The sequence below is a fragment of the Rhinolophus sinicus genome, chromosome 3, assembly GCF_057876585.1.
Source record: "Rhinolophus sinicus isolate RSI-liver-muscle chromosome 3, RSI-T2T, whole genome shotgun sequence".
In the NCBI taxonomy this organism is placed as follows: domain Eukaryota; kingdom Metazoa; phylum Chordata; class Mammalia; order Chiroptera; family Rhinolophidae; genus Rhinolophus; species Rhinolophus sinicus.
In genome coordinates this window covers 154,226,498-154,803,213 of record NC_142503.1, presented here as the reverse complement: position 1 = coordinate 154,803,213, position 576,716 = coordinate 154,226,498, and the positions used below count along the sequence as shown (strand labels likewise).

The 576,716-nt window shown below is 43.7% G+C and overlaps 2 protein-coding genes and 1 long non-coding RNA gene across 20 annotated transcripts; 2 read left to right on the top strand and 1 right to left on the bottom strand.

The window, feature by feature from the left end:
• Window positions 1-140,771: 140,771 nt before the first annotated feature.
• Window positions 140,772-551,344, bottom strand: TLN2 (talin 2). 9 transcript variants are annotated; one of them, XM_019755357.3, is made up of 60 exons: window positions 551,207-551,335; window positions 536,114-536,176; window positions 476,082-476,171; window positions 388,963-389,035; window positions 330,910-331,081; window positions 329,121-329,218; window positions 327,774-327,903; window positions 326,632-326,784; window positions 324,549-324,691; window positions 322,794-322,921; window positions 307,497-307,560; window positions 306,396-306,500; window positions 295,306-295,461; window positions 290,228-290,329; window positions 289,427-289,503; window positions 286,732-286,912; window positions 285,802-285,915; window positions 283,525-283,633; window positions 282,504-282,712; window positions 281,842-281,940; window positions 277,830-277,997; window positions 276,307-276,601; window positions 273,566-273,732; window positions 270,172-270,300; window positions 268,854-268,967; window positions 266,616-266,729; window positions 260,671-260,805; window positions 258,600-258,728; window positions 256,353-256,455; window positions 246,302-246,510; window positions 245,499-245,618; window positions 244,470-244,667; window positions 243,217-243,356; window positions 236,584-236,677; window positions 234,569-234,658; window positions 232,214-232,336; window positions 230,733-230,876; window positions 228,925-229,086; window positions 222,888-223,028; window positions 222,268-222,449; window positions 221,022-221,154; window positions 218,554-218,655; window positions 214,077-214,247; window positions 204,933-205,079; window positions 200,853-200,954; window positions 198,276-198,395; window positions 191,079-191,225; window positions 187,651-187,817; window positions 186,547-186,730; window positions 183,045-183,170; window positions 182,735-182,851; window positions 180,290-180,475; window positions 176,225-176,332; window positions 161,767-161,872; window positions 160,792-160,916; window positions 148,687-148,812; window positions 146,463-146,525; window positions 146,144-146,371; window positions 143,195-143,320; window positions 140,772-141,659 (listed from the first exon to the last, which is right to left on the bottom strand). In XM_019755357.3, the coding sequence occupies exons 5-60, from the start codon at window positions 331,043-331,045 to the stop codon at window positions 141,531-141,533; spliced, it is 7,674 nt and encodes a 2,557-aa protein (XP_019610916.2). In that variant the 5' UTR covers window positions 331,046-331,081; window positions 388,963-389,035; window positions 476,082-476,171; window positions 536,114-536,176; window positions 551,207-551,335; the 3' UTR covers window positions 140,772-141,530. The 9 variants fall into 9 exon arrangements, with proteins under 9 accessions (XP_019610916.2, XP_019610915.2, XP_019610921.2 ...); XM_019755356.3 differs by lacking the exon at window positions 536,114-536,176 and having other exon boundaries at window positions 551,207-551,339; XM_019755362.3 differs by lacking the exon at window positions 536,114-536,176 and having other exon boundaries at window positions 146,189-146,371; window positions 551,207-551,339.
• Window positions 191,221-195,629, top strand: LOC109460194 (uncharacterized). Of its 3 annotated transcripts, none has more exons than XR_016020865.1 (5): window positions 191,221-191,609; window positions 191,743-192,920; window positions 193,002-193,085; window positions 194,333-194,486; window positions 194,940-195,629. It is a non-coding gene; the product is annotated as an uncharacterized LOC109460194 (long non-coding RNA). The 3 variants fall into 3 exon arrangements; XR_016020864.1 differs by having other exon boundaries at window positions 191,221-191,838; window positions 192,151-192,920; XR_002139486.3 differs by having other exon boundaries at window positions 191,221-192,920.
• LOC141570579 (uncharacterized) lies at window positions 550,329-564,776 on the top strand. 8 transcript variants are annotated; one of them, XM_088797263.1, is made up of 6 exons: window positions 550,329-553,193; window positions 553,379-553,514; window positions 556,007-556,120; window positions 558,857-559,052; window positions 560,407-560,525; window positions 563,066-564,776. In XM_088797263.1, the coding sequence occupies exon 1, from the start codon at window positions 551,150-551,152 to the stop codon at window positions 551,963-551,965; it is 816 nt and encodes a 271-aa protein (XP_088653389.1). In that variant the 5' UTR covers window positions 550,329-551,149; the 3' UTR covers window positions 551,966-553,193; window positions 553,379-553,514; window positions 556,007-556,120; window positions 558,857-559,052; window positions 560,407-560,525; window positions 563,066-564,776. The 8 variants fall into 8 exon arrangements, with proteins under 8 accessions (XP_088653389.1, XP_074183743.1, XP_074183742.2 ...); XM_074327642.2 differs by lacking the exons at window positions 560,407-560,525; window positions 563,066-564,776 and having other exon boundaries at window positions 550,329-551,531; window positions 558,857-559,118; XM_074327641.2 differs by lacking the exons at window positions 560,407-560,525; window positions 563,066-564,776 and having other exon boundaries at window positions 550,329-551,861; window positions 558,857-559,118.
• Window positions 564,777-576,716: the final 11,940 nt, after the last annotated feature.

Sequence of the window (576,716 nt, the reverse complement as noted above, 5' to 3'; positions counted from 1 at the left end):
ATGGGGTGGTGGTGATGGCTGTCTTAGAAGCAGCTCTCTTCAAAAGCTGAGGAGCCGGAGATGGGATGTAACCTGAGACATCGCCCAGCAGGCCTAAAATCTCAGCTGCGACAGCACCAGCTTTCTGAGCAGCAGACTTGCTGGGGCTTGGCTCTGCCTCTGGGCTGGCTATGCCCTGCTTATCAGGTACAGGACATGTCCTGTTTCTGCAACCTGGAAAAATGCACAGGCTGCCATGGGCTCGTGTGTTCCTGTTTGTCAGCAGACTTTCTTACTCAGCCTGGCCAAGAGCTTCCTCTGCTTTCCATTGTCCCATTGGCCACCATATTCACTCCTTTGGGCCTTGGAAGGCAGGGTCTGCAGTCTGTGATCTATACCATCAATGCAGCAGCCACTTGACAAACACGTAAGCTCTGAGTCCTCTCTCGGCACTGGGCCAGGTGTGCAGGGACAGGAAGAGTGGAAGAAGGTTCTTTACTCTGCAGCTTACACTCTAGTTGGGAAAAAATATGGATGCTACTCAGCTGTGAACGTCATAAATGTATGCACTAAGTGTCAAAGTATGCTTTGCAGGGCAAAGGAAGGCCCCATAGAGTTGACTGGGATGTTCAAAAAGGGCATCTCAGAACAAGTGAGGTGTGTTGCCTTGTTAGGATGGTCCCCTGACCTTGCAGTTCCCGTTTATCTGCAGTGCTCACACAACCAGCATAGGTGCCACCACCCAACAGCCACGAATTGGGGTGAGGGTGGGGTGGGGGGTGGGGGGTGGAGGAGGAGTGTCAGACTCTTGCACAGACTGGGATGAGAGTGCAATTCTTACAGCAGCCTGGAATGAGATCTACAAATCACACCACCCTCGGCTCAGGGGTAAACCTTAGAAAAGGAACACCACGGAACAAATTCAAAGAAGAGATGAGAGAAAACAGAGCTCCTGCTGGGGTGGGCCTGAAGACACCTCTCCACAACCAGCACAGACTTGGCAGTCACGTGGGTGAGCCACACTGAAATCACATCGTCCAGCCCCAGTCAAGTTTTCAGGTAACTGTAGCCCCAGCCAACATCTTACCCTAATTAAAGACAACAAGCCAGAACCACCAACCTCAGTCACTCCTAGATTCCTGACCCACAGAAACTGTGAGAGATTGTTTATTGTTTTAAGGCCCCAAAGTTTGGAGTAATTTGGTTCACAGCAATAGATAACTAATGCTGGAAGGTAGACAGCTATTGGCTCATGTGTCAGGATTGATGAACTTCCCCTGGACATTTTTACTTTCTGCCCTGTTGGAAAGTCCTTCAACTTGAGAAAGAGCAAGAGAGAAGCCACCGTGCCTCTCTGTCCCCTGTAGAGCTGGGAACAGAGAGTAGACAACTGATGCTGCCTCTTTGGCTCTCAGTTGTGCTAGCCAACAATGCTTTCACTGTTTCTACCAGGAGTCAGCACCCTTTTCCTTAGGAGGCCACATAGTAAGTATGTTAGGCTTTGCAGGCCACATACAGTATCTGTTACAACTCCTCCACTCTGCCCTTGTAGCACAAAAACATCATTAGCTAATGCACAAATCAATGAGCATGGCTGAGTTCTAATAAAGCTTTATTTACAAAAGCAGGGAATGATTCATGGGCCATAATGTGTTAATCCTTGGTTTACACAAAGGGAAAACAAATACAGGAAGGTCGTCTGTGGCCAGACGCTCAGAGGGCAGAAGGACACTTTCTATAGAGGGGAGGTTATTCCTGAACTGCCTTGCCCGGGGCCCCACCATTGCCTCACTCTGGCCTGAGGAGGCCAAGATATTCAGCATCTCCGGCAAACACAACTACATGTAAAGAATAGCTGAGGGAGCTCCAGGTTTGCTGACAGTCTGGGCACCTGTCGAAGATGTTACTGAAAGGGGGAAGGGGGTAGCAGATGAGGGTAAAGGGGATCAAATATATGGTGATGGAAGGAGAACTGACTCTGGGTGGTGAACACACAATGTGATTTATAGATGATGTATTACAGAATTGTCCACCTGAAATCTATGTAACTTGACTAACAATTGTCACCCCAATAAACTTTAATTTAAAAAAAAGAACACGTTACTGAGGAAATGGCCACACCTGCTAGAAGATCCCTTTCAGCCCTGAGAAGGGTATGTACCAGGCACTGCTCCAGTGGTTATTGCTTTCACACATATTACCTCCTTTTTTCTCATCTCCAATGATTGTTGTGTAGCAAATTACTCCAAAACTCAAAGGCTCACTCACATGGCTGGCAAGTTTGTTCCTCTCCACACGAATCTCTCCATGAGGCTCCTTGGGTGTTCTCACAACACGGCGACTGGTATCTATCCAGGACACCAAGGGAGGAGCTGCAATGCTTCTAGGACCTAGCTCTGGAAGTCCCATGTCATCACATCCACTGTATTCTATTGTTCACACAGGTCAGTTCCCATTCAACGTGGGAGAGACTATACAAGAGCAAGAAAACCCAGAGACAGGATCACTGGGGGCCATCTTGGAAGTTGCATAAATGAGTGGGTCCTGAGGTTAGAGGCACACTGGGAATAGTCACTATGAAAGCCCACCACTTACGTTTGGCTGTTGTGTGAGGAAGGGCACTTGTTTGCTCAAATCTGTATAGGTGATTTGTTTTTCCAGGCCCTCAGTCTTGAAGATACCAAGGCTTAGGGACCAATGGTTGTGATTTTTAGCTACATTTGACCACAAATCCTCATTAATGGGGTTCCTATCCCACTGTCTTTGATGATCTGCTCTTCCTAGCAGTCTGTAGTAAACATTTCGTTATTCTGCTTTAGCTTCCCAGAATTTGAATACCTTCCTAGGGAATTTCTCATTGTGTGAGGCTTGGTGGGGCCAAGTTCCTACCTGATTCTTCAGTCTTTCTGTCAATACAGTGATACCTCAGTTTTCGAATGTAATCCACGAGTTCTGAAACATTCGAAAACAGCCAACAGCTAGGCCTCAGGGTCTTGCACTCAGGAGAAGCTGTGTGACATGTTCGACTTCTGAGTCGTGTTTGAAAACCGAATCATTTACTTCCGGGTTTACGGCATTCATAAACCAAAATGTTAGTCAACGGAGCCGTCGAAAACCGAGGTACCACTGTATTTGATTTGCCTGATGTCTCTTCAATAAACCCCTTTGTTGTTTAAATTAGCTATTTAGTTTCTGTTGCTTGCAACCAGGAATCCTGGATGATCTTGCATCTCCAGCAGTTACACTGAGAGGAAGCTCACTTGGTACCAAAACCACCTACATCTCGGCTGCTGTTGTGGAAACAGTTGCCAAAGTAGAACATAGACTTCAGAGTCAGACAGACCTAGCCTTGAATCCCAGTCCTGCCACTTTAATGCAACAAGTTGCTTCACCTGTAAAAGGAGGAAAGTAACATGTAGCTTGCAATACTGCTGTGAGGATTAGTACATGGCACTAGGCCTGACGCATAGTAGGTGCTTAATGGCTGCTCTTATATAACAAGTGATAATGGTGATGATGACAATTATGGACTTGTGCTGTGTTTCCCCTTTATGTGAATCCCTCTCAGGGTTTCTTAAAGAGACACAATTACTCCCATCTGATGACAGGGCTTTTGGATTACCCTGAATGGCCTGGATGCTCCATAACTGCTCATTAGAGTTCTCAAAGCTGGCCCTACTTGTGGCATAGAACAGACTCTTCCAATAAAGAACTTGCTACGAGTCCCCCAGGGACTGATCTGGAGCCTGAGTAAGAGACACCCCCATTCCTATCTGTAATGTTTGCAAATGGAACTCTTTGTCACCTGCCTTGAGGGCCTAGAGCAGCCAAGACGGACATGCTACTTCAAGCCCCATTGACCTTTGACTACTTCAGCCAGACCTTTGACCGTGGCCCTCTGCCTGATGGAGCCTCGAAGCTGCTAGAGACACATACTAGATGGAAAGCAACACTGTGAGATGCTCTGCTCAGCAGGAGCTCTGTTTTCTCCTACCCCTTCTTTGAGCTGGGGGAAGTTGTTTTCCATTTTCATCGTCTCTAACACGGTCGCCAAGTCAGTCCTGGCTGTTGACAGGTGGCTTCAGTCCCACCCCAGGTGGGCCTCTCCATGGGTTCCTTGAGTGTTGCTACAACATGGCAGCTGGCTTCCCTGAGAAAAAGAACACCATCATCTCTGTAACAACCTATTGGCTACCCAGTGGGCGGGGGCGGGATGGGTGGGTACTACACCCAGGGTGAATACCTAGAGGCAAGAATCATTGAGGGCTCCTTTAGAGGCTGGATACCATGCATCTCATGCCAAATAAGCATTCTTGTGATTGCTAGAAAATGTCCTTTGTACAGTGAAAGAGAGGGATGCTCTTACTGGTCTCTGCATGGTGGGATGGATAAAACTGTGGGTTGGCAGTTAGTGTACCTGCGTGTCCGTCCTGACTCTGCGCCTGAACCTCCTGAGTCCTTGAATGAGTCACATGCTCTGTTGGAGCTCCTGTTTTCCTAACTATGTGTGGGGACAGAGCCAGGAGTGCAGTTTCCAGGCTCTCTCCCTCACATGGAAAGGTGCTCACTCGGGTAGTAAATGGTCATCAACTGTGATTGGCTGGCCATCAGCTGTGGCTAGTTGGCTGTTTTCTGTAACCAGTGAGCCATTGGCCACTAATATAACTGCTGTGGCTACGCTAGCAGGAAAAATGGGGGGCTAGCAAGAAGATGGTGGCTGAGCTAGCAAGCACGGATTGCAGAGAGGCGGATTGCAGTTAGCAAGTGAGGTTGGTTGGCAGAGAAGTGGATGGCAGGTTGTGGGTAGTATGGCTCCTGCTTCCTGTGTCTCTAACCCAGCCACCAGCAAGAGTATAGTGGTATGGCTTCCCTACCTATGGCTCCGTGGGTGTTCCTTTCTGGCCTGACCATATCCTGCGTTCTTATGTGGGGAGCGGGAGCTGAGACCCCGCATGAGTCTCTGCACGACACCATGGATAAGAAAGGCTTCTGAACTCGGGTCAGTGTGGCATGAGGGTCCAGTCCCTACCATTCAGCCGGTTCCTTCAGCTCTGTGGACTTCAGTGCCCTCACCTGTGCAAGTGAGGGTAAGAGCACCAACCACCTCCCTCTTAAGGCTGATTGAGGAATCAATGAGCTAGGTCATGTCCTATGCCTAACACACAGAAAGGGACAATAAATGTTAGCTACCATTATTAGCAGCAATCTCACCTCCAAATAGCAATCTCAGAAATAGCAATCACCTCAGAAATAGCAATCTCACCTCCAGCTTTGAGATCTCTGATTCCACAATCTTCCCTGAGCCCTGAGAACAAGGGGCTTTGCACCCTCCCCCCTCCTCCATCAGCTCAGACTCCTCCTGATTCCCTCTGAGGGGGGCACTGGGTGGTTGTGCTCAGGCTCTGGGGTAGGCTGGGGGTGCCTGTTTCCTTTCTTAGCATCTGATGGTCAAGGCCCTTGCATACCTGTTATAGCTGGCCGACCTTAGAAACTAAGCAACCAGAATAGTCTCAAGCTTAGAGCTGGGGCCAGTGCTTGGGACCACTTTGAAGTATGTGACCATAGAATGGAAGGAATAGGATAAACCGCAGGCCTCATCTAGGTCCAGCTCTGCCCTCCCCTCCCGCCTGTGGAGCCACCGTCTCTCCTCACGAGCCCTGTTTGAGCAGTTGTCTGAAGACCCACCATGAAGTAATTGAAGTCTATGGAAGCAGCCCTTAGGTGACCACCAGCTTGAGGTCTGCCTGCCCAGATCTACTCTGTGGCCAAGTCGTTGCGTGAAGCCTTCGGCTGCACGTCCTCACCCCACTGCTAGAGACCACAGGGTAGAAATCCATCATCTGCACCCCATTCTCCTCAGTCTCACCAGGAGCCTGGCCTCTGTATGTACTCATGGCTCCCACACCCCACCCCACTGCTCTGTTGCTGTCAGCCCCACCTCCCACATTCGCCTTCATCCCGTCACTGCTCCACGACAGTAAACGCCTCTGGACCCTCAACATTCCCTTCTCTCTGCTCCCTGTGTTCTCAGGTGGGGGCTGCTAGTCTCACCACCCCCCATGCCCCAGGGTCAGGGGATGAGTCTGCAATCTTCCTGGCCCCCCAGGCCACCCCTACACTCCCCTTCATCTTGTGAAAACCCCTGCTCCTGTAGACTCAGCCTGTGCCGCTCACTCTGCACCCCTGACACTCTGCCAGGCCTTCCGGTCAAGCCCCTCACTCCCTGACTGCCTTGGATGCTGGGCTCCTGAAAGGCCCTTCTCCTGCAACTTCCTAATCATTTCTGGGCGCTTCATCACCCGTGAGGATAACTTTTCCAGGATCCCAATCTTGACCTCATTGCCAAGAACACTTTTGTACTTCAGCTACCCCCTCCGTCCCCATCACCAAAAAGCATAACCTCCCAAGTCCCACACGCTAACGTCTCCCTCCCTGGCCATCGTCTCCTGTCCTCCCAGCTTTACTTCCTCAAGGTTCCCTACAGCAACTCTTTGATCTCATCAGGAACCCAGACCATGGAACCCAGTTCTTCCTCACTATCCATCGCTGTCCTCCTGGCATCACCCCCCTTTCTGTCTCAGGTTCTATAGTCCTGCATTGGACGCCTTCCCTTGCATGTACCTCCAGCTCCCTTGCTTCTCCACTCCTCCTACTGCCTCACCCTCCTTGCAGCAACGCTGAGGCCTAGCACAGAGCCCTTGTGTTTGTGGAGCTCCTGAAGATACATGATTTCTTTTGAACACTTGGGTGGTCACAGAGAATGTAGGGCAGGTAGCAGGGCAGGGATTCGTGCTTCCGTCTTATGGATAAGGCAAAGAGGTTAAGTGGTTTTTCCAGGTTATCCAAAGGGGAGCCTCAAACCCATTCTCCTGGCCCCAACTCTACCTCTCCTCTTGAAGGCAGCCCTTCTAGACTAGGTTAGGATGTGGATACTTGGTGATGGGGTGGTGGGGGCAGAGCACCCCAGCAGAGGGGAGAGTGTTCCCTACTGATGATGGGGGCAGGAAAGGCGGTGGTTCAGATGGACTGGGACTGGGGTGTCCCTCACAGGCCCCATAGAGGCTGAGAAATCCTCTCAGGGGCCTTTTTGCAGAGGTGCGCTGGCCACAAAACGCAAAACCAGATGCCTTGGTAAAGCGCACTAAAACAGAATTCCTCCGGCTTCCCAGCCTTCTGCAAATCCCATTTCTTTCCTCGTTGGGGCTCAGGCAGCGGAGGGCCCTGTATCACTCTGCACATCAAAGACGCCACCAGGTTTCCCAGCACAGCTCTAGAGGCTTTTAACCCGCCCCTGACAATAAAATCGCTTTTAAATAAAAACCAAGAGCCAATATTCGGCAGAAAAGGGATTAACAGGATCAGGCCGGGATGACATCATGCTTTTTTGTTGGCACTTTCCCAGCTCAAGTGTGAGGAGTCTCGGCGTGGAGGGAGTGTATACACATTCTTTTCTTTTCAACTGACTTAGCCTCTCTGAGTCCAGGTCTGAAAAACCCGGGGAGCTGGAGGGAGCTGGCATGGCTGGGGGTGACCCTTCAGCGAGATCAGGGCATCGGTTAGCTCCAGGCAGAGAGCACACTGGGCCTGTAGGGGCAGAGCAGGGACTGAGATGGCCTATCTGCCGAGTCATTCTCCTGGGGACACAGGTATCGGGAAAGGAAAGGCCTTGTTTGGTGATCAGGCCCTGAACTTAGACAAAGGTGCCCTCCAAAGTGGGCAAACATCCTGGTACAACCAGCAGCAGTGCAGACAGATTGACCCAGAGAACTAGGGCCTGGCTCATGCATGCACAGACCTCTGGTGACGGCCACTAGGCAATGCCCAGAATGACTGATCAGTGAGGGTCTCAGAGGATATGTGCTCCAGTGATTCCCAAACTTATTTATTGTTTTAGTTAAGGAACTCTTGCTTCAAATGAGCTACTAAAGCTACCCCACTGCACGCAGAAGACTGGAGGAAGAGGCGCTACAAGGTTTGGAGCCTCTTGGCTGGGCCTCCCTGGCTCCTGAAGCTGCCTTGGAATCTAACACCAAAAATACACGCTGAAAATCCCTGATACTTTGTTCAGTGAACACTTTTTAAGAGGCTGGTCCATGCCAGGCACTTCCCCATGTGAAGGGGGTGCATTGGTGAGCAAAACCAGGCACAGTCACCCCCTCCCTCATGGAGCTTACATTTTGGTATGGGAGATAGACATTAATTAAATAACGACACAAATAAATGTTAACTCCCTCCTTCCCCAACACAGGAGAAGAAACTGATTTGTGAAAGTGCCACTTTCTTAGCTGGACACTCAGGTTCTGCACTACCAAGCCTTGCCTTTGTCCCACGTGACTCTCCCATCTAACCCCCGGCACCATCCAGACCCGCGATGCTTTTTCCCAGGGATAAATTGTCTTTTATCCTGGGCTGCCTCATATCCCCTTCCCCCATTTCTCCCTACTGGTCATCTCCACCACCCCTGGGAAGCCCTGTGACAATCCCATGTGTCTGAAGTCTCCTCAGTTGGAAGTGATCCCACCAATTTTCCTTTCCTCAGCACTTCTGCCTGGTCCAGGAAGGAGGGGAGCCGCTGGCATTGGCGAAGGAGCACGAAACCTGGACAGCATAGCATCCTCATCTTGATACAGGGACCTTAGACGAATCACCCAACCTCACAGAGGAGCCCATGAACTCACCTTGGACTTGTTTGATCTCAGGAATACATAGCTCCTGACCTCAGGAAACTCTTTGAAGGCCAGGGTTAATTCTCTCCTTCTGTATCTCCTCCCGGTACCCAATTCAGTGCCTTGAGCTCATTAGGAACCACACGTGACATTGGTTCATCGAGTAGTGAAATTTGTCAGATGCTCCTGGGCCAGGGTCTCTCACTTGCTCATTGCTGTATCAGGGCTGATTCCGGTGAGCCGCTCTGAGCTTTCTTCTCATGGCAAGTCTGAAGGCACTCCTTCTGGGATCGCATTTGCAGCCCCAAACATTTATTGAGCATCTACTGCATACCAGGCCCTGTGCTAGGGAGGACATCTTCTTCTCTCTTCAAAGAGTGTTGGATCTAAAGGAGGAAGCAGATAAGTGAAGCAACAGTGACATCATTGAGTGCTAAGTAGAATCAGAAATCAGGGATGACACCAGATGTAGGGGACCCTCCCTCCTCCTTGCAGAGCAGTGTTCTCTAATCTACAGGGGTGAGCAGAAGGTTGGGTGATCCGCCTGTCCTCTCAGGGCCTCCCCTAGTATTGGGGGTCTGCCTCCTGGAACCCAGACACATTGGACGCTTGAGAAGCTACTGGTCCCTCTTCTCAGAGGCCAGTGAGTAGATGAGTGCTCCTTTGCTGCTCCGTCTTGTTGAGCTTCCTAAAACAGCCACGCCAGGCTGAATAGGCACAAGCTGAGTTCTCTACTGAAGAGGTCACAGCCACTTTGGAATTATCATATAGGAGAAGAAAAGTCAGATTTTTAGTATTTATTAAATTTGTTTTAATGTAATATATTTAATTATAAGTTTATATAATTTCCTATTTAATAATGGTCATGTTTAACAACTGGCTTGCAAAGTTCCTGAAAATGTTATCATTCACCTCTTGCAAGCCAATATTGGCTAGCTCTAGCACACCACTGAACAGCTGAATTTCTCTTGTGTGGCTTAAATAGTACTATCGCCCCAAATTCTTGTTAATTTGGACTTTGCCCTGAATCTTAAAGGAAAAGCACTTAAAATGAAATCTATCACCAACAGGGGTCCCAATGACATTCTCTGAACCGAGTGCAACAAACCCTGAGCTTCTCCTACACTTTAGCAAGGGTCTAGGTTTCCAAACCTCCACCACCCTCTCCTCTCCAACCTCTCTCATGGCCACTCAAATCCTAGGGACCAGTAGGGGTAAGTTCTAGGGACCAAGGAGGGGTAAGTTCTAAGTCCTGCATTTCATGGTCAATGGCGACTATGAATCTTTCTCTCTGGATTTCTTCACAATAGTCCCATCCGTGTGAGCTGCACGCATGTGCGTCCTATGATCCAATAGTGCCATTAAATTATATACTCTTCTTCCCCAAACAGTAATTAATTTGGGGCGATAGTACTATTTAAGACACACAAGAGAAATTCAGCTGTTCAGTGGTGTGCTAGAGCTAGCCAATATTGGCTTGCAAGAGGTGAATGGTAACATTTTCAGGAACTTTGCAAGCCAGTTATTACACATGACCATTATTAAATAGGAAATTATATAAACTTATAATTAAATAAATTACATTAAAACAAATTTAATAAATACTAAAAATTCATTACTTTCTAACTGTTTTACAACACAGTGATCAGGCCCTGGTATTTGTGTTCTTGAAGTTATTTACATTTATTATGTCTATACGGTGGAACAGCATACGTGTACTACTGCACGCCTCTATCCAACTCTGTGTTCAGTGACATCATGTTGATAGCCTGACGTTAGCCATGATGAGAGTATTTACACCATGGAAATTGGCCAACACCATAAGGCAGGGCTCCACTACCCCGACCCAGAGCTGGTTGATAAACTTACCCGCCCTACACTTGAGAAAGGCCGTTTCTTCAGTTGGCTCTGCACTTGTCCAACATCCTCATGTCATTTTGTAGGGTTTCTTGCCCGCTCTGCCTGGAGCCTGTTAGAGCAAACAGCCCTTATTAGAGGCAGGTGCCTCAATTACTCAAGGAAAGACTGTGTCCCTATCTTAGAAGATGGGAGAGTTGGTAGTTCTGGAAATAAGAGGTATATGCTGAATGCTTGGTGAACATAGGCTCTAACTCAGCCTGGTGGGGTGGAGTCAGGGAAGGTTTTCCTGAGGAAGTGGTGCTTGAACTAAGAGGGACTTCAGATTTCTGGGGGATGTGGGGCTTGTGCGATGGGGTGGGTGAAACCAGATGATAAACCTGGTGCCTCTCTCTAGAGCATCAGTTCACTCGTTGGCAATTAGAAACATTGTTTTAAAAGTAAAACACACATGAAAATATTATGTAGAAGTTGTGTGATTTCGGCTAGGTTACTTAACTGCTCTGTGCCTCTCTATCCACAGCTATAAACTGAGGATAATAACAGGATCTATCTAACAGATTGTTTTAAAGATGAAATTAGATGTGTATGCAGCACTCGGAGCAATGTTAGCATGTGTTCTTTCCAGGTATTTCAAGCAGAGGGAATAGCAGGAGTGAAGCCCAGAGCTGAGACAGGCGTGTTCAAGAACGGGCAGGCCAATCCATGTGGTGAGAGCATGGTGTGCACCTGGGGAGAGCCGGACGATGAGGCTGGGGCCTTTCCTGGCTCATCTCCAAGGAGACCTACTGCACGTTATACCCAGCGTCCCTGGCCGACTCACTTGCCCTCTCTGTTCTTTCCTGGGCAGTGAGGGGGATGGGCCTGCTAACCTTTCAGATCCCTTCTGGTCCCCACAGCCCACATTTTATTTCATCTTTTCTCCATCTCTCCGCTCTCTGAACACCCACACAGAACAGTCAGAGCCTCATAGTTCAGTGATTAAGTACCTTTTTATATTACTCACCCGCTACCTTAGGAATTGGTCTTCCCATCCCCAAACAACAAAGAAAATTATGTATTTGATTTAAAAACCTAAGCTGAAGAGATAAACCAGTTTTATGAAGTTACCTTAAAAAAATTAATTTTTCTAATTTCATGGCAAATTATGGCACAACACATGAGAACCAAAGAACTCTGTGGTCTGTGGAGTCAGAGAGATCTGACTTCAAATTCCTGCCCACCAATGACCCAAATTTGTTTCTTCTTTGAACTTTCATTTCCTCCTCTCTGAAATGGGCTGGTAATAGGAGTGCCTGCCTCATAGGGTTATCGTGAAAATTAAATGACATAAACCTTCCTTTGCCCTCTGGATCCCGTACAGAATAAGGAGGTTGGGGCTGGCTCCCTCCCTTCTGGGTACCATCAGCAGGCGGTGTCCCTCAGCCCCATGTCACAGCTCTGTCACGCTGCCCTTTGCACACAGCTCTCTCTGTCTTCCACCTCTGATCCTTCACCCCAGGTGGTAATGGCTCCATGCTTTGCACCCTGACGTTCTGCATCCTCCTGTGTGCATTCCCCACACTCTGCCCACAGTTTTGTAAAATCGCCCCTTTAGTCAACCCTCCTCAGACAATTTGTTTGAGTGATTTGAGTGTTCAACCTGCTTCCTGCGGGGTCTGACCAATAAACTTAGCATAGAACCTGGCCCATAGTAGGTGCTCAACAAATGTAAGCAATATTTACATGCAGAATAGAAAGCTCTGTGCCTGCTAAAGGAATACCTGGGCGGATTTATCCAACAACATTTATTAATTCAACAGCTATTTATCACATGTTATTTAAAGTTTATTTTTCATTTCTCATGAAGCACCTACCATGTTTCTATTGGTCAGTAAGGTCTTGGGGGTTAACTTCTTGCCTATTGGTTTCAGCAGGGGGAGGGAGTTTGGTGGCATTTCCTCTCTTGCCAACTGACAAGCAAACTCACCAGTCTCAAGATGAGGAACCAGTCAGAGCTCTTACCAAGAACTGAGCAGAAAGTCATTATCAGAAAAAGAGGTTTCACTCACTGAGTGCTCTCTGGGGAGGATACAGCCACATTGGGGTAAGCGGCCCTGTCTAAATGGGCCTTGCTCTGGCCCTAACCTAGATGTGAAGGCGTTTACCAAAGACTTGGAGGATCCCCCAAAGTGAGGGAGGAGCCCTGGATGGAGGTCAGGGATCTGGGTTCCGGCCCCTTAGAGCTGCTCCCTTTCTGTGGGTGGACAGTGATTGACCTCTCGGGACTCGGTTTCTGCCTCTGTAAACTGAGATGGTTGGTGGTTTAGGTAACAACGTCTGATAACAGCAGAAAATGCTGCCCTCACTTCAGCCCCAACCCTCCAAAGGTCTCTGCATTTTTATTAGCATGTGGTCCTATGTGTGTGGAGAATGACTTTCTCCACTCACTCAGTTTAAGTTTCTTTGCCCCCCGTTCCTTCTAAGGGCACGGCTGAGCTCCACCTAATTGACCAGGCAGAGATTCCTGCTCCACTTTTACAGCTTTTATCGTAATAGTGTATAGTCTGAAGTTACACAGTAGTTTTTTCTTTTACTCAACACACTTAAAAACAAAACAAAACAAAACAAAACTTAAACACATACTTTAACCAAGCTCTAAACAATGATATTTACAGAAACATGGATTTTGTGTTCCATAGTTTTTCTAATATGTATGTAAAGTTTGTTCATTGATACCCTAATGTCCTCCCCTGGCCTCAGAGGTACGGGAGCTGCATTTGGTGAGCAGTGACTTAGTGTGTAGCCAACGTTCTGACACCCACCTGAGGCTTCCTCAAAGGATGCTGGAAAATTTTGGGGATGGTCATATCAGTGAAGATCAGAGGCAAAATTTTGGGGGCTTATACATTGATATAATTCTTTTGGAAATCAGTTTGGCAATATGTTTTAGGAGCCTTATAACATATAACCTTATATTATGTTGGCACAAAAGTAATTGTGGTTTAAAAAGTTAAAAAAAATTGCAAAAACCACAATTACTTTTGCACCAGCCAAATATTTCTAGAAAATAAGTCCTGAGGTAATAACCCCCAAAGCAGAAAATCCCTGATTTATTTCATAATTCCACGTACAATAGCAAATGTTTTGGCAGTAATCTGAGATTCTAGTGATTGAGATAAATAAATCATGGTGTATCCTTCTTTATAAAATGTTACACAGCCACTAAAATGATGCTTATTCTATAAAATTAAGTGAAAGTAGGACATTCACAATGGCTATTAAATATGAATGGGTGAACATTACTATTTAAAATATAACGTGCATAAAACAAAGACTTGCAAGAGATATTGCTAAATGTTAGCAAAGGTTTTCAGGAGGGGGACTACAGATAGTATTTTCCCCTCTATTGTGTACCTCTTCATTACTTCCAAGTTTTAAGAAGTAAGTTTAAGGGTGAGGGGATTAAACCATTGATAAGATTATTTATGTATCTTTTATATCCACTCTCTGGACAGGGATACTGCCTCAAGTCATTCAGTCCAAACCAGTCTTCAAAAAAGATGACGCATTAAGTTGTGTGTGTCTGTGTGTGAGCGTGCACATGGCACACACATGTCAGAGCATGTCAAATGAGTGCCTACGGAGGAACACCTACAGATCGACAGGGAGTCCCTAGGAAAGGCAGGCCCAATCACAGTCCCGGAGCCTTCCATGACTGCCTGCACCCCACTGCCCTGGCAGTGCTTGAAACACATTGTCCTTTAAGAGAAATGCCCAGTCTGACATCTCAAATTACTGCCCAGGGCCAGGGGGAGAGAGTGGAGAGAATCCCTAGGGGTGGGGTGCCTCCTGCTGAATGTCTTCAGGACAGTCCCCTTGGCTATCAAGGTTCTGAAGGCCCTGGTCAGCAAGTACCAAGGGAGCCCTGAGACAGGCACTGAGCTGGGCAATGTGGGAGCTAGAAAATAAGCATTGAGATGACATGAATTATTAAGAACAGAATAACTATAACAACAAAATACCTATTCTTTTCTGAGTGCCTACAATGCCTGTGCATACAGTGATATATTATATGAATTTTATCCCATTTAACGCTCATAACCACCCTAGGAGAGAGGATTATGGCCCTCATTTTGTGGATGAGGAAGCAGATTCAGAGAAGTTAAGTAACTTGTGCAAGGTCACACAGCTAGGATTCACACTCATGTCTGGCTAATTCCAACACTCCGCCTCTTTCAGTGATGCTGCCCTGACTCTCCATGGAAGGAATCGAATGCTCTTCGCTCCCTCCCCTGCTTTACCAGGTCTGTTAAAGTGCTGGGTAATTGGGGATGTGCTAATAAATCAAGCAGTGGCTTCCGGGATACAAACAACAAGTGCTGCTTCCGCTTGCTTAAGTCAAGTTCATCTTAGCCTTGCTCAGCCAATGCTCAGCCATGGAGAGAGCCAGGATCCATCCACGGGAGATGCTGAGATGCTGATGTGCACACATGTGAACTACTGGGGACTCATGAGGCTATACTTTATAAGTATAGCCTCATGGTGATTACGTTCATAGTAATAAAAAAAAAGGTGCGATTAGGAGCCCCCTTTCTCTCTGGCTCCCTCTCACTCAGATTCAGCCCAGAGCACATATTTGTGGTTAAATTATTAACCCCTAAAACAGGAAAGAAATGATGACAGTTGTAATTCTTCCCCCCACCCCACATACACTTCTTCATGCTATAACAATTTGCTGAAATGCTGATTTAATCATAGTAACCTAATTGCTAGGTTTGAAATAATAATGATGATCACGATAATAAAAGAATTGCTCTCAAATTATTCTGAGCGACGTTGCAACATCAGCTGCCATGCTCACGCCCCAAGAAAGCATTTACATTTTAAGATTCAGTTCCAGTCAGGCAAACGGCTCCCCAGGAAGATAAATGAGTCTTTATTTTTTCCTTGCCCAGAGTGAAATCATACTTCTTTCTGCAAAAGCAGGTGAACAGCAATTTCTAGGCAGTATTTGGGCTAACTGTTAAAATTTGCAGACATCCAGGGGGGCAGATTGGAAATGAAGTCTGTGAAAAATCCTGGGCTCGCGCTGAAAGTAGCCTTTTTCAGGGTGGCATTGCATTTAGCTGTGGTTTCAGGGAGGCCCCTACCTGGTAGGAATGTGGCTCTCTGGCTCTCACTGGCACAGACACGGTGGCAGCTTTTGTGGAACACCGCTGCAAACCAGGGAGGAGGTGTGCCAGCTAATCAAAGACATAGGTAGAGATGAAGATTCAAAGGTCTTTCAACAAAGACTTACTGAGTGCCTACTGTGTGTGGCTCTATGTAGGTGAAAATGACAAGGATATGGCCTTATAGCCAGTAAAGGAGAACCACGTACACTGATAATTACTTGTAACCAAAAAGTGGTCTAGAAAAGAGATGCTTTGGGAGCCAAGGGTAAACTGAGTCAATCACAAATAAAAGCTATTTGTTTTGTATTTATGAGATGCAAGGGTCCATAAATAGGGGTCCATGTGATTCAAATCTGCTATATCCTTCACAGTTTTTTGTGTATCTGTTTGAACACTTTCTAAGAGAAGTGATTAAAATACACCACTATGATTGTGGATTGCCAGTATCTCCTTATAATATTGTCAGTTTTTGCTTTATATATAATATTTTGAAGCTATGTTGTAAGATGCATACAGATTCAGGATAGTTTTATATCTATATATGTTTTTTTATTTTATTTATTTTATTATTTATTTTTTGGTAAACTGTTCCCTTTATCAAGATCTTCTATATTGCTAAGTTTCTGCCTTCAGTTTTTTTCATATTTTGTTTCATATTCATATTGCTAAATCAGCTTTCTTTTAGTTAATACTTAACTAGTATATTTGCTGCTAATCTTTTGCATTCAGTCTTTTTCTGTCTTTGGTTTTAGAAATGTCTTTTGTGAATAGCTTTTAGCTAAATTCCAACGCCTAGGCTAGTGCCTAGAACACAGTAGGTGCTTAGTAATTATTTCTTAAAGGAGTGAATGAATAGGAAAAAATTAAATTGGATTAGCAGATGAGTTTAATCTCTATATTTGTTGTGATTGCGGATATATTTCACTGACTTATACCACTTTTTTGTTTTTTAACTATTACCTGTTTTGTTTTCTTTTTTTTTCCTGCTTTATGGCCTACTACTAGACGGGTTTAAATATGCTTTATTACGTTTCCCTTTCTACTAGCTTGAAAGTGATTTCTTTCCATGTCACTTCCTATCTCTGAGTTACCAAGAAGAAAATAGAGGAAAAAATAGTAAAAACTATTTACTGAGCATCCTGTGATGGGCCTCATGCTAGTCATTCACTATGTCCTTTGCTCAGCACAAAAGCTCCGTAAATTCACTATGAGTAGCCCCATTTTAAAGATAGGATTATTAAGACTCAGAGCGAGGTAACCTGTTCAAGTCCCCACAGCCAGTGACCAGCAGGTCTGGGATTAGAACCCAGGGGTGATCTTGAAAGCTAGATCCTTCCCATTGCAGGCCACTCAGCTGACAAAGCCCAACCTCAAATTGCTGAAGGACGGTTATCACGGTGTTTCGTAGTCCCCACAGCCATATTCTGATCAGCAGACCTTGTTATCTCCGGGTCCCAGTGATAACTCAGAAATGAAATGAAAGAACACAGGCCTGGGTAAAAGTTCCGAGCAAGAGAAAGTCAAAAGCTTAAAACCTTCTAAAAATGAAATCCTCCACAAGCTGGATGACTCTTGGCAACTTTTTAAAATGACTTTTCAGAGCTGACCACTTACTATCTTTGGGTGTGCTTTCTTTTTTCCCAGCAGCCAGAGGCCCTTCAAAACCAGACACAAAGAACTGTAGGTCTTGCCACTATTGCTACACACTGCTCTCCAAATGTTTGTTCTTTCTTCAAACAGGTTGCTCTGCTTTGATTTCCTTCCTCTGGAAGGGGACGGAGGACCCAGATTAGTGAGAGGCAGAGATGTAGGGCCACACAGCCACTGTTGGAGGAAAGGAAGGACAAAAGCTTCCGAGGCAGTATTAACATGCAGCGAGCCTTTGATGAGGTCAGCCATGGAGGAGTCAGGTGCAATGAATGAGATTACCCACAAGCCCTCTAGCTCCCAGAGTTCCTATTGCAGTAAACAATGCCCAGTGGAATGATAATCCTGGTGTTGAATGTCCCACTCATTTTGCAGGGGTACAGGTGTATCTTTGTCTGAAAAGGTGGTGTTCCTTTTCAGGATGAGAGTATGAAAGAATGTGACCGGATTTCCGAAATACCACTCAGGGTCTGCAGCCATGCCCAGTCACTGCTCTGGCAGTTTCCGGAGCGTGCATCCCAGGGCTGGCACAAGGGCCTTACCAAGCCCTGCTCAGGATTTCATCTCCAGTAGAGCCACATGAGGGACACTGGCTCTTGAGAGGCATTTTTCAAGGTGTGGACGACCTGACTCAGAATTACCTGGCTGTGGGAAGGGGAACAAGCGTGCTTGTTGGAAGACTAATTGGGGTTCCACTCTAAACCTACTGAATCAGAATCCAATAGGGGACCCCAGAGATCTGTGTTTTCAATAAGCGGCCCAGATTATTTTGGTGCTGAGTCTAAATGTCTTCAAGGGCTTTCTGCAGGTGCTCAAAGCTTCCTGCAAGGTACAGGGCTGGTGTGAGGAAGTGACCGGAAGTCCTGAGCCCCATCTTTCTCTTTGGCTTGCTGTGTGACCTTGAGCAAGTCACCTCACCGCCCTGGGCACTATTTCCTTGTCTGTTAAACAGAAGCCTCTAGAGCTTCTTAATGGAGGAACTAGGCCAGAACTCGGTCTCCGTTTGAGTGAGAGCAGGACTTCTAAAAGGAGATAACTGTCGCTAATTTTTATTGTGCGCTTGCTGCGTGCCAGGCACTGTTGTAGATTTATTTGTATGAGCTCCTTTTCTTTTCACCACAGCCCTATGAGGTAAGCACTTTCCTATTCCCATTTTACAAATAAAAGAATCGAGGCAAAGAAAGTTTAGGGTCACACAGGTAGTAAGCGGTGGAAATTGGTTCCAAACTCAGACAGACTCCAGAGCTCTTAACAACAAAGATATTATCTCAGTCATAAATGTCCTGCTGGCAATCGGAAATACTGGAGCAGCTAAGAGGCTTGGTGGTCAGGCAACTGTTGCAGTTATCTAAACAGAGGTGACAGATGGAAAGCTAGAGACATGAGGAAGGAGCAGAGAACAGGAGCTCCAATAAATAGCTACTGAATTACCAACCCAAGGTAACATAGCCCTGCCCACTTCTCTAGGGTTGTAAGTGTGACTCACAGTGTGTGTGTGTGTGTGTGTGTGTGTGTGTGTGTGTGTGTGTCGGGGTAATTTAAAGCATCATGACAGGTGGGTGGAAGAATCTTGGGGTGGGGGGGAGCAAAGGTCCATTTCAGAGTGCCCTGCCTCTGCCTGCCTCCCCTAATTAAATTCTAGGATAATAGCTCTAATTTACTCTTTCCTTCATAGCAATCTGAAGGCAGATCGTCCCTGTTTGTTGTTCTAAAGCTTTAAACACACATCCCGGAAGTTACAAAATGACCATGAAGCCACACTCCCTAGATAACACCAGGGCCTAATTTGGCATCCAGCAGAGATTGGGCCTGGACTTGATAGGGGGTCAGGCAAGCCCCCCAGAAGGCTCAGTTATACTGTATGTGCCTCCTGTTACTGGATGAGGGAGGGGCTGGAGGTCCCACGGAAGTGAAGGGCTTTGCTGGTGACAGAAGCTATGCTATGGCTTTCTCATCTCTGCTATTCTCCTTAGGAAGGAAGGGAGGCTCCCTTTTCTGCCCCAGCATCAGCTCTCACCTGCATGATAAGGATTCCCAGTCTCTACTCGCAGCCTGCGCCTCTCGCTGGAGCCCAGACTGTTACATCCAAGAGCCTCCTGGACATCTGTCTTCATGTGGAGGCCCTTCTGGTGACTCAAATTCAACTTGTCTTGAATCAAATTCAGACTGTTTACCCCTAATCCTTCTGTCTTTTGCTCTTCTGGTTAATGGGTACCATTAACCAAAGTCCCAAGTCCTTCGGTGGCTTCCATCCCCTGCAGGGTGAAGCCCAGGCTCCTGGCGCAGAACCCAGGGATCTTGGGGAGTCATGTCCATCTATCTTCCCAGCCCCGTGCCCAGCCCTCTGTATTCCAGCCACACCTGTGCCCTTTTACTCCTTGGTGTCTTTCCTCCAACGAGTTATTATTATTATTTTTTTGTACTTTTCTTGCTCTGGCAGTTTGATTGCACTTTCTTATCCTTCAAGGGCAGACTCAACTCCTTTGGGTAGCTGTCAAGATTTGCAACACTTCCGCTCCCTAGGAGCGCTCCCATGGCCCTTTGTGCATACCACGAGCACACACTTGTCACTTTGCATTGCTAATATCTGTTCACATGAAACCAGGCGTCTGAGCTTCTCCACAGAGATAGGCTCTGTATCACACCTGGAGAGCACCTCTGTCATAGACTTATACTCAATGTTTTGTTCCCAACGCCTGGTGAGTGATCAGGAGACACAGTTGAATCAATGAACACATGAGTCAATAACTGGGTCAGAATTTGTGCGAAATGGGCCTGCAGTTTATGGGCAGCTCCGGATTTTATCCTGAGTATAGAAAAGGTCAGATGCCTGGACAGACTGGCCAGATGCCATGTAGCCCAGGACTCTGAACATGTGTGATTCTCAGGGAAGGGCCAGTATTGGGCCATGTGTGACTTCTGGGCACCCCTGGCTCACCCTTTCATGGCCACTTCCTCTCCCACTGTCCCCAGTCCTGCAACAACTCACCACATTCTTGTGTGTGAGTCTGGGTCTCTGTCTTTCTTCCAGTCCTTATGGAAATCCTCCCCACCACTTCTAGGAAGCCTCTCTTGATTAAATGGATGGGGGAAACAATGTGAGCTTTTCCAAAGCTCCACCATCAAACAGCATTTCCCTCCCTGGCATTTCCAGTTAACTGCAGAGTCAGGGTTTATGCCTCTTAGTCCCATTAGAGCAGCGTTTTCCTATGCTCCTCATTAGGACCACCAGGGCCATTTGTTAAACACAGCTCCTGGGCTCCACTCATTTTAATGTGCTTTGCTTTACTGCGCTTCACAAATGTTGCATTTTTTACAAATTGAAGGCAAAACCCTCTACCGGCAAAAAGATTACGACTTGCTTTATTGTGGGGGGTCTGGATCTGAACCTGCAGTATCTCTGAGGTCTGCCTGTACTGAATCTGGATTTTCAGGGCTGGGGCCCAGAATCTGTGTTTTTAACAAGTGCCTTTGGCTGTTAAAAAAAAATCATCTGGCAAGTTAGAGAGACACTATGTTAGAGTTTAGGTGCCAAATCAATCAATCAAATAAGCTTCTGTGAGCTCATTATGGGAGAGTGCTATGCAGTTATTATTATCTTATAGTGAAAATTTATGGAGCCCTTACTATGTGCTTTGCACAATTTTAAGCCATTTTTATATTAACTCACTTGTTCTCTGTAACTGCTCTGTGAGGTAGGTACTATTATTACCTTCACTTAACAGACGAGGAAACTGAGGCACAGAGATGTAAAGTTACCCAGCTGGGAAGCAGAGAGCTGGGATTAAAACCTAACCAGTCTGGGTCCTGAGTTTATGCTCTTAACCTGTTGACACTCAGAAGATTAGCATTACTGGAGCAGGCGCATGCTGCTACATGCTGTAGGTGGTGAGTAAACATTCATTGAAAGGAGAAATCTGAAACAGACATGAGGGGACTATTTGACTCATTAGCCTCTTCAGTCAGAGATTGCCAGTTCTCTGCCAGCAATAACTCATGCACTTTTTACAACGTCTCAGGGAGAGCAGCTCTGAGGTCAGCAGTTCTCTTCGTTCTGCAGCTCAAGACATGAGGCCAAGAAGGATCAATAGTCAGACAGCATTGGGGTGCCCACCTCCACGTGGCTGATGGCTGGGAAAACTGCAGTCTATTGCTGTGCACCCACAAGCAGGGTTTCATCTGGGGTCCCTTTTCACATTACACCATTGACTTAGGGCTACAGGGATCTAGTGCGATAAAGCACTTACGGAAATACGTAAATCGGGTAACAGAAGTCATAACCAACCAATAGGGTGGCAGCCTAAAGCTGGCTTCCGTTGCCATGACACCTCACTCTCAATGGCTTGATCAGGCAGCATCAGCTTAGCTGGACTGCACTGCTCTGGGACCTCCAGTCCATGCCCCTGCCCACTTCCTCTCACGTTTCCTGGTGAATCTAGATGAATTCTAGAACATGTTCCAGTTGCTGCTGGCTGGAACGCATTGCCTCCTCTGTAGGAAAGCATCAAGAACTTGGGGCTGACCTCCACAAAGGCCTATAACACCATGTGTCTGAGCAGAGTTTCAAAAGATTGTAGGCACTGCTGTTTTTTCTCTGAGTCACTGTGAAAATGCCTGCGTGGGGGTGGGATGGGGTGAGAGGTGGGAATGCTGGTTATGGCTGAATGAGCTCCCCAGATGGGTTGGCACTTGCTCTGAGCCAGGCCCTGGGCTCCCTTGGGCTGTGCACCTGGGACCCCTGTGGCCATAGGCAGGAAGCAAGATATGAAGCTCTCCTAACTCTCCTGCGAGCTCTGAGGCAGTGAGGAGAGAGGCGGGGTGGTCCCACCAGTGAGAGCTGGCCTGCCTCCGTGTACCACGCCCAGCCCTACAACTCAGCCCAGCAGGCGGCGGCTGCTCTTCTGTGACTGAACAGAATCCCTACAGGCCCATTGCCCCTTGGCTCTCACTATGCCTTATTTGTCACTGTTAAGTCCTTCTTTGAAGGCCCTTTCTAAACGCAGCTTTGGGATGTGACAGTAAGAAGTAAGCCCTTGGTGGTGATGAACCCAGGACAGATGTGGTCAGAATGGCACCAGAAGAGGGGAGTTTCAGGGATAGAGGACGGGAAGCAGAGGAAGAAGAGGTAAAGAAGCAGAATTAGAATGTCACAGCTGTGTCCCAATCTTTCCATCAGAATACTGGGTACAACTTCGGTTGCACATTAGAATCAGGTGGACATTTTACAAAAAAGTACCCATGACTGCTCCCTCGCACCAAAACCCATATTCTTCCTTCAGTGGTCTGGTGCAGGCCTGGAACCAGAACTTTTTATGGCTCCCCAGGTAGTTCAGATGTAAGTCAGGGTTGAGTCCTACCACCTTGAGGGCGCATGTCTCCCATTCTGGCTGGTGCATCATTTACTCCTGTGCTAAATGTGGGCCCTTCCTCAGTCTGGAAAAAGCTATTTCTTTAGCTATCTCACTAATTGGTAAAGACCTCTACACAGGGAGCATTTGCAACCCTAAAATTCTGTGATTCTAGCTGTAAGCTCCCTGAGGGCAGGACCACACCTGTTTTGTTTTTGGGGACGTCAGCACCTAGTAAGAATGACTGTTTGGTGGCAGAGTACTGACAGCTACTCACTAAAATCTTTTGAGTCAAGAAAGCTCATTGCTGCAAGTGACCCTTAGCTTCCTCAATAGTAAAATGGGTTTAGCAACAATGAAGTCTGTCTTTCACTGTTGTAGAGAACAAGTGGGGTTGGTATCTGAAAGGGTTTTGTAAAGTCTGATTCAGCTGTGAATTATTGCACTGCCCCTTTGCTCTGAGGAATGAGCTCCTATTCATCCTTTAAAACCCCGTTCAAATATCACTCCTCTAGAATTCTTCAGAAGATGAACCACACACTGTACACACAACCCTATTGTAGCACTTATCATTCCATATTCAGTGTGACGTTAGTCAATGGCGACTGAGCTCTTCATCTGCCAATCACTGGGCCAAAAGATTTACTGCAACCATTTGATGCTTATTTGTCTAGTGCGTGAGAATCATAGCTTCCTAGTAAGAGCGGAGGCTGGAAGGTAAATCAATATACGCCCTCCGCCCCCCGCCCCACCCCCCACACACAATGTTTAGAGGGTTTTGCTTCTGGAAACTTTTTCAGCAACAAAGAGAACGTCACTTCTGTGTTTCTGAAGCTTGAGTGACTATGTATTGGGGATTTATTTATAGAAAAAGGGGGATTTTGGAATTGGGAGGAGACAAGTGAGCAAAGGGGCTGGGGAGGGGGAGCAGATGGTTTTAGAATGCAGGGCAAGGGATAGTGGAAAAGTTACCTGGCCCCACAAGTGCACTTTGAGTTGAGTCAGTCTGCTTTGGAATGAAGACATCATAGGTGGAGGGCCAAGGTTATACAGCCCCATGAAATGGGGAGAAGATTGGGGAAGATACACTCAAGTATGGGGGACAAGTTACATGAAGACAACCCTACATTAGATCCACTTGAAAGTTCAGAGTTTTTCTGCATTCTTGAGATCCCAAAGGAACCCAGTGGACTCTGAGACAATATCTTAGAATCATAAAACTGAAAGGCATAAACTTTGATTGGCAGATGGCTACAGAAAACAATTAAGTATCTTACTGTGTCAGGCAGCAGAAACAGAGTTCAACTGATTATAAACCTTTTTATTAAAACGTCAGGCTTTCTAGTGAAACCAGTGTAATTCTGATCCCCACACTGACAAAGACAGTGTTCCCAAAGTGCATGCCTCAGACGTGAGGTCTGCGGGATGCTAACAGGAATTATGTACAATACAGCTCTATAGGAGATCATTTTGGGAAATGCTGGATTATACAAATTTCAGCACAAATGTCTCCATTTCTTTCTTTCTTTTCTTTTTCTTTTTTAAAAATCTAGCTTGTCTCAGAATCTTTAAAATGGCAACGTACCTTATGAATCTCCAAGAGGGAGCTGTAGTATTCCCCAAACCAGTTTCAACACAGAGCTTCCTTCCCGTCCCCTCCGCTCCTTTCCCCTTCTTTTCCCTCCCCTTTTTTGGTAGCATAACTTGAAGCAATAGTGTTCCATACATGTTGGGACATGCTGCTGTAAACTAATCTCACTTGTGTATATAGCAGTTGGGAAAATCCTAAACACAACATTAATGAGTCAAATTCAATAGTACATTTAAAAATTTCACCAGGAAAAAATAGATTTGACTCCATAAATGTAAAGACAATGTAGTATTAGGAAATGATGAAGATAATTTCTAACATTAACAGGTAAAATAAGAAAAAAATATGATCATCTCAACAGATAATGAAAATTTATCTGGTAAGTTTCAATATTGATTCCTGATTTTAAAGTCTAAAAACTAACATTAGGAAAATAGCTCCTTAATGGGATAAAAATAATCCATGGTAAATTAACACAAGATCATTGATTTTATTGATATTATTTAACATGGCTCTTGAAGTTGTATAGTGATTCATGAAGTAATATTATACATACAAAGTAAAAGATAAAATTATTATTTGCAGATGATATAATTATCTTTCCAGGAAAAGGAGAGAATCAATTGAAAAAGTATTGGAATTATTCCGAGAACATAAGATAATAGCTAGATGCAGGATATGTTTTCCAAATCAATAATTCAAATTAGAAGCATTTAGCGAAAAAAGATTCTAATTCCCAATTTAAAAAAGTTAACTCAAGATTAAGTGCTCTTCTAGCCAGGAGAGGATAAAAGCCCGTTGTTAGTTTTTTTCCTGGGGCTTGAGCCTACAGGAGGGTGAAACTATGAAGCAACTGGTTGAGACCCCCAAAGATTTCTAATGGCAGGGCAAGTGCAGGATTCCTTTCCCTCCATCTGAGAGCCTGCGCTTTCCCAGACCGCATTCCTGGCAGCGGTCCAGGCTTCCACCTCTGCTGAGGCAGGCATCCCCGCCATGACCTCATCAGAAACATCCCCTCCTCAGGCCAGGACTTTCCACCACAAATTCTTCCTTAACAGAGGCCCCTCCGGCAAACTGAGAGTAGACCTGTTACCGACGGGGTTCTCTAACTCGGAGTCAAAATGGGGACCCCGCTTTGGGGCATGAACCATCCCCAGAAGCAGACTGGCTCAGAGCAGGTTTTTTAAATGTTTGGAGACTGCAAAAGAGCAACGATGTTTTTAGCCTGCACACCTGTGAACATTTTCTTACAACAAATTAGCAGAACAAAAAAGCAAAATAATTGCTACTTCCACCCCTTCCCCTTCAAACTGACATATCCAACACAAACAAAAAGGAAATCGTAAAATCAGACCTTGCTAAAATGAAGAGAGAGCATCTTATCTTGCTTTACTAAGAACACATATGTAACCTTGAACTATTTCTGTTCTCATGTCATACCCGTGTATTGTTCAGGGAACAAGCATTCTGCTAAATGATAATTTAGGAATGCTGCATCAGTGAGAAAACTTGGAACTGGGAGGGAGAGACATCTGGGATGTTGGTCTGGGTTGTCACAAATGGGTCCGATGACCTTTGGCAAAGGCCATCTCTCTCTGGGTCAAGGTTCTGCTCCGTGATGGGGGGTGGGGTGGGGTGGGACGGGAGGTGACTGTGGTGGGTGTGGGTGGGATTAGTGTAGAGCTCTGTTGTCCAATCTGGTAGCCACTAACCACATGTGATTATTTAAATGTAAACCAATTAAAATTAATAAGAGTAAGTGAAATTTCACATTTTCAGTTGCACTAGCCACATTTCAAGTGTTCAAAAGCCACTTGGCTAGTGGTCACCATATGGGACAGTGCAGATAGAACATTTCCACCATTGCTGCACTGCCCTAGATCAGAAAGGACATGATTCCCTTCTACCGTTCTTCTCCGTATGGAACCCTGGACAGATACTGCTAATCAGTCCGTCACACATTCTTTCCCACTGCACTCTGAGGTGTCGTCACTATCCATCTCAGAGATCCTGGAATATGTGTGAAATAAATCGCGTTCTTCCAGGGACCAGATCTGAGTCCTTAACCTTTTTCGTGCTGTGACTCCTTGGGCAGTCTGCTGAAACCTATAGGTTTCCCTCAACAAAATACCAAGGATTAGAAAAGAAACCAATTATGTTGTATACCTTTCAACATAATTGAAAAAAGAATACATGTTCAACATAATAATAGATATGCTGACTTATTAACACACCAAATAACAAGATCTGGTGGCAGGTAACTTTTTACTTATAATGTTATAATTTTACCGTAATTTTGGAGTCGTGTTGACAGTAAATGACATTTTGAAAACTTTGTAATAGCTATAATGATATAAAAATGAGTATGATTTCTTTGGTGAAAAAGCCACAGATCCTGCCAACACTACTGTGGTCTGTTGCCTTCATTCATAATGGAAGGAAATGCTAGTTTTCAGTTAGTAGTGAAAATAAAGACATAATCTTTTTCCATCCCAATTCATGGACTCCTTGAATTCTATCGACAGATTCCTTGGAGTTCCATGGACCCTGTGAGGAACCCCAGAACTAGGTGATCTGTGAAGTCTCTTCCAGGTTTGCCATATTATGACCACGTAAAATAAATTTCTCGAATTTCCTCATGTACTTATGAAGTATCAGGGTGCCAAGACTGAAGCTCCTGATGGTGATCCCCCTTCTTCTAGAATACCCCATGTCGTGGAGGAGACATGGTGTGGGGTGATGGCGAGGTCTCTTAGGAATGGGAAGAGGAGAGAGGAGTGGAGAATGCAGAAGGGGATCAGAGGAATACTGGAGAAATCTCTGTCACCTCTGTCACTTCCTGTGGTGAAGACAGGAGGAGAGGGGTTCGTTGTGACTAATGACCGCAGCCGACCACAAAGTCATTCCCTCCACAAAGAATGCAAAGTGAATACCACGAACGCAATGTATACACTAGAAAACTAAATCATCTGCGTCTGGAAATGACACTCCCTCCTGTTTGTCCTCTCCTCCCCAAAGGCCTTTTATGTCATGACCTTCAGTGCTTTTTGGACAGTTTTATGTCTTTTTCTAAACAAATGGAATGAATGCCCATTAGTAAAAAGGAGTTTCTATAAATACCAGTGACAGTGTGGGAATAAATATTTATAACCTGGGCTCTGAGACCAACATATTCTCATTTCTTACAGAGCCCCAAGCCAGACCTATGCCAATGCAAATTAATTTACATAAGAATTTCTTTTCAGTTTATAAGAAACATGAGCCTGCTACCTTCTTCTTGGAATCTTGACAGATCACAAACTCAGTCAAACTTACAAACTACTGGCTGCAGCAGAAATACCCAAATGAGACTTGATTTCCCATTAATTAATGTTTCATGAACTTGGAGCCGAGCAGAAAATATCCCCTCCACAGACTTCTCTCTGGCAGCATGCTCTCCCCAGTCCAGTCAAGGAAAGGCCCTTTATTTCTTTGACAAGGTCGCTCTGGAGTGTTCAGAATGCATTGTTCCAGTCTTTTGTTATTCATTTACTCATTCATTCATTCATTCATTCATTCATTTTGCAAAGAATTATTTCGCAGTTACTGTGTTTTCAGTTTAGGATTAGACACTGGGGAGATAAGAGCTAACATTTAATGGGCACCTTCGATATGCCAGGCATAGTATGATGAATTTTTCATCTGTTATCATATTTAAATTTTCACAACCACCCTATAGTGTTGGAATTATTATCCAGTCCTAGATATGAAGAGTTTGAGGCTTACAGAAGTAAAATAATTAACTAGTTAATAAACCAGCTATTAACAAGCTAATGATGTACTTAAGTAATTCCTCAGAAAGGGGAAAATGTAGAATATGATTCTAATTCTCCAGGGGTTTAGTCTACATGGGGAGACAATACGGATATAACTGAGGATAGCTAAGTTAGAACTATAGATGGGAGAAATAAATAGCAAGACCAGGTAGGGTGATTACATTTTGAAATGAGAGCAGAGATAAGAAAGGTGTACAGGTCATTATGGACTGACAGTCAGTGAAGGTGCACTTACATCAAAGGGTAGAGAAGACTTGGCTTTGAAGGGGATGAAAGAGGACGTTCCAGCGGGGCAGGGTGGTGGTAAGCAAAGATCCAGAATCAGAAATCCAATGCAGTTGGGAGGTGGGATGGAGCACGCCGTAAGGTACAGACCTGTTAAAGTGAGGTTATTCCTTAGCATAATGCCTTATATGTAGTCAGTACTGAATAAATACTCAATGGAGAAATAACCAGAGGCATCAGAGAACGAAAGAGTGAGTGGATAAGTACTGGTGTGTACGTGGGAATGAGGCTGGCTGGATGTGGTAGGACCCGGTTATGGAGGGCTTTATCAGACTGAGGGATGGCGTGTGTACTCACAGGAACACACTGGAATCCATTCCCCTGGAATCTAGACCACACAGATCTTTGGAGGTAGATTTGGTCTGCATAGAAGGGGATCAGATGATTATTCCTGAATCTTTATTTGTACAGCATACCTTCGAGTCAAATATATTAATGTCATGAAATAAAAATCTAATCTAACAAAGAACTGAAGTAAACAAACAAAAAAATCTTTTTTAAAAGTATAATCATGTATAAAAATCTAATCATCCCATGATAAGAGTGATTAAATAAATTATGGGCAAGACTAGGGGCAGGGAGATCAGTTAAGAGCTGCTGAGGTAACGATAGTGAATGGTATTAGAAGGCTGACAGCAGAATGGAGAAAAGTGGATGGATTCTAGAGATCTATTGGAGGGAGAATTCCTAGGACATGGTGACTGATGGAGATGAGAAATGAAGGAGAGGGTGATGTCAAGGATGATTAATGCCTGGGTTTCTGGCCTGGGCAATTGAATGGACAAAGTTGCCATTTACTAAGATGTGGAGATATGATAAATCCGGTTTTCAATAAGTTGAGTTAGAGACCTGACTCAAGATATTCATCACACAGCTGGTTACATGGGTCTGAAGCTCAGGAGAGACATCTGAGCTAGAGACATGGATTTTTTTATTTTTTTTTTGAAGACTTTATTGGGGAAGGGGAACAGTGTGTACTTCCAGGACTTTTTTTTTTTCCAAGTCAAGTTGTTGTCCTTTCAATCTTAGTTGTGGAGGGTGCCATTCAGCTTCAAGTTGTTATCCTTTCAGTCTTAGTTGTGGAGGGTGCAGCTCAGCTCCAGGTTCAGTTGCCGTTACTAGTTGCAGGGGGCGCAGCCCACCATTCCTTGCGGGAGTCGAACCGGTAACCTTGTGGTTGAGAGGACGTGCTCCAACCAACTGAGCCATCCAGGAGCTCAGCGGCAGTTCAGCTCAAGGTGCCATGTTCAATCTTAGTTGCAGGGGGCACTGCCCACCATCCCTTGCAGGACTCGAGGAATTGAACTGGCAACCTTGTGGTTGAGAGCCCACTGGCCCATGTGGGAATCGAACTGGCAGCCTTCGGAGTTAGGAGCATGGAGCTCTAATCGCCTGAGCCACCGGGCCGGCCCTAGAGATATGGATTTTAAAAGCACTAGCTGATACCTGGTGCGAAGACATGGAAATGGACAAGATTGCCCTGGCAAGATGTGTAGAGTGGATCTAACACAGAGGCTTGAGGAACCCCAACATTTAAGGGGTAGATAGAAGACTAGGATCCCAGAAGGAGACTGAAAAGGCGTGGTTAGAGAAGTTAGAGAAAAACCAGGGAAGGGAGATTTGTGGTCAATAGCATTAGATGGGTCGAAGAGGTCAGGTATGAAAAGAACTTAAGTCCAATGGCTTTAGCAACAAGGTGGTCATTGATAATTTTGGCAGGGACAGTGTCCATGGAATAGTAGGGACTGAAGCCAGATCAAGTGGTTTGAGGAACAACTGGGAGTTGAGGAGTCTAGCCAAGTTGTTTAAGAAGCTTGGCTGTGAAGAGGTTAAGCGAGATGACAGCTGAAGGAAAACAGAGGACAAGGGAAGGTTTTGTTAAGACAGGGCAGACAGAAACATCTTTAAATGCTGTTAGGAGGGTAGCCAGTGGAAAAGACATAGAAAAGAGCTGGAAGGACATATGCTAAAATGTTAACAGTGGTTATCTGGGGGTAGTGGAATCAAAAGGCCTCTGAATGTTCAAAAATAGCCTTGAGATGTTTGATGGAGTTTTGGTATTGTCTATTTGATTGCTACAAAATTCTCTAAAATGTGTCCATTTACATATAGCTTCACTCAAATAGGCAGAGATTTCATGAATGGGGATATCTTATTGCCTGACTACCGTGTTTCCCCAAAAACAAGACTTAGCCGGACCCTCAGCTCTAATGCATCTTTCTTATTAATGGGGAAACACAGTACGTTGCAGAGCAGAACGCTTGGCCTGAAGGGACAAAGAATACGAGTGGTAGACAGCATCCAACATGGCCCCCAATAATCTAAATCTCTTGGTATAAGCCCTTCCCACATTGCATCAGGGCTGCCTGTGTGACTATTAAAATATTGTAAAGATGACAATTGAGACCAAGGCTAGGTCTTAAATGGCGTGGCCACTTCAGCATCGGTCTCTTGTCTTGCTCACCCTGGAGGAAGCGAGCTGCTCTATCTTCCAGACACTCAGGAGGCCTGATAGAAAGGCCCAGCTGGAGAGAAACAGGCCCCTGGCCAATCACCAGCACCAACTTGCCAGTCATATGAGTGAGCCACTTTGGATATGGGTCCTCTTAACCCCAATCAAGCCTTCAGACGCAGCCCCAGCTGACACTGGATTGAAACTTCATGAGAGACTGAGCCAGAACCTTCAACTGAGCTGTTCCCAAATTCCCAACCCACAGAAATGGTGAGAAATATTTAATGATTATTGTTGTTTTAAGCTGCCATGTGTCATGCAACAATAGACAACTAGTGCGAGTACCTTGTATACTTTATGGGGCTCATAGGAGGCTTTATCCACTAGACAACAGTCTGGAAGCAACAGCACTTCAAGATGGATGGACCAATAGTGTGTTTGATATGAATGATGGACACATGCTTAGACATACAGTGTGTGTAGCACAACCTCTCCTATCCCGTATCACACACACACACACACACTCTGATAATACTGGTTGTTTTGTAGATAATATTTAGTATGCAAGTGTCACGTATGACTCAGATATGAGTATGGAGGCTTTCTGATGCCACAGTTCCAGGATGTAATTTTGGTGGAAGTGGACTTGAATGGTTTCAAATTGTATAATTAATGACATTCTATTTCCATAATAACTACTAATTAATCATGCCTCTTAGTGTGGACTTCAAGCCTGTGGGAGTTTAGGTCCTCATAGCTCACATGGGAGAGCAAATTATGTTAGGCTTTCATTTTTTAATAAAATGACTAGTGGTGGGAGGAACTGGTGGGGTGGGGAGGGGGAGCTGCTCCAGGGGAACCAGCCGAACACAAATTCAGCACCTGCGCTTATAAAACCCCCAAAAGTCAGGGGTTGGCTCTTTCACACCTGTTTCCCCATTGCCATCACAGTACCTGGCACATAATACTGGTTCAAATATTCGTTGAATAAACAGTAGTTCTATTCCTCCTCCCCTCCCTCACTGGACTCTTAGAGTTTAATAAAAACCCTTTAGGTTTCTACCAGTTTCATCTCTGCAGAGGAAACTGAGAAGTGTGCCCAGTGGGAGTTGAACTATTTCCCTGGAGCCAATGACAGTAGCAATCTCCCTTTCCCCCTCCCACCTCCTCATACCAAGGGGAAGTGAAACTGGAGGATATGGGCTCCTCCCACAGACCCCCCCCACTCCGGGAACGCAGCACCTGGCACACAGTGGGCCTGGCACACAGTGGGCCAGGTACACAGTAGCACCTGAATGAATGGAAGGAGCACCAGTGGGAAAGTAGGCCAACAACAACATGGCGGCAGAGACAACAACAGGGGCTCCTGGGACATCTGAGGACAGGTCGCATGAAGGTTCTAGTGTAAGACCCATTCTCATCCAATAGGCCCCTTTGGCTTCATTTTTGGCTCAGGATCGAATGTGGCTCCTAAGAGACACTTGGTTTTCTCAAACAAGGTTGGCCAAGTCTCCGTCCATCCCCTGAAAGGAGGCAAATTTCCCTCAGGGCAGTCAAAGGATTTGTGCCATGGTCATCATTTCCAGAAGGAAACAAAAATAATTTTCCACCCCCACGTCCTGGCCACTGTAGGGCAGGGAAGCCGCTTGCCAAGCCAGACAAAGACATTCCTGGCTCACGCTGGGGCATTCTTTGAGCTCCTCACCTGGACCTGATGACACGAGGTGGGAATTGTTGTTGTGGGTCTCCTGGGCCAGCGAGATCTGACAGGCCCAGAGGGTGCAGATCACGCTGCTGTGACCACCAGCAGCTTCTTGAACTTTCACCATGGGTTTGTAGAGCAGCGTGGAGAGGTAGACGCCTGGAGATTGGCAGAATACTCGCCTGGATTTGGGTAGACTGGAGGCCCCAGGCAGCCTGTTGCTGGCGTATCTGTAGCAATAACACTTGTTTCTGAAATGAGATACCTTAGAATAACCAGCCCTTGCCTCCCCACTTATAAGTGATGGAGGCAGCTGGTCCTAAGAGAGGACAACACAGCACAGGGGTTAGAACAACTGTGTGTGTCCAGACCAGCTGAAAGGCAGTGGATGAGTCGGGCAAAGTGTTTCTGGTGTTCTCAGGTGCCCGTCTGTGAAGCACATTTTGAGCCCACAGATACTCCTGTGGTCACTCTCTTCTCTGCTCTAATCAAATCTTCTGTCAGTACAGGATCGGATTCAGTCATGTATGTGTAGTGAGCATTAAAGCTATGGAAGTAAGCCTTGGCTCTAATGAGTTAGTCTCATGGTCTACTTTGGTTAATCAAAGGCCACAGTGCAAATCTTGCTTAATTCAAAGAAATTCTGGTCTTGGTACTTCAGGAAAAAGAAGTTAAATACTTTTTACTTTTTCAAAGAACTTTCAAAGTACCTGAATTAAATTTTTAACCTTCTTGTAAATTTGGGAAGTAAGCTGAATAATTATTTTTATCCTTATGTTGCAGAGAAGAAATGGAGGTAGAGAGCTTAAATGATGTGCACAGATGCCAAGATGCATTCACGAACTGGTGTTAGCACGAAGGGACCCCCGACTCGGGACAAAGGTCTCTCCAGAGACCGTACCTCCCTGTGTAAGCCAAAGGCAGCACCACGTATTGGCCCTCTCCACCACGTACTAAGGGCTTCATGTGTGACTATCAACCACACAACAGTCCTAGGACGTGAAGGTGTTTCCCTTATTTCACAGATGTAGGTATGGAGGGCACAGAGAATTTAAGCAACTTGCCCAATTTCTCAGTCAGAAAGTGGCAGCATGAGATTTCAATCCAGTCTCTTCTAACTCCTAACTGGTGCTTTCCACTCTTAGTGGGTCATTTATAAGCTCCCCTATCCCCTCTCAGCATCTGAGCAGCAGGGGTGGTAATTACACACAAGGCTGTACCTCCCAGGCCTCTAGCTCTGATGGGGACAGTGGATGGGGGGGCTCATGGGGACCTTTCCAAGTCTCCATGGCACTCTGAGTTCCCAGGGATGTGAAAATCTGCTGAGTCAGCTGGAAAAAGGGCATATTTGGCATTTTGAAGCCATATCACATCTTAATGATTTATCATCCTATAAAGGCAGAGAAGGGGAAAAAAAAAAAAAATGTGGGAACAAGTGGTTTCCTAGAGAGAGAAGGGTCTTGTCCCTGCTGTGTTGTTTATTTATATAGCAGGGCTGATGGAATTCCTCTCCTCAATGCCTTGGGCAAGGGTCTCTGATCCTCTGAATTCCTCCTCTGTGCTCTTACAAGACAAGTGGGTCTTGAAAAATCAAGGAAGAGCTTCAGTGTCCACTGCCCCACAACCCTCTCCCCACCTCCATAAGCCTGTTTTAGAACGGAAAGGTCACAGCCTCTCTTGCCAGCAATTCAATGAAATAGTCAAGAGCATCCCCCAGCCCATCTACTTTCATTCATTCATTCATTCATTCATAAAACACCCAGTGTCCATGTGTATGAGGTTCCGTGTTATATACATATATATTTAATATACACACATAAATATATTCATATATGTACATATTGTATACAAATTATCAAAAGCTAACAGTCTGCAGGCACTGTTCCAAGAAATTTACATATAATAACTCATCCTTATACTATCCCTAGGAGGTAGGTATTTTATTATCCCCCATTTATTAGGAAAATGAGGCACAGAGAGGTTAAATATCTCGGCCAAGGCTATATATGGGTTTGAACCCAGTCTGCACAAATGCAAAGGAGTACTCTCACCCATCATGGAAGAACATCTCCAAAAAGACAGAAAAGCTTGACTACCAGAGGTATGGACAAAAGCCTGGAGTGCAGAGGGTAGGGCCTTCTGTCTGGGCGAGGCCAGTGGTGAGACAAGTTTTCACTGAGGAGGTGGCCTGTGAAATGAGAGCTCATCTCAGCCTTGTTTTCCTGCTATCGTGATCAATGCAAGTTTCCTTGATAACTGAAATCTATTCTTTCAAGGGTAACATCTGTGCTGGTTGCCGTCTGTGTTATGCTGTGAAGTCACTCAACAATTCTCTGAGGCAGCTCTTACTACTCCCGCTGTGCATGTAAGGAAACAGAGGCTCAGAGGTGTTACTTGCACACTTCAATGGCCTGGTTCGGATGGAGTTGGATTTGAATCCAGGTCTGCGTACACTTCCTCTTCACCTTGCTTCCGTTTCTAATTAAAATCTTTCTAAAATATGCTTCATCTATGCCTTGCTTAGTAAACACAGCACAACGCAAATTAGCCTTGTCTTGTTGACTCACGGTTGTCACCGTGAACATGAGGCATTGTCTGTGGTTTGTGCTCACACACTAGGGAACGCACTAGTCTCCTCGGCTTGAGCCATCAGAGTTGGCCCGAACTGCTCAGCTGCTTTCTGCGTCCCCAGAGATATTTTAGGGATTACTAAGTTTTATTAGGTGATGGAGCTTTATAGTCCTACGACTAGCTCAGCCTGTTCTATCCTCAGAGCTGTTGTTTTTTCAGATTCCCACCTTACGACCTTCTTTGTTCTCTGTCATGACTTCTTGAACTCGGTTGTCTGTACATCTATTTCTATAATCGCCACATAGCCAAACCAGCATTTTCCAACTGTGTTTGGAATCTAGGCTGGAACCAAATAAAGGCTGCCCAAGGAGACCAAGGCGTGTGTTTCAAATCAAGTAAAATACGATCTGTGCCCAAGGAAGAATAAAGTGCATCAACTCCGAGACAACTCCTTGGCGTCCCAGAGAGGTTTCCGGGGTACAGCTCCCAACAACACTGTGTTGTATGCGAACACAGTGGCATTTCCACAGTCGGATGGCTCTTCAGACAGAAACTTGGGATGTCAAGTGACTTACTTAGGCTCACACAAACTCAGAAATTGGGGTTTGAAATCAGGTCATTTTAATGCCTAGATTCCTGCCATTCTCCCTGCGTCAGTTTTGTAGCATGTGACCGTTGTCACTTTGTCAGATACTTCCAGCCACTCACCTTTGGTTTCACTGGGACAGTGATCTATCTGGTGAGATAAGGCTGAAAAGGTCCTTGAAATCAGGGCTCATAAATTTAAAGAGCCCCCATAAAACTGCCTCGGCTCAAAAGCATGTCTCACAGACCATGAGGCCACTCAGTGAGATACTGCTGGTCACTGAAAATGTTTCTTTTGGGGGCAGGGGTTACTAAGCTACTAAGCCACTATAGTCCATTAACATTTTAGCAATAATGAATTTATCGTTCATTCATTCATTCAATCATATGTCAGACATCAAGTATCCTGGTCTTTAAGATTAAAATGAAATAGACTCAACCTCATTCCATGTGTGATGGGAACTTCCTTCTCCCTTTCCTCTCATTCCTAATTTTCCCATGGAATCTGGTGGGGAGGGAGCTTGAGTTATTCCTCATTAGTCTGGGCTCTGAGTGCCAGCTTTTGTTGAATTCATTCTGTGGATGGACCAGTTCCCCACACTTATTCTCTCTGGCTTCATTCCAAACAGCTCCATTTCTTTGATTTCCCACAGAAAACATGACTCACAGAGGTATAAAGTGCAGCATATTTCCCTGAGGATTGAGGATACAGTGAGAGATGGGTCCATCACACCCTATAAACTACAGATTCCCATATCAAACCCTCCTGCGCTTAAAGAGTCCCTTGGCCATTTCTATTTACTCAGGTTCCCACCATGTTTATTGGCTCTCTTCCTTCCTTTTTTCTCTCCTCCATTGTCCCAACATTCTAGTTTATTTCTTATACTGAGCAAATAATTCCGTTCTCTCTCACCCCTTCCTCACCAGATAACATTTTATCCTCTACTGTTCATTCATTCATTCAACAAGGATTAAGTAATACCCGTTAAGAGGCACTGTGCGAGGCACTGCTGAGGATACAAAGGTGAATGCGACACGGCTCCTAAGCCCATGGAGCTGACACTTTAGTAGAGGAGGTAAGACACATGCTGGATACCCAGAACATAAGGGAGAATGGGCTGAGGAACTGAAGCCTGTGGGAAGAGAGGCCCTGCTGTGGGTGGCCAGACAAACAGGGTACAGGAGGGCTTAGATTCTTCCTGGAAGGGAGAGGAAAAGGTCTGAGTCTGAGGCAGGGTGACCTGGGTGAAGTCCAACAGCTAGGAACCTAGGGAAGCTGAGGAGGTGGCAGGAAGGAGTGGGCTATGGCAACTAAAAAAGGGATCAGGGCACAGGAAGCCCTTGGATGGATATTTCTCCCTCCTACCCGCCCCTTCCCCCCCCCCCCCCCCCCAAATCATGACTCTCATATCAGGCTGGGCTAGAGCAGGGAGAGGAGGTAAGCAGTCTCCCTTCCCTGGGCAGCAGGGCTTAGACCGCTTGAACTCTGATAATAGCAATGGTTAAGGTCATTGCCCTACCTCTGTGTGTGGAACTATTGGGGGGAAGAACCTAGCATACAGTAGGTATTCAATGTCGATTTGTTAATGAATTAAAAGGACTGACACTGGCTGTTTGAGTTTTGTTACAAGATACAATGTTTTCCTGGTGAAATTATAGAAAGATATAAGAACTGGGCTGGGGGTCATGAGATAGATTTTAGTTCCGGGTTTAGCTCTCTTTTACCTTGTAGCTTTGTTAGGAGGTCACTTACCCATTCATTCATTTATTTAGTTGTTTGACAAACACTGAAAGTATCCACTGCCTGTCTAACTTTAGGCAATGAAAGCTGAATAAGGAGCTCAAATCTTGTGGGACAGAAATGTACCCAAATGATGAAATAATTGTGTAAATTTTCGATAATATAATTTTACAAATATTAGAGAGGTGCTGTGAGATCGCTCACACACTGTTGCAGGATTAGACTAGATGAGAATGACTATCTCAACTTCTCTTTGTCCGGCCTGTCTGGGCAGTCTAATTTAAAACAACACCCTTGGAGTGCATTGAAATTATTTATACCCTGTAACACTGGAAATAGTGAACTCTGCTCCATTCATTCACTGCACCAAAGAGTAAGAAGTAGGACATACGGGTCACAATTAAGGGGAAAAAAAAACATAAGCTAGGCTCTCTTTGGTCTTGTCCACTTATGGCACCCAGGGGAGTTAGGAAGAGCTCACACCTTGAAGTGGGAGGAAGGCTCCAGTCTGACAGCCAAGGAGAAGCATGTGGGTGCTGTGTGGGGGACTGAGGGTGCAGAAAACAAGCCGAGCTCTATTTCAATGCTCTGGGTTGAAATAATAGCATTTATTCTTTATTCTGGACGTGTACTGGGACTCAGCTTTCATTTTTACTCCTTGTGTGTATTTGTATAATATAAATTTGCATAGAGGAAAATACTGAAAGAACATTTACCAAAATATTATTAATAATAGCTGTTCATTGAGTTTATACTATGTGTTAAGTGTTTTGTAAATCCTATTTCAGTTAATCCCCATAACAAACCTACGTGGTTAAGTATTCTCCCTGTTTTACAGATGAGGAAAATTAGGCATCAAAAGGTGGAGTTTCCAACAACAACAAAAAATAAGCAATCCTATTAAAAAATGGGCAGAGGACCTGAACAGACATTTCTCCCAAGAAGAAATACAAATGCCAACAGATATATAAAAAGATGCTCAACTTCACTAGCTATAAGGGAAATGCAAATCAAAACCATGAGATACCATCTCATACCTGTTAGAATGGTTATTATCAATAAGACAAGAAATAACAAGTGTTGGAGAAAATATGGAGAAAAAGGAATACTCATATGAGTACACTGGTGGTGAAAATGTAAATTGACACAGCCACTATGGAAAACAGTATAGAGGATCCTCAAAAAATTAAGAATAGAGCCACCATAAGACCCACCAATCCCTCTTCTAGGTATCTACCCGGAAAATTTGAAAACATTTATCCATAAAGATACACGAGTATGTGTACCCCTGTGTTCACTGCAGCATTATACTCATACATGGTAGCCAAGACATGGAAGCAACCTAAGTGTCCTTCGAGGGATAACTGGATAAAGACGATATAGTACATATATACAATGGAATATTACTCAGCTATAAGAAAAGATGAAATACTGCCATTTGTGACAACATGGATGGATCTTGAGAGTATCACAAAATAAGTCAGATGGAAAAGGACAAGAGCCATATGATTTTACTCATATGTGAGATATAAAACAGAATACAACAAACGAACAAACTCAGAGACACAGACAATAGTATGGGGTTACCAGAGGGAAAGGGGAGTGGGGAGAGGATGAAGAGGGTAAAGGGGATCAAATATCCAATGACAGAAGGAGACTAGACTTTGGGTGGTGAGCACACAATGCTATATATGGATGATGTATAATAGAATTGTACATTTGAAACTTATATAACGTTATTAACAAATGTCATCCCAATAAATTTAATAATCATAAAAACAAAGAGGTGGAGTTTGTCTGAGATCACTTGGGAGTAGGTAATGGAACTTGGCTGTACTCTAAGCCTGGGCTGCTATAGAACTCCACAGTGGTGGGTTATTGGGTGTCTTTTGATGTCTGGGTGGTAGGATGTGGGGCGGTTTTTAATTTTTACTTCTCATTTATCCATATTTTCTAAATTTTGTTAAAGAAATAAATATTACCTTTGTAATAAAGAGAGGGAAAGAGAGCGATTGAAACCTCTCTTTCCTTTTCCCATTCCTTCAGAACTATTCTAGGGGACTAGCTCAACTTTTCCTGCATCCTTCCTCTCGATGTTTCTGGAGTGCCCGCAGTGCCCAGCCCTCTGCCAGGAATCAGGGATCAGAGTCCTCTTCTGGAAGTAGCTCACAGTCTCGTGAACTCTTCTGTCACAGCGGTGCTGTCACCTCTTCAGATGCAAGAGTCAGGACCACTAACGAATGTGTTGATCAAGGCAGGTCAAGATGGGAGTGTGGCCACATTACTTCAGTTATAAAAATGTATATTTAGATTTAAAATAGCCAGATTTTAGTGTTAAATATCAGACCTATTTTTGAGAAAGCCCAATGAAACTTGGTAAAAAATGTTACTCAGGAGAAAAGAAAATGAGAGCAAAAGTACAGAAGACCAGTCTTGAGGAAAGGAGATGTAATCATAGCTGTAGGAGGAACTAGAGTAATTGTAGGCAAATGTAGGTGTAACTTTATAGCAACAATTTGAAATACTAGAAGAAATCGTGAAGCATAAATAGATGCAATATAGAGACTAAATAGATCAATACCACAAACATATACAAAACCTGATAAATGTAATACAAAAAATGTAACTAAATCATCTAATTTGTGAATAGAGACACGACATCCTTACATATTTGGGATAAACCCTTTGGGTCAAAGTGTTCTTTTGATATAATGCTAATATTTTATTTGGGTTTCTACTTCTATATTCATTATACAATTATATAATAAAAGATTAAAGGAGGAAAATATGATCAGATTGGTAGAGGTTGACAAGGCATTTAGTAGAATTCAGCAATCTTTCCTAATAAAAATCCTAAGAAGAATAGAAGAAAACAGCTAAATGTGATAACTACTATTTATCAAAAACTAACAGTAAACATTACAAATGGTGATATAGTAAAAATATTTCCATTTAAATGAGGAACAAGGCAGGTGTGTCCACCATCTCCACCATTATTCACCATTATTTTCGAGTTTCTAATGGGTACAATAAAATAAGAAAGTAAAATAATTTGTAGAAAATTTTGGTAAAGAAGAGATACAATTAACCCTTCTGCTGATGCTATAACTGCACCCAGAAAACCCAAGTATTCTAGAGTTAGTGAAAAAACCAACCCCAGAATTAATAAGGAAATTTGGCACTTGATGCTGAGATAAATATTTTTTTTTGAGATAAATATTTTTTTTGAGATAAATATTTTTAAGTATAGCTTTTATTTTTCTATACTAACAGTAGACTAACCATAGGAAGAAATGGAAAACGGCTTATTCATAACAGTATCAAAGCTATGATAAATTTAGGAACACATTTTAAAAGAAAGGTACAAAAATTATATGAAGAAAACATAAGATCTATTCAAAGTCTTAAACAACAGCTGACCAAATGGATAGATATCCCATATTCTTGGATAGAAAACAATACGAATGTAATACAGTTCTAATTAGAATCTCAATGGCTCATATGTCTTCTGAAAAACAAGACTAGAGAGCTTTACTAGATATTAAAACATACCACAGAGTTTTCTGCAATCAAAGCCAGCATAATATGGGCAAAGGAAGAGATGGATAGAACACCGAAACAAAAAGAAAGCACCAGAACAGTCACATTGTATATATGACTGTAACACATGACAAGGGTGATATTTTATATCAGTTGAAAATGAATGTTTCTTTAATAAATGATGATGGCATCACTGGCCATCCTTCTGAAAGAAAGTCAAGTTGAATCTCCACCTCATACTGTATTTACAAATAAATTTTAGATCGATCAAATGTAAAAAATAAAACAAAAAATTTATTGAAATCTAGGAAAAAAACTTATGTATACTCTAGGGAATAGCAATACCTTTAAAACTAAGACAATGAACCCAAAAACTATAAATGAAAAGATAGACATGAATGGCTACATTGAATTTGAAAATAAATGTACGATGCCAGAAACAACATGAAAAAGCCCGTGTTAAACTTGGTGGGAAGGAGGCTGTACAACACATATGACAGACAAAGGACTAAAATCTAGAATAGAAAATTCTTATTAACTGAATAAAAAAGACGAACATCTCGAGGGACAAAGAGAACAAAATCCAAATAGAAAACTAGAAGAGCAAATCCAAATTGCTTGATAAACATATAAAAAGATGCTCAGCCTCACTGCTAGTCTAGAAAATGCAAAATACAATAACAATGAGACATTGCTGATGAATGGAATTGGGAGATGGTGGGAGTTTTTGTTCATATATTGCAAGTGGAGGTGATCAACCTTTTTATTTTTATTTTTATGTTTGGAGGAGAGGGATGTGATCTGGCAACACTTATTACAAGTAAAAACACACATATCTTCTGCTGGGTGTGCATTTCATAGAAATAAAAGTATCAGAATGTAAGGCTGGTCATAGGATAATATTCGTTGCATCCTGGGCTGCAGGGTAGCTCAGTTATGTCAATGCTATCTTTGGAGGTATAGGCAATATGCTGGCATTGACTGAAATGTGTGTAGTGGCCAAACACAGGAAACCAAGCCACAGCTTCTTAGTAGACAAATGGCTTTAGTAGACAAACAGGGTGCATGCATATCATGGAATATTGGGCAGTTATTAAAGAGTGAGTCAGACCTATACTAACTGACTCAGCGGGACTTCCAGGATATATTGTGAAAAAGAAAGCATGGTGCAGAGAAATGTGGATAGCAAAGTCCCAGTCTTTATGAAATGAACTATGTCCCCACCCCCTTCCTGTCTGAATGAGCGTGAGGGCAGGTACTGGAGGATACACACCAAGGAAGGAGAATGGTGAGGTAAGCTCTACCCAAGCAAATCAAATCTGACCAGATCAGACCAGGCCACACCAAACCAAACCATAGTAAACCCAAGTAAACCCAGTCAAACCAGACCAGAACAAGCTAAACCAAACCAAACTAAACCAGACCAATCTAAACTAGTCCAGTCCAGACCAGACCAAAACAGACTAATCTAACCAAACCAGCCAAGTCCAAACCAGACTAAACCAGATTGGACCAAACCGAACTAAACCTAAAAAAATCAGACTGTCAAAGTGTCTGTGATTAAGCGATACGTGTGACATCCCATTTATGCTAATTATATATACACATATATGTGTATATATGTAGATGCATATAATGATGAATGAAACGATGGTCACTAAAATTATTAGTGGTTGACAGCTCAGCATGGCGGGACCTCATGGTGATTTTTATTTTCCTTGTACTTTTTTTGGGTTGTTTGATTTTTTAAAAAAGTATACAGTATTTATTATTTACATAATTAGAAAAAAAATAGAAAGCTTTTGCACTGTGGAAGAATACTTTTCGAAAAAGGGGAAAAAAAGAAACTCCTTTATTCTGCAAGTTAGCAGTGCTCTCCTCTGTGCTCCTCCTGGGCAGGAGGGCACATCCATTCCGGAGTCCCCTCCGGAAGATGAAAGCAGGACCACCGACTGCTAAGACCCAAGGAGCTTTGTGCCCACAGTGTGTTTCTGGGCTGCAACAGCATCATGGTGTATCTTCTGCATCAGTTTGGCTTTTGAGAGAGAGAGAGAGAAAGGGCGAGAGGAGGCTCCAGGAAGCAGAGTGAGCTCCCGAGTCCCCTTCCAGGGCAGGAAACCAAGCCCTGCTGTGGCTCACACAGAAACAAAAAGGAAAGTTTATGGTGGCACAGGGCTGAGTCATATGATAGATAAGAAGGACCTCTCCTTACACTGGCATGATTACTCAGGCTTTTCTCTCCCCAGGTCCCAAATGGCTCTGGAGCGTGTGGCTTTCCAGGGGAGGCCATGGGACTGAGAAGAGACTGGATTCATTACCCTGTTTGCAGTCGTCTAATATCAAAAAGCTAACCCAGCCTCTCATCTGAATCTCTGTGGGCCTTTCTATAAACTCCCCCATCACGCCAGCTCTGTAACTAGGGGTTAAGCACATTCTTAATCCTCTTTCTCCCAACACTGGTTGATGCTGAAAGGGAAAGAGCCCCAAAGTCACACCTCAATGTTGCATCTTTTGTTTTTTTTTCCAGATAAAGCTTGGGTTTCTGAGGGCTCTTTTTACTCTTGCCGCTGCTATCCTTTCTCTTATATCTTCCTGACTCTGTCCCTGATGCCAGGAAAGGGTTGGGTCTAATGGCTGATACATGAAAATAATTGCAAAGCCAGACATAAGAACTAGGCCCAGGGAATGCCGTTTCCAATCTCTTTCTCAAGGAGCCTTCTCAGCTTTGGGGTACAGTGCCTTGCACTAAACAGTTGCTCAACAAACATGTGTTAAAGTAAGACCTTATGTCTTCCCCATACTGTGTGTGAGAGGCAAAGCATGAACGCACCTGCCTCACTCACATATCAGCATGGGCTTATTTAGCAGATTAACCCACAGAACTACCCATCTGTTAGAAAAGGCCCCCATTGATTCCTGGGCACTCCTCAGGCTCTGATGGTATGAGACAAGGGAAGGTATATTTTGAGGCTTGGGGCAGTGGGCAGAGGGGGAAGCCAGGCGGGTGAGATAGATCCAAGGAGGTCGTGTTACAGAGAAAGGTGGAATGGAATGCAGTTGAGAAAAGGGGAAGAAAGCCATTCCAGAAAGCTTGGGAGACCTCAAAGATGGCCAGTGATAATGGCAACAATAATATGACAATTAACATTGGTAAAGTGCTTCCAAAGGTCTTGGGAGGTAATTCACGTTCCTCTTGCTCTGCAGGGGATGTTTGTGTGGTTATTTTTATTTCACTTTTCAGTCCCTAGGCGAAGGAAGGAATCACTGCACCAAGGCCACATGCCCTTAGCCCTGGTTCTGGGCTGTCACACCTGGAGTGCTGTGTCTTCCAGTAGGAGATTAGTGCCCTAGATAAAGCAAGAGGAAGGGCACTTCATACCTAGCAAGGCAGGTGGCTTTTTCCAGCCAGTTGGGCAGAGGGAAGGGAGGGAAGGCTTTAGGAAGGGCTGGGGTGGCAGAAGAGTCAGTTGTTGCAAAACCAGAGAAGTGTGTTGAGCCTGAGCCCAAGCCCTGGGCCAAGTCTTCTCAACACAGCACTATGCTGGCCTGGGGAAATGAGTTCGCAGGCTCCAGCCCAGGTCTGATCAGCCTAGGACTGGGGTGGTTCAGGATATACTACTGCCTGCTTTCCTGCTCTGGATGTTCCTGGCCCCCTTCCCTGCCTCCTGCAGAGGGGCGGGCTCATCTCCTCCAAGAGGCCTTCTGGGCTCCCTAGGGACAGGGCTCCCCCATACGTGTGGGTCTCTGTGCATCTTGTCTTCATAACCCAGGATTGGCTGTTTCTGGGTAGGACCTGACACTCATCCCTTTCCCAGTCTCCCCAGCACTTGGCAAGGTGCCTCCTACACAATGGAGGAATGTTTGAGAACCAGCTTTAAGGTCAGATTGACTTAGTGCAAATCCTGCCTGTCTCCAATCAGTTATATGACTATGAGCCAGAGGCATTCTCTGAGCCTAATTTTCCTCACATGTAAATAGGTGGTAAATATGTTTTAGGACAGTTGTGAGCATTAAATAAAATAATACATGCAAAGTGCTGATAGCTCAGTGCCAGCCATATACAGGCTGGTCAGCATGTCTGAAAACAGGTTATATTACTTTGTTATGCATTGTAATGCAATATCCATAAATCATTTAATATGGTTTGCCTCTGTTTGCAGACTTGATGCCCACCCCACTGGAAGCCCTCAATCCACGGTCTTCCATCCACAGTGGTAACTAGGGATGGTGGATTCCCAAATGTTTGCTGCCTCCTGGAACCCAGATTTCCCTTCACAGCCACCCCAGCCTGACCCCCACTTCTAGAATGGACTGCTTCCCAGGTCTGGTTTTGGTGATTAAGGAGAGTATTCAGAGGCAGGCTGGGCTATGGGGATGCCCCAGGGAAAAGCCAGTTCAGGGTGTCAGCTGTCTCGTAGGGGTTGGGCCTAGTGTTTATTGGAGACCAATGAAGTACCTGCTACTGTGATGCTGCCTTGACCCCAGGAATCAACATTTGGACCTAACTGCTGTTTGCCTACCACACACAGAGATTTTTGAATGTTTAGGAGAATCAGGAAGTGGGCAGATAATTAATGTGTGCTAAATCATCAATTTGACCATCCTGCAAACATTTACTGAGCACCTACTATGTTCAGGATAATATGATACAAGGGGTTGCACAGGCAGCGAGGTCCAAGAGATGGTCCCTGTCTCCAGGTAGCTGAGTGCCTGTGGGGGGGGGGGGCCAGGAGAAGGTGTCCAGAACAGTAAAAGCTAGAAAAGTCCACAGGAGGAAGGGACTACCCAGACCTGGGGACTTTAGGGAGAGCCCCCCAGGGGAGCCACCCAGGTCTGACTTGATTCTTCATTCTTAGATAGAAACATTACATTTGGGATTGTTAGAGAGGACATTGGTGGTGGTGGGGGGTACCAATAACCTGAAAACAAGCTCCTCATTTTGGACTTCTAAGGCAGGGGTTGGCAAACTTCTATCAAGTACTAGTTAGTAAATATGGGCTTTTCTCCTCCTTGTCTGCCTCCTTCTTTTTACAACACTTTTAAAATATAAAAACCATTCTTAGCTCGCAGGCCATACATAACAGGCCCAGGGCCAGATCTGGCCTGTAGCAGTAGTTTGCCAACCACTGTTGTAGAGAATTACCCGAAGCTTTATTTACTTATGGCCAACAACAACAACTTCTTCCCTGGTTAATGTGCAGACACTGTGCCATGCACTGTACCTACATCATCATAAACACGTTTCATAATAACCGGTGAGCAAGGTCCTATTCTTAGATCTTTTATAGGTGAGGAATTGAGGCTCAGAGAGGCTAAGTAACTTTCTCAAGGGCACGCAGCTAGGAAGTGGCAGAGGCTGGATTTGAATGTAGGTCTATTTGATTCAAGCACCCACTCTCTTGGCCACAGAATCACCTCAACCTCAGCACAGGGAGGCTGGCATGCTGCTTCTCTTTCTGATGGCTACAGGGAACATTTATGTGAGTAAAGGAAGAAAAACACACACACACACACACACACACACACACACACACAGGAATAGAAAAATTCAGGAAAAGTAGATCAGAACTGAGGAGAAGAGAAGGTTGATGAGAAACCCAATCCTGGCTTTCCAGTGGCTTCCCTGGACTCCTAGGTCCTTTTGTATCTGGAAACCTTCATTTGACTCTCTTTGAAGTGGACGTACAATGGCAACACCTGTTTCTCTGCCTCCCCACCCTCTCTCCTCAACTATGAAAAAGGCTCTTCTTCAAGCACTTTTAGTAGCTTGTGGGGCATTAATTAAACGAGAATCTGGATTTATTCATTCATTCAATATACACATGGCTTCATTCCAACGAGGATCTGGTAGGTGTAACAGTGTATGTGCAGTCTTTCCTCAAAAAGAGTGGGAAAATAGCAACCAGCTCTGAGGACACACTTTACACAATTTTTATTTTGTTATTTTCTTTGCTATGGGACAAATTCAGAGAGGAAATTAAAATGTGGAGAAGAAAATAAATACATTTGTTTTACTGCCTAAAATGAATTACTTTGTAATTTAGAAAACACGATAAACTGAAGCACACACACTCACACATCTCTCAGGCACAGCATGAGTGAAAAGGGTAATTTCTGGATTGTTTTCCCAGGGACAGGCTCTGCCTTAGCAGAGACTCTGATGGGCTCAGCCTGCCATTGCTGAAAAATAATACAGAGCGTGTGAGGTGATGTTTGCAATGTCTTAGCACAGAATAAGGAATCAAGAGGTGTTGGCTGTTATTATTCCCTCCGTAAATCCTCTCAGTTGGAATGAGCTGAAATTGTGAACCATTGCTGGGTCTTCTTCCTCAGGGATGGTGAAAGCAGCTGACTTGGGATCTCAAGACCTAGCTCCAGAGGTGGAAACAGAGCAGGGATAGGAGACATGCCACCAAACTCACACTGTGGGAAGCAGAGTGTTGGGAAAACACATTGTTACACATGAGAAACTGTTCAGGAAAGCTGTAACACGTCAAGGCTGTTTCTCTGGCATGTGTGTCTGGGGTCTCCAGCCCGATAAGCCAGTGCTGCGGGGGTTACTGGGGGGTAGCCTAACTCAGCAGATCTCACAGAATGTTCCATGGACCCTTGGGCAGTCCCTGAAACTCTTTCAGGGGTCTGAGAGGTCAAGACTATTTTTATAATGCTACTGTGGCTGTGTACGTTTGCACTGTTGGTGCAAAAGCAAAGGTGGGTATCAAACAGCTGGCACCTTGGCAGGAATTGAGCCTGCAGCCCCAAATGGCGGCACCAGCCACCACGTGCATCGCTATGCACTCACAGCAATAAAAGGAAGAGCCAGTTAGCAATGTCTTTGATGAAGCAGTAAAATTACTCATTTTATTAAATCTCGGCCCTTGAGTAGATGTCACTGTAATATTCTGTGTGATGCAATGGGACGTATGCATAAGCACTCGTGCTGCAGACTGTTTAGTCCCAAGTTGAACAAGCTGCTGTTTTACAGAATACCATTTTTACTGTTTGGAATGACATTTGAACTCGGGTTCCTGTATTGGGCAGACAATTCGGAAAATGGGTGAAGTGGATTTCTACTATTGGCCAAAACAGAGCAACAGGAACTGAATTTATCTTTTTACCTCAAACAACTGAAAAAAAAAGCCAGACAAAGTATAGCAAACAATGGTCTTCAGATACTGGACAATAGGCAGCTCAGGACAGTGATCCCTGAGAAATGAGTCATGAACGAGGTGTCCCAGCTCACTGTCTGGAGAGTTTCTAGGCCACAGTGTGGGGAGAGGAACCCAAAGAAAGCCAGGTCTCCCTGAGTGGAGATAAAAAGAGCTGAGAATTCAGAGAGGCCATGGCGACTGGAATCGGAAGCACAGAGCACGGGAGGGACGAGAACTGCACACAGCATAGCAGACGGTTCTTCTCCAGCGAGTCTTGAGCTGAGCACCGAACTAGGCCTGTGCAGAAAATCTCTGCCCACATTGAACAGATTAAGGCAGCAATGACTACAGGTAGTTTCCAGGGGCACTTAGCTTCCCTGAAATGACTCTCTATGTGTTTCTGTCCTTCACCCCTGTACTTCTAACCTCTCAGGGCCCAATGTAAGCGACAGGGTTGAGGCTCAGGAAAGGGAGGAGTGAGGGGAGAAGTTTCACTGGGGAAAAAGGCTTCTTTGCCTGCACCTTACACCCCAAAGTAGCACATCAGCAGACGTGTCCTGGAAGTCACTCTGGGTTGTCCTACTTAGAGACAGAGGCGGATGGATTTACCAGGAAGCTAATGAAGCTTAAGCCAGAGGGTCCCTCATTTACAAGTCCTGGAAGGGGCCTTCATAGGTGCTCTCCTATTATGTTTCTGTAAACTGTATAGTACAATTACTTGACATTATTTTTTGTTAAAGGGAACCCCAAATTATATAAACTTCAAGGTTCACAAAATCTGAGTCCTCCTCTCCTCAGGAGGTTTACTCCGCAGATCGCAGGCTGGGGACTGTGTGACCACACCCTGTGTGTAACAAGAAGTCCCCCTGGAAAACCAGGTCGCTGTCATTCATTCGCCTGTTCAATGCGCTGAGTGCTTGCCGTGTGCTGGCCCTGAGGCGGCTCTCCAAGGCCGTGGCGAGCACGATAGGCGTGCTCCTTGTGTCTGTGGAACATTCAGTCCAACAGGGGAGAAGTCAGTGATGTAACTAAACAGGTGGTAAGTGCAGTGAAGGGGCAGGGTGGGTGCTGTGAGCAAGGACAGAAGGGCAGGGTCCCCAAACCCTTCTGCAGGGTGGTGGTCAGGACGGCTTCCCTAGAAAAGGGATGTTTAGGTGAAACTTGGATAAAAGCACAAGCTGGCCACTGTAAGGGTGGGTGTTGGGAAGGGTGACTCCCAGGCAGAACAGACACCGTGTGGCAAAGGCTGGGAGGGGCCCAGGAGCCCAGCCGGGGTAAGCTGCTGAGGAAGGCTAAGGTGGGCCGCAGTGTGGGGGGACGATGAACTGGGGAGCCCAGCAGAGGTCAGTCCCACAGACCATTGCCAGCTGGTGGTAAGGATTTTGATTTCTCAAGGATTTCTTTTTAGAAAGACCCAGGGCTGGGAACAGACTGCTTTGGCAGGATTTCAGCCCAAATAACAGTCTCTTTTTACGATTCTTTGTAATTCTGCTGACATCAAAGTCAAAATTGCCTGCATCTGGACAGCGACTCTCTCCAAACCAAATTACAGACACTGTTCTTGGAGTGTCCAATGGAAGCTCACCACTTCCTCCCACGACACTGACCCTGCAGCCTTGGCCAGAGTCTGGCCTGAGTGAACCAGGGACAGGGTCAGGGGAGTGGGCTGGTGGACAGTGGCCACATCTGTCAGCCTTATCAGCTTGTGCCCTGTCACCGCAGTGACCACACCTCAGAGGGAGCCATCAGGGGTCTGATCTTGCCAGGGAATGTCAGCGTCCAGAGTAAACTGCTTGTAGGCCTGACACTATAATATTGGCTGTATATGAGTGTATCACCCCCCCCCCCCACACACACACACACACCTCACCAGGTTCAAATTGTCTTTAGGACATTTCTTAGGAGCTCAAAAACCCCCAGCAGTGTCCAGGGCCTAAATGGCTCATTATCAGAGTCATCCCTTAAAGAGACACATCCTGTGTCTCGCATTTAGGCTCAAACAGGATTCTCTGGGATTTGCTTAGGGCAGGACAGAGGTGGGAGGGTGCAGTGAGATCTGGCACTTAGCGAACGCCTGCCTGTTTTGGGCCAGGCACTTGCAGATATGTCATTAATCCAATCCTCACCCACACTTGGTAGATAATTGTGTTGCAGAATAAACTGGGGACTCTTGGTTGGAGCTTTAGCTTTCATTCACAAGGTGCTGCATTCAGTAACACTGGTGCTACATCCAGCTATAATTGAAAAGCAATTTAAATTGTTTCTGTTGTCTCCTGAAAAACATCTCAGGGGATTATATATCCATGAAGCACAGTGAAACATTTAGAATTGTGTGTTACCACACACCTACCCCCATCCCCTCATCAGAGTAGGGCGATGGGTCCATCCCTCCTCTCAAAAATCCCCCCAACCTCTCAGGGAACTTCTCACTCTCCGCTCACCTCCCACCAACCATCAATCTAGCCTTTCCCTTCCACCCAGCAATTCTGCAGGTACAACCTCCCACTTCTTTTCAAAGGTCTTTGACCCCAGAGCCAGACAATTAAGATTTGCGAAGCCTTTGATGTTTAGGAGGCGGGAGGAGGAGGAAAAGGGAGGGTCCCATAACAGTAGAATCAGAAGTGCCTGACTGGAGCCTGGCTCCTCTACCACATCAGCTGGCTGAGTGACTGTGGGAAGGGAGGGGACAGAGCCCCCTCCACTCTGTTCCCCACACCTGGGAGGGGAGGCATGTGGTAACTGATGCAGCCAGCCTTCCCATGATCCAAGTGTGCAGGCTGGCTACAGTTACAGGAGACAAGTGTCTCCACCTCTGTGAGGCCTCTGCTAAGAGAGTCGAAGGGATCAGTTAAGATAAAACAGGGACAGAAGAATCCAAGTCATTAATGAGAAGAAACCACTAAGATCCTTCCCAGCCCACAGACAATGAGGAAAGGGTGGCTCTATTATCTCTCGACCTGCTCTGATTGCCCTGTTTCCCCTCAATCTGATAACCCCTTGGTGTCAGTGGTTTATCAGTGGCTGTGGTTCAGTTTCTTTCTTCCCTGAGAGAAGTGGGCTTAAAAATATTCCCCGGTCTCATTATCAACGTCTGCACGTTAGACTCGCCTGGTATAAGAGCCAGGCTCCAGTTGAGCTTAATGTGCTGACCTTGATACCCCTTTACACAAAGGGTCCCCCAATTCCAACCAAATGAAGCAAGATCTCTGGGGCATAGCTGGGTATCAGGATTATAAGAAGTTGTCAAGGATTCTAAGAGGGAACCGGGGTGGAGACCATGAGACCAGAAGCAGTTAGGACTGGGGGGCACCTTAGTGCCCACTGGGAGCCCAGGCCCCCAAAGCACAGCTGTGAGCTGGGGACGCAGCCCTGGACACAGCGGGAGCGGTGCCTTGTTCAGCAGAGGAGGCTGGCTGTGGTGTGGGCGGAGCTTAGGGCTGTGCAGCCCAGAGAGCATCACTGAAGTCCTGGTGAATCCCCCTGATTTCCCTCCCCCTGCTCCCCTACCCTCTGCATGCCACTGCCTCCAGAAGGCCTGACACGGTACAAATGAGCAGAGGGGCCCCAGGCTGAGGCTGGGTTCTGCCAACCCATCTCCAGCTTTCCCAAGGAGCAGTTCTGCTGCTCTGAGCTGGGTTCCCAAACCCAAGGGATTTTTGGCAAGTTATTAATTCCTAGCAAATAGCTAGCCATTAATCTCAATTAACTTGATTGCTTAATTATGCAGTGCAGAAAAAGAAGAAAGCCCATCGAGATGAAAATTGCTCATGGAACGCAGACAGGCTGTGTGGTCTCTAAGAAATAACAGGAGTCAGAGGTCTGAATTCTGTTTGCCCTTTTGCCAAGACCTGCGTTGAACACAGGATTTCACATTGCTAAACCAGGGCTTGATGAATGGGCTGTTCGAGTTCCAGGTCATTTGCAATACATATGAGCAATTTTCAAAGCATTGGAAAAAAATGAAATAGATTCAACCTAAAAACCTACTGAACAGTCTGTAATTTCCCTTTGCTCCAAACTGCATTTCAGACTTGTGCCCTGTCATTAGTATTGCGTTATGAATACGATTAGAATCACACCAGTGTAAATGGTAATAATAGGCACTCAATATTTAGTTATTAAATGAGTAAAAATATTTCTTAGATCCTGAGTGGGGGTGTCAGTGGTTTCCTTTGATTGTTGCTTTATGCTAATGTGTGTTCACTGTAGCAAGTTTGAAGATAGAAGAACACAAGGAATTCAACCTGAGATCCCCAAGAGGAACAGTTTTATGTCTATAGCTCTAGTTCTTTCTTTTCTACGTACATACACATAGCTTTCAAAGATAAAACCTCTGACATGAAAATCAGTGGGGAGGGGGCAGTGGGTCAGGGCAAGTTTTAGTCTTCTGTGGTAGACGGTTGGTGGCCTGCCCAGGTCCCCTCTACCGTGGGGGTACCGAACCCCCACCTGCAGTGAGTGTTGGATGCTGATGGCTCACAGCTGTATACTTCTATGGAGACTTGCCCTTCACCAAATGGGAGCCACCAGCCCTGAAAATGCCTGGGAGGTTATCCAGGGAGGATACACCTTTCTCCCAGGGGCAGCCCATGATCAATAACAGATTGATAATGGGGCAAAAACCTGGCTCCCTTACCTCAGGGTGGCACAACTGGGTGGTGTCTCTTATGTTCCAGAGCTGCCCTTGGGATCTGGCTGAGGTTAGATGTCAACTGAATCACCTCTGTGCTGAGCTTTGTCCCCTGCCTCATCCTACTTCCTTCACTGCCTTACAAGTTTCTCTGGAGATCACTTCTCTGGAGGAATTGCTGGCTCAGACTCTGTTTCTCGAGAACCTGACCTCTGACAGTGCCTTTCATCTCTCGCCCTCTAGAACCAGAGTGAGTCTAGAGCCTCGCTGCTCAAAGCATGGTCTGTGGACCTGCAGCCGCAGCGTCACGGAGATCTTCTCGGCAGGGCAGTCTCAGGCCTCGTGTCAGGCCCATGGAATCTACATCTGAAATTTAACAAGACCCGGAGGAGATTCTCACACACATTACAGTTTGAGGAGTCTGTCCTAGGTCGTCAGTGTTACAGGAGATTGTAGGAGAGAAAGAGGGCTCTGAAGAGAGCAGTGGGCAAAGGTGATTCCTCTTTGGCCTAACTTCCACTGGGAGGCTGGATAAAGACAGACGATTGCGTTAGATGTTCTAAATATTTGAGCTGCATCTCTGAAGACAGGTTGAAAAAGACCTTGTGGAGGAATCTAGAGACAGCAGAAATGTGAGGAACTGACCAAAACTGAGGACTCATCCTAGGCAAGAAGGATGAGTGTTTCCTGGCAAGGCAGGGCCTGGCTGTGTGATGTGCAATTTCTAATTCCTTCTATTCTACCAGTTCACAGGATGGAGAACACAGGGGATTTGGACACGTTGATTTCTAAAGATGCCCTGTATGGGTCTAGAAAGACACAACAATGGCCTCTGTGACTGCAATCACACCTCGCAGGCCAAGATGATAGATACATTAATGGAGAGAGGCAATTACTAGGATAATGGGACCCATGCGTCAAAATTTACATCCTGTAAATAAATTCCATTTCGTTGTATCAAAACATTTTTACAAAGGAAGAAAAACAAAAGCGAGGAAGGGAGGAAAAAAGGAGAGAAAGAAAAAAGAAAGTTTGAAATCACAGCGTAGATACTTATAGGAGTCATGTGAACCTGGTCAAGTTCCAGATGCTAAAGGAACGGGGCTGTTTCTGGACAAACTTGAGTTGGCAAGGCTATCTTCATACCCATCTCAGCCACCCTCCTCCCTCTGGAATTTCCCTTCCTTGTCTTAGACACCCAGAGTTCCTCAGGAACTTCCCAATGCAGTGTCTGAGACCCTATAGCTATGACCTATGTGCCAGAATTTTCCCAACCCTTTTCCTTCCATCAAACTTTTAGGCTAGTTTCTTCTCTGTGCCATCCAATCTGGAAACCCCTAGTCTCACGTGGTTATTTAAATTTTAAATTTAAATTAATTAAAAATAATAAAAGTACAGTTCCTGCATCACACTAGCCGCATTTCCAGTGCTTAGTACCCATGGGGGGGGGGGGGGGTGTCTAGTTGCCGCCATATTGGACAACACAGATAAAGAACATTTCCATCAAAGCAGAAAGTTCTAATGGACAACAAATGCTGTTATAAACTACTCCTGAGCTTTATTAGCTCGGCAGTATATCTGGCCAGTACATACGCATGCAGGAGGGGACAGTATCAGAACACCTACCCCATTCTCCATGTAGCTCTTCCTTTGGCAAATTCGCATTTCACCCCTTGCCGGCAGATACCATTTGCTGTTCTCTGAGCATTCTGATTCTGGGAATTTCTGTAGCCCTCCCCGCCTGGCTCCTCACCAGCATAGGTAACCGAGCTGTCTATGCCACTGCTGTGCTGAAATCCCTCACATGGCCTCAGAATGGCTTTCAGAGCAGCTGTGTGGTTGTCGTAGTCTGTTCAGGCTGCTATCGCAAAGTACCACAGAACAACAGAAATGTATTTCTCACAGTTCCAGAGTCTGGAGTCTGAGATCAGGGTACCTGCAGGGTCGGTGAGGATCCTCTTTCAGGTTGCAGACTTCTTGCTGTGTCCTCACATGGTGGAAAGAGGGTAACGGAGCTCTCTGGGTCCATTTTATAAGGGCACTAATCCCATTCATGAGGGCCCCACCAGCATGATCTAATCACCCCCAAAAGCCTTACCCCTAATACCATCACACTGGGGGGTAGGATTTCAACATATGCAGCCTATTGCGATGGTCATTGATAATCTTAATGACAATAGTTGTAATTCCTCAAAATGGGGGAATTGAAAGTGAGGGTTTAAAACAGCCCGGGGCACCAGGTTCCCCAAACCTACTTGCCCTTCCTACATCCAAACCTTGGTAAGGAGGCCTCAGAGACTTGGAATGGGGTGTGAATCAAGGTTTCATTCTCCCCGCCTTTCACCTGCGTCTCTTTTAGACCCTGCCCAACCCCTCTCAAGTACAATAGTTATTGTAGGAGTGTGCAATGACAGCGATTGTACTTGAGGGGAAGGAATTGGTTTATTTGATATAATGTGTATTTAGGCACAGTTTGCTCCCTCCTGGATGGATACTTCATGGGGCCCTTATTTCATTATAGATTATTCAAACTAATTTTGTTCAATGACACTTGCTCTCAAGTTTCTTGTTCTGATTTTGTGATAAATGTGAGTTAAAGTCCTTCCCGGTTTCCCACTTTCCTGAAATGTGCTGGGGAGAACATGCGGTACAGAAGAGAGAGGGTAGACTTAGACTTAGACGGCTTGGATGGAATCACAGCTTTGCCCTATGCAAGCCATGAGACTGTGGGAACACAATGTCACCTCTCTGAACTTGACACCTCACCCGAAATACCTGCCTCACAGGGCTGTGGTGAAGACCCAATGAGGTAACGCACATGAAATTGTAGACAACATTTCCCACGCATCTGACACAGGACAGGAGTTCAGTACACATCAGCATCCCTCCTGCTAAAATTCAAGCCACAGTCCTTTGCACTTGAACCACATATCAAAATTATAAATTATTTCCTTCTTCCTCCACAAGCTTTGAATGCAGTGGCTTATCATTTCTTCTTTGCTCACTGATGTTTGGAAAGAGAAGCCATTTATCATCTGTAGTTCTCTTTCCCAGCTGTGCCAGTTTCTCTGTAAGCTGCCAACCCTTTATTTTGTGGGTGAGTTTTGTAATTCACAAGTTGGTGTATTTCCCACCACTGGAAATGGTCCAGGGATGATATTCTTCGAGGGTTTATCAAAAACTGCTGAATTCTGACCCTTTTATCCAAAGCCCTGTCTATAGGATTTGGAGCAGATGGTGGGACAGAAGACGCTGTCCTAGCATGAGACATGCACCCATAAAATGAGGGCTCCAATGAAAATGCCAGCATAATGTGCCCAAGTCACACAAAAGGGGATGCCAGCATAGACTGACAGGCTAGCTACAAAGCTGCCCTTCCCCCTCCCACCAGGTTATGCTGGCGGCAACTCCACACGCAATGGAACCCTCAGTAATCAATCAAGGTGTCAATCCAGATGGCCTGTGAGGAAGGAATGGGGGCCGCAGGTGGATAGGTGGGTAATGAAGCTCCGGCAGTCCTCTCCCTGCTCCCCGCCCCACACCCGTGCATGGTTAATGCATGAGGCAATATTCAATTATCTCCCAGCAGCAGTTGGGAGCACGAGAGCAGCTAACTATGCACCCAGTTACCATCCTAAAGGCCACTAGAGTCAGGCTGCAGCTGAACAGTGGCCTCAGACTGGTTCCCAGGACATTATTTCCAACAGTGGCCACAGAAGTTTTCCTGGGGACTGGATTAAGTAAGCCCACAGTCTTCCCTCAAGCAGAAAGAGATGGCAGCAGGGCTTCTGTCTTGTGCCCCTGAGTGATGGCATGGGGCATCACCTTCAACCAGCACAACTTTGGAAAAGGCTGGTATATGGGACAGGCATCAGCCTGAGGAACTGGGCCGAGGCTGGGGACCAGAACCCAGGGAGGGAGGAGAGGCAGCAGCCGTGCAGGGAGACATGCATTTCATGGAGAAATAACTGTGCAGACAAGAGCTGGCTGCAGTGGCTGCCTTGGTCCTGCCTGGAGGCTGTTCATCGACCCATCCTGGGCCCCATGGGACCTAGCTGACAACTCTCATCCAGCCCTGGAGAAGTCTACACCCACCTGGGGGTGGGGAAGCAGTTCTGTGCTCACAGGGCAGGTGACTGAGTGTGCAAATTTCAGTCATGAGGAAAAGCCTGTGTGGGGCGCTGCACGCACTTTAGGCTTGTGTATGTTGGATAGACATGTCAAAGTTCACATGTCCCATCAAACCCCCCTTACTGGTCTCCCCCCAGGGCTGCCGTACTCTTGAGGATGAACACAGGGAACTCCATCCTTCAAACCAAACCCTTTAAAGTCATCCTCATTCCTCTCAAACCCACATTCAATCTCTCAGCAAGAGTTGTTCCTCCTCCTTTAAGAATTCCACCATCTAGGTCTGTATCACCACCCGTTGTCTTCCAGCTGGTCTCCCTGCCGCCTGTGTGCCCCACCCCCTCCAATCCATCCACCAACCTGCATCCCAAGTGATCTTCTATAACATCACTCCCCCAATGGTTCTGTACACTCTCCCCCAATGGGATTTAAAATCCCCCAATGGTTCTGTACACTCTCCAGGATACAGTAAAATCTTCTTCATATGGCTTATAATACCTTTTGTGATATGACCCTTTTTTACTTTCCAGGCTCCTCTTTGACCACTTCCCTCACACCCTGGCCCTCAGATACACATACTATCCAGGCCATTCATTTAGTTATTTTATTGGAAACTCATTCATTGAATATGTACTGAACGCTTACTATGTGCCAGACTCTGTCCCAGGTACTGGGAATGTAGCAATGAAGAAAACAAATGATCTGTCCCCAGAAAGCTTACATTCTATTGTGGGATTGGGGGAAGTAGGACAATAATGTAAACAAATATGGGAGTCCCCCCTTATCCACGAGGAATATGTTCCAAGACCTCTAGTAGCTGCCTCAAACTGTGGATAGTACTGAACCCTATATGCAGTTTACTAAGTTTTTCTTATATATATATACACATACCTATGATAAACTTATTTATCAACTAAGCACAGTAAGAGATTAATAGCAACAACTAATAACTTGATCTGATAACCAAGACGGCTTCTAGGTGACTGTGGGTGGGTAGCGTATGCAGCGTGGACAGGCCGGACAAAGAGATGATGCACGTCCCAGGTGGGATGGGGCAGGATGGCACAAGATGTCATCAAGCTACTCAGAATGATGCACAATTTAAAACTTACAAATTGTTTATTTCTAGAATTTTCCATTTAATATTTTTGGACTATGGTTGACCGCAGATAAGTGAAACCATAGAAAGCGAAACTGTGGATTGGATGGGGCACTGTACCCAGTATGTCAGGTGATGATAAGGGCTACGGAAGAGACTGAGCAAAGGAGGAAGATGGTTGGTTGAGGTTTCTAGTGCTCACCCAGGTCCAACTGCCCTCCTTCCAGGCTATGACACAGCAGGGCCATGCCCCCAATTCTTGCAGTTAGATGGGGCCATGTGACTAGTTCCGACCAACGGGTTGTGAGCTTTAGCAATGTTGAGTGTCAGTAGAGGCTAAAGCAAGGTCCGCCAGCACTCCCTTCCCCTGCAGCAACAACGAAGGAGGCTGTGTGTTCCAGTTCCAGTAGCTACGAGATAGCACAGCCTTCTTCAGCAAGGATGGCAGCGTTGCCACTTAGACAATGGTTATGTCAACGAGTTGGCCAGACCTGCAGTGGAACTTCGGACAGAGATACAGATCTGAGCTGAGGCAGTGGTAATGAGGATGGAGGGAGGGAAGACCCAGGATCAGAAAGTGTTTAGAAAGTAGACCCACGGTATGTAGAATGAATTGCAGGAGTCTGGGATGAATCCTGGTGCCTGGGCACCTCAGGGGACACAGGAAGTAGGGCTGCAGGGCTGAGGGAGAGAAGATGAATTCAGTAGGGGGCCTGTGGAATCTGAGGTGTTGTCTATGGAACTGTGTCAGGCAGTTAGGCCTGTGTCAAGCAGCAAGAAGAGTGGTCTGTGCCAACTGTACAGATTAGGGAATCCATGAAACGCAGATGGTATCTGAGCCATGGGAGTGGCTGAGGTGACCCAGGGAGGGGGTAGAGGGAAGAGGAAGAGGGCAGAGGATCTCTGGGCATTAAAAGGGGCAGGTGAGGGTAAAGGTAAAGGAGACTGAGAAAGAATGGCCAGGGAACTACAGGAAGAGCAGGAAGGAATGGTAAAGGACAGGCTTCGCAGCTTTCAAGATACGCGCACGTCACCTGAGGGTTTTGTAAAAATGCAGACCTGGCTCAGTAAGTCTGGGATAGAGCACAAGATTCTGCATTTCCGTCCGACTCCCAGGTGATGCTGAGGCTAAGGGTCTGCAGACCTTGCTATGAGAAGAGACTTTTCAGAGGGATCAAGTGGTGGGTCATGGGAGTCTTCTGTGCGATGCCTGTCTGTCTCATGTAGGAGCAGCCAGTGGGGAGGATGGAGCCATCCCAGATTGAGGAAATCCTGCCCATTGTAACCAGGTTGCCTGGATCAGGTGTTGCCATGGATTCTGGGCTCCATTCTGGGGACTTTGAAAGGCAAGCTTTCTCCAGGCGGCCTTCTGCTAGAATGTGTACATCCTTGGGGCCCTTAAGCAGAGCAGAAGTTTCCCCTGCATCGTTGGAGCAGGGGAGCTGTCTGAGATGACCTCTAAGAAGGCAGATGGGCATTCTGCAGACTTTCCCTGCCCCGTTGATAGTCTGCACAAACGTTTCACACTGCCCCTCTGCATGACGCGGTCATGCTGACAGCTGCTCAGGGACTTCCCAGCTGTTTTACAAAGCAGCTGGGGCACCCTTCAGAAGGCCTCAGTGTGAATTCTTCTTGCAAGACAACCACACTTCTGAGAAAGACCCAGGATGGGGTGGGGGATGGGGGGTGAGAGGGGTAAGAGGTGAAGACTGCCATATTCATCTCCATATCAGAGGCTGTTGCACACGGCTGTGCAGGTTGGCCACTGCACAAGAGCATCCAGATTGAGTGGGTGGGTGGGGACCAGTAGTGGGATCTGATGGAGCCTAAGAGCTACTCACCGAGCTGTGCTCACTGGTAAGGGCCTGCATTGGTCCAGAGGAAGAGGTGCCTTTTCCAATTTCATACAAAGATGCTATGCAGGCCAGAAGGGGCCTAGTCTCTACCCTCTCAGGACCTGAGCAAGCTTTGCAGGTGATAGGGGCCTTATCAATGTTTGTGAGATTGTCCTGTTCATTAGCATACATGTGAAATAGCGATTCAAAGCTGTTGATGAACACAGGCTGATCACACCCTTGTGCCCCCTTTTCTAGCTCTGCCCTTGTGTACAGATCACCTCTCCAGTGATTGACTTCATTTGGCTAAAGAGGCTGCATAATTCTCTGAAAGGATTTAAGAAATCTGTCCAACATCATGACCCTATCTGGAAAGATCTCAGCCCCTACCTCCTGGATAGCACTCTGCCTCTCAGGCGGGGACTCAGCGCTGGGCCGTATCTCTGGGTGGCTGATGAAAGACTCCGTTACCAGAATCATGGGAGGACTGGGTCTAGCTGAATAAATAACTGTTCATTCCCCCCTCCCCCAGAGTGAAAAATGTCCATTTTTCTATTTCTACCCACCCCAGCCCTCAGTGCTCTCATAAGCGCACTCTTTGCCCAGTCCAGAGAGAAGAAACATGTGAACAGGAAATTTTCCTTAGGGGTAGCCAGAGGCCACTTGGACCTCCGCGTAGGAAAGCCTCTAAAGGGAGCAAGGGACAGCCTGGCTGTGCTTGGGGGTAGGAGGGAATGCAGGAAGGTGGCTGAAGACAATGGAGGGCAAGTTGGCTTGTCCCGGCCCAACGCCCAGCTGCTTCTGAGGCTGCGAATCACTTGGGAAAGCTGTTCCAAAAAACATCTGAGAGTGGCCCAGTGGGCCTTAGCCTTCTCGCCTCCTGCCATTATGTCTTTATCTTTGCTGCCTCCTTACTTTCCAGCACCCATATCTCAGGATGTTGGCTGGTCACTTTCCTTCTAAAAGTCTCAGTTCTTCTGGTTTCCAGAACATGGCACACTCCTGGTCTCTATGTATCCCTTTCTTCCTAGCATCCTTCATCCCCTCCTGTCTCACTGCCCACGCTGCTGGTGGACCTCTCATCTCAGACCATGGGCTTCCCTGGCTGGCCAACAGTACAGTATGGAGCCTTGTAGCTCTTCTGTGCGTAGACAAATACATGAGTGCATGCATACAGGTTAGTTTTTAAACTAAAAATGATATCTTACTATGTGCACTAGCTGTGTTCTTGATTTCAAACGATGGTACCATCATCCCCTAGTGCCAGAGGAAGAAGTCTAGAATCATCCTAACTCTTCCTATTTCTTACCCTTTCTAATTTGACCTTCTACGTAGTTCCGGAATTGTCCTTCTATTTTGACTATCCCTGTCCCGTCATCATCAGCTCTTCCTGGATTATTAAGATCATTTTCTAATGGGACTTCCTATCTCCAGGTTGGCCCCTTTTTAAATGAACCCTCTATTCAATAAAAAAAAAAAATTTGGTGAGATAAAATTCAGATAACATAAAAATCCACCATTTTAGAGCATACAATTCAGTAGTTTTTAGTATATTTTTCAATGTTCTACAATCATCAACACTAGTGCCAGAATATTATATGAGTGGTCTTTGAATTACAAGCCTTGATCTATTGGGGGGTTGTGAAGTCAATTTAGTAGTTTGCACGAATGTGTATTTTAAAAAACAAAGTAGCCATAGAATTTAAAAGAGAATAGATTACAGTGTTGCAAAAGGTGAAAAGGTAACTATTGGTTCATGAAACTTTTGTTTTGTTAAATATTTTTGTATATTTGTATGTTCCTAGTGTAGGTACTGAATCATGTAATTTAAATGAATTTCTTACTATGGGTCATGATAAAAAAAAATTAGTGCAGTGGGAAACCTGCCATGAGTCTACATTGTGTAGCTAGAGTGATTTTAAATTATAAATCTGAGTATGTTACTTCTCTACCTAATGCTTGTCAATAGCTCCCCAGCTTTGTCACTCATTAGTTAAGAAACATTTATTGAGAGCCTACTATGTGCTAGTCACTGTCCTAGGTGCTGGGGAATATAGCAGTCAAGAAGGCACATAAAAACATCTGTTCTGGACCAGTTTATATTCTAGTTGGAAGAGACATAATAAATAAGAAAATCATCCAGTATTTTAAAATGTGATAAGTACTCTGAAAGAAAAAAAATTGAACAGTTTAAAGGAGTTTAGAAGTGTGGAATGAGGGAAGGAGGGTATTGAAATTTTGGAAAATATGGCCAGGGAAAGCTTCACTAAGAAGTAACGTTTCAACAAGACTTAAAGGAGGTGAGGGAGTGAGCCATGTAGACATCTGGGGAAAGAGCATTTAGGGCAGCGAGTAAAGGCCGTGCAAATGTCCTGGGGCAGGCGCTGCCTGGCTTGTTTGAGGACTAGGGAGGAGGTTTTGAGAGAATGTGCAGGGGGTTACATTGGAAGCAGATGAGGTCAGAGAAGCAGCTAGAAGGCATGGCATGCTGGGCCTGTGGACCACAGCAAGGGCTTTGACTTTTACTGTGAGGGAAATGACAACCATTGCAGAGCTTTGAGTAGAGAAATGATATGCTCTGGACTCCATTTAAAAAAGACCATCTACAGGATTGAAACTCCTTAGGTTGAGGTTCGAAGTCCTCTATATTTTGGTCCTGACTATAGATCCAGATTCATTTCTTACCACTTCAGCAACATGAAAATGCTCTTATTTTCTCCATGTGCCAGGATGTTTCCCACTCCTGGGACATTGCTACCACTGTCCCCGCTGCCCACTCCTCTTTCGTCTGGCTCACCTCTACTCATCAGCACTCAGCCCAGATAGTACCTCCTGTGACAACTGCCTCCCCTTAGGCTGTGTGATGTGCCCCCCGCTCAGCCCCCTAACAGCTTCCATGCATCTCTAGCAGTAATTTGATTTATCGTACTATAACTCGTGTGTCACCTTTCTTTCACATCTCTGACCCCCGGAGGCATAGGATCTAGTCTTTTGCACCTCTTTACCCCACTTCCTAGACCAGTGGCTCATGTAAGTCAAAGATGAGATACATGGATGGTTGAATCAGCTGTTGCTGACGAGGGCTCCTAGGGCTCTAAGTCAGCGGCCCGAGGCTACTTTGCAGCCCCTTGTTCAGTGCTCCTGCCACGACACATGATACGCCTTTTCGGGGGTTCTCTGAGGTGTTCCTTGGGGGGAAAGGTGTGATTCCCCATTTCCCCTGGAGAACTTTAAAAGATGAGACAAATGGAGAGAGGGAGGGTAGAGGTGGGGAAGACACTCAGAGAGGCGGCAGCTTGCCTAAGGTTACACTGTGCTCATTGAACTTGGAGGTCCCCTTGCAGCGTCTGGCTTTGCACTGAGATAAGTGTACACTGATACTACACCAGGTCCATCTGTATCTCTTCTCAGCACAGATCCGCTTTCACACAAAGTGCTTCATCAACATTAGAACCAGAGAAGGGGGGCCAGGTCCGCGTACCTGTGGCCTATGGCATACAGGGGGCTTTGGCATAATTTGGGAGCAAACTCGGGGACTCCCCTCAGACATCGGAGGGTATCCTGCCCTGGGTTGCCCTGCCAGAACTTGGAGGTTAGGAAGGGAGAGAATCAGACCTTCCCACCCCACAGCTTCCTTTCTCCTGTAGTGAGAAAGACAGAGACGTACACAAGGTCAGGACACTCTTGAAAATGATATAAATTTCACACATCATTTCTCTTCAAGTAGAATTGGCAGCTTTCCTTTCTTTCTCCTCATCTTCCTGTAAGCAACCATGGATCAAACGTTCCAGACACACTATAAAGCCCTTCTTCCAATAATCTTTGCAGCCTAGACTTATACTTCCTTCCCAGGTTTGTTTCCTTATAAATATTCCAAGGTGAGGCTGCCAGCAGGTGATTTATTTACAAGGGGGTATCATTTCCTGGAGCTGCGCACGGTGTCCAAGCAAATGGCTGATTACAGCTCTCAGCAAAGCCGGCCTCCTTATTTATTTTAGATGGGCCCGAGGTGATTCACTCCATCTCTAGTTTCAACTCCAGCCAAGTTAAAATGATTTCTGCTTTAAAAATGTTCAGAATGTGGAAAAATGAAAAACGAGAAAGATGACCAGCCTATTCAGATTGCTGCCACTACTTATAGCCTTTGAATGCTATCCCAGGAAAGCACATACACTGAGCTGCCACAACACTGGAGCCTTCTCATAGGTTCCCCACCCGAAAAGGGAACCTTCCAAAAGGCCGGAGGACAGCCCACTTGCACACCGCCAGGCCAAGCTCGCTAAAGAGGCTGCTGTAGTCAGATTCTTTCCTGGTCTCCTCATCCCCTCCCAGTAGTTCTAAACCTTTTGGGAATCCAGGACTCCTTTGAGATTTCCCAGAAGAAGACACCTGTGCCCACCTGCAGACCCTTTCTGGCTATGACTTTAGGAGCTGCAGGGGAGCCAAGGGTGGCAGATATAAGGCAGCACGTGCTGGAGCGGCCACAGGGACAACAATGCTAGGGGACTAGGGGTTGGGCGGCTAGGACGGAGTAGTGGTGGGGCCAAGATCTGGGTTAGACTTGGCCATCGAGAGGAAGTGAGAAGTCCTTCTAAGCAGGAGATACGCCTGAAGGTAAAAGGAGCTGAGATTCAGAGGCCCTGCTTGCAGAGGAACAATAAAGGGAAGGAAGCTACTGTTGATATGAAGCTAATCACTGTGATATGCACCAGAGGGACGTAAACAGGTGTGCTCCCTCACCTGAGATAGCATACTGTCTAGTGGGGCAGGCAGCCAAGTCCTGGGGTACCATTAACCACAATACGGTGGGGGGCAGCAGAGAACAGCAGTCCCAACAGAAAGCCTTGTGGCTGCAGAGGGGGACCACGGGTCCCTGGCGTCCTCATCATCCTGGCTGGCTACCCCTCTCCAGTGATGGGCTAGGTCATAAGGGCAGGGGCTGGACCCTGGCTTCAAAGGGGAGATGTCTCACGCAGGGCTTTCAGTGGTTCCAAGGCCCAGCCAGTTCCAACCCCTCAACCAGACACAAGATATGGGGTCATATCTTGTTTTCTGGCGTGGTGACTCAGCTGACCAAAATAACTCATGCTAGCAGCAGCATTTTCTACATCTTGTAGGCTGGCAATGGGCATACTGGGAAGGCAAAAACTGCCAACCAGTGAAACACGAGGACTTCTCTGACTCAGCCATGGAGAAAAAGAGAAACAGAACGAGAGAGAGAGAGAAACAGGAAAAAGGGAGAGAGAGAGAGAGAGAGAGAGAGAGAGAGAGAGAGAGAGAGAGAGAGATTCTGGGGAACTGAGTTGGGCTTTTTCTAGCAGTGAGGATGGGGCACTCAATTCTTGGTCAGCAGCTGAGGAAGTCACAGGGCACTGACTACCAGGGAACAGTTTGTAAGTCTCAGCTCTCAGAAGTCCCTCCAAGGTACTGCAGCCACACCTGCAAGGTGGCGCCAACCCCTGCAAATGACTCCTAAAGCTGGTTCCAGAGGCAGCTCCCAACTCTTACATGCTCCTGAAGCTCCCCTTTTACTTAGCTCCAGGATGGCCCTGTGCGTTCTGTTCCCAGAATCCCTTTGTCTTGGTTCCTGGGCACAGGGTCTGAACGTATTTCGCTTAAAGGCTGCCTCATTCTATGAGTTGGAATTTGCCGATGAGAAGGGATGTTACCTGTCTCTCCTGCTTATCCACATCCAATCCACCCACTAGGGCTCATTTCATCCCTCCCCCTTTTATTTAGAGTCAGCAAAGGAACCTCACATTTCAAAGTGGAGATGGTACCAGGCTAGGGGCTTACCAACATCATTTGCTTTTATCAAGACAACCATTCAGCAGGTGAGAAAACTGAGCTCAAAGAGCAAAGACGATTTGCCCAAGGCCACACTGTTGGTTAGAGCTGGTAGGTGGCAGGAATCAATACCCTAACCTCACTCTCTGTCCTCCATCTGATCTTCCACTGGTACCTTCCATTGGCTGAAGCCAGCTGGAAGGTGGGGGCAGCTTGGGAGCCCAGATGGTATGGTCCATAGAGGTCAGTCTCCTGGGCAAGAACAAGGCCGACAAAGGCCAATAGTGGGTCTAGTGGGGCCACACTACAAGCCAGCACCCCACTTTTCCAAAGGCCTCTCCCTCCCTCTCTCCCCTTCTCCAGCACCATGCACTCAGTCACACAGAAGGACTTGGAAGCTTTCACATGCCATGAACTTTAACATGCTCTTGCCTTTGGCAAGCTGGTGCCTGAGTCTGAGGTGCTCTTTCTGTGTCTCGGCCTTCAACCCTTGCTCAGACAGTCCCCAGGGGGCCTGGTGGGGTCCCCCACAATAGGCATTTCATTCTTCTGGCAGAGTATTAGCATATTTCACTGTCATTATTTTGTTAGCGTGACTGTCTCTGACTGGCAACCATGTTTCTCTGGAGGGAAATAGCTGTTTTATTCATGGCGGGTGGCAGAGTACCTAACTCACGCCAGGTTCCCCCAAAATATTTGTTGAACTGAACAGTGTCCTCTAATTCTTTTGTGTGTCTCCCACCCCATCCTGTTAGCACCAACCCCAAAGCTGTCTACCAGCTCAGAGGATGGATTTGAGCATGCTGGTGAGTGATGAATACTTCCAATTTTAGAGTTTCTCTCTGAGATAAGTCAAGTTCATCATGGCTTCTGATTTTAGGAATATGCAAACAGCCTAATGAAGGCAGAAGTAAAGGTATGAGTATCTCTTTTGCAGAGATGCAAAGTGGTTTCCTCACAGTTTTCAGCAGCTCCAATGGTTTCATTTCTCTATGGCTTCTATTCCACATACGTCTCTCACTAACCTTTTGCTTAGCACAGAGATGAATGGGGCTTGTCACCTCTGGCTAGGGAGACATGACCCACCCATAGAACAGATCTGACAGAGTATACTTAAGACAAAAGTGAAATAGAGTGAACCCAAAGCATACTTCTACAGCTAATGAGACCTCAGCCAAGACAGGAATCCTGCTTTTGAAAGTATCAGACATTTTTTCCACTTAGTTGCTTCTCGAACTCCTGCAAAATCTCCTGCAAAAAGGAAAGAAAAAGAAGCCCAACAATTTTCATCTTCAGGCACCCTCCCAGCTGAAACAGATGCTTCTGTGTGCAGCCTTGAGGCCAGTGGCATTTCCTGAGTGGCCACTGCAGTGAGCATTCCATCAGAGCTACTGTCCTCCAAATATTGTCCCGGCAGGGAGGCTCGAGGCGGACTCCCAGCCTTTCTGCACAATGGTCCAGAGGATGTTCAGGAAGCCATAGAATTGGAATGAGCACCACAAAGCAGGCTGGGAAAATTCCAGATGCTGGGCCACAGGGAAAAGTTAGCTCTCTAGAAAGAGGATGGAGTTTGGGAGGGTAATTATTGGCTCTCCAGAAAAATATAGAATGAGTACAATGCCACCCAGAGTGCCATGAAAATGCCCCTTCCAGGAATAGTTCAGAGGGCAGAATGGTATAGTGAGAAGCTAATCCTTTGAGAAGACCCATGTTCAAGTCCTGGCTCTGACACTTATTGGCTGGGGGACCTGAGGGTTCTTAGGAGTCTATTAAAGAATAATTTCCTGTTGACTTCTTCCCAGAAAGGCAGCATAATATAGTAGAAAAGGCATGGCTTTGGAATCATACAGATGTGAGTTCAAATGTGGGTTCTGTTATTTACCAGAATGTGTGTTACCATGTTGCATAGGATTTTTAGCTGAGCTAAAAGCTAAAAGCTCATTTTCCAGCCTGCCATGTCACTATGAGTATGTAGGATCATATGACTAGGTTCTGGGATTGTGACTAGGAGTGAATGTGACCTTCCTCATCTTGCCTGAAAGTGAAGCAGCACGTCCTGTCCTTCTCCCTCCTGCCTTTTCCTATATCTGGACAGCAAACTTGGTGGGGAGTCATCTTGGATTATGCAAGTACCCCAGGTGACTGGCAAGAAGCAAACACAATTTATCTCTGGAGCAACGCAATCTCTATCCAGGCCTCAAAGAATTCCACAGATAAAGTTCGAAGGCATATGGGATCACAGTAAAAGGCAACACACAGACTGAGAAAAAAATATTTGCCAATCACACAGTATCTAACAAAGGACTTTGTTTTAGTCAGTTTGGACTGTTATAACAAGGTACTGCAGGCTGGGTAGCTTATAAATGACCAACATTTATCTCGCACAGTTCTGGAGGTTGGACGTCTAAGATCAGAGTGACAGCCTGATTAGGTCCTGGCGATGGTGGTTTTCTCCTTGTATCCTCACATGGTGCAAAGAGGGCTAGGAAGCTCTCTGCGGCTTCTTTTCTAGGCTGCTAATCTACCTCACGACTTTATCTCTCAAAGGCCCCACTTCCTAATACCATCGCACTGGGGGTTAGGAATTGTAGTGGGTTCACAAACATGCACTCTATAACAGACTTGTAGCCAGGATATACGAAGGACTCTTCCAACTCAACAATAAGAAGATAAACAGCCTAATTTGAAAAAAATGGGCAAAAGATTCAAATAGACATTTCACCAAAGAAGATAACCAGAAGGCTAATGAGCACAGGAAAAGATGCTCAAAATCATTAGGGAAATGTAAATTGAAACCACAATGAGAGATTATTTCACACTTGCTACAATGGCTGCCGTCAAAGGCAGACAATAACAAATGTTGGCAAGAATGTGGACAAATCAAAATCCTTAAATATTACTCCTGGTGAGAAGCTACTTTGGAAAATTGTTTATGAAAAACATAAACTTGCCATATGACCCAGTTGTTCTACTCTTAGGTATACAACCATAAGAAATGAAAACAGGCCCGTACAGACACGCATAATGTTTATAGCATAATTAATCATAATAGCCCAAATTGGAAACAACCAGTTAGTGAATGGATAAACCAAATGAACTATATTCATACAAAGGAATACTAAGAAAAATGCTAAGTGAAAAAAGTCAGACACAAAATACTGCATATAATTCCATTTATATGAAATACCCAGAAAAGGCAAATGTGTGGAGACAGAAAGTAGACTAGTGGTTGCCTGGACCTGGGAATAGGAACAAGAATTAACTACAAATGGGTACGAGAGGTACTACTGGGATGATATAAAAGTTCTAAAACTTAATTATGGTAACAGTTACATTATATTATGCAATATGGTAAACTCACTACAAACCACTGAATTATACCTTAAAAATGGGTGCATTTTATGATATATAAATTTTACCTCAAAAAAAAGTGAAAAGACATAGAATTGTATGTATTCCATTAAAACTTTCTTTTAAGAACAAGAGCAAAAACAAAGATATTTTCAGATAAAAATAATCAAGAGAGATTATCGTTAACAGACTTTTAAAAAAGCAGTTTCTAAAGGACATACTTTAGAAAGAACAATGTGAGAAGGAAGTTTGGGGATGTTAGAAGAAACGATGAGCAAATAAACAAACTAGAAAGGGAATTCCTTGATGGGATCCAAGGCAACTACAAAAGCCTGTGGCATTATTTGCAGGTTGCATGATTGTCTTCTCAGAAAACCCAAACTAATTAATAAATATTAATTATAGCAACGTTAATAGAGAAAGTCAATACACAAAATTCTATGCTACTTCAACACACGACCAGCAATCAGTTTGAAAATATAATTGTAACAATATGATTTATAAGAGAAACAAAACAGGCAAAGTATATATAGATTTACTTAGGAGTAAATCACACCAAATACATGCAAAGTCTTTATGGAGAAAATTGCAACACTTTCCTGAAAGACATTAATATAAACTTAGGTAAATTAAGAACTAAATCATGTTCTTGGGTAGGAAGATTCACTAGTGTAAAGACGTCAATTCTCCACAACGCAGTTTAATGTAGTTCCAATAAAAGTCCTAACAAGATCATTTGCACAACTTGCAAAACCTATTCTAAAATTTATATTGAAGAGAAAAAGTCTAAGAGTAGCTAAGACACCCTTGAAGAGCACAAAGTCTTAGGAATCATCCTGCCATATAGCAAGACTTATTATTAATATAAAGTAATGAAGACAGTGTGGTGTTGGAGCAGGAATGGATAAGTGGATCAGTGGAGTAGAACAAAGAGATCAGAAACAGAACTAAATATATGTGAACATTTGATTTATAACAACACAGGTATTGCACATCAGTTGGGAAAAGGATGGACCATTCAATAAAGGATGCTAGAACAATTGGTTATCCATGGTGGTGGGGACTGAATCCCTATCCCAAACCATGAACAAAAGCAATTCCATTTGAATTAAGTACGTACTAAATAAGGAAAGGCAAATCTATACATGGAATCAAATTTCATAAAAACCACACACACACACACACACACACACACACACGAGTGCATGTAAAAACTGAATATGGTCTGTAGTCTAGTTAACAGTAATTACCAATGTCCGTTTCCAGGTTTTTATACTGTACTAGTTATATGAAATATCACCCTTGGGGGAAGCTGAAGGAAGGGTTCACAGAACTCTATGCACTAATCTTGCAACTTCCTGAGAGTCTATAATTATTTCAAAATTAAAAGTAAAATAAAAAGTGAAAGGAAAAGCTATAAAATGTTTAGAGACAATATATAATATGCTTATGATATCAAGGTGGAAAAGACTTTCTTAGTCAAAACAGAAGATGCAAACTCCATAAGGGAAAAGATTAATAAATATAATTACATTAACGTTAGAAACTTCTTCATGAAATGACATCATAAAGAGGATGAAAATAAAGGAAAAGACATATGTCACATACATACTCAGCAATTAGCATCCCAAATACAAAAATATCAAGAAAAAGAAAACCAACCCAGTAGAAAAATGGGCAAAATGTATGACAGACCTTTTCATAGAAGAAATACAAACAGATCAGACATATATGGAAAAAAAATACCCAAAAGAACAAGACAAACAAATGAGAAACAAAAACTCATAGACACAGATAACAGTTTAGTGGTTACCAGAGGATAAGAGGGGGTGGGGGGTGGGAGATGAGGGTAAGGGGGATCAAATATACGGTGATGGAAGGAGAACTGACTCTGGGTGGTGAACACACAATGGGATTTATAGATGATGTAATACAGAATTGTACACCTGAAATCTATGTAATTTCACTAACAATTGTCACCCCAATAAATTAAAAAAAATACCTCAATCTAATTAGTAGTCAGGGATGTGTTAAAAAAAAAAAAACAAAAAAAACACAATGAAGTATTGTTTTGTACTCAACAGATTAGCAAAAATTGAAAACTAAGACAATATTGGCCGGCCCGGTGGTTCAGGCGGTTGGAGCTCCGTGCTCCTAACTCCAAAGGCTGCCGGTTCAATTCCCACATGGGCCAGTGGGCTCTCAACCACAAGGTTGCCAGTATGATTCCTCGAGTCCCACAAGGGATGGTGGGCAGCGCTCCCTGCAACTAGCAACAGCAACTGGACCTGGAGCTGAGCTGTGGTCTCCACAACTAAGACTGAAAGGACAACTTGAAGCTGAATAGCACCCTCCACAACTAAGATTGAAAGGACAACAACTTGACTTGAAGAAAAAAGAAAAAGTCCTGGAAGTACACATTATACCCCAATAAAGTCCTGTTCCCCTTCCACAATAAAAAAAGAACAAAAAACAAAAAAAAACTAAGACACTATGAAGTGTAGCCAAGGGTGTACAGCCACAGGAAATCGCATATACTAAGTATGGAAGTGTAAAACTGGTACATCCACTGTGGAAAACTGTTTGGCAATAGTTACTAGAGCTGAGCATACACATATCACATGACTCAGTGTTCACGATAGGCAAAAATTGGAAACAACAGAAAGGTCCATCAGTAGTTGAATAGATACATTGCAGTATATTTATATGATAGAATATTATACAGCAATTAAAATGAAGAAATATTAATTCTATAAAACAAAATGAATGACTCTTATAAATATTAGTTTGAATGAAAGAAGCCAGACACGGACTATGTAGGGGACGACTCATTCCTAGAACAGGCCAAATTAAGCTCTATTTTTTAGTGATGCATACCTTGGAGGTAAAACAAAAAGAAAAGCAAGAAAATGATTACTTCAAAAGGTAGGAGAGTGGTTACCATGGTGGGTGAGGGTGGGTGGGATTTACTTTTGATCAGAGAAGAGCAGACAGAGGGCTTCTCGGGTATTGGCAAATATTCTCAAACTAGATTTGGGTCACAGTTTTATCAGTGTCCACTTTGCAATTATTTGTTAGTTTGTATATATGGCATATGGACTTTTCTACATATTATCTCCCAATGAAAGGGAAAATAATAGGGCAGATGCCACTCTACATTTCTTCCATTACAATGCCTATCACTGGATTATGACTTCTTATTGAGCTATCAGTGGACCCTATTACAATGCAAGATACATGAGAGCAGGAATCATGTCTAATTATATAGGCTTGCCGAGTACTTAGTAGGTGCTCAACAATTGCTCAGTGAATGAATACTAACCTGCAACTATTTAAAGTTAAGCCTGAGCTTGTGAAACGGCATCTGATTTTTACAGTCTAACCTAACCTTTTGGGCAGGAATGGACTCAGTCAGCAACTCTCACCTGAATGTCGGGAGCGTGACTAGAGGGAAGCAGAGAGGACGGACATATCCAGTTGACTCTGCTAGGTCTCCTTTCAATATGTCACATTATATGAGGCAACTCGTGGTGGGAAATTACAGCTCAGCTGGATGGCCCACGACTGAGCGACTCCAGCGTTTAGAACATTCAACATTTTGTTCCTCAGTGGGATGGTCTTTGACAAGAGCTGTCAGGGAAATGTGCCCACATGGAGCCAGCTCCTGGGTAGAGAAACTTTAAACAATGACAATAGCTCCAGAGTTTGTTTATAATTTATGGTTCCCTGCTTATGACCCAACATCAAGCTGCCTAGCAAACGTTAGCAGTTTGTCTCGCCTACATAGGCCCCGGGGACAGAGGGACAGGGAAGAGAGAGATCAGACGGTCAGTCTTTTGTTCTACCAACAAGTTGTGGTCTAGTGGTTCAGGCAGAAAGTCTGCATTTCTAACTTCCTGCCTCCATAAGCTTAGAATCTGGTTGCTAAGTCTGAGTCAAGTTAATTCAGACTTGGTCAAGTCCTGAAGGTCTAAGGAAGTTGGGGCTCACACATGAAACGGTCTGCATTGGGTCCCTACGAAATGCACTTGGTGTTCCGTCATTCACTCAACAAATATGCGCTGAGTGCCTACAGTGGGCAGGTGCTGAGCCAGGCAGCAGGGATAATGTCCCAAGGGGAAGGTCATGTCACCGTTCCATACTAGACTGGAAGTTATTCAGGAAGGAAAAGATACGGTGGAAATGATCAACAGTTCTAAGAGACTGATTGGTTCTAGAGGAGTCTTCTTGAGGTTGGAAAGAGGTAGGTAGTTTTAGGACCAGGGAAAGGAAGCACCTGATTACATCATCAGATTCCTCATGGCAAGTACTAGAACGGGCTGGGGAATGTAAATACTTATGACATAAATTTTTAGATGACTGAACTATAAACGCAGACACAGATGTTTGGAGAAAGATCCCAAAGTTTTAAAGTTATGTCAGGACGAGTAACTGTCCTTTTTAAAGGGCTATACCTTGGAATCACCATTAGAGACTTGAGTACTTGACTGTTAAAACATCGCACTGCCCCCTTCCATGGCCCCACCGCCTTATGGAGCACCCCCTAAGCCCAAACTACACTTGGGTGGTAAAATACAGGCTGAGCCCCTCTTTGCTAAAATATATAGGCTCCATGCTGTGATGTGGCTACATGAAACACTATGTCTTTTTTCTCAGAGTTCATCTGGGAACATTTTTTTACTTGATCACTGCTGCCAAAGAATACAAAACATTCAGTGATCATGTGAGAAGCATGTCTGTTAATTTATAAATGTTGACACTGAGAGGTGACAGGCAAGTATGGAGCTGTTTATAAGAATTTTATGCATTTCTGATCATTTATGTAGTTAACCCTCTAGAATTTAAACTTAGAACTCCCATTCCCTGTAATTTTTTTGAATAGTACATGAAAGTGTCTGTGCGAAATGCAGTATTTCTGACTGTATATTTACTTAATCAAGGAATTTTATGCGTTCTGAATTCTTATTTGTTTAATCATGGATTTGAAAGTTTTAAGAAGTAGAAAAACAGTTAAACTATGGTAGGAGCTTTGAGAAACCACGGAAAAAATATTTATTAAACATTAAAGGGGAGAGCAGATAGACTGTAAGGTAGACTTGAACAAAGAATTTTAAAGAAAGAGAATAACCATTGGAATTATGAAGGCTGAAAGGCTACGGGACTAATTAAAAAAAAAAGAAAGAAGGAAAGAAAGACCAGACGCCAATGTTCAACAAGCTGTAACCAACGTGGAAAACTTTAACACAAGATACTCATGTTAGGATGCTGAACCCTACACTGGGGAGTATGCTGTGAATGCCTATTAATGATTCTGGACATTAGCATATTTGGAAGCCAGGGTGGGTATTGTCAGACCTAGAATTTTATAAGTAATTACAGCAGCACTGCGATGTCTGATTGAGAGGAGAGTAAGATTGGAGTCAGGGACGCCAGGCTGAAGAAGACCGCAATGATCATGAGTCTGCACCACGGTAGGGGCAGTGGGATGAAGAGACGAGCCAGTGTGAGAACATGTTACGGAGAGAGCTTGCTGACCTGGGTGTCATTTCAGCACTGGAGGGGAGCCAGAGAGGACCATGATTCCGGTGAGACTGAGGCCAGGGCAGTAGAAATCTTAGGCTGAGGATTTGGCCCGAGATGGATTCGGAATCGGGCATGCAGGGTCCTTGTGGAAATGTCACAGGGATCACCCAGGGAGAATACCTAGAGCAAGGGGGAGCACTTCAGAGAGGATAGAGGAAGAGGAAGGTAGTGGAGGAGGTGGAGAGAGACTAGTTAGCCTGGTAAGGTTGTTCTTTCGTATAATCTTAGGAATGAAAACAACTCCCTTTATTGAGGGCCTCCAGTGTCCTGAGTCCTTAGCCTGTATGACCTCTTTTTTTAACCCTCTGTCTGTATTACTGACCTTTCTACGTCCTTTCCCATCATTGCCTGGTGACGTGGGTGGGGAGATGAGTTCTGGGGCTCCTTCCCTTGCTGCGTCCACAGACAGGCCCGCAGTGATTCCTGGCTCAACTGGTAGACCCCCTCAATGACCCCTTGTGTCCTACCCAACAATTAAGCTCTAAAGAAATAGCCCCTCTTATGGGAACGTGTAGTTCCCAGAGCCTCAAAGTAGTCAACTTAGGGGGTTGTTTCCCATCAGAGCCCGCCCCTGAAATAGTGCCCTGTTACTCTCTTGCTCAAACAAAAATGCACTTCAAAAGACATTTTCACACTGTGCCCGCAGTGTGGCCTCAGAACTCAAGACCAAGCTCTTGATGGGAACAAAGCCAGGATCTAGTTAACAGAGAGCAATCTTAGTTGAAAAAGCTCATTCTTGAAGTCTCAGCCTGTGGCTGTGTGCACGGCGCTCATTATAAGTACGTGGACAAATGTTTGCAAGTGCCTGCTGTGCGTCAGGTGCTCTGCTAGGCCCTGGGGATGGGCAACGGCCTGGTTGTCATTCTCTTTCTGTCTGCTCCCAGGGGAGGAAAGGCAGAAGCTTGGAGTTTGTAAAGGCAAGTACAGCTCATCTTAAATAAGTCCTAGGTGGCCACTTAGGGAGGCAAATTCATCACAGAGAAATAAAACAGCAAAAAGAACACCATAGGAAAGAAGTTTGGTTGTCAACCTTCCCTAAAATCCCCAATTTCCATACCTTAAAAATAGAAATATTTCCAGGAAGATTCTTTTACACTAATAAAAGGTAAATCAGAAGGCTTTTCTTCTGTTTGGCTTTGAGGAACAACCTATATTAAACATTGCAGTGAAAGGAGAAGAATCAAAAGTTAACATAAACCCACACTGAACGAAAGAGTTTGTGCTTCTTTTAATTTGCCATAAATTCACATGTGGTTAAGTCTTATTTAAAACTGCATATTTTGATAGTGTCAAAATTGATTTTTAATTATTTATTTTCTGCTATTTTGATATTTAGAAATCATCCTTCTACAAAAACATAGCTGAGTAGAATCTTTAGAGTATCTGGCTAGGCCTAAGCTGAGTAGAATCTTTAGAGTATCTGTGAGATTTTAAGATTAGGTAGAGGCACCATGATTCAGCGGCAGTAGCTTATCGAAACGACAGGGATAAGAAAACAGACAACAATGACGACATATATGGATAAAAATGATTATTTTCATAATATTGTTCATATACTGAAAAGCTGAAAACAAGCTAAATGTACATTAGAGAATTGAACAAATTCCTCATGGGTATAACTATACAAAGTAGTCCTACCTCCATTAACAATGATGATGCTAAGTATAGTTCTGGGGATTTGGATGTGAGGTTGGGCACACAAATTTTGCCCCTCTTTCCTTAGGACTTGGCCGATAGAAAATCACTAAGAAAATGGGTATCAAAATAATATCTTTATTAGTAACCAGGCAAGCACCAATAACTCCCAATGTAGGGCTCTCTGTGTCAGCTGGCTGGGAGTATAGGACTTGGACCTGAAGCCAAAGTAGAGCCTCCTACTTCCCCTGGATAGAGACATAAGGACTTGACTGCTGGGAGAGGTGGACCCCAAAATGATTCTGCAGCCGGTTCTCCAGACAGCTTCACAGACTAATGGCCTATCTCACTTGCTTAATTACTGTGGAAGGGAGAGAATAAAAAAGCCAGGCTCTGGGCCTTGCCCTGAGGAAGTTTACCTCATGGAGACAGAAAGTTCTACAGAGATCAAGTGAGCCCATCCCACTCACTACCAAAATATGGCCCAGTGTTAGTTCTCATTGGAATACCATGTTTCCCTGAAAATAAGACCTAGCCAGACAATCAGCTCTAATGTGTCTTTTGGAGCAAAAATTAATATAAGACCCAGTATTATATTATATTATATTATATTATATTATATTATATTATATTATATTATATTATATTATATTATATTATATTATATTATATTACATTATATTATATCTGGTATTATATTATAGTAAAATAAGACCCAGTCTTATATTAATTTTTGCTCCAAAAGACGTATTAGAGCTGACTGTCTGGCTAGTTCTTATTTTCGGGGAACCATGGTAGCTATTTCTGCCCCACTTGAAAAGAGTGGGTGAGTGTAGAGAGAGAAAACAGAAGAATGTGTTCCCTCCAACACTCTCCAAGGGAAAGAAAAGTGGGAGTTCTCTCTTTTACTTGATGTGATAGGAATATGAAAATAAGGAGAACAGTGTCCCCCTTTCCCCCAAATCTATTAACATGAAAAGAATATTCACGATATGTGATTATTGTTTTTATATTTTATATATAAACTATAACATATTCTAATATGTATTCTTTATATTTTCTTTTTTACCATTAGCATCCATTACTGTGTACTTAAAAAATAAATTAAAAATAATACTAACATGAGAGGAAGCTCAGTGAAGAGTATACTGGAACTCTCTATACTATACTTGCAATTCTTCTGTAACTTCTAAGTTATTTCAAAATAAAAAGTTAAAAATATACTAGCTTTGCAAATACTATAAGATTGTGGGGAAACATTCGATGTCATAAACATCTTCAGGTAAATTGAGTTTACATAGACCAAGATAGAGTAGCAGGGATGGAATTCACCCGCCATCTTGAAATAACTGAAAAATGGGATAATATATATGAAACAATGGTTTTCAAGACATTGGACAACAGGTAATGAAGGTGAGTGATCTTTGAGAAATGGGAAACAAATGAGGCGAGCCCAACAATTTCCCCAGCTATTGCACAGAGAGAGTTTTCAGGCTGCAGCACAGGGAGAGGGGTCCAGATGAAGCCTTAGTGGTCTCTCCGAGTTGAAGAGATGGAGCTGGGAGTTTAGAGAGACCAAGGTGACTGGATTTTACAGGGCAGAATACTGGAGAGGAGAAAGCTGCAAAGACAGAAAATTCCAGAGCTCTATAAATCAGACAGCTGAGTACCAAACAGAACATTCATATGAAGAAACTATCCAAGGCCGGAAAAAGAACCGCCCTAAAGGATTAGAAGGAACAATCCTCAGAGGTCACACAGAGCTGAAAATAGTGCCTATTCCTACAAATCAGACTGAAAAAGTCATAATTTACAGGGCACTGGGTAGAATACACAGGAAGGATTTGCCTCAGTAGTGGGGAATAATTAACCTTAGGTGGAGTCCCACTCCAGGTCCACCTCACAAACCATAACAGCAAGACCCAAAAGCACCAAACTGTTTCCAAGGGACTTAACAAAGCTCAAGAATATTTATAGGAATACAAAAATATCCAGTGATCAACAATGCCTGGCATCAAATAAATAATCCACAAGCATGCAGAAAAGTGGGAAAATAAGACCCAGGGTGAGGAGAGAAATCAATCAATTGAAACTGACTCAAAACTGATACAAATGTTAGAGTGAATGGAGAAGGACATTAAAACAGTTACCATAACTGTATTTCATATGTTCAAGAAGCTAAACATGTTAAGTGGCAACATGGAAGATTCACATCAAATTTATAGAGATGAAACTGACAATGTCTGAGATTGAATTAAAGATTAGACATGGCAAAAGAAAGACTAGTGAACTTGATGACAACCATAGGAGTAATAGGAGTCTCTGAAGACAAACGAGAGAAAGTTGGGAAACAGAAAAATTATTTGAGGAAACAATAATTCAAAATATTCCAAATTTGATGAAAACTACATACCCAAGGAGTGCAACAAACTCAGAGCACAAGAAACATGAAGAAAGCTATACTAATGCATACCGTAATCAAATTGCTCAAAACCAATGATAAAGAGAAACTCTTAAAAGCAACCAGAGAAAGAAGACAAATTATGTACAGAGGAACAAAGACAAAAATGACAGTAGTTATTTTTCTTTGGAAACAATGCAAGTAAAGAGTCGAGCAACATCTTTAAAGGACTGAAGTTAAAAAACAAACTTGTGATAGAGGTTCATGGGAGTCCGGAGGTTGACTCAAGTCAGAGTTGTTGGGTTTTATTCAGGCTGGAGTGGGAAGACCTAGGCCTGTAGGAAGTGGCCACTTCTTACTGCTGGGAGCTCAGGGCTTTTGCCCAGCTTAAAAACAAAACAAAACAGAAAACATGTCAACATGGAATTCCATACCAAGCAAAAGTATTTTTTAAACTGAAGGTGAAATAAAAATCTTTACAGACATACCAAGAATGAAAGACTCCATCACCAGCAGAACTGCCATATAAGCAATGTTAAAGGAAAGACTTTGGGCAGAGGAAGATGACACAAGATAGAAATATGGATCTAAGCAAAGGAATGAACAGTACCAGAAATGTTAACTTCATGGCTAAATAGTAAGATTTTAAAATTATTTAAATCTTTGTAAGAGATATTTGACTGTTTGAGCAAAATAATAACAATGCAATGTGGAGTTTATAAAACACATAGAAGTAGAATGTATGATAACAATAGCACAAAGGCCGGGAGGGGAGACATGGCGCCATTCTGTTGTCAAATTCTCACACTATATGTGAAGCCGTATAATTGTAATTGAAGATAGATGTAATAAGTTAAAGAGTGTACCATGTGCTCTCTTGGGACTGTTAGAGGAGAACACATGGAAATGGGAAGATAAAAGCCAGGAGCATCTGGGATCAGAGCTGCTGGGAAGGGACCTGGGCAGGAGGTAGACGCCACCTGCCTGATCAGGCTGTACTGCAGGGCAGGGGAAAATGAGAGGAGACCATAGCCAGCCTAGAACAAGCCACACTATCTAAGAGTTGGAACTGAACTTCTAAGGAGTGACAAGGGGGTCCTTTTCAGAATTCCCTCTCACGGCCTCCACTTTTAGCATTCATGTATATTATTCCAGAACATAATGAAATAAGCTTGCGTATTCCCAGAGGATGCCATATTCCACTGGATATGTTTTGAGGTCAAATACTCTTATGTCATAAGGTCAGGCATTCAGATCGAGGAATTGTTCTGAGAGATTGAGGAGCCAGAGTGAATACACACAGTGAAAGGAAGACATGATCCAAAGACCAAGTCAATCTATACTGTAAAGTCCATATTTCAGGAAACAAATTTTAATCAAGAGCAGGTTACTAAATGTACAGTGAAAAAACACAAAGAAGTGCACAACCTCCTCTTTGTATGTTGGGTTTCTCCACATAAAGAAAGCATGTAGCCAGGAGCTAGGAGCACCTGCATTTCATGGATGAAAACTCCCGGGCACACAGAGAATGACTAGCCCAAGGATACGGTCAATAATTAGAATCAGGTCTAAGACTCAGGCTTCTTGACTTGTGATTCAGAGTTCTAGCTATTTTTAAATCGGTGGATCTTTGAAACTTTTAAATGAAGTATAATATCGAGGCAGAAAAATGAACAAATAAAGGATCAGAAACTGAACACACCAACTTAATAAACTGAACTAGCACTCCGATCAGGAACCAGAATACTCCTGGCCCCAGAAGTCTCCTCCTGCCCACAAAGTAACCACTATCCTGACTTCTAAAAGTACAGAATATTTTTGCCTATTTTTGGACTTTCTAGAAATGGAAAAATAAATATGTTGCATTTTCTTTATTGTTTTGTTTTGTTTTAATTCTGGTGATTGTAGATAAGCATTAGTTTTGTGAGGTTCATCCACGTAATGGCATATTCAGATAGAGTGTTCATTCTCGTTGCTGTATAATATCGCGTGATTTGATGATACCATAGTGTATTTATTTCTTCTGCCAAATGCCAAGGGCATGTGAATAGTTTCCACTATGGAGCTGTCATGAAAGAATGCTGCCATGAAAATTCTTTTAGGTGCTTTTGGATGACTATATGTACACAGTTCTGTTAGACATATATTTAGGACTGGAATAGCTGAGTCTTAGGGAATGTATATGCTAAGCTTTAGTAGATATTGTAATTGTCAAATTAAAATTTTGGCTATAAGTTTAAAAATCATCTGACTATAAAATTTTGAGTTTGTTTATATCTGGGCGCCTGTCTTATGTTGCTGAATAATCTCCTTCTCTTCTCAGCTAGATCATTGGGGAAAGACTCATGACTTGAACTTCCCTTGTAAGTCTGTGGTGCTGGGTACTTGGGCCGGGTTAGAGAAGCTGTTATGTAAACACTTTCTTATTCAAAAGTACAAAGAAAAGCATAAACACAGTTCTGCTTCTAGGAAAGAGTCCCTTATGTGGACACACACCGAAAAGATGCAAAACATCTCAACAGAAAGAGTAACTAAGCCAAGATTGGTTTAAAAACTTGAAGAGATCATGGCTCATATGTCTTTATGTCCCTCCCAGTACCTAACACAGAGCCTTATGCATAGTAGGTGCTCAATAAATATTTGCCAAATGAATGGAATCGAGATAGAAATGATGGTGAATTCTTATATCACCTATAGTTCCAAAGCAAGTGCATTCTGAGATGGGAAAACAAGATGAATATAGAACTGGGTAAAAGTTGGAGGAAAACATGTATCAATCCAACTCACGGAAAACATTTCATATAAGGAAAGTAACTTAAGAGTGTTATTAAGTTTTTGGCCACTCCTCCCAGAGAAATTCTGGATCTCTCACTCCGATCCCAAACAATGTGAAAACTACAGAATAGATACACTCGTATTTGCGGGGCTGGAGGTGAAAGGTTATTCTTCAATAACTACATGCAGTGGGAGAAGCAAGACTTGAAAAGTTTCATTAACACCAATGACAAGTGTATCTCTCTAAGACCTCCTGACCTCAAAGACTCAAGGTAAGGCCTGGGATGGTGGGGGGACATGGGTTGATGGAGGGTCTGACCTCTGGCACAAGCTCCAGTTTCTAGGAACGAAGGCTAAGCTTTTATCAATGCAGCTGCAACATTCATAAAGACAGGCTTAGGTCACAGCAAACAAAGATGAGATGCTGAGGTTTTTCCTGAAAGGGGTTTTTGGAGAAAAAGGAGAGCTTTGAAAAGAGATCTGAACTTGGCAGCATCTGGCATCCCTCCACAAACTCTCAGGCCCAAGCAGACGGAGAGCAAATTACACAGATGTGTGCATTTCTGCTGAGGGCAACACAAAGGAAGCATCTTTCATCCATTTCAAAACCAGATAGAATGAAATATAAACCTCTGCAAGTTATGCTCAGTGGCATGTTTTGACATCTCACAGGAAATCAAATTTCTGCCAAGGAAAAGCCAAGAGATTTTGGTCAGGACCCAAAGGACTTTTTCAAACTTCTCAAGCAAGAGAATAATATGAGGCTTCTAACCCACTCTGTAAACCACAGTATCTCCCTTTCTTTAAAATCAGAAAAATCCAAGAAGATTTTGTAAATGAACAAAGAGCTCAAAGTGGGATGTCACAGCTCCCTCACAGGAAAGGAGGCGAGGGAGCCATTCTCAGGGCCACTGCAGTAGGTGTGCCAAACCCAGGCTCACTTGGGCTTTAGAGAGAGGAAAGGGGATGAGGGTAAGGACGTGGGGTTGGAGGGGTGGTGGAGAGAAAGAAAGAGAAAACTAGGGAAGAGCTAGGAAGGTCAGAGGCAGGTAAGAAAATGAACAATTATTGAGCACTTACTCTGTGCCAAGTTTTTTATATAAAGTATCTCCTTTGAGCCTCAAAGCAACTCTACAAGATAGGTAATGTTATTCCTATTTATCCGGGCAAGGAAATTAATACTTGCCTAAAATCACATGGCCAGCCCCTGGGCAAGTGGGGCCCCTGCTGAGGGCCCCAGGCTCTAGAGAGGGCTTTGCTTTGGCCCTCTTCTGACCACACTGCTCTCCAGGAGCAGAGTCCCGGGGGTAAAGGGATGTGGCTGCCCAGAGCCTGTGTGCCCCCAACTGGGCAATGCTTGGGGTATTTGGAATCCCAAGATTCCCTGCCTATATGGCCCCAAGCCATACTTCAAAGCCCACAGAGACCTCTTTTCCTGGGTCCATGCTGCTGAGGGGATGTCTGTACTTGTAGGTCTTGGGGTGACCAAGGGGGTGCGTGGACTAGCTGTCTGCACACATGTGGGGCCTCTTGTGATGCAGTATGAGAGCTTGTGAGGAGAGAGTGGCAAGAGAAGACAGGGGAGACCAGGTCTTCTCGCTCCATCATAGCAGAGCAGCACTCCAAGGACTCTGAGATTCAAGAACAAAGCTGGCCCTCTAGGTCCCTTATGGAAGCGTATCTGTCAAGGTTGGAGGCTAGAACTCATATATGTAAGTCTGTTATACATATTTTAAAACTCTTGAATATTGAGACCTGGCGTGAGGCCTTCATTCGAGCCATTGCCTGGGTCCCGCAAATGTTGGCGGTGGGCCTGCCTGCAGTCAATAAAGAGGTGGAGCTGGTGGGAACCAAACTAGCTCTGTCCTCTGCTGAGGGCAGATGCTTTCCACTGCCCCATGACGCCTGACCCCACAGAGAAGTCAGGGACAGGAATAGAGCTGCTAAGTACTTTATGGAAATTATCTTAGTTTATAGAAATTGTCCTGACAATTTCCCATGGCAGGTCCTGAGCTGCTCCGAACTTACTGTGGGGCCCTTGGAAAGCCACCCACGCCTCTGGCTTAGTTCCCTCCTCTGAGAAATGAAAGGCCTGGAGGAACTATCAGGGCTCACTCTATAAGACGCCCGCAGTCTAAAGCATAATAAAACCTAAACCTATACTTGAGGGTCTCAGCAAAAGGTCTTTTAAGATTGTGAAGTGCTTTCAAGAATAATAACAGTAAATAATAATGTAAAGACCATGGTGGTGAGGGGAATAAAACGAATGGATTGCCTCAGACTTGAAGGCCTGGCAGATGACTTTGGCAATCAGTCTTGAAAGGGCAGGGCCAGGAAAGAAGGGTGGGGAACTGGGTATCTCTGAGCAACGGGAAACAAGAGGCACAGGAAAGCTTTTGTGTGGTCAGCAAGGCATGGTCCCTGGTGGCACCCGCGGCTCCCGCCTCTTCCATGTGTCTCTGGAAGGAGAGGGGGCAGGAGGCATGGGGCAGACCCTAGACAGGAGGGGAGTGCATTTATTTAGGCTCCTGGCCAGTCAGAGCCCAGGTTGGGGAAAGGGCCGGGGCCAGGTCCAGGGCAGGGTGGGACCCTGACTGGCTCACCAGGGACCTCTCAGATGTGATTCCCTATGGTGGGTTTGGGAGCAGTGTTCTTGCCTCTCAAACTCTATCACCCTGTTCTCTCTCTCTCCATGGAGAATCCGGCCGTTCAATCGGCTGTTTCCGGTCCGTTAGCCTGAAGAGGCAGCCTGGTGCTGAGATTCTCGCTCAGGTCCATATTTCCCTGGGAGGCACACTGGTCTCTCGCCCTGTACTCTGGTCACTGACCTCATGCCCATGCAAGACGTAGCCGTCTCGCCAGTGCTGAGCTGTTCGGCCCCTCGGGTGTGCTGGGGAGGGGGATAGCTTGAGAAACATGGACTGGAAGGTGCCTGGCTCTAGAACCAGAGGATCTGGGGTTGATTGCTTCCTCCCTTACCTATTGGCTATGTGCTTTTGGGCAAGATTCTGAATCATTCTGAGCCTCAGTTTTTCTTAGCCATAAAATGGGGATAATAATTTCTTATCTTACAGTGTTAGGATGAGGACAAGATAAGAAAATATATTCAAATTGTCTAGTCTCAGACCTAGTCCCAAATGGGGACTCCTTAACTGTTATTGCATATTTCCAGCACAAACCGCACAGGGAACCTGTATCTCCAGCCCAGCCTTCCTCTCCAGCGGTTTCTTTGTGACTTCTTTGAACCATACAGTTTAGCACTGAATTATGCATATATTTCAGTATTTAATGTCAAGTCGATATTGCCTTTTTACAAAATAAATAACATCATGTGTATGGATTTTCTCTTTCCACCCACACTGCCTAAAGTCATTTGTACGTGTGGGTCTTCCACTGAGCACTCCGGATAAGGAGCAGGTGCGGTGACATATGGGTCATGTGAATCAAGACCACATGGGCCTCTAGGTATATGCTCTTAGTCTCCCAGAGGGTTCTTACCTCTCACCATCCATATTGCTCCACTGAGCTTATGCATCTAAGCATTATTAGTGGAGAGAAGCCAGACAAATAGGCAGCGTAGGAGGCAGGAAGTCAGGATGTGTGTGTTGGGGAGAAACACTTCTGGCTCGAGGAGGCAGGACCCAGCCTTCTCTCAAGAAGCACCTACCTTCCCACCACAACCTTCGCTAAGGCAGCTGAGTCAGACCCTGTTGACACAGAGTAACTGGATTATTAGAGCAAAACCTGGAGGACACGCAGGCAACATTCTCGGTTATCATAGAGACAAAGGCAGACTTGGGAAGGAGCTGCTGCTATGAAGAGGTACCGTTTGGCATGTTGTGGGCCTCCAAAATGAGTAAGACATGTTGTATAGAGGCTGTGCTCAGTGGTACAGTCTTGAGTAAAGCAGGGGTGTGGGGGGTTGGGGGTGGGGTAGGATAACAGGTGATAGTACAGTGAGCTAAGACTGAGACCACTCGGGATGACTGTCCACCCCACAACTCCAGTCACCTAGACCACGGGACCTATATATACAGCGGCCCTTCGATAAGCACTGTGACTGAAATATGCACAAAGGGATCTAGAAACATAAGCGAGAGGGTCACTATTTCTGGTTCTGTGTGTGTGTGAGCATATGGCACGGGGGTGATAAATACCAATATTTATTCCATCAATACCTCCTCTAGACCTTCAATCTACACCTCCCTCCTCTTTCTTTGGCAAACATTCCCACTTTTTGACAGAGTGTCATAATTTCTAGAATGATTCTTGCCCCCATATGCATAAGACTTGGCAGACTCTCAAGAAAATGAGATCATTTTACAAAAACCGTGTAATGATTGAAACCTGTGCTTTCTATGATGGACAGCTAGGTGGGAGTGGGGGAGGGAGTAACCTGGGACATGATTATGTGAGTGAAAGTATCCGAGGTAGGACCCTCTCCTCCCTCAGGGGAACGTGACCACAGGGGCCTTTTTATCCTGTGAAGAAGTTTCATGCCATTGATAGGAAGCCTTGTACCTCCATTCTGGGAGAATGGCCGGGCTGGCCTGCTCTTCCCAGCTGCTTGCGCATAAAATCTGAGCAAGCCTATTTTAGAAAGGCATTTAACACTGAGGCCAAAGGACCGCTCTGTGGCTCACACATACCTGGGAGCAGGGCCGGGGCCAGTCCCCCCAGGCGGGGGAGCCATCACAGTTGTCCGCAGTAATATTAGCAGGCTGGGGAATAAGCTGAGAGAGCCTCTGCACTCTCATCCTGCCCTCCGGAGCTGCCAGTGCACATTCTCGCAGGGCAGCAGATTAGCAGCTGCAGCTCTGTCCCCACTTCCACTCCGGAGACCTGTGAGCCACCTCCTGCCAGGAATGCCTCTGAGAAGTAGATTTTTCCAGTACTACAGGATAGTCTGTGCTCCTCCAATAACTGCTTCTTGCTTAAAAAGAAAGGAAATGGCATTTCCCTGGGGGTCCAAACCTTCTCTCTGGGAAGCGTGTCTTATTGGTGCTGTTTTTAAACTTGCTTCCACGTGTCGCTCTAAAGGTCTGCTGGGAGGGTAGGTGTGGTGCTGGCTGTGAGGATGCAAACAGGAGACCGCTTTTTGGTCTGTTCAAGGCTTTTCTATTGCAAGGGTACAGACCAAATGCAAATAGAGAGAGATGGAGAGAGGAGAGTGTGGGGCAAAGTGTGGGGTGCTCGAAAGGGCTGACCACACCAGCGTCTGGTTTCAGTTCTGCCTCCAACGTTACCAGCCCTCAGGTCTTTGGCCAGATCGTGCCGCTTCTCTGCTTTAGCTTTTGTCTGTTGACATGGGACTGACGTCTGCCTACTCCTTGGGGTCAAGACAAATAAGATCAAGTACCTGAGGAAAGCTAAAAGTACAATGAGACTGAAAGCTAAAGTACGAGTACAGTGGGATTATTGCGATTTTGCTGTATAGTCAATGTTGGATTATTCTGTTTTGTGAATCCTAAGACTCTTCAACATGATCCACGTGAAAAGACAAATTCATCCAGCACATTAAGAACCTACTATGAACCGGGAATTGTATTAGCTACTGAGAATATAAAGATGAACGTTACATGGCTTCTATTTTCAAATTTGCTAAATTGTAAGTGCCTTGTATGCGCTTGTGGGCTATACATATATAAGAGTTAACAAACTAATGGACATTCACTTCCCTCTGCCTTGGAAACCCAGACTTGACATCTAAAAGCGCACACACGCGCACTCACACTCATCCTCACCCCTTTCCACGCTGCGACCCTATTGCTATTACTCTTCTGCCTACAGCTGAGATGCACTGGGGTGAGGCACAGAGGCCACCTCAGATTGCACAGTTAGCATGACATTCCCTGCAGATAAAAGAGGGCTCAGTGCTGTCAACAAGTGAGACTTTAATGGCCTTAGAGGGTTATTGGGGTGGCTCAGTAGGGGAAGGAGCCAGCCTGGAATCAGTCAGACCTGGGTTTGAGTCCCAGCCCCTCCATTTATTGATTTTTTAAAATTGCGTCACCTTCAGTAAGACTGAGCCACAGATTCTCTGTCTCTAAAGTCTCCCCCACCTCAGACTGCTCTCCTGAGAATCATTGAGATCCCAGTGGCAGAGCGCCATACAGAGGAAGGAACTCCCCAGTGAAGATCTCTTCTCCACCCGCCTGGGTATCTTATTAATCTTGCATAGAAATAGTGCAAGTCAATCACTCATTCATTGCACAAGCATTTCCTGAGCACCTACTACATGCCTGGCACTGTTCTAGATGTGTGGCATAGCAGTGAGCAAACCAGCAATATGCCTGCTCTCGCGCAGTGTATCTCCAGCCTCGGTGTTTCTTCCTCACAGGATTTTCCTCAAACACACAAAGGACCTTGAATCCCAAACAAGCATATTGACTTGGTCCTGTTCTTTGACATGGAATAGTTGGCTGGGCTTTATGTTACAAACACCACCTTATTTTAATTGCTGTCTGACATCTGAGAAAGAATGAAGTCATAATTTGATCTTAGTCTGTCCCTAGTGTTTGCTTACCAAATGAAATAGTTGCTCTCGAGTTGCCCCAAATAGAGTGCCAGTGAGGGTCCCACAGACACAAGGGACATGTGACATGGAAAGCATCTCACTCGAAGCTGCCAGCATGGGGGAGTTAAGAAGCACATTGCCCACGGGGTCTTGTAGAGCCACGCAGGCAGGGACCCGGCCACACTTTCACCTAGAGCCAAGCGGCAGTGTGGGCCCCTGAGGTGGGACACTTGCCATGCAGTGAAGAGCTGGGTTTCCAGTGGATCCTGCTGTGACTTGGCCCGGTGACCTTGGGTATCCTCAGCTCTCTGCACCTCAGTGGCCTCAACTCCCAGTGAGACTGTCTCCACTGACCACGGGAGTTTTATGAGGACCAAATATAGTAACAAAAGGGTTCCTTGAAAATACACACACACACTCACACACATGCACATACAACATTCAACAGGAACAACATGATGTCACTTCAGGCCCATCTATATGTTGAGACCACATTGTCCTCTTCAGGCTCACTTTCCCTAATCATTAGTTTTCCTTCATAGAGAAAATGGAACCTACAAAGCTGTGTCTCTGGACCAGCGTTTAGCCAGGTGCATTTGCAATGATAAAAACAAGGACAGAGGAGGGAGACAAAGGAAGTATGTGTGGGGATGGGCAGAAAGCAGACATGCTGGGTGTGCTTCCCGTTACAGATAAACCATCAGATTTCCTTGTGCAGGAATAAGGTGAGGCCAGTCAGCCCAGTAGTCAGTCTAGTCTGGCCAGGATGAGACCGGCATTAGCATCCAGCCAGGGAGACCTGGAGGACAGATGACTGTGCTTTCATCATCCACGGTAGTTGCCAGGACTGGCTCTACTTAGACTCACGGGGCCTGACCTCCGTTGGACACTGAGGGGCAGGGCACAAGGCCAGCCTGGGGCGGGATGGGTGAGGGCCTGTCTTCCTTCAGGGCTCCTGGTGTCCCAAAGAGAGGGCCAAAACCATAACATTCAGCTTTGAGACAGTTCAGCCAAAACCTTCCGTGCTGGAGGCTGGGTCGCTTCCAGCGGGGAGGGCCTGGAGCCTCCTCCCCACTCTCTTTCTGTCTCTTCTGTTAGGGACCCATGGAGGGAGGATCTGTGATCTGAGGGCACCAGAGGTAGAGCCTGCTGAGAGCCCCAAACAGCAGCCAGTGTGCCATGAGTGAGTAGAAATCAAAAAGAAGGGAGCTAACATTTATTGAGTGACATTGCATCATTGAGTGACCTTATACTAGGGGTAAAAGAGGGTAAGGGCTGTGCATCCTGAGATTTCCCGGGTTCAAATGCTGGTTCAGCTACTCACTTGCTGTGGGGCACTGAGCAAATTACTTTACCTCTCTGGGCCTGACTTCCTCATCTGAAAATGGAGGCAGAGAACTTGGGGCATTTACGATTGTGGGCATCACAAACAGGCTTGTTTCCCTTATACCAAGGGGACTTAGGGGTTTCAGTAGCTCACAGAATGAGGGGAACTGCTGTGGAAAGGGGGGCTAAGAAACCTCAGGCTCCAGAGTTACTCCAGGAATCCTGGAAGCCAGACTTGAACCAAAGTTGCATCTGGGGTGGGGATGAATCAGGCCCTGTCAAGAATCCAAATCGTGGGGGACAGAGCCTAATGGACCTTTTGGGGGTCACATGGCCACCCTTTGGCTAAGAAAGGACATGAAACAGTCCTACGAAACTTCATACCATAGGGTAGACACTGTTCCCCAGAAAAGAGCGTGTGCAGTATCAGAATCTAGCGTGAATGGCTGCAGGGACCCCAAACATCAGAGTAGTCCGCTGTAGTGGACAGTGGTACCCACCGACGAGGCCGGTGTGAGGAAGAAACGAGGTCAACAGTAAAGCACTTAGCACAGTGCCTTGTCTGTTCTAAGGGGTCAGCGATGTTTTGCGGCCCTAACTAGTACTTACCTTAATCCTCAACTACTCTGTGAAGTGTTACCTATTTGCCAGATGGGAAACCGGGACTCAAGCTGGTAAAACAGTTGCACAAGGTTGCCTAAGTGCCAAATGATGTTCTGACCCCAGCACTGCCTGCAGAGCCAGCTACAAAAACTGCAAAGCCTTGGGCAAAATGAAAACAAGGGACCCCTTGTTCAAAAAGCAGGAAAAATACCACTGAAGGAACTAAAATATAAAGCTCTTTCCTTTCTTTCAGGGCCTGCCTCTCTCTCTCTCTCTCTAGTGTTTTTTTATTTGCTATTTAATATTATTCTAAATAAAGAAAAATTAATAATTAAAATTATTAGCAGTAATTTTATTGGCCTTCATTGTGTACAATGCTTATTTTAAAGGCAAACAAGAACATTTAACTCGTATGTGGAATTGCCAAGTGACCAAATCATTCTTAGAATAAGCAGTTGGCTAACACAGGGAAGTAACATGTGTAAGAATGGATATGATAAAGTGCCTTAGGAGCTCATGCTGTTTAGAACATCACTGTCTTCTTTCATTTGCATTTTAAGCAAGTTCTGATTAGATTAGAGAGTGTGGCCTCTTGGGGTTTTCAGTGTCGTAGACATAACACACTTACCTTGCACTCAGGTTGAGTCTTGCTGAATTCCCATGCGTTGTGCCTCCTCTGGTTCACAGGGCACCTTGGACGTTATGTGCACATGGAACAGCTGACCTGTGTATTGCTGATATATTTCTTGCTCACACATCTCCTCTGCTCCTGGGCATTCCCCATTGTCCTTCAGAACTCACTTGTAAAACACGAGTTGAAAGATAAAATTATTAAGATTTTCAGGGCAGTGAGAGCAGAGCATTAAACCAAGGGCCCCTTCGAGCTAGCTCTGCTTGCCTCAGAGCCTTGGCTTTCAGAATGCGGGCACCACCTGACCCCAAGAGTCAACAAGCGTCTTTCTCAGTTGAGTTTGCTTTTTGCTCTATTAGGGAAACCCCGAATTCTGCCACAAAGGCTCCAAGAGCTGAGGGAACCCTGGGCTAAGGGGAAACCCGCAGGCGCATGACTGTATGTGAGGAAGCTCTGCACAGAGCATGAGGCCACAGGGGCTAGGGCCCCGGACCAGTGTATTCCCTCGTGGGCTGTAGTGTCCATGCAAGCAGAGGTGGGGAGGGAAAGACTCAGGACTGCGGCTGGAATCCTCATTCTCTGAGTGGAAAGCTCAGGTATATTTGCATAGCTTCACTCACGAGAGACTGAGAGGTGAAAGGATATGCACCCCACAGGCAGCCACATCACATGTCAAGGGCCTCCAGGCGGCAGGTGGCTCTCAAGATGAGCTCTCCAGGCAATATGAAGCACTCACAGGGCTTGGTCCTGGGCCCAGAGCAGAGCTGGGTGCCCTGTCCACCTCTCTTCCCCAGGAGCACCCCCTCCGGCTCTATTGGCTGAGCTGCTTCATCTCTTAGAGCTCCAGGCCCTCAGCTCCATCAGCTGGGACCCCTCCTGGTGGCCTGTAGGCCCCTCTGGACACGTGTCCCTCCCGCAAACCCAGCCTCCGTGGTGAGAGGAGAATCTCCCCCTCCCCACAAATTTCCATCTTACCTGGGTGCTTCTGGTGATTTTACTGGCAACCCAGCCTGTGTTTTCCTGGTGAGCTGCTGGAGTGACCAGCAGGCCCCTTGATGGGGGAATAGGGTGCAGCAGGCAGAGCAAATAGCCACCCACTCCTCTTTTGACCCTAAAGAAAAGAGAGTGAAGAGGCCTTGTATTTGTTTTCTGAGATGCCAATAAGGACATTGACTGTGACTCAGTCCTTATCTGCAAAATAGAGGAAAGGATGCTTTCCATTTCCAGTGGAGGGAAAGTGGGGAATCAAATGTGAAGACCAACCTGTAATAGCCATCATGACCTTTGACATCCTAGTTCTGCCACTGACCTTCTGCGTGACCTTGTGGGAGCCCTGCCCCACCCTCCAGTCCTGCCTGTGTGGAATGGGGTGGTGCCCTGCAGCCTCTGTGAGGATTGGTCACGTAGGACCGTGCGGAGCCCAGGCAGCCCCCATCCAAGGGATTGCATTGCTCCTATTGTCATAAAGGGGCTTCACAAGCTCCCGAAAAAGCAGATTTGCCTCCTTTTAAGCCAACAGGATTGATAGAGACAATAATCTTTGTCTTCACCAGTTTCAGTATTTTTACTTGAAAGAAAGAGCCATTGTATCAGAGAAGAGGAAATAAGATTTGACACACAAATATTTCCTTTTACCGACTCTGCCTCAGGGAAATTTCTTGGTCAACACCCTCCTCTTTTAAAAGCTTGTGGGAGCTCTGAGATCTTCTCCCTCAGTCCCTGGAGAGCCTTTGTCTGCTTGGCAAAAAATCATTGCTGGTCAAGAAGTCCAGTGGGGAGTGGGTTGCACCGTGAGGGTTGGAGCCACTGAGAAGGCATCTGGTGTAACGCCTTTTAGAATTGGGGCATCTGAGAAACATCCCGCCCCTCCGCTCACACAGAAATACCGTATGCCTTGCAATTAAAGCCACTCTCCCATGCCCCTTTCCTGTTGTTCTCCAACATGTACTTGGGGCCTAGCATATCCTGCTTTCTCCATGGGCTAGACCTGTCTGGAATGCTCCAGGGCAGGTCTGTGCAGTCCAACTGCTGCAGTAGCAGAATAAACATTTTGAGAGTTTCAATTTGGAACCATCTGCAGTGAAGTCACTTCTCTGGCTTGGGTCAGAAATAGGAGAAAATCCCACTCTCATGAGCACACACCTACATTTCTCATTCAGGCCTGAGAAGCGTGTATGGCTAGCGGGCTGCTGGGCCCAGCCAAGTGCAGAGCATTGCCTGCCCAATAAAGTATTTAAGTGCTGCCTGCCTGGCCCTGCCCCTGGGGGTCCAGTAGCACACAGGCCAATCTCATTAAGCAGCTGTGGAGGAAAGGGAACTGGTGGCCACATTTTGAGCACAGGCGCAGCCAGCAAAAATTCCTCTTTCCTTCCAGGTACTGGCCAGTCCATGTCAGTAAGGCCGGCTCACTACCCCTGCATTCTGGCCCCTCCTGACCCTGAGCACAAATACACACATTTCTTTTGGTTGGCTCTGGGATTGGGGGTGGGTCACTAGAGTCAGCGAGTTGAGTCAGGAATGTGTCAAGCGTAGCAACCACAGCAGAGGGCAGATCAGTCTGGCACCTCTTGGTGACAGGGTGTCTGATTCACATTCCAACTCCTCCAGGAAGCCTACCTTGACTCTTCCTTAGAAATGCACACAGTATGGATAACCTGGAACATGAATGTATCCATGGTTAGGAACACAGCCTGCCTGGCCCCAAATACCAGCTCTACCATTCACAGCTGTGTGACTTTGGGTAAGTTACTTAAATTCTCTCCACCTCATTCCTTTAGTTATAATATGAGGATAGTGAACATGCCTATTGCATAGAGTTGTGCTGAAGTACGTGATTAAATATACATAAAGTGCTTAGAGTAGTGCCTGGCATAGAACAAGCCCTGGAGAGAAGGCTGCTAGTATAATCATATAACAGTTTTGTGATAAAATTTACATCATAAAATTTACCATTTTAATCATTTTTTAAAACACCACAAATAAGTTTTATTATCACCATGAAAAGTCCGAATTTTAAACAGATTCTTGGACTGGGGGCTCATATCCATCAGCTCACTCAAGTTTAGCACCTGTCTCCTCCCCAGGAGCTTGACCAGAACTGTTACCTTCCTTCATGTTACTCATGAAGCAACATGAGTTTTCCCAGTTCAAACTTGGGCTTCTTCAGCACTTTGACTTTTCTAACAAAGACATCATGGAGCGGATACATAGATTGGCAAGCCTTTCCTCTGTCTTTCCCAGTGCTACCTGGAATCAATTTATTGACCACTTCTTTCAAGTCAGTTGTCTGCACCTCTCGGGTCATGATTTCCATCATCTTCTTCTGGATTTGGCAGACCTGTTGATCCTGAGCATGAGGTCTTCTGAATCTGATTGTTGCGTTTTCAGTAAAACCAACACAGAATAGACGAAGCAAATAACCATCGGTAGTCTTGACATCGACATGGGCTTCCATCATGGTCTGCAATTTTTGACCCTGGAGCACATTTTGTCACGCGTAAGATCCAGGCCATGGAAATTAGCAGGCACTTTTTGCCCTGAGCATCCTCAGTAATTAACTTGAATTTCCTAAATGCAACTTCACCATTCTGCAGATCAACGAGGCTCCCTTCAAAAACACGACCCTTGAGGCCATCAGATGTGATTTAGGTTCCTTGAGTTCTTGTGACTAGTGTTTCCCCATATTTTTTGAGCATAGCTGGTGCTTTCACATCGTATACCACTCTTAGAGAATGGGTCAGCCACTTTCTTCTTGGCTCCCTTTTTGCTGCCTTTTACAAGGAACTTGTTCTTACTGACACATGGTGCTGCTCAGAGATCCAAAAGGACAGAAGCACAACTTGCGCCCATTTTAATCATTTTTAAGTGTATGGTTTAGTGGCATTAAGTCCATCTGTATGGTTGTGTAACCATTGCTATTATCCATCTCCACAAATTTTACATCATCCCAAACTGAAGCTCTGTCTTATTAAACAATAATTCTCCATTTCTCCCTCATCAGCCCCTACTAACATGCATTCTACTTTGTCTCCAATCATAACTTCTGATTATATCTTATTTCCTTTACTCAACAAATATTTATGGAACATGTACTTTGCACTTGAAACTGAAGTAGAACCTAGGGACAAAGGGGTCCTTAGGATTAACAGAATTTGTGTCTTCAGGGAGCTTTCATTCTAGTAGATTGCGACTGTAACAAGCAAATAAATACCCAAGACAATCTCAGACAGAGAGGCATGCCATTGTTGAGAAAAATCATGTAGGATTTAGGAATAAGTAAACAACAGTACAGTGTATCTTTTCAAAGTCATACATGGGCTTTGTTTAATAGCACCAACCAAGGATTATTTAATGCGCCAGAGCAGGTACCTGGGTTTGACTTACCTATGTCCTATTGGGTTATAGAGCCCAGCCAATGGGAAGTTATATGTTAACTTGTAGATTTCTAGCCAGTAGAAAGGATTATCCCAAAGGTTATGGTTTTATTGTCCTGTAGGACAATAACCACCTTTGTATCTAACCTATAAATCTTACAGTGTTTTTTTTTTCTTCTTTTTAATGCCCATAAACTCAATTCCTCAAATGTTCTTGGAACCAGTGTTAAGAAATCTTACTGGTTCCCCGTCTATGTTTAGCTCTGTGAGGCCAGTTGGTACTGGTTCATCTTGCCTGCTTCCCTCAAACTGCTCCAAGCCTGAAGCCAGTTGTTTCTTCCACCAGACATTGTCTCAGCCCTGGCTGGAGGGCTTTGGGGATGTGGCAGAGGTGCCTTCAGGAAAGGCACAGAGAAGGAGGGGACAGTGCTGGTGCTATTGGTCAGGAACCAAAGGGAGTGTCCATTTCTCACAGGAAGTTTCCCCAGGGCCCCGGAGTTGGCTGTGGCCACCAGTATGTTGGATTCTGGTGACGTGGCCGTGGTCCCTGCTCAAGAACCTCTCTGGTAAATGTGAGTGACTCCTTTCAGTTCTAAAACCCTCCAGGATTCCCTGAACAACCCCAACACTGCCCTTCCAACCTCCCCTCTTGCACAGCAGCCATTCCTCAGGGCAGTTCTACTGAACAGCGCCCTCTAGTGGAACTTTGTGTTCTTGCGGTAACCCCGTTGGGGCTTTTCTGCAGTGACCCAGCCCACTCTAGTCCTGGGAGCACCTCCTGTGTGCCAGGCACTATCAGCTGCTGTTAGGTACTCGCAGCAACGCAAGAACCAGGGCCATGCCTGTCTTGTTCACCATTGGGCTTCACTCCATATTCCATAGGTGTTTTTTTAATGAACGAATGAGGGAACAAACCTAAGATGGAGTATCTGGAACTCAATGAAACTAGTGTAGGGACTATTCTGTGTTACTCCAGAACATTCCCATGAGCAGAGTTAATGTCTTTTCAATGACGCTCAGCCTAACAGGCAGCTGTGTATAGTGTTAAGTACAAGAACTCTGGAGTCAGACTGCCAGGGTTCTATTCCAGGCTCCGCCACTTACCAACTCTGTGACGTCGGCCATGTTGCTTCATCCCTCTGTGCCTACATTTCGTCTTTTGTAAAACAGCGAGCCCTCATAGTGTTGTCATGAGGGTTAACATAATTAAAATTTGTGAGGTAATTAAGAGAGTGCCTTGCACAGGCTTTGCACTATGTATTTGTTTAAGAAACAAAGAAACCTTGCTAAAAACTGGAATGAAGTCCGACAGTGAACTGGCTACCTAATGAGGCACTGAGCCGCCCATCACCAGAGGTATCAAGAGAATGCATCAGCGCTAAGATAATTAATAATAACTCATCTATTGAGCAGTTGACCTTGTTCAGCAGTCTGCTAAGCACTTTACATTAATTATCCTGTTATGTCTTCACAATAACCCCATGAGGCAGGTATTATTATCACCAATTGATACAGGAAGTGGAGGCTTTGTGACAAGCTGAGGCCCCTCAGAGTGACAGAGCTGTTGATTCTGAGGTGAGTCATGCTCAGAATCCAGGGAACACCTGGGCCCCTGGGGCCATTCAGGGCATGAGAACCTCGGAGAAAAGGCAGGTGAGCAGTCTGTGGGCTGAAGGGGATAGCCTCCAGGGCTGGCCACAGCCCAGGTCTTGATGATAAGGAACCTTTTGTGCTGGGGCCCAAAGGCAGAGTAAGGGCAGTGGGGGCGGGAAGGCATAGGCAGCTTTTTCAACAATCAATAAATCAACCAACCAACCAACTAACCAAGCTACCAAAGCAGAGACAAGTGTTTGCCAAGTAAGGGAAGGGAGGTAAAGCCCCAGATGCAAGGCAGTGTCTCAGCCTGGTCAGGAGAGCTCTCCAAAGCAGGACTGTGTCCCTGGAGAAAAAGAGCCGGAAAATCCTGGGGAGGGAACAGAATGTAGATGGAATGGTGGGTGCTTTCCTTGGAAAAGGGGACAAGTCTTCCCCAGCAGTAGTTGGATAGAGGAGATGAATGTAGGGGCAGAGGCAAAGAGAAAAGCTGAAGGGGAGGCAGGGGGTGGGGGGCCGGATTGGCTTTGTCCTTATAATAAAAAGGGGGCTGAGATCGAGTTAAGGGCATGAGGAAGTGAGTTTGGAGGCTTGAGAAAGGCAGAGTTTGGACTAAACCTCAGTGGGGTGTGCCAGGAGAGCCAGAGAGGCAAAGAAGTCTTGCCGAGTGAGCCACAGGAGGCACTGCTGGGGAAGGAGGGCAGGAAATCAGGCTGGGCCAGGATGCACAGGAAAACAGTCATTAGTGTGTAGGGGAGGCCACCACTTGGCCACCTACCCTGCTTCTCAGCCCCCTGGCTTTCCCATGAGCACCCTAAGTTCTGGGGGGCGGTGGGAGCTGTCATATTCAACTAAGAGTAATTGTTTCTTCTGTTCTGCCTTCCAGAAACTCTCAGGGGCCATGAGAACCACTTCCCAAGAGCACATGAAGCCCTCCCTCTGGCCCGACATTTGGAGCTTCTCTACCCATCTTGTATGTCCTCTTCCTTCTCTCAGGAAAACATCAGAGGGGCATCACTGCAAACCCCGGACTGCTTTGTTAGATCAATATGCTACCTCACTTCCAAAGCATTTTCCAATTATCTCACAGGCTTCTAAACGGGCATCAGAGGAGCACTGTGACGTCCTTTCCCCAATGGGAAAGCTGGCTATCTCAGGTTCTGCATCGTCTGTTAGAGGCACCCTGAGCAGTTGTCTTGATGTCAAGGCTAGAAGTGTCTGGTTTTGTGGTCTGAACCACCCCATCCCTCCATTTCCTACCCTGCAGGGCCATCCCACCGTTACCCTTACTGTGGGATTCTGGGTGGATACAGGGTAGGGATAGCAAACATCTGAAACACGTCTCATCATACCCTAATTGGGCACCCGTGGTAGACATCAATAACCTATCATGCCATGTTTCTCAACACAGTCTCCAGGCAGCAGCATAAAACAATTGTACCTGGAAGTCCAGGTGAGACCTTTTTGTCCTCCCAAACTTAGCATCTGTAGCTCCAGCACCATTTCCCCTATTGTCCGGGAAGTGGGATGGCCTCAGGTAAAATTGTGAAAGGGTGAGATTTGTCTTAGGCCTCTAAACCCCTCTCCTATAGACCTCTAGATGTGGGTTCTTTCCCAACAGTCATTTGTACTCTGTCCCGCCATCTCAGGTTCCTCAGGGTCCTGGGCAGCTAGGCACCTAATGTGATCACTGACTGGTGGTAATGGGAGGAGCGATAGGTTCTAATCACAGCTGCATGTCCATGGCTGACTCTCTCTTCACATCTGTAGAGGAGGCTAATTATACCTAACGGTGGATCCTTAGCTTCGAAATAAGGATCCGAATGGAAGTGAGGCCTTGTATTTGTAAGACTTTAAAATTGCCAGGATCTCTACCAACCTAAGAAAGTCCTATTTATCATCACCAGCACCAACCGTCTCAGATGTTTTAAGGGGAGACTTTGGGGGCATAACATTTTAGTCTGAAAGGAATGCTTCCAGTGGTGGGGTTTGTAACTTGTGTACCTATCTGGGGTCAAGCCAGGCCTTGTGGCACCCTTCAAACCCTACTCCATGCTGCCACAGAACTTACGTTTGTACAGTGCTTAATAGTGGATAAAGGGCCAGTCACTTTCTCTTAAGAGCACCGTGTTGCTATTTTAGTGACATCAGCATTGCTGTTTCAGTGAGGCTTTGTAACTTTCCTACCTGGTAGACACTGCAAATTCCTTTTCCCCACTTTTTAGTTACGGGCTCATGATGGAGCTGGGCAGGGAAATATGGTGGGTAAAAGTGCTGTCCAGGCTGAAAACACTCCGGCTGGGATCATGGACTGTGTCTGCCCTCAGGCCAGGGCCAGCACAGCCACGCCCAACAGAGGGTTATTTTTAATCCCAAAGATGTAGCATTTGAGAATAAACAGCCCTGACCCTGGGAGGACCTGCCAAACAGTAGGAGCCTGGAGGTGTCAGAATGAGGCTGCTTCCCATCACCCCAGGCCCCTCCAGAAACCAGAGCTGGGAGGGAGCGCGTATTTTTACACAAGCTGACTTGCTGTGCCCTCTGAGTGTCACGGGGTCCTGAGAGGATGAGGTGAGAGCCCCAAGCACTGTGACCTCTAAAGCCAGTCTGGGCCTAACCTGAGCTGGTGCCTGCTGTCCCTGGGGACACCCGTCTCATATGGCTCCATGGCGCCCAATCTGTCTACCTGCTGCTCTCGTCCCCACCCCAGCCCCAAACTGCTGAAGGCCACTTTAGAGTATCATTCTTTCTCCTTTCTTTTTTCCTCTTCCCCTTCTTTCCTTCCTTTATTCCCTATGACACAAATAATTCCTTGTAGAAAAATTTGAGAATTGAGATGAGCAAAAAGAAAAAATCTCTCTAGTCCCCTGGCCCCTTTTCTGCTGTGGGTGGGTAAAGACTGGCACTTGTTCCTGTCTGGCGGCTATTTTCCTTGATTTTTTTCTATGCATATTTACACATAATGTACTTAGGTTTTCAAAACATGAAATCCCACCGAAGGCCTGGCACTGAGGAAAACAGGACAGAAGTATTCAGGGAAAATATTAATGTTATCTCCCAGTGAAGTCTATGGGCTCTGTGACAGCAGTCTGTTAGGACGTTACAGGAAAACACGTAGCGCAGTGCCTGGTCCCACAGCAGTGTTCAATCCGAGTGACTTTCCTCTCCACTCTCACCTTTCCCAGCAAGAATCATTTTGCCCAGGTCAGGCTTTGCTTCAGGGCAAACCTCCTCGGAAACCCCCCGGTGTACTGGTTAAGAAGTCAGGAAGTTTGGGTCTAAATCCTTGCTCTGCTTCTAAATAACTGTGTGAAGTTGAGCAAGTGGCCTAACTTGTGTCAAAGTTCCTCATCTGTAAAACAGGGATGAAGATAGGATACAAGTTTTAGGTCTGGTGTGAGAAGTCAGTGAGCTAATACAGGTAGAGCAGCTGGAAGAGTGGCTAACACATAGTAAGTGCTCACTAAATAGCTCTTATTCTGCTGCTATTATTATTATTATTATTATTATTTTTTTTTTTCAGCTTTTATGGAAAACCGCCTGTGTTTCAGGCACTAGTTGAGATTCCTGTATGATTTGGGGCAAGTTAATTATTTTATCTCTTTCTTCACTCAGCTAGGTGCTCAAGGCCACTGGGGAATGAGATGGGGATTAAGTTCAGGTGCATGGGTAGCAGAAGATTTGACATATTTGCGTTACGGAGGGAGTTCTGGGAGTTTATTAACATATTGGGAAGCTGTTAAGTGCCATCTTGCTTGAATTGGGACTGTCATGCACACACTGCTGAAGTTGTGGAAGGCAGGTCGTGAGTACACAGGGCTTCACGATGCTGCTTTTGTGTATGTTTCAAAACTTCCATAATAAAAGCTTTATATGTTCACATGTGTATGTATAATACATATATCTTGAAAAATCCAATATTTTACTTTCATAATTTTTATGAATTAATATACCTTTTTATAATGTTTAAAGTCTTTTTTTTTTCGGTTGTTAATCAAGACAATAAAACCATTAAAAAGCATCCTCCTTGAGGCACACTGGTGTTGACAGAAGCCCAGCTGGCCTATAACCGGGTCTTCACTCTGGGATGGTCATATGCCATTGCACTGATGACATGCAGAATTCCCTGTCGACAGGTGATGGGGACAAACAGCAGATATGCTCTTTGGCACTTGGTGCCAGGCTGCCCCCCTTCCTTCGCTTTCCCTCCCAGGATTGGCTCCCAGCCCTTACTTTGCATCACACTTGTCCTATCTATGTCAATGCCCTGTACTCAGTGTGCTCCATTAAAACTCTAAGAACAGAATAGGTGGAGGTTAGAGACATGCACCCGAATCAATCACAGAACTTTGCCCCTCACGGTTAGGGGTCCCTCACGTCTGTCCCTTCCCTCTTTCAGGCCAGTCAGCTCCTGCTCACCACTTCCTTCTCTCTGCCTTTGGCACCTCTCCTGACTTTTGGCAACAACACAGACATTACGTCTTTGTTGCTCCATAAGGCTGAGTTCACCCTGCTTTCTGTGATCATCTAGATGCTTTGGCTGGTTTTGCTGCTTCCACCCTTATTATTATGGATCATTACAGCTTCCACTGATTGGGTGATGATTGGGTGCCATTTGCCTCATCTAACCCCACACAACAGCCACACAGGTAAACGCCACTGAAAAATCCCATTTTTCAGATTAAGGAACTGAAACAGAGAGTTTGGGTGACCCATCCAAGGTCACAGAGCTAATACATGGGGATTTAAATTCCAAGCTGATTCCAAAGCTCCTGCAAATTGGAGAGTCTTTTTCCAAACCCAGAAAAAGAAGAAGGATGTCAAAGAATGGCCACCTTTTCCTAGGTGCACAGTTTTGTGGTGGCTGTTGTTGTTGTGTGTGTATCACAAACAGAGACTATCATAATGTGGAAACCATGGCTGTCTGGACTAGGCCTTCCATAAAGGGCTTCAAGGAGATGGAGGGAGGGAGGCAGAGAGGGAGGGAGGGAGGGAGCAAGAGAGAGAGAGAGAGAGAGAGAGAGAGAGAGAGAGAGAGAGAGAGAGAGAACTTCTAAAGGTACAGAGCGCAATCCCGAGGTAGAGGACTGTCAGGTAAGATGTTGACTTTGGCTTCAGCACCCATGGGTTCTGCCCCAGCTCGGACACTCATCAGCCTGTCATGTTGACCAACCCACATGAGCAACTCTGGACCTCAGTTTCCTCATCTGTAAAACAGGGATAGAGCTGCTACAATGAGATTGCAAGTGGAAAGTGTCCAGTGGAGTGTTTAGCCAAAGCAGGCGTGAAAATAAAGGTGTTCACTCCCACGTTCCCTTGCCCATTTCCCCACCGCAGGACTGGGAAAGAGAGTTAGAAAAGTGTGATGGTGTTTGGGAATGGGTGTCTGGTGTTGGTGCAGGCACACACCCTGTGGGGATAGTGATATGTGGAGCCATAACTACCCTGCTGGAAACCGAGCGGTTGTACTTTGAGAGTTTTGGAGTCAGGTGTGGCCTCCCTGCAGCTCCTTGCCTTCCCCGGGCCCTTGTTGGGGGTGCTGGTCACCTGACCACTCACCCTCCTCTCTGCTCCTTTTCCCCCACCCCTCTCAAGAAGTCCCCTGTTCCTCGCCTGAAACACAGGACACAGCCACATATGCGGCGGGGCAGGTGGTCGGCAGTCCCTGAGGGGGTTACTGGTCTGAGAAGCTGGGCCACCTATGCTGTGAACCACCTTTTCTTAGAAACCAAGACTTGACTCAAATGCATTCCTGAACCCTCTTCCCATCATGGACACACACACACAAACACACACACTCATAGAAACACAGAAACACAAACACACAGAAACATATAAACACAGACACATAGACACAGAAAAATGCAGAGACACAGAGAGTCACACAAGGACATGCAGACACACAAATACACATACACAGACATACATAGACACATGGCAACAGATAGACACAGAGACACATACAGCCTGACTCTCCACAGCCATAGACAGACATACACACATAGAAACAGAGGCCCGGGTTCACAGATGCACACACACACACACCATGACTGGCTGTCTCCCAACCCCCCAGCCTCCTGCCAAGTGGCCCCACCCCTATGGTTCTGCCTTTCTAGTCTAATAAAGGTAGGAGAGAAAGAGTCGTGAGATTCCAGAGATATGTCCTAGGTCTGCTCTCCTAAGTCACTTCCACTTGACCTTTTGGCTCTGGGCAAGCATGCGGGCCCACAGGCCCTGAGGCTGAGCCATGTAAAGGGACGGTTCTGCAGCCCCAAGTCAAATTTCAAGCCCAGTCCAGACCCCAGGCCTTTCAGAAACTCTCAGGTCATCCTCAGAGTCAGTGAATATCCCCACAGAAACTCCACTTGGTGTGGATTTAATCACAGGGTGATTTTAGAGTCTCATCTGGAGGTAATTTGGAATTTAAATTACCAGGATAGAGGATATTTTTACCAGAAGGGTTTGGAATAGTTATACCCTGTCAGTTATTGATCAACCATTTCCAAAAGATTTAAAAAATAGTAAGACCTGCTTTACCAAACATGTTAGAAAAATTCCCTTCAGGATTTGGCCATTATTGAGTGTAACCGATATAAATTGTTCCATGACACTTGGAAATGTGTTCCATGACACATTTCATGAATTTTCTAAATCAAATTAAATCATACTTAGGATCTCAGAAAATTCAATCCCAGCCACTTTTCAAGACCCCCTTACTCTCCTTGCACGCAGAACTCTGAGGTCTTCAGGATTCTAGCACCCTGGGAACAGCGTTGGGTCACAGATGGTCACTGCTGTGTTGCCCATTGTGTAAGCCCCAGAGGACGAGCTAAGCCTGCTTCTGCTGCTCCCAGCATCTTCTCCAAATCCAAGGCCACAGGCAAGTGTTCAGTCCCCGCACATCTCCTTCTACCCTCTTAGCTATCCCTCACAGGCCTACCACCTCCAGGGAGCCTGATGCAGGCCCAGCATTCAAAGGTCCTGCCAGCTCTTCATGACGTCTGGCCCCTGAGCCCCTTCTCAACCAATTCCCAGCCCCCTCCATCTCTAACAATTAGTGTTAAGTCTCCAGATCCTTAGAAAATCTAAGAACAGCCTCTAACTTGCCCCTGGGGCAAGAGAAGCTCAACCCTCTAAGATATATAGGCCTCTGGAGCAGAAGAGGAAAAAATATCTCACATTCTTTTCCAGTTAGCCTGCAGAAGAAAAACAGGCATGGTTAATTTCTCAATCACAGCAGCCCCTGACTTAGTCAATAATTACCCAATTTACTTAGTAATCCACACTCTTTGGGAAGTAGATAAAGCTGTGCGCCAAAAAAAAAAAAAAAAAAAAAAAGAACCACCAAAAAAAAAACCCCCCAAATCCTTCTTTGAATAAAGGTTCTGAAATCTCTTGGCTTCTGTAATTTTCAGAGTCTCTCTAGAATATTCCTATTTGGACAGAGATGGGTTCAAACCCACACAGAGACCATTTAGTAGCTTGGTCTCATTGTTGTTCCTCTTCATAGAAGAATTGAACCCTATTAGAAGACTGACGAGGTTGAGATAAGAAGTGACACCACAACTCAGGGAAACATGGACTAGCTTCAAGTCATAGAGCACCGCATAAGGCACTTGAGCTTATGGTTAAGAGGAATGGCTTTGAAATCAAATAGACGAGAATTTGAGTTCTCGCTCCATTGCTTTTTAGCTGTGTAACTTCAGGCAAGTTACTTCACCTCTCTAAGCCCTAATTTCTTCACTTCTAAAGTGGAGATGATAAAGTGCCTCATGGGAATGGCCAAGATGGTGATATAAGTTCAAACTATGAGGAATATTCTCTATTCCAAACACATAACAATGGTATATGATAATAGAAAGAAAATTAAAATGACATAGCTGCATTCAAAAACCACTATTAACAACTTTGTGTACAAGGCTGAAATGTATTCTATGTTCCCTCCCCCAGGGTTCCTGCCCGGATGGAGCCCTATTTGCCCATGGTACTTAGTGACTCCTGTTTCATTCCCCTACCCCCACTCCTATTCCTTCAATCACTTCCTAAAATAAACAAGCTGCAGATAAGCTTTTATCCTAGATTCTGTTTTTCGGGGGAGTTTATGCTAAGACAGCTAGAAAGGAGAAAAAAATGCAACAGAAAAAAGGGGTGGGACTTCTGCACAGCAAAAGAAACCATTGACAAAACAAAGAGGCAACCAACCAAATGGGAGAAAATATCTGCAAACAATGCCTCCAATAAGGGGCAAAATATATAAGGAACTCATACAACTCAACAACAAAAAGAAAAACAATCCAAGAAGAAAATGGGCAGGGGATCTGAATACACATTTCTCCAAAGAGGACATACAAATGGCCAATAGGCCTATGAAAAGATGCTCAACATCTCTAATCATCAGGGAAATGCAAATAAAAACCACAATGAGATGTCACCTCACACCAGTTAGAATGGCTGTCATCAACAAGACAAATAATAACAAGTGTTGGAGAGGCTGTGGAGAAAAAGGAACCCTCATACACTGTTGGTGGGAATGCAGACTGGTGCAGCCGTTATGGAAGGCAGTGTGGCGGTTCCTCAAAAAATTACGAATAGAATTACCATATGACCCAGCAATCTCTCTCCAGGGTATATACCTCCAAAATTTGAAAACATTTATCTGTAAAGATATATGTACTCCGATGTTCACTGCAGTTTTATTTACGGTGGCCAAGATATGGAAACAACCAAAATGTCCTTTGATAGATGATTAGATAAAGAAGATGTGGTATATATACACAATGGAATACTACTTGGCCATAAGAAAAGATGAAATACTGCCATTTGCGACAACATGGATGGATCTTGAGCTTATTATGCTAAGCAAATTAACTCAGACAGAAAAAGTCGATAACCATATGACTTCATTGAGATGTGGGATATAAAACTGAAAGCAACAAAAGAACAAGACAAATAAAGAAACAAAAATTCATAGACACAGACAATAGTTTAGTGGTTACCAGAGGGTAAGGGGGAGGGGGTGGGAGATGAGGGTAAGGGGGATCAAATATATGGTGATGGAAGGAGAACTGACTCTGGGTGGTGAACACACAATGTGATATATAGATGATGTATTACAGAATTGTACAGTTGCAACCTATGTAATTTTACTAACCATTGTCACTCCAATAAATTTAACTAAAAAATAAAAAAGGGATGGGAAATAGAAAAAAATATGAAAGAAATAAGTTAAAATATATTGGTGATAATTATAAATGTAGATAGATTACCTATTAAAAGACTATCAGGTTAGATTAAAAAAACGAGCAAAGTTTATAAGACACATCTAAAGCAAAACCACAAAGAAAGATTGAAAATAAAAAGTTCGAAAAAGACATACCCATCCAATGCAAATCAAAAATAAATATAGTTAAGAGTTGAATTTTGTCCCCTAAACTGACAGTTGAAGTCCTAACCTCTAGCACCTCATAATGTGACCTTATTTGGAAATAGGATCATTGCTGATATAATTAGTTAAGATGGGGTCCTACTGGAGTAGGGTGGGCCCTTAATCTAATATGACTGGTGTTCTTATCAGAAGAGGAGAAATACACAGACACGTAGGAAGACGGGTATGTGGTGGAGGAGGCAGAGACTGGAGTTAGATGCCACATGCCTAGGAATGCTGAGGGCTACCGGAAGCTGGAAGAGGTGAGGGAGGACCCGCTGCTAGAAGACGTAGAGGGAGTGCGGCCCTGCCACCAGCTTAATTTCTGATATTTACCTGCAGACCTGCAAGAAAATAAATTTTTGTGGGCTTAATCCATCCAGCTTGTCGTAACTTGTTATGGCATCCCTAGCAAACTAATACATATATCTAGCAATATTTATATCAGACCAAGTGAGATTTAAGACCAAAGCATTATTAGCAGTAAACAAGGAGAACGCATAATCATAAAAGCAACATCCCATCAAGAATATAAACAATTATGAATTTGTATGCACTTAACATGACTAAATTATAAAGAGAAGTTGATTAATTCATATTCACAGAATATTTTTAGTATAATTTTATCAGAACCTGATAGGTCAAACAAACAAAAAAGGGGAAAGATATGTAAGCGATGAAGAGCTAATTTAGTAAACCTGCTCTGGCATAAATGTATGGAAGCCTGCATCTGAATAGAGAATACAGATCCTTTGCAAGCACATGCTGAGCATTTTAGCAAAGAAAGTCTCAACCAAGCTGACATAATATATGATATACAAATCATATTTTCTATCCATAATGCAATTACATTAGAAACAAACATATCCATAAATATATTGTGGATTAAAGAGAAAGTCAAGAAAAATTACAAAATATGTAGACTTGAACAATTATGAAAGAACTACCTAAAACTTCTGAGATGCTGATAAAGCATTACCTAGAGGCAAATCTGTAGCATTAACATATCGCATTGGAAAAACAAGCTTGAAAACAAATAAATTAGCATATTAATATAAGAAGCAAGAAAATGAAAATGAATGAGACGATACATTTAAAGTCCATCACATAATGCTTGCCACATAACAAGTAATCAATAGAAGGAGATACTTAATATATAGAAATTGTAGGTGTTGTTATTCCACCCATAACTTTCAATTAAAAGAGCTTTCCTTTCCAGGATTAAGTAAAAATTTCATAAACGACTATGGCACACCAAGACAGAGATATCTCTGTGTCTAGAACTTCCGAAATTAATTTTTGTACAGTTTTGCATTGTCCAATAATATTCTAGAAAGATAAATTCTCTGGTCTAAGTTGGTCTCCTCTGCCTCTATAAAATACAAACAGCTTCTTTAGCCATTGAGTAGACTAGAGACTGAACCCAGGAGTTCAGCAGTGAAGGGATACCGTGTTTTCTTGAAAATAAGACCAGGTCTTATATTAATTTTTGCTCCAAAAGATGCATTAGGGCATATTTCCAGGTGATGTCTTATTTTTTCATGTACAACAATCTACACTTATTTATATACAGTCATGTCATCTTCTTCTGGAACATCATCATAACGTACTAAATGTGTCCATCTGGGTGACGATCTTAACTGGGGCTTATTTTTGGAGTAGGTCTTATTTTCAGGGAAACATGGTATGTATCAGTTGAGAAGCTAGGCTCCTTCATGGAAGCTGCCCCCGAAAAGACCTTAATAGCATTCAGGAAGTTCTAGCATCGATCCTCCTCTTGGAAGGAAATGAGGACTTAAATAATTAGAGAGTATAACCTTTCCTAGAGGTTTTGTTGATACACCCCCTTCCCTAAAATCATCCTTCAGAAAAGAAAGAGTGACCTTAGACAAACTCTTAATTACATGGTGTTCTTTCAATAATTGTGGTTTTGAGAATAGGAGCTCATTTGACAGAATTTGTTAAAAACGAAGCAAAGAAATTAATAGAAATGTGTTCTACTAATTATTCCTGGGGCAAGGCTTCACAAATTTGAGAACTGGCTATCACTGCAAACAAGCTTTTTAAAAATCATTGGTCAAAATGGTCCTGTAAATGGTTATGTTATAGAAATCATATATATACCAGGGGTGCCAAAAAAAGTGTATACAAGTGAACACTTTGGTCAACGTTGCTTAAGCAGTAGTTTGCCGTAATCAGAAGTGTCTGGATGCTGATGGTAACCACTTTGAGCACCTCTTGTCATTGCAGAAGTCACACGTGACTTGTATTCATCTTTTGTTATCAGTATATATTAAGCACTACAATTTTAATACACTTTTGCTTTCTTAAAATGTGTATACATCTTTTGGGCACCCTCTGTACATATACACTCATAAAGGAAGCTTAAAAAGTTTGTTTTACAACAGTTTACGCAGGTGGATACTCGTGGCTTGTAATGAATTTCCAGTGACAACAAGAAACATGAATTCAGAACGTGCTAGATTTTAAACAATATAGAAATTCCAGATGATGGGCTCTGGAAAAGTGTGAGAGGCCTCAGGAAGCAGCTCTAAGGTTGAAGACAGTGATGATGCAAATGAGCGTGAGGAGTGTGAACAGTGAACACCACTGTTTCATGAAATGCAAGAAGAGAAAACAGCAACCCTTCTCTGTTCTTTTACAGCACAATTTCTTGTAAGTAATAAACACCATTAGTGGTATTTACCTTTCCATCTATATTCCTAAAAGTTTATATATTCAAGTTGCCCCGCCCCCAAATTTTTGTGCTTAGTGTTTCACTTGGAAGAAGAAAAAACTTAAGCCTAGCGTTCAGGGTTGACTTTGACTCATGCATATGTTTTCTTCTGTGAAAGGAAAGAAGGTGATGAGGCTCCCTGACCTTGGTCAAGCAAGCCCACATGCGCAGAAGGTAACAGACTGCCCTTAGACTTGCTTTTGTGTGTGCCTCGTTGGATGGGCCTGGTCTTAGTCCTCGGAAGCCTGAACACACTGGTGCCTTGAGGAACTTAGAAACTATTTTATTCACTGACCTGTGAGCAGTTCATTGCCTGGCTCTATCCGAGAAGAGTTCCTAAGTGCTATGGACTGAACGGGTCCCCCACCTCAAATCCACACACTGAAACCCGAACCCTGACGTGATGGTATTGGGGAGATCCTTGGGAGGGAATTAGGTTTCGATGAATTCATGGGGGTCATGATGATTAGTACCCTTGTAAAAAGATGAAGAGACCACAGCTCCCTCACTGCCGACCATGTGATGGTACAGGGTCCACAAGCCATGAAGAGGACCCTTACATGAAACAGAATCTGTTAGCACCTTGATATTGGACTTCTCAGCCTCCAGACTGTGAGAAATAAATGTCTGTTGTTTCAGCCACTCAGACACTGGCAATTTGTTATGGCAGCCTGAGCTAAGACTCTGAGGGTGCTGGGTAGCTCCAGGGCACGAGTTCTTGGAAGGGTTGGTTCTGTCGTCAGCACGGAGCCAGACGTCTACACAGCACCTGTCCTTGCCATTTATCTCCCCAACACGCTTCGGGGTGGGAAGGGAATGTTTTTCTGCTCCTGCAGAAAGTGAGGAAACTATAGTCACAGATTAATGACAGGAAAGGAGATTTTGCTCGTAGATGTGGGAGGAAGACTTGTGGGAAAAGACTCTTGGTTTTCAGGGCTCTCGCCGCCCCTTCTCCTGTACCCCTATTGAGTAAAACCTACTTCTCTGGGGGATATATGAATATAACCCACCCCAGCCCTCCCTATTCTTAGGTACCTGCACTTTCTTGGCAGTCAGGGAACCCATGCTTAAAACCCACTTGTATGAATGTGGAAATCATATAACAAACTCCCCTCCCCTTAATAGTTCATGAAACTATTAGTTCATGATACACAAAAGTGGAAGACTTCAGAGTTACTGCAAACCCTGGGGACACTCCTGGAAGGTGTAGATATAGACCCCGTCTACAAGAAGCTCAGAAAACCCGCATAGTATGAAGTTCTGGGTATCAGAACTTCAAGCTCCAGGCCACCTTAAGCCTCTGCTCATGCTGTTCCATCTTCCACTCCCTGTCTCATGTTCCATTTTCCCATCTTCCCATCTCATCCTACTCCTCTGCCCACTCGGCCAACACCTAGTCATTTTCAAGGGCCAGCTAAAGACCTGAAAATTCACCTGGGGATCAGTCTAGGAAGGACCCTAAATGTCCCCTGGCTCTAAGATCTACTCTCTTCTGAAATTGCATTCCTTCTATACTTTTGAGCCAGAGTTTGAACATCATTGGTGACTGGGGACTCAGTGCCTCCCTGAGACAACCCTTCTAGCTCCATATAGCTTTATGTTTATTAATAATAATCTGTGCTATGTATCATGTGTCACCTTATGCCTGGTAACTGTCAGATGATGTAATTCTCACAACCACCCTAGGAGGGGAGTATCGATTATCTTCTCGTGTCATTCTACAGAGGAGGAGATCAAGTCTGAGGGAGGCACAGGCCGCAAAGCTGGGAAGCAGTCTGGCTGTCTGACTCCAGGACTGCGTGCCCTTCTCCACTGCACTGCATCCTGAGGACGGCCTGACCTATAGAATTTTCTCACCGGGCCAACGTTGCACTCAAGGTAGAGTTGTACAGTTGTTTACAGGTGTCAAGTTTCCTCTTACACTTCTTAGTGCTTAGACTCTGTTTTACATACAATGCAGCAGTTAGGGCTTAAATGTGCAAGTTTTCATTGGTCACTATTTCAAGAATTTAGTTTCATTCTCCAACGAAACTCTAAGTTCCTGCAAGATGGGACCATAACAGTCATTTTGTATGTTTAATCTTTGTTTCCCTTTAATATTTAATATTCAAGACTTTGTTGCCTTTTCAGAACCCCCCACCCCCGCCCCGTATAGATAAGGCTAAGCACATGCCAAGTGCTGGCACAACCTCTGAGTGGTGGTGGAGAGAATATCAGACCAAGAGTCAGGAGTGCCAGATTCTGCCTCCAGCTCTGCCGCTGTCACACCAGTCCTGCTCACTTCTCTGCCTCAGTTTCCCCATGTGAGCTGGGTGATATGCCATGACCACCCTTTGATACTGGCCAGCTAAGTGCAGGGGCTCTCCCAGGCCACAGGCCTGGTGGGTGAGGCCAGGGAGAATGAGCCCATTACTCAGATGGATCCAGGCCCTCAGGCACCCACCCAAGAAGCAGTGATGGGCCCCCAGAACACACAGCTGGGACAGGGAGTGGGAAATAACCCCTGGGGGAAAAACTACCTTCTGGAAACACCTCTGGTCTATTTGTCCGTTGCGCTCCCTAGGCTGGCAACAAGCAGAAATCCTGCACCATCAACACTCTCCCAGCCTCTAACCTTTTAGGACCTTTCTCAATATTTAGCGAAAGGGTTTCACACAGTATCAATGAGAATCTCCAGAAATTTCCCTGGGAAATTCCTCACTGGCTAGCTCACCAAGGAAGTTAGGAAGCTGGTCTGGGTTCAGCCTTCACCACTGTGTTGGGGAATTTTTCCATTCATTTGTTCACTTATGTCACAAACGTGTGTGTGTGTGTGTGTGTGTGTGTGTGTGTGCGCGTCCATCACACCCTAGGCACTGTGCTGCCGAGTGAGGCTTACAGTCTCACTGGAGAGAGAAATATTAAGCTAATAATCACACAACACTATGATTAAATTTTGTGGCAAGTGCCACAGAGAAAAAAATACACAGGGTGCTCTCTAGTCCCAGTTGTCTTCCACGGGCTATGAAACTGTGTGAGTCACCTACCCTCTCCGGGCCTCAGAGGTTTTGTTTTGTTTGTTTGTTTTGTTCTTGTGTAAACTGGAGATCCGCTACTTCAAGCAAATGTTGTGATGCTCAGATGAAAGCAATGGCTAAAATAGCACCCTGAAAACTAATTCTACACAAATAAAGATCAGGGATCCATATTATTGATGCTTGCCCTTGAAATTCACTGCATCTGTGAAAGTGAGATTGTCGGCTGGAGAACTTCAATTGACATTTAGAAAAATGAGAGTGAAATGGGTTTTCCTTATTTGGATTCTCCACTTTATATGCAATAGACTCAGATTACGTTCAGACATATGAGGGGGATACAGAGGGATTAGGAAACCTGGTCCCAGATGACCTTGAGAGGAAAAAGCCAACAGACGTGTGATGGGAGAAGGGGGCTTATTAAACACAACCCTCACGGACAGTCTTTCTCCCTTCTTTTCCAGATGCGCCTCATGCTTTGCCAAGAATTCTAATGAGAAACAGACTCCCTTGCTCCATCCTTCACCTGCAGATTGCTAAGCAGAGATATTGCTGCCACTTCTGCTAAGAGTCCAAGAGTGGTTTGTTTTCAATTCTCCCCTATAGGAATCAGGGCTTTGAGAGTCAGAGAAAACATTTCAGATTTTCCCTTCCTTTATACTTCAGCCAAAAAGCATGGGGTCAAAATATGAGAGGGAGAAAACTCAGGACATTTGGTGGAGAGTTGGGGCCAATCACCCTCCAGCAGCCTTGGTGGTTAATTAGCAAAGCCCTTAAGTTGAAAGAAAGTGGAGGGATGGAGTTTGAATGGAGAAATGTTTACTCTGTCGTATGTATGTCCATGTTTGTGGTCCCCAGCCATCCACCCACCCATAGACTCCAGTGGGTCAATGAATCTATTGTGAGAAAAGAAAGCCAAGGCAAGACATGAGCAAAAAAATGTAGATGTGGGTTTTGTCCCTTTAACCTGAAGCAGAGGTTAGAAACGAGATTTGCCAATCTACAAAGATTTCTACCATCTTGGATTGGGACTTTTCGTAACTGCATAGGGTTCTAAGATAAAGATGGTCTCCTCTCTTGCCCTTTTGGCTAGAAATTCAGGCCTGCCTCTCTTCTCCACAGCCTGCCTTTACCTCCCTTGGGCCTGTTTCTGTCTGTCTCGTGTGTGTGTTCTTCTCCCCACAGCCTTAGCCTGCTCGGCCTGCAGAGCGAGGATAGGGGCTCTGCATGGCCCCCTCCAAGGAGCCAGCACAGACCCTCGGCTCCCTCTTTCTGGGTTTACATATAACTGTGGAAAGATCATTACTTCTATTTCCCATGTCATCCTGTCTCTTTAAAAAAAAAGTCCTTATGTTTTTAAAAACTTCCCTTCTTATAGATAATTAGGATAGTGGTTTGCTAAAAACACGACGTGAGCTGTAATCAGTCTGAGTGGTGGGAAAACCCGGTTCTTTACTCCCCTTTGGCTCTGCCATCCAGCATTCATTCCCACAGCACCCTACTTCTTTCCATGAGAGTGGTGTGCTCTTTGAACCGAGTTTCAGCAACAGCCATGTTTGCCAAAACAAACTCTTTATCTGGGAGGAACTCCCCTCAAAGCCTGGTGTCAAATAGTGTATCATCTGCCAAATGAATGTTCAAAGGCTAAAAGCTACCTGGAAAACCGTTTCTATGATTAGTTACATGGAAAACAACAACAAAAAACTGGAAGTAAAACTGGATTTTTCATGTGTTCAAAAGTATGAAACCCAAACATCATATCAAAAATAAAAGTACTCGCTTTCAAAAAAGAAATGCTGGCAGAAAATATTCTAAAATGTGCTATGGCTGTGAGGGCAGTGGGATGAGAATAAGTTCTGGGCCAGGCCACCTGCCTCCACGTGCAATCTCTGAGCAAATCCCTGCGTGTGCATAAGCCGCCGTATTCTCACCCGAAAATAGGAATGATGCTTCTCCTCTCTGAGAGCTCTTGCGAGGATTAGAAGAGGTGATGTATCGGAATGTTCTAGTGTGGTTCTAGTCAGGCAGCAACTTTCCTCAGTCCGATGTTGGCTACTGTTCTGCATTTTCTAAATTTTCCATGATGTGCATTTTACCCTTATCATGGGAAGAAGTAAGTTTAAAATATTGACAACAACAATATGGTCCATGTTATAGGGACATTTCAAACACAGTAACGTTACCCAGATTGGATGGCATATGTGGGGCAGGAAAACTTCTAAAGGCACCCTAATACCTGGCTGAAAAAGGCAATCCTCTTATCCTGCCAAAAACTCAGCCTCAGACTCTACCATGTTAGAGAGACAGTTTCATTTGTGAGTAACTATGCTGCTCCGGGCAGGACATTTCAGGGGTGCTCTTGCCTCCCACAGTGATGCATAAGAACCTTGCTTTCTGCTTTGAAAGATGCCCCCAGTAGGCCAAATCCCTCTGGGAAAGGAGAGTTCCCCCATATCCTCAGAAATAGCAACATTCCTCTCATCAAACTTTTTCATTAGCATCCTTTTGTAACCCATTAAGTCCTTCACAGCAGCTTTGAGGAGTCCCACCTGTTTTCCATCAAGATTTCAACTATAAGCCAGCAGAAACATGTGTGATAAGTTGATGCTAAAATACCATGACACACTCCTTGGATTTACTAGCATTTAATAAATGAAGGAGAGAGCTTTGCCTTTTATAGCCCTGGAGCCTCCTGGGCCCAAAGCAGACATAGCACTTGCCTCCTGCTAAGCATTCATTACTCATTGCTTCCAAATCCAAAGACCAGGCACCTCCAGTCACTATGCTGTAAAAGCAGGAGGACAGCTCTTTTTAGGAGTGGCAGGTCCAATGTTCTCAGCCCTGACTGTAGCTCAGCATCAACTGGGAGCTTTTTAAAAAGTACCCAGGCCCAGACTCCAGGCCCAGAGATGTAGATTTAGTTGGTCATGGGGAGTGGGGGTGGTGCGGGGGGCAGGTGGCCATAATTTTTAACAGCTCCCCAAAGGCCTCTCATATGTAGACAAGATTGAGATCTGCTGAAAACAATTTGGACCATAAGCAAATATAGTGTAGTGGGAAGAACATGGACCTGGAGAGGTGAAGTAATCGATTTGAATTCACCATCTGAAAAGGATAAACTGTTATCTTAGGCAAGTTTCTCAAACTCCTTGAGCCTCAGTTTCTTCATTTCAAAAATGGGGTTAATAATATCTATTTCATAAGGCTGTTTGTTGTCAGGATCAGAGGAAATAATACATGTAAACTGCAGAGTACTGGGTCTTAGGCACAGCAATCGATCAATAGGTGTTAAGTAATGTTATTAATGAGCTGAATGTCAACAGCTATTTCCTTTGTTTGAATCAAGCCTCCACAGGACACTATAGTAATTCTGCCACCACCTTGAGGGAATAACAAAGCCTTTCTTCAAATCAAAGTGCATATCATATAAAAGTCAATTCAGCATTGTAATAGAGATCCTAGTCAGTATAATAGAGCAAGAAGAAGAAATAAAACACATAGATTGCAAAAGAAAATGTAAAACTGACTCAATTTGCAGATGGCATGAATGTTGTCATGCGGGAGACCCTCCCTGTTCGCTGCGCCATGTGTCATGCAGGGAGGCCTGCGGGGTCTCTGTTCCCGCTCCCCACAGAAGAACGCAGGATATGGTGAGGCCAAAAAGGAACACCCACGGAGCCATAGATAGGGGAGTCATATCACTATATCTTGCTGGCGGCATCCGCCTCTCTGCAATCCGCTCTTGCTAGTTCAGCCACCATCTTCTTGCCAGCCCCCCATTCACTGCTAGCAAAGCCATGGCAGTTATATTAGTGGCCAATGGCTCACTGGTTATAGCTGACGGCCAACTAGCCACAGCTGATGGCCATCCAATCACAGTTGATGGCCATTTACTACCTGAGTCAACTCCTTTCTATGTGAGGCCGATAGCCTGGAAACTACTTTCTGGGGCTCTGCCCCCACAAATGTCTACATAGAAAACCTCAAGGAATCTTAAAGAATGCTACTGGAACTAATTAAATTTAGCAAGGTTGGAGGACATGAGGTCAATATACAAAAACCAATTGTGTTTCTATATACTAGCAATGAATAATTAAATATTTAAATTAAAAAGCAGTACTATTTATAGCACCAAAACAATAAAAACCATGAAATATTTAGGTATAAATTTTACAGATATGTGCAGGACCTGTACGCTGAGAACTAAAAATCACTAATAAAAGAAATCAAAGACAACCTAAACAAGTGAAGCACCTCAAAAAATGAAAAATAGACCTACCTTATGACCCAGCAATTCCACTCCTGGGTTTTATCCAAAGAAATCTAAAACACTAATTTGAAAAGATATATGCACCCCTAGGTTCATTGCAGTGCTGTTTGCAATAGCCAAAATATGGAAACAACTGAAATGTCCATCAATAGACAATTGGATAACAAAATTGTGGTACATGTATACAATGGAATATTGCTCTGCCATAAAAAAGACTGGAATATTACCATTTACGATAACATGGATTGACCTAGAGGATATTATACTTGATGAAATAAGTCAGACTGAGAAAGACAAATACTATACGATCTCACTTATATGTGGAATCTAAAGAACAAAATGAATGAATGAACAGAACAGAAACAGACCCATAGATACAGAGAACAAACTGATGGTTACTAGATGGGAGGGGGGTTGGGGGACTAAGTGAGAAAGGTGAAGGGATAAAGAAGTACTCATTGATAGTTACAGGAGAGTCATGGGGATGTAAATTATAGTATAGGGAATACAATCAATAGTATTGTAAAAACTATGTATAGTGTTAGATGGGTGGTAGGATTATTGGGGGATCGCTTCATAAATTATATAAAGGTTTAACCACTACTCTGTACACCTGAAACTACATAAAATAATATTGAATGTCAACTATAATTAAAAAAATAGTCACATTGATTTGTAGTGCCGCATGGGGAATACAGTCAATAATGTTCTAATAATTATGTACAGTGTCGGGTAGATAGTAGTCTCATTGGGGTTATCACTTTGTGAGTCATGTAAATGTCTGATCACTATGTTGTTCTGTACACCTGAAACTAATTTTAAAAAGTGAAGTAATATACAGATTGGAGGACTAGATATTGTTAAGATATCAATTTTCCCCAATTGACTGATAGATTCAATGTAATCCCAATCAAAATTCCAGTAGATTTATTTATACACATCACTAAGCTGACTCTAAAATTTATATGGAAAGGCAAAGGACCTAGAATAATCAAAACAACTCTGAAAAAGAAAATAAAGTTGGAAGGTTCACACTATCTTATTTCAATACTTACTATGGAACTACATTAATCAAGACCAAGTGGTATTGGTGAATGGAACAAAGAATGGAGCCCAGAAATAGACCCACACATAATAGTCAATTGGTTTTTGATAAAGGAACAAAAGCAATTCAATGGAGAAAGGACAGTTCCTCCCCACCCCCCCAACAAACTGTGTTGAAACAATTCATATTTAAAAAAAGAACCTTAACCCTTGATCCATATTCCATACCTTGTACAACAATTAACTCAAAATGCAACATAGACCTACCTATATGTAAAACTTAAAACTGTTAAACTCCTAGAAGAAAACAGGAGAAAAATCTTTGTTACATTGGGTTAGATAATCTTAGATATGACACCAAAACACAATGCATAAAAGATAATGAATAAATCATACTTCATCAAAATGAAAAAAAATATGCTCTATAAAAAATACTGCTAAGGAAATGAAAAGACAAGCTACAGCCTAGGAGAACATTATTGCAAAACACGTATCTGACAAAGGACTTATTATATTCAGGATATATGAAGGACTCTCAAAACTCAATTAACAACCCAATTTTTAAAAATGGGTGGAGTCAAATAGGCAGCTCACCAAAGAACATATATAGATGGGAAATAAGCATATGTAAATATGCACAGAATCATTAGTTATTAGGGAAATTCAAATATAAACCACTACACACCTATTAGAATGGCTAGATTTAAAAAACAGACAATATCACGTCCTGGAAAGGACTGGGAGCAACTACAACTTTTCATAGGTCACTGGTGGGAATGCAACATGGCACAGCCACTTTGGAAACCAATTTGTTAGCTTATAGAATTAAATAAACACATCACATGACCCAGCAATCCCACTTCTAGGTATTTATCCAAAAGAAATGGAAACTTTTTTTTCACATAGAAACCTGTACCCAAATATCTATAGTGATATTATTGGAAATCACCAAATGTGGAACAACCCAAATGTCCATCAACTGGTGAATGAATCAACAGACTGTAGTATATCCATGCAATGGAATACTACTGAGCAATAAAAAAGGGGGGAAATCTATGGATACACACAACACAGATAAATCTCAAATGCATTTTACTTAGTTAAAGAAGTCAGACAGAAAAGGCTACAATGTATATGATTGTATTTATGTGACATTCTGTAAAAGGGAGACCTTTAGGGATAAAGAATAAATCAGTGGTTGCCAGAGGCTAGACGTGGAGAGAAAGGATGCCAACACAGCAGCACGAGGGCAGTTTGGGGGGTAATGGAAGTGTATCATGATTGTAGTAACGGTTATATGAATGCACGCATTTGTCAAAACTCATAGACTTGTACATCAAAAATGGTGAAGGTTGCTGTGTATAAACAATATCTCATTTAAAAAATCGTTGGGGCATTTCTAAATTGAAGAAATACGGCATCTCTTTTTATACATAGATTGGCTTGCTCCAGAGATAGGGGTGGTGGGTAAGTGATTCCTCGTCAAGGTAAAACACGACGAGGTGCTGAGTAAATGAGACCAGTGGTTTCAAACCCAGGTCATCAGAGCCCTGGGGGTTTATCTAAAAAAAGGTCGTGACTACCCATGGAGTTATTTTCCACATTTCAGCAAAAAGGGCGAAGGACAATCATATTTTCACTGAGGTAAGTTTGCCCAGACAGGCTGTGTAAAATCCCAAATTCTTTTGCTGTTGACTGGAATTCTCTTTTCTGCTGATCATATCTAATTCACAGAGAATTTTTAAAAAGCCAACCCACAGTTTGGTGGATAAAAGTCCTTCGAATGAAGAGGCCTATGGGGGAATGATTATAAAATGGGTTTTTGGTGGTGAAAGTTTGTGAATGGCTAGACTAAGCCACACATTTGAGGGAAAACACTCCTTTTGGGAGGTCTGAAAACCCAAACAGGCTTTTACTTGCCCAAGATAGCTGAGGGGCGTTAGTTTAATGCCAGGGAATGGTCCCTCCCACCCTGACCCCAGATCTCTTCCGGTTTGTAGGAGCTTCAAACCAGACCTATGTGTAAATCAGAGACTGGCAAAACCACAAACCCCTGAGTTCTGATACCACGTGTTAGCCCCTATCTAGAGCACCCCGCGCCTTTGGACCAGGACACCCCTAATGAAAAGAAGTACATTTCCAGGGCCACACTCGAGCCTCTCTGTTGACAACTAGCACAGCAGTTTTATGATTGTTCACCCTCACAACAACAAAACGTTAGGGCTTTGTACCAACCAACATTAGAAAAAGTGACACCAAGCCCTGGCTGAGGTGGGAAATGTGGGAGATTATGACAGCAACCTTAGCTCGGGCCTAGGAACATGCCCTCCCCTGCTCAGCTTGCACACAGCTCAAGGGAGCTTAACAAGATTAGGAGTAAATACCTTGTTATTTTTAACATCCTGTGTTTCCCCGAAAATAAGACCTAGCCAGACAATCATCTCTAACACGTCTTTTGGAGCAAAAATTAATATAAGAACCGAGGTCTTATTTTCGGGGAAACACGGTAGCTCAACTCTCTAGTAAATGACTCCATTGTACCTGCCAGTAACCTCTTCATAAAGGGAGGTGTCCACCAGGTAACAGGCAAGACTGGGCAACCATTTGTCTGAGATCTTGCCCTGTAGTGGCCTGTGGAGTTTGGTGCCTAAAAGAAGAGACTCATCATCTTTGACATCTGCGCCTTTAAAGGTGTGGTAGGATGTTTATGGACTTTGTAGCCAGAGAGCCAGATCTGAACCCTAGTTCTGCCACTTAGGAGTGGTGGTCAGGCTATCCTGCCTCTTTGACTCTCAGGTTTCTTTAAAATGAGGATAATATTACCTACCTCACAAAATTGCTATAAAGATTAGAGATAATTAATGGAGAGTCTCTGACAGAACTTATTGCCTAGTAGATGCTCAAGAAATGTTGACGACGATGACTACTACTATGTACACACACACACACATACGGATATGTATATATTTAAAATTTAATTAGTAAATAATTAGAAGAAAAATAAGATGCACACTCTTTCAGTTTTGAACAGGTCTGAGATTGGTTTGTGTCTCTTAGTTGCTATCAACAAAAATTTGCTAGCAGGAAACAGAGGACCGAGTTGTGACATGGTTATCATTATGGGGCTGTGCAAACGGAGCCAATCTCTCCAAATAGATCACAGAATTGAGAGCTGCTGTGGCTAATTGGTGCCTTGTGGAAGATTATCACTAGACACTACACATCCGTCTGTCAAAGTATCTGGCTGCTTTTCAAATTTCCAGTGATATGTAATTCAATTACAGAGAAAATTAAACCATGAGTTTAACCAAATAGGAAATGCATGCAAAACCTGGCATATTAACTGTCTTTACGAAGTATACTCAGGAGTCAAGTTCATGGGCACAGGTTCCATAAATCTTCATCTTTCTGACAGTGTTTGCCTCAACTAGGAAGAATCTTTAAACCCAAATGCAAAGAAAACTTGGAGTTGATTATAGATCGTGATATTAAAGGAGAAAATGGTATGTGATTGTAATAAATAAATGTACACCACTAATTATTTTAAAACATTATATAACTTGATGTGACATTTCTTTTTTTCTGAAAATCTGTACTAAATTGATGATGCATCTTACAATTGACGGCCTCTTATTACATATTAAACATAGTAATACTAAGCCACCTCTCCCCTCTCTGGCTGGTACCACATATGCTCATGTTTTCTGTGACCCTGGCTGACTAGGCTGATTCAAAATCAGTGGCAGGCAAAATATATGGGCAATGAACACATCCAACCTCAATAATTAGGAAAACACAAATAAATATCATAATGAGGTACACTGTATAGCCATTCATTTGGGCAAAAAATATTGGGGAGAATGTGGATTCACAACATCTCAGATACACTCCTTGTAGGAATCTATTTACTACAACTGCTTTGGAAAACCGTTTGATATTTTCTCCCAATGTCGAACATGCACGTACGCCATGACCCAGCAATTCCTTTCCGAGTTCAGGAGCCCCTTGCACATGTGCCCCAAGAATCATGTCCAAGGAAGTAGCTAGTTCAGCTTACAACTCAATCACACAAATGCTTTTTCTCATCCATTGTACTCTGCAGTGCAGCAGAGTCCTTTATGGGAGCTTCCGATTTTGTCACACAGAATATTAGACATATACTCAAGGGTTGAGGTTTAATAGAATTAATAATTTTTGCTATTTCATCAAGATAGAATCTTAAGTAAGACTGCCAAATTTTTGCTGAGAAAGCATGATAAGGAAGAATGCAATGACAGCTAGTATAGTTGAATGTTACTGACTTGACATGTGCTAATGCACCTGCAATTTTACCTACCATTGCGTTTGCACCACCAGTACAAATGTCAACAAAGTGGAAAAGGCAAATAATGTTTTGGAATTATTATGAAATGGTTTTGACCTTGCAGATTCAGAAATAATCTCAGGGATTCACAGGGGCAGATCCCACTCTAAGAATACTGTTGTATGGTATTCTAATGCATGAATACACTATAATTTGATTTATTCGATGCTGGTAGACATTTGAATAGTTTCCAGTTTGAGGCTATACCAAATAATGTGTAGCAAGCTTTTTAAATGTTTTCCTTTCTGCTACATAAAAGAATGTACTTAACCCAGTGCCTGTCATACAGTAGATATTTAATAAATTATGATCATTAGAATTCCTTCACAGGATGTCCTCATTAGGTTCTGTTTAGGATTCCTCTGCTCTATCTCATTCAGTACATACTGGGAGCTCTATGATTACAGATGATAATAAGACAGTTTCTCAAAAAGCCATAGAAAGAAATAGAAAGAAATCACATTGGAAAAGGCAGAAACAAGAAAACTACCTCTTTCTTCCTCTCACCCTGGTCAGCCAGGATGTTCCTGAACTTCTCCATAGCTCAGGGGCAAGGTAGAAGACCTGGAAGAACTGCTGGCCATTTCCCACAGGAAGCACCTCTCTAGCCAAGAAAAGGATGCTCAGAGAACCGATGTCTGTTCCCTGAGGCCTCCAGGCCTCCCTTCCTCAGACATGAAGAGCCAGAGGGTCCTGGACCCTGACCTCTGACAGCCAGAATGCAGAGATGGGATCCAAGTCTCTATCATCTGGGACTGAGAGCCTTGAAGGAAAGATGCTAAGATGCATGGACAGTTGAGAGATCATTCATGGCAACGGTAGGTGGTTCAGGGTCTTGTCCTTAATCTGTCGGCTGCTGTCCTGCCTCTCTTGATTCCTATGTATATTTTTCAAGCCTGTTTCCCAAGATTTCCTGCTGATTCAGTGAACACCCTGATGGTCTCCCTTCAGACTTCTTCTTTGCTTTGGTTGGCCTATGAGTTTCTGTTACTTGCACCCAATGACTCTGACTCACTCCACAGCTTCATTGGAAACCTAGTCTAAGAATCCCCTTTCAGGAGCAGGTAAAAGCCAGGCCTGCTACCCAGGGAGCCATCTTAAGAGTCACTACCATGTTGGGCTCAGCTTTTTGACTCCTCATTTTCAGTCCCCACCTTCCCATTCACCCCTCCAGGCCTCACTGGGCACACTGTCAGCCTTCTCATCAGGGAGTACCCCATGGCAGACTAAGGTGGCGTTCTGCCCTCAAAGCCTCTTTTGCTCCCACAGGCATTAGTGGTGATCACCTCCACTCTGCAGCACCTGGTCTTCACCTCCAACGTAGGACCAATCACATTCTCTCATAGCTGTTTACCCATCTGCCTCGGTTCTCCTGTGGGCTGTGGGCCGTCAGTGACTGGTGACCCAGGAAGGAATTTACACCCTCGCTGACCCCAGCACTGAAGGGACCATGAGTGAAGGTTGAAATGTGCTCTTCTCACACTCCCATGAGAAGGCACAGTGTTACAAAGAGGAGGCATTTTGGAAGTGCAAGGTTGGCTTTCCTAGAACAAACCGCAGGAGCTTGCTGGGTAGAAGGTCTTTCTTAGAGTCTCTGAGACTTTGCGTGGGGCTGTGAGGATGGAGTCATCCACCAGCTCTATGTCCAGCTGGAGAGAGTGGATCCAAGGGCCCCTTAGTGGAGTCTCTCAGGACCCAGGAAGCAGCTGGGTGGAGTGAAATATGTTTTCCTAGAGACAAGAAGCCTGAGGGCCCACGTGAGTGCATCTCCATGCCACAGTCAGCCTAGAATCCTATAACTGCTGGGGACAGCCAGCAAGCCCTGTGAGGAGCGACAATGATGTTGATTTGAGGGTCCTCTCGGATACTCCATGACACTCGTGTGGCAGGTCTTTTCTGACAGCTCAGACTCAGCATTGCGGCCAGTGTTCTCGGCAGGCCTCACCTGCATGGGAATCCCTCTGAGGAAAGCCGCGGACATGGTTGAAGCTGGATCACACCCAGGCCCCTGCTTTTGAGGCTTCCTGTGGTCCCTGAGGCTGCCTGGCTTGCTCTGGGCCTCATTGCCCAGCAACAGCTGAAGGGTCTGCTCAATATAAAACTTCCGTACAGTCCCAGGCTCGCTGCCTATGACTACAGAATTGGAGGGGCTGCCAGAGGCCATCGAGGCCAGAACCTGGCAGGGCCACCCCAGAGTTCTCCCATCACTGGTCTGGGCAAAGAGCTATGTCCCAGATGTGGCTCTGCCAGGGAAAGCATTCCCTTTGGGCCCCCAAAGTGAGGTTAGCACTCTTCCTTGCTATGACCTGACCCCAGGGAAGGCAGGCACAGGGCCTATCACACCATGGCTAAAAGGTCTGAGGGCTTCCTTCCCATGGGGCATGTTATTAAATAACGCACTCAGCGGCCAGCAGCTCATCACAAGAAGGATTTCAAAGGCTAGCCAGCACAGCTCCTGAGATGACCAAGGCAGGCTCACTCCCAGAAAGCAGGAGGCAGAAGCACCGGGGAACGGCTTAAATACGGGGCTTCTTTAGGAGAGAGAATTAAAATCAAACAGACTGCCTAGCTCGTTGAAACTTCTCACTTGTATGTGTCTATCGTCAAATACTGATTCCATGAGGACTCACGGCTGATGGGCCACCAGAGATAAGACACAGGTGAGGAGGGGACCCTCAGCTACCCACAGCCATGGGCTCTGATGCCCTGCAGCTCTCCTGCTACCCCCCCCCCCCCCGCCCCATCACAAAACACCATACAGCAGAGAGAAGCCTGGGCTGAGATGGAGAGACCTGGGACCTAGTGCCTCTCCCTGCAGTAACCTTAAACACTCCTATTAACCTTAAGGAGCCTCAGCTTCCTTACCTCGAAAGGAGGACAATGGCTGTAATCTGAAAACCTCACTGAAGCTCCAGTGAGACAGGGCATGTGCGGTGAAGTGTAAGGAGCTGCACAATGTGGGCTATTGTTGGTGTTATTTTTTGACTGCTGAGTTTGGCCATCCTTGCCTGGGAGGTGGCATGCAGAGTATGCCAGGCTGGCAGGGAATGTGGGAAATGGGGGACCTGGCTGTGGCCATGATCCTAGAGACAGTGTCCAGGTGCTAGGTGTCTGAATAAAGAAACATAGGCATGCTTGAATGTGTGGAGACCCACACCCTCCACAAAAGGCTCTGAGTAGGTAGCTTTGGGCAACCCCAATTTCAGGATCAGATGTTCCTCTAGCCCACTTTGGAGCTGGGAAGCATAAGGGGGCACCAGAGGCTGAGATTGGGGTCAGGGATGGGATGGGCGCTTCCCGGAGCTGTGTTGAGCATTTGCTGTGGGAATGCCTGTGGTCACGTTCCCTCCTCCCTTGCAGCCTCGCTGGGTCAAATTGAGGCCTGTGCCTTTAAAATGGTTTGACATCACTGAGATGGGAAACAGAGCTCCCGGCAAAAGGCCGGCAGTAGCCGTGGAATGCTGTTCTAATATAAAACTGTTGCTCTCTGAGGATTTCAGCTGGTACTCCCACTGTCAGGCTTAGGAGCAAAATCACCTATTACGGCCCTGGAAAGAGCCTCAGATTCTCTGGGCTGATTCTTTCCCCTGTGGATTAGCAAGAATAGCGCTAGTTTCCTCTCAGGCTGCAGACCCATTTTCCACCCTCAGCTGACTTTGTCCCTGAGATTCCCATCTGGATCCAGGACTAAGAACTCAGGTCTGGGAGGGTGTCACACTGGGGATTTGCCCGAGGCCTCCCCTTGGCCAGCCCCTCCTGGGTGTGCCCTGCTGAGCACTCCATGTGGGCGGATGGCAAAGTCCAGACTGGCAAGCAGGTCTCCACTAGGGCTATTCTTTCCATGAGTCCAGTTGCCGCCCTTCCCTGGACGAGACCTTCAGAGGTTTGTGCCCATTTAGCATGTTCACTCCAGCTCCTCCTCAAGGCCAGTCAGCTTCCTGATGGGAAGGTCCCTTCTTCCCACCGTGGAGTCTCTCATTCTAGACTGAAAACTCTCCGGCTTCTCCCCTTCCTGGGCGTAGCCCTAACATTGCCCCAGTCCTGTTCAAATGCAGACTATGGAGTCAGGCAGAGCAGGGTTGAATCCTGGTCTGCTGTTTAGTAGCTATGTCACCTGGGGTAAGTTACTAGGCCTTTCTCAGCCTCAGTTTCCTCATCTGTAAAATGGGAATTGTAATTGTATGTATACATTTCTGGGTAAGAGAATTAAATAAACTAGCCTAAATATAACAGCCTAGCTCAGGAGCTCTCAAACTATGGTCCAGAGAGAGGCTTTAGAGAGCACCCCCCACCCCCAAACCCAGCCAGGGTTGTGAGGTCAAAACTGTTTTCATGAAAATACTAAGATGTTACTTTCTTTTCACTCTCAGTTTCTCACAAGGATACAGTAGAATTTTCCAAAAGCTACTGGTTCTGACAGCTAACGGGACGTGTGCTGGGTATTCTTATTTTTAAGTTTTGTCTCAGTTTTAATTTATAAAATAATAAATGTCACTAGACAGAACCCACATAAGCAAAAGCTCTCTGGGGTCATCACTAATTTAAGAGGTTCTCCAGCTCTGTGTTTTCCCAGCAGAGAATATAGTGCCTGGCACAGATATTCCCAGATGGACAGGGCTGAAAGGGACCTGGAGATTGCCTGGTTTTTAAGCCTTTGAAAAACAGCAGAAACCTTTTCCAAACGGAATTATACATAGAACCCCAATATAAAAGCAGATAAAAGCAGCCCTGTCACATCAAGTATGGAGCCCTGACCTTTAGCTTCCCCTTCACACGTTCCCACCCAGGAGACCCCTGGGAACTTCCCGAAAACCTTGGACACCTAGGAAATTCAGTGTGAATACTACCAATCTAGACGGCCTCCCCACCCTCTCAACCTCCCATCCCCCCTTGCAGCTGTGAAGGCTGAGACTCAGAGAGGGGAGGGGAGTTACTCAAGGGCCCCTGCAAGGGTGTCAGAGCCAGTCATCAAGACAGGTCCCCTGACTCCAAGTCCATGCTCTTTCACGTACCCCCAACCTCTTGGCTACATGGTAAATGTTCTGTAAATATTTGTTAAATGAATATGTAAACTTACCTGGAAAGTCTCTCATGATTTTCTCTGTCCTGATCAAACTTCCTTTACCCTGAGAGCCTTATTGATTCCTGGATTGGCTCTAAGTACACGGCCTGTACTCCATCAGCATTAGTCTCAGCTGTTTCTAGTATCACCACAGCCCTGTTTATCAGGCTCCCCAGTACCCAATTGGGAGCTAAATTTAATATGAAGACTGGAGCAGCGTTATAACGTTGTTACATCGTGGCGGGGGGGGGGGGGGTGTCAGAGCTGCCGGTGACCTTCGGGGCCACCGCTGCTGGTCAGTTTGGTCAACCTTTACAACCACCTACCCTGCGCAAGGCATTACACTGACTCCGGGGAAACAGATGAACACAATAGTAACAACCACACACAGTGACAGCTAGTGCAGACTTACGGTTTGTAAGGCGAGGCTCTGTGCTAAAGCACTGTGCCGCTGACCCCTGAACAACACCGGTGTGAACTTCACGGGTCCACTTATATGCAGAAGTTTTTCAATAAATACAGCTGGCCCTTCCTATCCACAGGTTTTGCACCCAGGGATTCAACTAATGGTGGACTGAAAGCTATTTTCACATTTCCAACTGCAGATTCCAAACCACAGATTCCCAACTACGGATTGCAAGTACTGTTTTCAATCTGCCATTACTGTTTTCCATCCATGGTTGGTTGACTCCACCGATGCAAAGGACCAACTGTAGTTACGTTTTTGGGGAGTCAAAAGTTATATGTGGATTTTCGAGTTCATGGGGATCTACACGTGCATTGTTCAAGGGTCAACTTGTATTCACTACATTCCTCAGAACTCATCCGGTGACAAGCAATAGAAACTCAACTCAGACCCCAAAAAATTAAGTGTTCATGAAAGAGCCTGGATATGACATTTCATTGAAAAAATGTCCTTCCAGATTCACAGGGTATGTGTGAGGGGGACGGGGTGGGGGTGGGGGTGGGGGGGTTGTGCTTTGGGAGGATGTCCACTGATCAGGAAATTGTGATTCTGAGGGGTTGCTGCTGGTTACTGTGCTATGCAGGCAGCAGGAGCAAGACCACTCTACAGAAGAGGAAACTGAGACTCAGCTGGCCCGGGACAATGCCAGGACACCTAGACAACACAAATTCTTTTCTGCAGCCTCCCTGGGCTTTGGCACTGACCTGACTGGCCCAGACTGGTCAGGCTTCAATCACTTGGGGGAAGCTGGCCACCATGGTGGTCTCTGTGTGTCCCACCCAGCTCTTCTCACTGTACAAAAGGAGTACAGGGTTAATGTAAAACATTGTCATGTCAGCCTAGAATTTGGACTTACTGAAGGCATTTGGGGGTGAGGGAATGAAGGGGTGAAGGATGGAATTTCTCAGTGTCGGTTTTTCAGTGATGAGGAAAACCACATGCTTTCAGACGTGGGAAGAGCACTGGCCCTGGATCAGACAAAGCTGGGTTGGAATGCCATTTTTTACTCCTTAGCATATAAAGAGTTTGTGCCTCAGTTTTTTTATCTATAAAACGGGCACAATTTACCCTGTGTTGCAGAATTGTTGAAAGTAAGAAATGAGATAGTGCATGCGATCTGGTTTAGCAGTGACTGGCACAGCAGTACTGAAGCAATACTTGCTGCTTTCATCTTAGGTACTTAAGAGTCTGTTTTCACTCAGTACTGTCACTAAAGAAACACTAGCCAAAATTACAGACATAATTAAGAAAATCCAATATGCCAAAATCCAAATTGCAAACCAAATAACTAAAGGTAAATTCTTCACTTTGCAGAAACAAAAAACATTTAACAAAAAACACAAAAACTAAAACTAAAACAAACAAACAAAAAAAACCAAAGCAAACAAACAAAAACCTGAAACATACACAGAAATTCCCTTTAAACCAGGTTAAATCATGTAATGCTTTTACTTATCCAGTCTTTTCAGGAACATATTTACTGTATAAAACAAAGAATTAATGACAATCTGAACATCTCCAGCTAGGAATTGCCCCGGGTCTGAATCCCCATGATGAGAAGAGAAATTTTGCTTCTTAAATAAGAGTTAATCATAAGCCTTTGAGATTTAAAAAAAAAAAAAAAAAAAAAATTCCCCTTGGAATTCTTAGCATAAATGTTCCACTGTTCAGATCTTATGGCCATAAAAGAAAAAATGTCACAAAGAGAAGTGTTAGTAAGACTACAGGAATGTAATTCACAGGAGAAACCATCCTCACTGGAAACTCACCTCTCTCTCTCTCTCTCTCAAAATTGTTGATTAACCCAGTCTCCTTTCACCATCTGAGTGACCTCTCTGAGCCTCAGTCTCTACTTCTATAAATAGGGCCAGGGGCGAACAAACGTGTCAGACCACAGGCCCACAATAGAACTTGCTCAGAAATGCTAGCTTCCTTCCTTGTGGTGGTCACAGCAGGAGATCTGGCCACCACAACTGCTACCATTTCTGCTGCTCTCAGAAAAATACTTGAAATTGATTTTGATATGAAACAGTCTTCCAAGCTGGTGCCTTGAGCATAAGTGTCACCCTTAGTGGATGGGGGAAAAGCCTTTGCTTTAAAGGATACCAAGCTTAGCTGGGTGCGGGTGGCAACGAGGCCACCACAGACACCGTGCCATCTGCATGAATGACAGTTTTCAGGAGTAGATGCTCCTGCACCTGCAAGGAGTGGGGCACTCCTCGGGACGGGGGGTGGGGTTCCCAACCTGGGCTGCAGGTCAGATTCACGGAGGAAGCCTTTAAAAAATGCAGGTGTTTGGAACCCACCCTGGATAAACTGAATCAGAGTCCCCAGGGTGCTGTCACACAGCTCTGCCTGATTCCAGGCCATCGTCATGGAACTGAAGTGTCGCTTTTGTGATCCCCTGCTCAAGGCAGCCCAAACCTCTTTGGGGTTCAAGCAATACGTGCCTTATGCCATGCTCCTTCCACATGCCAGGACTTTTTCCATTTTATTTCAACCTCACAAACACGCTTGTGTTTGGCAAAGTAGCAGATGAACAGCAAGTATTTTGTGAAAGCATTTTACCAGCGAGGACACTCAGGCTCAGAGAAGTAAGGACGCTTGCCCAAGCTCACACAGCTGGAAAATGAAGGAAACAGGATTCAGAGGCAGTTCTCTTGATTCCAAAGTCACTAACATCTAGGGTGGCAGTCTCTGCCCACGGGCCACATTCAGCCTGCTGCTTATTTTTGTCTAGCCAGGGAGGCAAGAAGTATCTTGACATTTTTAAAAGGTTGTAAAAGACAAAAATAATAACAAAGAATATGCAACAACAGATGTTATATGTGGCCTGCCAAGCCTAAAATATCTACCATCTGGCCCTTTACAGGAAAGGTTTGTCAGCCCCTGGTTAAGACTGTGACATATGTCTGCGTCTTAGCTCACACTGGGATGGCTATTGTGATGATCCGTGGTCAGTGGGTGCCCCCAGCGCTTCATTGTCAAAAACACTCTTCACAGCAGTGCTGAACCCTTAATGTGACTCAGGTCTTCCAAGTCCTCTGCCATCTTTGTTTTGCTGGCTCGGCCTGCAGAGGGCACCTGTTGACTAGGAGGCACCAGTGAGTGTTTGCCAGAGCGTCACAGAGAGCTGAGGGCTTTGCAGTGTATCCTGCCATGTTAATGACATAGCATCCTGGGGTCTGGTGCCCTGAGTTCGTGGCCTCATGCACTCGAGGAATGAGAACGTGGACCCGGAGAGGTACATTGAAGCAGTATACAGTTTTATTGCAAAATCGAAAAGCGCAAGAAAGAGTACAGCTCTCCGAGGAGAGGGGCGATCCGAACGGAATACCCCGCAGACGAAGCTGAGCTGGAGACTGTATGTTCTTGGATCCGTAATCTTTAAGTTGTTTACCAGGAGCCGGTTGGGCTCCCCACCCCTCCCCTTCCTGCACCTGGGTTGGTATCTTCACTGATTCTGCAGTCTGATGTGGTAGCCCCTCCTGCCTAGTTCCCTTTTCTACATTTTTTTTTCCTGTTAGTTACTGATCTCTTTGGCCTTGAGGCCCTCCGCCGCATGTCCCTGACTGCTTGCGATTTTCCCATCTCATTTTGAGACTGTCTGTCTGAGTCTTGATGCCCTCCACTGTGGTCCTATCCCTAACTGCCTATGACTTTCCTATCTCAATAAGAGCTTTTCATCAAGGGCTTCTCTTCACATCCAGGGGCTGGGGCCAGTGGCCCGTCCCCCTTAAATCAGAAGCCAGAACAATGGCTGACCCAGTCCTGTTATATCCAGTCTTATTTGATCCTCACAAAAATTCTGTGAAATGGAAGCGAGATTATTGTTATCCTAATTAAAAAAAAATCTTCTTTATAGGTGATGAAACTATGGCCCAGAGAATATAGAGATTTGCACAAAGGTGGGGCCATGAGTTGAACCTGGTGTCTTCTAATCATAAATATCATACTCTTCTAGGTGACAGCTGCCTGGCGTGGTCATCAGCTCAGTGCCCTGTGTTTAGAAAAAGTATCCAACCTTGAGTTGGGCAGAAGAATGGCTGCGTGGAGTATGATCAAACAGAGCCACAGAGCCACCTGAGGCTTATCTAGTTTTCTAACGACATATCCCTTTATTTTGACCTTCTGTTACTAGCGACTGGGACACTGGACCACTCTAAGTAGATGAGAAATTGTAGGAGACCGAGAGTGATACAAATGATTCTTGTCTTATAGAGGAGCCATGATTTTATCTGGTAGCGTACATTGCAACCCAAAGGTCATAGCTTTGTGGCCTTGTAGGATAATCAATCTTGTAAGCAACTTAGCAGTCATATGCCAGCGTTCCCTGTTTCAGTGATGATTTATATTTTCCTGTTTTTTTGAATGAATCTTGGCATTCTGCTGGTTCCTTCATTAATGTGTTAAATACATCTTCCACACGTTTCGTATGTATTTGTCCGAAAGTCATGTTTTCAGCTTTTTTGAAAATTGTGTTTTGACACTCATCATGGTTACAAATGGAGACCTCCAAGATCCAATTCACCAAGTTGCCGTGATCACCCTGGAGGTTTGAAGGCTTCTCTCCGGGTGTAATAACCCACCAAGGTTGTAGAAAAGCACTGGATGACACATCTAGGTTTAGCTCTTGGTTCCACTAGTGAAAAGCTGTGTAATTTTGGCCAAATTGTGTGACTTCTCTCAGTCTCAGTTTGGTCACCCATAAAATGGAGATCATACCCCCATTTTTTTTTTTTTTTTTAATAAATAACATACAAGAGTAGAGCACAGTGGTTGAGGATATAGTTCTGAGCCAGGCCTCCTGGGTTCCCTTCTTGGATTTGTTGTTTTCTAGCTGTTTGACCTTGGAGAAAGTATTTGACTTTATTGTGCCTCAGTCTCGTCACCTGTAAAATGGAGTTAGTATCGACCCTTCAGGGTTGTGGTGAGGATCAAATGAGTCAATATAAGTAAAGTTCTTAGAAGTGTGGCTGGCATATTGTAAGCATGTAATGATGTTCGCTGCGATGAAGAAAATGACAACAACCAGCGGAGCTCCTAGTATATAATCAATGCTCCAAATATTGGTAGCTCTTAAACATCAAAAATGTCCACTACCCAGACCCAGCTGAAATCATGGCAGGTCTGTTGACTCACGAAAACAAAGAGGTGCCGAGAAGTCAAGAAATGTGCCAAGATCACCCCGCAAGATTAGAACCTAGGTTTCAGGCCAGATCCTGTCCCCTACACAAAGCAAAGGAGCTGGACACTGAAAGTAAGGTACACTGATGGACGTCAGTGATCCCTCTCCCCAAGGAATTGTCTTTCCCTTGCTGTTACTGCTACTTCTATTTAAACTCCACTTCTTTTGGGGGGGGGGGGGTCCCGAGGAAAAAAGCAGAGCCTGAGCAAAATATACCAAGTCAGGGATGGTAGCATGCCATCCCAGGAGCAGGAAAGGAAGCAGAATTGTCCCACTCCCTCCAGCTACCTTCCACTTCCCCGGGGTCTTCAGCTCCATGCTAATGCCTCCAGACAAAATTGGTAAGGTTTTCCTCGCCAAGTGATGAACAGAAAAAAAAATCCCATACCACACCACAGAGCCTACATACCAGACATTCCCCAGATGGTTTGCTTTGTAGGTGATTGGCCACAGACGTCTCTAGCTTACCAGAGGCAGATGTCTCTCTGAGAACGCATGGGTGGAGACGGGGGTGGGGTGGGGTGGAGGAAGTGGGGGGTGGACCTGGGCTCCTGTTGCTCGTCCCAGAGTGTAGAAAGAGGACTGAGACCTCTGCTGTTATCTGTTTGTCTGTTATCATTTTCCACCCCCATCAAGCAGGCCATAAACTGGAATCCAGGCATCACAGGCCAGAGGTGTTTCAAATATTTACTGAAGACCTGCTATGAGTCTGGCACCCTGTGAGGTCCGTAAGAGAGCACTCGAATTAACTCTTGAAAGTGAAAGAAATGGGGTTTTCTTTGGCCACGTTTTCGAGGTTGCTTTTACGTAGGTGAGAAGCAAAGGACAAGAACAATTTTGCTGAGTGGCTAATAAGTGGCCGAATGCTTGCTGGCCTTTCCCATCTGACTGCTGTCTGGGGTCAGTTACAGTGCGTTGGCAGCAAATCCAGCTCAGGCTGACTTAAACATGGCAGGAATGTATTTGGTTAGGGATTGGGAAGTCTGGAAGAATTAGACAAGCTGATCAACAATGTCACCAAATAGCACAGACTCTTTGATTATCTTCCCTCTGCCATCCTTGGGGTGGGCTCCGTCCTGAGGCTGGCTCCGCTTGTGCTCAGAAGAGGCTTCTGTATACTCCCTGATGTGGGAGAGAGAGGCTAATGCCTCTAGCAGACATTTCCTCCTAGCTCCCTGGCCAGATCAGGTTGTATGTCCATTCCAAAACCAAGTACCAGCAGGGGGAATGGTGTTGTCCTTGGACCAACCAGGCTCGCCCTTGACTTGAGGTCAACTCCCCTGCAATATTACTGCGTCTTCCTAGGGGAGGAGGAAAGAGACGCTGGGGAGTGAAACACAGCGTCCATTCTATATCCCACAGGCGTGGAAGCAAAATGACTTACTCGAAGCCATGTCTATATGAAGTCCAGAGCAACCGTGTATGTTCCTTTTACTTCACTGTGTTGCCTTCTGAGGCAAGAAAAGGGAAGGAGGACTGGGGAGTTGAATTTCAGAGGCCCTTTTAGGCACTGGAGCTGCAGGAGGAAACTCTGGGTTTATTAAAGACCCTTTCCCTCACGTGCCACCCCCGCCTTTCCCTTTTCTTCCAGGTGATATTCACATTCCACGGGAATTTGGGCTCTAGGCACCATTTATAGGGACCAGCTCACAGCATCTGAGGTCCTTCCAGTGTGTCATTAACAGGCCCCCTTGTGGCTGGAGCCCATCTTCTGGATTTGGCTCAACAATGGAGAGTGTTAGCAGGAGGTTTCAGGATATTTAGGATCAAGTTGTGTTTCCTTGCAGCTGTCTTAGGCTAGGGACCCAAGGAAAGCAATTTTCAGAGAAACTATTTTAGCAGTGGTGTTGCCGTGTGGCACAGTGGGGCCACGTGAAGTGGGGGGGCAGGTAGGGGTGGCTGTGGTGTTGGGTAACTAGGAACAAACTTCACCCCCTCCATTCAAGTTCAAATCAGCCAGAGTCCAAAACGGCTGATCCCCAGGTCATAAACACTGGTAGCGAACTGCATAGTCTAAAGTTTATCACCCAGGCAATCAATCTTTATTAAATATCTTTATATCCACAGCTCGGTTTTTGGTGCTGGGGAAGCTACATGTGACAAGATGTGATCCCTGCCTGCCACCTAGATGAGGTTGCTGCACAGATGAAATATTATCTAGTAATACTAGACAGAATGTGCAATGTGTGCCGGGGGAGGGGAGGCAGACAATAATCCCAATAGGATTTTTAGAACAGTTTCCCAAGGTATGATCTTTGGATCACTTGTCCCTCACACAAAAAAAAGAAAAAAAGAAAAAGAAAAAAAAAAGAAAGTGTTCTGAGGCCAAAAAAATGGGGTAATACTACGCTGTATGCTCCTTTTGGAGATGTCCTGCATATGAGTATCTTACAGACCCTAAGACATCTCATAGATGTCTTAAGGTATAAACTTATTTAACTTTAATATTATGATTCTTAAATTTATTTGCCCAAGGGATGCCCCCTTTTTCCCTCAAGGAAAACAGGAATGACCTACGTATTTATTAGTGTCACATGGAACCACACTGCCCCCTGTGGTCAAGACCAAGCAGGCTGCTTGACGATGAGGACGGCAAACTTGGATGCAAAGCGTCTTTCTCCCTGTAACCCAGGAACAGCCACGACTGAGCTGCTGGGGCAGGAATCCAGCTACTCAGCAAACATGGGTCCCTCCAGGGTGCACCCCAGAGAATGGGGCTGTCAGGTTGCTTCATGGTACCAAACAAAACGCCCCACTCATCATCAGGTGAGCTGATGGTGAGCTCTCAGGCATGAAGAAAGTGGCCCTAAGGCAGAGTGGCGGCCCACGTGGAGGGTGTGCTATGTCTCTGCTCTGCTTCCCTGTGCCCTCCTTCCTTTTGGATGAAGCCCTGATTCCACAAAGCGCCACTGTGGCCTCTGCCACTACTTGTCCCTCCAGTTTCAGGCCTCTTTGTGGTCCTGTCTCTCCAACTCTTCCTTCTTGCCTGCATGCCTAGGCCCCACGAAGTCCAGTCTGCCTGTCCCTTTCTGCTGCCCCCTGAATGTCCCTGCAGTGTCAGGGTGCTGGCCATACAGGACTGAGGGGGCCTGGCTCAGAGCCCCTTCTCACTCTGGGTCACAACTAGAACATGGCCAGCCTCTGGTGAGCCCAGAAAACATTTCTTCAACATTCAGTTCTAGGCTTAACTGAATCAAATCTCTCTTTCTAAAACTAAGCCACAGAGGAGGGGGGTGGGGTGGGGGGCAGCAGACAGGAAGCTCCGAATATGGTCAGAGGCGCTGGAGCCTATTACTGCCCCTTCCAGGGGCTGAAGCATTTCTGCTCCTGGGCACAGAGGGCTTCTCACTTTGGGAAGTCATGTTCTGCTCAGTGTGGAGAATGCTCAAATCAAAACACATGGTTGTAGTTCTCTGAACCATTAGAGTTACTCTTGAGCACTAGTGTTTTAGAGTCAGGGTAGAGTTGTGGTTTGAAAGGAAAAGACCCTAAACCGGGATTTTGGAGACACCAAGTGAGAATAAAGCCAAGCCAGGCTTTCGGTAACCTGCCTGTTAAAGCTCCTCACCAGGTGCCCATTCAGTGACCCTCAGGACGCCCCCTTCTCACCTTATACTGCAGATGTGCCATCCTCTCCTGCAGCCCCCGCCACCACCCCTGTTCTCCCTCTGCCCAATTGCCCAGCAGCCCCTCCACTATGTTCCAGGCTCTGCCACACGCACACATGATTCCCTCTGCTCCGAGGTCCTTCTACCTCTATCTGCCTAAATTTTATCCAATCTGCCAGGCTCAGACAGCTTCTCCATAGGCTGTTGGTTAAAAACATGAGCTTTGGAAACAAACTGGAGTTTGAGTCTCTGCCTTGCCACTTACCAGTGTGATCTTAACGCAGTGGTTGGGAGAGTTCCAGCTTTACTCGCTGTGTGGCCTTGGGGAAGTTACCTAACCACTCTGTGCCTTAGCCTTGTCATCTATAAAATGAGGATAGTAAGAATGCTTATGTGTCATGCTTTATATGTTGTTGTGGAGATTAAATGGGGGGAATAAAGGTCTGTGCCTGGCATGTGGTAGGAGTACACTAAGTGTTAGCTATCTAGAGATGAAATGTCCATACCCCTTAATAAAGCCTGCCCTGACTCCTGGCACAGTCCCTCTTGCTGTGGCATCTCCCACTGGAGAGGCTCTGTGGCTCGGCTCACGTGCTCTCCTTGCTCTGAACTTCCCTTGCACTAGGGTTTGGGACCTAACTCACTCGAGTTACTGACCTTTGTTAGTACATCTCCACACTTCGATAGGGAGCTCTCTGAGGACAGCATCTTCAGCTCTGCCTGCAGGACGATTTATTTGGTAGCAATTCCAAGTGCCCTGGCCTGCCACAAGGCCCCTCACAGTGAGTTCCTGGCTGCCCTCCTATGCCACAGACTCCAAGCCACAAACTCCGCCTTCCGCGAAATTGCCCCTTGTTGCCCTAAGCTGTCCACCCCTTCATAAATCCAGGCCTGGAATCCCATCCCCCTAGCTCTTCTCTGCCTGGGAAACTCCCATTCATTAGCAGTCAGGCCAAACGTCCTGGAAAGCCTTTCCCAACTCCAGGGCTCTACCCCACGGCCCTAGCACAAGTTTATTCTCCCTGGACTGTGACCTTCTCCAGGAATAAGTAGGGTCCCCAGTGTCCTTTACACAGTAGGTGATGGGACCTGTGGTAAGGTCTTTGACCGTAGGTCAGCCTGATTCAGCTGCACAGAGGATCTGAACTCCTGCAGACAGCTTCCAATCCCACATCCAGCGCTTCGATGCCCTGCTGAGTCTTGGTTTGCCCCTCTGCAAAACGGCCATAACGCCTTCGCCACAGCTGCTGAGGGCTGAGGGAGCTCTGTGTTCAACCCTGAACACGCAGAAGACGCTGCGAACCTTAGCCCCCCCAACACCCCCCCGCCCTCTTTCCTGAATTGCACCTCAGGCTTCCCACCTTCCTGCTGGTGGTAGCTGCTCTCATCCCTATTCTAGTTAAGTCAAAGAGAGCAAAACATTACCAATTGGTTTAGAGATCCCAAATCACTGTTTTATGAGGGAAAATAATCCTTAGTTGTTAGACATACCGGTGACACATTCTTTGTTGCTAAGGTGATTCTTTGACAGCGCCCTTTTGTAGATCAGAAATACCTCTCATTTTTTCTGAGTCTGGTTTCTCCCACAGAAGGATTCTGGAAAGCCATCTGCACGCCCTCCCTACGGGAAGGAGGGCTGCAGTCCCTGGACGCTGCATTTCTGGCTCGGCTGTCGGAAGCCGGAGAGGAACAGATGAGCTCTGTATTGAGCTGTGCAACCTTCCAATTAAGTAACTGCACAGTCTGGGAGCCCCGGGCTACTCATCCAGGACAACTTCTGTCAGAGGACAATCATCGTATCTTGCTCTTCACTGTCTATTTCTTCTTTGAATTTCCTTCCGCGTTAGCCAAGCTGCCTGGAATTCCATGCTACCCCACGGCTCTGCCTCTCTTCCTCTCTCTCTCACACACCCCTCCACTCTCCTCCTCTAACACACCTTTGGTAACTATGGTGCTGTCACTCAAGGTGGAATTTCTCTCACATGATAAAGACACATTCTCCTCCATCTCTTCCACCTTCCTCCCATTTCCATGAGACTCTCACACAGGTTCATTCCTTTAAAAGTTTATTTCTGGCGAATAAAAAAAAATAATTTATGTGACCAGACCAGTAAAGACATTATGACACGCAGCAGAGTTTAACTTTCCTATTTGCTTCTGGATGTTGCAGCTTGGTGAGAAGGTGGCTAAGTGAAACCCAGCCTCCAGGAACTAGGAGACACCCACCGACGGGCTGACTCACATTTGGATGCTTATTGGAGGGCCCGGAGGTAGGCTCAGAGGAAGGCCAAATCCAAACCTTTTTTACAGACATGTCTCTTTGTAGTGTTTGTTTTTATAAATCAGTCAACATAAGCTCTGTCACATGCCTGCTCCTAATGACCATAAACATAACATACCCAGCAGATGCTCAGACAGAGCAGTCGTCTCGGGGACTTTTAAACGTGGTACTTGGGGACCCTGTGGGGGAAGACACTTTTCCGCAAGAGGCCACCTCCTGAAGTTGGCACTTGGAGACTATGGAGACGGGGGACCCGAGCCCCTAGCACGGCTGTCAAGATCTCTGGGTTTCTGAACTCTGCTGCCTCTTAGCCTGAAGCGAACATTTCCTCCTAATCCTTCAGGTCCCCTTAGGCTCAGAGGAGGTCACCTCAGTGGGCAGACGCCTCCTCCGGGAGTCTGGGAACTCAACATGCGCTGGGGTCTCAAGGGCAGAATCTCCAGAGGCACTGCCGGAGCTCCACACCTCAGAGCTGGGGAGGGTTGGGGGTTCACTGCCAAGGAGGAAACAGGCTCATTAGCAGGAGGTACCTGAATCCCCTGGGAGGGTCTCTGCTGCCTGGTTCCCATGTGAGGCTTTGGCCTTGGGATCACTTTGGTGGTGGGGTTCACTCTCTCTGGGTTATATTTTGATATATTAGGGATAGGCTTTGGTTGACTGTAAACTCACTGACTGATAAAACCCCCAGAAAGCAAGCAGGGAAAGCCTACGAGAAGCCCTGAGGGGTTTTCTGTGACAAAGCACACGCTCTGGAGGCTAGCCTGAGGCCACGTGGCCCCTCCGTAGGTGGTCCTGAGGCCCCTGATGCCGACAGGACGGCTGCCCAGGACTCAATGTACCTGCTTGCGCAGGTCACCAGGGCCGCACCTGGCTGGACACCAGCAGAGTTTAAACAGGGGCTGATTGTGTAACTGAATGTGACTTTAGCATCCTTTTGAAAGGCAGGACCAAGCAAAACCAAAACTCCCAAATCACCAGGCAGTTCTGAAGTCCAATTCAGGTTCCTTTTTTGACCTTCAGAGACAGCAATTTCTGGGCACGAAGATCAGCTGAAGACTTCAAAGCCCAGTGTTAGCTCTCCTCATGGGACACACACCAGCTTCCCCTTCACACAGATGCATTTCTATGCTCCAGGCTGGGAGCCATTTTATCCTGAAACCATTCTTTTGTTAGATGCCCTGAAATGAACACTCACATTCCAAATGCAAACACACCTTTCAAGAAGAACCAGAAGACCCCCTCAGTGCCATGGAGACACCTGCTGTAGCGCCTATTAAATACTGGCCAAAGCACAGTCTTTCAACCATTTCATGAAATGAGGGAAGACCAAGCCATTTGCGTGCACGTACATAGGGGGACAAGGAAGGGACAGATGAAAAACCAGCATTACACCAGGTGATAAATGGGAACTAACTTCCCAAAGCTCCTATCAGCAGAACAATCCAGACAGGAGGATATTTATATGGGTCCTACAAAAATAAACTTTGCTCCATGCCTGTTCCCTGACGTGTAAAGGACAGGCCTTTCCATTTGGCTTGTCTCTTGAAGTTTTTCTGTATCAAATGCAGTAGAGGTTTTAAGTGATTGTGAGGAAGGGATAGAGAACTCATTCCCTAGTTTCTGGGAGGCCAGGACGTGACGGGTCAAATGGGAGGGGAAGAGCAATTGCACAGTCTGGAAGAAAAGGGGGTGGGGGTGGGGAATGGAGGGGCCACCCAGAGTCCTGTGATGTGAGGGCATTGACACAGCTTGACTCTGAGCCTTAAGAGTCTCTCAAAGCTCCCTGAGCCTATCTGCAGAGCGTCTCAAGGGGAGACCCCTCAGCCCACGGGGCCCTCAGTTTTCATTGTGAAGTACGAGGGGGCACAGCCAGGGCAGAGATGAAGAGTTGTACTAGCTACACTCAGAGAGGATGAGCCAACAGCGTGTGAGCTTCCGAGACGCCAGGGCTCCCCCAGCTCCCCTTCTCACAGGTGGCGCCTCAATCCCCACCTCCCTACACACTCTCTCCACCTGCTTTTCATTGACACCATTATTTCCTCTTGCTTTCCACTTGGCTGGGGCAAAAAAAATTCTATTATGTGTAGCACTTACAAGTCTCACATGGGAAACTGTCAAAAGTTAAATTATATTTTAAAACCATGACACGGGCTAGAGTCTGCTAAAGCAGAGCTGTTGGTCAAGGTCTAAAGGTGACACCTTTTGAGGACTGAAGCATCACCCGTTCCTCTGGAGTGGCATCCAGAAGATGAACTCTGGGATTCTGAAACCATCCTGTGGACGAGATATGACACGTGACACTACATTACTGCAGACAGGTGCAGGATGACTGCCTTCCACAGGTATCAGCTTTGAAAACCACGTACCACCATTACCACTGTTTCCCCTCTATGAATTATTCCAAAGACACTTGCTACCTGGCATTCGGATCTATCCCATGAGCATTCATCCTTCAGGTACTATCTTGGGTCAAGGCTCAGATTAAAGGTGAACACAAGGTCATAAAATGCTCTTCCAAGGAGAGGGCTCTGAAAAAAACGAGTTGGGGGGGGGGGGGGAGAAATTCTGGAAGAGTGGCATCCAGAAGACGAACTCTGAAAATACCATACACCTTCACTTATAAGATGCAATAATAAGCAAAACTATCTTATTCAAGGTTCATTTTGATTTTAGGATGCATCTAGGTTTTAGGAATATTAAGACAAAGGGAAATGTCCATCTTGGGAGGGAGGACAGGTGACAGATTTTGAAACAGATGGCTTCCAGTTGTGATTTCTGACCACATTAAGAGCAGAGGAGCTGATGAGGGGCTTGGAAGATAAGAGTCATTAAGGAATTGCTTTCATTTGGGTGAATCCCCACCTTGAATGCTTCAAATTAGGGGATGTTGCATTGACTGTCATCTGGGGGACGTGGGTTTGTGTGGATGAATTTGTATGAACTGAAACAGCCTCTGCAGAGTAAGGAGCCCACACATTTTATTACAGCCCCTGCTCACCAAGCCCTGACAGTCCCCCATACCTCTCTGCCCTTTGGATTATGGAGAAAAAAAATAATCGTTCAATTTTCTGGGCCACAGAACACACGATGGGTCTAGAGTGTACAGGGAGCTTACACACTGAGGGAAAACGGCGTGCAAACAGGAGCAGGAATTCTTCACCCTCTGGTGAGCCAGCACTTGAGACACAGAAGGACGACCCTAGGTGCCCTCCTGGAGTCCACACTAGTTTATGTTTCTGGCTTTTATTAACCGTGTTCCACTCCAACTTCCACCTTCTCCTGAGAGGGAGAAGAATATCTTTGAATATCTATGGCATTAATGATTTCCTCAGGCCGTTATTTTTCTCCTCTCAAGATTTCACAAAGGGCCCAGGAAGAGGCCTAGAGAAGGATCAACAAAAGCACGAGGGTCTGAGAACGACATAATACTGACTTCTCCTTTTTGGTAACAGTCCACGAAATGTGCGCCCCTCTCTCCTGAGATATGGTGAGGCATGAGGGGAGGTGGCAGAGGAGCTGTGGGTGGGACACTGTACCGTGTGACATCACGATCATGCAGCCGGTGCCCAACAGGACAGAGATGTGAGAATGAGCACACAGAGCTCTGGGCTGGCCCCAGGGGGAGGCAGGCAGCTTCCGGGTAAGTGCCCTGCCTCTCAGGAACAGTCTGTCCAGTCCCTGCAGAGCCATCCCCTGGGGCTTGCCATCTTGGCTCTGGCCTTAGCCTTCATCCTCCCTCAGCTCCGTGGGTAGGAATTTATACTGCTGTTGGCGGATCTGGGCCAGTTTTTTCCTTGCTTCTTCCAGTTCTCGCTCTTTCTTCAGCATTTCCTCCTGGGCGGCGATAATCTGGAAGGAAAGCAGCAAGCTGGATGGATCTATAACTTTCTAGGAAACTGCCCTCCCTCTCCACCGCATGCCTCATAAGCTCCCATAGCTTCTACTATAGCAATGCACCAGGAAGAAGTATTCTTAGCTCTGCAGACCAGCGTCTGGGCCACGGTTTGGGTTCTGAGACCGACAACCCAGGTGACCCAAGTATAAGTGGACTTCTCGCCTCTGATTAAATAGCAAACATCTACTGTATCCCCACTGTGCACCAGGCTCTGGTGTAAGCACTTTGTATGGAGGGTCCCATCGTCTCTGCGGCGACAGTGTAAAGTATGCCCCATTGAACGTCCCATTTTTCCAGTGAGAAACCTGAAGCTGAGAGATGGAGTCCACTTTCCTGAAGTTCCAGCTAGTGGAGTAGGATCTGCCCCAGGTATTCTTGAAACTAAAGCGGGAATCCCTAGCGACTAGATGGTTTTCATATATTTATTTCATGCTTCTAAAGTATGATCTGAGGAACATTAGTTAATAGGTATTGTGTGAAAAAGGTGAAATTTGTGTTCAAGAATGCCAAATAGCCTTCTTCCCTGTGGGCCTTTTCTAGGCTAATGATCAAGGGTATTCCTGCTATACTCCAAGGTGAGGTAGGGAGTATAGAATTTCCCAAAGACCACTCTTCATGGTACCTCTTAAGGAACTAGTGTATCGAGAAATAGAGCCTGGTAAAAATGCATCCAGTGTATTTCCAAATAGAGGGAGTGATTCAGGAAGAGCTAAGGCAGGTACAGGAATGAGGAACTTCAGTAACAGGTCTCGGTGTTCCTGGCTCTAAGAAGAAAACCAATCTCATCATATAATGGATTTATTTATATCAACACATACCCTAAACTGCAAGCCTGACTTCCTGAAGTTTCTGTCTCAGACCCAAATGCACAAGAACGCAGGCCTCTGTAAGTCAGGCTACTCTTCTCCTACCTCATTTACTCCTATAAAAGTTCTGGGAAGGGGTCACCATTCATTCTTTCTGTTGGGCCAAATATCTTGAGTGGGTGACAGCTCCAAATGCATCATTTTATTTACATGATAATAGCCCTGTCTTCCAATTTCTCCTCTTCTCCTTTTCTGTAATAGAATCCCTGATTTTCAGCTACGCACAAGTCTACTAAGAATACTACATTTCCCAGCCTCCTTTACAGTGAGGTTGGCCATGTGACTAAGTGCTGACCAATGGCATGTGAGAAGAAGCGACCACTTTGTGGTTGTGCCCGCCCCCCCCCCCCCCCCCTTTCCCTCTTCCCGCCGGCTGGAAAGCACAGGTGGTTATTGAGCCATCTTGGACCAAGTGGCCAAGGGCAACACCTCAGGGAGTTGGAGCAACAGGGACATGGAGTTCTCAGAAGGAAAGCGGCCAGCACATCCTCCCTTGACTGCTTACACCCAGACTGTTACATGGGACAAGTAAACTTCCATCTTGTTTAAGCCACTGTTGTTTGTGTCTGTGTTATGACAGTGTCCACGCTGGGAGTAGGCGCTGTCTGGGTTTCGTCACACACCTGAGCAATGCCCCCTACAAACTTTGTTTTCACTACAACATCATCATCGTCGGCTTTGCCAAATGCTGCCTTCTGGGCTGCACGAACAAGATTGTCTGAGGCTCTTTTCACAGCATTTCCTGCTGCCTGGAGAGGGAACAAAACACACATTATGTCATTAGAAACAGCCATTTGGATCTGGCAAGAACAGACATGAAGGTACGTTTCATGAGACTATGAATCAATTTATCATTGAATTATAACACAGAAATTCTCTCTAGTTAGTATCCATTGTCTGTCTCTCCATCCATCCATCCATCCACTGATTCTACCAACACTGGCACCTACCTAACCTTAGCTCATTCACAGATGAATGAGATCCAGTTCCTGGCCCCCAAGGAACACACACTTTGGAGTGGAATTATAATTTTGTAAACAAATGATTGTAGCATTGTGATATGTGTGTTAACAGAAGCATCCTTGGGCTGCCTCCTTGGTCTAGAAAACCACCTCCCCTGCCCCATCCAATTTAGAAATACTTGAGGACTTGGCTCGGTCATCACTTTCTTGGTCCATCTCGGCCTTACCCAGCCCCTCCCCGCAGGGCTCCTCGAGTGCTCCATGCTGGCTTCTTTGCAGCTCTTACCACATGGTGGTTGCCTTTCTGCCTGTTAGATAGTAACTTGAGGGCAGGGGCTATGACTTGAATCTCTGCATCCCCAGCACCTGGCACAGTGGCTGCCCAGGGCCGGCACTCACTGATGTTTGGGGGAATGAAGGACTAAGAAAGCACAAACTATCCCTGCATGAGAGGTCTGGGGCCCCCCTAGTAACTAAGGCCTTTATAGATACACGTTTACAGTCACAGCTGGGCTTTATGCTACATGCTCAAGGACGGGGCAATTGCTAGACACAGGTGAAAAGCTTTTCAATCTGTAGTCTAGATCTTCAGTCAGGGCTACAGTCCACACTGGCTTTTTTTCTCTTAATGCTCATGGAGCACGGCCCTGGGGACTTGTCTTCTGCTACCTGAGGTTTGGGATTTTCTTCTAATGGTGGTCAAGGATTCATTAAACCTCCCAAATTCCTTGCCCAGCCTCCTCAGAGTCAAGAACTTGAGGGTTAGACATCAGAAGGTTGAGAGTTGTTCTCATTCAAAGTTAACTGTCTCATCTGGTTAGTAATCTAAAGTGACCAATAGGGACGATGAGGGCTTGTATAAGAAATGAAGGGGAAGCCAATTAATCTCTGACAAGTCGTCATCACGTGCTTATTCTCAAAATAGCTTTGTGAGGTCAGAAATTGTTAGTCCACTTTTCCGTTGTAGAAATTGAAGTTAAGTAACTTGTCTAAGATCCTGTACCTAGTAAGTTAGAGAGCTGGGATTTGAACCTAGGTCTGTCTGGCACCAGAGAACCTCCGGGTCATTGTAAGGAACTCAGACATCACATTGCAGCATCCAGTTAAATCAGCAACAGTGACAATAGGGTAATGCTGTGTTATATCTGTGTAAATCCTTAGGACTTACAAAAGCATGTTCACATGTCTTAACCCTTAGAAGAGCCAGTGCAGGGATCTCTATTTCCATTTTCCAGAGGAGGCCAAATAAAGCCTGAAAAGTTTTCAGTGATTGATCTGTGTAAGATCAAGCACTTAATACATGGCAGAGGCAGGACTTGAACCCAGGTCTTTCTTAACTCAGGATGTTTTCCTCAGAAGTGTTCTCCAAACTCACAAACCACACATTCATAAAAGCGCAGCTCCCCAGTTTTCCCTGGTTTATTCCAGGAGTCCATTGAAAGTGAAGGAGGTGGGTCAGAGAGACACTCAGGAGGACCCAACAACAGAAATGCACATTAGTACTTTCAGTAAAACAAGAGTTCTGAGTTTTGGTGGAATTGTTAAAATATTTCTGCCTTTTATGAAATTACTCACGACTTATAAACATATTTTAAGAACATAAACAATCTGTATTATAACACTTATAACAGTAAAAATGTAGAAAATTGGAAACAAAATGTCCAAAGTTTAGGGAAATTCTGGCAGAGTAAGTTGATGTAATATCATGCAATCATTAAAAATGAGACTCATGAAGAATGGACCAGTTAGCTTTGCATAGAGAAATTGTGAAGCTGTTTCTTCAAGGTAAAAGATATGTATGATAAAATGTTACGTGAAAAAAGGCAGAATGTCTCTTGCTATGGTTATAACTAGAAAAAATTATTTTGTATCTAGTTGAAAACAGGAAGAAAAAAATAACATCTTACATTGTGAAGATGTTGAGGCTTTGCGATTTTTTTCATTCAAACATTTCCTTCACTGTGTTTAAAATACGTCTATAATTAAAGCAATCAGGAAAACATATATGCACTGGGAAGGACTTGACTGTCACCTTCATAGGGGCTCTGGGAAACCTTAGCAACAATCTCATATAAATTCCTTAGTCCTTTCACTCCCTTCTTCTGCAAACAGTGACTGAGGGCTTCCACTGAAATAGGCACCAGCTTTGGTGTGAGAGATGCAAAGATAAAGAGACGTTGCCTGTGCCTAAGGAGCTCCCAGCCTTCTCAGTCACGTGTAAAGGTAAACGTGGTGGTACCAGTGACAGGAACCATAGGAGGGAGCTGGTGGGGGCCCTGGCAGGACAGAGGAAGGACTGACCACCTTGCAGCCAGGGAGTCAGGGAGGGCTTCCCAGAATAGGTGACTTTGCAGTTGAGTCATAAAGGACAAGTAGGAGTTCACCAGGCTGGGCTGGTGGGGAGGAGGGCCAGGACGCTCTGGGTGAGAGAGGGCCCCGGGGCGTGAGACCAGAAGGCAAGTGTGGAGAATGTCAGTTTGGTGGGTCAGCAGGGTATAGGATGCATGGCCGCACATGGTAGAAAATGAGAAAAGTGGGAGCGAGTTGGCTGATGGAAGGCCTGGTGGGTCATGCCAAGGAAGTGAGACTGTTCCCTTTGGCGACACTTACCCGCTCCAACAGGAGTATTTTCCCACCAGCATCAGTGACCATTACCTGTAGCCGCCTCATGGCCTCTGAATCCTGATCGGCCTTCACCTTGCAGGCCACAAGCAGCTGGGCGGTGGAAGCGGCAACCTGCTTGGCAGACGAGATGAGCTTCTCTTCACTGGCATGTCCCTGAACGGAGGCATTGGCCGCCTCACAGAGACTGCTGGTTGCAGCTGCCACCATCCGGGCCTGGGGACAGTCAACAGAGAAGTGACCCAAGGCCCAAACCTCCCTCAGGGGATCCAAAACGCAAATGGGGAGGAAGGAGAAGGCAACTCACGGCAGAAATCAGTCCCTGTGACCACTGTCCGTCATCTGCAGCATTGGCGGGGATGGAGCCCACCTAGAGAGTGGAGGTTAGAAAGTTGCAATGAGAGCAGGTAGGCTCAGGGTGACCTGCAGCCCTTCAGACCCCACTGCCTGGAACCAGACAGACATTGCATCAGACACACAGCGCCACCGGGGACTCCCACCTTCAGCACCAGTGTGAGAATGGAGCACCCTTTCCCACGCAGGTCCCTGGCCTCTCCAACTCGCACCAGCACAGCCAGGCTGGTTTCCACCTGGGCCACCTGTTTCCACCTGGGCCACAAGGAGTCGCTCTGAAATGCTCCCAAGGGCCTGCATTACTGTGCCAGGTATTGTGTTTCTGGGAGAACAGCTCAGGAATGATGGATTGGGGCTGTCTTTACATGCTTATTTGCTCTGTGGGATCTTTCTCTGTTTCAAACACAGGAGCCCTTGAGGCCTCTTCTTTCAAGGGCCAAGGGAAACTTAAATCTCTCCTGATTACAGATCCGAAAGCCACACTGTGATTTTCTGGCGGAGGATGCAAAAAAGGGTGGTACATTTCCTTTAGTATAATTAAGTGCAGACCCTTAAGGAAATACAGAATATATATATCTATATATATCTATATCTATATCTATATCTATATCTATATCTATATCTATATCTATATCTATATCTATATCTATATATATATTCTTCTTTTTTTTTGTCAGGGGTGAGGAAAGAAGAGGCTAGAAGTAAGATGGTTTCTGTTTCTATTTAGAAATTATGGCAACAAGTGAAATATTTTCTGTTCAGCCGTAGAGGGAGTAGCTATGGGAGGAAATACCTTTATACTTGTGGGAAGTGCTTGGAGAGATAAGAGATGCCTCTCTTCATTTGAATATGAAATTGGGGATCTGTCAGCAATTACAGGCGGCACATCAGGGCTTGGTAAATGTCAGGTAAAACCCCTATGTCTTGCCTATAAGCCCATCGTTCATCCAACTCCAGTTGAACCTCCTTTACCACTTTTTTAAATGCTTGAACATATGAGTCCCTTGGCGGACAGGGGCTCCGCCATATTCAAGTTAGAGTCTCTAGAATCCAGCAATGTGTCTGGCACATGGTTGGCCCTTTACAAATAAACTGAAATTTTTAGGTAGGTGTTCTCAGTGATCCATTTTTGGTCTTTACATATTGATTGGTCAAAGGTATTTGATCAGTAAGGTTAGCACTGTGCTACATCTATAGGGGATGAGTGAGAAACATGAAAGGACTACATGCCACTTGGGGAGATGTACATATGTTAAAATTGAAAAACATACCACACAATCGCTTAGAAAGAGAAGCCGAAGTATGTGGGTTGGATTAAGACATGGCTACGCTCACAAGAGACTTCCCTGGGGCAGATGGAGGGCCACCAGGGGGGGCATGTAACTTCCTGTCTGTGTTACATGTTGTTGGGTCAAGTCACAATCATATCTGTCTATCTGTACACCAACAGCAAAGGCCTTTTAATAGGAAACAGAAGTGACTGACAAGCACAGTGACCAAATTCCCTAAGCGCACAACCTGACAGGGTTTCCGTAGTGCCTCTATATTTGAGTAGCTCCCGGTAAGACTCAGCTTGGTTGGGTTGGTTCCATGTTGTGTGGGGCTAACAGGACACATGGAGTGTTTTAAATCGGAAGACCTTCCCATAGCCAGGATAAGTCTAATGTGCTATGAATCCTGTGGCTCACTGAAAAACAACTATGCTTTCATGCTAATCCAGATGGAATGGGTGATCGGAGATGAAGAAGATCGAAGAAATTTCAGATTGAAAAGCAGACTGGCCTTTTGACCAGGAAAATGCTAACTGCAGAGAAGGACAGCATTCAGCTTATAAAGTCCCCAACTCCGGGGCTTATATAGTCACCCACCAAGAAAATACGACAGCTTGCGTCTTTAAGTAGCCCAATGAACAGTGGGAACATAAATGTCTTGTTCAGGCCTTGATTGGGATGCTTTCCTTAACCAGAAGCAGATGAGAGACCTGGAAGCCAAACCTTTCATTCTGTTTGGTAGATTTAAACAAACAAGAGTTTTCAGTCAGTTGGGGCAAAGACGGGCAAGTCAGTGAGGGAAGGCAGAGCACTATTTTCCTCGGTCAGGCCAAACGTGTTCATATCCTTTCCACATAGGTCTCGCTACGTGGATGTCCCACCACTTGGCCAGCAGGGTTTACCCACCTTTCCTTGGGCCACCAGCTCCCTCTGGGCTGCCGAGGCCGATTTGACCAGGGCACTTGTGGCAGCAGCAATAGATTTAGCAGCTTCCAAGATCTGTTCTTCAAAATCCAGGGTCTCATCTGCTTGCTATAACCAAAAGAAAACAGTATCACATGCAATTCATATCCACACAGGGCGCTTTCTGCCAAACTACTTACTGCTTGGTCACCTGGCTCTTCATCCATCTATTGCTTTTTGTTGACAAACCACACCAGGGTAGAAAGGCCTAAACTGGCAGGCTGCCCCGACATCTGCTGCGTACCCCCGCCCCCACTCTAAAAGGTGAAAGCTGCCAGCACTGACATTCTACACAAATGTTAAATCAGGAAATTCTAAGGCAGACTACTTTTCCAGACCAGAATTTTTAAAGAGACATAAATTCACTTTGAATAAAATATACTCAAATGGTTCCATTAGCATCAATAACTCAAATCAAAATAATCAATAATCAAAATCCCTAGAGTAGGTGGTGGCATACTCTTCCAGGGCTTAGGCTTGAAAAAAAGGAAAGATGGGGTAAAAACAAAAGCGAAATAGTATTTGCATTGCTGTGGCTGAGCACAGAGAGAGTTACATACCAACCACAGATCACCCAGTGATGGAAAGGAAATCCATCCAGCTGAAACATTAGTCACCGGGAGGCCTGGCTCCACCTGGGGAAGAACACTGGCCCCAGTGCTAGGTGTTGGCAGGTCATTAGGGCTCAGCTGTGAATTCAGAACTGCCATGCCCTGTGCTGCCAAAGCAACCCGGCCCTGGGCTGCGTGGGGTGGAACACCACCATTTGGCATGGTCAGACTAGGTGAACTCCTTCAAGAGTCCCTCCAGCACTAATATTCTGTATCAATATGGTTAAGTGCCCCTTAAGTCCTAGAATGTTGAAGATGTGGCTGGTTGGTACCTTTTAAGCACTATGAGATGATGGTCAGGTGTAGCAATACTTTTCTTGGTATGTGTGTGGTACAATACAAATAACATAAAATTTACCCTTTGAATCCATTTTAAGTGTACAAAGTCAGTAGTAAGTACATTTGCAATGTTGCACAAGAACAACAGGGTTTTAAGAGTACCTACTATGTGCCAAGCATTTTGTTAGGCACTTCCATGTCCATTACCTTGTTTCTCACTGAAGAAGAGAAAAATAAATCCTATACTATTGTTATCTATATTCTTCTATTTACAGTGAGAAAATTGAGGCTCAGGGAGGTGGAGAATGGGGCCCAAGGTTCTGTGGCAGCACGAAGAATTGAGACCAGACTGAAACCTAAGTCTCTCTGACGCCATAAAGCCTAGGCCACCCCTTAGGGCCTCGGTGAGGAGTAACTTCAGGTCAGAGGCTCACAGTGGCTCGCTAATGGTCCCGTATGAGACATCAGACAGGAGGGATACATGGATACGATTCTTTTCCAGTTCCCTATTTCTTATGGCTATATCTTGAATCTTGAGAGATGCCAACCTCGTTTTTGTTTTTGTAACTCATATTATCAAAATAACGCTTCTGTGCACATCTAGTGGATCTGAAGGACGACAGCAGCAGGTAACAGAAGCTGTATAGCCTTTGTTATTTCTGACAGTCTTGCTCTAGGAGCATTTAGGACAGAAGTGAATTCAATTCCAGTGGAATCATTTTGGATTCCTCGGTATGGGGTGGGGGTGGGGGAGTCGTAGTAGGGGAACGTAAAATTTGTTGACTGAAATACAAAGTGACTCATTATAAGACACTCTGACATACAAGGTACTGTCATACACAGGCCCCGAAGAGGTGACTGTAGGCTCTGATGCATATGTTCAATGACTTCGATTAAAGACCTTTTTTGAAAATTCATTTTGCAAAAGAAAGTCAAGCATATAACAGATTAAGGTACTGAGGAAATCAGAGAATTTCTGAGTCCAAAGGAGCCCCTTTTCACTTTGCAGATGAGAAAATAGAGGCCCATGCTGTTTCCCCCAAATCTCCTGGACTCCTGTCTCAAGTGGCCTCAGCTATATTACGTGTACCAAGAGTGAGTCCACTATACAGGGCGGAGTAGCCCATCAGCAGATTTCTGATTTTCCCAATTTTAGAATTTGCAAATGCGGAATTTTCTTAAAGTTAAATTCTAACTTTAAGCATGGAGAGGTCTGAGAGAATCATCTCATTACAACCAATTTAAAAGGCCTCTCCCACATCTTCTGCTGCCCTGGAGGTTTTGTGTTGTTGTTGTATTTTTTATTTTTTTTTATTTTTTTTTTAAAACACATGCTTGAAATAGATATTCAACTTGGAAATGTTTTTGACAGCCACTGATTTTTCTTACAATGGTAACTTCTGTAATGCCCTTTGGTGGATTTTTATTTTTCTTTCCATAACATCTCTATGCTTTAAAAAGGACATGGCAAAAAGCCTTATTTCTCAGAGACATTTACTCTGATTAAAAAGTACTAGAGAGTTTCCCAAGAAAGGCTGAAGAAAGCTGACCACAGTGGAAGGGCTGGAGGGCAAATGTTTAGATGCTCCAGTTTGGGCGGAGTTCCACGAAGAGATCTGCCTTCTGTCTGCAGGAGCCCTGTCTTTCTTTCCGTAGGCCAGGTTTAGCCTTAGGACTAAATGCTCACCCTCTCTCTCCTGCTGAAAACAGACATCAACCCTTGATGCTTCCTCATACCACACAACTTCTGGCTTCAGAGAAAATGAGGCCGCCCCAGGCTGAGGAGACTCAGTGAAAAGCCAAGCACACCAGTCAGGGCTCCCCATGAGCTTCAGCTCCCACCGGCGTAGGGCATGGAAGCTGGGAGACGGGTGGTGAGGGTAGCAAGAAACGGAGGAGGACACACGTTTCACCACATGGCAAAAAAAATGAGAGCAGTGCAATTGGCTTGGCCTTCGGAGAACGTTCCTACATAAAAGGACCACAATTAAAACGCAGGATTTGCTAACAGAACCAACCCTACCGCAACTCGGAGATTGGGAAGAATAAGAACAGCAACGTGGAGCTGCCATAAGGGGCCCGGGGCGAAGGATCTGGAGACCCCCGGGACCGTGGACGGGGAGGGGCTGAGCATCTGAGCCCTCATTCTCTTCTACTCACCACGGAGGCTCAGTTGGGTGGTCTCTTAAGATCCTCTTTAGCTGAGGTATTTCATTGACCTGACCAAAGCGGCCCAGATCTGTCCCTCTGGTTTATGGAAGATGTGAGTGAAATCCTCACTCCTGAGTGTTTTTCTTCCCCTTCAACAATGGGAGCCATTAAGATGGTTAAAATAATCTTTTTAAGGTTATAACTAGCCCTATGCATGCAGCTATTTGTATTTCTTTAAAACTACTGGCATCAAAGCAAGGCAATGAACTTAAGAAAATGTTGGCATTAAATGGGCTACTCTGACAGCTCTTGCTCAGACCCACCTGAGGATCTGGTTAAAGATGCAAATTATGTTTCAATGGGTCTAGGGTGGGGCCTGGGAACTTGCATTTCTAACAGAGGTGGTACAGGTTACTTTGTGGGAAATGCTGGCCTGGGTTAAGGAAATCAGACACCAGTTAACTGAATCCTACAAGCCTCTGAACTCTCCTCCAGGGCATGGACTGTGTTTTACTCAACTTACGTCCTCTGAGTGCAAAAATGAGGCAGAGAAGCCCATGTGATAAATGTTTATTGAATGAATGTATTCATTCGAAATGAGTCTCCCAAGTTCTAGAGTTCAGCCAGAGGACAATTTACACAGCTAGAGAAGGAGAAATACATCGAGTAAGCATCCACATCAATAACTGTCCATTCCTGATTTCTGAGGGATGGAGGCAGACACCTCCTTTATTTAAGGCTGTGTCGGGGGGGTTGCTAATTGTATACTCCGTCTGCATCCCTCATTTGGCTTCCATAGTTGGAGACATGTAGTCATGCACATACAAACATAAACACAGTGGCATTTTTGGCATTTTCCTAAGAGGCTCTCTTAATAAAACAGTGCTGGGAAAATAACAGATGTGCAAACTAAGAAGCTACTCTGCTTAGTGAAGGTGTTAGCCACCTCCGAGTGCAGAAACTATGTTGTCTTCTCATCCTTTGTACCATATTCGCCTGCCCTCTCCCCGCTCCTCTCTACTCAAAAAAGCTATTGGCCAGGTCACCACCAGCTCTTAGCAACTCTCTTTTCTGGGCTGTCGAGCAGACTCTAGCCGAGGATGGATTTCTCATCGCCTTGGCTTTCTGGTAGCTTTGAGAAAGGTATAAACACTCCTTTGCTGATATTTTTCCTGTTTGGTGATCTTTCGCAGAACGCCCCCTTAAAAAAGTTAGGGCCAGCCCGGTGGCTCAGGCAGTTAGAGCTCCATGCTCCTAACTCTGAAGGCTGCCGGTTCGATTCCCACATGGGCCAGTGGGCTCTCAACCACAAGGTTGCCAGTTCAATCCCTCGACTCCCGCAAGGGATGATGGGCTGTGCCCCCTGCAACTAGCAACGGCAACTGGACCTGGAGCTGAGCTGCGCCCTCCACAACTAAGACTGAAAGGACAACAACTTGAAGCTGAACGGCACCCTCCACAACTAAGATTGAAGGGACAACAACTTGACTTGGGGAAAAAAAAAAAAATTTAGAGGTCTGGCGAGATCCCTCCTGGGAAAGGTCACACTTTGGGTTGTCTCTTGCTGCCACTCCCCATGTTTGGAGAGCATTTGAAACCCCTATTTTGCTCTGTTTGCTCTAAAGTTTCAGGAGCTCAAGATTCCACTGGGGTAGGAGAGGGGAAAGAAGGGCGGAAAGGGGACAGAAAATGGGAGGGCTTTCCTCATTTTTATTTTATGGTTGTCTTGGCCTTTAAGGTATTCTGAAAACAATCTTTGCAGCAATTCATTCATTTCCTGAATCTACCTTCCCTTCTATCTGACAGGGGTGTTATAAGTAATTATTAATATACACAGAGCATAACTGACTCATAGATACTCAATAGCTAGTAGCAACTAATTTTGTTATTATTTCTATTATTACATATATCTTTTCGTGGTTTTAAAAATAGTTTTTTAGACTTTGGGCTCAACTACTCTGTTTTCTCTCTCTGAACCCTGCTTTTCACTCATAATTCTAATAAAAGTTCTAGCTGGCATTTCTGATTACAACCTAAAATAATCACAAATAAAAAACACAAAGCAAAGATAAATGTAGTGACACATGACACAGATGGGCGCGTCTTTCAGCTTCTCCGTCAACACCCAGCCAGGAAATGGTCAACCTGGGTTTTAGTCACTGCTCTGCACTTCCTGACCACGTAGCAATCAGTTTTCCGTTTGGAACCTGAGGAGCAACCTCAACCTTCCTGCTCCTTTAACTTAGACATGTTATGGTTCCAAATCAAACCCTTCTTAGAAGGCGCTCACTAAAATAAGCGGGGGCTACTTTTTCTCTTCCTTCCCGTCCCTTGGCCTCCTCTCTGGCGGAGCCCTGCCTCTTTCCTGCAGCATCTCTCCCAACCTCCCCCAGGTCCGTCCTTTCTTACAGCTGGGGGAAGAGCGATTCCATCCATGGTCCTTTTTCTTGCTCTTTTCTTTGTGAATCACATCCCTGCAACCCCTCCCGACAATGAACTCGAGGTGAAGGAGCTAAAGTCACCCATAGAATATGGCCAAAGGGTCACTGCCCTGATTTTCGCTTCCCTCCCTGAAAACCTCCTTTGAGAGACTGCCTGGCTGGGAGCTGATAAACACAATGGTTGCTTTGCTTACAACTGGCTATAAAACCAGATTACAGCTCACGGTACTGTCTTCCCGGTTAGGGGTCATGCTTTGCTCTGTACTACTGAAAGTCTTGCAGAATGCTTGGTATTGAAAACAAGGTCATATTACAACAGAAACTGAAAAATTTCTTTGGGTATATATTTTTTTTGTTTTTTCTGCATATACTTTAAATGTCCTTGAGGGAAAAACGGAAGCCAACACCTAGCAGTCCTGAAACACAAGTGTGGCATTTTCTTGCCAGTTGGAAGCTGAGAGGCACACTCAGCCATATTTCTCCTTTTTCTGTCGTGAGTTTGGCTGCTACTAGTTTGCTTCCGGTATTAAATTGAGAGGTGACTTGGGGGAGACCTTAGCCAGTACCCAAAGACCCAACCATTTAAGAGTCAGATCAGCTTCTCTTTTGGAGGACCTATGTGGGGGTTGTCTTTAGGACCACCATCCTAACTAATTCTAATAATAGGGAAACCTCTTAAAACAACTGGAACTGAGAAGAGCCCAGATCTGGACAGCAGACCTGGTACCTCCCCTCTATCCCCTGCCCCCAGGCTGGCCTGGTCTCAGGGAAAGCTCCCGGGAAACTGTAAACAGGCTTAAGTGGGTGACAGAGAGAATGTACTGGCAAATGGTTACGCCTGCAATCTGGGGAGAAACCACCGTCTGCATCCAGAGCTGAAATAAATGCACGTTCATACAACATCCATTGAAAAAGACCCAAGCTTGCACCACTAGTACCTTGGGAGTGGTGATCCGGTACCATCCACTCCCTTAGTACCTTTTTTCACTTTTTTTTTAAATGAATAGTAACGCTACTGAAATGATTCTGTGATGCCATTTCTGTTTGATGAAAAAATTCTTAAAGATTTTGTCATGCTCTCTCTCTCTCTCTCTCAAAAAAAAAAAAAAAAAAGGCACTTGAACGTCTATAAGGAAGCACGAACAAAGAAAAGGTAACAATTCTTGCAAGATTTAATCAGATGAATTCGTTACATCACAAGCCCCTTTGCTATGAGTCCTCTGTGTGTCTGAGGAGGGTCTGACAAGGACCTGCTGTTCTACAGGTGGGGAGTCACCTGGGAACATGTGCTGGCCTGGTCCCCAAACACCTTTGCTTTTCACACCCTACAGGTCTGGAACTTACAGACCTGGAACCAACCAGTGGCAGGTAAGCTCAGAGCCCATAGTTCCGCATATAGAAAATATTGTATCTGCCCCTCTTCCTCCTCCCTCAATACCTGGTTGCCTTTTCCCACTCATCCAATTAATCAACATAGCATGCTGGTCAATAGCAAAATTACCAAACGAAACAAGAAAAGCACATTGCTTTTAACAAGTGGGCTCCACCTTAAGGTCCTCTTAAAACTGTATTTTTCTTTATTCATAAGAACTTGCTCTCTCTTTTCCATGATCATTTATCATCTCGGTCAAACAACCTTAACTGAACTCAAAGCCCTAAACAATGTTCTCCAGCTGCGTGAAGGTGGCACTGATTTTGGCAGCATCTTGAAAACTGTCTGAAAGATCTCCTGCTGACACACTTTCATGGATCCCTTTTCAGTGGAGAAGGATTCCGGGGGTAGGTTCCATTTTTTAACTCCGGAAGCCAGGACTCCAACACTGCATTTCCCACCCATGTCATCACTTCTCTGCTGCTTCTGGTGTGACCTGTCACTAAGGTGCCTGTCACTGCAAGCAACTAGGGGATCGCTCCTAGATATAACCAAAGGAAGCCTTCCTGAGCCACCTGTTCAAACCACTGGCTCACCACCGCCGAGGGGTATTGCATACACACACACACTCAGGAGTGCCCTTTAAAAGAACACGTCTCTTCTCCTCCAGAAAGCTGAGCTATTGGCACAACAGTTCTTTTGAGAGAGATCAGAATGAACTCACACATACTTCACAGGTTCTTCTATGAGGAAGAGGTCAAAGTCAACCAGAGAAGGCAGATCTGTGCCAGAAAAAATATTTCATAATCCCAAACTTCCTGCTGCACCCAATTAGGCTATGGAATTACTTTCTGATTGTCGGCTTAGTCTAAATATTATCAACTTCTACTGACAAATTAACCTATAGCAGGAAATTCAACAGACAGAATACAGTCCACACTACATTATCTTTATTAGATATATTTAGTCCTAACCAAGCAAGGTTTATATAAAGCCTGGTGACTCATCATCCATACAGTTGGTATGGCGGGTTTGGTTTATACAGTTTGTTACTATAGGTGGAAAGGAAAATTACAAATGGTTGGTTGGTGCTTGAATTTTTGCTGAAAACTTGATGATGAAAATAACTAATTTCTAAACTGAAGGTGAGGATAAAAATGAACTAAAATTAAATATAAACCTAAATGTGTTTGGAGGTTATAATCCTGACCTTTATTTCATGTCACAAACATGGGGTTGGAACCTTCCATTTTTTTCCAATGAGCATATTCCTTAAGGATTCATCATTGCACCAAACTAAGCTGTACATAACATTTCAGGCTCTTCCGAAACATCGATAATTATGATTTGTTTCTATAATAAACAAAATAATCTAGCCATATTGATAACAGTTCTCAAATGCGACAAGAAGAACAGGAACATAACATCATGAAATGTAATGAGCACTCCGTCTTCTAAATCTACTTGTGATTTTAACATATTGTTTCCTGTTGCCTTATAAACTGTATTAGGAACCCCCGGAGACAGGGCAAGACCCTGTAGGAATATGTTTGATATATAGTTGGATTAAATAACAACCTAATATATCAAACATATCACACAGAGGCCTGCAGAAAAGGCATCCAGGTCTGACTGAGCTCGAGAATAGGCACGGTATTGCAGGCTACAGCTGCAGGGGGTGGTGTCACCACTGCAGCTCCTTCCCTGGCTGTGGCGCACAGTCTGCCTGCAAGTGTGGAATCGGCACCATTGGCGATATCGTGGGCACATGCGCCAGAGGTCGCCTCGCCGGCATTCTCGTTTTGCCTTTGTACCATCTTCCCAAGCAAACGGTGGATTCAACAGTGCCAACGTGTTCGTTACTCATGCCTGGGAAATTCCAGGCAAAAAAGAGGAGCTTAAATTTTAAGGGCCTGACGTGGGAATAAACCAGGAATCATCTTCATAAACAACAGACCATTCTGCTTTTAAAACAGGCAACCTGAGAATGTGGTGAGCAAAACAATGTAAACAAAAACATTGCCCGTCCCCAAAACTAATCCTCCAAGCAGTGTAAATGCTGCCAGCTGTGCAAAGAAAGCACATTTGCTCTCTGCTGAGGGCCCGGGAGAGGACTACGGATGTCATGGCAATTGCTTATTCACAGTATCCCGGGGATTTTTGTTTTGTTTTCTTTAGGTGATGGGAGGGGATGCAGAGAAGCAATCAACCTCAAAAGACTGGTTGATTTTGGTGTCAGAATGGGATTTTTTTTTTTTTTTTACACTGGGGAAATGAATTCCTTTATAAAGGCAAGAAAGATTTTATTTCATGTGGATATCACCACAAAGCACAAAAACTATGGTTTTGGTTGATGGTTTCTTCAAAAACAGTTATACAGATAATATAACCCATGTGGTAGGAGCCTCTGGTCATCGGGCAGAGAGAGACTTGCGATCATTCTAAGGCACCCTTCCTCATGTGAAGGTGGGAGCGACTAAAGTAGGTAGCCCCACGGAAGAGAGGCGAATCAGCAGTGTAACTATGACCTTAACTAAAGGGTTCCTGGGTTTTCCATAAAAACCCACACTGTAAACACCAAGGCTAGACAATCCAAGAGCACTGTAGGCAGTGTCCACTGGCCCACTTCAGCAGTCATCACTAATTTAAGGGCTGTTATTTTTAAAACGCTGACCCTCCCATCACCCCAATGCCACCATCAGTCTTGTATATTCCCCACCTGTCTCCTTCATACACAAGTTCTTTTTCTACAGAGTTGGAACCATATGAGTACATAATTCTGTATTTTTTTAAAATTTGACTTCACGGCATGCCTTGAGCATCTTCTATACACTACACAGTCTTATCAACCATCATTTTTTCATAGCTGCGTCCTTTTCCTTCAAGGAGACACTCAGGTCACAACTAACTTCTCACTAGTATAAACAAGGCTGAAAGGAACAAGCCCCTTGCACACACAGAACTTTCTTCCTCTCTGGATTTCCTTCTCAGGACAGATTCCCAGAGGCGGGATTGGAGGTTCAAAGGGTACAGGCAAACTACAAACGTCCCCTGTGGGGCTGCACTGCCCTCTCTGACACTAGGTAGGCCGAGAGGACAGGTTTGGATTGGAACTGCCATCCAGAGCCCCCCACACTGCTCAGTCATGGCCATCTGCTGCTGGCCTGGTAACCTGCCTCTGATTCTGCACCGATAGAGCAGGAATGGTAACAGTTCTCACTCGTGGCCTTATTGCAAGGACCAGATGAGTTAATCCATGTAAAGCACCTAGAAGATTGCCTGGCACATGCTTGGCACCCCACCAATGTAAGCGTTTAGATTTTCCTTTCCTTTCTTTTTTTTTTTTCTTTTTCTTTTTGCTAAGGCTATCAGCTCATGGGCCTATGGAATAATTTTTATTTCAGGCATTTTGCTAGGAGGTAGTAGATAAAAGTCCCAGAATCTTATTTTCAGTGATGGTGATACAATTGCTGCTTACTCAGTCTTATTGTATGTCAGGAACTGTGTTCTCAAATTATCTCATTGGTTATAACAGCAATCCTATGGGGTAGGAACTCTAATAACTTTGTTTTTTCAGATTATGAAGTAACAAATGGCCTGCAGAGGGAAACCCGGATTCAGAGACAGACAAAAACTCAGAGGGACCTGGCAAAGGACAAAGGGAACAGAGTTGGAACAAGAGCTCTTAGACCATGGTGACGTGCTAATGTTAAATTAGCACCAGGCTAATTCTCAAGGAGAATGAATGAACTAACATGACTTCAGCATTAGCAGACAGAAGCTTTCCCAAGAGAGGCCACTTGTGATATATCATATAAGGAAAAGGAAAAACAAATTAAGCATGAAGCCTCTAAATCTTAGTCAATGGTTGCTGCTTGCCTTTTCAGTCAAAAGTACATTTTCCATTCACAAAAGAGAAACAAAGACATAACCAGAAAATGGAGTTGCCTCTATACCCACACTTAGCTCTTCAGTTTGTAAAGAAAAACTCAGACAATCTCAGACAAGGCAAGACCCTCAGGTTAGAGGCCAGTAAAGAGAACCCTGATAAACCCAAAAATCAGATGCCAAAACTTTAAAATTACACCTTGATGAGAAATTTTAAAAAATGCCTTTACCAAGTGTAGAGCGACTAGTAAGAGATTGGTTCCAAGAATTCCACAGTTTAAAGTCTATTCCCAAGCTTAATCGAGTCACTATACGTGACTCATGTCTGTTTTACACACAACCTTGGCCCATGTGCTACTTTTGAGCTATTTGGTGTATTCCAGGGCTCAAATGCCATCGTTTGGTCTTAGAAACAAAGTAGAATTTTAGGCATACTGCACCAACTGGAGGATGCAACTTTTTTTTTGAGGGGAAGAGCCAGATTTTACTTCCTAATGTATTTAGGTCCTTGGAAGGGAGGTGAGGTTATAGGTCTCAGAGGGACTTGCTTGAATAGAAAGAAAAAGAGGCCTCCTCTGATTCTACTATCTTCCCATTGAAGACAGCCACGCGGGGCAGGGTGGGGTTACAGCTTCTTAACAGGGTTGGGCTTTGACCCTGGCCAGCACTGGTTCACCATCCTTTTTACTTAATAATTGTCCTCCCTAGTTCCCAACCTTAAAGTACCTTCTTTCTTTTAAATGGCTGTTTATCTTAACATATACTCATGATCTTAAGTTGTAAACATTTATCCAGATGACAAATATAGATGGAGGAAACACATCATTCAACCACAGTCTCCAGCATATACCGAAGAAGCCACTTATTGGGCACACTTTTGAGACTCACATTGCCCTCTTTTGATTTTCTAAGACGGAGAGCCCAGCATTGCTATTTCTCTGTAAAAAGCATTATGGAAACCAGAAAGTTGGAGTGACAATCTGACATTCAGTGACAGAGACTTTCTTTAGGAAGCACCCAACGCCTGCTTTCTATAGTATAATGGAACGCAAGCAAGACGGTAAATGCCCAGGTTCTCTCTCTGCATTCCCACAGGTATTTTTTCTGGGAGGTTAACCTGCTAGGCCCACCCACTGGGTTTTGCCCGTACCCTGGACAGAGGTGCTGGGTGGGCAGAGTAGGTTTACAGTGGCTAGTCTAACCGCCGGGAAGGGCACAAGCTCCCTGCAGCACGCCCAGCACATTTTGCAGCCCTGCACCGGAAAACCTACTGACATCACACAAGCAGCCACATGTGGACACTCACTTTTGGTTTTGCTCTTGGCTTCAGTTGCTCCAACTTCTTAGCAGCAGCCTCGATGGACGCCGCGGCCCCCAGCAGTTCTGTTTCTGCAATGACGGTGGGGTCTTCTGGGTCCACCCACTCCGTTCCTAAAATGAGTCCAAACAGGGTCATTCTTGGTGGCCGCAGACCTCAGAGCACCCACTTAATGACAAACAGTATCCAGGTGCGCGTGCAGAGTGGCTCCACGAGCCTACGAGCTACCCGGTCCTCAGGGCTCACCCGCCGACTCTCACAGAGATCAGCTGGGTACAGAGGGACCCCAGTGTGAGTCTGGTTTTCTAAGTCGGTGTGTGTGCAGCCCTACACACAGGAGCCATCATCGATGATCGGGGACCACGGCCAGCTGGAACATTTATCACTCTGATGTCCAACTTAGGGCATGTGACTATGAGCAAGGATCCACAGGAAGAGCCTCGGGACCCTGCCGAGCACACAAAGGTGACCTGGCTCTCCTCCTGGGAACCTGAGGAACAGCTACTCACCTCAATTCCAACCAAGGGAAACTGGTGCGAAAACTTTTCCCTGGTGAGTTGACTGCTGCTATGGAACCATGAAGGCATGTGCCAACAATGTACCCAGACAGCACCATTTACCCATTTGAATGAGAATAAATATTCCCATGAATGAAAACACAGATAAATATACATGGTGAGACCTTTAAAAGAGAAGTGAGCGGTGCTGGATGGATTATGCCATTTAAGTAGAAGTCCTTAATATAAAGACTGAAGAAAAGACTTGCTTCAGGAGGATATTCCTTTTAAAATCTAATTCTATTCCCATTTGCTTAAAAAAAAAAATGTATGTCACTGTATTTCTTCTGACTGACTATGACAAGAAAGGGCCTGTGCAGGCTGCACATTTTCTCTGCTCAGCTCGCTGTACCAGCGCTGCCTCTGAGTAGTACTCCACAAGAGAACACGAAAGGACCCGGCCTACCTTTCATGGCTTCCGCTGCCTGGATGAGCTCAGTCACTGCACCGGCGACTCGCTTCGAGAGAGCAGCCAGCTGGTGCTTGAGTTCCGGGGTTGGTTTCTGAAGAATCTACGGGGGAAGAACAAGCCAAATACATAAGGAAGATGGCAACCATTGTGAAAGGAAACACACTCTTACTGGTGAACACAGAGTTGGATATCCTTGTTTTACGGTGCAACTGTGGCACCAAGGGACTTCGGAATCTTGGGGAAAACATGGAAGACTCAGTGGTCTTCAGTTTCCTCATGTGAGAAATGAGAAGTTGGGAGCCATGGGTTTCTCTAAGGTCCTTTCTTACATATTTCCCTAAGATCATATGAAACACAAAATCCTTATTTGTCTTTATTTGTACATAAAACAAATATAATACATACATACATACAAACATACATGAAAGTTACCCAGAGTTACCTGAAAACACTGAGAGAACATGAAAGCCCAAGGTCAGCTGGTGCTCGTGACAAAACAAATGTGGGACTAGAAGAAATGTATGACTCAGGTCGGGTCTTGCAGACAAAATCTCCAAGAGAGCAACAACCAACTGATCAGGAGGGTTGTTCCTGAAAGAACAATCCATTTCGAGGGTTTTGACTGCAAGCTCTCCTGGGAGAAGTTGTGAAGAATTTCCCTCTTTTGAACTAGTTCAAAAGCTTATGTAAATGGGTTTTCCTTTTTGTTTTTTTATGATGTTACAAAAAGATATTGGAACTCCACCCCTCAATACAACTTAAAAAACATCCCAGCTGATTTCTTCTCAAATGCATTAAAGAACAGGACTAAGAAATTCGATGAGAACTCCTTTCCATCCTGTACCTCAGATTTACATTCTGACTTACACCATCTTGTTTCTAATTTCAAAATTCTTCTTCCAATATTCTTTTCTGCATCTCTTCCCCATAGTTCACAGTGATAATCTTCAGGTTTAGAAATGTTAGAACATTCTGGAGGAAAACACAATTGCTGTCTCCCTCTAGACAATTTTGAAGTCTCTGAGCCTGGCATGGGAATTAGACAGACCTGTGTTCAAACCTGGCTTCGTCTGCTACTGGTTTGGCACTGAGCAGATGACTGAACCTCTCAGAACTTGTTTTCTCATCTCTAAAACTGGGGTAATGCCTACCCCTCTGGGTGGCCATAAAGGTCAAATAGAATAACACATGGGAAGTATCGTGCACAATGTCTGGAATACAGTAAGCATTCATTGAACGCTAATTCCCTTCATGCTGTCCCATCCCCTTTTACCTAGCAAGGTATCATACTCATTCTCAGGAGTCTGGGAAAGGTGGCTTTTGGATGCCGGCCTAACCCCTTCATACCATAACTATAAGAGAAACTTGGTAAAAAGTCTGGGGTTGGGGGAGTTATTGGGGTTATACTTTGACCAGCCCCAGATATACTTGTACGTAGAAGACATTATGTTATATACTCAAACTGATTACGCCAAGATTTTTTAGCATCACTTTGCATGCCTCTATCCTATCCTCCTTCTTCTTATAATCTTTAAATTTTTATATTTGCTATTGTACTGTGATTTCAGCACCTCATTCTCTCAGCCTAGGACTGACATATATCACTACGCAGATATTAAGAACTCAGCACAGACCTGTGAAGGAGTGAACAAATGAATGAATGAGTGAAAAACAGACCAACACACTATTGGAACAATTCCTAACATATTGGCGTCCTAGATCAGTTCCAAAACAATACTAGAAACATGGAGAGGTGGAGGGAAGGGTTAAATGCCGTTTACTTTCTAACACAGGTGATTCTCATACGCAGTCAAAGTTGTGAACCATTTATTTCTACTAGGGCACCTTTAATTCAAGATAAATTTTTCAACAAATGGTGCTAAAACAATTGGATGGCCACATGTAAGAAAATAAACTTTGACTCATTCCCTATATTATACACGTAAATTAACTATAAATGGAGTATAAACCTAAATATAACAATACGATACAGAAGAAAACACAGGAAAACAATCTTAGTAATCTTGGATTTGGTAAAGATTTTTTTTTTTGGTAAAGATTTTTAAGCAGAGAACAAAAAGCAAAAATTATGCTTTAAAACTTAAAAGAGCATAAACTTTTTAAATTTCATGCTTTAGAACTTTAAAAACATTATGCTAAGTGAAAGAGGCCAATCACAAAAGAAAAACACCCCACATATTGTATGATTCCATTTATAGGAAAAGTCCCTAACAGGCAAATCTACAGAAGCAGAAAGTAGATTACTGTTTGCTTAGGGCTGGGAGTGGGGGTGAGGGTAATGACTACTCATGGGCATTAGGTTTCTTCGGGGGTGATGAAAATGTTCTAAAATTAGATTATGGTGATAATTGCACAACTCTGTAAATATACTAAAAACCAATGAATTGCACACCGTAAACAGGTGAATTTTATCATGCAAATTACATTTACTTAAGGCTGTTGAAAAGGACTCAATCTCGCATGCAAATGAAAGACTAATAGGAAGCTGATAAAGAGTTACAGAATATGTCACCCCAAAATATGCCTCTTTGACATAGGAATTATTTTGAGAAACAGCAGACACAAGAAATGCTCTGAAAATTGAGTAAAATTTACCCCTTTGAAGGGAAATTTACACTTATAAAAAAAAAATTCTCCATTTGTAAGAGTGTCTCCCCCTCTGTACCGAGAAGAGAAGGTTGACTCTAAATCCCAAGAAAATCTTATCAAAGGAGAAGGCACTGACTTGAAATCTGAATAATAAACCTTACCCTTGTACACCGCATTTTTCCTAGCGACTTCTCATAACTGATTTTCCCCCAACCTTTCTTTTCTTTAGCTGAAGATGGTATTTAAACTGGAGCCATCCTGGAGAGTTACTCATTTTTTCTTGAGTATCTTCCATGTATCCATGAGGTACACATGTTAATAAACTTCTGTTTTTCTCTTGTTCATCTTTTATTAAAGGGAGTTTCAGGCTAGAACTCAGAAGGGTAGAGGGAAAATTATATTTCCTCCCCTACACTAGGATGTAATTCTGAAAATAGTTTGAGGTCCTTTGCAAACAGACACATTCAGTTCATCCTAAATGTTTAATATTTGAGATAAGATATATTTTGGTTTTATTTTTATATTTATCCGAGTTCCAGCCACACATCATTTTCCCCTTTGTTTTCTCAACTCTCTGTAGTGTAATCATTTCATTCTTTTTTATAATACACAGTTGTCTTCAAGGCATTGTTATGGAAATGAAGACAAGCCACACCCTGAGAGAAACCATTTTCAGAAAATATATCTGACCAAGAACTCATGTCTAGAAAATATAAAGAACTCTAAAAGTTCAATAGCAAAAAGACAAGCAACCCAATAAAAAATGGGCACAAGACCTGAACAGATACTTCATAAACAAACAAACAAAAAAGAAGGCAAAAACAAAACAAAAACCTCAGCAATATAAATTAAAACCACAATGAGATATCTTTACATACCCATTAGAATGGCTAGAATGAAAAAGATTGACCATTCCAAGTGTTGCCAGGATGTGGAGCAATTGGAACTCTCCTATACTGCTGGTGGAAATGTAAAAATAGTACAACCATTTTTAAAAAGTTTGGTAGTTTCCTAAAAAGTAAAAAACAAAACAAAAAAACACAAAAACAAAAAAACCTAACCTATGATATGAATATTCCACTTCTAGGTATTTATCCAAGAGAAATGAACATGTGAACATGAAAAGGCACAAAGATCTGTACGTGGTTAAGAAAAAGAAACAACAAAAAGAAACAACAGGCCCAAGGTGAAGTCGCTTGGTCCTGGGACAGAAAAGAGACTTAACTGCAGCTTTAGCCCCTCCCAGGAATATGACCTTAAACTGATCAGTCTGGAATTTCCTGATAAACTCCTTCGGCCTTCTCCCAAAGAAAGTTGCCCTTGCCTGAAACACTCCTTCCTTTCCTTTGCTAATAACGTTCTTGTCCTGCCCAGTTTGTGCCTATAGAAACCTTGCATTCTGTACAACTTTTCAAAGCTCCCTTCTGTTTGCTAGATGAAATTCATGAATTGTCCAATAAAGCCAATTAGATCTTCAAATTTAGTCAGTTGAATTTTTGTTCTTTAACAACATAGAATGTTCTCAGCAGCTTTATTTGTAATAAACTGGACCTAGAAATAACCCAAATGTGAATCGACAGGTGAATAAACAAATTATGGCATATCCACATGAGGAAATACTACTTAGCAATTAAGGCAACAGATTATTGACACACACAACAACATGGAAGGAATGGAAAATTCTCATGCTGAATGAAAGGAGCCAGATAAAAAGGAGCACGTGCTCTGTGATTCCATTTATATAAAAATCTAGAAAATGCAAACAAATCTATAATAACAAACAGCAGATCAATAGTTGCCTGGAAATTTTGAGGAACAGTGGATATAGCCATTATTTTGATTGTGGTGCTGCTTTCACAGATATATCATATGTCAATACTCAAATTGTGCACTTTAAATATATGTTGACTGCATATTAGTTATACCTCAATAAAGCAGGGGGAAAAAAGTAAGGGTGTGGTGGGGAGACCCACATCACCAAAGTGGAGTGGTGATGGAGAAAGAGAAACACTTCTGTATGTACTACGGCCCTCTCAAAAGGGTACCCTATTTAGATAAGGCAGGCAGAAAGGAGATCTGTTTTCATTCTGCTATTCAGTCAATGCGATTTCTAATAGCGGGCCACAGACGGAACCAAATTAAAGTTCTGCTCGTGGAAGCAGGGGTCATTTTAACCCTGTCAAAGATCTCACATTGGGGTTTTCCAGTAATATGGGGCTGTGACTGCTGCAGAGGCAAAGTGCCTGCCTCTTGACCCAGAATACAAATTTTCTACGATAAACCAGAAAATGCAGGAGGCCAACACTGCTCCAGTGGCCAGATCTAAAGCTTCACAGAAGCAGCTCCCAGAGCAGTTAGGAGATGGCTCTGCTCCAACTAGGTCTCATTATTTGTTGATTGCTAAGTGGATTCTCCAAAGAAAAGAATCCCCCAAGCAGAGATTCTCAGTTTGGAGCCTCAATTCCAAAAGGATCCAGCAGAGTGTTTGGGTCTGGGAATGCTCTTCACAGTTTAAAGGACATTTTTGTGCTGATGCTTCTTTGATGAGGGTAGGGGGAGGCAGGAAATGTTTTCAGCTCAAGAGGGCCCAAGACCCACAAAAGATTAAGAATGCTAAAATCATGATAGTCATTTGCACCTAGATAGGGAAAAAAAAAGAATGGGATTGGTAAGGGATACAAAATTCATTACTGTTTATGTATTTCTTTAAAGAATAAAGATCTGAACCAAATGGAACAAAATGTTAATTAACAAAATTAGTTTAATTATAGATGACGGGCACACGGATATTGATATGATTTTCTGCATTTTAAAGCCTTTTCTAAAGTAAAAAATATACAAATCAGCCAAAAATGCTTAGGAATCTCAGACTCTAAGATATTTGAACTGAACAAGGCTAAAGCAGCATAATTTCCCCCACATTTTCACGTGCCTAAATTTAAGAAAAGCAGCCCACCAAAGATCCTTGAACCTCCTCATACCACCTGAAAAGTTGACCTTGATTTACGAGTATTTCTGTAAACTGCTAGATACTTTCTCCAAATCTTAATTTCTACTTTTCTTTTTCCCCTGTTGTAAAAATTGGACAACTATCTGATCTTCCTTTAGCCTTCAGGAGTCTTACTAATTCTCTTTGATCTATTATATGAAGAACTCAACTTGTCACTTGATCCAGGAGGGCTCCTCATAAGCTCTATTACAGTTTTGATTGAGGTGGATTTTCTTTTCAGAATGGTGATACTGCGATCATTTCATTATACATGGTCTCCCCATATAGACCAGAGAATGAGGAGGGCAGGATGGGGTATGTGTGTGTGTGTGTGGTGTGTGGGTGTGTCAAAATCTCTAGTTTTTAATTGCTTTTTTATTCATCACCCTCAAATAGCCAATCTAATCTTAGTATTCTTTTCTTCTACTGTAAAGATAATTTCAACACAAATCTGTATGTCTTCTCTAATTGGCAATGTGGCTTTCATTTTCTGGTTCTGTCTAAGTTCCTTCAGGAATGAACACTAGTTTCCCAGTTTGTACATCTCCGTTTTCCTCCTTTCTTCTTGGGTCTCCACCGTCACTGGCCTTCGCAGCCTTGTGGCTCAGGGGCCTCAGTGTGGAACAATCTTCCTTGCTCACAGCCTCATTTTAGCCCACGTTTCTTCAGTTTGCTTTGGAGAAGGCATTATGGCTAATAATGTGAAATGTGAACTTAATTTTAGCATGCCCAAGAAAACTACAAATGTCCACAGTTTAGGTGACAGAACACTGTCACAGCGGCTCTACAAATTTTGGGTAGGAACTTGTATTTTCCTATGTTTATGGTAATTCCCTGGACCTGGAGGCTTTCTTCCTATATTTTTATTAGAACACAGCCTTCAAAGCGTATGTCTAGCTTTCTAAAGAGACAAAAATAAATACCCGAAAAGCAAATACACAATACGATTTTCATTCACATTTCCTCGGAGGTCAGAAGCATCAGCACTTGCCACCATGAAGAGGCAAAAACATCCTTGCAAAAGATGAGACAATTTTTTAATGTTTCCTAAAAAGTTTAACGCCACTTAGCTTTTCTTCCTATGAATGATTTCATTTTAGCACCAACTACATTCACACCATAAACCTCAGAACAGCCATGGAGAAACATTTCTATTTCTACCATAATTACAGGTTACAATGACCGTAACTGTATAGAAAGATGAGAAGAAACTCATGGGGCAGGCTTTTAACAGACACATCAACCACCCTAGTTTGCAACAGGTAAGGAGTAAGAGCCCTGTTTCTCTGGTAAATACAAGGAAGAATTTATGAGAGGAAATAAATTCACTGACTAACAGGTCTGGCCTGGGGTCATAGGCTCCGATAATAACTCAATTCTTCAAAACAACTGCCAGATCTTTATCAGCTTGTGCTCGTGTTGTAAGACCTGGTGAAGCCCAAACATGGATATAGGAAGCAAAGGGACAAAACTTGAGGATAATATCCAAGATGTCATCCAGAAAGCCCAGAAAGAGCTTGCCAAACAGCAAATGAACATTACAAACGATTCCTTGAGTCTTACCCGCTCATACCGACTGGCTTATTATTCAAACATGCAAACAAAAGAAAGATGAATCTGTGGCAGACTTTAGTGTCTGCTTGGAAGCCCTCTTCCTATGGCTCTCCTGGTGCCATACGATAAATAGGGTCAGTCAACCCCCTCTGGTCGCCCTTTTGGTAAATGCATTATCCCCTGAGATTAGCAGATTGGTAAACAGCAGAAAATGGCATGGGAGGCCACAGGCCTGGACGAACTGGTGACTATAGCTGAGCATTCTGAAAGGATCCTGGAGCAAGATCGGAAACAAAACTCCACCAAGCTATTAGCTTTACAGCTATAACAGCTCCAAAATAACACCTGGGTCTCCTGAATTGCACCCCTCTAGGGGTCTGTTATAAAACACTGGCCCAGAAATTGATGTCTCAGTTGTAATCCACTGGGACACTGGGGAAAAAAGATTGTCCTCAAAGGCCCTATGCAAACTTCCAACACAGCTCAAATGCACCCATATCGACCTCCCAGGAGGCCCCCATACAGTTGACAGGACTCTGAGGGGTTCTCTGGTAAGCTACTATCAGGACAGCAGGTCCTCAAAGAACATCGTTTTGTCATAACCTTCATGAGAACAAAATCGATGCCCAGCCGGGGCCACTGTCTGTGGAGTTTGCACGGTCTGTGTGGGTTTCCTCTGGGGACTGGGGACTCTGGTTTCCTCCAACATCCCAGAGGTGTGCACGTGAGGTGACTGGCGTGTCTACATTGTCCCAGTCTGAGCAAGTGTGGGTGTGGGTGACCCTGCAATGCAGGGACGTCCTGTCTAGGGTGGGGTTCCCACATTGTACCCTGAGCTGTTGGGGATAGGCTTTGGCCACCTGTGACCATGAACTTGAATAAACAGGTTGGAAGTGAATTATCTTACTTGTTTTTATCAATCTTTCTCAAATGTATGTATAGCTTACATTTATTTCAATGTTTAATATTAGAAGTATTTGGGGTCTTTATTTAGAAGTTTGGTAATGTTTTTGTGACCAGAAATGTGCAGTAGGAATTTAACTCTGACTTATATCACTTAGTCTATGGGAGAATTGGTTTCTTTACAATTCCTTTCACTTAAAGTTGCAGTTTCCAAGAATCTATTGACGATATTAAGTGAGGACTTACTGTATTTTCGTTAAACAGCCAAAGGGAAACGAAAACTACTGGAGCTATGCTTTCTACTTTAAACCCCACCCTTATTGGACAACAAAATCATCAGAATAAAAAGGAAGTTTCCATCATGGGGGTATCTAATACAGTTCGGAGAGAATTTTTATCTCAACCAGTACAAATGACTCTGGGACCTTTTATTGAAAAACATTCCTTTTTGCTACGTGATATAGCCCTAGTCAATCTATTAGTAGGTGCATCTCCTTTCTAAATGAAAAGGGCTAACACATTTTGTTTCGAATGGAGACCTCCCTTTAGAATTTCCTGACTAACCCAGACCTGATCTTTTATGTTCTTTGGAGTCTATCTTTGACACAGAAGAGGAAGAATTTATGCAAAGGTCTCCTAATTTCATCAAAGTGCCCGAAAATATGGCAGTTACTTTTAAAACTGACATCGGGACAATAAAAAGGGTGCAGAACCTACAAAGATTCAGATAGATATAACCAAACCTTTCCCTAAGTTACCTCAATATCCATTAAAGCCTGAGGCCTCACCTGCATAGCAAAAGACCTAATTGCCAGGGGCTAACCATTTTCTGTACTAGGCCCTGTAACATACTGATCTTATAATGGACAGTGATGGTGATTTGTTCAGGATTTGAGTTATTGGTAAGTTGGTTATTCCTTGTTCCCCAGTTGTTCCACACCCGAACACTGTCTTGTGACAAGTTCCACCAGACTCAAAATGGTTCACTGTTGTAGACCCTTTTCAGCCCTTTTCAGCACCGTGAGGACCCCAACAGCCTATCTATTGGACTTATAGAACAAATGGCAATATACCTGGACAGTCATGCCTCAAGGGTTGAAAGTCCCCTTCGTATTTCTCCCAAGTATTTCACCAAGATTTAAACACCCTCCAGTTCTGGAGAAACTGACCCTTTTACAATATGTAGATGACCTCCTGCTGTGCTCAGTTACCAAAGAGGGGTCCACACACGGTTCTATTTATTTGCAACAACAATTAGCTGAAAAAAACACAAAGTCTCTAAGGAAAATTATAATGATCTTTAGACACTATTCATTACCTAGGTCATGATCTAAGCCCTGAAGGAATTCAGCTATCTCCAAAAAGAATTAAGCTGAGCCAGGAATCTCCTAGACCCACAACCTCTCTCTAACCTCCAGAAAATACTGCTTTCCACAACCTCCAGCCATCAAGGCACCCACTTCACTGGGTGTACCATATGAACCTTGATGAAAACCTTGCAAACCTCTTAGAATTACCATTGTCCCTATCACCCTCAATTATCAGTAAGGTCTAGAGAATTAATGGGATCCTCAAACTAAAAAACTTGCTGGCCCACCTTTGGGAAACATAAGGCAACTCTACTTAAGTTTGTCACGGGTGGACCAGTGTCTATTGGTATATAACCTTCTGCTGATCCCTTGTTATCTCATGCTAGTACCCCCAGCTACTGTAGGTCTTTAATGTCTTATGCTCAAGCCTATTGTCAACAAGTTAAAGAAGCTTCCCTGGATCCCAATTCAAAGGATCCTACTGGTTACAGTTTGCAGCCTTGTGACTGGATATTCTGGAAGCATCATCAGAGGTAGACAGCCCTCGAGCCCTGTTGGAAGGGACCTAACCAGTACTCCTGACCACTGACACTGCTGCAAAACCAGAAGGCACTGAGCTTTGGATACACATCTCACAGTCAAAGAAGGTTCCACCTGACACCTGGTCCTGTACAGACACTGGAGACCTATGAATCAAACCGACGAGGAAGAGAAATAGCTGACATCAATGCAGATTACTACCACCTAATACACCAGACCAAGACTTCACACTTAACCAAACACAAAATCTTTTCTTCTTGTTCCTTTACTTTGATATTGGCCTGGAAAGATAATGCCATCACCCAGGTTATCCAGGACATTGCTAAGAGGGGGTGAGTAGCCTTTCAGAGTAGGGGTTTGCCATCAAACACTCTGATCTGTCCATCTTAGTGAAAGTGGTTTATGCCCCACAGGATTTTTGTCTGTGGTGGTTACCATTCGCCTAGATTGCTGGTGAATAACGGGGCAATACCTCTTTGGTTTATCTACCTGTGTCTCTAACTGTTCACAAACTGAGATACCTCATTGGTCAACTCCCATGAATTGACATTGTCGAGGTAGAAAGGACCTACCAGAAGGTTTTTCATGATTCAAAATTTACTTCCTTTGGCAGGTCCCCAATTCCTTGGTGAAGAATAAATATAAACGAGGCTCTGATCAGGAACCTCCTCCTAAGCTCTAGAAAATATTACAGTATCCACTGTTAAAGCGATAGCTGCCCAACAAAAATCCTAAAATTCTCTGCCAAAGTTGTTCTTGACAACAATGACCCTTGATTACCTTTCAGCTGAGCAAGGAGGTGTCTGTGCTGTGGCCACCACTACCTACTGCACCCGGATGGACACTTCAGGGGAAGCTACAACTCAGTCACATTAAGATCACTGAGCAAGCCACTTGGCTCCAATAGGTGACTCTCTCAACAGCGTCCTTGAATGATTTTGATTTTGATTGGTTTGGGACAATGGCTCCAAAGTGCACTCTAAGCGTTGGAAATTATCCTGTTAATAGTTATCATAATAATCTCCCGAGCACATTGTGTTCTTTTAAAAGCTTCAGATGCGTGTTTGAAGCCTCTAACCACCCAGCAAATGGCCTGCCTAACATTGGAACACCAGAAAAAGAACACAGAGTATGACCGACTTAAAGATTCTGAACCTGAAGCCATGACCTGTGAGCACGAACAGGGATTAAGGGAAAACATCAGGACCCGTGAGTATCACACAGAAGATCGCTAAAAGCCCTGAGAACCACAGAACAGTAGCTGAGAGTGGCGCTACACGCCTTACATTTTGATCATGTCTCTCAGTCATGCTTAGAGTCTGATCAAAAGGGGGGAATTGTTAAAGAGAAAACCACAGGCCCCAAATGGAATCACTTGTGCTAAAGCCTATGACATGGAACCTCGGCTCAGTATCTGATATACCTGCAGTTTCAACCTTCCCCAGGAATGGAATCTTAATTGGTCTGTCTGGAATTTTCTGGTCAGTACCAATGAGGTAATCTGTCACGTGGCCCCTCCCTGTTCACCCCTCTCCCCACAGAAAGCTATGGTTATCTACCTAATAAGACACGCCCCACCTTCCCTTAAGGGAAGGCAACATGGCCTGAAAGAATCCTTTCTTTTACTTTGCTCATAACTTTCTTGTCTTGCCCTGTTTCTGACAGTAAAGGCCTTCCATGTTGTTCAGCGTCTCAAAGCACCTCTGCACCTGCCAGATGGGATGCTGCCCGACCCACGAATCTCTCAATAAAGCCAATCAGATCCTCAGATTTACTCAACTGAACATTTGTTTTTTACAGAGCAAACCATTCTTGCCTGAGCCCAGGAAAGGAAGGCAGTGGTCGCTCCGCCTTCCAATCTCTGGCCTCCACAGGCAACTCTCAGATGACACCTCCCGAATGACATGTGATGTGGAGTCTCTGTGCGGCAAGTGCCCTTCTTCCGGGTCCAGAAAAAGCTGCTGATTGTCATTAGGATTGACGCCTGACATAATAATTAAGTGCCGTGAAGCTGGGGTCTCCGCCTATGTTCCTCAATCTTCCCTGATGCTCACAGAGGCCCCGGAGCCCTTGGCCTCCTCTCAGGCAGAGGCCAGACATCACCCACCTGCCTTGGGAGTCCTGGATTCTTCCACGCACCAAACAAGGTGGGCTGGAGACGAGAGGTGAGGAGAGAGGAAGTGCTTTGGTGGACACAGTACTTGGTTCCCAGATACTGGGAAAGGGTTTAAAGTTGGTTAGAGGTCAAGGAGGGGGCCCTGTGAGGGTTCCATTTTCCTTCTCCCCTGGAGGAAACTGCAAGACAAGTGCTCGCACCTTCCTTATGAAGGGAGAACTCCTCTCCACAATATAAGCAGTCTTTTGTTCAAGAGTAAAATGGGAGATTGTCACTCATTAAGCATTTTAAAGGCTGTCTGCCTCCTTTTCATCCAGGTCTGTGGATTTGTCAGAGGCGCAGCTGGAGGTGGACCCCTATGCAGTGACATTCTTGTTAAATGGTTCACCAAGAGCACGGTGGAAAGCGGCAGTCTAAGGGCCACGTGTGCAAGGGCCTGGACCTACAGACGCTGGGTAAGTTATCAATGCTGCCCAGTTATAGGCACAGGTCCTGGGAAAAATATGGTGTAACCAAGAAATGGAGCTGAGCACAAGGGCTGAAATGAGGATCCCAGTATCAGTTCCTTTCCAACACATGAACAAGACAAAAACAAAAGCGTGAGAAACAGAAAACAAGAAGTGGGGAGTCTTTACTCAGGAAGCAGCCGGGGAGCCCGTGCGGTGAGCCCTGCACTACAGTTCCACCGGGCACGGCACCTTGCAGGTGGATGGCAATGAAGCATGCAGCGAAGGTGAGCTTGGCCACAAAGCCACAAGGTCCTGACATTCTCATCGAGGCCTTAATGAACTGTCCCTTTAACATCTGAGGGAACTGAAGCCCAGATAAGGCCATTTTCATGGCAGAGTCAGGATCCGAACTCGAGGCTTTTAACCTAAGCCCTCATACTGTTCCCACTCTATTTTTCATTGTTCAGATATAACATGGTTCCACATGACTAAGAATATATTGTTCCATAAAGGAAAAAAAGGCTTTTGAAGGCCTTGCTGGTTTCATCCTCTTTACCCTGAATTTCCTGCTAGGCACGCTCACGGACTGAACACTCTTAACTGTATCCCAACATAGACAGCTGGTTTGGCTGGAGAAGCTCATGCCTGTGAATGCTGAGTGGCCAAGATGTTTCCTTCTTGGCCTGCATGTGATACACTGGTTTCTATTCCCAAGAGTTCAGGCTTCAGGCGCTCAATGTTCGTAACCCCGAATGGCTACTCTCACGAAAGATAACCTTTTGCATTGCCCACAGTTACCTGGGTGAAGAATAAAACAAATGCTCCCTTAAAACACCTAAAATGCTTCCCATCAGAAGGTAACTTGAGTTTGAAGAGAAGGCAGTGGAATGCCAGAATGAGCACAGAGCTGGGAATAATAACCGTTGGGATTAGGTCCCAGGTCTATCGCTAGTAGCTGGGCGACCTCAACCAAGGGGCCAAACTTCTCTGAGTCTCAGATCATTCCTTTGCCCTGCCAGCCTCATGTGGCTGCACAAAATGAGAAAACTTTCAATGCCCAGCAAATGAAAGGCTCAATGGTCTTCTAAGTACATGTGGTTGTGTATCTGAAAGTGGCCTGTTGGATCTTTTCTTTTTTTTCTTTTTTTTTTTTTAGGTTTATGAAGGAGCACGGGCCATGAAGGAGGAGAGACGTCATCAGTTCTCTTCTGGGGTGTCTCTGACTCCTAAACAAACTCTCTATGGGCTGCCCCAGACCTCCCCCAACTCTAAACGTGGCTCCCGGGAGTAGACAGGGACAGATGCACACTGAATATACATCCTGGTTCCCCATGGTTGGCCCTCAGGGCCTGGGGGGGAGCAAGGCCACCCTAGGAATGGGGGGCTGGTGCAAGCCTGAGGCTCCCGTGTGGGCAGTGCACCAACCACAGCCACCGCGTCCCACTGGCGTCTTCTGTCTCAGCCTTCTTAACCCAGCTCCATGTGGACGACTCAGGCTGGCAGAAGGTCATCACAGCAAGGAACGTGTCATTCGCCAGGTGGTCTAAGTCATACATTCAAGGACTGGAGAAAGTCCTTAGAGTGAGATGACCCAGAGCACTGGCAACGTTTCTAACTCGTCATGGAGGCTGGTGTGGTTCTTTCGGGAGCTTTCCCTTTCCTCACACGATGGACTGGGTCTTCCAAACAGGACCTCTGGACACTTTTTCAGTGGTGGCTCTGCCTGTCCCACGTCCATGCTAGTCTTGCCTCTTTGATGCACTGGGAGAGCTGAGCTCTCCTGGATTCTAACTCAACTCCCCGTAGACTACACTTGTAGCTCAGTGTCCTGGGGCAGTGTGACACGGAGGCTTTTCAGCTTAATCCAGTCCCAGACTCACACCTGGAGCTTGAACGACGCTCTAAGAGGGGTTTTCCTGAGGAAAGGATGGTCTGCGTCCAATTGCGCTCTTTCCCAGCTGCTGCCCACACCCCTGCTCACCACCAAGACGTGCTCGAGAAGGTCCAGGTAGCTGAGGGTGCACTCCGTCCCATACCGCAGGGCCCTGGCGCGCACCTCCTCGCTGACGTCCGGGTGGAAGGATGCTTGCTGGAGAAAGAAAGGAGCAGCGACATCTTAAAACAGGAAGGGACAGCTGGTGAGTGACCCGGGGGGCCAGGTGGGGTCACTGGCCTAGCCAGCAGGGTGGTGTAGCCCTGGACATCCCTCTGCCTCACTTCAGTGACCGCTGAGAAACCTTCCCTGACTCCCTGGGCAGAGGAGGTGGTGCTCCCCCACCTTCCCGTTTCCTCCTTCTGTCTCCACCGCAGGCTCTCTGCAAGTTTGTGTCTTGACATTTTTAGTGCCCCGGGGCCAGACAAAAGCAAGTGAATCTGGTCCCTCTTTCCTTCCTTTCTCCTTTGTCTCCCCCCGCCCGCCATCCTGCCTTTTATTGACATGTAAGAAATTCCACATGCCCTGACAAGTCCAGGAAAGATTCATGAGTAGGGCTTACAGCAGGAGACGTGCTGTCCCAGGGTCAGCCTGCGTCTCTTCAGCAACGTGAGGAGTCCTGCACATGCCCTTCTGTTGACAGGCTAATCACGCCAGGTCCTTGCTCTGTGGCCTGATCATGAAGGGGTCAAAGTGACTGTCCCTACCAGGGACTGCTGGCTCCTGGGAAACCTCAGACAGTGAGCTCCCCAGTACCCTCAGAGGCGCCTCATATCACACACGTCCAGATAAGCAACCCAGGACCTACAGTTAAAGCAGCATCTTGCATTTTTTTTCTTGCCCTTGTGACCTGCCAAATTGAGTCATTAATGGTATACCATTTCAGACGGCACACTCATTCGCGGGTTGCTAGATTAACCACAGACTGCTCAGTTCAATTTGAATTTCAGATAAATACCAAAAACTAATTTAGCATAAGTATGGGATACCCTATTTTTTATTTGCTAAATCCTGCAACCCTTCCCATTTAGCCTTCCTTCCTTGCATAGCTTCACCCTAGAGAGAACTTGAGAGGGCTTACAAGAATACATAGAAAACTGCAAATAAATCACAAATCAGGCCACACAGGAATCACCCGTTAGGATGAAAGGTCAAAGCTAAAGGGGAATGGTGACCAGATTTTACATTTCTTCCCCTTAAGATCCTTCTCCTAGGATTGGAGAACGCTGCTGAGAATACCTGTGTACCCTCCCCTTACTGGGCCCCCTTCCTCCACCACCCCCTGGAAGGAGTGGGGGTGATTCCAGGGGCCAGCTTCTGCCATTCACGAGTCTGGCTTTCCTCACCTGAGGACTACCGGGCCTCAGAGGCAGGAGCCAGGCCATGTCCTAACCACGTGAAGAGTCATGCTCTCCACCTCCACTGCACTGTACTCATCCTGTTCCCCTGTGTCTCCAAGTCTGAGGGCCGAGCGCCCCGTCTGATTTGACCAGACACTACTGGGGGGAGACACGAGCTCTGATAGCACTCAGGGTCACCTCCAGTAGGTACCGGGCAAGGCCCTCATTTAGAACTGTGTGGGAGCCAAGGATGAGCTGCTCCGCCCACTGCTGGTGGCTCTGTAACTTGGTAGGACCCTTTGGGAGAGCTATCTGGAAATAATTAAAATGTCATACCATTTGACCCAGTGATTCTACTTCTGGGAATCTGGCCTAAGGAAATAATCCCAAGCATAGAAAAAAACTGATATGCCCAAAGATATTCCTGGCAGTAAAATTTATGATAAAAATAAAATCCAGACAATCTAACTATTTGACAACAGGGGAAAGATGATATTCATTAACAAAGTATTTTGTGGTCATTAAAGAGTTAGTTATGGTGACTCATAGCAACATAGAAACAGCCATCTAATGTTAATTGTAATAGTAGAAATAAAATTGTATCTAATATAAACATAAGCACATGGAAGTTAAGACTCAAAAGAAATATACACTAGAATTAACTTAGGGTATAGGGAAGTCTTTGTTTCCACCTAAGGAATTAATGTAATCCTTCCTTTCTGATAAAATGAACCCATCTGTAAGTTACTGCACTTCCATTTCTGCCCTGGCCACCCTGCTCGGCCCCATATGGCAACGTGGCCTCTGCTCGGCGTATTAGAGTTCTTTCTTGATCCACCATTCAACATCCCTGTATACTATATATTCCTTATTGCATGCACCCCATTTCCTTTCCGCAAAGGGGTGGAAATCCAGGAGACCAAAGGGAATGTAAATGCCCAGTCTGCTAAGTAAGTCCTATCCTAACAAGAGTCTCAGAGCTCAGCAGTGACACTTGTCATTAAGCCCGGCTTTGGTGTGTGAAGCTCTGCAAAACCAGGATTGCCTGATCCAGGGGTGAGAGGACAGAGAGGAGCTGAGGCTGGGCCAACGGCACCCGTCCTCTAATCCTTAACTTCCTCCCCAGCAAGCAGGGGAGTATGTATTAAGAAAGTGACCGAAAATCTGAGCTGTCTGCCATTTATACCTTAATCATTTTCTTTTTTCCTGTTTAATTTCCCTTTTTTCATTTCATGTTTGTAACATGGAGACAAAGTACCTGTCACTCATAACCACAGTGGCCTTAAGCATATGGCTGGGAGGCCAGGGCAGCAGACATGGACTGGCTGTGAACCCAGAAGACCTGGTTTCAGCTCTGGGGCTGAGAGTAAATAGCTGTGTGACCTTGGTCATGCCACTGAATCTCTCCAAGCCCGTTTCCTCATCTATCAAATTAGGATAATTCCCCTTGCCCGTCCTATCATGGGATCAAATGAGAACATACATGACATGCTGACCCTTCCAAAACTATGAGGTGCCCTGCATGTGCACCATGATGGCATTCGGGCCACACCTTGCTAGGCAGGACCATTCTCGGGTGCAGATGTGACCCCTTTGGGAGTTACCACTTCTGGCAGGGAGATTCCACTAAGCACATCGAAATGGCAACTACTTATAACCTCGGGAGACAGTCTAAACTCCCTCATCCAGAGCACAAGGTCCCTCAGAAAAGCGGCCCTACCCACCCACGTTGCCATCCTCCTCTCTCCACACCGTCCCCACCCCCCATCACTCCCAGCAGACCAGTAAATGGTGCTGTCTCCCACCCCAGGCCCTTGCACACTCAGTCCTTCAGCCTGGCCACATCGCCCTGTCCTCTACCCAGTTACCTCCAGCTCATCCTACCCCTTCTGAAGAACCCCTGAGAAACCAACAGCTGCCCCCACAACTCACTTTACCACGGAGAGGAGCCTTATTCCCTCAGACTTCAAGCTGCAGTATCTGCAATCCCCAGTTTCAGCTTCTCTGGGTCATCCCCACATGCTCACCATGGCAGGGGGGTCATAAATCAATCACTAAGCAGATGTCAAAGTCCCTGGGGCAAGTCCCAAGAAGGGTCAAGGTCTGGGGGTGCTCAGTGGATGTAGGGGACACAGGGCTCTTATGGCTCACCTTCTTTAAAAAAAAAAAAAAAAAGGTCATAAAGCTCAGGTCTCCCCAGCTCCCTCACCAAGCATGGGATCAGGACAGCTGCCCCAGATATCTACCCGAAGATCAGAAGAGTTTCTCTAAAACGTCTGACACAGATAGCAAAAAGGCAGTTCCCAGCATTCTATTTTGTTCCTCTAACTCACTTCTTTACCAAGTTATGGCAACACCCCTCCCAGCACAGAATGGATGACCTATGGAGGTAGCAAAGGGTACAAGCAGATGAACGGTGCGGTTTTCATTTGGTGGGTCTGGAACAAAACGCCACAGCTCCTCTTTACTACTCAGAGTGGTCTGCACTATACTCTCTGTACTAAGGCGTCCTGCCCATTTAGGAAGAACTGAGAGGAGTGAGAGGGTTAAGTTGCAGGGCGACTTCATTCCCTCTAAACACAGAACACCCTAGAGAGTCCTTTCCCATGGGCTGACGTGCACACACCTTCAGCATGCATTTTATTATACAGTCTAAGGTATTGAGCTGCTCCTGTCTATACATCCTGGCACCTCCTCTTCTTCAGACTAAACAAAACAACTCACTCATGACAGAGAACTAGCCATCCATCCCAAACAGCACCAAGGCCTTTACCTTGCAAGCCGTCAACATATCGGACACAGCTTTCCGGCTCAGGTTGGCGGTGGCAATCACGTCCTCTTGTCTACATGAGTTCCCAGCTGCTACGGCTTTGGCTGTTGCCATGGTGATGCCTTTCGTCATCCTTATCGACTCTTCAGGTGATGATGTCTTTTCAGGTACCTCTTTTGACTGGAACACCTGGAAGTTAGAAAGAGAAGTGGTGAAAAAAATCAGACAGGCAAGGACAAAAATAATTTATTCTTTTCCGACCAGGCTGCGAGCTCAGTGTCTGAAAACAGAGCCAGCAACAGGAAGAAAGCGTCAAATGGCAGGAAATGAGAAATTTAATTTGAGTACAGTAATACTATTCTTGCTTTCAAGACTTCCAGCATGGCTAAGCCTTGCACGCCTATCCTAGGCATTCACGGGAACAGTGTGGTGAGAGAGACATACCCACAGTGATTACCTATTTGCTTGCAGAAATGCATATTCAACATTTTAAACCACCCACCCCAGGGAAGGTAGATCTGGGCTTTCCTGTTCTCTTGCCCCATCCCTTTTGGAGCTTCATCAATTTCCAGAAACTCTGCAGTCCTGAAGCTGGTCCCAGTGCAGGACTGACCCAGATGCATCACTCTGGACTCACTTCTCTCTCTTTAAAGGGATGTGGGGGCTGGGGAAAATGAAGCATTCCGTTTCTTCTATTCTTAGCCTTTTTTACAAATAAAACTGCATAAGTTTGTGGAGGCGTTCATGTGGAGTGCACCAGAGACACTGTGAAGTATTTAACAATGTGCGCGCGGATGCGCGCGCGCGCACACACACACACACACACACACACACTTCAGAGAAGCTGAAGAACATTAACCATGGTAAGTGAACATCCCACTTCAGAGTTCCACCTGTCAGTCAAGCCAGCCACTAATGCTTCCAGCCCATCTATCTTGTCTCTCTAACATGCGTGACTGGTGCCCTGGCTGCGTACCGAATGTGCATCTGTGTCTGCACATGAGGACCGCAAGCCAGTGGGGGCTGCTCCGTGTTCAGCGCTAGGTAGCCACGTTTCAGCAGGAAGCCTTTGCTGAGGCCCAAAGGAGGACCCAGCCAGCATCCCTGCCATGTGCGAACCAGTGTCAAACATCACGATCCCCCTCAAAATGGGCAGCTGCAACTAAGTAGCCCAGAATCCCACACCCCAGGCCTACCCTTTGAATGCTGCAGTGGGAAAAAGGCCACATGTACAGAGCCTTCCACACTGGCATGGTGCTCATGGCGCACGCTGCTTTGGGGTCTCCTGTATCCATGGAAACACACCATCTGGGTCAACTCTAAGTCACATGGGTATATCCATATGGACCATGTGTCCGTAAGTTCCACGGAAAGCTCCAAATTTCAACCCATTAGGCCCACCCACACCTGTCAGGACATGTGTCCAGACTGGTAGGAAACCCCCAGGCCACGTGGGCAGGTGAGTGCCAGGGAGCAGTGCTGAAGGGCACCACCCGTTCTCTTCAGTTGTCTTTTGTATGAGAACTAAGCACAACATCAAGCAAGGATGGCGTCATTAAGGACAGGAGAAGAGAACACCGGCTCTAGCGCCAACACGCCAGAGGACCACTCATTCCCACTGCCGCCCCCAGGGCTCGTGGCCTTCACACGTGATCCTCCGAAGATGCAGAACCACCAGCAGCAAAGGCCAGTTCCTCACACCCCTCTTCAAAAAGAAGCTGAATCTGTAATCAGATCTCCTAGTAGAAAGAGATCTCAGTTTGAAACCACTCATTTTCGGCATTTCTATTTCTGGGATTAGGATGAGTCAATCCCCGATTGTCACGGGATCAAAAGAATGGTAGATAATACCCGTATCTCAGTAGCACCAGGACACCTCACGCCACAATGCAGGAACAGGGCAAGAAAGAACACGGGGTCCCTTTCTCTGAGATCAGACAGCTCAAACAGAAGGGAGCTGGATTTTACAGGGAAGTAAATGCATCAGATTGTTCCAATGGCGAATCTCAGACTCCCAAATCCACACGTGTGCAGCAGTGTGGCACATTGCTGCCAGAAGTGGGATTCAAGAGGGGCTGTGTGTGGCTACAGGTTGTACACACGAACAAAGCTCCAGGTGAGTGCAAACAGCCCTGCTGACTTTTCCCTTTGCCAGGAATCTTCTGGAATGCTTCGGTTTCATGCTGCAATTTTACTGGCATTCAACCTGAACAGTCCGAAGTGATACATTTCAATTGATTCCTTAAGTACAATTAAAATTGATCCTATACAAGCTTTGGAGTGGTCAGTTATCTGTGGGATCTCAGGCAGGCAGCAGAGTGGGCCTCCCTACCTCCAGTGCTCCGGGTAAAACCTCTTGGTACTAACGAACAAGCTCAGAGAAGCCTGTGCTGGGCTCAGCGGTTGGACAGGGGTGCCCGCGGGAGGGAGGTGACTGTGGCTCCTTACCGTGAGCTCCTGCTTCATGTACTCGATCGTGGCCTCCAGCGCCCGTGTGCCCCGGGTAGCCTCGTCTTCCACTGCCTTCACAGTCTTGAGGAGGGAGGTGACATTGGTCACCATCACCTGCACAGGAAGAAAGGCCAAGAGGAAACAGTGCACTGAGGCTTAATCCCTACTCCTTTAGTTCTAATGCCATGAGCAAAAACACCTTTCAGTGAGAAAGGAGGTCAGGTGTGCATCCTCCCCAAGTCTCGTGTGTCCTTCTCTCTCTCCCACATCCCCTGCACGCTCCCCCTTTGTTGGGGCTCCACTCTACCTTGGCAGCCCCCTTGAGCTGGTACATGGAGGGGTCATCAGCAGGCTTGCTGGCAGCTCCCTTGGTAGCACCAATGAGATCTGAGAGGGCCTTGGCCACGTCTTTGATGGCGTTGATCAACACCACCTGAAAGAAAGCACGGAGCCCAGGTGAGCGGGCCCCAGCAGACTGACTTCATGAAGAGCATACAGCCCATGGGCAGCCTGGCAGGCGTGTGGGTCTTTACGTCAGCAGCTCTCAAATCTGCAGCTCTGCAGAATCCCAGGAGCCACTGCTGGAGAGTCTGAGGCAAGAGTCTGGGTGAAGATCCATTATCCAGACTTTGAAGAGCTCCCCAGGGGAGGCTGATACTTGGCATGCTTAAGCATCTCCTGGAGGGCAGCTCTTATTGACAAGCTGCCTATGAAAGGGTGAAGGCAGCTAAGCAGACACCTGAGAGGCAATACCAGTCATCCGTGCTCTGAACTAGTGACCAAAAACACTGAAAACAAAATAAATGCAAGCCTCATGATCCGGCCCACAAGGCCTCCATGGCAGCCCACCTGCGTCTCCAGCTTTGGTTCCTAGGATTCTGACTCACTCATCATGCTACAGGCACACGGGTCTTTTTTCCTCATTAAAAGTCCCAACTCATTCCTGCTTCAGGGCCTCTGCTCCTGCTGTTCTCTTTGCCTGGAACCTGGCTCTTTTCATCATTCAGGTCTCTGCTCAAATGTCATGTCCTCAGAGACCTTTCTGGACCACCCTCACTGTACCGCTCCCCACCCCCAACTCCATCAGCTTGCCCCGTGTTATTGATAGCACTTACAGGAAGGTGGAATTACTTTATTATTCATTCTCCCCTGACTTCCATATGTAAGCTCCAGGAGGGCCATCCTGGAGTTGTGTGTGTGTGTGTTTCACACTCAGAACAGGGCCTGGCATCTTGGCACACCCTCAGTAAATGCTCGTGCCATGAATGAATACATAGGTGTGTACCTACATAAGGCTACGGATAATACAGTGTCTTCACTCTTCTAACTGGACAGCCTATCTTCAGCATGGTAGGCTTGGGATCTGAAGTGCCAGCCACACTCAGGAAGGATGTGCTATTCCACACCGCACTGAGCTCCTCCAGGTTCAGGTGCTACACTAACAACTCCTACTTCAACAGTAATAACAACGACAACTTGCCTTGACTGAGGACAGTGTCCCAGGGGCTGAGCCAAGCATGATACACATGTTATCTCATTGCACCCTCACCACTGGCATGTCAAGTGGGAGCCAAGATGCTTGTGTCCACGCTCCCCGGGCCTGGGAATGGCAGCGTTGGGACTCGCACTCTGCTCAGTGTGGTCCCAAGGGCATGGTCTTAACCTCCACACTATATTATGCTCGACGGCTCTGGTTCCTCATCGACCAATGGGATCCGCAGCACCAGCCCTGCCTGTCTCACTGCACTGCTGCGGGGATGGACCGGACAACATACCAATCCACAAAACACGTCTTACCCATAAAAACATATACTAGAAACTAGAGTCCCAGACCGCTGTAAGCACAGCCACACTATGATCTTACACCCTCTCCATTTCTCTTGTGCCTTCTCACCTACAGGGCACACACACCTCGGCTGTGAAAGCACAGAGTGGACAGGCAGTGATGGGCCAGTGAGGAAGGGCTGACCGGTGAGGACCTCACCGGATTCCTGAGATGGCTGCGGCGAGGGGCAGAGAGAGGAGACAGAGGCACAGAAGCAAAGGTCTGCTGCCAGCATCCCACCTACACTGTCCCACCCTGCACCGGACGACTGACCATGAGTGGGGGCATTTTTCATAGAGGTCTCATTAGAAGTTGGAGCTTTAGGCTATCTAGACTACTTGAGAGTTAAGACTCTAAGCGATTCAATACATTTCTCTGTGTTCAAAGATCGGAATCCTCCCCAGGCCAAGTCACTTCTCCTCAAGTTGAGCGAAGGCTCAGAGAGTATGGGTTCCAATCCCATTGACTCGTTTTCAAGCTTTTCCTTCCTCCATGGGGATAAAAATACTGCAGGCAGGAAATTCTGTGCAGATTTTGAACGGCAGAGGGTAGCCAACCTGAGGTCTGATGTCATCAAAGAGACATCCAGTAGAAGGAGTAATGTACCCTCACCGACCTCTGCTCCTGTGGAGGGTGGAGGACGGGAAGGTCACGGCCACATGGGGGCAAAACTGGGGGCCTTATGTTAACCAGAACCGTAGCTGTCGTCAACCCAGGCACTGAACAGCAGGGGGCTTTCTATCCAATTTTGTCCAAAGGGGCCAAGTAGACTAGTTTATGGAGTATAGTTTCAGCAGTGAAAACAGAAGCATTTCACATTCGATGGTGCTGGGACAGAGAACAGAGGGATTTTTGGGTTTCGCACTAGGGAATGGGCTGATGGCCTGGTTGGCTGTTAGTTCAACAACAGCTGAACATATATTGATGGGGTATCCGCTTCGTGCCGAGAGCTGGGTTGGGAGCTTAGGTTACTGTCCTTGAGGAGCTGACAGTCTAGGTCGGGGGACCAAGTAACAGGCAGATAACTTCAATGAAACTGCCAAATTGGAAGCGGAGTGTAAAAGCAGAGGGCCCTTCCCTACCCCTCTGGCTCCTCTCTCTCCCCCTTCAGAGCCGAACGTCTCACTTATGGTGTCTATGGACGTGGCTTCGTTTCTTCACCCTCACATGACCACCCTGCCACTCCACACAAACAGCCCCGGCTGGGGTCACCACTGCCCTCCATGGCACCTGGGCCAGTGGCCAGCTCTCAGACTTTCATCTTTCTTGACTCAGCCATCTCTGGAGGGGTGAAGCCTCCCTCCTCTTAGCATCAGGCCCCTTGGCTTTCCTTCTCCTAGCTGCACCTGCTTCTCAATCTCCTTAGGCCTCCTTTCTCCTTAAATGCTCTTAAATACTGGATGCATCAGGGCTCTGCTTTAACCCCCACCCCCCTCCTCTCACTCACAGTTTTCCTCTGCAGTGGTCACAGCCATGCTCTGGATGACCACATATCCATACCTGAGCAGCCTTGGGCCCACTCACAAGTTGTACCTGCACGTCTCTATGCCACTTCTCATTTAACATTTCCCAAACTGAACTCACCTCCGTCCCCCGCCCACGCCAGCTCTCCCTCCAGGGAGCTCCAGCTTTGTACGTGAGCCCCCTCCACTCACCGACCTAGCCTGAAACGTGGAGGCATTCTTGCCGCCTCCTTCTCCCTGACCTCCAAATGCTCATTGTGTTCAATCTTTCACTAAGCCTGGCTGTTTCTTCTTTACCGAGTTCTCCCAGATGTGTTGGCGTGTCTCCCACGCCCACAGCCACCACTACGGTCTATGTCACCATCTGCCTGGGATAACGGCATCCTCCCGGCCCCCAAACCATAGACACATACACATATTGTTGACTTCAAAGTTCCTATTTTGCTTTGGCTTCTTCGGAGGCCTGGTGTAGAGTGTTTGTGGGGCTATGAAGACACCCCATCCCTCAGGTGCACCTGTACCTGGGTCTCGGGGTCGTCAGAGCCCAGGCTGGCAGCGCCCAGCTTGACCACCTCGGCGAGCTGGGTGATGGTGGCTGCTGAGGACTGAGCTGCCTGGGCCAGCTTGTCTGGAGTGGACGCGGCCCCCGACACCAGAAGTTTCGTGTCTTCCACCAAGGCCTTGGCTGTCTTCAGAATGTTCTCCCTGAGGAAGAGCGAGGGCAGATGGGAGGGGGAGAAACAAAGGGCAAAGCTTGGTTACTAGTAGTTGAGAAGAAAAGAAACCCTTCACAGGGGCTTTTTGTTAAAGGGCTTTGAAGAAGAGGAGCGTTATGTTTCCCTCCCTTATCGAGGGCGTTCATCTTCCATGTGGGGAAACCGGGAGAGGAGAGGCAAGTCAGCCCAGGATTCACATGGTCAATTACTAAAAACTTCAAAGTTTTTACTAAAAACTTCAATGAAAGATTCAGGCCCACCAGTTTGCCCCCTCCCCCCAGCCCTAAATGAGAGGCCAACTTCTTTCCAGTGGTTCCCATTCTCCCTAGAAAGACTTCACAGATCCAGGGAACTGTGAGCACATCGGAGCCCAAGAGGCTGGGTCCTGGAAGGGGCAACCAGACACTGGGATACTCTCCCAATCCAGCCCTGGGACTTAAGAGGGAGGAAAAGGGTGCTGGACACGTGGTGAGGGTATGGGTGGTCTCCAGCAACAAACAGAGACGCCGGCATCAGCCTTTGAGTGGCGCCTGAAGAGATGCCAGCCCAGGAGAGACAGCAGGCTCGGAGCCCCACTCCCCAAAACGTGGAAGACCTCACTGCACTTGCCCCTGCTTCTCCGAGCCCACCGGGGTGGGTAAGCAAATCAGAGACACTGTTCTCCAGCCTGGAAAGTGAAAGATCGAAAAGCCTGTGCAGAGCAGGCTGGATTTAGGCTGTGAGAGGCGAAGCTGGAATGCACTTCGTGTTGACAGTTGGCAAAAGGGGTTATTTGGATTACACGGTTTACTTTCCCCACTTGAGCATCTTGTTGAAACCAAAACAAATGACCACATCTCCGGCTGCTGGGTGGCATCTCTGAGGTCCTGCCGGCCAGCCCGACCCTCTCCCCATCCAGGAGCCCTGTACCTGTGGTCTGCGAAGGTCTCGTTGTTCTCTGCGTTCAGGGTCCCAGCAGTCGCAAACATGATGGTGGTGTCCAGGTCGGCGATGATTCCGGACACGGCAGTGGCGGCCGTGATACATGCTTGGGTCCCCTTGTTCCCAGCCTGGAGAGCTGACAGCACCAAGGACACCTGTAGGCAATGAGGGACTGTCAGCGGGAGCGGAGAAGTGAAGGAAACGGAACCCAAGTGTGCGTGGACTCTGAGAACACTGACGTTTCTCTGGGAGTTGATGCAACTTTGGGGTTAACAGCACTGTTTAGGGCCAACGGCCTCAGTTGGAACACCAGCTTCGCCACTTGCTGGCCACCTGACCTTGGGCAGGTGGTGTCACCTCTCTAAGCCGTTTCCTCGTCTGTAAAATGGGGCTATTGCTTCTTGTCTCTCAGGGTGGTTGGTAGCATTATGGGCAGGAAAACGTATGTCCAATTGTCTAGCGTGGCACTTGGCACGTAGTAAGTGTTTGGTAGAGGGCAGATGCTATTGTTTATGATTACGTTTCTGAGACCACAAGGAAGAATAAGGGCTCAGCTTCCTCTGAAAGGTGCGGCCACTTCTGTGCCCTTCGATCAGCTTTTCTGTAGGACAGCCCTCTCTGCTAACACTCACCACTCCCTGGGCCACCTCTTGATTAGAAACTCTCCATAGTGAACCCCAGAGGGGCTGGAGCCCAGAGGGAATCACTGTGTGTTATGTCTCCACCCCAACACTCCCTCAAGCCATTACCTGCCACCCCATAATTCCAGTGACCTGAGAGGCCAGCAAGCTGGCTAAGGTGTGCACTCAGCGTCGCTCACGTCAGAGGCCCTACACTGCCGCCTGCCACCCCCCGTCCAGTCCAGCCTCACTGTTCCTAGAAACGCTCGTAACACAAACCTGATCTCACCACATCCCTGTGTACAATTCTCCCAGGCTATGGAGGAGGTGAACCAGGTTCAGCTTCTCCAGCCTCCTACCCCTTACCAGCTCCTTACGTCATCACTATAGCTCATTACTATACCAGCCAGCTCCTCACTTCCCCAAACACCCTGCACTTCTCCCCACTCCCAGTGGGTCTGTCCTCTGCCTCCAATGCTCCCTATCTTTTTCTCCAGCCACAGACCTACTCATCCTGCAAGAGGCAGCTCGAAGTCCCCAATGGGACGCCTTCCCCACTGTCTTCTTCCAGAGAGACGGCTGGACCTCCTGAGGATTCTACCCTCAGGATGGCCACTTACCATAGGTTATAAACAGCAAGCATCCGGCTAGTGGCTGGAGGCCCTCTGAGGCCAGGAGCCATCATACTAATCCCCGTGTACACACACCCACCCTCCTTGACTATGGCTGACCAAAAGAGGAGTCTGAAAATGTTTTGTGAATGCATTTTTTTAAGACACACTGACAGGACAGGGGAGTTACAGCATCAGGTGAGAGGCACCAAGTTTGAACACTTTCTCCCTCCTATACTGCTCAGCTCTTAGCAGAGGCTGTGGACACAGCCTGGCAAGAAGGGCAGAGAGCACCCGCCATGTCCCAAGAACAGCCCTAAAGCAACTACCTCCCAAGTTAAATATCACTATGTCCCACCAGGGAAAGCTAAGTCAGACTGGCACGGAGTTGGCCTGGGAATGAGGGATCCAGTTTTTGGAAAGAACTCCCAGCAGGCTTGGAGCCCCATTCTGGTGACAAAGGCCAAAACAAGTATAATCAGAAGTCTGGGAGGGACCCTCTCAGCTAGAAAGACCACAGAAATATCGCCCCCCCACCCGCCCCACTGTGAAAGGTAAGTCAGCAGCATTTATTGAGCACCTACTAGTCACTAGAGGATGAGGACAAAAAGGGAACAAGTCAAGGGGCTCATGGTTGGGGGAAGTTACACAGACACATCCACGGCATGTTAGAAAGACACCAGGTGAGGGTGGGGAGCACGCGATTAGAAGGCAGGTACCCTTAGCAAGAGATACCAAAAGACCAGTTGCTCTGAATGAGCCACCTCCCTGGCTTTGGGCCTTCTCCAGATGTCCTAAATCAGGGCTCCTCTGCTGGGGCAAGCAGCAAGACCGAGGCCAGCTCAGGAAAATCACATTGCTTGGCCAGGCTCACCAACATCATGCAGCCTGGACCCCTCCTCCCCTCCCTGATGTTCCTGCTACAATGTCTTCTACGGGGAAACTTGGCAAGAGTAACTCTAATAACAAGGAAGGGCTTTGAAAGGAGGGAGAGTGCCTTCCTCGAGCTGAGAGATTGATTTCCTCGTCCTGTGGAGTCCAGGGAGGCCTGGACAATCCTGTGGGGGTGCAGGCGATGGCCAGGCTTCGGCTTGGCCTCGGCGAGGGATCGCGTACAGAGCAGCCTCTGTAGGGCAGCTTCCAGGTGAGGAGTCTCCACCCACACCTCACGTCCTGTTGCCAAGCTTCTAAACAGTGCAGAGCTCTATGTGCTAAGAACCCGAGTGAGGGACAGGGAAAGTCAGCCAAGCACGGATGCTTCAGCTTGCACTTCTGGCGGCCCGTAAAACAGCTGCCCTGAAAAACGACTCAGAGAAATAAGCAAAGCAAAAGATTAGCATAGTGCGGGTGAGTGAAGGAGACACTGGGAACGGAGGGGCGTTCAGAACCGGGCATTGTTAGCCAGGGAAAACTTCCCAGAGGACAGTGCTGGAGGACAGTTTACAAAGAACAGCAGGTGGCACTGATAAAATGTTGACCCGTGCTTGGCACTGTGCCAAGCATGTAGACACATACCGTTGCATGTAACCTGCACAACCCTACGGGCCAAGCATGATATTTCCTTATCCTCATTTTGCAGACGAGGAAATCAAGGCTCCGCAAGGTGCTGTGCCTCAGCTGAGATCCCAGAGCACCATCCACTACACTAGGTGATTCTCTCTACACACAACTTGCCCTTCGAGTCAGAAAATGCCATGCAGGCTCCTGCCGTCCCACCAAGGTGCCGCGCGACTTCAGGCAGGCACTTAACTCTCTCCCACCTCACTGTCTCATCTGGAAACAAAGAGGTTACAGGAAAGGAACTTTAGGTCTTTCTTACTCAGCTCTCAGCACCTGGGAGCCTCCCTGAGAAGGAGGAAGCCCCAGGGGCGAAAGGGTCAAAGGGGTTGAAGGGAGGGGCTCCTGGTGCTGACCTTGACTTTGATGGTCTGTCCAGTTTGTCCGGGGAGAGCCCCTTCAAGGTAGAGCCCTGACCTTCGTGGGACTTTCCCTCTCGTGCTCTCAGTTTTTCAGGGCTATGGATCACCCTCAGCTTCCTGACGCTCCCCGTCCCTGGGGAGACCCTGATCGGGAGGGCAGACGACCAGAACTGACCTGGCTGGGTTGTTTATGGCTCCTTCCCACCTCACATTCCTGGTCACCGGGGGTCACAGTGGCAGTGTCTGACCCAAGGACTGCTCCTTACCTTCTCTGTGACTGCGCGGGCACACTCGATGAGCTCCCTCTTGGTGTAGCTGTCGGTGGGGCACACCTGGAGGGCCCCCGCCTTCTGCACCAGGAAGATACAGCCGTGGCCCAGGTCCTGCACGCGAGTACGAATCTGGAAGCCGATCTGTGGAGGCAGCCGGGGTGGGGAAGCACAAGCATCATGGACCCGGCCGTCGAGGTCCTCCCTATGTGGAAAATTTCTCCTATGTCCTATGGGAGCCTGGCTAGGAAAATTCCACTGCTATTAGGAGTCTGTGCTTGGTGAAGTATGGAATTTGGTTGATTTCACTTCCCTTTTCAGAGACTGTCCACAGTAAGCGAGCCGGCACCCCTTCATGCCAGTGTAATGCTTTCCTGATATTTGCTGCCTTTCCTGGTGTATTGCTTATCTGTATCCTGCGCCACCTGATAAGAACGTCAATTAGATGAACTCTGCTGGATAATTCTGTTATTCCTGCAGCAAGCATTTATTGCGCTCCTACTGTGTGCCATGGCCTCTTCTAAGCAGGTAATGCGTTTAATTTCATTTATTCCTCACAACAGCCCTGGAGGATAATTAGAAGTTCAAAATATACAGCTTTAGTATTAAGCATATTTCTAAGCATTCAGATTCTTGCAAAACTGGTATGTTTACCAACCAGAGCATTCCGCTCGTCAGCTGTACCCTGCGGGGAGAGCCACCACGCTGGGCCCAGGCTTCTCTTCTATCAGGCCAGGTTGGAGGTGTCTTTCAAAAGGTACATTTTTAGAGCTGAGGGCTCACCAGGAATGCATTCTTTTAATGACCCCTGGCTTGTGTATGATTGTAAAAGGTACTTTGCCTAAAAACAGCCAAATGAGCTCCACTGTGGATAAGCTGCCAGCTGTCTCTTTAAGGTGCAGTAAATTCCACTGCCACCTCCCAGAGTTTACATTCTTCTGGCTCTTTCACATCAATTTTCATTTGGGTTTGATCAATACAGCTGCCAAATAACCTGTCCTTCAGCCCAGGTAAGCAACTAAAAACAAACAAACAACAAACAACCCTTTAAGCTTTAGTCATTTTCTAGTCATTTTCAAGAAACCACAACAGGAAGAAGCTGTGACCGATCCTCCCCGCATCTGTCATGAAGACCTACTAAGCAGCCTCAAGTATTGGGAACGACACCCGGGAGAGCTGGCCACATGGATGATATCTTCCAATGTCCCATTAGTCAGAGTTTAAGGAAGGGGACTCTGAGGAGTGAAGGAGGTTGCAAAGGTTAACTCTCCTATTGTTGAAACCCTTACTTACTGTGAATTCCCTTAACCACTTAAGGTCCAAAGGATGTTTAAATCCATTTACTAGAAAACTCTCCTCCTCCAGAAAGTTGGCCTTCTGCTCTTTGAGGTGTCCTTTACTGTACACAGGGGTTTGCACAAACGTCACAGTCAGGCAGGGGTTCTTGTAGACCATCTCCATGTAGAATACAATAGGAGTGGCACCCCAGGATCACACAATGTGGCAGCTTTGCTAACAGGTCTGGACCAATGCAGCAACAAGGCTGCCACTGAGGAGGGGAGAGGTCCTCTAATTCAGCCCCCACAGCAGTAATGCCCTTTAAATATAGCTGTTTGCTGGGCACGTTTCTTACTTTAAGCACAAGTTCAACTAGAAGCAGGGGGTGGGGGTGAGGGGGGGACGCCCCATTAAAGTTTTAAACTCAACCTGGCTCTCAAAACTTTTCAGATCCATTTAGTTTAACCCTAAGGAGTCAAGGGTCAGAGCTAATCCAAAAGCAAGAGCTCTGCTGGTGATGATGACAGATCTGTACGTGAAAGGTGCTGCTGGGAAAGTGAGGTAAGGGACAGATGGAGAAAGAAACCTTCATGGAACTTCCAAATACAAATGACCTTACCAGCTCAACCTCCCCATTTACAGATGAAGAGACGGAGGCCCAGAGAAGAGACGTGATGGACCCAAGATCACACTGCCTGTTCCTGGGAAAGCCAGAGGAGAATCCAGGTCTCTAATCCCAGGACAGTGTTCTACCCATGAGATCAATGTTTTTCTAACTTCTTCGATTTTTTTCCCCCACTTAGCAGCAGCGCTCCCTACTCCCCCCACCCCCCGCAATAAAAGCTCTCATGGAACCTCAACTTGTAAAATTAGGAGAAGTAATTTCTTATTAGTATACTGTTCCTTTATGAGTTAAAATGTATGTCCTTGACTCAATAAAAAGTCAATGAGACTGAGTGAACCTAAGTTTAAAAGTCAGGGTTATGAAGGCCAGTTACAGCCTCAGCCACCAACTTATTTCTGAATTTGCTTTGGTTGCACAGTGTTGAGAAAAGCCTGTCACGTGTATACATGAAGCTAACAGGCGTTTTCTCAGTTTCCTGACCATAGTGGGCAGGGCAGAGCTGCATCAGCCGAAGGTCTGCACAAACCACCCAGCGGCCCAGGGCGAGCCTGGGTTACCATTTGGCCTAGAATACATGCAAAAGGACATGCGACTTTTCCTGACAGTTAAAAAAAAACAAACACTTCAATTATGTTTAAAAAGTGAGAGTTGAGTTCAACATGCAGAACTCCCAAAGCTCCTCCTAGGTTGGGGTTCTGAAGAATAAGGGGTGAAACTGTTGTGCTAAGAAAACCCTGAATCCTGCTCCCTGTATGGAGCCATGCCTGAGCTCTCTGTGTACAGATGGGGCACTGGGACAGCCCAGGCCTCTTCAATCTCTCCCAAATCACCCTGGGTGTGGGAGGCAGAAGGGCCTGCTCCTGTGCTGTCTCAGACCTGAAATCCGTGGGAGGACACGCTGCATGGTGGGAATGCGTCCTTAACCCCACTCTGACGCCCTCAGCCCCCTCTCCAAAAACCAGGCTTTAAAAAGTCCTCATGCTTACTGCTTTCTTGGAGGTGACATCATGCATGTAGCAAAGGTCTTGAAATGCAACGGTGAGAGCTGGCACAATGTCACTAGAGGTGGGATTCCAGTTAGGGAGCACTGAGGAAGAGTGGCACCAGAAAGTAAAGGGATGAGACTAGAGGAAGGGGACAGGTGCAAAAGTCCTTGGGGTTGTTGGTCAACCCAGGGCTTGGCCCTGGCAGTCGGGTCTGTGCCAGGACAGTTACCTTCTAGATGCCTGGAGGTCCCCTTGAGGTTTGGCCACGCAACCCGCCTGTATACCTGGCTGCATGACCTTATTTGGACAGCACGCAGGTGTTAAAAAGGACAAGTTGAAATAGGCTTCACTCGTTTTTACAGGCTGAGGGCTGAATGTAACAGAAAGGATCTCAGGATTCCCAGCTCAGCACCATTTCTGCTCTTAACCCTTCATCCGTGTGGGCCCCATGGGTAGCAGAAAGGACCATGGAACTTGCTTCCAGCTCTGCCCTTTCCTGGACACTGGACTCTCTAGGTGAGTCCGCTAACCTCCTGGGGTCTTTGTTCCCTCCCCTGGGACACAGGATAGAGCCCATCCTGCCCACTGCCCAGGGCTGATGGATAACCGAATGAAAGCTGCATGTGGAAAGATCTCAGAAAGCACCACGTGAATGTTTACTGTTGTGAAGAGGCAGCTTGCTGCAGGGGATAGAGCAATGGGTGCCTAACAAAGCTGGGTTCAAATCCTTACTTATTTGAAACGCCACTTCTTCTGAAAAGTTATTTAAAGTGGCTTCAACACTATGGTAGCTGTGTGGTCTTGGACAATTTATCTAAGCTCCCTGAGCCTTGGTTTGCTTATCTGTGAAACGGGGAAGAACAAATAATTGTCTCACATGCTGTAATTGGTGGTGCATGGGATGGCACAGCATCTGACTTTTGTCGGGACTTGATAAACAAACTCTGATACTCTTATTCTATTCCCCAGGCACCTGTGATGGCGAGGGTGCTGAATGGAAGAGGACAACAGAATCAACATATCACCCAAACAATCATCTAGTCTACTGTACTTTCCAGAACGTTTTGTACTGCCAGAGGAACATCTAGAAAGGGAAGACATTTTTTGAGACTGCATTCAAATAGATAAGGGTTTTAAAAATGCTAAGTTTCTCAAAGCAACACTCAATTTCTCAGCGTATATGACCAGCCCCAAGGGTGATCCAACTCATGACCAGTGTTTATTATAAAGCAATGCTGCTTAAAGACACTAAACTTGGGGTTTTAAATTGTCAAGTTTAGTAAAGCATTACTTGAACCTCAAGAAAAACCTTCTATTCCCTTCTTGCCCAAATAAAAGTAAAACGGACAAGAGAATACATATCCTTTGTGCCTGGAGGGAAATTAGAAGCCTAGCCTTTATGAGGTTTGGGATCGAATTTCAATGGGGTAGGGGGAAGGTCTAAGAAATAGTGATCTGTTACTGTCTAAAACTAAACTCAATGTACAGATTTCTCTCAGGCTTTAAAAACAATCACATCTGAAACCAGGTCAAATACACTTTGCCTGGGAGAGCTTGTGAAAGTTGAAAAGATGATAATGGATCTTATCTGACAAACTTTGCAGTTTCTCCTTAGACAGAAAAAATGGAAGGAACAAATAAAGAGCGTGTAGAACAGAAGCAGGGCTTCACTTTCTCACCTACGGAAAATGTGTCTTGGAGTGGAAAGTTTAGAGAATTCGAGAGCGGATGCCCATCTCACTTGGGAGAAAGGGCTGTGGTTCTCGCCACAGGCTCTTGACAAACCTTCCTGCCAACTTTGAAGACACGCAGTATTACAAGTGGTTACAGCAGTTTCCTCGGAGACAAAGCTGTAGTCACTAAACATTTCCCCAGCATTTACACATAGGAATTGTGGCTCCCTGGATCAGCATTTCTTTCTTTCTTCTTCTTTTTTATTAAAAGAGGAAACTAATCTTAAATTGCAAAGTTGCCTGAGGGTTTTAACTTTTCTGAAGAAAAAAAAGTTTTCATAGAGAAGTTAACAAAAGTTTCAATTTTCCACGGAAAAATAAGCAAGATAAAGCTCCCACTTGATGTTCAGAGGGCAGAGAGTTATGGCGTTTCCTGTAATTGTCACATTCTGGAAAAGACCAAAACGCTGACTCGGCACAGTGAACTGCAGGACTGGAGGGAGGGGAGCAACTTCTTCTGTGCCCTGGATATAAATATTTTCACATGCTGTGATGTGGGCCCTCTTGGGTATACAAATAATTCCATAGCCTTGGAATAAAAAATGATTGCTTCAGGGATCTCCTAACCTTCTCAGTTTTCCCTCAAATATCTGTCTGGCAAATGCACACAAAGAATTTTCCTTTGCAAGCCACTGGTAATTTTATACTCTCTCTGCCCCTTTTTGCTCCAGGTCACACTGCTCTTGTGTCTGGAATGTAAAACACATCTCAAGATGTAATGGAGAAAAGGGAAAACCTTAATGAAAATGTCATCTGCTCCAAAGGCAGGGCGAATAACTAAAGTAGCTAGTTGTTGTGCCTGTAGCAATACGTTTTCTTTCCTGGTTGCCTTGGCATTATTTCATATTTTGCTTCAATGATCTGGGCTGCAAGAAGACAATCTGCTTGTTTCACACATGGGGTGGAACTCACAAGTCGGGCTCCAACAGATTATTGGGTCTTCACTCAGTAACTCAGGCAGGCCCACATGTAAACTAACCAGGGCAGATGGCTGTAGGTTCCCTTTTTAAAGATTTCTGGAGACAGATCCAAACCTGCGTCGCAATCACAGTCTCTTTTTGTTTTAATCTCCCTGCAAAGACAAACACTTCTTCCCTTTGTCCAACCAAACTTCCTTCCTGTAACGTAAGTCCCCTTACACTTGTTTATGAAATTCAAACTCACATGTAAATCAAATGAATTAGGCGTCCAGGTGATCTTACTAAAACAGGGCGTCTAGTTTTAAAAAATGACGGGCCCGTGTAAAGAGTCAAACAGAATCCTGATGTGGGTCTCTGAGAACTTTTCTTTCTTGGTAGGGACTTAACAGACTCATTACGAATAGAATTATTCATGCTGCCAGCCTAAGTGCTCAATCATTCTAAAATCTCAAAACGCAGGCACTGTTAGAAACTTAAATCATCCCATGCTAGATATATATGTATGCAAGTACATATATACGATACTCCTATTTACATGCATTGTTACAACATACGTTAGAAAGTGATTTTGTTTGGGGTCTTCATTTCTGTAGTATCTCTGGGGGCGTTTGTTAAGACATGCTTAGAGCTGGCTCCCCGGAGAAACAGTAGCACTGAGTAATTTAAGGATGCTGACTGTTACCGCAAGGAGAAGGGAAGACTAGTCACAACCTCCTGCCTTGACGGCCTGGTTCATTTAAGAATGTGGCCAACAGGGTTTGTGCTCAATAAACAGCTTGAGGAATTTCATGGAATGCAGTGACCTTCGTCTTCCCAGTGTCCCTGCAATCCAGTCCATTCTTTTTTATTTCAGACTGAGCTCTTTTTCTCTAAGGAGCCATGTAGGAGCTGGGGCCCGGGCCCTTTCTGTGGGCTCACACTGATACAGATGTAATCAGGCATCCCAGAGTCCCCCCCCATCCTGTGTGGTTCCCAGTGGACCACTTGATTTCTCAGAGGTACTAGACATGGGAGCTCTTAGAAAATCGGCGTTGGGACCAACGTGTTGACATTTTAAGACTCTTACAGGTGCAGGCATCCTGTGGCAAAGTCTGTACTGGGCATTAAAGAAAGTGAATTGAGGGAAGGTAATGAAGAGAAGGCCACAGGAAGTATGGGGCAGTTCTTAGAAAGCCACCGATGATGTTCGGGCAAGACTTTGATTCATGAAAGCAGACTATACAGCCCTTTCTCAAGAAAGGGGCAACTAAACCCCATCCTTGGCTCTGCCAACACTTCTATGAGCTTTTGGAAAACAAAACAAAAATAATTAAGGGAAATGTGCTGGGCAGGAGCAGGAAGCAAGAGGAAGATGGTGGTGGGTGTTCTGCCCTTGGCATCAGCTGATGGGCCAGGGCACAGTGAGTTGGCAGAAGACTGTAAACAGAGTCCTTCTGTCTCAAAGCCCAGGTGTCCCCAGACCTCAACCAGCTGGCCTGAGAAAGGACAGTGCGCCTTGAACACAGCCTGGGGCTACTGGGTCTGAGCCTGAGGGCTGGCAGCACAGTAGTGGGAGCTAAGCTTGGTTCTGGCTATCATGCTGGGGTCTTCTGGGGGGGCGGGGGGGCACCAGGTGGGTTGGCTTTGTAAAACAGGGGCTTAAGGTGGCAGACCTCCTCTGGTTCCGCCGTGGCTGCTGCCATCTGGCCCTGGAGAGCCAGGTGCCCATAGTCACTGGTCATTTGTGAAGCCAGTCCTCCCAATTCCTCCGGGTTAGTAACCGACTTAGTCATCTGGAAAAAGAAAACAAGCAAGACACAAAACACACACAGAGAAAAGCATGAGAACCATGTGTTAATACCACTGGAAGCCAAAGGGTTTCATTCACTTTTAAGCTATTGGCTTGCGTTTGGGGCTGGACACTGGAGAGGGCAGTTCAAGCGAAGCCCATGCTGCATTGCACACAACAGGCCAGGGCCCCTGTCAGGCCAGCAGGTCCTGGTGGGGCCAATGGGCAACATGCTAGACTCAGGCCGTGCAGTGTGGAGGCCAGGCCTCCAGGGTCCACTTTGGGAGGTGAGAGCCGCAGCCCAGCCAGCCTAGCCCAGTGGGTCAGGAAGGAGAGGAGCTCCCCAGGAAAACCACTAGGGGGCATACTCCCCGTGCAGTGCACAGCCCTGCTACAGGCTTCTGCCGAGTTCACCTGGGCTGTAGGAACCCAGGAGTGGGTCCCACCAGGCATAGAGGGCATGAGGACAGGGCTGTGAAGGAAATGGTGACTGAGAAGTGATGGATAAGACAAATGTTTTGGAGGAAGGAATTCATACAGAATAAAGCTTTGTAGTAAATTTGTGCCACAGAATGACAAGGTTCTGGCCCGAAATTGAGTTAACAGGATATACTGTAGCCTAAATGGTCAAGTTCTACCTTTTTATTATCAAGATACTCAGTATTTTCCTCCTGTTTCATGGAAAAACTTACCTCAATGTACCCTACATACGAGTAGCTAATATGCTAGTTTTTCGTTTTTCTTCTTCCTCTGACAAAAATGCCTTTGTTCTCACAACAGTAGTTTTAACCTGCCAGCCAGAAAGCTATTCTTGTCCCTGTTGGATAAGAGGTTTCCCTCCTGCCCCACCTCGTCTCTCACCCTGGATGACAAGACTTTGTCTCTCTCTGTGGCATTTGAAGACCTTGGTTTTAAAGGGCCTTTTAAAACCCCTTTTAAATGACTGCATATCCACTGGGGCGGGATGGAATGTGCAGCCGGTCTCAGGCATGTTTACCAGGAAATGTTACAGGCCTTCAGGCTGAGGTGTGGAGTCACAAGGAATGCGAGGCTGTACTAAGAGTTGCTGCATTTGAGCCCTGCCACGCGGAACAGCACATCGATTCTGGGCGACTCAAGGCCGTGAAGCGGGACTCTCACTAAGTCAGGGTCCAGGCCAGCTATCCCAGGAGCGGCAACGCAGCCAAGGCCAGGCTCCTTAAGAGCATGGGCACCAAAGGTCACGATGGACCAGCAGAGCTTCCAGAAGTACCATGAGGGCCACTCAAAATGTGTGCAACCCTTGCTGCACTGTGCTCCTTGCCCAGAGGAATCAGCCCTGAAGGGCTTCACGATTATTTCTGTGACTTGCCTGCCTGAGCACCCCTGAGCAGGGCCAGCTCGGCACACGCCAGCCTTTTCATAGTCACTGAGATGGGCACTGTTCCTCCCTCCCTCCCCGGCCCAAATCCCTTTAAACAACAAGCCTGGCACAATCACAAAGTTTCTAAGAATGAACAGCAGCAGCCAGGGAAGACTTTGTGGTCCAAGCTCAACCTCTAGTGGACACATGACTACATGACAAAACTGTCCAGACCGGCAGCGGACCTGATGGGGCAGGAAACTCGTGATGGCTCAGGCCAGTCCCTCCACCTGGGAAGCCTGCTTGATCTCTCAACTCAGGCTTCTGTGGCAGCAGCAAAGAGGCACCTTTCAAAATTTTGTCCTGGACCATCTGAGCTTTCAAAGATGAGAGGAGCTTTCTGACTACGTATTCCTATTAATTCATTGAGGACACTATTTGTTATCTTTTCCACAATTTTTTAACATACCAAGATAGCAGCTGTCTCTCAATGCCGTTTATATATGAAGAGCCATACAATATAATTCTGACTGCATTATATTTTAGCAAAAAATAAATAAATAAATAAAGTTACCTCCAAGTTACATGCCTCCGTTTTTAGGAATTTTTTTTTTTTTAAACATAATCATGCTGTTTCATTTTGCCTGAAACACTGGCAATACCTTCTTGTTCAAGTAGTATAATTCGATTCCACCAGTTTCTGTTCTATCCCCAAATGTCTCCTCGTGTACTATAATTTAAATCTATAAAAACACCTCAAATCCTTTGTGATGCGAAGTGAATGGGATTTTTTTTCTTTCTCCGTAACTTCCAACTTCCTTCTCATTTCTTCTTTGAGTCTCATTTTCTCTCCTTCCTTTGCTCTCCTGTCCTCATGCCCAAGTCTGAGTCATCTCTGATTCCCTCTTGCAGCCTTTTCACAGGATGAGAACCCCAGCACACTGGGGATTCTAGACCACAAGCTCCCAGAGAGACCACAGATAAAGGACGGAAGCTGGGGCCCAGGAGGAACCAGACAGGGACTAATCTCTCCAAGGCAGAGCCCACAACTGAAGACTCAGGGGTGCTGTGTGTAAAAGGGAAACCGGCAGTGGGTGGGGCAATGCTTTTTCTTCTTACCATTTCCTGAGCTGTTACCGCAATGGCTTTGGAGTATTTCACCACAGTCGTCTGATAGTCGACAAACGTTCCCTTTGGTTCTGGAGGAGTGCCTTCGTCCAGCTACAGAGGAGAGAAACAGAACCCAGAGGTCGTAAGAAGCCTGTAGAAGTGTGGATTGTGTGTATTAGAATTAGGAACTTTGAAAAATGGTGAGGACCGTAGAGTTTCTTTGGCTCAGAGTTAACCGAATCCCCCAACTTCTGCAATAAGGACTTTAGTAGAGGTGCATGAAAGGCACGTGAGGTACACAGGCAAGGAGAGGCCCCCAGCTTTGCCTGAGAGGATTGGGAGGGCTTTTCTGAGGACTGATGTTCCCCCCAAATCTTTTGGGGGGGAAAGGGAAGTTTGCTACATATCCAAGGTGGGTAAGGTGTCCCAAAGAGAGGGACTAGCATTCAAGAATATAAAGGTGAGTGTGAGCGGGACACTTCTAGTAAAGCACAGACTAGAAATGAGCGGGGAGGCAGAATCTACACCATGAAGGGCTTTCCGAGGAATGGTGTAGCCCATAGACGTTTATACCCCAGAACCCTCACTTCTGATCTAAATTGGGCAAAGAGAAGAAACTGGAAACACTGGATATAATTTGTCACTTGTCTGACTTTAAGTGCAATAGGAATTGAGAGAAGGGTGAGATCCCTGTAGGGTGGAAGAGTTGGAGAAGCAGGACCATGGCTCTGTCCCTTGAACGGTTAGGGACATATTGGTTCAGAAGACTTGTATTTAAGACCTGGTTCCAGGGCTTGTGAATGCAGCTCAGGCTGCTTGCTTAAACTCTCTGAGTCTCAGGTTCTTCACTGGAAACTTCCAAGCATCAGAAGTTTGTAGTAAAGATCAACTGAGGTTATACCTGGTCAAGAGCTACATGCAGGAAGAGGAGCTATGACCACGGTAATGAAGAAGATGAAAATAACGATGATAATGGCAATGAGGACTATGATGAAGAAAAAGGCAACCCATCTTTACCACCATTATCACCGTTACTGTCACCATCGGTTGCTGAATGATACTGCCGGTGAGGAGACAAGGTGACTAGAAATGAAGAAAGAGCGAGTACAGTGAACAGAAGGGGGCTATGGAGAGTGGTGGCAAGGAAGCTGCATCTGTTTAATGAAGAACCTCGAAACGGTGAGAAAAACGATGGAATTTGGGGTAGGCAATGACATATTTGAGAAGATCTCTTTGGCAGCTCTGCCAGATAGCATGCAGTCAGGCAAGAGACCAGGGGCCAAGAGGGCAATTAGGAAAATGTGAGATGGAGTCTTCAATAAGAGTTACCCACCATGAGCAGGCACAAGCTCCAATGTGAGCTGAAGGCATGTATCGTTGTAGCCTACATGTGCTGTGTCTGCACCGCCTGGGATATAAGTATCACCAAACCATCAAGGCAAACTCCAGGCTAGATTTTTTTTTAAGTTTTGTTTATCAAGGAGATAGATGCTGCCAAATATCTCCTCACACCATGGGCCCTGCCGGTCATATGAAGCCTGGGCTGTGGACTCACACACTCAATATAAACTGGGCATCTGCTAAGTGTCCGGAGACATGCTGGGCACCTTCATATGAGATGAGGTGTGACTGCAAACAGGCCAGGATATTGGGGCTAGAGGGCAGCTTAAAATACAGGAGCCACCAGCCTCCAGGATGAACCTTCTCTTAGTTTGTAGACAATGAAAAAAGTAAGAACAGAGGTGTGAATTTAAAAATGTTTCAGATTTATTTAGTTGAAAGAACTCTCCTTTATTCTGAGATTATAGCCTTTCTATTGTTTTTTTTGATGTTAACATGACCTTTCTTTTATGAGATAATAGTGGTGTAGCTAGCAGTGTTTTTTATTGTTTTGTTTCTTCAGTTTCTTTTTAGCCAATGCCTCCTGCCCACCCCCATCCACAAACAAAAAAACAAACAAAGAAAAGGTACTGGATCACAAAATCCCAAAGGTCGAGAACCACTAACCTCAATGACTGGGGAAACCAAGGTTTAGAAAGCTTGCGTGATTTGTTCAAGGTCACCCAGAAAGCTGATTATTTCCTGTCAACCTATCAGTTCCCAAACCTTCTGGGGCTCAGATACAGACAGAATCTCGAGAAGAACCTCCACAGCACAAGCCTCAACCATGTCAAGAACTGCAGCCAAGTTAGAATCAAATTTGGGGACATTCACATTTCCCTGCCAGCCATGGTCCTGGAGAATTTTCGACAATGATTGTAACAGTGTATCAGTATTTCAACCACATAACTAACACTCAGATAGAAAGCGCCAGACTTCTAATGCCTGGCTGCTTAGGGGCTCAAGGACCTGAGGTACCACTTGACACAGAGTCGCTAGCACGGCAGGCTGGGGTGGGCTAAATGAGGGGAGAATGGGGAAGAGGCACTGCGTGGTACACCTTGGGTGTCAGGTCAGCGTAGATGAGCATTAAGGGTATCAAATGAAACCCCAATTGCATAATTTACAGAACTGAGGGAAATAAAACTTTGTTCCTGGCCTCTGTGGCTCATGTCATTAGCAGTGCCTAATTAAGCCAGGCTTATTTCCCAGCCCTTCCAAAAGAATCCACACCACTGACAGAAGATTGTACAAGAGCTGCTTTCTGTGTTGAAAATCCATCATAGCACGCAAGGCTCAAAGGCTATCAAAAAAAAAAGAAAGAAAAAAAAAAAAAAAGACTTCAGGAACCTGACTTCTATCTTCTAGGGATTTATGGAACTCTTTCCTGTCATTAGAGTGATTGAGAAAACACCTTCTCCTGAGAAGACAAAGACTATCATTTGGATTTCTAATTAGTACTGAGATACCTGGAGCACCATTACTTAATATCCATGGTAGACACATGGCTTATTTTCAAGCTCTGGTTTTCTGATGTCCTGAGAACCAAACAAACCCACTGAGACTTATCTAAGGGCCTTGAAAAAGGGGGAATTTCACTCATTTTCTGCTAAACTATCCCTACTTGAAGCGTGAAAAGCCCACAGCAGAAGTTACTGGAGTACGTTGAAAAGGCAGAGCCTGGGGTCTCGAAAGGGAGTCCCAGCATCCCAGCCCAGCTTGTGACTTTATCAGTCTGACACTGACTGCATAATGTTTAAAGGGAATTATCCTAATTATAGTTTCAGGCTATCATCTCTTTATGGAGATACAAACCAACCAATCTTCTCTAAATTGGCAATTAAAGACTGCTTATTATCCTGAAAAACCATAAGAATGTATTCACTATCTGACAATGGACATTTGGAAACACAGATGATGCCTAAATGGCAATTAGATGTTGATGAACAATTGTTAATTCTAATGACTATCAAACTGACATGACTCGTGAAGGATTCCCTGGGGGAAAGAGCTGAAGATACCGAGTTGAAACTGTCTCAGATCAGTATTTCCTTACTGACCCAACTCAACTGATGGGTCACTAAGAGAAGTGATACTATGTTATCTTCTTTGTTCATTGCCCACAAGAGTTCACTAAAGGCTTTTAGGCATATTACTTTGGTGGCTTCTGCATCTGGCTAGATACTAAAACCATGGGAAATTTGAAAAATACAAATAGAGATACCTGGCCTCCATCCCATAGAGTTTCCAACTGAGCAGGGCTGGACTGGGGCCCAGGCATGTTCATGTTAAAATGACCCCAGTGATTCCAAAGCCGCCATTCCAAAGCTCAGGACTTGGGAATCACGTCATTATTTCATTCTGGACTTTGTTCCCCACCACAACTCTATGAGGCAGACAGGGGAGGTAGATAATTATTTCCATTTTATAAGTGAGGGAACCAATGATACCTTCTCCATCTCCATTTTTACCCATGTAAAATTGGGAGGAAGGGCACAACTGGCTTACCAAAGTAATCAAGGAAAATGAAACATGAATAATATGTTGGACATATGACAGGACATCTGTGCATTAATCAGCACCCTCAAGAAAAGAATCAGCCTCGAGGGATAGCTCTTCACAGAAAAGCACCTGGGGACCAAGTCTGAGGGAAACAGAGGAGGAAGGGGGTCAAGGAGTGAGAGCGAGTGTCTTGGAGCCCAGACCCACCTTGCTCATGGCTTCTGCGATGGCGTCAACCATGCCTCCCACCAACCCCACTTCACTGGCAGCTTCATTCAGCGTCACCATGATGTCGTCCACGGCCTCCTTCATGAGCTGGGCGGCCTCTGTGATCGCATCGTGGGTGTGCTGTGCCTGAGAAGAGAAAGGGGAAAGGGAATTGTGACCTGTTTCTTTAAGCAGAAGAAAATGGTACCCAGTCTCTTAAGAATCATTTCACTTCTTTTAAGCATAACCTTAAAAAGCAGAATATAAAAATATATGCCCATTACAGAGCACAGCAATGTATTTTATATTTTTTCTTTCGTTTATTATGTTTGTACATTTGTTTGCAAAATAAATAAAAATCAGAAAGACAAATCAAAAAGACCTCTTTTTATTATCAAAAGGAAAAATAAAACTGTAATATCAAAAAGCCTAATGACTAATTTTATGTTACTATGTTCAGCATGGTAGACAGAGAATGCCACAGATCCCCAAATATAACAAGTTGACATATTTCATTAAAAAAAAAAGCTAATGTAAAGAAAATGTGTTCACATCCAACGCGTTTCTCTTCAAAGCTGCCCAACAAACACACTGTAATTCCCAAAGAAGATTGGAATATGAAAATGTAGGCACATACAGAAGACATAAATCTGTAAAAGACTTAGCAGGCTTTGCAACTATGTCACAAATTACACAGCCATGAAGTTGGAAGAATGAATGAGGACAGATACTCTGCAGGCAAAGCCCCAGGTGGTCATGACCCCCTAAGATAGTACCCTGGAGATGCTTTAACTGCAGGCATTTCCCTGTGTGTGAAGCACAATGGTGGCGCTGGGCTCACTGACAGACACGTCAGATGCAGTAAGATGCAGGAAAACCTGGGCTCTAGTTCCTGCTCCATGCTAAGTAGCTAAGTGGCCCTGACCTTGGCTTCCTAAGCAAAATGGAAATAATTATAACAACGCTATGAAGTGGAGTTCTGATGAGATCATATGGGGGCAGGCATCGTGTTAATTTATATTAAGAGCAGTCTAGTCAGGGCCTGTGCTCATAACTGGGAAATCTGACCTAATGCTGGGCCGGTAGTGTCAGAATTGCACTGCACCCAGGCACGCATGCAGTGGCCATGGTAGGCCCCTGCCCACCCTCAGGGGGAGGTGACCATTCCAAAGAGTCTAAGACATTGCATCTTTACTTTAGTAGATGAGAAGGTAAGGATGTCAGTGAGAAAAGGTCAACGACAACCCTTCTAATTTAAATAAATGAGAAGACTTCCATGAAAAGGGTATGTGAACAAAGAAGAATTCTTCCAAAATGACATCTCACAAGATGTAACATATGTTGATCACATATGGTATCCTTGAGGCAACTGTGTCGGGATGGAAATGTTAATACTTGACTATTACTACTAAAATTACTTTAGAAGATAACAATGAAAACTACCTGGAGCAACAAACACTCCTTGAGTCTTTACCAGACTGTGTCCATCTGTTCTATTTCTCAGGCCCTCCATGGGGCAAGGAGGCAGGACCTCTAGACTTTTTTACCCTCCTCCCTGGCCAGCCTCCTCACAGGTCCACTCTCTCACCCTCTATCTGCAGGGACTGGCTCTGTTCACCTCCTCCCTTCTCTCCTCCACCCAAATCAAGGCCCCAGACCTGGGTGTGACTGAGTCTTAGGTCATTCAAGCCTCCCCCCACCCCCAACTGTTTGGCTACAGTGGCCGGAGGGACCCTGAATGAGAACTACCTCTCAGAGCTCTGTGGATTTGTAAAGCCACCAGAGAAAATATTAAGGTGGTGTTAAGTAATTCAGTTTTAGAATGGCTTCTTTTCAGCAATAGCTAACTGGAACGGCACCTAAGAAGGGCTCCTAATCTAGCCTTGGGATCCAGAAGACTTTTTGGAGGAGGTGTCCAGGCTGTGAAGCTGAGATCTGGAGGAAGAATCCAGACGCTAGCAGAGTTGATGGGGTGAGGGAGAAGGGGAAGTCTTCCAGGCGAAACACATGGCCTGTGCAGAGGTCCAGAGATGAGAAGGAATATGCATTGTGAAGATGAGGTGAAGCACCGTATGTAAAGTGTCTGGCACAGGGTTTCCAGGTGGGAATTCCCACCCGTTTTCAGGAATTTTTTTTTTGCTTTCCTGTTCCCGAATCCCGAGATATAAACTGTTCTCCACGATGAATCATTTCCACAAAGTGACGGCCAATACTACCGACCACTTGGGTTCAAGGAACTGATTTTCCTGATTTCCCGACCAACTTTTCTCGGGATTCGGGAACAGAAAAGCGAAAAAAATTCCCAAGAACGGGCAGGAATTCCCGCCTGGAAACGCTAGTCTGGCACAATACCTGGCACACAGCCCCTGCCCCACTTCCCGTTATCACTCACCCAGTTCAGCCCGTCTCTCCAACTAGACTGCGTGCTCCTTCCAGACAATTTACTCTGCTTCCCTCTAGAAGCACAATCTTCACAGGAAATGAAGGGCTTGATAAGTCACCAGGTGGGGCTCAGTAATGGGTGAGAATTTTATTTTCCGAGAAATTTTTACAAGGATAACCTTCACAGGCGGTTGGGGCACATTTCTCCTCTGGAGAAGCTGATTTGGAAATAAATGGAACCATCTGTTTATATGCTGTGAAACAGGCATGGGTGGCAGAGCTGAGGGCAGAGACGAGGCTTGGGGGAGTCAGAACAGAAGTGGCCCTCCTGAGCTACCGGCTGGGCTCACTCAGACTGTGACAACATTAGCTCTTCTGACTAGACCAAGAACACCTGGGGCAGTCACGTGGGTGCTGGCAAGACACCAAGAGCTCCAATGTACTTTGTACAGCGCAAGAGCCAACCTGTGGGCTCAGTGTGACTTGCATACCAGGTTTAAAATCTATGTTCTTCTATCTTCAGTCAGCTGGTTTAGCATTTTACAGGGGGGATCCAGGAACAACACATGTCAAACCACGGAACAGCAGCAGGAGCAAAGACACTGCCAGCATCTCAGAGGGACACCTTAGTGCCAGGCATGGAACTGATCCCCGCTGTGTGTCGCCTTTATCCTCCTAGCCCACTGGAAGGTGGGGATTGGACGATGTCCCTGCCTGGGACCCCTGTGACAGTCACAACCTGAAAATGGGAGCTCAAGCACTAGAGCTTACAGACCTGGTGGATGACAACTGCCACTGACCAGCAGGCTATCTGCTGAACTTATATGCTACTGGTCCAAAGGAAAATGAGCATATGGCCAGATGGGATCGAATTTATCAGCGCTGCTGAAAAAATAAACCTTAAGGTAGGGAACACACCATCTACAAGAGAAGGTTTCAGCCAGTCCTCCCAAACAAGGGGCTTTTCAACAAGGCAAAGCCACCTGGGTACCATGTGACAAAGGCAAGAGGCCTCAGGACCTGCCCCACTCCTAGAGATTGGCTGGGCTGCCCTCACTCAGTGCCCTCCTCTGCATTTCAGCATCCGCCTGGCCCTGGCTCTCTCAGGTCTATCTGCTATGGTGGGCTCCACATTTGCCTATGAACTTGTTGCCAGTTCCCAGTTCCAAAATTTGCTCCTTGGAGCACCGCACGGCCCAGCCTGCATATGTCTTCCAATTCCTGGTAGCATGCTATCAGATGAGGCCCTGGAACCTCACTCAGGGTTGAATAGTAAATATTTGGCTGGTCTTTGCCCCAGGTGACTCAGGGGGAGCCTCTAAGCCAGCTCTTAGCACTTCCCGAGAGACAGGAGGCTCTCTTATTCACTGTGGGTCCCTCGGACCACACATCAGTTCATGCTAATGAGGTGATTCATGGTGGTCCCCAGGGAGTTTCGGGACAGGGGCTACTCACACTGGAAAGACCAACCAGGTGATTAGAGGGTTGGGGTTTTGAGCAGCATAATAACAGCCTGACCTCTGACCTCTGAACTCTGGGGGAGATGAGGGAAGTAGAGATTAAATCATTGGTCATATGACTGAATTCAATCCACCAAGACTACATAATGGAATCCCAATAAAAACTCTGGACAGTGAAGCTGGAGTGAGCTTTTCTGACTGGTGACGCACGTCAATATGCTGGGAGGGTGACACGTCCTGAGGACATGAAAGAAAGTTTCATGTTTGGGATTCCCTCCCAGACCTCATCCTCTGGGTCTCTTCTTTTGGTTGGTTTGTGCCCTTTCTAATAAAACTGTATTTCTAAGTAGAGCAATTTCCTGAGTTCTGTGAGTCATTCCAGCAAATTATGGAACCTTAGGTGTAGTGAGAACTCCTGAACTTGTAGCCAGTTGCTCAGAGTGAGAGTGGCCTAAAAACCCTAGAGCTTGTGACTGGTGTGTGAATTCAGGGCAGTCTAGTGGGGGCCTGTGCCCTTAAGCTGGGAAATCTGACCTCATGGCTGGTAGTCAGTGTCAGAATTACACTGTACCCAGGCATTGGGTTTACCCAGGCAATGGCCATGGCTGCCCTGACCCTCCTCAGGAGGAGACGGCCCTTCCAAAAGGCCCCAAAAGTTGCATCTTTACTTTGGTAGATGAAATGGTAAGGAAGCCAGTGAGAGATGGTAAATGATATCTCTCGAGTAATTAAAGAATTCTAAGAAAAGCTATGTGAGCCATAGAAATTGGCCCAGTCTGCAAGATCGAAAAGCTGTGGGAATCCAGAAGCGTTCTTCAAATATGACATCTGATGAGATGTGAAATATTCAGATCATAGATGGTTACCCTCAAGGTGACTGTGTTAGGAAGGCAATGGAGTAAACTGGTAATTTAGGCTGATTACTGGTTTCATGACACAGAGATGTGCAGATTGTTTTATTTTGATGATGGAATTCGGAAAAATGGCATCTCCTGTGCATAACCCTTTAGAGAGTATCTCATACAAATACATTCTGATTTATAAAAAAGATGGAAGGTGTGGCTTTCTCTAAATCTCACTTAGAATGAGATGACTATTGGAATACAGTCAATGATATTGTGATAGCATGGTACGGTGGCAGATGGCTGCTGGACTTAACATAGTGATCACTTTTGGAGGTATATAAATGTTGAATAACTATGCTATATACCTGAAACTAATATAATATTGTATGCTAGTTATATTTTAATAAAATTAAAAAAAATAAATTTTAAAAAATGCCAGCAAATCTATACATTCATATTAAAACAAAGTACACATTTGGGAAAAGAGGTGAAAGTTGCTTGCCAAATATCTGCTCTCCCATATGGCCTCAGGAAAGTGTCAGAAGCACATTTTGGAGGCGGCAGCAGTAAATCACGAAACTGTTCTCTAAACTCCCTAGAAAACGTAAAGGCACTCTCTCCACACGGAGGCACCCAAACTACAAAAACACATCCTTCTTCTTGGCTGTCCCAGAAATGCACTACCTTCCCGTCTACTTGTGCTGAGGAATCCTCTGGAAGGCCTGTTCTCCTCCGCTCCACGTGTTTAAGTTTTACAGTTCCTTAAATGGTCAGCTGAGAGCCACCCTCCTCTGTGAAGCCTCCTCTGATTACTCCTCACCCAGGAACGGCTCCTGTAACTCCCGTGCAAACCTCTTGATCACACAGCCTAGTGTAAATCCCATACCTGGGCCAGCTGAGCACACTCGTTTCAGACACCGACAGACCAAGTGGCCTGTCAACTAAGGCATGCTTAAATAACTAACAGCAATCTGTTAAGTGGAGTCAGCAGGCCCAACAGTGAGCTTGTTATATTATTAGGTTCTGGAGGGACCCCTTGTTACTGTTCCTCACGGCACAACACAGAAGAAAAATCAGACTCTGTCCTTTTTTGGAAACGTCTGAAGTCTACTTCCAAGGGAATCTGACCTGTTCATTACAGCGTTTCAACTACAAAGCCCAGGGTAGCAGGCATAGACATCACAGGAGTTTGGAAAATGGGAGAAGGCTACAGGGGGCAGATCTCAACTTTGGTAGAGGGGAAAAAACAAGTAATTAAAACTGCCCCCCAGTGGACAGGCAGTGTATTTGCTAAGTGCTGCACTAGCGGGGCCCTGCAGGGGAGCGGAATGCAGAAGGGAGCTCTGGGGGCTAGAGAATGCATGGAGAAGGGGCTCAGTTACACAGCAATGCCTTGTAATCACATGATTCATCAACACCCCCGGCTCTGGTGTTAATGGGCAGCCACTTTTTTTTTTTAAACACCTACTGTGTCAGGCCCTTTATCTCATTTATTTAAAGTTTTTTTTTTAATTGAATTTATTTGGGGTGACAATGGGCAGTAAAATTATATAGGTTTCAAGTATACAATTCTATAATACATCATCTATATATTTAATCTCTACAACTACCCTAGAGAGACATTCATTAACTCTATTGTGTAGAGGAGGAAACAAAGACATGAAGTAATTTGCTCGCAAGAGGCAGAACTGGGATTTGAATCCAATTATGTCAGACCCCAAAGCAGGTGCTATTTTTCACCAAATCAAAGCTACTGATAACCATTAAACTACATTTTAACCACATTTCCTCTGCAAACAGGGACACATGACATCTAACACATACTACATATATACATACATACATCACCTAACACATAGCAAATAACACCTGTTGAATATCTGCCCAAAGAATGGCACCCAGGGTGATTAAGTCTGTGTAGCAGGCCTCCTAGGGGAGGGCCCCAAGGACAACTTGTAGCATCCCAGACGTCCTTTGTGACAAGCCTGTCAGGGTTTGCAGACAGAGTGCAGGTTGAATGACATCAGTGAGGAGAGAGACATAAACACCTGTCTTGCCTTCACTCACACATAGCTAAGTTCATCACCAAATGCTTCATTGACACCAAATGGTCATTCGCTGAAAACTTCCACTCTGGTGGTCTCCAGCCACCATTTCTAAGCAGAAGATGTCACCGGAAAGCTTATACTACAAATGCTGTCAAACATGAGGGTCTCTTGGTATAAAACAGAATTCCACAAGGAGCTCTCAATTTGCAGTCAAAGCAGATGTGGTAATATCTTAAAGATCCAGAAAATTCCTACTTTGAATTATTCTCCTGGGAATGAAACCCTCTTAGGTAGGAGTGAAGACATGTGGCTGTTTTAACAGCCCTGGAGAAAAGACAAGCCAGAATAGGTCCTGCAGGCAAGTCCCGGCTCTTCTAGGTTGGGGAGGCTGCAAAGGGGGCTGGTCCGGCTCTGGGGCACCTATCACCAACTGACCACAGTCAAAAGGGCATTCCTGCTCATGCTGCTCTACCCAACCACTTCAGCAACTGGACTTATTTTTTTCAGAAGACTCAGAACAGCTGGAGGGCAGTGGCTGGCTCTTAACATTTTTAGCACTCCCAGAATTAGGCTCTTAATAGTTGTCAGCTATATTACATGGATGAAAAATGTAGCATAGAAAATGCAAGTCTAAGACGTTATTCATGCTGCTACCAGAATGGCGTTCCTAAACTATGACTGGGTTGCATCCTTCCCCCCTGCTTACAATAAAACCCAAATTCCTTAGCATGGAAGAGGAGACCTGTGACAGTACAACCCAGGCTATCCTCCGACCCCTGTCCCCACACTCTGCATGTTCCACATACACCACACTGCGTGCTACTTTCTAAAGATACAGAATTCTTTTAAAATCCTATCTGTGCCTTGTACATGCTGGTCTCTCTTCCCAGTATGCACCTAGCCACTCTTATGCGCCACGTAATTTCCTTTTTTGAGACCAACCAAACACGTCCCCACGTCCCTGCAGCTTTCCTGGACCCCTCTCTAGTGCTTGCTTTGCACAGAGTTTGCCTGTGTTTTCCACAGGGCATGGGGTTGGTCCTGACTCTGCATCTACCTCTCCTATCTTCTCAAGGCAACTTACATAAGCACTCTCAGCCTCTGTTTCCACATCTATAACCCTCTTGCCTCATAGAATATTCATAAAGATTAAGTAAGAAGAGGATATAAGGGATAACAGGTGACGGCACTCAATAACTGTTACTGCGTTTGCCTGAAAATAAGACCTAGCCAGACCATCAGCTCTAATGCGTCTTTTGGAACAAAAATTAATATAAGACCCGGTATTGTATTATATTATATTATATTATATTATATTATATTATATTATATTATATCATATCATATCATATCATATCATATCATATCATATCATATTATATTATATATTATATTGACTGGGTCTTATATTAATTTTTGCTCCAAAAGACGCCTTAGAGATGATTGTCTGGCTAGGTCTTATTTTCAGGGAAACATGGTAGCTCTGAGACCACTATTTTGTGATTCTCTTAAATCCAGAGTCTTCTCTACTGTCCCATGCTACCAATTTGAAAACCTTACAGCTGTAACAGAACATGAAAAAGTACATATACATATATGGATTCCTCTAGCTTTTATGTAAGGATCCTACACAAACGTTTCCAGTCAGCGATCCCCTCAGGTTAGTCTGCTTAGGTGAAGACCCATTAAGATCAGATTGATCATAAGGGGCAGCTGCTAGAAGGGACAACTGGCAGGAGAAGCCCCAACCTCCTCTCCAGGGACCAGAACCTTGAGGAAACTTAAGGCGCATAATGGTTTCACAAGTAAAACAATCACTCTGATGCAAACATCATCCCTGAGAGAAAATGACATGCTGTTGTCATCTTTGGCTACTTACAGTAGCTGGGTGACACAATTGGCTGAAGAAATGTTTCACTTGCAAATTGGTAAGGAAGATTTTCATATTAAACGACTGCCCCCAAGGCAATAGCAACACACGCCATGGGTGACCTTGCACCACCTTTCACTTTGACCTTGAGTCCCAGGAATGGAAACAACATTCACTGGAAAACAACAGAGCTGTGCTTTGTGCAAGCTGGGTGTCAACACTGAGCAGATGCCGGCAGACATTACAGTTTTTATTCCCATAATAACCATGTAATGTGTTTTTCTTCCCTAAGGACGCTTGCCTACACATTCTTTCATGGAAAAAACAACTTATAATTATGCATTAATTATGTGAATTTGTTGCTTTTCCCTTTTAAAGATTCCTGGGAAGGCCAATAGAGGATTATTTCCCACATCGGAGTGGGAAATCAAATGTCACCAACCAAGAATTGGAGGTGTTTTCCCTGGAGGGACACAATACAGAGGATGTGCGATGGCTTCTCAGTGGTCCTAGTGAGTCCTCGGCATCCTGAACTGTACCTTGGGGTTCCCGCCACCTTCTTTGGCTGCGTACAACATCTGCAGGGCAGACTCTGCGAGCGTCTTGGTCTGGTCCAGCACTGTCATCTGCTGCTGATGGTCCAGAATCTTGGAGGCGACACCAACTGCAGCTAAGATCAAGGGCTCAAAGTAACTTGCCAGCTGTGTCACCTTCAAAGACAAAACAGCCACAGAAGCATCATGTAAATACATGCATTTCCTTTAGGGGCCCCATTGGTGGGACAAGAATGGGATGGGACAACATACAGGGATAGGCAGATATGCTGAGCTTTATTTCTGCTTGTATTTTTCTATTATACAATCCAGTGTCATGAATTAGAGTCACCATCTTATACATTAGATCCCTGGACCCCATTCATTGCTCAACTTTCCTTTTGAAAGTACTTGCTGATTAACCAACTTGCTCGGGTTTACTTCCTCTGGGGAGCTCTTTGTCTCATCTTTCATCACGGCAGAAGTGCCAAGAAATCCAATCTGAGATCCAGAGTTAGGAGTGAGAATTTTACAAATTTTAATTTTAATTTCCCAAATAGCAAAGCTTTTGAGAGCACCTTACAAACTCACAAATTCTTACTTCACAAGGGCACCTTACCAACTTGGCAGGAAGGGGGATATGAGAGGGGCTGGGAAGCAGGGCAGATGAGAAAAGAAGTCTGAGAAGCACAGTACCCTCAGAAGTTTCTAGGAAGCTAATCTAACTGCCCTCTGTCCTGAGCATTTTGACCAAACTGGATTTGGAATGAAAGCAAAAATGATTTCACATCAGCCTAGATGTTCTGTTTATGATTAGCCCAACCTAGGAAAACAAAAAACCTATCACGACAGCTAACCACTGTCCCCGCAGAGGCCAGTCTCCAGTAGGGCAGCACTACCGACGGCACATACATGCTCACCAAAGCTCACCAGCTGGCTGACTCATGTCACATTTATTGGGTGCATCCCGTATGCCGGGCTTTCTGCTAAATGCTTGCCATGCATTTTCTCATCTAGTCTCCACGACAACTGTATGAGGTAGGTACAAATGAAGCAGCCTGGGTTTAGATGGGTGAAGCAACCTGCTCAGCCTCATGCAGCCGAGAGGTGGCGCTGCGTCAGGAACCAGGCGCTCCACTCCATAGCCCAGGTTCTTGACCAACGCTGGACTGTCTGCTACTTTGCGTTTTTATTCCAGTTCTGCTGAGTTGTAATATCGGATTCTAGAAGTTTATTGTGTGGTATTTGTAGCTTTGTGAAACACTTTAATGTCCGAGAAAAATACAGCAATACCCATCTACCTAGCATCCAGAATATCACATTTATTTAACATTTTGCTGTCTTTCCTTCAGGTATCCTAATCTATTCACACTCAGATAAAACCCAGTGACACTGATTACAGTTTTCTTTTCAACTCCTCATTTTGTGTGACAATTACTAATTGCTTGATTATTCCCATCAAGTGTATTTAAGCTCTAACATTTAGGTAACAGTTCCCTTAGTGCTTCTTCCCATCACACAGAGGGAGAATGAATGTGATGGGGACGTAGGTAGCAAGGCCACTTCACATGAGCAGTGGCAGTCACTGGGTCAGAAACAAAGCAGGGGGTGGGGGTTTTGGAGGGTGGTAGTTGGGACAAGGTGGGGGGTGTCCAAAATATCAAAGCTCATTGAAGCTAACAGTGAGACAAGACTATCAGCCAGCAATGAGTATACTTTTACTTGTTTATCTCTGATGCTAATCATCTGACACACAGGTTTCAAAGCACGTGAGCAGGGCTGCTGCTGACCCTGATGGGGCTTTGTATAAATTCTAAAGAGGCTCCCCCTCCTCTGGGCAGACACTACAGATGGCAAGGCACACGATGGAGCTGGATTTCGGCCCACTCCCGGCCTCAAACACCTTTGCGTAGGGACCAGCCCGCACAACCCCAGATGGCAGCCCTCCATGTTTACATGGGATCTTATCCTCTTCCCCAGGAAGGGCACTGGTGTCGCCACCAAAGGGAACAGTACACTGGGTCAGCAGGGGTCCAGGCTCAGGATGAGTCCTCTGTGTACGAATGGAGTCAAAATGCTTAGTGCGTTAGGATTATAAATGTTTTCCAGATGCGTTTTGTTTTAAATGTATGTTTCATCAATGCAACTGTAAACCGTCAAGGGTTGCTGCGTGCTGAGAATAATTAAACTCCGCTGGCGCTTGACTTCCTCATGGAGGTAGAATGGCTGAGAGATGGAATAAGCTTTAGTTTCAGGGCAGCTGGACAGGAATCCTCCCTGCCAATTCCTTATTGGGAAATCCTAGGCAAATTGCCTCCTATTACTAAGCTTCTGGTTCCTCCTCTGTAAAGTGGGGATTAATAGTAACACTAAACTCATTAAGATTGTGAGGAGGATTAATTTAGTGACATAAAAGCACTTAGCACAATGGCTGCCGTGCTGTAGGCACTCAGTAAATGCTGGGTGTCATTATCCTTCACATATTGTGGGCAAAGGATTTTGAAAGGCTCTTTCTTGTTATGTAGGCAGTGAACACTTTCTGTTCTTGAGAGACATGACAAAACGGGAAACATCCTCAGCTGGATTAGCACAGATGTTAAAATAGCAGAGAATTTTGAGGATTTCGTGCATGTTGTTGATTCCAAGGTGGCAGAGTGGGTTGAGTGGTAGCCCCCCCCCCCCCCCCAAACATATGTCCTTGTCCAAATCCCAGGAACTTGTGAATGTGATCTTACTGGGAAAAAGGGTCTTTGTAGATGCATTAAAGGAGCTTAAGATGAGACCATCCTGGGTTACTTGGAGTAGGGGGCTAAACCTGGTAACGAGTATCCTTATAAGAGTCAGAAGAAGGAAAGACAAACAGAAAAGCAGGAGGCAATGTGACCACAGAGGCAGGGATGCCAAAAGCCACCAGGTGCTGGAAGAGGCAAAGAACAGATCCTCCTTCAGAGCCTCCAGAAAGAGCATGGCCAGGTCCACACCTTGATTTTGGACTTCCGGCCTCCAGAACTGTGAGAGATTCAATTTCTGTCGTTGTAAGCTACTCAGTTATAGTGATTTGTTATAGCAGCTGCAGGAAACTAATACAGGTGGGGCCAGAGAGTCTGCACTTAGCACTCCCAGGTGACGCTGACGCTGAGCCGGGCCCCCACCTGAGAGCTGTAATAAAGCACCCCGTCCATGACTCCTCCAGAGAGAGTGGGCTGCCCTTGTGCAGGATCCCTTTGAGCAATTCAGACTGGTTTGGCCAAAGGGTCAAGAGTAAATGTATAACTCACATATGCAGATACACTATTTTTCTTTTGATGCCACCCACTGCCATAGGAATTAATCTCCCGTATTAGCAACACATCTGCAAGGACAAGGACGCTGGCTTGGAAGTCTAGGAATATTTTCTTATATGCAATTCCTACAGGAATGAAAAGTAGCTGCTAAGACAAAGTCTGACTTCTCTGCCAAACTCCGTTTCCCCCCCAGCACCACATGGGCATAGGCTGCAGCTTCCAGGCCAGTGCCCCTACCCTCGCAAACCTCTCCACAAAGGTGGACAGGCCCCTTTCTGATTATAAAGGAACTCAGTTGAGAAATGAAGTTCCCTGCACTTGAAAAGGCAGAGACACTGACCATTTTAAATCTCAAAAACCTCTCCTTAGAACACCAGCAGGAAGCTTAGTAGGCTCTTAAGCTGTTCTGTAATTTAAAAAAAGCAAGAATATTGATTTTCTAAAATCAATACCTGCAGAGAAGATTCTGGCTCCTGGATTTCTTGATATGCACGTCGATACTGACGGCTCACTGATAACTGCTAGGAAACCCCAAAGGTTGTTAAAAATCCAATTTCTTCCCTCTCTCTGCTGAGGCACAGGCTGCTCGACAAGCCAACTATGCTTGAAGGATTTGCAAAACAAACCCCAAACAGGCAAAACATTATTCAGCACTTAAAACAATGTGGGCACACACTTTCAGTGGAAGGTGCTCCTCTTGGGGGGGCCACATAGGGAGGTTTTAGATGTCCAGAGTGAAATGTGCACGTTTGCTTTCTCATTTGTGGAAGATAGACACTATATTAGGAGCCTGGGAAGGACAATGTACCTCTAAAACACACCAGAATGAGGCCAGACAGCCAGGGACAAAAGGTGGCAGACATTAGCGTAGGAATGTCAGCTTCACCCTCTGGCTTATCTCAGTGATGGTCAAGTGCAAGAGATAACTGTAAATGAGCCTTTTCTGAAAAGTCTGACCCCAATCAGGAAACTTCCCTGCAGTTTTTGTCTCAATGTCAGGGGCAAACAGATCCTGAAGTGCTCATTTTTGGAGAAGATGCTAGAGGGAGGTTGAACACTGTTTCCCATCATTTAAGTCAAGACTGACCCAGGCACAGTACCTGGCACCGGGATTTGGGGAACAATAACACACCAATACAGACCTCTCCCTCCACCTCTCTCATGCGTACGCTCAGCAGGACCCCCTCGAGGTACATTACCTTATGTCCCAGCTGAGCTGCTTCTCCCCGAGCCGCTGTGGCGATGGGATCGATAAGGTGCCCGATTTCCTGGACCACGGAAGTCAGCTGCTCCTGCAGGGCCTGATAAGGACAGACAGCTGTTAAGTTCACCCCACCATGGTTCCCCACGTATGCGCACTGATTTAGAAAGGCCTGAGTGAGAGACAAGGGAGGCTACAAGAAGTGGACATCAGAATGCCTGGGTATGCCATCAAGCTGCTGTCCTACCTGGTGCCTTCCCGGGGGCTCTCAGCTCCCCTGGGCTAGGACCCCCTCCCCCAATCCAGCTGCACTGTGACACAAGGCAGGCCCAAGGAACGTTATTACTACTGGGTTCTTACTCCCCCAACCACAGTGACAAAGGATGCTACTGCCATCTTTACTTTGGGTTATTCAGCATAATTATTGGAAATGTGGAACAGCCATGCCTTTCCAACAAGGGAAGACAATTTTGTCCAAATGGAGAGAGCCAGCGGTAGGGTCTGAGGGGAACATCGGGTCGTTGTGTCCTCAGAACTAAGAACTACTTTATGGGGAATGGGGAGAGGAGGAACCTGTAAAAATGAGATCAGGGCTCTGAAAACAGGACTGTTTCCCAAATACCACACTGTGAAAATGCCAGGTGAGATGCTCACTGAGCTCATCAGTTCAGGCTCTGAGTTTGTTGTCTTTGGTGATGTGGACACAGTTATTGAAAATGGCGTCCTTGAGGCATTTCTTCTCAGGTTTGAGAGACAGTTTAACCTCTCTATCCCAAAGAATTGAACTCATGCTATAAAGAGTCAGGGCAAGGTATCTAGGTGACGCTGGAGTGTGAGGGGGTGGGGAACGCAAAGGTGGAGATTGTTAGTGAGGAGTGGGAAAGATCAGATCTTTGTGTAGGAATCTTCACAGGAGTTTCACTTTTGATAGAGTCAGGATTTAATATATCACAATACTGGACATTTTAGGTCTGCACACACCAGCATGGATTGGTCTGATTCCTGACGAAGTAACAATGTCCTGCTGATCAGAAATGAGACTCGGGCCTCTGCTACTTTCCCAATGAACAATGCTGCATGTGGGCTGGGAGCTTTGAGAAGAGTTTAGTCAGTAAGAGGAGCAGCCTAACAGGAAAATGTGAAAACAAAATCCTGGGTAAAAAAGGAAAAAGAGACAGAGATAGAAAGATGTAGGTGGGTGGAGAGAAACCTCCAAATTTCCAAGGGTCTTATTTAGCTAATTACTTATCTTCCCACTTATAATGTGACTATAGTCAAGAATACGAGAATATTCCAGCAATTGTCTTATCACCGATGGCTTGTTAAATGAAATACAGTGCAAGTAGGGAGCACATGGAGGATTTCTTTCTAGGGAGGAGGTTAAGACAGAGGGTATGCTTGGGGAGGGATGGTAAAAGGATGGTGCCTTCTGAGTCACTGGTCATGTTTGTTCTTGATGAGGTGCTGACTAAAGGGTGAGCTTAGTTGGTGAAAATTCATGAAGCTGCACACTATGATATACACACTTTTCTGTAGGCATGTCCTACTTTAATAACAGGTGAACAATAATTCTACCATTCTACACAAGCTGGGGATGCTTATTCCTTCCTTCTTTTCTTGGAAATGGGGGCGGGGGTGGAGGCTGGGGTGGCAGTGGTGGCATGAAGCTGAGATAAAAGACAGCTCTATTAATAAAAACAAGCAACACCAACTCTGGGCCCACTGCTTAGAGACAGGGGCCACAGCTCATTGTTGATAAATTCAGTGGCAGCAAGGGAAACATCAGTAAACAGCCCATCCATATTTATTAAGCAGCTTCTGAGTGTTAGGCACTTTCGACAAAGAGAAAGTATTCATCAGAGGCCGCTTGACAGGTAATAGAAAAAACTCATAGGATCAAAGTAGGAAAATTCTATTCTCTGCTTTGGAAAACCTGGCAAGAAAAAGCAAAGTGGCTCTGAATTAATAACAGAACGCAAAAGGTCCCCAAATACTAGATGTTGAGTAACTTAGGGAAGAATCCTTCATCTCTGAATGGACCAAATGCATAGCTTAATGCTAAATGTGCCTGTCAGTCAAAAAGTGCATTGATGAAACATGACAACAGACAAATGTTCAGAATGTACATGCTTAGGTCTGCTCTACTGATGTGTTAAACTGGATGTGATGACCCTACTTATTGACATGTTCCATTGGACATTAATTTATCCTCAAACTTCAGCCACATTTGAACTTTCCACCCCCAGCAACTCACATATTCCTTCTCTAAACCACCGTTCTCTAGTCAGCATTTGCCCTACTCCCTCCAAAAACTTCCCAGGTTAGTTCCACAGGAGAAGGTGGTCCAATGATGAAACTCTATCATCAAAAGCACATTGGGCCCATTCTCCCATCCCCCAAAGCTTGATGCTGAGATTCTTCAGCACTTCCAGAGGGTTCCAAGCCGGCCCCAGGGCCCCCGTGTACCTCCACAGAGATGTCATCTCTTGTGGCCAAACTCTGGCTGACAGCTGCCAGCGAGGCCTGCTCAATGTCGCGGATGCACCGGTTGATGCCATCGATGGAATAGTCACACTCTCTCTGTCCAGGGGCCTTGTCCCTGGAAGAGACAGAGGGAGTTAAACACAGGCTCCATGGGCTCAAGTCCCACCACCCACTCCTGCATTGGTGGCCAGGAGCCCCTGTCTACTCTCTACCTGACTCGATTGCTTTGTTGAAGGAGTCAATCCCTGACACTTGCTTGGCAATGCCTCTCTGTACAGCCCGTACATTTCTTAATTTAACACTTGTGCTAACTCTACTTATTTTTGGTGAGAAGGATACGGTGCTGCCATCCAACTCGGGCTGATGCCAGACAACTGCAAATGAAACAATTTGGACTTGGATTATCCATCCACTGGCTTAAGCAGAGAATCCTTATTTAGAAAGAAAAAAATGGTCGGTGCTCTTTCCAGTGCAACCATATTATGCTCTCCATATTGCATACTATTCACAACGTCCTGGGTTATGGTAGGAGTTAAAATATTTAGTGGATTCTTCTTTTCAAGGCACGAAGAAAATTAACTGTGGTCTTGAGCTTAAAAGCAATTGAAAAACAAAATGTAACTAAGAAAAGGGATGTATTCCATGCCGTGGAGTATTAATTTTGGTCAATTTCAGAAATGTTTTAACTACTTAGGGGATATTTTTTCAGGCTCCTATTATCAGCAAGGAGGTCAGAGATGGCCAGAGTTACTGTGGGACCTAGAATCATCTTTTTGTTTTAGCAAAATAAAGTAACCCCAAATTCTGCTAAATGGATAGAGGTGCTGTCTGCATAAGCTCCTAGGTATAGACAATGTGGCGCAATGTTTAGAAAGACTGGGACTAGAGCCATCAGGCCTGGGGATGCCCTTGGGCATGTTACCTAAATCCTTTCTGCCTCAATTCTCTCATCAGTAAAATGGAGACAATGGCAGTATCTACCTTACAATGTTGTTGTGATAATCAGATGCGATAATATAAGTAAAATGCTTGGGACAGTATTGACATATAGTAAGTGCTTCAATGATCTATTATGGTGACCAGTGCTACCACTGATCCCAAAGAGATAAAGGAAAAGATGATGTTAATGATCGACCACATTGCTATTAAATCAAATTCCCGATGGGCTCATTCTCCACCTGCCCTGTTCAGATGCAGGTCCCTAGCAATTTCTGGAGGAGAAACTAACCGGATAGATGTGATGAGACTCTTGATGGAGTCAGACACGGTGTGGGAATGTCCAGCTAGCACAGACCAGGTGGGCGGGTCTTTGGGGTTGATGGCCAGCGAGCGTGCAGTGCGGATGAGGTACGACGAGCTCTCCAGCATGGTCTTGGCTGAGACCAAGATTGGTTCCTGTGCCTGGGAGCCCTGTGACCAAACAGAAGGATCAAGAGTGAATGAGATGGGCCCAGCAGAGTCCTCTTCTTTACCAAATCACTACCTCTGTCCTCTGAAAGGAGAAACAGAGGATAGGGAACCATAGAGGTGGCTTACACAGGGCCTGGATGGTGAGGACTTGGGCCATGTTCTTAGTTACCATTTTTCAGTGTGACATATACTAAGAATCAGCCTTAAACCTATGCATAGAGATTGTTCTTAACATATAAAGCTAAGGCATTACTTCTTAAGTGATGTGCAGACATTGAGTTTCATTAACTCTGTGCATCTATCACCACCGACAACAATAACAATGCCCTCCATATTGATAGAGAGAGCTTTTGGAGTTCTTAACTGTTCATGTCCATTCAGTGCCACACAAAACCAGCCAAAGACACCAATATTTCCTTTGCTTCAAAGACTCCCTACCTCAGAGCTGATTTGGGCAGGAACACTGACAAACTCAGGGTTGGATGCAAATGCTGTCAGGTTCTCCACAGCTTCGATCAAGGGTGCAGTGGCAATGCGACACTTATTGCGGTTGTCTTCGGAGAAATCCCCATCCAGGGCCTGATGGGAGAAAACACAGAGACTTCACCCCACTGAGAAGCACAAATCACTCCTGGGCCACAGTAATCACCTCCCAGAGAAAGAAGGTCGGTTAGTGAGAATACAAAATATTTGTTGAATTCATAAGTAATAAGAACGAATCAGAGAGATCTCTGCCATCAAACAGAGGGGCTCAGTTACTAATTATAAGAATGTGTGGCTCATAGGACAGCTGACCTCAAAGGCCATCAACTTCCCATGCACATGAGGCAGAAACATGGATTCTAATAGCACATGGCTCTTCACTCTCTATGAGCCATGTTGCCAAACTTTGTAGCTGCACCACTTTCTTCCCCACTTTTGACACTGTAACCATTGGGTTCTTCCCCTCCATTTTTACTCCAGTTAAGTCTATTTCATCCCAAACCATAAAAACACTTAACATCGTGTAGCACTTTCTAAGTTTTACCTGGATGTGCCTGAATGACAGACGTAAGTAGGGCTTTTATAGCCACCGTTTGAAATGAGCAAAATGGAATCCTATGGGAAGGAACAGGCTAGAACTACCCCCAACAGTATGGGCAAATCTCAAACATAATATTTAGTTCAAGAGGCCAGACACAAAAGGGTACCACTGTATGATTCCATTTGTGCAAAGTACAGAAACAGGTGAAGCTAGGCTAAGGTGTGAGCAGTAAGTCCACCTTCTGGCCCGGGTATGACTGAAGGAGCTCCACAGGGACTTCTGGGGCTGCCATGTTGTTTTGTGATCTGGCTATAGTTACCTAGGTGTGTTCAGCTTGAGAAAACCCACTGAGCTCTACACATATGATGTGTGTTTTTCATCTATGTATCTTATGTTTCAGTAGCTTTTCTCTTTTTTAAATTAGCAGCAGGTAATACGAGGGCATTGAACGATCGGTTACATTGTTGATTAATGGCCTGGATAGATGAAAATTCAGGAATTCGGCCTGTGATCCACGTGCCGGGCTGCCTCACAAAGGGTTACCACTTGGATTCAAGGTTCCCCAACCCCAGAATCTACCTCCTCAAGAGTAAGACTGTTGGAACCTAGAGACTGTGACCCAGCCACAGCACTCCTGTCTCCCAACAAAGGGCTACACTGAAGAAGGCAGTTATGTTTGTAAAAGAATGTAAATTTCCTTGTTAAATGACTAATTAAACGTTTAATTTAACTGTTATAAGCAATATATAAATATCAATTTAGACAATTAGTGAGCAAAACACCAGTGGCACCAGCATTATGCAACAACCTGGGTCTGAGATGGGGGCATTTCTGTTTTCCATTAAGGAAAGAGTAGGCAGGCATGATCAGTGTAAAGGCTATTTCTGAATAACAACGACATTCCAATCAAGCTTTGGCAGCTCAGGACAATAATTGCATATCCACCAAGCTAATATTTCCAGAGGAATTCCCATGAGCCTGGCGAATTCACCGTCTTCGCTAATACTGTGCATGGTTTGCCTCGGCACGATCCCCCCCCCCCCAGGCAGTGATCTCCACCTTCACACCTCTGATCCTGCCATTCTTCCAGGCCCAGTGGAAACCCTACGTGCCTCCTTCTTCTTGCTCACGTATATGGCCTCAGTTCTCATTGCCACTCATGTGCTCAACAAACATTGATGCCTGTTACGCCCACTGAGCCAGCACTGGCTGTGTCGAGGAGTCGGCTCCCTAACCTTGTTGCATTATTAACATCACGGACTCCTGGAGGTCATGTCCTCCCAGGCGTCAGAGCAATTTGGGAATACAGTGGGAAGCAGGGTGAGAGCCACACAGCAGCGGCCTGACAGGAGTGGTCCTCCTACAGGCAGACCGCTGAGGCGGCAGACGGCAGGAGTGGACTTTTCTATCAAACGAACTCGGGTCCCAGCACCACCAGGGACCAATCAGACCCGCTGCGGCTGGAACGATGGCGTCTAGCTCAATGGAAGATGCCGAGGCCCCCCTAGCGCAGCTCACTCCTGCTTCTTTCCTCGCCACACTCTTCCTACTCCCTTTTCTACCTTCTAGAACCCTCCCTGCCTATTAGGAAGGCAGGCACCTGATGAAGCACCAACCCTTAGCTGAACTCATTCAAAATGAAAATATGATTACCTGAGGGAAATCCTAAGGAAGGGTTTTCTAATTGTGCAAGTGTCATCAACTGCACCAAGATGATGAAGAAAGTTTTTTCTTTTGAGCACAGGCCCTAAAATCGCATGTCATGTAGCCCATTACTATTCACAGGACAAAACATTAAATAATGCGGACTAGACTACCAAGCTATATAACCCACCACCCGCCCCTGTTTTTTTTTTTCTTTTGTTTTTTTTCCAGTTTCAAAAAGGAAACACTATTTCCTCCAAAGGAAGCATTTAGCATCAGAAAGGATTATTTACACAGATACTATTTCACTTCTTAATGCTGTTTCCACTCTGGGCATGGCTGAGGCACCCAAGTAAACGGAATACTCAAATCTGCCCAACTGGAGCAATTTTAAGCAGGCATGGCAGTTTACATGTAGACATTCCATGTCACAGAATGTCCGTATAGCAGCCATAACAACGAAAGGGTAAATTCACTTAACTAAACACCCAGGCCCCATAAGGACAGGGCACTCCCAAAACCCAGGCCAGCTCCTCCGAAAGTCCTCACTTAGCAAAATCTCAAAGTGAGCCAGGAAAAACAATTTTTGCATGTGTACCAGAATCAAAGACTCATGACTTTTGGGAGTTAGAGGGATCTCAAATGTCATTTAATCCCAAGTCCCCAATGTTTCAGATGATAAAACCAACAACTAGAAAGAGACACGCTGTGGCAAGGTTATGCCTCAAACCAGACCCCAAGACCCCTGGCTCCCTTCTGTCCCTATTGACCTTAGAGAAAGGCAACGTGAATAAGGAGTAAGAGAAGCCCAAGAGGTTTTTCTCCTTCAGAAACCTGCTTTACCAATTCAAACATAAGGGTGACCAAGAAAGTGTACTTACAGCCAAGTCAAGCTGATTAGTGAGAGCTGGAGCTGGTTTCTTGGGTACCTGGAAATGCTTCATCGCAAAACCCTGAGCTTCAACTCCTCTGCTACACTTCAATTTCTCAGAAAAACAAAAGCTGTTGTTGCACAATTTCTACTTGGCACCCAAACCTGAGCGACTGCACAGTTAAAATAACATTCCATTCCACACATCTGATTTGAGACTAGGTAATGAGATGACGGAAGAGAGAAAAGCAGGCAACATGACATGTGGAAACCAGAGAAAGATGGCATGGAACCATGGTTAGGGGTCTGTGTACTTCTAACTCGCCCGGGCAGGGAGGTCAGTGCAGACATTCATTCTTGCTGAGCCATGCTCTGGCATTTTAAAGAATGTCGTCAGGAGAGATTTGAGATTCTTGGAGGCACACATTCTGCTTGGGTGCTGGTACCCCACTGCGAGGCCATCTGTTCCCTGCTCCCCACTGCCCCTCCACTGACTTCCCCTCTTTTCTTTGTGATTGTAAGCGTGCGGCGTCTGGGAGTTAGGCTTGGGCACATCCTCATGGTGAAAAGAAACAAAAAGTACTGAGAAGTGCAAGATTCAGAGCAGAATGCAGCTATGAAGGCAGCTCTCTTAAGCCAATAGGGAATTCAATATTCATTTGTTTTGCTAGTTGACAGAATTCTTAACCATTCCTTAAAACAGGAAATCTATTCAGTAGATAGCACAGTGTGCTACTGTGAAATGACCTTTACCATTTTACTATTAGTAAATTAAAAACAAAGCTCATGGCCCACCGGCAAACCCTGCCATCTGATGGGAACTGAAAAACAAGCACATTTTAGCAAGTTGAGGGGCAACAGGTTCATTTCAGCTCTTCATCCATTGCTACTGACTCCTGGGGTTCTCCTGGGAGATGAGGCCTTCATCTTCTCCATATTACGGTCACCCTGCATCCCTCCTCTGATGTTTCTGCACAGGCCTACCGTTTAGGCCATCGCAAGAGCTCATTTGCTGCAGCGAACTGAAAAGAGAGTCTGACACTGTGAGGAGAATCTGAAAAGGAGATGAGATCTTAACAGCGATAGGTCAGGATTTAAACCCAAGGAGGAGACAGAAAAAGGTTTCCAGGAATTTCTAAAGAATGCTTTCTTTCCTTTATCTCTGCTTTGGTCCATCTAAATATAGCCTGTTTTTTAACGATCAGAAAACGGCCAAGTTTAACTGAAATAAGTTCATTATACAAGCAACCAACAATGATGTCACTACTTTCCTTTCTCTTGCTGTCTTTCCACCCCCTCCTCCCCCAAACATTGCACACACGCAGTATAGACACATCAAGGTGTGTCTTCCCAGGTCAGTGAGATGGATTAGCTTCTCCACGCAGAAGATTTGAACAGCATGGCCAAGGGTGAGAGCGGGATTGAGAGTGGAAAGAGCAGAGCTGGGTTGCTTACTGGCTGGGTCGCCTTGGGCAAGTTACTTTGCTTCCTTGTGCGTCAGTGTCCTGTCCGTAAAAGGGGCATGACAAGCACACAGGGGTTGTGTGGACTGAATGAGTAATGTAGGCAAAACACTTGGAACAGGCTGTGCACAAGCTAAACATCTAAACATGTAAGCTTTATTAGTTTCTAGTACTAGGACTTACGATAGTAAGTGATTAACGAGGGTTAGCACCAGGATCTTAGGGGCCCTGGGCACTGGCTTTCATTTATTCATTTTCAACCTGTATTATTATTGTCTTCAAAAGGCAGATTTGTGTTTGTTGCTTTTTTTTTTTTTTTTTAAAGACTGTTTAAACAGCGAAGAAACTGCTGACTGGGGCACCTGCCCCGGGCTGTCACCTACAAGCTGCCAACCGCTGCTGGGCGGTGTGCTCTCTCCTTTGCTTCTGCTTGGTTCAGCCTGTTGACTAATGTCGCCCTGTGATTAAATAGGCTTTGGGCAGTGAAAGGAAAACGAGGTGTCTAGTGCCGGATGCTCTGGAGTGAATGCGGGAAAGTCCCACTACTCTAGGACGTGTCCGGCAGACTGTCCTATGTCAATGAACGTGAAAGTCCTTAAAGTGTTAACCCTCCAATGCCTCTCCCTCAGGCACATTGGGTTTACACAGCACTGGTAGCTGGCCTCCATGACAATCCCCTTGAGAGGGTTGGAGAAGAATGCTTGACTCTGCCTGTGGCTGTTTTCTCACATGGTCAGCTGCCTCCTACCTGCTTGGTCCTGCTTAGGGCAGGCTGGGTTTGTGGTCTTATCACCTATGTACAAGGGCTATATTCCAGCCATTGCAATTCCCTCCTCAAAAGGGTACCCTGCTCCCACCTCCCCCAACCTACCCATGGCCTCTCACACAAAGATAAACTTGTTATACACATGGAATGATCGATTTAAAAAAGTTGACGCTCCATTTTAAACATTTAAACATTTAAACAACTATAAATGGAATAGACACCATAGGATTTTTTTTTAAAGTAATTTCCCCATAATTTCCCATTCCCTCCTCCCTTTACCTTCTCTCTTGGTCCAGATCTACCGACAATGGCGGACCCTCTACCAGCCCCCTCTAAAACACCCCACATAAGCCCACAGTTTAAGTAAACACAGGGTGTTTGCTACCCAAACATAGTACCAAAAGATGCCCCTTACCCAACCCTTTCCAAACAGATTTCTGTCCCTAAGCTTCTCATGTACAGAATTTGGGGAGCCCTCCCCCCCTTACTATCTAGAAGATCAGTAGAGACCAAGGCTGTTGGTTTTTCATGATACTTATCTCCATTAGTAAAGGGACTTCTCCTTAGTGACTTAAGTCACGAGACTGAATTAGAAGTCCAACTTCACTGGACGTATGTCTTAGGAGAGCAGAGCTCACACCGTCTACGTCTCTCCCCTTTGCAGTGAGTGTCACAGGGCTTTCTAAGGCTTCTGTCCACACACCTACCTTGATGGTCTTCACCAGGTTGGCGGTGCTGTTGGCGACCTCCTTGGCTGACTGGACAAAGTGCCTCTTGGCTACCGGGTTGGCTGTCTTGGACGAGGCGATGCGGCAGGCGTTACACAAGGCTGAGGTGTGCTTAGCGACAATCGTGGCGGCTGACAGAACCTACAAGGTACGGAGCTGGGTTGGGGGCACCCTGTGCTTCAGTGCAGAGGGGTCTAGTTCAGAGGAGTCCACCCTGGTCCCGAGCCCTGGATTCCTTTTCAATTCCCATGTGCAGGGCCCGTGTAATTACAACATCAGTGTCTAGCGCTGCCACCCGCGACATCTCTCCAAGAAAGGAGAAGGCAAGAATTATTAAACCAGAGAGAATAAACAAAGAAAAGGAAAGGAGAGCTGGTATGGTGGTGGGAGGGGGCTGGGCTCCAGACAGTCCGAAGGGAGATACAGTCAGCTATCCTTTGGAACCCCCACGAGGAAGTATTTGGTCCAGGGTCTAGGCCAGCACTACCCAACAGAAATACAGTGTGAACCACATATGTAATTTTCCAGCAGCCACATTAAAATAAGTAGAGAAACAAGAGAAATGAATTTAAATAATATACTTTATTAAACTTGATATATCCAAAATATTTCACCATGTAATCAACTGAATAATATTATTAATGAGATTTTACAATCTTATCATATCAAGTCTTCAAAATCCAGAGTGTATGTTACACTGCCAGCCCACCACAATTTGGACCAGCTACATTTTAAGTGTGTGATACATAGCCACACACAGGCAGGCAGTGGCCACCACTTTGGAGAGTCCAGGTCTAGAGGAGTGAAATACACATCAGGGGGGTGATAAGCTCCTGCCTCATCCACAGTGGGCTGTAGGCACCTTATGAAGAAGTCCGGCTCCGGAATCTTCCAGGCTCTACCCTGCAAACCAGACTGCTCTCTTGAACCTACTTGGCTGAGGCTGGTGACACCCCTTTGGCCTTAATTGGACAGGTAAGGAATCTTGGGTACACTAACGTCTTACAAACCAGCTGGGAACTGCTGGAGCTCCAGAGCTTCCCTGCATTGCCGCCTTCACTTGGCTCCTTCTCCTGCCTCAAGAATGCTGGTCCCAGGGTGCACGACAGACATGCCTCTGATACCCCATGCAGGCCAGTTCTTGCTCCATTTAGCACATACTACTTCAGTAAGTGAACAGGACTCAAGGCCACTTGAGTATTAGAAGAGTCATGGAATGTCACATACTGTCTAGTCCTGAAATGTCTGTGACTCCTGAATGCACTATGGACTCTGACCCGACTTGGAAACCTGGCACACAACCATCATCTCTGTGAAGTGACCAGTGCCACCACTTCTGTGAAGTGACCTCGGACAACCCCTCAGAAAATTCATCACACCTTCCTCTGTGCATCCCTGGCACTGTCATCACAGCCCATCACTGTATCTTCCAAACTTTATCCAACAGACTAAGAGCCAAAGGCCAAGGGGGCCAGGTCATACTCACGCCGACCCTTCGTGCTGAGCACAAAACAAGCCCTCAGCATGTGTGCTCTGCACTGAATGGAATCATGAGACTCCTGATGAGTCTCATGGTGACTAGTTTACTCCTACAGCCTTCCAACATCCCATTTCAAAGCACCTACACATTTCCACTTTCACGACATTTTGCCATATCCGCCCAAATAATTATCTACAGTGCTGCATTTAGCTGGCTTCGCAAACTCTATAAGAACAGTATTCCTGACTGATTTCTCACACTCTCCCACCACCCACCTACAGATCTCATATCCTCACCCCACGGTTACCTGTGACGGGCTGCTGCCAGGATCCACCAGGTTCTGGCATGCCATCTGGATAGCCTGGTTAGCCCTGGCAAACTGGATGGGGTCCACAAGGCCCTGGTGGCCTGCCTGGCTGTTTGGATCAGAGATGCCGACAAGGTATGCAGCCTGGAAAGAGAGGAGAAAACCACAGCTCAAGTTCTGCGTTCCTAGATGCGCCTGTGGGGGCAATAGGCCTGCAGTGTATGTGCAGCAGCCATGCTTGGGGGCTCCTCAGTGCAAATTGGTCAGGTAATCAATCTTGTCAATAAGGGGTTAGGGATGGACAGGTGAATGCCAGTTTGGGCCAGGGACATACCAGCTGGAGTTTGCTGTAGGCTTCTGGGAACAAACAGGGACCAAAGTCTCCTTGTTCTTAAGAAAGCCTCAAGAAGCTTTTCTGTGGGGCACGAACAAGGATGAATGCAGCTTGATTGCTTCTGGCAACCATTATGATTACAGCCTCAGCATGAAGCTCTCTGGCCGGCAGGTGGGAGAGGCAGAAGAAAGTATGTGCAGACTGACGGCATGGAGCTGCAGGGTCAGCCAACCCTGCAGCCTGCCCTACACGAGACGAACAACACGTGCTTATTGTTTAGGCCAGTATTTCTAACAATAAGACGAATGAGGAAGATGGCTCAGGGGAAAAGACAAGGCAGTGTTAGTATTTGGTCACTAAGAGGACAAGAGTCTATGAGACGTCTTCTTTTTAAACCCTCTGGGTGTGTTAACCCCATAACAGGGAGAAAATGAATCTGTGAGCAGGACTGTTAACCTTAATTCATTTCCACTGAGATTTGAGGGGCAGGATAAGGAAGGGTAGATAATTTCATCCCGCAAACTAGGGAGGTTTTTCTTTGGTGTAGTAAAATCTGCTAGGCTCAAAGTCATTTTCAAATGATAAATCCTTCAAGGCAAATGTTGACAGTTCTGAAGCTTCAGTCACAGGAGCCCAATAATTATTGGAAACACACAGGACAGTAGAAGAAGAGCAAGGAATATGCCTGATCATGTCTCTGCATGATGGCATCTCATTTGTTCTCCCTCCGATGCTAGAAGGATTATGACTAAGAGTTTTACAATTCCAAAACCTCAGAGAGAATGTGAATTATGTAATGCCTATTCTACACCCCCCCCCCCCCCCCAAACAACTCATCTGTAACAATGACCTTAAAAAAGAAAAAAGCCAGCTGGCCTCTGAACCCTCGTGTTGGGTCTGCACTGATCAGGGTGTCTTAGTGTCTTTCCCAGGCTGCTCTGCTCCTGCGGGGGAACTTAGCTGATGTTTTGTCTAAATGCCCAGCCAGCACAGGAGCCACCGCCTTTTCCATAGTTTCTGTGGTAGAAGGTGAATAAGGAGCTGAAGTTGGAGTCCCCCCTATGCCTCCCACATGGATCTAGTACTCTTAGTATCCACCATCTGACACAGGACACAGGCAGCACCGCAGGACCAACCAGCCCCTTACCTGAGCTGCCGCCTCTGTCAGCCCACAGAGAGCCTTGGACGCAATCCCCACACACTCCCCAAAGGCAGGGAGGTCCCCGGTCTTGGCATTCTGGGAAATCCCTGCCATCGACTCGCCCAGAACCTGCAAAACAACCAGCAATATTCTCTGACCAGCATTCCTTCACACCACGGGTAAAGGGGTTACACTTCCCACTGTAACATTCAAGGCCACTTAATTTACAGTATTTGCCATTATTTTCCTTTACTTGTATTAGGAAGAGATTCAAGAGACTTATATCGTTTTTGTTGCATAAAGAGAAATGAATAATGAAAGGATAAACCTTTTACCCAAAAGTTATCTATATCTCAAGGAGATAGAGTTAATATATTCAGATCAATAAAGTAAAATCAATACAGGGCATCCCATAGGTGAATGGCCTGAAATGTAACTGTTAGTTCCCAGAATAAAAATTCAGACATATCCACTGAGCTGTAGATGAAGTCATATCCAGAAAGCAGAAGATATACTCTTCCTGATATTATTCATTTATGTATTGACAGCAAAATGTAGATGTTTTTAAGAAGGATATATAAATAGATAATCTGAACACTAATAAGGTGTTTCCTAACTTTTCTAAGTATTTCCTCTTATTTTGAAAATTGTCGGTATACGACTATTCTTTCTTCCGAGGTCTTTAAACGAACAGCTAAAAGGGATTTTAGCATTTAGAATCCAACCCAGAGAGGTCAAACACCCTGTACAAGGTCACAGAGAAAGTTATGGGCAGAGGCAGGACACCTGCCTCTTATCTGCTGTTCTATCTTCTACCGTGTTTCCCCGAAAAATAAGACCTAGCCGGACAATCAGCTCTAATGTATCTTTTGGACCAAAAATTAATATAAGACCCAGTCTTATATTATATAAGACCCGATATTATATTATATTATATTATATTATATTATATTATATATTATATTATATTACATTACATTACATTACATTACATTACATTATACACAGTCTTATAGTAAAATAAGACCGGGTCTTATATTAATTTTTGCTTCAAAAGATGCATTAGAGCTGATTGTCTTGCTAGGTCTTATTTTCAGGGAAACATGGTATGGGTCTCATAAGAACCTAGAAGGTTCTACTTTCCAGGGTCACAGATGGTGGAACTGAAGGCTGTTCAACACATCCCTTTGGAAAGACTGTGGGATGGCTAAGTCTAGAAAGCAGCGCAGAGCTCTTTATCTGTCAGTAAGCCATCTTGGATGGGGGAGAAAAAGAAATTCCCTAAAATTGCTTAGCTGTACAAAACAATCCAGTTTACCTAAGGAATTGCAAAGCAAAGAAGTTAGAGAGTATTTTTATGTGCAGTATTTTTGTCTCCCTAGCCCTGCACCCTTCTTTGGCCCTAAGTATATAAAACATATGCATCCTCCTCTTAGACAATCCATAATTCCATAAAGGATGCTGGAGAGAGCAAACTGTAGTCTTTGCCCAAAGTGGGCCCTCCTGATCTCACCAATACAGATGTCTCCCCAAAGCTAATGCAAAGTGATGGACACGAACATGCACTTGTGCTCCAAGTACAAAGCCGGACTGCAACTGCTCAATATCCATTTATCTCACTTGCATTTCATTTGGACCTGATTTTGAGGCATTCTCAAAAACATCAATATTATTACCATAGGTCAATATTTCTCAACCTTTTAAAAAATTATTATTGCTCCACTAATACGTCTTTTTATAGTATTTTCCCCCTAATTGCCACAGACAACAAATTAAATACTAAGAAATAAGATTTTGTTCAGTAAGGTTAAGATTGAGGGGGTACACAAACCATTGTATTATCTTAGATTTTCCTAACCCCCCAGAAGCAACCCCCCCATTTTTCACTCCCCCTGAGAATGCATGCCATGGATAGATGGTAAAAAGAACGCACAAGAGGTCTCATATAAGCCAAGATCACTGAAGGGCTTTCCCCAGCAGTTCAAACCCAGGTGAAGAAAATACATGATTCGATTCACAGTAAGACCCATCTGCGACAGGGTATAAGCAGTGGTTCCCAAAGTGTGGCTCCTGGACCACATGGGCAGGACCTGGGGACTTGTCAGAAATGCACAATCTCAGGCCCACCTCAGACCTACTGAATCAGAAACTCACGGGTGGCGCCCACCAATCTCTGTTTAACAAGGCCCTGAGGTGATTCTGGTGCGTGGTCAAGTTTGAGAAGCACCTGAGCCAAGGGCTCCACAACAAAGCTTCATGACACGTGCAGCCTCACAGAGTGGCCACAGACAGAGGCACACACAGCACGTCTAGATTGTTCCCCACACTGAAGAGCACTGTTAAGAGCATAGACAGGCTTACCTTGGAGTTTTCCATCACACTCTCAATGCAGTCAAAGTAAGAGAGGTCACTAACGGGTTCATTAGGATTGCCCAACATCCCCTTCACAGTCTAGAGACGGAGAACACAAAAAGCAAGGCAGGTGTTACAGAACAAGAGAAATTCACCATGAAAGACCGACGATGAACTTCCCCTCCATAACCAGGATTCTGGTCACGATCACTCATTTACCTGGGTTCTTGAAAGGAATTTCTATCACAGTATCCATGATTTCAGATTTCATGCTAAAAACACAACCCTGGGGGATGGGGGAACTGTGTCTGAGGTTAGCTTTGACAGAGAGGAGAATCTCTGGTTTTCAGTTTTGAAGGAGAAGTATAGTATCTACTGAAGGGGGAGATTTTCCTTTCAAAGAAATCGGAAAGTTAATGCAAGGCAACATATTCATGGTAAATTAGTACAGTTTCTCTGCTGGAAAACTCCAAGGAGTTTAAATTTCAAGGACACACTAACTCACTTCTTCATGATTAGCAGAATCCTCAGTTTTCAACTCTTGAACATTTTAATGGGTAGGAATGAAAGAAAGTAACTCCCCAAAACCGCCCACTGGGAATGGTTTATGCTTTTTAATTTAAACAGTATATAAAATGTTCACTCTTGCTTACGTCCCCATCAAGGAATTGGGTAAGGGGCTTGCCCCTTCTGTCTTTGTCTCTACTCCACTGAAAACCATCGCTAGCTTTCATATTGTACTGACCTTCGAAGATCACTTAGGAGGAAGGAAAGTCTGGGGATATAGCCATTCAACTTCCTCCCCAGTGAGTGAGAATGTACATGTGGATGGCAGCCTTTGGGGCACAGCCAACCGACAGATAAGGTCATTTGAGTTACAAAGGGTTGGGGGGAAGTAATGGTGGAAACTGCTAAGTTCCTCAAAGGTCTAAGGAAAACAGGGCAGCATGAAGAAGGAGCTCATTTCATTGAAGAACCTCCTCCCACTCCTTGCATAATCAAAATTGCTTTCAACGACGCTGAAATAGTCATAATTTTGGCAACCAAGGAAACCATTAAGGGACAGAGTATTTGCACCTAGGCCAACAGAGCTCATTTACATCAACAGCTCACATATCATTCATAGCTGCAAATGTGAACAGACCAGAATACGGCAGTAATTCACCCAAGGCCGGAAACCCTCTCCATTGTTTTCAGAATGTTTCAGTCCCATGGTAACCAGCCTCTTCTCACTTCCAGCTGTGCACAATGGCCCATTGCCATCCTCAGACCGGGCCTCAATCAAACCCTTCAGAAGCTGCGATCAACCCCCACCCCTTCTGGCATGGTAGTTATTCCCACCATGACAGACCCAAGCTAATCATCCAGAAGACTAAACTCAATATCTATGGAGATACCCATTTGGCTGTTTTAATATAACTTACATTGGTTAGAACTGCTTTACATACAAGTAGGCACATTGATTTTATGTTTACCCACATACATTCTATGGGCTTAAATGGATTTTAAATTACAAATAAACTGTAAGTGTGAATATAAATGGAAAAGCACTGTTCTGGGCCACTAAGGACCCCACAGGCACCTTGATTGTACAGTAATAAGTGGGTTGCATCTTATGTGCCCCCTATGTGTTACAAAGTAAAATGTACAGGGAAATCATTGTTACTCAAAAAGCCCATCAATCCCAGCTTCTCCCAAATGCACCAGAATAATCTCTCCCAAACTTTTCAGGTAGAGATGGCGCCTCTTCAGCCTACACCCAAGACCACACACACGCCTCTTCCTGTTGAAATAAAGACTCCTCTAACAAAATAACTGGCATCCTAGTGGAAAAGGGGGAAGCAAGGATGATAATTACACCAAATCTTATCTTTCTTCAGCTCCTTCCCACTCGGGTTGGAACTTTGGCCTCAACAGTCTTCCAGGAACATAACATGCAGGGACGAAGGAGACGGAATTGACCCTGAGGGAAAGGACAGACAGACCCACACTCTAAGATCCTCAGCACCTGCCCAGGGACCTACCTCGAGCTCCCGCAAGGCGTTGTCACACTCTTTCTGGCCAGGAGCTTGTTGGGTACACAGAGTGATGAGTTGATTGATGCTCTCTGTCACGGCTCTGTGACAGAAACAGAAAGGGGGGGGGGGGTATTTTGCTTTTAAAAATCAACAGTAATTTCCCCAACAACGCCTTGCAGGTTCACTAGAAATACAACTAATTCACTGCATAGCCTGGGGGCCCCAGGAGAGCTCTGCTGTAAGGCCCTGAACAACCAAAAATAAACCACATCCAGGGAAGATAATGAGAATCCTTACCTTGTTTCTTTCTGATTATTCTTTTGATTTACCCTTAAGGGTACTAAAAGTTCTCTTAAGAAAGTAAGACTATTTTTTAATATATTCATAAGAAAGAGTTTGCAACAATGTTGCAAATAGCAAAGAGATCATATTAGCACTGTTTTCAAGATCCTTCATTAGCAGCCCATAAAGAATAAGATTATTGGAACAAGGCTATTTTGGATTGCCTTTATGTAGTTTGGAATATTTTGTATATTTTTAGATACAGTGACGTATAGTAAACTGTGCCTATGATTTTAAAATACCTACTTTCCATTAAATTCTACATGATCGACTGGTTCCTAAAAGCTACCCCCAAATTCTTTAAAATAGTTATTTTCTAGAAAACAACAACAAAAAATAAGACAAAAAAAAAGAGAGAGAAAAAGAAAAAAACCCCAAAATGGTTATCTTTTTTGTTACTATTAATAAGAATTAGTTAGAGACCCTTGGATGATTTTACACGTGTTTCTAGTCTTCTTAGGACTTAAAAGGCTGTTCAGATTTTTTTTTCAAGGATTGGAAGTCCAATTATTTCAGCAGCATTTGTTTAAAAGTCTATCATTTCTCCATAGACAATCAATTGGCCATGTTTGTGTAGGTCTGCTTCTGGACTCTAGTTTATTCCGTTGACCTGTGTCGAACCTTTCACCAATCCCTCTAACCATACCACTTTGATTACTATAGATTTATATTAAGTCTTAAAATTAAATACCCTTGTGTTTTATAAATGAAAAAAATAAAAATAAAAAACCAGAGAGGTGAGATAATTCCCTACAGGGATGCTATGAGTCAGGAGCAGACACCGACTTAAATCCATGGCTATCTGACTCAAACACTTTTCTGCAAGGTCAGAACTGGTCCACACTCCTGGCAGGGCCCTGCATTCTACTCAGTTACGAACAACTACAACTAGCGGACAACTGAAAACCTAGCGGAAAACTGAAAACAAAAACAAAATGAGCACATATGCCTGTTAATCATTAACACTGCCTAACGTAAGAGACGCCTCATTTTATTAGTTTACATGGCTTTGCTGCTTCCCACAGAATATCAAATTAGATGGAAAATTATATTGCTAACGTACAAAGGCAATTGGCTTAATTATTTGATGAGGCGGTCCTGCTTTGAATTTTAAATTCAACTGGGGTGATGGGAAGAAGAAAAACATTCCTGAACTCAAGAATCTCCAAATAGTTTTTGCAATACTGACTCTAGTGATTCATTTATTTAGGGGAAAAGTGGTGAATTTTTTAAGGTCGTTGGGGAGCACTGTGTCCTCCATGGTATAAAGCAAAACCAGAACCACTGAGATGGAAGGACAATCTCTAGTTCCGACCACCTTGGGGGGTGCACCCACGATGTAGTCGCTAGAAGTGTCCCTCAGAGAGTCCAGCACTGTGTTGTGTGGTCACCTTCAAGACACACTTCTGAGTGGACAGGTTGGCTATGTCAGCACGACAAAGGGTAGAGAATGTCCTCAGTTGTGATGACATAATTGTATGAACAGCTCCACACACTCTCCATTTAGCTTATTTCTTTCAATGTTTCTTGTTTATCTGTATTTTTTAAAAACCTCGTTTTTATGTGAAGATTTTTTCCATTAACAACTAATTGTTTACAATTGGTGAATCCTGAGAATATATCATGGTTCATTGCCCTATTCTTTTAACTATTGTGTAGATGTGAAAATTTTTCAAACAAAAACTTGGGATTAAAAAAAACCCGCCTCAACAGACTAAGAGTTTGTCGTTCGATAATCCATGAAAGTGCCAACACAAGCACTGCATGTCTGAATGAGTCACTTGGCTAATAGTGATTCATGACTAAGAAGCATTATTTAAGTATCATTTATTCCCGTGATTCAATTTTAGAGTCTCGATTACCTAGCCAAGTAATAAACTAAGTGGCCCAGAGGCAAATGTTTATATAGATTTGACAATGAAAAATAATATTTTTATGTTTCAAACTACAGCAGTTATTTACAAGAGCAATGGTCTGGAGGCAATCCAAATAGGCAATGATAAAGGGTTGACTAAATAAGTGTATAGTCCACAACAGAATTCTGGGCACCCATTAAAAGTCATAATGCATAGCACATTCCTAACATCATAAAAGAATATTTGTGATACACAATTAAGTAAAATTTACAAAACAGTATAAACAGTATGAGCCCGCAACTGTGAAAATATATAAAATGTTAACAGTGATTTCATATTTAAGAAAAATTTTTTCATAAATCTGATGAAAATTATGAATTAATCAACTTATATTATGATTTTTAAAAATGAGTAAAATTAGTAGCGTTCTGCCTCTCTTCTATATCAATCCAAATAGGCCTGAACAGTATTTTTTCCCCACAATTTTTAAAATGATCAAAGCTCTATAAGTTTATTTTATAAACTTAAAAAAGTTAAGTGACCATAATTCCACCATCTAGAGATAGCATTTTCTTGGATTTTATTCTTTATCTAAGCATATCTAACCAGTTTCCGTTTCTAAAGAGTTGGGATCTCCAACCTCAGAAGTTTAAAAAGGCTTTCTCACCTACAAATCATTTTGTGTTTAGAGATACTGAATTGATTGAACTGAAGTTTGGGAGCTGGTGAGAAATTTTAACTAGATATGAAACTGAGCCAGGGGTGAGAGAAAAAAAATCAACCAATTTGTGCTTTGGATTATGTATTAAGCACAAATTATCCAATATGGAGCTCGGAGGGAAAATAGTGGTGTCAGACATTTCCCTTCCTCAAGGGAGGAGGTGCTTAGAGAGGGGGTAAACAGCAAAATGCAACCCATCTGTAGTATTTCCTGGGTCCTGCTATATGCATAGACTTGCGGATTATAAATAATATTATTTAAGTCTCTCTAGGAGAGCAAGGTGCTTGCAGTCCAGTTGGAGAAGCAAGACAATGAACAGACAAGACACAAAGAAGGTGAGCCAAACCAAGCAGCGATGGGGGTGTGACACAGAGAGGGTGCAATGGATCCTGAACCTCTGAGAGGCCAGATGCTCGTCAGACTCATAGGGAGCATGGAAGAAAATTCATTAAGGCCTTGACAGTGGGCATGGGTTCTGCATGGAAAGGAGCGCTCAACGTGGACTAGAGTCATGCCTGAGCGAGACCCTGATTTGGATAAAGGGAAGAGAACATTCTAGAGGACATCAATAGACAGAAGGCCCAGTTTACATTTTTCTATTTTATAGCTTCAAGTGCTGCTTGCTGGGTCCTCCTTTTACACAGTCTCTGAGACAGGAGAAAGACTGCCCAATAGGAACCTTAAACCAGATGGTAGACAGGGAAGAGAAGCCACCTTGCAAGGTCCCTAGGGAGTGCCCTCCGGGGACCAGAAAGCAGCTTAAAGAAAACACAGCCTGGGATGGGTCGGATGCTGACAGTTATATGTGTGAAGTCTTTCTGATTCAGGAGTCCTGGCCAGGGTGACCGTGGTGTGAGCAGCTGCTCAGGGGAAGTGCTCCGAGGAAGGATATGCCCTCTTTCTTGCAACTGCAAACTGGTTTTTCATTTCCTTGGCTAAGGCCTGGGAGCCTCAGAGCAGCCGTAGGCAGGGAAAATGCTGATAAATGGTTGACAAAGGGTCTCCAGCTCCACCCAATTAATCAGAAAAGAACCAGAGCCCACCTTTCCACAGGAAGAAGATGAACAAGCCAGATACTCAACAGAAAATGACTTCCTCCCCGCTAGGCATCAGATACCAAGGGACCAGGTTCCTCAAAGGTATCTGGGCTCAGAGGCAGAATGAAGAGCAGAGGAAAGACACACTCTATCTACTGCTGTTTCAGAGGCACACCTTTTGCCCAAAGAGGAAGGATCACGGAGCCCACCAAGAACAAGGGACTCAAGTCTGCTGACCCAGGAGCAGGGCAGGGCCAAGGTGATCCAGGTCTGGGTTCCCCACAGTGGCACCCCTGGGGTCTTTGGGGACATCCATATGAAGGCAGGGATAGGCTGTCTCCAGAATGGTGAGGGCTGTGGGACTGAAGAGGAGGTCAACGGCCATCAGATCCCGGCTGCTTAACGCCAAGGGCACTCGTGGGCAGGGCTGTGGTGAGGCCCGGATGTCTTATGTTCTGTGTGTGCCACCTGCCCAAACTCCACCAGTGCCCTCTCTGTCTTATTCACAGTGTGTGCCCAGCACCCAGCATCGATTGGCCTTATCCCATGTCTGGCATGTGATAAAAATATATGTAAGGAACAAATGAAATAACAAGAGAATAAATGCACCCCGACTGGGGAGAGCTTTACCTCTCAAGAGGAAGCTGCCTGACTCACCGGAACTACTGGGAGCTTTGTTGGGAAACCACACCAGGGAGTACAGCTTGCTTGTCAGCATGTGCCAAGAAGCCAGGAGGAATGTGCCAGCATCTTCTTGCAACAGTTTCATCCCGATAAAATCATTTCACGTGATGATTTTTAAGTGTTTACTTGGCTATGAGCCATCAGGCTAGGAACTCCTGTCAACTGCTGAAAGCCAGGACAGAGGCAAAGACAGGTTTTTCACCTAAGTCTCCAGGTCCTTTCTTAACTGTCACCACCAGGGGGCCTTCAGATACCCTGAGAGCCATAACACCAGCAACATTCCTTCCAGGTCTGTGTTTCCTTCCTTCTCTGGCTTTCAAAACGCCAATTCATACTCTCCCCTTCTTCCCACAATTTAAGACAGTGAATAACACAGTCTAAGTTGGAAATTATAATTCTGAAATGATGCAAAAAATTGAAGATAATGAAAAACATCTGAGTTCAGACACCTGGAAACATCGGTTGCCTTATCCCAAGGTTCTTTGTAGGAAAAAAAGGCAATCAAGACAGGGTTTGTATCAGAAACAGCTGCTCAACACCACACATGTCACCCCAGCCCCCAGGTCACTCCCACCCTGGAGGGCACTTGCTTACTGGAACAATCACAAAACAAAGCTTAAGATGGAAGTGGCGAGATGTGAGCATATTTTTCCAATCTCCTAGTGGCTCTGGCTATTGTGTGAAGCTAAAGTATATATTTGGGAATAAATGAAGAAACCCAAGGGTTTTCAGAGGAATTGCCCTGACTTGTGTAATCCAGCTCCCCCCACCCCCCAATATAACAGAACAAGCCAAGAGGGAACCAAAGACAGATTTTAATCATTAGTACCATGACATCTTATGTACTGAGAACTGTGACGAGCTTCAGGATGAGGTAGTACACACCCCCATTTTGCAGATGGAAAAGTTTAGATGGTTTGAATGACGTGACCAGTGTAGCCTAGTTAGTCAAGTATTAACGCCTGGACTAGAATAGGAACAGCCGTTGAGCTCTCAGGAGAAAAAACAAATAAGTAAACAAACCAAACCAAGCTTAAAAACAATTGTAGATTTTAAGCTGTGCTTTTTACACATCACTAATCTGCACATTTGAAAAGTTTCCAATTATGCTCTGTATCCTTATTGCCCTATATTTAATCTTTCACTACTGTCAGCTTTCCTATATATAAAGGGATGTCAAGTAACGCCAAGAAAACATGCCTGTACCACCACAGAAACATAAAATGCCCTATCCATTCAGGTCAGGAAAATGAATGGGAGATTGTTAATATAAGATTTTCCTGGGCTGTCACTACAATTTCTCCATGTTACCAGCATTCAGTCACTAGTTATTGACCTAAATTGCCACAGTGGCCCTGGAGCAGAAATCGTATTGTATTACCCACTTCCTTGGGTGAAAACAGCAGGAAAGAAGAACGATGACAGCATCCAAAACTCAGATTCATGTTTGAATATACTTCCAAGAACGATTTACGCCCCCTGCCCCCCATTTATCTTAAACCAGAACCATTCTACACGGGACAAATTGAACAGGTTTAAAGCCATCTAATTAACATTGCCATCAGGCAGGGACTAAGTGCTCAAGAAATGCTGAATGGCTAGCTGAGTATCATTTTCTGTTTTATACTTTTCAGTATTTTCTGATTTCCTTTCCAATGAGCATATGTTACTTTCATAATCTGAAAGACATAACCCTACTTTAAAAATTACATTTAATCCATAATATTTACAAATCACTGCGGGGGCGGGGGCGGGGCTTAGTCTAAGCAAGTCCAACTGAAAAGGCTAAAGGAGAAGACAGACATCTCCAGTGGGGAAAGCACATGAAAATGAACCTGTTTAATAAAACATCAGTGTCTCTATCCCTCTTGACTCCACCTCTGACAGGGAAAGGGCAGCACCAATTCTTTGCTCTGCACAGGAAGCAGGAGGCCAGGCCTATCTTTCCAACACTGACACTGTTATCAACCCATGAAAGCCCATTTTGTTCCACTCTTACCTTGCAGCGGCAGCTAGGAGATTTTTCGCGTTGGGGGCTCCTGGATCTACAGAGAGAGACTTGGCAGCTAACAACAACTTGCTGGATGCCATAGAGATATTCTTGAGGTTCCCTATCACCTGGATCTGGTCTTCTTTGGTCTAGAAGGTGAAAAGGAGCCAGAGTAATTAGGGGTGCTCCATTTCTCCAAGGAAGCGTTCAGAGAGCTAGAAGCAGCATCTTGCAATAGAAGCAAGTTATCTCTATCAACTGCATTAAGCCCAATTCGTTTGCAGATGCCTACTTTGTTGGGACACTGACCCGTGTCTACCCTTCCCCAAACAGATACCCAGACCAAGAGTCACGAAACAGGACAGAAATCCATCCCCAAGTGGGTCAGCCAAGAGCTGTGCTATCTCACAAGTGGAGGCATTAAAAGGAGGGGGAGGGAGGAAGAAAGAGAGTGACAGAGACAAAGAGAGAGAATGCACGCACGCGCACACAGTACACAGACCAGCCACCATCCCAGTGTCCTGCTCAACAATGCTGGAGTTGTCAAGGAGCTCGAACATCTCAGCCTGGCACAAAGGACCAGCACTGTCTCCATATTCCGAGCTGACTGCATCCCAGAAGTTCCTGACTCGGGAGAGCATATATTTCTCACCTGGCTTGCCATTGAGAAACAACCCTTTGTAGATAACAGAGTAAGAAAGAGCCCAGGTCTCCTTGGGGAGTTCACAGGAGGTCAGGAAAAAACAGCGCTGCAAGCTGACACCAGACTGGTCATGCTCCCTTGTTCTACACAAGGGGTTTATCTGTTCGTCTGAAGGAGGTAATTTTTAATTCTTTGACATTCAGTATTTGACACAGTCCCTTTAGATGGACCCTCTGAATATCAAAAATGTGATTTTTTTGTTGTTGTATTATACCATATTTGAAGTACAGGATGCAGAGCTGCCCTAATCTCAGCTAAACATTTTCCCTCCTCTTACTACCCTCCCTCCAAAAAAATGTAAGTGAAATGATGGATTCTGCTGGAGGATCATGGGAAAAGTTATCCTTCATCTCCAAGAAGTACTCCACACATAAGTTGATACCATCTTTTGGAATGCCAGTCCTGTGAGGTCATGGAGCTTCATAAGCAGCAGAGAGAATGAAACGGGGCAGCCTGTTTACAGGTTCCCTGCTCCTATTTGCCTAATCAGCCTCAAGGGTGGACAGTCCATCAGAGTAGAGAGGTGATGGTCAATCCAGACAGCTACCTCCACACCCACCTGCGCTTGGCCTGCCATCTCAATGCCAGCATCGAGGAATTCATCAAAATCATCGCTGAACTTTCCAGAGGCGGCAGCCAGCTCTCCGCTTTGGCCACGGGTGGCATGGACCACTTCCCCAGCAGACTGGTTCAGGTCAGCTGCTGCTTGGTTCAGTTCACTCTGCGCTTCCTGGAATGGCTTTGTGCTTGGAGGTAACTGTGAGGAACAGAAAGCACACCCTGCGGTAAGTTTCACTTTGCATGGCAGGGACAGAGAAAGGTATTGTGGAGACTCTCCACGGATGCATTTCTGAGCCCAGATTAAAAGACTCTGTGTGGCTTGAGCTCATGGTAAGTTTGACCTTCAACGTAATATCTACACTCATTCATTCACTTCATGCACTTCAATTTACTGGACACCTATTCAGTGTTAGATACAGCAGATCTAAAAATGGTAAGGATGGCTGTCCTCGGGGGCCATGGTCTCATAAGTGGCAGAGCCAGGATTCATACCTGGGCAATGTGACTCCAGGATCTAATCTGACTCTCTGAACCACAACTCTATGTAGTTGCTTTTAAACAAAAACTCTCAAAATTTTAGCTCTTTGGAACTAAATGGCAGATGCTATTACACTTCAAATTCTATTCTCCAAAACCAATGCCATCAATTTTTGTTTATTAGTGGTCTTTGCTAGTAATATAATTTTTCTATAGGACAGACGTGTTACTGCCAGAACTATAACTGCTTATGAAAAGCTGCAGAGAGTTAAACGAGACTATATTAGGCACACCACATACATTGCTTACATATCTGGTATGTGCCAGGCACCAGACCGAAAAGAAACAAGATAAAAAGCCACAAGCCCCCTGAAGAGGGCTCGGGAGCTTTGCTGACTATCAAACAAGGAAAAGGCAGATCGGCAGGAAAAACAGGACTCCTAAAGGAAAGGTTAGGTGCTCAGAGATCCCCATGGAGGGGAGAAGACTCCACTCACACCTGAGAGGAGCCCTGTTCCCCAAGTCCCCGTCCCAATCCCAAACCTCTCACCGAGTCCACCAGCAGCTTCTTGCTGGACTCCCCAATGCTCTTCAACGCCACGTCCACATCCTTCTGCCCGGGGAGGCAATTCACGCAGTTATTCAAGGAGTGTGAGACCGCTTTGGCCACCTGAATACACGGGGGGAGAAAAGCTCCATTAAGTCCATAAGAAAGCAGCTTGCCATGTAAACATTTTTGCACATGTGTTGGGAGTGAGTAGTGACAGTATACAGAGCTGAAAAAGATTGGGAAAATCTCCACCAGCATCTACCTGACACTGTTTACTACTAAATCACCTCCTCTGGACCTCTCACCGGGGTTAACATCCTGTCTTGGCAAAGGGTCTGACAGAGTGATACAGTACAACGTACCTGCTCCCCAAAGCTAGGCTAAGCATGACTCTGTGATTCAAACACAGAACTCGCCAGTATTATGTCAGGTTCTAAAACAAAGATATCTAATACCAAGAGAAATAGAAATAGCTCCCTTCTTGAGAGCCCTGCAGAGGTCACGGAGGTGGATGCAAGCCTTGAGTTTTTTGGATCACAGTTAGCTGGGCCTGTGGTTGATTTCTGCTCAGCAACTGTCTGGGCCATCATCCTCAAACCTCACTCTGAGCACTTCCGGAGACGCCCACGGTCGCCTTTTAAGCATGTGTGAGAATGCCTTTTAAGCAAACGCCCTGTTTGCACTCTTTGGTATTTTCAGTTAAAGAGTCAGGTCTTAGGAAGTGGGCTATCCTTCCTTTAACCTAAACCCTCTCCTTCCCAGCTTCCTTTGTGATAATCACAACTGCGAATTCCTGGCCTCACCTGGGCTAGTCTCTGCTGACTTTCTGCATCTCCAGGTGCAATCAGGGCCTGCTTGGCTTCTTGGATGAGCATGGCTGAGCCCTCCATCACGTCTCGAGCAGAATCTAACATGGCATGTGCAGCCGTGGGGTCACTCGTAGACGCAGCCACTCCACGAGCCGCCTGGGCCAGGGTCTTCAGAGCTTGGGCTGTCTCTCTAGCAGCCACCCCTGGGGATAAAAGCCACCAGACTATTAGATTCCATCTAAAGGCATATTTGGGAGTAAGCCTCTAGACCAGAGCCTCCTAGAAAGAAGAGAACCTTCTGACAGTGACTGGCACACTTATTATAAAATTTGAATTATTATAAAAATGACTTATTATAAAATTTGAATTCCTGTGCTTCTCAAAGAATTCCCCCATACCACTGGCTCTGGGCCGATGTAAGAGAGATGTTATCACAAATGCCATGCTAAAAACGATCTCTCTCTGGTTCTCCTCACTCCCTCTGGTGCCCCTCTTGTTCCTAGACCTAAAAGACCAAATACGTGGGATCAAGTACACAGATGAATCATTCAAACTCACTTTTCCTCTCAATTGTTTTTATCTGGCATAAGCTTGCACAGGATAAGTGAACAAGTCTAAGTGTGCCGCTCAGTGAATTTCTGCACAGGTATACCTCCACATATCTATCATCCAGATGGAGACAGAGACCACCTCCATCTCTGTGGTCTTTTCCAGTCAATATCCTCTCAACCAGAAGACATCACTGTTCTAGCTTCTATTACCTTTGACTATTTTACCTTTTCTTAAACTCCATGTTGATGGAACCACACAGTATGGATTCTTTTGTGTCTGGTTTCTTTCTCTGACCACTATGCTGTGAGATTCACCTATATTGTTACCCATAACAGTTCATTCCTTTTTCTTGCTGTGTAGTATTCCATTACATGAAGACATCAACATTTGTTTATCCATTCTTCTGCTAATGGACATTTGAATTCTTTCCTGTTTGGGCTATCAAGAAAGTTCTTGTGCCTGCATTTAGGTCGACATATGGAATCATTTCTTTTAATATAAACATAGAGTTCAATTGCTGGGTTATAGGGTAAGTGCATATTTAGCTTTAGTGGGCACTACAAAGCTTTATGCAGAATGTTCTTACCACTATGCACTCCACCAGCAATGTATGAGATTTCCAGTTGCTCTGCATCCTAGCCAAAACTTGCTATTGTCCAATTTTTTATTTTACCCATTCTGGTGGGTGCGCAGGTGCATCTCACTGAAGTGTAAGTTTTATATCCCTAATGGATAATGACGTTGAGCATTGTTTCACACACTTAATGGCCGTTGTGATGTCCTCTTTTGCAAAGTGCCTGTTCATCTTTAAAGTCACTCTAAAGATGATGGGATTTGGTGATAAAGTACAAATATAAACTGGTCCTTAAAAACTATAGTGCCACCTCCTGTAGAATGAACATGAGTCTTCATACACGGCACTTAGTATTTGGCACACCCAAGAAGAGGATGAAGGCTGGAAATGCCAGAGCACATAACAAAGGAATCTGAGAACCGCGGAAAAGCTGACCTTAAAGCTCATCGCATCGAACCGTTTCACCAAGGAGGCCATGTGCTTGTCCACGGACATATGTTTAGGGGCAGCACCAGAGCTAGATCTGCGGTGTCTTAACTTCTGGATCAGACTCTCTGCACAGTGCTCTTTGGGGTAGAGAACTACCATGTTTCCCTGAAAATAAGACCTAGCCAGACCATCAGCTCTAATGCGTCTTCTGGAGCAAAAAATTAATATAAGACCTGGTATTGTATTATATTATATTATACCCGGTCTTATATTACATTATATTATATAAGACCCGGTCTTATATTATGTTAAAATAAGACCAGGTCTTATATTAATTTTTGCTCCAAAACACGCATTAGAGCTGATGGTATGGCTAGGTCTTATTTTCGGGGAAACACAGTATGAGGGATCTTGTTAGAACACGTAACATCCACATGAAAAATACACAAATCAATTTCTCGCTTTCACTAAACTTTGAGGTGACTATTTCTGAAAGGTCTCAGCCTGACAGTCTCTGTGGGCCACTGAGTGTGGCCTCACCTGCCACTGCATTAGCTGCGTGGGCACAGATGCAGTTGCTGGCCCTCTCCTTACTGAGGACAAGGTGTCGTAATACAATCAAGAGTGCAAAGGGCCCAGATCCAAAAAACAAGACAACTTTGCAGCATCACTTGCTAATCTGTAAATATTTAGTAAGCCACAGAGCCGGGACATAACCCTACAATCTAATCAAGGCAAAGTACAAAATAGCCAAACTACTGTTTCTCACATGGCACTTCTGAATGCAGCATGTGGAATCGAAGAATTTCAAGCAAAGTGTTTTTTTGTTGTTTGCTTATTTTTTTGTTGTTTAGATGGAAGCCAGAAGAGAAAACACAAAGATAAAGAAAGCTAAGGTAAAGGAGAGAAAAAAGCTGAGTAGAACAGTCCTTCCCTTTCATGTTTAAGCTTCCAGCATAGTTCAGGAAGGATGGCCTTGCTCAGAAAAGCACCAGATGTGGTTAAGACCTCATTTAGCTCTGGCTTTGCTGCTAATTAGCTGTGTGGCCTAGACTGTTGCCTTTTTCCTCTGGACCCGTTTCCCACAGGCTTTTGGAGAGGCTGAGATACAGCTCCGACTGTTGGAAATTCTAGGCGGTGATTTCTAGACCTCTCCTCTTGTCTTCCTATCATGTGAACTTTTAAATCTATTTCTATTTCAGTTGCATATGGCTGGAAGAATAAAACATTTGTCTTATGCAATAAGTCATGTTTATGCAAAAGTCATTTACTGAAACCGTTTGTAGACTCAGACAATTAAAAAAAAAAAAAAAAGGCAAAACCAGAAGAACTGAGTTCCAAAAGCTGAGACTTATTTGTCCATGTGTATCCATGTGTTTTCTGCTGAGGACTCACTATGAAATCTCAGGGCACATCAAGGGTCCTCTTTGGAGGGATCAGGTTTCCCAGAAAGAGGAAGCCACATGATCAAAAGGATGGAACGAGGCCACCAAAGGCTGGAGTCTAATGAACATCTAAGGCTGGACATGGCTGAACTCACAGCAGCGTTCTAAATGGTAACGATGAGAACCGTCAGGGTCAGGTCTCCAAGCACACACCACCCTCCAAATGAAACTGCTTCCATAGTCAAGTACGTATTACAGTGCCAGAACTGCCAGTGGGAAATACTGAGGCCCACCACTGTTCCAATAACCACAATCCTTTGAAGACACAGATCACTTTCCCAGTATCCTGCCTTCTGGATCTTAAGTTATATCCAGTAGGAGAGTCTTAAGAAGACTCATCAGTAATATGAAATATAGAATTCTTTGTATTGGTAGCTATTCTTGATCAGAATTCATGTAGATTGTATGTAGATAGCATTAGACCACATACCAAACTCATAGGCTCAAACCAGGTATGATAGATTTTCAATCTGTCCCAAAGGATTTGGAAAGGATTCTGTCTATGTCACTGTATTCAGCACAGCAGAAATGTACTTTGAATGCTGCACTGGCCAAAACAAAAGCACACCTGCATCAGAACCCAGCCCAGTGGCAGCTAATGTGTAACTTCTGAATATCCCACACACCTTGATCGTGGACAAGGGACCTGAGACCCGCGGAATAGCTGTCCACACTCGTGCTCTCTTCTCCTCGCTTCCCACCGCTTCTTCAACTTTCCTGGAATTGCCTTCAGCAGGGAGAGCAGTGACCTTGTTTTTCCTAAAGCAGTGGATGCTCCTTAAGTCCCTCTTCAGTGAGTTTCTGGGCAGCAACTACCTCTCTGGCTCTAGAGACATCCCTCTCTCCTAGTTCCCTTGCTCTCTCCAAGGCTGCATATTCTCATCTCTTTCAAAGATTTCCATTGCTCAGCCTTCTTAAATATATTTGAGTTCCTCAGGGTTACAGCTGATACACTTTTTCTCATTCTACCACTCCGCCAAGGCAAATGTAGCTATCTCCATGGGTTCAATCATTATCATCTTATGAAACATTAAGAAATCTTTACCTTTAGCCCAGACTTCTCTGCTGAGTTCCAGTGGCAAATGTCTAGCTGTCTAACGGGCACTTCTGCTTGGATGTGCTGTAGACACTTCAAACTGGGTGTATTTAAAGTTGATCCTGGCACCCAACACACCTGTCAATGGTCCTGCATTTCCATCCCAGGGATTCATACAACTCTTCATTTAGCTATCAGGTCAAATGCTCAGAGCTGTCCATGTTTCTTTCCTTATTCCCATCCCTGTCATTTCTAACCAGTCACCAACTGTCAGGTGTCTATTTAATCCATCCTTTCGTCTTCACTACTGTCTCATATGCATGAATGCAACAACCTTCTTACTGTTCTCTCTGGCTTCTACTTTGTCTCTCTCCAATTTATCTGCACATGAGAGGATGGTCAATCCATATCAAAGGTGACCTCAAACTGTATCCATAGATGAGAACTCCTCAATATTTTCAACACTCACAGGTTACATTTCAAATTGTTTACATTGGCCTACGAGGCCCTTTAGGATCTGACCCCAGCCTACCTTTCTAGCCTTATTTTTTCATTCCTCATCTCCTTGCCTTTTGCTTGAACCTTTCTCAGTTCATTTGGTCAGCCTTCTTTTCTTTCACCTTTGAGACTTCATATATTCTGTTCCCACTGCTATAACCACCTACTCAATGCCTGCCACAATGAAAATGAAATGGTGCTACTTCTAGGCTGTTTTTCAGACACCAACTAGACAGTTTGGATGGATGATATAACTTGTAATGCAGTCTTCCCTCCATTAAAGATGCATTTCATCATCTACACAAAATCTGGCAAGATTTCAGGAATGTTTAGAAATTCTTAAAACTTAAACCTCTCATATGCCCTATGCTTTTAAGAATTTACATATACTTTCCCTTCTCCTTGCATGTTAAATGAGTCCTAAACAATCCTTAAAACCCTAATCAGGTGTCAATTCCACTCTGAAAATTTCCCTGCCCTCCCATTAGGACAGAATTGTACATTCTTATTATTGCAGGTACTAAATTATACTGGGCCATAACTCTTATTGTTCTTGTATTTTCAAAGTGATAATTATATAGTTTTTTAAAAATATCAAAGAAGATTTTCCAGGTAGTAATAGCAGAATAACTTATTGCAGATGAACCCTCCCTCAGGAAAGCAACTAGAAACACTGGAAAAAACATAAAACATCTGTTTGAAGGCATTGGAGAGATACCAAGGCATCAAACTTTATCCTGATGGGTAAAGAAAGCACAGAGAAATGAGTACAATGCTTCTTCTACCTTCAAGGCATTTAATTTGTAAACTGTTGCCCAGAAGCTTAAAGGCGGAGCATAGCTTCCTGAAATCTCATAGGTCTCGGAAGGCAAAAAAAAACAAAAAACATAGGGGGTGGCCAGATGGTTCCGTTGGTTAGAGCTTGAGCTCTTAACAAGTTTGCCAGTTCGACTCCCACATGGGCCAGTGAACTGCGTCCTCCACAACTAGATTGAAAACGGTGGCTTGAGCTTGGAGCTGGGCAACCAGTGGACGACTGGTTGGTTCAGTGGTTGGAGACTGGTGTTCATACCACCAAGGTTGCCAGTTCGATTCCCACATGGACCAGTGAGAAGCAATGGCTTGAGCTTGGAGCTGAGCCACCAGTGGGCAGCTGGCTGGCTCAGTGGTTGGAGCGCGGTGCTCATAACACTAAGGTCATTAGTTCAAGTCCCACATGGGCCAGTGAGCTATACCCTCCACCACTAACAACGACTTGACTTGGAGCTGAGCTGTGCCCCCCACAACTAGACTGAAAAAAACAACGATTTGACATCCTGGAAAAACACACTGTTCCCCAATATTCCTCAATAATAATCAATCAATCAATCAATCAATCAATCAATCGCATAGTTCTGAGCCCAAGAAAGAGAATGGTGCCGGTAAACATCACAGTTGTCTGGATGGGATGCACAAAGGATTATACCCTAAAAGGTAAAATGGAACTAGACTGCACAATTTCCAATCAATTCAGTCCTTGCTCACATTATGGTATTTTGCCCCCATCTTAACCAGCTGTTGGAAGCAAAGAATAATCCTCTGTAGGGAAGGAAACACATCTGGAGGCTCAAATGAACTCTACAATGTAAATACCAATGATTAGCATTAAATGAAAAAATAAAAATTACAAACACCAAGAGATAAAACGAATGGCTGAAAACCATGAGGAGAAAGAAAACGACAATACAAACAGGACCATAGGTGATTCTGATATTAGAATTATTTGAGCTGGATATTAAATAACTGAGATACATATATTAAAGAAATTAGATAAGATAGAGAATTTCAGCAGAGAAATGGAAACTATAAGAAAATGAAATGGCTTTTATAAAACTGAAAAATATGACATTTAGAATTATAAATGATAGAAAGAGTGAAAAACAATATAGACACAACTAAAGAGGTATTGTGAGTTGAAGACAGATCAAAAGAAAAAACTGAGAATAAAGCATGGAGAAAAGAATTACGGCAATAATAGAAAAGAACATAGAAACACAAAACAGTGGAAATGGCTAATGTATGGGGTAACTGGAGTCTACAAAGAGTAAGAGAGAAAAAATAGGGCAGAGCAATATTTAAAGATACAACAGTTGGGAGTTTTCCAAAATTGATATAAGACAACAAATCCCATTTTTAAGGGGTACTACAACCCAAAGCAGAATAAATATGCAAGAAAACTCCTCTAGGCACATTTCTTGAAAATGAAAGGCTGAGAAAATTCAAAAAGCAAGTAGAGGGGAAAAATAAAACCACATTACCTTTAGAAGAGTAAACTGACAGCTGACTTCACAACAGAAATAAAGGAAGCCAGAAGACAATGGAATAACATCTTCAAATGCTGGAAGAAAATAACTGCCAACCTAAAATTTTATAATAAGTGAAATTATCCACCAAAAATAAAGGCTAAACAAAGGTATTTTTAGACAAACAAAAACTGAAGGAATTGGTCATAGGAGACTCCCACTAAAGGAAATAATAAAGGGAAGTCTTCACGCAGAAAGGAAATAAGTCAGATGGGAGCACATGGAGATGCAAACAGGAATGAAGAGCAATGGAAGGGTAAACATGGGGGTGATTCAATCAATACTGACTGTATGAGGCAACAATGAGGCTACGCTGAAGAGATTAAAATATATGTAGAATTAAAACACGCAACAATGAATGAGTTGGGAGAAAGGGAAATGAAGCTCAAGTGCCCAAAGATTCTTGCACTGTCCAGGAAGACGTAAATACACTAACTTATATTAGACTTTAAAAGTTGTAAGAGAATAGGCAATGACTGTACAACTAACAAGCTAATCAAAGGGAGAGAAATAGAATTTAACAAATACATACAAATCTGAAAGAAGGCAAGAAAGGAGAGAAAAAGGAATCTAGAACAGGTAGGCCATATAGAAAAGAAATAGTAAGATGATAGATTCAAACCCCAATATATCAGTAATTATATTATATGTATATGGACCAAATACTCCAATTGAAAGAAAAGGATTGTCACATCAACATATAACTCCTCCCTCCACAAAAGAAAAACTATATTATACTCACAGGATACACATTAAATATAAGCATACAGAAAAGTTGAAAGTAAAAGAATGGGAACAAATTTATCATGCACATAATGAAAACAAAAGCTTCTACACAGACAACTATACAATAGTATTGAGACAAAGGAAAATCTAAATAAATGGAGGGATATAATATATTCATAGATTAGAAGACTGTGATACAAAGTCAATAATGTAATGATGTCAATTATCCCACAATTGATTCATGTGACCCCAATAAAAGAAAAAACAACAGAGTACTCTTTGTGGGGGTGGGGGTAGAAATTGACAGGCTGATTCTAGAATTTATGTGGAACTGTGAAGGGTCAAGAATAGTCAACACTAATTTGCGGAAAAACAACAGTGTTGAGGACTGACATAATCATATATTAACACTTAGTATAAAACTGCAGTAATTAGGAAAGTGTGGTACTGAGTAAGAACAGGCAATTAAAGCAATGGAAAAGAATCTAAAGGCCATAAACCAGCTTACACATATATGTTCACTTCATTTATGATGAGTGGCACTAAAGGCTTGGGAAAAGAATGGTTGCTTCAAAAGTGGTGCTGGGTCAAATGCATATCCACGTGGAAAAACTAAAGTAGGACTCTATTTGCACATATAGAAAACTCAGTTCCAAGTGGACTGTAGTTCTGAATATGAACAATAAAACAACAAACTTCTAGAATGTAACAGAGGAGAATATTTTCATGATCTTGGAGAGGCAAATTTTTAAATAGGACACGAAATGTACTAACCATAAAGAAAAAGAATTGGATTATATTTACAATTTTGTTCATCAAGAAACACATTTAAGAGAGTAAAATCGTAAGCCACAAGATACAAGAAAGGCATATAAGTGATAAAGAATTCCTACAAATAAATAAGAAAAAGACAGCAAACTCAAATTTTCAAAAATGGACAAGACAAAAGACCTGAACAGGTACTTCTCAAAAGAAGATATCCAAATAGCCAATAAATATGAAAAGGTCCTTAATTGCACTGTCCACCAGGGAAATGCAAATTCAAACCATCCTGTGATACTACTGCACACTCAACGTAATGGCTAACATAGAAAATGCAAAGTGGTAGCAAGAATGTAGAACAACTAGAACTTTCATTAGTATAGCTGAGTAGCTGCACAGCCTCTGACCCAGCAATTCCACTGGGATACCGAAAAGGTTCTATTACTTGATCTCTGCGGTGGTTTTTTGGTGCATTCGATTTGTGATTAGTCATGAAGCTATACATTTAGGACTTATGCTCTCTTCTGTATGTATATTACACTTCAACAGTAACATATATGTCAAAAAGAAAAGTCGAGCAGTACCACCGTATAGCAAAATCAACAATCCTATACTCACTCTTTCCCTCCTGACTCCTAGAGCCACTCAGTTCTTTATGCTTTGTTCTGAATAATTTCATATTTTCAAGTAATGGGATTATTTATCCTTAAACTTCTTGAATTTTCTATTTTAGAGAGCTATAGATGTCCTACTACCGTGTTTCCCTGAAAATAAGACCTAGCCGGACAACCAACTCTAATGCACCTTTTGGAGCAAAAATTAATATAAGACCCGGTCTCATATTACCATAAAATAAGACCCAGTATTATATTATATTATATTATATTATATTATATTATATTATATTATATTATATTATATTATATTATATTATATTATATTATATTATATTATTATACTATACTATACTATACTATACTATACTATACTATACTATACTATACCGGGTCTTATAGTAAAATAAGACCGGGTCTTATATTAATTTTTGCTCCAAAAGATGCATTAGAGCTGGTTGTCCAGCTAGGTCTTATTTTCGGGGAAACACGGTATGTGTACTTCCTACTATGATAACATTTCCTTTCATACATAACCTGGTGTTTTTCCTAGAATTGATAATTATACAATCTGCTTCTTATAGTGTGCTCCTGCTCAGGGGAACCTGACGTCTCCAGTACTCAAACCCTACCTATCCCTGCAGACCTTTAAGTTTTTATTTATTCAGCTCTGTCAGTTACCACTCACTTGTGTCCTTCCATCTTCAAAAATTTTATTGATATCTTACTTGTTGTCATCTTTTCTCTTATTCTTTTTGGCCTTTTTGTTCCCCCTATACTTGAGTGGGATTTCAAGAGTCATACACAGGTCGTCTCAGAAGCCTACAGTTACTGTTTGCGTATAGTCTTCTAGGGGTGACCCATACATAGCTTGGGGGAATATTTTATTAGGTCTTTATATGCTTAACATCAAGCCCAGTAACAAGCTTGTGGAAAGTGCTTGAAAATTATATGTTGAACTGCTGGGGAAAAAAAAAGCCAGGTTCATTGTCAAATCAGCAGACCCCCACTGCCACCCCAACGGTCTGCACCTGGACACATGACATCACGAAGGGTGTGAGTCTCACCTGTGTAGTGCTCATTGCCTTGAGCAGCACAGGTGAGGAGCTGTGCCATGGAGGAGCCCACTGCTTTAGATGTACTTCCCAGGTCCTGAGCACATTTTTCCAGCTGTAAGAATATTCAAGGGAGAAGAGAGCTTAGAAGAAAAGAAACATCCACTGGAGTCTTAGCATAAAAAATAAAACAGATTAAACTTTGGGCCTTAGCTCCTTCCTACCTACTACTCCAATAGCACTAAGAAGAAGTGGGCTGAGGGGACAAAGCCTGAGCTTTAGAATAAACAAATCTAGGTTCAACCTCTGCTCCCCTCCTCCAGCTATGAGTGGGGTAAATTACTGAACCTCTCCAAGCCTTGGCTTCTTGAGATGATGATACCTAGCTCAGAAAGGTTTTCAGAGAATTAATATATATACTCAGCAAATGGTAGCTGTTAGTGTTACGCCTTTAGAAGCTAATTTAGAAAGTCTGCAACAAATCCTTAGTGAGAATTTATGCCTTGGCAGGAAGTGGGCAGACATCCAACTGTACCACCTTCCTGGACTGTGGGACCATTCACATTGTTCAATTTGATCATTATACTTTGAGGAGCTCTAACCAAAAGGAAATGCAATAGAAATCGAGGTTTGGAGCAGTAAATGAGATTATGAAAATGGGCAAAGTGCTTGCTTCCCATGAACCACACGTCATCTTGTTTTGTAAACTGAATAAATAATTCAGAGAACAAAGTCAATAAAGGCCTAGGATAATTACTTGATTACTATAAAAGGACAACATTTTGGAAGAGAACTTCTAGGCAGACTGCGAGAGTGCAGAAACACATCAGAGAATGTGTGCATTTTTACTAATCCCACAGCCTGATTCACAAGAGAAATAAAGAAATAGAAGCAAATGAAAAATAGAATCGGGTCCATTATAGCCAACGATATGTTATAATACAGTACACACATTCTTTAAGAGCAGTTTCCTTAAAAGTTACTTGGTGTTTCTTGTATTCTAACTGACCAGCGGTTTTATGTAAAGGCAGAATTCATGCCACGCAAGCCTCCCCGGTCTCCCTGGAGTGCAGGAGTTTGCAAAGGGATACATACCTGGGCCACATTGCAAAACTGCTGGCCCCAGAGCCAAGCCTGACTATCGTTAGCTGGGTGACTTTATTTAAGTGACTTAAATTTTCTGAGCTTGATTTCCCTTGTCTTTACAATTAGGAATAGCCTGACTGAACAAGTATTTTCTGAGTGCTTCTCATATACCAAGCGTTGTTCTATGGCTAATTAGATGTTCCTCAAGTCCCATATATTCTAAAAGTTCACCCAAAGAGTAGCAGTAGTTAAGGGATCACTCTTAACGTGAGTGATCAAGAGCATGGGTTTTGGAGCCCTGGGGATCTGGTCTCAAACCTTGGTTCTGCCACTAACTGGCTGGTAAACACTGCACAGAATAATAAAAACTTCTGCACCTGTTTTCTCAGCTGTTAAAAAATGGAGTTAACAAAACTTGCTCATGAAGGTTACTGTCAGGATAAATTTTAACTATGTGTATATACAGTGCTTAATAAATGGTGATATCGTATTAGCAATATTCAGTAATGTGGCAAAGGAGGTACATATAAATACGAAGGACTGGTAGAACTTTAGCTACGAAAACCCTGACGTAAGCATCAGAAGATATCATAACATGATAACTGATCTTCCCAGAGCTTTGTACTAAGTAAATGTTTTGTTTTTTTTATAAAATGTGATTGTTGGGAATATCTCCTGTATTTATCTTTATAATCTCATTGGCACCCATACCATAGATAAAATACCTGAGCATAAAGGAGATATGGGATTTGTCCACAATTAGTTGATGATACAAGCTGGATCTACAAGCCAGAACTCCTAGCTCCAAACCTAGTTCATCAGCTGCACTGGGCGTTCTTTTCAGAAAAAGGTCGCAGGATTAGAACACTGGCCTCAGATACTGGCCTGTGTCTTGTTTATGAAAACAGGGATGAATATTAACAGATGCTTATTCATCCCCCATCAAACCCCAGGAAAGCACACACATCAATGTCACCAGACACCCCTGCAGGGCAATCTCTAGCCTAAGTGCAGTTTTAAAGAAATATGGTTATTCTAAGGCTTTGCATTCAAAATGTTTGAAATTCAGGTGTACTAACCCCAACCTCTGAAAAACAAAACAAAACAAAACAAAACCCTGCCTAACAAGAGTATAACAAAAGTAAGAGCTCTACTGGCGCTAACATGTCTTACCGTTTCCCCTGGAAGTGGTTTCAGCTGACTCTCCACGGCAGCCATCTTGGCATCCTGCAGTTCATTCTTAAGTGTCTGCACGGTGCTCAGAGCTGAATCGATTTCCATAGGACCACAGGCTTCATGGGCCTGTCAACAGAGTTGGGAATACGTGTACACATTCTGCTTGGGGAAAGTGTTCTCAGTTCTTTACAACATACGAAATGTCTTTCTGGATGGACCCAGTGAATTTCCAACTCTAGCAATAGAAAGCAAGGGTAGTAAGCATTTCCTGAGAGGGCAAAATCATCCTCAGTCAGAATCTTAGTCCTAACTTCCTCAGGTAATGAATTATGTATGTCTTATAACTGGATATACTTAAAGTCTCTAGGAAGCTATTTTTATCTGAAATGCATTTGCCTCTCAGACTAAGAGGATCCTTACTCTCCGTGACTGGCTTCTAGAGATAGGGCACCTAGCACAGCATGTGTGCACAGTGGCTTGAAAACATGTGGGGAGTAAATACATAAAGAAGAAAAGGAATGAACAAATGAACCCAGGACTCTGGGCCAAGTCTTTATCACCTTATTGGTTCTCTTCACAAATTTCTACATTATAAACCATTACCCTTTCATACTGAAGATTATGAAAGATTTTTTTCCCCTTAGGAATTTGCTTTAAAAAAACTTCATTCTCTTCATCATTTAAAATACTGATCTCCAAATACCTTGATCACACTCCCCCAATACACATAATAATAAATTATATACTACATCTATAATTATGGAGCAGTATATTAAATACTGGTAAATCTTAATTCCTTTCCTATCTTAGGTAACAGTAACAACAGCAGCAGTAAGTACTAATTGATTGATTTCTATGTGCCAGTTTCTACAGTGAGGAAACTGAGGCACACAGAAGTTAATTAACTTGCCCAACTCACAAAATTAGTCAACAGCAATGCCAGAGTTTGAATGCAGGTAGTCTGATTCCAGAGACAATACTCTTATCCTTTACACTATAGAAACAAATATTTGAAAGTTCTCTGTGGCTTCCTGTTCCCAGTGGACAGTCTCGCTTGAGTCCCACTTTGAGACTCATTGCTCCAGAGCAGTTATTTGAGGTGTGTGTGTGTCTAAGACTCACTGAGGAAACCTGTTAAAATGTAGATGTCGAGGTTTTATAACCAGAGATTCTGATTTCGGTTTTGCAGAGGCAAGGCCCAGCAGCCAGCATCCCCCTGGTGACTATAGGACACACGGTCCTTGGACTGCTGAGAAATGCTTTTCACTGCTCAAAATTTTACAGCTCAAAATGCTTTTTACTGGATATAATCTAAAGCTCGGGATATTTTCTTTGGTGATGTAGTGCACTGTTCATATTAAGAATTCAAGTCAGCTTCTATCCTTCCCTTGCTCGTGGACGAGTCTGTCTGTTTCTATAAAGGGATTGTTACAGTGAGGAAACATGAATTCATGCCAGAACATCTTGCTAACACCACATCAAACAGTGCAGTAATGAGGACTTCTAGTAATTAATAAGTTCCAGAGACAGAAACTCATTAATCCCTAATTCTGTTCAATTGAAGACCTTGTTAAGGTGAATCCTCCCATTTAAGATGTAAAAAAACTTCAGGGCCAAAAAAGATAAAATAAAATGACCCCCTAAGATAGATTGGCTTCCCATACAATTTGTTATTACGTTCAAAAAAGGATAGCTGGAAGATATGATCACTTACTTTGGCCCACCATTTGCCTGGCACAAAGAAACTTATGACTACCAGTCTCTCCTAATATTGTGCAAAAACTAGACCATTACTTGTCCCAGGGTACATGGGAGGAGGGGGAAGTATGCAACCTAAAATAGTTTTTAAAAAGTCATCAGTAACTAGAAGGTGGTAAGTAAGTCTAGGAGATTGTGCCTAAAAGTGGCATGAGCCAATGTACATGTGGGGCAACTTTAATGGTCATGCAAATGAAATGGACAAGAAATATGCCCAGTCAGGCCCTGGGCAGAACCAAGGTCACACCAGCAGTCAGAAATTAAAAGCACATTCTCAATGAGCCAACCACTGTGAGAAGGGTCTACTTGCCTTCTGTGAGGCAGTACGCAGCTCCGCCAAGCTGGTGGCAAGGTTCTTGGCACACTGGCTCAGCTGCATGGCTGCTGCCTGGTCGCTCACTGTGGGCACTGCAGCTTTGGCAGAGGACACCATCTTGCTTCCAGGCTGTAGAGAGGTGAAAAGAAAGTAAGACCGATCCTGGGCAGCAAGAGCAGAGAGTAGACCCAAACAGCGAGACCATCATATCAGCCAGAACTTACTTTCTTCCTAAAACATGGAATATTAAAATAACCTACATTCCCCCTGAAGACTGCAACCCCAAATTGGATACTCTAGGAAAGTAAGTACATTCTAGGAATGTTTAAAACAGAAAAAAAAAAAAAAAAAAAAAGCTGTGACATCGGGGAACGGGCAAAATTGGGATAGTAGCTTAAAATCCTCATTTAAAGCAGATTTCAAAGAGAATTTCTTATTAAATGATTCTTTGTGTTTCTTAGACTACCTCTTATAATCTATGTCTCAAATATATCCAATAGATTATTTAGAAAAATATAGGCAGACAAAATGAAACAAAATGACCTCTCATATCTCACTATTCAGGATAATTTCACCATGCATGAAATGTCTGTACGCATACATATTTTCAAAAATAAGATCATACATTAAAAAAAAGTAAAAAATAAGATCATATTATTTATTCTATTTTTCAAACTCCTTGTTTTACATATTCTATCTTTTTAATAGCGATATAGTATTCTAGTGTATACATCTGTTAATATTTTTCAATCCTGTATTGTTGGGCATGTTTCTATTTTTTCCAATGATAAACAATGGTATGATAAATACCTTTGTGGCTAAAATTTTGTACATGTTCATATTTCTTTTTTGTACAAATTCTTAGAAGAAGAGTTTCTGGAACAAAGAGTATACATAATTTTAAGGGGTTGAATGGGCATGTTACATAACTACTCTTAATAAAGTTGTAAAAGATTTAATTGCCAGACCATAAACAAAAGGGACAAAAGTTAAAATTTTAATATTTAAAGAATTCATGGAATTTGTAAGAAAAACCAACATGAGTGCACAAAAAGCACAGACAATTTCACATAACAAAAACAAATAACTAAAACAGGAAAAATGTTTAATATTGTGAAAATCAAGGAAATGCAAAACCAAACAATAAGAACTTTACCAAGCAAATTGGCAAAATACATAACACACACACACAGCTTCCACGTGTAAGCACATGGTGGAAAGTTCATGAACCTACTTATCCAACCTTGTGTGTGTGTGTGTGTGTGTGTTTTAAATGTTTTTCTTCTCCAACTTGGAAAAGATGTATTAGAAAGTGTGCTTTAGAGTTTCCTGTCAAGATTGTGGAGGCGGTAAATGCTGTGCTTCCCTCCTCTCATGACCACATCAAAATTATGAAACTACAGAACAGCCATCACTGAGAATCTTCTGAAGTGTAGTTAACAGACATTCTACAACTAGGGACATACAGAAGAAACCACATGGAGGCTGACAGGAGAGGTGGAGACGTGGAATGGGCTGGTCCTACACCCACGTGTTGCAGTTAAAAATCAGGAGGGATATCTTGGCTGCAGAGGTCCTGCATGAAGAGCGAGGGATCCCAGCCCCACACCAGGCTCCCCAACACAGGTGTCCAGTGCTGAGAAGTCCGCACAACTTCTGGCTGTGAAAGCCAGTGGACACTGTGGCTAAGTGAGATGGAGGGCGGCTGGAGTCCAAGGCATTCCTCTTAAAGGGCCTGTGTAGGGATTTAGTCGCTGATGGACTCACTCACTCTGGGGCAGCAGTTCAAAAGGTGCCAGGGACATATGGGGAAGAACTAAATTGTCTGGCTGCAGAATAAGGGCTGGAGGGGCAGCTTTCACCCAGACAGAAGCCACTATTCCTTTATTGAACCCTCCTACCACCCATTCTGCACACACAAGCCGGCACCATATCTGAGCCTCTGTCAACCTAGTTAACACCATTTGCCCTGCCCTGGTGATTCCCTAAGAACCTGCCCCACCCAAATTTTAGGCCCATCCAAGCTGCTTCCAGTGGCTTTTACAAACAAATGGCCCATCTCGGCTGATGTTGCGGACTTTCCTAGATTCTCTCAAGGGTTCACAAACCACAAACAAGCAGCATCTGGTATTGGCATGCCCCAGACCTCTTGCTAAGTAGCCCCAAGCCTGGTATTAGTAGCAGTGTTGGACTCAGTTTGCAGCTTAGATTCTTGCAGGTACTTCCAAGCCCAGCACAAGTGGCAACTATCTGCAGATCATTCTGTAGCTCATACCAAATGGCCCCAGTAGGGCACAGGCAGCACTGACCTTAGCCTGCGACAGAGATTCCCCCACTCCAAAGGCCCCAGAATCAACATACCCAGTGGCCACCTTCAGATTATACCAAAGCACCACTCAATGACCAACAACTTCCGCAAATGAAATATCCAAAGGGCAGACTGGGCAGGCACCAGAGTACTACTAAAGCAAATCCTACTCCATAGGGTCAGCCTGAGCATAACAGCTCCTCCACTGTAGTCATGGCCAATCCTCACAACTAATCAGCCTAAGGGTCAATCCCTCCCATTGACATCTCTCCCAACAGCAATCGAGGCTCAGCTACAACAGAAGGGCACATACAATCCACACAAGGGCTACATCTGGAGCATCCAGCTCAGGTGGCCGAGGAGATTGAGTCACTGGGCCCCATGGAACAACGACTACATAAGGCCACTTTAAAAGCCTGGGAGACACAGCAGCCCTACCTAATACATAGAAACAAACACAGAGAGGCAGTTAAAATGGGGAGACAGAAACATGTTCCAAATAAAAGAACAGAACAAAGCTCCAGAAAAAGAACTAAACAAAATGGAGACAAACAATCTACCAGATGCAGAGTTTAAAACAATGGTTATAGGGATGCTCAAAGATCTCAGGGAGAACTTTAACAAAGAGATAGGAAACATAAAAATGGAGATAGAAAATATAAAATAAAGGTCAGAAATAAAGAATAAAATAACTGAATACTACGACATGAGGGATAATCAACAGTAGATTAGGTAAAGCAGAGAATCAAATCAGTAATTTGGAAGATAAAGTAGCAAAAAAACCTAATCAGAACAGCAAAAAGAAAAAAAGAATTCAAAAAAATGAGGACAGTTTAAGGGGCCTCTGGGACAACATCAAGCATACCAAAATTCACATTATAGGGGTATCAGAAGGAGAATAGACAGCAAGGAACTGAAAATCTACTTCAAGAAATAATGGCAGAAAACTTCCCTAAACAAATAGACATATAAGCCCCCAAAAAGATGAACACAAAAAGGCCTGCTCAAACCAAGAAAAGAAAGAATCTTAAAAGCAGCAAGAGAAAAGTAGTTAGTTACCTACAAGGGAGCTCCCATTAGTCCATCAGCTGATTTCTCAACAGAAACTTTGCAGGCCAGACGGATTGGCATGAAATTTCAAAGTGATGAAAAGCAAGAACCTACAACCAAGATTACTGTACCCAGCAAAGCTATCATTTAGAATCAAAGGACAGATAAAGAGTTTCCCAGACTAGAAAAAGCTAAAGGAATTCATTACCACCAAACCAAAATTACAAGAAATGTTAAAGGGACTTTTTAAAGAAGAAAACAATAAAGATAAAAATATGAATAACAAAATTTCAGTAAGTACATATCTATCTTTAATATGTAGTTGAATTAAATGCTCCAATCAAAATACATAGAGTGGCTGATTGGATAAGAAAACAAGACCTTTACATACGTTGCCTACAAGAGACTCACTTCAGATAGAAAGACACACACAGGCTGAACGTAGAGGAACAGAAAAAGATATTTCATGAAAAAAATCTGGGGTAGCAATACTTATACCAGACAAAACAGACTTTAAAACAAAGGCTATAATAAGAGACAAAGAAAGAACTCATAATCCCACTTCTGGGTATTTATCCGAAGAAACCCAAAACCCAACTTGGAAGGGACATGTGCATCCATATGTTCATTGCAGCATTGTTTATAATAGGCAAGCTATGAAGGCAACCCAGGTGTCCACCAAGGATGAATGGATAAAAAAGAGGTGGTACATATGTACAACAGAGTATTGCCAGCCATGAAAAGAATGAAATCTTGCCATCAGCAATAACATGGATGGACCTAGAAGGTATTATGCTGAATGGAGTAAGCCAGACAGAGAAAGGCAAATGCCATATGATTTCATTTATATGTGGAATCCAAAAAACAAAATAAAGAACAAACAAAACAGAAAAAAACTCATAGATACAGAGAACATTTTGATGGTTGCCAGATGGGAGGGGGGTTGATGGTATGGGTGAAGAAGGGAAAGAATTAAGAAGTACAAATTGGTAGTTACAAAATAGTCATGGGGATGTAAAGTACAACACAGGGACATAGTCAATAATATTGTAATAACTATGTATGATGTCAGATGTGTACTAGATTTATCAGGGTGATGATTTTGTAAGTTATATAAATGTCTAATCACTACGTTGTATACCTGAAACAAATATAATATTGTATGTCAACTGTAATGGAAAAATAAATTATTTTTAAAAAGTGTGCTCCAAATACTGCTGGTTGTAAATTTAGACTCATTCAACCTTCTTTGCATAACAATTTTCAACATGTATGAAGTTAAGAATGTAAAAACTTTTTGATCTGCTAATTCCATTTCTGTTTACTTCTAACCCTGCCTTCTTCTCGTAAAGATCTGATATGTCTACGATAGCAAGATTAAAAAAACAAAAGAAAAAGAAAAAACAAGGGCAGGGACAGAGTGGACCATGGAACACGTCGGCACTGCACTGTCATAATACCCCACAATCCTGCCAGCAGTGGGGACGACACAGCTGGCTCCGGGCCCTCTAACCACCTACACGAAGAGAAATACCTTGTGCAATCCACAACTCGCAATGTCCCAAAGATAAAAATAAGCTGCTTGCAATCTTATTTCTAGAAATTTCCCCTAAGGAAATAATTCAAGAGGGGTAAAAAGACTGAAGCACACATAAAGATTTTTATCATAACACAGGTTGTTTATGATGGCAAATAACTGAAAACAACCTATATGTCCAATGATGGGAAAATAGCTAAACAGTGAATATAGGTATGTGACAGAATATTATTTAAAAGCATAAATGCTCATAGCAGAGTCTATACACAATGAATCTCAACTAAAAATTATATACATACATAGATGAGTATGTAGTTAAAATGCGCTGAACTACAGCGAAGTTTTCATCTTTTATTTCTGCATATTGGATCTATAACACTTGAAAAATTAACTGAATAAATATAACACTGGGTACTGTAACTATAGGTCCAACTAGCCGGGGACGAGGAAGAGAATTACCTAGTCCTATGAACTGTTTATGAGATACAAGTAGGCAGAAAGTGCTAAGAGATTTGAATACAAGAAGTACGTAAAAAGGGAGTTTTCGCACAACTTAATATTCTCATTTTATTCAGTATTCCTTAAAATAATGTACCCCTCACCCACAAAGACCGACAGTACTTACTAATTCTACAATTGCCAGAAGATGCGCTCACCATTGCTTGTTTCCCAGGCCATGAACAACAGCATTAGCCACTCTGGGAACTAGCAAACTTAAGCAACACCCAGGATTACGCTGTTCATTCAAACCTGCAACTTATTACATATTTTCCCTCATAGAAGAGATATAAAGATGATACTCAAGAAAAATAGGTTACATGCCATCTCCCGGGGCAATTTCCCTGCATATTAGCATTTTGCTTTGCCAAGTAGAATCTACTTCTCCTGAAACTGCAACTATACAGAGGAGGCCTCCCAGGTCTGCTTACTGCAAAGACTTCGTTATGGCGCTGGAATTCCTTAATTCCACCTCCTTAAGGATAAAGAACTCCTTCTGCCCAGTGGGGGCTGTGGGTAAAACCCCGGTGTATGCCTCTGTGTTACCTGGAGGAAGTTCTGGCTCGAGATGATGAGAGCCAGCTGGGCACTGAGGTCTTCTGCTTGGGCTTGGCTCCCTCTGACCCCCTGGACCAGCTGAGGGATGTGATCAGCCACTGCCTACAGGAAGCAAAAAAGTAAAAACTGAGCACACTTAGCATGGTGAATTACTAAAGCAGGATGAAAAATGTGCCAAGTGGCAAATGTTTTTTGAATGTGCTATCACTTGTGGGAGATGCCTGTCCCAGACCTTAAATTACACAGCACCTTTAGCCTGCTGGGTCCTGACCCACACTGAATCCTAACACAGAAACTTCGGGTACCCTTCTCCCACACATGCTCTATCTACCCTGTTGTCCCACAACATTCAACTCATGCCGATTCTCCATAATGAAGCCTTAACAGAATGTCCTCAGTTCCAACTCGCACCACCCAGACTCATTAGGGTTGAAAACTTAGAATCAAAGAATATATACACTTCACTGGAGGATAAACTCAAGTCATACAGTTCCATGGTCAGAAGAAAGTGGGAGCAGTACCCAACTACCAGCATATTTCAGCACTTTGATTTCTTACTTTGCTGGCATACATGCTGTCTGCCAGCTTTCATGTCACCATGGCTCCTCTTCCTCTGGTCTCAGTAGCCCTTTTCGTTTCTCAAACTGGAAAACCCAATGCCCAGGTTAGAGGAGAGAGGAGCAGCGTCCGAGATGAGTCCGCTTTCACATGACCCTCTCTCACAGTGACCTAGGAGACCCGCCTTTCACCCTGTGCCCTCCCACATTTCCTCTCTGCGCTCATGCCCCATCTCGCTCCCAGACCCACAAAGCTTACAGCACAGTAGGCATCACTGCAGAGGGAGGTCCCAAGGGCATCCCACTGTGGTGACACATTGTTTTTTCAGGAGCCCATTCCAGCAAGGATTAGAAAAATATTTCCATGAGGTTTTTCTCAGGTCCTCTCCAGGACTGTTGGCTTCAGAAATTTGGTCTACTTTCCCCTCTCCCACCTGATAAATAGTAATGCTCCCATTTCCTGACAGTGATACCCAGAGGTCAAGTATGTTCAGTCTCTTCACAAAAAGTAGAGGAGGGGTTTACTGTAATAGTTTCCTGGACATGAGGAGCATTTGCTCTCTGAGAAGGGGAAATGCCATTTTTCCATCCCTGTTGGCCGGTGAATCGAGCTCCTAGTAGTAAATCAACTCCCCTCCAGCAGGGGTCTGGTTCTCACAAAAACCACTTCTTTACATATACTGTCTGGAGGATGGGGCCCTCCTGCACCACTGCGGCTTCTCTACTAGGGTACACAATCCTCGATAGGGGCCTGACCTCAAAGAACCCGGAATCGGGACTTGGAGGGTCTGGGGTCGTTTCCCGCAGAAGTAAAGCTATTTCTGAAGTAGAAGCAGCAACACCCATCACATGTGAATCATTTCGTAGAGGAGATTTGCAAAAGGAGAGGGCAGTTAGCTGTCAGTACCCCAGGATAATCAAACATGCCTCTCCAGCCAGCTCCCACTGCTAAGTGCAAATACTTACAGAAGACCTCAGTCAGACATATTGCCAACACGTGGTTAATGGCTACACAATTAGATTTCATGTCTGGCACTATTCAGGGGTCTCCTTGGAAAGTCAACTCCCTGGGCCCTCAGAGAAGGCAACAAAGGTATTTACTATGCCCTTTGTAGTGTGTTGGCTTCAACGTGGCATGGAGGCCCAGGTCTCAGAAGAACAAACATGCAACAATAGAAAGCACGTGGTCACTGAGGCCAGACAGGATGAAATAAACCCTCGAGATGCAATCAGTGTAAAGCAGGAAATCAACTTGCTACAGTACAGACTGAATGCAAAGGCCCACCTCTCAAAGGGAGAAAGGTACTCTGGAAATTCAATGCTTCATTACTATTTCAGAGCCTGAAAATGGCCCTGTCATTGATCTGCCTTGATTCAATCTCTCAAAAAGAAAAAAACAACTGAATCTAGACAAAGGAAAAAACAATGCTGGGAAAGAACTGTCATATTCTTCCTCAATACAGCCATCCACTTAACAGACAAAAAAAAAAAAGGCATACGTGTGTGTGTGCATGCGTGTGTGTGTGTGTGTACACCTGGAACATGGGACCCGGAACAAACTGGATTAGGGGCCTGGATGATCGGTCTTAACCGAATTACCAGGGCACATGGCGTTCTAATGAGATCAGGGTTATCTATAGCAGACCTGGCTCTGGCAGCCAGAACTCACCTTGCAGCTCTGAACCAGCTGCTGCTGGGCTGCGGGGTTCTTGTTGGACACGGCTGCATTCTGGGAGGCGGCGATGGTCTGCGTGGCCGCAGCGGCAGCCTGCTTAGCTGCAACCTGCAGAGGCCAGGGAGAGTTGCTGAACAGGGTTTGCATGTGTCCACACAGACATGCACATTTACATATGTCCCTTCTACTATAGGCTGGGCGTTGGATAGCTGCATGTGTAATTAGGGACCTCCAGGCACAGACTCTACCTTTTAAATACCACTGACGACCCTAACAGTGCCCTGTTATCTTCATTTGGCTTACGTTCCCTGGGACGAGTGATAAAGACAAGCACGCCTGAAAGCTCAAGTTCCATTATTCATTTGTCTTTCTCAAAAAGAGCAGGAATAATTCCAGGACCACAACGACTATGATAAGCAGCACCCAGTCTAAACGTTTCAGGGAAAAAACATTTCTCCCACAGCAGCACGGGCTGCTCTCCGGGTCAAGCGCACAGCTGGTGCCCACGACTGTCCTCTCACAACCCAGGAAGCCTTGGTTCAGGCAGGCCGGACGCTCCCGCCGGAGCACATCGTGTGACAGCTCTCATGCTTGTGTCCTTCCAGGAACAAGGAGGCTGGTTTTTCCCCAGAAGTCAGCAGACTACACTGGAGGGATTACACACTACCAAGGCAGGTTCTCGGCCTCCAACATCCCAAATTGTAGTGTAAGAGTCTCCTGTGTACGTTCGTGAGATTTATTTTTTTACAGTTTGTGCCTATGACTAATATTTTCTTTTTTCAGCATAAATGTTCTGAAAAATGACAGACATATTTCTTATCACTTCATTCCATACCTCTCTATCCAAGCCTGATCCCCATCTCCAGGCTCCCAAACTCTGTTTTTTCTGTTGGGAGCCCTGAAAGAATCCTTGCCTCCAACAAAATATATACATTTTTAGCTAAAGGTCCTTCCGGAATGTAGACACCCCTTAATGTCCGGGGAAAAAAAAAAAAGTCCTGGATCTTTCTCAAACAAATTTGAATTTTATTTAAGAATGTGAAACTCAGAAAAGATTTTGGCTTTCTGAAACCATCAACTAAAGCAAATTTTTCAAATTGTGTCCATGTGCCTACACCATGGAACCTAAATATAACAATGAACATAAACCAACATTTCCAATTGTTCTTAGAAAATACCTAAACCATTCAACTCTGTTGTTAATCTTGATTTAGCTTCCGTTACATGGGCTTTGCCTTATTAATCCAATTATTCTTTCCAATGACTCTTTGCAATCTAAAATAATGTTCACAAAATCAGCTTCTTTACTGACCTCCAATCGGTTGACAATTTTTTTCTTGATGGCATTCTGGGCAGCAGCATTGGTTGCCACCCGGAGACCTTCTGCAGCTTCTCTCAGTCTTTGCTGCTGGTCCTCATTTTCAGGGTTGGCTGCAGCTCCCTGAGAAGATGAAAATAAAGATTTTAAGCGTTCCTGGGGGGCCGCATGCCACAAACACTGAATTCACACCTCGAATTTTACTTTTTCGTAGCAATACAAAGTATCTGGAAGAGACAGCCAAATGCTTCAAGCAGTATTTTTATGATAAAGATGTCTCCTCTCAACAACGACAACAAAGTATCTACCAAGGGATGTCCCACAAGTGCACCGCAAAACAGTAGAAATCCAATGGTAATAATGAAACACATGAGATCATAGCCTTGGTTGTCCATATAAATTAACTTGTGCTCAGAAATCCATGATTTAAAAGATGTCAGGATAAATGCCCCCCTGCCCGTGTCTCTCAGAGAGAATTTTATTTTAATTGGCATGACTGACTACTGAAAGACATGTCACTGCTGAAAGATTCTCCTGTCCTGTAGCACAGGTAAATGTAAATGGGCTAAGATTACAGTGTCAAACAGGGGTGGAGGAAGCAGGGGGGGTCCGGAGCGCCACCCCAAATACTGTAAGGAAATATTGTTCACCAGAGACCATGTCTAGAAATTGCATTCCTAGAGAGCCTGAATTGGAAAGTGCAGCAAAGTAGAATGGGTACCCAACAGTCCTGAACTAATTGTTACTGAATTAAAGAAATTTGATGCCCCTATCTTGGCAGGGAGAGAGTAAGGTGCCATGCACAGCCCATGGCCACTTTTACTGTGTTGCTGTAGGTTCAAGTGTCTTAGGAATCCAAGTGGATTTGAATTAGATAGGTGGGACTTTGAAGCAGGGAAAGGCTAAATAAAGGCAGTATAGGGAGACGATGTGATTTTAATGCACAGCAATTCAACAGAGACTTCAAGCACATCCCACCTTCCACTCCTATCTGCAATAAAAGTGGCAATCCAGATTTTTCTCACAGGTCCTGGATGTTTTGTGACTAGTGCTTGATATATACCATGTTTCCCTGAAAATAAGACCTAGCCGGACAATCAGCTCTAGTGTGTCTTTTGGAGCGAAAATTAATATAAGACCCAGTCTTATTTTACTATAAGACCAGGTCTATATAACATAATGTAATATAATATAACATAATACAATACTGGGTCTTATATTAATTTTTGCTCCAAAAGACACATTAGAGCTGATTGTCCGGCTAGGTCTTATTTTCAGGGAAACATGGTATAGATGAACAAGCTACATTCCACGAATATTTTAGGACAATATTTGCTCAGAAGGCAGATGGTTTGGGCTAGCTTTGGATTCTTTCGCAAGCTTATGAAAATCATGTTAGTTTTTCTGGTCATCAGGTATTTATTTTTAAGCCACTCCTTTACCCATGTCCCAAGCAGCACACCAGCTTTTATATTTTGAGCAGCAGGAAACCACTATTTCCTCCCTTTACACCGATGTGGGTGTTCGGGTCCTTCCTGAACAATGTCTTTGTTCTGATGATTGTGTATTAGATACAGGGTACTAATCTTGGCCTGAAATCTTCATTTGATTATGAAACATTCTTTTTCTGCACATTAAATACTATATTCTTTGGAAGTCTAAGCATTTTACATTCTTTAGCTTTCAATAAAATTCAGCAAATTAAAATACTGCCATGAAGACAAAGTTACTTTTAACCAAAAGTTAAAATAATTTACAAAAACAGTTAATGTTGTCTCATCTAATAGAAATAATCAGAAATAACAAATATTTTAAAAATAAGTTTCTGGTAACTCGTACATTCAGTGAATTGGTCTGGGGAACTCTGCATATCTGGAAACAAATGTGCACATCAGTCCTACCTTGGTCCTGGTTATGTGATAGTAGGCTTATTCGTTTTGAATTTTAATTTTCTCATTTGTAAAATGAGGGATTGATTCAATTTTTCACAAAAGTTCTTTGGGAAAAGAACTTTTGCGAGTCTAGTAATTTTTGTGAACATAAGGGTTTGCTTGAAATAGCTTTGTTTAGCCTTACAAGGGAGGAAACAGAAACAAAACTAATAAACACCATAAATAAAATTAACTACTATACAAAATGAAACAATAACCCTAATGTGTATGTTTTGCTAAAAGGGATGGTTAAGAGCAGAGTTTCTTAGCTGAAACAGGTATCAGGGGACAAAGGAAGTTCAGACCCTGCTCGTCCTTGAGTCTCTCTTCAGCCCTACCCATGATGCATCTCAAAGAACTCTCCGTCCCTCAGGTAATACAACCGTGAGTCGACAAGGAAGGTCTCCATGGTTCACTGCATGGCACAATACATTTTAAAGGAAGTAATTCATATACTTGGTTGAGACACATTATTTCTATTAAAGGCCAGGGAGATAGGATAAGATGTGTGGATGTTTAACGGATCTTAAATGCATAGAAATACATTAAACATGTTATCTTTTGGGTATGAAGCTGATGGTGATTTTTGTTTCCTTATTTATACTTATCTGCATTTTCTACTAATTCCATTAGAAACGTGCTAGTTGCATAATAAAAACAACGCAAAAAAATAAAGCTTTATCCATTACCCATTTTAAGCAGTTCTCACCCAGAGGTAGGCATCAGAATCTCCTGCGGAACTTATACACACACACACACACACACACACACACACACACACACAATCCCACCAGTGACCTTGTGAATCAGGATCTTTGGGGTGGAATTGAGGCATATGCACTTCAGTATGTGTCACAGGGGGCTCTGAAACAGAGCCCTGGGTTAAGAATCACTGGCTTTTAGAAGCATCATGATATACACAGCACAGCTGTCAAAAAGCACAAAGCAGACTCTAAACTCTTTACTCAACCGCTTCTATAATGTATTAAATTGCTATTGGGATTTGAAGAACAGTGAGGTAGAAAGCAGTCTACTATGCAAAACCTTAGTAACAGTTTAGTTGAAAAGTCAAATAGAGACCTAAGTAACACTAAGGCTGCAGGAAGAAAACAGGTGTAAGTGAGTTTACTGTTGAAAAAAATCTCAATTTTAAGTGAATCCCCATTTTCAATAAAGCGGATGGTGACGGCCCAATGGAAAAAGAGCGCTCACTAAGCAGGGACTTTGTTGTCTGTGGCTGAGTCAGCACCACCCCTGTAAAGAGCTTCATTCCTATGTTCTGTGACCTTCTCCTTCCCACCTGAATAAGGTTAAACATGACAAAGCCAGCTAGCTTTTAAACAAAGAAAAAGTGTACACTTGGGTGACCATTCTCTACCCTGATGGTACCTTCTAAATCCTCACCTTGTAATTAATAACACTCACTTTTCAGTTGAACAAATCCAATGTAATAATACCTTTGCAGCTTCTACCATGCGAGCGGTGGAGTCTGCCAAGAGTTTTGCCGCTGCCAGGAGCTTCTTTGAATTCTCCATGTCGATTTCAGCTTCTGCATCGGACCTCATGGCGTTAACAAGGTCTGAGGTGGCCTGGGCCAGCACCCGGGCCTGGCGCACCATTTCACCTAGAGGGGGGGATGGAGGGTGTGGTCTGTTCAGCTGCTTTCTAAAGGGTGGGTTAAAGCTCAGGGGTCAGCAGCCTTGTCTCTACACCCTGGCAGGAGACAAGGAAGCCCCCATGCTCTATTCCTAAGCAATGCAGCCCAATTAGATTCAGAACTGAAAATATTCCCTGAGGCTGCCAGAAGTCTATGCCCCAAACACATCCAAGTTCAGTCTTTAACTATGAGAAATAAAAAGGACACAAGTGACCAAAGAGGAGCTCTTAATAAAAAGAAGGCAAAGAACAAAATTATGTGCATTTACCTATAGTAAATTTTACCTGTAGTAAATACTTACATAGAAAATATTAATTATCTAACATCAGGAACTGCTTACGCAAAAGCCCCTAAAATATGTTCTTTATTTTGAATTAATTTGAATGCTATTTAACACCAGATAAGTAGTGTCACATAATCTCCTATGGTTGTGTCATTTGGCTCTCGCTAATAGGAGCACAGACCCCAGTTTCATGTGCAAATGCTAAGTTTTCGCTAGCCATTTTCTCACCCTATTCTCCCCAATACTGGTTTTGATCTTGTTATTAGTAATTGTTTGATTATATTATGCCTGTGATTTTATTGAAATCTATTTCAACTTCCTTTTGGGGGTGATAAGGGTATAAGAGCCAACATTAAAAAGAAACCTACTGAAACGTAAGGGATTTCTCCCTCTCCCAACAGTCGTTTGAGAAGAATGCTGGCGCACTCTAACATTAAAGGTAAACAAAGAAAACGCTTTCAGAGAAATCAAAATGTACTAAATTCAAGGTATCCTGGATTGGATCCTGGGACAGCTGAAAGGACATCAGTAAAAAAAACTGGTGAAATCCAAATAATGTCTGTACGTACCAGTGCTAATCTCCCAGTTCTGACAAATGGGTTAGAAAGATGTTAAAAATCTGGGAAACTGGGAAGGGGAGATGAGAACTCTGTATTACCTGTGCAACTTCTCTATAAATCTAAAGTATTCCAAAATAAAAGGTTTATTAAAAAACAAAAGAATAACAGAAAAATCCAAATGTGTGGAGCATTGCTATTTTCTTAAATCATTTAAGAAGGATACAGAAAAGCACAAGGCAATTTTCTTAAAAAAAAATACTTCTTATAAAGTATTGCTCTGCACTGATGAGCAAGTAGGAAAACAGACCTCTAACAAACTACTGGTAGGGGTGCAAATTGTGGGATCTTTCTGGAGATAAATTTCACCGACACATTTAAAATAATGTATGTAGTTACTGGCCCAACAATTACACTGGTAGGAATTTACCCTACATAAACCCCCAAAACTAAACCAAAATATGAAAATATTTTTATTTTCTTTTGTTTACTGAAGCATTCTTTTTGTAAAAGCATAAAAAACAAAAAAAACCCCCGAAAAACCTGGAAACCATCTGAATGCCCATTAAAAGATAACTGGTTGAGTAAATTTTGATGTATCTATTCAATTGAATACTATACTATGCTGCCATTAAAAAGATTATTGTACAGGTTGACATGAAAAAAGTTTCTAATATATATTAAGTGAAAATGGTTGCAAAAGAATATGTAGGACATAGTTCCATTTATATGTCAGAAAAAGGTGTTATACACATACACATTTATGACTGTAGGAAAATCAACAATTTCTGGACAGATAAAACAGAAATTGGTAAGTGGTGAATTCTGGAGATTTAGATAGGATAGTGATGAGCTGGGTCTAGGTAGACATACTTTTTAACTAATAGACTGAAAGTTGCATTGTATATATTTTAAATTTTTCTGTATATGACGATGCTTGACATTTAATGAAAACCTTGCTGGTTGGAGAGAGACTGACCCTCTGGGCTAGCCAATTCTTAAGGACAGCAAAGGGTCCAGCCAGGAGCATGCCTTTGATATGGAAACTAACCGGTCCTGAGCCATACCTCCTCTAAATAGCCAGGAGGCAATATTCCTGTGCCTTAGTCATCCCAGGGCCAGGTACTAGGTAACTAGGGACAGCCCCTACAGTGTAGAGCCTGTTGAAATTACTCAAACCAACCAATCCTACACTGTTCACCCTGGCCTGCCCTGCCTTTCCCATGGAAAACTCAAATAAAGGCTACAGCCTAAACTCTCCCCTCAATCCTGTCTTCTGCCATTGGACCCAAATCTGACACTTCCCCTCTGACCGCGTGTAGCATGTGGTGATTCCATCTCTGAGACCTGCGAGTATGACACACTTCCTTCCAAGCCTCATTTCTGCTTCCTCCTGTGGCTGTACTGACTTACTATACCATATCCGACATAGACATTCTTAGCACAAAAGAGATTTACTGTGAATCTGAATTATTTTTTTTAAAAAAACAAAAAACAATTAGTCAACTTTAATTCTCTAAGTGTTGCTGTGAATGGGCCCATGCAGAGTCTTCCTTATTTTTCCCAGACTCAGAGAGGAAGCATCTGACTGAGGGAGATGAGAACTTGCCCTTGCCAAGGCAGCCATCACCTTTCTTACCCTCACCCTCAGGAAACCCCAAACTGACCATCCACCCCCTCACCCCCAGCCCAACCCCTCACCAGCATCGCCCATGGAGCTGAAGATGCTCTCGGTGACACACATGATGGTGTCGGTGGCCTGGTCGTAGCGGCCAATGGGCTCGCCTCGGCTGGCAAATTGTCGCACGTGCTGCAGGAGGTCGTGCAGGGCCTGGCTGACCACGCTGGCCGCTGCGCTGACCTGCTTCAGGAGCTCGCTGTCATCAGTGGCTGCCTGGCAGGCACGGACGCAGTTCTCCACTGAGCGGTCTACCAGCTTCCCCGCTTCAATCAGCTGCTCCTGGCACACGGGGGAGCTAATGGTGGGGCTCACCACCTGAAGCGAGACAAGAGCGGGTCTGGGGCACCACGAGTCAACGCCTGGCTCCCAGTGTGCACTAGTATTTCCACGAAGTAAGTCCCTTTCTGCGCTAGGTCTCAGCTCTTTACTTAGAGGATCTGGAATTAAACTAAACCATCACTGGGGTTTCTCACACTTCCGTACTTCACTTTATCTTTGTGATTTCAGATGCCTGCTAATTTTTGTCTTCCTTAGTGATACATAACAAATTATACTACTGATTACTTCTATAGAGAGAGATTTCCAGTATTGACCAGTTATACTGGAACCTCTGAATCAAGTCTTCTGAGCTAGGATAACGAGACTATCTAAAATAATTTTATTTTTTTTCCCAGAGACACCTGGAATTCTGTTTCATGGTACTTTAAGGAACAGGGGGATTCTGTCATTTATCTGTGGATACAAGGAGGGTGGAACAGGGAAAGCAGGAGGGAGACAATCCAGGACTCCTTTGACTGATGCTGTAAAACCTCCCCTAGTATAGAAAACACCAGGCTGAGCTAGCTCATGGATCTCTACAGTATGTTACATCATCCAGCTGAGAAAAGGACACCTCTGATCTTCTGATGCATCATCTCAGTGAAGACTCATGTGGTTGGAGTGGAAAGGGTATTTGAAGTCAGACAGGCCTGAGTTAAAAAACGTAGTTCTCCCACTTACTATTTCTGTGGTCTTACGCTATTCACTAATATCTAGAGGCCTGTTTGCTCTTCAGTAAACTAGGGGTTATGGTGCTTAAGGAGGTGAAGTATGACACACAGTGTACATCCCAGCTGGCAACAACCCTCATTACCCTCACTCTAACACTGTGCAGTGGAGGAAGGACCGTCATAAATTCTATGGGTTATTTCTGAACCCATTTATAATGTTGACAGCACAATGCAAGAAACCTTTCCAGGCATGTGTAAATAAGACACACTGACAAGTCCAAAGGGGAGACACGGCAATTTGCACATAGAAATGGCAACTAGACACAGAAGTACCACTGCCCGAGGACCTCAGCAAAGCACAAATGATAAAAGTAGAATTGGGCAGTTTATTCTAAAATCTGTCGTGTCACCTAAAAAGGCACCTGAATGAAGCCAGCTCTTAGCCTCAGACAATTTTAACAAATTCTGCCCCTGCTTCCCCCCAATCAATGACCACAGGCAGATAAGAGCATGGGACATGTTGCAGAAAGGGCCAGGGGGTCCAGATGGCTTACCTTGGCACACGCCACAAGCTGGGAGGTGGAGAGGGCGCACTGGGTGGCAGCTGCAATCACCCTGTTCTGTAGGACTGTGTCTTCAGCTACCTGGGCAACATTCTTTGCTTTCAGGACCAACATGGCAGCGGCATTGGCAACAGCTTTGGCCAAACTCATTAAAACGTCCTACAAAAAAGAAATTAAAAAAAACCCTAGTCATTCGTTTTATTTCTAATTACCCTTCACAGCCTGGAAATGAAATGTGGTATCCACTTAACCACTTTACTAGAATTCCATTTAACCTTTCTCCCTTCAGTACTGCAGAATCATATTTTTCCCCTGAGTTTCCTGAAATGTCAACTTTGGAGCTAATTAAGGAAGAAGACACATCCTAATAACATGTCCTCCCATACATTCATGAAGTAGCATAGGTTTAAATCTAGAATAGGTTAGATTGAGGAAACAGTTTTTATTTTAACCACTGAGGAACATTCGTGCACTTATCCGATACTGAGAGTTTTGACCACGTCTCTTGAATGTGGTCGGTGTGGTGCGTCAGGGAAAAGCTGAAAATGTATCCAGACGCGGCAAAGACTATGCACTATAGGAAGGCTATAATTCATGGCCTCCAAGTCATCAGGCCCTACTGTGACTTGAAAATGTATCTCTTGGATTTCTCCTTCACACAAGGATCCAAGTGATCACCACAAATTCAGCCACCTCTTTGCCTCCAGAGGGCAACGTTGGACATGCAGACAACACCTACAGCTAAAGAGTTAAGGAATACTCTGAACGTTAAGTTATTCTCAGTGTTCTGTAGCCTCCTGCATAGAGATTAGATTATTATGAGAAGTGGGAAGGGAGCCTACATAAATAAACTAGCTACAAGCTGTGACCTCACTGAAGATGCAAGGAGCTTGGAGCCTTCAAAGATCAGTTTATGCTTTAACTCAACAAAAAGGCATTCTGCCTACAGGATGGGAAGCCTTTGATTTAGCCCACCAGCTTTGTCACCCAACTGTGTGACCTGAAGAATCACCACTGTTACATTTAATTTACTTCGTTGCTTTTAATATTGAATGTAGTTTATTTGGTTTGGAATTGCCTTCCCAAACATATCCCAAACACATGAGCCATTTTTATTTTGAACAAACATGTGAAGGCTTTCTCCCAGAGGAAATGTGGTCAGAAGTCTTTATTAGTAATTCATCAGATAATAATGAAAAGCACTTTTGATGCTGAATGCAAAGGGCACCCACAGAGTCTTTACAATAAGATATCTTATAAGAAGATAAATTGGAAAGACTGCTCAGATTGTACAATTTTACACAGAGCAAAGACTGTATGCTATCCAGGCAAATCAGAACCAGCGAAGCAAGTGGATTTTAAAGTAGACAAAACCAGTCTTAAAGGAACAGTTCAGTCCAGTTTGTTGTTTTAGGTCTCTCATGTTTACTGAATGTCCAGGGAAAAACCAAAGCATCTGGTACCAAAAGTTGAAGATGTCTTTGGGATGCTGCACAACTTTTAAGGAATTGCTCACAACACGGCCTACAAGGTTACAGTTCTTGGACACCTGTCTCTCAAAATTAAATGAAAACAACTTGAATGTCACAAATTGTTTTCCAAAATGGGTCACAGTCTTCCTTTACTTGATATGAATCCATCTTTTCACGTAAGGACCAAGATCTGGTCATATAAATTCATGATTGTTCTGAAGGGCTTTGCTAGACTCATTTATAGAAATCCTGTTCTTCCTATTAATTTTGTGCAAAACAAAATACAGTTAGAAAAAGAACGTGATACTACAGTACAGTTGCTGACAGGGCCTTTGTCAAACTTTTCAACAAGACCACTATTATGTAGCCTGTGTAAAATAAATCTTTGTTAAGTCTGGGAACACGCAGTACATTGAGGACCCAAGAAAAGCTCTGAGATAGGATCTCAAGAATCTGAAAAATAGAGAGTAAGAAATCCACTGTCAGTAAGCCAAGGGCTACTCCTAACTGGAGACGTTGCGGGATCACCTTACTGTCCTAGTGTTTACCGAGAGAACTTACAGAGATGGAAAACATTCGAGTCAGGCGTTTCCCTGGTAAGAAAGCCTCCGCGGGACAGTTCCCTGAACCTGAACCTGCTGCCCTTCCATGTCCCAATAGAAACAAACTTTAGGAAGCAAACTTTGCATTTATGTGATCAAAACAGTCTGTCATAGGAAAAAAAAAAGGCAAAGTCTTCAAAAATACCAGGATGAGATGTCTTAAGGAAGAACTGTGACTTTCCCTTCAACCTTCCCTAATTTGGGGAAACCAATCATCTTTTTTGAGGAAAGTAAATTGACCACTTCAAGATGATTAAGCCTCGTAAATCAACAGCTGAATCTCGTATTTACCTGGTTCCTAAGTACCGTGTTTCCCCGAAAATAAGACCTACCCCAAAAATAAGCCCCAGTTAAGATGGTCAGCCAGACGGATGCATTTAGTACGTTATGACGATGTTCCAGAAGAAGATGACATGACTGTATTTGAATAAATGTAGACTGTGTACATGAAAAAATAAGACATCCCCTGAAAATATGCTCTGTGTCTTTTGGAGCAAAAATTAATATAAGACCTGGTCTTATTTTCGGGGAAACACAGTAGGTACTGTCTGCAAAGAATTACCTGCTCTAACACAAAAAGCAAAGACCAACACTAGGGCAGCGTGGAGACCTGGCTAAGGGAAGTCAGGATGGGGACACAATTAGCTTTGACGTAGTGGGATATATTTATGTGGTCTGCAGTTCAATCTCTTTATAGTTCTAAGTGGCCATCTCAGCACAGAAGTGGCTTCTGGGAACACTGTATTATGGTGTCACCCTCCACCATGACATGAATGTCCAAGCATTGGGTGTCTTCCCGCACCGCAGGACATGAATGAGTCTGACAGCCCCAGCACCACACGTATGTGGAAAGCAGAGGAGAAGCAAATGCATCCATGGATGAAGGTGCATGTTTCACAGATCATGTATGATCATGTATTAGTGTAACGGATACATCTTGCGTTGATGAAGTTTCGTAGTTTAGATGAAATGGCATGCAAAACTGTGACCCATGAAGCAAGACACTTAAATGCCAGCATAAAACTGAATGGTCTTTTTATTCTGAATTCTGCAGAATTCCCCAACAGTGAACTTGACATAGGATTTGGAAAAGGGCGTCTTCCAGAGAACCTGGGCTCGAACTGTACCAATTTAATGAGAATGTACTGATACATTACTTGCAAAATTAGGATTTAAGAGGAGGAGAAAGAGGAGTGAAGGGCATCTGACCGCAAGTGTGGGAGGAGAGAAGCCCATCTTAGCTTGAAGCTCCCAGCAGCAGGCCTGGCACCTCATTTGTGGTGGCTGGCAGCAGAGGCAGACAAGTTGAGATTTCTGTCTGAGCTGGCAGTGCCTCAAGCCAGCTGCGAGTAGTGGCTACAGCTGTTCACCAGAAGACAAACAGCACATGTCCTTGGTATTGAAAAACAAGGGTGACAAAAAAAAGACTTCTTCACCACACCTGTGGCTGTGGTTGATGCAGACAACAGACCCAGCTCTGAATGTAAAGGCAAGTCTGTTCAATACACAGGTGTGCACATGTTGTCACTCTGATATGTTCATTCTAGAACGATGCGATTAAAAAATGCCCCCAAGTCGGTAAAACAAGACTGGCCATGAGTTGATAACTATCGAGTTTGGGTGGTTAGATACAAGGGAGTTTATGATATTACCCCTCCACTTCTGTGTTTAAAGAATGTCCAGTATGTTGACCAATGAGAACAGCTAAATTAGTGCTTTATAATCATGGTTGTAAGTGAAATGAGCTTTTCAATTAAAAATATATATATTTTTTTAATTAACACACAAAGACCTCATCCCCAAGATAATCCACCTCAGTCTTATTCTTGACAGCTTCAGGAAGATTTGGTTGTACATTCCATTCTCCCTGTTTGGGTCTAGACCATCATTTAGGCTCTTTCCCAAGATTATGGACGGCAAATATCTTACTTGGAATCGCTCATCAGTCTCATTTTCTCCAATCTGTCTCAGAAGATCTCCACTGGCTTGTCCAATACTTCCAGCAGCAGTCAAAACTGTCTGTCGAGGCTATGCGCAAAGAACACACATTGATTGGAAAGAAAGAACACTTCCTCCACAGTGCCAACGGACACAGCAGTATATAGAGAGAAATCCTATGGGACTGGCTCCTTCTGCACCTAAATGAGAGTCTCCAAGTATCTGCCAGACAGGAGACATAAACGTCCTGGTGACATTTGTGCAAGGAAATGCCTGATTTCTCACACACCAGCAATAGGTGGCTGGATTTGAAATGTTCAACTAATGAGTCTCATTCAGCTGGCAGGAAGGCGATATGTGTTTTAAGAAAAATAAGGGGCAAAACTTTCATCCCCTTTAAATGTGTATTTGACAAGTGTGTTAGTTTCTGAGATTGCACCTATATCAAGTATGGGGGAGGGAAAGGAAGGGAGGCTTCCTACTAATGGTTTCATCAGTGTCGAAGGTTGAACCATAGATTCTCTAAACTCTACAGCGTGGTAACATGCCCCATCAAGATGGAAGGAACAGCTCAGGCAGTAAGAGCCCCATGGTACTCCAAGTCTGCACCCATCTCATCAGAACCTGAGTGACTACTTGCCCTAAGAGCTCACCTCTCCAGAAGTAGGCTGTACAGCTTTCAGCAAGTCCGACACTGCCCCAGCGAGGGTCCTTGCGGCTCTGAGCAAGTCCTCCCCACTGCCCACTTCATCGTCCATGAGGGCCGCCAACAGCTTCACGCCCTTGGACATCTCCGTCAGGTTGGAAGAAATGGTGGTGATTGCACATCCCACAGCTGTGTAGTCAGTGTCTGCAGGGTCACCTGGGGTAGAGAAGGACCATCTCCATCAAAGGAGGGTGCTGATGGGTGAGGAGAGCCCAGGTGGGCAGGAGGTAAGTGGCCACACTGCAGCAGTGGTCACCCACCACTCTGCAGGAATAGGACACAAAGCACTGCATGTGCACAGTGAGATGGACAGCTCCCTGTCCCCAAGGTGCTGCTCTTCACAGGGCCCTTTGACCCTGAGGCCTCTTCCATTGAAATACTGAGCATAAGCACCTTTAACATTCCAAAGGAAGTCCCAGCATGTCACGGCCCTTTTCATTGGGCTGCTGTCAGCAGCTTAGGGAGGTCGGCTCAGCTCCTGAAACACTGTAATGCTGCACGTTGAAGCCAAGATATTTCCTGGCTCTCACTTGACAGAGCAAGGCGGGGAGTCATGCTGTGCCAGAAGAGACTACTGCTGGACGAGACAGAAAGAGGCACACATGACGGATTGAGTCACTCAAAACCATTTTCAGACCGTAAGCTCCCAGAAGGGAGAAACTAGCCTCAATGTACTTTGAAGTATGTCCAACATATTGATGAACAATGAGAAGGGCTTTAAAAAGCTACATAAGTGCTTTTTAATGATGATGCATGATATAGACACAAAGGAATGAGATGTTCCCCACATTTCTCCTGGGTCAGTGGGAGAAAAATGCCTGAAGCACTTGGGGTACCTAAAAATAGACTGTCATCTCATAATGTGAAAATCTGTTTCAATCAAAGTACTTTAAAAAAAAAAAAAAGAAAAAGAAAAAAATCACACAAAACCAAAACCACAACACACCACAAACCCCTCAGGGTCTTACCGGCAGTGAGGTTAACAACTGAAGCTGTTCCAGCTGTGATGGCATCGACTTGAGAGTGGATTTCGTGTTTGGATTCATCGACTTTATTCTGAACCCATACCCTAGACGCCTGCAAAACCAGACAACTGCATGACACAATCATTGCACAGAATTACCCAGGAAAGCAGAGAAGTCATGCCATAAAATGAGACCGGCATTTTGGCTACACTCTTCTTACTGGGCCAGCACCAATGAGGTCCGTAAGTCATCTTACACGATGTCCTTAACAGGCCTCTTGATCACGCTGAATGGTATATAAATTCTCAATGTTTCTTACACTGGTTACACTGCTTTTTTAACTTGTAAGACCATAGAGAGAAAAAGTCTATGTGACTTTAGGTCAATGTAATAAAAAATGAGAATAATTGATGTCTCATGATCATATATTGCACATTAGCACCAACCAGGCCAATTTTCGTTTTGTTTTTTAGAGAACGGGTTTAGAATTAGAGTGTTTCAGTTCATGAGTGTTCTCTGTCAGCATGAGGATGGTCTTTTGTTGACAACATAAATATCGTGTAGATGTGGCTCCTTTCCCGGCAGGAATTCGGGGGTAGGGGTGGGGGTCAAGACCCCTGTTCTGGATCCAGTTGTACCATTTAGGCAAATTACATCCAGGATCTGTGCCTTACATTGATTGCTTCTACTGTAGGAACTCAATGGTCTTTAACAAACTCTCCAGCTCTTCTACTTTATGGTCATTGGAACCTATAAATACCAAATTTTTTATTTTCTGGCATTTCTGGACTTAGCCAATAAATAATCAGTTACATTGACATGACAACCCTATGGTAATATAAAGGGCTGATCTGCTTCCTAAAATATTCCAACAATATTAATCTAGGTTCCAGATGCGTCTAGCACTAATAATATTTTTTGAATACTAATTCTTTCAAAGTTGGTGAAGCAGGAATGTTAAATCCAAATATTTCAAAACTCTATCTTACAACTGTGCTGGATTTGGGTGTCTGCCATAAGTATTTTCACTCTGAAGTTCCCCAAAGCAAAATGTTTAATGATTTTGGGTCCTTGGGAAAAGCAGCACTGAGGACAGCAGCATCCTCTGTGTATACAAGTACACAGTGTTCAGGGAGAACACGGAGGCAGTTCCTCCTGGCTGGACAAGATCAGGCTACAAAGTGTATCTTGTTTCTGGACCCTATGAGGGCTCCGTTGGTTCTAACACAGAGGTTTTCACCCCTGGCTGCCCCTTAGAATCATTGGAGATGGTGAAAAAGCACTGATACCCAGTCCCCACCCCCAGAGACACAGATTTGTTTGGTTTGAGCCTTAGGTCCTTCGGCTTTGCCCTTAAAGCTCCTCAGGTGACTCTAATGTATAAAGTAGGGCTGAGAAGAACAGTACTAGGCAAACTTGAATGTGCACACAGAACAGCCGGGAGCTTCGCTAACATGCAGGTTCTGGTTCAGAAGTCTGGGGTAAGGCCTAAGGTTCTACACCTCTCACAAGATCCCAGGCGTTGCCAATGCTGACAGCCCATGGCCCACGACCGGCATAGCAAGGAGCTATTATAGATGATTTCATGCAGCAACAGCTACAGGAAGGCAGCTCCTTACCCTGCCCTCCCAAAAGCTCAAGAGTAGTAACCCAGTGTTTCTCAAAGCATGGTGCCCCCAAAAGCAGCAGCAGCATCACCAGAGAACTCACTGGAAATGCAAATGCTCAGGCCCCACCCAGACCTACTGAGTGAGAAAAAAATGGGGGAGAGGCTCAGCAATGTGTTTTGACAAGCCCTCCAGGTGATTCAGGTGCACGCTACAGTTTGAGAACCACTGGTAACAACAAAAACAGCTAATACTCACGGCGCTCTCACCATGTGTTACTGGTGAGGGACTGTGCTAAGAACTCTGTATATGATTAGGTTATTGTGTCTTCACAACTACACTAGTCATGGTCATGGACGACAACATGGAGGCTTGGAGAAAGCTGCTCAGATTCACACAGCCCTGAGCAGTGGAGCTGGGATGGGAGCCCACATGATGTGACTCCAGACTCCAAGGTCTCAGTCCCTGCCAGGTACTGCCAACAGCCAGTAGCACCCCCTGATTCTCTCCTCCTGGGGGTACAACCTACAGACAGAGACTTATCTTGAAAAAGACATGGGTTTCCACTTAACCTCACTGGAGACAGAGATTCACCTGACCGTATTCAGAGAGTCCATCATCCTGCTTTCTGCCAGGGCAGAGACATAGAATGAAAATCATGAATGATATTTACCATATCCTGGCCAAGAGGTGGCAATGAGTCAAGCTCGCTGAGGTCGTCCTGGGCCTGCTGGACAGCATGCATGCTCGTGTTGATGGTCCCCATGAGGGCCTGCTGGGCCGAGGTCTGCAGACAGATGGACACAAGGTGGCAAAACATGGTCCCGGCACTGACACAGCCCTCTACACAAAACAAGGTGACACTGAACTCTGGCTCTGGACAAAGTGGCCGAGGGTACATAGACATCTCAACAGCTGTGCAAACCACCTCCCATTGGATAACTGAATTAACTGACAAGAAGTTTCAGAAAGAGTCTTTGCAGGGGAGCTAAGGGGACCCAATCCTTGAGTACCGGGACAAAAGATCTCAGGCATGGGAAACGTGTGTGTTACACCAGAACTCTTCTTGGTAAATAAGTAAGGATTCCAACCTACACATGCTTCTTCAGAATCAAATTACTTCTGAGCTTTCAGGCTCTTCAGCTTTCAAACAGTTCTCACCCAATATCTAAGAGAGGCACTGCGTTAGGTAGACCACCACAGTGGCAGCAATGAGTGATCCACTCAGGGGAAAGTGGGGCTCACCACAGACTGGGTCTATGTCTAAGGCTCTCCGAGGGGTAGCTGTGCTAATTAGCAGCTTGGTGATGCTAAGGCAAAGAAGCAGTTTCTACCTCTGAGTCACCAGTCACATGGAGAGGTTACTGTTTCTCTTCCAGAAGACAACTGTGATCCCAGACAGGGAGCTACCAGAGCCACCCAGTTACCAGAAAGCATGCTGGGAGTTAGGCATCAGGACTGCACAGCTGTAGAGCCATGATCCAGATGGGAACTAGCAATTGTGTGGATGACACACAACCAATCCCCACGGCTGGGTCCCTCCCTGCGCACCAGAGGCAGCATACTGACGTGCAGGGTAGGGTGAGTGCCCCAGAAGCCTCACCAGCGGGGGCATGTGGCCTCGGTGCATCTGCCCAACCATGACCTGCTGCTGTGGTGAGGGCATGCTGCCAATGTTGAAGGTCTCGGGCCCGCTGGAGCCTGAGCGCATCACGGCCGGCAGTGCCACTGAGCCGTGCTCCACCTTCCCGGTCCGGTTGAACTGCTGCTGCAAGATGGTGGACCTGTGGGGGACAGGTGGTTTGGTCACTGTGAGGTGGCCGCTCACAGGGAGTGTCATGACAGGACACCACAGGTGTCATGCATGTTTGCTGCTTTGTGCTGTGGAGGCCAATTTAGCAAAGAATGTACAGACAGAATTGGGAATGAAGAGGCAGCACTAACATGCTCAGAACCCTGAGGTGAATCCTTTTATCACAATAATATAAATAACCACTCCCAACGTATTCAGTAGGTTCACAGTGTTATGCAATTACTTGTTCTTAAAAAAACACACAGGTATTCCCATAAAAACGATGTACCACCTGTAAATGAAAGTTTTGGATACATTAATCCATTTTTGGGAAATTCTACCTGAGATGCATTCATTCAACAAATTACTGCATGCCGGGTTCTATTCTAGGCACTGGGGAAACACATCATGTATCCTTAGCGTGATAGGAAAAGTGTGGGTATGAACTCAAAGAAAATCTCCCACAGCTCAGATCCCATCCCACAGGTTCAAGGCCACTGATCATACAGGATGTTTAAACACCTTTGCAGCCTTGATGATGGGACAGACTTTGGCACCTCTTCCAGATGATTTCAACTTAAGTCTGGAAAGACTCATAGGGCATCCAGGAAAAAGAAAATAATTATCAATATTTTTACTTCTCGATATTTTCTTTGAATGCACGGTGAGTGTCAAGGACTTTGAGCACACGAAGTTAACAAGTTTGAAGTATCACATCTGTCTCAGAAGCCCAGGGGTCAAACCCACAGGGAGAGTCTGGGGAAGCCTGTGCACATGTAGAAGGGGGACAGGGTTGGTGAGCGCCTGCATTAAAGGGCAGGGGCCTCTGGCCCAGGATTCTCGAACCATCATCGATCACTCTCTGTTGCACAGGGCAAAGCTCGTGAGCCATACCAGGACACCAAGCAACAGACATCCGTGGAGAGACATCAAGGCCTATGGAGGAGGTGACATTAGGGAGGACGACCTGTGGTTCCTGTAGGAGGTTAGCTGCGTCTAAGATCTCAGCAAAAGTCTAATAGAAGCAAAGTGGAAGGCCCCGTGATGGGGACTGCCCTGGACCACACTTCCTGTCTGCCTTGATCAGAACCCACCCTGGTGCCCTAGGCAGTGGGAGGAGGCTACAGGGGTCCCAGGCAGTGGTGGTCCTGGGCTCAGATACTGACTTAGCTCCTCCTAGGTGAAGCATAGTGCAGCATTCCTTTGAGGTGAATGCCTCACCCTGTCAGGAAGCACCAACTTGCTGATTTCTATCTAATGGTCATTAATAATTCTAATAAGGCAAGGTGTTTTGCCAGAGGTAGCAATACTTGAAATGTGTCACATCAAGTTTGGTTTCAACTTGTGTACTAACGGGACAAATGGAAAAACACCTTCAAGGTGATTATGAAGCAAATTGTGAGAAAAGGGTGCAGAGTGGCAATGTTACAGCAACAATGATATGATTAAGCAAGTTCAAAGACTCTAGAACTTTCTGGCAGTGTGCTACAGGAAACATCACAATATCTGAATCTGACTCCTGGCTCTGCCACATGAATGCACCTCAGCTGACTTCCATTGTGATTTGGTTTCCTCATCCATGAATGGGGATGACAATATCTGGGTATCTCTCCCATAGGGGATTGTTGTTGGGACCAAATGAGAGAGCATGTTGGATATACACAGCAAAGTGAAGGCAAGAAAAGTTGTTATTACAATGCTCTATTTAACATAAAGGGGGTGGCTGCACAGGTTTTTGTTCAAATATCATTTATTAGATGTTACTTAATTTTAATAAATCTCAATTTTCCCATCTATAAATAGGGCTAAATTGAGACAGTTCTAAATTTAAAATAATGAAGATAACAACAGCAAACATTTATTATGTGCCAGGCATTGTTTTATGTGCTTTATTAGTAAGTCAATCATCAAAACGAAACTTATAAGGCGGTATTATCATTACTCCCATTTTATAGATGAGATCAAGGGGGCAGAGAAAATTCATAGTGTCCACAAGACCACAACATTAAAATATAGCTCCCAGATTTGAACTTGAAGTCTGGCTCCAAAGCCCATGTTCTTAACCATTTGCTGCGTCATAATATGTATCAAGTATGGCAAGTAGCAGTGGTCCATCAACAGTCACTCCTCCACTGGCTAGCTCCCTGCCTCCAAAGGGACAGAATCAAACAAAAGCTCACTCTCCAGCCCTTTGATGAAAATGATGCAGCTTATGAAATTTAAATCAGAAATGCAGACTAGCACTCATGAATGTTCACTGACTCTGAAGATGGAGTTAAACACATCTTGTTCAGTGTCTCCCTGAAATCTACAGCACCCTCCCCCCAGACACCCTTAATACCAATGCTGACAGTTTGGGACATTACTTCAAGAAGCAGGGCTGGTCTGTATCATTGACTATCATTTCCTCTACGTGAGGGACTTCAGAGCACATGCCCCAGAGCTGGCAGGAGGATACCTGCCCATGTAATGAGAAGGCAGCTCTCCAGTGCTCAACAATACTTACTTTTTGGGGGACACGGACTCTTCTAACATAGTTGACTCCTCATCACCCTCTAGCCCAAATCTATCTTTACTTTGTTTCTGGAGGTAAAACAAGACAAACACACACACAAAAATGAAAATCAGTAGGTCTTTACACAAGAACCTTTTAAAAGGGGCCACATAAGCAAAAATGTTGAGGTTTACACCAAATTCCTTACAATGGATATTTAGTAAATGATGGGTGAACAAAAGCAATAATAACCATAAGAAAGAAAGAAATTATTTAATATAGAAAGACACATTATGTATTCTGCATTTATTATTGCTCAGACCTAATTTTACATAGTGAAAATCAAGACGCAGATATTAATATTCCAGAACTTGGTTATTGAGCAGGCTGTATCTAGGAGAGTTAGAAAATCTACGTGTTACCGCTATGGCATATAACCCTATTAAATTTGGGTGAAAAAAACAACAACAACGTGAAAAACACGAAGAACATTTCCAAACCCTCCATCTGGGTTTCTACAGAGGCTGGGAAGTATAACCTAACTACACAGAGTGGAAGAAGCTGAAGGGTTAGCTGGATTCATTCATTAGCTAAGTGATGCACTATCACTAATTACAGGCAGTCAATGATACAAATGAACTGCAGCAAAATCAGAAATTCTCATAGGATCTTGAGGTCAAAGACCCCACACTCAAGCAATCTTAACGTCTAAGATTGGGTTTTGTCCCCCCCCTCCCCCCGAGGGAGCTACATCACCTACATTGAGTCTTAGTAAAGAAGCCTTGCTTTCCAATTCGCATCAGTATGAAATACCTTTTTGAGGATGATGTCAATGTAGCCTGCAATCAGCTGGGATATTTGCTCTCCCTCCGTGGTTTGTACTGAGTAGTAGCTTTCTTGATACTCCCCAAAATCCTGGGGGAAAAAATAACATTAGAAGAACTATAACTAAATCAGATATATTAGCAATTTTGAAGGTAAGGAGGTCCAGGTTTAAGATGGCACAGACTCAACTTTTTCCTGCTGTTCCCCTCTAAATACAGGTGAATATCCTAAAATGTATATAACCAACTATGGTAAAAGGGCTCTGAAAGCTGAAAAGTTGGACTGGTTGGGGACCTCTGGAGTTGAAGAACCATATCTGGTGAGTTCTTGGGTTTTGTTTTATATCCCATTTACCCCCAAGGCTGGGTGTTAAGATAGTTCTGACACTTGCCATCTCCAACAAGCAGTATCTGAAAAGCCTGTTCTCTCTGGCCAAAGGACCAGAAGAGGGGAAGCCCAACAGAGATTCCCAACCCAGCTCCACAATCTGGGATGGCATTCATTGGCAGCTGCAGAGAGCAGTGAAAGCCTGGGCCATCCCAGCCCCTGCTCCACAACTGAGGCAGGCAGGTGGTCTGATCCTTTTGCTGCAGTGGCCCCAGTGAAGCCCTGTATCTTCCTGCTCTCTACCCAGAGGCATAAAGAAACCCAGGTCCAGTGCCTTCTGCCTCTCCACAAAAGGCCACTCAGCAATAGCAGGGGGCCCAGGGAAGTGCATTCCTCCCTCATTTAGGTGTGTTTATTACTAATTATTACAGGGGCGTCATTGCTTCTTGACCCTTTCAGAAGACAGAGCAAGGAAATATATGCACGTGTACACACATACACATACATGCAGAGACACATGTGTATATGGTAGGGGTCTGGAGCTCACAATGAAATCTCTCCTCATGCCCAGGGGGATCCTCCTCACCTCCCCCACCTGTATTTGTATGGCCCTTGCTTCTCAGCGAGAACCTTGGCGTCAAGAACATGAACCCACTGACTCATTTGCTCAACCCCACAACACACTCAGCTACTTTGTGAGGACCTGTAGGGGAGCGGAATGAACAGTTTTAGACTAGAAAAAGTAAAAGTAACCCACAAGACAGATCATTTCATTTTAAAATTATGCATTAAGGATAAAGTTCCATTATCAACTCATGGTAATAACAGCTGCATAGTCATGAAGGGTCACATGCATGAGTTGCAGACGCCACTCTTCTTTCTTTTTTCTACACTTCTCCTTCCACAGATGTTCATAGCCCCCAGGAACACCGGGGCTAGCTCTCCACACCATGCTATGGAAGCAGAAGGCTTCAGGATAAAGGCTTTCCTGAAAACGCTTGGCGGAGTGCCTGGCTTATAGGACGGTAAGTACTCCAGAAATGTTAGTTTATTGTACTGTACTTTGAGATTTTTGTTTGTTTCGTTTTTCACAATAAGGCTGTTGCTCCCCTTCCAGGAACTCCTACAAACCGCATTCCTGTCAGGCAGAGACGATAGTCCACATCTTATGCAGAAGCCTCTTCTCAAGCACTGACTCCCCCTTTCTCCCCGACTCCAGGTCTCATTCATTCAGCAGCAACAGGGATTGAGCACGGATCCCAGCAGCATCAAAAGAACAAGGTAGTCCAGAATAGCATTGCAAGGATTCAGAAAAATGAATTGTCATTGCAGCTGAAGTCCACAAAAGTAGGCTAGAACTCTACACACTAAACCTAAACAAGGTGACTGTCTGCTAAAATAGTAAGATTTAAATAAGAGTCTCCTAACATAACAACCAAAAATCTCTATGATATAAAAAAGAAAAATCACTGTCCATATCAAGAACCAGGACTACAAAATGAGTAAAAGCAATAATCAATTGATGCCAATACTGAGATGAATCAGATGCTGGAATTGTCTGATTAGAATTTTAAAGTAGCCATCATAAATAATGTTTCAATAATCAATTACAAATTCTCAAACAAATAAAAAAAATTTCAAAAAGAAACATAAGTCATTAAAAAGAACCAAATGAAAATTACCTGAACAATGCAATAACCAAAATAAAAATCTCACAGGATAGACTAGTGTGGAGATGATAGAACCAGTAACAGAGGATAGAACCAGTAAACTTGAAAACAGATGAATAATATTTAGTCAATTAGGATAATAGAGAAAATAGACAAAACAAAACAGAGCTTCAGGAATCTGTGGGGCAATTATAAAAGATTTAACATCCATATCACCAGAATTCCAGGAGGGGAAAACAGTGTGAAACAAAAAAGAAAAAAGTATTTGAAGAAATAATGGCTGAAAACGTCCTCAAATTAGTCCAAGACATAAATCCATAAACCTACTAATTCAAGAAGCTTAGTAAACCCTAAATAGAAAAAATCCTAAGAAATCCACACAAGGAACTTTTGAAAACTAGAGACAAACAAAAATCTTTAAGACAGCCATAGAAAAGTGACATCATCTCTAAACAAACATATTATCTGTAAATGAACTTGAATGATAGAAAATTCTAATCTGAAACCATGGAGGACATAAAGAAGTAGATGACATTTTTCAAGTGCTGAAAGAAAATAACTGTCATTCTTATATTCTGTACCTGGCAAAATTATCCTTTATGAATAAAAAGGAAATAAGAACATTCTCAGGTAAAGGTAAAACTAAGAGAATTTGTTGTTTTTAGCAGACCTGCCTTTAAAGAATGGCAAAAAGAAGATCCCCAAACATAAAGACAATGGTAACAGAAGAAGGCTGGGAACTTCAAAAAGGAAATGGGATGGATAACTATACAAATAAATGTAATAGACTATATATATCCTTTACTGCATCAGTTTTCTTTACTCATATTTTATGGTTGAAGCAAAATTTATAACACCATCTCATGTGGTATTCAATGTGTATAGAAAAAATATTTAAATAATTATACTAAAAAAGTGGGGAGTTTAAAGAGACCTAAATGGAAGTAAGGTTTCTACACTTTACTTGACATGGGAAAACAATGACACCAATAGGCTGTAATTAATTTAATATGTAGATGGTAATATTCAGAACAATTACTAAGAATACTACATAAAGAGATATGCTAAAAAAATAATTAATAAATAAAAATGGAACTCTAAAAATGTTCAAGTAACCCACAAGAAGGCAAGAAAAACAGGAAAAAGAGTGAGGATAAACAGAAAAAAAAAGGTAGATTTAAGCTATATGTCAATAGTTAGGTTAAAATATAAATGGTCTAAATACTCCAATCAAAAGACAGACATTGACAGAATACATTAAAAGAGAACACAATCCAACTCTACATTCTCTACATGAAACTCATTTCAAATATGACAATATAGCTAGGCTGAAAGTAAAAGGATGGAAAAAAGCTATAACTTGCAAACATTAACTTCAAAAAGCATGAGTAGCTATATTAATATAAGATAAAGATTTCAGAGCAAAAAGTTATTAGGAACAAAAGAACATAACAATAAAACAATTTCTCCATTAAGAAGATAGAGGGAGAACATATAGACATCAAACAACAGGGCTTCAAAACACGAAAGCAAAAACCAACAGAGATGAAGGGAGATACAGAAAATTCCAGAATTGTTAGAATCTTCACTCTCAGAAATTCATAGAATTATTAGATGGAAAATTAATCGGGATGTAGAAGGCTGGAACAACACCTTCAACTAACAGGATCTAACTTTCTCCTTTGCTTGAGGTAGTTACTGAGATTCATCACTATTTCTTATTTTTTAAATAAACTTCCGTTTAACAGAGCAGTACAGTACTTAGACCTACTTTTAAAAGACCAATCGTATTAAACAATATACACCAAAACACAGCTGTCCCATGTAGTACACATTTCTGCCTTCTGTTTCTCTCCCCAGCCCTCCCCCAGCCCGCAACCACGTTCAACCCTTTTTGCAGTTTCTCCTAATATTTCTAAACAAAATGTTTATATTGATTTCTTGATTTTTCTGTTGCAGAAATGATCCACAACTTCGTACAATGGAAGATGAGAACACCCATTTTTAAGGGCCATGCAGGTAGAGTTGTCACTGACTGACTGCAGGAAGAAAGAAGGTATGTTTTCTGAAGATTCCTTCCAACTGGCATGTCCATCAATCAATGATTAAATTAGATAACTACTCCCTCCAAGGTCACTTCTTGATACCTTTTGTTCTGATGCCCTATTATGAGATCTTGCCTCAATGCAAGCTGATATTTCAAGTGTTCACTAGAGCTGGAGAATAGTACACTTCAGGAATTGTGAAGAAATGGACAGATTTCAACATTTCTTTGATTTCTCTTCTTGTTCAACTTGCGCTATCAATTCTCACATGTAAGTGTGGCTATCGTTAAGGCTACACAGTTGTACTCTGCCAAGAGCAAATATTGAGGTTGGGAGGAGGAATTCAGAGGTTTGAAGGCAATACACATTCTCCCTATTTTCCATGTATTCCATAATGGGCATTTTATCAGCATCTTGTTTGATCCCAGCAACTCTATCAACTAGCTATTACTATTCCCATTTTACAGCTGAGGAAATGAAGGACCAGAGAGGATAGATTTTGAGCAAGGTCATACAGCTAGGCAATGACAGGCTGGGTTTGACTACTACCCAAAGACGATGCTATTTCCACTATTATTACAGCATGTTCTCTTTTGGGGCAGGCTGGGAAAATACACCTCAGTAAGATGTCGCAGTTCTTAGAAACTTCCAAAACAACCGGAGATGAAGAGGGAGCCTTTGTACGAGCCTCAGAGCATTAGACACTTTCCTTAGAGGGTATGCTAGGGATGGCATCAAGGCCATAGGACACTGAGAATCACCCTGTGAGTGGCTCTGTTTGGTTAACGAACTACGACAAACTTAAAGCACCAGAGACGAAGAGATGGACAAGGAGACCCAGCTTGCTGACACCTCCCTCACTTGTGGACCAGTCCCTGCCCCCACCCCGTGGACTCCATCCGTCTGTCTTCTGCACATTACTCTCTAAGGTCAAGGAAACCCAGTGGACTTCTATTGCTTCTCCAGCTCCATGACATCACCCAAAGCCACGCTGGCCCCCTCGCTGCCCTCTGCCGGTCCCTACCAGCGTGAAGCTCTTGGGTGAGGCCGCCCAGCGCTTGACCGTGGTGAGAGGCCACTCCTGTAGCACTTCCTTGGTCTTCTCATCCACCCGCATCACCGAGTCCTTGGTGATGCCCAGCAGGCGAGGCACCAGCTTGTTCTTGCCTTTCATCTTTTCCTGCAACAGGAGGTGCCAACAGTCAGTGCTCTTCCTCTGAATACATCTGATTTTTGCCAAATAATCGGTGATTTCATCATGTTTTACTTGAGGTAACCTACATACACGGCACTTCAAAACAGGTAAGACTACTGGCTCTTACAAATATTTTCTGATTAGTTTTAATAATTTTTTAAGAAATAGTAACCATGCCTATTAAAATAATGGATCGCTACCTGTCACTCATGCCCAAACAAATTCAAGATAGGTTAATAATTTAGGAAGAACAAACAGGTGACTAAGATGAATATTTGTGTGACTCCTGGGTAGGAAATGACTTTTTAGCATCAACACCAACATAAACCATAAAGGAAAAGGTTAATAGTTTTAACTATAAAATATATGGAAACTTCAATACAGCTAAAACAAAAAGAGAAATAGGAGAAAAAGAAACCAGAATTAAAAAGCAAATGACTGAGGAGTATTTACGACAAATAAGATAATAAAAATTTCATATACTGTGTATGTGAAAGATAATCATAAACCAATAAAAATAACTAGCAAAGAACATGAACAGAGAATGTGCTTAACATAAAGTAATTAGATAATAATAAGCAATTGAATAAATTTTAATGTACATAAAATGGCAGGTTTAGAAAAAATTAATACTCAGAATTGAGTAAGGCATAAAGGAAAGCACTATTGATGCGAATTTAAAACGGCAAAGACTTTACGGAAGAATATGTGTCAACAATCTAAAGCTTTAGAAATATTTCTCCTTTGTATACATTTTGCATTTATAAGCTTCTTAAAAAACAAGTTATAAATGAATGTGAAGATCCTCTTGCAAGAAAATTATATTGCAAGAAGATTATGTTGCAAGAAGATTATGATGCAAGGGTTTATCACAGTGAAAAACTAGAAATAACCAAATTTTCAGTAATAGGGGATTTGATAAATTACAGTATATCCAAATAACAGACTATTGTACAACTATTAAAAATCATATTATAGGAAAACAATTGGATTCATGGCAATAAAGTATTCACAACATATTATAAAAGCTTGTACAGCCTAATCCTACATGAAATAACACTTTAAATATAAAATTTTTAAATTAAAATATTAAACATTTTTTTAAAAATTTCATTACGTGATAAAATGGTAGCAACGATCATCTCAAGGGATTTGCATTATTCTTGTGCTTTTCCTTACTCCCCAAATTTCATTTAATACACATCTATTTCTATAGTTGTCAGGGGGAAAAAACAAACTTTTCACATAATATTTGCTGAAACCTAGCAATGCTGACAGCATTATTCTCCAAGGAATACATGTACAAATTAGCACAAAGTGTGTATGTAAGTGGGTGTATGTGCACGGAGACAGCCACTTAAAACAGGGCAGAAGTGTACCACACTAATTAATCAACAAATATTTTTCATTAATTTTCAGAGCATCTCCTAAATGTTGGTATCATCATCATGATCCCCATTTTGAAATGAAGGGGCCAGCAACTCTCCCAAGACAGACAATAGTGAGGGGTAAAGCCACGATTAGAGTACAAATTTAGCAGCTCAAAAACATCTCTGATTTCAAAAGCAGAGTGTCTACCATGGTGCACTTCTTCTGAGGGAAGCAATTAGAAAACAGAAGAAAAAAAATACACTGTCCCAGGCCCCATGGGTCGTTCCTAAACCATCAGATGGTAAAGGTCATACATAGCACACCTCCAGGTTCCTCTCAGGAGGAGGAGATAATGACATCAGTGTCCTATGTGGGTGTCTGAGGAGGGGAACACAGCCCTGTAAGAAACTCCCAGTCATTACAAAAACCAGGGAAGAGTCCGATTCTTTGTGAAGAGAAGGCAGTTCTACAGGAGGTCACATAAATGCAGGTGGATGATGCCAGTTAGTTGGCTTCGGGGCCACAGGAGAGGCTCTAGGCAGCTAGTTTAGTCACACCGGGTTGGCACTAGCCCAGCTGCTGGGATGGGACCAGGAAGGGGATGAGGAATAAAATATGGTTTGCAGCTGTTGCCTTCCTCCTTTCCCATCTGCACCTCCACAGTGAGGGGCTTTGGGGTGAGGGATTGCCCTGACTCGGGTGGAGATCAGTCTGGCCTGGGAGAGGAAGCCACAGTGAGCAAGCAAATGACTTACTGTGGGCAGGCCATCAGAAGGTCACGATTGAGGGGAAGGGTATATAAGGAATGCAGAAAATACTGTAACTCAGCAGCAGAGACCTTCAAGGGACAAAAGTATTTCAGGGCCTACCCACAGATAATTCAGATTAGCTGGAGAGAAGTTCAAACAGCAAATGGCTTAGATCTGCGCTAGCGATGTGGGGTTGTCCCCTACCGAAGACCTGCCTTAGACCCTCAGTGGCAAAGCCTGCATATCAGGAGAGGGTCCTGAGGAAACAAGTCTCCCTCTTCCTCCCTCTAGCTCATATCTCAGTCTTTCCACACCTCTCATTTCCAACCTTCAACTACACTGTCCTTTTACCTCCAGAAGAAGACTTGTTTCTCATGCACAGACACATGCAGAGGCTGTAGCTGCGATTTTGCCAGCTACAGAAACTTCTCTCTCAAGGTAGTACTCATTAGTTTGGTTGTTTTGAAGATGTCTCGAGCTTGCATAACTTCAAGGCAGGAGAATATATGCATTCTACCAAAGAGAGGCAGCATCCAATAATAAGTCCCACCCCTCCTCTTTCAAGCGCATTTCAACCATTACTGTGGGTTTAGTCCTGGCGGCTGGCTCTGATCAAACCTGCTCTGCCTCAGGCTCTTCTCACAGGTGTGGAGATTGATTCTTAAATCACCAGAGTTTTACACCTGAGATTCAAAATTGGGGAGAGCGAGGCAAGCAGGCTAAGCTTTCGGCAGGCTGTGGCCCAAGCCCTTGATCCAGCTGTGCTCACGAGAATCCTATACTGGCTCCCAGCCAAATTGCTGGCCTGCGCGCTGTGCTGTCACCATTATACTTCTTCTTTTAGGGGCATGGCAGAAAGGGATGGCTGCTCAAGAGCAAAACTAGGGGTTAAAGACCCTGTTTATTAGCTGTCTCTCTTTCTAAAAACACTTGGTAATTCATTTTGACTTGATTCTGAGATGCTCTGAATGCCCTCTGTGATCTTTTACAGTTCAGGGTCAGCTCCCCAGGTATCTCACCTCAAGGCTCTGATTATGACAACAGGGAAAGTTCAAAGGGAAACTTAGAAGTGAGAAGGTTTATACAAGGATTTTCTGGAATGAAACAGGATCCTTCCTTTGCAGGTCGCGGAAACTGCATTGCCATTGCTTATGGGGTTTTGATTAGCAGATCATGGTAACATGAGAAAGAAGTCAATGGAAGAGGAAAACTGTAGACATTCATCACTCCCATTTATTGAGATCTTACATGCAACAGTCCCCTTTTCTATATTACCTCATTTAAACCTCATAAAAAGTCACAATTTTATAGGTGAGCAAACAGGTTTAGAGATGGACGGTAAAGTAACTTAGCTAAGGTCAAACTTAGTAGCAAAGGCAGAATAAAAACCCAGGTCTTTCTTTTCAAAGCATATGTCACTAGCCAATGAGAAAACTGCCATATAACACTGTTCCCTGTGGAGTCATTATAGGGTTTACAGACATTCTCTGTATCTGGGTCAGCAACCTATAGCTGGTGTTAAGTCTAGTTTTTTGCCCATTTTTAATGGCCTGAAAGCTAAGACTGAATTTTTCATTTTTAAATGGTTTAAACAAAATCAAGACTTGAAAACTATATGAAATTTAAATTTCAGAGTCCGTAAATAAAGCTTTACAGCAACAAAAGCATGCTCATTCATTTACATATTGCCTATGGTTGCTTTCCTACTGCAAAAGCAGATCTGAATGGTATGGCTGGCAAAGCCTAAGATTTTTACTGTTAGTCCCTTTACTGAAGAAGTTTGTGAACCCCTGATCTACATCACAGACACCAAAAGCCAAATAAAAGTTGGGAGGACTCAGGAGCCAGGGATTAGGAAGATGTGGGAGGAGGTAACCGGCTGGGCTAACCGAACATTTATCAAATATCCTTAGTTCCAGGCACTACCCTTGTTTACGTACATAGCTCACTTAATCTTCATTAGAGTTTTGCAAGGAATTACCACTCCCACTTTCAGATGAAGAAACTGAGGTCTAGGGAGGCTAGGTATGTCTCTCATGGCCATACACATTTCTGCTATTTCTCACATAAGTGTATACTGCCATCCCGGATTCTGGGCCGATCTTCCTGACTCCCAGCACCTGAGCACTTTCCATTGTAACAACATAAGATATAACACTCAAAATGCACATAGATATAGAAGAAAATATGATGGAGACACCTATAAAAATATCAATCTAGTTCTCTCTGAATATCTAGGACAAATGTCAAACCCATGTTGTATGATTGCATTTCATTATCAGTATTTAAAAATATAGTATATTACCATTTCATCAATTAATTTAGAATATCTAATAGGAGCTAATAAAAGTAGTCAATGAGAAGATAGAATAACTTTTATTTATTTATTTATTTATTTAAATTTATTGGGTGACAATTAGTAAAATTACATAGATTTCAGGTGTTACAATTCTGTATTACATCATCTATAAATCCCATTGTGTGTTCACCACCCATAGTCAGTTCTCCTTCCATCACCATATATTTGATCCCCCTTACCCTCATCTCCCACCCCCCACCCCCCACCCCCCAGATAGAATAACTTTTATTTCCTAAATTATGCCAGTGAATCTCCCTCACAATTGAATGCTATGTTCAGGTTGGGGATCTGAGATCTTTGTTACTTAAGCCTTTAAAAAACTTACCATCCCTTCAGCATACAATTTCTGTGTCTGTGCTATTCTGTATGTGATCTCTTTGGCTCATATATTCTAAGTTGTTGTGATTTATACACACTACACACACACCAATGGGTTTTTTTTAATGCTGTTGATATATGTCTTGTCAATTTACTTGACTGATTTACTGAATTTTAAAATAACTCTAAAAATCAAAATGACTGTGCATGTTGTTGTGACATGTACAAGGATCTGCCGACTGAAAATTACAAAATATTGATGAAAAAAAATCAGAGGCTCTAATACTACATTCGTGGATTGAAAAACATCATAAACATATCAATTCTCCTCCAACTGATCTATTAACTTAAAGCACTTCCTATCAAAATCCCAGCAAGGTTTTTTTGTTGATATAAACAAGGTTGTTCTAAAGTGTATATGGAAAAGAAAAGGACCTAAAAGGGCTAAAACAATTTTGAAATAGAAAAAAGTGAAGACAATCGCTCAACTTGATATTAAAACTTACTATATAGCTAAAGTGATAGACACATAGATCAATGGAACAGAAGAGAACTCTAAATAGATCCATACAAATGTGTTCAACTGTATTTTGACAATGACACAAAAATAATCTACTGGAGAAAGGATAGTTCTTTCAATAAACAGTGCTGGAGCAACCGGACATCCACAGGCCAAAAATGAACCCTGACCTTAAACTGCACATCTTATGCAAAACTACTCAAAATGCATCATGGACTCAAACATAAAAGAGGGTAGAGGGGGTCAAATATATGGTGACAGAAGGAGATTTGACTCTGGACGGTGAACACACTATGCAATATATAGATGATGTATTATAAAATTGTATACTTAAAACCTATATAATTTTATTAATCAATGTCACCCAAATAAATTTAATTTAAAAATAAACCATTTAGAAGAAAACATGAGAAAATCTTTGAAGCCTAGAGTTAGACAAGAAGTTCTTAGACATAACAAATAAGATCCATAGAAAGAAAAATTGATAAAACATCTTTCATCAAAATTAAGAATGCTAGCTCTGTGAAAAACCTAGTTAAGAGGATGAAAACAGAACTACAAACTAGGAGAAAATATGTGCGAACTACATCTAACAATAGACTTGGGCCTAGAATACATAAAGAATTCTCAAAAAAAATCTAATTAGAAAATTGGCAAAAATCATGAACAGACATTTCATTGAACAGGATATCCAGATGACAAATAAGCACATGAGAAGATCAAAATCATTAGCCATTAGAGAAATGCAAATTAAAACCATAATAAATATTACTAAACACCTATCAGAATGGCTAAAATTAAAAAGAAATGATTCACCAAATGCAGAGAACAAGAAATTGGATTCTTCATACACTGCTGGTAAGAATGTAAAATGGTAAGTCACTCTGGAAAATAGTTTGGCAGTTTCTTTTAGAGTTAAACACGTCTTCTCATATGGTCTAACAATTGCACTCCTGGGCATCAACCCAAAGAAATGAACACTTACATTCACACCCAAATCTGTACACGAATGTTCATAGAAGCTTTATTCATAATAGCCCCAAACTGGAAACAACCTGAACGTTCTTCAGTGATAAATGGTTAAACAAACTGTGGTATATTCATGCCATGGAATACGATTCAGCAATAAAAAGGGATGGACAATTGATGTACATTATGACTGGGATGGATCTCAAAGGAATTATACTAAAGCCAATCTCAAAAGGTTACATATTGCATGATTCCATTTATAGAACATTCTTGAAATAAAGTTGAGGTGGACAAAAGATCAGTAGTTGCCAAGGGTGAGGGACCAGGGGAAGGGCGTAGGAGGCGTGGAAAAGCAGGAAGGGGTAGGTGTGTATGGCCGCAACAGGGTAGCACCACAGATACTTGTGATGACGGAATGGAGTTCTGCATTTTGTTACAGTGGTGGTTACATGGATCTATGTGTAATAAAACTGCACAGAACACACACAAGTGAGTACATGGAAAACATGAAGTCTGAGTGAGGTCTGTGGATTGTACAAAGTAGATTCCTGATTGTGATACTGTACTACAGTTACCATTGGGGGAAACTTGATGAAAGTTACAGGAAACTTCTCTGCATTTTTAAAGACACCTTTACTGAAATATAATTCACACACCATAGAATGCACCGAGTTGAAGTGCATGAACCAATGGATTTTAGTATATGTATAGTTATGCACAACTATTACCACAACTTTAGAACATTTTCATCACTTCAAACAAACAAAAAATCCTGTATCTTTAGCTACCACTCTCCTCTCCCCAGCCACCTGACCCCATTCCTAAGTAACCATCTGTCTCTATAGATTTGCCTGTTCTGGGCATTTCTTATCAATGGAATCATACAATATACCATATTTTGTGATGAGCTTCTTTCACTTAGCATAATGTTTACAGTTCATCCACCCTGTGGCATCTATCCGTACACTGCATTTCTTTCTTACGGCTGAATAATACTGCACTGTATGAGTGCACCACGTTTTGTTAACCTACTCACAAGCTGATGAAAATTTGGGTTGTTTCTATCTTTGCGCTAAATACTGCTATGAACATTTATGTATAGCCTTCTCTGCGGACATATGCCTTGAATTCTCTTGGGTATATATACCCAGGAGTGGAATTGCTAGGTCATGTGTCATCTCTGTTCAATCGTTTGAGGAACTTTCAGACTTTTCCAAAGTGGCTGCACCATTTTACATTTCCACCAGCAGTATATGAGGGCTCCAATTTCTCTACGTCTCCACCCACACTTGTTAATACCTACCTTTTTGATTCCCTGCATTATTTTTACAACTTCCTGTGAATTTATTACTTCAAGTAATTAAAAAATGATTCCATGTATCTTGTTATAAGATAAACAATCATAGCAATACATAATTTTGTTCCTTCATTTCCTAAAGTTATATTTAAAAAAATTTTTTTTTTTATATCTTACTGCATTTTCATGAACTTCCAAAACAATGTTGAAGGGTAACGTGTTAAAGGGTAACTTGTTCTGATCCCAATTTTTATAGGTTTCTCTCTAGCATTTCTTTATTAAGTAGGATACTGATGACAGGTTTGAAATACTCTGTCATGTTGAAGAAGCACACTTGTATTCCAGCATTTTAAAGGTATTTTAATAATGAGTGGGTGCTAAATTTTATCAAACACCTTAGTCGCTTTATATAAAGTGATCATATGATGCCATATATTTTTCCCAGCTTTACTGAAATATAATTGACATATAACATTGTAGAAGTTTAGGGTGTATAATATAATGATTTGATATATGTATACATTGCAAAATTATTACTACAGTGAGGTTGTATCTTTCACCTCACATAATTACCATTTTTTGTTATGTTGAGAACATTTAAGATTTACTCTCTTAACAACTTTCAAGTATATAATACTTGAAATACTACTGCTAACTATAGTCACCATGTGGTGCATTACATCTCCAGAACCCATTCCTCTTATAAGTTTGTGCCCTCCGACCAACATCTCATTTCCCCCACCCCGGTCCTGCGCAACCACCAGTGTACTCTGTTTCTATGATTTCAGCTTTTAAAACTTCCACTTGTAGGTGGGATCATATAGTATGTGTCTTTGTCTGACTTATTTCACTTAGTGTAATGCCCTCAAGATCCATTCATATTGTTGCAAATGGCAGGATTTCCTTTTCTATGGCTGAATAATAATAATATTACACTGCACATATGTACACACACACACACACACACACACACACACATTTTCTTTATTTGTTCATCAATGGACACATTGGTTGTTTCCACACCTTGGCTATTGTGAATAATGCTGTAATGAACATGAGGGTATAGATATCTCTTTGAGATAGTGACTTCATTTCCTTTAGATAATCATCCAGAAGTAAATGAGTGTACCACTCATTTCAAAATGGATCATATAATTCTATTTTTAATTTTTTGAGGAATCTCCATACTGTTTGCAATAGTGGCTTCACTATTCCTGAATTATTTCTGAATTCTTAGTTGTATTACTTTGAAAGCAGGGCAAACAATGGTCAAGCAAACATCAATCTCAATTTAAAAATAAAATGTATACTAAATAGGACTATTGAACCAAAACATTAAAGTAAGCAGTATTTTCACTTTTATTTATGGGACAAAAAATAAAGTGAATGAAAACCAAAATTCTGGTCTCTCATATCTATACGAAAGTTGTCAGTGCTGTCTACCTCCTTGACTTCTCTTCCAAGAGATGTCATTGAGAGAGAGAGAGAGAGAGAGAGACAGACAGACAGACAGACAGACAGACAGAGAGACGGGGGGGAGAGAGAGAGAGGGGGGGGGAGAGAGAGAGAGAGAGAGAGACAGAGAAAGAGAGACAGAGACAGAGACAGAGATAGAGAGAGAGAAGAAATGAAGAGAGGGAAGAAAGAAGTTATTTTGCCTTAAATACTTTTATAACAGAGCAGTCTTCATCTGATCAAATTTTCAAGACTCTGCTGCAATAACCAGAAGATCTGTGCTCTACCTCCAATTAATCCTACTGGACATGGGCAGATTTTTTTTTTTCAGGTGCTAAATTGTCTTCGGAGAACAATTTTTTTTTTCCCCTGCAACTTGCTGTTCAGTTTCTCTTCCTTTCTAATTACATGTAGTTTACTGTGTGCTATTTATTTTCCCACATTTACTGACCTGTATGCACATCACTGAAACTCACTCTGTGAAGACTGATGACATTAGTGGAAAATGATGTGAACACAAGAAATGAATTTCATACATGAAAGATTACACACACACAAAATCTCAAAATAGATGGAAAGTGATGCCAATATCAGTGGACATGCTGAAAATTTGTTTAATCTCTGTCCTTGTGAGGTATGGGAACTTAGCTGCCACCTATTACCCCTCAGAATAATGAATTAAAAACAAGTTCTTCTAAAACAAGTAGATCTTACCATGTGCTTATGGTGGGGGTGGGGAGCTAGGAAGGTGAAAGCAGGTCAAATAAGGTCACCCTAGTTAAGGGAGCACAGCCCAGTGGCTGGGAACCCAGGCTTTGGTGTCAGAGAGACCTGAATTCAAGTCCTTATGAAATGGTGTCCTTATGACTCCAGCTGAGTCATTTCACCTTCCAGAGTATCTGTTTCATCATTTTTAAAAGGAAGGTATAACTAGTACATTGTTTTGTACACCTGAAACTAATTTTTTTTAAAAAGGCAGTTAATAGTGATAGTTCTGTTGTATTGCTGATAGAGTTAAATGAGAAATGTCTGGCATACATTTACTTACCAAATGTTACTATGACTATTATATTGGGAAGTGGAGTCATTATAACCTAGAAGGCATTTTCACCATTTAAAAGTTCAATGATAGGTTAAAACTCCCACTAAATATAAGAAACTCAACTTATAAATTATCTTCCCTAAAAACGAAGTGATCCAGCTATGTTTTCGTCATTTGCAAGGGCCTGATATATTCTGGTGTAAAACTGAGACCTATTTGAAAAACAAAAAGATGGACTGAAATAGAGTACGTGAGCTCAGGATGTGCAAGGGAGAAATGAGGCTCAGTCAACTTAAGAACACATCTATCAAGCGTCTCTCTCTGAAATTCACAAGTTGAGTTTAAAAGACCCACCTCTTTCCTTATAGTAGGAAAACAAACAATTCTAGTGAAAACAGGTCTAAATACCACCGAACTCCCAAGACCCATCTACAAGTATACAAAGTTCCATATTTACCACAGGAATTCGGTTTAGTTTGCAGTGGTCAACAACCTTCCCTTAGTCCAGGGCACGCTTGATAGTCTTGAGTGAAACATTCTCAGGGGAAAGTCATAATGAGAAAAAGGAAACACGCCCCTGCAGTGGCTTTAGAGCAGTGTCAGCGAGCCAAGCCAAGACATAGCTGCTTGGAGGCCTGCGGGCAGCCAGGCTCACTCACCAGTCTCATAACTTACACACGTCATGTCTGTTTCACAGCTAAACTCGGGTCAGCATCATCCAGATGTTACATCTGCAAACCTAGGGGTCTAGGAACAACCAACCAACCTTAACAGCAAACACTTTAATGAAAGAAAACGAGGTGGCAGCAGCAAACACTCTGTCCACTGTCCCAACTCACCTTCACCAGGAAAAAGGACACACCATATGTCCGGAGGGACCGAGCAAGTTTGACGTACTTGACCTTGGCTTCTATTTCACTCATCTCTCCACAGTTCTTGTGCTCCTGCCAAAGTGATGGTAGTGGGACCAGTTATTGCACTCGGCCAGCAGGTGGATTTGGTGACAGACAGTTACTACATGTGGCGCATATATAGTGGCTACGACTGATCAGTAAGTGGCATTTGGGTGGGAGATGCCTCCATGACACGTTCCCACTGACAGAAAGCTCTAACATAGGGCTTCTTAACTAGAATTTCAGGCCAATCCCTACAGATTTTACAACTATATGCCCCAATTCATGCATGTGTAGAGTGGCAGGAACAGGGTCCACAACTGTAATCCGATTTTCAAAGGACTTCATGTCCCAAAAGGTTCAGAACCAACACTTTGAATGAGAGCCAGAAAAATGTTCTTGTCCAGGAGACATGTCATGCCAACATCCATCCAAAGTAACAGGCTATACAAACGCCTGGGCATCACAGCACTTGGAAATAATACCAGGTAAAAAAAGATATGCTTTATACACATGAAATTTATTGCAACTTATATTTATATGTCAACACCAAAGATGACTTTGATATTTTCAATTTACCAGCATGACGGTTTCATAGCAAAGTCGATGATAGGGCTTTTCTTACTAGTTGCCTAGAATATGCAACTCTGACTTTCAGAATATACCTGGATTTTTAAAAAGTATTTGTTCTCAAATTCTAGCTTCAAAAGAAACACATCTCAGGACATAGCAGCAACTTGTAGCTTCTCCAGTGCATTTTAATGGCAAATTGCCATGTTTCAATGCTACCGAGATAATGCCTTCGAAATTAAATGTATGCACATTTTTCTCAGAAGGGCCAAGTAACCTTTAGTAATAAGGTAAGGATTAAGATAATAAATCTGCCCAAAGTAGAACTGTCAGCTTCTTTACTCTTGAGTCACTAATCATTTATTATATAAGCAGAGTACATGCATGGGGTATAAAACTATCATATTCAGAGGTCCCTCTCATACTAATAAATGAGGACAGAGAGTGAGGAGAATAATAAATTCACATTCCCAATACCTGAAATATTCTCTTTTCAGCTCCTCTCTGCTTGATGTATTCTTTGGGCAGGAATTCCTTTAGACTGAGAGAGAGAAAGGAAAAGAGTTAAGGCATTTATCCTGTTCTCTGATGACATGGAAAGAAAAGACTTTCCGTAAAACTCACAGTTAAGTCACTAACTCTCCCAGTATTTTCTGGTATAATTAATAACAAACTGCCACATCCCACAATGCACTTAAATAGGACACAAATATAAAACCAGTCTGATAAAAAGGGCCAAGCTAACAAAGTTAAATGAGAAAGAATTTCCAGGATATACTGTAAAGTGACCACAAAGGGCACCAGAATGTACAGCATGCTATCCTTTGTAAGAAAGGGAGGAAATAGTTTCCATTTTATATTATTAACATATATTTTTAAAACAATAAAAGGATATACTTAGTATTAGTAGAAATGATTCTCTATGGGAGCAAGGGAAAAACAGGGAGAAGGAAACGAGGATGAAAACTAACCCTCGGTAAATATTCCTTGCTTTATACTTTTCACTTTAGAACCATATGAAATCACCAAGAGGGGAAAGCAACAACTGAAAATTGAAAGTGAACCAAAACAAATGAACTTAATAGTATATCAAGTTGACAGCATAACTATTAAGAGAAAAATTATTTCAAATAACATGAAAAACTGTCTCTTCACTCTACATCCCTAGTAAGATCTATCTTAAAGAGTAAATAAACCATAGACTTGTTAAATATGGATATTATTATTTTAAAACCAGTACTCTCCCTCCCTCTCCTACACACACACACACACACACACACACACACACACACACATACACACACTAAAATTAGGATATTACATAAGTAATATTATAAATGTTATATGTAATTAGGATAAAGTGAGTAATTATGTTAGTTGTCAGTAACCAAGATTTTTAGCATAAAAGAGATAAAAATATATTTTAAAATTTATTTTAAGTATAGTTAGCATACGATCTTATGTTGGTTATATTAGTTTCAGGTGTACAGTATAGTGATTTGACATTTTTATACGTTACAATGTGATCACCCTGCTAATTTTAGTCGTCATCTGTCACCGTGCAAGCTTCTCACAATATTATTGACTATATTCTCCTTCCCCTTTTCACCCATTCCCCCACCCTCTCTCTTCTGGTAACCATCCCTTAGGCCTCTGTTTCTATGAGTCTGTTTTTATTTTGTTTGTTTTGTTTTTAGATTCCACATGTAAGTGAAACCATATCTAAAAGAAAAAAAGTTAAAACCCTGCAATCTTTTATTTGAATTGGAAATACTGACCTGCATATCTGATACATTTTTCTTTTTCTAAAAAACATAATTTCTAGCTGTGTCCTTTTAGGGAGCTAAAAGCAAGCACAACCTGGTGGCCATAAGCACCGCCAGCGCCTTGACCAGGGGTCTTCAAATACCATTCCCACTAAAGAAATCAGAGATGACTGCGTGTAGCTCTGCGGCAGGAAATGCATAAAATGTCCTTGGGCTTCTTAGGCCTGAGATCAAAGAAGCTATCAAAATGACTAGAGCCAACACCAAGAAATAACCATTGGCCAAAAATAGTGCAATTTTTGAAACCTTATAGAAAAGAAGAGAGGACAGTGTAATGAACCCACCACCCAGCTTCAACAATTGTAATTCATGGCCATTCACGAAACATCTACTCCTTCACCCATATCCCCACGCCTGATGGGGCAATTTGAGCATGAGACAGAATGATCACCGCAATGAGGAAAAAACAGATCTATTAAAATCCATAAAGATCTTTAAAACAATCATTGGTCACCTTAAGAGGTTGCTAGGGCACCAACTCATACTGCAAACTGATAAAGAAAGGGAAAGAAACAAAGCTAGTAAGTGCAGAAGGAATAATAGAAGTCCAAAACCATCATTTTACAACTCTTAATGAAATCAACAATAGATCAAAATAAGTATGAGTGACTGCTAAAACCAGTAAGTGACATGTCAATGAGGAACTTCATAATATATGGGTCAATCTGATCAAACCCCACTGACCAATTTTAATATTAATAAAAGTGGGATAACCAGACAACATATGCCTCCTGACTGATGCAACAGGAAGTATACAGCACCCTCTAGGAAGTATTCTTCTCAATAAATAAAGAATAAGCAAATATATAATTGAATTTGAATTTAATTAAGACTCCAGATCTAAACATGAGTTTACAAAAAGAAAGAAGAACATGGTAAGAGAATACCTCCAGGATGCAGTCAGCCAAATCCCAACATGGGAAATTCTATAAAAATAACCCAGGTTCCTCAAATAAATGGCTTGGTGGTGGAAATGAAAGTACCAGATTAATAGAATTTTAAGAAACAGATACTACAAAGCTAGAGTAACAAAGACAGTGTAATACTGACATCAGAATAGACATATAGGTCAATGGTATATAATTGAGATTCCAAAAATTAACCCTTAACTTTAGTCAATTGATTTTCTTTTTTAAAAAAAATTATAGTTGGCATACAATGTTATATTAGGTTTGGTGTACAACATAGTGATTTGACATTTATGTATCTTATGACCTAATGACCATATAAGTCTAGTGACCCTTTGTCACAATAGATTTTCAACAAGGGTGCCAAGATACTTCAATGGGGGGAAAATAGTCTTTTTAACAAATGGTGCTGAGACAAATGGCTATCGACAGGTAAAACAAAGAAATTGAAACCTACTTCCTCACGCCATACACAAAATTAACTCAAAATGGATCACAGACCTAAACACAAGAGCTAAAACTATAAAACTCTTAGAAGAAAATATAGGAGTAAATCTTTATGACCTTGGGTTAGGCAAAGACTTTTTAGATACAATTTAGATGAATACAGCATTTAGATACAACACATGTATCAAAAGAAAAGAATAGATAAGTTGGACTACATCAAAATTAAACACTTTGAAATGCAAATAATGCCATCCAGGAAGTGCAAAAACAATGCACAGAAGAAAATATTTGGAAATTATATAATTGATAAGGGACAGGTATCCAGAATATATCAAAATGTTTACAAGTAAATATAAAAACACAATCCAATGGAAAAAATGGAGAAAGGATCTGAATAGATTTTTCTCCAAAGAAGATACACAAATGGCCAAACACACATGAAAATACGGTCAATATAGGTAGCCACCACGGAAATACAAAGGAAAACCACAGTGTGATACCACTGCAAATCCACTAGGATGAATACAATAAAAAAGACAGGTGATAGTAGGTGCTGGTGAGGGTCTAAAGTTGGAACCCTCATACGTTGCTGGTAGGAATGTAAAATGGTGCAGCTGTTGTGGAAAATAATTTGGTAGTCCCTCAAGACATTAAACAGCAATTCTACTCCTAGGTATACACTCAATAAAAATGAAAACATACATCCACATATAAAAATTTATATATGATTGTTCATAGCAGTATTATAATAGCCAAAAGGTGGAAACAACTCAAAAGTCCATCAACTGATGAATAGATAAAATATGGTTTATTCATACAATGGAACATTATTTGGAACAAGGAATTAAGTATGATACATGCTCCAACATGGAAAGCCTGCCCTAAGTGAAAGAAGCCAATAATATAAGACCACAAATTACATGATTCCATTTATATGAAATGTCCAGAATAGGCAAATCTGTACAGACAGAAAAGATCAGTGGTAGCAAAGGCTGGGGATGGGAATGGGGGAACTGAGAAACGACTGCTAATGGACAGATTTATTTTCAGAAAGACAAAAATGTTCTAAAATTAGATTGTAGTGAAGGTTCACAATCTTGTGAATATACTAAAAGCATTGACCTGTACACTTTAAATGGGTGAATTGTATGGTATGTGAATGATATCTCAATAGTATGATTGTTTAAAAAAAACAAACATAACCAAATATAATACATAGGCTTTTTTTGGATCCTGAACCAAGTATTATATGACATTTTTTAGACAATGGGGGAAAATTTAAGAGACACTGGGTATTAGATGAACACTAAAGATGAATATTAAAGAATTATTGCTAATTTTGTTGGCTGTTAGAATCGATTTTCTGTTGTATGTTTTTTAAAAACCATTAAATTATTATTATTTTTTTTTTTGGAAGAAGAAACACATTGAAGTACTTACAGATGAAATGACATGCCGACTGGGAGCTTCCTTAAAATGCCCCAGAAAAAAGAAGGCGGGAGGGACAGGGCAAGTCCAGATTCTGGCTACATTCAGACTTGAATAATGATACCTGGTCAATTTGCAAACCACCTTTAGACAAAAGCTTTAAGTACCTTTCCTGGAATTCAGAGATCTAGGTCTGAGCACCGGCAGAACACTCGGCCCCCAAGTCCGTCAGCAGGAGGGATCTAAGAAATATCCAAGAGGCAGGACCTCAGATGCTATGACTATAAGCAACTTTGTGGACAAAAATGAATGATTGCGAGATCTGTAAGGTACCCATGTCACAAAAGAGGAAGCAGAGTCACCGAGAGGCAAGGTGACCTAGCTAACGTCACAGGACTTGTTAGTAGCAGGGAGCTTCTGGCCTCCCAGACCAAGAGCAGATCCCCCAAACACACAGCTATTGCAGGCTTTCCCCAGGAACACACTTAAAATGACAGTGATGCAGCACCAGGAGCAGGCCACTGCCATGGGCCTCTGCACAGTAGCTCCTGCGCCATCGAAAAAGAGGGACCTGGTGAAGGTTCCTGAAATCACCCAAAAAAGAGCCCCATGCCAAACCCCTCAGAACAATGACTGGTACTAGAAGAACACCAGATGGTGTCCAGGGGCCAGGCAAAGGTAGACTAATACACTGGGCATTTATGGCAAGAAAGTTCTGTGCAGCAATAACCTGCCCTCAATTTAAACTCTGCAAACGAACCTTCCCATTCTTCAGTAGGTACTGAATCTTTCCTTGTTTAGAAGGTACCAAAAACAACTTCCAGAAGCTTCCACTAGGGGTGCTACCCCTGATGTTGCAAGAGTCAGTATGGGGGAGTTTATGTAAGGTATTTTAAAATATGAAGTGAATGTGTGTGCGCAAGGGCGGCGTGTATTTTCCCCGAGTAAATCAGCCAAGTGCACTGTGTCAGCACAGAGCTGGAAGGGGCAGGCAGCCTGTCATCACCGCCTGCCAGGCAGCGGTGCAGCAGTTCCAGCTCAGTTGTTGTTTTGATTACCAAACCCGAGTTTGGAAGGCTCCTAAGCATCTGGGACATGCACACAAATGAAATCTGTCAGCCTTCTCTGAGAAAATGGGTCCGATTGTCAAACCTGATTGAAATTTTTCTAATTAACCAAAGCGGCCAAGCAAAGTCCCTCCCACTGCGTCCTTAGGTATTCCCACCCTAAAAGCACAGCCGCCTGTAAGGACTGCATTTAGACCTCACGCCTCCTGCAAACGCGACTGCCAGCTTTTTAAACACAACCTTTTCTGAGTGCAGTAATAATAGATCCTCCTGTGGGGACAGAGCCAGGAGTGCAGTTTCCAGACTCTCAGCCTCAAGTGGAAAGGTGCTGGCTCAGTTAGTAAATGGCCATCAACTGTGATTGGATGGCCATCAGCTGTGGCTAGTTGGCCGTCAGTTGTAACCAGTGAGCTACTGGCCACTAATATAACTGCTGTGGCTATGCTAGCAGCAGATGGGGGCCTAGCAAGAAGATGGTGGCTGAGTCTGCAAGCGGCGCAGTGAGGGTTGAGAATTGTGTGGCTCCTGCTTCCTGTGTCTCCAACCCAGCCGCCAGCGAGAGTATAGTGGTATGACTCCCCTACCTATGGCTCCGTGGGTGTTCCTTTTTGGCCTCACCATATCCTGCATTCTTATGTGGGGAGCAGGAACAGAGACCCTGCAGTCCACCCCGCGTGACACCTCCCCTCACTAAGAAGGAAGACTATTCAAAGATCTTCTTACTAAGATGCCTGAGAGGTTGAAGCTTTGCAGTCAACAGACTCTTCTGTCATGAGCCCCCACTTCTACTCTGGCCAAGTTAGCTGTATTTGTTCTCCAGTCTTGCTGTTGGCTAGATACCATATGGTTATGTACCAAATCAACATAGCCCATAAACTGCTAAAATAGTACAAAAAGGGAGCTAGTGAAAGCTTCCTAAAGGTACATATTTACAAAATTAGATATATCTAATTTGTTAAATTAGATATGTGAGACAACTGTAAAACACTGAAAAGAAGAAAACTCATAAAACTAAAAATATTCTGTCTTCAGATTGCTTCACGATTGCCTTTAAATTCTTTCCTAGATGATATGGTTCATACAAGAAAAACAATACAGAACCCCAACTAGGAGAATCCTCACAAAGAAAATTTGGTTCTGAATCAAAAGACTGGCAAATGAGTGCATACGTTGAAAGTTAACATAGGGTTTTAGAGAGGTGGATATCATGGGTTCTGTACTTTAAATGACTTCTGGGATTATCCAACCCACTGTCAGGGTTTCCACTGTCAACAGCTGCCATGTATTGGAAGTCAAACACTGTTTCAGGTGCTGTACGTGTGTATACAGACTAACTCAATTCTGACAAAAGCCCTTGGAAGAAAATATCCCATTTTATACAGGGAATTTGAGGCTCAGTGATGCTAAGTATGTTGCTTACGGGCATAGCCAGCACCTTATGCCTCATCTGTGGGCCCTTGAGACCATGCTTGAGCCACTCCAAATCCCAGTCCCTCCAAGTCACCCTTTAGTCAAAAGATACACCATATGATCAGGATTTCAGAATCTGCAAAGAGGAGACAAGTAACAGAAACACCTAATCAGATAGTGATACTAATCATGATGATGGCAATTTTTCAGAAATGCCCAAAGCTATTGAATGAAGGGAGAGGAATTTAATAAACACATTTGGGGGAACAAGGTCTGGATTCAAATCTAGGTGTTCACTAAAACCTCATTTTCTTGTATAAAATTTAAGCTCCTTCTACAAGTAATTCCAAGAGGTGTCCTAAAGAGGTGCGCTGGTCTGGCAATAAGTATGCAAGACCATGGAAGGCGGCTATGACTTGGGGAAATGTTAATTGCTTCTCATCTGTCCCAGAGCTGCCACTAAGTAGCTGCATGACCGTGGGCCAGTCACTACCTCTCTAAGCTGGTTTTATCACCTGAAAAGGAGACAGGATTCCTAGGTAGTATTACTGTTCGTATGAACTGCAAACAATTCCTAAGGAGTGAAGGCATCAATGCGAGCACACAAAGCGGTGCAATGTCCCCCCCCAGCACAGGGGAGGAATGAGAGGGAGGGAAGGTACAGAGATGGGACCAGGACAGTGTCACCCTAAGGACACTGGAACACCCAGGTTTCCCCAGTCCCATCTTTATGTTGAATCACCACATAACTGACAGTAACATCTCAAATTTGGTATCACAAAGTGTGGGCCCAGGACCTGCGGTATTAGCAGCACCAGGGAGCATGTTAGAAGTGCCAATTTTCAGGCTTCCCCCCAAACCCACTGAATAAGGGGCTCTGGAGGTGAGGCCCAGCAGTGTGTTTAAATAAGCCCTCTAGACGATTCTGATGTGCGCTGAAGTTCGAGAACTTGGATTTGAATCCAGACTCAAAGATGACAATGTCGGCATCATTGAGAGAGTATTGGATAAATCCTGGTAAGTGAGGTGATGACACAGGTGGAAGGAAGCATTGGTCGAGTTGGTAATACTTAGGGTAGGAAGAAGTAGAGAGCGAAGATGGCATGGGAAAAGCACGGGAAAGGGTTTGAGGACCAATCTCAGACACACAGCGGTTCTGTACCCCTGAGCCAGCCCGATGCCCTTTAGTGTAAGGACAGGAATCCACAGAGTCTCACAGATAGCGGAGGGCAGGATAAATTCAGAGGTTCCTGGTTTGAAAGTATTTGGGGCAGTTGGGACCAACCATAGGAGGCTGCTGCTAGGAGGACCACTGAATGCTCACCATCTCCCCAGATGGAGAGGAGCTCTAGCCCAGGACGGAAGCAAATAAAGAAACTCCAGGGTGGGTAGCGGTGAGGAATAGGAGGTGAGATAGAGCTGGCGAAGAATAAAAGCGGAAATGTCTGCTTCATTGTTAGTTTGAAAACAGAATCTACAGCCAAATTATTCTGACAAAAGCCCAACAGAAGACCAACTCTGAAGGAGGAATATATGTTTGAACAGATGCCTAGAGAAAAACTGACTTAAGACCTCCTACTGTGTCAAAAGCTTTGCTTGTTGACAGGAGAATTATCTGGAGTTTGAGGGGGAAATTTTCCAAGTCCACTTTAAATTCTTTCTCAACAGAGATTCCTACCCTGTGTTGCACTGTTTTCTCAGTAAAATACTTCTGAGGAATATGCAAACAGGACGAGGGCGCTCCGGTAATCTAGGATGGGAAGTTTCCATATTTGCTTGTCACCTACTTGCTTTCCCTTCAACCACTGGCCCGTTCATTCCTGCAGCATCCAGAGTCATGGAACCTGTTTGTGTGACCACCAACGCCTATTAATTTTGCCTTTGCCACATGTTTCCTATACGACCTCAAGTGAATACGAGCTTTTATCGTCTCACACACAGACTATTGCAACTATCTTTATAAAAGAAATGTTAACTATGGAAACATACAGGAAAGTATATACTTCATAATTTGTATACCTATCACCAAGGATAAAAACATGTTACCACGTTGTCCTATTTGCTGTGACTGCTACCTCTCTCTTTGTTTTTAAAGAAATAGCTATTACAGATTTAGCTCAAGTCCCATAGCCTCCTTTCTCTCCCTAATGGCAGTCGCTTTCCTGAAGTTAGTTCTCATGAATATTTTATGTTCCTACATCTCCTTGTATCTATAAACAATATAGTCTCTTTGTTATTTTTAAATTCAACAAATTCATATTCTGAAATGTCTTGTTTTTTCTGTAAAGCACTTTGGTGTTTTCATACATTTAAATTTGTGCCCACCTACTGGACATGAAAGGCTATATCTTTATTGATTTTGCATTTTGAATTACTTCTGAGGCTGAAAATTTTTCCACATCTTTCTTTATAAGAAAGTTGAATTTCCTCTTCTCTAAGGTGCCTATTGCTATCCTGGGTGATCTTTGTCTAGGAAGATGTTTCTTTTCTTTTTAATATTTTCTGAATACTCATTTGTTCTTTATAGTATGCATTGCAAAAATGCAAATTTCTTCCTCCAGTCTGGAGCTTCACTCTTAATTTGGTAATATATTTCACCTCATGTTTTATCTTTAATTAAGCTAGGTTTATCAACCCTTAGAACTCTTGTACCACCCAATTCATTGTTACAGCTTTGTAAGAAATTGGGATGGTTGTGTGAATCCTCTGTGTATCTTCAGTAAGCCTTGGTCATTCTTGATCCTTGACTAATGCATATTAATTTTTTAATAGCTTTATTGAGATAGCCATATTATCTGAAGTAACCGGGGCACAGATTTTGGTTTGTTGTTTTTCGACTGGTATATTTTAAACTGATAGGGAAATTTCTTTCAAGATTATAGATCTATCCAGATTTTCTAATTATCCATTTTGTCTAGGTTTTCAGTATTTTGGGCTTCAAGTTCTCATTTTCAGTCTATTATTAAAATCGCTTTATCTGAAGTTCTGCCCCATTGTCATTACTAATAACATTTATTTTTGCATTTTTCTTCTCTTGTTTTTCTTGATCATACTTACCACCAAATAGTTACATATGTTATTAATTTTTTCAAAGCAGCAGGTTTGGGTTTTGTTGATTCTATGAATTCTATGTCATTACCTTCTCTTGACTAAAATATTTTCTTCTATTTGAATCGTGTTCTACTTATCACTCCCTGAGGGAGGTATGTTAAGTTATTCCACTACAATTGTACATCTAAAATTCTCCTTGTAATACTTTCTATTTTTCTTTTGTATATTTTTAAGGTAATGTTAGGTGAATACAGGTTCACAATTAATATACCACCCTGGTGAGTTAATCCGTCTAGCTTTATAATGACCTTTATTGCCTCTACTTAAGTTTGGTTTGCCTTACAAACCCATTTTGTGTGACATTAAATGTAGCTTCTCTAGCTTTTACTTAACTATTTCCCCAGTGCATCATTTTCTATGCCTTTAAACTATCTTCTGTCCTTAAATTTAAGTGTGTCTTTTAGAAATAGTACAGAGCTGGACTTTTAAAAAGTGCCATCCAAAACGAGAACTTCTGGCTACTAACTGTTACGTTTGATTTACTTATACAGTTGACCCTTGAACAATCCAAGTGATAGAGATGCTGATCTCATGCATCAAAAATCCGCATGTAATTCTGAATGCCCAAAAACTTAACTCCAGTTGGCCTTCTATCCCCAGATTCAACCAACTGCAGATTGAAAACCGTGTTTTTTATCCATGGTTGGGAATGTGAAAATACTGTTTTTGATCCTAGGTTGGTTGAATGCACAGATGTGTAACACACAGATACAAAGGGCTGACTGTATTTGTTGAGAAAAAACTGCATATGAATGGATTTGTGCAGTTCAAACACGTGTTGTTCAAGGATCGACTGCAATTGCTACGATGCCTAATATATTTAGAAGTATAACTTATTTCTTATTTTGTACATTCTATTTGCCATACTTTTGCTTGCTTTGTTTCCATAATCCACCCTGTTCAACTCCTACTGTATAGGTCAAGTTGCTTGTAACTCTTCTTCACTCTCTACCCGCCACTGGTTTGGAAGTTATACAGTATCTTTCCGTGGTTTAAGGCTACCAATCTTTCCCCAACATTTTATTATGAAAACTCTCAAACACACACAATGTTGAAAGAATTATACAGTGAACATTCTATACCCATCACCTAGAGCTATCTTTAATTTTATCACATAGACTTAAGATCTAAATTTTATCAGTACATCTAATCTTCTTTGACACAGTACAGCCCACAGAAGGCTATGACTCTAATCACTTCTTAAAGTTCCCCACCGTGTTTTCAAGGGGTCTGAAGTTAGTCACCGTGTTTTCAAGGGGTCTGAAGTTATGATAGGTTTTGTTGTTGCTGTTTTAAGAGTCAATGTTTCTTTACCTTATGTGCCTTTTATTTAGTTAAATTCCATGACCAACATTGTTCCTTGCACCATACTCTTGCCACCTTTCTAGAAACAATTTACTGTAGTCCTCACAGCCTGCACTGAAACTTTTGGAATCCTAAGTAGACCACCCTGCATTCAAAATATAAAGGTTAGACATTATGGAAATCAGATGTTGGCTCCCCATAATAGCAAGTTTTGGCTCCCCATAATAGCAATTTCATGTTAATTTGCTAAACAGACTGCAGTCTCAACAACAGCAAAGATATTCTATATAATATCTCCTTGTATCTTCCCTGTACCTGGCACAAAAGAACACATATATAAAGTCCTCCATGAGTTAAAGAACACCACATGGCATGCTTTCTGCAGATACTTTCTGAACACAAAAGAGCGTAAAGTATATATATATGATCACTGGATTGTGTTGTTTACACTTCATGCTCCCATAAAATGTCCCTTTCTGGGACTCTCTGGAGATGACCTGAAGAACAGTGTCATGATATAAAGCACATCAGACTGGATTTGGGAGATCTGGTTGTTTTCTGGCTTCCAGATCTCCCTGGTTCCGTGTGTGTATCTCTTGCACCTATTTTCTCCATCTATAGAGCAGGCAGGGGACAATAAATAATCCTTAAATCCATGAAAACTCTGAAAAATCTTTTTGTCTCTGATTTTCGTTATTCGAAATGATACCTTCACCAAGGTGGTAGTGAGTCCAGAAATCATTAAAGGGCCTAAAGAGAGGTGCAAAATAATCTTATAAAAATGTCCATGGTATGCTGACTGAACAAAAATGTTAAACACATTTTCAAAAAATTAAAAGAAATGTACTTGCTAAACATATGTCACCTAGAAGCTATGTGGGTGCAATCTCGGCCTGGCTCTGTGACAAGTCCAACCATCTCACTAATTTATTTATTTACCTTTTAACTCTGAATTGTTCAAGCAGATAGTACATATTGAAAGCTAGATGGGGAAAAATATAAAGCCTGGCCCATCCAGTCACTGGGGACAGCCCAGGCATGTTATCTCTGAACAGGCTCCTAGTATCCATCATACAATCAGGGAAATGCGGCCTTACTGTTTTGTGTTAATTAAAAGGAGACAAACATTCTCAGGAAGTTTTACTTGTATGATATGTAAAATAATGTGTGCAATTAAACATCTACATTAAATGAAAATGCCTCATTACCTAGACTAGGTTTGGTCTAATTAAAAAGTAAATCAAATTCATAAGGAAAAATAATTGCCACCGGGCATAATAAGCTTGCTTTCATTTGAATCTTAGTAAAGATACACATACCACTAAAGGCATGAGTTTCATGCAATACAAGGTTGGACAATTAAGTTCGCGAACACATCCTAGAAAAAGTGCTGCATCCCTCATTGCTGAATATCACTATAGTCACCTTCGAAGTACTCCCCTTGGGAAGCTATGCACCGACCCCAGTGCCTAGTCCACCTTTCAAAGCAATTTTGGAACTTTTTCTGGAAGGGCCATCAGAGCTGTTGCCGTATTACCCTTGATGTCCTGAATGTCATCAAAATGTCTTCCTTTCAATATTTTCTTGATCTTCGGGTAAAGAAAGAAGTCATTGGGATCCAGATCAGGAGAGTAGGGAGGGTGTTCCAATACAGTTATTGGTTTACTGGCTAAAAACTCCCTCACAGACAGTGCCGTGTGAGCTGGTGCATTGTCGTGATGCAAGAGCCATGAATTGTTGGCGAAAAGTTCAGGTCGTCTAACTTTTTCACACAGCCTTTTTAGCACTTCCAAATAGTAAACTTGATTGACTGTGTAGTTGGTACAAATTCATAATGAATAATCCCTCTGATATCAGAAAAGGTTAGCAACATTGTGAACTTAACTGTCAGACCTTGTAATCTCAGTATTAAGAAAACTGACTAAATACAAGTGTTTAATGTTGGTTACCGCAGATCATTAAGAGAAGGGACATCTTTAACGGAGTGTCGTACGCAGCATGCCACAGGCCTAGTAATCGCAGAACACTAAGAGCAATACCAGTGTGCTGACAGTGTCTGTCATCCCCACACACAAGCAGTCAGCGGTACAAAAACATTCCCCATGATGTAGTTGGCACAACCAGCGACACTCAGAATGAGACCAAAAGACCTTGTAATCACGTGTTAAAGTACTTTCCTCATTTTGCTGCATATAGGGAGACCAGCAAAAGGGACAACTTTGAAAGTAGGATTCCCTTTATACATGACAGGACCCAGTGTGAGCAGTCAGAAGCTACTAGCAGAAAAATTCTACGTAACCGAGCAAGCCACGATTCCTGTGCACAACTCTTCTTCCACATCTGTCACATAAAATACACTGCTTTCTTAATTCCCATGGGCGCCCTGAGAATTAGCTGTCCCAAAACTCTACAGAAAGGCATTAATGAAATGACTAGGGAAGCATCATCATTTTAAGCACCCAGTGAGTGGCTACACTTAGATCACCTTCTCATCAGGGCCACATAGACTTACAGTTAAGAAAGCCTAAAAACAGGCAAACGTCTTATTTAAAAACTTCTGGTTCATAAATCTTTTCTCCATCTTCTCCTATTCTTCATCAGTCACTTAAAGAAACATACAGACACAAAAGATGTTGTTTCCTCCAGGGCCTAATGAGTTCTTAGTGTTTACCTATCAATTTCCATGGCCATCATCCACAGGTTTATGACACCAAATGTATCTGAGGGACCAGCTGTGAGGTTTAAATGGGGAAACGGAAACTACTAAAAGATGGTGTGCACATGGTCTTTCATAAGGCGTCTGGGTTGTCACAGAACAGAGAGAAAGGCAAGCGTCCCGCAGCTCCTGCAGGAAGCAAGCCAAACCGACTGGGTACAAATGGGCCCTCAGGAACACTTGGCCATATGACTCATTCGGAGAATATAGAACAAAGAAGTGACAGGACCTGTTCAAAGCTATTCTCAAGGTCACTGTACAGTATAGTGTAAGACAAAGCATCATATTGGAAAAACTCCATGGGATTCACTAATCCAAGAGTAGAGTTCTTTTGAAACAACTCAGCTTAGACCCAACAGCATGTTGGCCAGGCATTCTCTGCCACTAGCAGAAAAGCCAAGTTTTCTTCCTACTCCAGGGCATATGATGGTCCCTACTACTTTCCACCAAAGTGCAAGTGGGGTCACAGCCAAATACGTATTTATGTTATCCTCTCCCCTCCATACCCTTGGACACAACGGAATGGATGACCTACTCGACACATCTCACATTGGTATATCCTGCAGGAAACCTGACACCTGCCCACCCCCAGTCAACATCAGTGGCAGGACCCCATTTCCACAGCCTCTATAAGTTGCATTCTAGGTGACAGCATGATATTGATCTTGTCAAGACCCTCTGAAGTGATTTTTTTTTTTTTTTTGGCTCAGCCAAATGTTTCATCTGCCTGAAGAGGAAACAGAAGAGAGCCAGAGAAGGGGGGGAGGATGACAGATAAAAGAAAAAGAATGTTACCAGAGGAAAAAACATACAAAACCCTTGAAGAAGCCCCCATCAAAACAGAGAAAATCACCTCTACCAGCAGCCACTGTATCGCTGGGCTTGTCCTGCTGGTATTTCTAGGAAAGCAACCCTCACGCCCATGTTCTGTGGGGTCAGGGTGAGTCTGTGGGGTTCGCTTTCTCTTCACTCTCTGAGTATTGAGCCAGAAAAACATACCCACATCGTTTTATACAAGAAGCAAAGACCAGATGGGTGAAAAGAGCAGAGCAAGTATTTAATGTGTATGCTATCCTTTTGGAGCAACAAAGAATTCATAAGATTGTAACAAAGAATGTGAAGCTCTGTCTTTTATACTCTGTTTTTCTCATATAAGAGTCTTAAAAAGAAATGAAAGATGACAAAATTTGGCCTGGTATGAAGAAGGAACGTTTTTACGGTCAGAGATTTCAGAAGATGGAGGACATGAGTTCCTCAACTAGAGGACAGACTAGACAGACCATATAGCTCGGTGGGAGTGCGACAGATTCTGTGGTCTACAGGAACTCACAGGTGCCTGAATTCGGACCAGATAACCACAGTCATCCCCCACTGACTATCCAGGACTCTTGCTTCTCCAAGGTACACAAAGTAGATCACATACTCAACTGAGTAAAAGCTAACGATCTCACTATTGGTTGAAACTACGGTATGTATTTTATGTAGCTAGCTCAAAAAAAAAAAAAAAAAAAGTGAAAAGAAAAGAAGAGAAAAAAGAAAAACAAAAGGTCATTTACTCTAGGAATCCGGGTTTGTGTTTGTGTTCCACATGAGGTCCAAATTGTATCTGGGCTTGAAATCCACCAAACTCACAAGCCTTCTCGAAGGAGACAGGGTGGGAGCCGTTCAGTATATCGTCCCGAGCCTGAAACATAGGAGGAAGCAAAAAGCATCAGGAGCTTGGGCGGAGGACACATTCTATCTGTTGACACATTCCTGAACCTGGGTGCACCCTCCCTGTGGAGCAAGGGGAAACATGCCAGCTAACCCACAGCCAACCCACATTCAGGACTCTTGGGAGTCACTGTAGCACAGTAGGAGTAAGGCAAAAAGAAAACAAGCCTTTGCCCCAAATTGCTTATAGATGGACAGCATCAGCAGTGTCCAGTATATTAAAACTAAAGCTTGAGTATAATCTAGGGAGGTAGAAATAGATCGTGAAAAATAGAGGCAAAGAGAAATCCTTGCGAAATGACTAGATTCATAGAGGTGGGAAAATAGAAATACAATAGAAATACAATAGAAAATAGAAATACAATACTTTTTATGACCCTAAATAATAAAGCGAACAGAAGAATTATCTAGAAGCAAAATCAACTCAATTGCCATCCCAAGGTAAATAAGGGAGAGGAGAGGGAGAGAGACAGTCAGACACAGGAACTCAATACTGCAGACATTTCGGGGAAATGACAAGCAGAGACACAGTCCTAGAATCAGGAACTCACTGAAGTTCTTCTCCCAGTCCTTGACCATCACTGCTACTGCTCTTTATTCCTTTTCTTTCTGTCTTTCCTTTCTCTAGCTAAATGAGCCCTCGATCACTCTCAGATGGACACTCTAAGCTGTGGCTCTGAGCCTTAAAACAAACAAGCACTTCTTATTGCCCTGATATCTCCCTTCCTTCTGGCCTTCCAGCCTCTTTTCTCCTAGCCCTCCCTCCATCTACTAACTAAAGAATCAGCAAACTTTTCCTGTAAAAGGCCTGATAGGAATCATATCAGACCATGTGGGCCAGGCTATCTGTCAGAGCTACTGAACCCTTGCACGGGAACATGAGAGCCGTCATGGACGATATGTAAACAATTATGTGGTGCATAAGGGGATTTACGATGTGTAATGTCAACGAATGAGCTCTGTTCCAATAAAACTTTATTTATAAACACAGGTAATGCTATGGCTGCATTTTTTTCTGTGGGCACATAGGTAGATAAAAGGAAGAGGAAGGGAAGGAGGAAAAGAAAGAATGAGAGAAGCGCGAAGGGGGGAAACATGGATGTTTTCCTTGAGACAAAAGGAATCTAGGGGACTATCTAACGCAAAGCCCACATCTTACATATTGGGAAACTATAAGTCAGATAAGTTAAATGACTGTTGAGTTTAAACAATTAGTTGGCGGTAAAGAAAAAGGTTATTGAGAGAATTATCACTCAGTTAATGAGAAGTACTGATTTCCTGACCAATATTCGCTTGTATTCTAAGATGCTAAAAAAAACTTTAGTGCATTTGAAGTGGAGCACTGTTTAAGAGTCGCAAAGCCAGGCAGAGAGGGACAGTACCAGCCACCAGTTCCCTCTGGGTGGCCAGCAGCTCCTATCCAACAGCAGCCTGCACCACAAGCAAACATGTGTGAGGAACCCAGGAGCAGCGCCCCCTGGGAACTTCAAGCCCCACACATGATGGAAGCCAGAGCCCAGCTTCCACTCAGCACGAGTCATAACCAGGGGCTTCCTGAACTCTCGTCAACCTCCATGTCTAAGTGTCTCATACGGTACCTGAACATAGAGCAAGTTCAGCTGCACAGGGTCTCGCGAGTCCACATTCTGATCCGAGTAAAAGAACTTCCGTCTAAGCAGCAACGTTTCGTTTTCATCTACTCCTTGTTCTCTGAATGTTCGGCTGTGATCCAGCCAATTTACTGCAACACAAGATCGATGAAAGAGCGGTGCTTATTTTTCCTCTTAGTTCAAGGGGAGTTAGCAAAACAGCAGTATGATACAGATACGGACGTCTATAATGCTGATATTCTGATATGGGTACTTACGTTAGAATAGTGGTTTTCAACTTTGCAAAGTAATTTCACATGTGCCACCATGTACCACATGACACACTGAAAAGCAAATGAGAAGAAATTCCCAGCCATTCCTAAAGTTAGTTACAGCCCCGTTATGAATTTATAATATGCCCCCTCCCTCTGGGGGTTAAAAGAAATAAGGAAATCGGTGCTTTATGCCAAGACAACCAAGTTAGCGTTTTCCTTTAAGTCTAGAGTGGATATTTCAGTCTCATCGGGTGAAATAATTTATAAACTGGGCATAATGAGTTACCACTGACCTTAAGTAGAAAAGAGGAGAAAAATTAAAGTAATTGTGGGGAGGGGAGAACAGGACACTCAGGGGTGGAGGATGGTAGAACTCTGCCCACGGCCCAGCGTGAATCTCACTCGTTCAGAAAACGCCTGGCTGACATCCAGGTGCATAGGAATTGATCAGTCCTGTACACTTTTCACAGCTCTCATTCCCTACCCTCCTCCCTGGGCTTAACACATACGCTGTGAGTATTTATTGCAAGCCTCACTAGTTTATAAGCAACGTTAGCACAGGGGATCTGTGAGATTGACCTCATCTCCTATAGTACCTGGGAGAGTATCATGCAAATTATAAAAATCCTCGGGATTTGTCCACTAAAGTCTCACTTGGAAAGAAGTATGCAATTGGAAATCAAGTGAGTCAGGAAAAAAAAGAGAATAGAGAAACGGTCAGAGAAAATGAAGGTCTCACTGAAGATCAATAAACAGGACAATAATGACATCTGCCCAATGCAACAGCAAGAGCAAGAACAATGAAAGAAAGAGGCTGGGAAGGTCTAAGTGAACTGTGCAAGAAGGAAGATTCTCCGAGGCATGAAATGTCAGGCGGCCAGGTGCACAGGCTTTGGGGACACATGGGGTATATTTAATGCCTTTTCCAAAATTGTTAACTGTGTGGCCATAGAAAATTACTTTCCTATGATACAATTATATTCCCATTTTATAACCCCTAAGGAAATAATTGATCTAGGCAGTGGTCATCAATGACTATTAACATCACAAAACAGGAAACAACCAAATACAACTTCCTGATAGAAGTACAGCAGGTCCTCGAATAATGTCGTTTGTCGTTTCATCATCACTTGATGAGATGCTACAGGAACTTAAATCTTGTTTATATCAATTGGCCAATGCTAAAATTTGCTTCATTACATGTCATTTTGCTTAAAGTCGCACAGTCTATCGATGAGGTTAAATGAGGACTTACTGTACACAACACCACATATGAAGGAGTCCTTATTTTTAAAAAATACAGACATATTAATCTGATCAAGCCTCCCAATCTTAGGAGTTAAAAGGGACAGAAGAACACGTGAGATGACAGCACAGGTATGAAATCAATAAAATCCAGACTATAGAAAACACTACACAAATAACAATCTAGTTTCTTCGCCCTAAAAATGTGAAGGAAAAATATAAAAGATGGCAGGAAGTCCTCGAGTCTAAATCAGGTAAGTAACATATCATTCAACATTATTTGGACTCCAGTTCAAACAATCTGTTAAAAAAAAATGTTTTTAGAAAACAGTGGAGAAAATGTAAAAGTGATTTGTATATTTGATATTAAGAGGTTACTTTTTTAGAAGTGAAATGGCATTACACTGTTTTCCCCATCAGAGTCTTGATTTTTTAGTGACACAGACCAAAATATTTACAGATAAAAAAACAAACAAACAAAAAAACAACCCTGCCCTGGGTCACACAGATGATGGGAAAGGAGCTGTGGCGAAACCACGAGCCCGTATCACGCTTCCCTCTCAGACACTTACAGTCATCATCCGTGTGAAGCTTGGCCTTCAACTTCTCCATTTTCCTCTCGTCTCGTAACAGTGTCCTGTCTTTTTTTAGTGTGCCCGTCCCTTCTTCTTTCTTTTCTTCAATTGTTTCTTGGATTAAGGAGTATTCTTCATAGTTTGTTATTCCTAAAAATATAAATTACGTTACACGATCAGTGATTACACACGGATATCTCCCCTTTCAGGGTGGGTCCTGTAACACTCCAAGGTGTCCTTGGTGGCAAAGGACAGAAAGAGACCTTACCCTGGTGAGGGCCACCCATGGAGCACACATCAAATAACACTGGTTAATAAGCAGTATTTTTAGCGAGTTCAGTTACACTCAAAATGTCATGTTCTATTCCCCTAATTTTCAAGAAACAAGTACAAAGTAGAGATCACACAGAACAAGGCAAGAGGATGTCTAATGAGAAATGGCTGAAGGAACTGGGTTTCCTTTGCAGGAAGAGTAAATGAAGACAGGCCAGGCTACTTTCTTCAAATATCTGAAGGGCTTCATGTAGAAAGGAAACAGACTTATTCTCTGAGGAGACTCACAGAAGTTCTGAGAAGAAAAGCTATGTAGCAATCAATCATCTATAGGCTGTCCCCTTGAGTCTTCAATGGGTGGAAGACCCGGCAATGAGTGGGAGACTGAATTATAGGATTTCAGAAACAGTAAGGGGGGGTGGGAGATGAGGGTAACGGGGATCAAATATATGGTGATGGAAGGAGAACTGACTCTGGGTGGTGAACACACAATGGGATTTATAGATGATGTAATACAGAATTGTACACCTGAAATCTATGTAATTTTACTAACAATTGTCACCCCAATAAATTTAAAAAATAAATTTAAAAAAAAAAAAGAAGAAATTAAAAAAAAAAAAAATTCCTCAGCTTTTCAAAGGAAAAGAAAGGCTCTCAATTTTGACTTACTGAGAAGTTCAAGTGTTTCCAATACCCGTCAGTGGGTTTGCAGATTGGAAGAATGATTGCACTCTCTAGGGACTGGCAGAAATCAGTGTGCTAGGATACATTCAAGATTGCCTAGGCACCAAATGGGGGTGAAAAGATGGAAGAGTCATGGGATTAAAACAGAACAAAAACCGGAACCTAGGCATGTGACTACATACCAATCCTGCTGCAAATAGTAACCAGGAGCTCCCCAACCGTCTTGGAGTCGTCCACCATCACTGTTTTCACAGATCCATCCAGCATCCGGATTTTCTGAGGTCTCTGCTTCTTTTTATATTCCAAAATATCCTAGAGCAAAACCACACAAACATTCATACTCTGTGGGCAACTCGATTGTGAACTTGGACACCTTTCTTTAAAAAATGAAATTCCCCTAGCTCACTCTGATTTCCTCCTTCTAAGTGTCCATGAGATTTTTGCCACTAACACAGACACTCCTGGGCTAAATAATTGCTTTCATCAAGATTTCTCAAAAATCTGAGAGTGAAATTGCACCCAAAGAACACTCTTTATAGCTCACAATTACTGAAAACTAACCTCTGCAAAGTAAAAGTAACGTAGGTCCTACTGACAGGCTGGAAATGATCTGCTGTAATGAGAATGAGCAGAGGAAAATTCCTCCTTGCCTTTTAAAAAGGCAGTAGTGTGCTTCTCCAATGATCTCTTACACAGTTCTAAGTGATTGTTCATATCTATGTCACGAAGGACATAAATAATACCCCCAGAATTCTTCACCGTCGGGGAGTATCACAGCAGAACTGGTTTTCATGGTCATGGCAAGACCAATCGAGAGTGATAAGCCTGGGAGTTATTTTTAAATAGAGATTTCTTTTTTTTACTATACGTCTTAATAATAGAATTGTGGAGGGGAAAATTAATTAGCACAGCATACTTTGCTCTTGCTTTATGGAATACTGACCAATCTGACATGTGCTTTCCATGTACCAAAACCCAGTATCTCAGAGGTTAAATAGAACACTGAACACCTTTTACTCATTACCTCTCTCCACTTCCACAGCACAACCATTTCTGTTGTTGTTGTTACGATTATGGATAGTTATTAAGCTTACATCGATATGAACTTTCTTTTACAAAAACAAAACGCAAATTAACATTCAATCTCTGACTACCTTCAGGATTATATTTTTCTTTTCCCTCTATTCTGTCATTACTTTCTATCTCCAATCACCAGGACGCTTCCTACATACAGGAAAACTCTGTCTTATTTCATAACGACCAACTCCAACAATGGCACGTAGAAACAGCTTTAAATACTCACCCCAATCTGCTTTCATTACTCTGTGCGGTTTCAAGAATTTGGCTGCTGGTGCCACTACCTGTATAGCCCTTACACAGTACGTTACATCAACACTACTACTAAGATGCCCCTGAATCAAAATAAATTGTTGGGCCTTTTCTTTTCTTTGAAGCACACTCGTGCTGGCTTCCACGGAAGGTTCAGAGACCAAGTGATGAAAAAACAAGAAACGAGATCGGCGGCATACCCCATTTCGCAACATGTAGTAATCCAGTGTTCTGCCTGCTTCCAGCCAAATTCCTTTCCTGGGGTCTTCATCGGAGAGAAACAGCCCATAGTCTGAAGCTGGGATAAATAGAAAGAAAAATAGAAGACAAAGTGACGATGAAGCCAGCACTGACTTCCAGGCCCCGAGTCCGCTGACTTGGCAAGCATGTGAGTCTTCTTCACTAGAGAAATGTTTCGTTTTGACACCACCAGGACTAAAGCAGATGAGGACGAATAACAACTGAGATGCAAAAGCAACACCATCAGACAAGGTTCATGTTTCTTAAAACCAGTGGGCAGTTGTTAAAGTGTAGGAAAACATCAAGAACAAAGCAGTCTAAATTTCTTTCTCACTGAATTTGGCTCTATACTTTATCACTTGCTATAAAAACCAGGCCAAGAACCCATGAAGAATCACAAGGCAGACATGGAGAAACTAATAAAGTGACCATCGAAGCCCAAGGCCACTTAGGCACAGAAGGACCAATGGAAACTTTTCACTTGGAATAATCCCTCCATCATCCCAACACAGCATTACAAAGGAGGAGTTCCCTGTGAGATGAAGCCTCTCATCCCCACGCCACCAAATTATGAAAAAAGTTGGAAAGTTAAACTCCACGTTCTCCATAGAAATCCCTTTATCTGATCCAGGAAGTACAAGGGTGGGAGCAGGAGGAAAGCAGTATCATTTCCTGTCTAAGGATAGCTCTTGTTTTTAATGTGATGCAAGGAAACCTCAGAGACCCAGGTGAGGGTCCAGATCTTTAGAGGCTTATACTTTCCAAGCTATAAAGCAATTCAACCCAAAGTGGGGAAAAACCTGGGAGACAAACAGTAACAATAAAAACACCAGAAATGATCGAACAACCAGATTTTGGAGTAAGGTTGGGAAAGTAAGCAAATTTTATTTCTGGGTAATCTAGAAATAACAGTGTTTTTGAATAATATAAAGTAATGCTATAGACCAAAGGATCAGCAGTTTTATAAGAACTAGGTATTTTGAAGAAGACCCACACTTTACCAATAATTACCCTTAATGTTATATTTGATATGTAGGCTTCCATGTTGTAACATAAGTTTTATACCATTTTTGTACTAAAGGTTTATCAGTTTGGGACTAGATCCAATTTCTCAAGTGTCAGGAAGATAATCACTAAATAAAGGAAGGAAATGTAGAGAGACGACAAAGGGAAAGGGAAATGGAAAAATTGTATGAGTGGCTTTTGTTTAAATTCAGATTAATGGGGGGGGGTCAGTGGTTTAACCAAATATTAAACAAAACATATATCACAAATGCCTTTTTTTTAAAAAGGTTTGAGATAAAATTCATAAGATCCCTTCAAAGTACTTGACATATAAGGCTTGTTCTGGGTCCTGACTGCAGTTCAGTCTTGTTCAGGCTCCTGGCAATGGGACGTTTTCAGGCATGTGAAACAGGGCTCCGGATATACAAAACCAGTAATTGTTATAGTAGCTTCACTGGAGATGATGTATAGAAAAGTGACTTGTAAACTGTACAGCGCAATCTGATACATGGGACGGTCATGATGATGAGTTGAATCACTCAGTGGCAGGTGTCGTCACTGTCATCACACGAAGCCACACACAGGAAGCAAATAGCGTGTCCAAGCTAAGAAGACATTTCAGACATTTCAGTTGAAACATACACGCCAGTCGGCATGTGTACCATTCAGAGCCTCCATGTTTTTTGCTTCTAAGTGAAGAAGATACAAACACATTTCAGAAGCCTGCGAATAACCAATGGCTACCTTGGCCAGTCTGTGCCTCGGGTACCCGTTCCCGAATGACCCGACACGCATCATACACGGCCGTAGATGGTTCGAACTGCATGGTCTTCACCACGTTGCAGTGGCGGACACAAATCTTTAAGGACAGGGCCACCATCTTCCTAGATGATTTGAAGAGTCTCACGTAGAATGTCTGGAAAACACAAACAGCCAAACCGTGATCATCATAATAATTATTTGTCTTGAGGAAAAAACACTAGGCTCTGAATCACCTTTAAAAATCAAAAGAGAATAGAACAGCAATGAAAGAGAATGCTTTGCATAAAAATACAAATTAAATATTAGATTTTTGAAATTTTCAAAGTAAGACAGCAGCATAGTTTCAGGGCTAACATTACCATAGTGTGTAAATAGAGTCCCTTGGGAGGAGGGAACACAGAAGTCACCTAGCCACCTTCTCTAAGGCTGCTCTCTACTTGGGGTTGCCTAAAGGGGGTCCACGGGGAGTGTGATTTCTCAGGTCCTCCAGGTGAGAGGCAGAGAAGCTTGGATGCCACAGCTGTCTCCTGAGATGCTTCTGTCAGCATCCTCAGTGCCTGGGCTCCCTCCCCTATGGCTCCGGGGGACAGAGGAAGAATCACCAAGGCCCTCGCAGGTGTTCTTCATGGCAAAAGAGTTCATCACACCACGTACCAGAAGACTTGGCTTCTCGGCCCAACTCCACCACTAGGGGACTGTAAACCTGAGCAAGGCACTCTGGCCACTCTGCCTCAATTTCCCCACAAATAAAGTAGCTACAGTGATACGAGTCCTGCATAATTCATGGAAGAACTGAATCCCGAGGGGACATCAATGCCAGGCCAAGCACCATCACTAATGAGACCAGAGAGGCAGATTTCAAACACCCGGTGTGCCAGACAGCTGCACACTCTTTAGGAGTCTCAAAGTGAAGAAAATGCCAATTCAATTGTTATTTTATCCAAATTACTGGCATAGTTTTTGGTTTCTCATCCAGGTTTAGGCTAGGTTTGAATTAATTCATAAATGACTTTTAAAAATTTAAACCCAACAATTTAGTGCATTTACTTTAAGTTGGTGGCTTCTGGTTTATTTTGACTACCTGCTCTATTCTATGGCCAGAAACTTACCAACTCCCCCCACACCCAACCCAAGCCAACCTCTATCAACGCATGCCTTGGGCACAAGAGGGAGAGGCATCTTCCCTGCACCTGAAAACCAACACAGAGTTACCTGGCTAATTGTCACCCTGGCAAACAAAATAAAGCACTTTATAATTTGTAGCTACCATGTTTCCCCCAAAATGAGACCTAACCAGAAAATAAGCCCTAGCATGATTTTTCAGGATGACATCCCCTGCACATAAGCCCTAATGCGTCTTTTGGAGCAAAGCTTAATATAAGACCTGGTCTTATTTTCAGGGAAACATGGTATTAGAATCCTAAAGCTGCATGCACAACATAACCCATGTGAATGTCGAGCTCACCCTCCTTTCTTGTCTTTTATTGGAAAATCTCCAGGTAGCAAAGCGATGCTCCAGATCCCTTTACGCCTCTTTCCCACTTAAGAAGCAGTGAAGTGACCAACAGCCAGAGAGGACAAGAGGCTGACAGGGCCCAGACTAGAGAGTGGGTGCCTCTAGGGCACCATTTCTTAGCAGGTTGATTGATTGCTGGCTTTCTCACACAGGTGACTAAATCACTTGCATACAGAAGCCATTTTAAAACAGATGCTCTGCTGGTCCTGGGCAGGGCGTAGACACACTCTCATGAAGTAACCACTCAGGCCACCCGACTGGAAATTCATTTTGACCTCTACTTATGTTCCGAATGAATTTTGTAATATTGAGAAATGTTGAGAAATATTAAGATATACTTCTCAATAAACAACAGCAGTGTTACTGGGAATCTGCCTGCAACTGAATTAACTCCTACAGACAGCCTGGGCAGTGGCTGGATGATGGATATGGCAGAATTCAAAATATCTCATGATTTTCCATTTACAACTTCAAGGACTTTTAAAGCCATGTATAAAAGGCTCTACCCAACTCTCTTTTTGCAGGCATATTTAACCAAGCAACTCCCCAGTTTGGGGAAATAAAATGTGAACTCTAAAGAGACAAATTTGCTATAATGTAGATCACCCCATGGGATAGTTTGTCCCCTGGGGCTTGTGACAATTGTGGGGTTTTCTGAAACACTGAGACCCATGAGCATGGCTGGTGGTAACAGTCAGTGGAGAAGGCCATGGACTTGATGTTGCCATGGATGCCATTCATGGGATGCACCCAAGAGAATGATTAATCTCTTCCATTCCCTGGGAATAGGAAGTAGTGTAAGTGTCTCTGCAGGAGGGCTGACCTTCCCAGGCTAATAATTGGGTTTTCTGAACAGCAAATGAAGGGTCCCTGTAGCCAAGCAGAGAAAGACATTCAATCAAAGGGAAAGACAGAGTCACGACATGAAGCCACAGCAGGACGGTAAACACAAGAGCTCAGAAAGAACAGAAGACACACAGGGGAACGAGAGGAAAGGAGCAAATGGAGAAGCAGGGAGCAGAGGCAGGGAGCCTGCAGGACAGAGCCTGGGAAACACAGGAGAGAAGCCCAGAGAGTTGGGAAGCAGAAGGGAAAGAGAGAAGCATAGAACATACGAGAGTGAAGGAAAATCTCTATCCAAAACAACTGGAAATATGAAGAAGCCATTGACTGAGGTGGGGGAAGCTGCTGGAGGCACAGGTTTGGGATCACAAGTCCCTAAGGGGTCGCTTTGGGACATATTCAGTGGAAAGGTGGAGCAGAGTCAAGTACAAAGCAGGGGACATAACGGGGAGGGGACTACTATCATATTTTAAGTTCTTGGGACTAGAAAAATCATGTGCGGAGTAAGTGAGCGAGAGAGAGCGAGAGAGACCCAAGGATTGAGTCCTGGAATGATGTTCTAAAGTGAGGACACGGAGAAGGAACTGACGCAGAGGCTAGTGGTAGGTGCCAGAGGAGAACGGAGAGAGGGTGGGGCCAGAAGAAGGTGCATCAAGCAGGAGGGAGAGATCAACTGTGCTAAGTCCTGACGCAGTTCAGGGAAGATGAGGACCGGGGCAGAATAACTGCATCTGGCAGCTTGGAGGTCTCTGGCAGCTGAAATCAGAGGAGCGTGGCAGAGGGGTGAGGCCAGAGCAGCAGGTTCAGGAGAGAAACGAGAGCGCGGCACAGCAGGTACAGACTTGTCTTCTGAGGAGTCTGCTGGCAAGGGTGGAGGAATAGGTGGTAGCTCTGCTCTGTGCTTTTAAGGCTTTTACCCAGACATATGCAGCACGTGGTTACTGACAACTCCATATCTATACATTATCTATATAGATATGGTTTCCCCCAATGATGGCCATAGGGGCCGTCCCAGGACAGCTCAGTGCCCTTCCTGGAAGCAGGTCGCCTCACCACACTTGATCTCCGTTCTGGGCCTGGCCTATGCTGCTGCCTGGGTCTGTGTGAGAGGGCAGGAGTGGGCACGCCTTGGTGAAGGAATGGGTGCTGGCTTAGGAGTCTGTGGTTCAGGGTTAATCCCAGGCCTGTCAATGCCTAGGACCTCTGAACCCTGTTACCTCCCCTCTTTCTGCTCTTCAGAGAGCAGGAAGCCACTGGATCACCCGAAAGGAGCTTGCCAACAGACATTCAGGTCCCAACAATTCCAAAGGGATCCATCCCATTGCCTCCTCATCCTAACGTCTCACTGGAATGGAAGCCACTACTCTTAGGTTCAGGGTAGACGCTCAACAGAACAAGAGACATCAGGGATTCATTATGAGGTTTGTGTTCTCAACTTTTGTATCATCTCAAAACAACTACTGCCAAAAAGCATCAATAGTACTACATGAGAACACATTATATAAAACCACCAAAAAACAACAACGCAGTCACCACGAAACAGCACTGCACAGCAGTCAAACACTAAAAGGCTCCAATTTCTTCTTTCTCTTAACGATCTGTTTTATTACGACTCAGTGTTCCCAAGCACGAAGCATGAAACATGACCAGGGGTTTCCTTCATGGGAATGTTAAAATGAAGATTATGTACATAAAAAGTGCTTTATAAACTATAAAATTATAAACTATAAAATTATGTAGAAGACAGGTGTTTTTATGGTTATCATGCAAAAGGGTCACCATCACCCACATAAGAAACTCTCAGTGAGGTCTGAAACCCAGGTGCATAGGGATTTCATCATCATCACACCGGGAACATGGCACTGAGCTGTGTCAGGCACCACTCACTACAGGAGATCCTTGCAAAAGGGACACATGTTGGAATTAAGTGACCTAACTATGGCAAGAAGAAAGTAGGATTAAAGCATTGTGCGACCTAGAAATGTCAACGAAAGATGAGTACGTTATTGTCAACACTTGTGCAAATTCTCACTCCATATTCACTAAAGCCCTGAGAAAATCATACGTCTCAGACCACATGCCGTGATGAGGCTCGTTCTCCCTCTCCACTGTGATATTTTCAGGCAGCATGGCACTGGGATTGCCTGCAACTGGCCCTCACGTGCACTTTTGTGCATCCTCAACCATTCTGCTAATTCCTGCCTTTCCAGGCTGGTCGCCTAAAAGAGCTGACTAGGTTTCCTTTTCTGGTTTGGTGGCAGGAAGGGTTAGAGCCATTGTGTGTACTGTTTCTTGCAGTGCTGTTATCGTCTAATCCATCTCTCTCTTATGATCACATCCTTGTTATTTGTTTTTTCTTTTATTCCAATTTGAATGTATGCTATCTTGTTAGACCTTAAGTCTGTTTTTTGTTTGTTTGTTTGTTTTGCTAAAAGACAGGGTATGAATTCATAAAGGATGCATTACTTTCCTTTTCATAATCTCTTCTCACTCTGATCATTTTTGTTCTAATTGTATATGAGGTTGGACAATTAAGTCTGCGAACTCATCCTAGAAAAAGTGCTACATATCTCATTGCTGAATATCACTACGGTCACCTTCGAAATATTCCCCTTGGGAAGCTATGCACCATTGCCAGAGCCTAGTCCACTCTTCAAAGGAATTTTGGAACTCTTTATCTGGAATGGCCATCAGAGCTGTTGTCATATTACCCTTGATGTCCTGAATGTCATCAAAATGTCTTTCTTTCAATATTTCCTTTATCTTCGGGTAAAGGAAGAGGTCATTGGGGACCAGATCAGGTAAGTAAAGAGGGTGTTCCAATACAGTTATTTGTTTACTGGCTAAAAACTCCCTCATAGACAGTGCCGTGTGAGCTGGTGCATTGTCGTGATGCAAGAGCCATGAATTGTTGGCAAAAAGTTCAGGTCATCTAACTTTCTCACGCAGCCTTTTCAGCACTTCCAAATAGTAAACTAGGTTATCTTTCCAGTTGGTACAAATTCATAAAGAATAATCCTTCTGATATCAGAAAAGATTAGCAACAGCATTGCAAAAAGTTAGTGAACTTAATTGTCAGACCCCGTATGTGAAAGTCCCCTGGACCAACACAGAAACTCTTCTGTGCCATCCATTGTGGAAGATGAGCCAATGGAACCAGTGTTGAAACTCAGACATTCTCCTTGTAAACACTTTTCAATTCCAGGGAGCTGTAAACAGCCCAGTATGATGGTAGCAGTGCCAGCTGCCCAGTCTCACCCAGTCCACCCTGGAACAAATAAGCCCAGCTCAGCCAAGCCCTCCTCTTCTCTCAAAGAAATGCCTACCATTGGTCAAGATGAGAAACCACCCCTTGGATCTCTGCTCTGATAAGTGAGGGCCATCAGGAGTTCCAACCCCACCCCTGCCTTACCAGTTGCCACACTGAGCTGGTTACTTAAGTGCAATCTGCCTCAGTCTCCCCCTCTATAAAACAGGAGACAACAATAGATCTACCTACAAGGTAGCCAGAGAATTAAATAAGTTAATACATGTCAAAGACACATAGAAAGTGCCAGGTCAGGATTGGTTATTATTAGTCATGGGGGTTGGAGAAACACTGGAAGCAACATACTGTATTCAGCACCTGAGCTGTACAATTCATCTTGTGGTTTATCTTGTATCTGTTCGTACTAGACATTACAGACATGACGGTGCAAAGATAGACAAGATTCCTGTCTAGATGGAGCTCCCTTCCTAGTAACTCTATTCACTATACAGTTCCTGTGTTCATCTCCATTCAAGTCACATTACGTGCTTTTTCTAGATGCGGAACTATCTCAGGAGAAGCTGTGAGGCTGAGTGTGTTTGTGGAGCAGGTAACTCCTAGCACCTAGGCTGTTCTCTCTGAGGTCAGTTGGATTCCCTCAATCCCAAAGAAAAAAATAACACCCTTTGGAGCAGGGCTGGCATTACAGTAGGCCCCTGCAAGGGGCAACCTATGGGGTACCATTGGCTCTGCACACTCTCCTAGAGAGCAGAGGGGTGCCACTCAGCTGGCAGGACCACAGAGCCAGGCCACCGTGTCTCAGTGGGAGCCTGGATCTTCCAGAGAGTTAAGAGCTGCTCACCATCCCTGTTCTGTCCCTCCAGCCACTGACTCCATTCTGACCCACTCACTGGAAGGCTGCTGCACCCAATTACAAAGGCTGTATACCTGCCCCTCTTCTTTCTCAGCAGGCAAAATACAGCCCTGTTTGCTAACAGCATGCATCACGTAACCAAATGTCAGCATAAAATGTGGGCCTATATAAAAGCTATCATTCATCTGTGTTTACATCTCAATCTCCTGTGAATAATTCTGTTCTCTCAAAGAAATGCCCTAGAAAGAGCTTCCCCTTCCCTCCACCTCTTACCTGCTCCTCTGCAAGGGAGGAAGGGGGAATAGCTCATCTGACAAGCGAAACCCTGTAATGACTGGGTCACCGCTACCCAGAGGTGCTCCCAAAGCAAAAGCCAGGGTCTTGCCCTACTGTTGCTCTCCTGGGCTATCTGTGCTCAGGGACCTTGGGGCTCACCTTGAACATTCAGATTCCACACACTGAGCCCACCAGGCACACACAGGTGCCTGTGTCACTACCTAGGAATGTAAGTCAGGTCAACTGTTCACTGGCAGCCGGGGATCTTAAAATTCAAAGAGGGGCCAGGGGGCCGAGTGTCCCATTTTGGTCTCATCTCCAGTCTAGCTTTATCAGGGAGCTAAAGGCATTCCTTTATAATCTTGTCTCCCTACTGGGCCCCTCACATCTCTTCCCAACTAGTGAGAACCCTGAGGGCAGAGTCTGAGTGGAATGACTCCCCTACTCTGCCACATCCCCAGATGGTGAGACCTTCCAGCTAATAAGCAGCTCAGGGAAAACAGTAAGTAAATACAACTGACATGATTTTTCCATATGTCTAACAGTCCACTTACCATGTTTCCCTGAAAATCAGAGCGGGTCTTACATTAATTTTTGCTCCAAAAGACGCATTAGGGCTTATGTTCAGGGGATGTCCTCCTGAAAAATCACGCTAGGGCTTAATTTTCTGGTTAGGTTTCATTTTGGGGAAACGGTAGAAAAAGACCAGAATGATCATGCTCCCCTTTGCGACCAGAGTGGGGAGACCAGGAAGCCACAGAGAACATTCATATAAGCATCTCTCTTTAGTTTTCCCTCAGGGAGGCCTAGGAGGCCAAGACTATTATTTGACTCTGAATACTTCAACTAGAAATAAATCATTAAAAGGCTGGATGGTAAAGGAGCATAAGAGAAGTGATAAACCATCCACATATGTGTGAACCTAGAGGCAGGCCAGGCATTTCAATAAAAAAGCCAGCCAAGTGGTTGGTACCCAGGGCTGCTTTGTATACCCCTCATATGCCCCTTGACCCACAGATCTACCACTGTGTACTCTTGCCTGTTCCCAATACACCCGTTATAAGACATATACACAACACAGTACCAAGGTACACATTTGCCACGAGAAGTTCATCTCCCCCTTTGAGAGCAAGGACTGTATGGTCATAGCCACCTTTGAATTTCGAGGCCCTAGCACACTGGCCAGCACACAGATGATGCTAATAAATGTCTGCGGAATTAATACATACTCCATGGAAAGATTTAAACAGATTTTTAAAAATTAGTCATTAGGAATTATTCACACAAACATCATGACTGAAGGATGAGCAGAGGGCCAACACCCAGCAAACCGAACTATTCCTACTCATCAACAGTCTGTTCCATAACAGTCTCTCTCGGCCCCAGAAGCTTAACCTCATGGTTTACAAGATGAAGTTCTCCAGCTTGGCAAATGAGAGACTCAAAAAAGAACCAAAGCCACATTAGTCAGGAATACTTGGAAGCTCCCCAAGGGCAGGGGCCATGTGTGCGGCTCACCACAGTACCTGCCTCAGAGAAGGGCTTAATAAGTATTTATTTAATGCAGGGATAGAGGGCAAATCAGCATTTCTACCTCCACTTAGAAAACCAATAAATATGCCTACAACATGGAAAACAGAATGATGGGAAAAGACTTTCGATATTGTTTTCTATTTTCAGATGAAGAAACTATAATCTTGAGATCAGGAGACCTTCTCCAGGTCACACTGCTAGAAAACCACAACCAGACCATCACACATTAAATAAACAGAGCTGGCTATGCTCGTGATAAGACTGGAGCCCGCCGAGGATCCCTCCAACTTACCCTCCCATCCCCAGTCAGCTCCTGGCACTGGCACCTGAAATTCTATCATTGAATATGATGTGTGATCAAAAAGTGCAGTGAATGTTTAAATAAAACAAAATTTATTACAGCAAAGCAACAGTAATCCCCCTCAAAATACTCCCCCCTTGCTTCAAACACACTTATCCCATTGTTTTTGCCACTTTCTGAAGCAGTTCTGGAAGTCCTCTTTCGTGAGTGTCTCTCTGAAGCAGTTCTGGAAGTCCTCTTTTGTGAGTGTCTTTAGTTGTGCTGTCATGGCTGCCTCGATGTCCTAAACAATTTTGACTTTGGGGAAGAGCCATAAGTCACATGGTATCAGATCCAGTGAATAAGGTGGATGAGAATACACTGTAATGTTTTTATTTAACAGAAATTGCCACACCAGAAGCAATGTGTGACATGAAGCCTTTCCGCTGTGATCAAAACATATGGTGAATACTGCTCCTGAGCACCATCCAACGGATAGGCAGGAATCTTCAATATGGGAAGCGGCATGTTGAACCTTAGTAACAGTGTGTGACCAGTTTCAACTTGCTCAATGTAGTCAGTCGGGTGTGAGCTATGGTTGAGAGAAGGTGTGTTTTAAAGTGTGCCATAAATCATCCTCCATCATGACAACGCTCCATGTCACATATATCGCTTCTGGTATATGGCAATTTCTGTCAAATAAAAACATTATGGTGTCTCCTCATCCACCTTATTCACTGGATCTGGCACTGCAAGACTTCCAGCTCTTCCCCAAATTCAAAATGATTCCGGACATCAAGGCAGCCACAACAGTGCAGCTAAAGACACTCAAGAAAGAGAATTTCCAGAACTGCTTCAGAAAGTGGCAAGAATGATGGGATAAGTGTGTCCAAAGTGAGGGGGAGTATTTTGAGGGAGATTAATGGCAATATGTCTTTTACTATAATAAATTTTGTTTTATTTAAACATTCACCATATTGTTTGATCACACCTCGTATGCTGTTGGGCATAAAGAATTGCTCCCAGTTAAACTTTACGGTAAAAGCAGATATTTACATTTATCAACTATCACTGTCTTAGAATGTTACGTCTCAGAACCTTTCAGGCAAATGGAGAGCTGCCCTTTATTAAAGATGATGCCGAATTCCCAGGAAATTCTGAGGAGGGAGGGGTAGTTTACTGCAGACCAATCCAGAGCTCTGGTACTGCTGAGAAAGGGCAGTGAGTAGAGAAGTGCAGGAAGAAAACCCGCTGAAAGGAAGGGGAGCAGATGCTTATGGGTTCATACTGTTCTAAGTTTGCTTGGAGGTGATTTTCTTGAAATGTATGGGCAATCAGGTTTAAACTGCTCAGTTCAGGGGTCTGGGCCCCCATCTACCCATTTCCCATCTCCCGTTCACACAGTAAGAACTCTCCATTTTAACACAACTGAAGGTACTTTCAATCCCTGTATAACTACCTCTATTTTAGCCTGCGGCCGACCTCTGTCTGAAATGCACCACCACTTCTCCAGTTCTTCCACCCTTCAAGCTCAGCATCAACCTTTGCTTCCATAAACTAGTCTTTCCAACCACCCCACAGCCACCTCTGCTCTCCTACATCTGTCACCCTCACTCCAGCACCAGCCTACCTGGATTAAAGTCCCCAGAGGAACAAACAGAAGCTACTACATCTAATGTTCACTTGGCACTGTGGAGCTCCATGGTACTTTCACAGACGTCTTTTCCCTTGATGTGCTCAATAGGTTACAAAATAAAATAGAATTTTTTTTTTTTGTATCCCCATTTCACAGATAAAGACAGAGGATCTGGGAGGATAGGTGAATTCCTGGCCTGTGTGTGGGATATACTGTAGGTTTTCATTAGACCACCAAGAAGGCTGGCTTTCCAGCAACCTCACTGCTTACCTCTGGTTGTCCTCTTGGAGTCTACTTTCCAGTCCTGCTATTTTCCTCCTCAAAGGAAGGAGGCTTCAAGTTCAATGCTGATGTTTAATCCTTTTATATCTTAATTCAAATGATTTGAAGTTGTTCACAAAAATAGATATGATAGAAAAATAAAGGGTCGGGTCCGAGAAAAAATAAAAATAAAAATGAAGGTCAAGACCAGGAGATTTGTGAATTATTTCCCATTTGTTTGGATAACTGGGAATAAACTCATCCCATTATTGGTTTTCTTCTGACTCTTGGTGACAAGCCTATACAATCCCAGAAAAAGAGATTCTCTAGGCGACTGCTGAGGCTGATAAACACAAGCTTTGTCACTAAGGCACATACCAGTAGGATGGGAACAGGTAAACTAGCTTTTACTTGGGGAACAGAGAGCTTTGTTCTACAGTGATCTAGAAAAAAATATTCAGTGGGTCTGAGACCGAACCTGGCAGAATGTGTGAAAAGAACTACATTCAAGGTCCTTTTCAGGTCACCTTCCTCATGCTTGGGCTTTAATTCAATGTCAAAATAGCATACACCCAACTGAAGGGTATCAGCCAAAGCAGCGTGGATTTAAGATTGTGAAGTGACAACATGGACCATTGTGTTTGGCTTCACTTCAGAAACTGAAGAAACCTCCCACTTCCCTGTTCCATGCCCCTTCACTGAAAGGGACTTCAAGGCCGACCTCTGACCAGTGGGACAAAAGGTTGCCAACCCACAGAATCACACATCCCTCGAAAAGGCAGTAGTGCCTGGTTTAGGCAACAATGGACTCTGAAGAAAAAGAGAATGTTAAAAATATATTCTTGCCACTTAACCTATGTTAATTCATCAACCATACATCAAAAGGGCATTTGTTCGAAGCCAGACCCAGGATTCTGGTACTTATATGGAGAACTGAAACTTGACTAAAATTTAGATTTCTGGAGGTTCCAAGTCCATCGGCATATTATCATAGTTTCCATCCAGCATCATGCCATGGGATTAGATTCTCCAAAGGATTCTCATTTTCTATGGCCACTCAGTTCAAGATCACTCTCATTTTATATCTAAAAATTGCAATCTTTCAGTTCCTCTAAATCTAACCAGGGGTATCCCCAATCTCAGATGTAGAAGTCATCAAGTCCAGCTCTCTGCAGGATGTGTAAATCTTTGCAGTAACCCTCCCATTCTCCTGAATGTAGGAGGTAATAATACATATATATTTTTTAATTTCTTAATAATAGCAACAAACATATAAGCGATTACGTGCCTGGCACTGATTCTAAGCCCTTTGTAAATAGGTCAAGTCACTGAATCTGCAACATAACTCCACGCTAATGAGTGCAGATTTCAGGGAAGGTGACCAGTTTCCAGGGCTTATGGGGCTTGACACAGTGCACTGTGCTGGGGGGCTCTGCCTCCTATGAGATTCTGTTGAAAACAGGAAGAAACACGGAAAAATAAATACAGTAAGTGTGTTAGGAGAGCAGTAAAATGGGTGAAATATGTATTGTCGATAATGGTTTTTAATTAACAATTGAACTTTCATGTGTTGCATCATTATATGTCATACACTGAACGCAGCACTTTAATTAATCACTCAGTTGCGAGTGGTACTATTTAGCCTGGACAATCAGGCATAAGAGGTTATTCTCCACAGTAACAGGCACACACAGGAGGAAAGGGAGGTTTAAACCCAGGTCTGTCAGAATCTGGACGTCCACGTCTGGCCCCACCGCACCTGAAGATAAGTTCTGCTGACATTCGGACACACCTCCTTCCAGTGCTTCTGCATAATTTTATGCAATTGAGATGACATGCTCTATATAATTCTCTATCCCGATTGTCCCTGAATTCTAATTACACAATAATCATTTCCCACAGTACTGCAAACTTACTAGAAACGTCTTTAATAGATACATATCTATTGGGGTGCGAGGCATCATAATTTACTCAGCTGAATCTTTGTTTCTGTGGATATCAGCTATTTGTAAATTTTCACCAATATAAATAAGGCTGCAATAGGATTTTTCTATTTAAACATGTTTGTTCTTAATTTCAGATTTTCTTACGATAGATTTCTTTTTTGAAAGGACTCATCAATATTTTTAAAGAGCAACCCAGAAGATACTAAGACAACGTGAAAAAATGAAATCTGAATGTATACATTTCAGCAGTTTGATTTATGGGTTAGCGAAATGAATATGCATTAACAACTGGGAAAGCCAATAATCAATCTAGATTTTATAGTTCAGCCTACCACACAAAACAATCCTGCTAGCAACGGCTCAGGCTGCAAGAGACTATATCAAAGACAGAGTTGACAAAGGCAGGAATGGGGAAAAAAACATCTGGAATGGGCGATAAACCAGATTTTCAGAAAAGAGGCAGAGGGAAGATAGTGCTTAACAAATTTTAAAATATACGCACACAGTGGAAATGATAGACAGAGAGAAGAAAGGCTTGGACTAGACTTTACTAGAGAAAATAGGTGGACATGCACAGTAAATATCAATGTTCTGCTTTCTATAAGCCCAAGTTTCTAGAACTGCCTAGTGGATCGAACCAGAACTACAAAAAACATATTAACTAAATTCAAGGGCTGTGGAGTACCATTTTCCTATACTCAATAGAATAAAGCCAAATTAGAAGTCTTGCCAATTTCATCAGTGAGTTATGGATAAGATTTACATTTCCAAATAACAAAACCACATCAAATTTGAGTTTGTATACATAAATATTACTTCACCAGGAGCACAGGGAATAAACGTGTCCCCGTGGGAGCTGATGTGAAATGATGAACTCTTGACAGCAAAGTTGAGTACATCATACTATTTTAAATCATTATTTTAAGATAGTTTCAACATGTGTTTTCTGCCTCTGCAACCTGAACTAATTCTTGGAAAACAATTTCAAAACAAATATAAAACTTAAGATAAAGTTGGAAAAACAACAGACTAAATGCCAAGACCAGTCAACAGAGAGGGAGACCAAGGTTAAGTAAGGATCCCTACAGAAATGGCAGGATGAAGCATTTCCTGCCTTTGCGAGTGTGAGCTCCTCATCTACAGAAATTATCCTACAGTATCTTGTCATCTGTCAGTCTTGGCTTGTAAAATTGACATTTGTCTTGTCCTCCAAAACAACACTTAACATAGTTTGTTACTGGTTGAATGGTGTATCCCACCCCCTAAAATTTATATGTTAAAGTCCTAATCCCTAGAACCTCAGAATGTGACCTTATTTGGAGATGGGTATTTACTTACAGAGATAATCAAGGGAAAATGAGGTCACTAAGGTGAGCCCTAATCCACACTGGCTGGTGTCCTTATAAAACGGGGAAATTTGGACAAAGACACATATAGAGGGAGGAGAATGTGAAAAGACACGGGAAGACGACAGCCGGCTACAAGGCAAGGAGGGAGGCTTGGAACAACAAATCCTTCCCTCACAGCCCTCAGAAGGATACCTTGATCTCGAGCTTTTAGCCTCCAGAATTGTGAAATAATGTTTGTTGGTTAAGCCACCCAATTTGTGGCTCTTTGTTATAGCTGCATTAGTAAAGTAATATACTTAGCCAGGCTAATTGTGGCTTAATTCAGATTTTAATTAGTACAATTTTACTAAATATAGGTACTTAGTACAATTTTGACATGAACAGACTAACAGTAGAGTCATCTCTTGGTATCTGTGGGGGATTGGTTTCAGGAACCCCTGCAAATACCAAAATTAAAAGATGTTCAAGTCCCATATAAGAAATGGCACAGTATTTGCATATGACCTGTCCACATCCGTCTGTATGCTTTAAATCATCTCTAGGTTACTTATAATACCTAATACAATGTAAATGCTATGTAAATGTTTGTTATCCTGTGCGCTTAGGGGATTATGACAAGAAAGTCTGCACATGTTCAGTACAGACACACATTGTAGGCCTAACTACACATTACAGGCCAGCAACAATGTAACTTTTTCTTCAAATATTTTTGATTCATGGTTGGTTGACTCCATGGATGCAGAACCCCGCAGATAGGGGGCTGACTGTATAGCCAAATATACACAGAAATCTGTGGGAAAATTATATATGTGATATCTTTATGAACATGTAAATATAGGCATAGATGCCGATACTGGTATAGGCAAAGGCAGATACAGATATAGACATAAATATAGATATATTCTTTCCAAGGTCACAAATCTAAAAAGTGATGCAGAGTGGAACTTTAACCTGGGTGTATATACCTCCAGAGTCCATAGCCTTGCTACACCACCACTCAACAAAACTAGACTGCAATGTGAAAAATGCTTGTCATGGGATGGTATGACTGAAGATATGGAGATTTAAGGGTTCTTACCGGCAAATATGGAACAGACTATATAAGTGTTTTATTGGAGTGGTATATAAAAAAATAAAAAAACACCTCACTACAAAACTCTCAAACTTGAAAGGAAATATAGATGGAGGATTAATTGTGCTACACAAGGCATCCTAACTTAAATAAGAATACACGGGGCGGCTGGATGGCTCAGTTGGCTCAAGTGCGAGCTCTGAACAACAGGGTTGCCAGTTCAATTCCCACATGGGCCAGTGAGCTGCGCCCTTCATAACTAGACTAAAGACAACAAGCTGCTGCTGAGCTTCTGGAGGGGTGGCTGGAGGGCTCAGCTGGTTAGAGCGCGAGCTCTCAACAACAAGGTTGCCAGTTCAATTCCAGCATGGGATAGTGGGCTATGCCCCCTGCAACTAAAGATTGAAAACGGCGACTGGACTTGGAGCTGAGCTGCACCCTCCACAACTAGATTGAAAGACAATGACTTGACTTGGAGCTGATGGTTCCTGGTAAAACACTCAGTTCCCCAATATTCCCCAATAAAAATTGAAGAAGGAAAAAATAAAAGAATTCACTAAGAGAGCCCTCTTAAGAATTCACATGTTCAGTCCCACTGTTTGTCATAAAGTCCTCAGGGGACTGTTACCTTTAACTCTTGGTCCCACTGAAGAGATCATAAGGGCCCCCGACACGAGACTGCTCAGTCTGCTCCATTATTTCAGTGGGGCCTCAGCTCTGTTAGAGTTGGTCCCAATTTTAACATTCATGGCCCCATGTTTCAAAAAGATTTTATTTACTCCTCAAACTACATTCTCCATACAGGGCTACAGGAACTCAAGCCAAACAAAAGAGCACAGCTTTCCGTTTGCCTGCCTGCCCACCGCCTTCAGGATTTCTGAAATGCAGAAGCATGCTTAAGGACCCTCCAAGCAAGAAAGCAGTGCTTTGATTATATTCCTCAAACCGTATTTCATATCCCTGTGACAATATTGTGACTACTAATTTGTACTTTCTAATCCCTTTACCTTCTCCCCTTCTCACCCCCTCCCCTGTCTAGCAACCATCAGTTTTTTCCCCCTATATCTCTGAGTCTATTTCTGTTGTGTTTGTTCGTTTATTCTGTTCTTTAGATTCCACATATAAGTGAGATCATAGGGTATTTGTCTTTCTCCATCGGACTTATTTCACTTAGCATAATATTCCCTAGGTCCATCCATGTCATTGCAAATGGTAAGACTTCATTCTTCTTCATGGCCGAGTAATACTCCATTGTATAAATGTACCACAGTTTCTTTATTCAATAGTCTATTGATGGGCATTTTGGTTGTTTCTATGTCTTGGCTATTGTGAATAGTGCTGCAATAAACATAGGGGTGCATATATTTTTTCAAATTAGTGTTTTGGATTTCTTTTGATAGATACCCAGGAGTGGAATTCCTGGGTCAATAAGGTAGATCCACTTTCAATTTTTTGAGATACCTCCATACTGTTTTCCATAGTTGCTACACCAATCTGCAACCCCATCAACAGTGCACAAAGGTTACCTTTTCTCTACATCCTCGCCAACTTGCCAACACTTGTTTGTTGATTTATTGATGGTTGCCATTTTAACAGGAGTGAGGTGGTATCTCATTGTAGTTTTTATTTGCATTTCTCTAATGATTAGTGACGTTGAGCATTTTTTCATATGTCTGTTGGCCATCTGTATATGTCCTCTTTAGAGAAATGTCTCTTCATGTCCTCTGCCCTTTCAATGGGTTGTTTGTTGTTTTGGTGTTGAGTTGTAGAAGATTTTTATAAATTTTGGATATTAACCCCTTAGCAGATGTATCATTGACAAATACCTTCTCCCATTCAGTAGGATGCCTTTTTGTTTTATTGATGGTTTCCTTTGCTGTGAAAAAACTTTAGTTTGATGTAATCCCATATGTTTATTTTTTCTCTTACTTCCCTTGCCCAAGGGGATATATCAGTAAAAATATTACTAAGGGTAATTTCTGCAAATTTACTTCCTATATTTTCTTCTAGGAGTTTTTTGGTTTCGAGTCTTACATTTGAGTCTTTAATCCATTTTGAAATTATTTTTGTATATGGTGTAAGAAGGTGGTTCAGCTTCATTATTTTTGCATGTGTCTTTCCAGTTTCCCCAGCACCATTTATTATTATTCCCCAGCACAATAATGCTGTAAAGATTACATAGGGTGCCAGATGGGCACTGGACTTATTAGGGAGACCACTTTATAGACCGTGTAGATGCCTGACCACTGTACTGTACACCTGAAGCTGAAGTTGAATAACATTGAATGTCAATTATAATTAAACATATATGAGTATATTACATATACAGTCAAGGGATGTGGAGTACAGCATAGGGAATAGAGTCAATGGAATTATAACAGCTAAATACGATGTCAGACAGGTGGTAGATTGGGGGGGTTGGTTTCACTTTGTGAGGGGTGTAAATGTCTAACTATTAGATTATTTCATACACCTGAAACTAATAAAAAAATAAAATTAAAAAAAGAAAAAGCACTGCTTTGCTTCTAAGCTCCCTGCCCAGGCCTGTACCGTCCTCAAGGAAGGCAGGTGAGCACCTGGTGGGGCTGAGCTCTGGCTGCTCCCAAGGTCTCTATTCATTATTATGGTTGTCAAACCAGGAGCACAGGAGCAGCGACCCAGGCAGATAGGGCTGAAGCCAAGACTGGGAAAAAGGAGGCACAAGGAAGAGGGATCAAGTCCAGAGAGGGATGGGAGGGGACCTGCAAGCCAAACTCGTCTATTTGCCTTTTGGGGGACATTCAATTACATACCCATGTTCCCCTGTTACTATCCTCGGTGAGAAAGGGCTGGCCAAGTTTCAATGCCCCAGGGGGAAAAATGATTATTATAATGGAAAATCCTTTTCATTTGATCTTTCTTCTTTTCCATTTACCTTTGAAAAACATGTATAAAATTTACTGAGAAAGAAAAAGTCTCTTCATTTTCTTTCCCTCCCAGTGGTGAATCTCTCCATGATGAGCCAGTTTAAATGTCAGAAGAAAAAGGGATCTTCTCAGAAAAATGTAAATATTTATAGATAGCATTACTCCATCCCCTCTGAAATCTTAAACAGAGCTGTTTCTCCATTATTTTCTTTATTGATTTTTATGTGGGTACATAATAATCAGAAAACAACAACAAAATAGTAAATTCAAATCACCAGGTCATGCATCAAATAAATGCAGACCAAAAAAAAAAAAAAAAAATCATTAAATCTCTTTGTGATCTATCCCCAGGAAGTGGTAACAGAAACAAGAAATCCATGTCAAAACAAACCCAGCCTCGAACCATTAGAGAGTGGCTGTTCAAGTACCTTCTTCTGTGATGAGAGTCTCCAAGTCTGTGGAATTCCTCCTCTGAGATATCTGCTCTTAGAACTAAGTTTCACCAGCCTGACTGTGTGGCCAGTAGCAAATCGTGGAAATGTACTGGGATGATCATACAAAAAAGTCTGGGGTCAAGTCCTCACTCAGTTCTAAAAATGTTTGGGTGGCCCTCCTCAAATTTTTTGCTCTCCATTAAACTCAGATCTTAAGATCCAGTCTTAAACTCAGGTCTGTTTTCTGGATCCATCTTCTGGCACTACCTCCATTGCCTGTCCTCTTCCCAAGTGATCAAGCCAACTTGGGAACAAGCAAAAACTAAGATTATTCAGTGCCATATTTGCACAGCTCTTCCAATGGTTATGAAAGAGGTCCCATTGTATTATCAACTAGCTCTATTGGCTTAATTTTTTTCAATGTCAATTAATGTAATCGTTGCAACAGACTAAAAAAATCACACAATCATATCAACAGATACAAAAAAAAGCATCATGTGTTGAAAAAAATCCAATACCCATCCATGATAGAAATTGTCAGTAACCTTGAATAGAGGAAAACTTTCTCCACTTGATAAAGGTTATCTACAAGAAGCTTACAACTAACATCATATGGAATGGTGAGAAACTTGAAGCTGTCCCATTAAGATCAGGTAAAAAGCAAGGATATCCCTCCTCACCACTTCTTTTCAACATTGCACTTGATGCCCTCACTAACACAATAAGACAAGAGACAGAAATAAATGGTATACATACTGGGAAGGAAGAAATAAACTGTTTGCAAGTTACATGATACTCTATGTGGAAAGAATTGGAAAGAAAAAAAAAAAAACCTCCTAGAACTAATAAGTGATTATATTACTTGGTTGCAGGACTCAAGTTTAATATACAAAAGTTAATTACTTACCTATATAGCAACAATGAACAAATGGAATTTGAAATTAAAAACACAACACCATTTACATTATTAGCACTCCCCAAAATGGAATTCTTAGGTATAATCTAACAAAACATATACAAGATCTATATAAGAAAAACTACAAAACTTGGATACAGGAAATCAAAGAAGAACTAAATAAATGGAGAGATATTCCATGTTCAAGGAAAGGAAAACTCAACATTGTCAAGATGTTAGTTCTTCCCAACTTGATCTATAGATTCAACACAATCCCAATAAAAATCCCAGCAAGTTATTTTATGGATATCGACAAAGTGATTCTAAAGTTTATATAGAGTGGCAAAAGACCTAGAATAGCCAATACAATATTTATGGAGAACAAAGTCAGAGGACTGATGCTATCTGACTTAAAGTCTTACTATAGTACTCCCATGTGCATCGCACCACAATAGCCATGGCATGGAAACAAACTAAGTGTCCATTGATCGACAAATGGATAAAGAAAACGTGATATATATGCATACGTATATACAAACACACACACACACACACACACACACACACACACACACACACCACCACCCCCCCACACACACAGGAATATTATTAAGCCTTAAAAAAGAAGGAAATCCTGTCATTTGTGACAACATGGATGAACCAGGAGGACATTATGTGAAATGAAATAAGCTGGACAAAGAAAGACAAATACCACATGGAATCGCTTATATGGGGAAAAGGAAGGAAGGAAGGAAGGGAGGGAGGGAGGGAGGGAGGGAGGGAGGGAGGGAGGGAGGGAGGGAGGAAGGAAGGAAGGAAGGAAGGAAGGAAGGAAGGAAGGAAGGAAGGAAGGAAGGAAGGGGAAGGGAAGGGAAGGGAAGGGAAGGGAAGGGAAGAAAGAAAAAAAGAAAGAAAGAAAGAAAGAAAGAAAGAAAGAAAGAAAGAAAGAAAGAAAGAAAGAAAGAAAGAAAGAAAGAAAGAAAGAAAGAAAGAAAGAAAGAAAGAGAAAACACAAATAGTAGCAAAGTGGTGGCCAGGGGCTAAGGAGTGGGGGAAATAGGGAGAGTTTGGTAAAATCGTACAAAATTTCAGTTATATGATGAATAAGGTCTGAGGATCTAATGTATAACATGGTGGCATAGTTGATAACACTGTATTTTATAATTAAAATTGAAATTGTAATTTAAAGGTTCTTACCAAAAAAAAAAAAAAATAGTAAAGGAAGACATCTGTAAGGTGATGGGTGTGTTAATAACTTGATAAGGGTCTCCTTTAACAGTATATACATATAGCAAATCACCACTTTGTACACTTTAAATATCTTACAATTTTATTTGTCAATTATATCTCAATAAAGCTGAACAAAAAGACTAACTATAAAAACGCAATAATCAAGACAGTGTGGTAGTGGCAAAAGAATAGGCAAATAGATCAGTGGAACAGAAGAGAGAGGACTGAAATAGACCCCCACAGATACAATCAACAGATATAATCATCTGACAAAGGAGCAAAGGTAATACAATGGAGCAAAGATAGCCTCTTAACAAGTGGTGCTGAAACAACTAGAAAACCACATACAAAAAAATAAATCTGACACAGACCATACACCCTTCACAAAAGTTAACTCAAAATGGCTCACAGACCTAAATATAAAATAAAACTGCTAGAGGACAACACTGGAGAAAACCTAGCTGACCTCCTTGAGTAGGGCAATGCCTTTTTAGATACAGCACCAAGGACAGGATACATGGAAGAATTTATTGATAAGCTGGACTCTAAAAAAGTTAAAACCTTCAGCTTTGTTAAAGACAATATCAAGAGAATAAAAGACAAGCCAGAGACTGGGAGAAAATATTTGCAAAAGACGTATCTGATAAAGGACTGTTATCCAAAATATAAAAATAACTCAACAACAGGAAAACAAACAACTTGATTAAAAAATGGGCCAAATGCCTTAACAGATACCTCACCAAAGAAGATATACAGATGGCAAATAAACATATGAAAAGATGCCCCCCCACCCATCCACCCACCCACCCCCCACCCCGCCCTGCCACACACAAAAAGATGTCATCAGGGAAGCGTAAGTTAAAACAATGAGATAAACACACACCTATTAGAATAGCCCAAATCTGGAACACTGACAATACCAAATGCTGGCAAGCATGTGGAGTAACAGGAACTCTTATTCATTGCCGGTGGGAATGCAAAATAGTACAGCCACTTTGGAAGACAGTTTGGTAGTTTCTTACAAAACTAAATACCACTTATTCTTAAAATACAATCCAGGAATCATATCGCTTGGTATTTACCCAAAGGAGTTGAAAATTTATATCCATATAAAAACCTGCACATGGATGTTTACAGAAGTTTTACTCATAATTGCCAAAAACTTGAAAGCAACCAAGATGTACCTTCACTAGGTGAATGGGTTAATAAGTTGTGGTACATAGAGACAACGGATTATTCAGCACTAAAAAGAAATGACTATCAAGATTTCTGGTCAAGATGGTGAACAGGTAAACGCTGTGCTCATCTCCTCTCATGACCACATCTTTACAACTAAACTATAGAACGACCATCGAGAATCACCTGAAATCTAGCTGAACCGAAGCCCTTCTTTGTTGAGCTCTCCCACCTCCCACACAAGTGGCCACCATATCTGAGTCTCCATCAAGCTGGCTAACACTGCTCATTCACCCTGCCCTGGTGATTCCCTGAGATCCCGCCCCACCCAACTTGTAGGCCCACCCAAGCCACTTCCATTGGCTTTTCCATACAAATGGCCTATCATAAATCATGCTGCACTTTCCAAAAATCTCTCAAAGGTTCACAGAACCCAAACAAGCAGCATCTGGCTTCGGCATGTCCTGTACCTCTTGCTAAGCGGCCCTCAGCCCGGCATTAGCAACAGCCAGCCTTGGTTGGCAGCTTGGCTTCTTGAGGCACCTCTACATCCAGCATGGACAGCAGCCATCTGCATATTGTTTTGTGGATCATTCCAGGTGGCCATAGGCAGGGCACAGGCTGCAGCTGAACTTGGTCTGCAGTGGGTCCCCTCCTGGGAAGACGTGTGGCTGTCATACCCAGGGCCAGCTTTGGACTGAGCAGTAGCCACTTCCAAGGACAACACACCCAAAGGGCAGACTAGCAGGCACCAGAGCCCGGCTAAAGAGAATCCTGCTCTGTAGGGTCAGCTCCTGCATCACAACTCCTTCATGGCCATTCCTCACAACAAATCAGCCTGAGGGTCAATCCCTCCCATTGACATACAAACAGCAACCAAGTCTCAACTACAAGAGGAGGGCACACACAACTTACACAACAGACACACCTGGCGCCCGTGGCTCAGGTGACCAGGAAGACTTTGACACTGAGCCCCATAGCACACCTACTACATAAGGCCACTCCACTAAGATCTGCCCACATGGCTGCCCTACCTAATACATAGAAATAAACAGGAAGGCAGCCAAAATGGGGAAATAAAGAAAAATGTCCCAAATAAAAGAACAGAACAAAGCTCTAGAAAAAGAACTGGACAAAATGGAGACAAGCAATCTATCAGACGCCGAGTTCCAAACACTGATTATAAGGATGCTCAATGATCTTAGGGAGAACTTCCATAATAAGAGGGGAAGCATAAAAATGGAGACGGAAAACATAAAAAACAACCAGTCAGAATGGGGAGGCTGGATGGCTCAGCTGGTTTGAGCGTGAGTTCTTAACAAGGTTGCTGGTTCGAGTCCTGCATGGGATGGTGGCTGCGCCCCCTGCAACTAAGATCAAAAACAGCGACTGGACTTGGAGCTGATCTGTGCCCTCCACAACTAGATTGAAGGACAATAATTTGACTTGGGGGTGATGGGTCCTGGAAAAACATACTGTTCCCCAATAAAATTAAAAAAAAAAAAGTCAGAAATAAAACAACTGAAATAAAGAGTTTTCTTATGAGCAAGAAGAGAAAATACCAACTGAGCTATTCCTGATGGGTCTGAAATTACCTTCAATAATTGTAGAAATCCTGCGTTTTGAGCACTAAGGTAGAGTTCAGGGGTCTATGATTTTCAAATGACTTGCCAAGTCAAAAGGCGGTTTCATATATTAAGGGATACCCCTTAAATCCAACAAAATCAGATAAAAAGTTACTAGATGCCAGTAATATAGTCTGCACTCTGCTGGCCCCTAAAGTATAGTATAAGTACACATAAGACATGGTCCCTCATTTTAAGGGCTAATGTACTAGCTTAGGATATAAGGCTGGTTTCCCAGGAAACCGTTCCATCTCAAATAGTAAAGTAGTTCAATCATAAAGTCTTTTTAAAAAGTCAAATCTCTTTTAGGAGACATATCTTACATGCTAAAGCCAACAGGGCTAATGAAATATTCAGACAGGGGTACAAGCCTCTTGTGACATTAGGTTTGATTTTATAGTGTTGTTAATGACCATTATGGCAAAACTTTTTATGTATGTTATGCAATGGACCACTTCACCAAATAAACAAAAATTTCCTGACTTCAAAGACAGATAGAACAGATTTTCTAAATTAAGAAAGCTGGGAAGAATGTACGAAAATGCTCTATGCAGCCTCAAGTACCTTTAGAATGTTCATGTATTTTCTAAGGGATTTTAGTCAAGGCTGAAATGGATTAGAACTCAGTTTTAACTGCTGCCAGGGTCTTTATTTTTTAATAGTTTAATTACATTTTATTGGGTCCTCCAAACACTACAAAAGAAAAACAAAATGTACTCAAAAACATATTTAGAACGATGTGGACAGATGAGTAGAAAAATACGGAAATTCTGTCTATTCATTATTCTCAAGGGAATCATCATTTCACTAAGACCTGCTCTAAGCCAAGCTGCAACCAAAATAAAACTGCTGCCTTCAGAGAACTCATGGACTAGCCCCCCAAGAAACTACCTTAGAATGTCAGGAAAACTTCACAAGATGCCTGTTTGGGTGAAGAAACATGAAACTAACAGTCATCAACAGAGCAAGGAAGGCTAAAAATATGAAGCTTCAAAAACAAAAATCACAGCTGGTAACACCGAGATAGCTCCTAAAGGTCAGCTCAGGGTTACATTATGTGCCAGGCATACAACGTTGATCCCATTTATCCATCCAGGGACCACATAAATTTGGTGACACCAGGAAGTGGGGGAGCCTTAGATGAGGTCTACCTAAGTTTGGGTTCACCATCAAAATTATTAAAAATGCAACACCTGAGAGTTATACCACCAAATAGGTAAGTTACAAGGATTGTCTGGGGAAACCTTGCAGGTTATCAGAGCAGGGAATTCCTGAAGCAAAACAAAGTACAGTGAAATGCAATTATTTTATGACTGATTCCCTTAAGGCCATCAGGACTCTATTGATTCTATAAACAATAAGCATCCTTCTGCTCTAGTGTTTGGTCTTATGAATAGACTAGCCCCCCTCAAGTAAAAACTCCTCTTAAGAGCGCTCCCTGAAATAGCAGACCTATCTGTCATTTAACATGTCTACTTAACTAAGTGTCTACTTAATAACACTGAATAAGGCTTTATGGAATGGAGAGTCCACATCCAATTTACATTGGCTACTGAACTTTCCCCCCATACTTGGTACCCAGGAACATCCAATCCTTACTCTAATCCTAGATCTTAATTATTAGGATCAATTATCAAGACTTACTATCCAGACCTTTGAAAAACATCTTTCTTTTAGGACAGACTTAGAGGAAGCATATGGTCTCTACTATAATTCGTACATACTTAGAATAAATCCATTTAATTCACCAAATACTTATTGAAGGTCTACTGTGTACTATGCTTTAAGTATTATTTCAACTTTTGTGCTTGTCTTAATGGCATGTCTACTTGGGATTTTGTTAATACCAGGCACTCCAGGATGACTAGGCAGTAAAACCTGAATCTGTTGCTTTAAAAGGCCAAGGAAGCCTCAGTTGGGTATATGAAGAGTTTCAAAACTACAACCACTTTAGCCTCACACAAGAATTATACAGTGAATTATTAGTAAAAGAGGAAGAAAATTAATCCTCTCCTTGCACCAAGATTAAGTAACTGCAACATGAGATTTATTATAAATACAGCAATTACTAACAATTAGATCATTGTTAATCTTAAATTTCTCGGTGTAAAGAGTCTTAGTATGTTAATACAATTATGAAATTCTGGTTTCTCTATCAGTGCTGTAGAAAAAGAGACTGTTTGCTTTCCATGCTGATAGTTCATGTGTGATTTCACCCTTTTTGTAATTTTCTCTGTTGAAAACTAAAGTCACAGCACAATCAAAATCTTAATGTATTGAAGTCCAATGCTAAATACATCAAAATTCTATAAGACACAAGACACAGGAAACAACTCAATCTCTACCTGGAAAGGATTGAGAGGGGAACACAAGCAGGCAGAAAATTGCCTAATAAAAATCATTCATTCTGGAAGTTTTAACAAGATGCTTTCTTAAAGAACAAAAATTTGGGGAAATTAGAAAGGTTAAAAAAAAACCTAATATACTTGACAATGATAATGTAACAGCATTATAACCAAGTTTTAAAACTCAAATAGAGGTAATTTAGTAGAGGTAAGAGATAAAATCCTTGGCATGCATTCAGCATGGCTCTTTCTATTTTTAAAAAATGTCTTTGACAAACAACAGTTCAATTTCAGTGTTAGCCTCTAAAAAGCACGGAATCGATGTTTTACAATATGATTCTATACACGGCAAGCCTTTTCACTTATTTCAAAAACAACTGCAATTATTAAATAATACTCTTCTATGAATACAAGGTAAAAGCAGAAATAAAGACTTTGCTTACCCAATTCCCTCCTTGACTTGTTCCTAAAATTCACGAACTTCCTCCCCATCAGGAGGGACAAAGAAACAGCACAACAGAAATGGCATACTTATAAATTCTCCTCATGATGAAAGCAACTGAGGTATTTGGGGTACAACTCTACCCTACTAAAAGACAGATACAGAAAATGTAGTATCTAACCTTCCTTCCTGCATATCCAAGAGGATGGATCATCCCCTTAAGAATTCTCTTTTGCCAAGAAAGAAAATGATCTAACTACTAGAACTGCATTAGCCTTCGGTGATAATGAAATTTTAAAAGGCATGTGTAATAAAGGCGTGGCTAGCCTAAGCCAGCATAAAGCAAGATGTTTCTTGCTTCTTTCACCACCAGCACTTACCTCCGTCCTTCCTTTCAACCCTCACAAGAAGCCCACAATCCTATTTTAGTAGGGCAGAGTTTAAAACACTTATGTGACTATAATTGAGTATCTGCCCAGAGGAAAAACGTTGGTATTCCTCCTCGTGCTAAAACTAATCCCGTGCTCCTCAAGCTTCCTCCCCTCTTTGTCCACCAGGAGCAAACGTGATTCATGACATCTTTAGTTTCAACTATATGTCAACATCGCAACAGCGGCCACAGATACCTGATCCAACTAAAAGCTCTCATTTGTAACTTCCCTTGTAGCAATGCACGGGCCTCTAGGAGCTGTGTTGTCCTTGGACAAGGCATTTATCATCGAAGTCTCACTTTCCTCTGGTGTAAAATAAGTGGTGAGGACCAGGTGACCTCAGAGTGGCCTGCCAGCATCCAATGCCATATACGTCTGGGTATACGTCCTTGCTGTTGGCTTGCCCATAGCAAGGAGAAAGCTAACTCCAGTCTCAGGTTCTTGAGTTCAGTTGTCTCAAGGGGTTCAGGACTTTAGATTTAGGGAAGAAACTAGTAAAGGGCAGTAGTGAGCGTGGTCATTTATTTCCCACACTGCAGTCAATAGTGACTTGGCCTGCCTGGGCCTTTGACTGCAAACTTCCAGGAGATGAGAGAGCCATCTTGGCAGATGCCAATAAGCTATTTATGTTCTTATTTGAGCAAAGTGGACTTTAAACACCTATTTTGTTTTATTTGTTCAAATAAATGAAAAGCCAAAAAAAAATTAGCTTGTATTGTCCTCAGCCACAGAGAACACAATTCTAGCAGATGCTAGATAAAACTGTTGCTCTGAAAACTTATTTGAGTGTCAACCATTTTGAAAGCCTCAAATGTAGGACCAGTCCCTGTTAAAACGTCTGATATGTACTTATATGTGCTAATGCCTCACCTGTACTCTTATATGTGCTATTATCCCAAATGCTTGAAAACCATTAGAATGAATGGTTTGAAGTCAATGGCTGCGGGAAGACACGTGCTCTCAAACTCGTCCTCCGTCAGGTGGGAGAATGTGGCATGGGCCCCACTGTTCAGGACAGAATGCAAATGGATGTCACAGGGAACTCAGGCCTACCCTCCCCATAGCCTTCTTCCCCCCTGCCTCCCTCTATGACACATTCACACACGCGTGGCCTACAATCCTTTCTCTGGCATCCCTTCCCATCCGCCCACTCAGATCTCTGCAGTCTCCAGCAAATGACATCACGAAAGCCCAGTCTGAATGTTGGGCTGGCGACACGGAAGCCCAGACGGGCTGGATTTGAAAGAAACTCGTCTGCTTTAAAAAGACAGGTGGCGTCATTTAAAATTTCTCCCTGTCCATCAACTTCAGCCTGTGCTCCCCCACCACCCCCAAAACATATGCTGTGGGTGCCTGTCCTCTCCCTGCCCTTGCAGGGCGCAGGAGCCTACTGTTCCCAGCAGCTGCAGGCTTCCTCTGGGCTCCAGCAGCACTGCACTCTAACAGAATAGATGCTGAAACCTCGAAAACTAGCTCATGGCAAAAGGCATTTCCTCATATTCCTTGCCCTAACCACCGCCTATGCCCTCTTACCTTCAATTCAATTACATGGATGAATAATTAGGTCTCTGACAGTGAAAAATCCTCAGCTTACACGGCAGCCACCAAAGCCTGACCAAGGCCCAGTGTAGGGGCGCAGCTATAGGCCAGCGTTCTGAAAAGTTCCAGTTGGGATCAGGGTAACTCCAGCTTGGAAAAGGTCTCCTAACGGTTCATGTAGCCACGAACAACCAGGAAAGTAGGTCAGGGACCTGAGTCATAGTCTGAAGGAAGGTCTGCACATTTGCTAGGAAAAACCTAAGCCCCACAGTTCTGCGTGGATTTCAGATGTGGGCAATGACATTTGTGGGTGGGTCCTGCTGTGATGCGTCCCACTGATACTCCCACATCAGCACGACAACAAGACCAACTCCTGCATCTTCCTTATCCCCAAAGTTCAACAATACTCTCCTCAGGCGGGAAAAATAAACAACAGCAAAAATACCCAAACAAACAAAAAACCTGAAGCAATCTAAGATGTTATTGGTACAAGATGCTTTCAGGTCACCATGCTCCAGGGGTCCAAGGCAATAGTCTCTGATTAAGATGGGCTTCATCAATGAAAAAAAAAAAAAAAAGATGGGCTTCATCTTTCTCAGTTGCATTGCTTTTTCTTATTTGGTCAGTAGATGTCACATTAATGTGATGTGTTTAGTCTTTAAACTTACCTTTAAAACAAGTCCTCTTCTTGCCTTTACTCCCATCAAGTGCTTATGTACATAATGGCACACACATACCCCCCCCCCCCCCACACACACACACATTTTTGACATTACACTCAGGACTGCTGAGGAACTAAGTCAGCACTCAAGTGCTTTAAGACAATTGGACAAAGCAGCGGTTTTTCTCTAAAAACCGTCAAAACTTATCCACTGCTCCCGTCTCCACTTTTCCCTCTTAACTGTTATTTTCTTTCCTCTCTGCCTCCTAGGAGAAAGGCATATGCCTTTCAACAGCCCAATTTGAGACAAAGCTACAAAACAGCCCACTCACTCACATGTCCTATCTAACTCGAGACCTTCCCATTTCAAGCCCTTCCTGGGCCAAACTCCACAAACCCGTCTGTGGAGTCACAGAAAGGATGAGCTCAGAAACGCAGAGGTGGCTTATGCTATCAGGTGAGAGGAAGGAACTTTCTGCAGTGTCACAATAACTTTCCAATTCATCAGAAAAGTAGCATTGCAAGTCGTTTAAGGCCAATTTAATTTTTTCAAGCATGGGAACAAATACGGAAATATGTAACCGTAAGCAAAAAGCACACAAAGCTGCAGGTCAAACGGTGTGAATCTTCCTGGATCTAATGAAGATTAAAAGTTAAATTGGCCATTGAAAACCAACACCAATGTATTTTTTTCTGAGTGGAATCCAAAATTCACATGCAGCTCTATTATGAAACTATTTGCAGCCAGGCCCCTAAAGTACACACACCTGCCCCTGAGGTATCAGATCCCTCATTCTCCGGAAATCCTGGATCTCAGCCATCAGTTGACAAGATGAAAATTACAATAATAACCCAAGCGAACAGCCAAGTAAGGGCAGATTTCACATTAGTGGTGAACTTGGTGGGTCACTGTTTAATAGAATGTCAAATCAACATATCTTCCAAAAACAAAACAAAACAAAAAAGCATTGCACCTGCCCTTCCCTCACATTTGACTCTCTTCCCGGCCTTATTCTCACTCCCAAATGCAACATGAACTCAAAAGAAAACGCAAAAACTAAAAGTTCCAGTCTAATGAAAAACTTCCTAACGATGACAGTCAACTTGCAAGAAACAAAGGATTAGAAGAAAATGCATGTTCTGAATTTTTGCCCCATAACTTTAGCAGTAACCCCAGATCAGATTGTTTACACCAAATGGTGAGCTCAGTCGGTGCTGGCACAGATTAGCTATGATTTACAAACTTAAGATATCTTTCCTTTCCATAAAGGTCTAATATTTCACGTATGAACCGCAGAGTGAACTTACAACTGTTACCTTAGCAACAGTCAGCTAAAGCTCATTCACAAATTTACACTTGGTTTTGGTAAAATGGAACCATCACTAGATCCCTGGGTGATCTGTAGGAGAGATGCTAACTTTTCCTTGGATTTATGTGCTACGAGATTTTCAATGAAAATAGAACAGATGATTTTCTACATGTATTCAAACCAACAGCTCCCTTCATGGTCCGTCCTGGAAAGCATCAGGAAAATAATTCTAACGTGCTTTAAGTATTTACCTATAGTATCACTTGGTTTGGGATAGCTTGTTCCAGTTTTGTTTCCATTGGTACGGCAATGTTCGATTCTTTTCCACGGCAGCACAAGTTTATCAGCAGAGGGCTTAGTTAAAACCTCCACTGCCCAGTCAAACAGCCACTCCATATGGATATTAAGTAAAGCAAATCCACTTAGTGACTGCACCATGAGGAGAGGCCCTATTGATCATCCTGATTAGACCTGTCAGCTGGAGTAAGAAAGACGGGCTGGCGCTCAGGGCCAGCTGTGCAGGGTACACAGACAGAGACAATGGGCAACATCCACAGCCTCCGAGCAATTGGTCTGGGCAGTGATGGATGCTTTGTGGATAGCTTATGGGTTATTAAGGATATAGAACTGGCCCAAGACAAACCTAAATTCCATCTCCTATTATTAAGATAAAGTTGGATTGTTCATGATACAGTGCAGGCCTAGGGAACCTTTTGTCTCATCACTGACACAGGCAAAAAAATAACTACATTTGCATATTCAGTAAGAAAAGACAACTCAGTGAGCACGTGTAAGATGAAGATTGCAAAACATTAGTCTGCTTTTTAAAATAAGAACAGGATATATGAAGTTATTCAGTAAACAAAAACTATTTGATTCTATGTTATTTAATCTATATTATGAATCACATTGCTTAAGGGAAGCAAGAGGAGCCAGGCTTTCCCTGCATCCCCTTCGTGCATATCAAAGAGCTTAATAGATTAGGGAACGACATCATACTCCAGCCCTCACCCTACAGACTGAACTGAATGGAGACTGGATGCTGGTTATCTCACCCTCACACGCCACCATCCCTCCAGACCAGAAAGAGTCCTTCCAAAGTTGCAATTAATGTTTGAAATCAGGAATCGTCAGGAAAAACAATTCCCCTATTTTTACAGGCAGACAGACAGACACACACACACTCTCATTCACTCACACCCTTCCCCATTTCCTCCCCTCTGTGCTACTAATGACTTAATTATATAACCTGGAGTGAATCATTTTAACTTTCTCATCCTCACTTTCCAAACTAAGACTACCAATCATTTCCACATTAAGAATATCAATGCCTACAGATCATAGGAACATTGCTCTAATGAAAAACTTCCTAACGATGACAGTCAACTTGCAAAGAAACAAAGGATTAGAAGAAAATGCATGTTTTTCTAAATCGAGTAAGTCATGCCTGGAAGAGCTCACATCCAAAAGATGCTCTTGCCTGACCCTGTGCTCCCCCCACACTCCAACGCTCAGTCCTATCGGACAAAGAAAAGTCCAGCAGCTCATGTACATTGCCACCTAGGAAGGATAACAGAACATGGTTTCTTCTGGACACTGACAAGGTTTTCCTGAATGTGCACACAAGACATCTAACGCTAGCAGAACTATTCTCCAATCCAAATTGGCTTCAGGTCCTGAGCAAGCCCATCTGTGCTGAGAGGGGCCCTTGGTAAAAATAGCTAGAACTTCTGTGTGCAGAAACCTCCAAATTTTGCCCTTCCTTTTTTAGCGCATGATAATGGAAGCATAAGGTTCTATTATACTGCGCCGATTTCTCTGCGGTCAGAGAGATCTTCACAGCAAATGAGAAGGCTCCTGGTCCAAGAAATCTAGCCAAAGTACACCCTGTTGAAGTGCAAAACTGCAGAAGCTCGTTAACAGTTCTCTACCATTTAAACGTCTCCACCACCACTTCAGGTGAACACATTACTGCTGCATAATTGGGTTTCACAGCATGAGAACCCGAACTACTTTAGGCTCCCAATATAATTTCGAGAACACAGGAGTCCCCTCCTTATCCACGGGGATATGTTTCAAGACCCCCCAGTAGATGCCTGAAACTGCAGACACCAGTAGTACCAAACCCTATATATATTGTTTTTTTCCTATATATACAGACCTATGATAAAGTTTAATTTATATTCGAGGCACAGTAAGATTAACAACAATAACTAATAATAAAATGGAGCAGCTATAACAATATACTATAATAAAAGTTACACAAATGTGGTCTCTCTCTAGCTGATCTGATAACCGAGTCAGCTACTCAGGGACGAACGGGTGGGGAGAATATACAGTGTGGATACGCAGGACAAAGGGAAGCTTCACGTCCTGGGGGGGAGGGAGCAGGATGGTGTGAAATTTCACCACGCTCCTCAGAACAGCGTGCAATTTAAAACTTACAAATTGTTTATTTCTGGAATTTTCCATTTAATATTTTCAGTCTATGGATGACCATGGGTAAACTGAAACCGCAAAAAAAAAAAAGCAAAACCATGGATAAGGGGGTACTACTGTATGGTTCTGGGGGGATACAGGGAAGTTGAATCGATATTAAGATACTGCATTTTTTATCTCTGGAAATAATTTTGGAAATGATTTATTTCGAAATTTGGAAGTTTTGGCGATTTTGGAAATGACCAAACGCATCATTTCCCCCTTTAAGGACACCATTTTCCTTGCGTTCAGTAACTGTATCGGCTTTCCTTTCTCCTCATCCTAATAGTATGGGGAGCATATTGTGCCCCAAATGCTGTTACCCACTGAACATTCAAAAGGACGCAGCTACACAGCATTATCCTGCATCCTTCACAGTGTTTGCAACTTGTTTGTGAACAAGCAAACCTTAGCTCTTGAGCAAATAAATAGTTAAAAGACACAATCAATTCCTTAAGTCCCAAGGTGCTACACCAAGCAAGTTTAAGGAATCTGAGAACTCACTTTGATGAAACAACAAAGGCAACAGGCACCGATCTCCACAGACCACTTCCAAAAGGTTAAGAGTAAAAAGACCACGGAAGCTCCTCCAAATGGTACAGGATTCTGGTCAATCGCCTTTTATAATATATTGACCAAATTAAAATGGAAGGTTCACCAGACATAGGAGCTTCTTGCCTACACAATGTTTTACTGCATTGATGATAAACACTGGAGTTTAAAACCTTGCTACACTCAGAGCACCTCAAGTTGAAGGTCAATAAGAAATTGACCTTCAATCTTTACCCTTTTGTGTTGGTTGTTGTATTAGTTCCCTAGAGCTGCCATTAAACAAACAAACAAGCAAACTACCATACAATGGGTGTCCTAAAACAACAGGAACTTATTTTCCCACAGCTATTGAAGCCAGAAGTCTGGAATCCAGAGCTGCTGGGGGGTCAAACTCCCCGTGAAGACTCTAAGGGAGAATCAGCCCTTGTCTCTCCGAGCTTTCTGGGGGCTCCGTCTTCACATGGCTACCTTCTGTGTGCCTCTGTGTCCTCTCCTCCTTTTATAAGGACACCAGGCATCAGGTTAATCTAGTATGATCTCATCTCGACCCTTAAGTAATTGCATCTGCAAAGACTATTTCTAAATAAGGGCACATTCTGTGGTTTCATGTAGACATGCATTTGGAGGGGACACTGGTCAACCCACTACAGCTATTAATGAAAATTCAAGTTGAACTCTTATGGCAAAAATTACCTTGATATAAAAATGTGTTCTGTAGAAATAGGAAAACATAGATTATACTACACAAGCCATCCTAACAGGAGAGCGGGCATGTGAGTGACCTTACATGAAGAGACAGACTGAAGATGAGCTAAGAAAAGCCAGAGTTCTGAGAAAGCCCACACCAGCAGCTTCCCCACTTCTCTCTTACCCGTCTGTAAAGGAATAGAGCTGTCTTAACAGAGCCAAACATAAAAATTAAATGACATTTTTCGGGAAAAACACACAGCACTACCTCCCTCCTTACACCTCCAAATTAAGAAATATTTATAGACAACACATACCACATTTTTACCTAGACTCACTGCCACGCTCCATTAAAAATTAAACATTTCAGCATCCAGGCAACATAACCTAAACTGAGACCAGAAAACAGGACATAGGCCACAGCTAGAAATGCTAATTTGCTTTCCCAAGTTATTCTGTAAAAATTAAAAGAACAACTGTTCAATCCTATAAACTAGTTTATACACCATGCACTTAAGTGGTAGGGTTACTAGCAACTCCAGAAGGAAAACCATTTTAACAATATTTGTTTTCTAACTGAAACTTTCTTCTGTACACATACATCTGGGAAAGGTTTCCAACATCTTCACAATATTTCATTCTAAACACTAACACATCAGGAGAAACATTTCTGCTCCAGAAAACCCTTACACATCTGCAAGTTCTCGAGGCTTGAGGAACAGCCATCTTCATAATAACGATAGATGTTTGCAAGAAGGAAACGGTGTTGAATGTATAACTTCCCCAGCTGGCCTGCTCTCTCTTCTCGTTGCCCTGGGCAGACAGAGACGGAAGCTCCCTCACACGTTAGCCGTGACAAGCCACACACACACCGCCCAGCACACTGCACTTCAGTGGAGTCTATGCCTCAGTGAGAACCTTCCTATGACACACAGAAACGTTACACAGATGCGTTTTCACATACAACCCAGGTCACCAGGGTCACATCCATGCCCTTTGACCTGGAGCTCCTGCTGAGTCTTCTGTCCACATGAGTGGTCCACCATCTCAGTTATGAACTCACAGTGACAGGCTCCTGTGCCCACTGTCCTGCGTTTCTATCATGGGGACAGGGAGGCAGTGTGGGGAGTGGGAAGAATGAAAAACATTTTTTCAAATCTTCAAAATAGTGACGTTGGACATAGTCCTATCAGAGTATCTAAACAAAATGTGGATGAAGGAAGTGGAGGGAACTTTCAAGTTAAGGTTCAAATTAAATGGAACCCTGTAAAAATGTTTCCCAAGGTCTTGGGCGACTATGACCCACCTCACTGTTACTGAAGAAGCGAAAAGTCTATCTGAAGAATTATCTGAGAGATGAATCAGCTTGGGGAACTCGAGCTCTTTCAAGATTTTCCTTTCTTTTCAGAAAAGACTTTTCATCTGGAAGACTCCAAATTTGTTCCTCGTCTCATCTTTAAATGCTGCAGAATATGTTTCCTCTAACTAGTAGAAAGTATAAATTCCTTCCTTGACATCTTCAGCACTAAAATCTTTCCCCTGTTCCATACATTTGATTGAGAAGTTCCAGAAAACTAAAATGAACAGAAACCCCAGTGGGGAGCCATTCAGTGTGACAGACACGTCAAAGAGGCAGGGGGTTCAGCAATCAGAGGTACAAGGTAACAGCTGGGCCTGTGGCCATGTCAGGGAGCCGCTGTGCTCCAGGTATGACAGCCCACACAGGGCTGCTCACAGAGGCATGACAGGTCAGTGACCAGTGCATCCCCCTGCTTCTTTTATAGTCCTCTTTCTTCTTTCCTCAAGGGTGCTAACAGTTCTTTATAAATGCGAAGTGGATAAGTGGGTACCTCTGCATGTTAGATCATGGAGGTGAAATGTTAATGTCACTTAGCCAGAGGACGGGGCAGACTGAGAAGCCAAAACCAGGAAGTGATCAACAAGAGGAGAACAAGGGAGGGCTCCAGAGGGAGAACAGGCCACGCAAGGATGGGCTGCAAGTCATGGCGGTCACCTTCAGACAGTCTCTAGATGAACCCGTAACACACAGGTGACAAAAGGATTGGACCTGGCTAACTTCCGCCGTCTGCTCAGACACATTTCAGTTGCTGTACAATTTTCTCCAAATGCATACAGCTAAGGGGCTGAAAATAAAGCAGCTGACGCCCCTCCTGGTAATACATGTGCACTGTGATTTATAAATTGCCCATCCAAACAATCAGCCTGGTGAAGCCTTGCATTCAACTCCAAACTCCAATAGGACACCTTAGGGACATGTGGTACTGCACGGCAGTAACTCCTTTTCTCCGCAGTTAGAAACCCCACTTGAACATGCACCTTCCAGTGACACTTCACTCTGCAACAGCCAGTCAGATGGCAGGGATCACACAGGTCATAGGAACTGCTCTTCTGAAAAAGCATTATTACCCATCAAGTGCTTTCTAAGAAAATGAAATTAATGACACAACTCAGACTAAATGAAGAAACAATAGCAAAAAACACCTTTTTTTTAGTAAAGGTTGAGTATAATGATGTTAAGAATTCTAAGACAAATGTTCAGGTGAGACAGCAAAGTCCCTCCAGCTCACACGAGATTCCCAGTGAAATTACCCAAGAAGATGAAAACTAGGGAGAAACTTACAACATCCCTAGAAGCCTGGGCTACATCCCAACTAGAAATAGTTGTTTCAGAAGAAAATATATTGAAAATAGTAGAGAAAATGTTGCACACAAAAAAATGCAAATTTACTCATCAGACAGTAAAACCAACAATAAAACTAAAATGAGTATCTCTTCATGCAGGTATAAGACAAACAGATAAATGAAACAGACATGATATCTAGTGCATATACGATGTTCATGTGTGATAAAAAGTTTCATCAAAACTCCATGGGGAAATGAAAGAATATTCAAAAAGTGGGGCAGGGCAAATTGTTTCAGAAAAAAAAATTAAGTTAGATCACACTTCATACCACATGCCACAATAAAACTTATTATAAAAGTAAAAACATAAAACAGTAACTTTTATGCAATTTACCTGAGTCAGGTTGTGAAATGTCTTTCTAAGTAAAGACAATGCAAGAGAAGAAATCACAGAGACTTCATAATATAAAAAATTAAAATGTTGTTAAGTCAGAAGATAAGCAATGGACCTCTCAAATATATCTGCCGCATATGAAGAAGTTACTACCTACCAGAGAGATACTAGCCAGAGCTAAAAAAGAATCAAGAAAATAGAGTATCCTAATACAAAATGCTTGTACAAACAAACAACAAATTTTTCACAAAAGAATACAAATTGCAAGGAAATGAAAAGGAAAAAAGTTAATCTTCAATAACATCTTTAAAATACAAAGCCAAATAAGTCACTCTCATCCTCTTAGCAAGGATCTGAACACTCATCATTTTGGCAAGAAACACAGTGAAACATACACTTCCCTCCATAGGAAGTGCAATTTTTTAGCAGTGAATATGGCAGTATTCCTTAAGGGTCTTAAATATGGTCATGCTCTTTAGACTTATAATTTCAATTCCAAGAGTCTGTTGAAAGGAAATAATTAGAAATAAGTATTTATGTTCGAGGACATTCATCACTGCCTTTTTCATGAGCAGGATACAAAGTAATAAACTACACATAGATGTGCACATAAAAGACTCAAAGAAAATCCACATAATTATTAGTGAATTTTATTATCTTTAAATTCTGGCTTTCTGGCTTTATAAATGATTTATAGTTTGCTGTGTTTCAATTCCCTACAAGGTACATATACCGTAGATGGTCTCAACCTCTTCTTACCCAACTTGCCAAATTAAAAGCAACTCTTCAGAGGGTGGGCTACCCCCATCACTGATTGGTATGCCTACTAGGGTCGATTTGTTCTTAAACTTGTCAAAGCCAGTTGTAGTGATTATGTATTTATATATCTAAATATGATATGGACCAACAAAATATAAGCACAAAAAGAACTGCTGTTTTAATAAAAACTCAGTAGAATGCTTTGGTGAATAGCTAAAAAAGAAAACGGCTGCCAAGTGTGGTGAGGTCCAGATAACTGTCAATGAATTGGGAGAATTTGTTTTTAAATATAAAAGTGGTCTATACTCACATTACTTCTCAAATATATTTTAAAGTCAGAGTCTATTTTTAAAACCCCAAACTGGAAATTATAGCTCCCACAGCATGGGAATGACTCATGATGGAATGACGCTGCCTAACTCTAATTATACTCACCATCAGAGAAGTCTGTTAAAGATATGTATGCACATATATATGTATATACATATATACATATATATGTATATACATATACATATATATGTATATATGTATATGCATATATATATACATATATATATATATATTTTTTTTTTTAACTTTTATTTATTTTAAGTGTGTTCTTCCAGAACCCATAAGCTCCAAATAAAGTAGTTGTTTCAATTTAGTTGCGGAGGGCGCAGCTCACACTGGCCCATGCGGTGATCAAACCAGCAACCTCGGTGTTACGAGCACTTCACTCTAACCAACTGAGCTAACAGGCCGCCCCTAAAGATACATGTATATTTTAAGTCAAAATTTAAACATGTGTGTTTTAAGTTAAAACTTTTTACGATCCTCCGTTTTAACTGACTTTTTTGACAAACTAATTACAAGGCTAATGAAACTAAACCTGACAAACTAATTTTAAGTCTGGTCATGTCAAATCAGGTGGCTTCCTTTGCATTCCTTTTACAATGGAGGAGAACATGTTCTTTTGAACAGAACATCAATAGGTGTTTGGGTGGAGAGAAGGAAAGGGGAGACAGAGTAAAAAAACTAGGAACAACGGCTATTTAGATTTCTAAGTAGCAAAACTGAAAGCCTGTACAGGACATTTTAGAATATTTGGATGCTGTAATTGCTCATTATAAGGTTAGTACAATAATGCAAATGCCTCTGTCACAGATGACTTAAGAGAGAAAAGTCATTAACTCAAATTTTCTTGGGCATATTGTTCCAAAAAATTTCAATAAAGCACGACAACTTCCAAAAGAAAACAAAACAGCTAAGAAACAATTTAGCAAGCGTTCAAGGGAGCTGATGCACGTCACGCTATAACAGCAGAGCGAATGTATTGGCTTTTGGCTACAGTAGGCCCAGTGTTTAAAAACATTTTTATTAAGGCACAATTGACAGACAATTACACACAATACACAAATAAATATATATATATATATATCTGTGAAACACCATGACAATTGAAATAATAAACATATCCATTACTCCCCCAAACCTTTCTGTACCCCTTGGTAAGCTCTCCCTCCAACTCTCGATTTCCACTGTCTGCAGACACCCAATCATCTGTTTTCTGCCACTCTACATTAGTTTGCATTTTCTAACATTTTTACATGAAAGGAATCATGTAGCATGTACTTCTTTTACTGGCTTTATAAACTCAGTATAATTATTTTGAGGGTCAGCCATGTTGCTGCATATACCAATAGTTTATTTCTTTTTATTGTGGAGTCATATTCCCTTGAACGAATATAGCACAACTTATTGATCCTTTCACATGTGCATGGACATGTGGGTAGTTTCCAATTTGAGGCTCCTATAAATAAAACTCATAGTAACAGGTGTCCATTGTCCTGCCTTTGACATTCACACACAAGTCTTTTTAAGGACATAACTTACATTTCTTGGGTAACTACAGAGGAGTCAACTGTCTGGTACATATGATAGGTGTTATGTTTATTCAAAAAGTGGTGCCGGGCAAATTGTTTACCTGAAAAAATTGTTAGATTATGCTTCATATTTTACACCATAATAAAATTTATATGAATTAAGAAGAGTTAGATTTTGAAAATAAAAGCAGAGGACATGAAAAGGTGAAGAAACTGCCAAACTGTTTTCCAAAGATGTTGTATCATTTTACATTCCTACCAACAATATGTGTGAGTTCAATTTATTCCACATCAGCTGTATGTAGTTTTGTAGGATCCAGGGCCCCTTGGCTATACAACACATACTATACACAGCTTTGCCTACTTTAAAGGAACTAAAGCATACGCTGACCATTCCAAACAATTATGAAAGTGGATTTTTAATTTTTGCTCTTTCCCTGTAGCACAGATAAGGAAAAGCAGCAAAGTACATCGGTAAGAATAACATACATTCATTGAGTGTTTACGATACGCTTGATTCTATGTATTCCATCTTAGAAATGCCCTATAATAAGACTATGAAGGTAAATACTAAAATAAAACCAGTAAATACACTTCATAGATGAATGACCTGGGGAGGGAAAGAGTGAACAAATTACCCAAGGTCACAGAGCTAATGAATGGCAGAGCCAGGATTTGAACTAGGAATTCTGAGCCCCAAGCTTTAGCTTTTAACTACTACCTGTATCCCCTAATACCACCTACACATTCCTCAATACCGGTTACTGACCTTACAAAGCTACGAATCATCCCTAATATTTCTTTCCAGTTCTACCTCAGACAACTGATTTCGTATCTTCAAGGAAGAGATTAGTTAATAAGCCCTGGAATATCATTTTGAGCTCAAGTGTCAGAGCAAATGCTGAATCCTTACAATACAGTAGTCCCCTCTTCACTGCAGTTGTGCTTTCCACAGTTTCAGTTACCTGCAGTCAACTGTGGTCTGAAAATATTAAATGGAAAATTCCAGAAATAAATAATTTTTAAGTTTCAAATTTTGCCCTGTTCTCAGTATGGTGATGAAATCTCACACCTTCCTGCTCCCTCTCACCCAGGACGTCAATGATCCTTTAGTCCCGCATATCCACGCTGTATATGCCACCCTCCCATGAGTCACTCAGTAGCCCTTGGTTATCAGACAGGTTATGGGAGAGAGACTAAGACCACATTCACATAATTTTTATTATAGTATATTGTTATGATTCTTTTATTAATTGTTATAGATATATAACATATCTATAACAATAATATAATTCTATTATTATTGTGACTCTCTTACTGTGCCTAATTTATAAAATAAACTTTATATAGGTAAGTATATATACAATATATATACAAAAAAACATAGTATATATAGGGTTTGGTACTATCTACGGTTTCAGGCATCCAATGGAGGTCTTGGAATGTATTCCCTGCTGATAAGGGTGGAATACTGTGTCAACATTTCTACATAATACAAAATCATCCCAGCAATGACAGAAGGATGTTGCTTAAACCAATCCAGTGGATGTCACCTATTAAATACAAAACTTAGTCCCAAAGAGTGAGAAGACATTTCAGAGAACATGGCTTATTTTTAACAAAGTAGTTTTCTGGTAGAAAGAATGGGGGGAAAAAGCCTCACGAGCAGGCAGACTCATTATCCACTGTATCTCAGGCTGCTGTGGTTTTACAAAACCCAATCCACTTACTAAAAGGCCTGCCCACAAAGACCCATGGCTGGAAGATAACCAGGTCAGCAGTGGATTGTGTTTTAAGACCATCTTGGCATTCGTTGCCATCATTCTCAAGGATAAAAACAAAGGGTAATTGTGCAGCCACTTTCTCTAAAGAGAGCCTAAGAGTCCAGTAGGGACTGAGAGCAGTGCTTGCATTAAGGAAAAAGCAAGGAACACAACACTTCCTAGCAGCAGCAGGCTGTGACATCGACCGTGCTATACAAAATATTGATTCATAATCTGAAAAAGAAGAAAGGTTGGAAAAAGTAATCAGCATCTCCCAGCACTCTGACAAAAGGAAAGGAAACTGCTACACTAGTAAGATTCTGTCCTGGTAGAGAGGTTCTTAGAGTGAAGGAGGATGTTCAATGACAAATCAACAGATATCTAATACCTACTGCGCGCATAGCACTGGGCTAGCCCAGAGCGGGGCAGGTGGACAAGCAGGGGGTGTGGCTAGATACAAACAAGGAGGAGGAAACAAGATCCCTCCCCCAAGATGGGGAAAGGGCCTCCACTTCAGAACAGATGATGACACACTCAGTGCCAGATCAATAGTCATTCACCACCGACATCTTTCCTAACACTGACTAAGAACAGCCACTGGGCCAAGTCCCTTCAAAGCGCTGCCTCATTTAATCCTTCCAAAAACTATGTGAGGCAGGCACTGCTCATCTCCATTTTATGGATTATTGAAGTAAGTGGCTGGGGAAAGTTCCCTGCCTTGCTGCTGACCATGTAGCTAGTAAGTGGTAAAGCTGGGAACTCAATACAGTTCTGTTCAACTCCAAAGCTGCTGCTTAGCTGCTAGGTTATAAAACTCTCCAGAGTCTTCAGAAACCCAAGAAAGATCCCTCTGGTGAGTGAGGACCTGGAAGGCCTCCGACAGGAAGGAAAGAGATGAGTGTGCAGAGACACTGAAGGCAAAGAGGCAAGAGCATTACAAGACAAGGAAATGCCTTCAGACAAAGGCTGAACAACCACTTAGTGGGATGTGGTCGAATAAAGTCATAAATGTTCACAAGTCACTTCATATGCCAGGCTTTGGTGACAGAGTAATGAGTAAGTCAGACACGGTCCCTTGCTTTCCAGGGACTCACCATCTGAGGGAGGCAGACATCTTCAAGTGTCTGGGGAGAGTGGGTCTCCAGGCACAATGTACTCCTGAGGCTCTGGCACAACTCGTGACCCCCCCCTCCCCCCATTCACACCTGAGCAGAAAACAGAACAGGAGGTAGTTTTTTCACCAGATGGCAAGCCACTGCCATAAGTCAATAGTATAAAGTTAGTTTTCAATTCCTGCACCTCATCAGCTTTGAAGCTTTTTCTCAAATGTGAGGATACTTGCCTTATTTCAAATAGTAAGAAGACTTTATAAATATTAATATCATTCTATTTTAAATTGGAATATAGACTATAAATGTGATCATACGATGTAATCATATATCTCTCCCTCCTTGCCCCCAGCTTTCCTTATCAGAAAAATTCATCCTTAAAGTTCTTATGTGGAAACAGTAAGGTAGATGCCAGCAAGAGGTATTGGAGGGGGTGCCATGGTGGCCCAAAACAGAAAAAAGTAGAAGGAACCCATGGTGTTAAATTGGAAATTTTTTTATAGTGCTGTGAATTCATGTTTTTCAAGGCAGACAGATGAATGACTGGACAGGCGTGCAGGCAGACATCCACAGAGACATAGATGTACATGTGTGTTTAGCAGTAGCAATACAGATAGTCACTCCTCATTATGTGCAGATTCCATATTTGCATATTCACTTACTCACAAAATTTATTTGTAACCCTGAAATTCATACTTATAGTCCTTTCTTGGTTATTTTTCCTGGTTATTTGTGGATACATGCAAAGTGGAGAAGACTTTCAGTCACCGGATACACACGTTCGCAGCTGAGGTCCCAGACCACGATGATCCACCTTTTTGTTTCAGCTTAGACTGTAGACAAGTGTTCTTTTTGTAGTCTATTTAGTGTCACAATGTTTGCATTTTTGTGTTTTTTTGGGGGCATTTAGCTGTTAAAATGTCCCCAAACATAGTGCTGTCTAGTGTTCCTAAGTGCAAGAAGGCTGTGATGTGCCTCATGGAGAAAATAAATATGTTAGAGAAGCTTCATTTAGACAGGAGTTAGAGTGCTGTTGACTGTGAGTTCAGTGTTAATCAATCAACAATACCAGGTCAGATAATTAAGTTCATGAACTCATCCTAGAAAAACTGCTACACACCTCATTGCTGAATATCACTAAGGTCACCTTCAAAGTACTCCTCTTGGGAAGTTGTGCACTGACGCCAGCACCTACTCCACCCTTCAAAGCAATCTTGGAACTCTTTTTCTGGAATGGCCATCAGAGCTGTCGTCGTATTACCCTTGATGTCCTGAATGTCATCAAAACGTCTTCCTTTCAATATTTCCTTTATCTTCGGGTAAAGAAAGAAGTCATTGGGGGCCAGATCAGGTGAGTAGGGAGGTTGTTCCAATACAGTTGTTTGTTTACTGGCTAAAAACTCCCTCACAGACAGTGCCGTGTGAGCTGGTACATTGTCGTGATGCAAGAGCCATGAATTGTTGGCAAGAAGTTCAGGTCGTTTAACTTTTCCACGCACCCTTTTCAGCACTTCCAAATAGTAAACTTGGTTAACTGTCCAGTTGGTACAAATTCATAATGACTAATCCTTCTGATATCAAAAAAGGTTAGCAACATTGTTTCAACAAGTCTTAATTGTCAGACCTCATATATATTAAATATGGTGTCTTTAAACAGAAATATTTTTTTTAAATGCTTAACAGAGTAGTCAGTGTGACAAGGAAGGAAGCACAGGAGACGCATTCCTCTCTAATTTTTCACCCACTCCTAAAGCATAGTAGCCCCACAAATGCTCAGACTGTGCGGCACTGCCTCTCCCCAACACAGCCACTCTTCCTGCAAGAATTCTCTACACCGACAGGCCTCTCATTACTCACCATGTCTGGCTTCTGCGCAGCACGGCCAAGGCTACTCATGTCATCCCTGCTGATACAGCAGGCGTTCCCTTCCCAGTACTTGCACTGGACAGCATTGGCCACTCTGGTGGACTCCCTCCTTCTCAGTCTCCTCCACAGGCTCTCTTCCTTGCGTAAACCTTACGGTCCTTGAGTTCTCTCTCCCAGTCCCTCTTCTTCTCCACACCCTTACCTGGCCTGTCTCATCTGCTCTCAGGACGTGTGTTCACCAGATCTGCAGACAGAGGCCAGGCCTGTCCCCTGTGTTCCTTACCCACGTCTACACCGTATCTCCCACAGAGCTTTCACAAGCACATCAAATTCATCTTATTCAAAAATGATCTCATCCCTTCTCCCCTCCCAAGCCTGCTCCCTTTCCTGAGCTTCTCATTTCAGTGGCACCAACATCTACCCAATGGCTACCCAGAAATGGGGAAGTCATCCTCGACATGAGCCTCTCCTGCACTCCCGCATCCAATCAGCCACGTCCTGACAACTTTTAACTCCTAAGTATCTCTCAAATCTGTCCTCTTCTCCTACGGTAGGATACCATCAAATTACAGCAACAGCTTCCCAACTGGGCTCCCCCCATCTATTCTTACTGCCTGTGAATACACGTCTCAGCTAATAATCTTCCTTAAGTCCCTATCTGCTTACATCCTGCTCAGCTTAAACCTGTTAATGGATTCCCACTGTTCTTAGGAAAAAAGCGTAAACCTTTTACTAGGTATCATAAAATCTACTTATCAATTCTAACTCTAGCTTAAACTCTCTGCACTAACAATATTACAACATTTTCCATTTCTATCTAACATCCAACAGAATACCTGGTACCTTGTAGGTGTTCAATAAATATCTGTTGAATGAACAGAGGAGTCAATTAGGTGGGGGGAGGGTAGGCGCACTTAATAGTTAACACAAACTCAAATCTTCAAATATACAAAAGTACTAAACATGTGATTCAAATCCTTGGCAAAAGCTTAACAAAAATATCAGATAGTTTGCACAAAATTACTAGCAGCTCAAGGTCAAGGACCTTGAGGTTAGCTATTAAAGAGGAAGAAGGGACACACACTGGCTCACAGTCAAGCAAGCAGTGGCACTCACTGTCCCATGATACACAGCATGACTTGATTCCGCAATACTTAATGTATGAGGCCCATTGCCGTGGCTGAGAGGAAACTCAAGAAGAACAGGGTAGGAGGCCTACTCAGGAAAACACACAAAAGAGCAGGGGCCAGCGGGAGTCAGGCCTGCTCCACGGGGTCAAATAAACCCTAAGGAACAAAGACCAATTACAGGTAAAAACAAAACGGAATATTTACAGAAACTCAGTTGGCACATGACGGTCTAGAAGGATCTTTTTGAAACTTTTGTTTTTTATTACTTACATTTTCCCTAAAACTCCACTGAGTTACCGCCATTCTGGAGCTTTGCTAATATAATAGGTCAGTAGGCTCCCAACTACCGTCACCCACTGAAAAGTCAAAGGAGAAATGGAGTCAAGAAAAAATATGCAAAGGCAATGGAATTAAGGCCATTTTAGCTTAAAACCATCACTGAAATGGAATCGGTAATCTAATTAGGAAGGAGGGGGGATGCAGGCAGGCTGCCATCAGCCTTTCAAGCCTCAGAAGGTCTTGATGTCTGGATGACAAATAAAAAGCTACTATGACTTCTGTGACCCCATGACGGATGTGTTATCTATTAAGCATTAAGAGACATCTTTTCCCTGGAGGAAAGAAAAAGTCTAAGAGGAATCCAAGGATGCCTGAAGGGCAGGAGAAAGCCCGCAGCACAAAAAGAAAGCAACCTCCAAAGGACCCAGGACCACGGGTGAGAAAACTACTGCTGTGAAGAGACACAAGTAGCCTGACCACATGGAACACTCATCAGGGCATGAGAAAAGGCGGTCACGGATGGGATGCCACCACACCACAGCCACCGCCCACCATGGAGCACTGTGTGTCAGGTCTGTGGAGCATGACCTTACAACAAACACTACGAAGAGGGGACTGCTGACTCCCTTTTACACAGCCTAAGACATAGGTACAGAAATACAAATTTTGCCAAAATTTATAAATCTAGTAAGTGATAGGACTGGGACTTGAACTCAGGTCTGCCTAATTTCAAAATCAATGATGTTCTAGGACGGCTGGATGACTCAGTTGGTTAGAATGCAGGCTCTGAACAACAGGGTTGCTGGTTCGATTCCCACCTGGGCCAGTGAGCTGCACCCTCCACAGCTAGACTGAAGACAATGAGCTGCCGCTGAGCTTCCGGAGGGGCAGCCGGATGTCTCAGCTGATTAGAGCGCGAGCTCTCAACAAGGTTGCCGGTTCAATTCCCACATGGGATGGTGGGCTGCGCCCCCTGCAACTAAAGATTGAAAACAGCGACTGGACTTGGAGCTGAGCTGCGCCCTCCACAACTAGATTAAAGGACAACGACTTGGAGCTGATGGGTCCTGGAGAAACACACTGGTCCCCAATATTCCCCAATTAAAAAAGATTAAAAAAAAATCAATGAAGTTCAGCTTAAAGTACCACTTCTAATTCCTCACTTGTGAATAACTGTTGCTATGCAGACAGAAAAAGGGAGGGTCCACTTAAACACTCCTAGAAGAATCTGACAGAGAAGAAATTAGCTGGCAATACCACAATGAGCAAACGCTTTATCACTGACTTTACACTTGGATTAGCACAATAAATGCTTAATGGACGATGAGGACGATGTTTTGACTTATCATTCTTCATGGAGAAAATGAAACATGTTCTCTAGGCCTGGATTCTACCATCACTGAACTTTTTACTATTAAACCACAGGCATTCCTTTCTTAGTATTACTCAACAATAATTCCAACCTGAAAAAAAGATCTTTTTGAAATGGCAAATGTTGACTTACTAGGTTCCCTAAATCTTCAGTAAGACTATTAACTAATACCAGGTAACTAGCAACATTGGTGTTACACCAGTTATTATTACCACCGTACAAGTCTATCAAAACATATCACATGTATTTAAGGAAGACAAATTCTGTTATTCTGTCATTCAAATGTGGAGTTATGGTAGCAGGCATATCTAAAGGGGCACTTATTAAAATTGGAAACTGAGGCAAACACAGTGGGTTGGCTCACTTGTAGTGAGAGGCTAGAGAGCTAAATATTCCATACTGTCTAGACCGCTTGCTGCTACCGTGTTTCCCTGAAAATAAGACCTAGCCAGATCATCAGCTCTAATGCGTCTTTTGGAGCAAAAACTAATACAAGACCCGGTCTTATTTTACTATAATATAAGACCGGGTAATATAATATAATATGATATGATATGATATGATATGATATGATATGATATGATATGATATGATATGATATAATATAATATAATATAATATAATATAATATAATACAATGTAATATAATATAATATCGGATCTTATATTAAGTTTTGCTCCAAAAGACGCATTAGAGCTCATAGTCCGGCTAGGCCTTACTTTCGGGGAAACAGGGTATGGTGCCCAGTGTGACTTAGACTTTACCAATGAGACAGGCTCACAGGTGACTTTGATTTGGAACTGAGTCAGAGGGAAACGAGGCAGAGTGCGAGGCATCCACGAGCAGCCACTTCTCTTCTCTATGCAGGCGCGGGTAGTGCCGGAGCTGGCAGCTCAAGGGCTGGCTGCCTAATTCAATAGCTTCCCACCGCAGCAGCCACAGCAGCTTTCTCCATCCTGGTACGAGAAAACGGTTCTGGGGGTGGAGTGTCCTGCAGGCTCAGCCTGGAGCCTATTCCTCCAAACCTTCCAAGGATTCTGGAAGCACTCACCCCCTGCATTAAAGCTACTTCAGCTTTAACTCTCCAGAGTAGATTTTGTGTCTAATACAGGAAATGTGAGCAATAACAAGGAGCTCATAACTTTTACTAGTTTATTAAATTCATAAAATATTAAGTATAAAATACTTAAGCCACAAAGCACAAAGAAACAAACTCAATTTATTTTAATTATATTTTGGTATAATATCATTTGGCCTAGGGTAATTCATATAAACTACAGTATCACACAATTTTATAAACCTAAACCTACACTGTAATTTACCTCATTCATAAACATGAGATAACTTGACCTACTTTCTAATGTATTCAGCTCCTTCTTGTCTGTAAGAACCAGCAGTGACATTTTAAAAGTTGGTTTAATAATTTCCATTATATGAAAATGCATTTTTCATTGATGTCATCTTTGATTTTCCTCCCACAAACAAAATACTGTTTTCTCAACCGTTAACCTGCAAGTGTTATAGGAAACAAGATGCACAAAACAGCTGATTCAAAAGGTTCACCATTCAAATGGGGCTCAAGATGGGGTTTCTTGATGGGGGATGAGGGTGGGAAGAGAAGGAGGCAGCAAAGAATGAAATTATCTTGCCCAAGTCCACACAATGTGAGATGGTGGATTTGGCTCTCGCTTTGTATGTAACCTGTGGGAAATTGGAGAGAACAGCTTTGAAAAATAAATACAAACGCCATATCAAATAATATAATGCCCCCCTGCTTTCCACTAATTCTCCAATCTCAGGTAATAAAGAAAAAGAAAAAAAAGAGAAGAAATCCACTTCTATTCCCACAGCCACCTTCCAACCATCCACTTTGCACCCACCACCAGTCTCCTGAACTCGGGCCCCTTCCTTCTGACAAAGCCCTCTTTAATTCACTGTTGATAATCCTTTCAGAGCAAGGATTTCCAGTGTTCAAGAATGTTCTATGGCTCTCAAATGCCCAGAGCCGAGTTTGGCAAACTATGGCCCACAACCAAGAATGGTGTTTACATTTTTAAATGGTTGAGGAAAAAATCATCAAACAAAGAATTACATTTCATGATGAATGAAAATTATGAAATTCAAATTCCAGTGTCCATAAATCTGGTTTCATTGGGACACAGCCACACTTATTTATTTATAAATTGTCCATGGCTGCTTTTTGTACTCCAGCAGCAGAGTTGAGTAGTTGCAACACAGATGGTGGCCTAAAAATATTTAAAATCCGGTCATTTACCAGAAAAGATAGTTAACTCCTGGCCTGGAGTGTCAAATCCACAGCCGTTGGCCTGGCAAAGCAGATCATGAAAACCCAGATTTAACCAATCTTCCTAAGCCATATTTTCTTGCATCCAAAGACATAAAGTCTACTCCACTAAAAAGTTCTTCTTCATTCTCCCATTCTCCCTTTCCTGCTCCAAAGCTCTGTTCAATCTCAACAGCTTGCAGACACCCTTCTCTCTCTTCATAAAAGGAGTCATATCATACATATATTTAACTTACATGAGGGTGATTTCAAGAGTGCCCAAGGCTATTCACTACAGCACGATTTCTAATAGGAAAAGATGGAAAACACTCAAATGTCCACCAGTAGGGCATGCTGAGTAAGTTAGAGCAAATCCACACCGTGGAGGGGGGCGCAGCTGTGGGAAGGGGTGAGGATTATCTCTATGCACCCCTATGCAACAAGCCAAAAGAGATTAAGTGAAAAAAGCAAGGTGGAGAGAAGTTTGTACAGCACACTATTGTTTATCTAAGAAGGGGGGGAGAAATAAACACGAGAGCACACACACATTTGCTTATAAATCAAAAAAGAGTGCAAGGATAAATCATATTTTTTTCCAATTGCTACATATGGGGAGAGAGGAAACAGGGTGGAGTGGGGACTGGGGAAAAAGCAAACAGCCCTGAATATGCCTTACGTTATAGATGAGGCTTGGAAACCTTGACAATATTGTGCAAAATTATTGAAATTTAAATTCAAAATGGGACTCTCTAAAAACAGAAAAAAGAAGTAACGTGAAACCAATGAACCTAACCATGTATCCAGTTGCTGGAACAATCACAGAGATTATTCCAAGTATCTTTAGAAGAGTCTGTTGTGTGTAAGCAGAGATGATGCAGATAAAAAAAATATAACAGTATCACTGAACTGGGACTCTGGGTGCATAAAGATATGAAGCTAATGAAGTAAGTTAAACTCTGTACCATATACCTGAATTTCACGTGGAAGTGTTAGTATAAATAATCAGTTTTACCTCTGTACACACACACACACACACACACACACACACACACACACACACACGAGCATGTATACATATAAATACATATTCCCTAGTTTGGTCCACCGATAAGATCTAGAATCAATGATAAATCCAGTAGCAAGAAATATTCCTAATATCTACATTGTACCTTCTAAATAGTCAAAGGGACCTGGACTCCTTAAAGAAGTGGTGAATATGTCTGGAATAAGAAATGAGTAAGACAAATCCTGTCACATTTTGTTGTATCTTAGTATGTTTCTATACTTTCTCGTATAAGTTATGTCAAAAGGACTCAGGATTTAGTTTCCACTGGCCAACTTGAATTAGTTTCCACTGGTTAAATATGAGATAATTTGAGGAGCAATACGGATATTAAATTGATATGAATCAATTATTCACACTGGAAAAAAAAAAGCCAAAACTAAATAAATAAAACCTCAGTGATCACTTTAGAGGATATTGATAGGAAAATCACTGTTTTGAACACAAAGGGAAAAGTCACAAGCATTTATCCTGACCTTCCTGTATGAATCTCAGGGTAAATAAATAGTTGAGATTGAATTTATTTTTATGTTAAGTATTCTCGTATACAAATAAGGAAGGAACGACAGAACTGGAATATCACTATTTTGCAATCACTAATGAATTAAAGAACATAGGCAATAATCATTAATGACGAGTATTATTGCAGAACGAGAGGCCACCACTCACTATGTATTTATTAACAAAAATAAATAGATTGCCTATGATATATGTAGTCTTGGGGTGGGGGGACACAAAAGCCCTCTGAATCTGACTGAAACTTGAGATTTAACTAACAAATCATAGAAAACACAAGGAACAGAGGAACGTGTTAAGTGGCACCATCAAAGCAGCATGTATCACAATTCAGATTGGAAAACCCTACAGCATAGTTTCTCACCCTCAGCACTATCGACATTTTGGGCCAGATAATCCTTTGTTCCGAGGGTCTGTCCTGTGTATTGTAGGGTATTTCACAACATCCTTGACCTCTACCCACGAGATACTAGTAGTGTTCCCCAGCTGTGACAACAAAAAACGTCTCCACACGTTGCCAAATGTCCCTACGTGGGGGAAGGGGATCATCCCCATTTGAGAATCTCTGCTCTAAAAGGACAAACAACCCAGTTTCCTCAACAAACAAATCATAAGCTGGGGTAGGGGGGAGAATGATGGAGGGGGACCTATAGATTAAAAGAGAATTAGAGACGCATCATTCAATTGCAATGCATAAACTTTATTGTTGGACTGTCCAGGAGATAGGATAACCCATGTCTAACGTGACATCTTCCCAAAGGTTGTTCAAGAACAATTTTGTGTCTAAGGGATTTTTGCCTTAAGCGCTGAACTCAGAAGTTTACCCCCAAGTAAGGTGTGAAATTGTACTCATCCCGGAAGGAGCCCAAGTCCCTTCTAGCCTTAAAGAGCCCATCTGAGACCTTCATTCTCAGTGACAGAAAACACACTTCTACCTTGTTTAACCCACTGTAGTTTACAGTCTTTTCCACTGTAAGCAGCAAAACTTACTTACATCAATTAACCCAAAAATAAATGCTACTTTCTCATGAAGCCCTACTCTACCCCATTAGAAATATCCCCTTCTTCCTCTGAACTTACTCTCTTCTGCTCATTTGTCATAGACACATCTGTACTGCATTCTGGAAATGTGTAGACAAAATAGAACAAGGCACATGTCGTTATAACTTCCAATGCCAATTTGCGCTTCCTCGTTCGGGGTATTGAATACGCTTCCCTGAATCCAAACTTCTGAGAAGAGCAGCCAACAGAGAGGACAAGAGCCTCATTTTCACACAGCTCGAACCCTGCACCTGCATCCAATTTTCCAAAGACATAACAGAACAAACTGAGCAGACTGGACAACCCAGATCCCTGGAGCAAAAAGTCCTCCTGCAGGGGAGAGTGAGTCATTCTTCACCATTAGAGGTAAATAAACAGAAGAAGATATAATGTATTGGGGGAATATTTAGGATCTGGTAATAAAACGTTTTTTAAACTTCATTTATTTTCCTCATTGCCGAAGGGTTTGGTTCTATCCCAGTCTTCTAGAAGCCACATTTCTAGGTGTGGGGTAAAACTTTGATCAAGATTTAAATTGTCCTAATAGATTTGTTCCTCGAAATCACTTTTGTCCAGGTGTCACTGGACTTGTACCACTGTGAGGATTAGTGATCTTTGTATAATGGAACCAAAAACATTTCACACAGATTACTACTCTGGCTCAGTATTCTTACCTATTCTTACAATCAATCAATCAATATCAAAATTTAAAACAAAAATTGCCAAGTCAGAATTAATCATTGCAAGATTACAGCAGGATAACCTTGAGCTGCTTATCAAATTTAAATGTGGAAAATCACCTTTCGTCAGCACTGCAACAAAATAAATATTGACCCCTATCTAGTCACTAAATCCTGACTTCACTAAAGACGGTTATCTCCTCCATAAGTAAGGCCCATCTCTGAAGATTTCCCTTTCAGTCAACTCTTATTTGAGGGAATAAACATAAATAAGTGAGATATTTGGAGAAGAAGCACTATTTGCACTGAGGCAGCTCCTGGTAACGCTGCCACTGTGACCCCAACAGAAGAAGGAGGAGGGCCATCTACAGCCACCCACTCGATGAGAGCACCTTCATGGAGAGGCTGCTAGTTCCGCTGCTAAAACTTACCCGGGGTCTGCACCGTGAGGAGGGAGCAGCCCAGAGAGGGCAGAACACCAGCACTGTGTGAGAGACCCACCTGCCCGGGGACCCCGCCATCCATCTGATCGCTATCATCATGGCAACTCACTCACACAGTTCTACCAGAAGATGTATGCGGTCTCATGACCACGTGGGTCATGAGAGAAAATGAAGCATTAAAAGCAAAACTTGATTGTTCTACTTCTTTACTTCTTCCATCCTTTCTTCTAAAATAACTATCAAAGCACACCACGTATTCAGATAATCAAATGTACCTAACTCACACATATACTTCAGGCTCTAAGAAAATACCTAGATCAACAACCACCGCTGACAAAGCACCTTTCCAACTTACCAGCAGGGCTGAGGAGGAAGCCCTATTTCTCACTTCAAATTCACAAAGGGAACATGAAGTCGGTAAGGACACTCCCTTTGGCAGCCACAGAATTCTGTACAATGAGCTCCTGGCCACACAGCACAGCCACAAGGATGAGGCTGGAAATGAAGCAGAGCCGCAATAATTTCCTAGAAGTCTACTGAGGAAAGTTGCAAGATGTTCCAGAGACAGAAGCCTTTTCTGACCTATGAAACCACAGTGGGCACCATGGCCCCGCCCACCCCAGGATCTAAGAAGCACTTCCCAGTGGAGGCTTTGGTGGCCTCGTATGAAATGTCAATGACAACATCTCTTCCATGGGGCTGGTGTGAGGATTTCGACAGATACCAGGCCTTAAGTACTTCGGTGCCTAACACGTCAGGTCCTCAATGAATGATGGCTAATTTCAAAGACCGGGCTACTGTCCCTTCAGAGACATTCTGTTTTTCCAACAGTAGGCACACACTTTTCCTGGCCATCAGCATTTAGTCCTTAGTGCCAACAGCACACTTACAGATCAAACTATTCTGGCTGAAGGTGGAGGATGGAGGGCGGTGGGAGTGACACCTCCAAAAATAAAGTGGGTTCCTAGGAAAGATGGGAAGACAAAGTCTAGGAAAACTTGAGGCTGCATTCAAGACACCTGGTGCCATGTGAAAGGGAAAATCCATTCAAACATGCTCCTTGGAGGGGCCAAGCTGTGAGGACATCAGGCTCAGTGAAGAACAAATATAATCCCACCACACAAGTTGGCAGCCATGGGAACAGCAGCTACCTAATTGTAACAAATTAAATGTTGCTTCTTCGTTTTAACATTTAGAATCAAGTTATAGATAAATCATGGAAGCCATTACTGGAATTAAAGAACAGATATAAATATTACCAACTATCAGTATATAAAATCAAAGGTACAGCTGCCCAAAGTGGAGAGGATGAATGAGGTGGGGGCTGGTTAGACAAAAAGTAGTGTCTCTAGGACACAGACCAAGAAGCAGAAGAGCCTGTATGTCATCTGAGGGGTACACGGAAGGACTAAACGCATGAATCCGTGTTGGAGGAAGGGAGACAGGGACGGTCAGAGGGAGCTAATCAGCTATCACAACAAGAGACCAAGAAACTACCTTTAAAATCAATCAAGTGAGAAATGGTGCTGCAAGCGTAATCTTTATACATTTGGAAATCCCCACAAAAGCAACCAAGATGATCGACAGAAGAAAAACAAAATGAAGGCTAAGTGAAGGAGATTGGGTAAGACATGTTGCTTTTCGTTATAAACTGTTCTGTTATGTTTTCTATTTTTAGCCATTAGCATACATTACTTTGACTCAATTTTTTAAAATGAAAGATCCTCTATAAAACGATTGTTTAGATCATAGCAGGACTTTACTCAACTTTAATCAGGCCTTACAGTGGTGTGTTGAGACCACTGCAGCTGGCCTTACGGTGTGTTTAATCTTAGTAAAGTCATGTTTAAACTCTACAAGTGCACTAGTCATTTTATGGCTCCGGAAAGCTGTCCAATTCTGATTTGTTGTAAACAGAATAGAATGGCTTTGATGATCATTCTAGGTCTTCAGAATATAGGACCTCATGGCTAAGAAATAAAGAAGAGTGATTTTTAAAAAGGTTCATACTCCATAGTAGAATAGTTGAATGTAGGCACAAGTATTCCACGGCCTTTGAGTCCATGAAATCCAATCAATTCTTAGACAGAAAAGGCTCAAGTCGTGAGTTCTATAGGAGGGCTTTTTAACTTTGAAAGAAATTAACTGAAGAAATTAATTGATAGAGTAATTAGACAAAAAGTTTAAGGAAAACAGCACGTTCTATTATGGTCATGGATTAATCAGTTTAATGATGAAAAACAATCTGGAAATTGTTGTTGTTCTTCTGAAACATTTACTAAGCACAGACAGCAGTAAGGATCCCAGCGCAGGTCCTGGAAACCTGCACAAGGGGATGATGGTAATTAGGACTCCCAGCCACTCAGGGCGTCAGCAGTGGGGGCACCCAATGGCAGTGCCTACAGTAAACAAGCAGAGTAATCCAAGGACTCCAGCTAATGGAGCACAGCAGGAAGACAAAAGTGCATAACGGGTTACATTTTTAATGATGAAAAGTAAGCACAGGAACAACTTATCTTTACTGACGTCACTGCCGCTAACTGACTGATACAGACTGACAAATAGCCATGTGGATCCTGCTCTGAATTTTCCAGAGTCAGTAGCTTCCCTAAACAGCAGTGGGAACTAAAAATTCCCAGAGAGTCCAAAACAATGTTTGCCATTTAAAATCGGTTTTTAAAATATTTTTCTTACAAGCCTACAGGGAAAGTGGAGATAAGTTCGGAATACTGTAATTATTCTCAAATCTGGAATACACCACGAGTCATTAAGTAAAACACTAAACAAATCATTTATCATATGCCCGCACCCCCAGCTACTCCTTCTCTCTCTGTCTCACATGCGGGCCTGCAACCCTTTAAAGCATCATGTTTAAAGCAAATTCTTAATTGCTCATCCCTACAAGATTTCACCCAGGATAGCTTGGCCTTCTGAAAGGCTCGCATGATTGATTGATTACATTGTTTATTCATTAAATTTTATTCAGACTTGGACTGGCCCAGATCCCTTAAAGCAATTCTCCTTCCTCTGGTCTATTTCAAAATAAAAGCTCCTGCTAGCATTTATTCACGACTTTAGACACTTTCAGAAATGTCAAGATTACAGGTAATCTCTCATATTCCTATATTCTTAAGACAAATGTGTCTGTTGTCATTGGGTGACATAGCTTCTTCCTTTAAAAAAAAAAAGGCAGTGAAATAAATATCTCTGGGGTGGAAACAACCCAACTGAAGCATATAAATGAGGCAGTAAACCCAGAGCTGGTTGACATAGGGAACACAACCAGGTAAATCTGCCAAATTTCATTTGCGTCTCCCAGAAAATAGGCACGTTAAAACCAACAAAAGCCAGAAATCACCAAGGGAGGAATCCTAAAGCACTGAACCACCATGTTCTAATCCATGTAGACCACAGTATAACTTCACAGAACTTCCAGAAGCAACTGTGATTATGCAGGCATTTTGGAATAGGTGGTATTACTGCGCTTTTCTCACCTCATTTGACTGTCCTAATATTTCAACCCATTATTGCCTCTGTCCTCCACCCATCCTACACCTCACACACATTCCCACACCCCAAGGAGAAATAAACGGTAAGTCTAGTTTTCCATTCTGTACAGACCCACAGCGTAGGAATCCACCTGGCATGCTCCTTTTAGATCTGAAAACCTGGGAAAAGTCTGTATCTGATGTGCTTCCTGTCCAGTGTGCCCGGCGCCCTTCCGGCAGACCAGACCACCCTGCCTTCTGCAGGGCCTCAAAGTACAACATCCACGCCAGGATGCACAGACGATCCCAGAGCAGACAGCTCCTCTACTCTCCCCTATCCCGTACACATCTGATCTCACTGCCCTCAGCTCAGAACTCTTGGCTGTGCCCTCAACCCCTACATCCCAGCCTTGCACTCCTTTGCACTCGGTCTTTGCACTGGTCTCCGGGGAGTTACACATGCAGCCTGCCTCATTCATCCCTAGCCTTCAACATCCCCACGCCACAGGCGGACCATCGCCAGAGGCTGCCTACAATGGTGCGAAGGGAAAATTGTGTATACGTTTATGCGACAGCTTAACCACGATCAAGGTGCATTTTCACATGGATGGTAAAGTGGCTCACAGCTAAATTTAACTTGTACAGGAATGAGCCATTTTTATTTGGGTTTCCCTACAGAACAATCCCTTGTCTTCTGTTTGACCTCAGACCTCTTTTTGTTCCAGCACACTAGTTGTCACAGCATTTTCTGGAAATAGCCACTATCCAACTAGAGTACATTTCTTTTCTGCTTCAGAGGAGTGATACAGTTTTAGAGGCGGAAAAGCCCTGAGCAGTCATACACCCCAAAATTTCACAAATGCCAGCCCACAGGCCTGTGCTGGCTTGTTCACGGCTAACGCTCACTGGTCAGCAGAGCAATGAGAAAGAGGCGGGAAATGAAGGGCGTCTTCATAGTGCTAGATATATACAATCGAAAGACAAACGTATGACATCCTAATTTTTAATATTAAAATATTTCTTCCCCCATGAAATGATGTTAGTAGATGGAAGTTATTTTTTGAAAATAAATCTTTAATTATGGAAAAGTCTAAACACAAAATAGGAAACCATACAATATATAGGGAACCTTCACGCGCGCATCTCGTTTTAACAATTATCAACTATGTTTACACATAGCCTCCAAAATGTAGTAAAAATTGGTCCTGACATTCAGTTTTCCTATTCACAAATTCTAAAAGTGTAGAAACGAGGTTGGGCCACCCTATACATTTTGGAAACTAGCATAGATTAACTAACCCTTCCCCAGTTGGGATCATGCAGCTGCAAACAGGACAACCAAAGGGGAAAACCAATAACCTATAACCAAAATTTACTTTTTCTCATGCTAGAGCAATTGAGTGCCATCCCTGGGGAGCTCCAGGAACCACCCAACAGTTCCGGTGCAGAGACGCTGGGAAATTTCTAAATTAATTCCTTACCCAGCACTTAAAACAACAGAAAAGGTTTATGAAGCAAACATATGTGAATGAATGAGAATTCATGCAATAAAGTGAAAAACCAGCTACTCACCCCCTCTCTCTAGGCCCCCATCATCACCCCACCAAACTACCAGGTAGAATATCAAACTGAAACAGTAAATAAGACCAGGCAGGTACACTGCTGTCTCACAAAACCATGGTGAAAAACCAAACAAGACAGTATAAGTGACAATGTTTTAACACTTTTTAACACTGGACAAATGCAGGAGAGTGGCCAATTGATAAGAACGAAGTATCTTCTTTGAAGGACTCACCTAAATTCTCAGTTTATGTAGAGTCGATGTCCCTGAAGATATCCTGAAGCATCTGAGAAGTCTTCACCACCACCTAAAATAATAAGAAAAATCCTCAGAATCAAGCAATGTTATAGACGTCAGTTTTTTGAAAGAAAAGAAGACCCTCGATCTATACATTTGGTCATTTCCCCCCACACAAAGCATGAAAGGAAATAACTCAGGAAACAATGAATTTCCGTTGCAACACATGGGCTGGGAATTTTCTTTACCAACAGGGAATTGAGGTCCCAAGACACTTATTTCGAAGACCAAAATTATGTTACTGTTGGCAAAGAGGCAAAACACATGATTTTCTTCCCTGTGGTAGGAATGCTTAATGGCTTTGAATTTAAACAAAGACCAAATATATACATCCCACACCCTGCCCCCACCAATGTTTAAAACAAAAATCTCAGGCGCTGTAAATTAGCTTACATGAGCTCTTCTTGTCTTGTTCACTTTTTTCCTACTTAGTTCCTTTAACACATCTATGAAGCAGTCCCTTCTTGCTTCAACTGTTCTCACTTCATTCCCAGTTCTCTAAGGAATTGAAAACTGACCATTTAACAGCTCACTCCATGAAAACCCAACTGAAGCAGAGAAGCACCATAATCAATTATAGAAATGAACAAATGGAGCCAGCCACAGCTAACAAACAGAAATCTGAGTGAGAACATACACATATATGAATCACCGACACAGAATAAACATCCAGATATAGAACCAAGTATCCCTAGGAAACAGACCAAGCACATGTAATCAGATCTGGGTAGGTATGTGAGACTACTGTGTTTCCCCGAAAATACGACCGGCTCTTATATTAAGTTTTGCTCCAAAAGATGCATTAGGACTTATGTTCAGAGGATGTCATTCTGAAAAATCATGCTAGGGCTTATTTTCTGGTTAGATCTTATTTTCAGGGAAACACGGTACTTAATAAATGGTGTGAGCTTGCTATTTAGAAGGAAGGAAAAATCTAAATCTCTTTCTACTTGTGAAAAAATCAAGTGAAAATAGACTCAAATGATGATAAGAAGAACATGCAGATGAATAGTTTTATAATATTATAAGGATAGAAAAGGCTTTTTTAAACATGATATCATGACATCAAAATCTGAAACTATAAAGCACTGAGACATTTAGCTGGCTACATTTTTTTTTAATCTCAAATGTATTTATAGATGATGTAATACAGAATTGTACACCTGAAATCTATGTAATTTTACTAACAATTTTCACCCCAATGAATTTAATTTAAAAAAATTAAAAAAAAAAATCTCAAATGTATGTATGAATGGCAAAAACAAATAAAAATAAAAAAGAACAAACACCAATGTTTTGGTCAAAAGATAAAATAAGAAATTAGGTAAACTATTTATACAAGAAACTTATAAAATGATGCTATCTTTATTATACACAAATGTTTTAAAAACCAATAAGGAAATTAATATTTCCCTCAAAATGGACAAAGCAAATTAATAAACTTTCCATACGAGAAGAAATAGTAATAAACACATGAAAAGACACTCAACTATACTAATAATGAAAAAATACAACTTAAGAAAATTGAGATCTTATTTTTCACTTGTCAAATTGACATCTTTACCAAAGACTGACAATAGCAAATGTTATGGATATCTCACGATATGGCCCCTTAAGCAATTATGTCAGCATGTAAAATGGCATACCCTTTGATCCCACAATCCTAATTCTAGGAAGTTATCTGCGCAAGCAGAAAGTTGGATATACATAGCCTTGTTTATAGCTATGAGGAAAAAATAGTATATGCCCTAACACAAATAAGAAACATGTTAAATAAACTAGACACTGAAAATAATGGAAGTTTATCATTATTGATATGAAAAGATATTCATGATACACTTTCGAGTCAATAAAACAGAAAAACCATGAAGAGTTGAATCCATGTGTACATGTTCCTGGATGTCCTCAGAAAGGTCTAGAAGGATGTTTATCAAAATAGTTATGATTACCCTTTATTATCAGAATTTTAGAGAATTTTTACTTTGCTTATACTGTTAGAATTTCATGTAATGAGCATGAATTATTTTCCCATGAATACAATGGAGCTATTTTTAAATCTCATGCTCAGGTGTAAAGTGACATACTGCACAGACTTCTACTTTCCTTTCGGCCAGATTTTCTCTTAGTGAGGTTTGTATCACACATGTGCTTGTAGTGACACATGTCATCTCTGTGTCCTGTTCATTCCCCAGGGCCACTTCATCCTTGCCTTTGGGTCCCCAAGACACCCCTGCATCCTTCTTATAATTCCTTTTACTTAAGCTAGCCCAAATGAATTTGTCACCTGTAACCAAAGGAGTCCCACAAATACAGTGCTGCTTTTTACTTTCCACCTTCTCAATCATTCCATCCCATTTTAAAGCAGAATATATCCTGCAATCAGGTTAATGAAGATTTACAATGTGATATAATGTTTATGACTTAAGCTGAAGTAATTGAAGCAAGAAGCCCAAAGTGAGTATACCAAAGGCAAAAAAAACTATTTCAAGGGACAGGTAGATTTATTCCTAATAAGAGAACTGATGAAAAGACTATTTGAATAAGAATATAAACAAAGGGGACGTACTTGTCCAGATGGGCCATTTTTATGGTTAAGATATTCCCCATTATAATATTCTTAACCACTCCACATACTTATTTTGGGTTATATTTATGTATAAAAAGCTTTTTTTTTTCTATGTGGACTATAAAATACAAAAACGTATTCCCATAATGGGCCCATTATATTCAATTTATCTTTAGCAAACAAATTTATTTTTCTCATTGCCCTATTTTTAAACGTTCAGAAGTTCCATGTAATAATGAATCCTCATACTACCATAATTACAAACCTGGCTAAAAAGCCATAATCCCTTGTAGAAGTACAAGTCCCTCAATAGGTATGTTGGACGTAAAGTACAAATCTATTTAATCCCTTTATCTCCTGGAGGCTCCCTCTCTCCCCCAGAATCTCCCTCGGTGGCAGACAACGGACAAGAACACCATCCAACTTCAGAGCGAAGCAATCCTAGGACTTAACTAAGGATCTCTGTCTCCGGGGCACAACTCAGTCAAACACACAGGCCACCCATTGCCAGCCACTGTCCTCTGTTCTGACCCCTCTTCAGTGCAAGGGAATTTCTCTAAAAGGGACAGACAGGGAGCCAGGCAAGTCCATATTTGAGGCTGAGATGTATTAGGATTTATGAGGCCAAACACTGCCTTTAGGGGAGGCACCAACACAGCGGTTCTAAGTAAAGGGATTGATCCTGGTTCTGTCATTTACTAGTCATTTGGCGTCAGGGTGCCTGTACCTCAGTTTCCTCCTATGTAATAATGCCCAGCAACAGGGCTGTTGAGTAATCAGCAATGCTCAATCGTCAAACATGGTCTTGCTTGAGCTTCAGCTCAGTGGGAGCAGTGATGGAAACAGACCACTGTTGCCTGATCATAACAAGGTCCCTAGGGAATCCTCGGATGGAGTACCTCTCCATGGAGGACAGTTACCTCTTTAATAAACATGGATAAGACCCTTCCAATTAAATAGAAACTTCTTTTAAAGGTATCAGGAGTTAGTTATTTAAAGGAACCTTGCCTTAAATTAAAGCAACATTCTTCAGATCGTCGTAGCATAAATCATCTGGCCGCTCCCAGGGTTATACCTGGAGTATTTCCAAAGTCACAGGTGGATGTGACCAAAAAACACCCACAGCTACTGGCTAAAATGCCTGTCACCAACAACAGGGCATTAGGGCAGGACTTTACTTTTGCATCCAGGCCACTTCCTACTGGCTTGGGGAAACTTAAACACACTTTTCGGAGTCCCACGTCTCTCACCACCAGAACAGAGGTGGTAATATTTAGCTATTTCAGTTGTGGAAATGAAACGAGAGTGTACAGGTCAAGTTCTTAACATGGTGCCTGGAGTTCAGTAAGTATCCAGGAAATGGGGCATCTACTATCAACTATCATCTTAACAGCATTAAAGAAACAAAATATATATTAAGTAATTGATTAAGACCATACAAGGGACTTTCTACTGAGGGTTTTACGGACTCTTGTGTTTCCACATTTCATTTGGCATAATCCCCACAGGAATGTAGGGCCAAGTTGAAGGGGATCAGAGGTGGTTCAAGCTGGGAAGGGCCTACAGGAAGCACGTGGCTGAAATCTCACTAGGTAGTACAGATCCCGAGCGACCGAAAACACATTTGTCCTAAGATTTCTTCAAAAGGCAGAGAACAGTGTTAACACCACACTTGAGCTTTGCCCTAACACCATCTGCAGGAGCATAAAAATCAGAAGATGGGCCCATGTGGGCACCGTCTCGAGGGTTTCTGCTGCCCAAATTTAACAAAATACCTTTCTAAAAGACCAAGCAAAGCAGAAAAAAGCCCTAAATTTAGCTGAAGATAGTCCAGTGTACTGACTGCCCTTAGCTTGAAGTTATCAGTAACGTTTGACACATTATGAATTGCTCAAAATCATAAAATCCAGGGAGGAAAGAAATAAACCAGATAGTTCTTCAGTGGCCCTAAAATAGAGATGGAAAGAGCCAAAGAGAAAAAAAGAGGGGAAATTTTGAAAACAAAATTCTCCCAACTTCCTCCAACTTCTACCACTTGCCAAGGATTTGTCTGATTTGTTTCCCCTGAAAACTTGAGAACGTTTTCATTGAAAGTACAGCTGAACAATTAGAGTCGAGCTCTCCTAGGTCAGGAGATATCTGACTCCAAGGGGAAATGTTCAATTCTCTTTGCATGGCTCCCCCTTCCTAACTTTCCAACTAGAGGCTGGATGCTAGGGACTGGGGCCAAAGGAAATTCAACAAAGCACAAGCTTGAAGCATCAATAACCAAGACATTCAGAGATGAGAAATAATATGCTACCTAGCCCTTTGCTGGACAAAGAGAAAAGCTCCAGAAATCCTTTTTTATACCTCTAAAGGCAGCATTCCAGCAAACTAGGAAGTAAGTATCACACGCAAAAAAAAAAAAAAAAAAGACTCTCAGTAGAAATGTGGGAAATGCTGGTTTAAAAAAATTAAGAAGTTTCTCTCACGCAGAACATTTCAGGTACTTTAGTATGCTAATACAGTACTGATATGAATAAATGGCTCCAGCCTTACTTGTACATTCCTTCACATTTGCAGTCTGGTCTTGGGACAGGTGCCCCACACAACACTTCAGAAACGGTTACAATTAGTTATTTTATGCAAATGCTTATTGAAGGCTCCCTTTACCCTACCACACTCACAATTACATGACTAAGCACATCGCCCCTAAAAGATCGGTTAATAGTGCAAACAACATTGATACAAAGTAGTGTGAAACACTGTTTGCTATGAGGGCAGGCGAAGTGCTTTAATTATACCGCTGTACACAACTGGAAAAAGAGATCATTGTCTTATAACTAAGTTTCCCTTCTCTCAAAATTTTAAAAACACTTATAGTAAAACTTAATTAGTAATGAGGGTAACTAGAATTTAAACTTCATGAGAACAGGACTCTACTCAGTACAGGACTAGACCCTCAGCCCTTGACCTAAGCAAGGATGCTCCATAAATACTTGACTATGTGAATAGAGGAATGAATAAATAAGCTTACAAAAGTATAGCATTAGCTCATTATTTTATGAAATGTCCAAAAGTACACTCTCTATAGTTTTATATTTTAACTTGACTTTAGAATGCTCACTCTAAAGTAATTCTTATTTCTCTTTTTTCTCAAAAAGTTTTATTTTTTCCTATTTCACTCCCACCATAATCTCCCCATCCTTTGCAACAACCCCTGTTACTTACACACACACACACACACACACACACACACACACACAAATGCACGCACGCGCGTATATTTCCTTGTGACTTCTGGGTTAGAAAGAATTTTCTGTCTCCAGATCCAGTAACATATTCAGTACATTATTACAGCCAATTATTTTCAATAAAAGCCAAATTAACTAGCATTCAAAAGACTAGGAATTTCAATTAATCAGAGCTATGCAGAGATTCTCCTTTGGGAATAGGAAGAAGAAACACATTCATCTTCTAGAAGGCAACTGTACACAAATAAGCTTTTATCACCAATTTGCTGAAAAAAGCAACTAAGCGTGGAATCCAGATATCAAGAAATATCCTATACCATTAATTTCAATGTTCTGAACATAATGTTTAAAATAACCCTGAGACACAGAGGGAAATCTGATGGTTGCTAGATGGGAGGGGGGTGAGGACGAGGGAGAAGCAGAAGAAATTAGACAGCATAAATTGGTAATTATAATATTGCCATGGGGATATGAAAGACAGTTTGGGGAATATAATCAATAATGTTGAAAAGATTTTGTAGGGTGTCAGATGGGCACGTCTTATTAGATGCTTGACCACTGCACTGTACACCTGAAGCTGAAGCTGAATAATATTGTATGTCAACTGTAATTTTATATATATATATATATGTGTGTGTGTGTATATACACACACACACACACATATACAGTCACGGAATATGGAGTACAGCATAGAAAATACAGTCAGAGGAACTGTAACAGCTATATACGATGTCAGAAGGGTAGCAGATTGGGGGAGGGAGGTTATCACTTTGTGAGGGGTGAAATGGCTAACTATTACATTGTTTTGTACATCTGAAACTAATAATAAAAAAGAAAGAAAAAAAGCAGAGATGAGAAGAATAGATTTGGATTGAAAGACGATCACCTAATAAATAGCACAATATCCAAAGCAGATTTCAAAAAATAATAATAATAATAATAATAAAATAGCCTTGAGATGTTGCAACATCTTCATGTGAACAAATTAAAAAAATGTTTTTTTGCTAAACTCAATTCATTATGACACAATCTGATAATACATTTTAGAAAAATGTGTAACGGTTGTGTTTTCTTAAGGGGAAAGGGACAGAAAGCGCAGGGAAATACAGTACTAATTTCACCTTGGTCATTCAGAAAATTGAATGAAACAGACCCTTCTCCACCCCGTGCCTCCTACAAAGCAGTCGGTGGCCAGGGTGTTATTTGCAGTCCTCAATGCGGAGCTAGGCTACATTCCCATCTGTTGCAGCAGTTCTGCCCCGGCCCACCTGTGTGCCAGCTCCCTCCAGCACTGCACAGGCTAAGACAGGCATCTGAGTTGTGTCCTGAGCTCCCAGGCCACAGGGATCTCCAGGAACGGCTTCTTTACCTCCCCATCCCCTGCCCTAGAAGCCTGTGCTCCAGCACCAGAGTCAGCGCTCCTCCTGGAACCCTGCACCCTCCGAGCTGCTTCCCTGTGGTGGCCTTTGACCCCCAGGCCTAAAGCGCCCTCCCTCCCACATCCCTATTCAGCTGGCTGCCCAGCAAGCTCCACCTACTCCAGGAGGCTTCACGGGCATCTTTATCGCTTCATTTACCGTATTATGTTGAAACAATCTATTTAAGTGTCTATACTCCCCACTAGCCGGTGAGCTCCTAGAGGGTAAGAACAGGGGCTTCCCCCATAGTTCTAGCCTAAGCTCAGATCACATCACCTAATACACATTAAGTGCTCAAAAACATGAATGAAGAATAAATATATCTTGTATGTTTAACAACTCCAAGACACTGGGGATGGAAGTAGAAGGCTTCAAGAGACTGGGTACAGCACCAGGGTCAACATGGGATCGAGGTGTGTGTGTGTGTGTGTGTGTGTGTGTGTGAACATGCATACATATACTGAAGAGAAGGGGCTGCCTCATTCTATGGTCCTCCTCCCCAGTACTTGAAGGTCAAGGCCTCAGCTACAGCTCCCCCTTTCCTTTCTCAGTCTCAGGAATTGACTGACTACCCACTCTTCTGCCACAAACCTTGTGTCTTTGAATAAGCTTCTCTCCTGTTTGGCCTGTTGTCAATCAGGGAAATACACCAATTCATATTTATGCCTTCTTTCCCATCCCCAAAGCAAACAAATGCTTTATAAAGTGTAACGATTAGAGAATGGGACAAAAAGACTCCCTTTATAAGCTATTCCCCGTCCCTAATCCCTAAAGCACATCTGTCTGCTATTCCCACTCATTCTGTCCTACTTGGACCCTGTAGAAGAGCACAAAGCCACACAGAAGACTGACAGTGCACCTTGATGTCACACAAATAAGTGTTTGTCATCATCACCTACTGAGCATTTCTTTCGGGAAGGTAAGACGCGGCAGTAAAGAGAGCAAGAACATACATTCATACAGTGGAATATTATTCTAATGTAAAAAGGAATGAGCTACCAAGCCATGGAAAGACATGAAGGAAGCTTAAACGCGTATTACTAAGTGAAAGAACCCAACGTGAAAAGGCTACATACTGCGTGATTCCAACCATATGACATTCTGAAAAAGGCAAAACTATGGAGGCAGTTAAAAGATCAGTGGTTGCCAGAGGTTAGGGAGGAGGGATAAACAGGACGTGCACAGAAGGTTTTGAGGGCAGTGAAACTACTCTGCGCGATACTATCTATAACGGTGGATACATTTGTCCAAACACACAGAATGTACAGCACCAAGAGTGAGCCTTAATGGAAACGATGGACTTTGGGTGACAATGATGTGTCCGTGTAGGTTCATCAGTTGTAACAAATGTCCCAGTCAGGTGTAGGACGTGAACAGTGGGGGAGGCTGCGCATGTCTTAGAGAATGGATACATGGGAACTGGCTGGACTTTCTGCTCAATTTTGTGTGAATCTAAAACTGCTCTAAAAAAGAAAGTCTATGAAAATAAATGTATGCCTATGAAAATACAAACAAACAAACAAAAAAACCACAAGCAAGAAGAGAAGGGTGAGGTGCAGTGCTGTAAATGCCTCCCTGGCACCGAAACCAGAGAAACTCCCATAGGAGCCCTCGCCACTGCAGGACAGAGCCCAGGGAGAGGCTTGGAGTGAACTTGGGCATGGCCCTGGGAAGTAGTGATGGAGGATATGGGGTCCTCCTGGCCAGCTGGACATCACTGGCCTATATCAGAGGAGTCAGGTGGGACAGTGGCTGCCCACACAGAGCTTCAACCTGCTAGAACTGACCCTGAGAAGTGGTATCACTTTTATTCTTGCTGCCCCCTCAACCTTGAATTTGAGGGCTACGCCTCCATACTAGCACCTGGAGAACTGCTTCTACTGTCAAACAATCCAGCTGAAGGACTCAAGTGGTAAACCATCTGGTTTTCCTGACCAGTGGAAAACCCATCAAGTGTAATGGAATATCCCAGTGCTGCATCTGGGAGAAGGGGTGGACATCCCATTCATGAGATGCTAACCTCCTGTGAATATGCGTATTGGTTCATTCCTCCAGCCCGCAAAGTCTGGTTACCTGGTTGCTGTCAGTCAACATATGACTGTACAAAAGAGATGGGAACAAAGACTCAAGGAACACCGTGAAATTTTATCAGCCTCTGGGTAACCTAAAATAGATATCACAAACAAAAACACGGGTCATTTGGGAAGATGGTTTGGCTAATCAAGGACAAATTAGCTGCTCAGGTGTACATAATGTGTCAATCAGGGACTTACTTTTTATAAATAAGAACCTGTTGTCACTTGACTCTGATTAGCAGCTATTGTATCCCTCAACGTTCGTATTTCAAAAGCAATTTTGCTGCCCTAGTAATCTCTTCCTATGTGCCATCTGGTCTTCATAAATTGCCACCTGATATACTTTCCAAAAGGCTAAATCCCTTTTCTCTCTTTATCCAGCCAATGGTTTTGATACATTTTATTCAAAACCAAAACACACACACACACACACACCCCCCCCACACACACACACACACAGTTTTGTCATTGAAACTTTCTCTTCCTTGTAGAATGTTTCAAAAATTAATTCTCCTTAGCTATACATATCCTTCTTCTGGTCCCTGTTCTGCTTTCCAAGCTCCCCCTTTTCCAAGCCTCCTTCCTTCCGTGAAGCTCCCCCTACTCTTGCTGTTCTCTGAATTTTCCTGGCTCTTGTCGATTTCTCTGCAGAATTTGCTGATTCATCATATTATGTTGTACTACTTCTAATATGAGATCCGCAGTGTTCTATGACAACGGCAGATAAGATCTACTCAAGTGCCCAGCACAGAGCCTTTTGCTGGGTCACCCAAGGCCAATAGTATCCTGTGCCCTTAAACGCTTGCTGAGTGAACACAGGCAACTGGGGAGTCCTCTGGGCCTCACTTCCCTCCGTAAAGGGCAGAGAGGACACCTCCCTAACAGGCTGACGCAAGGACCACATGAGCATAAGGCCTGAGGTGAAACATGCCTGCAATAAATACCGACGTTTTTCTTCTCCCCGTGTGTGCCCTTTTGGCTCTCTAGAATAAAATCTCTGTGAGAGCAACAAGATCAGGACTCGCACCTTTCCTGTATTCCTTCAAGGCATTTTCACAGTAAGGAATATCCGAGAGATGGTTTTAAAATAATGTTCTCAAGTGAATGGCCAACTTGTCTTCAGGTGATGGGGTTTCAGAACTTGTCTTTACAACTTAATGCACCACATATTGAAAACGTTCTATTACAAAGTTCAAATACATACAAAATAAAGAGATTATAATGAACCTTGAAGTACTCATTCAGCTTCAACCATTATCAACTCATAGCCATTTTTATTTCATCCAGACCTTCCTCTTTCTTCCTCCCCAACCCTCATTAGAGACTATTTTGAAGCAAATACCAGCTATCATATTATTTCATATTTTCTAAAGCTAGTTTTTTAGTATATGTGCTGCCGAAGCGAGCACAAAAAGCTAGTTTTTTAAATCAGAAAATGAATAAAGCTGTTTTCCCTTAGAAAAAATATAATTCTATGCTTATCAAATAAAGCTACAGCCATTCCTGCCCTCTGTTCCCCATTGCACACGGCAGGACCCAGAGGACCCGAGTCCACACATTTTGAAGACTTCGTACAAATACAAGTGTAAAATACCTTGTTACAAAGTTTTAAACATTTTGGATGTACTGGGTGAAATAAAATATATTAAAATGAATTTCACCTTTTTTTGACATGTGTCTACTAGAGAATTTAAAATTATGTGTGTCTCGTATTATATTTCCAGTACAGTGCTTCTCTAATTCTTTTTCACAAAAGCATAAATGTGTTTCATCTCAACCCACCATCACTAGTGTTATTTGAGCACAACCCTAAAGCTAAAATTAATTCACTTGGACTTCTTTTTTGAATTCTTTTGTATACTTCCTCTAATGGTTCCTGCCAATTCCATTAAGATTTAAATATTTGATTTAAGTGTTCCAGGAATACAATCACAGCTACCTTGAGCATAAAACATCACGTAATCACCAGATAGACCCCTTCAGACTGAGAGTCAAAACATTTAACTGCTGTGCTATTTAAAAAGCAATTCCTAATTCACATTTTTATCTCACAATCAGAATATGATAGCATTTCTTCTGGCTGTTACAACCTTAGGTATTAGAATTACACTCTATGCAGCTGAGAAAATATTCAAACCCACATTTCTGCTACAAGACAAGGGAGGCCTGGGCATTCTCCATAAACCAGGAGAAGAGCCATTCACCTGCCCTCCACTGGTTTCCAATGGATGAAATAATGAACATCTGATAAACGAATGATTAAACACTGATTTTTTTTTTTTCCTAAGGAAAATCAAACAACCATTAAACCTGACGTCTGAATGTCAGTGGACTTTAGGGTACTTCCCAGCTGTGTTTTCCTAATGATCAGGAGGCATCAGAATAAGGTAGAATAATTTAGTTTTGTTTTAAAAAGTGACTCCATGGAAATTGATGGACTAAGTAAAACCTCCATTGTCCAGCCAATTGCTACCCAAATGGTGCTCTTGCAGACCAGTTGTCACTGGTCTGCAAGAATACAAGTACAGAGATTGCAAGTACCAAAAATATTTGGACACTTTTATAGCGATGTGACAAAGTTATTTATGTTGATTCAAATAAATAAAAAAGTTCTTATATTTTGTATGGGTTTTTTTTCAAATATTTCATTTTTATTGAATTTCACAAAAGTATGTTAACCCCAAACAGATCAGAAATCAAATAACTACTCCTTCCTTTAAGAAACACATCAGAATCTTCAATTTTCTGGTGATCTCCGTATTTGCAGGAGTTGGGGGCAGGGGGTAACAAAAGGGGAGAGGAAACTGTGTCTCTACATTTTTAGAAAGAGAAAAAAGAACCACTCAGGAGAGGGTGAGTAAAACAACTATTTCCATGACATAGCTAGGGTTACAACCTTTAACACGAATATTTTTACATCTACAACTACAATGCCATATTTCTTCATTTATAAAACACCATGGATTATAAACCATATTGTGATATAATAGGGTTGACCGGTCCTGAGTTCAGAAATATTCAAAATATATACAAACTAAAGTTGGTATGTAGAATGATTATACCTCAACTAAACAAAAATGTCAAGTGTTCATTACAGAAAGTGTTCTTGGGACAGAAAAATGATGAGGCCGCCCCGGAAGAACCCACAGTTGAGATGGGAAGACAGATGGTATCCAAAATAATCAAGGAGTAGAGAGTTGAGCAGGTGAAGGGTCAAATGACCCACAGGGCAGTCACTTCAGTTACATTCATCCTCAAAACTCTGTTCTTCACTATAAGCCAACCAACAGAGGGACCCCTAGGACAACTATGTCCTTCCTGGTGCCCTTGACCTTTCAGCAAAGAGGAAGAGCCTGGGTGAAGAGCCAGGCAGCTGCACTCCCAACTGGCTTAGAGCAGTAACCAGCCAGTCCTGAGCCTGGGTAGCTACTTCCCCTCTAAGCCTCAGTGTTCTCATCTGTAAAAAGGGTAAACAACACATACCTCAGGGTTATGGGGGAGGGTAGTTTGGTTGCTACAACATCCAGAGATTTGAGCAAGTTGTAGACTAAAGGGAAGGAGAAACTCCTGGAGAAAGGAGGGAAGCTTTGGGGGGAGATGGGAAGGGGTAGATTCTTCCGCCCAAGAGCTCTTTTCTCAGACTGGATATTGTCAGGGAGAAAGGAACAAAGCTGGGCAGAAGGCACCTCTGTTTTCCATGTGAGATGGGAGGAGGGCTCTCCATGAAAAGTGGGTGCTGAGGAGGGGCTGGAATAGGACGACTTAAATGAGGTGACAGTCTGCCTGCCTCCCAGAGGAACCTGAGCAAGTGTGGATCAGGGACCCCTAAAAGGATGTCACCTGGAAAAAGGGCCAAGCCAAATTTGTGGATCACGATGTGTGCAGGCTCCAGTGCCTCAATGGTGTCCCTAAAGGAGACCATGTGGCTTTTATTCTCGAGGGCATTGAGGAGGTCGGGCCCCTCAGAGGAGGCCAAGTAGGGAAGGAAGTAAAAGCAGGGGAGCCTAACAGAGTGGGAGGACAGGAGGAGTTTCTATAGGGAGATTTCAGGGAGGTCAAAGAGCAGGGGAGGGGGGTGCAAACAGGGGTGCAATCAGCAGGAACAGAAAATGCCAAGAGGGGCACAATTACTGGGGAAACCACACCTCACTCAGGGTATGGCTATGAAAACTGGAAGGCAAGGCCTTAACAGACAGCCAGTCAAAAGGCAGGTGGGGGGCTGGGTTGTGAATGGGTTCACCAGGGGGGCGCTGCAGCTGCCAGCTGTGAAGAGTGAGCCTGGGGACTGGGAAGGCCCCAGGTCAGGGCATCAGCTCCTCGGTGAGGCCAGGCATTGGCCAGAAGACACAGCAAATGGTTGGAGAGGAGCCACTGGGACAAGACAGGGAGGAGGAAGTGATGGATATGCAGGGAGGGTGATGACAGGGTGGCAGCAGAGACTCAGGTGCTCCCAGATCCCTCCTCCAGACCCAGGGACCCTAGGAGTGCGGGAGAGGGATCAGCTCCACAGGGAGCCTGGCCAGGGCGATTGAGGCTAAAGAAAGGCAGGGCCATGAACGCAGCCTGCGATGCAGGAGTTGGGAGGCAGTGTGGGATCAGTTTGTCACGTTAAGATGCTTAGCATTAGGTGTTACATGTCCATGTGTTTCCACATGTCTGGCTGGTACCACACACCCTGGCATAGAGAAGTTTGCCAGAGAGTAGGTTAGAAAGGCTGTTTAAGGGGGGAAATAAAAGGCTGCCCGCAGCCCACCTAAGACACGTATGTGGGGAGGAGCTGCCAGGTAATTCCAGTTCCTGGCCAGCTGAGTATTTCCCTTGAGATAACAACTGTGTCTCTTAACAAGCCAGACACCTGGAAGGAAGGACATAACTTACAGTGTTAGAAGAAAAGCAGGTACCTATTACGTTCCTACCTGGTGCCAGGCTCTACCCTGTTTTCCCCAAAATAAGATTTAGTTGGACAATCAGCTCTAATGTGTCTTTTGGAGCAAAAATTAATATAAGACCCAGTATTATTATATTATATATTACATTACATTACATTACATTATATTATATTATATTATATTATATTATAAAGATCGGGTCTTGTATTATAGTGAAATAATACTATATATTAATTAGTATAATAATTAGTTTTATAGTTTATTTAGTTGTATTAGTTTATATAATTACTATTATTATACTAATAATTAATTAGTGTAATAATAATATAATACTATATCTTATATTAATTTTTGCTCCAAAAGACGCATTAGAGCTGATGGTCCAGCTAGGTCTTATTTTTGGGGAAACACGGTAGGTGCAGCAGTTCCACATATCAACACGTTAGACACACAGAGGATGAAAGATGATCTCGGGTATCTGCCCTGCCCTTGAGCACTGGAAATAAACAAAGAAGAGCTTGCCGTAGACTTAGAGCCCTAAGAGACACATCAACTGAATGCAGTGGATATTTAGTATTAAGGCACTTTTAGGTGGAATTTATTTTTAGGGATGACAATAATTTGTTTAAAAAAGAGCCCCAGTCTTTTAGAGTTGCATACTGAAAAACACGCAGATGAAAGGTGATGGTGAGAATTTATTTCAAAATAAGAAGGGGTTCTTGTTGAAACCAAATGGGTCATGTATTAATAACCACTGAAGGTGGGTGATGGGGTACATGGGTGCACATACCTTTCTTCCTGCTTCTGCAGACGTTTGCAATTTCCAATTAAAAAACAAAAACAAAAACAGGAGGCAACACATGAAGACAATACACAATGCTTTTAACCTACCTGTGTTAGTATGATGACATTACTACAACAAACTCAAAACTCTGAAACTGTGTTTAAATGATGAAAATACTTAAAGCTTTAAAAGGCAGACTGACAGTTCTGTAGAGATAGAGTCTTTAGTTTTCTAAAACGGCAAGACTAGCTGGCTATAGGTACGTGTAGTCACGCTTGAGAAGACCCAGGAACTGCATCTGCCCAAACAGCGTGTCACCTTGACATCAAAGGTCAGCACCTTCCCTCTGATGACATGAAGTAAGTATGACTGATTCACCGGCGTGATGGGCAACAGACTGCTGCCATGCTTTGCTACCCTGTTGAGGGATCATGCAACAGAAAGGTGCCAGGTGTCAGGCTCACCTCCTGAGCACCTTCAGTGGGACGAGCATCCCCATTTTAAAACCACCAGAGGAATGGCAATAAGTCAGGGAAGGAAAATAGCTAATACCTGCTCTGGGAGTTAACAACCATAATACTGATTTATCACCAACCTCCCTCACTTTTGTGAGACCCACAGTGTGAATACCGAGGACTGCTGAGTCGGAAGGTGAATCTCAAGGAGTAAGAGTCAAGGTTAAGAGACCCAACCACCACTCCCACATACATACCCCCCACCGCCGCCATTCCATCACCAAACTCACACCACTTTGGGGAGGATTAGCTTAAGGATTAGCCAGTGATTCTCAGCCAGGAGCTGATTCTGTCCCCAGGGGATATGTGGCCTTGTTTGGAGACATTTTTGGTTGTCACAACTAGGGAGGGCTGCTACCGGCATCTGACGATTAGAGGCCAAGGATGTCACTTGACATCCTCCAATGTACAGGGCAGCCCCCAAAACAAAGAATGATCTGGCCCAAATGTCAATAGGCTAAAAGCCCACAAGGCCTGGCTTAAGTAAGTCCAATTAAGTGCTAAGGGGATATTCAGACTTGTTCAGGGAGGGAGAGAGAGGGAAAGGGAGTGCGGGGGACGGGGGGAGAGAGGGAGAATTGACACTGTCTTTTACAAATCCTTTATTTATATTTCTACCCATATTCTGTAACCAGCTGTGGCATTCGATGCCCTCTGGTGTAGCTTCTATTTTGTCCACTCACATCATAGGCACCAGACACTTGAGAGACTATGACTTCCAAGACCAATATTTGCTTTTTTTCCAACGGTCATGTTTACCCAAGATTATTCTGCTCTTGGTGAACTGGAAACCAACTGACTGTTGACACACTTGGAAGAAAGCCAACAAATAGTCTGGCACCCTTTCCCATGGGTGGCAAAGGGGGAATGCGGTCCAAGAAGACCAATCTCTAAAAACCACGTAAGCTTTTGGATGGAACCACTTTGAAAACAAGTTCATATCAACAGGGCAATCCTATTAACATTTTCAACAGCACTGAAGAGTCTGCAGAAGAGGAAAGAGAAGGGTAGTGGTGCAAGGAAAAGCACACAGAGTAGGAAGGTAGGAAGAAGGAAGAGAGAGTGCAATGATCGTTTAAAAACTTCAACAGGGTTTTGACCCGAAGAAGGTAGAAAGGAAAACAAACTCAAGTAATTTTTGCTCCATCAACTGTAGTTTTAAGCCCAGGAAAGACTATCTTTAGCTTCATTATTAACCCTGAAATATAACCGACAACTGACCTCCACAATAACAAATAATAGCTTCTCGTTTGAATTCTATTGTTACAGTCACATATGTGGCGCGTTTACGTAATAGTTCTGGTAACTGAAATTCAGCTGCACCCACTCTACACAATCACAAAATTTTTCTCATGTGCCACAGAGCTTTTGTTTTTCACTACCATTCCCCTTAACCACAAAAATTCAACTGTAGCTATAATTACTACCACCAAGGTCACCTGCTTACATAAGAGGAAAGCTTTCTGCCTACAGACTCTACCAACCTCACTGCAAGTGCTGTCCCTTCAAGAAAGTCTGGGTACCAAGTGTGCCTGAGATGGCACACTAATGTCTTGGTAATCCTGGGCACTAGAAGCATGGGCTACCGGCCTGCCGCTAGTGGGGACCTTTCTCAATCTCCCATCTTCAAGAAAGGAGCTGAGGCGTTAGACCCAGAAGGTCAGGCCAGACATGCTTACTCCAAGTGTCAATGACGCTGGGGTACAAAGGGCCGTGTCAGAGCAGACCCTTTGGTCCTCCTATGAGAACACACCCCTAATCTCTGGCCTTTAGGGGTTGAATAGTGCTCCCCCTACACACACACACAAGATATGCCTACATCTTAATCCTTGGAACCTGTGAATGTGACCTGATTTGGAAAAAAGTATCGTTGCACATTTATATGAGGATATCGAGATGAGATCATCCTAGATTACATGCCTGAGCCCTCAATCCAATGAGAAATGTCCTCCTAAGAGCCAGGAGAGAAGACCACATGAACACAGAGTTGTATTTGGAGTAAAGTAACCACAAGGCAAGGAATGCCTGCAGCCACGAGAAGTTGGAAGAGGTCAAAAATGAGTCCCCCCTCGAGCTTTCAGAGGGAGCATGGCTCTACTAACATCCTGATTTGGGGTGACAGAACAATTTCTGTTACGAATGAAGGGTAGCAATGATTATTTTGAGCTGTAGGCAAGTGAAAAACAGGAAACACAGGGAGAGGCTTTCTCTAAAATCCCCTTATCTACCTAAAGATAAATCCCCCAAAAGAAACTCAATTGTATAAATCACCTCCCTGGAAGTTTCGGCAACCAGGAAGATTGACTCATATCAGGAGAGGACACCAGAAGTCACCACCACACCCAAACTTTTTCATAAACTATCATAACTTCCATTTCTTCTTCAAAAGGCCCATTCCTCTTTCCTACAAATCACTCACTCTCCCTTCAGAGTCCTACATCCCCTCTCCCTTTTTCCTATTAAGATGGTATTTAAGCCTAAATTCTAAAGCTACCCTGTTGGACTACTAATTTTTGCTGGGCTGTCTCCCACGTACATAAGAGGTACACAAGTTAATAAACTTCTGTTTTTCTCTTGTTGATCTTTTATTGCAGAGGTGTGGAGAGTCTCAGCTAAGAACTCAGAAGGGTAGAGGGAAAATTGTTCTTCCTCCCCGACATAAGCCAGCCAGTTTGTGGTAGTTTGTTAAGCCCTTGGAAACTGCTGCGTGGTCTAACACTGGGCCTGTCCTGCCTCAGCATCTCAGAACAGCCGGGCCAGCGTTCAGCTGGGCATCCTCCAAGGGCTCCTGTCCACAGCCCCTGAAGAGCTCAGGAGGGTGAGGCTGGGAGACATGTCTCCAGCCCTGAAGGAAGAGCCAAGGATGTTTTCCCAAGGATTGGCTCTGGGGCATGGTCAGAAGAGAAAGTGTCTCTGCCATAGGGCAGTGCGCCACCCAAAGAAACAACCCTTCCCAAATGGACTTTTCAAAAAAATAACCCACCACCTTGTAGATCCTTTGATAAATGGCTGTCATCAGCCACCCTTACTGACATTTACTCAGCACTTCCCAGGAGCCACACTGTGCATTTCACAACATGAAGAGGCAACTACTCATTGAGTTTTCATTCCGTCATTTTCTGCCTTTCCTTTAAATTGCCACCTCTTACATATTGTGGATGAAAAAAGGGCCACATACTAAACCTGACAAGCTCGGTGCAGGTCCTACAAACCCAGAGACTGAAGTTAACCACATAGGATGGTCTGAATATAAAAATCCCAACGTAAAAGCAGGTCATGGCCAGTAGTCACATCCTTGGCCTGTAGCTTCCTTGACAAAGACCATGGTCTTTTTTGCATGTAAGATAACATGTCCTTGGAATGTCAGAGTAATCCCTTTTTCCGGACGCCCCAGGGCACAACCCTCCACTGAAACTATAGAATCCCTCACTGTTGTTCTTGTGCCATGATTACCAACTCTGTGTGCTGTAAAATGGTGACTATTAACTGTCCCGTACCCACCAATGTAAAAGAAGTACCTGTCTCTCCATTTTGCTTTTTATCCAACCCAGAGATTTCCCTGCTTTGCTTTCTCCCACCCCCTTAATCAACCACCAGTGGATTTCATGTAACCCTCCTCCTTTGATTCTAATGTACAAAATAAGTTGCAAAACCGCCATTTTTTGGAGCATTTTCTCAATCTGTTGAGATTTTGCTTTCCGACAACTGTCGTCAGTTTGGCTCAAATAAAGTCTTATAAGTTTTCTCTTAGGCTGGATGTTTTTTGATTGACAACGTACATGCCTAAAAATGTCCCATCATGTTGTTACACCTGAAAAGAGATTGCCATTGTTGGTACACCGCCTAAGGAACCTGAAGAGCAAGAGCTTAAGTCGTCTGCCCCAGGTCGCTCAGCCAGGTGGCGGACAAGCCAGAACCATGACCCAGAGCCTCTGTCTTCAAGCTGGTGCCCACAGGGTACCCTGCCTCACTCGGGGACGGTAGGTCTGTCCCCTCCTCTCCAGCATGCTTCCTGCCAGGAGCCAAGCCTCAGCCCCACAGCGGCGGCCCTGTTCCTTGCCCACGCCTCACCCACTCTCCAGTCCCCTTTCCTTTGAGCCCCACATTTCATGGTGTTTAACAATAATTAGGTACATAAAAATGCTAATGCCCTGGGTCAGGGGCTCAGAGAACTCAATTCAACAGGGACAGTGACATGTAAGCACGCAGTTACACGGTAAGAACTATAGGGAACGAGAAGGAATTCCTCAGGTCCTAAACCCAGTGTTTCATCTACAGTTAACAGCCCCCCATAAAGGCAAGTATCTCACATTTACCCAAGGTCCTGTGATTATCAGAAATGCGACCGTCCGAAATGAGGCATTATGTTATCGCTAGCCCCTCTGACTCCAACCTTCTGTTCAAACCCACCCTCCCCTGAGGTTCCCGGAGTACACAGGTCACACAAAAGTTTAGAAACCTTATCTTGTACGTGTTTCAAACCTCTTTAAAATGTCCCTTCCCTTGAACCGCTGATCACCATGAGGATCTATCATCAGGAAATAATCTTAGATGTAGAAATGCTTTCACATACAAGCTACATGTCTGTATATTTCACATAAGGATGCTAAACGTTCAAGGATGCTAAACGTTCATTCTTTGTTAACAAGAACTTGAACACAACTCCAGGATACAGAGGAAGGGGCTGATTAAGTTACACGTTTCATTCTCTTGAATGGTTATTACATGACCAGAAAAAACATTATTTATGAGAACCTGAGAAAATGCTTACTCTATAATAAGTGGAAAATAACAGAAAATTGTATTTACAGCATGATCACAACTATGTCAACTCCAGAAATAACTAACTCACGGATACTATGGGGGCAATTCTGTTAGGAAGTTCGCCAAAATACATTTTTTTTCCTCGGTGGGAGGGGCTGTGAATGCATTTCTCTATCTTTTACTTTTAAGTTTGTATACATTTTCCATAATGAATATGTATTACAATAGAGTAGAGGAAAAATAAAATTCACACTTAAAAGAAAAAAAACAAATCAAGGTTCCCAAGGCTACCCACTGCTTTTTTGGAAGGATACCTTCACAAACGCGTCACTTCCCTCTTCAGCCACTCCCGCCCCCCACCCTGCCTCTGGCGGCACTGAATGCCTTCACTTTCCCAGTGTTTGCCTGACAGCCCCCATCCACCTCAGTGCTTTTACACCCACCACTGTGCGCTTCCCTTCTCTCTCCCACTGGGATGAGAGAAAACCCAGGCATGGGTTTTACAGGCTCTGCGTCACTCCTGGAACCCCAGTGACTAGCAAAGTCTCAGGCACATCCCAGGGCTCAGCAGGTGTTCATAAAAGGAATAAAGAGAGAAGCACTGAGACCTGCTGGTATCGTAGCCTCCTCCCCAACATTTTCAGGGGTCACCAGCCTCTCCTGGCCCTCTCTGCCCAACCAGGAGTCACCTGCTCACACTTCAGTTTTCACAGAACACGACACATACCTAGTCAAACAGAACACTTGCCAGGTTGTTTTACTTCTTTCTTTCCCACATTGGCAGCAGCCACACCAGATCAACCATGAACATCCATGTCTGAGAGTTTATGTGCATTGTGTCCCTTCTCCTCACAATAACCCTAGGAGGCAGCTGTGACCTTCATCCTCATTTTACAGATGCAGAAACTGAGGCGTAAAGAGATCAAGTAACATTCACTCCCACAGCCACTCAACAGCAAGTGCTGTCTGACTCCTAAGCCCACTTCCTGTCTGTCTTCTACAGTGGGCTGTAAACTTCTTGCGGGCAGGAAATACATTTCGCTCTTTTTTGAAAGCTGGCCCTAGCCTGCACTGCTGCACATAGCATACATTCCAGCACCTGATGATTTAAACCACAGGAGAATGGTATTAATGTGGACTACTCTGATTCATTACGGGAGATAAACCTAGACCCACACAGTTGGAAGTTTAGAGGGTCTGCCCAGCAAAGCCAGGGTGATCAAAGTAGGTTCAAGTTCCTTCAGATTAACACGTGGTTATGTAAGGAATTTGAGGGTGCAACAGTTGCCAGAGTGCCCCTCAAGTATCCAGAAGCACTTAATTACCAAGTGGTATGTTAATTGTTGCTCTTAAATATCCATTAGCATAGATTCTCTAAAACCCTGTATGGGTAACAAGAATATCTTAAATTTGTGGCACAGATAGTATTTTAAAACGCTCTTTCAGGCATAGCTGTCAGTCTAGTGCAATTTATTACATATATATATATATATATATATATATATATATATATATATGCATTTTCGAATTTTCCCTAAATTGCTCTAAGTTATGTGACTTTCCATTATTTCAAACTAATGATTTACTGTACCAAAAGAATATTGTTAAGTGCTTCTCAAAATGATATTGATGAACATTGTTCACCCCTGGCAAACAAGAGAAGCCAAGTCAAGGGAAATTTTGTGCCCTGAGTGTTAGCTGGGACATCACACAGCGTGCAGACCCACAATGTATTAACACTTATTAACAGCTTGTCTGGGATTGCTGCTGGTGAGTCTGTGTGGCAAGTAGACACACACAAATTAACAGCTCTTACATGCACCTCTACTCCTTGGGGCTAATTGCTCAGGCAACAAGGGGATATTTATAAGCTTTTCTGAGACTCATTGGGAGGGATGCAGCATCTTACACAGCAGGAGAAAATCAATGTGTTCGGCAGAAACATAAAAGTGTGATTTGTAAGAAAATCTATAAGGTATATAATCTAGGAGGAGACTGACCAGTTTTCTGTAGTGGTCCCAGAACTTTCTCATCCATGCCCCAAATCTTCCTAGTTTGCAGACTGAAATGAACATTGCCACCACCATGGGAAAAGGCCAACTCCCAGCATCATAGTAGTGACTCTGATGGTTCTTGCGTTACCTGTGAGATTTGCCTCTCAACCCCACAAGGAAACCAGGAACCTGAGCTGCCTGACTCCTAGCAGCATATGACTTTTATCAAATCTGCAGGAATCTGTCTTATCTGGGGAAAAGCCGACCAGATTTGTCTGGCTCCTAAAGGTGTAAGTCTGACTCTTACAAACCATGTGGATACAGTTTGAACTTCTAAGTCTCCATTCTTTACCTGTAAAATAGGACATGTACCACCACCGAGGACATGCAAACTGAGTTCAAAAAAAATTTTAAATGCCCCTTATGGACTAATTTATTAGCTCAATAAGTTGGAATTTCACACCTGGCACTGGGCTAGGCACTTGTAAATACAGAAAGAAGAAAGGCCAGGTTTCTGCCATTGAACTATGTCCTACAATGCAGTGGGAAGAGAGACCTAGAAACAAATGACTACAGTAAAATGTGACACACACTGGAGGGAGTGGGCGAGTCATCCAAAATGTTCTGGGTGATACTGGTGGGGAAAGCGGAAAGAATCCAGAAGGCTTCCCACAGGAGGCCAGGTAGAGCTGACTCTGGGAAGACGACACTCACTGTACCTAACAAGGGAGGACAAAGGCAGCTGGGCATTGGATGGTAAAAGTGGCATGAAAAGGCATGGTATTTTAACAGAATGGGAGCTTTACAGGAAAGCTAGAAGGAACAGGAGAGAGCAGAGGGGGGCGCGGTCAGAGAGGCAGGTACAGGTAGGGGCGGCCCCACCACCTGTGTTATTTCACCCTCACTTTTCCACTGTCAGCGCAACACATCCCGAGTGAATAGTGAGGGCCGCAACCCACAGACACCAGTCAATCTCAGCAACGCCTTGCCGCACAGTTATGGTGCTCCTTGCATTTCTAAATTAAACAAGAAATACAGCAGCAAAAGACATAAGAGAAAAAAATACCACACAAAATGTTTAAGGTAATACGCAAAGGTATAATAGAAACATTTATCGGATATGGGGCATAAATTGGCTCCAGGAGAACAACAAAATTAAAACATAACTTAATAGACCATTTCCCCCAGCCATCCAGGTGTACTCTGTGATGCTCCACATACCAGGGATGTGGAGAGAAATAACACACCGTCCGTGGCCTCCAGCAACTTGTACGTTAAAAAAGCAGTCAAGCCATCATTTAACAGTGGGCTTGAAGAGCTAAAACGGTGAACACAGGGCTCTGTGGCATCTCACAGAGACGGGGTTAGGACAGGAGAGATGATTAAGGGAGCTTTCTCAAGACAGAGAAAAAAGGAGAGGAAAGGAGGAAAGGGTGTGGAGGGATATTGCAAGAGGAAGCAATCAGTTCTGAGTTCCTGAGAGGGGCAGGAACCTGGCTCATCAGAGAAATCTGAAGCAGCTCAGAAAGGCCAAGCCCGGGGGTTGGGGAACATTCTGGACACAAATGAGGCAGGAGGGATCTGAAGGCTGCAGACAGCAGCAGGCCACTGGGCATGACCACAGAGGACGAATGATGCCCCTTTGGTAAGAAGAGAAACTTCGTCAAAACCTTTTCCTCTCCCCCATAGCAAGTGCCTGGTTCCTTAGTGCTTGGAAATGTTGACCATTGTTACTGAAATATCAGAACCCTACCAGCACTTTCCGTTGCATAATGCAGGAGAGGGTGGAGAACTGAGCCACAGGCCTCCCTGACGGACTTGAACATAAGGTAAACTCACCTGTAAAATGGTCCCATGGCAGAGACCCTAATTATTCCACACAAGGCTGTCAGCTCCTCTGGTGAAAGCATTGACTGTTAAGGAGGGAGCTTGAGGAAACGCTGACACACCCTCTGAGGAGGGGCCTCAGTGGGGTGTGTTACATTCCTTTGAAAACAGGGCCCCTGCTATAATTTGTGTAATCAACCCAGAGATTGGACTGCAGAACTCTGCTTCCCATTTATTACAATATCACACTCCTGCCCAGGAAACCCCACCCAAGCTTTTGTTTGGAATTCTCTTCCTTGATTAGGTGTAGGCCCTATTATTCCCACCACTCAAAAATAACACATGGGTCTGATTGGAGCTGCAATGCACAGCAGCTAGGACTGACTGCTGCAAATGAGGCTAGCTGCTGCTTCTCTCTCATTTTACAGTGATTTCTGTTTCATTTCCTACTCTGTAGAGGAAGAGTAGCAAGCAGGCACATTTTGTACAAATGGAAAGGCAAATCGTTTTCACCCCCTGGAAAGAGCCATGGGGGAGAGGGAATGGATACTTCCCAGGCTGCGCACACAGCCCCTCACTGCCTCCTGGCCCTGATGGCTGGGCGGCAGCTCTGCACTCAGCTAGTGGGAAGGGGTGAAGAAGGCCTTAAAGCCCCATCTTTGCACTGCATCTTTAAGCTGCTGTTGGCAGAGCTGCTCCCCACTCTGTGTCTCCTCAGCAGGAAAGGCAGTGCAGTCCTGAGATGCTATCTAGCTGCCTTCTTATGCAATTCAGCTCAGATTCAAACCCAAGGAAGGGCTGAGGAGGGGGGCTGAGATCATCACCCAGAAGGCTGGAGAATTTACACTACAGAAGGGTTGATAATTCTTACAAAGACAGAGGCTACAGGAGAATTTTCACTTCAAAACAGTGAAATTCAAATTGGGGAAAAGGATGAATTCCTTCATTATTTAGCAAATACTCGAGGCAATGTAAGAGACATGAGCGGTGGTTTGTCTGGCCCAAAGGGGCCACCTCAGGCAGCATGGGACCTGCCTCACCTCCTTGCATCTCCCAAAGCTGTCGGGGCAGGCGTAGAGCTTGTGCCCCGAGACAGTGACTCCATTGTCAGGCCAGCGTCCTCATGCTTACCTGGTCAAATAGGCCAATTTTGGCCAATTGGATTTTCCCCAGTAATTCTGAGCCATTGTATTTGATGGAACTCTAGCTGGGAGGTTGGAAAATGTGGAAGTCAGAAAGACTAGGGCTAGGGCAATGAAGGCTATAGCAAACTGGTAAGTAATCATGACCTTGCAAGTTCATCTACATAACAAGATAAAAGACACCCAAGACAAGACACCAGGGATAGGGAGCCCAGGAGAGCTCCTTGAGTGTCTCAGTCCAGTTCCGTGAGCCCTGGGGGCCCTTCGTCCTGTGACAGCCCTTTCCCATCCTGTGACATCTACAAAGGCAAACAGAAACCTTTTCCATTTTCCAAACTGGTGTGAATGGGTTTCTATCACAAAGACCCTTGCCTAAAATTAGCACCCAATAGGTGGGCTGTGGTGACAGCCTTTCTCAGAGCTGGTGTGGCAGACAAAACTCCACACTTGATAACTGCAGAATATGGCAGCACAGGCTGCAAGAAAGTGCTTGTGATAGAATACATATGATCTGGCTAAAGAATGGGACGCACAGCTCACGTTGGGCTGGGTTTGCCAGAGTGAGTTCCTCAGTAGAGAAAGGACTCCAATTTGCCCACGAAGTGTAAGAAGGGTGTGGCTGAATGAACACTGAGGAGAAGGTTGATAATCCCTCGGTGGAACCAGGTTTCATTACCATAATTTCTCTGGGCTCAGGCCACATCCGCTGGCCTCAGTGAGGCTGTCGCCCACACTGAATTGGGAGAGTTTCTGCTGGCAAGCTCTCCTGCCTCCACCGTTGATGAGCCCAGTAAAATATAGCAATCCCCAGAGGAGGCTACTTAGAGAGCTCTCTTAACTTGCCTTCCTGCACAAAGACCCAAGGCGACTCAGGCTGCTGGAAAACTCATGCCTCTGAACCACTGCCTGCTTCTTGTTGCCATGATTCGCAGACGGGGGCTGGGGATGTTCATTCACCGAGGTCCACGGAGAATTAGGAACTATGTACTTTCTGAACTCGTGTGATCGGGGCTCAGGAACGAGGGGAGGAGAGATGGGAAACAAAAGGAAGACCCCAGCAGGTCCTGAAGAAGCTCCCCATTTTTCAGAGGAAATATGACAGGTACACAAGTGACCCAATCACCCTCATGCACAGCCTAACTGCTATAAGGTCTTCATAAAATGAAGAAATCATTTCTCAGTCCTGTGTGCAAGGAGATTTTCCTTGAGAAATGCAATTCAGTTAGAATATAAAATAGTTATTTAGGCAATATCAATATCACTGTACAAATTAGTAAAACAAATTACAATGATGGCTTTAAAACCAGCAACGTGTTGTCTTCAAATGTAAGTTTACTCAGACGCCCAATAAGCAACACAGATCCCTAACAGCAGAGTCTCTCTGGTGGCAATGGGGGAACGAGACCTGGAGCCTTCATAGTCCTATAGGCCCTTAAGGGCTCCAGATCACACAGGGCTCCAGGAATCGTGATGGGAAAACCCTTCCTTTAAAGTACTGGGGTTATGGCTTTAGGCACCCTTGCTAATTTACCTAATGAAAGCATTCCCAGGTAGAATCTACTAAAAAGAAAGGATGATTGTTTACAAGGTATGGGCTGAAGTTACATTTTGTACCTTTGGCTTTAACTCTGCCAGCCCACCTTTGGCAACCCAGATACAGACCAGATCTGGACCTGCCAACCAACCACGAGAAAGTACAGGAGTCTGGGCGATCACAGTGCACATCTTCTGTGCCATTCTCTTCCTCTTTTACATCTGGTTCTTGACATCTCTAAATTCACTGATAAAACTAAACATACTGTAAAGCACCAGTAACTAAAACAGTGTGGTATCATCACAGAAATAGATAAATAGATCATTAAACATGATAGAGAATATAGAAAACTATATAGATATTACAATAAACATTATTTAAAACAAGTATGAAAACAGCAAACAAGTCGATACATTTTAAATTGGTACCAAAGGAGCAAACTATTTGATACATCATGTTGGGAAAGTAAATACCCACATAAATAAAGTTACAACCCTACCACTATCAGACACAAAAACAAATTCCAAGTAGATAAGAGATAAATGTAAAAAATATATATATAAAACCAGAAAAAATATGAAGAATTTATCTTTACAAAACCCAGTAGACAAAAGTTCACAGATAACAATTAAGCCTTGTATATTTGATAAACAAAATCAAAGACATGCAACACAGAGACATTTACAAAGGATTTTTTTTTGTGGGGGGAGGACACCATTAACATGATCCTTTACCTTTTACTCTGAATCTTTTATAATTGATTAAATCTCTCATAACAGGTGATAGTTCAAACCTTGTTAATGATACGCATTTATCATTATGTATTTATACATAAAATGGTTTATTTTTAACTAAAAAATGTTAGTATAGAGGAACAACACTCAACTAAGTCCTTTCATAAATATTCACAAATTCAAAAATAATAGATTAAAAAAGTTTGCTTGCTATTTTTCAGGAATAAAAAAGTATGAGGGTAATGTGGACATCTGAAATATTTCCTTTAAACATTCTCCTTAGTATTTCTCCCACAGATGTCCTGAAAAGAGAAACTATGCACTTTTAAGGGCGTGCCTCTCGGTTTCTGATGATTATCTGAGTGCCTGTACTAGGAAACCAACAGAATCCCAAGAGTAAACTAAGACTGTCATAGAAAAGAGACCACGTAATTCCTAACCTGGGGAAGTGTGACCTTTTTCTAAAAAGTAAATAGGTAACATTAAACCTGTATGATTTCTCTACCCCACCATCCTAGAAAGAGCGTCTTATTGGCCACTTATTTCAAAGGTCTGCAACTCTCCTGAGTTTTTCCATCCATCAAAGCTACTCACAGTTTAGTCTTTCTTTCCCAGGAGCACATTTTATTATGTCTCTCTAAGTCACCCTCAGAAAAACTATAGCTTGCTGACATAAATCGGGCTTAGAATGCAACCAAACTTCCATATCTAGTACCAACAGCTGGTACTGGAAGGTCTCACCCCAGATCAAGGGGATCGTCATGTACAGGATTTCCAGTCACTCCATGTGTGAATAAAACACCCAAGTGAGCATCAGCCATCCCTCACGTGTCCTCTTTCCTCCAGCCACGGTGCGGGGAGGGGTCAGAGACTCGCGTTACATGGCCGTGTGCCTCACATTGCAATCATTCCACACACATCTGTGGTAATAACTTATATTAAGCATCTTGACTGATCCCGGATAATATTTACCTATTTGCATCCAATGATTCACTCCTTTTTTATCAGGAAATTAAATTCTTTGAAATCCTCTGTCAAGCCAATAGCGGGAGAAAATAAAATGGTAAGACTGAAGCTGTGTTGTGCCTGTAGCTTAGGCTACCGGCAAAAAAGTAAAATTAGATTAAAAGATATGTATCAAAAGCTAAGCGCTCAGCACAAAAATTAAAAAATAACTTTTAAACAGAAGCATCAGTTATGCAACTTCTCCTGACAACTTAAGTATTTTGTAAATGATGAAGCACTTTTCCACCTAAGTCATATAACGTCCAGCATAACGCAAAAGGCATATAGTAAGCAGATATTCAGTCCCTTCCATATTAAAATATGGGTATAAAATGCATTTATTTTTATGCATATTTTCTTAAAAGGCTTAAAATGACACCAGATTCTTAACACTCTTGAGGAAGAGTGCGAAAAGTGAGAGAGACTTTTACACTGTATTTTTAAAATATCTATAATTTGAATTCTCTCACAGTTATCAACTGTGTCATTTCAGAACTACAAGAAATACAAAATAATGTTGGGAAAGATGCATTGAAAGTGGCATTCTAGCAAATTTCTCATGTAAATCGGTAAACCTTTTCACAAGGTATATAATGGCTTGAAAAATATTTACATCCATTGGCTCAGCACTTGTTTATTTTACACATTTTCCATAACGTAACTATGTTATTTTTGCGTAAAGAAAAGCAATGAAGGTTAACACATATATCACATTAGATCTTTAAAACGCAGGCTTCTGAAATGCAGACTAGAAAAAAATAGAGCTGATTCTTGTTATGTGCAGTAGGTCCAGTCACCACGGACACCGAATGGCGGGGAAATACAGCATGCGGGCTCTGAGCCTCTGGCCAAACACTTTCATCAACTGATCAATACATAACCTGTTTTATGAGTGTTTCTGTGTAAAGACACATCGATAGGTAGGTAGGTACTTAGATTGGTAGGTAGGTAAGTAGGTAGGTAGGTAGGTAGGTAGGCAGGTAGGCAGGTAGGCAGGTAGGCAGGCAGGCATTGAATTCATGGCCAATAGTCCTATAACTGACGGCTGAAGGAAGCTCATCTAACACACATATTTCCTCCACAAGGCATGTCACAGCCTCTTGTTCTTAGGAACACTAGACAGCACTTCAGCAGTACACTCGGGCCAGTTTAAACAGTGAAATCACCAAGAAAAAACACCAAGATGTGAAAAATGTGGTATTAAATAGACCAGGAGAAGGACACTTGTTTACAGGCTAACGCTGAAACGAGAAGGCAGAGCACCACCTTGTTTGACCTCCGCTGAGAACTAATGTATCCGATGACTCAAATGTTTGGCCTCACTGCACATGTGTGTGTCCAGGAATGACTGCAAAACGCCAAGAATATAGATTTGGGGGTTACAGAGAAATTTTACCAAGTAGACAAATTTGCAAATATGCAATCTGAATGAGAATCAACAGTCTTTACTTTTAAGAGTTAGAACAAAATCCTCAAATGATAGATTAACAGCAGAGTAACAAGATACCCATAGAAAGCTTTGATGTCTCTAATCCAGTGGTTCTCAAACGGGTGATTTTTCTCCGGGGAGACATCTGGCAATGTCTGGGGACAAATGTTGACTGTCATGAAAGGGGGTAGTGGGTAGAGGCCAGGGACGCTGGAAAACGTACAACAATGCACAAGACAGCTTCCAACAACAAAGAATTATTTGGCCCAAACTCAACAGTGCCAAGATTGAGAAATCCTGGGCCAACTGACCTACCGTCAATATTTTTTTAAGTGTCTTTTCCTGCACCTTCTATCAACACACACTTTAATGCCTCAAACAATAAATAATTAAACGTCAAGGACGAAGCAGCTCTCATAGTTCTTTTTCTTGGTGGCCCTTTATTTTCAAACTTGACTAATACATTTTTATTAAACGAAAACAAAGTAGTTATAAGCTATTTTGAAAAGTATGACTTTTCCAGTCATTTCCACTAAGCTTGTATCGGTGGTCGGGTAACTCCAATAATAATGCAAACCGTACAGTTAATCTGAAATCTAGTTTGTTTTAACACCAGGTAAACAAAAATCATCACTGCATAGGAAGTACGAGCGTCGTCTATCTAGTACATTGGCCACAAAATGGAGACCCCAGCTCACTCCCAGAAGCTTTCTAAGTCAAGACTTTTGGAGAAGGTTTGTATGGTTACCCTGTCCGAGGAAGAAAATTAAAATGCCTTACTAAGTCTTAATGATTCTATGAAATGAAGCTCAATGTAAGTGGCCCCCTAATATCCTTAACTGCATAAACGCTGTATATCTCATCCTCTGCCCCCCATGCTGATTCAGTATTACACATTTATTCAGTCTTGAATCAATCATATTTTTATATAATGAATCAAGCAAATTGTAGAGTGGTATTCAAGGTTACTCATGAGCACCCCAAAATCACTGTGCTAACATACCAAGGATAAGTAATTTCCAACTGGGAGGCAGACTAGTAGACTAAGAACAGCACTTGGAGTTTTGAACCTGAACTCTCTTGGCTGCATGAGTTTAGAGATAAGTAATTATTCCAATAGTCTTATTCTGGAAAGATTTTTTAGTTCCACTGTGCAAAAACAAGGCTAAGATAGTGTTTCCTGTTCTACGTACGCTCTGCTGCCAGATGCCTTCAACTTTCTACAGGGTCCTGTTGACCACTCAGACCTAGAAACTCTCGGGCTTTCTGCAGCCGCTCTGATCACTCTCTCAGACTCCTGCTCTTCCCCTACTCCAGGCTACACTTGCAACCCTGCACCCACATGCTGCACTCCAGGCCAGCAGTCACTAGACCACCATGGTCAGAACCACCCAAGGAGTTAGAGATTAAAGTGCGATTCCCAGACCACATTTCCCAGCCTACTGGTTGGAATCTCAGACCAACCAGGCTTGGGAACCTGCATTTTCATTTCCCCTGCCAGTTATTTAGGAACTGCAGCCCGAGCCGCAGAATAATATCTGTATTCTGCTAATATGTAATAGGAAATGTAATCTGCTAACACCTTTAGTTAAGAGAAATGCCTCTTTTCTATCATATGCTACATATGATATCCATCACATAAAATCAGAATTGTGGCTTCCTGAACCAGACTGGAGCTCAAGGTACGGACGATGTGCCATACTGGGGTTCATCCCCAGAGGCCAACACAGTTCCTGGCACATATAGGTACTAATCCGTTGAAAAAAACGGATGAATGGATGGCCTGCCTCTGAATGGCACTACTAAACTTCAGTAATTCTACATAATTTTTATTAATGGTAATGTGGACCAACAGAAGGCTCAATTGAATAGCCTCCAACAGAGGAATCTTAAGTGAGTAGGGTATATTCTCAGAACACTCCACAGGAAGGAAGAAGGGTAGTCCTCCAGAGCCATTCAAGTTTGGTATGATGTAGGGTCTCAAAAAAGCCAATTGACTGAGCATGTGCAGTCCTAGGAAGGAGCAAAAACAGATGATGAGGATGAGAAGGAAAATCGGTAACCAAGTAATTTTTCTGAGCATGAGGAGATTATGGTTAAGGCAAAGGTTAAACAGTCTTGATATCAAGGACCAAGACAAATGCTCCCAGTGCATTGCCTATGGGATAAAGTCTAGAATCACTTAAGATAATGTACCCTAGGATTCAAAGCTGTACATCATTCAAAGCTAGAGTGGACAGTTTTTCCTTGTTAACCCATCCTCTACCCTCCTATTCCTTTGCACCATTCTAGATTTTCCTTTGGGAAATCGCTATACAGCAGCCATAGGATTTGGGTGGTGTTGACTCCAAATTAAGCTCCAGAGGTTAACCCTTAACTGGCATAAGCCAGTCAGCACAATCTCATCTCCCTTCTGACTAATTGGGATGATAAGAAACCCAGGCCTGAGCATATGAGTGGTCCAGCTCAGGTCTTTCGTTTGATGGTCATGAATGTGAACAAAGAAGCATGTAGCCTTGGTTGCTGCCGGCAGCCACCTTATAAATACGAGGAAATCTAGAGAGAGGAAAATAGACCCTAGACAACCACATCTGCAACTTGAGAAGTGGGCCTTTTTTTTCCCCTGTTATTGAGTCACTGTGTTATCCTTACTGTTTAAGCTAATTTGGGTTTTCCACTATCCAAAGCATCATGATGCATGCCTACTCCTTCCGTTATAAGTTGGTCTTTCCCTTTTCTCTTAGTACATAAATACACTGTTCAAAGAGTCTGTACATTTTCCCCCAACACACTTCATCCAATCCCACCTCCACACTGTGTCATTCCCCTGCCTAAAATGCTCCCCCCTTGTTTTCTCTGTTATTCATATTCTGTCTGGTCCTCTAGACTCAGGCTGGAGTCCTAATCCCGCTAAGGGCAGACATCCAGGACCATAGATTTCTCGTTTCCTCTGAGCTCTGTCTGACCACGAGTAAATTATCGATAACAGTTGTCATCTCTATCCCAGTTTATACTTTTAATTATCCTTTCACAAACACATTCTCAAACTGGAATGCAAGCTCTCTATACTTTTGCAACCCCTCATAATGGGCCCCTATGAACAATACGGTTGTGACGGGCAGCAATCCAATAAATCCTCGTTAGGTAAATGCAAAATGTGATTTAGACCTCCTGATCACTGCCAGTCATACCCCCTTACTTCACATAGCAAAGCAGAGAACAGAAAGGAGTTTCAGATAAAACATATTTTGACATACACAGTTGGCTGTGGTCCTGTCACATTTCACAACCAGACTGGCAGTAACAGCTGGATGAAGATAAGAAATGTATCAGGCTGCTTTCCCGTCGGCAGATCACTGAAGTCCTTCCAATGCCGATGCAGACTAACTCTGTGCATTCTAAAAAGTAAAGTCCCGTATCTTTCAAACATCTGTATAAAATCATCCTGGGGCCAACACCAGAACGGAAGATATGAAAGCACAGCCCAACGCATCTATAGAACAGAAGGCTCCAATCATCTCCAAGCCTTTTACATCCCTTTTCATGCTTGTAGCCCCAGGTCCCATTAGAGCACGCTGGAGATACAGCTGTACAGTTTAAATGAGAGACATGAAATAAACAGGTTCAGATTTATCTCCATCACAGAGATGGCCAGGAAATAACGAGCAAGGTGAGGAATGATGTCAGGAACCAGTACCATCTCCACTGAAGGTGACAACAAGAACATGGGAAAAGGTAAAGCAGCAAAATGTCAATATAGCCATAGAGTAGATTTATCCTGGCCATGCAAGATCCAAGCCTTTTGTGTGTGGCATGACAGGTCTGCTACCCGCACAAACATTTTGACGTCCCAGGAGGGGTCTATATTAGTAGCATTTGACATGTTTTTCAAGAGGTTATAGAAATGAAAGGGCTACCTGACAAAAGCTACAACACTATGATAAATGATACCTTTCAAATATGTATGTACCTATAATGATTGAGAGCTTATCAACAGTCACAGTCATTTTTCCCCTCATAGGGTTCAGTAGTTTCTTTGATAAATGGCCAGATTCATTCTTTCAATACTGCTTCTTTATCCTATTTCATCTCTGATTAATGGGGTTAATAGGATAATAATAGGTCCTAAATAGGTCCTGAAGAGGTTCAGATTGTTTGCAGGGGCTGGTAAACAAGCCGCAACATCACAGTAAGGGCTTGTCAACTGAGATGTTGCGTGCCTTCTCATGGTCGCTGCATACCACAGAACCAGCAGGAATTTCCTTCTCTCCCTCGCTCTAGTCTATAAATACTCTCAAGCTTCAGCTTTGTTGTTGTTAGCCATGTGGCTGCTGGAGACAGTTCTCAAAGCACCCCTGCTCTCAGGGACTCTGCCTTGGCCCTGTGGCCAGCCACCAACCTGGTGTTGCCACTCCATCCACACTGGCCATGGCGCCAAGATGGCCTCACCAGCGACTCAGGCTCTCATACTAGCCTGTCTGCCAAGAGGGCCCGTCTATCCTGTCCTACTGTCCGCTCAGAAAGAGGCAATCTTAGGACACAGTGATGCTAGGAAGACTGTCTCCTGAGAAGCCAGTTTGGAACACCTGCCTTTCTGCTTCTCCTTTCCAAAAGATCTCCCTAGTTCACAATTGTGGGGCAAGAAAGGAAATTAACAAAATTAATATGGCAAAATCAGAGGGTTGAATCCAAACGGCTGCAGTTCCATCCATGGAAAAACCAACCATCCACTCCCACAAAATCTGTCCACCCTTTTAAATTCATTCCATGGATCCAACACAGAGACAGATCAGAGCCCCAGCTCACCTGTCGGGCTTAAAGGGGAAGCCCCAGCAGGAATCTATTTCAATAGAGCCACGTGGCTTACTGCTACTCCTTCTCTTTGTCACCAGCAGGTCAGAAACAAGCCCCCTTCAGAGGTGGTAACGATCGACGGCAGTGCCTACCTCCGTCCGTCTGCCAGGCTGACCAGCCACATCTCAAATAAGAGGACCTGCTCTTTCCCCCAAGAAGAAGAAATGGCTATTTCCTTTTCATCAAGTTTCCAGGCTTCCAGAATGTTCCGGCCCCACCTAATGTCCGGCATATCTGGCTCTGCTGCTTCATAGAACAAGAATCTAGAAAGGATAAATAATCCGAAGACCTGAAATTCACAGAGCCAGCCACGTCCTCCTCGGGCGCTCTTTCCAAAGCATGTTGAAATAACTGCCAGGCTCAGTCTAGGACAGAAACATCCTCAGCTTCGAGTTGACATTCTGGATATCCACTCAACAAATATTTATTGAGTACCCAATCAGAACAAGGCACCGCCAAGACGCACCACCAGGTTAGGCCTGCACAGGGTTCTGAAGTGATTCAGTTTCAGCAGTGCACACACAGCAATATGGATTTCAGGCCTCTGTCCAGGAACAGGGAACAATTGTTCCTTATTGATTTACTTGAGTATAAAAGGGATATGCAAATTTCCAAAGATTTCCAACTCTGCTATGCCTGGAACTCTGCCAGAAAACTCAGGAAAGAACACATCTACACACACACACACACATACACACACACACACGATGCAAATGCAAGGTTAAAAAGAGGTTGCCTTCCTGGTAATGTTTCCTACCCTGTTAACATACCATTTCCCAACCCCCGTTTTGCCTTTCCTTCCTTCTTTTTCCATAGAAAAATGTGGACTCCCCCTCCACCCCCCACCCCAGTACCTTATTATTGCAACAACAGTTTATGGAAGAGCAAAGAAATGTACTGTTCTTCATCCCCTGACCCCAAATTTTCCTATGCACATAAGTCAGTAAAAGAAAAACTTTAACACAGTGAACTGTGGTTCCCTGAGGTCATCCCCAAATCTCCACTGACTTAGCACAGAACCAGGGCTATTAATGCAATGGCTGTGTAGCCACTGTTGACAAGCAAACAAGAAAAAAACACCAAAAAACAGAAAACAGAATAAAGCTAACTTATCGCGATACCGTTTCTTTACTTCCATTATGTCTTGCCTGGGAAACATTACACTGTGCTATTTTGGGGTAACTTCACTTACTTGCTTTTAAAAAGGTTTTTCTCCCAAAAAGAATAGATGATCAGAAGGTGGAAGGAGAGAAGAGAATGTGTAAGATTGCTTGATGATGGAACAAGTGCTCCAGGGAATGAAAGTGTCCTGAAGCAGATCGGAGCCTAGAATCTATGCAAGGCTCTGGAATTATGTTTGTCATTTTCAGGAAAATGTGACCCTTCCTATCCACACCGTGCACATTTTTCTCCCAGGTATCTGTGGTGACAAGCTGTTCTAGGAACACATGATAAGGCCCCTACCTTCCTTTCTGGTTATCACTGCTTATGATCTTTTGGAATGACCCACGAAAAGATGGCCACAGACATAGATGCCCCACAGCCGGCAGAGACCACAAGTGCTGGGGGTCCAGAGGAAGGGGTGAAGTGAGCTCGAGGAGAGAGGGGCTACTAGGGAAGAGGCACCAAACTGGGCTTGGACCACCCAGTGTGCAGCTTTACAGGGAAGAAACTTCCACAGTATTTTTTAAAGGTCTAGAGAAACAAGAACTGTTTTTTCAACTTTCAAATATAATACAGTATTAACTATACATTATTAACTATAGTTACCACAGTGTATATTAGATCCCTAAAACTTATATCTTACAACTGAAAGTTTGTACCTTTTGACCAACATTTTCCCATTTCCCCCAGCCCTTGGCAACCAGCACTCTACTCTCTGTTTCTATGAGTTCAGCTTTTTCAGATTCCATATGTAAGTGAGATCATACAGCATTTGTCTTTCTCTGACTTATTTCACTAAGCATAATGCCCTTAGTGTCCATCTATTCATGTTGTCACAAATGGCAGGATTTTCTTCTTTGTCGTGGCTGCATAATATTCCATCATATATATATCCCATCTCCTTTATCCATTCATCAAGGAACATTTTAGAGGAATTTGAAACCTGGATTTAACATATAGAAGAGCAGGGTCAAGTGGAGATTAACCAACTCTAAGAACACACACAATTACTATATGGAAGACTATAGGTCATTTCTCCTATGGGTTTCTGAGAGAGAAGGAGCATAAAGAGACCTGACATAACCCCTCAATAACTCAGAGAACACTGGGGCTGGAAGGACATTGGAGACATGGAAGTAGATCCCTAATACCAACACGAATCTGGATCAAACCATACCTGAAGCACAACCCATGGCTGGATTTCTCAGTCACAAGAACCACTCACTTCCCTCTATTGTTTAAATGGGGTAGGTTTTCTTCAGTTTACAACCAAAAGAATCCTAGTACATACTAGGTGTGTGATATTGGAAAAGCAAAAATGGAGATAACATTTATTTCAAAAGGATATCTCACAAATCACCGAGGAATAAGAAAGGGCCTAGCACACTGGCACATTTAACAAGTCTTAAATATTCTTTGCTTCTTAGGAAAGGATTCACCACATAGTTCCTTTAAATACTCTTTTCACCTAGTAAACACATTGTTTACAAATCATCCACAACTTAGGAAAGCATCTGGAACAGCCAGAAGAAAAGACACAAAAAGCTTGAACGTCACTAATAATTCAGGCTTAATACCAAATGAAAACAAACATCCTGGAAGTTAGAATAAATATATGATAACGTCAATAGGCACACAGAATCACAGACGTTACTACTGTACATACACATACATTTAAATAAAAATAGGATGCAATTGAAACCTAAGTTTTACAAAACATTTCAAGCAGCCATCCACTGTAGAAAGGGGGATATTATCAAAGGTGCTGACTTTAGTTCATTCTCTTCCCATCTCAGCCCCCTCCCCACCCCATACCCAAGGGGTACCTGGGTAAATGAGCTTCCAATCAAGGACGCTGACCTGGGGGCAGGGCCTAGGGCAGACGTGGTCAGTCGAGGTGGCTCCCTGGGCAAATGAACGAACAAAAGAAGAGCTACAGGCATCTCCTTGCAACTACCATCCAGGATCAAAACCAGAAAAGCCAGATTGTCCAAAATCCATAGGGCAAATTCCAAACCGGAAACACAAGAACGGGCCAAGAAAGTCAAGAGCAAGAAATAATAAGACTGAGGAAGGAAAAGTGAAATGTGGCCAAGACTGTAGCCAATAATAGCAATAGTCAATACTTATCAAGTATGGCACTGTGTGAGATCTTCACTTGTGTCAGATCTCACTTCATTCTCATAAAAACCTGTGAAGCTACTATTCTCTCCCGTTTTTAAAGTTATTATGGAAAATTTTAAACATACACAAAAGTAGAAAGAAGAGTTCAAAGACAACTCATTACCCATAACACAGCGACAAAAACATCTCCTCAGGGTGAAGGTCCCCGCTACCCACTTCTCACCACTGCCCCTCATCAGCAGCAACAGGAAAGCGCAAGTCAAGTCAGCCACCTCTTAATTTTGACTTCACAAGCTTATAGCCCGGTTCCTAAAGCCTGTAAATCTCCCTTCGACGGGGCAGGAACAGCGTCCATCTCTGTTCTGTCATCAACAGTGACTGCAGCAGACACTGATGGGACAGCCAAGTTCAGTTGCCACATTAAAAAATTAGGGGAAGCCCTATTCCCCTCCCCCCATAAATTCCATTAGGAACACAAGTGTATCTTGGCACTGTTACTGCCTGAACTCCTTGGTGATTTTCCCCATGAGTGCATTAATTTTGCCTTTACAACCAGATCATGCATTGTGACCTGTAAATGCATTGCCTAACCCCCTTTAATACCATTTCCAAAACTGCTGCCCCCCAGGTGGAAAGACATGCCGTGTCTGGCACTTCTTTATCTCAAGTCTCTCACGGATCCTAATACCCAAAGACAATGACTGTCTTAGAGTTCCAGAAGTTCCAGAGTGCAGCTCCTGGCCTTCTGCAAGGATTTTCTCACCCCCTAGGCTGGGGTCCCCAAGCAGCTTGGCTATGGCTAACATTCCTTCCCTTACCTTCCTGAGAAAGCCTTTTGTGATAACCTATCCCTCCTCAAAACTGCTGGGGACCACACCTCTGTACTCCCATAATGCCTTGCATACGTCTCTCCCTCCCCCCACCTCCATACCCACCACATCATTTTATAGTGATTGGTTCTTAGGTTTCCCCACTCCTAATTTTATCAAGTGCCCCTTGAAGGCTGGGATCTTTACTCAGTTTTTAGTAGGTTTTTTTTTTTGTTTTTTTTAATGTTTAATGGAAACCCAAGACAAAATAATGAGTTCATTTGGACTGACTGAATTTGGGGAAGAGTATTTATAAATAGCGGCACAATAAGTAGCTAGAGGTTTAGTCATGAAATCAAAATACCCTTTTGCTCATTTTTCAGTCTCCCGTGCAGAGGATCTGCAGGTAATGTTTATTGAATAAAATAAGCCAATGAAAGGGTAAGACGATGGCCAGACGAATAGCAGCTTTAAATCTCTCTGGAATGCTTCATGGCCAGTAGATGTTTAGATGTCCACCTGACCCACTGAGGTAATGAGCCCCCCTGGATTAACCACCCACCGTGCACTGAAACTCCCTCCCTCCAGCTCCACAGGTGCCCATGCATCCTAGCGCTCAGGGATTTGATAGACAAGCCTGTGCTCTCCCGGCTCCTGCCCTTCACAGGGAGGCTGACTTTAATTACATCCCTGTCAGGCCTTTGTCTGAAACTGACTGCAGGCTCCTCATCTCCCAAGTGTCCCCCTCCCACTGAAGGTACACTGTCATCCCGAACACGTGAGATGTCCTTTTCTGGACCTGAACCCACTCGGCGATGGAAAATCCATCCTCACCACCATGAGAACTATTCAAAGCACAGAGGGTCTCCGAGGTACCTAGCAATCCCACCCACCATCCAATCTTGGCACACACATCATGTAACAGGGCAACCCTCTCCACACCCAACATCCTACACACACGTATACAAACAAAACTGCTTCTGAGAAAGTGTGTCTCCTATCAGCACGGCCTTGGAATTTATCTGCTTATAATTTGATTAAGGTGTGGGGAGGTGGGGGCCACCAAAGGAGAAGTTGTCAAATCCTTCCCTGCAGTTAAACTATGGTTTCACTTTGAGGTTAGCCTTAAATTTTAGATTCCACTGACGGTCTCTCTTTGCAGACCACGACCGAATCCCCCTAAGTCCCCCAGCAGAAGTAAGCTACATGATACTGTGCTTTAAGGTCTATTGTCACTTTATGTTCCCCTGAAGAATAAAGATATTTCATTATGGTAATCACCAGGTTATAAAGCACTCACGCTCTCTCCAGAGTAAATCAAATCAGATATATCTTTCCCCAGATTTTTTTTAAAGCATTCCATTTGTTCTTAGAACTTGTAACGATTTTTCAGAGTGACAGGCCTAGGTTTATCGATTCATAAATGGCCTAAATCTGTCAAGTAGGGATATGTTTCTTCACATAGAAAGAGGTTAGAAGGGAAAATTTAACCTTCTAATTTACAGGTAGAACTGATCTCCTTTTGCCTCATAGAAAGTGCACATGGAACCTCATGGATATAAAGATCAAACTAAGACCCCAAATCTAAAACCAAGGAGGAAGGATTTTCTAAGGGCCCATCAAGACTACACACGAGGGACGGAATTTGCTTCTATCAGCACATGTCCCTGAAAAACACCTTTCCATTCTAAAACTCGAAAATAATTTCTTCATCTGATACATCTCAGTTCCAGTCCAACACTTCTGAGGCCTCAGACAAATGCAGACCATTGATGCTAACGATACTTTGCTGCAGTCCGGTGAGAATTAGGGCTAATGGGGCACAAGCGCTCATAGGTGCTCAAACCAATCGGCCATTAATTACTACGTTATCCTTAAACTTTGATAAAAGAATAAAGCTGGCATTAGAATAGTAAAAAACAAAGAAAAGGTCTGTTCTTCAAGGCGTAGCAGGAGGAGAATTATTGGGACAAGAGAAAATGGTTAAGATATGTAGCAGCCTTCCCAATACCATAAAAAGTAAAGGGTACCCCAATTCAATGTCTGAAACTGACCTCTTAGGACCAAAAACTCCCTGGAGTAAAGGAGCCAGGCAATCAAGCAAGCTTGAATTTGATAGCATTACCCCTTTAAAACTATCCTTTGTAACCTTCTTGTCATCATCCAGCCTCTTGGATGAATCTAACCACTGGGTAAACCACTGAAGACTACGCATGGGCTAAGATTAAGAACCAGCTGAGGGACTGAGCACGTAATGACTTCTTACCTTGAGGCTCCGTTTCCTTATCCACAAAATGTGTTTCTTTTAAGCATCCAATGAGAATCTTGTTTAGAGCATTTTTGGAACCTTTGCATAACACATGGCATTACTCTACTTCCTGGAGGAAGAGTATTTAGTCAGCTTCCAGATTAAATAAGCACTGCCAGAAGATGAGCCCCCAACCCCTAAAAATCAAGGAGCTGTTTGTCCTAGATGTGAAGGTATACCTTGAATGCTCCTTATTTAGAAAACACCTTTTTAAAACTACAATTACAGCATCTGTTCTCGGAAACAGGTAAGTCAGGAAAGCATTCCACTGACTTTACAAAGCCCAGCAGAAAGCATCCATCCATGGCTTCCGTCACTACCACAATAAATGCACAAATGAGCCTGGGACGTCACTGAGACAACCTCCCAAACCGCTGCTGTACAGACTGTACCATTACCATCTGCATGATTACCACGCTGCTCACATGGCCCCCAGAGGAAAGACATTAAGAAAAAAAATGTGTTATACAGATCAACAGTATTTCACTGAAAGTAGGCAAAAATACAAAATTTGTGAACAATATTTAACCATCCTAGATAATCAATAAGCTATTTTCCTTGAATCCTTCTTTTCAAAAATGCATCCAAATTGGTGTCACAGAAAAAAGAAACCATATATAGATCAGAAGTACCTATGACTGAGAAAAGATGAGACTTGACAAGAACCATGACCTTTGACCTGGAGGTACTTCATGGGAGAACCAGAGAAGTGGTTCTCAGGTCTGGCTGCCCATTAGTTAACTCCAAGGCAGGTTTGGAAAGCCGAATGTCTGGGCTCCACCTTAGAGAATTCTGGTTTAACTGGTCTGGGGTGTAGCCTGGGCATTTGTAGTTATAAATGCTCCCTAACCTGCAAACCACTGCATAGCAAATAAGGGCTGGGAAAACAGTTTGAAAATTTACACTTATTTTAAGAGCTAGGATTTCAGATAGTAGCAGCAATAACAACAACACAACAGTAATAATAAATGTCAAGTGAAGATCATGTGTTTCAGTTTTACATTTTAAGGAGGAAAACTCCAAAAGTGCATTTATGAAAACCAAATGCTAGGAACGTTGAGTGTGGTGGTGATTTCATAACTTTATGCATTTGTCAAAACCCATACATACACACACAAAAGAGTTATTATGTGGGAATTAAAAATAAATTTAAAACACAGAGAAAAAAAATCAAGTGATATATTCATTTATTCCACTAATTCTCAGTCTTCGCTGAATACTAGCACCAGGGAGCATTTAAAAATCCGACTGCCTAGGCTGCACCCCAGATCAATGCCATGAGAATCTCCACTGAGACCTGAGCATCAGCAGTTTTCAAAGCCCTGCAGGTGACTCCAGTGGGCAGCCATGTCGCCTAGTTCCCCATCGCACAGCAGGAAGACTATAAGCAAAGTGATCTTCCATTATCTCCACAGAAATATGGCTCCAAACCAGTGAAAGCACATCTACACCTACCTTCCAATCACCTAGGGAAGTTCAAAGCAGCAATCCACCCATGTTACCAAATACCTTTCTTTTTTCTATCAACTTTCATCTGGTTTTAAGATACTGGCATGACTCATAAGCCAAACAAGAGCGGTAGCTTGGTACCCACTAGTCGCATGCTAAACGGTCTCAAAACCTGTTGACAAGTTTTAAAGGAAGTGCAGCTTATTCCACTCAATCATACTGTCCCTATCATACAAAGCAAAACGCGCCTCGATAAGCTATCGCATCAACGAAAGCACCCAGGTAGTAGCAGCTGAAGTGGCGGCGCCAGGCTTTACATCTAGGTCTGTGTGACTCCCAATCCCTTGCTACTCTGAGTGAGGTCCCTGCACCTCCGTCCTGGGCGCTGGTTGGAAATGCTGATCCTCAGGCCTCAGCCTGGACCCGCTAAATCAGAATCTGTATTTTAATCCTTGGTGACTGATGTCCACACTGGCATCTGGGAAGCGCTGTACACATTATCCCAAAGCCAAGCGACCCAGCTCTCACTGGTTAAGACAATCAGGAAACATCTTTGGTTCAGGCCATAAGCAAATAGCAGTTCATCACCTGAGCCTTGAAGCCACTAGAATAGGGTGCTTGTGACGTCATCAACTCACAGTAATTCACAGGTCTGGCTGCATAGGATCTTTCTAAACAGCTCCCCACAGGTTGCTGGAACTTCTCTCCCTGGGCAGAGTGCCAGGGAAGCCTCTAGGCCTGGTGCTAACATCTGCAAAGCCCCATAACGACATATAAATGTCATGATTCAAATCCTCTGGCATTACCCACAGAGGTTAAACTTCTTTGTTAAATAACCAATCAGGTGAAAAGAAAAATACTATTAGCTGCTTTCTGTTCTGAGAATAATCGTCCTGGTGTGTGTGTGTGTGTGTGTGTGTGTGTGTGTGTGTGTGTAGATCCTAAGAGTCTAAAAACCTAAATTAGGGCTCTCACAACGAAATATTAGCTGGATCCAAATGGATCACTGTTAGGAGCCGTGGGGAGGGATGGGGAATGGAGCCAAAGGAATACATCCCCACCAGCTTTCCCTGACTCTCCTAACTCAAGGCCTGAGTTAAGTTTTGAGTTTCTCTCAGTGCAGATCATGGGCCACCTGCTTCAGAATAACTTAAGATGACTATGAAAATGCATGTTTTAGGACCCAAGAATGTACATGTTTTACAAACCCTTCCCCACAGATTCCAGTACAGAAAAATTTGAGGCCAACTACCCATCCAACCTAAGTATTTACATGAGAATTATTAGACCCTTTACCTAACCTTATCTTCACAACCGTGAGGCATCACGATTCCCAATTTTCTGAGGAAGAACTGATGAAGGAAGTTGAGTGCCTTGCCCGAAGTTACACAGCACGTAAGCAACCATGGATTAAACAACTATACTTGGGGCCCTGTCAATTCAATCAAGGCAGCATGTTCACAAAACTAAGAACAATAACATGATCCTATTGCCAAATCATTATTTGCCATGTGAGGCAAGAGCAATGCTGTATCAAAAAAAATAAAAACAAACGAACAAAAAACAAACAAACAAACAAACAAAAAACACACACACAAAAACAATTTGTTCTCTTTTATAGGAGTGTTTTAGGGGCTATTCTGGGATGCACTTCCCAGGACAAGACCGTAACAGCCAACGTGGACAACCGTGCAGCATGTTGTAAGGGGGTATTTTGAGCAGCTGGCTGGGAATGAGCACCAAATACAATCCCAATGGCCTGACAAAAGTTCATTCAGCTTCCAGTAAATTCAAATTATTCCTGGTGAGTGATATTTGAAGTAGTTTAGACTCTTCTTTCCATTATGTAAACCTGGGTCACTCATCACCTGCGTCACTCATCACCCACACTTTCTCTAAGACAGTGATTCCCAAATGAACTGGCTTCAAGAGACTCACAGGAGCCTCCATCTAAAATATAGACCCCTCAGCAACTTTGCACTTGGAGATAATGATTCATGGATGAAGAGTAATCCATAATAGTACTGGGCTGGACAGGGCGGCGGGGGATCTACTATGTTTTCAAGTGTGGAAGCTCCAAGTACGACACATATGAGAAAAGATGAGTAAATTCAACTGTATCGAAGTTTAGAAAAAACATACATGGAAAAACACACTATAAAATAAATCCAACAACCAATGATCAACTAGGAAAAATTACTCACAACTCAAATAACAAAGACTAACTTTCTTAGTATATTAAGTGCTCCAATAATTACCTAAGAAGTAGAGCAACAGCCTAACAGGAGGGAAAAAAAAAAAGGCACAAAAGTACAAACAAATGTCAGGAAAGGAAATAAGACAGTTCTTCAACAAGTAAAAAGATCCTCAATGCCACTCGTAAGAGAAATACAAATTAAAACTACAGTAAAACACTATTTTTCATCTGTCAGGAAGAAAGAGTTCAGAAAGTATAACAGTGTGGATACAGGAGAGGGGAAACATGACTTCTCTTACATCTGTCCTCCAAAGAAAGAAATTTGGCAACATCTATCCATTTTTAAACTTATGTTCCTTTGACCCAACAATCCTACTTTTAGGAATTTATCCTATAAATTCACACATAGGCAAAACTCTACTTGTTCATGGATATGCATTAAGAGCAGCAAAATACTAGAGACCAAAAAATGTCTATCAACGGAGGACTAAACAAATAAGTTATGGTATAAAAAAGTTATGACAGAATACTAAGCAACCATGAAAAAAAAAATCCAAAGAAAACTCCAGATTCTAGCACCAAACCTCTGATAGCTTCCCTAGTCCCACCAGCTGCAGTGTGCACTCCTCACCAAAAATCTAAAATCCAACCCACCCTCCAGGGCCCCTGCCCCTAAAATTTTCCCTTCAGGCCTTCCCAAGCATCAAAGGGAAGACTGTGACTCATTGTCTCTTTGGTACCAAATGTGCATGTGTGTATGTACCTGTACGTGGACGCGAGTGTATATACTGTAGATACACATAAAGACGTTACCAGACTCTATCTACAGCGTTTATGCACACATACTGCAATGTCCACACACACACTTAAGTCTTGTGAACGCTCCACAGCCTAACTTTTCAGTTATTCATGGCTTGTCTGTACACACACAGAATAAGCTCCCTAAGAACGGGAGCTGGCTTCGGTAAACCCGCCATTACCTGTAAAACAGAAACAAGAGAATATTTCCAAACGTCCGAACAGAAAGAGAGATCACTTGGGACAGGATCTGGGAGAGGTCCATTTGGGCCAGCATCCGAAGTTGACAGATACATGAGATTTTACGTTTTTGCTTCTGTTTGGAGGCAGAACACCTTTAAGATCTCAGAGGGATCCTGCCAGCAGAGGAGAATCCCTCTGGACCCTTGGGGGGAAGGGCCCCTGGTACCACTGTGACTGGCCAGGCAACCCCAAAGCAGTGGCCTGCACAGAATTCTGGTGTTGGCATCACTGGGCCTCGGAGGGGACTCTGAGGAGATGCAGAAGTGAAGCCCCAGGGATGCAAGTATGCGTACCAATGAGCCTGAGCGCCCACGAATGATAGTTCTACATTGGCGTGCACGCACGTCTAAAGGAAATGCACCACTGCTTTCCTAGTCATTAGAAAAAGATACTGACTTGTTTCCTTAAATATTTTACTTATTGGGTTTGTCTGTTCAGTGGATCACTTAAAGAAAAACTGATATGTGGTATATAAACCAAAAACAACAAAAGAACAAGACAAACAAATGAGAAACAGAAACTCATAGACACAGACAATAGTTTAGTGGTTACCAGAGGGTAAGGGGGGTGGGGGGTGGGAGATGAGGGTAAGGGGGATCAAATATATGGTGATGGAAGGAGAACTGACTCTGGGTGGTGAACACACAATGGGATTTATAGATGATGTAATACAGAATTGTACACCTGAAATCTATGTAATTTTACTAACAATTGTCACCCCAATAAATTTAAAAAGAAAGAAAGAAAGAAAGAAAGAAAGAAAGAAAGAAAGAAAGAAAGAAAGAAAGAAAGAAAGAAAGAAAGGGAAAAACTAATAGATATACAAACAATTTACCTGCCCAACCACATCACGGCCACTCAGACCCCCCTCACGCCTCACACTTCCACCATGAATGCAAGACTAAAGCCAGGAGCTCGCTCCTCTTGCAGCTTCTCTTGCAGTAGTTCCCAGTGGCAGCAGAGTTACAGATCCAACACCACACTGCAAAGAGTTCTGACAGACTCTGAGAATGCCTCAGCAGGACGGCACTGGGGGGACACTGGCAAAGCCTGAACGAGAGCCCGGGATGGTGTGGAGCTTATCGTTGGGGCAGCATCACTGGCCTGAGCTCTGCTGACCAACAATGGCAACTGCGGGACATCATCTCTCTGGGACTTAGTTTCCTCGTGCTTTAAACTACCCTACGGGTCCTTCCAGACAAGAGAGCCACAAGTCTAAGCCCGTGTCCCATTTTCTGCAAGGAAATTTGGCACACTGTCACTGAAGATATAACATGAGGGAACAAAGTAGCGGAAGTCAAACTTGGCAAGAAAGGGAGATGGCAGTAAATTTTCACCAATTTCTGATACCCTAGGGAAGATCCAGCTGAATTCTTAAAATTGCCAGGTAAAGGAAATTGTACTAACCTCAAATACAGCTCTGCCAATGGCCTGAGAAAATGTGGCAGGGGAGAGAGGGTGGGGAGGTCGCCAGGGACCTGGCGAATGACCCCATTTCGGAAGTGAACATGGGTATGTATTCAATAAATTCTAATAGAACCAAGTCACATAAATTTGTATGTACAAGTTAATCCCATGCCAGTATTAAATCATCTCTAAGAGGTTGGTATACATTTTAGGGAGTTCTGAGAACATTTTACACATGATACTCGTTTTGTGAAGGAAGACCCCTGGCCTAAGGACACATGGCTGGCTTTAGCAACTTAATTTTAATAAGTAGATTAAAAATACCAAAGTGGCAGTATAGGGCTCTGGGGAGGAGGGTGAGATCTGCAGCCGGATAGAACAGGGCAGGAGCCACGTGACCTCGATCAAGTGTCGCTCGTACATTCCCTAGGCCTCAGACGCCTCAAATATAAAACTGGACTAGCAGTGGCATTCTCATAAAGATGTTGTGACATGAATTAATGCAGACAGATACTATGGCAGTGACTATGGCAACGACTAAAACAACGTCACCCTTGTCTTATCGAACTACATTGATGACTTGAGGTCAATCGTTTGCATTCTGTGGACCTTCCCCCACCCCACCCCCTTGAGTACGAAATGAAGGAAGATCGTTTCTAACTTGAAATCCTTTGATTCTAAGCTCCTCTCTATTCACCTGCTTGGAGTCTTGTCATGGACAGTAGGAAGCAACTTGAACTTCCAGATCCCACCACAGTTTCTCAACTATCTGTGAGAATGAAGGAATAAACACGTGTATGAATGCAACCCAGCTGATTGCAAGTACTAAGCTAAGAGTCTGAATTAATGAAGTTGTAGGTAACCATAGTCTCAATAGGTATCATTTACTGACACTTTATGCTAGGTACAGGTACAGAGCTGTCTAAAATACATTATTTCATCTATTCTTTATGAGTCTACTTCGAGGTTGGTGTCTGCAGTCTTGTCTGAGCATCAGAGAGGAGAAGCACCTGGCTTTAAGGCCAGGAGACACAGCTCTCCCTGGCTTTCAAGCCTGGGGTCGGTCGGGTCGTCTCACTCTCTATGCACATACTGCCTCAGCACCGCTGAGCTCCAACAAGGAAGCCAGAACTGCTTCTTATACACACACCCTTCTGAGGCTGGAGCTGTAACAGTAAGAGACAAACTTGGAGTAGAAAATCCTCCATTTACAAAGCTCCTATTCACGGCTTTTTGAAAGCCAATGATTTTAATTTATGTAGCAATAAGACACTTTGATTTCCCAGAATTGAAAAGGCTATGTTATCAGGGCACAGGAATGCTGGAAAAGCCCAGAATTCCCATAAACAAGGAGTCCCAGGTGGTTTTCAGGGTTCTCCCTCCAAAGAGAGTGGAAGGGTAGAGATTTATGTTTACAAAAGGCCTCACTGAGGAGGGGAGTAAGTACTTCCCATGTCAAACAACCCTCTACCCCTGGCCCCTCAAAAGAAAACAGCAGCAGCATCTAATCCCCTGTAAACCTGGGGTGGTCAACAGCAGGTCGGCCTGCTGCTTCCAGGTCGGCCCCCCAAAACTGGCAGCTCTTCCCAGCTGGGGTCTGTATGCTCCACATGGGAAAGGAATTGAACAGCAGCTCACAATTTCAGAGCACTGGGCAACTTGCTGGCCTGTTTGCCTTTCGTTTCTCACTTAACTAGTTTCTTTTTAGTTCGTAAGATATTGACTCTTTTAAAAAATGTGTTGAAGGGTACACATGGTCACTTTTCATAAATGGTCCACGTGTGCTTAAGAATAAACATGGTCCAGATATGGGAGCTGTGTTCTATCCATGTCCACCAGATTAAGCGTCTGTATCTTTACTGTTTTATTCTTTGCCTGTTTGACATATTGATTACTACCGTGTTTCCCCTAAAATAAGACCTAACCGGAAAATAAGCCCTAGCATGATATTTCAGGATGACATCCTCTGAACATAAGCCCTAACGCGTCTTTTGGAGCAAACATTAAGATAAGACCCGGTCTGATTTTCAGGGAAACACGGTGTTAAATTCTCCCAACTATGCCAATGGATTTGTCAATTTCTCCCTTTGAGAGTCAGTCAAGGATTACTCTCTCTACATACATACTTACATGTATGAAAAGCTATGTATTAAGAGCAAACATGTTTAGAATTATTAAACATGCCAGATTTACTGTGTTGCAAATTTACCGTTTATAAGCAGCTTTAGAGTCTGTACAAACCTGGCTGTGAATCTCAACTCCATAACCTGCTCTAATCCTCAGTTTTCTTATCCATAAAGATAAGATATACCTCGACCCTCATAGGGTTCTTGAGAGGACAAAATAAGGTGCGTACAATACACTTAGTTAGCACAGTGCCCGGCTCCCAAGATGCTAGCTGCTAAAAGGATGGTGCACAACTTGCCTAAGATCACGCAGCTATTTACTAAGTACAGAAGGAGAACCCTCTGACTTCTTGTCAATCAGGTGGCAGGATGGGGTACGGGAGGAGGCAGATGTATCACAAGTGTTTATTCCAGGGCTTCACAGCCGGGGAAGTACAGGGTAACACCAGCCTATCCGTACCTCATTGAGAATGTTAAGTCACACATCAGCTGAACACTCCATCTCCCTTCAACTTAACTCCAATGGCCCAGTTTAGCTTGTTCTCTCTGGGATTTATTCCCCCTTGTTGCTGGCTTGAGGGCTCCGTTGAAACAGCTGTACAACAACGCACTTTGTAAACTTCTGGTTCTGAGAAACACTTGGCATGTTTAAAGCAAGCAAGAGTTAGCATCGAAACTGTAGATAACTTTTGAGAGCTTATGCCAGCCCTGGGATCCATGGAATTGAGTGTGTGTAAGTATTGGGGTGGGGTAGGGATGGGGGTGGGGTGAAAGCAATTTCAGGGCACACCATTCACTTCATTATGCAGCTTCCAAAGCCTCTACAACAAGTCTCCCCCATCCCAGCAAGGTTAGCGAATCTTTGCTAAAGTCAAAGGTAATTGCACTTCAGAGGGAGAAGATGCAATTTTCTTCTCTGGCTTTTGAACTCTGGAATTGACGCTTGGGGGTCATTCCGTCCTGAAAATGTCAGCTGCAGGAAAATACAACATAAAAGGCAGAACAAACTAGCAAGGAAACTTGCCAAATAGAAGGACCTCAGGGGTTAGAAAGTCAGGCTTGCTTCAAAATAAAAAAATAATAATAATTTAAAAAAGCAGAAAACACACACCTGTTGAAAAGCGACTCCTGCAAAAAAGTTTTCACCTTCACATTCACCACAGCAGGTAACTGTAGAAAGCCCAGGGGGTGTAGAGGAGGGTGCTGGGTCTGGCTGGCAGGCTCCAGCTCAGACCTGCCCATGCACTGGCTGTGCAACAGTCCTTGGCAAGTTGACCCATATCTCATTCATGAAAACTTGATAAGTGGGCTGCTACATCCTAAAATCTTATTTGGACACCAATATCTTGATGAAACATAGATAACAACCAACTGTATAGCCTGTCAAAACCAGGAAGAAAATTTTTTTTCCAGGATTTACTGATATAGATTCTGTATTTCTTGATGTCTTTCCTCCAAAATAAAAGGCAGATGATGGTCCTACTTTCTTTAATCCTTGAGAATCTCACCACCATTTATCAGAGCCCAGTGTCAAGAACTCAAGTCACACATCTGTAAGGGCGCACACCATATGGGCCATTCTTTGCTTTCCTCAAAACCATGGCACAGACATGAGAAACTCAACCACAGGCAGACAGACAAGGCTGGGATGTGATCTACAGTGCACCAAAAAACTACTATGGTCACCTTTCCCTTCAAGCTTCAGGTGTGCAATTTAAGCACCTTTGGCCCAGAATTCAAAGGACCAGATACACTTCACTGTCAATCTACATGAAGGACAAGGAAAGACAGGAAGAACAAAGAGAAGGTTAGGACTTAAAGTAAAATTCTTTCCATGCAAGCCACCAGGACGAGAGCCTCTAATTTACCCCTCACCCTGGCGAGGACAAAGTATGTAAAGAATTCAACATACACACTCCTCTCCAAAATTAGACAACTACATACAAAACTAAAATGTCTGCAGTAAAACAACCTAGTGAGAGTGAAAATAAAACCAAACAGATTACTTTAGAAATCATTCTATTGCTCTCAGATTTTTAAAAATCTTTCTGATTTTGTTTTCCAGCTAACAAAGGTATAACATGCTGGCTGGTGGAACAATTTCACACCCGATTCCATCCCCATCCCCATTTCAACCAAAATAAGCCCCAGTGAACAGTTAGACAAACCTTACTTTAAGCATTTTCCATGCAAACGACAACTACGATTAACTGAACACCTGCTCTCTGCCAGGTACAATTCTAACTCTTCACCAATGTCATCGGGCTTATTCTTCACTATTTATCTATGAGGTGGTATTTTTAACCTACCTTATGAACAGGAAGACAGGCTCGGAATGGCAGCTTAATCGTCCAAGTCTACACCACCCGATCCCCCTGACTGAATAATACCGAACCTCTTACATCTGCAATTTGATATTTCTGTTCCCACTCAACAACATATACAGTCATCTTTTCATCCACCTCTTTGGTCCCTGCAATGTAGCTACAATTTACGTTTCAAAGAAAAGTTTGACTATTGTTCTACTGACAACAGAGCAGTAGAAATAAAAGCTATTCACAATTCTGGACTTCCCATACATTAAATATGGAAGCAATGAGGCTTATGTTTTCTACCCACTTTGGGAAGTTGTATAACTGTTGTATACATACACTTGTACACATGTAATTTTACTCAGCTCTTGTGCCTTCAACAAACTTCAGGGGCAAATTTCAGGTTCTTCTAAGAAGCAGGGAGATACACTCGTGCCGTTTCTCTTCAGAGGGGACAATTAAAAACCCAGCTTTGAGAGGCCTAGAACTCTCCAATGATAAAGATTTCAGACCCCCAAAGAAAGATGGCATACATTCCTCAGTTCTTGGCTCAAACTTTTTTTTTTCCTTGTTTGGACGCTAACTAAAAGACTTTTTAAAAACACCAGAAATATTTTCTTAGAAATACAATTGCGGTTTCACATGCACCTAACACAGTCCCTTCTGGAGACTATCCTTCATTTGAGAATTGTATAGCCAATTGTACAGTCTTCGACCACCAACCAGAAATTACTACAGTTGCCACAAATTCTACTCCTTCTGTATCCCCGACAAGACCCACTTTCCTTTTTTCCATCACTCACTTTTGCTTTCTGGCCTGATTCTAGAGGTGGGCAAAGCCTGCATCAGCCGATGAAGGCAGGAGAATACCAGAGTCGTCGATTCCCAATTCTCCATTTTGTAAAGAGGCACAACGTCAGTCTTAAGCTTATGTAATATGCTATCATGTTCTCCTGCTAATGATTTATACTGAAAAGGCACAGGAAGCAAACTCCCTCCCTGTCTCATGTATGAGCCACTAGGGATGCAGCTTAAAATGAGAGTTTACGCAGTAACGGAAAAATCATCCCGGCCCAGGCCAACACGTCCAGGACTTGGTTCCTATTAACAGTCCTGAGGTATTTACCAACGAAGTAACAAACACCTCACCCCCACCCAAAGGGGCGGGGCCAACCAACCCCATTCGGGCGCCATCTACCTTAAGCACAGTCAGGACAGGACAAAACGAAACATGGCTTAAACCCCCAAATCTGTAGTCAATACTCTGGTCGCTGGAGCCCGCAGACTGAGTTCACCCCGCTCTGCCATGTTCCTCACCCAGAAAACGGGAGCGGTAGTCATGCTGTTTTAGTCACACGTGTTATAAAGCCTCAATGAGTTAACACTTCTAACCACACTTAGAAGTCCGTGGGGCACAGGTAAGCGCTCAATTAGCCTTAAATAGTATCTATTCTTTTAGCAGCACATTGCTATCCCACACTAAGAAGGAACACTAACAGTGGCTCTCTACTGTGCCTCATCCTTTCTCATGCATTATCTCATTTGGGACTCAAAACATTCTGACGAGGCAGAGAGGAATTTAATTTTCAGTTGGAGAACCTGAAGTTCTGATGAGCTTAAAATCTTACCTAACCTCATATGCTGTGTGCGTTACGTACCATTGAGTTGGCTCCAACGATGGCAACCCTATGAAGTAGTCAAGTCCACAACGTCCCGTCCTTAGCAGCGCCACTCAGCTCCTCTACACTCAGGCCTATCTCTTCTTTGATGCAGTCAGTCCATCTCATATTTGGTCTTCCTCTTTTCCAGCTGCCTTCTGTTTTCCCCAGCATACGCTAGTGACCTGAAATCTGAATCTCAGTCTATTTGTCTTTAAAAGCTATGCTTGACTATGCACTAGGCCTGAAGTAAGTGCGTTATACCTTCTCAAGCCACATAGCAACCTTATGAGTAGGTAAAATCATTACTCCCATTTTGCAGATGAGAAAACTGAGGTTTAAATAGTTGAAGTAATATGTAAGTAGGAGAGCTAGGACAGGGCTATTGAGTCTCTTGTTATTGTTTCATAACAGTTGCTATTGAAAAAACAAAGAAGGGAGAGGGAGAGAGGAAGAAAACATTTGCTCAACAGGTTTAGTAAACCTTTGTACTATCCAGTTGCTATGATCTGCAGAAGAGCGAACATGCTAGTTTTTCAGAGTGGGTAATGTGGTAAGATATGATGCTCCTAATTCTCTTACAACATTAACAGTATGTTTGACTTTTAAAAAAAATTAGAATATAAGTAGAGTCCTCAATCTCTAGGGCAAAGTTATGTTTGCTAAAAAAGCAAACAGTCGCAAAATTAAAATATTGGTGAGGGGAATAATTACTCAGATCGATTACCAAACAACAATCATCACCACCTCATTTTTCTCTAGAGCCCTACAAGAGGGGGTGGGGGTCACAACCACAACCTCTAACAAAATGAAAAAGAAAAGCAAGAATGGTTTTGCTTGGGGTTTCTTTGTTTCTACAAGGATTTAAGTCAGCCATTTTTTTCATACAAAAACAGGACACCTCCCATTTTATTCCAAATAGAATATTTCAAACTTAACTGTGATTTTCCTATGACCAGCAGTTTGGGGTATGAAGAAAAAGAACAGGACACATGAGAAGAGGTGAGCCTTAAGAGCAGCAGAGAGACAGACTGGGAGAAAAGGCACAGGCACGGACAGGGGAGCACCGGAGGTGCAGAGCAGGAGGCGGCTCAGGATGCTCTGAGTTAGTCACATAACCTCTCCCTGTCTTGGCTGCAGAAATGTCCACCCTCCACTGAAACCTGATTAGCTCCTTCATCCATATTCACTGATCTTCAGTGAGGCGCTCACCATGCGGAGAATGGGAGGGAGCAATGATGCCGCACTGTCTTCCCATCTCCAGCATCAGTTAGAGCAATGCCATCACTTGACGGTTCAAAAGAAATAGGTGTCTCTCCTCTCTATTTAACCTACACCTTCGCAAGAAAACTCAGGGCCAAGTTTATCAAACTATAATTCTGCCTCTTTATCATGCAGTTGCTTACCTCATCTCCGACCTGAAATTTCAAACAACTCAAAAGCACCTTTCTGCTATCCAAACAATGTGAGGCACAGCTACTAGGAATGATTGCACAGCACAGGGCAAATGAGCAGTGCGATGATTGATTACCTGCCTCGCACAGCTTCTGTCCAATTACGCCCGGCAGGCAGAGACAGACTATACCAAAGGCAGGACAGCAGGCCTTCAACCCTGGGAAGAAATGAAACAAGGGGCAGCGGGGGAAATCGAGGCTGTAGCAGCTGCCTAAAAGCAAGCATGCACCCAAAGTAGAAATCAAAGGGCGTGAGATAATTATAGGTCACTGCAACTCCCTACAGTGAATGCGTTCCCTTGTTTAACATAAATTTTGTCTTATTTGTAGTTAAAACAAATCTTGAGTGAAATTTAGAATTCTTCACACAGAGCAGCCCAACTCCTAACTACATGTCAGTGTAATGTGATTAGGACCAAAAGAAACCGACAACCCACATAAAAACACCAAGAACACATAAAAGAAGGAGGACAGGACACTGTGTGTCATTTGCCAAGAGAAGAGAACAGAAAATCGCATATTATTCTGGAAATAATTTAAAAGCTCTCATTACCAAAACCCATAATAAATTGTGAGCACATCAAACCCTCTTTCAATACTGCCTTACCCTCAGTCAATAAATAATAATTGAAGACAAGAGGCAACATGAACAGCAAAAAAAAAAAAAAAAGGACACAACTTCTACTTGGACACGTCACTATACCTCTGTAAACCCAGATCTCCGTCCATAAAAAAAAAAAAAAAAAAAAAGACGATTTGATTGGATAATCCTCCAGGAGTCTCCTTCTCCAATCTCTTCCGTTTGGGGGATTCACCTACACAGCTGTCAGCACCCTCAGGGTCACAGCCATGTTATATTGGAGCTGCCCTTCCCCACTCGGGATCCTGTTCAATGAGGAATTTGGCAGCATGGGTTTCAGTAAGGCCCTGTATGGGAGGGACATGTCACAAGCGTAGCTGGCACGGTACACAAAGGAAAGGCAGAGTGCCTACAAGAGGAATGTATGCTCTGCTGGATTTATTTATCCTTTAGAGTCTCACCGCTGCCAAAAGAATTCACGGGAGTCTGATATAAAAACACAAACACACATGTATACAGGGCAGTGAAAATTGAAGATAAAATAAAAAGCCAGAAACCATATGGTGTTCTCACCATAACACGGTCCCTGGTAGCATGTCTACACAGATAGCCTAAGGATAACGTCTGTGGAAGTAGAAATCGTGCAACCCTTCTAGCATCCCTTCCTTAAGCGAGAACACTCGTCAGAAAGTTTACTAAACTTGACAAACAATGGGACCCTGCAGTAGTTGGATCTCAAAGAAAAAGGCAAGAGAACTCTTCAATTCTTGTGCGTAGGCGCACCAGAAAACAAGACTACAGTCACTGCCTTTTTGGCCCAACCAAAGTCTGGAAACTATGCGAACTTCCATGGACAGTAAGATGGGTAAATTATAGAATATTCACACAACTGGTACTATACAGCAATAGAAATGAGCAAACGTGACAAACAATGACATGAATTGAATCTCACACAAGATGCTGAACTAACAGCATTAGCTAACATACAATAAATTTCCTTTTGGGGTAGGGTTAAAATATTGGGGGTGGTGACTCCAGATAGCCATTTACCATGTAGATTTAAATAGAAAACCACAAAAATCAGAGAACTAGAAATGATAAAAATCAGCATTAGAAGGGGCCTTACATCTTCTCTAGCTCAGCAGCTTCATTGGACAGATAAGGAATCAGGTGGGTGGAGACCTCACAGTCACATGTGCTCTTACATCCCAGGTCTGTAACTTTGCACCATACCTGCTCCTCCCCCCAGAACATTCCAAACTTAAATTTCTGCTTTCTTTGTTATAAATGAGGCATATAAGAAAAACCCATCTTCTTAATTCACTTCCTTCAGGGAACGTTTTCGCTTCCCCAGTTTGTTAATTCTGCACCTCAACAGGGATAAAGATAGAAGCTGACTTAACTCTTCTCATTAGCTATGCCAATTATTTAGTGACGATATCTGCTGAATACTCACTTAAGGGCTGCTGAGAGATTCAACACAACTTACAACTCTCTGAGTCTTTAACATTTCACTTATAATCACAATCTGACACAAAATTAATTTCCATATTTTGAAATAATATATCAAAGTGACTGGTACAATCTGTGTTCTTCCCTCCGTCAAATGTTGGTGTCCATGAATTGCTCAAGTTTCTTTAAGGGTACTCGAAGGTCAGATTATGTTTACATGCTAATGACGACTCTGAATTAATTACCACTCTTAATTAAACAACCTCATCTGCCCAATACAAGTTATGAAAGACCTTTGAGAGAAAAAAGCCACATTAAAACTTTGTTCCAAACCTATCATCTGTACTTTTAAAGGCAGATCACTGGGGAGTTTTCTCAAAGGTATCACATATGTGACCCTTTTAACTGAATTATATTTCACTGGCACAATGGAGGAAGTTTTATGGTTTTGTTTTGTTTTGTTTTTCATACTTTTGACATAATGAAATCAGGCAAAACCTCACTCATAGTTGATTCAAAAGTTTTGCTCTCAAGTAATAAAAAGAGAACCTCTGGGAAATTACTGAAAAGAACTGAGAAAAAGTTGGAGATGTGTGCATATTAGGCTAGCAGCCTTCAAGAGATTTGTGACAAGAGGGAAAGGGACAAGTCACTGTACGTACTGTGCACATAATTTCAGCAAGAAAGTAGAAAGGTATGTCCTCTGAATTATACAAAAAGTAATACTGGGGTTTCTGCCCACTTCCTAACAAGGAATTGTCTTTCTTTTGATTCAGTAGTGGGGGGGGGAGGGGGGAAAGAAGGGAGTAACATGTAAGAGATCTGGAACATTTTCTCTCCCTAGTAAAGACAGAAATCCACGAAATAGAACCAGAGTCACAGCTCCCACAGACTGGGCTAGAGGCTTTTATGCCAATTTAATCGGTAGTTGCAAGGTATCAAATAGGCTCTGGGAGGGTTTGCAATTCAATCAATATTTACTGCGCACCAATTTCATGCAAAGCTTCTAGACCCCAGGTGGACTGAGGACTAGGGAAGGAGCTGGCATTTCCTGTTGCTTCCCATGTATGAAACACTGTGCCAGGCCTCTTCCATGTCTGCTCCATCTCATTTGTGATTATCACAATACCCTACAGGGTAAGAGGGATAGACCATTTCACAGATGGGGTCACCAGAGGTCAAATGCCTTGCCCAAGAGCACAAAACGCAGGGGCAGGAGCAGGAAGGAAATCCTGGGCTACAGGGCTGTCAGATGCATTCCCTCCACTGCCCACATGGACCCCAGGTTACAGCACCCATGCCCCAGACATGAAGAAAGTCCAACCCTTATAAGAGAGCAGAGAGTCTAAGACAAAGCAAAAGGACACGAACCACTACGGTGAGTCAACATGTCACAGAGGCTTGAGCAAGACAGACACAACCTGACAGACAGGTAGCTAGTGGACCAGAAAAAGCTCTACAAAGCTGGATGGAATCACTGAAGCTGGGCTTTGGGGAACAAGGTGAATATCTATGCCTAGTGACAGGTGGACAAGCACAGCAAGCAAAGGAAAAACACGGCAAAGGCACAAGGGCCTCCACAGTGGAAGAGAAGGGTCCCTTGGCGGGACTGCCCAGGGGATGGTGTGAGCAGATGCGGCGAGGATAGGAAAACGTAGGTCCCCCTTGTGAGAAGGGCTCAGATGGTCAACTGGCTTTACATGTCACCCGTCTGGGAACAAGCAGGCATAAGAGGGAAACTTAGTCTGTTTGAGCTGCTATAACAAAAATACTGTACACTGAGTGGTTTACAAAACCAAAGCTTGTTTTTCACAGTTCTGGAGGCTGGAAGTCCACGATCAGGGCACCAGCAGATTTGGTGTCAGGTGAGATTCCGCTTCCTGATTCCTCAATGGCCATCGTCTTGCTGGTATCCTCATAAGATGGAAGGGGTGAGAGAGCGCTCTACGGTTTCTTTGATAAGGGAACTAAACCCATTGAGGAGGGGGTCACCCCCATAACCTCCCAAAGACCCACCTCCTAATACCATCACAGTGGGGGTTAAGTTTTCAACACATCAGTTTTGAAGGGACACATTTAGTCCATAATGAAGGGTCTTGAAATGAGGGCTGGAAGAGGAGGATTTGAGAAAAACTGAATGAGCAATTTTGCAGGCTAAGTAAACAAGCAACAGATGTTACCAACCCAAGCAGGGGACAAGAGCAATGTAGATCTGCGAATGCCCAGAGTGCCCTGTCCCAAACTCTCGGACACAAACCAGCAGTGCAATAGAGGATTTTTGTAGGGTGGTTTCTCATTCCAAGAAACAGAGATACTATAGACAAATCACACATAAATAAATATCCCCTGATTTTGATTATTTACCTTAACACAAGGGGAACCCAAGAATTATCAATAGTTGGATCTGTCTACCAAGCTAATACAGAACTTCAAAAGCCACCCATTAGAAGACAGAAAACCTGAAAGGGAATATCATGTGTCTGAGCAATCACCATCTACGTTTGTTAAGTATACCAATAAACATCTTGACAGGGAAGGCACAGTGTTTGATTTAGTCATGAAGCCTCGATAGCATTCTATGTTTGTGACACTTATGGGGTCTTTTCAACGAGTTACCAGGCTACTTAGGATCAGTATGTTGTCAAAAATAAAGAAAAGCTTAAACTGGGTGGCCGGTTTGCTCAGTGGTTGGAGCACAGTGCTTCTAACACCAAGGTTGCCGGTTCGATTCCTGCATGGACCAGTGAGCTACGCCCTCCACAACCGGATTGAAAATAACGACTTGGCATGGAGCTGATGGGTCCTGGAAAAACACACTGTTCCCCAATATTCCCCAATACAAACTTTAAAAAAAAAAAGAAAAGCTTAATCAGAGAAAACAAAGATTTTTTTTGACCGAGGTGACATTTCTGAACCAAGAGAGTCTCATAAATGAGACACTCAAAGAGACAAGAGAACAAACTCAGCCAGAAGGTCCTAGAAATGATGTTCTTTCAGTTAAATGGAGGCATTTCACCATTAAAAGACTAAAATTTCCCCTTGCTATGACAGACCCAAACTGTGCAGAGACGTCAAAGGGGCTATATGAATGTGCAATGTGACAAATGTATGAACAATTCATTCAAACCACCAATCTCAGACTTTAGCTCCGACCCACGACAAGAGCATCATGGTCAATGAAAAGTATTCCTGTGGGCACTGGCCAGGACTGGACGTTGCGACCCAGGGTACCATGAGGAGGTATATAAGTCACGGGCTTTTACGAAGAGGTGTCACAACAACCAGGGTCACTGCTGGTTTATGATGGGGGCGTCTCACACAGAGACCATCTGAAGGCAAGTTAAAGACCTATTTTTGTTTTAACTAAAGACAAGAAATCTAGGGAAATGGGGTTGCTCATTCCACTGTGGCTCAAGAGAATGGTTTGAACATAAATAGCCTTACCCTGAATTAGATGTATTAATGCTAGAAGTTCCATCATGGTCAATCGATGAAATTGGGCTTAATCCTTAACATTCAGGGGTGAACTCTATGAAGCATGGCTACGTCCTCCCACAAAACATCCTTCTGGAAGGGACGGAAATGATTATTTCTCCTGTGACATCTCTCCCCATTGCACACCAATTAGAGGAGCTATGGACTGAATGAAGCATCTTTCAGACAAGTCAATCCTCTAACATTTGAGAAGAAAAATAATCACTTTTACATTAAGACAGATAAAATGCACTATAGGATAGAGTGTGAAATTCAAGCATTTGTAAGGGGGGTAAAAAGAAAAGAATTCAATGAAATTTTCACAAGCCTCCAGTGGGCAGTTAAGAGCTCAGCTCAACCTTTTGGGGGTGAGTGTTGAATTTTTCATGGAAAAGTATAGGGCAATTCCAATCAGCCCTTTTTCTTTAACTTAGAAACCTTCCAAAACATGAAAAACAGAGTAACACACTCCTCAGATGCCGTATTTTTACCATGTTCATATGTTATTGGTACCAAGTACCGCTAGTAGCTGCCCTGATCACCCGCCTGAAAACAACACAACCACAGGAGGTGTCAATGGCTAGAGGTCACTCCACACTGAAGACAAAAGGAGAATTTACTGCAGAGCCTAGAACTCAGCAGGACATGGACAGCACACAATAAATAATAATCCCACTCACACTGCAGGAAGTTGTTGAAAAGTGCTTTAGAACTGTAAATATTACTGTGTTTCCCTGAAAATAAGACCTAGCCAGACCATCAGCTCTAATGTATCTTTTGGAGCAAAAATGAATATAAGACCCGATCTTATTTTAATATAAGACCGGGTCTTATATAATATAAAATATAATATAATATATAATACTGGGTATAATATAACATAAAACTGGGTCTTATATAAGACTGGGTGTAATATAATATACTATAATACCGGGTCTTCTATTAATTTTTGCTCCAAAAGACACATTAGAGCTGATGGTCCGGCTAGATCTTATTTTTGGGGAAACATGGTATATATACATGGGCCCAAGGAGCCCAGGGACAACCTCTGCATTTTATCTTTTACACTTCATTCTAAGTGCACTTACCTTTTCTGGATTTAGAAAGAGCCGGTGGTATCACTTTATACCACCAGTTTGGATTCTCTGGAGGCTGTCTTCTTGCATATCCATAAAACATTATTAATTCTCAGAGTTTTGTTCCAAGGGCCTAGAGGCATCCAGTGGGCATAGACAGGGTACTGTTTGGTGACCAGGCACTATGAATCTGCCCTGCAAATGTAAGCTTCAAGACACCCAACCACAGCACCAGCCTGAGACAGGCAACACCTCACCAGACTCAGATTAGTGGGGGAAAAGGAACCAAGACTCCATGTGGGGCCCAAGATGACAACAACCATAACTTACAAATTAAATGTCATGCCAAGGCCTGGGCCCAGCACAAAGAAGTGGTGTGTCTTACTAGGTGTCAAGCAAGATCTGTGTATTAACCGTATATTATCATCACATACTCATTTCTATAGCATCTCATTACCTCAATTATCTCAACTCTGGCATAAGGTAAGTCTCAGCATGTCCCCATTTTACAGCTTAAGAAACTGAGCCTACACCTAAATCTGAATGAGACTGAAGCCCAGTGCCCACACCCTCTGGGTCACTCTTCCACCAAGCCAAGGCTTCTGAACCCACTCCCCTGGGCCCTTGTGGGGACAGCATGCTCTAGTGGACTGCCAGTGCTAACCCTGAAGGGCTGGAAGCACCTGTCAGGAGCAGCGACACGAAAATGGGCCACTTGGGGCCCTGGAACCACATCTTACCAGCTCATTTTGGAAAAAGTACTTCACTAAAGCTGCCAGTGACAACACCAAATAGAATGAGAAAATACAGACTTTTGGAAGGATTCCAACCTTAAAAGTTTTCCTATGTATTAAGAACATTTTGTTTCACATGGCTTACAAAAATAAGATTTAATACAGAATTAATTGGAAACTAACATCCCTATCCAAACCCCAGCCTTAATGTTTCCTTTGCTGATCGAGAAACAACAGGATGTGGACAGTGGATCAAAAGCCACCAGACTGTCTCTCTCAAAGGAGCCCAAACAGTAAAAGGCAGAGCGGAGGGAGGGAGTTCCAGGCAGGGAGAGGGCCCAGCCAGCCAGCCCCACCCTGGCCCCGCCCCAGCGTCAGGTCCCGTTGGAAGGCCAAGACCTGACAGACCCACGGCCACCCCTCCCCGCCTCTTTCCTCCCAGGCTCTGTGGGATCAGGGAGATGCGAACTGGGCAGGGCCCAGAGGACTGGATGAAGCCAGTCAGAGCTAAGCGTGTGCGTTCCGGCAAAATGAGCCAAAGACGTGGACGTGGACGTACACTCAACACCCGCCTGCTGTGTCCAAAGTGGAATCCCGAGGCCAAATCATTCTTTGGAACATAAATTCTATTGGAAGACCCTTGAAAGTCTGCTAAATCACACAAATTTGAGATGCTAACTGGATATGACTATCATTATCAGAAAATAGAAATGTATAAAATGAATAACGGAAATAGAGAGCAATCAGTGGAATTACTTATAACAAATGCGGTTACTCATGATTAGCAAAACAAACAGTCTCTACTATCTGCAGCGAGGTATTAACATACATGGGCCATTTTTTCAAAAAAGGTAAGTTTTACAGAAAAGCCAATGAGTTTTTATTCAGCAGCCATGCCAAGATCCTAACCCGCTCCAAGGCCATCACTGCTAGCATGAGGAGTATACACAGACCATCCTAAAGCCGGACTTCCTTGGTTCAAACCCTGGCTCCATCGGTAAATAGGGATCCTAAGAAAGTCACTAAAGTGTTCTGTAGTTTAGTTTCTTTATAAAATCTATAAAATGCAGGTAAAAACAGGACATAGCTCACAGAATTCTTAGGAAGGTTGAATAAGTAAGTGAACAAGTAAAACATTGTGATTAGAACTTGGTTTATGGCAAATTCATCCACAAAAGTGTTCACTCTTACCATCTTGTGTGTAAGAGCACTGAGTAAAGAATACTGATTAGAAGTAATAGATTTTATTTACAGAAGGAAGGGATAAGCAATGGCTATACATAGGCCACCTAATCTAAAGTAATATTACAGAAAAAAAATCTAAACTGGAAAACACAAGTCAAATAATTTTGCACTAACTGAAAATTCATGTTCAAAGTTTGGACCCATATTTTCAAGAATTTAAGATAGTATCCTAAGTTATAAAAATTTTACTTTATCATTCAAAGTTATTCCTTTTTAATAAATAATTGTATTTCCCTAAATTTCTTTTCATTTCGATACCATCCAGCCACTTTCATTTCCAATTCCTACTTTTTAAAAAAAAGAACATTTGCTTCAGTGGTCATCTATAGTGTTTAAATATTCACTCGCCTAGAAGAAAACATCACATACTTAAATTTACCACCGTGATGAAATGGTATATTCATTCACCTCTACCAAACATACCAATTAAGGTTTATTCAGAGAGCCATTGTGGAGAATATATGAAATCCTACTCCTAGAAATTCCCCCATTAAATAAAAAGTATTACAAAAATAGGAAAGTCCAAAAATCTATAGCCCAAAAAAAGACAAAAACTTGAAATTTTACCGAGGACAATAAGTAAACATTCTGTATGTCAACAAAGTACTATAAAATAAAAAACTATTTCATATAAAATTATTAATCTGGTTTTCAAATATGGCAGATATGGGTTGTTGTTTTGTGTGTGTGATGTGTGTGTGTGTGTGTGTGTGTGTGTGTGTTTACAGAAGCACCTAACATAACTTTAGAAACAAAAGAGCAAAATTGGACAAAAAACAGCTTGTTAAAGACATCTGTGCTTCTCCTGCCCCGTTCTGCCTGTATCCTTGGGAAGACAACTCAATTGCTTACTCAGCATGTCACATTTTATTATGCTTCAATTACATGCTTCCTCTGATCAACCATGTTAGCATTTAATTACCACACAATTAACTCGTGGCACTAACACAAACTCATCAGCATTTCTGCACTGGACATGGAAATCATTAAACAGTGGACCCAAAGCCCACCCTGCGTTGCCCCGTCCACCTGCACTCTGTCTCCCTGGCATTTGCCTGGGTTATGTGTATGAAAGTTCCCCAGAACACCAATTCTTCTCCAACTTCAGCCATAGCCGCCCACAGGAAGGTCAGCCTTGGGGCGGAGGGCGCAAAGTGTCAACATCCATACTCAGTGGGGACTTGGTAACAGGAGGACGACAACTCCAGCATCAAATGGGCTTTTCCACTAGATGAGCAGTTACCAGACTTTGGTATTTCATAGGAAACAGAGCCCCACCCCTTCCCAAACCCGGCTAACTTTGTCTTCAATGTCCATCCCCCCGAGAGAAAACCACCTCAAACCATCATTTCATTTAAAACAGCCACTTTAAAATCGAAGAAGTAGGAAAGAACATCTTTGATTAAAATAAATAAATACATAAAAGGCAATTCTTTGAATAAATTTATTTAATAGAAAATATTTTATTTTTTCTCCTGTTGACTTTTAGACCAATTCATGAATCAGTTCTTTGGGAAACTGGATTAAATGATTTTTAAGGTCCCTGCTAACCCTTACATCACTTCGACACAGCTCAGCAAATATTTTTAAACTAAAAACAATATATTTATCACCAGTATGTACAAACAATAATGTGTGATTCATTCACTTCACATATGCTAAAGTGACGAACGCATACACAAGCCAAAAAAAAAAAAAAAAAAAAGGCAAAAAAAAAAAGGGGGTAGGGAGGTAAAGAGGAAACATTCTGCTTTCCTGGTATAAGTTCTAGGAAGATTAATTTCCTGTCTGAATGCCATTCTGCTCACATATGATTTCAAAAAGATGTTTTTCAGCTCTACAATAGGAGTGAAATCAGCTGTTTTAACTTGGGGCCCTAGAGTGCAACTCTCAAGTTTCGTAGTTATTTATAACTACAGAGCAATGCCTGCTTCTGTCATATCAAAGTATGCAAGACCCCAGGCAAAGGTCATGAGACAGTGTCACTTATTTCAAACATACTGCCAATTTAAGACTCCCCAACCTTTGGCAGAGCGTTCATATTAAGAATGCTCCAGAAACAAACTAAAGGGTCTCCTGGCAGGAGGGCTCTGATCTTACCTAAGTTCAGTATAGTTCCTAGGAATTCCAAATGTTAGTCTGAAGAGTTGGATTCCAGTTGGATGTTTGTAGTGCGACTCATGTGATTATCCCATGCAGACACGAATTTGCTCCATAAATATTTGCTGAACATTTCCTACTTAGAAGGCACCACTAGAGAATCTCCTCATTCCTCTCCCTTTACCACACTTGAAGACGGTATGACACGGTCCAGTTTTCCAGAGGGGAGCCTAAGTCCTTTCACAAACTGCCACTAGATGATATGCTCTAACAACTGCCACACTCAAACCTGCAACACACACAAATGACTTCAGAGGACAGAGAGGTCCCTTCTTGGAGATATCCTAGTTGGCTGGACTTGCGTGGAGCATTTGAAGAAAGAGACAAGCAAGGAAAGTACCAAGAAGCCTTGACTCCTAGAGTATAGAGTCATGGGTCTTGTTCATTATGACTTTCCCCATGTCTAGAACAATGCCTGCCAAAAAGTGTATGCTCACTAGATATTTGGTTGGTAAAAGAAAAGAATAAAGGAAAGAATGACCTTAGATCTGTCGCTGACTTAGCCATCATGCAATTAGCTTCAAGGCATTCAATGACCTTTGGTTAACCTAAGGACTAAGTCCAGGCTACCCAGAGTGGCTGATTTCCCTTCCTCCACAGAGACAGACAAGGCCCCAAACTGTATGTCACAGATTGGATTTAGGGAAAACTTCTTTCACCCTTTCTCACCTATCAGTTGTAAATGCCTTAATTTGCTCCCTACTGATGTTACAAAGCCATCCTTAACCAGCATATGGAAGAGGCAGAGGCACTTGAAGTTTCGTTTAACATCTAATGTTTGTGCCTAAAATGAAACAGAGCCAACACTGTAGTTTTGAGAAATCCAGGAAGTGCTCCAGCCTGGGGCCACCAGATAAATTACAGAGCTGAGGACTCACCCACCAGCTGTGCTCCCCACCCCACCAGACCCCAATTAGAGGGCAGATGGGCTCCAGTGGGCGGAACCTCGGGACAGAACTGCAGGAAGAACACGGGCTAAACAGAAGGGTTCCTTGCTTACTGACATGATGCCACGGGATTGTTTAAATGTCAGGATTTCCTAGTACATTTTAAAATAGGATTGTTTAAGTGGATATAAACCAGATTTCAGACGTTTCATGAGCATCGTGCATTAAGCTCAAGTAAAATAAGAGTAAGAGGAGGCCAAGTGGGAGGACCAAAATCCATCCTATGATTCTAAATTTTTGAATCAGCTTGTGGATGCCTTTAAAAAAAAAAGGATAAATGCCTTCCTGGGATTTTGATTGAGATTACATTGAACCCTTAAGTCAAGTTAGGGAGTGGACATCTTAACAATATCAAGGCTTCTAATCCATAAATATGGTATCTATCTCCATTTTACTTGAGGGGCCTATCAGAGTTAAACAAAAACAACAAAATCGAGAGCTACTACCTTAAGTGCCAAGAAAGGAAGAACAGTTGGAAACCAGAAAGTCTCTGCAGAATAGTTTACAACTTTACACAAGTTCTTTCATGAGCTTTACATGTAATGGATTCTACTGGCAGATAAATAAAGGCTCACAACACAGAGATCAAGAAAGAGGCAGATGTGGAAGCCAAACCCAGGTACTCTTTTCCCCAATTCAGATCCTGAGGTCTTTGCTACTGCACAGCTTGCTGAAAAGTAAGAATTAAAGGGAGGTTGTCAGGAGAGAACTGGGGAAGTGGTATAAGCCCTGCTCCAGGACGCCCACCTGCTCATGGAAGCTAAGTAAGACTTCCTTACTCGTCCTTGTTCTCAGACAAGCTCACAGGACAAAGAGTAACCAATAAAAGGACACAAAAATAAATTCAGAGCAGGGGAAAAAAACCCCTGTAGGAAGGCCCCAGCTGGAGAAGCGCCAAGAGAGGAAACGGGGCAGGGCAAACTGTGGAAGCCCCACAGAGCACAGCCAAGGGTACACACACAGCCACTGGGATGCCTGGAAATTTCCAAGAAGGGAAAGGCTAAGGAGGAGGGCAGGCAATGTCATTTCCTTTTCACTCCACAGAACGAAAATCACTTGCCTAAGGAGATTTAAAAGGCGGTGGCAGTGGGTGAATCCACTAATCACTTAAGAAGATCACTCAGTGTATAAAAGCACATTTGGGTTAAGCAGAGAAGTCAGTGCTGAAAGTTGCAGTAACTGGAGGATTAAGTTCAATGCAGAATAAATACAAACCATACCAAGATTTGTGCATGAAGTGCTTGCGGATCCCAGGTGTCTGTGGGTGGTTAGCCCAAATCTCAGTGCTGCTGACATAGAATGCAAGGCCAATTCCTAGGAGGGTCAGCCCCTTTGTTTTACTCTCAGCGGGTGATTCTTCTCTTCTGTATCTTTTTCTACATCTCACGGAGTATCTACAGTGAACACATGTTACTTCTGAAATTTAAAAAAAATAAAACTTCTTAAAGGGCAATCATGGAAATTTGTCATCTCTGGTGTAGCAGATCTCAAACACTGGCCGCGTAAATCCAGGCACTATGGATCGAAGGGGCCAGGCAATGAGGTACAAAGCACTTGGCCTCGGAAGAGTGAGCAGCTAATAAAGTAGTATTCGAAAACACAGCAAACAGAGCTGTAAAGTAAAAACCTTCCGGGCTTCACAAAATTGTTTTCCTCCAATACATCTCTGGGCTCTATGACAGCTGGAATGAAAGGATTAGCCTCAAAGTTGTTACCGAATGTACAAGTGAAAGGAAGGGTGACAGAGGTGAGACAAAAAAAGAAGTCCAAGAACATTTACTGCCCAGCCTTTATATTTCACACTGACTTGCAATTTTGCAAGTGGCAGCTCTCACAGCCTGCCTGTGTGTTCATGTTTCCAAGTTCCACCTCCAAACCTGGATCCAGAGCCACAGATCACATCCCTGTGTCTTCTCCTCCAGCTGGGCCACAAGCCAAGCAACAGATGATACAGCATGAGTCTTTATGGATCAATGGAGTTGTGATAACCAACTTTAGAGTCAAGAGTGCAAGTGATTCCTTTCTGAAATTCAGTTTATGGAGAACCCATGCATGCATCACCAGGCCCAGTGCTTCTGGCAATGAACCCGATGTCCAGAGCCTACAGTGACGTGTCCAAGGTCAGGCAGCATTGGTAGCTCATGCTTGCTATCCTGGCTGACTCCCCACCCACTGCTTTTCCCGTCATGTCACAAAGACAGCCTTCCTCCTTAAAAACTTCAAAGCCCAAAAACTAATTTCAGATCCTTTCAAGAGGAAGCCAGCAATTCAAGCATCTGTTTTTGGCAACTCCATGTTTTGAAGGTACTTAAGAAAACTATCAAACTTAGTAAATTCAAGTTACAATGCACTTTCCTAAAAAAAAAAAAGTGCTTATTTTGTCTTTAAAAAGTAAGCAGCAGCCTCATCAAGGGGACTAGGCCCCCAAATGCTGTGAAGTTTTATTTAGCCGAGGAAAGTAGTGGTACTAACTTTCAAGTCACGCATTAGACCAGCATATTCTTGAAGGCAGAGCCACTTGTCACCAGGCCTCCTGCTAGGTCCACTGTAGGCACAGAGCAATAAAGATCACAAAGCCATGCCATATGCCATGCTCTGTCTCCAGCCCACTGACCCTACTGTGCCCAAACTAAGCTTAATTGGTTTTCAGCTAGTGTCTTACTACCTGGCCCTCCATAGAAATGATGCCCATTCATTAGTTCCCTACCTCGGAAATAATCATCTCAAAGTTTAGTCATAAGGCTTATGAGATTCTTCAAAATGACCTTTAAAAAGTTAAGAGATGAAAAGATTAGTGAGCCCTCCCTAGGCATAGCATAAAATCATTACCAATATAAAATCTTGCTGGTAAAACTATGTCCAATTAAAGAAAAAGCAACAACTTCCAGAGGTCCACGAACGTCCGTGTGGATGGATCCCACCCACTGTGCGTCTTCCTTCCCATGGATAACTTGTGGTCACTTCTGCAATTCAGATATCCTGTACCACAACAGGTGGCCTTACGATTCAGAGGGTAACAGAATCATGAAACGTTCTAACCAAGAATTAAGGTCCTCCCAGGGCAATGTGAATGCAAGCTTCATTTGTGCAAGAGCCAATCAAACCACGAAGGGTGGTTTCCAGCAACCTCGTGGGATGTCCCTTCAGTACGATGAGCCAAGTAGGGATAGAAATGATGGGAGTTCTCAACGGCCAGCCATGGATATCCACCCCAGCCTTCCCCTTGGCCTCAGCTAAAAGCTTGTTTGACAAATCCAGGCAAAGAGAGACACACATGACCCGCTCGGTTGGAAGGGGAACAAAGGGGACTTGTATAGCCATGAGTATGCCAGTAGATGGCTCAACCAACTTCCTTTGGCCAAAGGACAAGCAAGGAAAGCTCCTCCTTTCTTTAAAAATTGCGGAGGGAGGCTTACCTGTCCTGGGCGCTGTCTGCCTTTTGAAAAACGTCGTTTGTCTTGTGCTCACTGGGATGGTCTCTAATATGACCCACCGCACACGGCACCTTTACGCAGAATTATTTCTAAACTCCCAAACTTGCACAAAATGCCTTTTTCAGTGGCACGCTTAGTGAGCAATACTAGCGCTCTGGCGAGACTGCAGCCCCCTCAGGTTACCCAACTCTGACCATCAAAATTGTGTTGACACATGGGCCGTGGCAGGGCCCGCATGTTCAGATGGCCAAGAGAGGCCTGGGAGAACTATCTTTAAACAATGCTGTCTTTCTTCTGCATCTTTAATGGCTCAAGAACAGTATGCATATTAAATAGCAGGGAAAAGTTACTCGATTGAGGCACAAATTCCTTTCCCAACAACGCTCCCTCAAGAAGGAATGTCACATTGTGCCCAACTCCAAGTAAGTAGTGATGGAGCTTCAGATTGCCACAGCAGATATTCCAAATCTTTCTTGGCCATTTTTAAGAGCATTTTTAACGGCGGAATCTTTCTTCCCTTGCCTCACTTGATGAGCGAGGCTGCTACGAGCTGGCTCCATTACGACCCCAGAAGTCCAGAGGCAAATACCGTCCATGCCCAAAACTGGAACCCAGTTTAAGCATTTAAAATCCAAGGCAAAGGTGTCTGCTTGTTTTGTGGCGTGGGAGCCAGCCACAATGCCACCTATACACGGAGCACATTAGAGACAATGCATATTTGTTCCATAATGTGGCCTGTGGAGCCGTTTTGCCCAGGAAAGTCCTGCCGTGTTCATTTTAGACATGGAAACACCACGAATGGCTACCATCCACTTTGGACATTCATTCTTCTTCCTCTCATCTGAACTGTAATCTCAAAAGAATTTTTCAGGGAAGAATATTTAAAGAATGGCAAATTTTGGCAAACTACACTTAATCAGTTGGCATATTTACACCACCTTTTCCTCAATTTCAAAATATATTTGCGTAAAGGAAGCCTGCTTTCAAGTCATATCCAGGCCATTGCCCTATTCAAATTTTTGTAATAAATAATGTCCCAGGCAACAGAAAGATCAGGTTGCAAATATAAATGCAGGCCCAGAAAAAAAGAATTGTCAAGTTATTCTTGGAATCTTCCATGAAGTCAGCATGGCATGTCTGTAATTCTGTCTTAATAGATACTAGTAGCAAAGATCAAATCCTTTCGGTCTTTCACTAGTCATTGATGATTAAATGACTTTAATGATTAATGTCATTTAATCATCAATGACTTTAGACTCCACTACATTCCAGCAACAGGGCTCTACTCTGTTTAACAATAACCCTCACATAGCTGTATCCAGAGTATATCAATTCCTTTAGTAGTTTTGCCAAAATTCTTTCAACAATTTTTCATGCCCTCTGCATGAAATCCCCCACCCTTCCTAAAATGTAATGGGTTGCTGCCTGATTAATATGTATCCACAAAAAGAACTAAGAAAAAAAAAAGTCTCCCTAGTAAGTATGTTTTGTGGAAAACAAAACATCTCACCAGGTGTTGGGGGTCATTTGACACCTGGATGTACCTCCCACTCCTGTGGTAGCTACAGGGCACAGGTCAGATGTGTGGTGGTCCCAGGGCCACAGGACACAGCCACCACCCCAGGAACATTTCTGAAAATGTTTTCTGGCAAATGAAGACATTGCCCCACAGTCCCCGCACTTCCCTACGACAGCCTGCCCCTCCTGCTTCAACTCCAGACTTTTGATCCTTGCAAATGTCTAATCCAACAAACTTGCCAAGTCGCCTTTCTGTCAGATAAGTAGCCACTAAGGAAGCAAGAAAGGACCGGCAAGTTGACAGTGGAGGAACTCAACGCTGACACAAGGGAGCTTAAAAAAAACTCAAAAGATTCAGCACGAAAACTGCAGAAGAGGTCTGGGGCCATGCTTTGTTGGATCCAATAGTTCTATTCAAATCACACAGTGTGCACTGTCATAGCATAAAATGACAATGATTCTGAATGATGAGGAAAAACATTGTCCCAGCACACTCTGTGAAACAAAGCAATAAGAAGTATTTAGACAGATTTCCACAGTGGTTTAAATGAAGTTAGTTTAAAGGCTTTCAAGAGTAAGAATCTGTTATCTGGAAAGTTTATTCAATGTGAAATACCTCATTCCACAACGAAACTGGACAAAGGAGGTATTTAAGACAGCTTTGTGGTTTCACTTTATAGTGTTTATTTGTCATGGTGCTTTTACTCAGTGTCACCGCTTTATATTATCCCTGCTCCCTGGAAAGCCAAAGATGCCTTTCAGTCTTCTTAACCATGCAAGGTTTGTCCATGGTATTCTAAGAAATTTCAAATAGTTACTGAAGGTATAAAAATAAACAGCCTTTACATGACCTCCAAGATACAAAGTCTTAACATAATCTCACAGACTAAGTGCAGTGGGTGATGTTAGGAGCTGCTCCTCCGTGCCAAAGAAATTAAAACAAAAATCATAAACCTATTAAGAGATACTTAGAAAAGCAAGTTCAGGTTAAATAGAAAAACTAGAGCATTTACTTTAAAAACAAAAACTTAATTTTTTGTATTTTTAACAGGTGTAAAATTTTAGACTTTAAATTTCTCAATTAAGACAGGGAGCTTGGGACTTTCCTCAGTTTTCAAATAGCAAGTGAAAACCATCATTGCTTGGGTATCAGCATAGAGAAGCCAGAATATTGTAGATAAGAGAAGAATCCACAACCAATCACCAAGAACAGAACTTAGATGGCACTGGAATTCATGCTTTTACAATATAACAATAAACGTATCTTCTCAATTATGAATCACTTGGTTATATTGAACCATAAAACCATCAATGTGATAAGAAAAATTATTTTGTAACAAGACTCTTGGGATTCCTGAGTGACACATGACTAGTTCAGTCCTAGGTGGCTGAGACTCGAGGATGTGGAACTCTAATGAACCATTTTCAAATGTCATCAACGAAAGATATTGCTGGACCTAAACAGGATGCTTCCCATCTAGGGTGAGATGGGACTTCCCCTATATCCATAGAAGGGTAAGTTCCAGAAGGAGTTGAGAAAAATACCAACAGGCATACAAGTCACCCAGAGATGTTCTGAACGGCCATCCTTAACCACCTAATCAAAGGTCCGCCCGTTCCGCCTAATTTTGTTTCACCTCTCCAGATTAAAACTTTTTGAATTAAGTACTCCAATTTCCGATAGAAAATGAAGTGATTCTCACTCTCCAATCCCAAATATTTGGGGGAGAGAGCAATGGAGAAAACACAAGTGCACTGCTATTATCCACAGTCAAAGAAGTTTACCGGAAGCACTCAATCATCAATGTCACTCACTCATTCACTCATTCTCCTAGTGAACCTTTAGTGACTCCCTGCTACGTATGCATCAAGTGTGGCCTAGATACAGGAGATGCAGCTATGGAATAAAATAAGGGCCTCATTCCCATATAAATGGAAACAAAAATCCCAGCACACTGGGGCAAGTGCAGTAATAGTCAGGCACTAAGGGAAAATCATTACCCAAAGAAGGAGCAAAGCATCTCCATCTGGGGCAAGGGAGACAGCCAGAGGCTGCTTCATCATAGCACCGAGGACACAGGCAGGGTTAATAACGTACAGAACAACAACAACAACAAAAAAAAACCCTTCCTTGTTTGGCTACAGAACACAGTCCATCTTACAAACTAAGTGTGTTTAAATGAAACTGTAAGTGAGGGGCGGCCGGATGGCTCAGTTGGTTAGAGCACGAGCTCTGAACAACAGGGTTGCCGGTTCGATTGACTGTGGATTCCCCCATGGAGCAGTGAGCTGTGCCCTCCATGACTAGAATGAAGGACAACGACTTGGAGCTGATGGACCCTGGACAGATACACTGTTCCCCAATATTCCCCAATGGGGGGGAGGGGGGAAGAAAGAAACTGTATGTGTGTACTGAACAATGCCATGCAAAACAACTAAAAGGTTATCAATCCCTAAAAAATGATTCACATATAATTTTTAAAAATTGGATCGATGGATGTTAAAGCTCAGTCCTTAAAGACTATCATGAATATTCCATTCTCAGGCACTATTAAGCACTAATCATGCATCACAGCATAGGGGAGCAGGGCTTCTCAAACCTCCACATGCACAGAAATCACCTGCAGCCCTTGTGAAACAGCAGGTTCTGATGCAGGAACCTGCCAGGTGCAGCCTAAGAGTCTGCATTTTGAATACACTCCCAGCTGGTGCAGAGGCTGCCGGACCTGTGACCGGCTGCGCAGTGATGGTGAGGAGGGCAATGGTGCCCGGTTCTGACGGATCATCGCGGTCACACACGGGGCTCTTTAACAGAAAATCTTCCTCTCCTCGTCTGAAACCTAATGAGCCAGAACCTTAGGAGGCGGGGTTTCCTGTAATTTCTTTTTAAGCTGTCCAGATGGTTCTGAGATGCAGCCAGGCTTGTGAACCACAGTCAAGTAAGCATTCTGAGACACAGGCCTCTCGCCTACCTCACCCCAGGAAATAGGTCAGGTCTCTGTGTAGACAGATAAAGCCAGCAGCTTTGGAAGACATCCCCGGGGATAGTGAGTCAGGAAGAGGATGCCCAGCTAAGCTGGCCAGACTTGTCAACTCAGCCATGGTGATGGCCTGGAATCACAGCCTCCAGGATGACATCTGTTCTAGAATCCATCTTGACTCTTCTCACACACTGTAATTGCTTTCCAAAGCCAGTGCTTAGATCATTATCATAGTCTACTTAGCTCATAAAACTCACAAAGAGGAAAAGCAATTTTTTGGCCTAAAAATTACAGATAAGGGGTCATCCATGATGAAAGACTGGAAAGAAGCCAAAAGGCAAATATGCAATTAACCAGCCCGATGCCTCCAAGCTCTAATCTTGAAAGGGCTCTCCAGCCACACCCCACCTCACTGCAAAGTAACAATTTTGTTAATAAAAGGGATCGAATGGAATGTGGTCCTTCCGGGTTTTTTACATACAAAACTGCTTCTGGAAAAGACTAACCGTTGACTCTCTCCAGGTGGAATAGGTGATAGAGCTGGCCCATTTGAAATACCAGCCTTTCAAGTTTCTTTACATCCACTTTCCATTGAACAAGGCACTTCCAATTCTGTTCCCTGTGCTCGGCCTCATGCTCCCAATTTCTACCCATCTCATTCAAAGTTGTATGCCCTGATCCCTTTCTCCCCCTTGCTTATCCTCGTCTTAGCTGGCAAAGGGCAGCAAAATTTTCAACAGTGAGTTCTTACTTTACCCCTAAACTTGGAGATGCCATTCCCGTAAGAGGCTTTTCTAAGACTGGTTTAAGAAGTATTGCATTTAGTGGTTACCAGAGGGTAAGGGGGGTGGGGGTTGGGAGATGAGGGTGAGGGGGATCAAATATATGGTGATGGAAGGAGAACTGACTCTGGGTAGTGAACACACAATGGGATTTATAGATGATGTAATACAAAATTGTACACCTGAAATCTATGTAATTTTACCAACAATTGTCACCCTAATAAATTAAAAAAAAAAAAAATTATTGCAGTTAAGGTCAAGGGTCAAGTTCATATTCTGCTCCTCTGCAGTGAATGCTCTGGGGAGAAAGAGCTAAAGCTTTCTTAGCTATACGTGGATCACACACACACACACACACACACACACACACAGGAAGCAATAGCAGCTTGTCATTCCTACAATGTGCCACAATGTATCATGTTCATCTCTATTCTTGGGTCCTAGGAGAGTAATTGTATAAAAGAAATGAATGACTAGATAAATGACTGGAAATAACAGGATGAACAACATCCTGTCCTCCAGAAGTCCGGTTTTCTAGCTGGAGACTGAGAAAGCATCATCACACAGTATAATTGCAAGTGCAGTAAAAGAAATTCAGACTCAACAGCCCAGAGTCGCGCACAGCAAGGAGGCAGTGATGCCTGTGTCTGGACTCAGGTCTTCCCAGGCCCCATCAGTGTGCCTCCTCCAGATTTTATTTTTCACCTAGAAGAGTATGAGGTGGGGGTAGTCAGAAGTTACGGATAATTTTATCACATCTGTGGAAACGTGACCCTTAAAATGGAGAATGGTCCAGAAAATCCCTTATGGGGTCTGAACCTCTGCCATGTAATGATTTTTCCTTCTTAAGGGAATAAAGGTTAACAAAGTATAGCCTTTTTCTACATAAGGCCACACAGTACTTTCTCAGTCAGATATCTACTCCCAGAATTAATATGTACAAATCCCCTGCTTGAATAGACATCTCCCTAATCGACCTCTGGAGAGGCACGTGGTTTTGCTTAAAACCCCCAGGACCCTGCCAGCTGAGGTCCACTGAAAGTGGAGGTTGTAATTAAATTTCGCCAAGGCCCCATGACCTCAGCCCTGGGGCAGGTCAGCCCGGAAGGCTGTGGGGCCAGGGTGGCCCTTTACTGTGCCCACCCAAATTCCGAGAGAACACACCAGCTCAGGGTCCTGGGACCTTGTGGATAACTGAAGATGCTAAAAGCATTGAAGAGAACAGTGCATATGAAACCTACTGGCTAGTCTCCGGCCATTTGGCCTCCTACTACTTGCCTTCTTAGGAATAAAGGAATTCTGGCATCACCCAGGGCAGAGGGGGGCTGCATCCCTAATGTAGACATATATAAAAAGAACCTTCTTCACCAGTACCTTCCTTCTTAGACAAGGAGGTTCAGTGTTACTTACACTAGACTTCGCCTGCCCTGTGTTGGACCAGTGTTTTATGTGGGAGAGTAAAAATGGCCATGGCCGTGCAGATTTGGGGGACCTTTTTGTAAGGCTTGCTTAGCACAGTCACTCCTGATAGTAACTTGCTCAAACCCTCCTATACTCAAAAATAGTAATAGTGAGGGAGGGTGGGGGCAACAGTAACCTGAGTGATTATTATGAGCCAGGCAGGGTGCTGGGTGCTGTACCTGCATTATCTTATGTAATGCCTTTCTCACAACAATCCTACCAGGTGGGTACAGTACCAGAGTTCTACAAGTGAGGACGCTGAAGCTCAGAAGCTTTGTAACTGGCCTGTCCTCACAAAGCCATTAGATGGTACGGGCAGCATTTGAACCGTCTGGGAGTATGGCTCTGCTGTTTCCGATACAATTTAAGATTCTCAGAAAGTTCAGTTTCATGTGAGGATCTATTCAGCGAGTTACCAGCTCTGCAGCTGGCTAACAGCTGTGCAGGGACCAGCCTTCCCAGATAATGATTTATGCCCATTATTGGCTCTCCAGCTAGGAACTACAAACATCCTACTCGGCACCCTTAAGAAGACAACAAGGAACATGAATCAAATTCAAGTAGTTATTTCCAGATTTCCAGTCCTTCCAATCCCCCAGCCCCTAAGAGCAAGACCACACCAACACTCTGAGTCTCCAGTGTAACGTAGGGACAAGGGGTCCAGACCTCATCCTGGGCTATCACACTCTTCCCAAAGTACCACCTTGAATCACCTCCCAAGGCTCATTAGAAACCTAAGAATTTACAAACTTCTCTGGGATTACAAGAATTCCGCCGTATCAGAAGACAATTATTTGGAACACAATGCAAAAATGAAACTTTGCACATTTTCATTTATGAATTTTGTAATTTGGGGAAATTTTGAAGCTACGGGGGAAAATGTTTTGCAAAACAAACAAACAACTAAAGGGAACTTACATATAGAATAACTCATTTTAAAAATAGAGGATATCTCCAGATGACAGGATAATAAAAGGTAATTATTTATTTTCTTTTACAGATCTGAATTGTCTAATGTCTCTGTAATAGCACCTATTACTTACATAATAAAAGTTTTAAGTTGCATATGAATAACTTAGCTCACTCATAAAATGACTGTGTTAAGCACTTAGTAATTACTGAAATACTCGTATATACATACACACCAGAAATTGTAAGGGGAAAACAAATTCTCAACTAGCACTGCTTCCCCCTTCTACAACTCTCAGAGGCTAGTGAGTTGCTTCTTTTCCCTTGGTGAAATGAAGCTTTATCTATCGTAAAGCACATTCCCGAGCAGGGAAAACAGCACAGGAAACACCCTCCCCCTGACGATGGAGACCACCTCTATCTAGCAGAAAACAGGTGTGCGGCACGGCCCTCACTGAGTTAGACCTGAGGGTTGTATTGACCCCAAAGCAACCTGAGGGGTAGCTGGCCGTCAAGCCGTCAGCATCCTCCCCCATCTGTCACAAGGCCACTGCTCTGTTGTCTTAGATTCTGGATTTGTCTATGTGGCATGCATGCATCACAGGGCCAATTATATTAACTCTATTTTCTTATTTTCTATTCCTGACACTCTGACTTTGGGGGCCTTGCAGGACGAGCCAATTCTTAGCACCAAGGGCTCAGCGTGGAGCTTGCCTTACGTATACAAGCCAACCAACCCAGCGTCTACACCACCCAAGTACCTCTACAATGTTCACACACCAAGCTCTTATATCCCCTGCACGAAATCATCTCAAGGCTAGTTTCCAGGTGCCTTGAGCTCATCCTTATAGCCCCAAAACCCCCTGGAATTATTCGAAGTAGCCAATCCTAAGATGTGTACGCTGCCCCGCCTTGCCTCCTTGAAAACCCCAATTAAGGCTCTGATCAAGGCTTTTTCCTTGCTGCTGTCTCCTGCTTCCCGACCACCCTGCTGCTTCCTCTGTGGTGTGGCTCCTACACTAGGGAAATGTAATAAAAGTCATCTTTCAATGGCATTGGACCCTCTGTGTCATCATTCAGTCATACTTTTGTAAATTAAGACCCAGGCCCAGAACAGCCACCAACTCTGAACAACCAGAAAGGGTTTCTAAGCGGAAACTAAGTAGCCATGGCTAAGCCCATGTGCTGAAGTCATAGGATGGCACAGACCCTCTGAGGCCAGACTCTACCAACTCGGTTCATGGGTTTCCGCGGCAGCCTTCAGTCCTGCCTGAAGCCGCTACTCTCTGCAAAGCACAGGCACACCCAGAGGCGGTCAAGTGAGAGACAAATGTCAGACAAAGAGGCACCTCACTGTCTGGAGGGGAGCTACTGTTTCAGTTCAGAATTCTGAGTCACAAGGAAAAGGTAAGATGATCATATTAATACTTAGCTGCTGATTCTTAAAGTGGGACAGTAGATCCTGTGCTTCAGACTTTTTCAAGAAAAATTGACAACAGTTTCACCTGTAATTGGGGGAAACTTCAATTGCTTACAGAACTCTTTCTGAATTCCTCCTTCCCAGAAGACACCAAAGTAAACGAAGCACCGCTGCTTCATTTTCGTCACATTACTTGTAGTGTATTCCAGCTCTTCTCAAAACCGTACTCGTTTTCATTTCCAGGACACCTTGGGCCTAGTCCGTCAAGCTCAGTCTCCCTTCCCACGCCCTCCCCAACGTCTCCTCTCCACCACGGCCACCACCAGACCACAGGTATCCAGCATTCCTGTACTAGGCACAGAGGATTCAATGTAAAAAAAGGTGATGCAAGTTTAGTGGTTACCAGAGGGGAAGCGGAAGGAAGGGGGCATGTTAGGAGAGGGCAAAGGGGGTCAAATGTATGGTGATATCAGGAAGAACTGACTCTGGGTGGTGAACACACAATGTGATATACAGCTGATGTATTATAGAATTGTACACTTTAAACCCATACAATTTTACTACCTAATGTCACCCCAGTACATTTAATAAAAAATATTTTTAAAAAGTAAAAAAAAAAAAAAAAAAAAGGTGACGCATATTGCCAAAGCCCCTTCCTTGTGCAAAAATACCATAGGTAGAAAAGTGACACGTATCAGTGTCTTTAAAAATTAAAGACTACATACAACCCTGAGAATCTTTTGCTGACACCACAGCATGGAATAAGCAATTAAATTAACATCCTTTTAGGGACAATGGGACATCTCCAAATCTAGTTTTCCTAAAGCTGCCTATAGTCTTTACTCCAATTCAGGCACAAACACAACCTCTGGGAATATATGCCCAAGCATATTTATTTTTCCAACCAGCTGTCTTTGGGATATGCTGAAGGCCTGCTGTCACTGCCAATTCTTCTGAGGACACAGACAAACATGTCCTAAGTCACGCAGAAATAACTCCCACAACTACCCAGAACAAAGCAAAAAAATATTTGAGAAACAAATGAACCCACAACCTCAAGGGTGTGGCCTATGTCCTTTACGTTTCCCACCTTTTTAAAGCCTAGTAGGCAGGACTGTCGAGACACACTGTTGTTCCTAATGAATATTTAAATTCTGTGATCATGTATATTATTTCGTTTTTAGAGAGTACCATGTTCCCTAGTAATACTAAAGTAGATTGCATGTGGTCATGTTGTTTGCTTCTGTAATGACAAGTGGGAACAGCAGTTCTAGGGGTCAGGAAGTCAAATGTCCAACAAAACATAAACTGGAAGAAGTTTGAGAAGTATTAATCCAGGATCATACTGGCCACAATTCAACTGAAAAGTTCCAAGCAGCACATCCTTCCCACATGGCAGCCTCCTGAGTTCTGAGAGTGACAGCTACAAGAAATGCCATAGCTGGTGCAGGACCATCCTGGGTCTTACTAGCCTGGTACACAAACATTATGCAAGCTGACCAACCCAAATTGGCCCAACAAGTCAATGACAGGAGAGATGAGATCCACAAAAGAGAAATGCAGTGGCAGCAACCTGGCCCCTTATCTTTAGCATTTACAGAACGGTAAAATGTGTGAAAGGAAGAGATTTGTCCACCTCTTCTGCTCCTAGATAATTTGGAGGCCGCCAGGGCGGTCAGCAGCAGCCAGAGGACACCCACTGTTCACACCGGTTTTGCTGCTATCTCTGGATGGAGCTTCCTACTCTTGCCACAAGAGTAGATAACGCGCTGTTCCAACCTCAGGCAATATCTTCCTCACAATGAGTTCTCTCAGGATGTTAGCTCCTCTACCTATAATCAAGGGCATACCTTGCAGGGAACAAGGGTGTCACTTCAGGAAAATTCCAAAAGGCACTAGCAAACTAAACAGAACTTCAACAGAAAAGTTCATCCTCTTGAAATGCCCAGCTTTACGTGCTCTACTCCTCTAGACTAGATGAAATCATATAAGGCCAATACCACATTAACCAAAGGACCAAAGCTAGCATCGCCAATATTGGCACAAAATGGTTATCACGTACCTCCTGATGTGATACACAGAGAAAGATGCCAATCATCATTCATATTACATTCCTGACAAAAATACATCCAGTCGTAAGGCATTACCAAACAAACCCAAATTGCTGCAAAATAACTGGCTTATACTCTTCAAAAATGTCAATGTCATCAAAGACAAAAAAAGCAGAAAACTGTTCCCAGGTAAAAGAGACTAAGGAAACATGACAACCGAATACAACTTGTGTAATCTTGGATTAAATCCTAGATCAGGGGGAGGAATTGCTATAAAGGACATTATTGTGATAAGTGACAAAATTTGGATATAAACTGTATATTTGATAATAGTACATCACTGTTATGTGTCCTGTTTTCACTAATTGACCTGTAGTTTTCACTAGTTGACCTGTTCTTAGGAAAGCCATGCTGAAGTACTTAGGGGCAAAGCGGCATGACGGTGTAACTTTCAAATGGGTCAGAAGAGAATATGATATGGAAAATGATAAGGAAAGGTGGCAAAATACAGACAACTGATGAATTTAAGTGAGGCTATACAGGAATTCTTCATGTTCTTCTTGCAACTTTTCTGTAAGTTTGAAATTATTTCAAAATAAAGTATTTTAAGACAGCACAATTTCAGATTCAACTTGCAAAGCATTTCCACAGTACCACCTGCTGAATAAGGCAAGACCCCCTCCCCATATTAACCTCATTTGTCACCAGCTACCCCCTCACAGACCCAGGCAACTGTGCTCCTCTTCCACCTTCAAGCCAAGTGCATACCTGGCCCCAGCTCAGCCGTTCAGATTCATCTCCTAGGAATTAGAAACTGAGACACACTGACTGAGCCAGGAAGCTGTGAAGTGCTGAGCAGAACAGAGGGGAGCTTCGGGTGTGAGGTCTCCATCTGGAGTTTAGGCAAAGATGCTGATCTGGTTTTGAAAAGAGGAGAGTGGTGGCATTGTACAGAAATACCCCAGAGCTGCGTCTCAGAGAAAGAGTGTGCAAGCAAGTGTGCATTGGTGGGTCCCCGGTGTGTTTTCTTAGGTACGCAGCAGGCACTCAATAAAGGTTAGCTGCAATCAGCAGCTGCATTGAGCCACCCCACAGACCCCTTCTCCTTAAGCTAGCTCACCTATGTCTCTGTTCCTTAGCCCAAGGAGCCTTATTAAGAACAGACCTCTATCAATACAATGGGATAGTCACCATAAGCTATTACACAGCAAGGCAGAGCTCGGAGTGCAGCCACCCACCCCCCTTTTCCCACAGGAAGGGACGGCTCCTCCTGTTCTTCTCATGCTCACAGCCTCTCATCCAGGGACAGACGGACTGCAGTGGAGGTACAGCCTGTGAAGAGACCATTCCACTTCCACCAGACATCCTGCAGTATGGCACACAGCAGAAGGGGAGGACCCGGGCCCTGGATAGGCAGACCTGGATCCTAGGACCTACTTCTGCTGCTAACCGCCCTGCAAACATCATCACACTTGTCTGACCCTGTGGCAGACAGAATAATGGTCCCCAAAGATGTCCATGTCCTCATCTCCAGAACCTGTGAATATGTTACATTACTTCATGGCAAACTGAACCTTGCAGATGTGATTGAGTTAAGGACCTTGAGATGGGGAGATTTTCCTGGATTACTCAGGTGAACCCAATGGATTCAAAAAAGGTCCTTAAAAGCAGAGAACCTTTCCCAGTCGTGGCCAATGTATCCAAATACAACGTAACTGGATTTGAAGATGGAAGAATAGGGTGAGCAGGAAAGAAAGCAGGTGGCCTCCAGAAGCGGAAAAAGACAAACGCATTCTCCCCTAGAGCCCCCGGAAGGAACCCAGCCCTGCCCACACCTTGATTCTAGCCCAGTGAGACACATATCAGATTTCTAATCTACAAAACTGTAAGATAATAGAGTTGTAGTATGTTAAGACACTAAGTCTGTGGTCATTGTGACAGCAGCAATGGAAACTAGTACCGACCTTATTTCCCTCATCTGGAAATGATTGAGTTTTCATCCTTTCTGAGAAGTAGGGATAGTGAAGCCTTGCGTCCACCTCTTGACTTCTCAGAAGCTCCTGGGACACCCCTGGAAAAACCTTGGCCCTGGACCAGGTGATCTATACAGATAATTAATTCACCAAACGAACGACTTCTGTGTCGGACTGAACTTATCTGGCATCATCTGCCCTTGTTTTGTACAATATTTACCACCAGAGCTCAAATCTTTCTTTTTTTAGTAATAAAAACAAAATCTGTCCCAAGTTACTAAGTAATTAGCGGACCCCAGTGTCCCAGAGCACTAGCGTCCAAATCCTATTCACTTCATCAGTCAACTCTCCCCAGCAACCACACCCACCCCAGGGGGCTTTTGTGCTGCCTCTGATCCAGTCAGTACTGAAGTCACCAGGGCCACCTTCCAGATTTCTGACTCATCCTCACCGTGGCAGGGCCAAGCAGCAGCTGGATTGTGAACTCAGGGCAGCAAAGCCCAAACCCTGCCCTGGAACTTCAGCTGCTGTGCAAGGGTCACGCCCTCCCTCCTCCCACCTCATTACTTTCCCTACCGTCTCCATCCAACTAACTGCCCGTGTCTCCTGGGAACCCGGGAGCTGGCTGAAGGGCACGCTGCTGCACGTACTCCATGGGTGCAGGGATGTGCTCAGCTACATAGTGGGAGCCACTTAGTTTATTTCCTCTGCTCTCACATGGGCGTTTGAGACTGGTTTGTTTTTTTTCATCCCTGAAATATTTCCATTGAACAAATCAGCTACTGTCCTAACTACTATGCAGTCTCACTAACAAGTCCCATGCCAACCAAGCCTTATGGCTGTTGTCAAGGCGGTATGTTTTCAAGTAGGGCCTATTTAGTGCTTCCCCTTCATTCTACTGACAGAGAACGCGTGCCCCCTGCAAGAACAGTTCCAGGGGAAGGAGGTCAAGGCAATCCAGGGCTGACACAGGAGAAAAGAGCAATAATTGGTTTTGATTTTTGTTGCATCTGTGCAAACTGAAGCCCACCGGGTAGGCTGCCCAGGAGATCTATCCAGAGACGGGGAACATCATGTTTAAAGCAAAGAACTAGCAATTGTTCTGGCCCAAAAGAGAGGTCTGTTCCAGGCACTCAGGTGTGGCTCTGTCCGACAGGGTGCCGGCTGCTCAGGAGAAAAAAGGAGCCTGTGCCAGGGAAGGCAGGTCAGCAAAGCTCACCCCACAGGGAATTTTATCAGCCTTTTATCATCCTGTCATCATCCACTCTTGTTAAATATGAGATCTGCCACAGATGCCTGCCAAATGACAGAGAGGGACCATGACTCTGCCTTGGAGAAATGTGCTCCTGACAAATGTCACAGAGTAATGCTGGGTGCCTGGGAGACCCCAGCCACAGACTCCCCAGCACGGCCACAGCTAGTGAGCCAAGCAGCTTCCCTCTGAGCAAGAATGGAGGGAGGGGAAGTAGAAAGAGAGAGAGGCCAAGGTTGCCATGGGCAGCCTGCAGCAGCCGCCCACCTGACCCACATCTTCTGTCTCACGTGCGCTGGCACAGACGTGTCACTTCTGAGCATCTATCAACAAGTCAGCACCTCTGGGCATAAACAAGAACAGGAGGGATGCAGAGACGGAGCCCTCAGAGTGGCCAAGTCCAAAGCAGCGCTGTGATGAGGCCCTGAAGTCTGCACCACAGGACGGGAAAGGACCTCCTGGCACCCCTGCTGATTAAAGGCTCTGTTTGAAGCCCTGTGAACTCCCAGACCTGGCATGGCCATGTTTTTTTGTTTTTGTCTTTTTTTTTAGAAGCCTGTGTATATTGATTGAGCTTTCAGAATAAAAATTGTAAAGGGTAACAACATTCTGTGCCAGTGAGGGTCCCTACACAGGTGTTGGGAACATAAATTATATCATCTTCTGAAAGGTGGATTTTTAAAGGTACATAGCTTTTGGCCTTGAAATTCTATAAAAATGCCCACATGGTCTACCAATAAGTATTATAAAAATCCTCACTGCAACATTACCAAAATACAAGCAAGAAAGGGAGGGGAAGAAGCCCAGCCAGCAACAGGAGAATGAAAGGTTACAGAACTTTTCCTTTAAAAAATATGTAACAATTAACACAAATAATCTGCAGTCTTTCAATATGGGACAGATTTATATTAGCATGGAATCAATGTCTATGTTATTAGATTTTAAAATATGTTAAGCAGAACATTGTTTTATTATTTTGTTTGTTTGTTTGTTTTAAAAACACACTTTCTGTCACACAAAGGTCAGGAGGACTTCGCATATAGAGGTGGATACCACCTTGGAAGAAGAAAATTATAATCAGCAACCTAGGGCCCAACGGACAGGCTGGACCCCTGAGCCTGACCCTACTTGCTGTGTGACCCCATGTGTGTTCCATCACCCACAGCCTCAGTCTCGTTCTTTGTAAAACGGAGACTACTTGCCTAACGGGCGATGGGGAGGGTGAAAGCACAAGCCCGTGTGCCAGGCACTTTGCCCAATGCCTAGTACGTTTTAAGTACTCCATAAATGGCTGTTAGAACTAGGAACTACTCAAGTGGAGAATCCAATTGTCTTCTCGTGAAAACTAGACACGACTTTTGAAAGGTCTGACGGCATCCGTGCAACGTTGCCGAGCCTGCAACCACATACGGTGTCTCACGTGAACAACCCCAGGGCCAGTTCAGTGCCTGGACTCAAGACACCCCTTTGGCAGGATTGCCCTGAACTCCTCCCTCTGTCTGCTCTGAGGTTTCTGTGGTCAGTTCGCAGCTTCTAACATGGTCTCTCTTCTCCACACCCCACTGAAGTGCCACATTAGCCCAGCTCATACAGCCTGCTCTTAGGAACAAAAAAACACCCTCAGTCTTTTCAGAGATGCTGACTTAGGGAAGAGGCACACTGCAGAGACCCCACAGGATTTCACCTCGTGAACCTGAAAAGCACGTTATTTAAGGTACAAAACCACAACCTACAACAACAATATTGAGGTACAAGCCCCCAGACACAGGTGAGGGTAACAGACTCCTATACTTTTGAGTCAGGCTCCTACTCTAGACCACTCAGCCTCACGTAAGTGCAGCCGGACAAAAGCCCACTGGGTCTCTGGTGGCTTTTCAAACACACACCTCAGGCAGTCCATCAAGAGTCACAGGCAAGGACACGTTTCATATGCGTCAGGAAGCTTTGACCTCCCTTCTCCAAAGATCATCTACAAACCAGCTTCATGGACACCATCTGGAGCTTGTTAGAAATGCAGACTCTCAGGCCTCACCCAGACCTACCCAATCGGGATCCACGTTTTAACAATGACCCTGCTGTGGAGTATTTACAACAAAGTCTACCCAGATGGTTTACTTAGGTTTCTACTTGATCTTTTTCTGTCTTCATGGAAGTTCCATGATAGCACAGTCTGCCTACCTTAGCCACTGGCGTGTAGTACTCAAATATTCATTGAATGAGTGAATGAATGAATGGTCTGCCAAATGACTGAAGAGACCTATCCCGTTGTAAGTGCAAAGAAAGATGCAAGTAAGGGTCTGAGAGAGAGAGAGAGAATATATGGGGTGGAGGGAAGACGTCTTTAAATGAGGCTGTCAGATAAGACCTCTCTAAGAGAGGTTGGCATTAGGGGTTGCATTAGGATACGATGAATGAGGAGGAACACGCTGGAGAAGAGGGTATCAGGCAGAGGGAACAGCACCTCCCTTTGCCATCCAAAGAGTCTTTTCCTGTAGGCCAGTAAAGACAGAAAATCAAGATCTGTATGTTTGGCTCTGGTGGTGAAACAAAGAAGCTCCAAGGAGGAAGATTCAGAGGGCTCCACGACCATTATGACTGTTGGGGGCAGAAAGGCCATGTCTGGAGTCAAAGCTGCCATTGCCAAGGCTCTTGGAGCTCAGTGTAAGGGAGCTCAGTGCCAGTCTATAGCTGACCTGATTGGACTTTGTGACTGCCGGCCACAACCCCTCCAGCCCTCAGATTCCACTGGTCTACAGTTGCTTGCAAAGTAGAAACATGGAGATTACTCACTGCTTTCAACAAGTCAATCCAAGAACTTGTGGGCAGCCAAGCATCCAAGGGTCCAGGAGCCCAGTCCAGATGTTACCCTGCAGCAGCACGCTGGCAAAGAAGACAAATGACACGTGTCAGCGCAGGTGGCCACATTGGCGGGTGAGCGACGTTCTCCCAACAGTGAATGACACTAGTAGGGTCCAGATTATAAAGAGGGTGCAAAAGACCAATGCTAATGTGGGGCAAATGTTTTCAGAGCACTGACACAGCTGGAAACCCTCTGCCTTCAGTCTCAGCAGAGGCATCATCCCACCACCAGCAGCTCCAGAGCAGCTTCTGGCTGCAAACCCCACAAGGAGGAGTCCAGACAGGCGGCGGCAAAGGGCCCTTGGAGACAATCAGGCCCAACCCCTCTCCTCACAGATGAGAAAAATCAAGACTCAGAAAGAAAACAGGCTTGTCCAAAATCAGCAGCAAGTAATGGCAAGTCCAGGAATGGAATCACAGAATCTATAAAGCTAAGTTTACCTGTAAATTACCTTCCTTAATAAAACTCCGTTTCTAAATAAATGTTATCCTTATTCTGTCTGGCTCTTAACCGAGAAGAGACAAGGCAGCCTGAAGTTCCAGATCTTAACCATTCCCCCCAGTTCTCTCTCCTTAATCCCCAAAGACTTCCAACAGCCAAACTGAAACTCCTGGTTTTCTTCAAAAACAAAATTAAAAAAAAACACACACAAAAAAAACAAAACCCCAGAACTGTTCACATTTGAGTACAAGAAAAAAATCTACACACTTTGCGGAGAAAGCCCAAAAACCTAAAAGTTCTGAATGTATGAGATATAAAGAACAACACAGAACCAGACAAAGCTCCTTTTCCACACATTAGGTTACAGATTCTGGAGACCAGAACCCTCCTGGGAATTGCCTGGAGACCATAAGAAGTAGGACACTTCAAAGATGGGTGGGCTAAGACTGTTGTCAATGATCATTTTGTTAAAATGAAATGATTTAAATGCTAATTCTCTAGGAAATGTCTTCTGATTATGGTTTTTTAAATTAACCTTCACCTATTTAAACCATAATCATCTAAATAGGCACCTATTCCCCTGGGGTTCTGGTTCCTCCTGATCCTGGCAAATCAAAGCTACCTGGAACAGCTCACACCTAACCTTAGACACCCTTCAGTCAACTCATCTGTAAAGAGTGTGGACTGGATACAACACAGGTGTCTTTCATCTAGAGGATTCTAGAATTCCCTTACGTTGCTGGAACACAGCTGACAGTACCTCACATTAAGTCAGCTTATACAAAGCATATGTGAATGTCAGTTGTTATACATTTAAATTGCCATATCTCTTAGGAAATAACTACGAGGTTGGTGTAACAATAGTTGTATTTTGTTTCTAGGGAGTTAGATTCAGCAGTGACAAATCTGTCCCACCCTCACTAAATGGGTATTTGGATCTGTTTCCCCAAAGGTCCACTCTTATTTATAAAGCAAAAGGGTTTCTTTTGCATAAAATAGAATTTCGGCAGTGAGGTCATTTGTTTTGAAACTACAACAACCATTGCAATTTCTTTCCACATTTTAGTATTCTAGTTACTCTGGGTCAAGAGAAGGAGAAAGCTCAGTGAAAACGCAAAGCCTGCTAGGCCACCCACAGCAAGTAATTAGCAAGTAAATAATCAAGGCTTCTACCGCGGACAATCTATGGTAACTCTCTCTGTTCACTTCCCTTTCAATAGTTAGGCACACTCAAATGTAAAAAGCCAACGTAGACTCACACACAAGCACACAAAACACGTGTCAAGAAATCCTCAACAGCTCCAAGATTCATTAAAAAAAATAAAATTCCATGTTATTCCTTATTCTTATGGGGAAGGAGGGTCCACAAACTCCTCTGGAAATATGATGGACCCTTGCACCCAAAAGAACATAATGCTTTCAGTTTCAAAGGGTTTGTGACCCCTCTGAAATTTCTCTCTGCGCCCCTGGTTAAGGACCCCTGCTTAATTAAAACGGTATAAGGAGTCCCCTTTTATAACTCTCTTAACTTTCTACAACCCCTTTGTAAATGGAATTGTGAATGGCAACCCCATTTACAAAGTGATCCACAAGGGAAGGAACCAGTGAGAAAACGGGCTTCGTGGAGGACTTACGGTGGAACGTGTACGACTCGGGCGCCAGCAAAGCTAACAATGGTTTGGGAGCCCTCTGCTTCTCCTGGGACCCTCTGCTCAAGCGTTTCGATGGGGACCTCCCCAAAACTATGTTTGTGCTTGGCACTCAATTTTTCAAAACTGAAAAATAATCAACAAAAATACATGCTGTTTAGGAATGCATACAAGGTGATAAAAATAAGCAGAGCAAAGATTGGTTAAAACAAAAAGTTAAGACACCCATCACCTCTGAGGCAGTGGGGGAGCTTCTAAGACGTTCTGTACTGTTGATTTCTTAATCTGGTTGTTGGCTTCACAGATGTTCACTTTCCCTTTCAAACTATACCTACATGTTTTACATACTCTCTTATGTGTGTGTCAGAGTAAAGACATTTTTAAAAAATGACAGATGCACAGCAGGGACAGCGACCTCCAAGAGTTCTCAGCCCTCGTGTAAGATGCACCAAAAACCCTGTGGAGTGTGAACCCTTGCTGGTCAAGGGGTGGGGCACCATCTATAAATACATTTCATTTTTAAAAGTCCACACCCTGGGACGGTCCTGTGTTCTGGGCTGAGGCCACACTGACCTCTAATGCTGCCTGTCAGTCTGGGAAGAGCTGGTTTTGGGTTTCTGTAAACCCATTGGTCTTTCCTCTCACACGCCCTGCAGGCCTATTTCCTGTGGCACATTCTGTGACCGTGAACAATCTCAGTACATCTTCCTGAAAGCTAAGAAAGGCACAAAGCCCAGACACTGCTGCAAAGTTCAGACGAATGTCTGGCCAGCTCCTTCCTCAGGTGGATACATCCCCAGGCCGAAGTTCCCTTCCAGGTGCCTCATCATTACCTTCTTTGGGAGAATCCTGTTCATTCCGTGAGTGGTCAAGTCATCCACTGGCCAGAAAAACTGGTCAAGTATAGAAAGACATGACCAGGAAATCTCCATTCCTAGCCCTTCCCACACACTTACCAGTATAAGATTGACCAAACATGCAAAATATTCTTCTTTCCTAATAATTTGAGCAAGAGCATGCCATCCAAACAAGGACCCCTTTTTGTAATCGCACTAGCAAAGCTATCACTTTTATTTTGTAGTTAAAATAGCCAAACACCGACATGACAAACATTTTAACCTGGTTTTGGGTAGCCCTGTGCAGGACCAATACACAGCAGTATGTGACAAATAAAGGAAATATTATAGTCCTTTATCTCTTGCTAAGTCTCTTCTACTCTAGCACAAGTCTGTACTTAAAAAAAAAAAAAACAGCGAAAGACAAATGAAGAATACAAGACCTACTCTCTAATGTCATCTTCAAAGGTGGACCATCCCATTGGATTCAACCATCTCTCCTGAGGTCAAGATGGGCGTGGCTTTCCTGGGGGGCACGGGGCGTGTGGGGGGCTGTGAGAATGGATGTATGAGCCTTCACGGGAGTATACACACGCACATGCAAGCCCAACATTCTTGTTGATTGACTCAAAACAATAGCTTACAGGGAAACCATTGGTAAGAGCTCAGGAAAAGTAAAGGCCTGCCAATTCCAGAAGGACAAAGGGTTTCAGAAACTAACATGGGAACACAATGATCTCATGGCCCTTTCCCACTGAGACTGTGCCTAAGTGGGATCCTTCTCAAATTCGTAATGCTCACTTACAGGCACAGTCACTGTTTTGACCCTATGGGACCCATTTGGGAGAATGGCCAAGCCAGGAAACAGATTCCAGAGGTAGTTTTGGATGTTTAACCCAGACAATCCACAGACAGGGCTCCTCAGCCAAGGAGGGGGCTGAAAACTCTGTGAGGAGTGAGACCCTGACTTATCCTCAGGGCATTAGTCACTCAGTACATCCAACAGCTAGTTCCTTCAAAGCAAGGTCCTGGGCCGGCAGTGAAAGTGGGCCCTCGGATAACAGGCCTGCATCTCTGGGGGACTAAACGGTGCTAAACCTTAATTCCTAGTGTTTCTTACACACGTGGGAGAACACAGGCAGGAAAAGGCCCCAAGCCCCAGGCCTCATGGTGCCTCTCCCCCCAAAAGCACACCAGGGAAATGGGGGTACGGCACGCAATCCTAAAGGGGCAGGTGGGAGGCATGAATGAGCTCTGTATGGCGCTCTGCTCCGGCACCCGTCGCCATTTATTTATTACACACTGAGGTGCCAGGCTCTGGGCTAAGTGCTGGGAGAGGAAAAAGGTATCGAGACAAAAATGCTCTTAAATGAATTTTTAATTAACTCCAATAGCCCATACACACCTTTTTAAAATAGTAAAAACATATTTCCAAGACATTATTTATCCTATAGGCAAATACTTGATATATGTAGATTAAGGATCCCTTGAATAACTTCAACACAAGATACTCTGTATTCTGCCCTAAACTGGTGCTGAGGTGCCAGTTGGGAGCAGAGGGGAGGTAAAAACAACCCAGAACAAGAACACCCTAAAGTATTTATAAGCTATATTGTTTCAAAGAAGCTTTAAGTCACATGTGAAGGTAGGAAATATTTTTTTAAGTAAACACTAACCTGCGTCACCTCCCACAGCTGGGGCGTCTTCTCCAGCCACTACCCCAACTAGCACACCTGATACAACTCTGGTCATTCTCTCCGCAGGGAAATCCCCACCACCTCACTTGGCATCTTTTTCCAGAATCCTCTCTCTCTCATCTGTCTCAACCTGGGGCTCCTAAGAGCAAGGCCTGCCCTTTCCTGCTGGCATCCTTTGCACCTTACACAGGGCACTCAATTTACAGTAAGGAGAGGGTGAGAGAGGGAGAAAGATATAACACTTTGTAGAGGACTTTGCAGGTAAGTAAGACAAATAATTGAGTTTGGGGAGAGGAAGGGTATGACTGGACCTTTTCCCAAATCCAGCATAACTCAGTGATTTGACATTCATGTTTGAAAACTTATATCTGTAATAAAGATATAAGAAAAGAAATCAACGTCTTCCCAAAGGCCCAGCCCCCGTGCACAGCCCAGCTTCCCCCATCAATCAGTCTGACAGCAGCAGAAAGACGGGAATTAGACTCGAAGGTGTTCATTTTCTTCTTTCTCATGGCTTTCTGCCCTACTTGCAGTAGTGCCTTTTCTACCTCCTTCCTTTCTTCTCCACTACATTCAGGATACGGTTCGGATTTCTTACCTGGGGATGAGGCCCTGCACACTTAGACCCCTACCTGATCTCCCCTGACTCAGCCTCTTCCCATAGACACACACCCATGAACCACAAACCAGTCCCAAGAGTGGGTCTGGGATTTGCCTCACCCCACCACATCCTGTCTTCTCACTCACATTGGGTTCTGTACCCAAGTCATTCCTTCCAGGAAAGCCCAACCCCCTCATCTGACATAAGTCTACCTTCCCCCCAAATCCAGATCACATCCCCCAGCCTCTAAGATGACCCCTCTAATCCTCACACCAGAGGTAGCTTCTCGTGTGCCTCTCACCATCCCTAGACTGAGTTCCCAGCAGGCAAGGCCGCCACCACCTTTACCTTTGTACATAGCATCCAACATAAATCTGGACAGTGATGACTCAAATACATATGAAATGCCTATGCCCTAGTATTTCAAAGGGTCTTATGGGGTAGTTCTCCAGGTGCCAATTCTAGAATCAAACCACACCCACAAACAGCTGGAACAAGCGGATAGATGTGTGTTTTGGTATTTCTTTCTTTTTTTTTTTTTGGCACACTCCACCAACACAAGTATTCAACTGCATTAGTCCATCCATCAGACTCTATTTCCCAAGGGCCGAACCACTAGACTTCCTTGGCAAACCCAGCACTCCTCTGGGACCTACTGAAAAAACAGGCAACTTCGGAAGGCACAGGCACACTTTTCTTTATGAAGGACACAGCTTCTGGATAAGTAGCCTTGTTAAAGGAACTGAGTTTATAAATTCACTCTAAAGCCATATATTTCTTTTGAGACGGATCAACCCACACGGTTTTTCTTCTGATTCATTGCATGTGTTATGTGGGTCTAGAAAAGTTAGACAATTCCCTAAGGTCAGAAAATGCATTTGCTTATGAACAGATAGAAATGGCATGTTGTTACTGCCCGTCCCAGCTGAGAGGGCTGCTTACGTGCTCCAAATAAAATAAGGAAGCAAGAGCTGACCCCAGTCAAGAGAAGCCTCTGGAATCTTTGTTCCCCCAAACACAAATGTTTCTCATTTGGTACAAGCTCTGTTTCAATTACATGCCAAGAAAAGACAAAGAAAAATCCCACTATTACCCATTCCTGCTTTCACGAAGACATTATAAATCACCTTTATTACGTCATATAGTAAAGTTGCCTCGCATAGGTCATGTTGCCAAATGGTTACAGGGGCTATTTTCTCAGCAACGACTTTATTCGTCGGTGTTCTTCTGCTTGTCTGCCAGACACTGACCTTATTTCTTTCTAGAAACCAGATGGCATGGGGATGTGTCCAACCTGAAGCCTCTGACATTAGTTTCTAAAGAACTTTCGTGAACATCAACATCAATAAAACTACTCCTTAACGTTGATGTCAGAAAACAAAAATTGACTGGGTGAAGTGTCTTAATATTCTAACTTTCCCCAGTTAAGCAAATCCCAGCTGTAACAGGGATGTCAGTCATTTAAATTTTAATATTGACCCCACTGGCCAACCTCCTTCTCACTGCTCCGTTAGAGGCATTTCAAAGAAATCGAATTCAACATGCTAGCTCCTCTGGCACATTTCTTAGATGAAGTAAATTCTCAGGTAACATGTTTAAGCCCTGAGGGTCCCACAATAGCAGGGGACCCCATCCTCTTTTCAGTTTTAGTTACAGGCTCACACTCCAAATTGGAAGCCCAAAGCTTTCCCATTTAAACCAAAAGGAAGAAAAGAAAACTTACAGAACTCAAATTCTTAAATACTAGACAAACTTTATTCTTCTTGTACATTCTTCCCAAGGTCCTCTCTGATGATGGGCGTGTGAACGTACACAAGATTCTACACCAAAGAGATACCTTGTTTGCTCCAAGCAGAAATTTTGGCTGTAGAGGGAACTTTGGAGATTCCTGGGCCCATGGCTTATCAAACGCTCCTGCCAGAATTCCACCAGACAGAAGACGGTGGACCAGCTGGCACTGAGAAGCGATTCACAGCAAGCATGAGATTTATTTATGAAAGTTCTATGTTCTAGCTCAAATTCATGTCATGCAAAGTTTGCACTTATTCAGTATGCGCATACTTTCACACTAAAATAACCTTTTGTACTCCAAATTACCTGAGTAAAATGAAAGCACAAGAGTCTCAGGTTTATCCAGGTTCACCACCCAGACTTCACCCCTGCCCGGTAAGCAGGAATGTTGGCTTTGCCCTCCCGCCTACAAATGAGAAACCTACTGCCCGAATGTTCGGTGGCTTGACAGAGTGTTGGAGGCCGGCCCAGGTACAGAACCCAAGTCTCCAGCCTCTCAGTCTGGGGCTCTTCATCCCTTTGCGTCCATCAATTCACAGGCACTCCTGAACTCCTAAGGTCATGGTCCACTTTATAATCTACCCATGCATCAGCTCTCTGTTTAGTTTAGTTTGGTGAGTGTTCTTTTCTGAGCTTAACACTCAGTTCACAAAATGGGAGCCTGATTCTTCACTGGTTTCAGATTGCCAGAATCTCTTTGGCCTTTGGAGTATTTTGACATCTCCCCCACTCACTGGGCACAGTGTCCCCATCCACACCCATTGGCTAAAATTAAAACTACAAGCTGCTTAGTGGAGACAAGTCAGCAGCACCCAAAATCTAAAGACAACCAAAATCAAATTCACCTGCGGGGAAAACTGTCATCCCAAACACAATGGAATTCAGTTCAGAACCGTGTTGACACTTTCCTAGAAAGGCCTTTGAGCCGCTAGTCCTAGCTACTGTGAGAGCTGTAGGAAACACCATTTTATCTGTGTATTTCCCATTTCAAAGCAAAAGGGGAAAGGGGCCATGCTAATATACAAGTTGTATTGAGGAATTCCAAGGAGGCATCATACACATATAAAGCAGTAGTTCTCACCAGGGAGCAATTTTGCCCCCTCAGGGGACATTTGGCAATGTCTGGGGACAATGTCTGCACAAAGCACCTGAATTCCTGGGTCTCCGATTCATTGTCACTAAACAGAAGAGAGCCTGTTTCAGAGATTTTGCAACCTCTAAACTGGTTCAACCGTGACTTCTCAAAGCCTTCCAGCACAGCAGCTTTCCAAGCCTGGAGCTACTGTCTCTTACCGTAACACCCCTGATTAGGGGCATTTCCCACCCGTCTTCTCTCTGGGCCCTGTCACATTTCCACTGGAAGGAGGAGAAATGCTGAAAGCAACTTGTTTCTCTCTATCACCACCCACCCACCAAAAAAGTCCCCAGTGACCTCTGCGTTCACAGAAATGAAAAGCAAAGAGTTCCTGGACTCAATGATCTCCTCCCAACTCTAAATTGACTCATGCAGTCAACAAACTCAGGGCAGAAATGGAAACTACGTTTTGAATTCTACATTCTGCTGCACAAAAACACATACACAAAAAGGAAAAAACCCAAAAAGTTAGTTTTGCAATGAAATTAAAAGAAAATAGTCTGGCTGCAACTGCATTCAATGTTGTAGAGTAGCTCCCCCTCCTCTATCCGCGGCTGCACTTTCCTCAGTTTGTTACCTGCAGTCAACCACAGTCCAAAAATATTCAATGGGAAATTGCAGCTATCTTGAGAGAGTCCACATTTCACATAATTTGTATTACAGTATATTGCTATAAGTGTTCTACTGTAATATTATTGTTGGTAATCTCTTACTGTGCCTAATTAATAAACTATCATGGGTATGTATGTATAGGAAAAAACATAGTCTATATATGGGTTTAGTACTATCCATGGTTTCAGGCATCCAATGGGGGCCTTGGAACACATCCCCTGTGGATAAGGGGGAACAACTGTATAAGGTTTTTGCATTTTCATACTTGGCAACCATAAGTCAGACCCTCACCCTAAGCTTAGGGGGCAACTCAGTGTGCAAGCCCTTGTTTTGTGGATAAAGCATGCTACCACCCTGCCACGCCCAAAACCTCTTTTCCTGGCTCCAGCTATATACAAAGGGCCATGAAAGAGACCACCTTAGCTGAGAGGCCGAACCCCTCCATGAATAGCCCAATGGTCTCTGAAACCACAGAACACAGGAATTGTTTGACAAGTAAACTTCTCACTTTCAGGAAAAGGTAGGTAACTTGTCTACTTGGGGGAGAAGATTAACACCTTCAGTTGCCTCCACAAATTCATCATTGCTCACCGGTTCTCTCCCCATTTCTCCCTCTCAAAGAGTCCAAGCGCATGAACCACCTACCCAGCCATGCTTGTCTCCGTTACGCACAAGAACATGGATTCTCCAGATCCCAAGCAGCTAGGACAGAACAGCTGGGCTAATGGGAAAAGTGGGAGAAGACACCCAGAAAAGAGAGGGAAGTGGGACTTCTAAGGTTAAAAAGCATTTAAGGGGGTAAAAAAAAAAAAAAAAAAAAAAGCTAGTGAAAACTCTACAGATGGCAACAGAGGGTTAATGTCCCAGGGCTAGGCTTCTTCTCTGCAAGTACAAATCCGAAATCATAATAAAGATGCTGAAGGATTCAGTTAGGAGCCCTCCCCTCGGCCAGCAGAAGGAATGGCAAAAATGCAGAGTGAGCGCTGGGAGCCAAAACAATTTCATTTTCCTTCTAACTGTGCAAAGAATTTGCATTTAAAATGAGCAGTTCATCAGACCTTCCAAGAATGCTTGATATTTGGCTGCTAACAAGAATAAAAGTGATCCTTAAGAACACTAAATTTCGAATTACTTAATTGCAACAGAAGTATCTGGGTTCCCTAGCAGACTGAAGAACCCTTCTAGCTAATTACATCTCCCGAGTGAGGTGTAACTTAAAATATAGTCAGATATAGACAACTCTTAAAATATAAATCATATTAACAAAAATAGCAAGAATAAAAGGTACTTCCCTGGAGATGGCTAAACACTCCATGAATCAAACTTGGCTTTCTATACAACTCCACATTGACAAGGAAAGTAGTACTAGGAAATAAAGATTTGTATGAGACCTAAAGAGAAAATAATTAGGAAAGTGGAAGGCTTTTTTTATTCAGCAACTCAGTGTTGCGTGCCAACCAACCGTAAGAAGTACTGACCCCGGAACATGACTGAGATAGCGGATCCCAACGGCAGAAAAATCCACAAGAGGCCACCCAGGCAGGAAGGCAACTGCTGACACAGGACCTGTAAATTAATGACTCTGGTTCTTAGCACCCATACCCAAAAAACAGAACTACAATCTGACTTTTTGAAGAAAGGGAGGAAAGAAGGGAGGGGAAACCCAGAGAGGGCCTCTACCTCCTCAGCTGCAGAGGTATGGGGGGGAGGGAGGGAGGTGAGGAGTCAGTGGGTGGCTTTAGCCTTGCTCCAAAAGACGGACAGTTTTAAGTAGTTTATTAAATAAAAAGCCTTTTATCTTCTTTGCTCACTAATAACATTGGACAGTGGCAAGAAAGGCTACAAAAACATCCATAGAAGTTCAGGAAAGGGTTACCAGAGCCATGGGGCTGGGGAAAACGCAAGAGGCCACCTCTATTCTGAAGCCGAATCAATAGTGCACCTGGCCACAGGGCTCCCGTGACCACACCCATCAGCATACTGGACACACAAAGGGGATTCTTGGGAGTCTGCAGTTGTTTTAGTGTCTGTCTCCTTCCACATCCTCCCTCCTTATGGGGGTGGCTGCTCTGTGGTCAGGATAGCTTTCCACCAGACCTAGAAGATTTCCTAACAAGGGTATTTTAATTAAAGATGAGACACAGGCAATTGTAAGAAAGGAGAAGTCACCAGAGGACGCTGTCCAGCCTGCCGCTTCCATGTGGTTCCCATTCCCACCAGAGCCTTGCAGCAAGTTGGCTTTGCATCCGATAGTCCTGGAAGGGAGGCCTGGACCAGGGGCAAGAGCCACACCCACCGCTCAGGGCCATTTCCTCCTGCTGGATCTCTTGTGATTCAGCCTCCAGCAGGACCCCACACTTCTCCTAAAGGCAGTGTTCCCCTGCCTAAGGAGACTTCCCTGCACCCCTGAGGCGTGACAACTATCCTCCACACCTGGTCACCTCCCAGACTCGGAAGCTGGACCCTGAGGGTCTGGGAAGATGAGTCACTGGCTAAACACCAGAAACCCAACAGGCAGTGCCAGTTTCCGAACCAGACGGCCCTAACCACACATGGGGCAAGCAGCCATGGCTTCCCTTAGCGGGACCTCCACAAGGCTTTCAGGAAACTGAGGCCAAGAGCCAGCTGTGACAGCACAGAGGGTAATCCTGGTACATGCCACCTGGCCCTCCCCAGGGGGCCACTGCAGCAGTCCTTCCCGCATTTAGTTTTATTTTAAACAAAACAAAACAACCCTCCCTCCTGACTCCTACAAAGAGAAGCGTCCCAGGCTGTTAAAGGGACACTGTAACAGCTTAGAGAGGGCCTAGCCAACACGTGGACTTGTGCGTGCTGACCAGGCCACCCTGCATCAGCAGTAACCCCTATCAGAGCTTCTGCCCATGTTCTTCCCTCTGCACAGACTCTTCTTTTCCCAGGCAGCTCACCTGGCTGGCTGGCTGGCTTTCGTCCTTCAAACCTGCTTAACGGCCACCTCTTTAGAGACCCATCCAAAATAGCTGACCCCCTCTCTGGCTCTCTGCCCCCGTAAGGCTTGGCCCCTCTTGCTCCCTGTCATCCCAAGGACGGTGCAAAGCTCCCTGTTATCCCAGGGATGGTCCCACAGTGGATCCCAGTAACTATTTACTCAATGAATGAATGTGCTAAGAAAAGTACATCAAAGCATATCTGAAATAGGACTCCTAGGTATAAACCCACCCATGTCAAAAGGTACATACAGGAATATTCATATTGGCCTCATTTATAAGAGCCAAAATCTGGAAACTACCCAAATACTCACGGACAGAAGGATAATATAAACCTGTAGAAGTCTGGGAGAAGCCCTAGGCATGGTACAGAAAAACCAGCACCAACCAAACCCACCTCTTTATTGACAATAAGTGTGCAGTTTCTCATTAGGCCCAGCTCAGAAGAAGCTAGAATCACATGACTCTGGTCCCCAATGTGAAAGATTACAGATTTGCCATTTCTATTACCTACCTCAGCGAATCGGGGGAAAGGCATAGGGCTGATTGTACCTGATCCTCAGAATGGAAAGAAACTGGGGAAAGGCCTGGGCCTACGAGCACGCTTTGCCCCCCGTCCTCATCCCTACACAGCCCTCACTCTCGCAGTGATGCCAGTACAAACGCAGCCGAGCTGCTCCGGGAGCTGCCGGCCAATAAAGGCTCCATTGTTGCCTCATACGAATATTTCCAAGTCCCGAGGAAGGGAAGCCAAGGTCGGACAATTGTTGGTGAGGAACAGTGGGTCGGACCCAACTGACATATCACTATCATTTGAGAAAACACTTTTTTTTCCCCCCAGCTTTCTGGTAGACCTGCTTCCAAACTACGGCTGTTTATATCAGGACAGGTAGCAGGAGTCACTACCAGCCACACCAAAGAACAACAGATAATCTGCTCTGGGTGCTCCAAGCAGGAAGTGACAAATGAGAGACGTCTGCCTGAAGACAAGCAGTGAAGTGAGCAAACTGTGACCTGGCCACCCTCCCTGCGACCCACCCAGGGCTCCTTCACCTGGCAACTGGCCCCACAAAGGTGCAGGGAAGCGTTTGCCTCGGCACACTCCCACACACCTCCCCTCTGTCACGTCCCTCAGCTTGTCAGGGCTTTATCTCGAGACCCTAGAAAGTGCCAGTTTCCCGCCCCACCATGCTCCCCTATACCTTGGTCACAGCAGGAACTATCCCTGGGCAGAGCTACTCTCCCCAGGACGCAGGTCATTTGAAAAGACTCCTCTGCCAGCAAGATCTAACCCCGAGGAAGATGAGGTGAGCCCAGTTCTTCTGCAGTCATCCGCCTCTGCCTTAAAAATTGGCAGCTCAAAAATCTCCAGGACACCCCCCCAAGGAGATCCCCCTTTACCAGGTGTAGACCGTGCCATGAGCAAGCTAACCAGCGTGTCAAACATTCGTAGGTTGTAAGACTTAGCTTGTAAGGCATGATGTCCTACTGGCAAAACGTCTCCCATGCGGAATCCCCATCCCAGAGCTTTGTGACCTAATGCTAAGATGTGAAGGAGCCCCGTACTCCCTCTTCCCTGCCAGAGGAAAGGAGGGTTCAGAGCTAGGGAGAACATGGGCAGTGAGACAAGGGACCCAATCATCCCCTAGGGCAATGCCAAGCCCCAGCAACACAAATGGCCATAAATGTCTGCCCTTCCAGTCTCCCAGGGAGATCGGAGCCTCTGAAAGCACACTGACTATGTGATAAGCCCTCATTCCCATCCCCAACCACTGAGAATCTAAAATTAGCCAGAAAAAGCGTATGCTCAGCCCCGTGTCTCTCCTATACTGCACCGGATAAGTGTCACTACCCCCTTTGGCAATAACTTGTCTAGGGGAGTGCTATAAATACCACCGAAGCCGAGCCGATGTGAATTATGAATACCAAGAATAGTTTCAGGGTTTCCAGGCACTGGCTATGTGACAAGGGTGTCAAATTCAAAGTCTCCTATGTAAGACGCAGACCCAGAGAACACACAAATCCCTCGGGCTCAACTCTCTGAACCGTGGGGAGGACCCAACCAGGAGCACACCCGCCTCCAGTGTGACCGAAGCGGCTGCCACTGCAGCTCTAGAAATCTGATGAGATGCCCTTCATCTCTTGTTAAATTACTGGGAAGTATGAGGCTAAGGAACATAGCATGAAGCTGTAGAAAAGGACAAGTAGGATTTTAGCCTTCTTAGGTATTTAGATCTTTCAAGGAATGAGGCCCTCGGAAACAGAAGGCTAGAGGGGAAGCAGGTACTGACTAGATGATTCCAGGCTACTGGTATTTGTCTCCCCTGAAGCTTTGCATCTAGAGGATGTTTAATCGATGTTTGTGGGATGATCTTCAGGTCTCTGGGATTCAGGGGTTCAGGTCATTCAACTGACTATGAATCCTAACTCTCAGGAGGTGGGCTGGCTGCAGTGGCATTGACAAAGACTTGCCAAAAAGCAGGGCACCAGCCCAGACACCCCTGGACCTGGGTGAGAAGCTCTCCACCCAGGGAACAGAGTGCGAGGGCCAGAGGGGGATGTAGGTACGTGCAGGAGACAGGAGGAATGGCAGAAAAGGAACAGCCTCAGGAGAAAGTGGGGCAAGACAGTAAGGTGTCCCAGAGGCAAGAGGGAGAGAGGATGAGACGAGATGACAAACAGCAAAGTGTGCAGAGCAGCCTGGAATAAGGGCACCTGGGAATAAGCTGTGAGTGAGATCTGGCCCCCAAAGGGTTGCTGGAGGCCTCCGGAATGGTGTTCCGGTGCAGTGGAAATTGAAGTGTAGGAGGAAGAGATATAGGTTACTCTTTGATAAAGTTTGCTGACATACAACTTGGCAATAAGCTCGTGACAAAAAAAAACAACCCCGCTACCCGATTTTCTCCCGCTGTGCCTTCCCTCGTCTTTGTCCACTCAGTCTCTCCCGTCCAGAAAGCCCTCCCGTGTGCTCTGACACCTCACAGAACTCTCAAGGCGCAGCTGAAGATACATTTCCATGAAGCCCTCTGAGCTCCCCGGCCCTTCACTTCCTCTCGGGTACCTCTCTCCTGACCTGCAAATTGCAGCAATTGTATGTCCCCCATCTCATCACAAACTCCTGTAGCAGAGTCAGGGTCTCACTGCTTCTGTATTTCTCTCACCAGGTGCCGTAATCCTTTGCCCATGACAAACCCTCAAAGAAGAACAGTAAATAAGGCTGTTTTGTTTAAACACACTTATATTCCTCCCTTCTTTGCTCAAATTCTTTGTGCTTCTTAACAGACATCACTGTCCACACACCACTCCCGCGTCTAGTGTTTCTCCAGCATGTGTGATTCTGTCAGCCCCTCGGGAAGAACAGGAGCAGGGAATGAATCTGTCTAGAGGGACTGGAGGGGGCTGGGGGGGAGGGGGGAAGCGGGAGGGAGAAGACAATATGCTAGAGGCTCTCTCTTCTCTGCTCCCGGCCCCTCAGTGCCATCCCACAACGTTAGAAGGAAGACGGGGCCTTGGGAAGAATGCTCTGGAAGCTCTCTCCTCAGACCTTTACTCCAAGGAGTTCACTCCTTACTAGGCTGGGTTATTCTTTCTCCAAATGGCTGAATAAAGGAAACCAGCCTTCCAGGGGCTGAGCCAAACTAAGGAGCTGGACTTCAGTGCTCAGAATTAAACTCCCACCTGTGTGAGTCCTGCACGTCCAGTGTCAAGCTGCAGCTCCAGAGGTGGGGCAGATGTAGTCCCCAACTTTTGAAGCATTTGTTCTGAGGCTCCTGCCACATGCTCTACCGCTAACAACCAGACCTGAAAATGACCCCACACCCCATGAAGGTGTTCCCACCTGGGATCCCCAAGTTCCCACTGAGGCTTCTAGCCAGGGAACCAGGAGCCCTGCAGGGGACTGACCCCCTGCACCCCCAGGGGCCGTTTAGCACATCCAACCAGTAGGCCTGGAAGCCGGAACGGTTGTGCATTAAAATGTCAGGGCCTGGCCTTCCCCGTGTGGGGGCAGCGGTTAAAGCCCACTCTTGGAGTCCCAGCGGCCTCCCTTCTTCCATTTCCCCCTCCCCCTCATACCAACACTGGTTTGAGGAGAGCTCTATAAACTGACATCAGTGGAAAGGAAACATCCAGAATACAATCCGAGTTGAGTCATCAAATATTGCACAGTCCCTTGGGGAAGAAAAAGGCCAAAATGAGCCACAAATTGTGAGGGCTTGAAAACCCACAAATAAAGTGCGTATACCTTTGCTGTATCATGTATACCGGTGTCCTCAGAGCCCCAGGAGACCTCATCAGCAGACAGCTCTCTCATCGCATCTGTGGGTGGGCCCAGCCCGTGGAGCATAGCACCGAACACCGATTTTCTCCACCTACCCACCAGCAGCTCCGAAAGAGTTCACACTCTTTTCAAACCCTGAAAACTATCATTTTCTATCCTCCAAAACACTGGGGAGAAAGCAAACCAACCCCAGCAACTAAAACCCAAAGGGGAAGAAGTGAAAACAGCCACACAGGAGACACAGAGAAAGAATGATTCAGTACCAGCCTAACTTACTCAGGGCGAACACTCAGCATCCATTGCATTTGTGCTGAATTCTCACATGGAAAGCTGATTCAAAGTACCACCAAAAAGAATAAATCCAAGGACAGTTGACTGTTAAACAGGAAGGGACCAGAGGGAAACTTAGAGTCAAATTTCAGTTTTTCACACTGCATAAAACCACTTCTCCACAGCTGGCTCCATCAGTCAACAAGAGAGACCATGGCCAGGCAGACATGCGGCTGGCCCTGGGGAACCCCCCAGACACTCTTCCTGGGTCCCCACCAGCAGTCAGATGCCCCAGTACCTGCACAAGTGTCAGCAACCTTGGGTCGATGCTCTTATTTTTGGCACCTGCCATGTGCAGGTCATATTTCAATCCACAGTTACTTTGTGTCTCTTTATCTGCAGGCACAATAGACAGAAGTCTATGCTATTACTTTAAAATCCTACTTTTAGAAGTTTTTAATATTCTACCAAAAGTGGGTTGATAAAGCCAAAGCACCTCTCACCCCCCACCACCACCCGCTATCAAATCTGCAGACCTTCCGAGATCTTTCTAGCCAATTATATGGCCACTTTATTTTTGTGTTCACCATTGGGTTGCCCAGGTTTAACAAACAGTAACACAGGATACCTAGTTAAGTTTGAACTGCAGAGAAACCACAAAACATTCCTTCGCATAAGTATATCCCGTGCGATATCTGAAACATACACTAAAATTACTCGCTGTTTATCTGAGATTTAAATTCAACTGCGCTGACTGTATTTTATCTGGCAATCGTACTTCAGCATTCACGAGAAAATGTTGAAGCCTGAGAACAGCTGGAAGCAGACTTCATGGGCCCCCAGCTGTCCGCTCATTCCACACAGAGGATTAGCTAAAGCAGTGCACGGGCCTTGCCACTCTGGACAACAAGGACAGGAGGGAGGGCGGGTACTGCTTCCCCCAGAGAGGAAAGTCAAGTCCATCCGCCTCTACTTTACTCAGCGAGCATACTTAAAACCTCGACATAGAAGAATGTGAACTTAAAAACACAAGCCAAATATAAAAGGACAAATATTTTATAAGTCCACTTATATAAGGTACGTCGAGTCCACAAAATCATAAAGACAGAAAGTAGGATGGTGGTTGCCGGGGTGGCAATGGGGAATGAGGAGTCAGTGTTCAATGGCTATGGAGTTCCAGTTTAAGGAAAAAGTTCTAGACATGGATGGTGGTGGTGGCTGTGAAACAACATGAGTGTACTTGATGCCACTAAACGGTACACTTAAAAATGGCTCACGTGCTAAACAAATTTTATGTTATGTATTTTTTACTACAACTTTTTTAAAGCTAGTCAGTTTTCTTCTCATTTCCAGTTCAGCTAGGTTTTTCCCTCTCTTAAATCTCATTCATCTCTAACTTCATGGAATAGGTACCTGCTGCTAAGAATCTTACAGTTTAGGAGGAAATTGTATCAATAAGACTCAGATGAAAAACCCGAAAGGAGCAGATCTGCTGCTCGGGAGGCCAGTTCTTGCAGCCACCTGGTTCCATCGTCGCAGACCTCAGAATCCCCTGAGCAGTGCCTTCCCCCTGCACTTTTCCTTCTCCCTCTGAGCTCTAAGGCCCCTGTCATCACCCTATGCTCAGCCCTCAGCAGGCTCTAGAAACCTTCCAGGAACAGAACTCAAGAGCCAAGAAAGCTCATCTCCTCAGGCATCAGGGAGCCTCTAGGGTGCTGGAAGCTCCGGCTCGCTGGCCACACAGCATCTCTGCAATGGGATGAAGAAACCACCAGGCCCCAGGGCTCTGAACTTGCCTTCCAGCAAATGGAAAAGCCAAGCAATGGATGAAGGAGGCTGAAGAGAGAAAAACAAATTTGATTCCGTTTGAATCCAGAAAGAGTTCTTTCCTATCCACTCACAGAGTGCTACCACATGTGTGTGCGTCCCAATGCTGGGGGTTCCAGACCAGGGGTCATGTCAAATAAATAACTGATCTAAAGTTGTAGGTCATAAAGTACAGCACAGGGAATACAGTCAGTGGTATTGTAACAGCTATACGATGTCAGAGGGGTAGTAGACTGGGAGAGGGGCTTATCACTCTGTGAGGGGTATAAATGTCTAATCATTATGTTGTTTTGTACACCTGAAATTAATATAAAAAAATAAAATAGAGTTGTAGGTCACCTGCCTTGGAGGGAGTTAGACACAAAACAAGATTTGGGAACTTCTGATATGGCTCTGACATGAGAGTGAAAAAATAAAACCAAAACAGAGTCAAGGGCTAGAAAGTATTCTCAAAGCCCACCTACCTCTGAAATGGTCCAGAGGTTGTTTGGAGGCAGCAGGGAAGGTCCTTCACTTAGCCCTGGTCAGTCCCTGGCCCAGCAATCAGGGCTGTGTAGACAACTCCTCTTAGGAACCCAGATTCTCCTCGGCCCTTACTTGTCCAACCTGACCCTGACCTGGTAGACTGCTAAATGGCCACAATGACCCATTACACCACACACCAGACTCCTGGAGCAGACAGTGGCAAGTGTGGGTGGGTTTGAAACAGAGGTTCTCTCACCCCCCTGTGCCTCAGAATCACACCAGTGATGCCCACCCCACCTCCACCCCCACCCCCATGCTGCTCTCAGCCTGCAGTGGGGCTGCGAAATCCAGGTTTGGCAAGTACCCCAGGCAATTTTAAAGAAAGGGATCCTCAGACCACATAAAAAACACAGACAGGCAAGATGTAAGCTTTAAAAAATATATTATGAGGACTATTAATGATGTGAGAAATACTCACAAGATAACATTAGGTAAAAAAAAAAAAAAGCTAAATACCCAGCTGTATATTCTGTAGGGGTCTAAGCTAAATATATATTTATATACAATTAAATTTGTTCTCAAATTAACTGAAAAAGAAGTCTTCCATAAACATGGTGATTTTGATACCGTATTAGGTTTTGAATTTTCCTGCTCCCTGAGCTTTACCTGCTATCTCCTGGTACACCTGAGTGATGCCAGGTTCCTGTCTCCACCCCGTCTGAGAATAGGATCTGGTATCAAGAGAGTGTTTGGTGGGAAGAAGAGAGTTCCAGGCCAGGGGACTTTTCTGAATAAAAGATGAGGACCCCGAAGACACACTGAGAGGTCAGCTGGGAAGCGGGCTGGCCAGAGACCATTCAGAACATCAGAAGGTGTATTGGGGTCCAGTTACAGAGGCAACTGGGGCCATTGAAGGTTTGTGAGCAGTGGCGCACGAGTAACTGGACAGAGAACCCAAATCCTCTTACAACCAAGGACTGGGAAGAAATAGCAAGAAGGTGATGGGAGAGGTGAATAGTGATTAAATCAGACAATAAAAGCACAGAACCATGCACCTTTTATTATAAATACTAAGCCTAGAAATAGAGCCACCTCCCAGCTTTCTCTTGTCTTTTCTATGCATAGCTTTGGCCAAGTTTGTTTTTTTGTTTGTTTTTGAAGGGAACCTGGCACTTCAGGGCCAACGGCTATGGACACTGGGCTGGTCCTGGTACTGCAGTGCTCATTTCTAGACACCCCTGCCTTTTGCCAGCTTTCCTTCTTTTGGTCTATCAAGCACCCATTTCAGTCCCAAGTCTCCAAGAAGGAGAGGGAAGAGTGACAAGGAAAAATGCCAGCATCAGGACCAAACCTCTGGCACAGACCATCCTTCACAAGCAAAGGATTCCAGTTATGCATAAGACTTCCACAGACCCCTTCATGAAAAACTACAGCACTAGGCAACCCTCCATTTATCACACACCTTCCATCTGGACCCCCTTTCCTTTAAGGGGTGGTGTATCTCTAAGGCTTCTCTTGACAAGTTCAGCCACTTCATTTCAGGCCTTGCAAACTAATGCTTTGTGACACTATTTTTCCCACTGCCAGAGAGTTTAATAACCAGTATTCAGTATTATATTATTTTGTATTAAAATAGGTTATCATTTTTGCTACACATCAAAAGCCAATTTCCTCCTAAAACTGCATAGCTGAGACACCATCAAGGGATGCAAAAAGAATAAGAAGCCGATTGCCCTGCAAAGTTATGCAAATAATGTCCTCTCTTCCTGAAGGAAAAAAAAAAGCCCCCTAGACAAAGAAGAACTTGAAAGAATGCTCCATCTTAGTCCTCTGCTAATAGGATAAGTTGCATTTTAACATTTTAAACTAGGTCAGTACTTGGGTTCTGGTGCCGGGCTTTGAAAGTACTTTCTTGCTTCAGATTTGGGAGAACAGATTGGGGACGCTCGAGACTCCTCCCTGAATTATTGTTCTTCACATCCACAGTTTATTTCTAATATTTTATATCTCAGTTAACTAGCTTGCTGCCCCTTAAAGTAAATAAATAAATAAATAAAAGCATCTCTCTGAATAGAAATAGTCTACACCGTGTGATTGAAACATAAATGTCTTTTCCTCCCATGGATTTCAAGTGTTCTAGCCCTTAATCAGAAGGAATCAACCTGTCATCTCTCTGTAAGGAATAATTCCACCTGGGTTTTAGCAAAGAAACATGACCAAGGACACTAGAGAGAGAAGCAAACACACAATAAAGAGAGGGGCCCCTTCCAGCCTGCTCAGCACCAGCTCAAGTCTTCCCTCTCTGGATGCTCTAACTCGATCATGCATTTCTATAATTACGTTTGCAAATGAGTGACTCAATTCAATAACTGCTACCTAATTCTATAAAGACTTGGGATGTACTTGTTTGAGGGAAGCTGTATGAAATTAGGGCCTTAACAACCAGGAACTCTGCTATTCTTCACTGCTGTGGGCTTGGAGTCTATACAGCACTCGGATCTCCCAGGCCGTCCTCAGGGCAGCTCTGACCCCAGGGGTCCAATGGAATCTAATGTAAGGTGAGTCAATGCAGGCTTATTGGACCCAACCAGAGCCAGGCTGTTTGGGTTCCAAGTGCACCTCCTATATCCATGGCCTTGGGGCTTATAGAAAACACAGATTCCTGGGCGCCTCTCCCCAGGATTCTGCTTCAGTAGCGCCCGAGAGGGGCAGCCCCAGGTGGCTCAGTGCAGCCAGTCCTGGCCTACTGTGGGTGCGGAGTAGCCATGTTCTATTTTGGTGCCATGAGCCCCTCACAGGAGCACATTAGCAAAGTGTGAGGCTAAAAATCAGCTTGTTGCTATTGGATATAGCAGGAGCAAAAATAGAAAGCACTCGAGTGAGGGGTGGTGGGAAGTGAGTTCCTCTAATACCCTCAGCGGATTTGGAACTTGAGAGGGGTTAGCTCTGTCAAAGGAGCACTTCTGGGAAGGAAGGCTGAGCCTGAGAGACTTTGAAGAAAGTATTAGGGGTCCTTTGCACCATTCCATTCACTTGTCTTGACAATTCCACCACCAGCCATTTCCACATATGCCCTCACCCCTGCATCTACGCAAATCCACCCCAGCATTCCGGACTCAGGCCAAATCCTACCATCTCCTTACAACTTTCCCGGCCACACAGCTTGAAGCCACAATTCCCCGCTTTAAACTCCTAACATACTTATCATTAATACCAGCTTTCCAAATTGCAGTCTATTCCATTAGTGAGTAGACCATGATCTAACAAATAGAAATAAAAAATAAAGGGTCTCTTGGACAATAAAGTCTAGAGACCAAAGATTAGACAGATGTGCTCATTATAGCGATTAAGGTTCTGAGAAGGTCCTTAATAAATAAACTGTTTAATTTTGTTTGACCCAGCATTTTCTAAACTCAACTGACCTAGGAACCTATTAGTCAAGGAAAGCATATTACCGTCTCGCAGACCTTGTGATCCACAGAAGCGTCTGGGAAATGCTGACCTACCCCATTCATCTAACTAATTTAATGCCACGTCTTTAGTTTGCTTTTTAATTGACTTGGTTATTTAATCTTTCGTTATTTAGCTCTGTGTGCATTTGCATGTTGTCTTAAGTAGAGTATTTGTCTGAGCTAGGACGATGTCTTACATGGCTTTGAATTTCCAACAGTCTCCAGTCCAGCCCCTATATCGGAGAGATACTCAAGAAATTTCTTTAATATGAAAGTGTTGGATCTGATGTGATAAACTACATGTGTAGCTTAGCATACACAACATATGTCTCAGAATACACAATTTTAAAAACTCAGAGATCAAGTAAGGTTCCATTAGTTTTATACATATATATACACACATACATACATACATATATGGAAACTGAAGCCCAGAGATGTAAAATGGAGTGTCCAAAGTCACTAAAAGTGAATAAAAGAACTGACTAGAACCCAGGTCTTCCAATCCCTCTTGTAATTTAAGTGAGCTTTATCCTTCTTGCAGCCTCCAGTTGGTTTTTCAGCAGGGAAAGGAAAACTAGTGTGTTGAATGCCACAGGCAGTCTGACACAATAATACCAAGTACACAGAACTGACACACAAAAAGAAGAGTCAAGAAACACCCCAGCTCACTAAGTAGGAGAACAAGGTCTTTGAAGAGTCCAGAATACGTATTAGGGGTTTATGGCTTCAGTATCAAAAATATCAGGACAGTCATTTGCAGGTTGTAGCGCTACGTGAGTCACTTCACTGTTTTCTATTGGAACATGACATTAAAGATTTCATTACTTCTTGGAGAGCTACATTTAGGGGTGGTGGGAAGTGAGTTCCTCTAATGTAAAGTGTGATTCCATTCCAACAAATGCTACTCAAGGGTGTATGAGTGTGTCCGAGTATGCCTGTACACACACACGTGAGAATCTGCTTGCTCCTAAAGACGTCCAGTGATGAAATCGTGATACCTCTGTTCCTCCACTAGCCTCAAAGTAACAGGGAATCAACCTTAGCATATACATAGAATCACTTGGGGGGCAGGGAGGGGCATGTATTTGCTAATGTAGAATCAAGACTTCCAAAGATGGAAGTAGAGGTAGGGGTTTCTGCACTTTTACTGAACCCACAGGTGATTCCAACCCACAGGTAGGGGTGGGAACTACTACTGTGGAGGCCTAGGGTCACCTGTGTCTCCTCTGCAGGCACTGCCTCATGGGCATTTCAACAGATCCAGTTCAACCCCTGAAGGTCACTTCCTCCAACAAGACCTCGCAGACCCCTGGCTTCCCCAAGCCTGGCATTTTCCCTCCTGTCCCAGACCTCCCTCAGCCCTTGACCTAGAGAGCTGACACTGAGCCTTCTCCTGGCATCTCCACAGGCATCATACGTGGTAACTGTAATTTTGTTAAAGCATCAATTGTGGTTCTTTGTACTCTGTTGCTTCTCCCACAGCCCAGCAGTTCTCGGCCCAGGTACACACACTGCAGGTGACAGGCGATGATGCACAACCCCGCATCCTCGTACCAGGACCCAGCACCAAGGGCATCCCCAGAACCCAGGAGCAGCTGCCTGTCTCTACCCCGTCTGCCCAACCCAGTAAAGCATATTAGAAATCATACAACGGAAAAACGGGCTTATTACAAGGATCCCCTCGCTTCCTCTTTTCCAGTAGGCCATCCACAAAGTTTAGTGCCTTAACCAGTAATTAGTCACAAATCCCTTCAACCTGGCTCACAATCGGCCGTGACATGTTAGTGAGTCAGGACACCGTAGTTAAGAACTGTTGACTTAACTAGTTACAAATAGTCTTACGCTAGTGTTGGAAATGGAGACAAAGAGGACGAAGAAATGATGGTTCTTTAGAAAGTAGAAATATCAATTTATTTAAAGTCTACATTATTGCATTCAATGGGGTAAATCATATACTATGGGAGTATTCACAAATTTGGTTAAGTCACAAAAGCTCCAAGACAAAGGTCTTATAAAATCAAAAGGCTGCGTATTACTATGGTTCTTTTATGGAACTTATTTTTACATTATAGTCGAGAACCACCCCATCCACAGGACTGAAGCTGTCTTTAGACTTGGTCCACATGGGATCTGTCGCCTCCATGGACACAGCTCAGGTAACCAATGACCTCAGGTCATTAAACACAAAAGCCATTTTTCAGACCCCCTCATCCTGTCCTCTCAGCAGTACCTACTGGTAACCTTGCTCATCTTCTCCACACACCCTCCCCCGCATTCCTCTGGCCACTCCATCTCAGTCTTTTTTGCAGGTTCACCCAGCTCCACCCCACCATTAATTGTGAAGGTCCCTCCAAGAGTCACATCAGTAGGTGCTCAAAGGATGGTAAATTCTATTAACACCGATGGATGAACTGCTAGACACCAGATTCCCACTTCAGAGGCACCCTACAGACTGGTCCCCAGACGCTAATCATAAGTGAAACGGGGAAAATGAGAGCGGTGCATACATACCCTATGCTCTTCCCTTCCCGATGCTCCTTAATCTTGTTTCGAGTTGAGGAACTTCTGTGGATTTTGATTACTTCTTTTTTGAGGTAGCTCAGGATAAAAATTGCTGAATAATAAATTCTCCTTTACAGCTTTAATAAAGAGTTCATTCATAGCCTAACATATTTTCCTTTGGCCCAAGTTTTAACATTTTGACCAAGGATGCAGAACTTTTACCAATAAAGGTCATTGTCCAACAGAAATTGTTCATGGAGATAAAACAAAGTGCAGTTTTATATTAGAACCAGTTAAGGAAACAGGAAGGGTGTGGACAAAAACCAAACATTACAATCAGAAGAAATTCTCAAGGTCGTTTATTAAACTGGCCTTGTAAAGGATAAACATAACAAATTAACTGTGGTGGGCTGCATATTGTCCACCCCTCCCCAAGATGTCTACACCCTAATCCCTGAAACCTGTGAATGTTACCTCCCATGGCAAAAGGGGCTGCATAGATGGTGAGAGTAGCCTGGACTGTCCAGGTGGGTCCAATGTAATCACAATAGCCTTAAAAGAAGGTCAAAGGTCAGAAAGGAGATGTGATTTCGGAAGCAGAGGTCAAAGAACAAGCTTGGAAGAGGCTTTGCTCTTGGTTCTGAAGATGGAAGATGGGGGCACAAGCCAAGGAATGCCAGTGGCTAGAAATGGCAAGGAAACAGAACCTCCCTGTGGGGGCAGAGCCCCAGAAAGTAGTTTACAGGCTCTCGGCCTCACTTGGAGGGGTGCTGGCTCGGGTAGTAGATGGCCATCAGCTGTGGCTGATTGGCCATCAGCTGTAGCCATTGAGCCATTGGCCACTAATATAACTGCTGTGGCTACGCTAGCAAAAGAAGAGAGAGAGAATGGGGGCTAGCAAGAAGATGGTGGCTGGGCTGGCAAGCGCAGATGGCGGTTTGCGGACAGTGTGGATCCAGCCTCCAGTGAGAGTATAGTGCCGCCAGAGAGACTATAGTGGTATGACTCCCCTACCTATGTCTCCGTGGGTGTTCCTTTTTGGCCTCACCATATCCTGCGTTCTTGTATGGGGAGCGGGAGCAGAGACCCTGCAGGCCGCCCTGCATGACAAATGGCGCAGCGAGCAGGGTCTCCCGCACGACAAATGGCGCAGCGAGCAGGGTCCCCCGCATGACACTCCCCTAGAGCCTCCAGAAGGAACCTAGCCCTGCTGACACCTTGAGTTTAGGACCTCTGACCTCCAGACTTCATAAGAGGATAAATTAGCGTTGCTTTAAATGACCCAGTTTAAATGTGGTAATTTGTTACTGTAACAAAATGACTTAATTTCAAAGACTGAGTACATATCTAAAATATTTCAGCTCGTTTTCACTAAGAAAAACATAACTTTTCCTCTGGGAAGAAGGAAGCATCATACTTTTTTCAGAAGTACTTTAATAAAATAATTCCACCTTGTCAGCCTCTCACATGAATGTTGTTTAAACATTTCTAAAGTCATTTATGGCCTTAGTATGAACAGGCATCGACTCCTGACAATGTCATCTGCTCCTTGAGTCGGTTAAGCTAGAAGTCAGGTCCTGCCTGCGGGCGAGTTTGCAGACTTCCACGGTGTAAATGCTCACACCACAGCCAATTCAAGTTACCAACACGCACTAAGTACCAAGTTGAAAAGAGATGCCGTCGGCTCGCAGGTGTTGGTGTGAGCCAGCTGGGCAGTGAATTCCCTAACTTCCTGATTCACAGAGGACTTCATATATGCCTCACTCGGAGAAATGATGGGATGCTATGAGATTCTTTTGCAAAACAAGTATTCTATAGATAAAAGTTTGGGGGAAAGAGTCCTATATCCCTCTTCTCAGATATTCACACGTTAAAGGCTCTGACAAGTTCTGCTGTTCTTTAAAAAGCCCAATTACCATAGTTTCAACTCAGTGCTTTTGTGCTTGTGTTCACAGGTGGGTGTAGCTGAAGCACATCCAACGGAGAACGCCCTCTTTAGGAGAAAGAACACAAAATGAGGTGCAGGGCCTTGGAAGGGGTCCTGAAGCTTAAACTTCATAGCTTCGTGGCAAATCCATCCCTGCACGTACGGGAAACTCTTGCACTTACCCACATCTGACATATCACTAGTTCAGAGGAGCACACATCAGAGAACACTGTCCTACAGCAGGAATGCGAAAGGCACAGGAAACTGAGAAAGTACTTGTGGAACAAGCTATCTGTTATCCACCAACGTGGCTATCACCAGAACCCGCGTTTGTTTCCATGGGCTATTTTCCAAGGGATAGAAATAGCCGTGTTTTATAGACGACTTCCTTGAGGAAAGCATTTGCTATGCTTTCAACGTGTGTTGAGCACCCCATGGGAAGGACACCAAAATGGTTGAAACTGCCTCAAGGAACTAAGGGATAAGAGATGTGCACCTGTGTCGCGTGCTGCTTCGCATGACAGCTCCATGTTAGAAGACAAGTCTCAATCCTAAGCAGAAGTGAGGTGGCAGCAATTCCTGCTCTGGTGATCCAGCAGGCCATAGACAGGGCAGGACAAAGATGGGGGGAGGAGAGAATAAAGAAGCTGCTAGGAAAACACTCCCCAGAGCAGAGGCCAGCCAGCACTGTCCTCCCGTCCTCGGGCACAAGCACACTCTACCACCCCCAGCAGGCGAAGGGTCTATTTCCAGAAAAAATGCTCAGTTGTATTTACGGATCTGCAGACAGAACCATGTTCTCTAAGTTCCAGATACACAAGGTGGGACAATTAAGTTCACAAACTTGTTGTAACGATGTTACTAACCTTTTTTTGGTATCAGGGATTATTCATTATGAATTTGTACCAAGTTTTCTATTTAGAAATACTGAAAAGGCTGCATGGAAAAGTTAGATGAAAACGACCTGAACTTTTCGCCCACAATTCATGGCTCTTGCATCACGACAATGCAGCAGTTCACACGGCACTGTCTATGAGGGAGTTTTTAGCCAGTAAACAAATAACTGTATTGGAACACCCTCCCTACTCACCTGATCTGGCCCCCAATGACTTCTTTCTTACCCAAAGATAAAGGAAATATTAAAAGGAAGACATTTTGATGGCATTCAGGACATCAAGGGTAATACGACGACAGTTCTGATGGCCATTCCAGAAAAAGAGTTCCAGAATTGCTTTGAAGGGTGGACTAGGCCCTGGCATCGGTGCATAGCTTCCCAAGGGAAGTACTTCGAAGGTGACCAAAGTGATATTCAGCAATGAGGTGTGTAGAGCTTTTTCTAGGATGAGTTCGTGAACTTAATTGTCACACCTCGTACCTCACCCAAGGAACAGAACGTACCATATTTAGGCTGTGCTAAGGAGGTAAAGATACACAAGAATCATTTGTCTCTAGCTCAAGTTTAAATGCAAGATGTACCATAAATTTAACATTTTAATTCAGCACTAGATGCCACAATCTAACTTACATACTACCTCTGAGAGGTGGAAAGAATCAAGTTCATTAGAGGCCCAAACAAACTTGAAGGACAGGAAGGCACATGAGGAGCAGGTGTACAAAGGCATAAAGGTGGGAGTGAACCTGGGACCGACAGCACAGTGTCTGGCATAGTGGGTTCTTTATGAACAACTTATTCATACCATCTTTTTCAGCAGCAGCTGAATGAGTAAATATGAATGTCTATACTGAGTGAATGAGGAGACCACCCAGGTTATCATGCCCACATCTCAAATACAGTCACTGTACCTGGAGTCCTGCCTTGCATGGTATCAGAGCTCCTGTCCCTAGAATAACCTTGACCCTGGTTAACCCTGAGACAGCTGCAAGAGAGAGACACAAAATACCTTTTTGCCCCTCACTAATGGCTTCTGACTTCATCCCAAAGCAACTTTTGAAATTTCTGGAATCAAGGCCAATAATCTGTGTTCCCACAGGATAACTCACTCCCAAGGGGTAAAAGACCAAGACTAGCCAAAGGCCTTTATGATCAGAATCATTGACTCTAGCCATTCACTGGAAATGAACATTTATCCCCATGTGGGGATTCCAGAGGCTGGTGGCATGCTGACCCAACCTGTGAAAACTGGGGAATACAGGTCAAGGGTCCTGTGTCTCTGGATCAGTCTGGGTCCAGACACCCCTGATGGGCAGTGGCTGCCTCTCATAGAATTGAACCTGTCATGATCTTCTAGCAGCGTCTGATGTGGGTGCAAGACAAGGTGATGGCACATGGGCTGTGCATTTACTATCACTGATCCTGATTTAATCAGGTTATATATTTACATTTTATATACAGACACACCTTGAGGATGGTGCAGGTTCCGTTCCAAACCACCACCATAAAACAAGTATCACAACAAAGCACGTCACACAGATATTTTGGTTTCCCTGTGCACAGGCAAGTTATGTTTATACTACAGTGTAGTCTATTAAGTGTGCAATAGCACTGTACCTAAAAAAGCAACGTATATACCTTAATTTAAACATACTTTATTGCTAAAAAATGCTAAGTATCATCTGAGTCTGTTGGCCAAATTGTACCGAATGACTAGCTTGAAGCACGGTTGCTACAAGTCTCCCATTGGTAAAACAAAAAGCAAAATCTGCAAAGAATAAAGCTAAGAGCAATTAAACGAGGCATGCCTCTGTGTGTGTGTGTGTGTGTGTGTGTGTGTGTGTGTGTGTGTATGCATATACATAATAAACACTACATATAATTTTTCTGATTAGCTTTAAAAAGTAAAAGCCACATTACAACCAACTACATCTAAATTGCAACCATACTGTTAAATCCTCCCAAACACAAAGGAAAAAGGATTGAGAGTAGGAAGCATGACTTCAATCGGGGCCCAACATGTGCCAGCAGAGCTGTTGGTGGGAGGCTCTGTTTGGCCTGCCTAGCCAGGAAACCGGCTCCTCCCTGCAGGGGGAAGTCCCATGATGAGGAGAAGATTCTCCAGGAAGGTACTTTCTTCCCCCAGCCCTCAGGATTACTAAGCACCTTTCTTGGCTCAAGTGTTTCACTGGGAAGCTCGGGAAGGCAAGGAGGACTGACCTTGCCGAGCCCCATTTACTGCTTAAGGCACTGTTTGGAGGCCTCATGTGCTCTCATAACCCCGTAATCATCCTTACCCCAGGGCTCGGACTTAAAGACAATGAATGCTGGCTCCACATAACTCTCAACCTCCCTTTTGCCTTGCTACACAGTCAACAACAGGGGGCTGATCAATCGTGTGCCAAACCATATTGGACAAATAATAAACACTGCAAGAACCCAGAGGTGATGGGACAACTCCGTGATGTTTAAAAGTATGGGGCGTGTTGACAGCAAAACTCTCGCACATAAAGTTGTGCTTCCGTCTACAGAGAGAAATGAAGCTGCAGATAACTTTGTGTGTAAAGCCAAGTCTGTCTTTAATGTGCAAGGATACATATTTCCACAGGGTAGAGTAGCAAACCTCCCTTTAAATATCCTTCCAAATGCACAAAAAGCATTTGGGCTGGCTGCTCCCCGCTACTCCCTGTTCCATGAAATAACCACTACTGGATTAGGTCATGTCATTGACTATTTCTAGAGCAGCAAACAGTGGCTTCCCAGACATCCTGGAAGTAAGTGTGACTTTCTGACAAAGTTGCCTTGCAATGCTTTCAATGCATGTTGGTCCTGAGCTCATTCCACCACACATCCATCCTGATGCCTGCCTTCCCCCAGGAGCTACGGGAGGCCCAGGCAGCTCCCAACACAAGTTGGGGTGGGAAAAGGGATGGACTACAGATGCCTGGTGCTCCTTCTACACCCTAAAGCCTACACATTAATTTGTTGCACTACCAGTTGTACCATAAATGATTCCTAGCTGTGTTAATCAATGTTTTTGCAGGTATTGCTATTAACTCTGATCATTTCAGGTGGAAAATATAGCTCAGTATACAGAGGCCACTGCATCAAGTTAGAGGACACAAACACACACAAATCCTGCTGCTTTTCAAAAGTATATAGTAATCCTGGGGAAAAAGTGAACCTGACCTAAGACAGAGGCATTAGTTATACTTAGGCAGGAGCTAGGTTTAAAAGCTCTGACCAGTAAGGAAATGGCTCCACATGACCCCAAAGCCAAAGTAACTCTTGCCCAAATATACTTGTGGCAGACACATAGCAGCAGGGTGAAAGAGCACCTTTCTTTATAATTAAGGTTCCAGGTCACAATGGCAAAGAGGCAGCAACATGGTAGTAATTCCACTCCCAGTGCTGTGGCAGACATTACTAATCCATCACTGCTGACCACAGAGGCTAATCTGGTCTCATGATCTCTCACACCTCCATCCTCTCAGCAGCCACTCTAATCACCACAAATTGAAACTAAAGATGAAACCCACTGTGTATCTGCTTAATTCCTAATGCTGCTGCTGAGAAATGTACTCATCAGAAAGAATTCCTAGATCTCTAACAGGCTTCACACAGCATGGGAAATGCTCTCTTGAGAGGTCTTGGTATTTTTCCTAAAGAGTTTATAATCAATAAGAAATGAAACAGAACCATGCAAATAACAAAAAGCCAAAGTGACAAAAGTCCCCTGAACCAATGTGTTGGGAATGCTTATTGAAATGTTACAGGATATACATAAAAGAAAAGTCCTAGAATCAAAGAATCATAGAACAAATGATCAAAGCCATAACATAGCCCAGGAGACCCTCCCCCAAGCAACCTGGCTCCGAGCCCTCCAGCCTCTTCCCAGGCGCTTGCTCCAGCCACACTGGCCTTCACTGGTTTCTCAAACATAAGCTCTTTCCTACTCCAGGGCCTTCCCCAGGCAGCCTCAATGTGGAAGGCTCTCTGGGCCCTCTCCAGTGACACCCTGTCACCCACTCCCTAAAGTCTGGTAACTGCCACTCAGGCTATAGGTTCCCACTTAGATGCCTCCTCTGAAGGAAGCCTTCCCTGACCCTTCTCAGGACCATCCCACCCCACACTAGCATAGCACTCTCAGTCCTCTGTTGTAGCCCTCATCCCAGTTTTCAGTGACTTGTGGAGTGAATCCCCTATACTGCTCTGCTTTCAAGAAGCTCTGAAGGCAGGGCAGATGCCCACTGTGTTCCCCACTGCATCCCCAATCCATGGCACAGGGCCTGGAACCTGGAGGCCACTACATCAGTGAATTGATAGATCAATGGGTGAATGAATAAATGACAAGGCAAATGACTTAATTAGAATTAAAGGTCACACGGGAGTTCGGCATATTTGTGATGCACAGAGTGATGGGAAGTCAGGAGAGCTGTATCTGTGACATAAGTTTGAAACAATTAGGCACAAGAAACATCCTAGAGCGAAGGCAGACGAAAACAATACCGTGGAGCATGATACAAAACCCAAAAATTTCCAGAAATTTTGGGTTTTGTAACATGCTCCATGGTGAATAAATTTGACCACATATAAAAATTAAGTTTTCTGACCTGAAACTAATAAAAGAAATTAAAAAATTAAGTTTTCTGCAAGGCAAAAGCTAACGAAAGCAAAATCAAATGGTGGAAAGTACTTACAGCACGTTACAGAATGCTAATTTCCATAATATATAAAAAATCAAATACAAATCATTATAAAAAGTCCAACACAACAGACAAATGGGCAGAGGACACAAAGACAGCTAAAAGCACAAACGACTGAGCATATGAAAAGATGTTCAACCTCACGCACAAAAAATGACATACAAGACCATTTGACTAAAAGATCAGCAAATATCTAAAAATTTAATACACTGTGTTGGGAAGGATTTAGAGAAACAGCCACTCTCATACAATGTTGGTTAAACAAGGAAAATTTATACAACTTCTTTGAAGGACAGTTTGGCAAATATCAAATTAAAGATGAGCACACTCTGACTCAGCCATTCCACTTCCAGAAATGTATCCCACGAACGTACTCAGGCTTCTGTGCAAAATGTGTGTTTGCATCAACAGCATCATGTAAAATAGCACAAGCCTAGAAATGAACTCAGTTCATCAACAGGAGGCCAGTTAAGAGATTCAATGAACTATCATATAGTTGTTAAAAAGAATGAGGCTGATCTATATAATTTGATTTACAATGTTAAGTTTTAAAAAAAAATGAAGGTGCCTGGGAGTGTACTGAGTATTTGATTCACGTAGGATGTAGGCGACAAAAAGGCAAAGGGGAGGGAGAAGGAACACAAATACAGAGGGTGTCAAAAAAATGTCTACACATTTTAAGAAAGGAAAAAACTGTACTAATTTTTTAATACTCAATATATACTGATAACAGAAGAGGAATGCAAGTCATGTGTATAATTTTTTTGGCACCCCCCGGTATACATGCTGACAGACCTTTTGTTATAGTACACAAGACACGGCTCACGCTGGTTGTCTTTAGGAAGAAACCTTGGTTTCTAGGGGACAGGGGCTGGAAAGAGACTTACTTTTAATTGCCTACCATTTTCTCCTGTTTAAAATTTTTACATTTGAAATTTACTTTTGCAAAAACTTATATTTAGAAACAGGGACAGAGAAAAACAATGAACCTAAAGTACAAACTGAGGGGGTAGAGTAACTGGACAGGAGACCTGAGTCAAGCTTCAAATAGAAAGGGCTGGACCCAAAAGGGATATGACAACAAAACATCCCTTCCACCAGAACAGGGGCCCTTATGTTCAGAGGCCATTGGTGAGGACAGACCTGGTGATAAACTTGACTCAAAAGCAGAACAACCTACCCTATAAGCAGACCCAAAGCAAGCAGGTAACACATTCACGGTCCACAGTCAAAAGGATTTAAACATAGCAAATTTCAGGTACTTGAAAGTTAATACCAAGACTAGAAAGAGAGGCCATGCCCCAGAGATCTACATTGGTGAGTCACCTGGTACAGGGAATTTGTCCTCTGGTTCTCAGCAGGCCCTACCAAGATTTTTTGTTGTTTTTTTACTTTTAGTAGCATTTATTTGACTCTGAATTTACTCCCTGGTCATAAGTTTTTGTTCCGTCAGTTTTTTCTGTGGTATCTTTTTCTTCTGTGCAGCCTCCTCTTCTTAGGAACAATCTGCTCTTTTTCCCTTAGGATCCTCTCAGGGTGGCAGGGAGAGTTCGTGTGTGGGTTAAGCCGCCCATGAGCTCTGTAAGTTCTGCGCTGCATCTTGGGACCTTTGTTCCCCGGGCTGTGCTCAGTGACCAGAGAGCCTACATGGAAACCCTTAAGTTCAGCATCACTCTCTGCATTTTGAAGCATGTGCAGCAAAAATTCCACGCTGTTTGGGCCACCAACCCCGCATCCAGCTCCACTGTTTGGCCTGGGCACATCTACCAACTCTACCTTTGTAATGACGGAATGGCACTTTGCTTCTGCAAAGTGACATCCTTCAGATACTTGGTGGCTTTTTGGATATACATACCCTTGATGGTCTGGGCAATTTCACCAGTGTTCTTGAAGTAAACACAATGATTGAACCTCTCAATCTGCATGATTTGGGGGGTTTTCTGGGTCAAGTGAATAGAGAACCATTTTCAGAGGTCACCTCAGGCTACTTCATGGAAAGAGACCCTATCGAGTTTCAAAATTCTGGTGAACTGGTCCTCTGGGAGCACAGGAAAAGGTCAGTCCGGAGGGTTACCACAGCCTTGGAGATGATTTAGTAAAGACACAATGAGCAGTTTCAGAGCAGAAAGCCTCAGGCTTCTTCCTCAGGGTATCCCCGAGTCCCTGCGGTTGACGACTACAGGTGATGAGCTTTGAATGACCCGCCCAGGCCAGAGCCGTGTCAGGGCTGCAGTCTCTCTCAGAGCACAGCACTGTTAATCCTGCCGTGTAAACTCACAGCCGTACCAGGTGGACACAGTTCTCCACCCCGGGGCTACACCTCTCACCACTTCTGCCCCTCCTCTATTTGGGGCCTGTTTCCCAAAGCCTCTTTCGACACAGCTATCTGAAAATAGAAACCAAGTGACATCATTTCTGAAATAGACCACAGCTTATGTCAAGCACATCTGGACGAGAACTCCTCAACGCCTGCCTAGCAAGGGCTTCTCCTTGGCACTTCGTGAAATAGACACAGACACTTCCCTCTCCCCTGCCAGTCGTACGAGAGATTTCTGGAGTCAGCAAGTTTCACAAGCAGCACAAGAATTCCATAAATACACATGCTAGTGAATAAACCAAAGGAACTTAAATTAGTCATGGCCAAGTAATAGTTTTAAACACAAGTATTTAAACGAGTTGAACAATTTCTAGCAAGTTGCCAAGAAGATAGAAGCTCAATAAAATACCTCCTGCAGTTTCTTGGCCTCTAAGAACCTAAACCTCAAAATATTTAAAAGTAAAGCATATGAAAACCATGAAACACACATGCAGATGGCTCAACATGCTTTTCACAGTGCTCTCACACACGTTCTCTCATGTGTCTATGGCATCCTGTATAATTCCACTCTCAACACAAGTGTGGCTAAAACATGGGACATAGCTGCTCAATAAACGGTGGACAAATGAGTAAAACAGTATCTTTGAAGAATGCCAGTTTTCCAGCAATATGAGACAAGAAAATTAAGATAAACATCTCCCTGCCTGTTTTCATACAGGATGACTGAATTATAAAATTCACTCAGATTCACAGCCTTCTACAACTCGAAAACATTAGAGACTCTTAGAAACTTCTAATTCACTGTTACTATCCCCACTGTTGTACCAAGTCATTTTTTCTTCAAATTGAGGATCATTTTCCCAGTGTTAATTGCTATTTCTTTTCCAGAGATTCTTATGAAAAATCTAGTAGGTTGGTGCAAAAGTAATTGCGGTTTAAAAGGTTAAAAAGTAACTACAAAACCTGCAATTACTTTTGCACCAACCTAATAATAAAGATACGGTATTAAAATTTTTTAAAAAAACTTTTAGACACTGAATGAACATAGCCCGGCTGCTAGTATACCAGGTTGAGGAGTGCTACAATTCTGAATCACAAGTCAATTTGTTACCTGCATATCCGTAGCTAACAGAGCAACGTACCCCCTTCTGAGCTTGCTCCCTTAGTGTCCCACTGACCCACAGCCAGGGACAGGCCTGCGGCCTGGAAAGTTCACCTCCTGTGCACACCCATACCTGACATTTCCCCCAGGAGAGATCAAAGCCTGAAAACATTAACACGAAAGCCGGAGAGAGGCATAAAACTGGATATACTTATATTTCAGGTCTTCCATTGCTAGAAATTCTTCACTTATATGAGTATTTACTTATGGACCAACTGATGCAGTTTTTCCCTTTCTCCCCTCAGACCATTTTTCCAAATGGGGAAAGATAGAGCAAGCTGCACAAATCCGTATGTGCTAAGCTCTAAAGATTTCTTCAGCATCCAAACTTAAACAGGCCACTTGTCAAAATGCCCCAGACTGAGGCTCCATGGGGTCCTTTAGGGCACAAACCCTGAGAACCCAAATGCAAGCAGTACAGTCACAGCTGTAGTTACTCAACCTCAGAGGGAGTGTTCTGATATCCTGGGGAATATGACATGTTTCAGTTACCTAATTATGCAATTATCTAGCTTCGTGTTTAATATATCATAGAGTAAAGTAAAAAATAAGTGTGGTCACATTATATCTACAAATATGTAGAGGAGTCTTGGGCTTAATTAGGTATTTACCCCTAGGGCTGTGCTGCTCTGATCAGATTCAAAAACCTAATGCTATTGAAGTGGGTCTTTTTCTAATCTTCATTTTATTGTATATACATATATATACACACACACACACACACAGTGCCAAAAAAATGTATACATATCTTAAGAAAGGAAAGGACTATTAAAATTGTAATACTCAATACGTACTGATAACAAAAGATGAATACAAGTCACGTTTGACTTCTGCAATTACAAGAGGTGCTCAAAGTGGTTACCATCAGCGTCTAGACACTTCTGATTATGACGAACTACTGATTGAACAACGACCAATGTGTCCACTTGTATACATTTTTTTTTGCACCCCCGGTATATGTAACAATAAACATACTTCCCTCTTCTAAGAAAGCAAGTTATGTGCACACTGCCACTGTCCTCCCAAGCTTACAACCAAGGCCAGGCAGACTCTGGGTAGGCAAGACCTTGCTCAAACCCAAGGGCCCTGCAGAGAGAGGTCTGCCTGCTGAAGGACTTGTTTCCCCTCAAGTTCTTTCCGTGGTCCTGGAGCTCCACAGGTGGCTCAAGGCCATTATTTCTCAAGAACCCAGAGCGAGGTATCCAATCTCTCATTTCCTTCCTTGTGCTTGATAATCCGAATTACCACCATCATCTTGGGAAGAGTTTTACAAAACAATTTCTCCCCCTGCTTCATTACCGTTCCCATCTCCGCCAGGAAGCCTTTGAGACGTCCAGATCAACACCATCTCTCCATTGGCTAAAACTGATTATCAGTCAGTATCTGTTCCAAACCATTTACTTTGAATTATTCATGTTTCTACATTACCTTGAAATCGTTCCCTGTAACAATCTCACTGCTTGATTTTAAGTACTGAGCCATGTTTCAGTCTGTGTGCATTATCCACATTGGTTGAAATACAATGCAGGGCACGAGCAGATGCTCTATACCGCACACATCTGAACTCCCGCAGAAGCCAATCCACTGTGCCCAAAGGTGTGGGTGCAAATCATTACCTCAAACAAGTTCTAAACTTCCCAACACAAATTGCTACCCTCTGGTAATCCAGATTAAATGCCATTTAGAAGACAAAAGCCTAGGGAAGAAAATAAAAGCGAATGTCCTAATTGGGCCTAATATGTTCTAAGCAGAGAGAGTTCAGACAGGAAATGACAGTGGTAGCGTTGGTTTTGATAGTTACTTTTTCTACTTTAAATTGAACCATGAATGACCCAATAAAACAGATATACTATGTTCAAACTTATACAAATTTGCTTTCCTCTTAAAGAGAAAATAGTTGTTTAACTTACCAGACAATGGGATGTTTCCCAAGTCAATTAAACTAATGGAATTTTCTCCCGTTGAAACACCCATAGTATTGCTTATGCTAGAAGTCTAAGTGTTCAGAATATGTAAACAGTCACAAAGACAATTTTGAAACTGGTATACTTCTATATATTTCCAAAAGCTCAAATGCAACTAATTTAGCTTTTTAGAATATCACTGAATTACGAATAATCATAAAGTCAAAACCTGTTTTCTTATCAGTTGGTACCAGGTTTCAGGAAATCTCTGCATTTATATCAATTATGTAAAAATCCTAACCAGTGATCTTAAATAATTAATTCCTAGGATGAAATAAAATATTTCTCAGGAAAATATCACAATGATTAGCCTGAATCATCCTTGCCAAGGGAGCTGAACAGAGGTGCAAATATTCCAGCCATTTAGTTACGATTGCTTCTAGAGCGTTTCTGGTATTTCTGATATTGGTGTACCCAGTGTTTTAGGAATCCTTAATTCCCAAATTCCCTTCTTTCTCTAGCTTCTCTGAAAATCACTAGTAATTAAATACACTGATCAGAGTGAAGTTCCCGGCTGAACTACTATGAACCTGGCATAACCAAAAAACTTAAAGGTAACTAAACCCTGGAGGGTTGAGACCAGTCTAGAGTTGGGAGGGAGCAGGGCTCGGAACGCTCTTAATGAAGCCATGCTTGCCAGAAATCACAATCAAGAGTCAGCTATTCAGGATCAAAACACATGCTTCTGGTAAACAGTAAGACTAGAGTTTTAAAGCACCTAAAGGGAGGGGTTTAGACATTTTTGCAAGCCAATTAATGAGCTCATCCTCCTGGCTTCCCAGTCCAGCCAGGTCAGACAGCCCAGGGGAGACCATCATGCCACACAGCCCTTCCCACAGTTTGTTACCAGGCATCTTCTCCACCTCCTTCCTAAAACCTGCCACCCCAGATCACTATAGCCCCAGAGTGGATGCTTAGGACGCACCCCGATCCCAAGCCACAACAACATTGGTGGGCAGCCTGGCAGCCTGTCAAAATCAGAAAGCTGTGCCAGTGACAGTTTTCAGAAAGAAGTCTCCCCTGGGAAGCTTTTAATAATAGGGTTGCACAAATGAATGAAGAAAATGTGATATATATACACAATGGAATATTATTCAGCCATAAAAGAGAAGGAAATCTTGCTATTTCTGACAGCAAAATGCCCTCAAGGTCCATCGATATATTAAGTGAAATAAGTCAGAGAAAGACAAATGCCATATGATCTTACTTATATATGGAAAACACACACACACACACACACACACACACACACACACTGAACTCACAGATACTAAGAACAGATGGGTGGTTGCCAGGGTATGGGAGTGGGCAAAATGGGTGACGGTGGTTAAAAGGTATAAACTTCCAGTTATACAGTCATGGGGATGTAATACACAGCATGATGACTAAACTTAACCCTATACTGTATATTTGAAAGTTGCTAAAAGAGTAGATCTTAAAAGTTCTCACAAGAAAAAAACAACAACTGTAATTATGTGTAGCGATAGATGTGAACTAGACTTATTGTGGTGATCACTTAATATACACAAATATCAAGTCATTAGTTTCAGGTGCACATGTTATATGTCAACTATATCTGAGAAAAGACTGAGTGGGCATCCAGCTTCAAACTATTTAGGAATCATGTTGGGGAGAGTCTTAAGTATCCCAGTAAAGAGTTTTTAAATTTTTTTTAAAATAAAGATAGGGTTTCAGGTCATACTCCAGGAGGCACTGATTTCAGTGAGTCTGGGTGGGTTTCAGAAGTATTTTTGATTTGTTTAATTATAATTGACAGATGGTATAATACTAGTGTCAGGTGTACACCATAGAGTGATTCAACATTTCTATACCTTACAGAGTAATCACCACAATAAGTCTAGTAACCATCTGCCACCATACACAGTTATTACGATGTTATGGATGCTAGTCCCTATGCTGTACGTTACAACCCTGTGACTTCTTCTATTACTAGAAGTTTGTATTTCTTAATCCCTTTCCCCCATGCCCCTCACCTCTGGCAACCATCAATTCAGAAATCTGTTTTCAAAACTCTCCCAGGTGATTCTTAAAGATCAGCCAGGATCAGGAATCAGAGCATACTAAATTCATACCAACAATTCTCAAAGGACACATTATAACCTTATCTATAGGCATAGGAAATAGCAGTGACACTCAGAATTCCCATACCTGCCACTTAACAAGGACACATGACACCATGCACGTTCATCACTGTACCACCGCCTCAACCCAGATGGACCTGCTAGGTACGCATGCCGTCCCTTTTAGAGAAAGAAGCACAGGTACTTTTGAAAAACGTGTTTTCCTCTTCTCAGAAGCATTTTCCACATTCGGCAGTGGGAAAGAATCTAAAGAGATTCTCCTGTGAATAGGAAAAGCCAAGCCTAATCAGCCCACTAAGGCTATAGCGGATAAGAGTTGAGATTGCCCTTGAAACGGCCAGCAGTCAAGGCAGGCTGGCTTCCCACGTGCTCTTCCTTGAACCAAGTGTACTATCCTGCTCCTATTATTGTTCTTAAATTCTAAAGACACACAAACATTACATCTACATTCAACGCAGGCCACAGAAACCAAATAAAGAAGGACGTGTCTGTATCCATCAAGACAAACAAAAAACGTTTCTGGTTGTAAACCTGTACTGTTCCCCCTAACCTGACTCAACTTTCAAGTTAGTTGTCACTCGAGTTAAAGCCACCACAACCAGATGTGACTCCCTCCACCCCCTCCATCCAATTCCTGAAATTCTCTAAGGGTACCAATCTACCTAGGAAAGGTAACATTTATGAATTATTAAACATTTGCATAACAAATAAGAGCATCTCCCATCCTTTCTTGGGACGAGGCTGTGAAAATTAGTCTGAGGAAACCAGAGTCCATCAGAATGGGACTGGGGTGAATGAGGAAAGAAGGTTGTAATGAGGGCTCAAGAGAAGGATGCTGAGGGTTCTGATGTCTCCTTCACTTACGGGCCCCAAGGATCCTCCCTTCCAAGAAATTCATGCTGCAGTGGGGGGATAACATACGTCAGTCATGCCACAAGAATTTATTGATGCCTTCTGAGTATTGGCACCAGGTCTGGCCCTGCGAACAAGCCTCGGGGAGCTTTGAGGCAACGAAACAGCAATTACAACAGCACTTGAAGGGCAACGATAAGGGTGGTCAACAAGACAGGGAGTCAGAGAGACTTGCCAAGGAAGACGCCCCAAAGCCCTGAGATCAATTTACATCTTCATTGGCAGGGACGAGTGGGCAGGGAGCAGAAACCACTAGGGTGGAGGCAGGGCAGGGCTCACCGGGGTTCTGGAGCCAAGGACATTGTCTAGAGAGGAAAGGATGGTCTGATTCAATCTGCAGGTCAAAGACTCCTCTCCGACAGTGGCCTGAGGAATGAAACAAGGCAGCAGGGGGAGGCAGGTCGTTAAGGTACAAAAAGGCTCTGCTGAAGAGGGCACTGAGGGCTGGTTTCTGCTAAGAAAGAGCCCCCAAAGGTTTGGTACAATATTGTAATTTGGCCACATCACAAAAGAATATTTGTTTTGTGAGTGTAGCGGAGAGGCTGTTCTTTGAAAAGCTAGCACAGGCAGCAGCAAAGAAAAGCCAACCGTGCCACAATCTGATTCCAGGATGAAGACAGGGAACCCCTGGATACACAGACCCACACCCATTACACCAAGACTCCGCCAGCCATAGCGTCTCTTGGAAGTCTGAGACGTGCCTCGTTGACAATGTCTCTTCAGAACAGACTTCCCATCTCCACTAGAAAGTGAGCGGGGCTGGGTTTGTTCACTGCTTTAACCCCCAATGGTCAAAACCAAAGGACTTGGTCAACGTTAGTTAAATCAGTGAGTTTTAACTGCGATGACTTTACCTCCCAGGGGACATTTGACAATGTTTGGAGACATTTTTGGTTGTCCCAACTGGGGGAGGAGGGTGCTACTAGCATCTAGGGAGTGGAGGCTATGGATGCTGCTAAACATCCTACAAAGAACAGGACAGACTCCCTTCCCCCAGCAAGGAATTAATCGACCCAAAATGTCAGTTGTGCTAAGGTTGAGAGACTAAGTCAATAAATCAATGACGGGCACACTGGCAGCAGCTGGCTTGGCTTGAGCTGCGGGGGCGGCACCTCCGAGATACCTGGGAGGCGGGGCCTGAAGAAGAGGGCGGGGGAAGTGCCAGCTGAGCTCACCCACCTCCAACCTGGCAATGTCTGACATGGCCAAGTCCTGCCTTCCTCTCACCCTGACTTTTCCCCTCCCTCCATGCCTCTTCCTCTACCTTTACGTCCCACCTGGGGGGCTCACCCCAACTCAGGGAGTGGACGGTATCTCAGAATGGGGGCTACAGCAAGACCAAGATATTAGAAGCTCGGCCAAGGAGAACAAAAGCAAGGGAGCCCCACGTAGAGATAATTCTACGCCCCCAGCCATAAACCTGAACAGGGACCCAAAATTACACCCCACCCCCAGAGACACACTATCCCAGCCAGCCCACCTCTTCAAACCCATAATTCCTAAAACCTGTGGACAAGAACAGCAGGATTTCGTGCACAGACTGAAGATCAATGCACAGATCCCTCCCTTCACTGATAATACCCACTGCAGCCAACAGCCTTCACTTACTCACACGTTCCACTGCTGTGGCCTCAAAGAGCCCTCTCAAGCTGCCCCTTCTCTAGCCCTTTTGCCACCATTAATCTGGGTCCCCGTTTTTTCTTACCCAAGTAGTGGCAACACCTCCAGAGCAAAGCTTTTTCAAACTTTTATGGTAAGCAATGAATGAGGTGGTATCTGGGAGGCTTGTTAAAATTGTAGATTTAGGAGCTGGGGAAGAATCTGCCATTTTATCGAGCACACCGGTGGTTCTGAGCCAGACACTCCCAGACCACACTCAGCCTGCAGGCTTTGGATTCTCTGCCCCTGCAGAGCTGGTTCTGTGGTCAGCTCTGTGTCCACACAAAATGCCCACTGTGAAGCTGCAGACCAACTGGGAACACAGAAGACTGGAGGACCAGCTCATTCCCAGGGCTCCCCACCCCATCCTGGGAGGCCAGTGATCTGACCAGGAGTGAGCTGAGGCGAATTTCCACATTTGAGGCTTGGTCTCCATTATCACAGAAAGAATTCACCAGCCAGTCCAGGCTGAGGTGTATCTGGGTCTGAAAGGCTCTTGTCCACATTTGCGCTTCTCCTCTCATCCCAAACGCTGCCCACAGTGGTGTCCCTCCCTCTCCCAGACCCTGCCCACCGCCCCTCCCAGTCAGAGCCAAGGCACTGAGGTCCACACCCAGCTCCAGACAGGTCAGAGACCCCAAGATGGCAGCATCAGCTTTGTTCTTCTATCTCCCCAGGTGTCTGGTACAGGACCTCACTAAGAGTTTTCTAACATAGTTCAATCAAGTGGGGAGGGGAAGAGTGAAGGGTTTCAGGTTGTACCATTTCCCTACTTTAAGCCATGATACAGGCACTGGGCAACCCCATATAAAGGCACAGAAGGTGCATGTAAGTGACAGCAGGAGTCACATCTAAGACACCACGTCATAGGCTTCTTCAAGGACTTCACCAGGCAGAGTCCTAGGATCAACATTTCTACATAAACATGTCTGGCTGGGTCATGTTTTAGTAGAGGCTTCCACACACTGGAGAAAGGCCAATCTCATCACCAACTCTTTCCACCTTCACCCAATCGAGATGCAGTTAAATGGTCAAGAAGCCTTAGAAAGAAACTAAAGACCACAAACAAAAAACTGGTGGTTTTAATGCCTCCCAAGAGTTCTAACCCAAGTCTGGACTAACGGCGCTCTACGAACAATGATTCATTATATGAGGGGCAGTGAGTAAGTTCTCCCAGAAAGCAATGATGGCCACGTAACTGCAGCAACTATTACTAAAAGCAATGAGGTGAAAACTACACGCCAGGTGGGTCCTGCAGAAGGCAGGCAGACTGAGATGCCAATTCTGGTGAGCCAGTACTTTCACGAGGTTTAATTAAACCAAAGAGAACATATCCTATGCAAAAGTTTTCACACAATTTAAAGCATGAATATGTTGTTCTATCTATGGAAGGAGACAAATGCCAAAGCAGGAAGATTTACTCCCTAAAGCACAGGACTAGCAGATTAAGACACCTGTATGCTAGCCTCTCCCAGTCCCTTTGAGAAATGTCCCTTGTGAAATCCAACCCCCTCTTATAAAAATCCACCCAGCCTCTGGGATGCTAAGAAGGATTTGTCTCGTGACTGGATGTTCCAAGAGTCAATACCATTTCTCCCCACTGTGAAGGGGATTTACCAGGCTACACAATGGATGCTCCTCCCAGGCAGAGAGCTCAGAACACACAGGTGTCATGCACGGACTCTAGTCCTGCTCCCTGCACAAGAACACAGGATATGGAACACCAATGGAGCCATAGGTAGGGGAGTCATACCACTATATTCTCGCTGGCAGCTGGGTTGGAGACACAGGAAGCAGGAGCCACACGATCCACAACCTGCCATCCGCTTCTCTGCTAACCAGCCAACCAACCCCCTTGCATAGCCAAGGCAGTTATATTGGCTAATGGCTAACTGGTAACAGCTGATGGCCACCCAGCCACAGCGGACGGCCATCTGATTACAGCTGATGGCCATTTAATAACCGAGCCAGCACCTTTCCACGTGAGGCTGAGAGCCTGGAAACTGCTCTCTGGGACTCTGTCCCCACACAGGAGACTATGCCACTCGGCCTCGTGGGTGCTTATCCTGGTTGCACGTGAGAACCACCCAGGGATCTTTTAAGACAAATAGGGATGCTTGTGCTGCAGCCATGGCGTTTCAGATTAAACTGATCTCAGGTGAGGCTGGGTACTGGCATGGTTTACCAGCTCCCAAGTAAGCCTATGAGCTGTCAAAATTGAGACTCACTGGTAGTCCCCAGGAGGAAGCAAGCTATGCAGCTATTGTTGCTCAGGGGTGGACCAAGATGACTGTCATGCAGGGTGTCATGCGGGGTCTCAGCTCCCGCTCCCCACATAAGAATGCAAGACATGGTGAGGCCAAAAAGGAACACCCACGGAGCCACAGATGGGGGAGTCATGCCACTATATTCTCACTGGCGGCATCCACCTCTCTGCAATCCGCACTTGCTAGCTCAGCCACCATCTTCTTGCTAGCCCCCATTTTCTGCTAGTGTAGCCACAGCAGTTATATTAGTGGCCAATGGCTCCCTGGTTACAGCTGACAGCCAACTAGCCACAGCTGATGGCCATCCAATCACAGTTGATGGCCATTTACTACCTGAGCCAGCACCTTTCTATGTGTGGCCAAGAGCCTGGAAACTGCTCCTTGGGGCTCTGTCCCCACAATGACTAATGTGGATGGTCTGAGGACAGCTCTCCAACCATCTTCTGCCAGCATCAGAGTGCAGTCTTCCTACCCCATGCAGACCTCACTCAAGAATGACAAAACCTAGTCTGTCTGAGGCCTTCATCACTCAGCCTCCCATCCAACTTTCCTTCCTACAGCCACTCATAATTCCAGCCACCCCCAGAGGGGAAGCCCAATCCACAGCCATCGGTAGGGCAGGTGTGGGGACAGAGCTCCAGAGAGTAGTTTACAGGCTCTCGGCCTCACGTGAAGGGGTGCTGGCTCGGGTGGTGGATGGCCGTCGGCTGTGGCTGGTTGGCTGTCGGCTGTGGCCGGTTAGCCGATTGGCCGCTGGTATAACTGCTGTGGCTACGAAGGATTGCCGAGGAACCGAGCAGAGCCGAGCAGAGCCGAAGAGAGCGGAAGAGGAGAGCCGAGGAGAGCGGAAGAGGCGAGCCGAGAGAGAGGAACAGAGTCGAGGAGAGTGGAGGAGAGTCGTCGGTCGGTCGGTTGGCGGAAAGGCGGACGGCAGGTCGCGTGTCCGGTGGGCCCAGCCTCCAGTGAGACCATAGTGGTATGACTCCCCTACCTATGGCTCCGTGGGTGTTCCTTTTTGGCCTCACCATATCCTGCGTTCTTATGTGGGGAGCAGGAGCAGAGACCCCGCAGGCCACCCCGCACGACAAATGATGCAGCGAGCAGGGTCCCCCGCACGACAGCAGGGCAGGAATCAGCAAATCACGACAAAAGCGGGCTCCCCGCAACCAGCCTGTCACTACCATCTTTATATTTAAGAACAATAGTCAGTGAGCACTTACTCTGTGCCAGGCTGAGTGCTGAGTGCCTTACGTGCATCATCTCATTTAACCCCACCACAACCCACTGAAGCTGTTACTGCTATTATCACCATTTTATAGGTGAGGAAAGTGAGGCTTGGACAGTTGAGAATTTATCCAATGCCTCACAGCAAGTAGTGTCAGGGCCAGGATTCACATCTAGTTAGTGGGGCTCTAAGTCTGTGCTACTAAGCATTCTGGGACTTAGGTAACATCTAATAACAATTAACAGCAAGGTCAGCTGTGGCCAAGAGGGAAAGTTAGCAGAAAAAGTAACAGAGTCCATTAAATCCCTAAATTTAATGTCTTAAACATCAATTTCATCAGTATAGATGGGGAAACCTGATTTTTACTGACAGTTCACGTGTGGGTTCAGGGATCGTGCATTCATTCATACACATTTGCAGGGCACCTATCATAGGTCAGGCGCAGGGTTAGGCGCTGGGGACACGGAGACACAGGCCATACCCTTCGGATGCCTTTCTGCGAGTTGATGTGACCCGAGGCTGCATCAGGACACCTTTGCCCCCTGGGAGAAGCCTGCCCCACGCTGCTGCACGGAGCAGGCCACACAAGGCCTCCAGGGCAGCTATTTGTGGGTCTGTCTGACTGGTCGGGCAGTTATTTGATATCAGTGCCCATGCTCCACACAAGACCCTCTAAATCCATCTCTACGAGATGCTCCAGGCACTGCCAGCTGACAAGTTTCTACAGCTAGGTTGAGAATCAGTGGCCAAGGAATGAAAAATGGATGAAAAAAATCCAGAAACGACATACTTGAGGCATTGCTGAAGATGAGCTGAATAAAAGTGACTATGTAAGGGCGGCCGGACGGCTCAGTTGGTTGGAGCGCGAGCTCTCAACAGTAAGGTTGCCGGTTCAATTCCCGCATGGGATGGTGGGCTGCACCACCATCTGACTGAAAACGGCGGCTGGACTTGAAGCTGAGCTGCGCCCTCCACGGCTGGATTGAGGGATGACAGCTTGGAGCTGATGGACCCTGGAGGAATATACTGTTCCCCAATGCTCCCCAATAAAAGTTAGAAAAATAAAAAATGACTATGTAGCTTGGATGAAAGATGGCACGAAGGATAGGAATGGGACACGGGGACTGTCCTGGGGAAGGCACGTCTACGTTGCTGCTGAGGTGCCAGGCGACATGATTAGGACCAATGGGTGGGTACACAATAGAGGGGGGGCAACAACAACTCTTAAGAAAAGGAATCCCTAGTACCTTCAATTTGGATGTAAGGGTCTTCCCAACTATGGTTATGATGCTCTGAAAAGCTGCAGAGTAAATGACCAACTGCTCAGAATAATTTGAGAGAAGATAATTACTGTAATACAATAAAAACTGCAATTTTAAATTAACAGCAACTAACTGCTTTCTATCTTTTGGACAAGAAGCAATCTGAAGTCATGCACCCACTAGTGAGTACATTTGGGGAGTGGGGAGGTTTTAAACATTCACCCCCTGGGCCTCACCTCCTCCCCAGATATCTGCACTTTAAACAATCATCTCAAGTGACTCACATCTGGTGCAGGGGATGCCTGGACTCTACTTAGAGAAACCCCGATAGGTAAGTGTGGTACACAGAAGGGGTCCCTAAAACCTTCCTTGACTAAGGTGATTGTGGGGACAGAGTCCCAGTGGGCAGTTCCAAGCTCTCGGCCTCACATGGAAGGGTGCTGGCTCGGGTAGTAGATGGTCATTAGCTGTGACTAGTTGGCCTATCAGCTGTTACCAGTGAGCCATTAGCCACTAATATAACTGCCGTGGCTAAGCTAGCAAACGCGGAGTGTGGATTGCGGATTGCAGAGAGGCGGATTGTAGCTAGCAAGTGAGGTTGGTTGGCAGAGAAGCTCCTGCGTCTCCAACCCAGCTGCCAGCAAGATTATAGTGGTATGACTCCCCCATCTACGGCTCCGTGGATGTTCCTTTTTGGCCTCACCGTGTCCTGTGTTCTTATGTGGGGAGCGGGAACTGAGACCCCACATGACACCCTGCATGACAGTGATCGCTCCTTCTTCTAAACCTCTGAAATGAGTAACACTCATTTTAAGTTTCATATACAAGCTTATGTTGTTTTCTTTGATATGCAGATATAGGTGTGGGGACAGAGCCCCACAGAGCACTTTCCAGGCTCTCAGCCTCACGTGAAAAGGTGCTGGCTTGGTTATTAGCTGGCCATCAGCTGTAATCAGATGGCCATCCACTGTGGCTGGGTGGCCATCAGCTGTTACCAGTTAGCCATTAGCCACTAATATAACTGCCGTGGCTACGCAAGGGGGTTGGTTGGTTGGTTGGTTGGCAGAGAAGCGGACGGCAGGCTACGGATCGTGTAGCTCCTGCTTCCTGTGTCTCCAACCCAGGTGCCAGCGAGAATATAGTTGCATGAATCCCCCATCCATGGCTCCATAGGTGCTCCTTTTTGGCCTCACCATATCCTGCGTTCTGGTGCAGGGAGAAGAACCAGAGACCCTGCACTACACATGGCGCAGAGAGCAGGGTACAGTGCTGGCCAAAGCTCTCCAAAGGACGGTGGAGCCGTTTGTGCGTATGAACACTCTCAGAAAGCCTGTGAGGAGCGGCGCTGAGAGCAGGAAATGCGACCTGCCTGGGAGAAACGTGACCACTCTGTGAATTGGTGGTCCTCTTGAGCCTCCGGATGGCACACCACTCTGTTGGCTGTGGCAGGTGTCACCTGCTTTTTGGTGGTCCGCTCCTGCCGTAGGCTCCTAGAGTTGTGGACGTCTTACACCGGGGCCGCCACCCACTCGGACACCAGGTGCGGCGAGCAGCATTCCGGCCAGGAAAGAATGATGTCTGACTCTGGGCAGGAGGACATGTGGTCCCTACACAGTGTGTGGTGCCTGGTGGCCACTGTTCTCAGGAGTTGGATCCCCGGGGAGGGGTGGGAAGACATGGATGGTTCTCCAACCAGCATAGGCCGGAGAAAGTGAGGTCATTGCGGCCCTGTGGGCTGGGAAGTGCTTCCTGAAGCAGCCGGGATGCAGGACTTGTAGTCCCAGGAGGAAACGCTTGCTGAGTCCTCTGTGGGAGATGAGGGTTGTCCCTCACCCCCAGGTTGGGGAGGACTTGGAGCCCTCGCCCTGTGGAGAGGGCACACAGTGTGAGGGCAATGCATAGCCCCGGCAAATGACTGTGGACTATGGGGAATTGCCTTCCATCCCTGATTTGATGGACCGCTTGACTGTTTGCTTGGGAACATAGCACTGTGTAGTGGAACTGGCGGATGTTGGCTTCTTCTGTCTCGCCCGGTCGCCAGGACAGACCCTTTGTTGGGGTGCAGGAAGACCCTTTGTTGGGGTGCAGGAAGACCCTTTGTTGGGGTGCAGGTGGATGTTTGGTTCCTGTGTCTCGACTGGCCTCCATGGAGAATATATAAGAACCTTGGCTGTGAGCCACTATTGTTCCAGCATGGTGCCCTGAGAGGCCCTGGCTGTACCCAGCAAGTCTGGTTGTGCCCAGAGGGTCTGGTGGTGCCCTGAGAACCCTGGCTGTGCCCAGAAAGTAGGTGGATATCGAGGGACACCCCCTGGGACATTATTTGAACTGGACTAAAACTTCTCATGAGCTGGGATCCTGACACAGGGCGCCTCGCAGAAGACGCTTGTTGTGTAGATTGTGACCCTGGAGGGGTGGAGTGTGGGGACAGCCCCATAGAGCACTTTCCAGGCTCTCAGCCTCACGTGGAAAGGTGCAGGCTCGGTTATGAGATGGTCATCAGCTCGGTAATCAGATGGCCATCCGCTGTGGCTGCGTGGCCATCAGCTGCTAGCAGTTATCCATTAACCACTAATATAACTGCCATGGCTACGCTAGGGGGTGGTTGGTTGGTTGGCAGAGAAGCGGCCGGCGGATTGCGCATCGTGTGGCTCCTGCTTCCTGTGGCTCCAACCCAGCCGCCAGTGAGAGTATGGTGGTATGAACCCCCATCCATGGCTCCATTGGTGTTCCTTTTTGGCCTCACCATATCCTGCGTTCTGGTGCAGGGAGCAGGACCAGAAACCCCACATTACAATAAGTATAGGTGTAAGTGTTAACCTCCGCAACTAACAAGATGGCACTTTACACCCCTCTCTAGGCTCAGAAAATACTAAGCAGGAGATCCCACACACGGGGATGCTCAAAGAACGCTTTCAGAATGACCAGCTAACATACATTCAACTGATTTTTTAAAATCAGGATTGGTTAACCACTATCCTCCAAAGTGACATGGATTCTATTGAAAATATGTATCTAACTCAAACTTCATTACCTATTAAAATTAAAAAAAAAAAAAAAAAAACCAATTCAACTAGTTGGCAGGTGCTTTCCCTGGCCCACAACTTCACTGTGAATGCATTAAACTCTGGACCACGGGGCTTTCAGCATGTTGGCTATAAAGTGGGAGTTTTGAATTTCCCGGTTGTATCAGGCTGATTGGTTTTACTGTCCTTCAAGAGAGCGCCTAACATACAAAATCAGAATGAAGGAAAGTTGGCTCAACAAGGAAACTCGAAGAGCCCTGGTGGAAACGGACGTTTTGGGATGGAAACCTGCTGTCAGGAAATAAAGAATTCAGGCTTCCTCCTGGAACAATGCAGCCTTTACAGAAAAGGACGCACTCTCTGACTTGGCCCCGGGAGGACACGGTGTTAAGATCAGGAGGGTGTGCCAATGGTTTGATATTTGTAAGCGGCCAGCTCCGCTCCTTACGTATGCCGGCCACTCAGAAAGGCTCCAGGAAGCATCACCCTTTCCAGGAACGTCTGGCACCGACCGGCAGCTTCCTTATGACCTTCAGGCCCGTTTCAGATACACCAAGGTCTAAGGCCACGCGGCCCAAAAGAAGGACAATGCGTGTCACATATGTGATTTTCAATTTTCTAGGAGCCACATTTGAAAAAGGTAAAAAGAAACAGGTGAACTTGCTTTCAGTAATGTTTTATTTAATCCAATATACCCAAAATATTATCATTTCAACATGTAACCAATATAAAAAATTATTAATGAAATATTTTACATTCTTTATGCGAAGTCTGTGAAATCTGGTGTGTTTTACATTTACAGCACACATCTCAATACAGATGCCGTCTTCACTGAAAATGCTTGCTGTAAATTTCAATTTCATAACACTTACAGCTTGAAAAAGCTGATTCCCAAATCCAAGTTATTCCAAATGCACCTAAGAGTGTTCCAATAAAAAAACTGAGAACCTGGTTTTAAATTTGAATTTAAATGAAATAAAATAAAAAATTCAGTTCATCAATCCCACTACCCACATTTCAAGTGTTCAAAGGCCATAGGTGGCCAGTGGCTGCCATAATCAGACTGGACAGATCTAAGGTGTCTTCTTTCCCAATGACTCTGCAGCAAATGCTTTCTTAATCATCAGAATTTCTGAGGGCCCCCAAAGGACAAAAGCATGAGGATTTGTTGTTATGAATAGGTGAAGGGCCTTTTGGTCCCACAACACCGTATCACGGCAATGTCATGTCTTAAGGATGAGTGAGAGTCTGCCAGGTACAAGCAGGAGAGGGGAGGGCTCTCCAAGAGAAAGGGAGTAGAAGCAGATTCCTGGAGCACCCACTGTGCACCAAGCACTGCTCTGAGCATAGAATAGCCACTGTCCCATTTGGTCCCCACCATCTAGTGGGTAACAGATCATTAAATGGACTTAACAGATAAGGAATCTGAGGTTGGCCACGATAAGGAACTTGCCCAAAGCCCCACAACTTCTCAAAGAGACCCTTCCTTTCTCACCATGTCACACCAAGATCCAATGATGAGACAGGACAAAGAAAAAGGCATGCTGTGTCCTCTCTACATTCAATACCAGGTAGAATCCAACACTGGCCAGAATGCAGGTAACCAGGTCTAAAACCATGACTGGGGACCAGAAGGGTAAAGGGGAGGTAACGGTCTGAGAATCCTAGGTTTCAGATTTCTGTCCCACTGAATAGGTCATTCCTCCCATGGTGCCACCTCCCTGCTCACTGGGCCACTGGCACCGTGGTAGCCAAGAGTCAGGTGCTCGATTTCTACCGCCAGGGCTTGAAGCCATCAGAAGTGTTCTTAGCTCCAAATCCACAAGCCTCCATGCAGAGTGGATTCAGTTCTTCCAGAACCCAGACCCAGATGCCACGTCCAAGGTCCCCACAGTAGGGTGGAATCCGGCAGCAAAAACAATTTTCTGATCCAGTAAGGGTGATCAAGTAAGTGAAGCAACATCTGAGAGGAAATTTCTGCATATGAACACTGTCATTTAACTCAAAGTTTCTCGGAGAGTCCTTCATAAGACCTCAGTAAAGGCAGTTGCTAAGCTTCTTCGGGCATTAGAAACATAAAGATTCTTCCTGATTCTGACTGGAGGGGAAAGAAGAGACAAAGGTGTTGAAAGTAGCAAATTGGGAGGGAGGGAGACAAATTAAGTGTCTTGATTAATTTACAGAGGCAGGGGGAGCAAGATATAAGAGCAAGATCAGACAGTAACTGTCAGATGTAAAACTATCCCGAGACTTTCCTGCCTTGGTGGGGGAAGGATGTAGCCTTGCCAGCAGGGGCCCCTAGACCTGATGCCACCTCCAAGGCACTCCCCAGCCTGAGCTCCAAAAGCTGGTTTGTAACTCGATGATCTGCACATATATAGACTGGTGAGATTTCTGAGCCAGACTGCGACGGCTACCTGGCAAGGGTGTCCCGGGCATGGGAAGAGAAGAAATGGCAGCTTGGGCAAACGCACGGGGGAGCAGAGCCTCCAAGGTAGAACTCTAGTCCAACTTCTTTTTTCAGATGAGGATCTCGTGGCCAGAAAGGAGAGATATTTGTCTAAAGTCGATGTCCACATGGGATGTAGAGCCCTATTTTCTAGGAGCTAAGGGCAAGCTTTGAGGGCTGGTCCTCAAAGGTCAAATGCTAACTCAGCATCTCTACAATTACCTGAGGAGCCACCTCTTTGAACAGTAATCCTCGAGGAAGATAAATCTCCTAGGAAGACGTGTCCCTAAGTTCAGCTGTCACAGGACTCCAAATTATAAGCCCTACCTCCAGCAGTAAAGACATGACAAATTTAGCAATTTTATCTTGAACACATGACTGCATCGTATCCACTTAAAAGTAAGATTTCTTTCTAGCTTTGCAATCCTTGTACTAGGCTGCCTGTGAGGTGCATCCCACTCTGCCTTGATGCTTATTCAATAATAAAATTCTCTTTCTCTTCCTTTGTGGAGAGGTGATCTGGGTTGGGAGGATATTTTGCTTTTAACTGTATTTCCCCAACACTCCTCACAGAATCACCCTAACCTCCACCCAGACCTGACCTCCTTGATGTTATTTTTCAAACTTCTTCAACTAAAATGGGGTATAATTATGGTTTTATAATGTAATTTACCCTATGGATGGGGAAGGGCGCCCCCCCCACAACTTATTCAGAGATCCTAAAAGAAAAGATGGGACTTGGCCTCTGAACATCGCTGGGGGACAATCTCTTAGATGAGCCACACACACCCCAAGGACCACAAAGCCCAGGGAGGGAAACGCTCCTGAGCTCGCGGGCCCCACCCCTTTGGTACATACTGTGCCCTCTACCAGGAAAGCCTTCCTCTCGGTGACCCCGATGTGGGCCTTCTGCTCAGACCAAGGCATGAATGAATGGAAACTTTTAACTCTTTTTTTTCAAAGTCAAAATCAATGCTATCTCAACATGCAGTTTGTTTCAGTTGGAAACATTTGTTCCACAAGGAAATACTTCTCAAACACAGAGCTCTGTTTCAACGGTTACAATGAAAAGGTCCTTTCAGGAGAAGAGTGCTCATCAAACATTACTGTTATCACGCAGCCAGCAGAAACACAGGTGAGAAGCATCCGTGTCTTAGCCCTGCTGCTCCCTGGGATATTTCCTCAGCAGAAGCCTGTATCTGGGCAAGGCCCTCAGCTGGTTCTGGCACCCCGCCCACCTTTCCTCCCTGAGATCTGTCCGTCTTTGTCTGTCCCTGACAGGAACATGACTGTCAAAGGCATCCTTGAGAGGAAACGTTCTTAAACGGACTCTCTCGAGCCACAACCAGAGCATGCTTTTTGCCGGGCCCAGTCAGAGGTGAACTGGGCGGTCCTATCCATCCAGACCGTGGAGCTGTCGTTAAATATTACTGAGCATGAATGGAAATCTAACTTTATTTATCCCCTTGACTTGGCCTGGGTTACCAGAACAAGAAAGCAACGCAACGTGAAATGCTTTGGGAAAGGACCCACCAGAGAGCCCGTCCAAGCAGCTCGTGCTGTTTGAGAACTGCAGAGCAGCCCTCCTAGACAGTGGTGCGCATCTAAACACCCTGCAGAACTTGTTCCATCACAGGGTCCTGAGCCCCGCCCCCGAGTTACGATTGGGTCAGTGGGGCGTAGGGATGGGGACTCTGCCTTTCTCCTAAGTTCCCAGGTGATGCTGAGGACGACAGAGCCAGACCCGGACTTCCTATCAAACTGACCCAATAGTAAGGCCAAAACCCAGTGGTTCTCAAATCTAATTTCCGTAAAACACTAGTATTCTACCACTGAACTCAGAGCATGGATTTTCCTCCAGTTTTCAAAGCAAAGTAAACCTCCGGCACCACTGACTACTTACTTCTGTTATAATCTAAAAGGGCTTAATTTCTCAACTAATTATATACTTTTTGAACTGAGTTCAATTAATAGACGACTGAGAAGTTGTAATGGCTTGGCTGACACAGCCACCGCCACATGAAGGACACCAAAATTCAGTGCACTTGGCCTCTTGCTCAAGCCCAACTTCCCGAGGCATCTCCTTTGACCTCTGCAGCCGGATGCACTAATCATTTAACAACATGCCCCTAGAAAGCTGGACAAAAGAAGGGCTTGGTTGCCCTCAAAACTCAATCTAATGGACAAAATAACATGGGCACACACATTAAACCATTTTTAACCAAAGCAATGTATAATCTCTTGCTAAACCATGTGGGATACACATCACAGGCTTTAGATTTTCCACACAAGCAATTTGGCCTCACAGAAATGGCCACATCCTCCCCCATGTCCCCGCACTGGAGCCCTTTAGGATCCCTCACTCAAGCTAAAAGAACCGCTGTAAAGTTTTGGCCTTCCCACAATTTAATTTTTAATATGCATCTGCCCTGTGGACCTTGGCAAGAGCCTTATAAATCCGCACCCCGACTTTGAACGCAAGCATTCTACCCACATACCGGGCAGAGCTTTTCCCTGGCCTGTCTGCCGTAGGCCCTGCGCTCTGGGGCTTCAGGCAGAGAGAAACAGCCTGGTGTAGCATCCCTCACAACGGAGATTATCCACCAGCTTGTGATTTCTCTTCCCTGACCTTTATCTCTTGCATGCATAAAGGGGACTAGCAAATAAAACCAGCAGATTAAAATATTTTCATTTAAAAAAAAAAAAGAAAACCCACTAGGTTAGCTTTCGAGGGGGGTTGAGCCAGCACATCTGGATCCAATCACTGTAAAGTTTCACATTCTTAGCGTCTTCCTTCCCAGAGGGAAGGCAACGGAGCAGAGGGACAGAGCACTGAGGGGGAACCGAGATCCCTGGCCCCTGACCCAGACTTTGCCACGAGCCCAGCGTGTGACTTTGGGCAGAGTCCCTGACCTCTCTGGGGCTCCGTTTCCTAAAGAGTCTTCCTGGCCAACGCCAGAGCAAACTAGTAACATGATTCAGTGTTGATGAATTTATAATGACCTGCGCTTTTCCACTTGATTTTATCTGTAAAGATTCCAGTTCTCCTGGGAGAAGACATGGCCCTTGTGCCTTCCTCTCTGGAGCACCTTGCTCCCTCTTCCCTCCTCCCATCCTCCAGACCCTCAAGCCTGGCTGTCTCTGCACTTCTCGGGTGCATCTTCTCTGAGCAGGGGCTGTGGTGAGAAAGAGCCTCCGGGAGGGTTTCCCCAGTTGGCACTGAGCGCTCCCCCACTAATGTCTAGCACAGCAGGCCTTTAGTTCCTCAAATAAGCTTCTAATTGTCTTTTCGAAAACGTGTGTGGACGCTTATTTCAAGCCATTTGGCAAGTGCCTCACAGGGTATTTTCTCTGACATTGTGCTTGGAGAAGGAGGATTTAAAAGTCTGGGGGAGCATTAGAAAAATTGCACTCCATCTGATTCTGTCCTTGGCTGGAAATAAAACAACTTTTTCAGGGACTCACCACTGGTATGATGCAAACTGCCACAGGCCTCCAAGAACTCAGAATTGCTGACTTTTACATTTGGACCTGCGTCTTCTCCCGGGTCAGTGAGGTGTCCCCACATGGTTAATGAACGCCAAGACCACATGGGTGGTTCCAGCAGCGCTGGGCCATCCCCTGGCATCATTCTTCCCAGGTGCAACATGAACAGAATGGTGAGGGCCCTGACATCAGGTTAGAGACAGACCCGGTGGGTCAGTAAGAACCACAGTCAAGAGGGTGTAGGACAAGCACTCAGTTTGGGGTCAGAAACCTGAGTCACACCCCTGGCCTACTGTTTTTTCCAGGTCCTCCACAGAGGTCATCAGAACTGTTACCACCACCTCCCTAGTTAAAATGTTGCCAGGTATCCCTCCCCTCTAGGCAAGTCCTGCCCCACATTTATCGTGCGTACACATTCCCCTCAGCATCTTCGTAAATATGCTGACTCTGAGTCAGTGGGTCTGGGTGGGGCCTGAGACTTCCAACAAGCTCCCAGGCGCTGCTGATGCTGCTCGTCCATGGACCACCCTTAAATGGCAAGGACAAAGAGATTTATGAGCTAATCCAAACATCCCTGCTAATAACCACATGGTAATAAACAGCTGGTAAATACACAGATTCCAAGGCCTCAACCCAGGCCAGGGCCAGCCTGCTGAGCGGGCAATTTAACAAGTACTCAGGTAAATCTTATGATCGGAGAACTTGGGGAAGCCTGGTCTTATTCATCTGCAGCTCTCATCCAAAGCTTCCACACAGCCTGTGCATGCCCCGGTTTCCTTTCCTTTGTTCTCTGGGGTGAACTTTAAACCTAGTAGCCTAGCTCCTTCTTTGGGGGGGGTGGGGGGGAAGGGGGACAGGGTCGTAGAGTACACTTAAAGAGCTGAAGCCCCTTCCAAACTTTTCCAAGTGCTGGAACACTTGGCAAATGATCACCTTTGTAGGGCCTGAGCTCTGGGAGCCCCAAGGACAGAGGACAGACTGGGGGCATCACTACCTGCACCCCTGTAACCATAACCCAACTCCCTGGCTAGAAAGCTCTGCTCCCACCTCAATCTCATTAGTCAAGGAGCAAACTGACCAGCACAGCCCTTCAATATATCTCCCCATTGTTCTTAAGATGATCCAAAGCAGAGAAGCAAGAACAAATATGGCAAACTCCCATCCTGAGTTTGTCTGTCTACAGGGGCCAGAGCAGCACAAAGGTGAGAAACATAATTTCCTCTCCCTCTCTCATAAATCACAGCCAATGTGCCCAGAAGCAGAAACAGTCTGCTTTACATTCATTGTCTCATTGAATCCTTGCAGCCACTCCACGACATACAGACGGTGTGTCCTGATGAGGACAGCGAGGTTTAGAGGTTGGGTGACACGCTCACACTGTGAATGGCGGCCACTGTGGAACGGGCTCCGCATGTGACCCTTTGCAACACTCATCCATCTTCTGGTTTTACTGCCTCCTGCCCATGGGGCCCTTCCCATGAGGGCAGGGCTCGGGTCTGTTTTGTGCCGGGCTGTGCCACCCTACACCTTGTAGAACCTCAGAGAAAGGTTTGCCAGGCTGATGGATGACTCCAAAGCCAGGGCTCCTCCGCGCTGCCAGGCTGCCTCCAAAACCAGAAGAAGCATACGGATGCACCCGGGTTTAACACGCCCAACTGATACAAATGTGAATTTACACGACATAAGTTGGAGAAAGGACAGAGATAGGGCACTGGTGGGGCCGGGGGGTCGGGGGCGGGTCAGAAGGCCTGCCGGATTCTTCTCCCACTTCCGCCATGCTGCCCTCACATCTGAACCAGCCACTCGGCCTCTCTGCACTTCAGTGTCTCCATCAACAGGACGGTTTAATTCATTCCTCAAACCTTTGGAAACTCCCATCGCGGACTAGATGTGGTGCAAAGAAGAAGGTGATCAAGAGGAATGAATGAGAGTCCAGCGTCATCCCTCAGCAGCCCTGTGCCGGTTCCACGCCTCCCACCCACTAAGCACCAACTGAAATAAAGCACACAGCAGTTTTCAAACAAGTATGAAACACATGGGATCCCAGGGGGCTCATTCGCATCACAAAAGGAAGCGTTATTTAGCAAACAGAGTCACAAAAAAAGGGTGGCCAAAGTGACATGTTCTCCTGATATGTTTTGGTCATCATTATTGAAGTATTATTAGGCACAGTAAATTTCTTCCTTTTTAGGTATACGGTTCTACTGATTTAGACAAACACATGCAGTTCCCGCTACAGTGTTAAAAATAATTTATCTCTAACTTTTCAAGAACATGTTATATAAAGTGACATGGGCATGATTGGTCCAATGACACAAAATTAATTTTAGCTCCTCTTTCTAAAAGTGAAGGTCTCATTCTGCCAGAAGGGAGAACATAGAACTGAAAATCTTGTCTCCAGGAGGGAAAAAAATTAATTTGCAGAAACATCTGCAAGGCATGGAGCATAGAATACAAGATCTGTTGGTCAATGCAACTGACTCTCCTTTACTAATAGGAGAGACTCTCTCATCCCAGCCCTCTCCCTCTCATATGAAAGCATTTACCAGTTTTAAAAAATATGCACACAGAGCCTGAGAACACAAACATATTTCTACCAAAGGTAGATCCTCAACCACTTGTGCAGTTTAAATCATAAAGCCTCCTTGAATTAACTCCATACTAACAATGCTCCAAAGGAATTCACCCTGACAAAGAAGATAACTTTTGGGTTAAGACTTATCTTTCAATGAAATGCAAGAGCTTATGTTGAAAGGGGAAGGATGATTATTCAAGCAAAACTCTTAACAGTCTGTTAAAATTACATGTCCGCACAGAATGAGGTCCTGTAACTTCAGACTAGATAACAGCCTTACAAACCAGAAAATGGGAACAAATGCTTTTGTAAACAATCGATCTAACAGTGTTTTTAACCTTACTATGTGGTTGGCTTCCAGTAAAAAATAGAACTGATTTCTAAGTCCTAGCTCAGTGGCACTCAAACTTCAGTACCTAAGATTCCTCTGATTATGAAAATTACACACTCCTGGGCCCCACACAGACCTAACAAATTTGAATCTCTGGGGATTGGGCTGCTACCGTGTTTAACCTTCATCCCAGGGAATTCTGATGGTAGTGACCTAAGGAACACACCCTAAGAAAAGCAGCTCTAGCTAAGAGAGCATATATTTTGTTATATAATCACCAAAATATAGTTAAGATGGTGAAATAACTTGGATACAGACCATGAGTATGGGTTATAATCTATGGGCTAATGGCCGAGGATTAGAAATGTTTTCATTCCTCAGAGCGATTGTCATTGTAAGATCAACAGATGAACTACACAGTGACAATCTTTCATTAATGTTCAGTTGCCTGCTCTAAGTGTGGTCCCCACACCAGCAGCTCAGAATTTTTGAGTCCCACCTTAGAAAGAAAACATCTGAGGGTGGGGTCCAGGAATCCATTTTAAATTTTTCTCCGGGTGATTCTTTTGCCATCACATTTTAATATGAATACATTTTACACCGATAAATACTTAATAATCGCATTTTTTTCTTGTCTTGTCTTCTTGCTGTTTTTATTTTTGCTTTGATATAGCATGCGATGTTTGTTACCACACCATCTCAACTTATCTCCCATCACCTCCCCTCTGTGGTGCAAGGTACATAGTGTAACACAGAAAGTTCATGCCCGATTTATTTTCCATTAGCTGAAGTGGGATTTATTTTCCATTAGGGTCAGTTAGCACGGACTGGGCAGCCAAAGAGCTCAGACCCTGCCCATCAGTAGAGTGGCAGGGATACTAGACAAGAAGGTGATCCCCTTGGGCTCAAAGGGCCCCCTGATTGATTCCACTGAGCATCTTTCCATGATGCCTCCAGGGACCTTGCATGCAAGCCAGCCAACAAAATAGCAAATGGGAACTTGGTGGTTGGTGGGTCTTTTCCCCCTATTATGTCCATGGTATAGTGCATTAGTTCTTACATTTTGGAGTGCCTCAAAATTTCCAGGAGAAACAATAAAAACACAGATTCCTTGGTTGCAACCTCAGCTTCTGATATAGTAGTATTCCAGAGGGCCTCCCAAATCTGTACTTACAAGTTTCCCAGGAGATTCGTACGCACATCAAGGTTTGCGGATCACTGATGTGTGGGGAGAAACCTACGGTACATGAAGGAGAAAATCTGAGCTTGAATCAAACTTACCCAGCACTTAGTGTGTAAACTTTGGTACACCTCAGCTTTTTTAAAGCAGAAATACTAATATCTGCTTCACAGTGTTGTTACAATAGCTATATGCGTATACCGTGTTTCCCCAAAAATAAGACCTAGCCGGACAATCAGCTCTAAGGCGCCTTTTGGACCAAATATTAATATAAGACCCGATCTTATATTACATTATATAAGACCAGACCCAGTACTATATTATATTATATATTATATTGCATTATACCGGGTATTATATTATATTATATAAGACCTGATCTTACACTATAATAAAATAAGACCGGGTCTTATATTAATTTTTGCTCCAAAAGACACATTAGAGCTGACTGTCCAGCTCGGTCTTATTTTCAGCGAAACATGGTATATGCAACACCTTAGTAAATGCAAAATGCCAGGTACAGGTCAGTAAAACTGGCAGGTGCAGAATTCCACAACTATTACTGACTGTGGTCCCCTTAGCCTAAAAAGGTAACCACCAAGAAGCATTCCATGTCAGATTTAGATTCTGAGACACAAATTAGTTCGACAATCTGTGTTATTCATTGAATTGTGTCCCCGCAGAAATGATATGCTGGAGCCCAGCTCCCCAGGTCCCCAGAATGTGACCATATTTGGAAACGGTATCTATAGAGGTAATCAAGCGAAAGTGAGGACGGTAAGGTGAGCCTTAATTCATTGTGACTAGTGTCCTTAAGAAAGGGGGAAATTTGGACCCAGAAACAGACACACCTAAGGAGAAGTCGGCCAACTATAAGCCAAGGAGGGACGCCTGGCACAGAGCCTTCCCTCGCAGCCTCAGAAGGAACCAGCTCTGCTGACACCTTGATCCCAGACTTCCAGCCTCCAGAACGGAAACAATCAATTTCTGTTGTTTAAACCACCAGTTTGTGATACTGTGTTACAGCAGCCCTAACAAATGCAAACAATGTCAGTTTCCAATTAAAGAGAAAAGTGTCCTTCTGTTGCTTTTGTGAGGGATACTTGGGCATCTGATGCTTCTCAGATTCCACAGGGCTTATTCTAAAATCGTTACCAGGTACATTCATAAAGCTCCGGATAACCTACTGGTCAGGTCGATCAGAACCAGCTCTGGGGGGACAGGGTATCCCTGCAGTCTCTGTTGTGCCGTCTTAAGCCTGTAGCAACTGTCACTCAATCAGAGATCCAAAACATCTGCAAGTTCACCAGCAAGAACCAGCAAGTGATTTACCATCCGTATAAAACTGTCCGTACCCACCCCTGCACAGCCAACTCACACTCCCTTTTTCCTTCTGTCAGAACGTCACTCATGGTCAGCTTCTAGCTTCAAGCTGGTCTGAGAACTGGGGACCACCGTCAGCACTCAGACACCTAGGGACCCTAATCAAGAGGACGCATTAAAAACCCTCAAAGAGTTGATTTTCTTAAACTGAATGCCGCATAAGTAGAACTAAACACATTGGGGAGATGCCTGAGAAGAAAATAAAAAGCTTTTGATATGCATCAAAACTAGAACCCTACATGGTCTTACTCAGTAACCAGAGGGTGTGGGAGAGTGAGCAGCAGACCAACCTTGTGAGATGGCTGTTCAGCGTCATAAAGGAGACTTGTCTGTCCAGTGTGTAAAGCCAGTAGGCGTTTTCCCTGCAGGGTGACTGTCCCCAGTGCCCCGGGTACCTTTACCCACTACAGACCCTTCTTGGGCAATCTGTCCTAGGAGCCTCCCTAGGGACCTTTAAAAAAAAGAAAAAAAACAACAGGTGTCCAGCTCCCACTCTTATAAATTCCAATTCAGTGACTCAGGTGGCGTTTAGGAAGCAGCATTTTAGGGAGCTCCCCCAGCAATTCTCATGCACACCCGGGCCAAGAACCCAACTGTGAATCAAAGTCAGTCCAACTGGACCACCCCAAGAAAAGGAGAAAGCACCCGGTGGAGGTCAGGAAAGTGGGATTCCAGTGCCAGCTTTGCCACGTGACCCCACTAAGTCTTCTCTTTCTGAGCCTCAGTTCTTCCCCTGTCAAAGCGAAAGGCTAACCTAGAACTTTTCAGGCCTCCCTATTTTTAAAGATAAACTTCCCTTGATTCACTCTAAGATGCCCTGCAAAGACATCTGCCTTTTCTTCTTGGATGTACTAAACCCAACTGCTTTGTGGCACTACTTCTGGCTGACCTTGGCTGACCTCTTACCCACGGGAGAGCTCCTCCTACCCTGTGGGGGAGGACCCTGGAGGGACAGGTGCTGAGCCCAGTAGAGAGGCCCTTGCGGAGCAAATTAAGCCTCTTAAAGTGCCCTCAATGTAATCTCTCAAACCCAGGAATAATCTACACTCCCCTTGAAGATTTGCCATGCATGACCTTGGACTACACTCAGGAAATATCTTCACTTACATCAAAGTAGGTCCTAGACAAAGTGTCAAGTCATTAAATGGCTATCTTGAAGCAATGCAACAGCAAGAGAGAGTTTTAATTTAAGCACACAGAGCTTTGGGGCTCCCTAACCTGGCTATTTGAGAGCAGTGCTGAGGGAAGCACGGAATGTCCCCGCTGATCTGCAGGAATTCATTCCACTCAGCCCTATGAGAAAAAGGATACATCTCTCTGTGCATCAAGTGGACTCTGGGGACGAGTGACGCACCACAACAATTCACCAGAACATCAGGGTCGATGAGAAACACTTCAGACAAGTGAATTTACCATCTTCAATTCAGTGACAAAAGTTACCAAGCAGACGGCTTAAGTGCCCCTCTTCAGAGATAAAAACAGAGAGGCAACCATTTGTTTCCATCTAGCTGTCCTCTGCAGGTGCCTTCTATCACTCAGCAAGTATTTAGCAAGGATGTGCTTCACTCATTCAATACCTGAACCCCTAATTCTCAACACGTGACCTAAACGAATATTGCTCCCACGAGACACTGCTTTTCCACCTCAACATTACTCTCTTCCTCGGCTCAGATCTGGGAAAGATTTACTTGTCCTTATGCAACACTGAGCTCTATAACCAGCAAGTCTCCATCACCAATTACTCATTAACAATTGTTTGTTGAGGACCTACTAAGTGCTGGGCCTTGTTCTAGACACCTGGGGACACAGTGCCAGAGGACAGTTTCTTTCATGGAGCTTATATTCTAGGGTCATGAGGTAGACAATATATGAATCACATATATGATATCAGGGAATGATAAATTATATGAAAATAAAATAGAAAGAGGCTGAGAGTGGGGGCTCAGGGAGACCTCTGAGAAGGTGACACTGAGGCTGACTCCTAAATGAAGTGATGTGTGACAGAGCACCTCCAACCTTCAGAAGCTAGGAAGAGGAGATCCAGCAGGAAAGCTGGCATTGGGGTGGCCAGGGCATAGGAGGAGAACTGGGGAAGGATCGTGGCATGGAAGCCAGGAGAAGAAAGCGTCCTACAGAGAGAGCAATCAGCGGGCGAACTGCTGCTGAGAGGCTGCAGGAGACACCCACAGGGAGTGCCACCTGGAGCTGACTGAGTGGCTGCAGGGACAGGACGGGGCGAACGCTGAACTGGAGTGGGTTCAAGACAGAACGAGAGGGAGGAAACGAAGCAGAGAGGAGGACAATTCTTTCAGCAATACGTACTGGGCCAGTAGAGGAATGGGAGAACAGCTGACTGGAACACAGGGTCAAGAGTGCGTGGTTGCTGCTGCTGCTTTTTCCTTCAGATGAGCTACGACCGCACGTTTCCCGTGGAGGTGATCCATCAGAGAGGGAGAACTAGTGCTGCAGGAGCAAAAGGAGCTACGTGCATGAGTGAAAGCCTTGCCTGCCTACAGAGCATGGGATCCCATGCTCACGGGGTCACAATGCACATGTGGTTATGGTGCAGGCAGGAGAGCAGATTTAGCATGAAAAGCTGATGAAACTAGTTTGTAATTGCTTCCTTTGCTCAGTGAGATAAGCCAAGTCATCAGCTGAGACTTGGGGTGGGGACAGAAACCCAGTGGTCCCGGCTGTGCCAAGAGCCCCCTTGAGGTTGGTGGTCATAATTCAAAAGTGAGACGATCCAGACGACCACGTATTTTCTCCAGCCCAGTTCATCAGCCTGGGGCGGGAGCAGAGGGGGCAGAGGGTGGGGTTTTCCCAAGAAACAAGAAGGGAAAAAGAGTCAAGGACGGTGTATGCAAGCACCTCAGCTGGGGGCGGGGGAGGTGACAGGACAAGAGAAAGATGATGGACAATGAAAAAGGGGAAGGGTCAGAGGCCCTGAGAGGGTGAAGGCTAGGTGGAATTGCGTAATAAAGGGAGTAAGATGAAAGAGAGGAGGGGAGGGTCAGCCTGGAATGTCTGTCCAGTTTGGTTGGAGCTGCAGTTATTGGTCTACAAACATGTTTTCAAATGATGTGCTGCAAGTTTAGTGGGTAGTAAAATCAATGTCATGGGTCATGACCAGCAATTTTTAAAAATGAAACAGAATAAAAAGTGTGAGTCCATTATACCTGGGAAGGGTAAATATTGTTTTGGGAAACCTGTTTCAGTTACATATGTGCGTTTGTATTGGCCATCGCATAAGATGTATTTCTCCTGTAAATTGGGGTTTAAAAAAATCTTCAAGGACAGTAGGGCAAGGTTTCTCAACTTGGCACTGCTGGTATTTTAGATCACATAATCCTTTATGGCGGGACCATCCTGTGCACTACAGGCTGTTTCCCAGAACCCCTGGCCTCCACTCATGAAATGCCATAGCATCCCTTCCTCTCCTGAAGTTGTGACAGACAAAAATGTCTCCAGACATTGTCAAATATCCTCCGGGTGGCAAAACTGCTGAGAACCAGTTGTCTAGAGATAACCATAAGAGGGGAGACTGACATAGGGTAGAGGAAATGGTAACTGAAAGAGAGTTGGTCAAGGAGCTGCAGAGGGTGGTCAATCCAGGTAGATGTTCAAGTCACCAAAACTGCCAATGGGAGGGAGAAGTGTGGGCCCGATGAACAAAATCTTCAAGGAATGAGGCCAAGTGACCCAGAGGACCATAGATGAGTGTTCTCTACCCTGGCTCCACATGAGAATTACCATCATTGCCCAGGGCCCTCCCAAACCAACTACATCAGACTCCCCGGGTGGTTCCAATGTGCAGCCAGGATGGAGAACCCTATAGAAGAGACCCATCCTACACGGCCCAGCTCAAGAACGACTTCCCTCATGAAAATTTCTGTCTCACGTCACTTTTCATACACCCCACTACCATGACCAATTTTGCTTTGTTTATAACTTACATGTGAAATCATTAGAAAAGAATACAAGACACTAAAGTCAAGTGGCTAAAAACAGAACAAGTGTTTATTTGCTAAAGAATTTTAGAATTAGGGGATCCACTAGTCGAGAGGGGAGCCTTTTAAGGGAATATCTTGTTTTGAGCTTTGGGTCATCCAAGCCTCTCAAGGACACCCAGGTACGTGAGGGTCACCAAGAGAAGCCAAGCACTTAGGCGTCACTGATAAGCATTATTAGAAATGTGTCCCCTCTGGAGACACTCTAGTAAACACTTGTTAAAATAATGGCTATTGAACTTAATTTCCTCCAAAAAAATTGCACCAATCATCAGATTACGACACAATTTAAACAGCATTTATCATCTGGTCACCATTTTCTTCCCAATACCCTTCACATGTAGCCAACTATTATTCATTAAAAGAAATCAATGACATTAAGTATTGAATATGTATGTGTATATGATGAAAAAGCAAAAAGTAAAAAATGGGAACCAGAGACTCTCTAACAGTCCTCTTCACCTTCCCCTGTGAATCCGTTATATAATATTTAAAACAAGACCTGACCTTCCCTGTTCATTAAATACATACATCTATCTATAAAACATCACTAAATCCACAAACACCTACAACAGTTACAGACAACACTTAGGTAATATAACCCAGATATTGCTTTTTCCTCCGCTTGTGAAATTCATAAAATCGAGTTATCTGGCCTTGATTGGCATTCTAACTTTCCTCCATGATAAGGCAGAGCACCGGCTGGATGAGAACACAAGATCGGCAACACAGGAAGCTGTTTCTCTACACCAGTTGTTCTCCAAGTGTGGTCCATGGCCAGCAAAGTCAGCATGACCCGGGAGCTTACTAAAATGCAAATGATCAGACACCCCCCCCCAAGACATAAAGGACCTGAAACTCTGGCCCCAAACTCTGGGTTTCAACAAGCCCTCTGGGTGATTCTGACGCATTCAAGCTTAGGAAGCATTGATTGAATCTAAATCATGGTTTTCAAATTGTGCAGCAGACCAGGGTCATGTGGTATGTACTTTTTAAAATATGGATGGAGGCTCCACTGCTTTTGAAAGTTTGGTTTTAGCAGTAACTGCCAAGAACTCATAAATTTTATCAAGTTGCAAAAATCACAGTAGGAGGCAGGATTGAAAATGGTACGGATGGAGCAATCGGCCAAGCAATCGTGTGGAAGGAGAGCTGGGTTCAAATGCCAGCACAGCCACTGAACAGCACCCCTCTGGGCCCCAGACAGGAAAACCAAATTTGAGGAGATGCTGCTGCTTCAGTTGACCTCCCATCCATGGACCGCCACTGGTCTTCCCTGAGAATAGGATCAGAGAAAGTCAAGGAAAAGGAGAGAGCGCCTCCTACGAGCTTTCATGATCTTTTGTGTCCACTACTCTCTCAGGGGATTGAGGTAAACAGCTTTTCCTGAAGCCATCTTTTACACTCAAGAAATTTACCAAAAGTTGGGAAATCTCAGGATTTTAGAATATAATTCACTGAAGGTTTCCAAAGAGACAAGAGGTTGGTGCATGCATCAGAGAAAGCAAGCGTGATATTGCCCAGCTTTTGTTTTCAAAGTGGTTCCAGATGAGTTTCCCATTTATTAACCAAATAATATTTTAAAGTGTTTTCGTACAGAAAAGCCTGCGTGTTTGAGAGCAGATAAACCACTCAAGGTATATGTGGAGCAAGTTAATCATCCCTCACTCCCCACTGCTAATTTTAAATAATATTAAGTTTTGCGTGTCCTTTCACATCTTTCTCCAAGGTCATACACATAGGGCTTCTTCTTTTTTAAATCAGAAATAGGATCATACGACACTCTGCAACTCCATTACATTTACTGTATCATGAATGTCCCTCACAAATAATCCACAGTATGGATATATGTATCCTATTTTATTAATCCTACTGATGGACATGCCTGTTGCTTCTAGTTTATTTACTTCAATAAATATCCTCACCACCAAATCCTTACAGGCTGATGTTTTTATTTCTGTAAAACAGGACTCCAGATACAGGATTTTGGGTCATATGGCATACATGTTCCAAACTCTCTGGAAACTGTCTCATTTCCCTAAAGGCTACAGCAATTCACACTTCCCTGAAGGGCCAAAGTTTCCCGCCCTCCACACAGCCAACAGAGGATGCTACCAACCTTTAGTGTGTGGGTCAACTGGATGGACAGAAAACCAATCTCTCTTTGCTTTTGAATTTGCATTTCCCTTCCCATGATGGAGGTTGAGAGTCTTTTCATGTTTACTGGCCAGTTGCATTTCTTCTTTTGGAGATTGTCTGTTCATATCCTCTGCTCATCTTTCTATTGTGCTGTCCTTCACGTGCTCTTTAATCACACACATACCCCTCCCCCCAGTCTGTTACATACATAAAGGACACAGACTATCACCTCCTAAGAACTCAGTGTATGGGAGTCAGGGGACGGGATGTCTTCTCAGTGTGAAGTACATGATAAGCCCTCAAAAACAACTGCTGCCTAAGTGGACAGCTGACATGGAGAATTTGTTAAGATCGCAGCTGGATGAGTAAAAAGGAAATACAAACATTCCTTTCTTGTTCTACATATTCAGAATAACATCACTTTGGCTGAAATTAAATTACCAGTTAAGAGAAAAATAAAACCATGGTATTAGCAATGACTCTGAAAATGCATTGTGAAATGGGTGGCAGTCTTAATTCGTAGCTCAGAGTGACACATAAATAATGGCTCTCACAACCAAAACATTCTGTACACAGCCTTGGCCACTAGTTGCCATTTAAATGGCACCTGCCACTAAGTCAAGGGTTGTTAGGATGGTCACTAACAGGAGAAGCCTACCATAAGCATTTTGGCTTTTGTTTTTTATCCCCACCCCCTTCCAAGATATTTCTGCCTTTCAAAATCTCCTGCTTATTGGGTAAGGAGGTGTGGGGAGGGCCTGCAGGGCGAGTTTGACAGAGTTCAGATTCCTTAACTCTTTTAACTTTAGGCAAAACATCTGGTTATACCCACCATTTATCCCCATTATTTGTAATAGTTCTCTTTGGCTTATGTTTTAACTAGTCTCCTCATTAAATATAAAAGTAATGGGATTAAAAAGTTCTGGGGGAAAGTACTGTAATTAAAAAGGCACCAGTAGGGTATGTTAAGCTATAATTCTGACCCTGCTTATTAAGTTTTCCTTCTTGTCTTTAAAATTTTTTGTACCCAATAAAAATAACTTTGAATTATTTAACACTTTTTTAGTACTTCCTGTATTGGCCAAACATCACCCAAAATCTCCAAGAAAACATTATGACTCAAAAGTTCTGGAGCAAAAATGTCACACATCACAAGTTTTAGACACTGTCCCAAGAGTCTGGGCATGCCACATACACCACAACACACACAATACATAGCCTGTTAAATTGACAGGCAACTCTCCAAAACACATAAGTGTTTTCTAACCTTTTGAAGTTACAAAATCTTCTTAATAGGAAAAAAAAATGCAGGAACTTTGATCCAGTCATGAAGTTATAATAAGAATCAGGCAAGAGGCAACATAGCACAATTTATAATCTTTGTTAAAATAGACATAAAAAATCGATATCAGTTGTAATATCTCTGTTACAGAGGATCATAAGAGACCACTACGAACAATGGTACACCAACAAACTGTATAATCTAGAAGAAATGGATATATTCCTAGAAACATACAACCTAACAAGACTGAATCATGATGAGATAGAAAATGTGAACAGACCGATTACTAGCAAAAAGATTGAATTAGTAATCCAAAACCTGCCAAAAACAAAAGTCCAGGACCAGACAGCTTAACTGGTGAAGTCTACCAAACATTCAAAGAAGAATTAATACCAATCCTTCTCAAACTCTTCCAGAAAATAGAAGAGAGGGGAACTTTTCCAAACATATTTTATAAGGCCAGCATTACCCTGATACCAGAACCAAATAAAGATGCCACAAAAAGAATTATAGGCTAATATCCCTGATGAACAAAGATGCAAAAGTCCTCAACAAAATATTAGCACACAGAATTCAACAATACACTAAGAGCATCATATGCCATGATCAAATCGGATTTATGAAACAGATACTAGAATGATTCAATATCCACAAATAAGTCAATATAATACACCACATTAACAAAGTGAAGAATAAAAATTATATAATACCTTTATAGATGCAAAAAAAAGCAGTTGACAAAATTCAACATCCACTTATGATAAAAACTCTCAACAAAGAAGCTACAGAGGAAACATACCTCAACATAATAAAGGCTGTATATGACAAACCCACAGCTAACATCATACTCAATGGTGAAAAGCTGAAAGCTTTTCCTCTAAGATCAGGAACAAGACACAGATGTCCACTCCTGCCACTTTTGTTCAACATAGTATTAAAAGTCCTAGCCAGAGCAATTAGGCAAGAAAAAGAAATAAAGGTATCCAAAGTGGAAGTGACAAAGTAACATGGTCACTATTTTTAGATGACGTATTATATACAGAAAACTTTAGAGATTCCATCAAAAAACTGTAATTCAGAATGCAGAACATTCAGAAATGTTGCAGGATACAATATCACTACACAAAAATCTGTTGTTTCTTTACACTACCAATGAACTATCAGAAAGAGTAATTAAAGAAATAATTCAATTTACCATTGCATCAAAAAGAATAAAATACCTAAGAAAAAATTTAACCAAGGATTTGAAAGACCCACACACTGATAACTACAAGACATTAATGCAAAAATTGAGGAAGACACAAATAAATGAAAAGTCATTCAGTGCTTATGGTTTGGAATTAATATTGTTAAAATATCCATACTACCCAAAGCAATATAAAGATTCAATGCAATCCCTATCAAAATTCCAATGGCATTTTTCATAGAAATAAAACAAACAATCCTACTATTTGTATACAACCACAAAACACCCCAAATAGCCAAGGCAATCTTGAGAAATAAGAGCAAAGCTGGAGGCATAATGCTCCCTCACTTAGAACTGTATTACAAAACTATCAACATTAAAACAGCATGGCATTGGCATAAAACATACACATAGATAAATGGAACAGAGAGCCCAGAACTAAACCCATGAATCTGTGGTCAATTAATTTACAACAAAAGAGCCAAGATTATACAATGGGGAAAAGACAGTATCTTCAATAAATGATGTTGGGAAAATTGGACAGCCACACACAAAAGAATGAAACCAGCTCACTACCATACACCATACATAAAAAATTAACTTACAATGATAAAGACTTGAATATAAAGCCTGAAACCATAAAACTCCTAGACGAAAACATAGATACAATAGTAATAAGCTCCTTCACATAGGTATTAAGAGATAAGTATTTTTAATCTGACACCAAAAGCAAAAGCAAAAATAAACAAGTGGAATTACACCAAACGAAAAAGCTTCTGTACAGCAAAGGAAACCATCAACAAATTTGGTGGGATTGTGAATTGGTGCAGGTACTGAGGAGAACTCTATGGAGGTTCCTCAAAGCGTTGAAAACAGAATTACCATATGATCCAGCAGTTCCACTTCTGGGTATTTATCCAAAGAAACTTAATACACTACTTTAAAAAGACATATGCCCCAATGTTCACTGAAGCATCATTTGCAATGGTCAAGATATGGAAGTAACCTGGGTGTCCATCGATAGACAGGTGGCTAACGAAGATGTGGCATATATGTGCAGTGGAATATTGCTCAGCCATTAAAAAAAAAGAATAAAATCTTATCATTTGCAACAACATGGATGGATCTAGAAGGTATTATGCTAAGTGAAATGGGTCAGAGAAAGACAAATGCCATATGATTTCACTCATATGTGGACTCTAAAGAGCAAAACAGACGAACAAACGAAACAGAAACAAACTCATAGATACACAGAACATTTTGATGGTTGCCAGATGAGGAAGGGGAAGGGATTGAGATATACAAATTGCCATTGTGGAAGCAGTCACCGGATGTAGAGCACATCCGGGGAGTATGGTCAATAGTATTGTGATGGTTATGTGTGGTGTCAAATGGGCGCTAGACTTGTTGGGGTGATCGCTTCATAACTTACATAGATGTCGAGTCACTACGTATGTTGTACACCTGAAGCTGATAATGGTGTTATGTGTCAGCTGTGGCTGAAATTTTTTAAAATGTATGAAAAAAAGAAACTGTGAGATATATATATATATATATATATATATATATATATATATATATATGCATACATACACACACACACACAATGGGATATTATTCAGCCATAAAAAATAATGAAATCTTGCCATTTGTGACAACATGGATGGACCTCAGGGGCATTGTACTTAATGAAATAAATCAGACAAAAAAACAACAACAAACACTGTATGATCTTTCTTGTATGTGGAATCTAAAAAAAAAAAAATCCAAGCTCATAGATAGAGAACAAATTGGTGGTTACAAGAGGTGAGGGGTAGAGGTGGGATGAATGGGTGAACTTTTTTTAGTTTAAATAAATTGAATGAAAATGTTTTTAAATAGATAAATATTATGGTAGAAGATTTGGGAATGAAGATTAAAGAGTTTACAATGAAACTTCTCTTTTTATTTCGGCCTCACTGAGAAAACTTCCCTTTTTTAAAGTTAATTTTTATTATGTTTATTTTACCACATGCACAAAAATATGTGGCATATGTAGTTATAAAACATAATGGTAAAATGAATAAACACATCTTAGATTAAGTTTTTCTTTTTCTGAGCATAGTTGGTAAAAATTTATATTGTTCATCACTTGTAACCATTCTTAACTACTCTTGGGAACTAATAATATGTTGAGAAGGAGGAGTGGAAGAGTGGGGGAATCACTATAATTTGGAGACATAAATGACAGAAACTAGACTAGAACACACACACACACACACACACACACACACACACACACACACACACACAGCTCTTTGTAAAACCTGACTTCACTTAAATATACTCTGGGGAAGTGTTTGAAAAACCCTGAACAAGTAGGTTTAGCAGTAGATGAATTCAAGACACACATAAGCCTACGCCTGTAAAGAACATCCCCAGTAATTCATTCAACAGCGTCAACGAATAAATTTCACTTCTCCTTTAGAAATAGAAGCACAACATCAATGTCAAAAATAGAGACTTTAAGAATTCTTTAGTGTCTCCTTGATAATCCGAGTGGGTCCAAAGGCAGAGAGAAACCAGTGACGTCCCTAATCCGAACAGCCCTGTGTTTCTGTGACTCAAGGTACCACCTCTAAGACGGGATGGAGGCTTTCTGCAACTGATTTGATTCACTCCTAAATTAGTTATGCTAATTTTAGATAAATGTACCTTGGGCTCTGGGTGTTGTCCACAATTCTAGGGCTTAATAAAAAGAATTAGCGTTCATGCAGGTATCTCCCCCCCTGTCCCCTCCCCTCCCCTCTCAAGGCCACTTGCCATACCCACAACCCCTCACTTTTTGTGTAGATACCCTAAATCAGCAATCACGGGAAAATGGCTGACATTCATACCGGAGGCACTTACTGAAATGGAAAGGAAGGAGCATCCTGGTCCCTGACATCACAGGGCACATCTCAGAGATAAAAGCTTTCCCTCCCTCCTCCCACCACCATCCCCCGTTTCTGTGATCCCTTGAAGCCTCTCCAATGATGAAGCCCCAAAGTGCTGACATGACCTCAAATGGCATCATTTCAACAAGACACCGAGGAGAAAGGCTGTCAAATTCCTGCATACGGCTGATTGTAGATCAGCAAACACGCCCTTCCCCTGCCCCTTCACAAAGCAAAGATCACAATCTATTTCAAAAGTAAAGATTCCCCACTGCCCCACTCCTGAGAAGTCGCCAACTCCAAGCTCTAGAGAAGGCAAGAGACAGGGCGCAATCCGACGAATGCCATAACTCAGCACACCAGGTAGTCTTAGAAGCCAAAGTAAGTGGTACTTAGCACACCAGGGTACTTGTAATTTGGACGTCCATTCTCCAAAACCTCATCCCTACCCTACTGTCGTTAGCTGTGTCTTGGACAATGCCAACATTTCAGCTCATTCCTCCCCTCGTCTCCTGGAAATAACCGGAGGTGAATTTTCACCACAAGACACAGGGATTCTGAATCAACTCTCTTCCACCAGTCACCTCAGCTCTTCACGGGCAACAAAAATCCGAGTTTCCCCACGCGTCACTGAAGCCCCAACTTCTGGAAACCCCTCCCGCCCCTTACCTCGCCTGCACGAGCTGGCATCGCGGCAGCAGCAGCAGCAGAGCACGCAGCCGCGGGCGCTGCTGCTGTCGCCGCCTCAACCTAGGAGGCAAGTGGAGGTTCGGGCTGGTCTAGGGCCCGGGGGCGATGGCAAGCCAGGCCCTCGGCCCTGAGCCGCGAACCCGGGCGCCTGTTTTCCTGCAGGGAGTGAGCTCCCGCGCTCTGCGGAGCAATCCGGCGAACCCTGGCGCCGGGAAGACGCTCTGCACCCGGCGCCGGCGGGGAGAAGCCACCAGGCGCACGGCTCCTGCGGAGCGCCTGGGCAGCGGGGGCGGCGGGGAGAGGGGCGTGTTCCTTGCGCCTCCGAGCCCGAACGCCGCGTCTTGGCGGGACAGGGAAAGGAGGCGAGTGGAGCGCGCTGTCCCTGACGGCAGCCCGGGGCCCTCAACCCGGGCTGGACCGGCCTGGCGACGCGCTGCAGCCCGCGCGCCCTTGCGGGGACAGCCGCCGTGCCGACCCAGCGCGGCAGCCTCCGCGCCTGCCTCCTCGCCAAACTTTTCGGGCGAAAACCGCTCCTGTCCCTCCTGCCGGGGCGCCACACTATCCCCGGGGCCCAGAAACTGTTCACCCCCTCGCCTCCGCAGCCAAGACCCACTGAAAATATGGCGCCCTCGAACGTCGTTCCTCGGTCCCCTCAGGGAATCCCGAAATGCCAGTCTCCAGGACCCCGGGCTCCCTGTGGGCGCGAAATTTCAGCTGGTGGGGCCGAGAAAGGGGAAGGCGCCGCTCGTCCAGTGCGACACTGACTCCAAATTCAGCGGCACTGAATCCAAATCCTGCTCTCGCTCTCCGCCCGGCGCTGCCCGCGTCCTTCAGCCACAGCAGTTTGCTGGTGGAGAAATTGCCAAGTAAAGGGGAGTCGTGGAATCGGCAGGTCTGAGAGTCCGGGACTGGGCAAGGAGCTCCGCACCGGCGGGCTGTCTTTGCCCGGAGCCTCGGCCCGAGACTTGTTTGCAAAGTGGCGCTGAGTCGGGGCGGCCAGTGCTGGAATGAAGCCGCTCCGCCCGCGCCAACTCTCCTGGCGCGGGCGCCCGGCCGGGGCCAAGGGGACACTCCAGGCAGGCCAGGCTGCTTTTCAAAGCCCAGTTACCGGAAACCCAGCGGGAACCCCGGAGGGGACCAGCTGCCCACCGCCAAGAATCCGCTTTTGGGCGCCGGCTGCGAAGCTGTTTGCAAACCGCTGCACCCGGGTCGAGTGCAGTGAAACATACATGTGCAATAGACAGGTGCATTAATTTTATTTTATTTTTATTTTCCTGCAAAAAGCCTTCCTAGAATATCAAATCTGGGAGCTTTGAGGGTTTTTTGGTTTTTCTTTCTTCATTGGCATCACTCACGAGATGCAAAAGGGAGGAAAACACCACCCACATTTTCCTTCTGTCGGGAGGGAAAAGACACGAGAAATTCATGCAACGTGCATGCAGCTGGAGGAAGAGGAAAACCCGAGTGAGCCGTGCGCCTTACCGGGGGATGCATTTACTGTCTCATTGCAGAGCGCCTGCCCGGGAGTGCAGCCGGCGTCCCCCTACGCGCCCGGCGACCGCTCTGCTCCCGCAGCCTCTGCCGCTGCCGCCGCCGCTGGCTCCGGGCGCGGAACAAGAGCCGAAGGCGAGCGCGAGCGCACGGCCCGCGAGCGCAGGGAGGGCAGGAAGCGCGTCATCACTCGGGGACGGCGTGGCCCCGCGCGGCTCCAGTCCGGCCGCTGCGCCGCGCAGCACCGCAGCTGGGCCAGTACCCGCGCCCTCGAGCTCTTCCTGGGTCTTTACTCGGGAGATCGGGATGTTGGAAGGTCCGCGAGGGAAGGCGATGCGCCGGCCGGGCTGTCGCGGGGAGAGGAGGGCGCAGGGTGACCTCAGCTCCCCAGAATTCGGGCTCTGCTGTTTAAAGGAGATTGGGTTGGGCGAGGGAGAGGGGAGGGAAGCGGCATCTTGTGGGATGGGGCCCCAGGCTCCGCAGAGCGCTTCCCCCGACCACTGGCCAGGTCCTGGAGGGAGACAGGTGTGGTGCAACGAAAAGACCTTATCCGGCTATGTGATTCGGCTGCGATGCCGCTGGCGGGAACTGGCGGGAAGACTGTATCTCTCTGCAAGTGTTGCACATTCGGACACCGAAACTGCTGGTCAGAGGTCACTTAGATTTTTCGAGAACCGCTTTAGGATTGGGGGACGTACTCTATTAAGTAAGAAAACAAAATGTTCTCCTGCCTACTATGCCCTTGAATAGTCATTGATATGTCTCTTACATTTACACAGTCATTAGGATGACCTGGAACGATGTGAAGGTTTTTAGCGGGACGAGGAGACAAATCACAGAACACTATCATGTGATCCCGTTTTTAAAAACTATGATATGCGAAGGGAATCAGAAAAGAATGGACAGATAAATACCAGGATGTTACCTGGTCTCTCAGTGATTGGTGGAATTATGGGTGATTTTTCTTTTTCTGCTTAGTTCTAGTTACTGAGTTTCCTGTAAGGGACACATTACTTTTGTAATTTCAAAATAAAAGTTTTTAAATAAGAAAGGAACTGGCTTTTTCCCCCCATCCCAATACAAAACGACCAAGGTAGAACCCGCTTCCTAAGAAAATAAGTAGCAAATTTCTTCAATTACTCATAAATGAAACTACTGCAACTTTATAGTGTTTCTCAGAGCACGAAACTGCTGTCTCTATAAACTGGAGGAGAGTGAGTTGATTTTGTAAATTGAAACTATCTTGAAGAAGTCCACTGGGACATTGGATAAGACTGGACTTTCTAGAAGAACAATAGCATGTCTTTGTCTAGGCTGATGAACTTGATTTTATTATTACAGCAGAGATCTTTATAACCTTAGGGTGCAGCTTTGTAACTTATTGCAGAAAATAAATTTTATAAATCAAAAAGTACAGCCAGAGAACCAATTAATTGGCAACTTGAGAAAGTCCTAAAAGTTGTAAGGTATAGACTGTTTCTAATTGCACAAGTAAAATGTTTCTGTTCACATTTTTTTTAAAATTGGGGAATATTGGGGTACAGTGTGTTTCTCCAGGGCCTGTTAGCTCCGAGTCGTTGTCCTTCAGTCTAATTGTGGATCCAAGTCATTGTCCTTCAGTCTAATTGTCAGCTCCAAGTCCAGTCCCAGTTTTCAGTCTTTGGTTGCAGGGTGTGCAGCCCACCAACCCACGTGGGAATTGAACCAGCAACCTTGTTGAGAGCTCCAGCTCTCACCAACTGAGCCATCTGGGCCTCCCCTCCTGAAGCTCAGGGGCAGCTGGTTATCTTCAATCTAGTTGTGGAGGGCGCAGCTCACTGGCCCATGTGGGAATCAAACCGGCAGCCCTATTGTTCAGAGCTCACATTCTAACCAACTGAGCCATCCAGCCGCCCTTAACCACAGCTTTTTAAAACATTCATCAGTCTAACAGAAGAACTGATGGTGGCAGCAAGCCACCTCAAGGGATAGTTAAAAAGTAAGTGTTTATTGATTTCTGTAAGAGATTGGTAATAAGCTCATTAAATTAATGCCACCTAAGTTGTCCTTTGGTTTACTGACGAAGAGCTATCATATTTTTGTAGTTCATATGCTAGGTTTACATAAGTTCATCAAAGCAGAAGAACTGATTACAACTAAAATCATTTTTTCCCTTCCACTTAGACCTTGTTCCATAGGGCCCATCATGCACCTCAACATCTGTTGCATTTCAAGATATTCCATCACTTAATTCACTCTTTTCAGAGTATCCCCATGCTCTTCCACTGCCTGGCAATGAGATGCTGTTTAATATTTGAAGGTAAGCTCCACGACAGCAAGGATCTTATCTGCATCTCCCTACCTAAAAAAGGGCCTGGCACTTAGTGAGTGCCCAATAAATATTCATTTCATGAAAACAGCAAATTTGTTCACTGTCTATTTGGCTAGTTCCTAAGTTATTTGAAAAATTCTCTCTCCTATTAGACTGTCAGCGTAATCCTGGGATGCTAAGAGCTTGTGGAGTGATAGCCTTTAATTTATTGTTTTCAAAATAGCAGCCACATTCTAAGAGCAGTGAGGTGCAAGTGTCTGAATATCTGTGCATTACTAATTAACACTATTTTGTGGCTCTCTGAGGTCAGGCAAACCCTTTTCTTTAGTGAGAACATCAATCCTAGAACTCCTTGCTTTACTCCTAGATTCTAACCAAATGACTTTGGGCATTTCATTTATTTTTATTATGCCTCAGTTTCTCTATGACCTCAAATTCACTTACTGTTTCTTTAGAAAAACCAAGTCTAACCATTCTACAGCCCAACAGTATATTTTTCAATAACTTCCCCAATAGAAGTAAAATTGATTTTACCAGTAACCTATAGTAAGTGCTCTGAAATTGAGATTCCTCTCCTAGGCCTGAAAAGATAGTTATTTCTAAATGTAGTTGAGTTACTCAATTTCTAAATTGAGTCAGTTACTGGTGGTCTCTTTATACTAGTCACAGTGATCATAGTTTCATCGTAGACCAGCAAAAAAATCTGACTTCTTTTAACAAGTTCACATTATTGGGCTTTGTCTCCACCCAGCCGAGAAAACATGGTGGCAGTTCACCTTAGAGTATCTAGGGCCTAAGGTAAAACTCATTCCATCTAAGCAATTTACCAAGGCTTCATATTGTCCCACTTCCTTCCTAGGTCATTAGGAACTAAAAATATATACATTTCATATGAATAAATAGTGCAGTATTGGGGGAAGTAAATCAAATAGATATCTTCCAAGTCAATAAATACATCTAGTACTAAAATCCATTTTTATTATAAGCTAGAACTATAAATACCAAAGCAGATATTTCTTGGTGCTACAGAGCCAGATGATAAAAAATTGCTTGTCTCCCCCCATTGCACTATTAGTCGTAACCTACTGTCTTCCTGTGTGCACTTATATATATACTTGAGCAAACTCAACTGTCTATATTGAAGAGCAAAAAGAAATTCCACCAAATATTTTGTTCCACTTTTGTTTATAAGATCATATTTTATGTTATGTTAAGATAACTTCTAGGGATTCTTTGATACAATACACCAACAGTTCATGACGTTTTCCCCCTTTCAAAATCATTTGTGTCCACTCCCCGGAACAAGGTAAATATGGGAATCACATTTTCTAAAAATTGCCTATTGCTTAGAACCAGATATTAAAACAAGATACTCAGGCTTCTATTATCATACAGCATCTTTAGGTTTATAGAAATCTCTCCATCTCTTTTCTAATTGTAAGTTCTAGGAGAGAATATTATCCAATAATTACAGAGGGGATATTATCTGACTTTCAATACAGCATATAACTAAGTTACTTTCATTTTATTTGAAAGGCAGCCATTTGACATTTTGCAAGAATTAATGTATTTTAGTTTTTTTAGCTGTCTCCAAGCATGGGGCCTCACCTCATTCCTGACTATGCAGGATGGAGTGACAGGTGCAGATTTAAATACGTTTTTAAGAGAAAATTGCTCCCATGGATTCAGGAAATGATTATTATTGTACCCAATACAAGACATGCTTGAGATGAGCTTTTCTTTTCCTATGGTATATAAAACACACTATGGAAGCTTCTTTAAATGTCTTGGAAGAAACATGCTGTCTAGAAGAATACCAATAATTATTATGCTAAATTGGATTTCTCTTTAATCCAAATAAAATGGCAATATAAACAATATGTGAGGCAGGGTGTTTTGATTGCTTGCTCATCGATTTGAGAAGGGGTTATTACACAGTAGTTCAAAATGTTTTTGACATGTTTTCATTGTGGATCATCAAAACTTTTGTTAAATATGGAACTCATTTTTTTGTTTTTATCAGTGGACTCCTTTTATTTCCTGTAAAGTTTGGAAACAACTTCTGCTAGCTATGTGTGGAGAGAGAACGACAGTAACTCTTACAAAAAAATATGTAACTCTTAAGTCTCTTTGAGACTCTATGATAACAACCTCATTCCGCACTGAGTTAGTGAGGCAATCTTACCCCACAGTTCACCCCCATTTTCCCCCAAAGCAGTTTATTCCTTTATTGATCTTTGGCCTGGATCATGAACAATTTATGGTGGGAAAAGCTCCAAAGTGTCAAAAGTATGTACATATATGTGCCTACTTCTACTACCTTTGTGCTCTCCGCAGAGACCAGGAAACAGGCAGAAACACTGAAGGGTCTGGGAACAGCAGTTTCCCCTCGGATGGGCTAGGGTAACAAAATTTGTGACTAAGCCATAGAGGAGGGCTGGAGAGAAAAACTGTTCAGAATCGACCATCTTTGTTTCTAGGGTGTATTGAGGAACTCAGATTCCAGTGAAGTGAGAGAAGACTAAAAGAACCACAAGAATGATCCAAGAGCAAAGAACCAGGAGCATCCCCAGTCAGGAGAGGCAATGGGGCAGGTAAGATGTTGGATAAGAGATGCAGGGACCTGGGATCATGAGATGGAATGGATGGGACTCTTGGGTGGCCTCACCATATGTATGCTTTAGAAAACAAGGCAAGACAAAAAAGATAGATGTTTTCATTAAAACTTTTCGATATTAAGGACTTTCTAGAGAACAGTGCTGGGTCATTCAATCAGATGTGCTTCTAGGGTCTAACACTGTGATAGGCACATGGAAAGCCCTCAATACATTTTCTGAATGAACAAACAAATGATGTGTGTGGTTTAAGCCCAATGGTGTGTTATGCCAAACAAAATAAATGACTGGAACTCTATATCGCAGCCATCTCCAGCGTCATGCGACCACTGATGTTTCCACTGTTTTTAACCATAGCACTTATACTTGACTCATATTCACACATCTGCCTTGTCAGCAGATCAAGTTTCCTGATGGCTGGGTTCCTGAGGGATCGTATCTTACTCATATTTAAGTCCTCAGTTCTTGCAGTAGTACTTAGTACAAAGTAGGTGTTGAGCAAATATCTGTTAAAGGAATGACTGAAGGAATGAAAAACTTGTAACTTACCAAAAGACCCAAATCTTTAACATTGACTCATTTCAGTGTCATCTAAGCTTCCCTTCAGTCCACCCCTCCCCACAGCCAACACTGCATCCTACGTGCTTGAAGAAGTAAATTATATGGATGGGGAAAATGAGCTGGAAGGTTCTAGAATGAAAGGAGACCCTTAGCAGGTCATGCGCTCATTTGGAAGATAGCACTACTGTGGTAGTGCTATGGTTTACCAAATAAACTTGACAGAGGCTGGATGTCACCAGTGTGGTCTGGTATGGACTCTGGTGGTTTCTTACCCATATGTCCTTTGGTGTTTTTTGGGAACAGACTCAGAAACCACTTCACATTTCCACAAAATGAGCATAGCTGAGGCCATTCCTTCAGAAGAGATGGTGGCCTCCCACATTGCCACTAACAGAGAGACAAGTGATGAAACGTGAAATTACTGATAAGCGGAGGGGAATTGTTGTAGTCCACTTCTTGACTGACAGATTTTAAGATTAAGACTAATGATATTTGTTGGAATTTTGTTCTTCTGCAACTGAGGATCTATTGTGAGGGTTCTGTTTTCTACCTTACCTGGTTCTATTCAAGATTACACAGGTCAGTCCTGACAAAAGTAATCACTTCCAAAGGGGCCAGTTTACTGGGGAGGAGAATAAGGATTGAAATGGGAATCAGGAAACCTAGGTAGCTCCACAGGAGATACGTGACCTTGGACATGTCCCCTCACTTTTAACATCAGAGAATTCTCATTGGGAAATGGAGTGGGTTGCGTCCAGTAATCCATAATTCTAGCTTTCTATCGTTTCCATACACACCTGTAAACCATATCATTGGTGCCATTCGTCTGACATTTATAATCTATTGCCTTATACTATGTATAGTTAATGTACATATCTTGTTTCCTCAGCTAGAGTATAATCTTAATAGCTGAAACGCATCTTATACTTTATAGTGGTTGCTGTAGCTCATCTGCTGAGGTTCTCCTTCCCTCAACTGTTGTGGCTGATGGTTCTTATCTGACACACTCTCCACTCCTCCTGGGAAGTGTGTGTGTCGAGGGGGTGGACACAGCCAGAATCCAATGGCTAGATGGTTGAGGTGTATGTGTGAGGGAGGCAGGGGAGGAAGTGGGTGGCGATAAGGGCCAGTGAGAGATAACTCTGAAGAGCTGCCGCAGCAGCAGAGCTTCCCATGGGATCCCTGGGGTATTTTTGTAAGTGCATCACAGTCCAATCTCTTCCTTTGTTTGTCCTGCTTTCCTCACTCCCTCACAGGTATGGTTCTGAGAGCAAGCCCCAGTCAGTCTCCTGCATGCATACCTCAAAGTCTGTTTTCTGGGGGTCATAACTATGTTCCTCGCTACCTTCCCATCTCTTTCCACGTACCCACCACTCCCCCTGTGCAAGGTGGGCTCAGATGAACTGAAGTCCACAGGGGCTGCAGCAGGGTAGGAGAGAAGCCCATGCTGGTTGAAGCCCTGTTCTTTGTCTCCGCAAATACCGAAACTGACAGCGTTTCTCCCAGTGTCCAAGTCTCTACTAGCAGAGCCAAGAACAGAGGAAATGTTCTCCATCAGTAAAGCACCAGGAGTGTTTTGTTCCTGCTCATCTCTTTTCATGTGTGTGTCTAATTCCTGGCAGCAGCTAGAGTGGAGGGACCGGATCCTACATAGCTTGACTAAGACCAACAGAATATTTAAAAGCTGGCCGGTCTCCTTGTGCTTCGAAAGCCAGAGACAAACCTTGTTTTTCAAACTGCTTCCTTTTTCAAATGAAAACCAGGAGGAAAGTGACAGTCTGGGATCCATCAGCATAGATGGTGTCAAGGTGTTCGGTGAAGCTTGCTGTTCCCTTCCATAATAAAGGGGGAAATTGCTTTAGGCAATGCTGGCTCCCCACATGCTCTAATAAATTTACTTTGTTCTTGCTCTTATGAGCATGTTGTGTCATTTTTAACTAGATTAATTCAGAATCTACACACACAGCCACACACACACATCTTTACCTTTGGAGCCAACTGACTGTGTTATATCATCTTGTGTTCACATAAACCTTTCAAATGAATGCTCGCTTTTATTATGCAGTATCATTGCCTTTGTGCTGTACATTTTCCTTGGATAGCCAGGAGTATCTGTGTCTAATTTCTCTCTCTCTTTTTTTTTTTTTTTGGTAGAATCTCAGACATTTGATATGATTTATAGAAGCACAATGCTTTGAAATGATAAGAGAATGGACCGCAGACTTGGGGCATATTTAAATCATTAAACCATTGTCTGGTACTGTGCGGTTCCAAAAGGAAAGAAGAACAGTCGACACCAGAAAATTTCCTGCTGGAATTCTGCCAAGGAATAGCTGGCCGTCCTGGGGAGGTCCGTCATTATGGGACTTTGCTGTTTGTAAATTTAATAAACGGCTCACATCTGCTTATAATATTATGGAAGTCTATGCTAGAAGTACTTCTTACATAAAGCACATGGTTTATTTTACAAATCTATCAATGCTTTCTGTTTGTAGGATTTGTCAGGGTGTATGGGAAAGACACTACACCTGCATTTACACAGGAGAGTCTAGGCCACAGCGTTTGTGTCTACTTGTGCTTCGCACCACAGCGTGCTATAGCTAAAACTTTGGAAATCTAGTCCTTCCCAGGCATGGTGCAGCTGAGGCCCAGAAGAGGCGAGGGACTCCACGGCAGTTCACCGGGGTTAATGACAGAATCAGGGCTCAGAGGGTGTCACAGCCCAACCTCCCTCTCTCATTCCCTCCCTTCCTCCTTCCTCCCACTTCCTTCCTTCTTTCTTGCTTCTTTTTGTATGGAATCGGCTTACTTATACTCCTCAGTTTGTGGCCCGTTAGCAGTGTCGTTTGTCTGGTTGTGGTCCCTCTCATATTTGATCCCCGTGGACTACTTCCTTGCTCCCATATAGAGAACCATTCTGAGGTGTTTAATGTTCATCATTTATGTTTTTGTGAATCTTGAAAAATGTGTATTCCCCCTCCCCACCCTGACAGTATGATGGGAGATTCTCCCACTTTGTTCTGTGTATGTTCTGAGCCCACTGCCTCTGACCACTGCCAAGTTCTCCAAGGCCACAGCTGTTCCCACCATATTGCCCTGCCTCTGCGTCACTTCATCCCACAGTGGTTCCACAACAGCCTATCTTGGCTCGCTTGCTCTCTTTCAAGCAAAAACCACATTTTTTCCCCTTATTAAACTTATAACGCAGAATAAGTCCAAGGAATATAAGCGATTTTGCAGTGGCTTCAGTAACCTTTCACCTCTAGATAAATTACTGGTATGATTTAATACAATACAGATGGAAAGTGTTCGAAAGCTGTTTTTATTCAATCAAAATGGGCAGAGTGCTTTTAAAATGTTTTGCCAGCATTAACTTCAATTCTCAAGAGAAAAATATCTTCATCGTTAAAAAAAAAAAAAATTGGCAGGAAGATGGGGGAAAGAACTATTTTCTGAAGGGCAATTTGGCAATATGTATCCAAAGCCTTTGATCTAGTAATTCCACCTCTAGGAATTGATCACAAGGTAATAATAAGGAGTAGGTGCAAAGAGTCACCAAATAATGTTCACGGCAGCATTACCTATAATGGTGAAAAAACTGGGATCAGCCTCAATGTGCCACAATAAAGGATAAGTTGAACTGTGATATAGTCTATGAACTCATTCATTCAGCTCATATTTATTGAGTTCCTGCCATGTGCTAGGCACGGTGCTGATGACTGAGGACAGAAGGAAGATTAAAGTAGACAAGATCCCATCATGGAAAACCGTGAGCCACGAGACCTGATGCACTGGCAACATCATGATATAATGATAAAACCAGGTAACAAGAAAAAGCACTATTGTTACAATGTACCATGTTTTATTTTTAGATTTATAATCATAAAATGTTATTTTTAAAAAAAGAGCAAAAGTTTTCCCATAAGTATAAAATCACCGATATGATTTAAAAAAAATAATTATTCAAGGCCGTGCCCTGTCAGTGGAGAAGCCAGACCCATTCTCAGAGGCAGTAATGACGCCCAGGGGCTGCTGTCCTGGGGGGCAGTCAATGCCAACTTCATCATTACGAGCCAAGTAATCCCTGGGCCACTGAGCTGGGAGCTGAGAGGTCTGAGTTCCAGCTGGGACATCATGAGGTTCAAGACAAACTTCCATGTGTTCAAGGTTCCCTTTCCCTCCTACAAAATGAAGGTGCTGGACATTGATGATCCCCTTCAGTCTTAAAGTTCTTCCTTTTCTCGTGATTGTATTTCACATACTGTCATTTTCCCTTTTGTGGCTGGGTTGTGACATGTTTGTGTTTTTCCACTCTCTGAGTGACTGAATTGGGTCACTGCTCCACAAATCCAATTGTCAGTGTGTCACCTGTGGAAATGACTGGAAATTGCTCATGCTGAGAATGGTGAAGTTGTGCTGTGCCTGTATGTCCTTAGGGTTTCTGTTCTCCAAATTGCGTGTGTTACTAATAAATAGTAAAACTAATTCTGCCAATCAAATACAAAACAGTCAAGATTTTTCTAGTTATAGCCCACATGCTCTTCCTATTTAAAAAATGTTTACTTATAAAGTGAATTTTCTGCTAAAACTGGATTTAAAATTTCCTCCTTTGTATTTTTAGAATTCGCAAATCAAATGCTATTTCAAAGTAAGAGCATATGGTTCCACCAAAACCCACAGAAACATTTATTGTTATCTTCCTTTATAATAAAATGATTTTAAAACAATTTTTATTTTAGAATTAGCAAGTCAAATGCTATTTCAAAGTAAGAGCATGATATTCCATCAACACCCCTGGGAGCATTTATTATCTTTCTTTATAATAAAATGATTTTAAAACACCCTTTCTGATTGCTACCATGCGATGATTAGGCTTTGAACTGTTAAACATCAAGCATAGTTTCCATGTTAGGAGATGGACAGTGTATAGGAGAGTCCAGAACAATTGCTGGTGGAAATGTCTGACGGGCACTTGTCAATGTCACGTTTCACTTGCTTCTTCACTTGCATTGCCTTTGCCTAGTGTTTCTGGACTTTCTTGACCATTCACAATTTTAACCAATGAAATATTTGAGTAGAGCATTTTATGTTTATTACCTCAATTTTTCTCAAAGTAAAGTCTGCAGACCTTTGACAGTACGAACAACTTACTGAGCTCTTTAAAAACACAGATTCCTGGACTCAATCCCAGACCTACTAAATCAGAATCTCTGGGGTTGAGACGTGGGGATCTGAATTTTGGACAAGCCTCCCCCTGCCAAGTGATTCTTCTGTGCACTAAAATTTAAGAACCCTTGAACTTTATTATTTTATAAGAAAATTAGCTACTCTCAAATATTTTATCTTCTCACTTGTAATCCCATTTTCTTTTTGTCCAATACATCAAAATTCCCAGTACTGATCCTTGAAATAGTCTCTACAATTAACCTTTCCTCCTGAAAAATTGGCTATTAATTTCCTCTATGAGTTTGTGTGTGTATTTAGTTTTATCCAGGAAGGTCCCATGACAGGATCTCATTTCTCACCACTGTTACTGTTACTATTTGGACTTTTATTTTTAAAGACACTAGGGTCCTTATGAAGACAAAGCTGACTTTATTCTACAGTGAATTCTGGAATTAGAATGTCTTTTTTATGTCAAAAGAAAGAAAATGATTCTGCCCTTTATTCACACACAAGTACTTTTCCAGTGATAGCCCAGCAGCTCTAAATCCAAGTAAGGTGTCCCACAACCAACATCAGCCTGCATAGTTCCTATTTATGGAAGAAAGTGGAAAAGAAAAAAGACAATAAGAGTATCTAAAGCCAAAGAACAGATTTACATTCTTTTAAAAAACAAACATACTGGTCTTCCCTTTCTCACCACAATCTCCCATCTCCTTACCCTGGAAGTGAGTTCAGCAATTAGAATCTAGTGGTTAATTTTCTAACCAAATCTATCTTATTATTAGTCATATATTCAAATGACTTTCTGTATTAGTTACCTATTGTTATATAAAAAGTTGTCCCAGATTTAGTGGATTAAACAATAAATATTGGGCTGGCCCCGTGGTTCAGGCAGTTGGAGCTCCACGCTTCTAACGCAGAAGGCTGCCAGTTCTATTCCCACCTGGGCCAGTGGGCTCTCGACCACAAGGTTGCCGGTTCAACTCCCACCAAGGGATGGTGGGCTGCGCCCCCTGCAATTAACAATGGCAACTGGATCTGGGAATGAACTGTGCCCTCCACAACTACAATTGAAAGGACAACAACTTGTCTTGGAAAAAAATCTTGGAAGTACACACTGTTCCCCAGTAAAGTTCTGTTCCCCCTCCCCCAATAAAACAAAACAATAACAATAAATATTTACTTACTATCTCACAGTTTCTATGGGTCAAGAGTCCAAGAGCACCCTGGCTCAAAGTCTACCATGGGGTTCCAGTCAAGCTGTCAGCCAGAGCTGCGATCTTCTGAGAACCTGACTGGGACTGAAGGATCTGCTTCCGGAGCAGCCCTTTCACGTGCCTGGCAAGTTAGTGCTGGTTGTCGTTAGGAGGCCTCGCTTACTTTCCATGTGGACCTCTCCATGTGACTGCTGGAGTGATCCAAGGGATACAAGCAAAACAGAAACCACAATGCCTTTTATAACCGAGCCTCTGAAGTCATACGCCATCATTTCTGCGATTTCCCATTCAGTGTGGGAAGGGTATGAACACCAGAAATAAAAGAATCAGAGGGGAAAGACGCCTTTGTTGTGTGGGGTTAGTGCTGGGACAGGTGACAAGTAGGAAGGGCCCATTCAGAGAAGTGTGAAGGAAGCATCGGGGACATGAGGTAGATAGCTTTAGGAGCTTTTCTCACTCTCCTCCATTTCTAGGTCTGAAGTCATGTATGGTAATCTGTAAAACCTTTCACCAAGTCAGACTAGAAAGCTGTTGGAGAAATTTGAAAGAAAAAAAAAAGAGGAAAGCAAGTCAGGAAAAGTTACCTCTCCACCATGCCATCGTCCACCCCCTTTTTGGTCCCTTTGACAAAACTAATGGCAAAGGGGGAAAGCAGAATGTTTGAGTTCTCCAGGGAAACATGAATTACATGTAAAAGTGCACTGTGATGTATCTGGTTTGGATAATAATCTCCTAGGCTTGCCTAAATGTTTTGAGGTCCGTATTGACTGGTTGTGAGGCCAATTTTCCTGGAGTCTTTGGAATTAGAGGCATGGGAGGAGAGATTATCATATTGGAAATAGATTTCAAAATGGATTAGAATTATATTTGTAAGTCTTCCTAAACCCTGAGCAACTAGGCTTTTAATAAACTATTTACTTTTGCTAAGAAAGAACATGGGAGGAAACAAAACCCTGGACTAGAGCTCTGGAGACCAGAGGACTGGTCTGATGGGGCCCCTGACACTACATAGCACACCCTGGGTCTCGCTCTACCCAGAGGAACACATGGTCGATCATACTTCTCTTCTTCTGTATCAAGTAAAAGTAATATCAAAGGGTCCCATTATTGTTGAATAGCTTGTCCAAAGATTAAAGAATGGGCCTGTTTACAGCTCTGGAGGGAATCAGTTAGACAAATAGAAGAAAGTGGTGGGGAGGAAAGTAAGGGAGGATGATGGAAACATTCCAGCCGCTGGCTGTGAGTAAGCAGCTAACTCTGGGAGGTGAGCACATAGAAAGAGCTGAAGAAGGATGATTTCCTTCTCTCAGCATAATGATGACCACACACCAAGAGGGGACAATCAGGAATAATGTACAAAACAATTATGACTCCCTTTGGAAGACTGCATTTCTTCATCTGTGTCTGTGGTCATTGTAAGGTTTTTCACACACTTTTACTAAAAGTTCATCAGTAAAGTATCCAGGGTAGTTTATTTTCTTTCCATAAGAGAATTTAATTAAATGTTAGGGGTATTAAGCAAAGCTCAGGCTTTTATATGCAGGTCTTTTGTAGTTTACTCTGTTCCTGGAACAGATTTCTGACATAGAAAAACTACCTTTTGAGCTGTCTATGCATTATCTGCTTATCTATGTATTTTTTTTTATCACTAAACAGTTATGGACATATTTTGATTAAAAGTATTGAACTTTTGACAGAGTTCTTTTGTGTGTGTCCGTTACAAATCATGAAAGAAATCTGAAGTAATATATGATGGAAAAACAGGAGCCCAACTCTGCTCTTGTGAAACTCAGGTGTAATGAAACCGCCCTGAACTTAGTTAGCACCAGGAAAATTTGGTCTGAATACACTCTCTGCCACCACTTGCACCAATCACTTAACCTTTCTCAGCTTCAGATCTTCAACTGAAAAATGGCATTACAACATCTACCTAACAGGGATGTTGTGAGGATTAAATACAGTGACATATGGGAAAGCACTTGGCATGTTCCCAATACATCGTTGGATTAATCCATGGCCATTGAATCAGTGTCTTTTTTTTTAGCGGGTTCCCAGTAATTGCTAAATTCTTTTAATAAGTTGTTATTTAGAATGGACCATGAGCCAGGCCTGTGCTGTGTGGTGGGAGAAAACAGCGAACAAGATGGTTATTACTGTCCTTGCTCTTACGGAATTTACAGCCTAGAGAAAGAAATACAGGCTCACTAGTAAGCAGGGAGTTCTGATGAGGGGTGCCAAGTAGGAGAAGAATTGTTTTAAGGTTCATATTGTATTCACCCCAAATCTGCAACTATGTAGCTTTCATAATCTGTAAACCCTGGAAATGGAAGTGCTGGGCAACCTCAGGGCAGTATTGTACTAATTGACAGACCCATTACTGGGCTCGAGGTAACTGTTGGAGCCCGCGGTGAAGCAACCCAGGAATGGTAGAATGGCCACACTTCAGATGAAAATCAGCTGCTGCAAGATTTTCATCCCTCAGGAGATTTTTTGGGGGGGTTAGTTTTTGTGCCCTCAAGACCATAAGCTATAGTCCCCTCTCAATTTGTCTTTTTATTTAAAAAGTCGGTTTATTGAAGTAAAATTAACACAACATCAAATTCGCTCATTTTAAGTGTACAATTCAATGATTTTTAGTACATGTACAGAGTTGTACAACTATCCCCACCATCTAGTTTGAGAACATTTTCTGTCACCCCCAAAAGAAACTTCATCCCCATTTGTAGTCATTCCCTGTCCGCACCATCAGCCCCAGGCAACGACTAATCTATTTTCTGTCTTGATAGATTTGCCCATTTTGGACATTTCATATAAATGAAATCAAACAGTTTGTGGTCATTCATGTCTGGCTTCTTTCCCTCGGCATTTTGAGGTGCGCGCATGTTGTAGTTTGTATCTGCACATTTAGTGCTGAAGACTATTCCACCGTGTGGATATTCCACATGTTATCCATTTACCAGCTGATGGACATTTGCATTGTGTCCATTTTTCGGTCGTTATCCATAATTCCTCTTAGCCCCTCCATGAATGGGTCAGATTTCTGACAGAACTGTCATTGTTTTGGCCTCAAGTGTAAAAACACAATGGCATTAAAACCTTGAAGCAGCATCCTCAAGAGAATGTGGATATATTTCTTTCTGTGTTTTTTTTTTGTTTTGTTTTGTTTCGTTTTTGTGGGGGGGAGGGGTGTAATCATCTTTTTCTGTGTGTTTTCTATCTTTCTCCTGTTTCTCTGTCACTTCTTTTTTTCCCTTGCCTCGTTTTCTCTTAGCTGGGCAGAACACCGCATGGTTTTGGGCAAGGGGCTTGAGTGACAAGCCAGAAGACCTGGGTATGAGTCTGGGTTTCCATCTTCCATTAACTAGTTCTCTCTGAACCTTCGTCATGTCGTTTAAGGGAGATAGACTAAAACAATTTTATTTTACTCTTTCAACCGAATCATTTTTTTAAATAGTAAAATCAGAGTAGAACCCAATGCATAACAGATTAAATTGTCACAAGTCTGAAGTGGGGGATAGAGTTTGGAATCTTGTTGACCCTGTCCCAGAGGTGTTCTGTGGACTTCAGTAAAGTACACAGCTTGAAATACCCTGAGTTAGTTCTGTTCTAAGAGTCTATGAAAGTGTTTTGAAGTCCTCATAGTATCCTAGCCCTTTTCCAGCATATTCATTGGGAAGGAATCGGGGGTAGTGGCAAAAGCACTAGATGTAAGACTCAGACGACCTAGCTCCACCACTTTTCACCCGTGTAATCTTGGGCAAATTATTGCACCTGAATCTTAGTTTCCTCATTTTTAAATGGAAAATGCTAATATGCTCAGGGATGTCACATCATATGCACATCTAACACACAGGGGTCCAAGGTTACAATTGGCACAAAGAGAAGTTTAGTTACTAGGCTGGCCCTGGTCCTATTTGCCCCCTGCTCTGTGTCTCTGGCAAGGGGGCTGACCCCCACAGACTGCATCATACAGGCTTCCTTGTCCACTGGCTTCCAGCTGTGCTCCACCAGTGGGAGGTGCTAGTGGAGACTGGAGGGCAGGAAGGAGAGGCGAGGGTACTTCTCCCTCTCCTTCTCTTCTTGGGTGGCATCTCCTCTATGGCTCCACTTCCTACTGAACTGGCCCACCTTGTTTAGTTGAACCCAGCTCCTGGGCTCTGTTACACCTTCTCTTTCTGTTTTCCTCCAGCCAAGGGGTAGTAGAGGCTTCCAGAAATTAGGAACGTCTAGGTTGCTTCCCCATATTTTGTTTAGCTTCTCAACTCTTTTCTTCTGAGCATTTCTAACACTCGTGTAACCATTTTCCTGTACCGAAGCCCCTCTATTTCAATACCTACAATGGCTTCTGTTGGACCCTGACTGAACAATTGGCAAAAGAGAGAGGGGGCGAATAAGAATCTGAACAGATTGGGCAACTCCACTAGCCGTGTCTCTCCATAAGCCTATGGCCTGGGGTGAGGGTGAGGTGGGAGACACAAGACACTCTATCTCAGAGCTTAGTGCCTCTCACTGGGCTTCAAGTTGTGGAGGGTTTGGGGACATTTGGGCCTCTAAAGGCAAGCTGTTATTTACATAGACACCAAACCATGTGTTCTATATACTTCGTGGTCAGGAGATGTTAAATAGATGTGATTGAGTTGCCCTGATGGCTATAGAACCCAACCCCCGAGGCAAGATAAAGCTCTGCTGAGAATTACAGGACAGTATGAGGCTCAGATAGTACGAATAAAAGCATGTTATAAACTATAAAAATTCAAACAAATATATGGCATTATTATTACTTATATTCCACAGCCAGGTCTTTCAGGAACAATGCAATTTAATATCATCTTTTTATGGGACTTAAGAAGTTTCTTTGAAGATTTTCTAGGGTTCTCCATTGTTTTATACAAATGATTCATAGCAGAGACAAGGAGAGGGCATTTGAACTAAGCTAACAGTTTTGTTCTTTTACTAGAGAGACGAAAAGCCAAACAGTGATATTCTGCTCTATAAAATTCATTGGAATTTACAGAATAATAAAAAGGCCACATTGCTCTTTGTCTTGGAGATGAAATTGGTTTGGGGGAAAGTATGAAAATTTTGGCTTGCTTGCTAAGTGCTCAATGTCAAGTTAATGTTTTTTGGTATTTCCCTACATCTTCCTTTTCAAAATAATCCTACGCTTGAATTAGAAAAGGAAAGAAGTGTAAATTCCACTTTGTTTTTTCCAAGTAGAAAGGTGATTTTTGACAACCACAGGATTTTTATATTGCTACACTAAACCACAAATTATATTAATGTGAACTAAGCCCCCACAAATTCATTCCTTTCAAAATATGGAACCAGTGAGCATCTATTTGAACAAGTAAACGTCTTTTCTTAAGTCTTTGTTCAAATCTTCAATCAAATTGCTTTACTGGCCTGTCTTTTTGTTCCAGGACGGAACATTCTTTTTGATACTAAGAGGTAAAGAAGCTAAGAAAGCTAATGGGACATTTTTAATATAAGCTGGCCTGTTTGGTTACTAATTTCCAATTTACAAAATAATTACAAAGTTAATGAGAATAAGCTCCATGAGATTGCTGTTATGGGTTTCTTAAACTGGAGTTGAGAAAGAGTTGCTAGCCTAACTTCATAAAATTTGTTCCCTGGTTGCTGCGTTTGACAAATTTGTCTCTCTGGTGACACATACCTGGCTGGTCCCATAGAATGATGAAATACTCCTCTTCTTGCCTAATCTTTATTTTGGCTGCTAACTCAGCAATAGATCTGAATTTCTATGTAAGTGTTCAGCTTTTATATTTCTCAAGTGTCTCCAAAAATATAATGAGGAGCCCCAAATCAATTTTTTGAATAGTTTAAAACACAGTGTTTTCTACTGAGACAAACATTGATGGATGTTGCTAGATTCCTACCACCCTCTGTGTGGGGGGATAGAGATAGAGACGGACAAGCAGGGTCTGTTCTGTTTTACACAGGGCTGAAATCTTACAATACATGCCATGTAACCAGGCTAAGGACAAATAATCCCCATGAATAAATTTACAGTGAATTGACCTACATTTCACATTAGATAATGCACACTTAAGTCATTAAATGAATTTCTCCCTCTGGTTCATTAGTTCTCAGCATGCTCTGATCCCTTACCCATTTGTCATATAGCTCATGAAAGCTGAATATGGAAAAAAGAAACTAAATCATTTTGTCCATCTCTTTACCAGGTCAGGACATGTTCCCCTTAGAGGAATTATTACGATGCTGGAGATTGACTGGTTCTCGTCTTAATCTTGGCTAAAAGACTGAGAAGCTAAACTTGACATAGGGGCCCTATGGCATTCTGCCAAGTGCTGTGCACATTAGCAGTGATGTACCCAGGCTCACATTTACTCAGGAGTCCACCAGTGCTAAGAGCTTAGATTCAGCATTATGAGAGCCCTCGAGAATGGATTTAGTGACAGTTCTGAGCATCCGAGTTGATGATTAAAGAGGCTGCTGGCCTTTTAAAAATTATTGCTTCAAACTCAAACACCCTTTTCTTTCTGAAGATACTTGTTGAGTAAAGGCAGCGTAGAGGGGAATATTGCAAGTCTGCCTCAGGTAGTATTTGCTACACTAAGTGGGGCTGCTTTTAAATGGCATTATCCTTCTTAGGGTGGAATTTGTGGTGTTTCATGAAGCTACTGGTCAGGCTTTGGAAAGTTTGAGAAACAAACCAACATTATAACATTAGCAGCTGAGTACAGTATTTTAAAAAATAAGGTCATGCATTCATTAATCCTCTATGGTAGAGCTAGGAGCTCTGTAAAGAAGAAAAGAAAACCAACATAAAAAGGACTGATTTTATGTCATCAATGGCTGCCCCCAAAGCTGATGGGATCTTAGCTGGCATGACTACAGGTATACACAATGGAAGGAAAGAAGTGCTCTGGGAAGACCAAAGCTATGGTGTTCATCTAGAATTTTGGCCAGTACTGTAAGACGTGCATAAGCAAAGTGGAGCACATTCAAAAGAAAGTAATGTAAAGGGCACGATATAAAAATTGATTCTATTTAAATAACATATGCTAGGACAAGCCCTGATGGGGATAGAGATACAGAGATGGATATAACTACCCTCCCTGTTCTCCAAGAGGTCATAGCCAAGAATGGCTGAAAAAAACAGAAGACGTATAGCTAGGTAAAAAGAAGACTCTAGGTACTCAAATACTTGAAATATCATCCTACAGAAGAAGACTTAGTCCTGTTCTGTGTGTAACTAAGAATTGTCCTGTTTTCTGTGTTAAAACTAATGGGTAGAAGCCACGAAGACTCATTTTACCTTAATATGACAATGTGAGGTTGAAATTTCCAACAGTGAGAGGTATCTAAAGGTAAAATGGACAGCTTCAAGAAATTGTGAGTTCCAGGTTCTTAGGTGTTTAAGAACAGGCCTGAGGACCCATTGGCAGGAATGTAGGGGTAGTGGAGGTGGTGATGGAAACATGGACGCACCTACTCCTTCACTGTTTTCCCTGCTGTGTACTTCCCAGTACACCAGGTACACTACTATGTCCCAAATTTTATGGATATATAGGTGAGTAAAAGACCCCTCTCTCAAGGACTTTGTGCCTAGTGGGAAGAGACAAATGTGAATCAAATAATGTTTACAGAAACATATGTAAAACTGCATTTGAGAAAACTATTTGGATGGAAAGCCACATGGTATTGCAAAAGCAGATAGGAAAGACCTTGTTGGAAAGATCAGGGAAGACTTTGACAAGAAACTCTTCACCGAGCTGAGATCCACAGGGTGAGTGGGGGTAGAGAAGGTTGTTCCACACAGAATGTCCTATGGTGGGAAGAAGCCTCTCAGATAATGGTGTTTCTCGATGACCTTTAAGGTTCCTTAAAAAAAATAAATAAATAAATTATATATATATATATATATATATATATATATATATATATATATATATATATATAGAATGGGTAATGTATAAATGTAACAAAATTCAAAGGTAGGAAAGGCCATGGAGTGAAAGTAAATCTCCCTTTCTGCTCTGACTTTCCAGAAGCAGTAACTGTGACCAGGCTTTATTGATCCTTCTGGAAGTATTAATAGATGCATCAACCAATATTCCCTTTTCTTTCCTCCACAAAATTGTAGCACCCCATACACCATTTCCCATCTTGCTTTATTCTCCAAATGGTAGATATTGAATCTCTTTCAGTACTTTTAGAGCTACCTTGCAGAGATTTTTTTTTAGTAGCCACACAGCAATCCATTGAAGGAGACATCAGAGTGTATGTAGCCTCTCCTTTACTGAAGCCATTTTGGAGTATTGCAAGCAATGCAGCAATGACTATCCTTGTATGTACATAATTTTGCACGTTTTAAGTATATCTGTAATGCAAATTTGGGATTTAACAAAAATAATCTTTCATATCATTTCTGATTACAAAAGTGATATATGCTTATGGGGAAATATTTAAACATTGCAGAAATCCATCATGCAAAATGTGAAAGTACTCAAGAATCCCTCCTTCCATAAATAACCACTATGACTTTTCATTCGCCTATTCATTCTAATCTAGAGTGACTAAAAAAGAAGGGACATGTGGCACAAAAAACAGATAGCAGATTGCAGAATGTCTCTCTTTATGGTTGGGGTTCCTGTAGAGAGAAGTTGCCAGAGAGCACTAGTACATTCCTTAATATGTATATTTAAGGTTTTAACCTGGGCTCCGCTGATGGCGTCGGAATATAGATTCACTTATCAACATATGTGCATTTTCCATGGAAGAGGTCTACAGCTTTCATCAGATTCTCAAAGGGATGTATAACCACTAAAAGCTAAGAACACCCACCAACAGAGAGAAGCCAGCAGAATATATTACTTTTTTGTTTAAGAGTAACATTAATCTTGGCGGAGGACTCTTCCAAGAGTTCCGAAATTCTTGTAGAATTTGGACACATTTTTCAGTCTCATCTATAAAATAGCAATAATGATAGTAACTCACAGTGTTATTGTGAGGATTAAATACGTTAATACTTAACAAGCATTTAGAAAAGTTTGTCAAATAATAAGCCCTACATACACAGTCATAAAACAACTCTAATTTACATGTCACTGCTCACCCAACCCCCAGGAGAAAACCAAGCTCTGTAAAGTGAAGAACAGTAAACTCTTGACAAGCAGCCCAGACCTCCTGAATAATTTCTAATGCAGAATCTTCCCCAGGGCAGCATGCTATCCCTATCCAGGGATCAAAATATATCTAGGTCATTTGAGGATGTAGCTAGGCAAGAGAATGTAGAAGCACTGCAATAAAACTCTAAAACTCGATGTTAATTTTGTAGCTAGTAAGGCTAGTCTTTTACCATTAAAAAGCAAAAAGCAAATTATGTGGGGTAGATATAAACATACATGCATTCATGCATATATACATAGATTACATATATGCTATATTTCAGTAAGAAATTACTTAATTTTCAATGGAGGGATTTTCTTTTTTCCAACAGCAAGGAAGGAACTACCTCTAAAGCAAAATATCTGAAAACTCACAATTAGAATATGTTACCAGCAAGAATTACGATCATCTTAACCTTTCCTAACCACTAACTCTCTCTCTCTCTTTCTCTCTCTCTCTCTCTCTCTCTCTCTCTCTCTATATATATATATATATGTGTGTGTGTGTGTGTGTGTGTGTGTGTGTGTGTGTGTGTGTGTGTAAAATTTTACTTACACAATAATTCAATTTAATTATGCTATCTAAAAGGCACTTCAAATATTTCAGGGACTTGAGGACTGTTGAAAAGCACCTGCACACTTGAATCCCAGGTCCTTTGTTTTGTTCCTTTTGTCTCACAATGAGGTGCAGAAGAATGAATTCAGTTCAAAAGTTTCAGCAGAAGAATGAATTCAGTTCTCTCTCACAGGTACTTACTAATCACCTCATTTGTGCCAGGAGCCTTGCATGAAGCAACGAGAAATCAGATGGAGTCTGCCTCTTTCAGCTTGTCTGTAAAATAAGATGCTTGCATTAGATGATTCATCCATCTTTTCCCAGCTCTGATTTCTGTGATTCCTGTGATGTTGAAGGAAAAGCAAGCCATCGTTTGCAACCCCAAATTCTTCAGAGATACTTACCTATAGCCTTCATGATGATCAAATTGCTACATAAAACCCATCTCCTCCTGCACAGTGCTCCATAATACCAGGAACTATTCACAACAACTGTGAGTCAGAGAGCACGGGTAATCTCATCCCCGTTTTTATAGATATGTGAACTGCGGCTGAGAAAGTTTAAGGGTGGGAGAGCAAGAACTTGAACCGGGTCTGACTTCCAGTGAGGGCTCCTTCTGCCCACCCCACCCCTCCACCTGTGAAATGCTGCTGGGCATCACCCCTGCTGTGTGTCCAAGTCTTCCCTCCCTTCCTCATGCGCAGGCTCAGTCCTTCCTGTTTCCTCTATGGTACGCACAACATCCTGCCCACATCCAGTGGACATGTACTTCACTCTGGTGCAGGCTGCGTCCCACACCTGTTTGGCTGGTCTGGGAGGCTGCTCACGGACAGGCTCTGTGGACAGGCCTAAGAGCAAGTAGTGGAAAAATGCTCCTGCTTGCCTGTGAGCTAGGGCCCCTGCCACCTGCCCTGGCTGCTCCCTTCCCCGGGCCAGAAGCGGGAGCCCAGAGTTTCTTTGTCCACATTATCTCAGCATCAGCCTCAGGTCCTAAATTGTTCATTTGAAACTCCCTAAAGGGAGCTTCTTATCAGCTGAACTTGTTCTCTCTAAGGTTTTGATCTCAGCAAAGATGAATGGGTCATTTTAAGTGCTTCTGTGTGTGGCTCTGAGAGACACGCAGCCAAGGTTGCAGGGCCAGCCCCTCATCTGTCGTCCAGGAGGAGCTCCCATCTCACCCACTTGAGGCCAGTCCCCGTGGGATGTTTCCAAGAGTAATAGTAATAAAGTGGGCTTGTTTTATTTATTTTATTTTATTTATGGCAGCAGAGATATTTTTCAAAGCACAGCCACACTCAAACAGGTTGGGGCAGGCACAACTGACCCTCCTTTACGGCTGAGAGAAGGAAGATTAGGGATGGGAACTCAGGGTTCATATAGCTATTAAGTTGCAAAATTGAGACAGGAATACAGATGTCCCCAGGCCCTGTGATATCTACATTCGATCAGAACTGGCCAGGTTTGTCATAGAGATTCTCTCTGCCCTTTTGGTAACCCAGTGCACTTGAATAGCCAGCCAGGAAATCCCTACCTCACCATCAAGCTCAAGTTCTGAAACTAACCTTTTCTCCATCGAGCCCATAAAATCTCTCAGTGTCTTTCTAAACAGATCACAGCTCGGGGGGGAAAGTGATGAGATTAAATGTATTTGCATATAGATATGAAATAATGAATAATTATTTAATGTGCTTGTCAGGGATACTCTGGCATCCCCAAATATAGGCCTCTCGAAGGGTAGAATTCAAGAGCTATTTCTGGGCATGCAAAATCCATCATAAGGTGTCTGCTTACCTCTTAAACTCAATTTTAGATGCCCCACAGAATGGATACCTGGGTGCCCCATAGCGTGGATACCTGGGTGGGCCTGGGAAGAGGTCCTCAGGCCCAGGACATCATTTAAGTTCTGAGCTCATGTGCAATGACAGTATGAAAAGTGGGCAAATAGGATGCAAAACAACTGTGACTAGTTCAAGTACAGACAATGACTTAACCTGTGACACATGGCTGCTGCAGACAAAGCCAGGTGCGTGACACTGCAGACCAGTTCCCATTGATAAGCCTGAGGCTCTGCCCTTTGCTGAGTCGCCCTGGAACTATTCCATGTTCCGCGCACCTCTCCCCTGGAGCTGACCACAGTGGACATCTTCAGAGCTTTGGGGCGCCCACGGCAGAGAATGAATAGCACCCACCTCTTCCTGCCCAAACAGCTGTCCTGTGGGCCTCCTTGTTCCTGCTTCTGGCTCAAGAGCCTGTTTAGATCAGGTTTCTTTCTGTTATAGATGCTTTTACTCTCAGTTTTGTTGAATTTAACTGAGATTTGGATGTTTAAAAACAAAGCCAACATCTGTTTTGTGCTTCTTCTGAAGCTGCGTCACAGTTTAAGCCTCTGCAGCTGGCTGTTTGCACTGTTACAGGGTCTCCTTCACCACAGTGTTTCCTAGAGGGGAGCGTCTCAAACTTTGGCCCCAAATCACTTGGGGGTACTTGTGAAACATGCATGTTCCTGGGCTGCTCCTCTGCTGAATCCAAATCTCTGGGTAGTGGCACCCAGGTATGTATATTCTCTTAACAACTTGCCCAGACCAGCTGTTGGATTCTGTTGTGTAACCAAGCCCAAATCAATGACTTCTAGGGAATGAGAATGTGGGCTCTGGGTCGGAAGCCTGGGCTATAATCCTTGCTCTGCTAAGTGACTGTGGGAGAGTTACTTAACTTCTCTGTGCCCCAGTTTTCTCATTTGTAAATTGGGGCTGATAACACCTCTCAGGGGGATTGTTGAAAGGCATGAACAAGGAATTGTGTGTAAATCACTTCCAGAATAGTGCCTTCACATAATAAGTGCTTACTAAAATTATTCTTAAGCCCCCGTCTGGCGGAGCAGGAGCTCCCAGCCCTGCCTGCTATGGTTAGGGGGATTCATATCCTGAACAGAGTCTTCGTGGTCATGCCTGCGCAGAGCCACAGGCGGGAGGTGCTGAATCTTGCTATATTTTATGTTCCCAAAGATGGGCAGCTCCTTGGGGCAGGGTCTTGCTCGGCTCCTCTGCCATCCTTCTGACCCCTAGCAGAGGGCATAGGGTGGGAACTCAGGAAACCTTGTTCAATTGCCGTGACTCTTTCCCCCCAATCAGCCCAGGCCAAAGTGTTTCTCTCTCAGTATTTGAATACTTGCTGAAGAAGCAATGTCATCCCGAAAGCCCCTTTACTTCTGTCGTCTCATGGTCCAGACACGGCTTGTCCCTCATCCCATAGTAAACTCTTGGACTTGTATTTGACAATAACGTGACCCTGTGCCTGGCACAGGCTAAACACTTCACATACATCCTCCTGGAAACTCCACCAGACAGGTAATGTCATTATCCCCATTTTCAGCAAAGAGAAATAAGGTTCAGAGAAATCCTGTCATTTGTTCAAGTCCACACAGCTGAAAGATGGTGGGGTGAGGATGCGAACCGGGGTTTCTCACCCAAGAATCTACTCTTCACCACTGGGGTCCTCTGAGCAGGCACCTACCTCTGTGTCCCCTTGGAGCACCTGGCCCGGGAGCTACACTGCGGGATGTTCCCTGCTTGTGCTTTCCATTCTTTCTTTCTAGTCTCCCCATGTGGGTGCTAAAGGCTTGTCAGTTTGACACAGCACCGTGATTTGACAGACACTGAGTGAAGCTGCATCTCTTGCTAGTTGTATGCTCTTGGGCAAGTTAGTTAGCCACTCTGGAACTCAGGGTCCTCATCTATAAAATCGGACTCATAATATAACATGCGCATGGGGTTATCGTTAGGATTATGTACAGGGCTGAGCTCAGTGCTATCACTAGTCATTTATCATGTCATTTTCATCTGACATCTACAAAGCATTTATAATGACTATCCTGCACCTCCATCTTTGAAGGCAGAGGTTGGGGAACTACAGTCTGTGGCCAA

Excerpts from the sequence above, each read along its gene's own strand:
- TLN2 (XM_019755358.3), bottom strand. The coding sequence starts at position 331,045 with ATGGTGGCCCTGTCCTTAAAGATTTGTGTCCGCCACTGCAACGTGGTG. Across the intron at positions 273,733-276,306 it reads CAGCTCCATGGGCGATGCTG|GTGAAATGGTGCGCCAGGCC; the intron begins GTGAGGGGTTGG and ends CCCCCCCTCTAG. Across the intron at positions 146,372-146,462 it reads CACAGGGACTGATTTCTGCC|GCCCGGATGGTGGCAGCTGC; the intron begins GTGAGTTGCCTT and ends GACTGTCCCCAG.
- LOC141570579 (XM_088797263.1), top strand. The coding sequence starts at position 551,150 with ATGCAACGTGCATGCAGCTGGAGGAAGAGGAAAACCCGAGTGAGCCGT.